We start from the raw sequence: 468764 nt of genomic DNA, 5'->3' as shown, positions 1-468764 counted from the left end.
AATTCCCTCTGCTTGTATTTCCTCGTTGGCAAAATGGGCAAAACTTTTAAACGTTCGTTATTGAGTTGTGATGAAAATTAAATGAGTTAAGTGCTTAGAATGGAATCGCATAAGCATCATACACATACTTTTACAGTTGTTTCCTGGGCCTGAGTTTGAATCTAGCACCTGTCTTCACTTCCTTGCTGTGTAATCTTGAGCACGTTTTTTCACATCTCTATGCCTCTTTTTCTTATTTTCTATAGTGTGTGTGTGTGTTGATAAAATAATTCCTACTTAAAGATATTACTGTGAAGTTTAAGCGAGATAATCCCATAAAGAACCTATAAAACAGTGCCTGGCACAGTAAACAGCAGGCATTATTCTTTGTTTTATTCTAGGAAACTAAAGTTCCGAAAGACACAGCACTTGCTTAAGGTCACGGGACTAAAAAGTGGCGAGATCGGGACTCGAACTCTCCAGCATAGCGTAGGTTGCGACCGGGATTCCGAGGGTTAGAGAGAGGAGACTGAGGAGGGACGAAGGGCTCACTCGGCGCTCGGCTGGCCTAGCCTCGGGGGCGGGAACCGGGGGCGGTGCGCGGGCGGGGCCACGGCCGCTCCTCCCCGGCCCGGCTGCGGCGGCGGCGCGCCTTGCGCTCGCTCGGCGCTCGGCTGGGGCGGCCTGGCCCACAATGAATGGCCGCCGCGGCTACCGCTGCTGCTGAGGCGGAGGCCGCGGAGGCCGCGGAGGCGGAGGCCGAGGCCCCGGCGCAGGGGGGCGCGCCCCGGGCCCAGGCCCGGCCTCAGCTGCCGCTGCGGAGCCCGCCGGGAGCCCCCGGAGCGCGGCCACGGCGCAGGTGAGGCGGCCTGCCCCAGGCCCGGTTCCGGCCTTCCCTAGCCGGGGCGGCCCGAGGGCATCCGAGGTCCGGCTAAGGGCTGAGAGGGGAGGACATGGGGGCCTCCTCCGACAGGAGAGGAACCTGGCTGGCAGTCTACACTGTGGCCGGCCCGGCGAGTGCGGAGAGTCCCGGCCCCCGCGAGCGGCCTTGAGCGTTCAGCTCCCGGCCGGGCCGCGGAGCTTGGGGGCGTCGGGATCGGGCCCAGAGCTCCTCCTCTCATACCCCGCGAGAGGGGCGTGAGGCCATGCCGGGGCAGGTGCTGGGGGGCCCGGGAAGTTGGAGGGAGGCTGGTGGAGGGAAAGTGAGGAGGCGCCGGGGGAGACCGGAGGGGGAGGGGGAGGAGGAGTCAGGCTTAGGGCCGGCGGAATGGGGGAGGAGGAGAGAGCGGCGTGGCCGGAGGGAAACGGCCCTGAGGGGGGGGAGGGGGGGCGGGGAGGGGCCCGGGCTTGCAGGTACCGTCGGGGCGCTTGAGGAGGTGGGTCAGGTTACAAGCTTGGGGGCGGCTGAGGAGAAGCCCAGGAAGTGGGGCAGGGTGGGTGTGGGCGGAGTTAGTTCGAGTGGGGGCGGTTAGGAGATCCCTGGGATGTTTGCGGGGGTCACTTGGGGTTAGGATTCGAAGAGAGGGCTTGCAGGTGGCGAGAGCCAGATGCAGGGGCTATCAGGTAGGTTGAGGAACTTTGGTAGGAGCTTTGGGAGTGGGAGGGGGAGGCAAGCTTTTGGACTAAGTAGGCTGGAGGGGGTGTGGGAGCAGGTCCGGAGAAACTTGTATGATCAAAAGACACGTGCCAAGGTGCGCCCCCCTCTTTTCTTGGCCAGGTGTTAGCTTGGGGCCAAAGCTGAGGGGTTTCTTCTTTCTCACACCTCATCCCTGCCAGGTTCTGGGCCCCCACCTACCCTTTGGACAAGCCTCTGCGGGCTGCTCCAAGGGGCTAGCTGGCCAGGTGGGTGTTTGTTTGGACAGCTTAGGACATAGTCTGGAACACCTAGCTCCGGCATCTTGTCTACCACCCTCTGGCCCACCCCCACCCCAGATATCTGCAGGGAGGTAGACACACACAGACACACTGTTACCTGAGTAGTTTAGGGTCCTGAGATTCTATCTGCACTTTTTGTGACCAGACCCTTGAGGCTCAAGCCTAGAGGTTGGGATCTCCCAGCATTTCAGGCAGCAGCTCTCTGCAGTTGAGTTACTGTGAGGTGAGCTTGTAAAGCTCTGTTCATTGTGTCTTGGAGGCTCTGGTGGGGTGAATGCGGGTCACCAAGAAGGGGCTCAAATCAGGTACCCAGACCTTTGGTGGTACCCATCCCAGTGCTTGTCCTCTGGGGTGCATTTCCTGGGCCAGGCCCTGTGCTAAGCTTGCTGGTTAGATGAGCTCATTGATGGCTCACCATCACCACCAAGTCGGCTTAGGTCTTCTCCGTGGTACAGGGTGGGAAACCGAGGCTCCAGATGGAGCCCAACTAGACATCAATGGGCTGGGATTGATTGACCCTCAGCCCCAACCCTGAGGCAGCTCCCTGGAGCTGGCCTTTGATGGGCGTGACGAGAAGAGGTCCCCACTATTCTGGATTCCCTGGTGGGAATTCCCTGTCCAGGACTTTTCTCTTGCCCATCCCAAGGGATGGGTCCGTACCCTTGTGGACCAAGTTTTCCTGGTGTCCCAGGGAGCCAGATCAGTGGAAGCTTCTCTCCCAGAGGCTAGGTCACCGCCCCCCCAACCCCCGTTCTCTTAATGGAAGCCGAGAGGTCAGGGATCACAGAGCTGTGGGCTGGCAGAGGGAGGTGGTTATAAGGATGGAGCCTGGCTTGATTTTTACTTTTTTTCCCCCCCTTAGTTTGTCTTTTGCTCACTTTGGTCCCCAGTCAGACCACCCCTACTTTTTGTTCCTTCTCTCAGGGAGTCTAACTGCAAGGCTGTTACCAATGGGTCCTGGGAACGCTGACTTGAGATCCTTAGCACGTGAGGCAGGAACCACAAACGGCTGGGTTGAGTGGTATCAGGCAGATCTAGGTTTAATGATCACCTCCCTTCCCCCGATCTCCCCAGAGTTCCTAGAACTGCCCCCACCTGGGCTGGGCCCTCCTCCCCGCTTTGGCTGGCCTCCTGGTTCTGGGAGGGGTAGAAACTGGGCCAGCAGCCCCACGTAATGAAGCCTTCTCCCTGCCTGGTTGGGCTGAGGCTGGCTGCAGACTGGGGCCTCAGCAGGGCTGTAGGCTGGGTACTGAGGGGTGGGGGGTGGCTGCCTCCAGTCACAGAGCTAGCTGGAAGCCGGGCAGAGACTGGAAGGAGCAGGCCACTGTGCGTGGATGGCCAAGAAGGGAGCAGTGAGTCCGTGTGCCTAGAGCTGGAGAAAGCACTCTTCGTAATTACTTTTCTGTGAGGATGTAGGGTGCACAGCCCTAGGGCACCAGAGGAATGCCACAATAGCCTGGCGGGTGAGAGCCACAAAGTAAAGGGACCCTGGGGACAGTGTGATGTTGCATGGGTGCCAACTCCCTGCTGGGGCCCAGGGAGTGGCTCTCAGCAACTTCTGTTTTAGTGAAGGTGATCAACCCCAGACAGACAAATGATCAAGAGTGTTTCTGATAGCCCTGTGTTCAGGAATATAGTGAAATGGAGTGAAGTAATTGTGTTGGGGTGGGGGGCAAAGCATTAGATTCAGGGGGTCAGGGAAGGCTTTCAGGTGAGCTGAGCTCTGAATAATAAGTCAGCCTGCTGGGGGCAGGGGGGGTGGGGATTGTGGGGAGCTGGGGCAGGGAGGGGTGAATGTTCTAGGCAGACAGGACAGCACATTGAAAGCCTTCATTGAGCATGTGCCAGGCGCCAGCTCAGAGCCCTAAACATCTTGTCTTCATGAGGAAAGAAGTGAAGGGAGACCAACCCTGGTGTGGAGGTGGAGATCCTTAGTACCATTCCCAGAAAAGAAGCACCTGATCTCAGGGTCTCCTGGATCCCCGCCTCACCGCCAGAGGCAAAGTTCAGACCCCTTGGCCTGCATCCAAAGCCTTTTAAAATGTGCCCCAGTGGGCTCCTGAGCCAGGCTGTGAGATGAGTTTTGGTCAGTCTGGCAGGACCTGTTGTGGAGGTCAGCCTGAAGGCACGGGGTTTGGAGAGGGTTTCAGGTTGTTCTAGCAAGGTCTGACCCGGCTCCTCAATGTCACTGCCAGAGCCTGTGTTGGAGAACGGCCTGCCAGGTGCTGGTGGGGCTTGCAGCATTTGAGGCAACAGTGAGCTGGCCTCGAAGACATAGAGGTGGTGTTTGTACCAACCTTGGCTCCTTCTCTTGGGTCCTCCCTGCTTCTTGTCACTCCTATCCCTTTCCTGGGTGCCAAGCTGCTCTGAGCACTTTTACCCACTTTTAACTCACTTTGGCCTTTTCCTAGCATGAGCATGTGGGCCCGCCTCCCTGTCTCTGCTCCTGGGTCCCCTTGGCCAAGAGTGTCATCCCTCTGTCTCCCCTAGAGAGCTTTCTGAGCCACAGAAGCAGTGAAGTGGGACTGTCCAGGTGGCTGTCACTTTGTCTCCAGGGTCTGGTGGTGGTCATTGCCCCTGTCTCCTATGGACAGATAGGATGCGAAGATCTCAGCATCCTTAGAGACCCTGAGGGGTGTGTGTGTGCTCATTCATGTCTGACTGTTTGCGACCCCATGGACTGTAGCCCACCAGGCTCCTCTGTCCATGGGATTTCTCAGGCAAGAATACTGGAGTCAGTTGTACAGTTGTCATTTCCTCCTCCAGGGGATCTTCCCAGCCCAGGGGTTAACCCGTGTCTCCTGCATTGGCAGGCAGCAGATTCTTTCCCACTGCAGGACTGACTCCCACTGTGAGGACTGACTGAATTAAGCAGAAGGTGGATAAAGGTGGTGAGCATCCGAGGTGTAGTGGAGAGTCACATTCGACCATTAGCGCCACCTTGCTTAGCCAGGAGAGCCTGAGCAAAGGTCGTGACCTCGCCTGCCACCTCAGTTTCTGCGTCTGATAAGTGGGGACAAGCAGGCATTCCTGCACTGCAGGGGTTCTTAATCAGAGTTGATTCTGCCCTGCCCAGGGGACACTTAGAAGATTGTCTGGTGACATTTTTGGTTGTCACAGCTGGGGCTGGGGAGTAGGGACTGGCAGTGCAACTCGTAGACTGTACAGGGCAGCCCCCACCGCAGAGTGACCTGGGCCCCGTGGCAGCAGGGCCGCGGGTGGTCTTGCTGCGAGGTTATCATGAGAGTTACGTGAGAGGTTAGTGTCTGGGATGCGATCGGATGATGTTGGGAAGGCAGTGGGGGAGCCCTCGTAAATACCCGTGACTGATGAGATGGCCTAAGGTTCTGGGGGGTGGTGAGCAGTAGAAGATGCCTCCTCTGCGGTCAGGGAGTTTGCAGTCTTGTGAGGGGTCACAGGGACAGAAGGGGACATCACTAATAACAGCAGCTGGACACAGGCTGCAAATCTCCCTGCATTACTCTATGGTGGTTTCATCCTTAAAACAACGATATGAGGTGGCTGCTCCTTTTATAGTTGGGGAAGACTGACATGGGGCTAGGGGGTGGTGAGCACTCAGAGGGATAATGTTTTCTAGGCGTTAAGGGAAGGGAAGCATAATTCTAAACTGGGAACTTTGCAAGGGATATTTGATCCTAGAAAAACAAGATTCTAATTCTTCTGCCCTGCCAAGGCCCTGCAGGGTCTCCAGGCACCTCTCAGCAACCCCTCCTCAGTAACCACCCGAATCAATTGTGTTAGCCGCCCAATGTGACCTCAGGACTTTTGCAGCTGCCACCCCACCCTGCCCGGTGCCCTCCAGGCCTGAAGGCACACTGGGGAGTGTGAGGTAACTTGGAAAGGTGGGCTTGTGGTCCTACTGGGAGGCGGGTGGGGCCCGGCTGGGTTCTTCTAGGAGCTGCTGCAGGCGAACAGAGGCCAGATTGCCGAGTCCTGCAAGAGGAGAGCGGAGGAGGGAGGGAGAGGCAGCAGGCTAGACTGCTCATTCCCGGAGGTGGCAGAGAGAGGAAGAAGAATAGAGAATAGCTGGGGGAGGTGGTGCGGAGGAAGAAAGCCTCCTGAGGGGCAGCAGGGAGAGGCACCCTTGGGTAGGGGCTCCGGTGGGCCGCAGACCCCAGCTCTGGAGCTCCCCACGTGGCTGCAGCTTCTCAGTCTGCCCAGTCAGGAACTGGGTCTATGTGGTGGCCACCTGTCCTCCAGGGGGAAGGCAGGGAAGCCCGGGCCAGCCTTGAACTGGAGCCACGGGGCCTGGATGCCATCCTGGGCCTCCCTCTCCTCCTGTAAAATGGCAAGAGGACGCATTTCCCCCTCAGAGGCAGGCGAGAGGGACCACTGAGCCTCTCCAGGTACTGGTGCACAGCCGGGGCAATGTCCAGGCCACCTAGGGTTGCTCATCCTGTTACCCGCTGTGGAGTTAATGGGAGCTTTTCAGGGGAAAAGAATAGGCATTAAATGTGCATGTACATGAAAAAGACCTGTGTGGTTGACTGTCACCTGGTTTTTCACTAGGTGGTGTTTGCCTAAGCTGCCTCAGGGAGGGTCTGCCTGGCTTTGGCCCAAGAATGCACCCCCCAGAAAAAGCGTGGGGGTGTGCGGCTTTCCTGCACCCCACCCCCCAGCCGTGACTCTGAGCTCCTGCTGAGCTGAGTGAAGGATTGTGGAGCTTTCCAGGGGGGTCTTCAGTCCTTACACTTGGGCTTGGCGGGTTCCCTTAATGGGCTTCCATGTCCACGGGCAGCTCAGCGCTCCCCTGGAAGGTCAGCGGAAAGAGACAGTGCTTGGCGAGACAGTCCCAGCCTCTGGGGACTTCAGAGCGCCCTCCTCAAGGAGCTGGCACTTCCCACCCCGAGGAACTGCACTGCCACACGAGCACTTCCATTCCAAGCCTGCAGCACCCCAGCAGGGTCTGGTGTCGGGCAGCTGGAGCCATCAGTGGGGATCCCCAGTTCACTGAGCCCTGGGTGGGGACATGGCCCCCCACCCCCGGAGGCCCCAGTGGCCCCCACTGTGTTGCGGGTGGCACCCCTGCCCGGCCTCAGAGACCTTTTCTAGTCCTGCTCTCTTCTAGTCGTATTGCAACTAAAACAGGAGTCTGGTTGAAAGCGGGGCTTCCTAGGTGGCACTGGTGGTAAAGAATCCGCCTGCCAAGGCAGGAGACATAAAGATTCAGGTTCGATCCCTGGGTCAGGAAGATCCCCTGGAGGAGGGCCCGGCAACCCACTCCAGTATTCTTGCCTGGAGAATCCCATGGGCAGAGCCTACAGTTCATTGAGGTTGCAAAGAGTCAGACACAACCAGTGACTTAGCACGTGTGCCAGTTGGAGGTAACAGAAGTAATTCTTCATTCATTCTACGAGCAACGATTGTGCGCCCACCGTGTGCTCGCCTGGTTATTGGGGCAGGGGACACAGCAGTGTGTCCCCAGGTGGGTGGAGGCCCTACCCTGGTGGAACTGACACAGCCAAGAACGTGTCTAGTCGGGAGATGGTGAGAAGCGCCAAGGAGGAAAACTCGAGCAGGAGAAGCGACGGGAGGAATTGGGTTTGGGAAGGGCTCTGACTTTGGAAATTCGAGATAGGTGATCCGGAGAGTTTGAAGGGCCGTGACCATCTTGGGCCCTGGGTTTTAGGTCTGAGAGTGGGTGAGCCTTACCATGCAGGGCTCCCATACACATCACAGGGGCCCAGGTGGTGAGAACTGCTTTTGAAGGAGTCAGGAGTGTGAATCTGGGGGTTTTGGTGTGTTTTTTTGTTTTCTTTTTTTTGGCTGTGCTGGGTCTTTGTTGTTGCACAAGGGCTTTCTCTAGCTGCGGTGCGAGGGCTTCTCCCTGTGGTGTCTTCTCTTGTTAGGGAGCACAGGCCCTAGGGCGCCCAAGCATAGCAGCCCTGGGGCCTGTGGAATCTCCCAGACCCGGGATCACTGCATTAGTAGGTGGAGTCTTTTTTTTTTTTTTTAAATAATGCTAAGTCTCTTGCAATCCCATGGACTGTAGCCCACCAGGCTCCTCTCTGTCCATGGGATTCTCCAGGCAAGAAAACTGGAGTGGGCTGCCATTTCCTTCTTGGAGTAGGTGGATCCTTAGCCACTGGACCTCTAGGGAAGTCCAATCTGGGAGTCTTGACCCAAGCAGGCTTGAGGGGGCGAGAGGTCTACTGAGGACACATTGTGTTGGCATCTGGGGTGCATGCCAGTCTCCGTCCATGGCGGGAGGTCCAGGCGAGGGGCCCCATGAGGGAGCTGTGGGGTGAGTAGATGCCGGTCTGCTCGGACACCATAACAAGGTACCATATAGGCTGGGTGACTGGACAGACATCTATTTTCTCATGGTTCTGGAGGCTGGAAGTCTTAAGAGGCCAGTGCAGTCGGGTTCTGGTTGGGATCTAATGTGTTCACATGGCCCTTGCTCAGTGTGTGCTTGGAGACAGAGAAATCTCGTCCTCCTAAGGACGGAGTTCTGTTGGATGAGGGCCCCACTTTTTTTGACCTCACTTAATCTTAATGACCTTCAAATAGGACCCTGTCTCCAAATACGGCCACACTGGAGATGAGGACTTCAGCTTATGAATTGGGTTGGGGGACATGGGTTTAATCCCTGGGTCAGAAAGAGCCTCTGGAGGAGGGCACAGCAACCCACTCCAGTATTCTTGCCTGGAGAATCATGGACAGAGGAGCCTGGCGGGCTATAGTCCATGGGGTCACAAAGAGGCGGACACAACTGAAGCAACTTAGCATGCACGCACATACAACGTAGTTCACAGCAGAGCCCAGAGTCCACTTTCTGGAAGGATCGTGCCTGCTTCTTCCTCAAGGCTCTGCATGCCTTCCTTGTGCCTTGAGGGCCACCTTCCCAGCTCGCCCCTGCCCCATTAGATCACCCCACCTCTACCCCCTGGTGCCCTCCAGATCTCAGCTCCAGATCTCCTCTGCTGGGTGAGGTCAGAGGCGAGGACCTGTAGCTCATGGATCTGTGTGACCTGGATGAATGGTTGTGCCTCTCACCGGATCGTGAGCTCCAGAGTCAGGGCCCCGTCTTGGTGATGGCCTGCCCTGAGCTCTGGGCACTTCCTGCCCCAGACAAGTGCTGGGCAAATATTTGTCGAGTGGCTTGAGAGATCATGGAAACTGTGAATTGTGGCCTTGCATCTCGTGGGGAAAACCCACTCTCGTTCGGGGCCAGGAGCAGCGATGCCAGGAGGGTCCTCTTGGCCTTGTGTGTGGCTGGGGGCTGCCCCTCCCCTCCAGGGGAATCTGGGGACCCCAGCAGATGCACAGGCTGATGTACCAAGTTGTGAGGAGAGAGTTCAAAGATGGTTCTCTGCCCTTGGGGAGACGGTAATCAAGTGGCATCTAGTGTTCTCAGAGGTAAGCATCAGGGCACTAGGGTTGCAGGTGGGGGGCGTGCAGAAGAGGCCATCTTCTCCAGTCTGGAGAGTTCTTGGAGTGGTGGGTACCTGAGGGTGGCCGAGGACGATGTGGGCGCTCTGGGCAGGGTGCATGGCACGGGCGAGGTCTGGCTGCGGGGAACTGGGCAGAGCGGGCGGGGGGCTCAGGTTGGTGAGGACAGAACTGTTGGTGGTTTAGAGACCCCCCGCCCCCTGCCCAGCTCCCCATCCAACCACTTCCCCACCAACAGGTGACGCAGCTCAAGCACCAGCTCTTAGCCCTGTTTCCTCTAGAAAGCCCAGGGTAGCACCATGCCTCCTCCCTCACAGGCCGGCAGAGGTGAGGAGGAGGACCCTGGACCATGGTTCTTCTGAGTCGGGTAGCCTGGATGGGTGCCACAAGAGGGAGGGAGCCCAGGGTGGGTCTTTGGGGTCTCCAGTGGCCTCTGCCACTTCCCCTCATCCTGTCCTACCTGCAGGGGCAGCAAGGCAGAGCAAGCACCCTGCTCCCTGTCACTGCAAGGGGACGGGTCGGTTCCTGTGCACTGATTACATCAACCTTTTGTACAACTTGTCCCCCCACTAAATTGCTCACTGAAACCTTCAGAGCCCTGGGTGCTTGGCCCTGGGGCTCCATGGGGTTGGTGAGGCCTGTAGATACCAGCCTGGATATCAGGTTGGCTTTCACCCTCAGGAGCCCCCTCCTTGTGTCTCTGTTCCCTCCCGTTATCTTGAGGATATTAGCACTCCCAAGCTAAGTGCTCCCCACAAAGCCCCCTGCACCAATTCTCAGTGGGGGGACAGGCCCTGCAGTCTAGCTTCTTGGGACCCACCCATGAGGTGGGGCACCGCTCACCTTCACTGCTGGGTGCTCTGAGCACCTTGGTAGCCTTTGGGACATGGATGCAGCCTTGTCCAGCACACCGAGTGCAGTTAGGAGTGGAATGCCCTTCGTAGCCTCCAAAGCATCCACATCGATACCTCTACAGCCTCAGCCCTCTACCCTCCTCACCCAAGCTCCCCTTTCCCCCGATGCTTCCCCACCCCAGCTGCTAGGAGTCAGTCACCTGTTCCCTTGGTGCTGTCTCTGCAGTGTTTTTAAAACTTTATTTACTTACTTACTAATTATTTGGCTGTGCTGGGTCTTCATTGCTGCATGAGTTTTTTGTCTGGTCGCACCAGGCAGGGCTACTCTCTAGTTGCAGTGCACAGGCTTCTCATTGCAATGGCTTCTCTTGTTGCAGAGCACAGGCTCTAGGGCACACAGACTTCAGTAGTTGTGATGCCCAGGCTTAATTGTTCCTCGGCATGTGGGATCTTCCCAGACCAGGGATCGAACCCATGTCTCCGGCATTGCAAGACAGATTCTTAACTGCTGGACCACCAGGGAAGTCCCCTGATGGCCTTTTTGTTTTTTGTGATGGTGACATTGATTTTGCTGGGAAAAGAAGGAAAGAGTATGTGCAAAGGCCCTGGGGCAGGAACTAACCAGAGCCCCATCAGCTGTTCGGCTCTTACTCCCATGTTAGCGCTCATGCACCTTTCAGGTTTTTGTTCGTTAGGTCTGTTTTAAGCTGCCTCTGGGTTGAGCACTGGGGATGCAGTGCAGAGTTGGACCCTCTCCGGATTCACTGAGAAAGGGCTCCGTGGAGGAAGAGAAAGGGCCACATGCCCGTAGGCTCAGGGCTGTACTCTGGGGCCAGCATGAGTCCTGGCTCCAGAACTGACTTGCTTCTGGGACCAGGAGCTCCATATCTTTGCTTCTTCATTTGGAAATGAACACTGATAAGGCCAGCCTGATTCTGCACACACTGAGCTGCTCCATTTGGGAGACCCTGAGGGAGACACTGGCCCTGCCCTCCCAGCACCCAGGCTACCAGAGCAGTCAGCGTGTGACTGCATGAGTGCCCTGAATCCTCTTCGCAGCCTCTGGGGCTGATTTCATGCCCCTAGTTCTCAGCTGGGGAAACTTAAGGCCGTTCCTACCCCAGGGTGTTTGCACACACTCTTTCCTACTGTTTCTTCTTACCAGCCTGACTCTCTGTTCAGGCCTCTCTTCTCTCCCCTGCCTGCCCTTTCAGGACCACTGCCCTCCACACCAGCAGAATGGCAGGGGACTCACTGTTTCCAATGGGGTGGGAGGGGGTCACTTGTAAAGTCACATCTTCCTTCCAAGCCCTTTTATGATTGCCCCCAGAGTATCAGATGTGCCATCCTCGCCTGATCAGTTCTTCCTCCTGGATGGGAACGTGCACTGATGGAATAGGCTGTGATGCAGAAGTTTATACATTTGAGAGGTGCCAGGGCCCCCCAGGTGGTACCTTGCAGGTCAGGATGGGGGTGGTGGGCTCCCTGAGCAGGGTCTTACTAGGCAGTTCCTTAAATTCACATTTCTTTCTCCACCCACCCCTAAAGCCCTTGGGATGTTTGCAGTGTGATTTCACACACTTTATTTTTAAATATTATTCACTTTGGTAAATAGACAATATATACACCAAATTCAAAATTTAAAAAGACCCTAAGACTGCCCACTCCAGTATTCTTGCCTGGAGAATTCCCATGGACAGAGGAGCCTGACAGGCTACAGTCACATAGATTTGGACACGACTTAGTGACTAAACAACAAAACAAAGACTGTACATGGCAAGTCTCATCCTCAGTTCTGCACAGGGGACATTAGTCTCACAATTTCTTTTTTCATTTAACAGCTTGAGATGCACATACCAAACAGTTCACCCATTTTTAAAGCGTACTGGTTCAGAGCTTTTTAGTATGTTCATAGTTGTGCGTATGTCATCACAATCACTGGACGTTTCTCGCGAGGACAAGAAGAAACCCTGTTCCTGTTTGCTTACGCCTCCCCGATCCTCACAGCCCCTACCCCTCACCCACTGCCCAGCCCTAGGCAACCGCAGATCCACTTTCTGTCTCTATGGTTTGCCCATTCTGGACATTTCATATTTGTGGGAAATGAAATATATATAATGTGTGGTCTTTTTGTCTGGCTTGCATTTAGCATATTTTGGGGGTTTATCCTAGTTGTAGCGTGTATCAGTTGTTTGCTCCTTTTTGTGACTGAGTAGTGTTCCGTTGTGGATGGATCACGTTTTGTTTATCCATTTACCTTTGAGGTCATTGGTTCTACCTTTCGCCTGTTGTGAATGGTGCTGCTGTAAACATTCACATGGTACTTCCCCGGTTCTTTACTCAGCAGTAAAGAACCCGCCCGCCAATGCAGGAGACACGGGTTCAATCCCTGGGTCAGGAAGATCCCCTGGAGGACGAAATGGCAACCCACTCCAGTATTCTTGCCTGGGAAATCGCATGGACAAAGGAGCCTGGTGGGCTACAGTCCATGAGGTCACAAAAGAGTCAGACATAACTTAGTGACTAAACAACAAATACTCACAGTCTTAACCACTGGTGGATGTATGTTTTCACTTCTCAGGTATCATTCCCAGAGGTGGGATCGCTGTGTCATATGGTAACTTCAGGTTTAACCATTTGAAGAGCAGTTTTCTACAGCATCTACACTACTTCACATTCCCACCACCAATGTAAGAGGGTCCCGAGTCATTTCTCATCTTCACTGAGAGTATTTATCTTTTTATGCTAGCCAGCCTGTGTGTTAGTTGCTCACTTGTGAGTCTTTGCAACCCCGTGGACTGTAGCCCACCAGGCTCCTCTGTCCTTGCGATTCTCTAGCCAGCCTGGTGGGTGTGAAATGGTGTTTCACTGTGGTTTGGATTTGCATTGCCCTGGTGACTGTTATGTTCTCATGCAGTTTCAGGGTTTCTTGATTGGTCATTCAGTCATTCAACAAATGGTGGTTCTGGGTCACGTGCTCAGCCCCACAAAGGCAGTGTGAAAGATCAGATGAGTCCGCCTTCTCTGTGTTGGTATGCTAGTTACCTGTGTGTGTGGTGCTAGCACTGGTTAGTGCTCATGGGCTGCTCCCCGTGTCATCTCATTTAATGCTCAAGCACAGACGTGTAAGGATGCCTTTGCCCTCCTTTATTTTGTTTAATGTTTTCTTATTTGTCTGCACCAGGTCTTAGATGAGGCATCTTTATTATTAATTTTTATTGTAGTAGCATGCAAGATCTTTAGTCGAGGTATGGGGACTCTTACTTGCGGCATGTGGGATGTAGTTCCTTGACTAGGGGTCGAACCTGGGTCCCCTGCATTGGGAATATGGAGTCCTAGCCACTGGACCACCTGGGGAGTCCCTGCCCTTCTTTCTGCAGAAAGAAGCCCAGCATGGGCCACCCCAGCTTAGCTGACTGGCCAGCCTGTCACAGAGGCCAGGCCGTGCTGGGACAGGAGTGGGCGGCCCCTGTGATTCTTATGGTCCTGGCAGATTCCACCACAGTGGCTGCCATCCACACTCCCGCCTGTCTCCCGGTATCCGGCTGGGTCAGCCGCCTGACCCCGCCCCTGCATCTCTCCCTTTCGCCCGCGCAGCTACCGCCGCCATGGCCCAGACCCTTCAGATGGAGATCCCGAACTTTGGCAACAGCATCCTGGAGTGCCTCAACGAGCAGCGGCTGCAGGGCCTGTACTGTGACGTCTCGGTAGTGGTCAAGGGCCACGCCTTCAAGGCCCACAGGGCCGTGCTGGCCGCCAGCAGCTCCTACTTCCGGGACCTGTTCAACAGCAGCCGGAGCGCGGTGGTGGAGCTGCCGGCGGCCGTGCAGCCCCAGTCCTTCCAGCAGATCCTCAGCTTCTGCTACACGGGCCGCCTGAGCATGAACATGGGTGACCAGTTCCTGCTCATGTACACGGCCGGCTTTCTGCAGATCCAGGAGATCATGGAGAAGGGGACCGAATTCTTCCTCAAGGTGAGCTCCCCCAGCTGCGACTCCCAGGGCCTGCACGCTGAGGAGGCCCCCTCGTCCGAGCCCCAGAGCCCCGTGGCGCAGACGTCGAGCTGGCCGGCCTGTGGCACTCCGCTGCCCCTGGTGTCGCGCGTCAAGACAGAGCAGCAGGAGTCGGACTCTGTGCAGTGCACGCCCGTGGCCAAGCGGCTGTGGGACAGCGGCCAGAAGGAGGCCGGGGGCGGCAGCGGGGGCAATGGCAGCCGCAAGATGGCCAAGTTCTCCACGCCAGACCTGGCTGTCAACCGGCCGGCCCAGCAGGCCCCCGTGGTGGCAGCGGCACAGCCCACCGGGGTGGCGGCGGGGGCGGGAGCCGGGCCGCCAACAGGGGGTGCGGCGGCGGCGGCGGCGGCGGCAGCAGGCGGTGTGAGCGGGCCCAGCACGTCAGAGCGGACCAGCCCCGGCACCTCAAGCGCCTACACCAGCGACAGCCCCGGCTCCTACCACAATGAGGAGGACGAGGAGGAGGACGCGGGCGAGGAGGGCACGGACGAGCAGTACCGGCAGATCTGCAACATGTACACCATGTACAGCATGATGAACGTCGGCCAGACTGGTGAGGTGCCCCCGCAAGCCCCAGCCCGGCCCCACTGCCCTCCCCACCACTGCCACCCCGACCCCAGCACACCTCTCTCCCCCCTGCACAGCCGAGAAGGTGGAGGCCCTCCCTGAGCAGGTGGCCCCTGAGTCTCGGAATCGCATCCGAGTGCGGCAGGACCTAGCGTCTCTCCCCGCCGAGCTCATCAACCAGATTGGCAACCGCTGCCACCCCAAGCTCTACGACGAGGGCGACCCCTCAGAGAAGCTGGAGCTGGTGACAGGTGGGCTGGCCTCACCTCGACCCTCAGCTCCCCCTGCCACCCCATTTGGGTTGGGTCCTGGGGCCCCTGACACCCCTTCATATTGATACGAATCAAAGGCTTGCCTGTAGGTTTCCACCCCAGAGGCGGGTATAAGCATCGGCCGGCATTTTTGGCCACATGGGCATAGGTCAGTGGTTTCGTGGGGGTGGTTCCAGGGATGACCAACACAGAGCTTAAGAATCTGGCCGCAGGACTCATGGTGCTGGGGGCAGTCTCTCCTTTCCTGAGTGTCGAGAAGGCAGCTGTGGGTTGAGTTGTTGGGGTGGGGGGTGTCTTGGTCGGCCCTGGCTATCCTCTCGCCCCCTCCCCCTGCAGGCACCAACGTGTACATCACGAGGGCGCAGCTCATGAACTGCCACGTCAGCGCAGGCACACGCCACAAGGTCCTGCTGCGGCGCCTCCTGGCCTCCTTCTTTGACCGGTGAGGCCCCCGCCAGAGCCCCAGGGGTTGAGGGGACTCGTCATCGGGGGGCCTGACTCCCCTCCCCTGTACCTCACCCAGGAACACGCTGGCCAACAGCTGTGGCACCGGCATCCGCTCCTCCAGCAACAACCCCAGCCGCAAACCGCTGGACAGTCGCGTGCTCCACGCCGTCAAATGTGAGTGCCTGCCGTTCTGGGGTCGGGCAGGGGGTCCTTTTCTCTGGTGGTGGCCCTGATGGGTCAGTAGGTAGGCTCTGATGTTAAGAAGGATTCTGAAGTTCAATCTAGGCTTCTTGGGAAGAGGGCTGTGATTGGTTAGAGATTTCTTGAGGAAGGACACTGAAGGAAAGCCACAATGCCGACAGGAGAGGGTCTCCGATGCAGGCTGGGCATGGGAGTGATAGACGACCCCAGGCCTCAGCCAGTTGTCAGGAGGGAAGTCTAGGTTTTCAAGTGGAAATCTCCCGGTTTCTAAATTCTGGCAAATGACGCCTGTTTTTCAAGAGCACCCAGGTGTCCCGCATCAGATCCACACAGCCCACACACGTGGCCCAGCTGGGTCCAGCCTGGGCCCACTGATGTAGTATAGCATGCTGTCTGTAAGATCTCGGGCTCCCCAAGTGGCTCAGTGGTCAAGAATCTGCCTGGCAAGCAGGACACGCAGGTTCAACCCCTGGGTTGGGCAGAGCCCTTAGAAAAGGAAATGGCAACCCACTCCAGTATTCTTGCCTGGAGAATCCCATGCACAGAGGAGCCTGGTGGGCTACAGTCCATGGGGTCGCAAAGAGTCAGACATGACTGAGCAGCTAAGCAACAGCGGCAAGCATCTGCAAGGCCTCAGCCCTCAGCTCTGAGGGGTGGGCAGAGGGGTCCTGAGGTCAGGGGGTGCCCGCGCCACGGCAGCTGAGTGCCTGTTGGGAGGGGCGCTTACCCGGGCCCGCTCATTCCACCTGCAGACTACTGCCAGAACTTCGCCCCCAACTTCAAGGAGAGCGAGATGAACGCCATTGCGGCTGACATGTGCACCAACGCCCGCCGCGTTGTGCGCAAGAGCTGGATCCCCAAGGTCAAGCCGCTCATGGCTGAGGGCGACGCCTACACCACCTTCATCAGCTACACGGGCAAGATAGAGCCGGACATGATGGGTGTGGAGCACGGCTTCGAGACGGCCAGCCACGACGGCGAGGCCGGCCCCTCAGCCGAGGAGGCCCTCCAGTAACCCCCAGCGGACCCTCCCGCGGGGCCGCCACACTCCCCCTCCTGTCACACCCACCCGCCATCCTGGTCACGAGCTACTGTCTGTCCTTCCCCAGGACCCGCGGGGGGTGCTGCATGCTCCCAGCTCCTCTGCCTCCCCGTCCCATCCCCTGACCCCAAGCCGATCGGGGATCCGGGCTGGGAGAGGATGGCAGGTGGTGCGAGGCCCGCGTGGCCTTCTCTAGCACACACTCATGCACAGCCGGGGGGCTCTTGCTCCCCGACTCCTAACCCCTAGTGACTCTCCCCACTCACCAGGCCAGGCACAGGGAGGGGCCAGCCTGGGGGGGCTTGGGAAGACCCCCTTCCCAGGCCCTGGGCCACCAAGCGGGAGCATTCCTCAGCCTCCGCCCCCCCACTGCAGCCCCTCGGGACTTGCAGGGGCCCCCGGGTTCTCAGGACCCCTCCCGCCACCACCTCCCAGTGCTTCCACGTTTCCAAAAGCGCCTTCCTGTTTCCCTCGTCTGTCCCTGCACCTGGGGGCTGGGGTAGGCGAGGCCATTGAGGACTGCCCATTTTACAGCTGAGGAAACTGAGGCTCAGAGAAACTGGCCGACCCAAGGTGGTGGGCGGTGGCAGGCCCAGCGCCCTTCTCTTCCCCTCCCCGTGCTCAGCCTCTCTTGCCATCACCAGTCCCCTGGGGCCTGAGAGGGGCAGGTCCTGAGTCAGGGGAGCCCTTGGGGGCAGACCGCAGGTCTCTGAGGACAGGAGGAGAGGTTTCCGGGGCGTGCAGAAGCGTGTGGGTGTGCGTGTGTGTGCGTGCGCGCGTGCGTGTGTAGAAGTTTTGCTCTTAAACAAATGAAGACAGAAGAGGCAGTAGGACCGGGGTGGAACCCAGGGGAGCCGGCTAGGGGGAGGGGGCTGCTGCCTTCCCGCCCTTCCCCACCCCACCCCGCCCCCACGGCAGGGCTCCCAGCCCCCACCCCCTGTACATACTTTTTAAAACATTTTTTTAGCTAATGAAATATTGAAGTATAAGATTCCTTTTATTTTTCAAACCAATGGGACTGGGTCTGATGTCCCCTTTGGTCCCCAGAGCTGTGGAAGGCAGGACGGGGTGGGGGGCCAGGGGGCAGGCTGAATGTGCTGCGCATGTGTGTGGAGTGTGGGTGTGCGTTTCCAAGGTGGGGCCCCCCCAAGGCCCGCTCTGCCTGGGCTCCTGTGGGTCCGGCCAGCTCCCACTCACCCCTCGATGCCTCCCCCATGGGGCTCCATTGCAAGGGTGTCCCAGGTTTTTGAGTTCTACATGTAAACTCAGAGGGTTCTTTTTTTTTTTTTTTTTTAACTCTACTCCCCTTCCCCCATACACACCCACTGGGTGTCATTTCTTTGCAATTTCACAGTTTTGTCTCCAGCCCTTGTTCTCATGCCTCTGTCTTCTCCCCAATCTGACTCGCCCATTGCTCCCAGCAGCCTCTCTCTCCAAAGGCAAGGGGACTACAGGAGGTGGTGGGGGCCCACTGGACCCTTGAAACCTGACTTGGAGGCCTGCCCCTCCCCCGAACCCCAGGAGCCCCCGCCAGCCTGTGGGGCCGGGGTGGGGAGGTCCTTCCTGACATCTGCTTGTTGCAGGGGTGGGGGGATCAGTCCAGCTGGGGTCCCGGGACTCTGCTTTCGTGGCCTCAGCTGGCTCGAGTGTGTGGGGGGAGTCAACACCCCCAACTAAAGCACAAGCACCTTAGTCACACCTACCCTGCACCCCCCCAATCCTGGTCTCAGCACCCACCCCAGCATAGATCCCAAAGCACAATATCCTGGTCACTTGGCAAGCTGCCGGGCCGACCAAGGCCGAGGGGTGGGGCTGGGGCTCCAGCCAGACCCCACAAGGAAGCCGGAGTCCCCAGGCGCTCCCCTTCTTCCAGGCCTTAGTGGGGGCCAGCTCTCTGGGACTGGGGTCTTCTCCCTCCCCACCCCCTTGTCCTGGGCAGGCCTCTGTCCAGCCCCTCCTCGCCTTTTTCCTCGAGCCCCTGCAGCACTGGGCTGGGTGGCAGAGCCCTCTTGTTTCAGGGACCCCAGGAGGCGCCCCCCCTGGCTCTCTGGACTGTGTGTGGTGGTCTGGGGGGTGGGGAGGGGTGGGGAGCGGGGCTGGGCAGGGGTGCAGGGGAGGAAACTCCTCACCAGGAGAGCCAAAGACAGGGTTGTGCCTTACCCCGGGAGCCACCCCTGCGCCCTCCCGCCCTGCTTCCTGCTCCTGGGTGGCCTGCTGCTTTTCCTTCTTGCCTTCCCTGCCCCCTCCACCCGAGCCCACCCTGCCCTGCGCTGCGCTGCATGGACCCCCAAGCCCGGGCAGCCAGGAAGGAACATGGAGAACCACCGACCAACGCAAAAAAGACTGTGGGGGGCCACCCCCCTCCCCCGCCGGCCGCCCATTCACCCTCACCTCTTTCACGCAGGACAGTCTGTCTGCGTGGAGTGCCAACACCCTCCCCGCCCTGGGCCGAGCCCCTCCCCACCCCGGGCCCGTAAGTGAGATTGCACATGACTACTGTAAGAGGAGGAGCCGCACTGGGAAATGTGAACCGTGAGGACATCAGTGATACTGATGAGGAGAATAAACTAAACGCCTTTGTAACAGCCCTGCTGCCAGCTGCTCACTGGGGGCGTGGGGTGGTGGGTCCCACTCGCTGCACACCAGAGCCGCCCTCCTTCCACACATCCACACCCCCATACCCCAGGGTGTCACACTCAGGATGGCCATGCCAAACATGCCTTAATGTCACTTGAGTTTAGTTGCTCAGTTATGTCCAACTCTGAAACCCCATGGACTGTAACCCCCCAGGCTCCTCCATCCAAGGTATTTATTTCCCAGGCAGGAATACTGGAGTGGGGTGCCATTTCCTTCTCCAGTCAGCTTGAGGGGGGACTGCATTCAGACTCAGGCAGCCAATACCTTCCAGTTCCTTCTAGGTTACCCCAGGTTGTTCCCTCACAGGTGTAAGCCCTAAATCCTGCTCTGGGGTCCCCCAGGGTCCCCTCCCATGGTATGTGACACCCCAGCTCTAGACTCAAGTCCTGAACCTGCATCCACACCCCTCACCCCATCCTAAACCAGTGCATTCAGAGGAACACTGGGGACTTCCCTGGTGTCCAGAAGTGAAGACTGCTCCCAGTGCAGGGGGGCATAGGTTCGATGATACCTGATCAAGGGGAACTAAGATCCCACATGCTTCATGGTGCAGCAAAAAAAAAAAAAAATATATATATATATATATATATATAAAATATTAAAGTCAGGATGGCTTTAAAGAGGATATGAACAGAAGAAAATTCTATCAACTGAAACAAAAGACAAAACATACCTTAGGGGCCCGTGAATTCAGAGATGTCTCAAGAAGTGTGGGAAGACTTGACTGATCTTAAAGAGTCCATCAAATCAAGATATCCATGCTGGGGAGGTAGACAGCTTCCATCTCCGCCCAGTCCAGGTCCAACCACCCCATGAGGACTGGAGGGAGCCTCGCCTTCCACAGGGAAGATCATTGAGGGTAACAATTCACAGGGTCATATGTGCATGTTTCAGTAAGACCAGCCCCCTCGAGTCCTGAAGCCTAGCTTTAGCCAACAGAAAGTAGGGTTTGGGGGAGCCAACAGCATCACCAACAAAAATCCTGAGGTGACTCTGGTCCAAAGTCACCTCAAGGAACAGAAAGTCCTGTCTGAACATGTAGGCAATTCCAGCAAGGTGGTGTCAGACCCCCAGAAGCACGTCTTTTAAGCCCAGGAAGACTGAGAACCAAGTATGGAATGGATCAAGACAACCTGAACCAGGACATCAGTGGTAGTAGTTTTGCATTAAAAACAACAATAAAAAGGAAAAACAAGTCAACTATACTTCAATAAAATACATATAGTAAGAAAAATAAAAATTAAAAGAGAGGGAGACTTCCCTGCTTCCCTGGTGGTTCAGTGGTTAAGACCACTTCCACTGCAGGAGGCCTGGGTTCGATCCCTAGTCCGGGAACCAAGATCCTGCAAGCTGCGTGGCACAGCCAAAAAAAAAAAAAAATGGAATCTGTACATATTTGGTTCTTTTTGACAAATCAGCCTTTGGGGCTGAATGGGATGACAGACAGCCTTGTAACACACAACACTTTACAATGTGTCAAACATACAAGGGTGATTCTGATGTCAAATTACATAATGCTCAGGATGGAAACATCTACGACAGTAAGTGAAGATTCACGTCCAAGTTTACCCAGCTTATAGGGATCATTTCCGACTCAGGTAAGCTCTACAACAAAGTCCTTAAATCTACAAACCCTCCCTTGTAGTGGGCTCCCCAGGTAGCTCAGCAGTAAACAATCTGCCTGCAATGCAGGAGACACAGGTTTGATCCCTGTGTCGGGAAGATTCCCCTGGAGAATGAAATGCCAATGCACTCCAGTATTCTTGCCTGAGAAATCCCATGGGCAGAGGAGCCTGGAGGGCTACAGTCCATGGGGTCTCAAAGAGTCAGACACGACTGAGCACACACTCACACCTTATTAGAACGTTGCATCACAAAAGGAAGTGACCTGGTGTACAAGAGAGCCCCGTGGTACTGAGAGGCCCCTCAGAAGTCCCAGCTGAGCTCCCCAGCTAAGGGATTCACCTACTGGAGACACAGAACAAGCAAAAGATGTTTAGGCTGAAGTTCAAAAACTCAAGGAAAAATCAGTGGTTGAATTTTTTTGATGGTAATAAAATGATCCATCATGAATCTGAGAAATACACCAGAATAGTCTTTTCTGCACTGAATGTCGACCGCTGAAATCCCTAACACACATGGGCACACATGCGCAATTGGCCCCAGGGTGTGCAAGCAGGGGTCTTAGAACAGGAGTTCCCATTTAGGGGCAGCCACCAGTTCAGATCACCATATCGTAGGATACAAACATATATAATAAAGGCTGGGATTTTATTTCTAAGTTGGCACATGTAGAAGGCACAGGGGCAAAGCAATGGCTTTGAGGAGTAGAGATGGAGAGGGGTGTGTCTGAGGTCCCCCTCCTCCACCACCTCCTAAGTACACTTAAGACCAGACTGGTGGCAGGGGCTCCAGCCCGGGGCCCTGAGGGTCCTCTCTAGATGAGAGCCTTGGGACAGCTCTCCTGGCATGACCTCCCAGTCCTCCCAGGGGGCAGGGCCCTGCCAGCTCCCCGCAGCTGGAGGGACCGCCCCCTGGGGAGGACCAGGATCAGAGAGAGAAGAAGAGGATGAGGACCAGGAGCAGCACCCCCAGCAGCACCGCGATGGCACACCACTGTCGGCGGTCTGGGGGCAAGAGGGTCAGAGTTCACAGAGGGGAGGCAGCACCCCCCCTCACTCCCCCACCCCAGGGGACTCACCACTGGTCATGTGGGATATTTTGGCCATCTTCCTAAGGACCCCATCCATCCGGGACTGGGTGTGGTCCATCTCCTGAGCAAAGGCGTCCAGCATACTGCCAAGACCAGGAAGGCATCAGCTCCTGGAGGCTCTGTGCACACCGGAGCAGCCGGCCATGGGCTCCTGGCCCACCCCCAGGGTCCCGGTCTCACATGCCCTGCTCGTCCAGCTCCTCCCCAACGCGGCCGGACATGTGTTTCAGAACTGAGATGCTCCCAGACACCATTTCCAGCTGTTGATCCTGCTGGTCCAGGATCAGCTGCAGGGTGGAGGGGTGGGAACCGAGGTTGGCATGGAGCCCTGAGCTGTCCGCAGTCTCCTCCAGCCTGGGGCTGCCAGCCGCCTGCACGCACCTGCTGTGTGGCCTGCTGCTCTTCAATGTAGCGAGAGGTGGTCGAGACCACACTGGCGTCCAGCAAGTCGCTGGAGGACTTCAGAGTGGCCGGCTTGCCTGTCAGCATCTGTAGGGACCCAGGCGGCAGGCTCAGGGATGGTCGCCCACTCCCGGCAGAGACTAGATGGTGGCTACTCAGAAAGACAGTCTCAGGAGTAGAAAGGCCTGGGTTCCTCCGGGCCATCATTTACTAGCAAGGTGACCTCAAGGCCATACCACTTAACTTTCCTGTACCTCAGTTTCCTCACCTGTAAAATGGGGAGGGCTATAAACCCTGTTTTCTGAGGATGGAACAAGGATTTAATAAATTAACCCTGGCATGCTTATAAACCTATAAACACAGGTATTTAAGAATCTGAACTTAAGGGACTTCCCTGGTGGTCCAGTGGTTAAGAATCTGCCTTCCAAAAAAAAAAAAAGAATCTGCCTTCCAATGCGGGGACATGGGTTCAGTCCCTGGTTGGAGAACTAAAATCCCACAGGTTGGGGCTTCCTTGATGGCTCTGTGGTAGAGAATCCGCCTGCCAATGCAGGAGACACGAGTTCAATCCCTGGTCTAGGAAGATTCCCACATGCCACGGAGCAAGTAAGCCCATCTGCCACAACTACAGGGCCTGTGCTCTAGAGCCCTTGAATCTTGACTACTGAGCCCACATGCTGCAGCTACTGAAGCCCTCAAGGTCTGGGCCCATCACAACCAGAGAGTAGTCACCGCAACGAGAGAAAAGCCTGTGCGGTGACAAAGACACAACACGGTCAAAAATTAATTAACTTTTGATGAAAAAAAATATCCCACATGCAGTGGGGGAACTAAGACCTGATGCAGCCAAATAAAGAAATAAGAAGAATTTGAACATTAATCCCCAAAACAGCACACCTGGAAGGCATGTGGATCCTGCCACAGGACCCCAAGCTGCTGCAGGCTTCAGTCCCCCACCCTTCCAGACCCCAATGTAGGTGTATCGGTGTATCGAGTGAGGTTGCTGTTACACAACATGCAAAGAATGAACAACACACAACACAGAGGGAAAAGGTGCACACACAGAGGCAGCAGAGAGAATGGGCACAAAAGACAGGAGTGGGGACACACACGGGGCGACCACACCCACAAAAGGGAAATGGTGGATCTACCCAAGGCCGACAGGGATCCACTCAAGGGCCATGATCAGAGAGGTCAAGTGCCTACACAGATTTAAAAAAAAAAAAAAAAGGCACACGGACTTTCCTGGTGGTCCATGGGTAAGACTCCAAGCTCCCAATGCAGGGGCCACAGGGACAAGGGTTCGACCCCCGGTTGGGGAAACTAAGATCCCACGTGCTGCTGGGCACGGCCCAAAAAAAGGAGAAAAAAAAGAAAAGAAAAAAGGTAAACACATATCCTGGAAACAATAACACAGAGAGCAAGAAAAGGAGACAGGCTGCCACACACAGAGAAAACCTGTGGAGTACAGACCCACAGGAGGGGGCAGAAGGGATTATACACACAGAGAGAAATCAGTTGTGCTCATCCTGAAAGAGCAGGTGGGTAGACAGCATGGAGACAATTGCACGAAGATGAGGACGGATGCGGAGGGACAGACGTACGGGCCCCAGGAAACAGGCGAATGCAGAGGGGCCAGGCTTGCACTCTGAGGCTCAACCCGAGACATAGCAGGTGAGGGCACTGGGTGGGAATGCCTTACCTCCCTGTTATTCCTCTCCATGAAGGCTACGGCTGCCGGGCTGACCATATGATCCTTCATTTCCTACAGATAAGGACAGCATCAGAGAGTAAAAACACACCCCAACCCTCCTCACCCCATCGGAAACTCTCTTCACCTGCACTGCTTCCCGCATCTTCTGCACAAACACTTTTCTCTCCTGAAGGTCTCCAGCTGGGAGCTTGAACTTGCCGGGGTTGGCTTCCACTATGCGTATGCGGCGAGTCAAGAGTCAAAGCCAGAGCCCGACAGAACGTGCGCCCTCCTACGCCTCAAAGTCCTCAACACCTCCTAGGTGTGCAGCCTCCCCCAAGTGCTGGCTCTCAGCGCCCCCTGCCCCTGCAATAGACTCTCCCATGCCACCGCCGCCCCCCAGGATATCAATGGTTTCCTCCAGGTCTTCGAGGTCCCACTCGATGCTGCGCAGGCCATTCCGCAGCTCGTTGGTCGTCCAGTCCAGCTCCTCGCGTCCGACCACCGCGCTCTCCTGCACGAGCTCGCACCACCGCTGGTACAGCCCGCGGGCCGTGTTCACCGCCTTCTGCACCTCGCTGCGGGCAGGGGCACAGCGGGCGCGGCTGGCCGGGGGGAGTAGGCGGTCCTCCCGCCCACCATTACGCCCCCAAACAGGTGGAGAGCTCAGGAGACCCTCATATCCCCCTGCGGACCCCTCCCACATGGCCACGGGGCGATCCCGACGGCGGTGCCCAGAATGCCTGACATGCACCGGCTGGCACGCGGGCACTAATTGGCAAGGGGACACGATATCCCGTGTCCTGCCGCATCGCTGTCACTCACCCTCGGACTACAAAAAAAGGATCTTCGAGAGACATGTCACGCCCCCCACCCTCCCGAGGCCGAATCCCCTCCCTTCTCGGCCTCGGAAGCTAATTCCCTCCAAGAGGTGAGGGACGCGCCGTCACCCCGCCCCCCGTCACGTGACCCTTGCCACCATCGAGAGCGGGGCCGCCAGGGGAGAAAGAGTGGCCCTCAGCCCGAAGTGCGGAAACATCCGCTGTCTCCTCAGTCATCTTGGTTGTGGGCAGAGACGGTTTCCTGTCTGCAAGAACCGCCCCTTTGCTCTCGGTCCCCAGCAGTGTCCTAGTTCTATCTCACTGGGTTCCACTCAAGAGCTCCGAATCCCTCGGTTCGAGACCCAGCCCCTCGGATTGTTGCTGCGCAACCTCAGTTTTCCCTTCCGGGCAATGTACATAATGTCTCCTTCAAAACAGGCGAGATTATGGCTGGGGAAGGGGCTCATTGATTTGTTGGCCGTCGTTATGGACTCCTTGAGCCTGCACCCAAATCCTGTCCTAGGAGATGGGAGATGGTCCCAGGCCAGGGTCGGAGTGGCAGGTTTGGGGGCAGGGTGAAGTGCGGGCATTCTATATGAAGTTCTGAGGGAGACTCTTCCCCTCATCTTTTTTCCTGCGGAGGAGGGAAGCCTCGAGATCGCCCTGGGGCGGGTTGGCCCTGAATAGGGGCCCTAGAGAAGCTTCAAGGGGTGGTGGTGGTGAGGTCTTTCTGGGTGCGACCCTTGGGGTCGCCGGAAGGGGTGCGGTGGTGGTTCTGAGAATGGTCTGCAGGGAAGTCCTCAGCGTGTGAAGAGGGACCGGGAAAGTCTGGAGTGGGACACATAGGATTGCCACCTATGTGACAGAGCCCTTCTGTGTGGGGTCGCTGGGAAAATCAGTTTTTTTATAGGAGGGAAGCAGCTGTCTCCTGTGTAGGGTCCGGATTTCTGGAGCGGGACGTCTGAAGTCCTTGGAGGGTTGCCCCTGTTGTGCGTCAGAGAGAGCATCAGAGCTGGAGATGTCGTTGTGAAGTTTCGGGGAAGGAAGGGACAAGAAATGGCCTCCTCAGCAGGTTGCTGTAATATGTGGAAGGATCGCTGAATGGAGACAGTTTGGGGAGAATTCTTATAGACGAGAGAATACTTGCTGAATTTCCCTGTGCCGGGGTTGGGTGTTGGAGGATCTGAGCATGCTCCAAAGGTGCAGATCAGTGTTTGGTGGAGGTGCAGAAATACTTGAAAGGGGGGTCTGGGAGAGTTTCCATGGGAGGGGTGGCGAGGACAGGAATGTAGTGACCCTTAGGTCCTTAGGGAGTTGCTACTTGTGTTGGCAAGGTCTTTGTGTGTAGGTCTCTGGGAGATGGCTTCAGTGCAAGCCCGCCGGCAGGGGGCTTTCCCGGAGAGGTGTCACACCTTTCTGGCCTCCGGAGGGAAAGAAGCAAAACTTTCCTCTCACTCTCTGCCGACCCCGCTGCACGCGGCTCCGGAAACCGGGGGGTGGGGGGGTGTCCAGCCAGCTCTAGCTGCCGGTAGAGGGAGAGCGGAGTGGGGTGCGGGGAGGCTAAGGCACCACCCCCGCTCATCCGGAAGAGGCCGGCTACGGTCACGTACCGCGATCCCGGCCCTTGTCCTTATAAGGGCATCCGGAAGCGGCTTGCTCTTGCCCTACGTCACTACTTCCAAATTTAGTTGTGGAAGTATGGCTGACAGAGTGGCGGGAAGGTTCGCGCACCGGTGTGGAGGGGGCGGGGGGGGGGGGGGGCTTGCCCTTAAAGGGCCCACACCACGAATGAAGGGAGCTGTTCGAACAATTTCGCGGTTTTTGAGGAATTGGAAATATTTCTTGAAACCTTAGTGCGTAGCAGAAGGTGGGGCCGCTGTTTTCTATCCATCTGCTCTATCTCTGCGTTGCTCAGTTTCCAAGTCCTAATCCAACTCCGCCTCCCCTGGAGCAGAGGCGGAGCTCGGCTGCGTCGTTTGGGGGGGCCACAGCCACGTGCTCACTCTGGCTGTGTTGCTGCTGGGTCCTCCAGGAGCCTTAGGGCATGGACGCCCACGGTGGATTTCGTGCGGAGGGAAAGTGAGAGGGACGTTCTGTGCGGAGCACAGAGACAGTAGCTTGGGCTGCGCTCCTGTCTGCAGACATCCATCTCCCGTGGAGTGGGCAACTTTGCCCTAGAGCCAGCCAGTGTGTCCCGCCTTCTTACCGCCTCCAAACAAGGGGAGTGAGGAGGGTGGGCGGACGCTGGCAAGACAGGCGTGCTGGAGGCTCCGCTGGTCCCCTTTCACCGCAGTGGCTCAAGTATTCGTTTAGCAAATATTGGACGAATCGCTGTGCCTCGGCGTCCCCGCCTAAAGAAATAAAATACAACTAGCCCTCCATGGAGTGGAAGTGAGAGATCAATGAGATGTTTATGATAGGAAAGCCTTTAGCGCCTGGCACTTAGCAAGTGCTTAATAATTGTCAGCACCATTATTGATTTAAAAAACCCACAAACATTAATTAGGCTCCTGGTAGATGGTAGACACAGTTCCCACCGGGGATCTACCGTTTGGAACCCAAGTTTTCTCTGTCCAAAGGGAAACGTGCAGCCTACGACCCGCTGGGGTCTCCAGACACAACCGGCGGGGGGCCCTGAGCCCCACCCACGGCCCCCCCTCCCCCGGGCCTGCGCGCGGGTTCAGTGAGCGGCCCTGAGAAAGCAGACCACCCTGAGAGTTCAGCTTGGATTGGGGGACGCTTCTCACAGGAGTTCGGGTCCCTTTTCTTCTCTCAGTAAATTCCACCCTGTCGCTTTAAGGAGTCTCTCGCCGAGGCGTCGCGGAAAGCCCGGATGCGGCTCTCTGATTGGGCGGGGCGTCTCGGTGACTTCACTCCGGGTACAAAAGGGCCCGGGTGGCGGGCGCCGGGGCAGAGCGTCTTGGTAGTGTCTCCGCGTGGCTTGTCCTGCTGAGAGTGGCGTGAACGAGCGCGTTGTCCGAAGTGCACCTGCCACCTGCCGTGCCCAGCCGGGAGTCCCTGCCGCCCTCGCCGTCGCCGTCGAGCAGCTATGGAAGTGCAGAAAGAGGCGCAACGGATCATGACCCTGTCGGTGTGGAAAATGTACCATTCGCGCATGCAGCGCGGTGGCCTGCGGCTGCACCGGAGCCTGCAGCTGTCGCTGGTCATGCGCAGCGCCCGGGAGCTCTACCTCTCGGCCAAGGTGGGAGCCCAGGAATCCGAGGTGCCCTTGCCGCCCGTCCGCTCCCCTGACCCTCGCCTGCACCCTCCTCGGGAAGCGGAAGCCGCAGCCAAGGCAGCTCCCGGGGACGGTGAGCAGCCCTCTCCGGAACCCATGGACACGCAGGAGGCACCGAGAGCCGAGGAGGCCCCCGCCCGCTGTGTCCAGCGCCCCGCCAAAATCAGCCGAAAGCGGCGGAGCAGCAGCCTTAGCGATGGTGCGGACGCCGCTCTGGTTCCGAGCAAGAAAGCCCGCTTAGAAGAAGAGGAGGAGGAGGAAGGGGCCTCTTCAGAGGTCCTTGATCGCCTGCAGCCCCCTCCGGCGCAAGCGGAGGGCGCCTTCCCCAACCTGGCGCGCGTCCTGCAGAGGCGCTTCTCCGGCCTCCTGAACTGCAGTCCCGCTGCCAGCTCTCCGACGGCGTCCCCGGCGTGCGAGGCGAAGCCGGCTTGCCGCCCGGCGGACAACATGCTCAACGTGCTGGTGCGGGCCGTGGTGGCCTTCTGAGGGTTCCTGAGCGGCGCTACCGGAGCCCAGAGCGCGGGCCGAACCGTCGGCCAGAGTACGCAGACCCGAGGCGAGGCCCACCCCCTAGGGAGCGCTCGCAGAAGCAGTGGAGAGGAGCCGTCGCCCGGGCTGCCCAGAGGCCCCGAGAGGGACTCTGCCCCCGGGGAGCCATCGCTACCTGTGTGCAGCAGCGACGCCAAGGAGCTTGAGCCGGGGGCGCGGGCGCCTTCCCCCCAGACCTGCTGCTCCCATCGGTGCTGTTTTAACGGACTGGGAGGTGAACCTCACCGACTCCTTCTGGAACTGGGAGAAGGGAGGCTTGGTTCTTGAAACTCCTCAGGGTCGGACCTTTTTTTTAACTGGGGGCTATGCTGCCTTTTCAGTAAGGTTTTTCAATCATTGGTGTTTGCGTTTCCAACTTAAGAGAATTCCAGGCACTCCCCTTCCCCCTCCTGTGACATACTTGTGCAAGCGGTCATCGTTGCGTCATGGGGCAGACGTGGGGAGCTTCCTGCTGCCTTGCGTGGGTGGGGGCCGGGAGGAGGACCTGGGGTGTGGACCGCCCTGGGGAATGGGAGGAGGGCGGCCTGAGTCACTGCGCCTTCCCTTGCTGCGGGTTATTGCCCGAAGCCCCTACACCTCCGGAGGTAGAGGGCTGATCTAATTTCATTTAAAAATTTTTTTCTCATCTGGTGCGTTAGAGGTGGGGATGTTCTTCACCGTTCAAGCTTGACCCTCAGACCCCCAGGCACAATCAACCCGGACGTTCCTGGTCTGAATCACAAAAATGGGGGGAGGGGCGCTCAGAGTGCTGTAGGGCTGAGCTGGGATCAGTGGTTGGCGAGACTGGGCCAGTTTGGGGGAAGCGGGAAATTCTCGCCAGGGCGTTTTGGGGTTCTGTTTACCTTTACTGGTGGATTCTGGTAACTCCATCTGGCCTTTTTGCCAGATAGGAAAATAAAGACCAATTGTATACAACGTCTGCGCAGCCCGTCTGGTTTTCTTCCCTGGTGGGGGAGGGGCAGGGTTAAGGGGTCAAGAGCTGGCGGCGGCTTTCTGGGGCCCCAGAAACCGGTCTGACCGCTACCACGTGGGCAGAGTGGGCGGGAAGGGGCCGACCCCTTTTCTTTGCCAGAGCACTCGATTGCCGGGCGGCTGGCGCTCCGACCTTTCCTTAAACGTCGCACGTTTGGCGGGATCTTGGACACACACCCCCTCCCTACAACTCTGGGTGGCTTTCCGAGTTCAGATGTTTGGGGGATACTTCTGGGTACAGTGCTCCTAGCCGACTTGGGTATCGGGCCTGCTTTGGAGAATAGAAGGATAGCTACCCTCCCCCCACTTGATTAACTGAATCGACAAGATTCCCAGGATTGGGGTGGGGCTGGACAGGTGAGCTTTGGAGCGCCCTTTTACGCCCAGTTCCAGTCTCAGGCAGTGTAACTGTGTGTGGTTCAGGCAAGGGCCTGAGCTTCCAGCCTCAGTTTCCTCATACGCGAAATGGGCGCCAGCAACCTCCCTTCGAGGCTGTGGGTTTAGAAATACCCGTGGGAGCACTCGTTGGCTTTGGCCCCACCCCGTCCCCAGGCTCGCCACCCCGAGAGAAAACCCTGACAATTTCCCCAACGCCGATTCCGGAGAGTGACAGTCGGCGTCGCCCCAGGGCGTGGGGGTGGGGGCTGTGGGAGGACAAAGGAGCCGCAGGTGCGGGGAGGACGGCGGGAGGCTCTGGGAAAGCTCCCGCCCCGCCTCCAGACGGCCGGCTCGGCCACCGCGGGCTTCCCGAGACCCGGGGGACCTGACCCCGAGGCCGGAGGGGAGGAGGAGGAGGGCGCGGTGGAGGGGCGGCCCCGCCCCAGAACGCCCGCCCCTGGCTCCCCTCCAGGCTCGTTCACCCGCCGCACTCCTGTCTCCCTGTGTCCCTCAGCCTCCTCCCTCCTAACCCCACCTCCCACCCCTCACCCCGAGGGAATCTCGCCTCCTCCGCAGCCTTCCCTCCGGGGAAATGTGAGACTTCAGTTGCCGCCCAGTTGGGGGACCGACCCACAACTCCCCAAAGGGATGTAGCGGGGGGACTGGAGCCCCACACTACTGGCGGTAGCAGCGTGGGAGCAGCTCCCTCGCGAACCTGGCCCGGCCCGGGAAGTCCCCGGCGACTGGGGAGGGGGCATCACCGCGCATCCTGTCGCAGGAACCGCCTGGCGCTTCCTTCCGCGGGAAGCTGCTAGGCCGACCCCCGCCCCCGCCCGGGCCGCCTGGGGGTTTCCGGCGCCAGGTCGCGGGGGCTGAGGGCTGGAGACGGTGCCGTGGGAGATAGGCCGAAAACCGCCCGCGCCCGCCCCCACCCCCCACAACACACATCCCCTTAATACGTTCCATCCCCAAGACCCTATTTCACCCATTTGTTTTTGTTGTTTAGTCTGTAAGTCGTGTCTTTTCGACCCCATGGACTGTAATCCGCCAGGCTTCTGTGTCCATGGGATTTCCCACGCAAGAATACTGGAGTGGATTGCCATTTCCTCGTCCAAGGGGTCTTCCCCACCCAGGCTGGAACCTATGTCTCTTGCTTGGCAGGCGGGTTCGTCAACTACTGGAAAGCCCCCTTTCACCATAAGAATTGTTGAGTCGCCTAGTCGTGTCCGATTCCTTGCGACCCCAAGGACTGCAGCTGGCCAGGCCTCCCTGTAAGGAATGTGTATTCATGCCCCAGAAGAATAGACATAGTTGAAAATTTTGTCACAACAATCGACTTTGGTGAGGCCTCGAGTTTCCACCCCATTACATGGCCTTGGGTTATTGGGACAAACCCTCTACGCAGTGATCGATTGGACCACAGCTGTGAAAACTGAAAGTATCACCGATCTCATGACCAACGGATACCCCAGGGAACCTCAGACCTGCAGAAAGAGGCTCCAGAAGAGTGTTCACTACAGTGTTATCCAAAGTGGGCACAAATTGAAAAAACAAGGTACATGCCCATCCGACTGGACTGGTCTGGTAGAATGTGGACTGTTCACCACTCCCTCCCTAAAGGATGAAAGGCCTCAGCCAGAAAGATCTCCTGGGGAGTTGGGGGGTGGGGTGGAAATAACTCAGAACCATCATGCTGAGTGACAGAGCCCAGGTGTGGCAGGATGAGGACAGATTCCAGGGCCAGATGACCAGTCATACTTGCTGTGCGGCTTTGGGCAAGTCACTTCATCTCTCTGGGCCTCACTTTCCCTGACTGTAAATTATGGACAATAATAGTCCCTATCTCTTGGGTTTATTGTGACAGTTAAGTGAGGTAATACACATAAAGTGCTTAGTAAAGTGCCTGGCATGCAAGGTATGCCACTTTATGATATATTATTGTTAGAGGCTAATAATAATAATAATTATTATTTATTGTTAGTACTTTATTATTGTTAGAGGCTGGAATGGCAACAGTTAATTTTTTTTTTTATTTTTTTATTTTTTTCATTTATTTTTATTAGTTGGAGGCTAATTACTTTACAATATTATAGTGGTTTTTGTCATACATTGACATGAATCAGCCATGGATTTACAAGTATTCCCCGTCCTGATCCCCCCTCCCACCTCCCTCTCCACCTGATTCCTCTGGGTCTTCCCAGTGCACCAGGCCCAAGCACTTGTCTCATGCATCCAGCCTGGGCTGGTGATCCAACAGTTCATTTCAAAGCACATACAAGGGGACTTCCCTGGTGGTCCCATGGTTGAGAGTCTGCCTTCCAATGCAGGGGACATGGGTTCAACCGCTGGCCGGAGAACTAGGATCCCACATGCCTCAGACCAACTGAGCTTGCGCTTTTCAGCTAGACAGAAGCCTGCGTTCCGCAACTAAGACCCACCACAGTCATAAATAAATAAAATTTAAAAATAAAAGCACATACAAGGACTTCCTTGGTGGTCCAGTGGTTAACAATCTGTCTTGCAATACAGGGGACATGGGTTCCATCCCTTGTTGGGGAGCTAAGATCCCACATGCCACAGAGCAACTAAGCCCTTGAGCCACAGTTAGAGAGTCTGCGTGCCATGATGAAAGATCACGCATGAAGCAATGAGGATCCGGCATGCCACAGCTAAGACCTGACACGGCCAAACAAATAAATTTAAAAAATAAATAAAAGCACATATGGCAGGTACTACTATATATAAAACAGAGAAACAACAAGGACCTATTTTATAGCTCAGGAAACTATATTCCATATCTGTAGATATCTATATCTGTACATTGGAAACGAATCTGAAAAACAGTATTTATCTGTATATCTGCATTATTTTGCTGCACACCTGAACTAATGTAATATGGTAAATCAACTATGCTTCAATAAAAAGTTTGTTTTGGAAAATAAATAAAAGCACCTGCAGCGATACAAGTGTGATGTGTGGGACAGTGGGTGCAGACGCTGTGCTAAGCCAGGGAGCTGGAGGAATGGCTCCCTCTGCCAATGTAAGAGCTCGCCTCCCAGCTCCAGAGTTTGTTCTAATCCTAATGGTCTGACAGGGTTAATTCTTTCTTCCTCCCAACCCCCACACATTCCTGCTTTACTCCCCACCTCACCAACAGTTCCTGCCTCAGGCCCTGGTCTGGTCTCTATTTATAGTCAACCTTAGATAGGCTCCTTCAGTCTTTTTTCTTGTTAAAAAATATTTATTTGGTTGTGCTGGGTCTTAATTCTGGCATGCGGGATCTTTCAGTTGTGGCATGTGAGATCTAGTTCCCTGACCTGGGATGGAACCCTGGCCCTCTACACTGGAAGCTGGACTCTTAGCCACTGAACCACCTGGGAAGCCTCAGGCTCATTCAGTCTTCAGGCCCTAACTGCCAACTCTGTGTGTGTGTGTGTGTGTGTGTATGTGTGTGTTAGTAGCTCAGTTGTGTTTGACTCTGCAATCCCATGGACTGTAGCCCACCCTAACTGCCAACTCTATGTGTGTGTGTGTGTGTGTGTGTGTGTTAGTAGCTCAGTTGTGTTTGACTCTGCAATCCCATGGACTGTAGCCCACCAGGTTCCTCTGTCCAGGGAATTCTCCAGGCAAGAATAGTGGAGTGGGTTACCATTCCCTTCTCCAGGGGATTTTCCTGATCCACCTAGGGATTGAACCTGGGTCTCCTACATTGCAGGCGGATTGTTTACCATCTGAGCCACCAGGGAAGCCCACCTCTATACTGAATCCCAAATGTCGCTCTCCATCCTGGACTCCGCCCCCCAGCTTCCAGACTTGTCTGGCCAAACCCTCTCTCTCTGTCTTCCCTTGAGGGTCTAAGGTATTCCAAACCTAGCAGGAGCTAAAGAGGATTCTTGCTGCTTCCTGCCAGCAGATCAACTGAGGAGGAATCTTTCTTGACTTCCTTTTTCTCTTTCCCTCAGATGCTGTCAGCTAGACTTCCCATCCCACTCCAAGCTTTCCCCCACCCTCTTGGGTCCCACCCTGCTTGAGCTGGGATCCCACCTCTCACTGGGGGTTGGGCAGTGGCTTCCTCCCTGCCCTTGACCCCCACAATCTATTTTATGCAGCAGCTGCACTGATCTTATAAAATGCAAACTGGATCATATGACTCCCCTAGCTTTCCTCTGCTTCAAGTACACTGATATCCTTTCTGCTTGGAGAACAGGACAGGTGTATTCCAGCCCCTGGGCCTTTGCACTTGCTGTTCCTTATGCCTACAATGCTCTTCTCCTAGTTGTGCACAAGTCTATCCTCACTTTCTTTAGGTTTCTGCTGAAATGTCACCTCCTTGGGGAAGCCTTCTGTGGCTACTTGATCCAAAATAACAATAACACCCTCACTGTGCTACTCTGCTCCTGCATCCTGCTCAGCCTTCCTTAAAGCACTGCTCATCTCCTGATGTTTATGTCAGGTTGAGCATCCATGCCCCCATTCAAATGTCACTTCCACAAACGCCTAGCCCAGGCCTGAATGAGTGAATATGGTTGTCTGGGGGTGCTAAGGGCTTAATACTTATCCCATTACTCACTGACTTTCCATGGCCCTTATAACTGAATTTCCCAAATTTCAGGGTCAGGATTTTTGTCACATCTGTTTAACAAACATATTGTTTTTTAAGTAATATGTATTTTTCTAACTTTTAGCTCACTTGTTAATCACTCACTAGAGTCGGACATGACTTAAGGTCTGTCGACTTTAAAAAAAGTAAAACATGAGAGTTTCAAGTTAAGTTTTATTTGGGACAAAATGAGAACTGCAGCCCAGGAAACAGTATCTCAGATAGCTCTGAGAAACAATTCCAAAGATGTAGGGGGAAAGGACAGTATGGATGTGATTTTGGTAAAGGGGGAGTACAGGTAATCAAGCAAACAATTTTTTATAGAAGATTTTCCCTGGTCTTCTGAAGCTTCCACTAGTCATCACCATGAAACATTTTAGTGCTTTTCTCGATATGAGGAGATTCAAGAGTTAGGCTCAGAAAATCAGCTCCTGAGACTATCTAACTGTCTGAAGACCTGTCCTGCCAGCCCCGCTACAACCACCAGCACAGAATGCCTCATTCCTGCTCTCCACCCTGAACTCCTTCGGGGGATTGGAGGTCAGCAGCTGCAGCAGTACACAATTTAATCCTTGTAGAGGTAGATGGCAAGCACCCATGGAAAGTGCCAATTTATAATTGACAGGACTAAACAACAGCATGATGCATGGAAGGTAACAGTTTTAAAAGTTACAATGAAAATGAAACAATATTACAAGACCCTGCTGAAACAGTAACTAGTGTGAGGTTCCAGACAGCTTTCTTTGTTACAAAGGAAGATTAAGAAGGTTGAAGACATTGTTGCCAAAGGAACACTATCCTTAGCCTACCAATCCGCAGGTGGCACAGTGGTAAGAATCCGCCTGTCAATGCAGGAGATGTAAGAGATGTGAGGTTGATCTCTGGATCAGGAAAATCCCCTGGAGAAGGAAATGGCAACCCACTCCAGTATTCTTGCCTGGAAAATTCCATGGACAGAAGAGCCTCATGGGATACAGTCCATGGGGTTGCAAAGAGTCTGACACAACTGAGCATGCATGCAGGTCCTTAGACTAGCTGAAAAGGGAGACTCTGAGGGATTCCTTAAGTTATTTAAATAACATTGAATCACTTTGCCCCCTGTCTCAGAATTAGGAAAATTCTGCTTCTTGAAGAAGGACAACACTCCTGTGACTGAAAGATGCTGCTCGATTTCTGCCCATCCCTGGCTAATCCTGCATCATTCTCTGGCTACACTGACCCACTTTTTGTTTCTTGTGTTTCCACAATCTTCCCAGCCACAGGGCCTTTGTATATGTTGTTATCTCCTAAGATTCTTTTCTCTTCCCTATGGTGGTTTAGTCACTCAGTTGTGTCTGACTCTTTGCAACCCTGTGGACTGTAGCCCACCCCCCAGGCTCCCCTGTCCATGGGATTCTCCAGGCAATACTGGAGTGACTTGCCATTTCCTTCTCCAGGGAAACTTCCCCACCCAGCAATCAAACCCACGTCTCCTGTATTGCAGGCAGTCTCCTGCATTGCAGGCAGATTGTTTACCCACTAAGCCACCAGGCCAGCTTCTTCTCCCTGTTCACCTAGTTAACTCATTTTAGCCCAAGGGCAAATCATCACCGAATTTCCCCTTCTACCCTCCATTTCCGTCTAAGACCCCTATGTTAATTTCCATTCTGATCACGAGCTACTTTGTAGTAGTGTTGGTGATGGTGGTCGTAGTATTTATCACAGTTTCAGTGTTACATTTGCTTTTGGTTTTGTCTCCTCTTCTAGCTTGCGGTCTCCATGAGGGCAGAGATGAACCCAGTAGACGCTTACTAAGTGGTTTTTGTGAATGAATGATGCATTTGCTACTTTGCCTTAAGGCCGGTCCTTTTTTTTTTTCCTATGAGGTTTTATTTTATTTATTTATTTTTTTTGAGGTTTTATTTTATTATTATTTTTTTATTTTTCCATTTATTTTTATTAGTTGGAGGCTAATTACTTTACAAAGGCCGGTCCTTTTAATGCCCACTTTTCACACACTGGGAAACTGACGTCCAGAGAGGATTGCCCTGAGGGAGAGCAAGTAGGGGATAGCTCTAGTGGTGCCCTTCCCCCCATTTAGAGATTCGCTATCACCGCCCCCCCACCCCTACTTCCTCCACTGGGTGGGACCCAAGGAACACACGCCCCAGCCCTGGACTCCGCTGAGCTGGAAAAGGGCCCGTCCACGGGTCAAGACCAGCCCAGAAGCGGATCCCAGACCGGTTTAGCCGGTTTAGCCGGTTCCAGGAGCGCGGGCGGGGTCCAGCCGCCCCAGGCAGTTAAGACGCAGACCTTGACGAAGTTGCCCGCGGCTCGGGGCTGGCGCTTGATTTACACTTGGAACTTGGAGTCCTAGGCGGGGCCCTCGGGCTGAGTGGTTTAGCCAAGCCAGAGGACGGGGTTGTCCGGGTGTCAATCACATACATGGGTGGGACATGCAAATTAAGCCGCTTTCCATTTTTCTCTGGGCCCCACCCCTCCGCGCTGCACCGAGCTACTTCCTAGAACTCTCGGAGTCGGTCGGTGGCTCAGGAGGCCCCGCCCCTCCCCCAAGCTGTCCCTCCCGGGTTCCGCCCACATTGTCGGCGCTTAGCCACCCCCTTATCCCAGCGCCCCGCGGATGTAGGGGCGGGGTTTAGGAGCCGAGCGGGAAGGCGGAGGCCGTGCAGTGGGCTCCTGGGGCTGGGGGTCGGCTCGGAATCAGGTAAATGGCACCGGAAGCTGAAGGGGGATGGGGATTGCCAGAGTTTGAGGCTCAAGCTGCCCGCCCTTGGCGGGGGGGCTACTGAAACCCTCCCGCCCATGTTCGCCTGGAGGAGCCCAGACCCCCACACCGGTGTCCAGGGGAGGCCAGGACACGCACACCCCCGCCAGTAAAGTCTAGTGGAGTTCAGATCCACACACCTGTGTTCGGGGGGCCCAGGCCTTCCCCATCTGTGTCCGGGGTCACTTTCACTAGGTCATTTCATATCGGTTTGCTTTGAGGCTCAGCCTAGAGGGGTGTTCTGCCCGCCTGTGTCTGGGGAACTTAAGGTCTCCCCAAATTTGTGTTCAGGGGAGTTCAGCCTACGGACTAAGGCCCTCCACTTGCATGTCCAGGCCCAATACCAGCTCTCTGCCTGCCCCTTTCTTGCAGTCCCTCCCAGCAGAAATTCCCCCTGGGTCCCCATTCCGCCTCCCCTCTCTGCCCTTTTCTTCCTCCCTTCCAGCCTCCTGGCCCCACCAGCTTCAGATCAGCACCCCCTCCCCAGCACACTGTTGACACTCAGTTAAGAAGCTCTCAGCCTTCACAGCCTGGCCACCCTCCCTTCGGTACCTAGGCAGCTCCCCGGAGGCCCCTTGGGGTCCTGTCTTCTCCGCCCACCACCTGACTGGCACCACTTCATTTCCCCCTCAGCCTGTCCACCCACATCTGGCTGCCAGCTGCTCACCCTCACCCTGCAGGCCCCCCAGGGTCTCCTAGGGAATTGCTCACAGCTCTCCACCTCCTTCTGTGCCCCCACATCCAGACTGCCCCGCCAAAGCAGAACCATCCCCCTTCCCTGGCCCCCCATCCAAATCTGCTAATCAGAAAAAGTCCTAGCCTAGTGCCTGGAAGAGAGATCTGAAATCAGAGAAGGGGTGGGGTGTGAAACTTTCCAGCACAGAGATGCTGGGGGTGGGGGAAATGGGTGGAGGGAGACAGGAGCTTAAGTTGTACCTAAAGGCTTGAGATCAAAGCCGTCTGCCTTCCAGATGGGGGCTGTGGGGGAGGGTTGCCCCCCTGGGGGCGGGTAAACCTGAGCACTACCCCCTTCCTCGGAAACCCCCCGAGACTCTGCGGTGGCAGCTGTGCCCCAGCCCGCGCCCGGTGGGTTTCCTTTTCCGGTGCTTGCTCTCCCGACAGGCTGGCCTGCAGTCTGGAGACACTGCGCCTGGCCCTTTTGAAGGGGCTCCCTGGAGGGTCTTCCTGGACAAGAGGGAGGGGACCAGCTGGAGAACAATGGTCTTCTGTGGCTCCCGGACGCCAGGCGCTTCCTGTTAAACCCTTCCCTGGGGACCCGGCTGCAGAGGGGAGCGAGGCGAGGGGGTTGACAAAGTCAGCAAATGCACTGCATTTTCTCTCGTTCCTCGTCTTGTTTGTGAAAGTATCAGGAAGCGGTAAGGCGAATGCAGACCTTGCCCTCCTCGGCGGAGTCACTCTGGGCGTTTCTTTTCCGCTCTGTGGCTGGGGGTTGTGCCCCCAGGGGATGGGGCGTGGTTAGAAATCCCAAGATCTCTGGGGCTGGACTTGGCCCGGCAGGGGACCCAGGCATCTCAGGTGATTCCGAAGTGTGGCTGTATTTGCCAACCATGGTTCTAACTGCCTTGCTAGGTGAGCTGGAGGTTGCGGCCCCTGAGCCATTCCCGAGGTGGGCTGGGCCTCGGTTTCCCTCAGTTTAGGATTTCTCCCAAGCGTTGGACCAGAGCACCTGGTGGTCCTGAGGGGCCAGAGTGGCAGTGAGCTGAGCCGAGGGTCTTGGAAACACGCTGCTCTTCCTAGGAGCCCTGGGAAGATATGTTGGGGAATTAGCCACTGTGTTAATAGAGGCTTCATGCAAAGTCCACTGTGTTTACAAAGCTAACCTGAGATGCATCCTCAGAAGATTCTGTGAGCCTCTGAAGGGCCCCCGGAGACTTTGCATCCAACCCCAGGGGCTTCCGGTTAGAGACCAGATAACATGCCCTATTCTACGAACAGACAGTGTATGTTGATACTAAACTGCCAGCCAGGTGCTTTGCTGGATATACATGTTAACTTAGTTAAACTGTTCCACCTGAATATTCATTGGAAGGACTGATGCTGAAGCTGAAGCTTCAATACTTTGGCCACCTGAGGTGAAGAGCCGACTCACTGGAAAAGACTGATGCTGGGAAAGATTGGCGGGAGGAGAAGGGTCCGACAGAGGATGAGATGGTTGAATGGCATTAGTAACTCAATGGATAAGAGCTTGGACAAACTCCAGGAGATAGTGAAGGACAGGGAAGTCTGGTGTGCTGCAGTCCTTGGGTCACAGAGTTGGACACAACTGAGCGACTGAACAACCTCAAAACCCTGCCCCAAACTTGGGTCAGAATTAAAGTCGGCACTTTCGCTAAGCCCATTTTATGGATGAGGGAGTTGAGGCACAGAGCAAACATTTGTCTAGTAATACAAAGCCAATTGTTCTTCTTTCTCTCCTGGATTTGGTGGTGGAGGATGGAGTGGATGGTTAGGTGGACTTTTCTTACGTATAACCAGCAACTTATCTCTGGTTCACAGATAAGGAAAGAGAACTCAGGGTGGTGAGATCCACTGGCCAGGTCTCTCGCCCACCCCCAGGTCGTGTTTTCTCTCCTGGCCTCCTGTGCTTGCCACCCACTGGCTTCACCCACCAGCTTCCTTCTTCAGCTTTTTCACACCCACTTGCTGGGTAATTCTGTACTATCTTTTCTCCTGCTGCTTCTGGTGAAAACATCCCTGGGGGCTAATTTGTGCATGCTCAGCCCAGGGGTTTGATGAGGATGAAGTTGTATTTGGGTGTTTTGTGTGTGTGGTTTTTTGGTTTTTGGTGCACTTTGCAGCTTAGAGAATCTTAATTCCCTGACCTGGGTTCAGGCATCGAACCCGTGCCCCCTGCGGTGGAAGAATGGAACCCTAATCACTGGGCCGCCAGGGAATTCCCTGGGTTTGAGTTTGGATGTTTGTTGTTGTTTCATGTTTTTGATGATCATTACTAACTGAGCAAACCCAAACCGCTGCTAGACTAGAAAGGCTGCTTTGGGCTGGGGGTGGGGGCCCTTGCTGGTGTCTGGGACAGGAAATGGCTTACCGCTGCACCGTTTAGACCTGAGGGTGAGGGTGGACGGGGAGGGCCATCAGAGGCTGCCAGCCCTGTTAGGTGCTTGTTGGAGGCCACAGGAGACTGGCCCTCGGCCCTAGCATCTTGGCCCCAGGCCAGCCCCCCGCCAACCAGCTGCTACCTGAGCTCCCTTCCCCTCTCTTACCCCCTCCCCTTCCCCTCCTCCCCTCCCCCCCTTCCCTGCTGTGGCCCGCCCTTCCGGAATGAACCTTGTCCTGGCTTCTAGCCACTGGGAAGGCCAAAACAAGCCTGCAATTACTCACTGCCGGGCCCTGCCGGCTGCCGCTCCTCTCGGAAGCTCAACGTGGGGCAGGGGGTGGAGCTCTTCCCCCCGGGCTGTGTGAGGCTTCCATCTTCAGATAATACCCTGCTGCTTTCTGGCTCCCCTTTATGAAGTGTTAGTCGCTCAGTCGTGTCTGGCTCTTTACTAGGATCCCATGGACCTAGCTCACCTGGCTCTTCTGTCCATGAAATTTTCCAGGCAAGAATACTGGAGTGGGTTGCCAATTTCTCCTCCAGGGGATCTTCCTGACCCAGGGATCAAACCTGGATCTGCATTGCAGGCAGATTCTTCTACCTTCTGAGCCACTAGGGAAGCTCCATGGACATCACCTCATAAACAGATACTCGGAAAAAAAAAAAAAAAAACCAGATACTCGGATTTCCGAAGTACTCTCCTGTTTAGGACTAGGTGTTACCTTCTGAGAAGGCAGATGATGAAATGAGTTCTTTTTCTTTTGGGTTGGGGATCCTAGTTCCCTCATCAGGGAAGGAATCTATGCCTCCTGCAGTGGAAGCATGGAGCCCTAACCACTGGACTGCCAGGAAAGCCCCTCTGAGGGAGAAACTGAGGTTGTGAGAAGGGGCTCGCCCCAAAATCTCCAAAGCCTTCCTTTTAGCGAGGGGAGTACTTCCCCTCCCTTGCTCTGCTATGCATCTCAGGGCTGCTGCTTGGGAGATGGGGCCACGGAGGAGGGAGTGTGCAAGAGGGGGCCCCTGGGGACTCTGCAGTCAGCAGGCACTAATGCGTCTGTCTTCAGCCTGAGTGTTCTTCTGCCTCCCCTGGCCACCCTCCCTTGTCCCGGTTCTCACGACTCTCCGGACATCTGTGGGTGGGGCATACTTTTGCCCAATCTTCCAGTGGTTATACTGTGACTAAAGCCAGGCCTGTCCCTGGAGGCTGGGAGGCTGGAGCCAGCGTGCACCCGCGGAGCCACATGTCCCAAACTTGACCTGGGTTTCTGGTCAGACCGGGTGGACTGGCAGGCAGGCTGGGACTTTTCAACACCCTGTGTTGAGGTTGAGTCTAGGCCCAGCAGGTTACACACACACACACACACACACACACACACACACAGCTCTGGGAAATTTTCTACCCAGCAGGTTACACACACACACACACACACACACACACACACACACAGCTCTGGGAAATTTTCTGCCCAGCAGGTTACACACACACACACACACACACACACACACACAGCTCTGGGAAATTTTCTGCCCAGCAGGTTACACACACACACACACACACACACACACACAGCTCTGGGAAATTTTCTGCCCAGCAGGTTACACACACACACACACACACACACACAGCTCTGGGAAATTTTCTGCCCAGCAGGTTACACACACACACACACACACACACACACACAGCTCTGGGAAATTTTCTGCCCAGCAGGTTACACACACACACACACACACACACACACACACACACACACACACACACACAGCTCTGGGAAATTTTCTGCCCAGCAGGTTACACACACACACACACACACACACACACAGCTCTGGGAAATTTTCTACCCAGCAGGTTACACACACACACACACACACACACACACACACACACAGCTCTGGGAAATTTTCTGCCCACCCTCTGAATGGCCCAGGTTCCCTCTGATTGTCCTGAATTACCCTAGTATCCCTGCTCTTGGTGAATTTTCCTCCTTGCAGCTACCAATATGTCCTAGAAAACTGGGGAAAAATCCTCAGTGAGAACCATCCTCCTGCCAGCCACCCATCAGATGGGCTGGGCTCTCAGGCATGCTCCCTGCTCTGTGCTCAAGGCGAGCACTGTTCTTCCCCCAAACCTTCTCTCCTGTTGGAGCAGAGCCCATCCTGCCCCGTTGCCATGGCATCTGTAGTACCCAGAAGCCAGGTGGTCTTTTGTTCCCTGATGTCCCTTCTAGGCTCAGACACTTCTGAGCCCATCGAGGGTCACTCAGTGCCCCTGTGTCCCCCATGTTCACTGAGACTGTGTGCCCCAGCAGCTCATCTGTCCCTCCTCCTATGACTCTGAGACGGGCAGTGATAGCACGTATACAAATTTCAGATGTGAACTCGGATCTATGAAAGATTTGGAGACTACGGTTTTTCTTTTTTTAATAGTCATTTCCTTTTTTTAAAAAAAATATTTATTTATTTGGCTGCGTTGGGTCTTAGTTGCAGCATGTGGGATCCCTCACTGCAGTGCACGGGAGTCTCTAGTTGTGGCCTGTGGTCTTCTCTTTAGTTGTGCACAGGCTTAGTTGCCCCGATTTATGTGGGGTCTTAGTGCCCTGACCAGGGATCGAACCTGAGTCCCCTGCATTGGAAGGTGAATTCTTAACCACTGAAACACCAGGGAAATCCCGGATCTGCAGGTCTTAAGAATGACAGTCATCACAACAGCTGTTGCTTCCTAGTTTAGGCACTTTACCTCTGGAGTCTTCATCACAAAGATTTACTGCCTTATCCTCCTTTCACATTGTGGAAACTGAGGCATGGTGAGTTTGGGTAGCTTGCCTGCTAATATGTAGTCTTTACTATATAGGAAAAAAGTGCCAGTTTCTTGACTCTCGACTTTTGAGGCTGGATCGTTCCCTGTTGGAAATGATGGGGGCACTGCCCCATCTTAGAATGCTGAGTTGCAGTCCTGGCCTTCTTCCACTAGTGTTACCTGAAAACTGGGTTCACTTCTTGGTTGGGCATCAAGCCAGACACCACCAAGGAATTTCCCTGGTAGTCTGGTGGTTAAGAATCTGCCTTCCAGTGCAGGAGACTCAGGTTCCATCTCTGACGGGGGAATACGACCCCACATGCCGCAGGACAACTAAGTCCGAATCACAACCAATTAACAACCCCCCCCCCCCCCCGCCCCCCCCCCCCCTGCTCTGGAGCCCATACACCACAGCTAGAGAGAAGTTGCAACTAGAGAAGTGTACGCAGCAACAAAAGACCTCACATGTGAAACAAGGATCCTAAGGCCTGAGGCAACCAAATAAGTAAATATTTAAAAAAAAAGACACAACCAAGTCAAAGATCAGGGGGAGGAACAACTTAATACTTGGCAACAAGTAAGAACACCAGGCTTTTGAACTGTGGTGTTGGAGAAGACTCTTGAGAGTCCCTTGAACTGCAAGGAGATCCAACCAGTCCATCCTAAAGGAGATCAGTCCTGGGTGTTCATTGGAAGGACTGATGTTGAAGCTGAAACTCCAATACTTTGGCCACCTGATGCGAAGAGCTGACTCATTGGAAAAGACCCTGATGCTGGGAGGGATTGGGGGCAGGAGGAGAAGAGGACGACAGAGGATGAGATGGTTGGATGGCATCACCGACTCAATGGACATGGGTTTGGGTGGACTCCGGGAGTTGGTGATGGACAGGGAGACCTGGCGTGCTGCGGTTCATGGGGTCTCAAAGAGTCGGACACGACTGAGCGACTGAACTGAACTGAAGAACATCAGGAAGAAAAAAAAAGACATCAGGGAGCTTTCCCAAAGCAGTGTCTCCCAGACCAGCAAAATTGGGGAAGTTTTAAGCTAAGGGTACATGCATATTCAGGAGCTGGCTTGAGCAGAGGAGAACACATCATAGAATTGGGCCAAAGCTTCCCAGGTGGCTCAGTTTTAAAGAACCTGCCTGCCAATGCAGGAGAACTGGGTTTGATCCCTGGAGAAGAAAATGGCAACCCACTCCAGTATTCTTGCCTGAAAACCCCATGGACAGAGGAGCCTGGCGAGCTACATACAATCCATGGGGTGACAAAGAGTCAGGACTGAGGGGCTAAACAACAATAGAGTCCAAGCTTTAGTTGGTTCAAGTCAGGAGGGTCAACAAAGTCATTCTATCCTCCATCTTGGGGAAGGGGGTCTTAGTTCCTGCAGAACTGAAAGACCTGTATCAGATTGTTCAGGAGGAATTAGGACTTTGTTTTGTGGCTGAACAATTGTTTCCTGACTGCTTTTCTTGGGTTCTTACATTCCCTCACTTCCCTTGAGATCACTGATTACTGAGGCCTGTTTAAGGGCAAGCCTTAGGGACAGGCTAAAATCCTCAAATGGCTTAAGCTAAAAATGACTTCATGTTGGTCAAGGAAGTCTGGTTCTCTTTCTTCAGGCTCCCCTCACCGCCCCCCACCCCAATCCTATCTGCCTATACTGGGTACCAGAGCACCACCTCCTACATAGTGTCCCCACATGTGGCTTCGTGTTGCTGTGGGGCGGAGGGCAGGCTCACCACCCACTTTTGACTGCTCTGCCTCTTTACATAGGTGCCTGCCTGCAAAGTATCACTGTGTGTGTCTTTCTTTTCCCCCAAACAGGTATAGAGTTCTGAGGATGGAGGTGATTGGCAGGTTCTGGCATCTTGGGGAGAGATTCAGTGGGACTGTCATTCTAGGCCGTGGGTTGCCAGTTCCCCAGGCCCTGGTGGGTGGAGACAGGCCAGCTTTTCTTCCTTCCTGGTTCCCAGAGGTGGGCGATGGCCCAGACACAGCCCAGGAGCCAGAAGGCGTGGGGAGCCCTGACCTGGCGTCCGGATTTACTGGGTGTTGCCCGGGTGTGTGTTCTGAGACCCAAGGGCCCTTGTGGGTGTGGAGAAGAAGCCAGAAGCTAAAGTAGGCCTCCCAGCCCGCCTGCCTGCCGCCCTCACATCCCACCCAGCCCTGGCTCCCGGCCAGCAACTGCCAGAGTGGTGACTCAGAGCGGCAGAGCCCAGGAGAGAAACTGGGTGCAGGGTGGGGTGGGGGGTCGTCCCCTTCATCCTCAGCCTTCCCAGCACCCCCATTAAGACCAGGACCCTTGAGGCTGCATTTCACACTGCCCTGCACACCACCACCGTCTTCTCTCCCTGCTCCCCACCGGTGGGATTTTTTTCTTTTCCTTGGCACCAAGCTATGACAGGAAAACAGAAATGTGTGTGGGGCATGGAATATCTCTAAGGTTGGAATATATTTAGGCCAGGATGAGAGAGTGTGTGGGGTGGGGCACAGTTTCAGGCACTGGCCGGGTGGCAGTGAGGGGTGAGCCAGTGTAGGGAGGGAGCTCCCTCCTATAGAGCTCCCTGGTTTCCCAGGGGCAGAAGCAGCGAGGACCAGGGAGGTCCTAGAAATGGAGGCATGCCCTGCACTGCGCCATGCTGGATCATCTACAGTTGAAAACGCAGGGGCCAAGACAGGTTAAGTGGTTTGCCTTGCTGGTCTGGCTGGCTGCTAAGCAGGAGCGTGTTCTTGCCATATTTGTGCACGCGTGTGTTCATCGGTGCAGCTTTCCGTACAGCCTAATCTGTTCCCAGTCAGACGTGAGATGTGCAGGAAAGCAAGAGGTGAACTGGACCTGAGTCTCCAAACCACAACCCAGCCCAGAGTGGGGTGTGTCGGGGGTGGGGGTGGAGGGGGGATGGGGAGAACATCCGCTCCTCTTCTCTGCACAGCCCTCAGGCTCAGAATGGTTTTGACACTTTTTTCTGTTTTTCTTTCTTTTTCATGTTTGGTTGTAGGGCATAACCTGGGGCATCGTTCGATCATAGTTCCCCAACCAGGAATCAAATCATTGAGCTCCCTGCAGTGGAAGCTCGGAGTCTTAACCACTGGGCCACCAAGGACATCCAGTTTTGATATTTTTTAAGCAGTTGAAAACAAAAGATTATTCCTTGAAACATAAAAATCATATGAATTATGATTTCAGCCCTTGTAAATTACATTTATACAGTCATGCCCATTCACGTCTGGCTGCTTTGCTCAGTTGTGTCCCCATGGACTGCGACCCTGTGGACTGCAGCATCCCAAGCTTCCCTGTCCTTCACTATCTTATCTCCTGGACTTTGTTCAGACTCATGTGCCATTTTTTTTTTAATTGAGTTAAAATGCACATGACAAAAATTTATCATCATAGCTATTTTTTAAGCATACAGATCAGTGGTATTAAATACAATTTATATTGCTCTGCAACCATTATATCATCTATCCCCACAACTCTTTTATTTTCCCCCCCATTTTTTCCCTACTTTTTGGCTGTTCTGTGCAGTATACAGGATCTTAGTTCCCTGACCACGATTTGAACTACCCCCTCCAGTGGCAGCCCGGAGTCCTAACCCCTGGACCACCTGGGAAGTCCCACCCCCACAACTCTTGTAAATCTGAAGCTCTATACCTATTAACTCTCCTGTTCACCTCCCCTCAGCCCCTGGAAACCATCATTCTTCCTTCTGTCTCTATGATTTTGACTAATCTAAGTACTTGGTATAAGTGCTTATAAGAATTATACCGTATTTGTCTTTTTGTGATTGCTTTATTTCACTTAGCAGAGTGTCCTCAAGGTTCATCCAAGTTGTAACATGTGTCAGAATTTCCTTTCTTTTTATGTATCTATTATTACTATTTTTTAAAATTTTTTGCCACACTATGCAACATGCAGGATCTTATTAATAGTTCCCCGACCGGGGATGGAACCCACTCCCTCTGCAGTAGAAGCGTGGAGTCTTAACCACTGGACTGCCAGGTGAGTCTCTGGATGATAGCTTCTTTTTAATTAATTTTTAAAGTTTTGGCTGTGCAGGGTCTTCCTTGCTTCGCACAGGCTGTCTTTAGTTGCGGTGAGTGGGGACGACTCTTCATCATGGTTCTCACTGCTGTGGCTTCTCTTGTGGAGAACAGGTTGTGGGGCATGCAGGCTCAGTGGTTGTGGCGCATGGGCGTGGCTGCTGGAATCTAACATGTGGACTCTTCCTGGACCGTGGATCGAATTCGTGTTTGCTGCATTGGCAGGTGGATTCTTATCCAGTGCACCGCTAGGGAACTCCTTCCTTCCATTTAAAGACTGAATAATATTCCATTGTGTGGATGTAACACATTTTGGCAATTCCAAGCACTTGGATTGCTTCCATGTGTTAGCCAATTGTGAATAATACTGCTGTGAATATGGGTGCACAAATATTTCTTCGAGACCCTGCTTTCTATTTTTTTGGCTGGAATTGCTGGGTTGTGTGGGTACTTCCATTTTTAAGTTTTTGAGAAGCCTCCGTGCAGTTTTCCACAGTGGCTATACTCTTTTGCGTTCCTGTCAACAATGCACAGGAGCTCCAGTTTCTCCATGTCCCCATCAACACTTGTTTTTTGTTTTGTTTCATGATAGCAGCCATCCTCATATCTGTGGCTGCTTTTGTTCTATGGAGACAGGAGGGAAGGGAGCAGGGCACAACCTTTAAAAGTGTGACATAGGACTTCCCTGCTGGTCCACTTTTTAAGAATCTGCCTGCCAGTGCAGGGGACACAGGTTTGATTCCTGGTCTGGGAAGATCCCATGTGTCTTGGGGCAACTACATCCACATGCCACAATTCCCAAGCCTGTGTGCCCTGGAGCCCATACTCTGCAATGTTCGTGTGGAAGGGCACTACAATGAGAAGCCCATGAAAGAGAAGCCTGTTCACTGCAACTAGAGAAAGCCTGCGTGCAGCAGCCAGAGCATAAATTAATTAATTAAAAAAATTATAAAATAAATAAAAGAATGATGTAGTCATTGAGGATACAACATAAACTTTTTAGAAGTGATTAGATGTAAGGTGGTGGAAGATGAGATTTCCAGTGGACCTTGAGCCTCATTATGTGCTCACTGTAATACATTTGTTGTTGTTTAGTCATTCAGTCGTGTCTATGGACTGCAGCATACCAGGCTTCCCTGTCCTTCACCATCTTCCATGAATTTGCTCAAACTCATGTCTGTTGAGTCGGTGATGCCATCCAACCATCATCTCCTTCTCCTCCTGCCTTCAAGCTTTCCCAGCATCAGGGTCTTTTCTGATGAGTTGACATTTCACATCAGGTGGCCAAAGTATTGGAGCTTCAGCTTCAGCATCAGTCCTTCCAATGAATATTCAGGGTTGATTTCCTTTAGGATGGACTGGTTTGATCTCCTTATGACAGTGGGGGTGGACTTCCTTGGTGGTTTAGTGGCTAAAACTCTGTGCTCCCAGTGCAAGGGGCCTGGTTTGATCCCTGGTCAGGGAACTAGATCCCACCTGCTGAAACAAAAAAATTCCACATGCCTCAATCAAGATCGAAGATTCTGTATGCTGCAACTAAGACCTAGTGCAGCCAAATAAATAAAAATAATATTAAAAAAAGACAGTCAAGGACATTCCTCATGGTTCAGTGGTTAAGATTTCACCTTCTGGTGCAGAGGTTTGTGGGTTCAGTCCCTGGTCGGGAAGCTAAGACCCCACATGCTTCACAGCAAAAAACCCAAAACAAAATAGAAGCAATATTGTAACAAATTCAATAAATACTTTAAAAAATTATCCATATATTTTTTTAAAAAATGGGTTCTAGTCCCGATCTGAGGTGTGTGTTTTCACTACACAGGCAGAGTGAAATTGTTATGACCACCACACCCAGAAGAATTGATGTTTTGAACTGTGATGTTGGAGAAGACTTTTTGAGAGTCCCTTGGGCTGCAAGGAGATCAAACCAGTCCATCCTAAAGGAAATCAGTCCTGAATATTCACTGGAAGGACTGATGCTGAAGTTGAAGCTCCAGTACTTTGACCACCTGATGCAAAGAGCCGACTCTTTTTTTTGTTGTTGTTATTGCTCAGTTGCATCCGACTCTTTGTGACCCCATGGACTATATAGCCTACCAGGATCCTCAGTCCGTGGGATTTTCCAGGCAAGAATACTGGAGTGGGTTGTCATTTCCTTCTCCACCAGCTCTTTGGAAAAGACCTTGATGCTGGGAAAGATTGAGGGTAGGAGGAGAAGGGGACAGCAGAAGATGAGATAGCTGGATTGCATCACTGACTCAATAGACATGAGTTTGAGCAAACTCTGGGAGATGGTGAAGAATAGGGAAGCCTGGCGTGCTGCAGTTCATGGGGTAGCAGAGTCAGACATGACTGAGCAACTGAAAAACAACAAAAACACCAACCCAGACTTATTCCTAACTGATCTCTGGACTGTAGAGATGGTTGTCCTTCCATGGAGGAGGTGGGGACAGGTAATATTTGATGCTTAAATACACTGATAAGCTCTGAAAAAGATAAACACCTGTCAGAAAATGCACTGGGGTTATGAGAGAAGGAGAGAGTGCTGGGGGAGAGTAGAGTGATGGCTAATTGAGAAAGATAGTCAGGGACATGTTTGAATGTTCTTCCCAATGGAGGTGTGGAAGGGAGGTCTGTGTTTGTTGCTGGAAAGCCCCTCACCTGGCCTCTGCCAACCTGTTCCTCCTGGGCAGCTGGGGACCCTGGGAGCGCTTAAGAGTTTTCTGTCTTCTGACTGTGGCCAGGATGAAGTGACTTGGTATCCCAGGTATCAAGGCAGTGTCTCAGAGCAGTTTTGTTTTTTTTTTAAACTTATTTGGCTGCAGTGGGTCTTAGTTATGGCACGTGGGATCTAGTACCCTGACAAGGGATTGAACCAGGCCCCCTTTATTGGGAGTGTGGGATCTTAGCCACTAGACCACCAGAGAATTCCCAATAATAATAATTAAAAAAAAAAAAAACCTGGATACTCACAACTGTGGTCTGAATGTTTGTGTCTCCACCCCCTCACTCGAATCCCTATATTAAAATTCTAACCACCACGGTGATAGTATTAGGAGGTACAGCCTTTGTAAGGGAATGAGGTCATGAGGGTGGGTCTCTCATGAATGGGATTACTGCCCTTATAAAGATACCCAAGACTCCCTGATATACACTATTATAAGGGGCAAATGTGGGGCAAGAAATAGTTTTGGAGCCATCCACAGCCTTGGTTGCTAAATGCAGCCTATTGCATGTTCCTGTATAGCCAGTGAGTTAAGAATGGCCTTTTCATTTTCAAATGGCTGGAAAAAAAAAATTCACAACTTGAAAATGATCTGCAATTCAAATTTCAGTGGCCAAGGAGCTGGGGGGGATAGAACAGACATTGCTGAAGGGCATAAACTTGGACTGAGTAGTAAATAAATCCTAGAATTCCAAAGATGCATAGAAGAGTAAATATGGATTAAAATGTTGTATTATAATCATCAGACTTGCTAAGAGACTAGCAACTTAACTGTTTCCACCACTAAAAAGAAATGATGATTATATAACATCATAGAGGTGCGAATGGGCTTCCCTGGTGGCTCAGAAGTTAAAGAATCTGCAATGCAGGAAACCCGGGTTTGATCCCTGGATTGGGAAGATCCCCTAAAAAGGGAATGGCTAGCCACTCCATTATTCTTGCCTGGAGAATTCCATGGACAGAGGAGCCTGGTGGGCTACAGTCCATGGGATCACAAAGAGTTCGACATGACTGAGTGACCAACACTCACAGGGATGCTAATTATGGATACAATGGCAACCCTATTACAATATATGTCCGTTATACTATATAAATGTATCAAATGTTGGACACCTTAAATTTATACAATGTTACATGTCAAATATATTTCAATTAAAAAGTCAGTGTCCATGGGACTTCCCTGGTGGTCCATTTGCTAAGACTCTGTGCTTCCAAGGCAGGGGGCCTGAGTTCAATCCCTGGTCAGGGAACTAGATCCCACATGCCCCAACTAAGAGTTTGGATGCAGCCACTAAAATTACCACATACACAACTAAAAGATCCTTCATGCTGCAGTGAAGATGGAAGATCCCAGGTGCTGCAACTAAGACCTGGCACAGTCAAATAAATAAAAAGAAAATAAATAATTATCTAAAAAGTCAGAGTCCGTAAATAAAGTTGTTTTTATTTTTATTTATTTATTTTTTAAAGTTGTTTTTAAAATTTAATTTATTTTTTGTTTTGGCTTTGGTAGGCCTTCATTGCTGTGCATGGGCTTTCTCTAGTTGCAGCGAGCAGGGGTGTTGTGGTGGCTTCTCTCATTATAGAGCACGGGTTCTAGGTACCTGGGCTTCATAGTTGTGGAGCTTGGGCTTAGTCGTTCAGTGGCACGTGGCAGGGATTGAACTGGCAGATTCTCAACCACTGGGCCACCGCGGGAGTCCCATAAATAAAGTTTCATTGACACACAGTTGTGCTCATTCGTTTACCTCTTCTTATCCCAGGCTGCTTTTATGCTACAAAGCAGAGTTGAGTCATTGCCACAGAGACAGCCTGGCCCTTGAAGCAGAAAATATTTCCAGTCTGTCCCTTTCCAGATGTTTGCAGAGCCCTGCTCTAAAGGAGCCTGAGACCTGAATGTCAGCTGATGCTGATTTGGGGCTTTTGGGGGTGTTTCCTGGTTGGCACAGCAAAGAGGTTGGAAGGAGTCGGTGTTGGAGGGGTGTGGGGACACGCAGAAGGTTCTGATGATTAACACTGGGGAGGGGGTGATGGGGATACCCCCCGGGGAGGGGACATTCATGTCTTCAAGGTGGTATGGGATTGAGCACTGAGATAGGCAGGCTGTTGGAGGCACAGCAGGATCACAGACAGGAAGCCTAGATCTGCCTCGAGTAATCCCCACCCCCCAGAGCTGACAGATGAGATAGAAACATCCCATGAACCACCACCACCCTCTCATCTAACCAGTCATGGGACCCTACCTCCTGTCTCTCTCTTTCTGCCTTTCCTCTGCTTTCCCCTGCCCCTCCCTGGTGCCATCATCTGTCACTGTCTGGGTCTGGAGATGTGCCCCAGCTTCATGCTTCAGTGTCCCTGACCCTCCTCTTTTCTCAGTGTAGCCAGCAAACTTAACTTTCCTATCTTTCTTTCTTTTTTCTTTTCTTTTAAAAAAAATTGAAACAAAATATATAACATAAAGTTAACCATTTTAAAATGTACAATGCCCTTGCATTTAGGACAAACACAAGGTTGGGTAACCATCACCACCTATCCATCTGCAGGGAGTTTCCATCACCCCAAGAAACCCTGTACCTGTGAGTTGTCACTCCCATCCCCCTTCCTTGAGTGCCTGGCAACCAGTGATCTGTTTTCTGTCTCTTTGGATTTCCCTCTTCTGGACATTTCGTATCCATGGACTCATGCACTAGGTAGTCTTTTGTTAGCTTGGTGGGGTTTTTGTTTGTTTATTTTGTTTTTGGCCATGCTGCATGTCTTGTGGGATCTTAGTTCTATGATCAAGGATTGAACCCAGGCCCTCGCCAGTGAAAGTATGCAGAGTCCTAACAATTGGAACACCAGGGAATTCCTGTTAGCTTTTTTTTGAAACTCATTTTTGTAGCAGGTTTCTAAAGTTCAATCCTTTTCTGAATGAACACTCTCATTGTATGGGTGTACCACAATTTTTTTAATCCATTCATTTGTGGATGGACATGTGGGTTATTTCTACCTTAACCTATGACATAAATATACCTAACTTAAATTTTGTCTTTTTAAACTTTTATAAGTTGTGGTAAGATATATATAAGATTTATCATTTTTTAACCATTTTTAAGTGAAAGTTCATGGCTTTACATACATTTACATTGTCACCCAACCATCACCATCATCCATCTCCTAAACTTTTTCATCATTCCAAAGTGAGACTCTGTCCCTGGGAAATCACTGGTGGTTAGGACTCTGAGCTTTCACTGCAGGAGGCATGGGTTTGATCTCTGGTCCAGGAACCGAGATCCCACAAACCATGCAGCATAGCCAAAACAAAATGAAACAACTCTGTCCTCATTAAGCAATGACTCCACATTGCCCTCACCCCAGTCTCTGGTAATCACTGTCCTTTCTGTCTCTAAGTCAGTGAGCTTTCACAAATTGAAATCTAAGCATGCCAGCTCTCCTGAACCCTCAGTCAGCCCCTCCTGTTCTCAGGATAGACACCAAACAGTCCCAAGGGGGATGCACATGGCATCTTGATCACAATTTCCTCCCTCTCCAAGCTTCTTTAGGGCCTTCCCAGTGGCTCAGTGGTAAAGAATCCACCTGCCAAGCAGGAGCCTCGGGTTCAATCCCTGTGTCCAGAAGATCCAGGAAATGGCAACCCACTCCAGGATTCTTGCCTGGGAAATCCCATGGACAGAGGAGCCTGGTGGTCTACAGCCTATGGAGTTGCAGAGTCTGACTCAACTTATGTACTTCTTTCATAAGCTTCTTTCCCTGTATAAAAAGTTCCCTCTCCTCCCTCTTCGTCTATGGGACCCTTGTGTACACGTCCCCTTCCCCTTCTGAGGAAGGTCCACCTCTAGACAGTGCTCCCAGCTCTTCCCTCATAGGACACATCCCAGCTGTAATTCATTATTTCCCTGCCTTTTCTTTTTGGTTTGTTAATGTAGGTTTGTTGATGTGCCCTCTGCCTCCTCCATCTGACTGGGAGTCCATGAGGATGTGACAGCGCCCATCTTACTTACCGCTCTGCATTCCCAGCTCCTGACCTTTGCCTGGCACCCTGCCCTGTGTATAGTGGAATGTGTGTGTTAGCCACTCAGTCGTGTCCGACTCTTTGCGACTGCATAGACTGGAGCCTGCCAGGCTCCTCTGTCCATGGCATTCTCCAGGCAAGAATACTGGAGTGGGTTGCATGCCCTCCTCCAGGGGATCTTCCCCACCCAGGTATTGAGCCCGGATCTCCCACACTGTGGGCAGATTCACCTGGAAAGCCTGTCTATTACAGTGAAAGGACCAGCACAGAGTCCCAGCAAGGGAGGGTGAGATGGGAAGAGGCAGGTGGTGGACATCTTGAGCTCCGAGTGGTGTGGGGAGCTTGGGCTGCAGGTGGGGTGGGCTGCATGAGCAGAGAGTCCGGGGGTTGGGAGCGGGGGCAGCTGGTTGGGGGCTGCAGTTGCCCTGGTGGAGGAGCAAGGGGTCTTGGGAAGTTGAGCAGTGGGCATGAAGAGCTGGACCTGGGGGCAGAAGTGAGAACTGGAAGCGTGAATGGGAGGAGGTGGGGCTGAGGGGGCAGGTTGATGATGCTGTTGACAGCTGGCCATTTCTGAATGCACTGTTCAGAGCCTGGGGAGGCCAGGCTGGGCCCGGCAGCCAGAGCCCCGCAGTGTCCAGGTGCCCCCTCACCCCCACACTGATAGGTAAGCTCCTGGGGCAGGTTTGACTTGCTTCAACTGGGAGCATCTGCATAAATTACAACGGCCAGCACCCAGTTCTGGCCCGGGAGAGAGACCTTTATAAAGTCAGACTTGGCTTCCCCCCAGCTGGCTGGCCTCCTTTTCCCTGATTCTAAATGCTGGCTGGTCACAATATGTCTGCACACAAGCACAAGCCTGCATCTCTGGGCTGGTGGTTGGGGAGAGGGGGATGTTTGCTGCACTAGGGGCAGCCTGGGGGTGGTAGCTCTTAGCAAGCTGGTGGCCATTCCCCACCCTTCCATCCACCCCATGGTTCTTTTTATATCTTGCATTTACAGAAAGCCTAAACATCTGAGTCTGGGTTTCGTGGCAGTGGGCTGTTAGAGGCTGCAAGGGGAGGGAGGAAAAGGCAGAGAGGTGGGGTTATCAGAGCCCAGCCTCTCCAGGCCTGTGGCTGGGCCAGAGGGTGGCTGCTGGCTTCCTTCCATCAGCCCCACAGTCTCAGATAGTGTGGAGCTCTATTTAAAGGCTGCTTTCTCTGCCTCCACAGTGAGGTTCCCACCAGGATGCATGAGTCAGAGGGAGGGCTGATGTGGCCCCCAAGGCTTGGCTGGGTCCACCCTGAGAAGCTGGGAGCAAACTCTTCAAGAAGTAATTCTGTAGCAGCCCCGGCTGCTTGGTCCCTACTGTTCTGATATCTCCTTGCTCAGGTTTCCCTCCCCACCCCTGCCCCAGCTTTGTGCTATGTGAGAAGCCCAATGAATGACCTCCTGATTCAGGGGCACCCACAGGCAGCTGAAGGCCAGTGATGCTCCCTGGGCTTGTTCTGTAGCCACATAGGGCTTCCCAGGTGTTAGCAGTAAAGAACTCACCTGCCAATGCAGGAGATATAAGAGACTAGAGTTCAATCCCAGGGTTGGGACGATCCCCTGGAGGAGGGCATGGCAACCCACTCCAGTATTCTTGCCTGGAGAATCCCATGAACAGAGGAGCCTGGTGGGCTACAGTCCATGGGGTCACAAAGAGTCAGACATGACTGAGTGACTTAGCATACATGTAGCTGCATAATTCCTGCAGGATTCCCGAGGCATCCACATCCTCCTGAGGATGCACGGTAACCTTTTCTTGCTTTTACAGCATCACCATGTGCCGCCGTGGTTGGGACCACATCCACATGTGGTGCCAGGCAGCTCCCGGGGGCCTGCACACACTCTTCTTACTATGCTCCTATTTTATTGATCAGAAGGCTGAGTCCAGAGTGGGGAATGTATCTTTGTTTGGGTTGTTATAACAGAGTACCACAGACTGAAAGGCTTATAAACACCAGACATTTATTCCTCACATTGTGGAGGCTGGATTGTCCAAGATCAAGGTGCCCAGTGAGGGCTGTGTGGCTCACACATGGTACCTTTTCACTGAGTCCTCACATGGCAGAAAGGACAAGCCAGTGCTCTGGTGTTCCTTTTTTTAAAAGATATTTTAAAAATTATTTATTTAGACACATCGTGAGGCTTGTGGGATCTAAGTTCCCAGTCCAGGGATTGAACTTGGGCCCTTGGCAGTGAGATCTCGGAGGAGTCTTAACCACCAGGATTCCTCTTATAAGGGCGCTAATACCATTCATATGGGCTTCCCTTGTGGCTCAATGGTAAAGAGTCCGCCTGCCAACGCAGGAGATGTGAGTTAGGTCCTTGGGTGGAGAAGATCCCCTGGAGGAGGAAATGGTGATCCACTCCAGTATTTTTGCCTGAAGAATCCCGTGGACAGAGAAGCCTGGAGGGTTACAGTCCATGGGGTCACAAAGAGTCGGACACAACTGATGGGCTGAACTGCAGCAACAATACCATTCACGAGGACTCCGTCCTCATGACCTGATCACCCCAAAGCCTCACCTCCTAATACCATCACACTGAAGGCTAGGGCTTCAGCATGTGAGTTTTGTGGGGGCACACATGTCCGGACCATAGCAGGATGTGTATGCGCCTGTGTCAGAGCAGGGATTGTCCAGCCTGACTGGGTAGCTGTCACCCTCTCACCCCAGTGCTGAGGCCCACGGAGGAGTGGGGTCTTGCATCCGGACACTAGTGGGCAGTGATGGGTGTGACCCCCAGGAACAACAGACTCCTCCGAGAATGATGCCAGGAGTGTGAAGTAGAGCAGTGTTGTCTAGGACAGTTGTCATGAGCCACACATGGCTATCCAGTGCTTAAAAGGCGCTGCTCTGAATGCAGACGTGATCTGAGTGAAAAACATCCACTGCATTTCAAAAACTCAGTATAAAAAATGATCGTGAAAGATTACCATGAGAATCATATCTATTACATGTTGAAATGATTGTATTTTGGCTATGTTTCACTATTAAATAAATATATATTTCAAAATAATCTCCCTTTGGGACTTCCCTGGTGTTCCAGTGGCTAAGACTCTGCATTCCCCATGCAGGGGGCCTGGGTTTGATCTTGGGTCAGGGAACTAGATCTCACCTGCTGCAACTAAAGATCCCACATGCCGCAATGAAGATAAAAGATCCCGAATGCTGCAACTAAGACCTACCACAGCCAAACAAATAAATAAATATTAAAAAACCTCCTTTCCTCCAAAAGCTAAACATAGAGTTTTCACAAGACCCAGAAGTTCCACCCCTGGGTATATGCCCCAAAGAATTGAAAACAGGTGTAAAAACAAAAACTTGTAGGTGCAAGTATAGCGAAGCACCATTGACAATCATCAAAAGGTAGAAACAAGCCACACGTCCACCAACGGATGAATGGAAGGACAAAAGGGGGTCCATTCACACAATGGAATAGTATCCAGCCATTAAAAGGGATGGAGTTGTGACACATGCTACAACATGGATGAGCCTTGAAAACATTCTGAGTGAAAGAAGACAGACTCGGTCACCTATTGTGTGATCCCGTTTATATGAAACGTCCATAGAAAGAAAGTAGATTCGTGGTGACCAGGGGCTGAGAGAGGGAGAAGTGGAGAATGGCTGTTAATGGGGATGGTGTTTATCTTGGAGTGATGATAAAATATTTTGAAATTATCTTGAGGTGGTAGTTGCCCAGGCTTCCCAGGTGGTGTTAGTGGTAAAGAACCTGCCTGCCTGCAATGCAGGAGCTTCAGGAGACCTGGGTTTGATCCCTACGTTGGGAAGATCCCTGGAGGAGGGCATGGCAACCCACTCCAGTATTCTTGCCTGGGAAATCCCGTGGACAGAGGAGCCTGGAGGGCTGCAGTCCGTGGGGTCACAAAGAGTCAGACGACTAAGCACACATGCACGGTGGTTGAACATTGTGAAGGTACTAAATGAATTGTACACCTCAAATGGTTAATTTCATGTTATGAGAATTTCACCACAATTAAAAAAAATACAACAAAACTAAAAAAATTCTTTACCTGCTCCTTTTTTTTTACTTTCTTTAATGTGGCAACTAGAAAACTTAAATGTGACTCGCTTCAAGTTGCCGTTGGTCGTGGCTGGTCTATATCACTGTGCCTTCAGAGGAGTCAGATAACACCTGTATCCTCTGCGTGGCAGGTGAAAACCCCCAGACCTCTGCTGACCCAGAGCAGGGCAGGAAGGAGCTGCAGCCCTGGGGGCTGAGGAGGAGGGGAGGGGAGTGATGGCTGTCCCTCACTGTCCACCAGGGGAGTTGTGATGCATTTTTCAGATAGTGAGGGAACTATGACCTTGCTGGCTGGCCAGAGGATTGGAGACAATACTTCAGTGCAGTATTTGGAACCACCTTGAACTTTTGACCACCTGACATTCCAAAGACCTGCAGACTGTTCCTGTTAATTTGTGGTTTGCACCCCCAGCAGTCCTGGTGGGTGAGGAGGTGTCATCTAGGAGTGGTTTAGGACATGTGTGTGCATGTTCAGTTGCTTCAGTCCCATTTGACTCTTTGCAACTCCATGGCCTCTAGGCCTCCAGGCTCCTCTGTCCATGGGATTTTTCAGGCGCGAATACTGGAGTGGGTTGCCATTTCCTTCTCCAGGAGATCTTCCTGACCCAGCGATTGAACCAACATTTCCTGTGTCTCTGGCATTGCAGGTGGATCCTTTACCACTGAGCCACTGGGGAAGCCAGTTTAAGATGAGATAAGAGAAGAACCAGAAAAGGGGGCATAGCACGGAGGAGATGGGGGGTGGGTGTGTGCCAGGAGCAGCATGTCCTTACCTTCAGAGAGCAACAAGGCTGACTGGAGGGAACCCAGCTGCATTGGATTTAAAGTCTACCCTTTCTCCCTCCCATGTGAGCTCTGACAAAGTATCAAAACTTTCTGACTCTTAGTTTTTGATCTGAAAATGCCTCCCGCATCTCCTCTTATCCAGCCCCTCCTCTCACGATGCTCCCCAGAGCCTCTCTGCTGGCCTCCCTCTCCCGTGTGCCCTTCTTCAGAAAGATGGAGGCAGAAACTTAGAGGCTCACAGGGCCTCCAGCTTCAACCAGCCTCCGCAGGCTTGGATGGTGGGCCTCCCTGAACCATCTGCTCTGTTCTGAGGAGCTGTTAGAAAGTTCTTTCCACAGAGCATCCGGGGATTTACTTGCCTGACGTCCCGATGTCCTGCTTCTGACCTTGGAGCAGGCGGTAGGGGTGGTCTCACGCCCTCTTCTGGCTCCACCCACACGATCCCTGTTGCTGTTGCTCAGTCCCCAAGTTTTGTCTGACTCTTTGTGAACCCAGGGACTGCAGCATGCCAGGCTTCCCTGTCCTTCACTATCTCCCAGAGTTTGCTCAAACCCATGTTCGTGGTCTTCCCTGGTTGCTCAGTGGGTAAAGAGTCTGCCTGCAAAAAAAAAAAAGAGTCTGCCTGCAATGCAGGAGACCTGTGTTCAATCCCTGGGTCGGGAAGATCCCCTGGAGAAGGAAATGGCAACCCACTCTAGTATTCTTGCCTGGAACATTCCATGGTCAGAGGAGCCTGGTGAGCTGTAATCCATGGGGTCACAAAGAGTTGGACATGACTAAGTGACTAACACACACACACACATGTTCATTGAGTCGGTGATGCTATCTAACCATCCCATCCTCTGTCGCCCCCTTCTCTTGCCCTCGATCTTTCCCAGCATCAGGGTCTTTTCCAAAGAGTCAGTTCTTGACATCAGGCGGCCAGAGTATTGTAGCTTCAGCTTCAGCATCAGCCCTTCCAATGAATATTCAGGGTTGATCTCCTTTAGGATTGACTGGTTTGATCCCCTTGCTGTCAAGGGACTCTCAAGAGTCTTCTCCAGCACCACAGTTCGAAAGCATCAATTCTTCCGCGCTCAGCCTTCTTTATGGTCCAACTTTCACATCCGTACCTAGCTACTGGAAAGACCGTAGCTTTAACTGTAAGACCGGTTAGTTACACAGCAATCACGCGCTCGGCCATTCACCATCTGGCCTCTAGGTGGCGCTGCCTGTCTGGCGCGCCTGGGCCGGTACAGCCTCTGCAACGTCTCAGCTCAACCACCGCCCTCTGGGCACGGGAGCAACACCCAGGGCAAAAGAAGGCTGGACACGGAACCACACTGAACAACACCCAGGCCTTGGTTTTGGGGAGGCACTGAGTCTCACTTGGTTGTCCACGGGATTGGTTATTATCATGTGGTCCTTGATAGGCCTGGGTGATCTGGAGATCAGAGAAAGCCCTTTTTGCATAATAAGGCATCTGGATGCCTTAAAAAACTGTTTCCTGATTACAAAAGTGAGTGTGTGTACTTGTGAAATTATTTCAGTGCAACACCAAAGTCTACACCCCCGTCCATTGAGGGCCTTCCCCACCCTCTTCAGAGGTAAACATCACACGTCCACGGCTAGCTGTATATATCTCCAGATTTTCTATTGAGCAAATGGAGTCTTGGAAGATACTGCCTGGATGGTGAAGTCTTTCTCCTGTTTAAGAGCTGGAGCCCGGTGGGTGAGGGTGAAAGTGGTGGGGAGTGGCTGGGTCTGGGTGGAACTGTGGGGGAGGAGGGGAGGAAGGCCCATCTCTGAGCAACTTGCAGGGTCCTAGGTCAGAGGGCTTAATGGGGAATTGCAGAAGGGCACAGGCCACCATTCTGGGCAGAGACCAGAGGTCCAGTGAAAAGTGGATGTCATGTGTAGCAGATGGGACTGACATGGCAGATGGACAGCAGGGTGGAATGATGCTAGTTCTGTGTGTATTCCTTCTGCAGACTCTACTCCAGCCAGCAGCAACCCCCTTTTATTTTCCTTAGACATACGTTTTTTTTTTTTAAATTATTCATTTTTGGCTGTGCTAGGTTGGCAGTTTTTCTCTAGTTGCAGCGAGTGGTGGCCACTGTCTCTCTAGTTGTAGTGTGTGGGCTTCTCATTGCGATGGCTTCGGGCTCTAGAGTGTGCTAGCTTCAGCAGTCGAGGCTTCTGGGCTCTAGAGCACAGGCTCCGTAGTTGCGGCTCATGGGCTTAGTTGCTCCTTGGCATGTGGGATCTTCCCGGACCAGGGATTGAAACAGTGTCTCCAGCTTTGGCAGGTAGATTCTTTACCAATGAGTCACCTGGGAGATCCAGCCTCTACTTTTTAAAATTAATTTTTTGGAGTATTTACAATGTTCATTTCTGCTGTATACAGCAAAGTGAACCAGTTGTACATATACCCACTCTTCTCTAACTGCTATTCCCATATAGGTCGTTACAGAGTTTCCTGTGCTACGCTATAGATTTTTATTAGTTATCTATTGTAAACTAGATAGTAATGTATATGTCAACCCAATCTCAAAATTTACCCCTCTCCCTCTTTCCCCCTTTCCCTTTGTAAACCCAAAGTTTGTTTTCTTTTCTGTTTTCTGGCCATGCTGGGTGGCATGCAGGTTCTTATTTCCCTGACCAGGGATTGAATCCATGCCCCCTGCAGTGGAAGTGCAGAATCTTAACCACTGAACTACTGAGGAAATCTAATAAATTTGTTTTGTGCATCTGTGACTCAATTTATGTTTTGTAAATAGATTCATTTGCACCATTTTTCTTTTTTTTAAAGATTCCGCATGTAAGCAATATCATGTATTTGTCTTTGACTCACTTCACTCAGGATGACAATTTCTGCTGCTGCTGCTGCTAAGTCGCTTCAGTCGTGTCCGACTCTGTGCGACCCCGTAGACGGCAGCCCACCAGGCTCCCCCATCGCTGGGATTCTCCAGGCAAGAACACTGGAGTGGCAATCTCTAGGTTGATTCAATTTCTGGTCAGGGAACTAGGACCCTGCATGCTGTACAGCATGGCCAAAAAAACAAAAACCAAAAAGCAGCTCTCCTGAGTGTATATATATGCCTGATTCACTTTGCGGCACACTTGAAACTAACACAACATTGGAAATCAACTATGTTGTTGTTGTTCAATCGTCCACTCATGTCTGACTCTTTGCGACCCCATGGACGGCAGCACGCCAGGACTCTCTGTCCATCACCGTCTCCTGAAGTTTGCCCAAGTTCATGTCCATTGCATTGGTGATGCCATCCAGCCCATCTCATCCTCATCCTCTGATGCCCTCTTCTCTTCCTGCCTTCAATCTTTCCCAGCATCAGGGACTTTTCCAATGAATCAACTGTTGTCATCAGATGACCAAAATACTGGGGTTTCAACTTAAGCATCAGTCCTTCCAATGAGTATTCAGGGTTGATTTCCCTTAAGTTTGACTGGTTTGATCTCCTTGCTGTCTGAGGGACTCTCAGGAGTCTTCTCCAGGATCATAGTTTGAAGGCATCAGTTCTTTGGCGCTCTGCCTTTTTTATGGTCCAGCTCTTACAACCATACATGACCAGTGGGAAGACCATAGCCTAGACTATATAGACCTTTGTTGGCAGAGTAATGTCTCTGCGTTTCAGCGCACTGTCGAGGTTTGTCATAGCTTTCCTGTCAAGAAGCAAACATCTTCTGATTTCGTGGCTACAGTCACCATCCGCAGTGATTTTAGAGCCCGAGAAGAGGAAATCTGTCATTACTTCCACCTTTTCCCTCTCTATTTGCCATGAAGTAATGAGATGGGATGCCATGATCTTAGTATTTTTAATATTGAGTTTTAAGCCGGCTCTTTCACTCTCCTCCTTCACCCTCATCAAGAGGTTCTTCACTTCCTCTTTGCTTTCTGCCATTAGAGTGGTATCAACTATACTTAATAATAATAGCAATAAAAAGCCGCTTTAGTTTCTTATTCCCCTGTTCTCTTCTTAGGTGCTATTATTACCGAGGGAGCTCAACCCATCCTGCCATTAGTAGTCCTTTAGCCTCCTCTACCCGAGGTAACCTGCAGGCTTGGGGTCTGGACCAAGTCCTTTTGGAACTCTCAGTTTTGATGCTATGGTAATAACGGCCTTAGTGAAAAATCACTTACTAGGTGCCAGGTACCCTTTGTTCGGAGAACAGCAGTTCTCAAAGGGGTTCAGAAACTTGGGGGCCCCTGAGACCCTTCCAGGGGGGTCCATCAGACTGAACTGTTTTATTTTTTTAAATAAATACCTGATACTACTTTAAAATATTATTTTTAGCCTGTGGGATCTTAGTTCCTTGACCAGGGCTAGAAGCCAACCCCCCTGAATCGTAAGTAGAGCATCTTAACCACTGGACCACTGGGGAAGTCCCTGAACTGTTTAAAAATATGTTTTCTTTGAACTATTTTTAATATTAACGTTAAGATGCCCTTTGCCTCTGTCACTTTTATTCTCTCACATGTGTATGGTGGAGTTTCCAGGGGAGATTCGCTGTTGCAACAGGTGGGATGCAGAATCAGATGTGAGAATCCAGCTGTCTTCTGTTCACTGGACATGGAAGAGATGCAAAATTGGAAAACAATGTCTCTCTCTTTTTATGGAATATTTTTGTTTTGGAAAAGGTGGTTATTTTTCATTAAAAGTGTTATTTGTTACCATGAGTAGATGGATTGTGATTTAAAAACTAACAAAAAAAGTTTTTAAAATTAGCAGTTTTATTTATTTTTTGTTTTAATTTACAAATGGTAAATATCAGTAGCTATAACCCATATAAACAGATGTATGTGTATATGTATATTTATTTATTTATTTATTTTTCCCAATTATTTTTATTAGTTCCCTCAAGTATATTTTTTAAAGAATGGAAAGGGGTACTGAGACCAAAATGTTTGAAAACTGTGGATGTAGAAGAGTGGTCCAATCCAGCCCTCTGCCTGTTTTTATAAATAAAGTTTTATTGGAACATAGGCACACCACATCTTTACATAAGGCTGCTTTCCTGGTGCAATGACAGAGCTGAAGAGTTGAGAGAGAGACCATCTGGGCTACAAAACTGAAAATATTTACTCTTAGATCCTTTAAGAGAAAGTTTGCTGGACTGATGTAGAATAATGCATTTAACCTTCATGAACAGCTCTATTACTGTTTCCCTTTTACAGATGGGAAAATAGAGGGACAGACAGGTTAAGTCATTTTCCTTAGGTCACACAGTCAGTGAGGCTGGAGCTGAACTAAGCCCCTCAGGGTCAAATGACTGACTCCAAAGTTGGGGTGTGGTCGATGTCTTTGGTTAGTGTCCCCCTTATTGGCCTCTGATTCCCCTTCATCTGGTACCCCATTGTTCCTTGAAGACCATCTACCTCTCCTTCTCTGCACATTCTACGTGATTCTCTGAAGCCCTTCCTTGGGAGAACCAGGAGTTGCATCTTCAGACCAAAGGCCTTTCATGTCAACCTGAACAAGAGATGTGTGTGTGCTCAGTCACTACGTCGTTTCCGACTCTTTTGCGACCCCTTGGATTATAGCCCACCAGACTCCTCTGTCTATGGGATTTTCTAGGCAAGAATACTGGTGTGGGTTGCCATTTCCTCCTCCAGGGGATATTCCTGACCCAGGGATTGAACCTGCATCTCCTACCTTGCCAGGTGGATTCTTTACAACTACCTGGGAAGCCCCTGAACAACGGATATAACTGGCCTTTTGCTCACCTAAATCAACACAGCTCTCTGACCTCCTGATCTTATTAACAATGTTTTTTTGGCTGTCGACCATATTCACAGAAGCATTCACAGAACAGGCAGGGAGGTAAGATCCTGGGGATGGAAGGTCCTCTACCACCTTCATCATGCGGCCAATTTCTAGAAGCCTGGAGTGGGAGGCTGCCAGCAGGTGCGCTGTGGGCTGCAGGACAGACCTACTGGATGGGGCTGAGGGTGGAGGGAGGACAGGCTATCAGACCCTTCTTAAGAACCCCACCCCCGCCTCTGATATGCTGCCCTCACCTTGAACTCGCCATGACCCTCTTCTGCTACCTACAGGCTGCTCTGAACCTTGACCTCTAAGTTCTAGGACTCTCCAATGGCTGCCGGAATTCAGGGGCATCTCAGGAAAGTCTATGAAATGGGATACAGCTTGGGGTGGAGCCCTTCAGAAGCAACTTCTTGGGTGGGATGGGAGTGCCAGAGGCCTCGGGTGGGGCTCACCTCCCACTGGACTTGGGGGTCCTGAGCTAGACCTCCAGGTACCTCCTGCAGGGTGTTTCCAATAGGAATTTTGCTAATATTTGAGGCCTCACACACTTTCCTTGGGGTCTCACTGGCCAGATCATGCAGGAATACTATCCAGCAGACTGTGGAGCCGTGGGGAGGTGGGGTGGGGGTGGTCTGAGGGTGGAGGCATTGGGGGGGTGGTGGTGGGGCTCTACTGCCCTGCTGTCCCCCATCCAGGACAACCAGGTAAAGACCCAGCCAGCGTCTCTGGCTTTAACTTTCCTGCAAAGAGTCCTGGTTGAAGAGCTACGGCTTTCTCATCCTTAACCACTTTCCAAGTGCCTCCTACCAAGGTCCCTACAAAGAGACCTGGGGAGTACTTTGCAGAAGCTATAAAGACCACTCCAATACAGAAGCCCTTTGATTCAACTTTTTTTATTTTTTTTTTTTTTCTTTTTGAATGTCATGCAATAATTCACAGTCCCAAGCCCACAGTTTTCAAACAAGGTAGGAAAAAGGAAAAAAGAAGCAAAGGAAATCGGTGGTGGTGTTTTTTTTTCTTTTTTCTTTTGTTATTTCAAGCAGGACCAAATGTCAAAAAAAATGCTTCTTTTCTCAATCATTAATTTTTTTGTCCTTTTTAAAATTGTTTATTTTTTTTTAAATTGATTTCTGCAGGCAGTAATAGTAGGGTTTGGTATAACCAGCAAGCACTCCTGTGTGTGTCTGAGAACGTGTGTGGGGTATGAGTGTGTCTGGTGGAGGTCTGTGTGGGACGCTGGGTTTCCTCTTGGCTTCCGGCTTCTAGCCACACACACGGGCCACCAGCACGCGTTCACCAGGGAAAGGAAAGATTTCAATTGAGATGATAAAACTCATCAATAGAAGCAATTTTTTTTCTCCCCGTTTTTCTTTTAAAAATGTTTTTTTTTTTTTTTTTGAAATTTCCATTTTCCCCAAGGTTCTCCAAAAATGGCTGAGTTAATTCGAATCCCTTGGCTGTGTGGTTTGTCTGCCCCCGAGGGCCCCCCCGCCGTCGTCGTGGGGGATCGGGGCTGGGTGGGGGGCGCCGTCGCTGCCCGGGAGGGTCTTTCCGGGACACCCTGGTGTGTCCCGGCCCTGGGGACTCCCTCCAGAGTCCGGGGTCGTCCGGCTGGTCCTCTCCTGGGCCCTCCCGGGCCTCCCCGCCCCCGTGTGCTGGGCAGGTGGCAGCGAGGTGGCCCCGCGGCCGGTGCGGCTCCTCCCCGAGGGGGGCGTGCGCGTGGGGTGCGTGGGGGGGCCGGGCGGGCGCCACCTCGCCCGGGCTTAGCACCAGTCATCGTCGTCGGTCTCGCTGTAGGCTTCGTGCAGGCCTTTCCGGGAGCCCGGCCCGCGGGGCCTGGCCAGTCCGTGGGCCGGGTAGTAGCCGTTCGGGAGTCGCCGGCCGTGCCTGGAAGGCGAGGCGCACGCCGGGCCCGCGGCCCGGGGAGTCCTGGGCGAGCACGCGTGGCGCGCGGGGGGCGGTGCGTCGTAGGCGGCGGCCCGGGGCTCCTCCTCCTCCCCGCCGCCGCCGCCCGGGCCGTCGGGCTCGTCGTAGTCGGAGCCCCGGTAGTAACCGTGGTGGTGCCGGGGGCCCGGGGGGCCCTCGGCCGCGTGCGCGCCGGACGCCGGCCATCGCGCCCCGCCGTGGCGACACGGCGCCCGGGGGGACTCGCTCCGGGCCGGGCCCGGGACCCGCCGCTCCATCGCGGGCGAGCGGCTGCTGCCGTGGCTTCCCGTGGGCGGCCGCTCCCCGGCCAGGGGCTCGGCCACGGGGCCCGGGTACCTCCGCGGGCCGCTGGGGGCCGTTCGGCCCGGCCGCGCCGCGGGCTGCTGCTGCTGCTGCTGGGGACCCGGGCCGCCGGCCTTACGGATCACCGGGGAATAGGACACGTGCGGCCGGGGAGTGGAGGGGGTCTGGGGGAGCTGGCGGCGTCCCCGCCGCGGAGTGCTGGTACCAGATGTTGAGGGGGCTGGGCTTCCACTTACGGAACTACTGCCCTACACGAAAATTGAAACAAAGGAAATCAAAAAAAAAGATACAACAAAATCAACCAGAAGGAGACGGGAGGAGACACAGAGGACGGGAGGGTGGGGAGCGAAGGAAAATCCGGAGGACCGGGGAGGAGGAGGGTGGGAGGGACACACAGGACGTTCAAATGGAAAAAAAGGAAAAAAGCAACAGCCACAGGTGGGAGGAGGGGGAGGAGGGGGGAAGGAGGAGGAGGAGAGAGAGACAAGGAGGGTGGGGGGAAGTCGAAAACCAACACAACAAAGTGAAAAGAGAAATGAGAAATGGAGTTTTGTAAGTTTCGGGGTTTAAAAATAGCAGAAGTTTCAAAAGTTACTCACAGGCGTCCAGAGCACAGAAATCATAATTGAAACAAAAAACGGAAGCCGGGTTAAAGGAAAGCAAAAGGCAGAAGGTAGCCAGGGTGGGCGTGAGTCGTAAAGACCACTGCTGGCCCGAAACTCAAACGTGATCCACAACCAAAGAGGAAGCAGCTGCGGGCGGCGGGGAGCGGGGTGGCAGGTGGGCAGGGGGACTGGGGTGCAGAGTGGGGAGCCAGAGGGGCAGGGGGCAGTGCCCACCCCTGCCCGGGCCCAACCCCTGGCTTCGGGAGCCCGGTGGTGGGCAAGTCAGAGATCACAGCGGGAGTCGGGAACCCCGCCCAGAGGGGCTGTGGGGCTGTGGCCCCCCCATCCTCTCCCCGTCCGGTCCACAGTGCCTCTGCCACACCCACCTGCCTGTGGGCCATGTGCTCTCGGCCCTCACTGGGTGAGCGGGACCAGCGCTGGTCTCGGGCCCGGGTCCGGCCATGGTCAGGTCGCTCCTGGGCGTAGCGCTCCTTGTCGGGGGGCGGGGGGTGATGGTGGTGATGGTGGTGGTGGTGTTGCCGATGCTTCCGGTCCTTGGGCCGGCCCCGCTCCTGGTCTCTTTCCTTTGATGGCAGGTCCCCAGACTGGGTGGTCATGCTCAGGTCTGTCCCCAAGCCTGGGGCCGCATGGGGTCAGAGAAGACAGAGGCTGTGAGGAGAGGGTGGCATGGGACGTGCACGCGGGCGGCTTCCAAGCGGGACTGCTGGCCCAGTGGGCACCTTCCCTTGGGCCCAGGATGGCCTGGTGGGTGTGTGTGGGGGGAGCTCGCCAGCAGGTTGTGAGCAGCAGCTGGCACATCTCGGTCCCCCGTGGTCCTGTCCAGGCCTTTCTGTCTTTTCTTATTCAGTCTTCCCCCTGCTCCACCTTCTCCCCCTAGCTCCCCTGCTCTGCCCCCTTACATAGCCTCCCGTCCCTGGGCCCTGCGGGGCGGCCCACCTGTGTCCACATCCGTGTAGCGGCCCAAGGAGCGCTCGGAGGTGCGGTGGCCGCGGTCTCTGCGCCTCTGGTGGTGCCGCTGGTTCTCCTCGGGCGGCACCCTCTCCAGGGAGTAGTCGTCCAGGCGCCGGGCCTTGGGGCCCAGCACGGAGGCCGAGCGCTTCATGGGGCTGGTGTCTGAGATGGTCTGGGGTGGGGGGGAACAGGCCGGCGGGCCGGGGTCAGTGGCTGGGATGCAGCAGTCCCGGTCTGCCCCATCCGCCATCAGTGATGGGGCTGTGACCGTCTGGGGGTGGGGTCTGGTGGGGGGAGCCTCCAGGACTCCTCTCTCCCCTCCCCAGCTCCTCCTGGCTTCTGCCAGGAGGCCCCGTCCTCTCCACCTCCTGCTGGGACAGGCAGGCCAGCTGAAGGGCAGAGCTTCTCCATCCGGAGTACAAACCTGGGAGCCCTGGGCCCTGGGCAGCCGGGCCTGCTCTCCAAAGCGGGTGAGGAGCCTCAGCCCCTCCTTGCTGTCAGGCCTATGGGCCCAGGGCCAGGCACCCAGCACACAGTCCTCCTTGGCCAACTGGGACCGGACTTTCCTGCCCACCTGAGTCCAGCTTCTATGGGAAGCCTTTGAGGGGCTGGCCTGGCATTTGAGACCCCCCGGGGGGACCTGCTCTCTTCATCCTTGGCCTGCAGCCTGGGGGCCTGTGTGTTTGCTGCACCCTTGGGTGGAACTGGGTTCCCTGCGGCTGGGGGAGGAGAGAAGGAAGACAGAGCAGACTTGCCCCGGGCCTGGCCCAGTGGCACTACCTGGGACTGGACTTTTAAGGGACACGGGGCTGTGGGACCTGAGGTTCATGGGTGGTGTCACGGGAAAGAGCCCCCAAGAAGGAGTGAGCCAGGCAGGGCTGCAGGTCAGGCTTCTTGGAACGATGGACGCCCGCCCGCCAGGCTTGGGTTGCTCTGAAGAGAGGGTGGGAGGCAGGGGGGGCCAGGGCGGGGTCACCCCTCCAGGGCACACGTGGGCCACACAGAGAACACAACACATGAGGATGGGGCTCCACGGGGTGGGGGGCAGGGGGTGCGGTCTGCAAAGAAAGGGTGGGGTCCGAGGACCCGGAGAGATGACAGGACTCCCACGAGGGGGGGTGGGCGGGAAGAGGGGGCCGGAGCCCAGCTGGGCGGCGGGCGGGCGCGGTACATACACTGAGGTTATTCCCACGTGGCCGGCCCCTTCTCCTCTGTCACAGCCCCACGGGATGGTGCACACAGAAAAAACAGAAAGAAGGAAATAAATATAAAAGCCGAGAGGGAGAGGGGGAGGTGTGTGGGAGATGGAGGAGAATGCCAGGGGCGGGGAGAGAGAAGAACCTGAGGTGGGAAGGGAAGGGGGAGGCAGAGAGAGGTTAGCGGCCCGGTGCGAGGGCGACCCCAGGCCCGGCTGGTCTTCCTCCCCTGGGGACGGAGCACACAGGTGGCAAAGGCACGAGACGACAGATGGGGCGACGTGGCCGCAGGCGCCTGGCCCTGGACTCTGCCTCATGCAATGCGCCCCAGCCCTGGCTCCGCTGACACTCAAAGCTTCGGGGGCGGGGTGGGGTGGCCGTCAGCTGGCTTGTGCCCCCCTCCTCCTGAGGCCCAGAAGCTCAGTCCTGGTGGGGCTCTGGGGGGGCCCCTCGGGATGGGATTGGACAGTCACATGCAGGCTGGGTGCCTCCCACCCGAGTTCCCAGCAGCCCGAGGCCACGCCCCTGGGCGACCTTGGCCCCGGCCAGGCACAGCACAGCCCTGCCGCTCCCCGTGCAAATGCCACGGCACAGCACACGGGCAGCCTGCCACAGTCAGACATGCCGCCCTGCCTCTCAGGTTGGGTGGGCAGCCCAGCCATGCTTCTGGCCCCTCTGTCCTGGTGGGCCAGGGGCAGTGGGATCCCGCTCCCCCCCCAAAACCAAGCCCTGCAGCTGGGTAAAGCAGCCACACACAGACACGCGTCAGGCACACACACCTGCTTCTCCCCAGCGGCTCTCACAGAGACCAGACAGAGGGACGACCCCCAGGCCCCACCCCAGACATGCTACCAGGTCCCGGGACCTGCCAAGTTCCCCAGAGCATGTACGATGTATGAGAACACCCATCCCTGTGTGCATGCGCCTCTGTGCGCATGCGTGCGTGCGTGCATGTATATTCTTCATTGCAGCTCTCACCGGGGCCTGACACATCCCCTCCCATCCTCCCTCCACATCCTCCAGCCTCAGCATCCCCAAACGGAGCAGAGACAAACCACGTGGCGATGACCACGGTGCCCTGCCCCAGAGGAACCTCGTCCTCTTCCAGTCCTCCGTCAGGGAGAAACTAAGGCTCGGGGCTTCTGGGGGTTGCAGAGGTGTGGACCCTGCCTGCTGCAGCCGGGAGTGCAGGAGTCCCACCCAGCCCTGGGTCCCTGGGCTGCACAGGGAAGCCGGGGCTCCAGTGGCCAAGTCCAGTCCCCAGGGTGGTGGGTGAAAGCTCTCACCTGGTTCTCGGCGGGCAGGCGGGGCATGGAGGCGGCCCGGGCCTGGCCTTCCATGGGGAGGTAGTGCTCACTGTCAGAGTAGCCGTCTCTGCCCATCTCTCGCATCTCCACAGACTGTGGGGCAGATGGCGAGGCCCGGTGAGCCCCGGGGCCGCCTGGCCGGGGGACCCCGGGGTGGAGGGTTGGCCGGGGAGCCAAGGGGGCGGTGGGGCCATGGAGGTACCTGAGAGTTGGGCTGGCTATTGGGCACATCGGTGGGGGGGCCCCGCTCCGGGCTCCACGTGCCCGTCTTCTGGAACATCTCCTGGGCCCGCTGGGTCACCCAGGACGGGCTCTCTTTCATGCCACTTTCGTGAGCCACCCTGTGTGGGGCACAGGGACCAGGGTGACGGTGGGTGCTCTGCTGGCTTTTGCACCTGGCACCCAGCACCCCCATTCCCCTGCCTTCTGGCCAAGAGGGACACTCACAAGCCTCCTCCTGGGTCCAGCTGGGTGGAGGGGAGGGCGTTCTGGCCAGGCCCCCCCTCCTGTGTTGGAGACGGGGGCTCCATGCGCTGGAACATGAGAGGTGTCCGGTTCTGGGGAGGCAGAGAGCAGCATGTGTACATAAGGTGGCCGGGGGGTGGGGGGAGCGGGGACAGAGGGAAGAGGGTGTCCCAGGCTGAGGCTTTGGTTTCAAGACTGCAGTGGGGAGGCTACGGAGGGTATGCTTAGCCCACCCCTGGGGTGAAATCCTAGAAGCCATTCTTGAAACCCACCCCCACCTTAAGACACACACACACATTCAAGTCTGATCCATCAGTGAGTCCTCTAGACTCTTCCAAGTCCATCCATAACCAGGTCACTTCTCACCGCTCCATGACCCCCATCCTGGCTTTCATGTTTTGGCCAGGACCACTGCCTCCTCCCAGGTTCCCAGCTCCAGCCCTTACCCTCCATAGCACCAGTGAACACCTGCAAGAGATGGCTTCCCACCTCTCCTGAGGCACCCTTGTGGCTCCCACTTCACGCTGAGCAAAAGTCAAAGGCCCACAAATCCTGAAAAATCTGTCCTGTCACCTCCCCACTCTCGTCTCCTTTCCCTGCCCCTCTTGCACACTCTGTTCTGCCATATTGACTTCCCTGCTATTTCTCAAAGTCAAACTCATGGTCCTGCCTCAGGGCCTTTGCATTGGCCGTTCCCTCTGCCTCAAACACTCTGCCTCTAGGTATCTGCTTGGCTCTCTCTGCTCTTCCTTCAAGTCTTTCCTCTGATGTCACTTCCTCAGCAATGCCTCCCAAATTACCCCTTTCAAATCACATTCCCTTGCCCACCCCCTGTTTTTTCTCATGACACTTTTTTCTGCAGTGCTATATAATTTCATCATCTATCATTGCTAGCCTTCTGCCAACTGGAAACTCTGCTCTGCAGGGATTCTGGTCTGTTTTGCTCACAGATGCATACCCAGAGCTGAGAAAGGTGCCTGGCACACCATAGGTGTCCAATAATTTAAAAAAAAAAAAAAAGTTTATTCGTTCTGCTTATTGGCTTATTTGGCTGCACTGGGTCTTAGTTGCAGTACGTGGGATCCAGTTTCCTGAGCAGGGATCGAACCTGGGCCCCTTGCATTGGGAGCATGGAACCCTAGCCACTGGGCCACCAGGGAAGTCCCCACACAGTAAGTATTGGTGGAGCAAATGAGTTACTCCAGGTTATGTCTCCTTGGCATTGCCCTCCTTCTTCAGTGACCTGTCCTGAAGCCTGACGTCATCCCACTGTTCTGATTGGTCCTCACGGTGACAAGGGACACACTGTCTCCCAGCCTGGGTGGCCCCAGAGTGATGGACGTCGGAAGCGGCGGCGGTCAGGGCTGGAGCCATACCTGCTCCTCGCGCATGGCCTGCAGCTTCTTGGCCTTGCTCTGCCGGTAATACTCCATGATCATCATGGCCGCGTAGATCTTCCCCACCGTCAGGTCCGTGGCTGGGGGCACAGGATGAGCTCACCATGGGTGAGGGCCCCTGTATGCACCAGCCCCGCTGTCCCGAGGCCTCCTCTTTCCTCCCCCCTCTCTGTCCCAGGCTGGGCCTGGCTCTTACACTTGTGGGGGGTGACCAGCAGGTCCAGCGTCTTCTGGGACAGATTGGGCCAGATGGCCATCATCTCCTTCCGCAACTCGGCATCCATTTGCTGTTTGTCAGCTCCGCCTGCGAGTGGAACAGAGAGGCATCAGCTGGCCTCTGGGGAAGCTGCAAAGCCATAGGCTCCTGCTGACCCAGGCTCTGGGGTCCTGGTCCCCAGCAGGGACGGGGCCTTTGAAAGACTGTGTGGGAGACAGTCCAGCATCCAGAGGGACTGACCTGGTTCCTACTTACCAGCTGTGTGACATGGGTGTTAGCCTACGATGCTGTGCTTCAGTCTGCCCATCTTTGAAATGGGGAAGATGGCAATAGTACCTGCCTCAATGAGTTGTCTGAAGATCAAAGTAGTTGATGTGCAGCATTAGAACTACGTCTGCTGTAGGGAGCCTGGGGTAAGCCCCAGGGAATAGTCCCGATAGAGGAGGTGTGTCCCTCAACCAAATCCCCCTCCTATGAATGCTGACCTTGGAACTAGCTGACCCCTGGCCCCTTACCCCAGCCATCATGATTCTTTGTCCCCCCCCTGCCTGAGTGCACGGGAGTGTAGCCCTTCCTGCCCTCCCTGGGATGGGCTGGGGCCATGAGATGAGTTCTTGCCAATGAGGTGTGAGCAGAGTGAGGTGCCACTTTGGGCATTTAATGGCCAGTGTAGAACCCTCCTGAGTTCTCATTCCCTCTGTCACAGCAACTGGTAACACTGGGGACAGTGGTTGCCCACTCGGGCCTGGTCCCTAAGTGACTAATGAACAGCAGACCCTGCTGAGCCTGGAAGAAGTTCCCACATAATGCAAGTGGGAAGTGAATCTTTGTTGGTCCAAGACCTTGGGGCTGTTTGTTGTGGCGGTGCATTCTCCTTCATCCTGACTGATACATCAGCCTGGACCCTGTTTCAACTCTTGTTTCACAGCCCCCAACACGAGGCACAGGGGTGCTGTCCTAACGCTTACCAGCAGTTAGGGACATTGATGCTAGAGAAAGGGTCTGAGGGCTTTCTGCTGGGCCAGATACTCACCCTGTGGTTGCTGGATTATGGGAGGAGGTCCAGGAGATCCGGGGGAAGGGCAGGGGCCGGCTATCAGCCAGCTGAGTATTGCAGCGTTTTAACAACCACCCACAGGGGCCTGCTGGCTGAGTAGCTGCCCCACCCAGGCAGCCCCAAGAACCCCCTCTGCCTCCACTCCCTGTCCACCCCTGGTCGCCCGCCTGCCTTCATGGCCCCTCCTTCTCCCACTCCCTTTTCCGGATCCAGCCTAGGACTGTCTTTGGATTGTCTAGGACTCCTGTGCAGTTTCTCCTCAGCAGATGTGGGTCAAAGCACAGACATCTGCCATGCACTCCATGCCTTCACTCATCTTCCCTTGTGTGACTCCAGAGACAGGTTGAGAAAAATTCTTTCATCAGGGTCTTTTGTCAAGTCAAGCACAGATCCTGTTCCACAGTGAGGATTTGGAGGCAGCAGGGAGCTGAACGGCCTGGGCCCGTGTAGCGGCCTCTGCACAAGTCCTCCCACACCCACCAGAGGGCGCTCGTGAACACCTGCGGGCAGTCGCCTCTGCCCAAGGTCCACCTCGCGTAGCCTTCCCACAGCCACCAGAGGGCGCCCATGAACACCTGCATCAGTCACGTGTCTCCCGCGCTCAGAGCCCTTCAAGGCTCTCCGCTCACCCAGGGTGGTCTCCCCAAGTCCACAAGACCCTGAACCATCTGCCCTCATCTCTTCTACTTCCCCCTTTGCTCACTCTGTTCCAGCCACGCCAACCTCCTCAATGCTCCGCAACCACGCCAAGCATTGTCCTGCCTCAAGGTCTTCGCATAGGCTGTTTCCTCTGCCGGGATGGTCCTCTCTACAGGAATCGGTGTGGTTCCCTCCCTCATCCGCTTCAGGTCCCTGCCCAAATCCTTTATCAAAGAGGTCTTCTAGCTGCCGCCCAACCTAAAACAGCCCCCCTCTTCTATGCCTTTTTCCGGCTTTATTTCTCCACTGTGTAGCTCACCACTTCACTTCTGGTGTCTGCAGGGTCTAAAGGTGCAGAGATCACTGGGGCCAAGCTGTGTGGGGCTGGGGCTGATGGGTGGGACTGGACTCAGGTTGGGGGAGACCCTTCAAATAATCATCTGTTTTGTAGCTAGCCTTTCAACACCCTTGACACCAACCTGTAACAGTTTTTTCTTTCCTCTAGGAAAGCAGTTGGAATGAATAGCTACATCTCCCATCCACTTTAGCTAAGTGAGGTGCCCTGGGCCTCTTTGGCTCCTTTTCAGAGACATGGGAAGGGAAAGAAGAGAATGTGACATTCCTGTGAAAAGTCACTTTTGCCCAACAGCTGACATATTTCCTGTTTTGGGTGGAGAAGAGGAAGCCACTTATTGTTATGGACTGAATTGTGTCCTCCCAGAATTCACATTGAAGCTCGAATGCCCAATGTAATGGCATTTGGAGATGGGCCCTTCAAGGAAGTGACTAAAGTTATTTGAGGTTATAAGGGTGGTCCCCAAGAGAGACAGACAGCAGGGGTGCATATGCACAGAGGAAAGGCCATTGAGGACACAGCAAGAACGCGGCCGTTTGCAAGCCGAGAGGCCTCTCGGGAGAATCCTAACCTGCCGACACCTTGATCTTGGACGTCCAGTCTCTAGAACTGTGAGAAAGTAAGTTTCTGTTGTTTATGTACTGTCTCCGGTATTTTGTTATGGAAGCCTGAGCTGGCTAGGATACCTGTTCTTGGCGAATGGTTTAGGCAGGGTCAAGGTTTCTCATGCTGTCAGCGCTGTCAGACACTTGAGGCTGGGTCATTCTTGCTTGTGGGGCAGTTCTGTGCATTGCAGGATTTCATGCATCCTTGGTCTCTACCCACTAGTTACCAGTAGCACTCCCTGACCCTAGTCCTGACAACCAAGCCTGTCCCCAGACATTGCCAGGTGTCCCCTGGCAGACACAACGCCTCCGGCTGAGAATCACCACCTTAGACTCCTTCTGCTTTACAGGGAAATCTCTCATTCGGCATTGTTGTTCACATTTAAATGCAGTAGATACCCTGCCTAAGAATCTTTAAGTTGAGAACTTCCAAAGATGTGAACGTGCATTCCATCAATGTCAGGCCAGGCATGAGTTAAATCGCAGCGTCCCTCCGTGTCCTACTGCTGACGATCCTTCAGCTCTACCATCTCCCACCTCATCTCCCTCCTCCGGTCAGTAACTCTTCTTGCCTGTTCATTCAACTCCAGCCCCTGCGTTCCAGCTGTTATGCTATACTCTGTACTTCTCAAGGTACTATGCTGTAAGATTGAAAATGTTTTCTTTCCTGTTTGCTTTTATATATTATTTGTGTGAAAAGTATTATAAACCTATTACAGTACAGTACTGTGTAGGCGATTATGTTCAGTTGGTACCTAGGCTAGTCTTTTGGACTTAGGAACATACTGGACTTATGAATGCTCTTGGAACAGAACTCATTCATATGTAGGGGACCTACTATGAAGGGAAAATCCTTAGGGGATTTCCAGGTGGCTCTCTCTTGGGGTCATGGGATCCACTCAAGCCTGAATCCCAGGTTTACTCCTCCTCCAGGTAGAGTTGTTAATACTGGGGTTCCCAGGGCTTCCCTGGTGGCTCAGACGGTAAAGAATCCTCCTGCAATGCAGGAGACTTGGGTTCCATCCCTGGGTCGGGAAGATCCCCTGGAGAAGGAAATGGCAACCCACTCCAGTATTCTTGTCTGGAGAATTCTATGGACTGGGGAGCCTCACAGGCTACAGTCCATGGGGTTTCAAAGAGTCGGACATGACTAAGCGATTGACACTTTCACTTTCAAAGACAGAAGGTACCCCTGTATTTGGGAGTCAGTCCCCCAGAAACCAGTTGTGTCCCAGCGTCTTCCCCTCCCCTATATTACTCTGCACACCTCTGGTGAGCCTTCTCTGTTGCAGGGTCTGTCCCATACATGTGGCAACATTCAACAGCTTCTTTTGGGACGCCTCTGATGGTCCAGTGGTCAAGACTCCATGCTCCCAAAGCAGGGGGCTTGGGTTCAATCCCTGGCTGGGGAACTAAGATCCCATATGTCACATGGCCAATAAATAAATAAAATAAAACATTAAAAAAAAAAAAGCCTCCCTGGCATGCCAGGTACCATGAGGGCCAGCCCACTTCCAGTTTCAACAACCAAAACTGTCCTCAGCCTTCCCTGGGGTGGACTGCTGGCACCCAGATAGGAAGAAAGTTTCCTCTCTGTATGGTATTGAAGGCAACGGGCGAAGGAGGTGGTAAAATAAGATGGGAGCTCCTGCTGCCATCTCTGTGTTAATTTGGTCTGTTAGAACTGACAACAATTTCTATTAGTTCATCAAAAGCTTCCACTTCTGCCATATGCTCCTTAATATGAAAAGTTGTGAAGAGTGAACAAAGCGTCATTTTTCAGGCTAAAAAAAACCAAAACCAAAACTGTCTTCGGACATTGTCATGATCTCTGGAGGCAGGATCATGCCTGGTTGAGAACCCCTGACCAGGATCCCCAACCCCCCACCCTGCCCTTCCTTTCCTTTCCGTAACATTTCTGGCCTTTGAACACGTTACATATTCTACTAGTTTATAGTGGCCTATTTGTTTGTTGCCTGTCTCCCCACAGCCCCATGAGGGCTGGAGGTTCATCTGTCCTCCCCTGGCACATCCCACTTGCTGAGGACAGGGCTGGACACACAGCATGTGCTCAATGGAGCTCTCCTCCAGTGAGCTAGTAGTAACACAGGCAGGTCAGATTAATGGTGAGCAGGGCCCTGTGGGACTCCCAGGCATGAAGGCCTTTTCCCTCCCCCTTGTCTTCTAGGCAAGACTCCAGCCTCCATGACCTTTCCTGAATTCCAAAGGGTGGATCCCAACAGTTGCTAATCAAGGGAGCAGCAGCCAGGAAACCACCTGAGGCAAGATTAAAGGGGCTGGAGAAATTCATCAAGATTAGGAGAGGGCTCCCCTTGCAGCTAAATTGGTAAAGAATCTGCCTGCAATGCAGGAGACCTGGGTTTGGAAGATCTCCTGGAGAAGGAAATGGCAACCCGCTCCAGTATTCCTGCCTGGAGAATCCCATGGACAGAGGAGCCTGGCAGGCTACAGTCCATGGTGTCGCAAGAGTCGGACGTGACTTAGCGTCTAAACCACCACCACCAGCACTTGAGACCCTGCACACACTCTAATGTTGTCAGAAATCCCACCCTTTCAAAACTTTGCAGAAATGTTGTTCAGTTCCTAGGCCGTGTCCAACTCTTTGCGACCCCATGAACTGCAGCACGCTAGGCTTTCCTGTCTTTCCCTATCTCCCAGAGTTTGCTCAAATTCATGTTCATTGAGTTGGTGATGCCATCTAACTATCTCATCCTCTGTCACCCCCTTCTTCTCCTGCCCTCAATATTCCCAAGCATCAGAGTCTTTTCCAATGAGTTGGCTCTTCTCATCAGGTGGCCAAAGTATTGGAGCTTCAGCATCAGTCCTTCCAATGAATATTCAGGGTTGGTTTCCTTTAGGATTGACTGGTTTGCTCTCCTAGCAGTCCAAGGGACTCTCAAGAGTCTTCTCCAGCTCCACAATTCGAAACATCAGTTGTTGGCAAAGTGACATCTCTGCTTTTTAATACACTGTCTATGTTTATCATAGCTTTTCTTCCAAGGAGCAAGCATCTTTTTAACTTCGTGGCTGCAGTTGCCATCCACAGGTAATTTATCCTAGCAATGTGATTTATGGTGGGGGTCTTGAGCCACGTGGTAGCAGCGTGACCTCTAGAGGGGCTAGAGGCTGAGCAACTGAGGTCAGCCAGGCTTACATGACTAATTCTCAATAAATATGCTAGACTCAAAGTTCAGGTGGGCTTGGGTGGTTGACAATACTTCATACATGTTGGCACATATCATTGCTGGGAGATGTAAGCATGGTGCGTGTGACTCCATTGGGAGGGACTGGAAGCTCCCTCTTGGTCTTGTCCAGACCCTCTCCAGGTGCCTTTTGCCTTTGCAGATTTTAATCTGTATCCTTTTGCTGTAATAAACCACAACTATGAGTAAAACAATTCTTCTCAGTTCTGAGTTCTATCAAATCACTGAATCCTGCCTTTTTCTTATTTTGAACCTTCGTTTTGGGCTATCCTGGGACCCCTGAACACAGGTTGTTCAGAGGAAAACAGCAACTGGGATACAAAGGTATTATGTAGGGGCTTCCCAGATGGTGCTAGTGGTAAAGAACCTGCCTGCTCATGCAGGAGACATAACAGATGCAGGTTCGATCCCTGGGTAAGGAAGATCCCCTGGAGGAGGGAACAGCAACCCACTCAAGTATTCTTGCTTGGAGAACCCCATGGACAGAGGAGCCTGGCGGGTTACAGTCCGTAGGGTTGCAGAGTCGGACACAACTGAAGTGACTTTGCATGCATGCATGTACCAAGAGTGGGTGCACTGTTAGACCCATTTTACAGGTGCGGGAATGCTAGCAGGCAGAATTCTAAAGCTTACCCTTCTCTCCCAGCAAGATTCTGCTTATTCAATCAAATGATAGTCTAGGGACTGCTATAAAAGGACTTTGCAAATGTAATTAAAGTCCCAAGTCAGTTGACTATAAGCTTCAGAGCTGATCTAGGTGGATCTGACCTAATCAGGTGAGCCCTCTAAAAGCAGAGCAGTTATGGAATGAGAACAACGCCCCTTTTCCCTAGGCAACATAATTCTCCTAAAAGAAAAGGGGGGAATGAGAGAGTCATTTCCTAGGCAGGTTGATAAGAAGTCTAGGGGTCCCCAAGGAGAGAGAGGTCTGGGATATTCAAGGAGGAAGAAAGGACAAACTTTACTTTTTTTCCTCTACATTCCTTAGGATTATATAACAATAATGTACCCTGCCTGAGGACAGTCTTTGGATTAAACCCTCTGGCTAATACTGTTATCTTAAAACATAAATTATGGGAGTAGGTCTGGTCTTTACAAGGATGTATCCTGCCTGAGGACAATCTTTGGATTAATCTATGTGAGCCTACTTCTGCTGACTCCAGAAATCCTGAGTCTGCCATTTGATCCTCAAGACAATGCCTTCCTGTCCTGGGCTCACCCCTATGCTGTATTCCACAATCAGTCTAACTGCTGGGTCTGTGGACCACTCCCTTCTTCATCCGTGAAAGGCGTCCCATGGTGGACATCTCCACTTCAAGGAAAGGACTTTCTCCAAGTCTGCAAATACCTTCAACAATCGCATGTGATGCCTCTTCTTAAACTGATGACATCTAACAACCTTAAGATGGACTGATGTAACTATGGACATAATGTGACTTTTCATTTTGATTTTAACTTGGTTTAATGACTATTCTGCCTTACATCTGTAACTGTATAATGGGGTTTTCTAACTGTCTAAAAGCTTTTAATTTACAAATAGTTGTCCGAGCTCCTATGAGTGCCACAGCCTCCTCCAACTATTACTTGGAGCCCCTGGATCAGACATCCTCACTATGAGGATTAGGAGAATATGTTGCCTCACTAATTTAGGGACAACGCCCCTTGTCAGCTCAGAAGCAGTTATGGAATGAGAACGATGCCCCCTTTTCCTTAGGTAACATAATTCTCCTAAAAGAAAAGGGGGGAATGAGAAAGTCATTTCCTAGGCAGGTTGATAAGAAGTCTAGGGGTCCCCAAGGGGAGAGAGGTCTGGGATATTCAAGGAGGAAGAAAGGACAAACTTTTTTACTTTTTTTCCTCTACATTCCTTAGGATTATATAACAATAATGTATCCTGCCTGAGGACAGTCTTTGGATTAAACCCTCTGGCTAATTCTGTTATCTTAAAACATCAATTATGGGAGTAGGTCTGGTCTTTACAAGGATGTATCCTGCCTGAGGACAATCTTTGGATTAAACCTTCTGGCCAACTCTGTTATCTTAAAATGTAAATTATGGGAGTGGGTCTGGTGAGGTCTTTGCAACCTCCAGACATTCTTTGGATTCACTGGAGAGTATTTAACTCCATTGCTAACACTAGCTAAGGGGTACTCTTTGGCCCCCTTCTGAGGCCTATGTCAGAAGCTTTCTCTATCTCCTTTATACTTTAATAAAACTTTATTACACACACACACACACACAAATAAAAGCAGAGCATTTTCTTGGCAGCAGAGAAGTCAGACAGACTTGGAGCGCATAAAGAATTAGATGCATTCCCCAGGAGCTAAGCATAAACTCTGGCTAGAAGCCAGAAATGAAATGGGACCTCTGTCCTGCAGCCACAGGCAACTTAATTTTGCTAACACTTGAATAAGCCTTGGAGTAAATTTTCCCCCAGAGCTTCCAAAGATGAGCCCAGCCTGGCCACCCTGATTTTGGGCTTGTGAGACTGTGGATGGAGAGATCAGTTGAGTCTATCTGGATTTCGACCTACCTACCTATATGCTAATAAATAGGTGTGTTTTAAGCTGTTAAATTTGTGGTCATCTGTTACATGGCATTGCTAGCTCATGTATTACATGGGCTGAGGCTCAGAGCAGGTGAGGTCTTCTGCCAAAGTTTACAATTGAGGACAGGGCAGGTAGGTGGGCAAGGTGGGTCCATTTTCCCACACAATTATAAGAAAGCAGCTGCCCATGCTTCTGCTTCCTCACCTCCCTGGGTTGGGATCTGGACCAGTTTCTGTCTCACTGGACCAGTTAGTTGCTTGCTTGTGTCTGACTGCGATACCATGGACTGTAGCCGGCCCGGGTCCTCTGTCCATGGAATTCTCCAGGCAGGTATACTGGAGTGCTTTGCGATTCCCTTCTCCAGGGAATCTTCCTGACCCAGGGATCAAACCCAGGTCTCCTGCATTGCAGGCAAATTCAGTTTCAACCATGCTGATAAGCACACAGTCTGGGGCAGGCAGCGGCACACGCAGACAGGCCCCGGGTCCAGACTAGATGCGTGTGCTGAGATGCCTGACAAGTCTGAACCGCCTTCCTCTCACTTGCTGCATGAGAAAGAAATTAACATGGTGTGTCAGACCAGGGCCTGACCCCTGACCTTCACCTTCTCCACTTATGCTGTTCCCTGAGTCTCAGCCTCACTCCTGATTCTTTCACTTGATGTGGGGGCACCTCCCGCTCTCTTTCCTTTGATCTGCGTTTCCTGGCTCTAACCGTGTCTGTCCGCAACGTGGCCCCCTCCCTCGCCCCAGCTCCACCAGGCACTGTCTCACTGGAGGCTGCTGGTCTCCCTCCCTGAATGTCTTCCTTCCGAGCAACTTCCGGCCTTGGTGCCTCCTCCCCCTCTTCTCCACAGGGTCCTGGGAAGAACGTGTGTCTGCAGTGTGGCCTTCCTTCCTGGTGACCTCTCAGGGGCTTCAGCTGGGTGGAGCCCTGACCTCTCTCTTCAGTGAAAGGTCGGGCATGTTGAGGCATGCCCCAGAAAAAGTGCCGCAGACGAGTTCCGGAGGCTGGCTAAACTTCCGGGGACCGACCCCCTGCAGCCTGGTCCAATCAGGTACCGACCCGGAGCCCTTGGACACCAACTGCCGCTGTAGCCCGCGCTTTCTTCCTTATATGAAAAGACCTGGCTTGGACGCCGGCCCTGGCTATAAAACCCCTCCCCACCCCTCACACCTCGCAGACTCCCTTTGTCTCCTCGCTCACCCGCCCCCGGGAGTTCTGCCCGAGAGCGACCGCCCAATAAAGACCTTCATCAATGGTCCTTAGAGGTGGCTCTTTCTTCCCGCAGCGTTTTCTAACATCTGTGTGGCTCTTTCTCCCCGCGGCGTTTTCTAACATTCAGCCCCACTGAGATTTCCACCCCTCTGCTGGACAATGGACCCAATCCTCCACCAGCTACTCTCCCAACTTCCTTCTCTTTGGTGACCCATGTGCCTCTGTCCCTGCCCTGCTGTCTCATGAGCTGCCAAGTCACATCCAATCTGCTGTTAGGCCTCTGAAACCCACTCTGGGCAGTCTACTTCAGAGCTGCCCTGGTGAAAGTGATCGGTGGTGACCTGGCACAAGATCCATTGATTGCTCATGGTCCTCAGTCTTCAGAGCTGCCCTGGTCAAAGTGATTGGCAGTGACGGGGCACAAAATCCATCGGTGGCTCTTGGTCCTCACTCTTGGTCAGTCTTGGTCCTGGGAAGTGCTTAAACACTGGAGATGCCTTTTAGGAGCCAGAGTTGTCCTGCTTTCCACCCACCTCCTTGGCCTCTCCTTTTCACTCCTTCTCGGCCACCTTTAATGCTGGGGTGGCCCATTAGGCTCAGTCTTTGGGGGTCTCTCAGTTCACTCATCCCCTTGGAGAGCTCCTCCAGTCTCCTGGCTTAATACCTGTCAGCATTTGATTCCTCCTGACTCTACATCTCCAGCCCAGCCAGGAGGACTCACCATCTTACTTCCTTCAGAACCTTGTGGCGGGGGGGATGCCAGAAGGGTAAGTTGGAGGGCCCCTTCTAGCCCCCATGTCCACGAGTCACTGTCGACTCCAATCTTTTGCCCTCCCTTGGTGCCAAACCTGCTCCTCCCATCTCTTCTCTCTCAGGCAACTGGAGTTCGGCTCGTCCTTTAGTTGCTGGGGCCCCACCCCTTGGGGTTGGCCTTTATGCTCTCTTCCCTTACACTCCACATTCATCCATCAGCAATCTGGTTGTCTTGACTCCCAGGAAATATCCAGAATGTGAATACTTCATATGCCCTCCTTCCAAGCCCCATCCTGTGTTCCCCTTATTTATGTCAGGGCTCCTCCTAGCCCACGGTCTATCGTGGTGGCTCAGACAGTCAAGAATCTGCCTGTGATGCAGGCGGCCGAGGTTGGATCCCTGGGTGGGGAAGATCGTCTGGAGAAGGGTATGGCTACCGAATCTAGTTTTCTTGCCTGGAGAATCCCACGGACAGAGGAGCCTGGTGGGCTAAAGTCCATGGGGTGGCAAAGAGCTGGACTCGACTGAGTGAGTGACCCTTTCACCTTCTCGTAGCTCAGGCCTGTCTACTGTGGCCAGAGGGAGCTGAGCCTGCTTCTGCTCACAAGACAGCGTGGCGCCCCCATGCGGAAAGTGCAAGTCAGCCCAACACAGCTCAGGGTGGGGTTGCGGAAGGGATCTGCACCTGCTGGTCCCTCTGCCTACAGGGCTTTCCCCCCGGTATCCACGTGACTCCCTCACAGCTTCTTTACGGAGGTCTCCCCCACTGATGGAAGCGTCAATTGCGTTCTCCAGGCTTAGAGCGGTGTCCCGCACACGGATATTTGCTGAAGCAGGTGAATTTGCTGAGTCCTCTGAGGCCCTGGCTCCATCCACCCTGCCTCTCAGTTCCCATTCGTGCCCTTACCCTTGGCGATTTTGATGTCCAGGGCCGTGCGGATCAGAGCCATGAGGGTAGAGTTGAAGTGAACGGTGTTGTCATCAGCGACGGGCAGATCCATCCGCAGGAGCCTCTGCAGAAAACCAAAGGCAAGGGCAATCATTCCCAGGGACCTCTCCGCCATCCCGTAAGCCAGACCCACCCTACCCGGGGAGCCCCAGGAAGAACTCTGAAGGCAGCGGCTAGGGTGCCCCCCACCCCTCAGGTTACCGGTCCCAGTGTTGCATTTCCTGACTGCCCCTGGTGACCCATAGGGGGCGCACTGGGGACTGGCCTATGCTGCCCGTTCCTCACCCGCCTACTGGACCCTAGAAGTGGCATTTCCAGGGTTGGCCCGGATCCCTGCCCTGCCCCAGAGTTCTTCTGGACAGCTCCGTTCCATTCTGACCCCAAAGAAGAAGAGCGCAAGCCAGATCGCAGCAGACATGCAGCAGCCAGGCAGAGGGGTCCATGGCCACAGCCGCTGGGAGGGCCGCCGACTCCCCACCCCCACCCCCTGGCTCGGCCCAGACCAGACCAGATGGGCACAGACCACATCATTCCTCCGAGAAGCGGCAGGCAGGCGGCTCCCCGACTACCGATGGGGCGGGCCCCTCTCAGACATGCAGTGAGGCCGTGACACAGAACAGCGGACAGGGGCGCATGCAGACGGAATCTCGAGACTCATTCATAGCTCCGTGGAAAGTGTATCTCAGGGGCATGTCCGGGTCTTGGCTTTTTGTGCGATGGCATGGGGAAGGGGTGAGAGGGTGTTCCCATGGCCCAGGGAAGAAAAAATTCCCTGTATCCCAGGCAGGGGCTCTGTCCCCCATGCTTGGTGGCATGGGAGAAGGTGCTGGGCTGGCGTGCACCAGCCCAGGATGAGGTGGCATGGAGCTGAAGATTGACGTCCACCAGAGCAGACACGGGGAAGCAGAGAGCTGGAGATGGGGATGGGGATGGCAAACTCAGAGCAGAATACAAAGGATGGGTTGGGGCAGGGTAGTGAGGGAGGCGGCAGACAGAGAAACACAGACTGGGCCACTGTGCACACTTGTGCAGGTTGTGCATTGCACAAAGGGCTCCCCATCTCAGAAATCAGGGATTTGTGTTTAAATGACACCTTCCCAGCTGATAGCGGAAATGTATTGTGCTGTCCCCACATGGGTGGGTCCCAATATTTTCCCCACAGACAGAGTGTTCTGTGGGAAGGATGCTTGCTTCAAATTGGCACAGAGGCGCTCATGAACCCATGGTGGCCCTGCACAGAGACCAAGGAGGAAAAGGCACTCTCCCTCTCTCTTGCACATGCTCCCACACACACCGACACACAGCCAAGCAGAGATCAAGAGATGGACAAAAGGAAAACTAGGAATGGGACAGGCGCAGGGAGGGGCCGGTGGGGGCACCTCACGGCCTCACCTGGGAAGGAGGGGTGCACAGAGGGAGGAGGAGGAATGGGCATGTGGGGAGGCGGTTCCATGACCCAGGAGGAAGGGAGGTGCGCAGAAGAGGAGGAAGGATTCTCAGACACAGAGGGGCCAAGGTGGGATGGGAGAATGGAATGATGGGACCATGAGGGGTTGACTGTCAGAGTCATCCCCTGAACTTCGTGTGGATGAGCTATGGGGAACAGAGCATCTGTCCTTGGGTGCCAAGGGAGATTCCGGGACAGGGGTCTAGAGGGGTGGCCCGGCCCAGCCGCCTGGCGGCTCCTTCAGCCAGCATGCACCACCCCCCAGGTCGGCCATGGTGCCTGCCCGCCCCAGGCCCCCGCCAAGGCAGCGTGCATGGCCTGCGTCAGGGTGCCACGGTCCAGGGGTCCAGCTGCGGCCCGCCTGCCCACTCTGGAACAATGGAGAGGCATGTTGGGGTGTCTTGGGGGGAGATGGGTGGCTGAGGGACAGAAGACTGGGGAAGCAACTCCAGCGGGCAAGGAAGAGGGGCGAGGCTCTGGGTTGCTCCCCGGAAGGTCTCAGATCCCCCAAGGCCCTAGGTCAGAGATCAGCTTCAGGTGTGCGTAGGGGACCATGAGACCTGGGGGCTTGAGATATAAAAGATGGGGTCCAAGCCCCTCTCTGCAAGGTGCCTGCCCACGTCTGGGCAAGGGGGGCCACTCTGGGCTCAGTGGCAATCCCACCTCTCAAAGTGTTTGTGTCCAATTTGGTTCCTGGGGGACCGGGTGCGAGGGGACTTGGGGGCTCCCCTCCCTCTCCCCACCCCGGCGTGTTGGCCATAAGAGAGTCTCAAAACACCAAGCCACACTGACCAGAAAGGACGGACACAGTGAATTGCTTAGAATCAAGGGATGGTCATGATCCATTTACTTGAGGAGGAAAGGGGAAAAAAAGAAAAAAGAAAAAGAAAAAAAAAGAAGAGTAACGCTGGAAAAAGAGACTCGGCTGGCTGTTCCTGTTCAGCACTGAAAAATCCCCAGTGCCTGGACGTCGGTGGTTGGCAAGGGTTAAACTACCTTGTAAGCCACTCTGGCCGGACACTTCTTCCCCAGACCCAGGGGCGGAGACATGTGTCTCAGCATCTGATACATGTCCGGGTAAGGCATGCGGCCCCTGGCAGCACCAAAAACAAAAAACGGAGGTGGGAACGGAGAACCAAAGGAAGGGTGGGTGGAGGGAGGGGAAGAAAAGGAAGCGGGAAAAAACAAAAGAAAAAAAAGAAAAATCACACGAGCCGAAAAAATAGAGAGAGAAAGATGCAGAGAACGATAAAAGAGGTGTTTCAAATAAATAAAAAAAGAGGAGAAAAAAATGGGAGAGGTAATTAAAAAATATTATTTCACTGCTTATGAGCAGGGAGAGAGAGAGAAAAGAGAAAAGTCAGATTCACTTTTGACTCTGAGCTCTAGTTCTGGTGGAATGTGGACAGAATGGGGAGGAGGGGGGGCTTCTGACTCAGAAAGGTCTGGAGCAATTCTTTGGTTTGGTGTCATTTAAAAAACTGGGTCAAGTTCTCTGGTTTGGCTGAGGCTGGTCTCTGAGGGGGCCTAGATGGGGAAGAGGGGCCACGACAGTGGGAGAAGGGCTGGGGCTTCGGGAGGTGGAGGGTGGAGAGGGAGAGAGTGGAGGAGATGGTGGGGGGGGGGGGCGGCGGTCAATGCAAAGTTACGGTCCCCTCGGATGTGTCTGATTTTGGGGTGCCGTTGAGACCCCGGGATGGGCAGCTTCAGCTAAGAGCAAGCAGAAATGGCTGAAGGGAACGGAGAGATAAACGTTCCATGCTTCATCAAGTCTACGTGACTGCATTCTGTTGGCTAAGAGAGTTTTCTAGTTTAATGCAAAAGAGAGAGATGGCTCTGTTTTTTTAGATTATATATATATATATATATATGAAATATATATATTGAAGAACCCCAAGCCACACTCATTCCATGGATGCTAGCAGGTTTTAGTGGAAATCAAACCTTGCAAGCAACCCTATGAGGACATTTCTTGCCTAAGCCGAGAGGGGGAGATATTACGCGCAATAAACTGTACATATCCTTATAATGAATCCGACCGCTGAAAGGAGAAGAGAGGGGATTAGTGGAGGCATGGGGTCAAGCTGCATCACATTGGCTCCCCGTGCTCATAAGTGAGGTCACGATGCCAGGGCCTGGGAAGCCCCTGGCTTGAAGGAGTCAGGGAGACATAGGATGCATGAAGGTCCCTGAGACGTTCCCAGACACTTGCAGACCGTGGGGGTGCAGGGTGGGCAGAGGGTTTTGTGTGGAGTGGGCTGGGAACTCTGGGCTGGGAGAACCTCCCCCAGGGCTTTCTGAATCTCCCTCCTCCACAATCTACATGGGCTACACTGGGGGCTGGGGGGTTCGTGGCATAGAGGACAGGGGGACAGCATCCAACTGCTGTGACCTAAAATCAAAAGAGGAAGAGTTAGGAACCAGCTGAAAGTCAAGCCCCAGCCCCGTGGCTCACACCAGCCTCTTGGTCTCATGGTGGACTTGTCTGGGGCTGTAAGAATGGCAAGGATTCATCCCTCCCTGCCCTCCTCATGAGGCCTCTCCTGCAGTGCTCAGGCTGCGGAGGGCCTCTATTTAATGCTTTCTTAGTCCCCAAGCTCAGCCTGAACTAGAATCTTCAGTCTGTGGTTGCTGGGTTCTGAGCATCAGGATGGCACATCTGAGTGTCCAGCAAGGGCTTGGTGCTGAGAAGGTACTCAATACACTTGAGCAGGGTGGAGATCACGCTCGGAAACCATCACCTGTCAACTGGGAGGGCACACTGCCCTGCTCGTGGAGATGGGAGAGCTTACTCCCCTCATGATCATGAACACACAGGGACCACCAAGGCTCTGCGTCCTCTCCCCTGGCCTCGCGTGACCTCATGTTCCAGGGTCCTGGAATCCCAATGGGAGCTGATCTTGTAGCTAATTCTGTCTCCCAAGGGAACTAAACCAGCCCTTCTCCCCATACTCCCAGGAGAAGTGAGGCTGAGAGGCCTCTGGCTTCCTCCCTGGGGCCTGGAAAACTTGTTCTCACTATCTGGAGGCCTCAAAGTCAGGAACAGGAGAGACTCACAGGAGATGAACTCATGGTGGAGTCTCTCCCTCATTTCCCAGAAAGCCTCGGGTATGGGCAGTGGTGGTACCCAAATCATTTCACCCAGGATGTGCAAGGGTACTGATTCTCATCTCTTTTCCTTTGACTGATCCTACTGAAATCCCTGCTAGCTTCCCAGGGAGACAACAGCCTAAGGTCTGGAGCCTGATCTAGACTATGCTCCAGTACCAGAGAAAGGTGGGTGATGTGGCTGGAGGATTTGGGGTGACTGCTTACCACGCTGCAGGGTCATACTCGGCCCAGACACGCACGTACTCATCCAGGTGGTGGGGACCCAGGATGGAGGAATCTCGGGTGAGGTACTCAAAGTTGTCCATGATGACGGCAACAAAAAGATTCAGCATCTGTGGGGACCCCAGGGGCCAAGACGGGGTCGGGGAGAGCGAGACACATCCAAACACATATACACAGAGGCCCAGAGGGAGAGAGGGAGGGAGATAAAAATGGGAAAAGGAAGTCAGAGAAAGAGATGGGGGGAGACAGAGGAAAGACACGTGCTCACATAAGGAGCCCGGAAACAGAGATATGGAGAAATGGAGATGGGGAGAGAGACAGACAGAGACAGAGACCAAGATTGATACAGTTGGAGAGAGAGGTGGAGAGATTATGTGACATAGGAGCCAACACCAAGGGGACCACCATGACCTCAAATCCTCCCACACCCGACCCCCAACAAGACCAAAATGAATACTCCATAGACCAGGACCTTATCATGTTTCCATCCCCAACTAAAGTAATTATTCAGCAAATATGTGTTGGATGGATGGATGGATGAATCTTCCTGCCTTCGTCTACAGCTTGTAGCAGCCTGTCACCCGCTCTTCTAGCCTTTAGTACATGGGGAGCTTGCACCAGTCTTGCCTCCAGCCCTTTGTAAATGCTGCTCCCCCAGTGGACATCATTTCTCTCCTGAATAATAACATCTGGGGAGCCCTCCCCCTCTTTATACTTATATGCTGTTGGATATGGCTGGCTTCATAGGTGGTAGTCACATAACCCAGGCTTGTGATTGGTTAGGGAGGGGCACGTGACCCAGAGTAGCAAATGAGAGACTTCCTTGGGATTTCTGCTGGCACTCTGGCAGCCACCTTCCCATCACAGGGAGAAAGTTTGAGAATAAAAGCCAGGGTGGAGGAAAACAGCAAAGAGGGCAGGGTCTGCTATTGCCTGGACCCAGCCTCATCCAGACTTTTCAGTGGTATAAATTAGTGAACTGTGTATTTCACTTACGTCAGTTTCAGTTGAATTCCTGTTACTTGCAGCCAATTTTTTTTTTTTCTCATTCCCTCATTCAATAAATATTTATTGTGGACCAGATGCTGATTTAGGGGCTAAGAATACACCAGGGAATGAAACAGAATGTCCTGCCCTCATGGAGCTTGGACACCAAAGATCAAACCAGTCAATCCTAAAGGAAATCAACCCCAAATATTCATTGGAAGGACTGATACTGAAGCTGAAGCTTCAATACTTTGGCCACCTGATGTAAACAGCTGACTCATTGAAAAAGTCACTTGCAGCCAATTTTAAAGTTTTTTTTTTTTTTTTTTGGATGTGGACCATTTTAAAGTCTTTAGTGAATTTGTTACAATATTGCTTCTGTTTTATGTTTTGGATCTTTGGCTGCAAGGCATGAGGGACGGTAGCTCCCTGACCAGGGATTAAACCTGCATCCCCTGCATTGCAGAGGTGAAGCCTTAACCACTGAACTGCCAGGAAAGTCCCTATATGCAACCGATTTGATCAATATGTGGTCTAAGTCCTGCTCACCTTCCCTGAGTGGCCCTCAGGGGGAGAAATCTTCCTTCTCTCACTCTGTCTTCCCTATCAAACCACAAATCAGATTATACTGCTACTGTCTGCTGACTGGTCTGCCCAGCACCCCTGCAAACTGAGAGAAACATGTTCTCTCCTTATATCCCCAGTACCTAGCATAAGGCCTAGCGCATAGTAGGTATTAAGCAAATGTGCAGATGTAAACATAGTAGGTGCTTACCAAATAAGCTGTATTTCTAGGTGTCCCTACCTTCAATTCATCATTTCATGATACTGATTGAGCACCTACTGTGTGCCAGTTACTGTCCTAGGTGTTGGGGAGGCAGCAGTGAACAAAACAAAAATTCCTGCCTCTTAGGGGCTGATGGTCAAGTGTAGCAGATGTCTTCTAGGGTGCCTGCCTTTCCCAGATGGGCTGTAGTATGAATGTGTCTCCATATGAACCCACAGCTACTAAGACAATGGTGGCTATTTGACCAGGAGCTAGGATGGCCCATTCAGACTCTCTTTTGGGAATATGACACTGGGCAATGGTCCCTCTGGGCTTCCCTGGAGGCTCAGTGGTAAAGAAACCGCCTGCCAATGCTGAGACACGGGTTTGAATCCTGGGTTGGGAAGATCCCCTGGAGAAGGAAATGGCAATCCATTCCAGTATTCTTGTCTGGGAAATCCCATGGACAGAGGAGCCTGGTGGGCTACAGTCCATGGCATTGCAAAAGAGTTGGACACAATCTGGCAACAAAACAATAACAACAACAACAGTGGACCCTCCAGGTCAATGGCTGTTGACACTGGACTCAGGGTGGGTGGGGGTGGGGGGATGCTTTGAGACTTAGGCTGCAAGTATCTCAATGTGAGACTGCTGGTCTGAAGAGAGTGGATGTGTTGGGCTTTTGCTGAGAGATACTGGTGCTTGGGCTGAGGTCTGAAAACAATAGCTCGCATACTCCTTGGGCAGCTTACATCCTGCCAGCAGGAGCCACGGGTGGGAGGGAGGCCAACCTGGGGAGGAGAGACTAGGAGGAGAGGAGACTCCTTCTGCTTCCCACGTGGCTCTGTGTTGCGGACTGAACTGTGTCCCCAAGAGATACAATCAAATCCTGGCCCCCAGTTCCTGCGAATGTGACTTTATTTGGAAAAAATGGTCTTTGTACTCTCATCGTCAGTTTAAGATGAGATCACACTGGATCAAGGTGGGCTAAATTCCACGTGACTGTTGTCCTCATAAGAGGGAAATCTGGACACAGACACACATGAAGAAGACCATGTGAGGGCAGAGGCAGTGACTGGAGTGATGCTTCCACAATCAAGGAACACGTGTGGCCCTCAGAGGCTGCAAGAGGCCAGGAAGGAGCCTCTCCTAACCGCTCTGGAGGGATCATGGCCCTGCCAATACCATGGTCAGACTTCTAGCCTCCAGAACTGTGGCAGGAGAAAATCTGTGTTGTTTTCAGCCATCAAGTTTGTGGTTCTTTGTGACAGCAGCCACAGAACGCAGTCTTCAGTTGTCCAGGGGCAGCACACAGCTAGGGTGCCAGAACTCCTTCAAGCATGCCAGGGCAGGGGTGCTAGGGGTGGCTGAGTTGGCAGTCAACACCCTCTCTTCCTTTTAATGCCCCAGCCCTGGCCTTCCTGCCGCGGCTAATCCCTGGTGATTTCAGTGTTGTCTGTTTGCCCTTTCAACCCTGTGTAGCCAATCCCTATGTAAAATCCCCTCTGCCTGAAATACCTAGATCGTTTCAGTTCTTCTGACTGTGTTCAAAGCATTCCAGGAAGAGTGGAAAAAACAAGAAAAGATTTGCTGAGATGAGACCCCAGAGAGAGTGCGAGAGAAAGAGAGAACAGGATGGAGGTTCCTGATATAGATTTTTTTCATTCCTGGTTCCTTTTTGCAGTCTTACAGTGAGTTACATTCTCAGGTCTGAGGAGATTCCTCCTTTTAACAAACTCATCTTTTACTAGTGAAAACCCTTCAATTTTTTTTTTTTGCAAAGCCCTACAGCCTCCAGAGAGTGTTCCTGTGGCTGACTTTTTCCTGCCTCCTGATCATAGAGAGGAAGGAACACACCTTTCAGAGGGCAGGCGGGAGGCTCCTACAGCTCAGCTAGATGGGACCTGGGGCCAGCTCTGAGCTCCATTAGTTTTTCTCTCAGCATGCACGGCATGTCTCAAAAGGGGGAGATTCTGCTCCCTCCTTCAGGGGATACTTGATAATGTCTGGAGACATCTTTGGTTGTCATAACTGGGAGAGTGGTGGGGCATGTGATCCTGCCACCTAGTGGATCAAGGCCAGGGATGCTAGCATGCACAGAACAACCTTCATCAGAGAATGATCCAGCCCCCCAGTGTCACGAGTGTCATGGGTGAGAAACCCTGGTTAACCTAATCGGGGACTGGTCCAGAGACGTCTTGGAGGTAAAAAGTGTGTGACAGCCACATTCCAGAGAATTCACACCCTTGGGAGGGATCCAGGTCTAGGAAGCTTTCCTATACATGTCCATGGACTCACCAGAAATGAGCAGAGGAAGATGAAAGAAACGAAGTAAAAATAAGCAAATTCATTGCCGCACTCGTGAGTCAGGATGCCAGAGTTCTTATCACAGGGTTTCCCGCTGAGGCAGGAAAGCATGATGTTGTGCCAAGCCTCCCCAGTGGCACTCCTGAGGGGAAAGAGGGGGCATCAGGGACTGGGTATGCAGCCCTGGACAACCAACACCTACTCCCAGGGAGGCAGAGCGCTACGGTTAATCACTTAAGCTCTGGAGCTGGACAGATGTGGGCTTGAGTCCCAGGTAAATCACTGTTTTTCCTCTTTGAGCCTAGAGAGGAGGGGATTCTCATCCTTGGCTGTGCATTAAAGCCCAAGGGGAATGCTTTTTAAAAATGCTGATGCCAATGCCCCCCACTCCCACAGATTTGATATTAAAGTGATCTGGCTTGGAGATACAGGTATGTTTTTAAAACTTCCCTCTCTCTAGGTGACTGTCATTTCTTATTTCTTTCTCCCTAGGTTACTCTGCTCCAGGTGCATTGGGTTCCTTGTCCTTCAACCTGACAGCTATGCTCCTGCCTCAGGACCTTTGCATGCATCATAACCTCCACCTGAACTGCCCTTCCCCAGATATCCACATGGCTCCCTCCCTCAACTATTTTGCTCAAATATCATCTCCCTCAAGGGAGGCAAGACCTATTATTCCTCCATTTCTTTCTTTTGATTGTTATTAAATGAGAAAACAATTGTGACAAAATATACATAAATATTATAATTTTAAACATTTAAGTGTATAATTCAATGGTAGTAAGCATATTTAGCTGAACGTGGAAGAATTGATGCTTTTGAACTGTGTGGTGTTGGAGAAGACTCTTGAGAGTCCCTTGGACAGCAAGGAGATCAAACCAGTCCACCCTAAAGGAAATCAGTCCTGAATATTCATTGGAAGGATTGATGCTGAAGCTGAAGCTCCAATACTATGGCCAACTGATGTGAAGAACTGACTCACTGGAAAAGACCCTGATGCTGGGAAAGATTGAAGGCAGGAGGAGAAGGGGGCAAGAGAGGATGAGATGGTTGGACGGCATCACCCACTCGATGGACATGAGTTTGAGCAAGCTTCGGGAGTTGGAGATGGACAGGGAAGCCCGGCATGCTGCAGTCCATGGGGTCGCAAAGAGTCAGACAGGACTGAGTGACTGAACTGAACTGAAGCACATTTAGAATGGCAACCATTAGCACTATCCATCTCCAGAACCATTTTATCATCCCAAACTGAAAACTTGTATCCCATTAAACACTAACTACACCTTCTCTTCTCCCCCAGCCCCTGACAATACTGATATTGAATAGCTTTTTCCCTAAGAATTTGCCCATTTTGGGTACCTCATATAAGTGCAATCATATATTACTTGTTCTTCATGCCTCCATTTCCCTCTTAATCTTGAATTTTATCTCCTAATATCCTTTATAATTCAGTTCAGTTCACTCGCTCAGTGGTGTCTGACTCTTTGTGATCCCATGGACTGTAGCACACCAGGCTTCCCTGTCCATCACCAACTCTCAGAGATTGCTCAAACTTATGTCCATCGAGTCAGTGATGCCATCCAACCGTCTCATCCTCTGTCTTCCCCTTCTCCTCCTGCCTTCTATAATTAGATCACTGATTGTCTGCCTCCCCTGTGGAAATATAAGCATCCAGAGAGCAGAGAATGTTGTCTCTGCTTTGTTCTCAGTATTCACAGCAGTAAATATAACAAGTGCTTAATAAACCTCTGATGAATGAATGAAGGAACCCTAAGTGCAATCAGAATTAAGAATCAAGCCTCAGCAGTCTATTCAGAGTCTATAAGACTGTCTCCTCATCTGTCAGGTGCAATTGCCGAGAATCCCTTGACAGGATGCTCAAGAAGATTCTATGAGATAATCCCTGAAAAATGCCTTCATGCTTGCATCCCAGGGCTTTCAGCTCCTGCCCTGTTAGGGTCTTTGGGCCGCTCCACACCCACCCCAAACCTCACTGAACAGAAGGTGGAGGGCACGCCCCCACCGGAAGAGAAAGACGGGGACACGCCCACCGCCGGAAGAGAAGGATAAAAGCGTGCCCCTGCCTCACCGGAAGAGAAGCATGAGGGCCTGGAAGAAGGTCCGGAAGTTATTGTGCTCAGTGATTTGGAATTCGTCTTCATCACTGTCCTCGTCCTCCACGTCGATGCCAATGTTGCCAAACACCTGGGGAATTAGATAGTGATGACTAGGAGTGGCCACGGGTGCCAGAAGCTTCAGGAAAACTCCACTCAACCTACAGAGATGCCTCTCTGAAATGGGCTCTCCTAACCCACCCCTACCTAAGCGGGGTGGCCCTCCTTGGGAGTGCTCTGGGAACATTAGAGGGCTGGCACTCACCTGCATCCCAATGATGGCGTAGATGAAAAAAAGCATGGCAATCAGTAGACAGACATAGGGCAGGGCCTGGTGGGAAGGAAGGCAATGAAGAATAGTGCTGGGTGCCCCTTACCCATGCTGTTTCCCTCACTGGTCCCAGTGCTCAACCCCCGCAGGCTGGGTGGCCGCATGCTGCCAGTGGTGCCAGGGATGGTGGGCATCTTTGGTGGCTCTGGGAGATTCCCTTTGGAGCCCTCAAGACATACCGGGGGCAGGAAGTTAGAAAAGAGTCCTGCATATAACACATTCCCAGTAAGGTATATGATATTCATAAAGGCATTTCCACATGATTTCTAGATTCAACCCGAGCAGGCAGTGGGGTGGGGGTGGGGGAGAGATCCTGATTTTTCTTCTTAGCCCTGGCAGGGGCAGGGGCTGGGGCTCACCTTGAAGGACTGCACAAAGGTCCAGAGAAGAATTCGGATGGTGTAACCCTGACGGAGGAGTTTGATGAGCCGGGCAGCTCGGAAGAGGCGGAGGAAGCTCAAGTTGATGAAGTTATTCTGGGGAGATGGAGAAAGAGGGGTGACCATTCACACACCCCCAGGGGCTCAGAGCTGTCACCACTCACAGAGGCCCCTACATGAAGCCAACCAACAGGAAAAAGCAAGCCAGACCCCAAATAAGGAGGGAGAGGAGAGAAAGCACTACTAATGCAATGGTGCGGAGGAAAAAAACTCGAAAAAATGAAGTAGGGGATGGGGAGGAGAAAGGGTGAGAGGGAGGAAAAGGCATCAACTCAAAAGCATAAACCCTCCCAGCCAGCCCCACCCGCAAAGGGGAAAGGAAAGAAAAAGGAAGGAAGAGAAAGGAATGGGGGTGGGTGGGGTGGGGAAGAAATAACAAAAGAACAAGGAAAGAAAATATATCCGAATCATCCAATCAGGAAAAAAATCGAGATGGTTTTTGTTTCTCCCAACAACCAAATGCACTGAGACGATAGGACACAAGCGGGTCAAGTTGCCGAATCCATCACACGTGTACGATGCACAAACACCGGGGCGGGGCGGGGCAGCCAGCACGCTCAGGCCTGGTGGACGTGTGCGGGTTCCGAGCGCATGTTATGCTCCGGGCCAGAAATGCATCTGTCGTGGGACTCACCGGGCACCCTGCCCTGCCGAGCTGCCCACCCGCTCCTGCCCGCCCTGACCTCACCCCACGGCCAAGAGGAGCAGCGGCTTGAGCCAATCGGAGAAGCGGAAGAGCATCTTTTCTTACCCCCTTGGCGAGCGGGAATGGGGAGGACGGGAGGGAGCTGGGGCTGTTCGGCTGCAGGGCGAGTCCTCGCTGCCCGCTGAGTCGGAGAAGATGCATTTGGGGCCCTTTCCCCCCTCTCAGGGATGGCTTCTCAGCTTCTGGGACTGGGTGGAGTAGCACGGGACCAGGCCTGCGGGAAGCAGGAAGTACGCAGCGCCCGTGGGTGGGTGAGCTCGCCATCAGCCCAAGTCCACTGAGGGGCCGGTGCTGGGGGCCGGGAGGTGAGGCTGTCCCTGCCCCCAGGACCTCCCTGGGTGGACCCTGCCTCTGCTCAAAGGCCCCCGGTCTAGTCACTGCCTCTAGTTCCTCCCTCCCGAGCCAGAACCCCGGGTGGGGTGGGGGTGGGGGTGGGGAGACAGGGCTGTTGGGTCTGGCTGACTAGATGGTTCCCACCTGACTATCCAGGGGCTTGCCTGCTGGGGCTTCAAGGGGCGCTGTTGGGGTACCAGAGACTGGAAGTCACGCATGGACCAAATTTGGCCAAGGAAACTATTTTGTCGGGCCCAAGGAATTTTCTTTTAGAAATTAAAAATAACTGCCCATTTAAGTCAGATTTTTTGCCCTCAAATCTGCCTTTTGGGCCACCCTGAGGCTGCCTCTGCTGGTAGCAGTTACTTGAGGCTCAGATGTGGCTGCCCGCCTTGAAGCAGGCCACGTGTCCTCCAGTTCGCCAAGGTTCCTGCATCCCAGAAATGGAACTGGTTTCCTGGCTTCTGGTGTCTGCTTGGGGACCAGAGGCATTTGTGGTATGAGGCATTTCAGGCAGGCCCGGAAACCACCACTGATCAGTGGGTTGGAAGCAGAAGGGCCACCAGGGGACTTGGAGAAGCTCTAGATAAGGCCATGTAGCAGGGTTAAAACTGGCCTAGCCCTCACCCCACAAATGGCACAGGGGCGGTCATTCAGGTTGCCTCCCCAGTCACAGCGACCTTTTTGGCCTCAGAAGTTTGGACAATGAATTATATGGGCAATCTACCTAGTGCTTCTTGGGGGTTTCCCAGACACTGGATCTAGCTAACTCTGGCCTGGGAGATGAGAGGCAGGAATGGGAGGGGTGGTTCAAGGAATTTCTGAAGATGGCAAGAGGCCTCTGGGTTTGCCAGAAAAGTCTGGGATGCTCTCTGAGACATATCAGTTGACCCTTAGGTAGACATTTAGGATGGAGGAAGGGTGTGGGGCTCCTACCCTGACCACATTGGGCCCAACCACAATGAGAATGTCTCGAGTGCCTCAAATAAATCCCCCCAACCCAGCTTGACTGAGAGTCACCCTTCATGCCCTGTGAACCTGACTCCCAGCCCTGCTCGGCCACCCATTTGGGACCAGGGCCAACGGCCCAGGTGTCCCCAGTCCCCTCCCACCCACCCCCCAGAGTACGAGCCATCCCTTCATGGGGCGGGGCATAACATGTGGATTCATGCAAAGGCAGACAGGCCCTGGAAGCAGCCTCTGGGGGCTCGGGGCAGAGCAGGGGGTGGGAGCTGCCACCATGCAGGAGAAGCAAGGGAGTTTTGACGGGAGACGCGTGCAGAGAGCATGCTGCCCTTCTTTGAGCCAGGGAGAGAGGAGACACACGGGGGAGGGAGGGGGTAGAGGTGAAAGAGGTCTGGGTGACAGGGCAGGGGGAAGTTTCTAGTCTGCCCTCATCCATCCTTCCATCTCTCCCTGGGTCTGCATAGAGTCCTTCAGGTACTTGCAGAACTTCTGACTTCCTTCTTACTAGTTTCCATCTTTCTGTCCACAGCCACGAAGGAACAGTCCTCTCCTCCAACCCTGCCTAGTGCTTCCTGATTCTAGGCTGAAAGGGAGGGATGTGGGCCCTGGAAGGCTTGCTGTAGGCAGGGGATGTGAGTGCTTAGAAGGATGTGGGAACCACTGACCTCAGGGCTCCAGAGAAATCCTGCCACTTGAAGAGCCCATCTCCAGCTCAGATCTTGCCTCTGGACTCCAGATCCTATAACCATCTGCCTACCTGACTTCTTCTGGGGTGCCCGTCAAGCCTAATGTGCAACCACTTGTGCTCTTCCCATTACCTGACCCTCTCCCGGCATTCCCTAACTTCCGTCTCATGGTTCAAGCCAGACTCAAATCCTCCGGGTGTCTCTGTCTACCCCCAGCCCAGACCCGACCCATCTCCAGGTCCTGGAGAGGCCCCTGCTCAGATGGCCAGTCCTCCCTCTTCCGATGTCATCTCTCCCTGGGATTCCTGGTGCTCACTTCCAGCCCAGACCCCTGCCTTCCTACTTCCTGCTCTGCAGCAGCAGCGTCTGGTGTAACCACACTTCCTATCACACCTCCTCTGCTCCAGATCCGCCCCAGAGTCCTGTCCCCTTCTGACCTCTTCAGTTTTTCTAGGTCGGCCTTCTTCCACCCTTTGCTCCAGCCACAGCCTCTCACTTGAAGACCTGTCCCCTGCATACTCTGATCTGCCCCAGGACCTTTGCATGTGCTATTCTGGGCCTCCAATGTCCTTTTCTCCCCCTCTCCACCTTGTTAACACTGCTTATACTTCAGCGTGCAACACAGTTAAATTTCAAGTGTGTTTCAGGGCTTATTTGACCAACGCCTACCCTCCTCCCCCACCACCACCCGACTGTAGGCGATGTGGCAGGGGAGGGGGCAGTGATGGTGTCTGCCTCTATCCAACCCCCCATCTGGGTCACTGAATTGGGGCTCATTATTAAGTGTCTAGTGGGTGAGTGCTTATGTATGGCTAGCTAGCAGGGGAGAGGAGATCCTGGTGCAAAGATGCCATTGAGGGGAATCCTTAAGGGGCTCGGGGCGGGGGGCAGAGGCAGGTGGGATTTCTTCTCTCTCTCTTTTTAAAATACTTATTTTCATTTATTTATTTGGCTGCACCAGGTCTTAGCTGCAGCCTGTGGGATCTTTCAATTGTGGCATGTGGGATCTTAGTTCCCTGACCAGGGATCAAACCCAGGCCCCCTGCACTGGGGGCACGGAATCTTAGCCACTGGACTACCAGGGAAGTCCCCGGGTGGGATTTAACAGAGGGAGGAGTGTGCAGGTGTGTAGGAAGCAGAGTAAGTGAGGTGAGGGAGAGATGGAGACGGTGCATCCGGGGTGGGGGTGCGGGTGTGTGCGTGTGGGTGTGTTGGGTGGGGGAGGATCAAGACAGGAAGACTGCAAGAGCAAAAGAGAGAAAGGGAAAGAGAGAGAGATAGAGACAGCGGCAAAGGGATCCAGAGAGAAAGACAGGAGGAGAGTCAGAGGCTGCACAGCCAAGAGCAGAGAGCACGTGTGCGTGGGGACTGTGTCTGGGTGGGGGAGGGGGACAGGATCCCTGCATCTCAGGGCTCCAGGAGAGGGCGTCAGCTGGCTGGTCCATCTGGAAGCAGCCAGACCTGAGTCCTGGCTTTTCCGTGTCCCCCTCACCTGAGTCTCTTTGCCCACACATTGCAGGTCCCTCAGACCTCCTCCATCAGACTTGGAGATGTGCATCACCGGTCCTCAAGCCCGAAGGGCTCATGGGCTTGGAATGGGGTGAGGGACTGGGGGAGACTTCTTGGGGCCCCAGGGCTCCATGGAGCTGAACTGGGACAGGAGCGGTGAGAGTGGCTAAGGGCTCTGAGTACAGGGCTGTGTGTGAGGAATGGGGTGGGAGACCCAGCCAGCCAGCCTGTCCTAGGGGAGGCGCTGCCTGGGGGCAAACCCATCCTTTTCTTTGCAGAAGACACAAACCAACCTCAACAGAAAACTCAACTCAGAAACCCAATAAAAACCAGAGAAAGAGACTGTGGGAATGAGGGGCGGAGGGAGGAATGAGGGAGTCAGGAGGGTTTGGAGAGACCGACAGACAGACCCAGTGGGGATAGGAGGGTGCATCAGGCCATCCAAGTTTAAAAAGCCCAGGGCGTGACGTGCAATGCTGATGCGAGAAGATGCGTTCACAGTTAATGTAAGGCATTTAGACTTCAGAAAGAAGTAAGACCAACCGGATTCTAGATGCAGATGTTGAAGATGGAGGGGGAGCGGGCGGGCGGGGGCAGTTGGGGAGGCGTGTTCAGCGTTTTTTAGGTTGATTTGTAACCAGTGCCAAAAAACCAATGGGTTTCGGTTCCCGGGCGGGGAGTGGGGGTGGTGGTGGTGGGTTGGGAGATAGTCATTGGTGTATGAACACACAGACCACGTCATGGATGAACAAATGAATTTCATAGTGCATTTTGATTGGATGAGTTTTTCAGACGGCGTTGTGCCAATATACAGTTTAAAGAGCAGGCATGAAAAGAGACAAGACAAGAAACACAGTCATTATCCATCGCACGCAGGGCAAACCCACGTCACCCCAGCCACTTGGGGGTGCAGCTGAGGCCCAGTGGGCCTCACACCCTCTCCCCCTCCCCCGAAACCCTGGGGACTTGCCCTCCCAATGGCCTGGCTCCCCCTGCCTCAGCCTGGCTGAACTCTGCCTTCAGACCTAGTGGGCTTACCTGGGAGGAATAAAGGGGCTGCTGAGGGCTCTTTGCTCAGTAGGGTGACCACCCCCCCACCCCCACCCCATCCCCACCCTGCCTCCAGGTTGGGAGTTTATCCTCCTAAAAGTAAAAGGGTCCAAATGCCCACCCTCTATCTTTCCCACCAAGTGATCAGAATTCAGGGCTGGGGTGCTGCCTAACAGACCTCAATCCCAAGTTCATTCACAGTAATAATAGCAAGAACAATAATAATAACTGCCATTCGTGAACTAATTCCTGGCTGGTTCTGCGCCAAGCACTTTACGTCAAGCACTCTGATGTGTTCAAAGTTGCCCTCTCCTCTCCTAGAGTGTCAGCCCACTGGGGGAGGCATTCTTGTCCGTCTTGCTCTGTCCTCAGCACCTCTACCAGTGACTGGCATACAGCAGGCGCTTAATGTGCCCTCCTATGAATGCATGGATGAATGCGAGGCTTGCAAGGGTCTGGTGAGGTTGGTTATGAAGGTTAGTCCCAAATTCAGGGTGAGAAGAGGTAATACAAGTTACCCAAAGTCAAGCAGCTTGTAGGGAGGGCTGTTTGACTACTACAATAGTCCTGACATCCCTGAATTGGATACCATGCCCCATCCTTCCTTCCCACATCTTGTAGTCAGGGGAACAAGCCATTGGGGTCCAATCCTACAGATCTTCTACTGGTAACTAGAGCTTCAATCAACTTCCTCTACCTGCCCTACTGGGGTGGTGGGTCACCTCTTCTAAGCTCTTGATCCAGAGAGATTTTGGCTCAAGGCTGTCTTGTCTTTGGGTGGGTGGCAAGATAATTTTGATTGTCAGGAGGAGCCCAGGCCTCTTAAAAACCCAAGACAGACAATGAGGTCTAAGCTCTGGCTTTCTGCCAGGGAGAGGACAGTGGCCAGACGGAGGTACCCCAATGGGGATAGCCCCCAGCTGGGCATGACCTCTCTAGAGGAAGATGTCAGGGGTGAGACGAGGGAAGGGGGAACTTTTGGTTCACTGGAGCTGAAGGCAAAGAATTGTGGCCAGAATACCACTTGGGTGGGGGTGTTAGGGGATGAGTCAGGGAATGCTCCCTCTTCGGTGGAGCTTCCCAGTTCTACGAGGCTCACAGGATAGAAAAGGGGCCCAGATGATCCCTTTCTGCCAGGGGCTCAGTTAGGGACACCCCAGGGAACACCAGTGTGCCCTCAGGAGTCACCAGGCCTGGCTGCATGCCCTTAGGTGTGTCCCTCATTTTCCTGAGCATTGAGCATCTGTTTCCTCATCTGTGAAATGGGGCAACACCCTCCTCCTTGGGCCTCACCCCACCCAGGTCTACTCTCTGTTCTTCTCTGCCTGTTCTGAGCATCACGCTGGCTTTCTGGCCTCCTTGCTCCTTTCTGGCTGGGTTTGGCCAATGGAAGTGGCTGGCAGGAGACAGAGGGTGGGAGGAGAGAAAGGCAAGGGTATTTCTCTCCTGATGCTCTATGCCTGCTTTGGCCCTGTCTCTGACAGGAGCTTCGTCCCTCTGTGTCCACACTTTCCACCAGGTAGCCCCTCTGACTTCAGCACCTGGGCAGGTAACAGCTCCCCACGGTGACTGGGTTCCTTCCCTTCTGCTGGTGAATGGTCTCTGCTTTCAGATCTCTTCAGTTGAACTCACTAAAGCGATTCTTTTATATGTTCAGCCCCCCCAACCTGAACCATGAGTTAATCCACGTAAAACACTTGGCACAGTGCCTGGCACACAGTGAGTGCATGATTCTTGTTACCTACTATTTATTTTTGTTGTTATTATGACAAGGTTGATACCACCCCTGGCCCTTGGCTCTGACATTCTTTGCCCTTTTGCTTCCTCTGTGAGGATCTCCTACCCTCCCCCAGGCCTCCCAAGGGCCCTCAAGCCTGGGCTCACTGGCAAACAGCCAAGGAGGGGGTCTGAGACAGGAGATATGGGACCCTGAATCTTCCAGACAAGGGGGAAAGACGATGTGGCCCACAGCCCACCACACTGACATCCAGAGACCCCCACATTGGGAACCTGCCAGGCCTGGGGATACAGGAAGACACATGTCCTGGGGACCCTCCTAAAGTCCTGGGAAAGGTGTCCCCCCATTAACCTGAGGGCGGTGGCTCCCTCCTGCCCATGAGCCAGAAGATGGGTTAGTTCAAGCAGGATAGACTTGAAGCTGGTTCCCTTTGGGCCCCCAACACTGTGTGCTGTTTGGAGGGCAGGGCTCAGCCTTGAGATCCTTTAAGTGTCTCTGTTTTCTCAATGAGCTTATCCACAGTATCTATTCATACATCAGTAGCCAAGATGCAGGGAATTCACACTGCAGAGCTGGGGGCTTTGGACACCCCCGTCTCTGCACATGGCCCTCCTGAGGGGCTGCCTTGATTCCGGGGCCCCCCCTACTTCTCCCTCTTTGGTCAAGGTCAAGCGCTGGCTTGAGCCAGCTGTGGCTGTCGGGACCCTCTGCTTCTCTGCGACCTCCTCCTCACCTCGCCCAGCCCAGCCAAGAACTGCCCGGAGAGAAGCCGGCAGGAAACTTACCCCAAACTCGGTCACGAGGATGTCGGTGATGCTGCCCAGAACAGTCACAAAGTCGAAGATGTTCCAGGCATCGCGAAAATAATTCTAGAATGGGGACCCACAAGATAGAGATGCCAACACAGGGCTCCAGGGCTGGCCCCTGTGTCCAGCCCGGGGGGCCCATTAGAGGCACAGCTGCAGACCAGTCTGAGTGCCCGGAACAGTTACAGTCAATCCAATAGCAAAATGTATCTTGCTGCTCAGATATCATGTGCTCTGAGTGCCCCCTCCCTCCCTGAGACCCCCTCTGCCTCCCTGTGGCTTGCTTGATCCCAGAGGGGGCCCCTCCAGGTGCCTCACTGGTCGGCGGGGAACAGGGCTGCCCTTCTGGGCTGTGCCTTGATTCTCCAAGAGTTCCAAGGGTCCCCTGAAACCTTGGATGCATCATTATTGACGTCACTGGGATCTTTGCAAAGACCATCAGATTATCACCCATTTTACACAAGGCAACTGAGGCTCAGAGAGCAAAGTTGCTCACCTCAGGCATCACAGAGGTGAAGAGACAGGATTTGAACCCAAATCTGGGCAAGTCCAGGGTCTGTGAACAGGACCGCGCTGAATCAGGACTGTGCTTATGGCAAACTGGCTAAGACAATGGCCTCTGGGTTCACATCCCAGCTATACTGTCATCCAGCTGTGTGGCTGTGGGTCAGTGACTTAACCTCTCTGGGCCTGCATTTCTTAATCTGAAGAAGGAAGATAGTAACGAGGGTACAGAAGCCTTCTGGACACACGTGAGGCTACACTTCCTGGTCACCTTGTGGATCTAGTTATACCCAAGCCTGTGAAACCAGTTATAGCCAATGGGTTGTGAACAAGAGGCAGCGTGAGTCCCCTCTGGGCAAGCACAGTACTCGCCAGAACCCTCTTCACCCTGGACCTGGGGACCAGTAATGTTCCAGGTGACAGCTGCTCCGTGAGCCTGGATCTCTGAGTAACTAAAGGCAAACAGCCCCACCCCCCACTGCTGCTGGGTGTCAACAAACCCTTTGTTGATTGGAGCAATTGAAATGTGGGGGTTGTTTGTTACTGCAGCTTAATTTGATCTCTCCTGACTGATACATCCCTGGGCTGGATTCTGGTGCAACTGGGACACACCAGTATAGCATGTTGTTGTTAAAACACTGAAATGTTTCACATAGTTTGAGCCCACAATGAGTAAGCACCTCTGTCTGGATCTAAGGGTGTGGCTCAAATAGCTCTTCTCTCAAGGTTCAGTGGGACCCACGCTAAACACAGGCTTTCCCAGCATTCTCACAAAAGCAGAGGGTGGGTCAGAGCTTGGACCCCATCCTAAGCAGTCAGCTTCTCCCCTAAGCATCTCACACGGCAGCAGCCCCTCTGCCTCACAGAGATGGACCCGGGCTTTGGAGCCGTGCTTCTCAGGATCAAATTCTTCTAGCATGTATGAATCCAATGTCCTCGGAGTTGGACTGCTTTGGCCTCAAGGTCCTCTTATGGAACATAAGGGTATAACAACAATCTGATAATGCATGTGAGTGTGGGGTCTGGTATACAGTAGGGCTTCCCAGGTGGTTCAGTGGTAAAAAATCTGCCTGCCAATGCAGGAGACTCAGGAGATGCTGGTTCGATCTCTGGGTTGGGAAGGTCTCCTGGAGGAGGAAATGGCAACCCATGCCGGTATTCTTGCCTGGAAAATCCCATGGACAGAGGAGCCTGGTGGGCTAGTCCATGGGGTTGCAGAGTCAGACATGACTGAGCATGCATACATGCCTGGATGTTTTCAATAGATGGATGCTGTTTTAGAATTGACAGGAATTCAGGTTCCACTGGCACTTTTGGGTATTTATATAGCTGCTGCTAGGGTCCTACCCAGATGTCCTCATATTTGACTGTGAAACCTTGTCATTCTGCCCAGGGGTGTTCTGTAGCAGCATACTTGTTGGGGTAATTAACAGCTTCTCTGGGAGCAGCTCTTCATTATGGCTTATGAGACCTGGAGGATAAATACCCCAGCTCCCTCACCATGGGTGAGATGACCAGAGTATGTGATCTCTGCTGCCTCTCAGAGGTCCTCCATGGAACTGCACTCCATTTGCCAGCATTGCTCAGCTGCTCAGCAACACACCCTGTGTTGGCTGCCCTCCCTTCTCTGTCTCACTCCCTCTCTCCCTTATGAGGCTTCCTGGGGTCACCTTCCAGATAAATCCCTTGCACTCAATTCTTGTCTCAGGCTCTGCTTATGGGGGCCCACAAATTCAACTTTCTAGGTGGCTGGCCACATGCTTCAAGACCCTGGACTAGAAGGTTCCCTTCTATCATTTAAATTCCACATGGGGAACTTGGGGCTTCATCTAAAACTGAAGAGGGAGGCTCAGTGCGGAACTGTGCAGGATTCTCAGGGGTGGAGGAGATGGGGTTCCAGGCCCTAGCAGACTGCATCACTTCGCCACCAGAACATTGACTGGGAAAAAAAAAGTCACAAGACACAACTGCATTGGGCAGCTGGGTCCATGCTCATGCTCCCCTCAGCTCTGGCTGGGTGTGTGGTCCTCTCATTTTGTAGATGTAGACACAGGAGCAAAGAGGCCAAATGCTTTGTTTTTGGTCACACTTCTAGAAAGGGGCTGAGGCAGCATTCATGCTCAAGTATGGGTACTCCAGGACTTCCCAGGGGGCTCAGTGATAAAGAACCACCTGCCGATGCAGGAGACGCAGGTTCGATCCCTGAGTCAGGAAGATCCCCTGGAGGAGGGCATGGAAGCCCACTCCAGTATTTTCGCCTGGAGAATCCCAAGGACAGAGGAGCCTGGAGGGCTGCAGTCTATGGGGTCACAAAAGAGTCGGACACGACTGAGTGACTAAACAACCACGTGGGTGCTCCAGAGACTGACTTCTTCCCCATACATGTTCTGTGACCTGTTCTGCGTCACACAGCCCACAGGGGGCGCCCCTGGGACTGGAACTCTTGAGTTGGTGCAGTTGCCCTGACTGTGGAGTTCCTACCGCCGCCTGGCTGGTCCGCACTGCAGGACCCAGTCAATGGTCCAGACTGTACGCTGGGTTCCCCCGAGTGTCCTCATGAAAAATACAGATTCAGGGGCTCCCAGACCACTTGGTGAATCAGGACAACTCAAGGTGGGTCTGGGGCATCATTCAACTTTAAGTGCTTCTGTTGGGTCGCAGGATTGGGAATCACTGCTTTGGAGGAGAAAGGAGTGATGAGCTTTACTGTAACCCTTCCTGGCATTTATTGAGTGCTCAATTCCCTGGTGGCTCAGCGGTAAAGAACCTGCCTGCAATGCAGGAGCCTTCAGAGACTTGGGTTTGATCCCTGGATCAGGAAGATCCCCTGGGGGAGGAAATGACAACCCACTCCAGTATTCTTGCCTGGAGAATCCCATGGACAGAGGAGCCTGGCAGGCTACAGTCCATAGGGTCTCCATAAAGAGTCGGACATGACTAAAGCAACTTGGCACTCAAAACATGCCAGGCTTCCCCCTGTCTCCAGACTCACATTATTTGCACTTGGGGTTTGCAAGAGCTTTTCTGAGGGAGACACAGAGGATGGGCTTTTCTTGTGATGGAGGAGAGAGAGGGGAGGTGACACAGCCTGAATACAATCAGACTCGAGGTCTGTCTTGTGCCAAAGCAGACACTTTTTACCACCTCAGGAAGCTGAGGTGAGAACCCAGCCTCCATCTGCTAACACCACGAGCCGCAGGTGGGCTAGGCATATTCTCAAGTGCTTGACAGGCAGGCCTCCATATCCTCAGGTCTCACATCTGTGGATTCAACCAACTGCCAATCAAATGGGTTGAGTCCTCGGATGCAGAACCTACAGATATGGAGGGCTGACTTACCTGCAACCTCTTGGATGCAGTATGAGAACACCTGATTTGTATCAGTGGCACAGATCATATTGGTAACCCTGGGGGGTCTGCTGTCTACTTCTAAGACAGAAGGAAACTCTAAAGTCCAATTGGTGGCTGGTGAAAAATACAGGTGTAATTTTTTCACATCTCATTTCATGGGTCCCGTCACCCACAACCCCTCTCCACAGATCCCTTTGGGGGTCAATAGACTTCGGGTTAAGGCCACTTGCACTGTTAGTGGGTCATGAATTCCATTATAAAACAGAGGGGGTAGTACTTTCCTGGCAGGACAGTGGTTAAGACTCTGTGCTTCCACTGCAGGGGGCTTTCCTGGTCGGGGAACTAAGATCCCATATGCTGTGGGACTGGCAAATAAAATAAGGGGGTGGGTTGGGAACATGGAATCAAGAAAATAGACAACCGCAGCGTATAGGGTATATTCTAATGGGAGATAGGGATTCTGAGAAAATTTCATTTCGGTCGTCTGTACTTCTGTGTGGGATTCCCAGGTGGTGCTAGTGGTAAACAACCCACTTGCTAGTTCAGGAGACATAAGAGATGTGGGTTCCACCCCTGGGTTGGGAAGATCCCCTGGAGGAGGGCATGACAACCCACTCCAGTATCTCGCCTGGAGAATCCCACCGACAGAAGAGCCTGGCAGGGTACTTTCCAGGGGTTGCAAAGAGTCGGACATGACTGAAGCGACTTAGGATGCATGCATGCATGTACTTCTGTGTATTGGGCTCCATTGCAAAGTGTATTGCTTACTGCATATTGTGGCTAGAACAGTTTGAATGCTATGGACTCGGCTTGTCTGGATCTCCGTTTCCTTATCTCCAAAATAATAATCACCCTCTCTCATCACATCATTTAATAATATGCACAGAGTTTGGTGTTACTTGGTAAGTATGAGAACACCTAAGTGTATAGGATCTGTGTACATTGGAGGGATGCTCAAGTCACCGCTGGGGTTGGGGGCAGAGGGGCCAGGTGGGGAGACCACCACCACCGCCCAGTACCCCTCCGGGCTTTCCTTTAACCCACAGCTCTAGCCCCAGGGCCGGACTTACCAGAATCCCAAAAGCCATGACTTTGAGCAGACATTCCAGTGAGAAGAGGGAGGTGAAGACGATGTTGAATACTCTCAGGGCATTTTCATAAGCAACAGAGGCCCCGTAGAACTAGATGAGAAAGTAGGAAGAGAGGCGGGGTCAGTGGGCGTGGTATTGGGGACAGTGGGCGTGGTATTCGGGAGCACATGTAGGGGTGCAGGGTGGCTGCATGGCCGTCTTTTCCTCGGGGCAGGCAGGGCTTGGACACTTGGCTTCCCTCTTCATGTCCTGTGGAGCCAGCCTGAGCCCCAGCCCAGCTCTTCACTGGCTCGGCTCATCTTTTCACATCAAAGCAAAAATTCCTTTCTTGAGCCCTGTCGTAACAGCCAAGATCCCAGGACAGCCTGGCCGGATGGGGCTCCTTGTGATGCAGGAGGATGTCTACAGCATCCTCTTTGTAATTTTCAAAACTTTTACTTATTCATTTATGGCTGCACTGGGTCTGTGCTGCTGCTTGGACTTTCTCTAGTTGTGGCGTGTGGGTGTCTCATTGTGGTAGCCTCTCTTGCTGCAAAACATGGACTCCAGGGTACGTGGGCTCAGCGGTTGTGGCTTGAGGGCTTAGCTGCCCCGTGGCATATGGAATCTATGGTGGCTCAGACGGTAAAGAATCTTCCTGTGATGCTGGAAACTGGGGTTTGATCCCTGGGTTGGGAAGATCCCCTGGAGAAGGGAACGGCAACCCACTCCAGTATTCTTGCCTGGAGAATTCCACGGACAGAAGAGCCTGGAGGGCTACAGTCCATGGGGTCACAAAGAGTTGTACATGACCGAGCAACTACCACTTTCACTTTCTTTTCACTTTCACCAGGATACAGGAAATGCGGCAGATGGAGGAAACCAATGCACCCAGAGGTGAGACAGTTTCATTTAATTCATCTGGTTTCCTCAGAAACTTAATAGTGGGGGCGGGCATGGAATGGTCGGGGGGGAGGGGCAGAAGACAGAAATTTAAAAGACAAAAAACTGGAGACCATGTGTAGCCACTTAGATCTTGGCTCAACAACTCACTGTAAAAGACATTTTGGGGACAACTCAATATGGATCTTCTGGTGTTAACACTAATCTTGTCAAGTATAAGAACATGTGGGAAAATGTTCTGATTTTTTAGAAATGCGTACCGAAGAATTTAAGGGTGAAATAGCGTGCTATCATTTAAAATACTTAAAAAAAAGATGAAACAGAATCTGCATTTTAACAAGATGCCCAGATGATCTGGGAGCAGGCTGAGAAGGGCTGTGCTATTCTATCTTTATCTCTTCTGTTTGTTTACAACTGTTCACGATCTTAACAATGGAAAGATAAAAGCACTTGCTTGTAGAGATGAGTTTTCAGGTGGACACAGGCACTGCTTTTATGCCTATTCAAAAAAAAAAATCAACCCTGGTGGTGCAGTGGATGGGAGTTCCCCTGCCAATGCAGGGGACATGGGTTTGATCCCTGGTCTGGGAAGATTCCACATGCCGAGAAGCCACTAAGCCCATCTGCCACGACTACTGAGCCCACGCACTAGAGCCTGCAAGCGGCAACTACTGAAGCCCATATACCTAGAGCCTGTGCTCCACAACAAGAGAAGCCCCCTCGACAGGAAGCCCGCATGCCGCAGTGAAGAGAAGCCCCCACTTGCTGCCACTAGAGAAAGCCTGTGCGCAGCAATGAAAACCCAGCAGTCAGAAATAGAAAACATAAGTTAAAAAAAATCAACAGCTACATTTATGGAGTGTTTCTAAGAATCTAGAAATGTGCTAATGTCTTCGCAGGAATTTTGTCATTCAACCCTAATCCCCACCAGATGTATGGAAGGTGCTATTTTTTAAATAATTCTCATTTCATTGACAGGGAAACCAGGGGCTTTGGAGATGACCAGTGCATCTCATGCCACTGGTCACTAGCTCAAGATTCAGTGGTGAATTAAGTGGTAGAGCTGGGCTCAAATTCAGACCTCTGGTTTCCAAAGCACAGGGTCAAAGGTTCTGATTTTTCACTCTGAAGAGGCTCCTTGACTCTAAGCGGTACAAGGTCCTTACCTGCCCTTTCCTCCTCATTTCATTCATCACACATTTATCAAGGGGCTCTTGTTCCCTTAGAGTCAGGGCTTCTCTGAACCCCTGGAATTTAGTGGTGATCAGGACTTGTCTCAGCCCCTTGGGGCCCACAGGTGGGTGGCAGATTGTCGGACAACCCAATACTGATATTGTGACATGTGAGGTAACAGATAGGATGGGACTTCCCTGGTAGTCCAGAGGCTCAGACTCCGAGCTCCCAGAGTAGTGGGTGCCAGGTTCCATCCCTGGTCAGGGAACTAGATCTCACATGCAAAATTAAGAGTTACTGTGCTGCAACTAAAGATCCCATATGCTGCGACTAAGATGTGGCACAGCCGAACAAATAAAACAAACAAAAACCAAATAGGATGCTTGCTAAGACTTCATATGGTCCTGGGAGGCCAGGGAAGGCTTACCAGAGGAAGGGCTCTGAAGGGGCAGCCGGAAGGGGCTGGCCAGATAGAGTGCTGGGAATCTTGTGATAGGCGGTGGGAACAGCAAGAACAAGGGCTTGGTGGTAACAGAGTGCGGTCTGTCTGGGAAACTTCTAGTGGGTTCCATCTTGCTAGGGGAGGATGGGTGTGTGGGGCAGGGAAGCAGGGGGCATGGTTAAGCCGCACTCGGGGAGGGGGGCTCACCTTCATCATGAGCACGATGGTGTTGAGGGCGATCATGGCCATGATGGTGTACTCGAAAGGTGGGGACACCACGAACTGCCACATGCGGTACTGGAAACTCTGCTTGTTCTGCGGCATGTGCCGGGTCAGGGGTTTGGCGCTGATGGCGAAGTCGATGCAGGCCCTCTGTGGGAGAGAGCCCGGTGGTGTGAGGGCCGGACGCAGGAGAGGTGGCTGGACACCCAGCACCCCTCAACTCACTCAACACAGCTCTCCGGCACACTTGCCGAGATGTCCACCTCTCTTACCCTCTCCCGTTTCCCATAAACTCGTTATGAATGCTTTCTTCTCCTGACAGCTACGGCTCCTTAAGCTACCATCGGCCAAAACTTATGCTGATACTGCCCCCACTATCTCATCAAATCCCCTCCGCAAACACGATCAGTGGGTACTATCAGTAGCCCCACTTTGCAGATGAGGAAAATAAAGGCTCAGAGAGGTTAAGCCACTTGCCTAAGGTGGCACAGCTACCGAGTGGGCGAATCTCAAATTTCAACCAGGGTCTGAATGGTTAAAAGCCTTTCTTTCATTCTTTCTTTTCTTAAAAAATTGTTATTGAAGTATAATTGATTTATAGCATTGTATTTCTGTTGCACAGCAAAGTGACTCAATTATACATATATATATTCTTTTCATGGGCTTCCCTGGTGGCTCAGTCAGGAAAGAATATGCCTGCAATTCAGGAGGCCCTGGTTCGATCCCTGGGCCAGGAAGATCCCCTGGAGAAGGAAATGGCAACACACTTCAGTATCCTTGCCTGAGAAATCCTGTGGACAGAGAAGCCTGGCTGGCAACAATCTCTGGGGTCACAAGAGTTGGACACAATTTATCCATTAAACCACCACCAACATTCTTTTCATATTCTTTTCCATTATGGTTTATCACAGGATGTTGAATATAGTTTCCTGTGCTATACAATAGGACTTCGTTGTTTATCCGTTCTATATAGTTTGCTTCTGCTAATTCCAAACTCTCAATCCTTCCCTCCACTCCCCCACCCCCCACACAATGACAAGTCTGTTCTCTATGTCTGTGAATCTGTTTCTGTTTTGTAGATAGGTTCATTTGTGTTGTATTTTAGATTTCACTTACAAGTGATATCATCTGGCATTTGTCTTTCTCTTTCTGGCTGATTTCACTTGGTATGATAATCTCTAGGTCCATCCATGTTGTGAAGCCTAACCATTCCTTCTTACCAAATGTTTAGCTTCTCTTTCTCTTTGAGGGAGGCAGACAGGGAAGAATAATGATTATTTAGTCTTAAGGGTCAATGGAGCAGAGGAGGAATGCATTCTAGGTCCTCTTCCTAGCTTGGATGATTCTAGAAGGGCAAACAGACATGCTTATACTCTCTGGTGGACTGGATTTTCATTCATTAATATTCTCCATCCCTCTCTGGGAGAGACTGCACTTCTTTGCCCCACTGAAATTAGATATGGACATGTGACTAGCTCTGGCTAATGAAATGTGAGATGTGACATGTGTTTTGCTGTTCTCTTTTTTAATCTAAAGTTTCTCAGAGGGGAACCAGAACAAAGATGACAGGGAGCCTGGATATGCAGGCCAATCCATTTGCGCATATCCAGCACTGAGATTTTTAGGGATGCTTGTTACTGCATCATAACCTAGTCCAAACTGACTGATACATATACAACTCCTCTTTCCTCTGGGAACCCCATGAAGGGCTACCCTTCAAGCAGAGTGTATTCTGCTTGGAGAATGCTGCTGTACCCTCCCCAGATGCCCCAGAAGCTTGTTCCTCTGTGTGTGTGTGTGTGTGTGTGTGTGTGTGTGTGTGTGTGGTGGGATGTCAGTTTTTAAGTGGGGATGCAACTGGAAAGTGGTACCTCATTTTTCTCCAGGCTGTATTCCTCCATCATCTTGTCCCCCTGCTCCTGGAAGGTGATGATGATCAAGGCCACAAAGATATTGACAAAGAAGAAGGGGAACACCACAAAGTAGACAACATAGAAGATGGACATCTCCATGCGGTACCCAGGGCTGGGACCCTGGTTCTCAAAGGTGGCATCCACGGAGTGCTTGAGGACCCTGTGAGGACCAGGGTGGGGAGAGGGACAAAGTGAGACAGGGGAACAGGAATGGAGGACAATATCAAGAGGAAACAGGAAAGAAACGAAGAATAGTCACTGTTTCTGACGGCGGTCACAGTGGTTATTTTACGAAGCCATAATCTTCCCAACACTATTTGTCTTTGGGGAGTGTTGACAACAATGTCAGTTACCTCTACTGCCCTGTATTGAGAGCTTATTATGTGCTAGAAAAGATATTCAACGTTTTATTTATTTTTCCAGTAACCCTCTCAGGGAGGTTATTACAGGCTCCATTCTGCACACAAGGAAACTGAGGTTCAGTGATTGAAAGGGACTTGCTGTAGATCACCCACTGAGGTGGGGTCATGTTGGGATTTGAAAACGGGTTTGTAGTCATGTATGGGAATGGGTAGGGGGTCATGGAGGCAGGGGTGTGTGTGTGTGTGTGTGTGTGTGTGTGTGTGTGTGTGTGTGCACAGGTGGTGGTGGGAACTGAGGAGGTGCAGTGAGAATGCACATGGGAATGAGTGTACACACGGCTGCTCTGTACAGTTGCACAGGTCACGCACTGCTCAAGGGCTCTGCATCTAAGTGGCACCATTCACATTGTAGACATGACAGATTTGTGTGTTAATGATGACAATTTTTTGTCAGGGAGTCATAAGTGCTTTCTTTGAGTGAGATCATTAAGTATATTATTGCAATGCTTTTCTGACAGATGGAAGTGAAGTCTGTTGAGGAAGAGGTATCTAAAAGTTCGCTCAAAGGTGTCTAATGGGCAAGCACTGGTCTCACGTGTGTGGGTGAGTAGAGAGGCACGTGTTGGTTAGGGTGTTTGGTGAGCAAGGGAAGCAGGTAAGGATGCTGAAGACACAAGCTGGAATCTTTCCAAACCTTCAACTTGCATTCAGCAGAGACCTCTGGGAGGAGGAGCAGGACTAGGGTGAGGAGATCGAGGCACTTGCTGAGATACAAATTCGGGGAGTGTCAGACCCCTCAGTAATCGAGATAAATAGCATTTTACCCCAATGTCTAGTATTTTCTGCAGTTTTTTTTAAAAGATTTTATTTTTGTTTGATGTGGACCATTTTTAAAAGCCTTTATTCAATTTGTTACGATATTGCTTCTGTTTTATGTTTTTTTTAAGTTTTTGGCCTTGAGACATGTGAGATTTTAGCTCCTCAAGCAGGGATCAAACCCGCGCCCCTTGCATTGAAAGGCGAAGTCTTAACGACTGGACCGCCAGGGAAGTCTGAACTGCCAGGGAAGTCCCATTCCTGCAATATTTTAGAAAGTCAAAAGAAATGCCCAAGAGCCCATGATGAACAAACTATCAAGCATTTAAATTCTGGGGACTTCCCTGGTGGTCCCAGTGGTTAAGATTTCACACTTCCAATTCAGGGGGTGTGGGTTTGATCCCTGATTGGGGAACTAAGATCCCACATGCTGTGTGCAGCATGGTCCAAAAAAAAAAACACCTAAAAAAAAATTAAATTTTGGGTTTCAATTTTAATTTTAGCATGAGTTAGTCTCACCTATATCACCCTAGCCCTAACTCTGTCTGGGACGGATTGGTCTTGACTTGGAGAATGTCGCATCCACAGCCCAGTCTTGGAGGTTTAAGGGGATGTGACTACCTGTGTACCTACATGCAGCCTTTCTGCAAATTAGAAACAGTGCTTGTTCTGGGAGCATGAAGGCCCATACCCTCAAGGGTTTGGCGAGCTGAGAGATGGCTGGATTTCCACCCTTCGAAGCCCAACCACACGTGGGGGCTGCTGCTCTAGTGCGTCTTGCATCCTGCATTGTCCCCACTTCCGGAAGCCAGGAGTGAACCTCTCCTTCCCCCAGACCTTTCTCAGCACTGGACTCTCAGAGCCTTTTCTCTCCTGCACCCTGGGCCCCCCGCCCCTCTGAGCGCCTCCTGTGGGGCTCTCTGCCTGGCCCACTTACTGTGGCCAGCCTTCTCCCGTGGACACGGTGAAGAGGGTCAGCAGGGCCCACAGCACGTTGTCATAATGGAATTCATACTTCTTCCACTCTCGATCCCTTGCCTTCACCTCATTCTTCTCATAGAGGAGGTACTTGCCGCTGCCACGGAAGATGGGTACCGTTAGTAAATGGAGGGGTTTCTCCAGTGGCTCAGTGGGAAAGAATCTGCCTACCAGTGCAGGAGACCTCCGTTCCTTCCCTGGGTTGGGAAGATCCCCTGGAGGAAGGCAAGGCAACCCACTCCAGTATTCTTGCCTGGGAAATCCCATGGACAGAGGAGCCTGGCGGGCTACAGTCCATGGGGTTGCAAAAGAGTCGGAGATGACTTAGTGACTGAACAGCAACAAGTAAACAGAGGGAAATCTGTCTTTGGCTCCAGAGAGACAGAGGAGGAGGAGGAGCAGGAGGAGGAGGGGACCACCAGCCTACACTGCCTCCCACAGCCTGCAAAGCAGCCCCTGCGTTTCTCCCTGGAGTGTGTGTGCATCCACTGGGAGACAGATCCAAGGACGCCACAGCCTGAGTCCAGGGGGAGAGGACTCAGATACTCACATCGTTTTCTAACTTGAACACTTCTACTCCCAACGGTGGGAGCATCAGGCTTGCGGGGTGGTTAAGAGCAAGGAAGGAGAAAGGCACATTTTGGGGTTCACCAGACCAAGGTAGGCAGCTGCTGCTCCTTCTCAGGGTAGGATACAAAGGTTAGCCCCAGACTCTTAGCTTAATGCCTGGGATCTTTCCAATTTCAGCCACCAAAAAACAGCCGGGAGTCCTTTGCCACATGGTAAAATGGGCATCCCTGGTGGCTCAGCGGTAGAGAATCTGCCTGCAAAGCAGGAGCTGAAGGACATGTGGGTTTGATCCCTGGGTTGGGAAGATCCCTTGGAGGAGGGCATGGCAACCCACTCCTATATTTTTGCGTGGAGAATCCCATAGACAGAGGAGCCCGGTGGGCTACAGTTCATAGCGTCACAGAGTTGGACATGACTTAGCATGCATGCGTGCATGACCCTTCATACTGGTGACAAAAGCAATAATGACTGAGGATTTGGTTAGTGAGAAGCTCAGCACTTTCCTGGACTGAGTCTAGAATTTCCCATCAGGAAGATGACCCAAAGATGGGGGGATTGCAGGTCCACAACTTCTGAGCTATAATTCCAAAATCCAGAAAGCTCTGAAAACCTAACATTTTTTTCCCAATGGCAGTTGGCAAATTCCAGCCTGCAGATCAAATCTAGACTTGTCTCTGGTGGCCTGTATGCTAAGGAGTGGTTGTTTACATTTTAAAATGTTTTTTAGTCTCTAAGTCACTAAAATGTTGTTGTTTTTAGTTGCCGATTCTTTTGTGACTCCATGGATTGTAGCCTGCCAGACTCCTCTATCCATGGGATTCTCCAGGCAAGAATACTGGAGTGGGGTAGTCATTCCCTTCTCCAGGGGATCTTCCTGACTCAGGAATCGAACCTGCATGTCCTGAATTGCAGGTGGATTCTTTATCTCTGAGCCACCAGGGAAGCCCTGAATGGTTGAGACCAAATCAAAAGAATTTATTCATGACAAATAAAAATGAAAATAAATTCAGTTTCCAGAAGGAAAGTTTGATTGGCACACAGCCATTCTGATTCCTTTACTTATTGTCTGCAGCTGCTTTTGAGTTTCATTAGTTGTCACGGAAAGTGTGTGCAAAGTCAAAGATAGCTACTCTCTGGTCCTTGACAAAGTCTGCCCATCTCTGATCTAATGTGTTTGGCAACAAAACCTGACCCAACTGGATATGAGGCTTTGTACTTGTTACTTGTCTCATTTGGTGCAAATAGTTGCATGTTTCCCAGCAGAAGTAATGCATTTGATCACAAGGCTGTTTTAATCAACTGAAGGTGTTAGGTGCTATGTGGGACATGCGCCTCGCAATTTTTCTAAAAATCTCAACATATTCTGAATTTTGAAACACATCCACCTGTAAACGTTTCCTCCTACAAGGAATTAGATGCGTATTGCTATCCCCTACTTGACAAAGGTGGTGACTCATAAGTTGAGCAACTATCTTATGGCTCATGCTGAAGCTATGGGGCAGGGACTCATATTCTTTTTTATTTTATTAAAAAAAATTTTTTTTTAGGGACTCATATTCTACAACTGATTTTCTACTTGCAGATCCAGGCTGGTTGTAATCGGGCTGCCCTCAATACCCAACCCCTCAGTTTCCAGGTCCAAGATGAAATGGAACAGGGCCCTATGGTTCTCTCCCTCCTACCATGTCCTCAGCCTGCCTTCTGTCTGTGGAAAAATTTTAGCCAAAGAATAAGTTTAATCAGAGGAGTGGGAAAATACAGAAGCAAAGGAAAACAGTCAAAGAAGACTACATAATAATAGTTTAGTCATTAAGCAGAGTCAAGGGCCTTTAGCTCCTTCTCAAGGACTATAGATAATATCCTGAGCCATGTCCCGTGAGCTGTCTTATAGATACTGACATCCCCCCAGGTGGAAGACGTTTAGCTACATGATGACCAGACGAGTCATGACATAAGCTGCGGCGGTTCTGAGAATGGGCCTCAAGGAAATGCAAACAAACCGACCCTGGAACTGAAGGTTAACTGTACTTAAAACCACTATGATGATGCTGAACAATTATGTGACCAATTTGAAGATGACCGTCACAGCTGGCTGTGCTGTTTCTACATGTTGCTCCCTCCTCCCATCTATAAAAGTTAACCACTGATTGTCAGCAGAGAAGAGGTAGTTGGCCTATGGACAGGACTCACTACTGCGCCCCCTGCCCCCATCCCCGGTTGCTTTCCTAAACCAACTTTGCATTTTTTATTGGCTTTTGAGCAGCGAGCAGCCAGATCCCCACTTGTGGTTCCAAAGAGACTGGTGCGTCTGATCGCCTCCCACCCACCAGCCCCGATGGGGACGCCTGCAAGAGGCAAGACTCACCGGCAATCTTTCTCAAACTCCTTGGACTCATCTGTGCAGTGGAAAAACTTGCCCTTGAAGAGCTGCACGGCCACCACAGCGAAGATGAACATGAAGAGCATGTAGACGATGAGGATGTTGAAGACATTCTTGAGAGAGTTCACCACACAGTCAAACACGGCCTGGTGGGTCGGGCGGGAGAGTCGGTGTGAGGAGGCTGGGAGCTGGCCCAGCCTCCACCTCCAGCAGCTCATAATATCAAAGTACATGATTCCCATTTCACAGAGAAGGACGCGGGTCAAGGCCACGCAGTTCTGGGAAGTTAAGTGTGGGGGCTGCACCCAGTTCTGAGTTTTTATGTATCCCAACCCCCCAATTCTAACCCCTGGGAAATGGGGGCCACTTCTCCGAGCTTCTCCAAGGTAAGCTCATGGCTCTTCAGGGCAAGAGCAGGGATCGTTGGTGGAGAGGTCGTTTTCTGTCCATTCTGTGTGTCCCTGCCTCACGGGCCCTCTTTCCCAGCATCTGGAGTTGTGCGATCTCCTCCTTTTTTTGCCCACCGATCACTAGGGGGCGCTCTGGCCTGCGAGTTGACTTCACTTGCCCTGGAGATTCTGCCTTGGGTAAGATGAAATCTTTCCATCATCCTGCCAATCCCCGCCCTCCGCCCCCCGCCCCATTCTGCTATGAATCACAGTGGGTCCTAAATACAAGTAACCATCAAGGGTCATCAAACCTACTGGAATCGCATGTGAGCTTTACTGGTTTTCCCCGGGGGACAGAGTGCATAGCTTTCAAAGAGTTTCAAAGGGGGCTGTGACCCAGAAAATCGGAAAGAGCCACTGAACCGACTTCTGCTGGATTCCACGTATTTCAATGCAAGCCGGTTTTCAAGTCCAGAAGGTAGCCACATTTCTTCTGAATAATTCATCAACAAAAAGGTGGTGTCGAATCATTATTTCCCAAACTATGGGGGAGGAGCCCACCACCAGTGATATCAGACAATGCTTTTAGGTCCTTACAAGAACCACAAACCAAGGTACACTGATCGCGTGGTAGCAAGGTTATTCTAATTCTTTCAAACCTTTTGAGTGAAGGAGAAAGTCTTCCTTAGTTGTTGCTGTGTTAATAACATTTATACTTTTCCTTTTTATGCTTAGGTGTTTTTTTTGTTGTTGTTTGTTTTTGGCCCACCGAAACAGGACATGTAGGATCTTAGTTCTCCAACCAGGGGTGGAACCTCGGGTCCCCTATGTTGGGAGTGTGGAGTCATTACCACTGGGCCACCAGGGAAGTCCCTGCACTTTTCATTTTTTAAGCAAGAAAGAATGAGCATCCATACTCAAAATCTTTGTCAGGCAACTCTTCTGGGCTAGATTTTGAGAACAGTTATCTTATTTTTTTTTTTTAAAACAGATATTTAGTTTTACCTTCTATGAACAGTGGATTCTGGTTTTCCAACTTGAGAAACTTGACAAGCATGTCCTTTTAAAATAAATCCACTTAGGTAAAAAAAATAAAGTGACTTGACTTAAACATTAAGAAAGATAATACAGGTACAACATAAATTGAAATGGGGTGTTTGAATGACTAAGCTTCATATCCTTTCTTCTTTCCTTTTTTTAAATTTGAAATGACAAGTTTTTGGGAAATGCTGTTTCATGCTGTTTTGGAACAGGAGATATTGGAGGCTAGAATAGGCAGGTGAAAAGTTTAAGGTTATGTGGGACCAGAAACCTAGTTTCCTGCTTCCCAGATTCAGGTTATGCCCTGTTTTATCCACATGATGTCTTCAAGGGAATTAGGAAAAGGGATCTCAACTTTGCATGAGACATTTCACCTAATGGAAAATTACCATAATATACAGATTTTGTTCCATTAACTCACTTTACTGCCATCTACTGGAAAGTTGTAGTAATAAGTACATCCAACATAAAAAGTAGCAGCATCCCTTTCAATACAGTGTCCTTGAGCAGTGTGAAATCTGCTCAACCGTACATGGCAACCCTGGTAGACCTCCCAAATACCCCGATCTCACCTTGAGTTTTGGCAACCGCTTGATGGTTTTAAGAGGTCGTAGCACCCGGAGGACTCGGAGGGATTTAATCGTGTTGATGTCCTTTCCTTTGCTATTGCCACTGTGGAGGGATGTTAGGATGGGGAGAAGGGAAGAGAGGGAGCCAAGGTCAGGCTGGGTGGTGGGTGGCCTGCAGCCGCACATGACCCCAGCCTCCCAGGCTTAGGAATCTGGGGTAAACCTGGCATAACCTTGCCTTGCTGAAGAGCATCAGTTCCCCTGCTACATCTGGGCTTAAGGGTTAGTGAGCAGATGGCCTTCTGTGGTTCTTGGGTTTGTTGAGGGCCCTCCATTGCTGGGCTGGGCCTGAGCAACTGCATGGCGGGAGCCCTTAGATCCAGCATGAAGGAGTTGGCCCCTACCCTAACCTCATGTGCTCTCCTCAGAGCTGGTCTTAGTGAGCTTTTAGAAAATGGGGTGCCCTCACCCCCACATTTCCAACAGGATCCATAAAGTCCTTAAAGTGGCGTTTACAAAGAACTCTCCTCCCCCCCCCACCCCAATATCCCCTGAACCCATGGAGCAAAAAGAACTAGAACATCAGATGCTGGTGTTCAATCACTGCCTCATTCTTTCAGGGTCTCTTAGCTCATCTTTGTCAGATTGCTGCATAAAAGTCCAGCCCAGGGTCTATTGGGCATGAGTCCTAGCATTGTAGATGCCATGACACCCTTAGCCAACCATAATTCAACCCACCCCCCCCACCCCATGATAAGGAGGGCACTGGGTGTGGCCATCAGAGCCTTGTGATTAATGGAACTCACCACCCACCCAGCTGCCCAAGCCAGAAACCCAAGTCATGTTCATCCTCATCCCCAACAGGTCACCCTCCTACACATGGCCACCATCCTAGGTCAGACCCCCATGATCCACCTCCCAACTCCCACCCCCCACTCTATGTCTCTCTCTTCTTCCACCTTTTTTGCACACAGTGACCAAAACCATCATATCACTCTCCTGCTCCAAACTCCTCTGGAGCATCTGAATTCCTAGCGGTCAGTGCCACCTCTTAACTTGGCATTCAAGGCCCTTAAACGTCTAACCCCACTTACCTTTCCCTCTGCATCCCCACTGATCTTGACACACCCCAAACCCCAGCTACACGCTCTGGCTTCTGTTCTTGCGGCTAGAACTGCCCTTCTTTCACTGCTCCATTCACAGAGCTATGCAGCCCTCAAAGCCCAAGGTAAACGTCCCTTCATGCAACGGCCTCTGCTGACTGCCTCTGGGTTCTGCCAAACCCCAGTGCTCATTCAGAATCGCTTTAGACAGCATGTGTGTGTGTGTGTGTGTGTGTGTGTGTGTGTGTGCGCGCGCGCTCACTTGCTCAGTCGTGTTCAACTCTTTGTGACCCCATGGACTGTAGCCCGCCAGGCTCCTCTGTCCATGGCATTTTCCAGATAAGACTACTGGAGTGGCGTTGCCATTTCCTTCTCCAGGGGAATCTTCCCAACCCAGGGATGGAATCTGCATCTCCCGCACTGGCAGGCAGATTCCCACTGAGCCACCTGGGAAGCCCTGGCTTTAGGCAGAACATTCCTCCAAGGCAGAACTGTGGTTGATCCTTCTATGTGTTCATTTTCCCTTTAATCTTGCTTCTTGTCTCCGCCCCCAGCACATGCCTGGTGTGTAGTTTCAGGACACATGTGAATGGATCCAGATTGGAGTTTTTTGGGGACCAGTTGAGCAAACATCTCCCTACAGTTACCTCTTGGGTCATGAATGGAGCTGCCCCAGAGACATCCTCCATGGTGTGCCTGTCTATTCAGGTGCAAAATAATTTTTAATGACTTTTTTTTTTAAGGGTTCCTTTCTCTCACTTTACAGAGAAAAAGAGAATTGGACTTTAACCTGTCAGGCACAGCCATGCTCCGGGATTCCGCAGTCTGAGCATGGTTTTTTCTTTATCTAAACCGAAGTCATCTTTATGATCTCAAAGCTGTGTCCCCAAAGTACGAGACACACCAGGAGAGTCGCTGAGATGCTTTTAGGCAGAACACAGACACAAGTAACAGGATCACACAGGGAAACAGCTATGTTTTCTTCAAGTTGTCTTTCAGGCTTTCTGCTTTGGTCAGAGAGGAAATCTCTGTTAAGTGTTCATATGTGTCTCATGCCTCCCTGGAGGTTGGTGGTGTAGTCACTAAGACATGTCCGACTCTTTGCAACCCCATGGACTATAGCCGGCCAGGCTCCTCTGTCCGTGGGATTTCCCAGGCAGGAATACTGGAGTGGGTTGCCATTTCCTCCTCCAGGAGACCTTCCTGGCTCAGGGTTCAAACCCGAGTCTCCTGCATTGGCACACGGATTCTTTATCTCTGGGCCACCAGGGATTCCCTTAATGTCTCCTTAGCACTCACTAATTTCCCTGTTAACAAAGCACCTAGCTTGAATGTAACAACTTGCAATGCAGCTGTTTCACTTTTGTTGAATTCACTTTTGCAGTTTCCATTTCTATCTGAGGTCAACGATACTGGTTGTATGGGGATGACATAAGGTCTTCTAGCAAACTGCAATGAAGCTTAGGCTCTATGTTGGTGGGGAAAAAGTCAAGCAAGTGGACATCTAGGTTGTATGCAGAACTGGCTAACATTTTTTCTTCTTTTCTTAAAATTTATTTCTAATTGGAGGATAACTGCCTTACAATGTTATGTTGGTTTCTGCCGTACATCAGCATTGAATTTGGCTAAAATCTTGATGCACCAAACTGCTGACATTTGGGAACACGCCTCCTGGGGCACATCTACCCATCTAAAAAGGACTCTGTGGCCATTGTGGGGATGTCTCTCTCCCAGGAGGTACATCTCCCTTGGAAGAGGCTGAAATAATCCTCTTTGTTGAGACACCAAGGAGAGTGTTCCCAGCAGTTTGGTTCCTGAGCATGCAGGAATGGCTTGATCAAGGCATTCTCACAGAAAACAACCAGATTTTCAAATCACTTTGTTGAGACGGTAGATGTTTCTGGAGGAGGGGGGTTACTCCTCTTAAGGCAAGCAAGCCCTCATTGTTTGGAAGGTCCACGCTTCTCCGACCTGGGAAGTTAGACACTCACTCCTCCCCTGATAACCACCCATCTGGCTGGTCTGCCCTACTGAAATCAGATCACCGGGCGAGCACCCTCCATGCCCGTTACATTCTCTGCCAAGAACTGGGCTAAACGGTGGGTCATGGTGAGAGGCAGTGGCCAAGACCCCCCAGGCTCAGGCTCCCTGGGGAGTAGGCTGAGGGGCTCTGGTCACCGCAAGCGACAGGATGGTGGCAATGACACGAAGCTACGGAAACAGGCCCAGGACCATCATGGCTGCATCAGGGCGTAGAGAACAAGACAGAACAAGAAAGAGAGAGAGAGAGAGAGAGAGAGAGAGAGAGGCACTTTACCGTGTGCTGCTCCTGGTGAGGTGGCGTCGGAGGGAGAGACAGGTCGTAAGCGGCCTCAGAAGAAAGAACACGGAACACGCACATAGACGCACGCACACCTGAGCGCGCCCTCGCCCCGCCCGGGCACCAGGGGGCGCCGCCTCAGGCTCGTGGCTCCAGAGGGCGTCCGTCCTTCCATCTGGAAGACCTCCGTTCCGGCCCCTGCCCTTGGCAGGCTCCCGGCACTGCCAAACAGCACCGAGGAAGCCAAATTTTTCAAGTCGCAGGACAGCCAGAAAGTTATCGACTACCGAAGGCGGATTTGCCACTGAAGGTCACTGCCAAGAGCTGGAGAAAAAACCCTTTTTCTCCAGGGTTTCTGGGACCGGAAGGCTTTAGAATGTCTTTCCCCCCTCCTCCCCACCGGCCACTCTGGGCTGCGTGTGGGATCTTAGTTCCCCCATCAGGGACCGAACCTGCAACTCTCGTTGCATTGGAAGCGCGGAGTCTTAACCATTGGACCGCCAAGGAAGTCCTTTGAAATGTCTTGAAGGGGATGAGCTTTGGAGTTGTGGAGACCTGGGTTTGAATCCCAGCACTGCCTTTAATTTTTTTTGTGTTTGTTTTTGAACTAATTTTCTAATAGATTTCACCTGGGATGAATGGGCGCTTGATGAGTGTTGGAATAAAGCAAACAGGGAAACAGGAAGTACCTATTCACAAAGCAAGAGGAAAGAATCCAGTTGCTTTGAGTTGCCCTGAATTATTGTCCTCACCTGTGAAACAGCCCTTGGGATTCTGAGGTTGGACACAGTTATGGCCCTGACTTTACCCGCTAAGTTATGAAGAAGAGAGAAGGCCGCTAGGAGTTCCAATCTGGGATGAAGTTAAGGGGCGACTCTCGAGTCTTTTGGGAAAATGTGGGCCTAGGGAAACCTCTCTGTACCTGGCAATGGCCCCTTGCACAACTCATCTTGGGAATCAAGACTCAGTCTTATCACGGTCCTCCAACCATGACTGGAGATCAAGCTGTGAGAAACTTGATCGCCATTATTAATACAACAGTGGAAGTGCCACACAGATACTCTTCAGAATTTCCCACCTGCCCCCGCCTCTGAAATGAGTGATATTTCTAAAAATATAATGGTTTAATGCCTACAAATATTCCCACTGGATTTTTCCTCCTGCTGCTACCTTTTCATGTTACCTCAGTGGTTCTCAAAGCTCCATGTATCTAGGAATTAGTGCATAGACAGAATTGTATAGAGTCTCCTTTTTGGATTATTGAGGAAGGTTTTTTTCAAATTTATTTTTTAACTTTTAAAAACATTAATCCATGGCTTGTGGAATTATAGTTCCCTGACCAAGGATAGAACCCATGCCCCCTGCAGTGGAAGCTTGAATTTTAACCACTGGGCCATCAGGGAAGTCCCTGGAGAAATCTTTCAACAACAGTGATTTCTGCTCAACCTGATGGATGACATAAGGTGTAATATGTGAGTCTTCTGAATGTCACCGTGTCTGCCTGCAAGAGGGTGGTACCATTGCACCCATTTTTCAGATGAGGCAGCTGAGACTTGGAGAGGGAAAGTGATTTATGCAGGGTCACACAGCCAGCAAGTGACAGACTGATATTCAAACCCAGGTTTGTGTATCTTGCACTCTAATCTTCTATTTTTTTCCATTTCCTTATACACACACACAAGAATGCCTTCAAAGGTAGGGCCTGTTTTGAGGAGGCTAATTTTAAAAAATGGCTTCCTTTTTTGGCTTCCTTGCAGCTGGGCTCCTGAGCATGCAGGAGTGGCTTGACCAGGGTGCTCTGCCCGCTGTGCTGGCCTGCTTTGCGGGAGGAGTAGCAGCGCCAGATGGACTCTTGGCAGTGAGGGCAGGATCACGATCCGCCAGCTGCTGAGAGGTGTCAGCTGGCCACCCCGATGCATGGGCACAGAGCATGATGTCATGTGTGGTGACTCATGAAATGGCGTGTTAATGGTGGTCGCATGGACACGGCACACAGTCAGTAGATGGAGCAGGACACACACACACACCCATACACACACACACACACAAACGGATATTTGGGGGAGGTGCAGGAGGGCTAGAAACCGACACGAGAGCTTCGACACATCCTTTGGAAGACCACAGGGATCATCTTCCCATATCCCAGACGGGGCCACAATCATAGCACTGCAGAATCCTTGCCTCCACCCCAACAGGCCAGAACAGCAAGATTCCTTTTGACAAAGAAGGGAATAGTCTCATGCCCTCGTCCCCTGGACTTCTAGGCCTTGCTGGAGACTCAAGGAACCCAGCCAGGCCAGGCTGTCAGGTCTCATCCTCCTGATCTGTGAAAGCGTCCACATTCAGGGCTGAGAGTTGGGCGGCAACCTTGAATCTGACAGTTGAACTCAACCTTAGTGATCCTGCCTGCGTGCTTAGTCACTCAGTCATGTCCATCTCTTTGTGAACCCACAAACTGTAGCCTGCCAGGCTCCTCTGCCCGTGGGATTCTCCAGGCAAGAATGCTGGAGTGGGTTGCGATTTCCTCCTCCAGGACATCTTCCCAACCCAGGGATTGAACCTGTGTCTCCTGAGTCTCCTGCACTGCGGGCGGATTCTCAACCGCTGAGCCATTAAGCCCTTAGTGATCTTGCTAGACTCATTTCCCCCCACAATCTTTCTGGGCTTCAGTTTCCTCATGTACAAAAAGGGAATAATATGAGAAATTCTCGCATGGGGCTGTAAAGATTAAGTAAATGGAGGCTGTTACTGCCATTATTACCCGGTCAAGTGTCTCAAATTTATGGGGAAACTGAGGCACAGAGAGGTTCAGGGCCTTGCCCATCTAGAGAGAACCCAAACAGGCTTGCAGGAACCTTTTTTTCAAACAATCAGGTTCATTTCATACTTGGTAGGGACCTCAGCCTTGTCTATGAGGAAGCAGGCACCCAGGACAGAAAATGTGAATTAAAAGAACAGAAAGAAAGGAAGCAAAGGACTCTGGGATTGGGCACTCAAGTGGAGGCTCTCAGAGCATCCCTCACTCCTGCTAATATGACATCTATCTGGTAACAAGGAAAGGCCTCGTAGGGCAAGAGGGCTTCTCAGGTAAGAGAGGCCAGGGACCTGAAGCCAAAGGGAGGACTCTGAAACTTTTCTGGGGAAAAGAATAGCAGCTTGAGGGCTCCTTCTCTGGTGGAATGGCCTCAGGCATGCAGGAGTTGCTGACCAAGGCGTTCCACCAGCTGTGTCTGGCCTGTAGCCCTGCCCTGGAGGGGGAGTGGCAGGACCAGATGGATTCTTGGCAGTGAGGTGGGGAGGGTGTGGCAGGGGTGGGGTCTCAAGAGCCTACCTATTCCATCCCTATGACCATCACATAAAGGTGCTCCCCGGGTTGTCAGCCCTTCTAAACCCCCAAGAACGTCCCTAACACTCGTCAGGATCCCACTGGCAAAACTGTACACATCCCAGTTCCTGCAAGACATGTAAGTTTGCTGAGACTCATAGGGATGACCTGAAATCTCTTTCCAGACCCTTTCCTCAAATAGGAATTTAAAAAACAATTTGAAACGGATTTTCAAGGGCATGGACTGGCTGGCTTTATGCCTGTAGCAACTTCATAAAACCAGTTTCAAAGGTTGACTCTGCAAACATGCCGCCAGATTTCTGTGAGCTGTAGGCTCATTTTGAATGCCCTTGTATAACTTTATATTTAAAGCGAAAACTCAAAAAATCAAAAACACAAAATCAGCTCCCTGTGGCAGATTCTTTTGCAAACACAAAGAATCCTTTTGCTGATTGATTCTGGGTAAAAAAATAATTTTGTTTTTTGCAGATTAGGTTTGCTTCAAATTGAGTCTAATTGTGGCTTCAGAGAAACTAGGCCCATTATGGCAAAAGTTCTATGACTGAGAGGCTTGTTCCCCAAACTGCGAGGTCAAATGGGGGATGGAGGTGGGACAGGGCAATGGTGGGGGCCCCCTCTTTGGCGATGAAACTTGTTGGCTCCCACAGAGGTCTGGAAGGAAAGTTCCAAGGATGAACTGATGGGTAGCAGACACTACTTCTATTTTACTACACCTAGGGGTGTAAAACAGAGGGCAAAACCCACTACCCAGGCCAGGCCACAGCGGGCAAAGTAGGGGGTTTGTGTGTGGAGGTGGATGTGGTCTCTTCCTGAGCCCTGGGGGACTTGGGAGCTGCTGGGAAGATGTCATCCTGGAGGGCTGGAGGAAGTGTGGGAGGGGGTGCCTACCTGCACTTGCCTTCCCTGGTCCTGGAGACCACCCCAGGTTGGAACGTGGTGGGGACTGGGTCTTTGAGGCCAGAGTGAATGGCCCAGGTTAGGCAGAAGGTCAAGGCAAGGGAGAGGATGGAAGGGAGAAAAAGAGATGGGAGGAGAAGGAGAGGGAGAGGGAAGAAAGGATGGGGGAGGCTAGGGAGGGGGAGAGGTGAGAACTGGGGGAGGGGAGGGGAAGAAGGGAGGGGGAGGGGTAGTGGAGGCAGGGGCTGGGGGGCAGAGAGAGAGGGGGCAGGAGAGGGAGTCAGAGAGAGGGAAGGAGAGAGAAAAGGGGCAAAGAGAAAGAGGGGGAAAGACAGAAACAGGAGCAAGGGAGGGAAGGGGATCCGAGATGGATTCACCCCAGGCTTTTCAGAATTGAAACTTTCTCAGAACCTAGCATGGTTCCTCACTGACCTTGTAGCAGTTGCTCAGATAACTGATGGATGGAAGGAGAAACATATTTAATTACATTCTCATACACACAGTGTATTGCCTTTTAAAATCTATTTTGGGGGGAAGAAATTTGTGCTCACTTGATAAGAAACCACTTGTACCTTGTTTATATTTTATACATCTAACTCCAATGAGGCTGAATTTTTTTTTTTTTGGTCATTTTTATTAATCAGCATTTTGTGAAATTTCCATGTTAAGTCCTGTACTCACTTAACTATTGAGGTTCAGTGTTTCTTACTGATTTGTAATTGCTTTTTATATATGAAGGCCATGGATGCCTTGTTTTATTTGTAGCAATCTTCTCTAATTTGCTGTACACTTCACTTTGATTATTATTGCTACTAAATCTACAGGACATCTTAATAATAATGTAGCTAAACTTCTTGAATTTTTAAGATGATCACTATCATTGATGATTACTCAAATACTTAAAAAAATGGGAGAGAGAGAAGAAGGGGGAGAGGAGGGAGGGAGGAATAAAAGAGAAAGAAAAGGAGAGAGGGTAGAAGGAGGGTGGACCGAAAGAGGAGGAGAAAGTAGAAGAAAAAGAGAAGGAGGTGGGAAGTCTGGCTGGAGTCAGAAATACATTCAGCCTCCTGACTTAAATGGTACATCTCCACCAGCTCAGAGGTGTTCAGAAACTCTGGAGATTTCTAGCTCTTCTGACACAACTTGACCTCATTGTGTTCCCAGGAGTGGCCCACTTTAGCCCTTAAATTGGAAATGGGTCACCACGCTGGCCTCCTGACAAACCAAGTCCTCCTTGTTTGGTCAGGGGGCCATTCAAGGACTCCTCCAGGTCTGCTGGGAGGGGACCAGGAAGCAGAGGCACAGAGGAAGCCCTTGATTTCTCATTATGTGGGTGAGGTGGGTCTGAGTCCTTTTGAGACTCCTCTTTAGGAATGATCCACTGTGACTGGGCACAGACAAGGTCTGTAAAAAGACTTGTTTCTGGATTAGGAGCTGACTAGGTTTTTCGACCCTGCCCCAAACATCTGTGACTTGATGAATGTACTGCAAAGTTTGCTACCAGGGCCCTAAGAGCTAATGGCTACTCAACCCTTGGATACCATCTTGGAATTGTCACCCAGAATTTGGGCACTATCTTGGAATGGCTACTAAGCCTTTGGGTGCCATCTTGGAATGGCTTCCCAGAACTCAACTGCCACTTTGACATGGTTGCCCAGCATCTGGGTACCATCTTGGAATGGCTTCTCAGCCCTTGGGCGCTATTTTGGAATGGCTGCCCACAACTTGGGTGCCATCTTGGAGTGGCCTGAATGAGACATGACCTTTCAGAGTGTCCTAAGACTGCCAGGAGAAGTTCAAGACACACGAGGGGAGTCATTAGGTCTAGAATTACAGGGCCTTCAGGCATAGGGTGGGGGTCCAAATTCTCATGCACATTCATTTCCTGATTGTCTTTTTAGGGGCTCCCCAAAGAGACAGCGGAGCTTATAGAGCAGAAGGAAAATGAGATGTCCTGGTGGGGCTAGTCTACAACAAGCAGCACAGCAAGGGGTTGGTGGCATAGCTGGGTGAGGAGGTAGAAGGTGGGGGCCCTTCTCCTTCTTCCTCCATGGTGGCCATCATGCAGAAGCCAATCGAAGCTCTTCCTGGTAGCATGCGGATGCCTCCCGCCACCCCAGAGCCCCCCTTTCCCATCTCTACACCTCGAGAGCATGTCCCCTGATCCAGTGGGTTGGGGGTGGAGGGATAAAGTGGTAAGCGGAGTCCTCAAGAGGAGACTTACGTGAAGGCAAAGGCCACCAGGGCCCCACTGACCACTATGAAGTCGAGAATGTTCCAGAGGTCACGGAAGTAGGCACCCTGGTGCAGGACGAGCCCCAGGTCGATCATCTGAGGAGGGAGAAGAGACAGTGCTCTGATCCCTCATCCCCACCCTGGGGAGCAGTATCTACCCTTTTAGACTTGGCGGAGGGGCCACAGGAGGAAGCATGGTAGCCAATGGGACCACCTCATCCTGAGGGGATGGGTCAGAGGCCAGGGGACCTGGGGGAGGAGTGAGAAGCCCCTGCTCAAGGCCGCTTCCCACCTTGGGAAAGGTATTTCTGACTTGCTGGTTCTTAGGTCAAAACCTCAGGGTGCCCCCGGCTCCTCACCTCACATCAGATCCATCAGCAAACCTCATTGGTTCTACTTTCCAAACCTTCCAAGAATCTGCCCACTTTTTACCACCTTCTCTGCCACCACCCTGACTGGTTCCCATCATCTGCTGCATGGACCAGAGCAATCACCTGCTCCCAGTTCTCTTGGGTCCCACCCACCCTACTCCCCCCTCCCACCCTGCTCCTTCCCCTCCAAGTCTGACCTCCCACAGAGGCTAGAGGGTGCCTGTGAACACCTGAGTCATCACGTCCCTCTGCTCAGAACTTTCCATGGCTCCCACCTCACTTGGGATAAAAGCCCAAGACCGTCCTGTGGCCCCAAGTTCCTGCTTGATTCATCCCTGTCACCTCTCTGCTCTCATCTCCCTGCTCTGGTTTCCCCATTCTCCTTTCACTTTCAGCCACATCAACTTCCTTGCTGTTCCTCAAACACACCAAGCATTTCCAATCTCTGGGGTGAGCCTCTTGCACCAAGGTGGCATTCCTGAGAGTGAAGAATCCTGTGGAGCCCTGGCACTCACCTTGATCACCATCTCAAAGGTAAAGACGCCTGTAAAAACGTAGTCAAAATATCGCAGCACCTGAGGGGATAAAAGCAAGGGGGCAGTGGATCATTGGCTTGCTCCAGCAGAGCCCCCGTGAACCTAGCCATGGCCCACTGGGGTATGTGGCCTCTAGCAAAGTCCCCAAGGAACAGAGTCTCCACCCACATGAGAAAATGCTGCAGCCATGTACAGTGGGGCAGGTCCCGCACTGCACAAGGGCCCCTCCCACCCTGTCCCGGTGCAGATTTGTACGTTGTGAATGAAACTGTCCAGCAGATGGCAGCAAAGTCCTAACAAAATCATTGTTAAGGCTAGTTTGCTTACCAATAGGAAGGGTGCCTTTTTTCCCTTTCCCAAAGCCCTTATATGGACTAGAGGTGGCCTCAGGGAAGTTCAGGAAAGACTCTTACCTCTTTTGGCAAAAAGTCTGATCCCACAGTGTTTCTGACCTTCTGGTCTCCTGGGTGAACAACCGTTCCCACATAGAGTTTCCTAAACATGATTAGCCTCCAGGACAGACACTGGGGACCAACCTTACTGAGGCATCCACTTCCTCCCAAGTACGCAGCCATACCCTCATCAGAGTGGATTCTCCCTCTCCCCGCTACCTTACACAAGACCAGGTATTAGTGGTTTCTGGATGGGCAATGTCTTGCACACTGGCCTCTTTCATGGCCATGCCATACCACATCCCTGGTGTGACCTTGGCCTGAGGATGTTGAGTGGCATGAGGATGCTGGCAAAGTGCCCAGCACGCGGTAGCCCCAGGGGCTGACTTCAGATCTGCCTTGTAGTGAGGGCTGTTAATTACTGAGCAGGCCACCAGAGGGCGCCTGTGAGCACAAGTCCCATCACTGCCCCCTTCTCTGCTCAAGAACCCTCTATGGCTCCCACCTTACTCAGGGTGAACGCCAAAGTCCTCTGTGACCCCACAGGGCCCTGGAAAATCTGTTTGGTAACCTTCCTTCCCTCACCTTGTCCCACTCTCCCCTGGCTCACTCCACTTCTGCCACCCTGGATATTCTTACCTCAGGGCCTTTGTACAGGTTGTTGGCCTGGACTTTCCCATGTTCCACCTGATATTCTCTCTCTCCTCCTTTATGGCTTGGCTCAAATATCACATTCCAGACTGCCTGTTTAAAACTCCATTTTCCTGAAGCTTGCAATCTTCCTTACCAAGTCTACCCCTTCCCCCACATCCCTCACCCCTGGCAATTATCACTTCCTGGCAAACTATTTGTGATGGTTATTAATAATGTCAGTGTCCATCTCCCCTACCTGAATGTCAGTCTCACGGGGCAGCGATGTCTGCCTGTCCCTGTGCTATCTCCAGCTTATAGCACAGGACCAGGCATAAGTAGCTATTCAAGAAATGCCTGCTGAATGAACACATGAGGCTGGGGCTGTACTGGGTCATGCAGGAGCTGGGCTGAGATCTGTGTGATCACAGCTCACATTCTCATCATATGTGGTGCTTGAAGGGCCCTCCGAGACCAGAGTGGCCAGGATAGCTGACTTCCTGGGATGGGTGGCAGGTACAAGGGCTTGGAAGGTTCTGGAAAGGCTGAGGGGAGGGTGGTGGGAGAGCATTTTAGGTGTACCAGGCAGTTGAAACAACACATGGATAAAGGCCTGGTGCTCTGTGAGCTCTGGGAATGCAGGGACTGTCGTACACCCGGTCAATCCTTGATGTTTAGCGCAGCACCTGGCACATGGTGGTTGCTTATTAAATAATTACTAAATAAAGCAATGAATGGAAAGAAGAAAAGCAGCAAGGGGGTAGAGGAAAGATAGGCCAGGTGGTCAGATGAATCAAATTCTGGAGAACTTAATGGGGCAGGAGGAAATCAAAAGACCAATAAATTAGGTTCAACCATATCTAATATGTAGAACCTTTTGACTTCTACAAATGGGAATTTTCTGTGACTCAGTGGAATCCAAAATTCTCAGTCTCATTTATCATAGGGAAATACAAACCAAAATCCTGATGAGATTCCAGACCCACCAGGTTGGCTAAGTGAAAAGAACCAATAGCACCAAGTGTTGGCAAGACTGTGGAGCAGTGAAGGCCGTGTATGTTGCTGGTATGTGTCACTGTATCACTCAATAAACATTCTGGCTGCAAATTTGGGGCTGACCATATGCAAATTCTATGATCCATAAACTCAATTTCTGGTTTTATACCCTGGAGAGGGTCAAGCCCAGGGACCCCATGTCAGGAGTAGGGGGTATGGTGACAGCATTCTAAACTGCAGACAATCCAAATACATGTCAACTAGAAGATGGATAAACAAATTATGCCATAGAGTGGAATATCACACAGCAATGGAAAAGAATGACTGTCGCCACCCAAGAAAATAAGAACTCATCTCAAGGTTGAGTGACAGAAGAGACGCACAGAATTATTCCATCTGTTCAGTGTTAGAAGTGGGAAGAAATAAATTCTAGTGTTTAAGGACGCATGCGTAGTTGGGAAAATTAGAGGAACTAAGAAATGCTCTTTCCAGAAGTGAGGGTTGGGATACCTTTAGGGTAGGGTTTTTTAAATACTGTTGACAGTAGGGGTCAGATTATTCTGTGGTGGGGCTTCCCTGTGTACTGCAGGGGGATGAACAGTGTCCCTGATCCCTACCCTCTTGATGCTAGTAGCAACACCCCTGCCTGCTCCAGCTCATGACGCCTGAACATGTCTGCAGACCTTGTTCCTGCTTGTGAACCCAGCTTCACAGGGAAGGAGGAATCGAAGAGGGGCCTGTGGTTGAGGTCTGTTTTGTTCTATTAATACTTCTTGCCTTGGGTGGTGCTTACATGGGTGTGTGCACTTTAAAATCCTTGATAAATGAATGGATTGTATGTGTTCTGTTCATTTTTCTGAGGCCTGTTCCAGACCAGCTAATGAACAGAACTTGTGGAGGGGTCCCAGGGTGTCAGCTGCCAATAAGGGGCCAACCATGCACTTGAAAGGGCAGGGCTTTAAAAATTTTTTTTGGTTGTGCCACGGGGCATGTGGGATCTTAGCTCTCCATGGATCAAACCCACACCCCCTGCAATGGAAGTGTGGGGTCTTATCCCCTGGACCACCAGGGAAGCCCAGAAGAGGGAGGGCTTTGGGGAGAGATGATTCAACTGGGAGATGGAGTGATGGGGTGGGGTGGGGGAGCCAGAGCTTTGCAAATGTTCCACGGGGGGCTGCTCCTAGACCTGTCAGGGTTCTCTACAGCCCCAGGAGCTCAGGGGTTCCCCTGGACCCCCCATGCCCATCCTCTCCCTGTCAGAGATGAAGCCTGCTCCAGTCTCCTAGAGTCAACAGGGGGTTTGCTGACCTCTCTCGGGACACCCCCTCCCCAAGCCTGGGCTCCCTGGGTCCTGGTGGGTGGGGGAAGCGGGCAGCAGGAGATAACAGAGTGCAGCCTCAGCCCTGCCCTGGTACCAGGTTCCTCTGGGAGCCTTGTTCTAATTATTTCCTTCCATCTCCCCTATCAGGTCCCCAAGGGGCTTGCCAGGCCTGTGAAGGCAGGGAAAGTGCAAAGTAAGCTGCAGACGGGCTTGATTTATGGGACTTGCCAGCCTCGCCAAGGCTCCTAACCTACTTAGCGAGGGCGGCAGGCCTGGCTCCCAGTGGAAAATGGTTCCTATGTGTGGGGGGTGATGGGGGTAGAGAAGGGAGCTGGGAAGATGGTACAGCCATCAGTCCAGGCTCTGTCGCTTCTGGCCTGCTGGTGCCTTGGTTTCTCCTCTCAACCCCACTCATTTTCGCTCGGCAGGACTCAAGCGGGGACAAGCACACAGTAAGTGCTTGGTAAACGGAGACAGTTGAGGGAAGCGTTGGGAGATCTAGGGCGGGCAGAATTGGAATTCTGCTGTGTGACCCCAGACAGGTCACTTAACCTCTCTGAGCCTCAGTTTCTTCATCTGTCCAATGGGGATACCCGTAGCATCTGGGGTTGTGCCTGAAACACGGCAAGTGCTCAGTGGACAGGGGCTGTTAGCAGACCCTGGGTCCCTAAAAGGAGAGTTTTTTAGCTCTCTTAGCCCTCTAAACAGAGAAGGCAATGGCAACTCACTCCAGTACTCTTGCCTGGAAAATCCCATGGATGGAGGAGCCTGGTAGGCTGCAGTCCATGGGGTCGTGTCTGACTGAGCGACTTCACTTTCACTTTTCACTTTCATGCATTGGAGAAGGAAATGGCAACCCACTCCAGTATTCTTGCCTGGAGAATCCCAGGGACGGGGGAGCCTGGGTGGGCTATCGTCTATGGGGTCGCACAGAGTCGGACACGACTGAAGCGACTTAGCAGCAGCAGCAGCAGCCCTCTAAAATCTCAAAGTTTAGGCTGTGCCTAACTAAAAGTTTAGGTTGTGACTGAGTCAAAGGGCTTCCCTGGTGGCTCAGATGGTAAAGAACCTGCCTGCAATGCAGGAAACCTGGATTCGATCCCTGGTTCAGGAAGATCCCCTGGAGAAGGGACTGGCAACCCACTCCAGTATTCTTGCCTGGGAGAATCCCATGAACAGAGGAACCTGGCAGGTTACAGTCCATGGGGTAGCAAAGAGTTGGACACCTCTGAGAGACCAACACTTTCACTTTTCTGAGTCAAAACAATCCTTTCTTTCAAAACTTCAAGTCAGAATGAAAAAGTCTGTTTGGTGAGACCTGGCTGCACAGGGGATCCTGCTGGAGCACCCTCTGCCTTCGGACTCCCCCACAATCCATGCAGAGCCCTTCCACATCCTGCCAGCCTCACTCTCCTCACCGGAGATTCCAGCAGTTTTCAGCCCCAGCCACTCTTGGGCCATCTCTTCCCCACCAGGCACACAGAACCACTGTCTCAAGGAACACCCTTCATCAAGACCAGAATCAGAGCCTCCCCTCCCAACCAGTGGCCACGGGGGCTGTGCCCAGGGGTGACCCTAACATTCCTTCCACCCCAGCTATCAGCTTTTTACGAGGCAGGAGAAAGTGACGGAGGAGCGGGGCTGGGAAGGAGCCTGCTGGGTGAGACTCACGTTGTTTCGTGGTGCATTGGGCTGAACAGGATCCTCGGCCGCCAGGGCGATGCTGCTCATGGCGATGACCATGAGGATGCACATCTCAAAGTAGCGTAGGTTCAGGATGTAGTGGCACAGGCGGCGAAGGCTGTTGAGGAGAGGCAGACGTGCGGAGGTCCACTCAGACAACAGGCTCTTGAGCCCTTTTGTTCTGCATCTCCTGATATCACTTACCACTGTCTGAGATCTCTGACTCCCACCACACCCAATAGAGTATCAAGCTCCTACCCCTGAGGGCCCTTTTGGGGCAGGGGAGCCCTCCGCAGAGGATGATAATTCCCATCTCTATTTGTAAGTTCCTATCACTTCCAAACCACCCTCCTGGAATATCTTAACTCACAGACTGAGTTGAAATACTGTCCTTGAATCTGTAGGAGATGAAAAAGCTTTTTATGCATAAAATATCATATAGTCAAACCAAACTGGGAAATTCTGGGTTAAGTCGATTTCTTTCTTTTTGTTTTTTTAATGAGCTGAGTGACCTTAGGCAAGTTATTGTACCTCAGAGTCCTCATCAGTGAAACGACCATAATAATAGTGTCTAAATAATAAGAATGTGAGGATCAAAAGAGTTAATATATGCCTGGTACATGGTAGGGGCTCCAAAAAGTTAGTTACTTAAATTATGAGTTGCAGGCCTTATCAGTGCCTTTAATACACTAATGAGACAATGAGATAATTAACTTCAGTGGACTAATAATGATAAAAATATCACGAGACCGTATGAATGGCGGCAGGGCTGAGTAGCTAAGAATAGGGATTTTGGATTCAGTCTGTCTGGGCTCTCCCACTCGCTTGCTGTTTGATTTTACCTCTCTGGACCTCAGTTTCTTCATCTGTCAAATGGGGATAAGCAGAGTACCAACCCCTATAGGGTTATTGTGTGAAAGTTTTTTTATTTGTAAAGCATTCAGAACCATGTCTGGTGCTGAGTGCCACGTAAGAATTTATTTATTAAAATAGAGAATGGCAACCAAATAAAAAAGTAAACACACAGGCTGAGTCTCTGAGAGGCTGGTTAGAGAAAGCCATTTCCTCTGCGGCTTATTTGACATGATTCTTCTTGGTGTCAAGAAGCATTTTGAGGGACCAGAGTTTCAAGAAACACCCTTTGGAAAAGTGCTATTCTAAAACAACCTTTGAGCCAGCAAGACATAGATGGGGTAAATTTCTCCCCTAAATAACCTGGCCTCCTCAAGGCCCTCCCAAGACAAAGGGCCATGGAACTCAAAGACCATCTACCCAGAACCTAAACCCTCATGGAGCAGAAGTTAGGAGCAGAGTTCAGGAAACAGGGCTGTCATGTACAGTTGTAAATGTTGTGCACTGCACAAAGCAGCCATTTCTACAGGACACCTCTCACAGCACAGTGTAGATTTGGGTATTTATGATAATGGTTTTCTAGCTGATGGCAGGAGGGGGTCTTTTCCAACAAAGCAGTTGGAATCAGTTTTTTGAAATAAGTACTTTATGATAAGTTTCTATCTTATACAACTTAAGAAAGGGACATCATTTTTTAATTGCTCAAAAGTTCTCCATGGACTAATGGTCTTAGAGGCAACTCTCCCCCATTACCCTCTGTCTGGGTCTGCCCTCTGGCCTGACTTTCACTGCCCCAGTGGGAGCCCTGGGCCCCCTGCCCTGGCCATGGGCCATACTCACGGGTTGGTCGTAGAGAGGATAAACATGGAGCTGTAGGGGGGCATGGGCTTGGGGCCATCTTCCCCGGGGTCGTCTTCCTCCTCCTCTTTCTTCTCTTCCTCCTTTTTTGGCAGTGGGTCTGGGTTGGCGTTTTTGTTCACTGTTGGGACAAGAACCAACACAGGGCTCCCTCCAGGGTTTCCCACCTCTGATCTCCTGCCTAATTCCCAAAGCAGGCAATAAGCAGCTGACACAAAGTGTCTACTATGTGCCAGGCACCGTATTATGCCATTGAATCCTCACTTGACCCTATGAGGACCCTATAAAGTTGGTACTTTATGATCCCCACTTTACAGATGAGGAAACTGAGGCACAGAGAGGTGAAGAGACTTGCCTAAGGTCACACGGCTGGGATATGGCAAAGCTGTAAGTTGAACCTGGGCAGCCTGGCCCCAGAGGGCTTGCTCTCAATCACTCTACAGCCTTGAGACTGCTGTGACCTTTACCGGATATGAATACAGACCTGTCCTCAGTCCCTGATGACCTTCATACTATCACTTGGAGGCAGGCAGGGTGAGTCCCCAAAGCCCCACTTTACAGATGGGAATACCGAGCCCCTCCCATAGTCAAAATGCAGGATTCCCCCCATTAACACCCCTCTCCTGACTGAGGCAAGGCACCACCCTCCTGGGCATTGATCCCGCAGCCTAGTTGCACTATGGGTCTATGGATAGGCTGAGCCTTACTGAGCCTCAGTTTTTTCATCTGTGAAATGGGCACAATGACAAGCTTTACCTTATATGACTGTGGCAAGGATTTACAGGGTAAACTTATGGACCGCTCTTGCATAGAACTGGGCTACTGCTATCATCTTAAAAATAATAAACCCAGGGGATAAGTTCCAAATTTTCAGTGTTTCTTGGATCGTGATATTACATGTGGGAGGTTTTGGGAAGAGGCAAAAATAGCCAATTCCTCAAGGTCCTAGACCTGCACTGTCCAGCATTTGAAATGTGGCTAGTCCAAACTGCGGTATGCAGTATGAAACATGCTAGATTCTCAAGACCAAGTAGGAGAAAAAGAATGTAAATATATGTAATAATAATTTAAAAAGCATTGATGACACATGGGAATGTTAACATTTGGGATATAAATCAGTAGCATTTTGGGTTAAATACAATTTATTATTAAAGTTCAGTTCATGTGTTTCTTTTTATTTTTTAAACTTTTTGGTCACACCCTGCGGCATGTGGGACCTCAGTTCCCTGACCAGGGATGGAACCCCCGCCTCCTGCCTTGGAAGGCAGGGTCTTAACTGCTGGACTGGCAGGGAAGTTCCTCTTTTTATGTTTTAAATCACTTATGTCTTTCTTCCTTCTTCCCCCCCACTTCCTCTCTTTCCTCCCTTCTCTTTTTTAACATGGCTACCAGAAAGTTTAAAATTACACGGGTGAAAAATAAAAAATTACACAGGTGGCCTGCATCACATTTCTTTTGGATGGCACTGGCCTAGAGAATTATCTCACTCCCCCCAAATTTCCATCACAGAAATGTGCTGACCCCTCAGATACGGGGGCTTCCTGGCTCCCCTGTGGGAATCTGGGATGCAGGAAAATTTGCTAACCTGTTGAATACTTGCCAGGCATCATATCATTTAATTCTCCTAGCAGCTCCTGTGGGGGCAGGAACTACATCTCTACCCATTTTCCAGAGGAAGCAATTGAGGCCAGAGAGGTGGAGTCACTGTCTGGAGTCCCTTAGCTGCGCCTCTGGGGAGGAAGCCCAGGAGGCCGGCTCCCCTGCCCAGGGGTGTGTGAGACTGGGGCTCGTACCTTGGACGACGGTGTGGTTGAGTGGGGGTGGGCAGGCCGGGGGGATGTCCACCGTGGTGTGGTCAGGTTTCCTGGCAGTCTTAGCTGAGTTGGCCTGGGTGCTGCTGGGGTTGGTGACGATAAGGCTGTTCTCAGGGGTCTTGGGGGGGCCGGGGTTGGACGGGTTCCCCGGGTTGTTGGCTGTCCGGCGGCTGACGGCGTTCTGAGGGTTGGTGGCTGCGGTGGTGGGGGCCGGCGTGGGGCCAGGGTCCGTGCTGTTCCCCATCTTGGCCGGGCTCTGGGGCAGGCCGGCGTGGCTGAGGCTGTCGTGGGGACTGGCTGACTCCGCGGTGGCCAGTTTGTTGTTCTTCATGTTGTCGATATCCTCGGCCAGCGGGGGGTCTTGGCGGCCCAGGTCCTGCTGGATCGGCCGCGTGGTCGACAGGTTGGGGCCCGACACCGGGACCCCGGAGCCCTGGTTCTCTCTGCAGCAGGCAGGCCGACAAAAAAGAACCCGTGAGTGAGTTAGAACATACAGGGGACATGTCTGGATCCTGCCTAAGATTCCACCATGTAACACTGGCCATCGAGGGGCTGTGTTCTGAAATTCTCCTGTGCCCGGTCCATTCTTGTTAGGGATCAAGATGCCATGGTTGGGGGGGGGACTTCCCTGGTGGTCCAGTGGTTAAGGCTCTGCACTTCCAGTGCAGGGGATGTGAGTTTAATCCTTGGTTGTGGAACTAAGATCTCACATGTCATGAGGTGCAGAAAACAACACAAAAAACCCCATGGGAATGTAAGTGCCCACCCTTGCAGGTTTCAGTGTGGGGTTTCTCCTGCCAGAAGGGCTACTTCCTAGGAGATGAGGCTACTCCTTTATGGAGCAATCAGAGCGGAAAAGAACTTTCTGCCAGAGCCTACATCTCTCCAACCCAAACCCTCCTGCTCCTGTCTGTGTGTCTCCCATTAGCGCCTTGGCAGGATAAGGACACACACTGCTTCCAGGGGTGGCTAAAGCAGACCCACAGACACCACCTCTTTAGTAGTGGAAATGCCTACAGTTTTTTTTTTTTTTGGCCCCATCACGTGGCATATGGGATCTTAGTTCTCTGACCAGGGATCAAACCCGCAACCCCTACAGTGGAAGTGCTGCCTTAACCACTGAACCACCAGGGGAGGCCCTCCCTCTGGCTCTTCTGAAAGGCAACCCCCAATTCTGCACCCCATGCGCTCCATGGCTCCTCCCAAGAGCTCACACTCACTCAGTACTTGCTGTGTGCCAGACATGACACATGTCAGCTCATCTTCAAAAAAAACCACAGGGAGCGGGTAGTATTGTTATCCCCATTTTCAGATGAGGAAACCAAGGCCCAGAGACAGGAAGGGCCCTGCCCCAGGACACAGTTAGTTGGTGGCAGACGCAGCTTGGACCCAGACCACGTGGCTCCCGCAGCCATGCTAACCCTAACCTGATACTGCAGCTCTCTTACTAAGCAGTCTGAGATCTCCCAGGGGGTTCAGCCCACAGTCGCTGGATGCAGGGAAATCTTTGACACACTCTCTGTAACCACCAAGAGAGTGGGCCACCCTCTCTTCCATTTCAACTCATTAACTTCTGCAGCAAGCTTACGAGGCCCAAATGGTTACTGTGTCCATTACAGAGATGAGGAAACTGAGGCCCAAAGAAGCTTGAGTCAGGTATACTAGAAAATGGTTTTGTCAGGCTATCTCCATCACACACTCACTCAATAGACCAGAAGCGAGCAAAAGACAGTCCTCAGATTGTATCCGTTCATGGAACACCTGGGAGATTAGATGCAATCACAGGAACCAAGGCCCCTGGACAACATGGGTTTGGTTCTCAAGGCCCAATCTGGAACCCTGAATCTATCTATCACTTAAACAATTAAAAAAAGTCAGCCTCTGTAAATCATCTATGTGTCAATAAAAAATAAAGCAATTATCCTCCATTTAAAAATTTAAAAACTCATAAAAAAAAGCTGACGTCCCCCAGAGGTCTTTCCACTGGCTAAACCACCAGTCCCATCTTCCTTGTTTTAATTTTAGATTTTAACTTGCAAAAGTCCATGTGTGTTTTTAACCAAGCAGAAGAAAGACGAGGTAATTTACTTTGGGGTTCGTGTCTCTGAGGCCTCACAGGGAGAAGGACAGGCCCAGGCAAATTCCTCACTTGCAGGTGCTAGGCTGACACTTCAGAAGGCTGACTGATTTGGCTTTGGGTCTCACCAAGGCCATTTTACTAGCTGTGTGACCCTCTGTAGTTTGAGTAACCTCTCTGAGCCTCAGTTTCCTCATCTTTTTTTTTATGCTTTAATTTTTGTCTGCGCTGGGTCTTTGTTGCTGTGGGCAGGCTTCCTCTGGCTGCAGCGAGTGGAGGCTTCTCTTTAGTTGTGATGTGCAGGCTTCTCATTGCAGTGCTGACTTCTCTTGTTGCGGAGCGCAGGCTATGGAGCGTTCGGGCTCAATAGTCATGGCACACGGGCTTAGTTGCTCTGCGGCATGTGGGATCTTCCAGGACCAAGGATCGAACCCGTGTCCCCTGCATTGGCAGGCGGAGTCTTAACCACTGGACCACCAGGGAAGTTCCCCGTACCCATCTTCTGGACAGAGGGTCTTTGCAGATGTAATTACGGATCTTGAGATCATCAGGGATGAGGGTGAACCCTAAATCTAATGGCAAGCATCCTTAGAAGACAAGGGGAGAAACACACAGAGAGGGGAGGACAGCGTGAAGATGAAGTCAGAGACTGGAGTGATCCTTCTATCAGCCGAGGGATCGCAAATACCGAGGACTGCCAGCCGCCCTGGGAAACTGACGCTGATCCCTGGACACTGAGCATCAGCTCTGATGGTGTGGATTAAATGAAATAAATCTTAAACCAATATTTCCTCAACCTCTTCCACAGCCCACAAAGAGGTTGCTAATGCTAATCCCCTCCTGGTACCTTTTTAGAAGTTGTGCATCAGTTGAAAAGCTGGTTGGGGATATTTCCTCATCATTTTATGTATTGTTTTAAGTAGAGCTCTACCCAAAAGCGGGCTCAGTGAAGTTATCATTTCAAAGAGAATCTGAATCCTTTGGTCACCACCTAGAGAGACTGTACTAAATAACATGGCAGCTGAGACCACAGCGTGCCTTTTGCTAAAGGGACAGCCTCATGCTTGGGACCAAGAGCCCCTTGTTCAGATGAAGGGGGGATCTGAGGGTCTTTGTTTTCCCTTGTTTTTGTTCTTCTTTGGCTCTGCTTGCCATGGAGTTTTAACAAGCTCAGCCTGCAGAGGCCTAATATCAGTCTCCAGGATGTTTTATTTCCAAGTGTCTCCAAGGAGAACTCAAAAGGGGCAGAAACTTTGAAGTCAGGCCCCTTCCCCCTTCCCTCTTGGGGATCTGCCATCATCTGCCTGGAATAGGCAGCTGATTGCATGACGCCCGCATCCCGTTGCCAGCTAATCACTTCAGCATCTGGTTGCTAAGGATTACGGACAGCTTGCCTGGGACATACTCAAGTCCCTAGATCAAGAGGATGGATGGTCCTGCTTCCTTGTGCTCTCCTGTCCTTAGGACGTGCACCTATTAACTCATGGAATCCCCATGACAGCCACTATGAGATGCTGCTATTAGGAGTAGGCTCATTTTACAGATGAGGAAGATGAAGCCCAGAGAGGTAAAGGCATGGTGTTACCCAGCTGGGAAAAGGCTGGGCTGGACTCTGGTCCTACAGCTCTTAAGCTACAGAGCCATTCAGTGAAGACCACAGGGGCAAGGGATGACTTGGGGTGCATGGGATAGAGGTGCTGAGGAGATTGGCCAAAGCAAATTGGGGATACTATAAGAATCAGTATTAAAAGACGGAGCCCCTCCTTTCACCCCATCCCATGAAGGATCAACTGTGAGGCTCAGAAGTCCAGTCTCTCTCTTCTCGCTCCTTTTGGGAAGTAGGTTGTCATGGTGATGGGAGCAGGTGGAACTAGTATGCAAATAGCTGAGATATTAATTCTCGGGTGGTACAGGTCTTGGCAAAATGTCCTCTGGCTCAGCCAAATCAAGCAGGAGGCACTGCCTGGTGATCAGGGAGTGGTGGATGCCCTGCAATCCACAGATTTTTGCAGCGATTCAGAGAAAGATCCATTTGCATTTTGGTGGTCCTGGGGTGATACTGGGCTCAGCTGCCTGGTACGAGGAATTGGGGACCAGCAACTGTTTAATCATACAAAATAGAATGTGCCCCACTCACTTTTCACTGGGGTAAGCCAGTTAAAGTTTCAGGGGAGGGGGACATTTAAAGCTGAAGGGTTAGAGATGAAAGTAGAAATGTGGGGTTGGGGGAAGGCTGGGGCAACAGAAAGAAAACAATTGTACTTATTGTCAATGCTCTAGAGAATCAAAAACACAGGATGTCTGGGGAAAGACTAAGGAATGACAAGAGCAGAAATGCATGAGGCAGGACTGTTGGGGTCACTGGCTTTGTCATAATATAGAACTGAAATGTCTCTTTAGTATGCTATGTCCTTGAATAAAATTTTATCTTCGCCACTCTTATTTTTTTTGGTCATGCCATGTGGCCTGTGGGATAATATTAGCTAAGATCGTTGAGACCTTATTCTCTACCACGCATTGTTCTAAATGCTATATGTGGATTTTTTTTTTTTTTTTGGCTGCACTGCATGGCATATGGAATCTTAGTTCCCCTGATCAGGGATGGAACCCGTGCCCCCTGTAGTGGAAGCGTGGAGTCTAAACCACTGGACCACCAGGCAAGTCCCTCTTTTTTTTTTTCCTTCAAGCAGATGAATGGCTTTTCTTTTTTTTTTTTTTCCTCTTTAAAAGTGCCTGAATCTTTATGAAGTTTTATTTCTAGTGAGCATTAGAACCTTTTTTACCAGCCAAATGAATAACGCCTCTCCTGGCCAGGGCATTTGACACATCTATTAATAAAGAAGTGAGCAGAGTCCTGGTGTGGATTTGGGGGTAGACGTGGGGAAGTACTTTGGAGAGAAGGGGGAGCAAGGGCCACATGTGGGGTTCAGGAAAGCTAGGTTCTTATCACACTTCTACTATCGGCCAGTTGCCCTCTTTGGGAACATCTTTCCCTTCCTGGGCCTCAGTTTCCCCATCTGTAAAAAGAGGCAGTTTGAGTGGACAATCTAAAGGCTATGGATTTAAAGTTGGTTTTTATGTCAATTGATGCAAGCGTCTTAATAGTAATGACAATATAACAATAGAAAGAGCTAAAAGTTATTGAATGCTTATTACTAGTGCTACTACTAAAAACAGTTAACATTTGAGTATTGAATAATCATATTCATACTAATAAGAGCTAATATTTCCTGAACACGGATTATACGCCAGGCACTATTTAAAGCATTTTACAAGTATTAACTCATTTGAACTTTATATCCATGCTAGGAGGTAGGTACCATTTTTAAAATATAATTTGTTTATTCCACAAGGCATGTGGAATCTCAGTTCCCTGACCAGAGATCGAACTCTTACCCCCTGCAGTGGAAGCACAGAGTCTTAACCACTGGACCACGAGAGAAGTCCCAGTGGGTACCATTCTTATCCCCATTTTACAGATGAGGAAATGGAGGCCCAGAGAGGGGAAGTAACATGCTGAAAGTCACACAGCTAGCAAGCAATGGGGCAGGAGTGTGACCTCTTGGCTCCAGAGCCCTTGCCCTTCACCACCAGGCTGTGTCGCCTTTCTATCCTTGTCATTCTGCCTCCTTCAATGATAGGAGGAGGTATAAATATAAGGACAATAACAACAGGAATATTAGTCATATTAATAGCACCAGTGATCCATTGGTTCTTAATATGGTGTGTATGTGCTCAGTCGTGTCTGACTCTTTGTGACCTCATGGACTGTGGCCTGCCAGGCTCCTCTGTCCATGGAATTTTCTGGGCAAGAATAGTGGACAGGTTGCCACTTCCTTCTCCAGGTTTTAGTCATGGAGTCCTGTGCTAGACTTTATTCCACCTAAATCCCCCTCAGGGGCCTCCCCTTTCCCGGGGAGGTCTCAAGATTCTACTGACCTATTATTGTCCCTTCAATTTCCTCCACTCTTCCCTTACCTTCCAAACTGCAGACTTGCCTCCTTCTGTCCTATCTTGGGGACTTTGCATATATTGTCCTTAGCCTAGAACACTATTCCCTTCTGGGAAACAAAGGATTTTCAGAGGGCTGTTGTGGAGCTATGCGGCGAACTAACACCATAATAATTAGGGGGCACTGTGAGCATTTAGGAAATGGGAGGCAGGTGTATAAACATTTTACCATGTGCAAGGCAGTCTCACTGGGGAAGAATTATTCTTTTTCCTTCACGACTTTCTAATGTCCCTCACACAGGTGAAAGATCTGCTTGTAATGATCTGAACCTTTAGGTTTTTTTAAAATTCATTTGTTTATTTGGCTGCCAGATCTCAGTTGAGGCATGTGGGATCTTTAGTTGTGGTATGCGAACTCTCAGTTGCAGCATGTGGGATCTAGTTCCCCTACAAGGGAGCGAACCCAGGCCCCCTGCATTGGGAACACAGAGTCTTAGCCACTGGACCCTGGACCACCAGGAAGTCCTTCAGCGTTTAGTTTTAACCTAAATCTGTTTTACAGATCAGCATAAAGTTTTGTTTTTTGGTTTTTTTTTTGGCCACACTGTGTGGCATGGGGGAATCTTAGTTCCCTGACCAGGGATGGAACCTCTTCCCCCTGCAGTGGAAACTTGGGTTCTCAATCACTGAACCGCCAGGGAAGTCCTGTTGCATATTTTAAATACTCATTGCATCTTCCTGGAATGCAAGTATTAAACAAACTGAAGAAGAGTAAACTAAGTCACACGGAACTTCACCATTTTGGAACATCTCAACACTCATGATAACTCCCTCATGTCATCTGAATTGTTGGCACCCTGAGGCAGCTGACATTTGCACCTATCGCATTCATGGTGATTCTGTAGGTGCCTGCATCAGAACTGCTTCACTCTGGGGGACTTCCCTGGCAGTCCATTGGTTAAGAATCCACCTTCTGGGGGACGTCCCTGGTAGTCCAGTGGCTAAAACTCTGGGCTCCCAATGCATGGGGCCCGGGTTCGATCCCTGGCCGGGGAACTAGATCCCACATGCCTCAGCTAAGACTCAGTGCAACCAAATAAATAAATTAATTAAAAAAAAAAAAAGAGCCCACATGCTGTGTAGCACAAAGATAAAAACAAATAAAACTGACAAACTGAAATTGAACATAATATTTAGAGAAAAAAAAAAAAAAAGAATCCACCTTCTAATGCAGGGGATGTGGGTTCCATCTCTGGTTGAGGAACTAAGATCCCACATGCCACGGGGCAACTAAGCTGGTGCGTGGCAAGTACTGAACCTGAGCACTCTGGAGCCCGTGTGCCACAACTAGAGAGAAGCCGGCTAACTGCAACAGAATATTCCCCTCCACCATCACCCCTGCCCTGACCACAGCCAAATAAATAAAAGGTGGTGGTTTAGTCACGAAGTTGAGTCCAATTGTTTGGGAACCCATGAACTGTAGTCCATCAGGGTTCTCTGTCCAGGGGATTTCCCAGGCAAGAACACTGGAGTGGGTTGCCATTTCCTTCTCCAGGGGATCTTCCCCATCTAGGGATCAAACCTGGGTCTCCTGCACTGCAGGCAGATTCTTTACCAACCAAGCCACCAGGGAAGCCCAAATAAATAAATATGAAGAAAAGAAAAAGAATTGCTTCATTCAGTTCTCTAGAGTCTCATTATTCAAAGTGTGGTCCCCCAACCAGCACCGACTTCTTAGAAATGCAGACTCTCAGGCTGAATCTGAGACCTACTTATTTAGAATCTGTATTTTCACGAGATCCCTGGGGATTCTTGTACACATTTAATTTTGAGAAGTACTAGCTTAGTATATATGGAGTATAACAGAAGTGTTTAAACACATTATTAAAAACCAATATGGTGCTGACATATGTAAATTAAATCATTATGCTATACTCCTTACACTTATACCATTAAAGTGAAAGTCTCAGTGAATTCTCCAGGCAAAAATACTGGAGTGGGTTGCCGTTCCCTTCTCCAGGGGAATCTTCCTGACCCAGGGATAGAACTTGGGTCTCCCACATTGCAGGCAGATTCTTTACCATCTGAGCCACCAGGGAAACCCAACACTTAAACCATGCTGCCTGACAATTATATCTCAACAAAACTTGAGAAAAAGAAGAATACCTAATGTCGAAAAAATAAAACATAAAAATTTAGAAAAACTTTTTTTCTTTTTAAAAAAGAAAAGAAATAACCAAGATGATGTCCTAGTGGCAGGTGACAGAAAAGAAGAGGATGCTAATTAATAAAAGATCATTGGCTGTTTCAACATTTAAGTTTTTGGGTTCCTCAATGTACAATCACTGTAGGGTCTTCTAGGTAGTGTTATGGAACATTGTTATAAAAAAAAAAAGGGTGTCATTTCTGATTGGGTGAGGTTCTGGCTTGGGAGATGCCTCCAAAAGCCTTGAACCTTGCTCTTCCTTCAATTCTGACCCAGAGTGGCTTTTCAACAACCGTTTTCCACCACCCCAGCAGAATAATTTAAAGTGAAAAAATGATTGACTCAGTAACAGCTAAAAGGATCTAAATTTCCCAAGCACTTATTAAGTGTGGGTTGCTTTCAGGCCCTTTGCATCTACTACATCATTTGATTCCCGCAATGACTCAATTAGATACCACTATCTCCATTTTACAGATTGAGAAAACTGAGGCCCAGAGACATGGAGTCCCTTGCCCAAGGCAAGGGACACAGCAAGCATATGGAAGACCCATACCATTCTGGAGGAAAGTTTTTGTAGTTTCCCTGATACAAGGGCAGGACAGTTTGCAGCTTCTGGTGCCAGATGACCTGGGTTCAAGGCCACTTATTAGATGTGTGACTTTGGGCAAGTCAGCTCTGTCAGTTTCCCCATCTGTGAAATGGGCTATGGCAATGCCGTCTATATTTGTGTGTTGGCGAGAAGCTGAAATGAGGGGCTCAGGAGAGTGTCAGATAGCTAGCAGACATGCCTTGGTTTTCACCGCTTCCACTTACTTCCTCCTGCGGTGCCTGCGCTCCTTGTCCTCCCGGCGCATGTCTGCATCGTACGCCGGGGGAGGGCCATGCCGGTGCCGCCGCCTGCGCTCGCCGCCGCCGTCTGGGCCCTCGCTCTCGCCCTCGCCGCCCCGGGCCGGCCGGCTGCCCTCGCGGTGCCGGGACCTCCGATCGGCCTTGTCCTCCGGGCCCTCGTCGCCCGGCCTGCGGTGCGCCCGGTGCCGGCGGGGCTCTCCGTCGGCCCCGGTGCGCGGGGACCCGCTGCGGCTCTCGCGGCTGCCCGCCTGCCGGTGCGCGTGCCTCCGGTGCGGGTCGCCCGCCTTGCCCCGCTCCGCCTCGCCCTCCCAGAACCCCGGCTGCTCCAGGCCGCCCTCCCGGGCGTGGTGGTCCGACTCGCGGCCGTAAGGCCCCTCCCGGCTCAGCTCGGCCTCCTGGCTACCCGCCCAGGGCCTCCGGGTGTCCAGGCCCGCGGAGCTGCTGGGGTCCCGGGCCCGGTCGTGGTAGCGGGCCTGTTTCCTGAGGAAGTCCTCGGCTCGCTGCTGCCCGAGGCGCTGGTCCACCGTGGGCTCGGCCGCCCGGCTCTTGTTGGTGTTGTTGTTACGATTCTCCTGGGGGTCGACCACCAGCGGCCGGTCCAGGTGGGTCTTCATGTCGGGCCGCAGGTGGCGGGCGTAGGCGGCCTTCCAGCGCTCGTCCGGGTCCATCTCGTTGTAGAGCGCCTCCCGGCTGGCCAGAAGGTTCTGCTTCCTCATCTCGCTTGTCCGCTGCTCCCACACCGACTTGGCGGGCTTCTGGTTCTTCTGCTGCTCCTTCCTGCAAGGAAATCGCGCCGGGGTTATGGGACTGCTGGGCGTCGCGGCCTGCAAGGACCACTCAGGCCAACAGAAGTGTGGGCCCAGGTGGACATCTCAGCTCAGTAGGTATTTCCACCTTGGTGGGTGTCTTGCTCCAAGTGGGCATTTTCACCCAGATACCTATCTCAGCCCAGTGGGCATCTTGACCCAGGTAGGCAGGCCCAGACAGACATCTTGACCTAAGTGGGCATCTCTGCCCAGGTGGGTATAATGGCCCAGTGGGCATCTCCACCTATGTCGATACCTTGGCCCAGAAAGGCATGTTGACCTGGGTGGGGGGAGGCCTCTTAGCCCGGGTGGGATATCTTGACTTGGCTGGGTATCTCCACCCAACTAGGTGTTTTAACGTGTGTGGACAACTCAACCTGGCTGGTTATCTCAGCCTTACAGGAGTCTCAGCCCAGGTGGGCATCTTGGACCAGTAAGGTATCCTGGCCTGGCTGGGCATTTCGTCTAATGGGGGTCTCAGTCAGGTGTATGTTCATCGACTGACCTCTCTATTCCTCTTCAAGTTGTAGCACATGGCCCCTGGGGGCGGTCCTGATGTTCAGAATACTTTTAACCTCTGAGACAGCCAAAGCCTGACCTGCAGCAGGTTCTGGAAGCCCTCGCGTAGGCACTTGGGAGTCTTGAGACAGTGCCTGTCTATGCAGTGGTGAAAAACACCAGTGGGATTGTTGCTGGGGGTGCCAACTGAAGCCGTCAAACACTCAGATTTTTCCAGGCATTCTGTGTGTATCTATATTTGTATACAGACCATCACCTCCTATGGCCTTCCGTGTCTGAGCATGTATCTCCCTGTGTTCCCCTTTCACAGCCACCTCCTTGCATTTTGGGAAAGAGAGCCCCTTCTACATTGTCCCATGATGCACTGTCCCACAGTGTTGCAAAGTTCCGGGACTACCCAACAAAGGCACGATTCAGAATATTGGTGTATCAGTGTTAATGAATCTTTCTTTAATCAAAACACCTTAGCTCTCACCACCTTACGACCTCTGATCCACCAGCAAATTCTGTTCACTCTTACCTTCACGATCTGTCTAAAGTTCAGCTATACCCATCACCGCTCTGGCACCACCCCAGTCCATTCCTTACTATCTCTTTTGCAGGGAACAATGCAGTCCTTTTCAACCTAGCCTCCTGCCCTTGCTCCCCTGATAGCACGTAGAGGGCACCTGAGTCCCTATTCCTCCTCGATAACTGTCCATGTGTCTCCCCTGGCTCAGAACAAAATTCTCAGTCTTCCCCATTGCCCAAAAGGCCCTACACGATCTGTTCATCACCTTTCTGCCCATTCCTCCTGCCGCTTCCCCACCCCGACTCACTCTACTTTAGTTACATGGGCTCCTTCCATGTACCCTAACCACACTTGCACGTTCCTGCCTCAGGGCCTTTGTACATGCTGTTCCCACTGCCTGCAATGAGCTCCTCCCTCACCTTCTTCAGGCTTTGTCACCTGAGACCGTCCTTGACAGTTTCACTTAAATCATAACAACTCATCACTCCCAGCCCTCCCTATACACCTCAACCTCTTGTTAATGCTGTATTTCCAGCAACAGTGTCTGGCACATAGTATGTGCTTATTAACTATTTCTTGACTGAAAGTGGGTGGGAGGGCAGAAGTACTTTTTCCTAAGGCTCAACCCAGTCAGGGACTGTTCTCTGCCCCCAAATCCTTGACTGGGAGGGTGCAGAGGCTGAGGAGCCCAGAGAGCATCTCAGAGTTGCCAGCACTTACACAGCTATGGACATGTTGGCTGCAGACAGAGGACTCACTTCTGCCACCTCTTTGGCTTTCTGGAGGGCGAGTTTCTGGTTGGCAGCCTCTTCTTCTTCTTGTTCATCCTAAAAGGCACACAGGATCCCTGCTCACAAACTATGAACTGGGCCTGAGGGCCTCATCTCTGACCCTACTGTTAACCAGGGGCATCATCTGAGATCTTTACAAACAGGTCTGACTTGGGTGTCAACCAATCAGAGCTGAGGCCCCCTAATCGGAATGTATACTCATTGGTTAAGTGTACTGCTATCCCCTTCATGTCCAGGCTTGATATCCAGCTCATTCTGAACCTTATTTTAACACACAGAAGAAAAGGAAAGGAAAAAGACTGCCTTCCCTTCCCACAATGGAGATTTTTCTGTAACTCTGTCTCAGTGAGCTGGAAATTAGTGCAAAGATTTTCCTATCATTCTACTTCCTGGGTCATTTAAGCTCTCTGAACCAAGACTTTAAATAAAATGCCAACAAGCCCCCACGTGCAGAAAAATCTGGCACCCACAGCCCATCCCATGCACTGCCAACAGCCTCCAGAAGGGGAATCAGGAGAGGAACTTAGATTCTCAGCCGGTTAGGTTCAGAGAGGAGGAGGATGGGGGAAGATGTTTTATAAAATACATACAGAAAAAGACGTTTTGGGGCTTTAAATCCTTCTTCAGCCTTCATGCAGGGCCTCATTCGTAAAACAGAAAAGCCAACAAAGAAAAAGCAAAGAAAAAGCAACGAGAAAGAAATGGCCAGAGACAAACCCGCCAATAAGCAAGATCATGCGGTGGCAGGGCGCCTCTCCCGCTGCGCTGGGATCTCTGGGGCAAGAAGCAACCTTACCACCTCGGAAATGGTCAGATCAGGACACTCTGTGTCAGTGACAACACAGGGCTGGGACTCGACTGGCCACCCCGCTCTCCCAAGTCCACCCCTCTTCTTGGCAATCACATCCAAGCATTTCTCAGAGCTGAGTCCCTGGACCACCTGCCTCGGATACACTGCAAATGCACAAATGCAGATTCCCAGGCCTCCTGAAGAACCTGGCCTGGGCCCCAGCATCTGCGTTTTCAACAAGCTCCCAGGTGAGTCTGAAACATGCTCAAGTGTAAGCCGCACTGCATGTGGTTAGAAGCACAAGTTCTGGATCCACCTGGGTTCAAATAGCAGCTCCTCCACTTTCTGCTTACCTTGGACAAAGTCTTTCTTTGTACCTCACAATCTTCATCTAAAATTTCAACTCTCCTCGACTTCTCTACTTCATATTTCTCCTTAGCACTTATCACTAGCTGACAAGTTTCTTTCTTGTCTATCTCTTCTGCTAGAATATCAACGAAGGCAGAGATTTGTCTGTTTTATTCCTGGCTATTTCCCTGGCCCCTACACCAGGCCCTCTTCACAGCAGGTGCTCAATAAATGCTTTTCAATGAATAACAGAATCTGTAAAATGGGGCTCAGAGAATTTGCCTATGAGGTTTTCTGTGAGGGCTAAATGAGATAAAAACCTATCTAACAAGGTCCTATGATGTAGCACAGGGAACTGTAGTTAATACCTTCTAATAAACTATAATAAAAATATGAAAAATAATGTATGTTTGTAACTGAATCACTTTGCTATACACCAGAAGCTAATACATTATAAATCAAATATACCTCAATCAAAAAAAAAATAACCACATCAGGGGCTGAGTGGGGTCCCTGCCACATTTTAAATGCCCAAGAAATGCTTGTGGAATAAATGAAGTAAAGAATGAGGGTCTGGAGGACATTTCACAGGAGATGAGCTTTCTTCCTCCCTTTTCCCACCCTCCTGGGGGTACCCCCTCCCCCACGACAGCCCTTGGAATCTAGATGAGCTCATGGTTGAAATCAGCCCCTGGAACAGTGACGCTAGTCATCCCCATGGTGGCCAGGACTGTGGCCGTATGCTTGGGGGTGGCAGAGATTTCCGTTTTCCTCCAGTCAGGGCTGGGCCTGGGAAATTCTCTCTCCCTCCTGCCATGGCTGGCAGATGGACGGTTGGCAAAGTCTTCTCAGTTCAGTTCAGTTCCCTGAATATGGCCTGTGTACCTTAAGGCATGGGGGATGGGGCGGTGAAGCTGAGGCAGGCCCCAGGCCTGGTCCTCCTGAATGATTCTGCATATGTTCTCTTAATGGGATAGGGCTGCAGGTGAAAGACTTAGGCTAGACCACGACCACCTCCTAACATGCCTTTGTTCCAGACATCTTCCCCTCAAATTGCAAAAAGGTGCTCGGCTTCCCTTGTGCAGTGCACTACCTGTTCAACCGTTCCTAGCAGCCCTGCTCATCGGCAATCCCAAGGGCATAAGCTGTGTTCCTGAAAGCAATGTTGCCTTCTCTGTGCCTAGCTGAGGTGGACCTGAATCCCAGTGAGTACAGGGCTGTCCTAAGGGCATTTGGCATAAGATTTTGCCCAAGTAATCCAATACCACTGACCATGAATGAAACCTGGGCTTCTTCACATGGACAGTTTGTACCCCCACACCCCAAATTCCTTTCTGATTTCATTTCCTGTGCTCTGCTCTTTGAGGGATCACACCTCTGCTCTTTCAGTTCCTAGTTATGTGGCAAGGTCCTGGCCTCTCTGGGCCTCAGTTTTCCCATCTGCAAAATGGGGATAACAGTTACTCCCTATCTCTTATGCTTTCTGGTGTCTGTCATACAAGAGGGGCCATCACATTTCCTTTGGTTGTTGTTAATTTTTATTTTGATCATTACCTGCTCAGCTGGGGCTCAAATGAAAGTTGGCAAGATGTGTGGGTAAAGAACTCAGGCTCTGGAACTTGCCAAGTCTGGGTTTGAATCCCAGCCTTCCCTTTCCCAGCTCTCTAAAATGAAGAGCTGTAGCTCTGGATCTCTGGTCATGCAAAGTGACTTACAAACGCTCCCTTTATTGATCACTTCCTGTATGCCCCAAATTATGCTGAGCTCCTGACATGTATAGCATGATGCTGTTATCATCCCCTCTGGGGTCCATGATTCTGCCTTTCTGAACCTCAGTTCCCTCTTCTGCCCAAGGGAAATAACAGTTGCGCCCGGAACCATGAGCATCATATAACTCTTCACTGCTGCCACTCTGTGGTGGAGTGCAGCCAGTTCCCAAGCTCACGGGGACGCACACTGAGCCTCGGAACCTTGTCTGGGTTACCTCCATCTGTCCCCTCCTTGCGGGTTTAGGGTGGTAACAGTGCCTGCTAGCCCGGACGCTGGTGCATTCCTTGGAAGTCCCTCGACACTGCCCACTCCCTATGAACGGGCACTCTGGTGGAGTTTGCCATCTGTTTCCTGCAGCCACCCTGCTGCCTTAACCACCCCCCACCTCCGCCCTCCTTTGCTGGAGAAGCCACTTGATCAGGGACAGGCTGTTTTGGGGGTGGGGGAGGAGGTGCCTTTCTCCCTGGCGCAGTGCCCCCAGGACAAAGGCTGTGACCCCAGCTCCTCTCCTCCACCCCACCCCAGCCCACCCCCCGCCTGGCGCGGTCCTGATCTGCCATGAGCAGGCGGTAACTTTGCAGAATAACATTCTCCCACCAGCTCCACCTTGGTGAGCTCCTGGGCATTGGCCAGATTATCCACCGCGATGGCCAAGAACACGTTCAGGAGGGTGTCTGCAAACACTGGAGTCAGGGAAAGCATCGCCACATGAACCCTGGTATCTGGGGCTCCTGAACCCCTCCCCTGTGCTTCCCCTGCTCTCCCTGAGGCCCCGGGCTCACCACCCCCCCCCCCCGACCCCGCCAGAGGATACAGTTCCCGAAGAGCGTCAGCACGATGAAGTAGATGGAGAACACCATGCCGCCTTGCACGCCCCCCTGAGACTTGATGCCGTCATACATGACCTCGTTCCAGTCTTCGCCCGTCAGGATCTGAAAGGGGAGGGAGAAACACACAGCCAACCCCCCCTCAACCTTGGGCCCCTCAGAGATGCAGCTGTGGAGCAGGAACCTGCCGTGTAGGCCCTTTATCGGCCCTTGTCTCTGGGTGGGGACGGTCTTGGCTGTTTGCAAGAGGAAAGGGCTGTCCTTGCATGGAGGAGCTCTCAGCCTATCCCAGCAAAAAGTGACCCTGGAAGAGGAGTTTCAGATCTTTCTGGTTTTCTCTGATGTGATAGGGAGATAATGCTATAGGCTGAGTAGTATATATTGAGGCTCTAAACCCTCATGTGATGCCATTTGGAGATGGGAGGGAATTAGGATTAGCTGAAGACATGATGGTAGAGCCCTCATGAGGGGATTGTACGCTCAGTCGTGTCCAACTCTTTGTGACTCCATGGACTACAGCCTGCCAGGTTCCTCTGTCCATGGGATTTTCCAGGCAAGAATACTGGAGTGGGTTGCCACGCCCTTCTCCAGGGGATCTTCCCGGCCCAGGGAGAGAACACAGATCTCCTGCATTGGCAGGCTGGTTCTTTACCGCTAGTGCCACAAATGAGGGGATTAGTGCCTTTATAAGAAAAGACACCAGAGAACTTGGTCTCTCTCTGCCTCTCTGTCTCCCTCTCTCCCTGTGCTGTGTGTGAGAGAAGTGAGAAGGCGGTCGTCTGCAAGCCAGAAAGAGAGTCCTCACCAGGAATCAACCCTGGATGCACCCTGATCTGCCTCCAGCCTTCAGAACTGTGAGACGTAAATTTCTCATGCTATATATCCATGGTACTTCTGGACTGCTGTATCTGGGGGTGGCGATGGTGGTGGTACAGGTGATGAGAGGAAGCCTCAGGTAAAGAGATGCAAGTGCTGGCAAACAGACATGATGCTAATGTGTATGGGAAGGGCTAAAGGGATTTGTACGCAGGATCTACATGGTTGTTAAAAAAATGTCCAGCTTCCCTCCTCTGCGTTATTTCCATGAAAGTGATAAAAAGTGAGAGTGTTAGTTGCTCAGTCAAGTCCAACGCTCTGCGACCCCATGGACTGGAGCCTGCCAGGCTCCTCTGTCCATGGAATTCTCCAGGCAAGAGTACTGGAGTGGGTTGCCATTCCCTTCTCCAGGGGATCTTCCTCACCCAGGCATTGAACCTGGATCTCTCCTGCACTGCAGGCAGATTCTTTACCATCTGAGCCACCAGGGAAGCCCCATTATTTCCATGAGGATAGAGTAAATATGAAAGAACTCCAAAGGTGTTAATCCATTAATGTAGGGTTTTTCAGTCCTGGCACTGCTGGCATTTGGGAACCTCCTCTTGTCCCATGCACTGTAGGGTATTAAGCAGCATCCTTGGCCTCTACCCATTAGATGCCAGTTATACCCCCATGCCCATTTGCGATACTCCAAAAATGTTTCCAGATACTTCTAGGTGTCCCTGGGGGACAAAATCCCTCTTGGGCAACAACCCCTGTGCTGAAGACATATGGGGTGATTACTACTATCAACAATCATTTATGTAAAGGCTCAGAATTTCATGGATGATTTCCCTTTCCAAGCCCCTGTCTACAGGTCTCATTCAGAAGTTCCCCTTCCCCCAGGAGAAGAGAGGAGTGAAGTCACATTTCCCCATAAACTTTCTGTTCCCTAATGAGACAGAACCCACATGGAACTGCTCTGGAAGTCCCAGCTTGGCCAGTTCTAAACCTTGGGTGCATGTGCCTACATGGGTGCAGAAGTTGGTTTGGTGGGACCACCCACGGTCAATCTGTTTGCTTTGGAATATGGAATTGGGGTGTCTTCCAGTCACGGGAAAGATGGTGTATTATCCATGTCTATTATTTTCTATATCCTGATGCTTTGACATATGGGAGGGGTCTTGCTGACCCTGGGGGGAGTGAGGACTAGCTAATTCTTAGAGTTAGTAAACAACTTGCCTGTGAATGTAGTTTAAAAAATGAAAACCAACCAATTCAGAGCCCACACGCCAAACCATCTCCACTACTGGGGTCTTACACTTAGGCCAATATCCTACTGTTGGAATTAGCCCAGGGTCAGGTTCCATACAACTCAAGACAGCTCCAGGGCATGCTGAAATTATTCAAACTAGCCAATCCTAAGCCTGATTAACCTGCCTTACCCATTTCTTCCTGCGGAAGAGCCACAATAAAGGCTCCTGCCCACATTTCCTGTCCCCCTCCTAATGAACCCTGTTTGCTTCTCCACAGGGCCCTGCATTCATGGGACTGGGTGAAGGTTGTACCTGAAAAACTGTCATTATTGCTGCTGGAAAAGTGTCGAAGTTGGTAGGAGGAGTCCCTTCATCGAAATTAAACCTGTGGAGAGGGCACAAACATTTCACGTTGGTCCCACCCTAGGTGTGCCAGGGCTTGGTTCAGTATCTTGTTTCCAGGGCAACATCTCCAACATCTCTGTTTCCCCTAGAAGGACATGCTGAGGGGTACCCAGGGCCCCGCCCATCTGGGGAATGCACTGGGCATCATCCAGGCCATGAGGAAGGCAGACTGTGATGCAGGTGGGCCCGGGTCTCTGGATCACTGAGCAAGGTAAGGGTGGGAGGCCCTGGGCTGGACCCCAGGGAAGCAGAAGTCAGAGACGCTGCCGAGCACTCACTGGCCGCCGAAGAGCTGCATTCCCAGAAGGGCAAAGACGACGATGAACAGGAAAAGGAGGAACAACAGGCTGATGATGGATTTCATGGAGTTGAGAAGAGAGACGACCAGGTTCCTGAGAGATGCCCAGTACCTGCCAAGAGAGGCCAGGGTTGGGGTATGGGGTTCAGGCTGGGGCCAGGGTGGCGGCAGCTGAGCCCATCTTCCCAACATGGGAAGGAGGTGGCCCCACCCTGACCCCCATCCCCACGTTGGGATGCCAGAGAACCCGAAGACTTACTTTGTGACTTTGAAAATACGCAATAACCTGAGGGCTCGTAACACACTGATTCCAAAGGAAGTGCCGGGTTTTATGACGGCCCAGATGACCTCAAAGATACTCCCGATGATGACCTAGAACAGAGGATCCGAGTCTTGTGTCCATGCTCCTTGCAAATGTGCCCTGGGTCTGGACCTTGCAGGAACGCAGTCCAACTACCCCCAAATGAAATCATAGTGAGGGTCTTACATGTCTCTTATCCCTTCTCTTTTTTAACTTATTAACATGAGTGCAAAGAATTCCTGAAACATATAATTACAAAGTGAATGCCCATGCAATCACCATCTATGTCAAGAAATAGGGCATGTCAGCACCCTGAAAGCCTCTGGGGAACCCTAGACACAGCCAACACCCTGAATTTATAATAACTATTTCCTTCCATTAAAAAATTGAGGTGAAATTCACACAACAGAAAATTAACCAGAATGGTTCATTTAAAATAATGCACGATTCACTGGCATTTAGCATGTTCACAGTGTATAACCATCACCCTTCTCTAGTTTTGAAACATCTCCATCGCCCCCAAAGGAAACCCCAGACCCATGAGCAGTCACTCCCCAGCCCCCTCTTCCCAGCCCCTGGCAACCACTAATCTACTTTCTGACTCTGGAGATTTGCCTGTTCTGGATATAAATGGAATTATGTAATATGTGACCTTTTATGTCTGGCTTCTTTGACTTCTGTTTTCGAGGTCTTTGCCTTAAAGTATTCAAGGATCCTCTGTAATCCATATAGCTTAGTTGTGTCCGTCTGAACTTCCCTGAGCAGAATCATGCTGTAGGGACTAGTTTTGCCACTGTCTGCCTCCTTCTGTGCAATATCGTGTGGCTGACGGGTGTGGCTGCTGTTGGCTGCCTCTCGTTGGTGCGGAGAATTGCATTATTTATATACAACTTATTTATCCACCCTACTGCAAAGGGAGATTTGGGTCATTTGGTTTGGGACTAATGAAGCCACTCAAGGCATTGTTGTATGTGTCTCTTAGGTGTCCTCATAAGTTTCTCTAGAGTGAATCCCCAGAGGTGGATTCGCCAGGTCATCCCTTACTTTCCAAAATGAGTCCGTAAATTTCCCCTCCCCCTGGCAGTGGTTGGGGAGGGTTCTGGGAGCTCTGTATCCTCATCAAAGTTGGGGATTATCCTCTGATTCCTTTTGCACTCAGCAGAATCTGTCATACCCAGGCATGACCCTACTTCTCTCTCTCCTGTGTCCGCAGGTATCAGCCATTCTAACCATTTCAGCTGGGGAATGAACTCCTTAGAAACCAGAGCACTTACCCCACAATCAAAACAGTTGAAGGAAGAGTGGAAGTAAGGCCGCGTCCCAAGCCCGTACATTTTTATAAACATTTCGGACATAAAGAGTCCTAAGAAAATGAATTCTGCATAGTCTAGAAAGGGAGGGGGGAAAACAGAGAGGAGATTAGATTTGTGGAGGGAGTGTCCAGGCGGCTCTGACATTCCTATTAACTGAAATCTTGGCTGGTGGGTTCCTGGGTGCTTACTATGCTTTTTTAAAAATTAACTAAGAAAATTTAAAATTGAAGTATAGTTGTTTCAGGTATGGGCTTCCCAGGTGACTCAGTGGTAAAGAATCTGCCTGCCAGTGTAGGAGGTGCGGGTTCGATCCCTGGGTTGGGAAGATCCCCTGGAGAAGGAAATAGCAACCCACTCCAGTATTCTTGCCTGGAGAATCCCATGGACAGAGAAGCCTGGGGGGTATAGTCCATGGGGTTGCAAAGAGTTGGACATAACTGAGCAAGTGTACATGCACACTTATTCCAGGTATATAATTGAATCACCAAACTAATTCAGTTATACATACATATATATGTATATGTATGTGTGTATAGATATTCTTTTCCATTATAGGTTATTACAAGGTATTGATTATAGTTTCTTATGCTATACAGTAGATCCTCATTGTTTATTTTATACATTTTACTATGTTTTTAAAATGAACAAGCCACTATACTCCAATAAAAATTAATTAAAAAGAAACTAATGAATGAATGAACTAACTGGCTAATAACTGACTAACTCAATAACGAACAAAGTATTATTACTAAGAATTATGTAATAATACATAAGGATTATGACTCAACTGCTTTTATATGCTTGATCTCCAAAGGAAGAATAGGAATATTAATAGAAATTGTAAGTGTCCTATTTGTAATCCTGTGTGTTAGGGACTTAGTTAGGAGTGCCACAGGCAACCAATCCAAGGCATGGCTTTTCTCCCAACTAGGAAAACTCATTGGATGGTCCCTAGAAATCCTGTCTTGCTAATGTCTAAAAATCTTGATGTAAGACAAAGCCTTTTGTTTTTTGATGAGAATGCATAATGGTGAAAGTTTTGCCTTGGGAAGAGGTAACTACGAGTATTTGTTCGCTCCAGAAAAGAAATGGTTAATGGCAATTCCTTTTCTGAGAGGGCTTTCTTGGTGGGGTAGGAAGGTGCAGATGCGTGGTCAGGAAGGGCACGAGCAGTCACCTTTCGAAGGGGAGGGAGAGGTAAGGAGAGATTCTGAGAGGAAGAAAGTGTATAGAAATCGAAGACAGAGGCCTCAAACTTCTAAGCATTCCATTCTGGTCACATAGCTAGCTCTGTTTGAAGGTGAAGAGTATTTGTTATATCACTCATATCACTCTTTTTTTAAAATGGTATAAGACTTTTTTCTAGTTCTTTGTGATTTTGTTCTATTGGCTGCACCATGCAGCTTGTGGGATTTTAGTTCCCTGGCCAGGGGCTGAACCTGGGCCCTCAGCAGTGAAACTGCTGAGTTCTAACCACTGGACTGCCGGGGAATCCCATAGTATATCATTCTTAAATCAATTTTAATAAATTTATTTATTTATTGGGCTGTGTTGAGTCTTAGTTGCAGCACGTGGGATCTAGGTCCCTGACCGCCTGCATTGGGAGTGCCGAGTCTTAGCCACTGGACCACCAAGGAAGTCTCTATATCATTCTTTAAAGAGGTGATTTGGACTGACTGTCAAGGTCTTTCCCACTCATTCCTGATTATTGAACTTTCCCTTAGTTTTAGGACCCCAGGGAGCTTTCAGTGTCTGAGGGAAACTCCGGGGTCTCCAGAGCCCCCAAGACTGAAACGTCAGTGAGGAAATCTGTCTGTAACATCTGATGCATTCCAAAAGCCACCAGAAGAAATTCGGGGAGGACATAAGAGTTTCCACGATGCTCGTTCCCCCGTTACCATGGAATCGTGAGAGTTGGTGATGCATAAGACTGGAGAGAATTATGGATCTCTAAGAACTGGTGGATCTGGAAGAAGTTTCAGGGTCATCAAATCCAATTTCTCCCAAGTATAGAAGAGAAATGTGAGACCCAGAGAAACAACTACACTTCATCAATTACAAGACACATATTTTTGTTCACGTTTGGACATCTCCGAAACTGGGGTGTAACTTAAAATCAGCATGCCCTAGTTTAGACGGCAGCATTGTTTCATTTCTTAGTGGCACATAAAATGAAAATAAAAGAGTGCCATATAATTGAAGTGGTGGCTCAGTGGTAAAGAATCTGCCTGCCAAGCAGGAGACCTAAGTTCGATCCCTGGGTTTGGAAATCTCCTGGAGAAGGAAATGGCAACCCACTCCATTGTTCTTGCCTGGGAAATCCCATGGACTGAGGAACCTGGTGGGCTACAATCCATGGGGTTGCAGAGTCGGACACATCTAGCCACTAAACAGCAGCAGCAATAACTGAAGATGTGTTCATTTGATGGATAATGGTAATAATTTGTCCAAGGTCACATGGAGAGTTGGGGGCAGAGCAGGCACTGAGAACCCAGGTTACCTGATGGTCATGGCAGGGATGCACCATCAGATATAGCTTGAGTTCAAATCCTGGCTACATCATTAACTAGCTGTGTGACTCTGGGCAAGTTACTCAACCTCTCTGTGTCACAGTTTTCTCAACTGGAAATTGATCATTAAAGGACGTTTATAGACAGAGAGGCCCCAGGCAGGAAGTCTCAACCCCCTGTTCCCGAACCAGGACAGACAGAGCAAGGTGATTAGTGGGGAGAATATGGGAGATTAAAAATAGGCTATCCGAGGAGGTTAAGACAAAAAGTAAATAGTTCTCATTTATAAGAGACTCCAGGGGGACCAAATGCAATTACTAAGGTTGGAACTAGGTCGGGGCTCTCAGAAGGAGAACTGGCCCCCTGGGGAGTGTCCTGGGGCGGGGGGGTGGTCAGCCAACGTGACTGGGAACAATAAAGGTTACAAGGAGACAATGACCTGGACCAGACGCCCAGGCCTCACGAGGCTGAAGACTTGATTTCTCCAGTGGTTGTGTGGGTTAATTCTGAACCAGGTCAGAAGGGCAGAGAATCTACAGACCTAATTCAGACAAGCCCAAAGATGCAGGAGGAGGGCAACCAGCAGGCAAAAAGGTTTTGGGGAGTCCTGACTTGGGGCCCATAGGCCAGAGCCAAGGCATCCAATTGCCTTCCTCACTTTCCAGCCACTACTCTTGTTGATTTCTCAGAGCTCTTTACTTTTTATGCCCTGCTCATAGATCGCCCCTCCTTTCCTGTTTCTCCTCCCCCAACGTGGTCAACAATTTTGATACTATTTCATGTTAATTCCTGAAACTTGGGAATAGGCCCAGAAGAGCAAAGTCTTGGAAATCCTGGTTCTCACTGCAGGGGCAAGATGTTCTCACAGTTGTTGGAGGCTATCATCTAGGAATGAATCTGAGACATAAGAAGTCAAAAAGGACAGAAGAGGAAAGGGGAAAGAAGCAGAAAGTTTGAAAGAAAAGGGAAGAAGCAGAGAGAAATGAGAAGAAAAGATGAGTACAACATACAGGTTACTTTTTTGTCTCTAATGCACCTTTATTTCTCAACCATAAGTTCGATTCCCAGAGATGCACCTAGAAATCATATGTATGTTTCTGTCTCTGGCTGTCTTGCAGGCTGACCCTCTCTGTCTTTATTTCAATGCACCTCTATGTGCCTTTCTTAGAAAGTGATCTTGTGTCTGATGGCCCAAATTCCAGCTTCCAGCTCTCAGGCGCCCCCTCCCCCAAACTGGGCTCTGTCACTGAGGCAGCAGGAACATCAGCCTGATCTCCAGTTATAAACAGGCCCAAGTGAAAGGGGAAAGAGGGAACACAAACTGCCAAAGAAAGAGAACTGGAGAAAGGGTGTGAGGAAGGGATCAGGGAGCTGGTGGGGGTGGGGCCAGGCGGTACTCACAGAGGAAGTCGGAGAGCCACTCGGGCTGGTTGTAGTGAACGATAGCGACACACAGCGTGTTGAGGGCTACCAGACTGAGGACAGTCCAGTAGAAGGCCTGAGTTTTGACCATGCGGCGGATGTAGAAACGCATCCTCCTCTCCTTTTTGTGAAAAAAAGTCGAGTTCTCCAGCTTGGCACTTTTAATGCTGGCTCGGGCGAAGGGAGACCCTGCCAGGGAAAGGATGGAGAATGTCAGGGTGTTCCTGCAGAGGAAATTAACCGATGTGTGGCCCAAGCACAGACTTTGGCCAGGGAACCCATTCGCCTCCCAAGCAGGCAAGCCCCCGGGAACCATTATGACTCATGGGCTTAGCTTTCCAGAGATGGAACTTTTGAGAAGGTGATGTCTCTGAAAATAACAGTGCTAGAAATAACCAATGAGTGCTCAGGATGCGGTGGTGGGGGGTTTCCTTGGTTGCTCAGGAGTAAAGAAGCTGTCTGCAGTGAAGGTAGATGTGGGTTCAATCCCTGGGTTGGGAGGGCATGGCAACCCACTCCAGTATTCTTGCCAGGAAAATGCCTTAGACAGAGGAGCCTGGTGGACTAGAGCCCATGGGGTTGCAAAGAGTCAGAAACGACTGAAGTGACTGGGCATGGCATGGCATGGCTCAGAATGGGGAGGCTGCCGGCTCTCCATTGCTGGAGTCATCTTTCTGCACCTCCCTCTCCTGGAACTGTCTGATGACTCTGGGGCTCATGGTGCAGGGTTGGATAAGGCTGGAACCTCTGCTCGGGACTCTGAGTGCAGAGGCAGGCGGCAGAGCTGCATGCACTGTTCTTGGAAAGCCTCCAGGAGGAGGTGTGGATAGGATCCTAGTTTACCATGGACACTTCACTTTAAAAATAATCGCCAAAGAATGAGCCAGCTGTGCCCTCTGCTCACATGTATTTTTGCTCTTAAGCATGCATAAGGCACCTACTATGCCAGGCTCTGTCCCAGGTGTTCAGGATACATGTCAACAGAGTCCTGAACTCCTGGGATGGATACTCCAGTGTGGGAGCCAGAGAGCAAACATAATATAATAAGTAGGACTTCTCTGGTGGCCCAGTGGTTAAGAATCCGCCTGCCAGTGCAGGGGACTTGAGTTCAATGCCTGGTCTGGGAATATTCCACATGCTGCATAGCAACTAAGCCCATGTGCCACAACTACCAAAGCCCGTGTACCCTAGCGCCCACCTGCTGCAATCACTGAAGGCTATGCTCTGCAACAAGAGAAGGCACCCCAGTGAGAAGCCCCCAAACCACAATGAAGAGTAGCCCCTGATCGCCATAACTAGAGAAAGCCCACATGCAACTCAAACATAAATAAATAAAAATAATAAATTAATAGTGTGGAAGGTGCAAAGTGCTTTGGAAAAAAGAGAAAGCAGAGCAAAACAAGGGGACCTGGAGGCCTAGGGGGGACCACTGGGCAAGCGGCAGCATTAAACCAAGGGGTTAAGGAGAAGGGTTGGCCTGAGTCACCTTAGTATCTTAGGCAGAGGAAACAAACAGCAAGTGAAAAGGCCCTGAGGTAGGAGTATGCCTGCCTGATGTATTTGGGGACAGCATAAACAGAACAGTATGGCTGGAGTGAAGTGGCTCAGGTGAGAAAAAGGAGGAGGTGAGGGCAGGGGCGTGGGTCTCGGCAGGTTCTGAAGGGCCTTGGGGGCTGCAGGGACAACTGGGGCTTCTGTTTTGAGTGAAGCGGGAGGCATGGACCTGACATGAAGGTGGGGCGTGACCTGACTCAGGGGTTCACAGATGTCCCCTGGCTTCTGCGGCACAGAACAGACTGCAGAAAGCAAAGGCAGGAGCAGAGTGGGGATGACTGCTCCAGTCCAGACAGGTGGCAACCGGGTCTAGACTCCACGGTGGCTGAGAAGGAGGCAGGCTGGGCCGATTGGGGTGTATTATTATTTTTGATTTTATCTATTATTATTTATTTTTGGCTGTGCTGGGTCTTCATTGCTGCTCAGGCTTCCTGTAGTTGCAGCAAGTGGGGGGATTACTCCTTGTTGTGGCGTGTGGGCTTTTCTTGCTATGGAGCACAGGCTCAATAGTTGTGGCACACGAGCTTTGTTGCTCCAAGGCATGTGGGATCTTCCTGGACCAGGGATCGAACCCATGTTCCCTGCATTGGCAGGTGGATTCTTTAACCCACTGAGCCACCTGGGAAGCCCTGGGGTATTATTATTTAAGGTATATTTCAACATTTGTTGATGGACCAAGTGTGGGTGGAAGAGAGGGAGAAGCCAAGGTTTTTGGTCTGAGCCCCAGGAGGGACAAAGCTGTCATCCACTGAGAATGGACAGGTTTGTGGGGGAGGTTCAGAGCTCAGTTTCACATAGATTGATTTTATGTTCTAAAATACCTCTTCTTGAAAATCTTCCATTGCATTCAATAGTTTATTATTCTTCATTGGCGCATTCATTCTTTCATTTATTCATTAGTGTGCTCATTCATTCACCCATTTGTTCACTCGCTGGTATGTCTGTCACACATTCATTCATTCTTTTATCATTTATTCATTCATTAGTGCACTCATTCATTTCTGTTTTTTTTTTTAATTTATCTATTTATTTTTTAACTTTGCCATACCATGCCACATGTGGAATCTTAGTTCCCCAACCAGGATTCGAACCCGTGGCCTCTGCACTGGAGGTGCAGAGTCTTAACCACTGTACCACGAGGGAAGTTCCCATCCACTCATCTCTTCTTTCATCATTTATTTCCACATCCATCCATCCATCCATTCATGCATTTGTTCATTTGCACAATAATCCATGAAGCACCACTCATCAACCTCACACCAGCCAAACACAGAAAACATCTCTCAGGATGCCACTTCCTATTAGCAAAATTCTAAACAGAGGGAACCCTCTTACACTGTTGGTGGGAATGCAAACTAGTATGGCCACTATGGATAACAGCGTGGAGATTTCTTAAAAAACTGGAAATAGAACTGCCATATGACCCAGCAATCCCACTGCTGGGCATACACACCAAGGAAACCAGAATTGAAAGAGACACGTGTACCTCAATGTTCATCGCAGCACTGTTTATAATAGCCAGGACATAGAAGCAACCTAGATGTCCACCAGCAGATGAATGGATAAGGAAGCTGTGGTACATATACACAATGGAATATTACTCAGCCATTAAAAAGAATGCATTTGAATCAGTTCTAATGAGGTGGATGAAACTGGAGCCTATTATACAGAGTGAAGTAAGCCAGAAAAAAAAAACACCAATACAGTATACTAACGCATATATATGGAATTTAGAAAGATGGTAACGATAACCCTGTATGCGAGACAGCAAGAGACACAGATGTACAGAACAGTCTTTTGGACTCTGTGCGAGACAGTGAGGGTGGGATGATATGGGAGAATGGCCTTGAAACATGTAAATTATCATATGTGAAATGAATCGCCAGTCCAGGTTTGATGCATGAGACGGGGTGCTCGGGGCTGGTGCACTGGGATGACTCAGAGGGATGGGATGGGGAGGGAGGTGGGAGGGGGGTTCAGGATGGGGAACACATGTATACCTGTGGCGGATTCATGTCAATGTGTGGCAAGACCAATACAATACTGTAAAGTAAAATAAATAAATAAAACTGAAAAAAAAAACAAACAAAACCAAAACAAACAAAAAAAAAACATAAACAGAGGTTGTAAGTTAGCATCCCAGGGGCCATACTGGTTCATTTGAGATTTGTGAAGGTTGAAACTATTGGTCTACATTTTAAAACTGGGAGATTTTCCATACAAATATGGATTTCAGCTTCTCATGAATGAAAATAACAGCTGACATTTATCGAACATTTAACAGGCCCTGCGGGGGATGCAGTTTACACAGTAAGCTCCTCATCACAACCTTAGGAAGTAGGGACCATCACTAACCTCCTTTTACACCCCAAGGAAACAGAGGCTGAGGGGAGTCCAGTAATTGACTAAGAAGTGTCGGGTCAGTTCAGAGCCTCTTGCACTCTGGCCTGTGGCCACCACACTGCACTCACCCCTGGAACCTGTGGCCATGAGCAGCAGCTGGCCAGGGTTGGTGGCTGGACTCTCCCTTCACGTCCATCACTTGTCTGATCCTGCTGGAGCCACATGAAAGCTCAGCTCCATCACCAACCACAGAGTGACCTTGGGCAGATGACCCTGGGCAAGTTACCATGCGTCTTGAGACTCCAGTGCCTCCCACCTCACCGGGCCATTGGGAAAAATCAATGAGTTAATGCACCCTGACAAGAATTTCCCTGGTGGTCCAGTGGCTAAGATGCAGGAGCTCCAAATGCAGGAGTGTGGGTTCGATCCCTGGTCAGGGAACTAGATACCACAAGCCACAGCTGAGAGTTCACACACCTCCACTAAAAGATCCCGCATCGGGCAACTAAGACCTGGTGCTGCCAAACGAACAAATAAGTAAATAAACATTTAAAAACTACCTGAGACAACGCTGCATGCATGCTCAGCCACGAAGTCCTGTGCGACTCTTTCCGACCCCTTGGACTGCAGCCTGCCAGGCTCCTCTGTCCACGGGATTTCCCAGGCAAGAATACTGGAGTAGGTTGCCATTTTCTTCTCCAGGGGATCTTCCTGGCCCAGGGATTGACCTTGCGTCTCCTGCTTGGCAGGAGGATTCTTTACCACTGAGCTACCTGGGAAGCCCCAGCATGATGCTGGCACACGCTTATTGGACATAAAGTTTTTTACTACAACTGCAAGAGCTAAAATCAAGACTGTTCACGTGCCAACTCATGGAGGAAGTCTCTCCTGATCACAGGGCCTGGAGACACCTCCCATAATAGGCATCCCATGCATCAAGAAAAGAGAAGAAGGTGACTATTAATTGAACACCTACTCTGTGCCAGGCCTTGTACCAGTTCTGTACTGTCTCCTCTATTTATTGCATCTTATACTCCCTCTGACCCATGCTCCCTTTGTCAATAACCCCCCCTTTTTTTTTTGGCCACACCTTGAGGCATGCAGCATCTTGGTTCCCTGACCAGGGATTGAACTTGTGCCCTGCAGTGGAAGCATAGCGTCTTAACCACTGGACCACCAGAAAAGTCCCCCTTTTCTGTACACTCTTGTCTCTACTTTTCCTCTGTGGTCTGAAAATTTGCAGGTAATCCTTAGTTTTTAAAAACAACTTTAATAAGCTATTTTATGAAACACCATATATCTCATATGTCAATTTCAATGTGGAATCAATAGAGAAATCCATTAAAAAAGATATTTTACATTCTTGTTTTTTTGGGAGGGTACCAAGTATTCCAAATCTTTACATTGTTTAGTCACTAAGTCGTGTCTAACTCTTTGCGTTCTCATGGACTGCAGCATGCCAGGCTCCTCCGTCCTTAACTGTCTCTTGGAGTTTGCTCAGATTCATGTCCATTGAGTTCAGTGATGCTATATAACCATCTTATCCTCTGCCGCTCCCTTCTCCTTTTGCCTTCAATCTTTCCCAGCATCAGGGTCTTTTCCAATGAGTCAGCTCTTTGGATCAGGTGGCCAAAGTATTGGAGCTAAAGTATTTCAAATCTAATGTATGAGTATGGAACATGTTTCGTTCAGATCAGCTGCATTCAAAGAGCCAAGGGTCAGAGGTGGCCAGTCTTAGCCTAGAATGTTTCAGTGGGGATAGCAGTAGGCCACCACTAAGGCTTAGGTTCAGGATTTTGGGCAATTTATACGCCCTTCAAATTCTTGGTGAATTGAAATAGGTGCTTTCCAAGTTGTGGGTTGAACTGTCATTGAAGAGATGTGTTGATGGCTTCCCTGGTAGCTCAGAGGGAGAGAATCCACCTGCCAGGGCTGGAGACACAGGTTTGATCCCTGGTCTGGGAAGATCCCACATGCTGTGGTGCAACGACGTTCACGTGGCACAACTGTTGAGCCTGTGCCCTAGAGTCCATGTGCCACAACTACTGAAGCCCTCATGCTCTAGAGCCTGTGGTCCACAATCAGAGAAGCCCTCACACTGCAACTAGAGAGAAGCCCCCATTTGCCACAACAAGAGAAGAGCCCTCACGGCAACGAAGACCCAGCACAGCCAAAAAAAAAAAAGAGAGAGAGATCGAGTGAATGGGTTGAAGTCCGAACCCCCGGTAGCCGTGAACATGCCATTATTTAGAAATGGGGTCTTTGCAGATGCCATCAAATTAAGATGAAGTCAGACCTGATTGGAGTGGGCCTTAATCCAACGACTGGTATTCTTATAAGAGGAGAAGAGACATGGGGACGCACAGGAAAGGGCCATGTGATGCCAGTCAGAACTTGGAATGAGGTGCGTGAAAGCCAAAGGGAGCCCAGGACTGCTGACAACGCCAGAAGCTAAAAGGAAAGCATGGGGGCAGACTGTCCCTGAAGTCCTCAGAGGCAGCACAGCCCTTGCCAACATCTTGATCTCCGTTTGGACTTCTGGTCCCCGGCATTGTGAGAGAATACATTTCTGTTGTTTTAAGCCACCCAGCTTGTGATACTTTGTGACAGCCGCCCTAGCAAATGAACACAGCCCACGCTGAACTTCTGTCCTTAAAATCACCTAAAGGGAGTCTGATTTTCCTGAAGAACTGGTGCCGTGATGGCAGATTCCATTCGTGGTTCAGCTTTTCCTAGTGATGGCACTAGGTCCATATTTCACAGTCAGGGGATGAACTCTGCATGAGATAATTTTTTTTTTTTTTTTTGCCTGTACTTGGTTTTCATTGCGGCACACAGGCTTCTCTAGTTGCAGCACTCGGGTATTAGTTGCCTCATGGCATTGGTTCCCCGATCAGGGTTTGAACCCGTGTCCCCTGCATTGGAATGCAGATTCTTAACCACTGGACCACCAGGGAAGTCCCTATATGAGGCCGTTTTGTGATATGGTTATCAACTGACAGCATGGTAGAATCATTAATTACAGAAATAGAGGAAAACAAAAGAATGGGAAAGACTAGAGATCTCGTCAAGAAAATTAGAGATATCAAGGGAATATTTCATGCAAAGATGGGCACAATAAAGGACAGAAATGGTATGGACCTAACAAAAGCAGAAGATATTAAGAAGAGGTGGCAAGAATACACAGAACTATACAAAAAAGATCTTAAAGACAGCATTTACTGGGCAAAATAATACCAGGGCAAAATGCCACATGTTCCTGCCTGACTTTGAAACACGTTATTATTTTACAGAAATAAATAAAGGTGATGGCGTCTACTTGCCAGAACCCTGGAATTTCAGAGATCTCTTTCAAGATTATTTAGGAAGTCTCTGCCAGCATACGAACCCCTTCCTGTGGCTTTTTGACCTACCAGGCAAGGGAGCTGGCTTTAGGTGGGTTTGCCTGTAGCAAACCTTGTCCTGGGAGACCCAGTCACTGGCCTGTGTTTTGGATCTATTGACGCAGTTGAAAGTCACCTGCTTTCTTTCTTCTTTAAAAATAATTTTATTTATTTATTTATTTTCTGGCTGTGCTGGGTCTTCATTGCGGCGTGGGCTTTTCTCTAGTTGCAGCAAGTGGGGCTTACTCTTCCTTGCAGTGCGTGGGCTTCTGATTACAGCGGCTTTCCTTGTTGTGGAGCATGGGCTCTAGGGCACCCAAGCTTCAGTAGCTGTGGCATGTGGGCTCAATAGCTGGGCTCCAGGGCACAGGCTCAATAGTGGTGGCACACAGGCTAATTTCTGGACCAGGGATTGAACCTGTGTCTCCCGCACTGGCAGGCAGATTCTTTTCCACTGAGCCGCCAGGGAAGCCCTCACCTGCTTTCTTAACAGAGGTGCCATGGGACAGAGTCAGTCCTTATTCAGTCTGACAGCTTTCTACTTTGGCTTCTTATCTTCCTTTTATCATGTGTTCATCGAATGCCAGCCTTGAACATGGCTTCTCCAAGTTTTCTTAGGTCAGCCACAGAGAGACCCTCTGTGAATCCATCGTGGCTTTCAGGGTCATTCTCACTATCCCCTCGCTAGGAGCCGTACCGTATCATCCCCTAAATTCATAGACTGATGTTCTAACCACCCCCTGCCCCTCAGGTGTCTCTGAATTGCAACTGTATTTGGAGATAGGGCCTTTCAAGAAGTAATTAAAATAGGACTTCCCTGATGGTCTAGCAGCAGCGAACAAGGGTTTGATCCTTGGTCCGGGAAGATGCTACATTCCATGGGGCAACTAAGCCTGTGAGCTGCAACTACCGAAGCCCGCATGCCTAGAGCCCATGCTCTGCAACAAGGGAAGTCACAGCAATGAGAAGCCTGCGCACCTCAGCGAGAGAGCAGCCCCCGCTTGCTGCAACTAGAGAAAACCCTGGCACAGCAATGAAGGCCCAGCATAGCCCAAAGTAAATGAGTTAAAAAAGACATAATTCAGTGAAAATGAGATCATCAGGGTGGGCCTTAATCCTCCATGACCGGTGTCCTTATACGAAGAGAAGATTAGGACACAATATACATGGAGGAAAGACTGTGTGAAGACTCAGGAAGATGACCATCTACAAGCAGGAGACAGTCCACCCCAGAAACCAACCCTGAGAACACCCTGATCTTGGACTGCCAGCCTCCAGGACTAGGAGAAAGTTAAGTCTCTTAAGTTATCCAGTCTCTGCTATTTTATTATGATCACCCCAGCGAACTGATAACACTCTCCCCACTCCATACAAAGCCCAGTTTTTAAAAACGCCTCTTTTCATGAATTTTTCTTTGCTTTTCCACCAAATTCCTCCCTGCCTTGTACAGCCTTTAGATTCTTTATAATTGTGGGCTTCCCAGGTGGCGCTAGTGGTAAAGAACCTGCTTGCCAATTCAGGAGACGTAAGAGACACAGGTTCGATCCCTGGGTTGGAAAGATCCCCTGGAGGAGGGCATAGCAACTCACTCCAGTATCCTTGGCTGGAGAATCCCATGGACAGAGGAGCCTGGCGGGCTACAGTCCATAGGGTCACAAAGAGTCAGACAAGACTGAAGCGAGTTAGCATGCATGCACAATTAAGACTCTGTTGCTTTTAAGTAACTTTAAATTTATCTAATTATTTTTTTCTGATTTCAAAAGTAATGCCTGGGGACTTCCCTGGGGCTCCAGTGTTAAGAATCTGCCTTGCAATGCAGGGGACAGGAGTTTTATCCCTGGTCGGGGAACTAAGATCCCACACGTCGTGGAGCAACTAAGCTCACATGCTACAACTAGAGAGTCTGTGTGCTGCATCGAAAGATTCTGCATGATGCAACGAAGATCCTGTGTATTGCAGCTAAGGCCCGGTATAAATAAAAATTTAAAAAGTAATGCCTGTCACTAATCCATTCATTCCAGGAAAATATCATGGAGAAACTGAAAATCCTTTGCAATCCCTTCAGTTTCCACATCTTTAAGTACCTCTCACACTTCTTAATATTGTTTTAAAAATGAGACCACATATTTTACATGGCGTTGTACAACTTGCTGTTTTTTCACCAAAAAATATATTTCAGACATCTTTCCATGCCATAACAGCTCCATTCTTTTTCCCGGCAGCAGAGTACTCGATGGTATATAAATGCTATATAATTTCTTTAACCATCTCCCTACTTTGGGGCACATGGGTCATTTCTGGTTTTTACTTTTCTGAATACCAGAAACCGTGCTGCTAAGAAGAGGCTGGTACATAGATATTTGGCAAACATGAAGAAATCTTTTGAAGCAGAAATTCTAGGTCAAAGAATATAAACATCAACAATTAAATAATGCCCAATCATACATCAGAAAACACTGCAAACTACATTCCTGCCAACAGCATAAGGCTATGCCCATTTTTTCACATCTTTGCCAACATTGGGTAGTAATATTTCTTCATCTTTTCTAGAAGGACTGATGACAAATAGTATCTCCCCATTAATTAAGAACAGGTGAGATGGTTGGATGGCATCACCGACTCAGTGGACATGAGTCTGAGCAAACTCCCAGAGACAGTGAAGGGCAGGGAAGCCTGGCATGCTGCACTCCATGGGGTCGCAGAGTTGGACACGACTTAGCGGCTGAACAACTCAATCTTATCCATAGAGGAGAGTTTGACTTGGGTACCCCATGTTTTCAGTGCCTGGCATTTAACAAATGTGGTATAAACAAAGTGTTTGCCTATCAAAATTTAACGTAACAGATTAGAAAATTGGGCAACTTAAATGGGAAAATTTGTGGGACAGACATAACCAATCAAATGCACCCGGCAATGATGGAGCACCCTAATTCTTGAATTTTCTGGAAGGATAGAAACAGATGTATCCACAAGTGGAAGTAGGATTTGTTCATCATTACGAGGAAAAGAGTGTTTTGGCTAGAAATTAAAAATGCAAATGAAAACAAGCTTTAAGGTATCATTACAAACTGATTTATCCAGAAAGGAAATTAAATGTGTAATAGGCAATGGCCGGGGTGGGAGAGTCCATAAGCGTCTGCATACTTGGCGGGTTTATAAATGGGTTCAGTGTTTTTGAAACTCAGAACAGCTCTGTGAATAATGAGTTGAAAAGCTGTTAATATCTTTGATCCTATAATTATCCCCAAGGAAATCCTCCCAAAGGGTGGGAGGAGTCATTGTACGTAAGTGCTCCCAGGAGTGCTCCTCGTAAAGGCAAAAATTGGAAACAACTCAAACACCATATAATAAAGCTACGGCTGAGCAAACCATAGTGTGGCCACCCTCTGGAGTGTGGGATGGCACGGAAATCATGTTGAAACTCAGCAGGAAGCTCATAAACTAGGGGTGAGTGAAGGAACCTGAGTATGAAGTAGTTGGTTCCTAGGGATTAGAAACACGACTACGTTTTGATTTTTATTTTTGGGCCGTGCTGTTTGGCTTGCGGGATTTTAGTTCCCCAGCCAGGGCTCAGACCTGTATCCTCTGCAATAGAAGTCCATAGTCCTAACCACTGGAATTCCCCAAAAACACATGTATATTTTGAATTCCCTCCCCCAGCCTTGCCTCTATACTCCAGCCACACGATACGCATTCAGCCTTAATGTCTACTCCTCTCAGAGTCTCCTGTTATTTTCTCTGCCTGGAAGCTCTGTCGTCCACTCTTCATGCATAGAATTTTAAAAAAAATTTATTTATTTTGGCCGTGCTGGGTCTTGGTTGCTGCACCAGCTTTCTCTAGTTGCAGTGAGTGGGGACTCCTCTCTAGTTGCCAGCTTTTCACTGTGGTGGCTTCTCATTGCAGAGCATGGGTTCTAGGCGCATGGACTTCAAAAGTTGTGGTGCATGGGCTTAGCTGCTCCTGGGCATGTGGGATCTTTCCAGACCAGGGATCGAATTCATGTCTCCTGCATTGGCAGGTGGTTTCTTTACCACTGGGCCACAAGGGAGGCCCCATAATTAGAATTTTTATTTTATTTTTTGGCTCCACCATGTGACTTGTCGGATCTTAGTTCCCCAACCAGGGACTGAACCCGCACCCTTGGCGGTGAAAGTGCTGAGTCCTGACCACTGGACCACCAGGGAATCCCCTTCATAATTGGAATTTTTAGGAACCTATTTCAGGCACTCCCCTGGTGGCTCAGTGGATAAAAGTCTGCCTGTCAATGCAGGGGACAGGTTCAATCCCTGGTCTGGGAGGATTCCACGGGCTCCAGAGCAATTAAGCTAGACCGCCACAACTACTAAGTCGGTGCCCTAGAGTCTGCATGCCGCAACTACAGAGCCCGTGTGCTGTAACTACTGAAGGCCAGGCGCCCTAGAGCCTGTGCTCCACAATAAGAGAAGCCACCGCAAGGAGAAGCCCACACACCACCATGAAGATCAGACCCCCACCTGCTGCAAGTAGAGAAAGCCTCCGAGCAGCAGTGAAGACTCAGTTTCAGAAAATAATAGAATCTCTTTAGAGAAGGTCAGAGCAACAGTCTCACTCAAGAGGGGCAAAAAGGAAAGACAAATGTTCCCACCTCAAACTCTGTCCTTGGCAACAACCAATGACAACACCCTGAGCACAGCCTTCTGCCTGGTTCCCTCTGCAACCACTGCCGAGGCAAACTCCTATCTTCCCCTCGGTCCTCAGAACAACGTCACCTCCTCCAAGAAGTCCTCCCTGACCACACTCCACTCTTCCAAAGCAGGCTGAGTGAGGAGCATCTCCTCTTCAGTGCCGTTATCATTACAAGCTTATTTCTGTAATTACCTGCTTAATATCTATTTTCTGCACTGGACTGCAAGCTCCACAAGGGTAGGGATTTGATCTCAGTCCTATTCACAATTGGGCATTCAGTAACAGTAGCCCCCACAGTGAGCACTAATGAATAATAATATTACTCATGAGTAATATTAGCCAACATCATGGGGACCTTCTTTTCTGCCACATGGTGTTCTAAATGCTATATGTGGGTTTTTTTTGGCTGCACCAAAAGGCATGTGGGATCTTAGTTCCTGACCAGGGATCGAACCTGTGCCCCCTGTAGTGGAAGCACAGAGTCTTAACTACTGGACCACCAGGGAAGTGTGATCCGGTGGTTATTTACTTTTACTTTACATAGATCCAGTGGTTATTTATACTTTACATAGATCCAGTGGTTATTTAGTCTTACTTCTCCTCACAATGATACGAGAAGACAGGCAGTGTTGTTATTCCCATAATCATGTCATCTGCACCAGGAAATACAGTTGAGAACGGGCAGAATTGTGACCCAATCCAGGCAGCTCCAAGCCCTCACTCGCCTCCATCTCACAGGCGATCAGTAATAAATGACGGCCAGGCAGCAGCTGGGGGACTTACCCACGGAGGCGATGTCGGCCAGCTGATCCTCAGCCTCCTCGGGGTTGAGCAGGTCTGTCTTGCTCTTCTTTATAGTGGCTCTCCGCAGAGCTCCAACAATGGAAACATGGCGAGAGAAAAAGACGTTACCCTTTTTGCTATAACAACGACTCTGACCGCGTGTGTCCCTGGGTGCCAGGCGCTCTATTAGGGACTTTCTCCACGTTGCTGGATTTCACCCACGTGGCAGTCTGGTTTCATGGGAAGTAACAGCATGCCCATTTCACAGATGTGGGGACAGAAGCTTGGGGAGGTTACATGACTTTGCCCACGGGGTAAGGATGAGAACCAAGTCCCCCGCTCAGTCTAAGTCTGGGCTCTCGGTCAACATTTTCCCTCTAGGAGTCCTGGGACTGGACATGTAGACTCCTATGAAAACAGGCCACCCCCTTAGCCTTTAGCACACTTGCCAGGCTGGCTGGGACTGGGGAAGCCCTTCCTTAATATTTAGGCTCTATATCCCAAGAGCTCTCCAGGGGATAGTGAGTTCAGGCACACACTTCCAATAAAGTGATTTAGGCACCTCCGTTCCCTGGTAGCTCAGCTGATAAAGAATCCACCTGCAATGCGGGAGACCCCAGTTTGATTCCTGGGTCAGGAAGATCCATTGGAGAAGGGGTAGGCTACCCATTCCAGTATTCTTGGGCTTCCCTGGTCGCTCAGACGGCAAGGAATCTGCCTGCAGTGCAGGAGACCTGGGTTTGACCCCTGGGTTGGGAAGATACACTGGAGAAGTGAATAGCTACCCACTCCAGTATTCTGGCCTGGAGAATTCCATGAACAAAGGAGCCTGGCACGCTATAGTCCATGGGGTTACAAACAGTCGGACACGACTGAGTGACTTTCACTTTCATTTATGGGTAATGTCTTTCTCTCCTCTCAAAGAGTAAAATCCATTTTACTCTTAGGATGGAGCCCCATCTCCTTTCCTTCCTTCTCACTCCTTGTTTCTTCAATCCACAGTCATTGCTCTGTCTAGACAAATTTCTAACGTGAGACAACTGTCCTTAATAGTAAGCTGGATTCTTGGTGAAATTTTTATTTTTGGCCATGGTGCATGGCTTGTGGGATCTTAGTTCCTCAACCAGGGATTGAACCTGGGCCACTGCATTGAAAGCGTTGAGTTCTAACCACTGGACCGGCCACCAGGGTACTTCCAGTGGTGAAATTACTTTTTTTTTTTTTTTTCAAAATTCAAACTCACATTTTTTTTAATCATTAAATTGTGTGGACATAAAAGTACATTTTAATAAACAAAGCTAGAGTAATAACACTGGAAAAATAAAACAATTTTTAAAATTATACTAGTTGCTCATTGTGCATAAAGGCAACTAATATATAGAATGGCTATTAGAAATTACTGAAATTACTTTTTTTAAAAAAAGTTTGGCTGCATCTTGTGGCATGTGGGATCATAGTCCCCCGACCCAGTATTGAACTTATGGCCCTTGCACTGGAGGCAGGAAGTCTCAACCACTGGACTGCCAGGGAAGTCTGTGAAATTACTATATTATTTATTTTACTTAGTGAACATAGAGGGGGCTGACCCCGAGCCAGACACCATCCTATGCATTCTATTTGCCATACTTAATATAATATCTATAAACAATCAGCTCAGGTAGGCATGGTAATTATCACGCCCATTTGACAGATGAGGAAAATGGAGGCACAGAGCAGAAGCTGGGCGTGTGGTCAAAGCAGACAGGGGCAGGCAAGAAACAGAAACCCTGCGTCAAAGTCCTGAAAGTCCTTGAGGAAACAGTCCCACCATTCTCCATATCTTCCTGAGCCTGACCCAGTCTCGTGTTAGTTCTTGGCATCACCTGGGCCCTGAACATCCATCCCCTGGAGGCCCCTTAGAAAGAAGCAACTCATTCCCCCAGCTCCGGCTCCTCCTGTGTTCCCTGGGACCCACCCCAACCCCCAAGCCAGGTTCAGAGCAGTTACCATCAAAGGGATGTCTCTGCTCCCCATCTGTTTCATCTTCGGCGAGGATCACCTCTTCTGAAGGGCAAGAGCACATAGTTAATTTATGCTCCAGTATCTGGAGGACTCTCCTGGGGAAGGGTTCCCTTGGACAGGGAAAGGGAAGGGTCCTCCCAGGCACTCCAGTCTCCCCTTGCTGAGTGACAACTCTATCAGCCAGAGATGTGCTTGCTAACTTGCTTTTGACTCCCAGCCACCCCCCCCCTCACTTAAGCAACAGTTGTAATGCCAACATCATCCCTACTTGCTTCAAAATAAAAATCAACCTCCTAACCATAACTTATAAGATCTTGCCTGATCTGACCCCTGTCACCTCCCTATCCTCCCTTCCTCTGCTCTCCCCCTCACTCTGCCCCAGCCCCAATGGCTTCCCTGCTGTGACTCCACTCTGCTCCTACCCCAGGGCCTTTGCACTTGCTGTTCCCTCTGGCGTGAAGGCCCCTCCCCTAGACATCCACATGGGTTCCTTAGTCACTTCCTCCAGGTCTCTGCTCAGAGGTCACCTCCTCAGAGAGACCCTCGCTGATCACCCTGCTGTCTCTCTTTCCCGCCTCCTGCCCTGTTTTATTTTTCCTCTCAGCATTTAGCAACACCCAAAATTATGTGTATTTGGTTATTTTCTGTCTCTCTCATTAGACTATCAGAGCCCTGCAGGCAGAGATCAAATCTCAGTGTCTAGAACACTGTCTGGCATACAGCAGGTGCCCCATAATTGTCTGAATTACCAAACAAATAAACATGTACAATACCTACTGCATGTTAGGTACTGCTCTTTTTTTTTTTTTTGGCTGAGCCACTTGGCATGCAGGATCTTCCTTGACCAGGGATTGAACCCATGCTCCCTGCAGTGGGAGTGTGGAGTCTTAACCACTGGACAGCCAGGGAAGTTCAAGCACTTAGCTTAGATTACCTTAGGGACATCTCAAACAGCTTTATGAGGTAGGTACTATCATGATCTCTGTTTAACAGGCTGGGAGACTGAGGCACAGGGCAGTGAAGAGCATGGCTAGGAGGTGGCAGAGTGGGGAGCTAAACCAGTGTCTGGTTTTAGAGCTCTTGAGTATAATGTATGTCATGTCCTGGCTTCATCTCTCTGGATTCCTGTTGCTAAGCATTGGGACTACCAGTTCAGATCCTCTATCTCCTCCCCTCGTCCATCTCCAAACTGCACACGTGACTCTAGGTGTGCTCCGTGACATGGGATTTCAATTCTTGAGCCCCAGGATGAAAGGGCCTCACCTGCTTTTGAGATCCACTCCATGTACCCATTGAGCTCTCGTTCAATCTGTTGCTGCCGCCTCAGCTTCAGAAAAGCCCGCCGGTTCTCTACCCGCTCCCTTTCTTTGGCAAACTCCCTGAAGAAGCACAGGAGAGTCAGGTCTGGCTGTTTTAGAAATTTTAGGGAGTGTGCGTGTGTGTGTGTTTGGGGATTCAGAATCCCTGGAGGGCAGTGCATTTAAACAAGAGGAATCAGGTTTTCTGGGAGAAGATCAGAATACTATAGGAGTGGGCATTTCTGCCAGCTTCCCACATTTCCCACCAACTACACCCAGTTAGAGAAAAAAACCCCACAAAACCATAAACCATGTCATGCCAACCACTGCTGGCTGTAAACCTCATTCTCATTCTCTGTACTCTTGGCTAAAGAATAGTTTCATCCCTTTTTTAAGTTAGGCCAGTGACACATAAGCTGAAGATTTCTGCAGCAATCTCACTTCCATGATATAGGACCCTTCGAGTTTCCCTTTTTCCTTTTCCTGTTTAGAATGTGAGATGCCTATCTTGTGAGTGTGAAGTAGCCATTTTGAGACCATGAAGAATCCATGAGATTTAAAGTCTCTAATAAGGATGTCAGCATGGAAAGCTAGAAGAAGCTGGGGCAGACACCATGGAGCCACCAAACCAATCCCCAGGCTTGTAGTGAGAAAAATTAAACTCATTTATGATGAAGCCAGAAAAACAATCTTGGGGGTAGAGTACAATGTGTGTTATGAAAGTGCATGTTTGCTTGTAAGCTACAATTTTATGTTAGGAAAATAAGGGAAGGGGAAAACCCAACCTGGTATTTTTTTTTTTTAATGTAAATTATAGAAATTAAAACTCTATAGAATTTTCTTGTGTTTTGTGTTGTGGGTCTGAAAATTTTGAGAAAAGCTTCAAAAAAGGCACTGAGCTACCTTTTGGAAGTAGCTCAGTGTCAGGGGGGAAGCTTAGTGCGTGAAGCCTGGGTTGGATTTCAGTTCCCATGAATCTCTTCACTGGGTGTCCCCAGAAGTGCACAACTTGAGCATCTGTACATGGATTGCTGATAATGGACCAATAACCCAAAGCAAGAGAAGAGACCTATTCTGTGCCTGGAGAATGAAAACAGTTTTGATGGCCTCTTCCTGGGGAAGAGACGGTGTGGGGGAATGGGATGGGAGAAGTAGCAGAGACTCACCCAGACAGCACACCCAGTACGAGGTTCAGCATAAAAAAGGAGCCGATGATGATGAGGGGGATGAAGTACAACCAGTTCCAAGTGTTCCCTGAGGCATCGTTGCTCTATGAGGGTGAGGAAGGAAAGCAGGTGAGTACTGAGTGGGACTCAGGTATGACCTGAAAGGTAGAGAGGTAGCTCTGGTTCTCCAGGGGCTTTGTTCTCAAATGCCCTTGGCATGTGGAGTCCTAGAGTTCTGGTAGCCCAGAGAGGGGAAGAGAGCACAAGATCAACCAGTGGGAGAAACTACAGAGGTACCATTAGAAGGACAAAGCTCCCTCCTACTCACAGGTTTTCAGAGGACCAGAAACCAGCATGAAACTCAAGGAATCCCCAGACCAAGCTCCAGGAGCAGAAGGGGAAAACCCACTGAAATGTAGAAATAAACCCTTAGTTCCCTCCCTCTCTCCCAAACAGTCACACTGTCTCCCTTGGGAGGAGGTGCATGATGGTGGGGTTGGATAGTTAGGTTAAATCACCAAGCTAGACAGCAGAACCATGAACCTTTTCCTCAAGTGTCTGCCTCTTCTATTGCCTGCAGCATCAATGTCAACCACAGAAACGCTGCCAGAAGAGCCTACCTAGGTCAATTTCATGGGGGAGGATTGTCCACAAATAGAATATTCTTCTCTGGGAGAACAGAACACTATGTCAAGGAGGAAGTTAGGAGGGGAAGAAAATCAAGACTAGAGAAAGAAAGAAACATAAAATCCAGCACTTAGAGAGTACTTTTTTTGTGCCAGACACCCTTCTAAGCATATTACTGATGCTGGTTTATTTACTCATTTAATCCTTATGATGTCCCTATGTTATTATCATGAATTGTGGAAAAGGAGGCCCATGAAGTCAAAACTGCAGCCTGAGCTTACAGACCTAGACAGTGGTGGACACGGGATTTGAACCAGGTGGTCAGACCCCAGAGCCTGTGGACTTAACCTCTGTCCTGGGGGGAAGCCTTCTGGTGCTTCATCAGCTCTGTGCCATCTGCAGAATGTGGGGGCCCAAATGTGGCTTTAAAAGCTCACCTTTAAATGCGCATTCAGTGCTACTGCTGCCCTGCAGAAAGGCTAAAATGAGAATGACTGACAATACCAGGTGCTGGTGAGTCTGTGAAGGAACTAAAACTCTCACATGCTGTCAGTGGAGGGTAACATGGTGTATGAGTTCCCTGCAGCTGCTGTAACAAAGAACCACCAAATGAGTGGCTTCAACCAATGGAAATTTACTGGCTTATAGTTCTGGAGGCCAGAAACCCAAGATCAGGGTATCAGCATGGTTGGTTCCTTCTAGAGCCTCTGAGGAAGAATATGTTCCATGCCTTTCCCCTGGTATCTGGGGGTTTGCTGACAATCTTTGGTGGTTCCTTGGCTTGTAGATGCATCACCCTGATTTCTGTCTTCATCAATACATGCCTTTCTCTCTCTGTGCATGTCTGCCTCTGTGTCCATATTTCCCCTTTCTACAGGGACACCAGTCACATTGGATTAGCCCGTGCTAATGGCCTCATCTTAACCAATTACTCCTGCAATGACTCCATTCCCAAATAAAGTCATATTCTGAGGAACTAAGGGTTAGAGCTTCAACAAGTGAATTTGGGAAGAGGCACAATTCAATCCACCACACATGGTACAACCACTTTGAAATGGGATGGGAATTTCTACTAAAATTAATCATGCACCTTCACTATGACCTGAACATGGCACCCCTGGGATATTATCCAACAGAAATGTGAAACTGTCTATGCCAAAGATATAGTAAGAAAGTTCATAGCGGTGATCTTCATAACAGCTCCAAACTGGAAACAATCTGAATCCTTGTCAACAAGAGAGAAAATAAATAAATGGAATATTGTGCAATGAAAGACCGCCATTCATCACATGAAACCTTACAGACCTGGCATCCAGCAAAAGCCAGACAGAAAAGAGCATATATTGGGTTGGCCAAAAAGCTCATTTGGGTTTTTCCACCTGATGCTACAGAAAACCCAATAGGACTTTTTGGCCAGCCCAATATGTAAGATTCTATTCATGTAAAATACAAAAACAGGCAAACAAGCTGATGATATCTGAGGTCTAGATGGAGTATCCTTTGGAGAGAGTAGTGACTGAGGAGAGGGCAAGAGGAGAAGCTCTCGAGGCTGAGAAGGCTCTGATTGCTGATTCTGGGTGCTGGTTATACCCACGTGTCCAGTTTGTGAAAATTTATCAAGCTCCTTGCTTATGATTTGTGAAGTGTTCTGAATATTGATTTTACTTGAACCTCCCCCAAAGTTTTTTTTTTTTCAAAGAAAGTCAATTTTACCTTAAAAAAGCAAGGAGATTCTGACACATGCTACAATGTGGATGAATCCTGAGGACATCATACTAAGTGAAATAAGCCAGACATGAAAGGATAAAAACTATGATTGTACTCATATGAAGTTCCCATGTTTGTCAAATTCAGAGACAGAAAGTAGAACGGTGGGCAGGGTCTGGGGGAAGGGGACAGAGGGTTAGTGTTTAACGAGGACAGAATTTCAGTTCTGCAAGGTGAGAAAGTCTGGAGATGGACGGTGGTAACAATTTATATCAACGTGAATGCACTTAATGCCAATGAAGTGCACACCTAAATGGATTAGATAGTAAATTTTAGGTTATACTTATTTTATCACAATAATTAAGAAAGAAAACAAACCAAAGAGGCCAACTTTTATCATCTTGGACACAGACAGGTTCTGGGGACAATGAAAGTGCCAGTCCCAGCTCACACTTGTGTTCTAACAGAGTTCTAATGCTTTGCTTCTGGAAGGTTCTGGAAGAAAGAGAAGGGTCAGCAGAAAGGGCTGGACAGAAGGCAGAACTGGCTTTGTGTTCCCCCCTCTAGTGCTGCTGTGGCTGAGGCATTTTGTTCCCATTTCTTAGGGCTAGCTAAATATAGCCCAGGGAGAGAAAGCCTGCACTGGCCAACAGATGAAAAAAGTCTGGGCTGTCTCAGGAGGCAGGTTTGGGATGGAGACAGAGTGGTGGGGGGTGGGTGGAGGAGGGCAGGACTGAATGTAGGAGAAATGGTGGAGGTCCCTTGGTACCAAGGCAGCCCCTCCATCCCAGGATCTGCCTACACCCCAGCTCTCTGATACACTTAGAAGCGCCTGGCCCCATGATGCTGCCTGGCATAAAAGACACTCAGGATGCCAGGTCCTCAGCCTACTGGAGCCCATTTAATCCTCTCACAAAATGTGGTATGTAATCCTTCCCATCTTCCTGGATGAAGAAACTGAGGCAAATGGAGGTCAAGTCTCATGTCCGAGGTCCCTGTCATGGGCTGCATTGTATCCTGTCAAAAGATATGATATGTTGGAATCCTAACCCCCAGGACCTGTCAATGGGACCCTACTTGGAAACAGGGTCTCTACAGCTGCCATCAAGTTAAGATGAAGTCATGGTCGTGGGCCCTAGTCCAGTGGGACTGGTGTCCTCTTAAGAAGAGGAAAACAGGGACTTCCTTGATGGTCCAGTGGTTAAGAATGCATCTGCCAATGCAGGGGACACAGGTTTGATCCCTGGTCTGGGAAGATTCCCCATGCCACAAGGGAACTAAACCTGTGCACCGTGACTACTGAAGCCCGTGCACCTGGAATCCATGCTTCACAAGAGAGGCCACTGCCATGAGAAGCCTGCACTTTGCAACTACAGAAAGCCCGTGCATGGCAATGAAGGCCTGGTGCCGACAAAAATAAAGAAACAAAATAAAAATAATATTCAGAAAAGAAGAGGAAAACACCAGGTGAAGATAGGGACACACAGCCATGTAATAACGGAGGCAGAGACTGGAGGGATGCAGCCGTGAATCAAAGAAGGCTAAGGGTTGATAGTCACCACCAGAAGTTCGAAAGAGGCAAAAAAGAATTCTACCCAGAGTCTCAGAGGTAGCGTAGCTTTGCTGGCACTGGAGAGGCAGATGGGACAACCTCTCTCACTCTAGTAGAGCTTGCTTGAGCTGACAAAACACCCCTCGATTCCCATAGTCTCCACACCCAGTGGGTGGGGAAACTGAGGCTGTGGAAGATGCTATGATTTGCCTGGCTCACACACAGTGTGGATGGCATGGCTGTGACTAGACCCATCATTCTGGCTTGCATCCGACTGTTCTATCTCACTCATTTACTGCACTTACATAGTATTTTCTGTTTATAAAAATTGGCCCAAGAGAGTCTTAAAGAAGAGGGAAAATACTGATTCATCTCAGCACTGTTGGTACCTATCGTGGCGCCTGGCGCTTAGCAAGCACTCGATAAATACTCATCAAACAAATTAATGGCTGAGTCCCAGTAAAATCCTTAAGTGCCTTCTGGTTTATGGCTTATTTTCCTCTAATTTTTCAAACATGGTTCATTCAGGAAAAGTATAGAAGATGCAAAAATAACCCCCCAAAAACAACCAAACAAACTCTCAGCCCAAAAAAACACACAACTCCCCAGCGTAACGGATAAGAATGGGGTGGTTTAGACAATAAGTGTATGGGTACCAAGGGGAAAAGAGGGGTGTGATGGATTGGGAGACGGGGGTTGACATATATACATTGTGTGGTATTGCTATGCTCAGCCATATCCGACTCTTTGCAACCTCATGGACTGTAGTCTGCCAGGCTCCTCTGTCTATGGGATTTTCTAGGCAAGAATACTAGAGTGGGGTGCCATTTCCTACTCCAGGGGATCTTCCTGACTCAGGGGTTGCAACCACGTCCCTTGTGTCTCCTGCACTGGCAGGAGGGTTCTTTACCCTCTGAGCCAGCTGGGAAGGCCATGTACACACTACTGCGTACAAAATGGATAACTAATGAGAATCTGCTATGCAGCACAGGGAACTGTACTCAGTGCTCTGTGGTGACCTAAAGGGGAAGGAAATCCAAAATAGAGGGAGTGTATGTATACAGATAGCTGATCCCCTCTGCTCTATAGCAGAAACTAACACAACATTGTAAAGCAACTGTATGCCAAGAAAGAATAGAGAAGCCATACTTCGCATGAAAAGATACTGGCGGCTCAAACAGTGAAGACTATGACTGCAATGCAGGAGACCCGGGTTTGATTCCTGGGTTGAGAAGATCCACTGGAGAAGGAAACGGTTACCCACATCAGTATTCCTGGCCTGGAGAATTCCACAGACAGAGGAGCCTGGCGGGCTGCAGTCCATGGGATCATAATGAGTCGGTCACTAATTATGAGAGAAATGGAAATCAACCCTAAATGTCCATCAACAGAGAAATGGACCAAGAAGATGTGGGACAAAAAAAAGGAGTGGATTTGACCGTGTCAGAGCCAGAGCCCCAAGGTGCCATGAAGGAGGTCGTATTTCTGCCCCAGTTCATGAAAAGGTGTTGGCTGCTCAGTTGTGTCTGACTGACTCTTTGTGACTCCACGGACGGTAGTCTACCAGGCTCCTCTGTCCATGGGATTCTTCAGGCAAGAATATTGGAATGGGTAGCCGTTCCCTTCTCCAGGGGATCTTCCCGACCCAAGGATCAAACCCAGGTCTCCTGCATTGCAGGCGGATTCTTTACTGTCTTGAGCCACCAGAGAAACCCCAGTTTATGCCTTTTATTAAATCATGCAATGCCTACTAATTATTTTTTGAGCCCTCCTTTCCTCCATTTACCCTCAAAACTGTCCTTGTTTGGGTGGTAAATTGTGTGGTCTTTCTGCCTCTGAGGTCTCCCATCACCTTCCCTGGCCTCTTCAGCTCCCTTGCTCATCCTCACTCCTTCACTTCCGGCCACATGGGCCACCTCGCTGCTCTTCACAAATGCCAGAGCCACTCCTGCCTCAGAGCCTTTGCACTGGCTGTCCTGTCCGTCTGGGTCTCTCTTTCCTGACATACGTGTATAGACCCTCCTCACTTCATTCAGGTCGTATTAGAAGAACTTCAACCTCTCACCTTGAGGGTCCACAACACTTCTACTGCTTTATTTTTCTCCTGAGCTTTCCTCACCCTCTTATATAGGAGTCGGCAAACCACTGCCCATGGGCTAGTCACCTGTTTTTGTAAATTAAAGGTTTTTTGGCACACAGTCATGCCCATTCATTATGTATCTTCTCTGTGGCTGCTTCTGTGCTATGAAAGCAGATTGAACAGTTGTGACAGAGACTACATGACCCACAAAGCCTAAAATATTTAAGATTCTGCCACACATATATAAACATTTCTTAATTATCTTGTTGACAGCTTGCTTCCCCCACCGAAATGTCAACTCCCCCTCAAAAAGGGATTTTTATCTCTTCCTCTTGCTGCACAGAAAGTTGCCTGTATGCAGTATATATCCAATGAATGTTTGTTGTGTGAATGTGTAATCTAAAGTGCCCCCACGCCCCCGACCCAGATCTGATGCTTTGATATTGGCCAAGATGAACATCTATGAATTAACAAGGGCTGAGGTCAAGGCTTAGTGTCTACCATTCGTGACTGGCATTTTAACTGTCGACTAAGCACGGTTTTGTCGCTTTCCTAATTGACAGAGAGAGAGAAACAGTGAGAGCAACAAAGAGAAGCACAGACAGGTGGGATGGAGAGAGAGAAGTAGGTGAACAAAGGACAGGGGGAGAGAGAAAGATATAGAAAGAGACAGAGACCAAGGATTAAGACAGACAAAGACAGAGAGGGAAAAAGAAAGAGAAAGGGAGTTTTTAGAGAGAGGGAAGGAGTGTAATGGCTTCCCAGATGGCTCCATGGTAAAGAACATGCCTGCAATGCGGGAGATGAGGGTTTGATCCCTGGGTCAGGAAGATCCCCTGGAGAAGGAAATGGCAACCCACTCTAATATTTTTGCCTGGGGAATCCCATGGACAGAGGAGCCTGGTGGGCTACAGTCCATGGAGTTCAAAAGAGTCAGACATGACTTACTCACTAAACAACAACAACAGGGGAGTGTAATAGTTAATGCCCAGTGCTGGGTTTGAATCCTGATTACACCACTCTGACTAGGGGATCTTGACAGGTCACTGCATCACTGTGGGCCTCAGTTTCCTCATCTGGAAGATGGACCTAAAGACATCTCCCCTCATGAGTTTTTAAAAATATTTATCTATTTGTTTGGCTACACTTGGTCTTAGATACAGCAGGTGGGATCTAGTTCCCTGACCAGGGATCAAACCCAGACATCCTGCATTGGCAGCGTGGAGTCTTAGCTACTGGACCACCAGGATGTCCCATGAGGCTGTTTTATGGATCAGTTGATGATAAAAGGAAGATGCAGGGATGGATGCAGTAGGCTCTCAGAAAATGGGCAAAATGTTAACTTAAGATGTACTGGTTCTACCAGGACCCTCGTCTTTTTAGCTCCCTGCCCTGGTAGCAACCAAGAGAGGGCAGGTTCCATCACCCACACAGCACCCCCAGGCTACTTTGGCCCAGATGATGAGGAGTATGTTGGGGATATCCTCTGTGTAGGGTGGGGTGATTTCTTTTCTTTTTTTTTGGGTCATGCAGGTACATATGGTGAGGGGGTCCCTGTGAAATGAGACTGCCTGTCGCTCAAGCAACACACAATGCTCTAGCAAATGGCCCCAGTGCAGCCCTCCTGGGCTTCCCCCATCCCACTCCCTTGAGCTCAGAGAGCCAGTCCTCCATCCTGTTTGCTGTAGGAGGCGGCAAGTGGCAGATTCCAAGGCAGCCTGTGCTGAGTCAGAGCTGGATTCCAAACTTAACTCCATGTGTGTGGCTCTGGGTCTCAGTTTCCTCATCTGTAAAATGGGGATATTTAAGGCTCTACCATTAAGGAGTCACAGGCGGTGCACAGAGAAACACCTAGAATAGTGTGACATAGATGAAATGGCTGATAATCCATTATCACTCCAGAATGTTGCTCAGATCCAGGTTGGGCCCCAGGAAGGTCCAGCAATGAGGCTTGTCCAGTGGGCACAGGAGCCACGTGGGTCCTTCAGAGGCTCTGGGACAAGGGATCTGGCTATGTTGACTGAGGTTCATTCTCTAGCAGTTAAAAATGACTTGGACCACACTTTTGGCACAGAATTTCAACACATACCCGCCTTTGCAGTCTTTGGGCTTGGATAAGCACCTACCCTACCACAAAATCCTAATGGAGATAGGTCCACCATGCCGAGAGATGCCCCAGTGGCCCATCTCCAAGGATCCCTGGTCCTCTAGAGCAGGGCTTCTCAACATCAACACTCTTGACATTTTGGACTTGGTAACTTGTGGTGGGGGCTAAGCCAGACACAGACGGCAAGAACTTGCATTACTTGCTAAACCATCACTCCCTGGAGGGTTTTTCCAGCCACAGTAACCACAGAAGTCCCTGGGAGAGTCTCTCAGTCTCAACTGGGGTGGGAATCCTTTGGGATCTGAGAATAGAAACTAGGGAGTCTAAATTTGCATAAAAAAAGTTAACCCTTCACTTTCCCAAGTCAAGAATCTGCCTGCAATGCAGGAGACCTGGGTTTGAGTCCAGGATTGGGAAGATCCCCTGGAGAAGGGAATGGAATTCTTCTGTAAAGATTTGTCCCTTTTTCACTTATTCTGTTAATTTAATAACAAAGTAATAAGATGACTACTTATTACTGTTATGTCAATCAAGAACTCATTTATTTATTTTGGTGTGTACTCTCTCTGGACAGGTAATGTAAATAAAAACACCCAGCATACAGTGGGCACCCAGAAAATGCTCTTTCTCTTGCCCTTCCTTCCCATCTCCTGGTCTGTAAGTAACCAAAACATCTCTTTTCCCTCCTAAACACTTAGCAAGACAAATTTAAATATATTCCCTGATTATAAAAGTAAACTGTGAAACTATTATACATAAAATTGATAAGCAACAAGGATTTATGGTATAGAACAGGGAATTATATTCAATATTTTATAATAACCTAAAATGGAATACAATCTGCAAAAAATAACTGAATCACTATGCTGTACATCTGAAACTAATGCAATATTGTAAATCAACTATCTTTCAATAAAAAAGAGGATAAAAATCAATCATGTTCACACTGCTATATTTAAAATGGATAACTAACAAGGATCTACTGTATAGCACATGGAACTCTGCTCAATGTTATGTAGCAGCCTGGATAGGAGGGGAGTTTGGGGGAGAAGAGATACATGTATATGTATGGCTGAGTCCCTTTTGTCAACCTGAAACTATTACAACACTGTTAATTGGCTATACTCCAATATAAAGTTAAAAGTTTTAAAAAGTCACTTGTGCTCATTGTAGACAAATTTGTCAATATAGAGAAGTATCGAGAAAATAAAGATTCCCAAGTCCCACTAACAAGATGCCATCTTGGTACAGCGGACTTCAGTCTCTTTTTTTCTTATATTTTCAAAATTATACACTTGAGATGATAAGGTTCTATGGACTGAACTATGTCACAATTCATAAGTGAAGCCCTCATCCCTAATGTAATGGCATTTTTTAGACGGAGTCTTTGGGAGGTGATTAGGGTTATAGGAGGTCATGAGAGTGGGACCCCTATGATGGGATTAGTGTCCTTATAAAAAGAGATCCCAGAGAGCTTGTTCTCTCTCTCCCCCCTCACCATGAGGAGGCACAGTGAGAAGGCAGCCATCTGCAAGCAGGAAGAGAGCCCTTGCCAGAACTGGACCATGCTGGCACCGTGATCTCGGACTTCCAGTTTCCAGGACTATGAGAAAGCACACTTTTGTTGTCTAAGCTGCCCTGTCTATGGTATTTTGCAATGTCAGCCTGAGCCCATCTGTCAGTGCAGGAGACCTAAGAGACACTGGTTCGATCCCTGGGTCAGGAAGATCCCCTGAAGGAGGGCATGGCAACCCATTCCAGTATTTTTGCCTGGAGAACCATGGACAGAGGAGCCTGGTGGGTTACAGTCCATGGGGTCACAAAGAGTTGGACACAACTGAAGTGACTTAGCATAGCATGTACACCTTGGTTCTTTTTAAAAGAAATCAGTTCCCCTTACTTGTCATTATATATGGTGAGCATTTCCCTGAATCCTTAAATATTCTCCCAACAGATGATTTTTAATGACGACATGATACTCCATCATATGGAGGGACCATACGGTATTTAACCAGTTGCTTCCAGTTTTGTTCTATTTTTACAGATAATGCTGGGGTGCACATCCTGATATAAATCTTCGACAGTGTTTCTGATTACTTAAGGTTAGGCTTTTTCTAAAAGCACTTTAACTGGGAAATCAAGTGGGAAAGAAAAGAGATAAATTGAGAAATGGAAAAACCTGGATGGGGCCCCAACACACCATGAGGTGAGCTGCTGTTCCCTCAGCCAAGAACGGTCTTCTCCAAAACTGCTTGGCTCTCTTCTCTGTGGAAATGTCCCCTCCTCTGAGAAGCCCTTCCTGATTGCCTGACCTAAACTGGCCCCTGCACCCCATTGCTTGCCCTCTCACGCTGCTGTTATCCTCATGGGACAACAGGTCAAGTCACCACGTCCCACATTATACATTTGCTTAAGGTCTATCTTCCACATTCTGAGTAATTTATTATTTATCAATGTTTATTGGTCATGTCTGTCTCCCCGACGAGGGTGGAGATTTTTGTCTCTCTTCTTCATTGTGCTACCCCTGATCACCTGATCATTTCCTGGCACACAGTGGACATTCAGTAAGTAATTATGGGATTTCTCTAGTGGTCTATGGTTGAGAATCCCCCTGCCAATGCAGAGGACATGGGTTCAATCCCATGGTCCAGGAATCCTGGTCCATGTCACATACCATGGGACAACTAAGCCCATGTGCCACAAGTACTGAGCCTGCGTGCCCTAGAGCCTGTGCTCTGCAACAAGAGAAACCACCGCAATAAGAAAACCCAGGCACCACAAACTAGAGAGCAGCCCCCACTCACCACAGCTAGAGAAAACACGAGTGCAGCGACAAAGACCCAGTTTGGCTGAAAATAAGTAAATTAATTAAGTTTTAAAAATAATCATTAAAAGTAAGTAATCATGGAATAAACAAATGGATTTCAATGTTGAGAAAAGAAAAGAGATGTTTGGCCTCCATGCCTGTGGATTCTAAAATGCTTGAAGCAGGTGCTTCCGGACTCTCCCATGGATCTTGCCTGACAGCGGCTGGTAAGGCCATGCCCACGGGCTTGGCTCCAGCACAAGATAAAGGACAAAGAGTCCGGACGCTGTGCCTGCCTGTGGCTGGATGGAGCTAGGGGGTGTCCTAGGGCAGGCCTGGCAGATGGCAGAGCACATGGGCAGGGCTCAGATGAGTCTGGAAAAGCAACAGCTCTGTCTTTGCTAAGCAGAAACTCAAAGTTGCCACCTTAGCTTCTGCCCTTACCAACGAGTGATCCTAGTGGTTGTATTTTGGGTTGAGAACCTGTCTTTTCTTTTCTTTTTTTATAAATTTACTTTCAATTGAAGTATAACTGCTTTACAATGTTCGTTAGTTTCTGCTGTGTGACAACATGAATCAGCTATAAGTATACATATATCCCCTCCCTCTTAAGCTTCCCTCCCATGGGGGATGCCCTCCCATGGGGGATGGACTGTCTTAATTTAGGAAGTCTCAGACAAGGGTTCAAGTACAAGTAGTTTATTTGGGAGATTTACAAACTGAATTATGCAATTCCCCCTCACCAACCCCCCAGCCAAGATAAGTTGAAGATCTAACCTCCATGACCTCAGGATGTGACCTTATTTAGAAATAAGGTCGAACTTCCCTGGTGGTCCAGTGGTTAAGAATCCACCTTACAATGCAGGGAACACAGGCTTAATCCCTGGTCCTGAAAGATTCCATATGTCAGGGGGCAACGAGCCCACGCACCACAACTACTGAAGCCTTCATGCCCTAGAGCCTGTGCTACAGAACTAGAGAAGCCACTGCAATGAGAAGCCCCTGCACTGCAACTAGGGAAAGCCTGCTCATGGCAGCAGAGACCCAGTGCAGCCAGTCAAAAATTCACATAAGAAAAAATTTTTTTTAAAAAAGAAAAATAGGGTCATTACAGATGTAATTAGTTAAGATGACATCGTACTGGAGTAGGGTGGGCCCTAATCCAACAGGGTAAGTGTCTTTATAAGAAGATGGCCGTGTGCAGATGGGATATTCAAGAGGAGGACAGAGAATCAATAAGCCAAAGAATGCCAAGGATGGTTGGCAGCACCGGAAGCTGGGAGAGGCAAGGAAGAATTCTCCCTGAGAGCCTTTGGAGGGTGCCTGGCCCTGCTAGGCCCTTCTGGCCTCCATACTGTAAGATAATGAATGTCTGTTGTTCTAAGCCACCCAGTGTGGTACTTTATTACTGCTCTTGGTTCACATCAGGCTCAAATTCCTGCTCGGATTTCCACCAAAATATGACGGTGGGATATAACTGCATGGCAAGTTCTAGAAGGCTACTCTGCGGCAGTTACCAGTGGGGTGAGAGTGGGGAACAAAGTGGGACCCAATGGTTCACCTCACTTCCTCAGTTGCTGCCAGACTTTTCACAATGAAAAATTCATACATTTCTAAAAGGAGCGCCTGTTGGGGTGGAAAATTTGGCTTACAGAGAGCTTACCTAGGGCCATGGTTCTAAACGCTTCACATATATTCACCTCACTCAGTCCTTGTGCCCTGTGAGGTAGGACTGTGCTTTTCATTTTGCACATGTGGAAACAGAGACACAGAGAGTGTAAGCAACTTGCCCAAGGTTGCACAGCATGGAAGTGGTGGGGTCGGGAGGGGAACCCAGGCAGCCCGATGCCTAACTCTGCTCTTTCAACTGTTTCCCCTGAGCTTGAGTCTCTCAAGGTGGTTCAGCTCAAAGCTTCCAGGGTAAGAATCTCCTCAGACAGTGGTGCTTCCGACTATAGAACCCTCTGGAAATCCGTGGTCCTGCTCACACTTCCTCATCCACCACTGAGCACAGTCCCACTGTCTTCCTCTGAACCTCTTTCTGGCTGTCCAACCCCATGACGCAACCTGACCCAAGAAAGCTCCTGACGATCTCAAAGTTGCTGTCTGTTCCTGGAGATGCCATGCTCAGGCCAGGTCATTAGGCAAAGTAGGCCACCATGGCTTTTCCCCACATCCTTTAGATTTGTCTAATGGACATATGGACATAATGGTAGAAATCTAGGTGGTCTATAATATGAATCCCACTCCCAAGATGGGGAGACTTGTGCAGTGTGTGACATGTGTAACTGTCCAGGGATGGGGGACAGGAAACAGGGTAGAAGGGGAGGCAGGTAGGAGCGTACATCTTTTCAGACCTGTCCTTAACAACTTCAAGACTGAGGACAAGAGAACCAACTGAGGCCCACATAATATGTGTGAATATTTAAAAGCTACTAAATAAAACATGCTCTATGCTTCTCCTGCACAAACATACCTTCATAAGCACTGGGAAGGTCAGTCTAGAATTTAGAATCTGGATGTCTGCACTGGATTAAGGGGTGCGGACAGGCTTCCCTGCCCCTTGACCATGGCCTGCCACCTGGGGGCAGGGGAGGGAGGGCTCCACACACACATGCCTGGACGTGCCACTCTGCATGTCCATATTCCAGCCACATTTGTGCCAACAGCTACCCCAAGGACATTGTTAGACCACAGGGGATACAATGGGTAAGGTGGTCAGAGAATAGACTCACGGAAGAATCCAAGTTCATGGACTCTGGGCTTGGGCAGGGAATTCTAGGATCTCAGATGACCCAAAATATGATCTAGGAAGTGGAAGGGTGGTGTCACCAGTTCCCATCAGCACCATGGCGAGGGGCACGGCTGGAGGAGGGTCAGCAAGCGCTCCAGCACAGAAGCCCTTTGGATAGGTGTCCAAGACATGCCTCTATCTTTCCTCTACGTTGGTTTTTAACTTCATGCAACCCTTTACATATTCAAAAATCTAAAATTATATTTAAAAACTTGTGCAATTAAAAGTTATTCAGCATCTGTGTGCCCTCTAGATTCTCACCTCCTGAAGGTCCTTCCCTATTAAGAGTTCTGAGGACAAGACCCCCATATCGTCAAAGGACGGAGCCTTAGGCTGGCTCTCCTGGGGCCATATTGAGCTGTCTCCCTGGTGCAGGGTCCCTCCACTTCAGCCTCAGGAGTTGGCTGGGCCCGGCTCTCCACCACCCCTCATCACTTACGTTGTAGAGGAGGTCAGTCCACCCTTCCATGGTGATGCACTGGAAAACAGTCAGCACTGCAAACAGGATGTTGTCGAACTGAGTGATCCCATTGTTGGGCCCTTCCCAGTAGGGCTGACATTTGGTCCCATTGGGGCAGGTGCGGGCAGGTTCCTCTGTCCCACACGGTGCTGGAGACTCACCCTGAATGTCATCTATGAAATGGAAGAGGAGAAAAGTCAGGGGAAAGGGCCAGCAAAATCAGCTCTGAGAAACAGGAGCCAGTGAACATTAAATGCTGTTGAATCTGCAGAAAAATGGCTCTTAGGATGGATTTATCAGTCTTTTTCCAAAAAGTCCAATGCTTGGCTTGGTTGATCTATTCATTGTTTTCTATTTCATTAATTTCTTCTCTAAGCTGTGTTCCCTTTCTTGTTCTTTTCCTAAACTTTTGAGATAGATTAATGTTACTTAAGGCTATAAATTGCCCTTTAAGTGCAGCTTTAACTGCACCTCACAAATTCTGTCATGCACTGTTCTCATTATTGTTCAAGTAAATTATTATTTATTTTAATATAAATTGTCCATTATTATTTCTTCTTTGATTTGTGGATAACCAAGAAGCAGCAAAAATTTGTCAGATATATATAAAAATAGAGTAATGTAATGAATTCCCATGTACCCATCACCAATTTCAACATTTATCAACTCAGGGCTAATTTTGTTTCATCCACATCCCCTCCCTGCACTAAAATATTTTTAAAGCAAATCTCAGACATCCTAGCATTTCATCAATAAATAAGAAGCATGTCTCTTAATTTCCAAGCACTTTTAGTGTTATCTTTTTGTTACCAATTTCTAGCCTAATTGCACTGTGGTCAAGAGGATATGTTTTGTATCATTCTGTCCTTTGAAGTCTGTTGAGATGGACTTTAAGGTCCCAACAACAGTCAACTTTGGTAACTCTGCTGTATGCATTTTGAAGTGGTTGGGGGCAGTGTTCTCCAGATTTCCATTAGCACAAATTTGTCAACTGTGGTGTATTATTCTTCTGCAGCCTGACTGATTTTTTTTTCTTGAGACGTACTGGGCGCAGGGAGTGGGGGCGAGGGAGGCCAGTACACACAGTACTCAACCTTCGGCACAGGAGCTAAGCTTTCTCCCCAAATTGCAAGAGGCAGATTGTGAAAATGCCATAAGGAAAGAGACACATGTCAATGGACACCCCTTTTTTTTTTTTTTTTCTTTCTTCTTCTTTTTTTTTTTTTTCAATGCTTACCGCTTCTTCCGGCTGCTAACGTCTTTTTCTGCACTGGTTTAAGTACAGACGTCTACTGCTTGTGGATAGAGAATAGACTTGATAAAGCATCAGCTGTTAATATCCAGGGCTGTCGCCGCTCTGCGCGCCCCGCCCTTCCGGTCCCGGCCCTAATGGACACCCCTTTTGCTGGAAACCAGAGACAGCCTCCTGGCAAACTCAGACTGAGTGATAAAGGTTGAGTCTGAATTCTAAGGTGATGCCTTCATGAGGATGCAATCAGGGGAGTACAGAACATCCTGGGTGTGTATAGAACATCTCATTGGACCAGAGCCACAGATATGAGAGGACCCTGTTCAGTGAGTGACACTTTTGAAGGTTTTTAGAGAGTGACATTGTCCGATAAGAAATCAAACAGCTGAGTGTGTAAACTCAAGTTCCCCACTAAATAAAAATATATCTCAATACACATGCTACATATAGGGTTTGCAGTCCTTTCTTAGCCTCCACTTAGCAAGAAACAGGAAGAAATAAGCCAACACAGAATGCGTGAATCTTACTGGCCTTTGAGACTCCTGTTAAATAGAAACTCTAGGCCATGCAAAATGACATTTGCCATATCAGAAGGGACACCTACAACTCAAGAAGCATTGACATCCCAATCACTAGTTTAAGTTGTGGGAAATACTTTTCCCTTTCATGTCAGACTTGGTACAGGGGCTGATTTAATGAATACAGATTGGAAGGCAAAATCTTTTAAACATAAGACTCGGGGCAAAAGGGAAAATTCCATGGGCTCTTATCATGAATGAGAACCACGGTTTGCTGGGAAGGTTGCCTCTGTCCAAAACCTTCTCCATTTTCACCTTCTGTCCAAGTCTGGCTCAATTCCCATCCACCAACACCGTCCCCTCTCTTGGGTTAGTCCAGTCTCCTGGTCCCTTTTTTCCCCCTCAGGGCTACAATAGCTCCCAAATGTTCACATTTGGTGAGGAGATAAAAGCGGGCGTTAACCTGCACTGCTATAGACTAGTTCCAGATGAGGAGTCTTGTTTCCGCAAACTATTTTGGAAGCTCTTGGAAAACAGGAAGCTCTCCCACCTTCCCTTTGCATTTCTCTGGGTGTTTAGCACAGTGCTGGGCACCCCTAGCCCACTGGTGTTCCTGATTGTGACCTGCGAGCCCCCTCATCGCGAAACACTCTGGGGGCTGCTTCTAGAAAAGCCACCATCCAGAGAGTCTGAGGAATTTGGTTATAAATATATTTTAAAATTAACCTGCTGCCTGGGTGTCTGTATATATCTGTCTCTTACTCACACGTTCTTATATTTTTAATTGTGAGCTTTTCAGTCATCTTCCCTAAATCAAGGCTTCCTAGCCTCCAGTTGCCCCACCCACGTCTGTCCCCTCACACCCCTGATTTAGACTCAAGCCAGTCCTCTGTCCCCTTGGCTGGAGAGAGAGAGAGAGAACCAACAAAAACAAAAAACCCAGGATCCAGGAGTCCTGGTTTCTCTGCTCTCGGCTGATGTTTCCAAGGGGCCCTGCCCTGTATCTCTCCCTCCAGCATTTCCGCCCAGGTGTTGAGGCCAGGAGCAGAAATAGCTCTGCCTCAATTAACACCTTCTTCATTGGGGAAAGAAATAATTAGGACATCCCATATTGAGCAAACTTCACAAGCCCAGGAGAGAAGGAGATGGGAGGAGCAAGAAGAAAGGAAGCAAAAAAAAAAAAAAAAGCCTCTTGAATAAACCTTCCTTACTGGGTTTTCCTGCCCTCTGGGAGGTCTGGGGAGAGGGTTCGGTTACCTGGGGGTCACCGGGAAGAGAAGGTGGATGGGAAACCACTCCAGGACAGAATTATCTTTCCAATAAGGCAGGCCTAAAACCTCCTTCCCGTCTTACACAGGCTCCCCTGTCTCCATTCACAGTTTCCTTGACCCACGACTAACGCTGTCATTCAGCCCATCCACAGTGAGGAGGCCCATGGTCCAAGTATTGAAATACAGGCTTCCCTCTTATTTGATTTCATTTGGTTCTTTGGCTTCAGAGAGCAAATAGCCAGGTTTGCATAGCAGGGGACTTAATCAAAGATGAATGTGGAAGCTATTAGGTCCCTGAGTATATGGATAGCTAGGGATACCCAGGCTGTTTCACTGCTGTTTCAGAGACTAAATCTGTGACTTCTGGTCTTCTTGGTTTTTTTCCTGAGTCATCCTCCCCCATCCTTTCTTGTTGTTGTTGTTGTTTAGTCTCTAGGTCGTGTCCGACTCTTTTGTGATCCCATGAACTGTAGCCTGCCAGCCTCTTCTGTCCATGGGATTTCCCAGGCAAGAACACTGGAGTGGGTTGCCATTTCCTTCTCCAGGGGATCTTACGGGACCAGGAATTAAACCCATGTCTCCTGTATTGGCAGATGGCTTCTTTAACACTGAACCACCAGGGAAGCCACTAAGCTAAGGGGTTGACCGTGGCACAGTGTGGGGATGGAAGGAGCCAAGATCCTATTTGCGCTTCTTACTGATTGGTTGGTGCCAGGACTCCCAGTGGGATGTCTTTAAGGCACCTTCTTGGGCAGACTAGGAGTCAACCTCGACTCTCCCTTCCCTCAGGGTAAGGAGGTTTCAGGCTTCTCTGGTGGCTCAGTGGTAAAGAATTCGCCTGCCAATGCAGGAGATGCAGGTTCGATTCCCGGGTCAGGAAGACCCTCTGGAGAAGGAAATGGCAACCTACTCCAGTATTCTTGCCTGGGAAATCCCATGGACTGAGGGGCCTGGCAGGCTACAGTCCATGTTATCTCCAAGAGTTGGACATGACTTAGTAACTAAACAACAACAACAAGGAGGTTCAGAACTCAGTACATGCTAGGGTTTGGGGTCGCTACAGCTAGGCAGAGGCTGTAGGTACTGAATTTACATTCTGCTGTGTTTTGCCTCTACATGTTCCCACTGAAAATATCTTTGATGCCTGCTCCTGCCCAGCATTTGGGGTAGCCAGCTGTGCCAGGGCATTAATGCCCAGCCTGGGCTCAATCTCCGCCAATGTCGGACAGAATTTGGTGGATAAATACCCAGCTCCCTCGCCCCTCGTGTGGGATGGGTCTAAGTCGTGTGACTTACCCTGTTTCCCCCAGGTGCCCAATGGAGCTGAGGTCTGGTAACCTTGCCCAAGATGGTAACCTACTTGATAACGTCCCTAGATGTTACTGGATCCTCCGTGTCTCACTTTCTCACTCACCTGAAGGTGTTTCCTGGGATCACTTCCCCAATAAACCACTTACCCTGGGACAGCTTCTCAGGTACCCCAGTGTAACATCCAGCAACAACCAAGATCTCTGGGGCTGTTTCAGCCCCTGCCTTGGCTTCGGGAAGATGTTCTCCCAGCTTCCAGGAGAAAGAAGCAAAGCCCTGCAGATCTTGTCTAGGAGCTTGTCCCCAAGGGGAGAAAAGAAAGGGGAGGAAGGCTGGAAAGCAAAAAATCTATGATGCTGCTTGGACCTACCTGTGCCCTCTTCAAAGCAGGTGGTATGAAATTTTCCCATATAAAATTCTAACCCTATGATTGCAAAAATAAGGATTGCAAAAAATAGGAGGAGGCCGATCTGCAGCAGGGGGATCATTGCCTTCATGATCGACTTCAGGACGACTTGTAAACCTGGGGAGACACAGAGAGAGAGAGGCCCCAGATGCCTGTGAGAAGGTCCCCTGAAACGCCACCCCCAGGATGCCTCCTGAGGAGACTCAGAGCACGCGGGGTGCGGGGGACAAGGCAAGGGTGAGGGGACATAGACGGAAGACATGCAGGCTGCTCATTTTAATAAAAGGAACAATCCTTCCTTATATTTTAAGCACTTTTTTTTTTTTTTTTGGTTTTCTTTTGGCCACACCGTTTGGTTTGCAGGATCTTAGCTCCCTGGCCAGGGACTGAACCTGGGAACATGGCAGTGAAATCACTGAGTTCTAACCACTGGAAATTCCCCATTTTTTGATTTTAAAGATATTTTTTAAAGTACTGGGCATAGGCTGTCCTGTTTGATGACTTTTGGGGCAGGTAATAGGCGGAAGTTCATAGCTTTCTGAGCCCTATTCTTGGGTGTTGCACAATTTTCATTCAGATCAGGGTGCCTTTTTCTAACCTTTTTCCACCAAGAGGGGGTGTCTTTTTCCTAATTCATACATTGCCATATGCATTAGTTGCAGCTCGGCCTGGGAAAGCAGTCAACGTCCTAGTCCCAACCCTGAGAAACCAGATATTTCACTGGCTTTTAGCAACAATCCCATGAGGCAGGCACATGTGTAAAATTATCCCCATTTTACAGAGGTGGGAAGCAAAGCTCAGAGGATGCCATGCTTAAAATGAGGATTCAGCCTCAAGGTGTGAGAAATAACAGGGCCAGGATTCAAACCCAGGTTGGAATTGAAGTCAAATCCCATGTCGGTAACCAATCTTTAGGGAAGTCTATGTTAAAATGCTCCCAAGTGGTTCAACAGTAAAGAATCTGCCTGCCAATGCAGGAGACACAGGTTTGATCGCTGGTCACAAAAGAGTTGGACATAACTTAGTGACTAAACAACAACAGATAATGTGGTTAAAAGGGGGATTTCTTGTTTTATGTCCTTGGATACTCTTCAGTGTCTCCCAGTTTATAGTCTACGAGAACTTGAATATAATTCGTATCCTACTGTTGGGTGAGAACTATATAAATCTTAATTATGTTGAATTGGTTTATAGTACTTTTCGGGTCTACTGCATCCTTCTACTTTTCTATATATTCATTCTATTAATCTTTGAGAGTTTAATATTGAAACTCCAACTAAAAATCTTAATTTATCAGGCTCTTCATCTGAAAATGGGGAGGAGACTTAGCACCTCCCTCTGAGGATTAAATGAGAGGGTTCATACCTAGCAAAGCCCTTGGCACATCATAGATGGTCATTAAACAGAGATTCTTGTTAGTATCAGCTTTGGGATGGAACCTGATTTAACATGACGTAAGCACCTCTGGTCTCTTGAAGAGAAGACTCTTGAGAGTCCCTTGCACAGCAAGAAAATCAAACCAGTCAATCTTAAAGGAAATCAACCCTGAATATTCATTGAAATGACTGATGCTGAAGCTCCAATACTTTGGCCACCTGATGCAAGGAGCCAACACATTGGTAAAGACCCTGATGCTGGGAAAGACCGAAGGCAAAAGAAGAAGGGGGCGACAGAGGATGAGATGGTTGGATGGTATCACCGACTCAATGGCCATGAGTTTGAGCAAACTTCAGGAGACAGTGAAGGACAGGGAAGCCTGGTGTGCTGTAGTCCGTGGAATTGGACACGACTGAGCGACTGACCAACAGGCACCTGCTGGAATTCTGTGGACACCTGAGTAGAAGAGCCTTCTTTCTACAAAAAGATCCTGCTGGTGGTTATCTGGGAAATCTTAAGTCTTTAAATCTGGATGGCAGTGAACCTGAAGAATGAAGCTAATGAAATGCAAAACAGTGGTAATAACAGAACCTACCTCATATGCTTGTTGTGAGGATAAATGAGTTTTTTTTAAATGGCAAATACTACAAAAGTGCTTGATACATTGTAAGTACTTATAAATAAAAATATTAATTATTACTATTAATATATTACTACTGCTACTGACCAGTAGAACAGAAAAAGGTTAGCCCTGTTTCATTTTATTTTATTTTTTTGCAGCTGAACCTAATCCTGATTATGAATAGTATAGCCACCCACAAAGGGGCTGGAGTAGAAGCATCCATCTATTCTTAGAGGATGAGAAAATAGCATGGAATGAGTAGACTTGGGAACTCATTGTGTCAAACTATAAGAACTCTGGTGAGTCATTTAACCTTTCTAAGTCTCTACCTTTTCATCTATAAAATGGGTTCACTGGGTGATTGTGAGGACAAACTAAGATAATACACAAAAAGCTCTTTCTGCCGTGCCTGGTATGCGGTAGGCACTCAATAAATGGTAACCATCATTGCCACCAATATTATTCAGGCTGTGGGGGCAGGCTGGCTAACTCCTAATTCTTCCACTCAGCCACATTATTTTGCTCAAATTATTCAGCTGCCCTGAGCCTCAGTTTCCTCATCTGTAAAGTGGAGATTTTGGTCCTATCAACTTCACAGGGTTGTGATTATAGAATGCGGTCCTGGATGGAGCTCAGCACGGCTCCTGATAGAGAAGTGCTCAGTAAATGGGTGCTGTGGGGATGTGTGAGGCTCCTGGCTGGCTTTTAGAAGTTCACCCAGACCTGCAGCCAGATTCCTGGGGGTGGGGGTGGGAGTCCCTGAAGGGGCTTCCCCAAAGATGAGGCTGCCCTGACCCAGGCTAGGGAAACATCTGAGGGCGCCTATGAGACCCTCTTGCAGAAGGGAAATCGAGGGCTCCCAGGACCCCTGAGCAGACCCCTTGCCAGGGTCAGAAACTCACGCACTTGGGATTCCAGACACCAGCTTGAGCGGCCGCAGCACTCGAACTGCCCTCAGCGTCCTTAGGTCAAACTCCGTCCCAACTGTGGCCAAGATGCTGGAAGAAGCCAGAACAGAAAGCAGACGGTGGGTTTCAGGGTCAGAGAGGTGGGTGGGGAGTTCAATGTTGTGGTTTCTTTTTTTTCAAGTTTTTAATTCGAGAATAGCTGCTTTACAATGCTGTGCTAGTTTCTGCTGTGGAACAATGCGAATCAGCCATAATTATATATATAATCAATTATACATATATAATTGATTGACCAAATCAATCTATCCTAAAGGAAATCAGTCCTGAATATTCACTGGAAGGACTGATGCCGAAGCTGAAGCTCCAACACTTTGGCCACCTGATGCAAAGAACTGACTCATTGGAAAAGACTCTGATGCTGGGAAAAACGGAAGGCAGGAGGAGAAGGGGACGACAGAGAATGAGATGGTTGGATGGCATCACCGACTCGATGGACATGAATTTGAGCAAGCTCCAGGAGTTGGTGATGGACAGGGAAGCCTGGCGTGCTGCATTCCATGGGGTTGCAAAGAGTCGGACACAACTGAGAGACTGAACTGACTGACTGATACATATATACATGTATATGCATATATCCCCGCCCTCTTGAGCCTCTCTGCCTGCCCCCATCCCACTCCTCTAGGTCGTCAGAGCACCAGGCTGCTTTCTGGGCAGGGTGACCACAGGCTGGGTCTCAGTTTTGTCATATGTAAAACGGTGTTAATAGTACCTGCTTCATAGGATAAAAGATGATTTACAAAGGCCCCAAATAGGTCTTAATACTCAATAAACGCTTCCCTTGTGTGGCTCAGCTGGTAAAGAATCCGCCTGCAATGTGGGAGACCTGGGTTCGATCCTTGGGTTGGGAAGATCCCCAGGGAGAAGGGAAAGGCTACCCATTCCAGCATTCTGGCCTGGAGAATTCTACGGACTATACAGTCCCTGAGGTTGCAAAGAGTCAGACATGACTGAGCAACTTTCACTTCCTTTCACTCAACAAATGTTGGGCTGAGAAGAAGAGAAACTTTTCCCATGGCACATGGTTGGAGTGATACTCAGTATATTTCACAACCCAAGATCAGGATGGATTGTGGGGAAACTTGGAGGCACTAGCGGAGTGACAGACCTTTTGGGCTCAGGTCACTTTACCAACTGGCAAGAAAGTAGCTTAATTCTAAGACCTCAGCCTGCATGGGTTCAAATTCCAGCTCTACCATTTCCCAGCTGGGTGACTGTGGGTAAGTCACTTTTCCACTTCATGCCTCAGGTCTCCCTTTTGTATAACAAGGATAACAACAGTACTGAACCCTCAAAGGGATGTGAGGATGAAACGAATTAATACATGTGAAGTGGTAGGCGTTGTACCTGGCACACAGGAAGTGTGTTAAGCTACTGGGAAATAAATGAAAAAAAAAAAAAAACACAACAAAAAAAAAACACCTCAAACAATGGGTGTGGTCCTGCTGGGGTGGACTAGCTGGCATCAGCCTCAGAGAGGGCTACAGACCCAAAGTGTCAGGGCAAAAAGTCACTCTTGTAAATGCAGGTTAAGAGTCATGGCAATAGGTGAGATGAGCCTTCTGTAGAAAGCTCCCTTCCCTCACCCCTTACATAAAGACCCCATCCTAAGACCTCACTTGTAAAAGTGTTTCTGGTGAGACAAGGGGTTCCACAGCCTTTCCTCAGCCCAAGGAACCCCCTAGACCCGTTTCCTAAATAAGAAACGAAGTAGGGATGACCATGGAACCATGGCACAGAAAAGGTTGTCACTGGAACCTCAGATGATGAGCACGGAATGCTGAAAAACAGAGGATTCTGTGGTTAAGAACGGGCTTCCCAGGTGGCACCGTGGTAAAGAATCTGCCTGCCAATGCAGGAGACACAGGCTGGATCCCTGGGTCAGGAAGGTCCCCTTGAGTAGGAAATAGCAACCTACTCCAATATTCTTGCCTGGAAAATTTCACGGACAGAGGAGCCTGGCAGGCTACAATCCATGGGGTTGTGAACAGTCAGATGCTACTGAGCACGCACTGAGATTAACAGGATGGAGACCACACAAATAATTTGGGGGTGTCTTCCTTCTTGTCCAAGAGTCTGAGTTTTACAACTTTGGCCTGTGAATAACCAGTATCTACATCTGTCTTTATTTTTTGGCGGCGCATGCAGAATGTGGGATCTTAGTTTCCTGACCAGGGACTGACCCATGCTCCCTGCAGAGGAAGTGTGGAGTCCTAACCATTGGATCACCAGGGAAGTCCCTCTTTGTCTTGTTTTTTAAAATTTTTATTGTATATTGGAGTACAGACGATACACAACTCTGTGTCAGTTTCAGGGGTACAGCAAAGTGATTCAGTTACACATACACACACAACCATGCTCTTTCAAATCCTTTTCCGATATAGATTACTTAACAGAATATTGAGGAGAGTTCTCTGTGCTATATGGTAGGTCCTTGTTGATTATTTATTTTATATATAAATATAAAATATATTATTTTATATATAGTAATAGTACATCTCTTTGTCTTTGAGACAATCAGCATCTGCATCTATTAACAACCTGTATTGGCACCTGTATTAATAAACTGTATTGGCACGCTTTTGTCTCAGGGCTTTCTTTGAAGCTAAGACAGACCCAGGCAGTGAATTTCCCCGTGAGAGCAGCCCTCCACCAAAGATGGCTGGGAAGAGGTGGATGAATTCCCCAGCTCCCTCGCTCCCTCCTTCCAGATTGCTCTGAGGTGTGAGTTCCATACAGGCTCCCAGAGAAGTTGAGCCCAGCTGCCCATCGAGGGTAACCTGCTGAACCCCTCATTCTTCCCTGTCTCCACACTCTTGTCCCCCACTCACATTTCCTGGAGTCACTTCCCAGGTGAACTACTTGGACCCGAATCCCTGTCTCAGGGTCAATGTGGGGGCACTCCAAACTGAGACAGGAGTAGTCCCAGCTCTTTTCCAACTATTCCTAGGACAGGAAGTGAAAGTCCTAGTCGCTTAGTTGTGTCAGACTCTTTGTGACCCCATGGACTGTAGCCTATCAGGCTCCTGTGTCCACGGAATTCTCCAGGCAAGAATACTGGAGCGGGGAGCTGCCCGCCATTCCCTTCTCTAGGGGATCTTCCTGACGCAGGGATTGATCTTGGGTCTCCTGCACTGGGAGTGGCTCTTTACCACCAGAGACACCAATCCTAGGACAGAGATGTGTCCATTAGATTGGGCTAACCTCCTCTTCCACCATCATCAAATGTACATCTAAACACATCGGATGTCCTGGGCAAAGCAATACTTGAGGTCCTCCCTGCTTCGTAGGGCTGATGCAAGAGAAAAACAGTTTAATCAAAAAACGTACACAGAGATTGAATCCATTGGGGGTGTGATGCATTCTTAGAGAGAGCAGGCAAAAACAACAGCTCTGAGGGTACACAGCAGGTAGTGTTAACTCATCTGGGACCCAGGGAGGTTCCCGTTTCAAGCTGAGGATTCATGGATGAGCAGGTGGAATCTGATCAGTGGGGGAAGAACTTTCTAGGCAGAGGAAATGGCTGAGACAGACAGCCTGGGGTGGGAAGGCAAATTCAAGGAAGGAAATGGCGCATGGTGGGGATTTGGGTGATGCCATGAAGCTGAAGTGTAGGTGGGGGCCCTGCCAAGCAACCCCAAGGAAATTTTCATTCATTTAATTCTATTTTTTTTCTCTTCCTCTCCCAATTTTCATGTGGATTTCTCAAACTCCATCCTGTAGATCACCAGTCTATTTTACTTTCTTCTTTCTCAGCAGGTAAAAGCCATTGTTAAGGGTGTGTGTGTGTGTGTGTGTGTGTGTGTGTGTGAGCGTGCGCGTGTGTGCTCAGTCGTTCAGTTGTGTCCTACTCTTTGTGATCCCACGGACTGTAGCTCGCCAGGTTCCTCGTCCATGGGATTTTTCAGGCAAGAATACTAGAGTGGGTTGCTATTTCCTCCTCCAGGGGATCTTCCCAAACCCACGGATCAAATCCATGTCTCCTGAACTGGCGGGCGGATTCTTTACCACTGAGCCACCTGGATAAACATTCCCTGAGTTTTCATTCACTCACTTTCACAAACATTAACTGAGCATCTAGAGTGTGCCAGGTCTTGGTGACACGAGTCACAGGAACCCCTATCTGTGTGTGGGAGGCTGAGAATAAACCCAGTAAATATGCCAGATGTCAGGGCGATGAGCGCGGGGGAGAAAAGCAGGGCAGGGAAGAGGGCGCGCTGGCAAAGTGGGGCAGGGTGAGGGGAGCAATGACACCCATTTCAATTAGTAAAGGCCAGCTGCTCTTTCCCGCATGGTTGGGTAGTAGTTCAGTGTTAAGGATGTGCAGACCAGAAGTGCCCAGTAGAACTTCAAGAAGAGCCGTATGTTGGACAGAGAGAACAGACTGGAGGTTGCCAAGGGTGGCGTGTTGGGGGAAGGATGGAGTGGGAAGTTGGGGTTAGCAGATGTAAGCTTTTATATACAGAATGAATAAACACTCTCTGTATAGCACAGAGAACTCTTCAATATCCTATGATAAACCATAATGAAAAAGCATATAAAAAAGAGAATTATATACATGTATAACTGAATCACTTTTCTGTACAGCAGAAATTAACACAACATCGTAAATCGATTATACCTTGATAAGAAAAGAAAAAAGGGGAAAAAAAGGAAGAGCCATGTGTGAAGTTTAAAATTTGCCAATAACCACATTAAAAGTCAAAAGAAACAGATGAAATTAATTTTAATAATATAGTTTATTCAACCAGGTATATCTGAAGTATTGGGCTTCCCAGGTGGCTCAGTGGTAAAGATTTGCCTGCCAAGCAGAAGTCATGGGTTCAATCCTGAGGTCAGGAAGATCCCCTGGAAAAGGAAATGGCAATCCAATCCAGTATTCTTGCCTGGGAAATCCCATGGACAGAGGAGCTGGTGGGCTACAGTCCACGGGGTCACAAAGAGTCAGACACGACTTAGTGACTAAACAACATCTGAAGTATTATCATTTAAATAGGCAATCACTATGAAAGATTACTCATAAGACATTTTATATATTCTTTTCTTGAGACTAAGTCTTTGAAATCTGGTTAGCATATTCTACATTCATGGTACATCTCAACTCAAGTGTGTGATGGCCACGCATGGCCAGTTCTACGTGTACCATGTAGGTCAGGCCCAGAGAAAGAGTCAGTGGGGCGGAGATGTGAAGTGAGTCACCAGAATATGTCAGAGGAAAACTCGAGGCAGAAAGACAGCCAGTGCAAAGGTCCTGAGGCAGGACCATGCCTGGTACACTTGAGGCATGGCAAGGAGGCCACACAGCTGAGTGAACCAGGGTGACAGTGGGAGGAGATGAGGGCAGGGAGGTGATGGGGCAGGGAGCAGGAGTTTGTGGGCCATGGTGAGGACTTGGACTTTTGTTCTGAGTGAAGCAGGAGCCAAGGAGGGTTCTGAGCATTGCAGAGACATGATCTGACTTACATACTAAAATAAGATCCCTCTGGGGGTCAAGACCAGAAACTGGGAGATTGGAAGGGGGCGGAGATGACCACAGTGGTCCAGGTGAGAGATGATGGGTTTAGATCTAGTTGTGCTGGACACAAGGATAACACTGAGATGAACTCAGCCTTGCCCTTAGATGACCACACAAGTAAGTGGATGACAGATTCAAGTACAAGTCCTTCTGGCCCCGGGGCTGTCGGAGGCAGGAAGGAGGAGGAAATGAATACAGACAGGAGGGCGGGGGACAGCATGATTGTGGAGCCCAAGTCTGAAAATGCAGCAAAGCACAAGATCTTACAAAATCTCAGACCTGCAGTTAAACCCTGACCCTGCATCTTCTCATTACCTAACCTTTGTTCTAACTTCTCTGAGCCTCTGAAATGCGGCTAATCTGACTTCCCTCCTGCCCAGTTCAATCCTAGTGGGCACCCAAGGTGGACTATCTCCTGACCCCCTCCCTGGAAGGATGGCAAGAAATTAGGAGAAGAATGGGAGGAGGGAGAGGGGCCAGACTGAGAATGCCCTACAGAGGCAGAAAACTTCCCTTAGGAAACATGTTGGGGGGAGGGTGGGAAATCGGGGTGGGCTGGACCAGTGGAGGCTGTGAACTGGAGGCGGAGGAGGTGGGTCTTGCTGTGTGGACAGTGGGAGTCATGCGAGGTTTCGGAGCAGGGGAGGGACGTGATTAGGGTTGGCGTTAGGAAGACAAGCCTGACAGCTGAAAGGACAGATTGGTGGTGATGGAGGCAGGAGTTAGGAGGCAGCCGCAAGAGCAGACCAGCGTAATGAGGACTAGAACTAGGACAGAGGCAGTGGGAGTACAAAGGAGGCCCCAATTTATATATAGCTGCCATAGAATCCTATGCACCAGGAAACTTGCCTGGTCTCACCAAGTGCTCCCGGCATCCCAGCCATCATTAGGAGGAGTCCCACTTTACAGACGCGGAAACTGAAGCCCGGAGAAGTTACTAAGGCATGGAGGTCCACACTGCCAAGTGAGAATGTGAACCCACGACCCCAGGACTCCAGAACCCCAGTTTTCCACCTCGCATGGCTTGCTGGATGGGGCAGGGGCAGTGGTGGGAAAGAAAAGGAAGGGAAGAATGGCTTTCTGGTTATAAATGGGCCACCAAGTGATGATCATTCATTTAGTCACAAGGCTTTGCTGAGTATCTGCTGTGCGCCAGCCACTCAGCTAGGACCTCAGGATGCCACCATGAACAAAATGACAATGGACCACTGTGGGACAATGGGACTACACAGGGTGTGTGGTGCTATGGAAAACAGCGTGGCGGCCGCCAGTGCTTCCAGTGGAAGGATGGCGTGTGTGGTGGGAAAGAGGAATTAAGACTGGGCTACCTGAAGGATGGAGGTATCAACTGAGGCGGGGAAGATGGAGGCAGGGGGAGGTTTGAGGGAAGATCAAGAGCTGGGTTGTGAGACTGGGACTCACATATATACCCTACTATGTATAAAATAGGTAACCAATGAGAAACTGCTGCATAGCACAGAGAATTCTACTCAACGTTCTGTGGGGAGATATATATATATATATATGTATATATGTATATATGCATATAGCTGAGTCACTTTGATGTACAGCAGAAATTAACACAACACTGTAAAGAAACTAAATTCCAATAAAAAAGTGGGGAAAGAGTTGGATTGTGGACACTGAGCTTGGGAAGCCAGTTTTCTGTAACCCCCTGGTTAAAACCTTCCAGTGGCTACCATCAGGCTTAGAATAAAATCCAGGTTACACCATGACCACAAGAGCTTGCCTGGCTTGATTTCCCCTGACCACCCTTTCTATACTCCAGCCACTTTGGCTTTCTGTTCTTCCAACAGGAAACTCTCCTTTCTACCATGGAATCATATGACGGCCATCTCTTTTCCTGCTAACACTTGCCTTCAATTCTCTCCCTCCTTTGCCTAGTTGGCCCTCTTCAAATCTTTCAGGCTGCAGTTCAAATTTTTCTTTCAGAGAGGATTTCTATGTCCCCCTCTAGATAAAGAGAACTCTCAAGGATTATATTGTTTATTAAATTGCATTTATTATTTTGGGCTTCCCACGTAAAGAACCCAAGCAGGAGATGCAGTTTTGATCCCTGCGTTGGGAGGATCCCCTGGAGAGGGAGATGGTAACCCACTCCAGTATTCTTGCCTGGGAAATCCCATGGACAGAGGAGCCTGGTGGGCTATAGTCCATGGGGTCGCAAAAGAATTGGACACGACTTAGCACCTAAACAACAACATATAAATGTTTGCTATCATCATCATTTAAATCTTTGTTGCTTGCCCCTAAGTTATACCAGGATTGACTGATGAAGGAACCAACATTCATTAAGTTTATTCTCTTTGCCAGGTTATATGCTTGTGGCTTTAAATACTGAGGTCTCATTTTATGCCTCAGTATCTTTACCAGGTGAGTGCTCTACATTCAGTTAATTGACTGGGGAACTGAGACTCTGAGGGGTTAACTACTTGCCCACAATCACAGAGCTAACACGTGGTACCTGTAACCCAAGTCTGGCTTTGCTGCCTCCACTGTGCTACCCCTGGTTAATTCCCCTACCCCACCTACCCTCTCCCAGGATCTCAGCCAAGCTTATGTCTCCATTAACCCAAGTGTAGGAAGGATCTAGATTTTACTCTAGCTGCCTGGAAGTCAGAATGTCAACAAATATTTGCAGAGGAGCAATATTTTGTGCCAGGTGGGTGAGGAGGGGAACATGTGCAAAGGCCCTGAGGTTGGAGAGAACTTATGGTGAAAAGTGGGGTTACCAGATGAGGGGGAGGGGCAGAGGACAGGAGAATATGAGAAGAAGATATTAGTGTGGCTAGAAAACAGGGGAGAGGATGGAGGCCTCACTGACCTCACCCACCTGACCTTAATTAGAGGAAGCGCCTGCCCACACTATTCACAAGGGCCAAGATATAGAAGCAACCTTATTAAATGTCCATTGACAGATGTATGGATAAAGGAGATGTGGCCCATATATACAATGGATTATTACTCAGTCATAAAAAAGAATGAAATAATTCCATTTACAGAAACATGGATGAACCTAGAGATTATCATACTAAGTGAATTAAGCCAGAAAGACAAATATCATATATCAGTTATATGTGGAATCTAAAAAAATGATACAAATGAACTTATTTACAAAACAAAAATTGACCCACCAACATAGAAAACAAACATGGTTACCAAAGGGGTAAGGGGGGGAGGGATAAATTAGGAATTTGAGATTAACATATACACACTACTATACATAGAATAGATAACCAACAAGGGCCTCCTGTGTAGCACAAGGGACTGTACTAAGTATTTGGTAATAACCTCTAAGTGAAAAGAATCTGAAAAAGAATATACATGCATATAAACGTATGACTGAATCACCTTGCTGTATACTTGAAACTAACATAACATTGTGAATCAACTATACTTTTATAAAATCTTTAAAAACTTGACATACAGAACAAACATATGGATATCAAGGAGGGAAGTGAGGGTGGAATGGATCGGGAGATTGGGATTGACAGGTTTACACTACTATGTATAAAGTAGATAACTAATGTGCGTGTGTGCTAAGTCGCTTCAGTTGTGTCTGACTCTTTGCAACCCTATGGACTGTAGCCCACCAGGCTCCTCTGTCCATGGCACTCTCCAAGCAAGAATACTGGAGTGGGTTGCCATGCCCTTCTCCGGGGGATTTTCCTGACCCAGGATTGAACCCACCTCTCTTATGTTTCCTGCGTTGGCAGGTGAGTTCTTGACTGCTAGCACCACCTGGGAAGCCCAACTAATAAGAACCTACTGTATGGCACAGGGGACTCTACTCAATGCTTATATGGTGACCTAAATGAAAAGGAAATCCAGGGAAGAGGGGATACATGTATATGTATAGCTGATTCACCCTGCTGGACAGCAGAAACTGACATAACATTGCAAAGCAACTATACTCCAATAAAAAAGAAAAACCTATGCAGATAAAAGAAAATATTAAAATAAACAGACCTCCTTTATACAAAGATAAATTAAAGAAGCATCTGCCCTCACAGATCCAGTCCAATCCTTCTGAGATAAGTATTCGGAGCATAACTGCTTCCCATGCAGTCTATATTCTTCCTATTGGTAGATTTTGCAAATCTTCTTCAAGTTTACTCTTATATCACCTGGCTTTTAGCTTCTCTTGGAAAAACTATTTCTAAAATGCCTTTTCTAAACCCTCAAATGCAGAGTAAAGATTTGGACTGTGCCATGCACCTCTCTTGTTCACTCGTTCATTCTTTCATCCCTTTCCTCTCCACATTCTACTTTCATTCCCCCCCCCCCACCCCGCCCCTTCCCAGAGAACACTGATACGTTTAATTTGGTTTTACTGGAGTGCATTCTTGTAAAACATGCGCTTTATTTTGAACGCATGTATTTTAAGTTTACATCAATGGCAACTGTCAGGACCATTCTCTTGTTTTCTATTTTCACCCAGAACAGCAGACGTGCAGTTTGGGGTTCTCGCTGGGCCCGGGGGCTGCCGAAGTGCACCCGTCACATCCCACCTGCCCGTCCTCCAGGCACAGACACCAGGTGGCCTTCAGCTCATCCTCCACAGATGGTGCTGGAGCGAAAAACCTCATACCCGCTCCTCATAAAACCAGTAAAAGTCTCACGGAGACTTACGTGCCTGAGAGCATAACTGCCCCTGGGTCCGGACTTAACTGGACCAATCACCGTTGATCACCCTCGGCAGTGGCCGCTCAGGCCACGCCCCCATGAGGGGGAGGAGCTTCCTCTCTCACCACGACCGGCTGACCCTTCCCTTAACCACCTAATTTTTTCCACTCTAAGAGGCATACAGAGACACTCACTGTTTCAATTTTCATCTTTCTGATTGCAAGTGGCTTTGAATACCATGTCATCTACTGATTAGCTTTTCAGACTTTTATTCCCTAAACTGTCTGATCACATTTTTTGCCTGCTCTCCTCTTTGGGTTGCTGTGCTATTTTTGTTTTTCTTTATTATTATTATTTGTATTTTTATTGAAGTTGAGTTGATTTCACAATGTTGTGTTAACTTCTGCTGTAGAGCAAAGTGATTCAGTTAAACATAAATATATACATTCTTTTTTGTATTCTTTTCCATTTTGGTTTTTTTTTTTTTTTACAGGATTTTAATATAGTTCCCTGTGCTATACAGTAGGACCTTGTCCTTTTTCCATTCTATGTATAATAATTTGCATCTTCTGGTCCCAAACTCCCAATCCAGCCCTCCCCTACCCACCCCTCCTTAGCAGGCAGGGTTGCTGTGTTATTGTTGTTGACAATTCCCCGCTGTGGGCTTCCCAGGTGGCTCAGAGGTAAAGAATCTGCCTGCCAATGCAGGAGACTGGGTTGGATTCCTGGGTTGGGAAGATGCTCTGGAAAACACATGGCAACCCACTCCAGTATTCTTGCCTGGGAAATCCCATTAACAGAGAAGCTTGATGGGCCACAGTCCATGGGGTCACAAAAGAGTCAGCTGTAACTGAGTGACTAAACAACATTTTCCTCCTATAGATCTTGATCGGTGCTGGCCAGTATGGTAGCCACTGGCTACATGTGGCTATTGAGTTCTTCAAATGTGGCCATTATGACTAAGGAACTGAGTTTTAAATTGTATTTACTCTCAATTCATTTCCATTAAAAATAGTCACATGTCATAGAGAACGGATTTGTAACTGCCTAGGAGGAGTGGGGATAGGGAGGGATGGATAAGAAGTTTGGGACTAGCAAGTGCAAACTATTGCATATAGAATGGATAAACAACGTCTTACTGGATAGCACAGGGAACTATATTCACTATCCTGTAATAAACCATAATGGAAAAGAAAAAAAAAATTTTAAATAGTTGCATGTGCCTAGGGACTATCATACCGAACAGCTGTTAGCTATTAATCACTGATCATTTTTTTCCTATCATCCTATGCACTATTTACAAACACTACTTTAGTTCTTACCACGTCAGTTTTTTTTGTTTTTTTCTTCCCCTTGAGGGAGAAAGAGACTCAATTTTATTTTACTTTTAAATTCATAAAACAAGCATTACATTTTATCAGATTTTTTTTGGGGGAAAGCAGTATAAAATATATCATTGAGCTAACCTTTATTCTGTAATCATTTATATGGACTATTTTCTTAAGTCTTAATTGAACTTGTTACAATACTGCTTCTGTTTTATGGCCGCAAGGGATGTGGGATCTTAGTTCCCTGACCAGGGGTCAAACCCACAACCCATGCGTTGGAAGACTAAGTCTCAACCACTGGACCATCAGGCAAGTCCCTATTCTGTAATCATTTAAAAGTCTACAAAAATACTTTATTTAAATATGGCTCTGACAGAACAACCTGATTTTTAAAAACTGAGCATACACATTTAGGGTCAAAATAACCTTAATTACAATTTATTTGAAACAACCCCATCAAAAAGTGGGCAGAAGACCTAAACAGACATTTCTCCAAAGAAGAGATATAGATGACTAATAAACATATGAAAAGATGCTCAATATCGTTCATTATTAGAGAAAAGCAAGTCAAATCTACAATGAGGTATCATCTCACACGGGTCAGAATGGCTATCATCAAAAAGTCTACAAACAATAAATGCTGGAGAGGGTGTGGAGAAAAGGGAACCCTCTGACATTGATGATGGGAATGCAAACCGATACAGCCACTATGGAGAACCGTGTGGAGATTCCTTAAAAAAAACTAGGAATAAAACTACCATATGACCCAGCAATCCCACTTCTGGGCATATACCCTGAGGAAATCAGAACTGAAAAAGACACATGTATCCCAGTGTTCACTGCAGCAATATTTACAACAACTGGGACACGGAAGCAACCTAGATATCCATGGGCAGATGAACAGATAAGGAAGTTGTGGTACACATATGCAATGGAATATTACACAGCTATAAAAAGGAACACATTTGAGTCAGTTCTAATGAGGTGGATGAACCTAGAGCCTATTATACAAAGTGAAGTAAGTCAGAGAGAGAAAGACAAATATCATATGTTAATGCACATATATGGAATCTAGAAAGATGGTACTGATGATCCTGACGACCTTTGCAGGTCAGCAAAGGACACACAGACACAGAGACCAGACTTTTGGACTCAGTGGGGAAAGGAGAGGGTGGGATGACTTGAGAGAATAGCATTGAAACATATACATCACCATGTGTAAAATAAATTGCCAGTGGGAGTTTGATGTACATGATTCAGGGAGCCCAAAGCCAGAGTTCTGTGAAACCTGGAAGGATGGGGTGGGGAGGGAGGTGGGTTCAGCAGGGAGGGGACACATGTATGCCTGTGGCCAATTCATGCTGATTATGGTAAAAACCATCACTACATTGTAAAGTGTTAGTCACTCAGTTGTGTGTCTCTTTGTGACCCCAAGGACTAGCTCGCCAGGCCCATCTGTTCATGGAAATCTCCAGGCAGAAATACTGGACTGGTTAGCCATTCTCTTCTCCAGGGGATCTTCCCAACCCAGGGATTGAACCTGGGTCTCCTGCATTTCAGGCAGATATTTTACTGTCTGATTTATTTATTTAATTTATTTATTTACTTTCCCACCAGGGAAGCCACTGTAAAGTAACTATCCTTCAATTAAAATAAATTAATTAATTAGCTAAAAATGTGTTTGATAAACAACAAGGATTTACTGTACAGAACAGGGAACTATACTCAAGATCTTATAATGAACTATAGTGGAAAATAATTGAAAAAAGAATATAGATATATACTATATATGTATAACCAAATCACTATGTTGTACACCCAAAACCAACACAGCACTGTAAATGAACTCCACCCCAACAAAAAATTTCTTTGCATTTATTTGTAACCTAAAGTAACATGTACCACTGTCACTTAATCTTAAATGTTTAAGAATCCAAGAAAGAAGAAAACAGTACTGTCATTTCTCATTAATTCACTCAGCATTTAAGAACCTAGCAACATGGTTTACACCATGAGTCAAGAAATCCTTTTGGCATTAAATTAAATTATTACAAAAAGACAGCATACGGTTACTATATTTCAACTACACGTAAGTTCAGGTGTTATTTTAAATGATTGTAAGGGACTTCCCTGGTGATCCAGTGATTAAGAATCTGCCTTCCAATGCAGGGGACACAGATTTGATCCCCAGCCAGGGTACTAAGATCTCACATGTTGTGGGGCAACTGAGCCCATGCTCCACAATAAGAGAAGCCTCTGCGCCACAATGAAGACCCAGTACAGCCAAAATAAAAATAAAATTTAAATAAAGAAATATGATTATAAATATTAATTTATTTCAGACTCCTAACACCCTGTTAGTTGATGCTATTCTTTCCATTTTATTGATGAGACAACTGAGGCACAGAGAGGTGAAGTAACTTGCTCAAGGATTCGTAGGACATGATACAGCCAGGATCCGGATCTGGGAACCAAACTGCCCTCATCTCAGTTTTCATATAATCAGGGTTTTTTTTTTTGTTGTTGTTGTTGGTTGTTTGTTTTTGCCTTAGAGGTTTTGCTTTTAGATTTAAGAAGTCCTTTCCCCTCTCCCGTGGTTGCACAGATATCCTCCTGCCTTTTCTCCCTTCATGTGAAGTTCTTACCACTCATCCAAGGTCCTCTCAAGTGCCTTGACCTTTGCATGGAACAGTTCTTCCTCTTATTTGTCTTCTAAAGTAGAAGACAGCACAAAAGGACACGTTGCTATTTTGGGTGATTCCTGAAGCTGTGTTAAAGTGCAGTGTTTTCTTAAACAAAAAGGAGAAGGTGCAGGTGGAAAAAATCCCAGAAGGTGTGAGGTAAGTGATTTCTAGAAAAGACAAGACCCCTGAGAGGGCTGCATTTGTGGGGGACAAGACAGGGATGGGCCTTGAGTGAAGGTCGGCTTGAGGGGCATTGCTGATTGCAAGGCTGAAGAAAGCAATGGAAGGGAAATCTCTCCTTGAGATACTGGGATGAGAAGAGGTGGGAAGCAAGTGTGGTGACCACCTAAGAGGGGTGGGGACAGAGTATTTTTCTAAGTAGAGGAGATTTGTCCAAGTTTGCAAGAGAAGGGCATTGTGTCCCTGGAGAAGGAGAGCCTAAAGGTCCGAACGAGACATTTGATGGAGTAAAGCTCTCGAGGAAATGGATAGCCACGTTTTCAATTGGATTCCCAGACATTCAGTGGGCACCTCCTACGGGAGAGGCACTCAAGAAGCAAAACAAAAACAAAAGCTGAACTCTCGCCCGCAGCTTGTGGGAGTTGCAACTGGTTCCACCACTCGGGAAAACTGTTAGGTGGTTTCTGCCCAACGCTAAACAGATTCTGCCCCATGACCCAGAAATTCCATCCAGGAATACCTCCCAGAGACATGGGAGCTGTGGTCACCAAATGACAAGCAGGAATGTCAACAGCACTTTTCTCTGTCATAGCCCCAAAGTGGAAAGTATCCAAATGCCCATCACCAGTGCAGTAGACAAACACAGCCATGAAGATGAATGACTTACACCCTTACAACTACAAGTCACAACGTGGATGGATCTCACACACACAAGGTCAAGAGAAAGAAGCCAGTGAGAGCAAGATGCATAACCCTATGTATTTACAATACAAGAATAAACAAGACTAGGAAATTCCCTGGTGGTCCAATAGTTAGGACGCTGTGCTTCCACTGCAGGGGTCATGGGTTTTATCCCTGGTCAGGGAGCTAAGATCCCGCAAGCCATGTGGCACAGCTAAACCCCAAACATCCAAGTCAACCAACCAACCAAACAAAAAGAATAAGCAAGACTAATCTATTCTGTTCCATGTCAGGAAGGGGTTTCTGGCAACTGGAGGTGAACAAGAGCGTTTCTGAAACCACTTGATGGGTGAATTCTGTCTCCTGTTGAGACCTTGACTGATAAAAGGAGGAAATGGCTGACCTGTGAAGCCTTGTGTTTCTAAGACCAAGTCTCTGGAGAAACAGGATTCAAGTCTACGTTCCTTTACCCCAGGGGGCAGAAATACTCAGCTGCCTTTTCCATATAAGACTTCAGATTGGGGGGAAAGACATTCTGCGAGGTTTCTGCCTCACCTTGTTTAAGGCAAGAACAATCCCTTACAGGAAGTCCAAGAAACAGAGGAGATTATTTGTATAAATTTTGCATTGGAATACAAATGTAAATACTTTTAGTGAAAACTTGCAACTTTTTAATGTTTTGACATAGTTTTCTATTTGTCTTTATCTCAGGCACCAAGATTATAAAATATCTAAGTAATATATTTTTGCCGTTGTTTTAGGGCTCAGGGGTTAATTCACCCTGAGTACATGACTTAAACAATAAAATTACTAGTTCAGGGAATTCAACTTGGTGCTCTGTGATGATGGGGAGGGCTGGGATGGGGGTGGGTGGGAGGGAGGCTCAGGAGGGAGGGGATATAGATACACTTGTAGCTGATCCATGTTGTACAGCAGAAACTAACACAATACTATAAGGCAATTATGCTAAAAATAAATCAAAATAAATTGAAAAAATATAAAAAAATAAAAAGATTACTGAAAAAAAGAAAGAGAAGAAGTTGGGTGGAAAAAGATAAGGGTGTTTCTTAAAGCTGTCCTAAGGTAGGACTTGTAAAGAGGTGACATGGATGGAGACATGGAACTTGATTGTTGAGAAGACCCACAGCAGACTGCTTTTTATTTTGTTCTCTTCTTCCAGGGCGATTAGGTTACATTTCCTGTCTGCAGGTACGTGTGGCTGGGTGGAAGGTGAGCAGAAGTGATGTGGCCTGGCCCAGAAATGTTTCCCAGGTGCTTTCCTCCATGTTCTTTTCCCTTCTCTGGCTTCATGCCAAGGAGCCTGAAAGACCTTGGAAGCCTTGGGTTGAAGACAAGGAGCCACAATACAGAAGGAGTCTGGGCTTTTGCCTCTGTACTTAAAACAGAGATGCCCATACATCAAGACTATTCACTTTGGATATTGTCTGTGCAAGAACTAAACTTTGATTGTGTTTGAGCCCTTATACTTTGGGGGTGTTTTGTTCCAGCAATAAGGAGTATCTGGGCTTCTCCGATAGCTCAGTTGGTAAAGAATCTGCCTGCAATGCAGGAGACTCCGGTTCAATTCCTGGGTTGGGACGTTCCCCTGGAGTAGGGATAGGCTACCCACTCCAGTATTCTTGGGCTTCCGTGGTAGCTCAGACAGGAAAGAATCCACCTGCAATATGGGAGATCTGGGTTCGATCCCTGGGTTGGGAAGATCCCCTAGGGAAGGGCATAGCAACCCACTCCACAATATAGGAGTCTGGGCTTTTGCCTCTGAACTTGGAGTAGGGCTACCCACCTGTCAAGACTATTCACTTTGGATTTTGTGTGTGCAAGAACTAAACTTTCCTTGTGTTTGAGTCCTTATACTTTGGGGTTTTGTTGTTGTTGTTACAGCAATAAGGAGTATCTAAGACACGTCCTAGTATATTTCTTTTAGCTGTCCCAGGTGGCTTGAGGGCCCTTAGTTCCCTAAGCAGGGATCAAACCCAGGCCCATGGAAGTGAAATCGTGGAGTTGTAACCACTGTACCACCAGGAAATTTCCATACACTTCCTAGTATCTTAATATACAGTGACTGATACACTCGTGCATCTAAAATGTCAGCTGCTAGGACTTCCCTGGCAGTCCAGTGGTTAAGACTTGGAGCTTCCACAGCAGGGGACATGGGTTCAATTCCTGGTCCGGGGTACTAAGATCCCACACGCCTCATGGCAGAAAAAAAGGTGCATGAAGTTATGCAGACTATCATCAGTCTCTGGTTCATGATGGACCCCCAGTGCTCAATGCCTAAAACTCAACGCCCACTGCTCAATGCCCAGTATACGCTGGGCCTCAGTAAGTATCTACTGAATGTGCCATAAGCTTCAGTGTTTTCTTCCAGCTGAGTGAAAGGCAGAAAGGTAACAGATGTGAGCTCTGGCTCTCAGGTGGGAAGGGGCTGGGTTTATATCCTGCCCCATTATTTACTAATCTGTCTACACTGGGCAAAGTTCCAAGCCTCAGTTTCCTCACAGGGAGGGGGCCATGGAGAATTACATAAGAGCTTTTTTGTGGACAGTGGGAGGATTAAATGTGACCATTCATGAAAAGTGCTGAGCACACTGCCTAATGCATAGTAAGCCCTCAGGAAGTAGCGGTCACGAGGATCTGAACTTCTCCCGTTCTCCGGGCAAACCAAAAGCTCAGACACTGCCCTGGCAATTGACTCTGACAAATTTCAGGCCCCAAGGTATCGGGAGTAGGGGGAGGGGAGAATCAGGGCTTGAGCCTGGGATTATAGCCAAAGATCAACTCAGGAAATGCTATTACATTCCCATGATCCTTTTGCCGTCCCAAGAGGGCTCAACACGCCGTTTCTCAGTTCTGACCTCAGACTAACTCTGCAGGAATTAGCCATGCTGCTTTGGGGCTCAGACCAGCTGCCTGCGAATCAGGGAGGTCCAGTGGGGACCCAGAATTTGGAGCGCCTAGTGGAGTTCTCATGACTAACAGACGGAACGAGCTGCAGTTTAATTAAGGGCATCCCACATTTTTTTGGTTGGGGGGGATTCTTATTAATATATCCAGCCTGGAGGTATGGGTGATTGGACACATGCCTCAGAACTGATCGGGTTTTTCTCCTTCATTAATTAAAATGTGATTCACAGCTGAGTCACTGAAGAAAGAAAATGGTCAATGAACAATTCTGACTTCCTCCCTCCTTCCCTGCTCAGAGAGATGAGTCAGCAGAAGTCTGGATCCAAAAATGAGAAAGGGGAAAAAAAAAAAAAGCAGAAAAGACGCAGGGCTTGGAGAGCAAGCAGCAAAAAACCAAACCTGAGTCATTTTATTCTTTGTCTCAGAAGAATGTCCCCAAATTCCCATCTCAAAGCCAACCAACCAAACCCTCTAGGGAGTGTGCCTCTGTTCCTCATTTTCACACAGACCCACAGGCACCCCAAGTTCTACACAAGCCCCGACAATCTCCTTTCTTGCTTTCTTCAGGCAATGGCAAGCTCCTCACCATGCCAAGACAGAAAACAGCCCAGAGCAGAGATGGGCAGGGAGAGAAGGCATGAGAGATCTCTTTTGTGTCCTTCAGCTCCTGCAGGTCGAAGGAACTGGTGTTGGCTTAGGTGTCGTCCAAGCCCAGCAAAGTATCCAGGATGCCAAGCACATGAAGCTCTTGAGTGCTTTCAGAAATGAGCTAATAAATCCCCAGGGATGGGTCATTGACAATGAACATGGCTATCCTAATAGAAATGTGTGGAATTTCAAGAAAACTGGCAAAATGGCAGAGTGAGAGGCCCTTAGTCACAGTGATGATGATAAAATGATGATGAAGAAGATGAGGAGGAGGATGATAATAATGGTCTATAATATTTATTGGGCTTCTAGGTGGTGTGCAGTGGTAAAGAATCCACCTGCCAAGCAGGAGATGCCTGTTTGATCCCTGGGTTGGGAAGATCCCCTGGAATAGGAAATGGCAACCTACTCCAGTATTCTGGCCTGGAAAATTCCATGGACAGAGAGGAGCGTGGCAGGTTACAGTCCATGGGGTCACAGAGAGTCAGACATGACTGAGCACAGCACAAAATTCACTGAACACTTACAGGGAGCCAGGAGCTATTCTAAGTACACAGATTTTTTTCAATGAATTACCTACACAATTCTAGGAAGTAGGACTATTATTATCTCCACTGAAGAGATGAAGGAAACAAATGAGCTCAGACAGGTTCAGGAATCTGCTCCTAGTCACAGAGCACAAAAGAGGCAGGGCTAGTTTGAACCTAGATGGTGTTCCGGTAACATAGTCTCCTCCTCCTCCTCACTGTTATAATGATGTTCTATATATTTTACAACCCCCTGAAGTTGGTTATTATGGGCCTCACTTCACAGATGAGGCTACTGAGGCACAGAGAGGCTGGCTGACTTGCCCAGGGTCACACAGCCATCCATCAGGTGACAGAGTCTAGATTAATCCATGTTGCCTTTCTCTTTCAATGCCCACATCAGCACCACTGGATCAGGCTTATGAGTCCCACATTAGTGGGACAGCTAAGTTCAGGATTTGAGCAGGACAAGAAGCTGATGCGCTTGATACCCACTCCTTGACCTCAGTGGAGCTGCTCAGCTTCACTAGAAGCTTCCATGTCTGGTCTGCTCTTAGATACTGTGCTGGGTGGAAGGGAGGGCAAGCATCCTCCTAACCAAGGCAGGGGGGAATCCTTCACGTACACTGGTATCCTGGCCACACACTCCAGACAGAGTGATCTTTCTAAATAAAAACATGATCATACCCACCCCTTGTCTAAATTCTGACATGGCTCCCTTGTACCTTCAGGATAAATGTCCAAATCTTCAAAACATGGCCTGACCCTCTTGCCACTTTCCTTTCCCAGTACAAAAGCACAAGTATGCACACAGAGACACACACATGCACACCTACATGCTCACAGACCATGTGCACACATAGTCACACACTAACACCTGTGTGTGAGCTTTTCTGTGCGTGCATGTATGCACACAAACATATGCATGCACAGAGCTCCTGTTACACTCTTTTTCCTTTCTGCATAAATCTTGCATCCAGAATGTCTGGTTTGAATCCCAGCTCTGCCACTTGGGCACATTACTTAACATACCTCATCTTCCTCATCAGTAAAATATTTTGCTCATCTGTGTTTTTCTAGGATCTAGGAGCATCTGGCACATAATATGACTTAATAACTGCTATGGACTGAATGTTTCGTGCTCATTCTCAATCACTAAGTTGTATCCAACTCTTGGCGACCCCATGGACTGTAGCCCACCAGTCTCCTCTTTCCATGGGATTTCCCACGCAAGAATACCGGAGTGGGTTGCCATTTCCTCCTCCAGGGGATCTTCCTGATCCAGGGATCGAACCGCCTGATGTGGCAGGTGGTTTCTGAGCCACTGAGCTACCTGGGAAGCCCGGGACTGAATGCTTGTCCCTTTAAAATTTGTATGTTAAATCCTAATGCCTAATGTGCTGCTTTTTGGAGGTGGGGGCCTTTGGGAACTGATTAGGTCATGAAGGCGGGGCCCTCACGAATAGGATTAGTGCCCTTATGAGAGACCTCAGACAGCTCATATGTTCTGTGTGAGGATATAGTGAAAAGACAGTCGTCTATGTACCAGGAAATCGGTTCTCACCAGACACTGAATCTTCCATCACCTTGATCTTGGATTTTCCAGTCTCTGGAACTATGAGAAATAAACATTTATCGTTTCTAAGCTACCCAGTATATGGCATTTGTTATAGCCTCAATGAACTAGGAGAATGGCCATTTTCCTTTAGGTTTTGTAGAATATAATACACATACGTGGTATGTGATTCAGAAAACATACAGCATTTACTGTGGAAAGTAAGTTGTCTCTGCACACCCATTTCCAAGTGTCTCAGGGTCCCTTCATAGAGGCAAACACAATTATTAGTTTCTTATGGAATCTTCCAGAAATAGTCCGTGCATTTACAAGCAAATGGTACCTGCTATATATACCACAACAAAACTTGCTCTTCTCACTTGAATATAACTTGGATATGGAAACTTCTGTTTCCTCACCTGTAGAATGGGAACATGCCAGGAACTACCTTACAAGCTTATTATAGGATTCATGAGTTAATAGTCATTTTACAACAATATTTAGAATGGTGCCTTTTATACGGTAGGTGCTTTGTAAGTGCTAAGCTCCTAATTGTACCCAAACATATGTTTCTTCCTTTTTTAATGTCTTCATAGAATCCTGTGAGATGGATGTACCATAAATTATGTAATAGTTCCCTATTGAGTTATTGGGGGCTTCCTAGGTGGCTCAGTGGTAAAGACCCCTCCTGCGAATGCAGGAGACACAAGAGACGTAGGTTAGATCCCTGAGTCAGGAAGATCCCCTGGAGAAGCAAATGGCAACCTACTCCAGTATTTCTGCCTGGAGAATCCCAAAGACAGAATAGTCTGGTGGGCTATAGTCAGGCGGTCACAAAGAGTCGGACATACCGCCTGAGCACACACACTGAGTTATTGGACACTTGGGTTACTTCTAGCCCTTTGCTATAACAATGCTTAATAAATATGGTTGAACAAGGAAAAGAACCAATGAATAAACAGAGAAATAAAGAAATGTACTTTGAGTAGGACAGAAAGATCTTGGGTGAGTTTCAGAGATTCAAAGCTCTTCAAAGATATCCTCCTAGGCAGTGAATCCTGGGCTTTTACAAATTGCTTCCCAGTGGTACTAAGGGTATTTGTCCAGCACCACCTATATGATTAGATAATACCACTGTACATGGGGTGTTATGTCAGTTTCTAGATAAGAGAACTGGTATACCCAGTAAGAGAATCCTTGTAGGTGTGAGCTGAGTTGATTCAGTTTCTCAACTGCTCTTGCCCCAAAGAATGGTGTGTTGTTGTTTAGTCACTAAGTCATGTCTGACTCTTGTGATCCCATGGACTGGAGCCCACCAGGCTCCTCTGTCCATGGCAAGAATATGGGAGTATGTTGCCACTTCCTTCTCCAGGGGATCTTCCCAACTCAGGGATTAAACCTGCATCTCCTGCATTGGCAGCCAGATTCTTTACCACTGAGCCACGGGGGAAGCCCCCAAAGAATGTAGCTAATGTCTTTCCCATCAACTCATGACTTTTGAGGATACTGCTGTTTCCTAAAGGGAAGATAGTAGTTCATCATAGGGGGACCAACTTGGCCCAGGAGAGGAAGTTATGTGGTGAAGGAACAGCCTCCACCTGCGGTGTCCTTGAGGGACTTGAAGGTCTTGAGACTTGACAAGCCTGGGTTGAGCTGCAGGATGAAGGGTGAAGAAGAGGAGGGAGTGGGGAGGAATGAGGTAGATCGTGAGCTTTATTAAAATGTATTTTTGTAACTCTGAGTTGAAAATAGGCACGCCGACTTCACGCTGACTGTTCCATCTTGATGACATATCCCTGCTAGTGGGGGCCTTTCCATTCAGCACATCTCCGTGGCAACAGACCACTTCTCATTCATGCTATCTCCAGGGTTACCTTGCTTGGCTCATTCATGACTGCTGCCATGGAGACAGGCCCACTGATACAATCTTGATTCTTTGGAAGTTTGCTTTCCTGAAAGAGAGCATTGGCCTTGGGGGAATGGATGGGACCACAGCAGGAAGTGGAGTCAAGAGGGTTCTGGGATGTGTTGGGAGAAGGCTAAAAGACTTAAAATCTAGTAAGATGAAGATGAGGTGGCGGGAGACAGGGGAGAGAAATAGACAATGCTTTCTGATGCTGACACCTGAAATTGCTGGTCCTAAACAGTCTCATGTGTATATATATGTCTAGTGTCTTCTACTGGACCGAAAGTAGAAATACAAGAGGCACTTAGCCGTGCCTTTGTGGGCAGCTATACTCCAATTCCCAGCACAGTGCATGATACAGAGTCAACATCCTACAAATAATTACTGAATACACTTGAATTTGTCGCTCACAAACCTGTCCTTGATAAATCATGAGAAAATAGAAGCATTAGAAAAGAAATTCCACAAGCACCCACCACTACATTTACTCCCCAGCTCCTAGCCCATATAGTGCCTTCCCTTATATTTCTATAGATTGCTTGTATATGCTTCTATCTAAAACAAAACCTTCCACTTGTACAAATGTCACCCTCTCCTAGAAGCTGAGAGACGTCCATCTTGCCAACTCTCTCCTTTTTCTCCGGCATCCTCATGTTTTTCCTCCTTCTTGGTCATTCTCATTATCATAAACTCTGCTGTTAGCTCTCCGACCTTAAAGAAGAAATCTTTCAATTCCAATTTCCCCACCAGCTAACACCTTTTCTTTCCCCTTCCACCCTTCACAGAAAAACTCATTAAAAGAACTGGTAAGGACAAGGCCCTACTGTATAGCCCAAGGAGCTATATTTAATATCTTGTAATAAACCCTATGTGTGAGCAAGGGCTAGTTGCTCAGTCATGTCTGACTCTCTGCGATCCCATGGAGTGTAGCTCACCAGGCTCCTCTGTCCATGGAAGTCTCTAGTAAGAATACTGGAGTGGGTAGCCATTTCCTTCCCCACCCAGGGATCGAACCCGGGTCTCCCACATTGTGGGCAGATTCTTTACCATCTGAGCCACAGGGAGGAACCCTGGGCAATAAAACATAATGGAAAAGAATATTAAAAAGAATTATATATGTGTAACTGAATCACTTTGTTGTACACCAAAAACGAACACAACATGCTAAATCAACTATACTTCAAAAAAGAGAACTGTTAGTAATCCTTCCTATAGCCTCTTGCTTCAACCTCTCCCCAAGCAACTGAGGCCAGGACCACCAAAGACCTCCATGCTGCTAAATCTAACCGTTGTTTCTAATTTTTTTTTTTTATAAAAAACTGAAAAACATTTATTATTACTTATTTATTTATTCAACTGTGCCAGGTCTTTAGTTGCAGCTTATGGGATCTAGTTTTCTGACCAGGGATTGAACCTGAACCCCCCTACATTGGGAGTGTGGAGTCTTAGCCACTGGACCACCCAGGAAGTCCTCATTTCTCTTTTGAGTAACCCACTGGCATCAGCTGACACCATCCATCATTCCCTCCTACTGTATGAAATGTCTTCCCACTCAGCCTCTGGGACCCACACTCCCCTCACTGGCTCCATCTCAGTCTCCGTGCTAGATCCTCTTCATCTTGTCCACCTCTTTAATGATGGACAGCCAACTCCAGGCTCAGTCCGTGGTGCCCTTTTCCATCCACTCCCTATCCAGTTTCAAGGCTATAAATAACCTGTGCAGGCTGATGACTCTGGCATTTGTACTTCCAGTCCTGTCTTTTCTTCCTAACTTCAGGCTCCACATACTCAGTGGCCAATACAACATCTCTACTTGGGCGGGTAAAACGTCGCAAGTCTGAAGCTGAGCTCCTAATCCACCCCCCAATGCCATCTCCTTCCCATCTTAGTCAATGGTAAATTCATCCTTCTAGTCACCTCCGGAATAATGTCTCTGCTTCCACAAACCCTCCAGCCTACTCTTTTTTAATTGAAGTATAGTTGACTTACAATGTTGTGCTAGTTTTAGGTATATAAAAAGTGATTCAGTTATACATATATATCTATTCTTTTTCAGATTCTTTTCGCTTATAAGTTAATACAAAATATTGAGTATAAGTTCCCCCTTCAGTCGCTTCAGTCCTGTCTGACTTTTTGTGATCCTATCACTCCTCTGTCTATGGTATTCTCCAGGCAAGGATACTGGACTGAGTTGTCATGCCCTCCTGCAAGGGATCTTCCCGACCCGAGGATTGAACCCATATCTCTTATGTCTCCTGCATTGGTAGGCAGGTTCTTTACCACTAGCGCCACCTGGGAAACCCATACATACATATATACATATATATATATATATATATATATATATATATATTCTTTTTCAGATAGATATGTATATGTTTCAGATAGAAATATATATATTTCCCTTATAGGTTACTACAAAATATTGAGTAAATATTCTGCCTTCAGTCTATTCTTGATACTTAAGCAGGCAGAATAATCCTTCTATTTCCTCAGTTAGGCTTCCCATGACTATCCTGTTTATTTTTTTGGCCATGCCACATGGCTTGTGGCATCTTAGTTTCCCAACCAGGGATCAAATCTGTGCCCTTGGTAATGAACGCATGGAGTCCTAACCACTGGCCAATTAGGGAATTCCTATGACCATCCTTTTTAAAAATTGCACCTTGCCCCCAGCTTCCCTGGTGGCTCAGTCGGTAAAATAATCTGCCTACAATGTGGGAGACCCAGGTTTGATTCCTGGGTTGGAAAGAGTCCCTGGAGAAAGAAATGGCTACCCACTCCAGTATTCTTGCCTGGAAAATTCCATGGAAAGAGGAACCTGGTGGGCTATAGTCCATGGGGTCACAAAGGTCAGACGCGACTAAGCGACTTTCACTTCCCTGACCCCAGCATTCCCTCTGCTCTTTCTTGGCTCTATTTTTCTCTATGGCACTTATCACAAAAATGGACTGTAGCCCACCAGGCTCCTCTGTTCATGGAACAGGCAGATTCTTTACCACTGAGCCACCAGGGACCCTTATTTACTATATTTTTTTTTCTTTCATTTACTTTTATTAGTTGGAGGCTAATTACTTTACAATATTGTAGTGGTTTTTGTCATACATTGACATGAATCAGCCATGGATTTACATGTATTCCCCATCCCGATCCCCCCTCCCACCTCCCTCTCCACCTGATTCCTCTGGGTCTTCCCAGTGCACCAGGCCCGAGCACTTGTCTCATGCATCCAGCCTGGGCTGGTTATCTGTTTCACCCTAGATAATATACATGTTTCGATGCTGTTTGTCTGTGGTCTGCCTCCCCTCTTCTAGACTATCAGCTTCATGAGTTTTGGAAATTTATCTGTATCCTGTTCCTGTCACCTTAGAAAATTGCCTTGCACATAGTATATGCTCAATAAATGTTTGCTGACTGAATGAATGAAGAGAACAGTGAGAAGGAAGGCTAGCGAGCTGGACAAGGGCCAGAGAAGGTGGCCACAATAGTTTGTCTTGTGCTCTAAGGTTAATGAGTTCAAACTGGGCTCCACAGAGGTGTCTCAGGGGTTAACTCATGGGCAAAGGGGAGGTGGGGTGGGGGCCGCCACGTGGAACTTTCTGAAAAGTCTTTTTCTGGTTCAAAGCTTCGTTTGGATTGCTTTACACATTGGGGTGCAAATAACATTACAGAAGTCTAGGTAACAGTAATGTACTAATATCTATTTCTTACTTTAAAAAATATCTTCATTATAGTTGCCGTATATTGCTGTGTTAGTTCTGCTCTGTACACCAAAGTGAATCAGCTTTACGTGCACATATATCTCCTCATTTTTGAATTTCATTCTCATTGAGGTCACCAAAGAGCACTGGGTAGTGTTCCCTGTGCAACACTTAGGTTTTTTAAATTATTTATTTATTTCTGTCTGTGCTGGGTCTTTGTCGCTGCTCAGGCTTTTCTCTAGTTGCAGTGGGCAGGGGCTACTCTCCAGCTGTGGTGCACGGGCTTCTCATTGCGGTGGCCTCTCTTGCTAAGGAGCACAGGCTCCAAGCGCTTGGACTTCAGTACTTGTGTCTCCCAGGCTCTAGGGCACAGGCTCGACAGTTAGGGTTCACGAGCTTAGTCACTCTGTGGCATGTGGAATCTTCCTGATCAACACAGGGTTGATCAAGGATCAGATCCGTGTCCCTATATTTCCAGGTGCATTCCTTACCACTGAGCCACCAGGGAAGCCCCATACTTAGTTTTGACTAGAGTACTGTGGTTACATAAGCTGGTAACATGAGGGGAAACTGGGTGAGGGGTACGTGGGAACTCACTATATCTCCTTTGCCACCTTGTTCTAAGTCTAAAATTATTCTAAAATTAAAAAGTTTATTTCAAGATAAGGCTGATTTGGCAGAAAAGGTTCCATTGCTTTCAAATGGTTTGAAGACAACTGTTTAGATGTTAAAAGTAGGATATGATATGATTTGACTTAAATATTAGATTAAATATTAGAGGATGATTTAGTTAGAACTTTGGAAAGTGGGTTAGGAGTGGACGCTGGAGGTCAAAGCCCAATGTGATGATGACCATAGGATCAGGTGGTCCAGATGAAGGATAATAAACCCTGAACTGAGGAAAGACAGGGGATAGAGAAAAATATTGGGCTGGCCAAAAAGTTCATTCTTACAGGTGAAACTCAAGTGAACTTTTTAGCCAACCCCACAGAAGCATGGCTCCAAGAAACATTCAGGAGGTGAGCTCAACAGATGTAATGACTATCCGGATAAAAGGAGGAAGGGGTGAAAGAAGGCAATGATGGCTTCTAGGTTCCTGGTTTGGGTGAGTGGGGCAGACATGGTGTCATTGAGTAGGAGGGGAGGAGAAAAGGCTTGAGTTTTTGGTGATTTGGGGTTGCTTATATATTTAGCTGCAGAGCTCATAGAGAAAACTGAGTGCAGGCTTGGGGGTGAGGGGCTCAGCAGAGACTGGGTTTTTTTCCAATGTCCGTGCTCTTGTCTGACCAGGCACATGGCTAGATTACATTTCCCAGCACCCTTTGCATCAAAACAGGGTCATGAGACTAAATTGGCCAATAGGATGGGAGAGAAAACGGCATAACCCACTCCCAGGCCAGGTTCCTAAAACTACCTGCAAGATCCTCCATGCTCATTCTCTTCTTTTGTCCAGTGTCAAACTGTAGATGACCCAGTGGAGAACTTGAGGATGGCAGAACCTCAAGAAGCATGGACCCTGGGCCCTGCATGACTGTGTGAAACAGAAAGGCTGCCCCCTTCTAATCAAACTGTGGCATGAGCAAGGAATAATCCTTCAAGCCATTGAGATCTGGGAGTGGTTTGTTATAGCAATTAGCTTATCCTAATACAGCATCCTCAGCACATAGGTGATAGTTCAGTTTAGTTCAATTAACTGAGCATCTGCTATGTGTCAGTCAGTATCAGGGATACAGACAGAAACGTGACACCATCCCTTTCCTTTCAAACAATAGCTAACACTGTTATACATATCATTTCATTTAATCTTCCAAAGAACTTTATGAGGAAGCTGTTTGTATTTATTTCCATTCTATAGATGAGGAAACTGAGACCCAAAGGGGCTTGAATGTGCCCAAGGACACACAGGTAGTAAATGGCAGAGCTGGGATTTGGACCCAGGAAGTATATGGGTGCTTTTTAAAAAAAAACTTTTAATTTTGTATTGGGGTATATCTGGGTTAACAATGTTGTGATAGTTTCAGGGGGAACAGTGAAGGGACTCAGCCATATGTATACATGTATCAGAATATGGACTCTTAACTTCTGTCCTATGTATGTATGTTATCACTTGCTTTGGAAGCATGATGAAGGGAACAGAGTTTAGCTTGGGGGAGTGGAGATGACTCTGAAATAAAGAGTTGGAAGAGAGATTTAGGGGGCTGACTTAGTATGAGCAAAGGCTTGGAAGTATGAGAAGGCTTGCATGCATAGAGGTTCCAATGGAGTTGGGATAAGGTAAGAAGTGAGCAGTGGGAGACCAGGTGAGGGTGGTTCTATGTGTCATATTAAGGATTTTGAACAGTTGACAGCAATGGAAGGTTTAAAACCCTGGGAGTGTCAGAGATGGCTTGGGAATCATGCATGGCATGAGACGGGTACCCTCTCAGTGGGCAGAAGACCCTCATGACCCCATAATGGGGACTGGGAAGGAGTAATAAGAAAAGAAGAAATGCAAGCCAAGAAGCATCATCGAGCTGAAAGGAGACAGTGCCAACATGCCTTAGCATGTACAAGAGAGATGAGCTCTGGGATGCTTGAACAGGACAGCTTGGTTACGCACTGGGGACTTCTCCCATTCCCAAAGTGATTTTTGGGAAAAGTGGGAATAGAGTCTGCTGAGGTCAGGAGAAAGAAAGTGGGTCACATTCTCAGGAATTTTGAGAGAGTCAGGGCACTGGCTAGAGAGAGAAGCAGGAATGATTCAGCCCTTGCAGGATTGGGGGCCTTGAAAATTCTATCTTTCTTTGAGATGGAGAGAGGGTGTGTACATGTGTGCACGCGTGCATGTGTGTGTCAGGGTAGAGATAGATGGTGCAGACAGGGAAAAGTGCATAGAGAAAGGAGCAAGACACCATCCTCGATGGCCCTTGTGAGCTCACTATAAACCCTCAGCAACATACCAGTCTTTATCACACTCCAAGGAGAAGATGAGAGGTGCCCATATGTCAGAACTGGACAGACAAGATTCTTCTCTCTGTATCCAGAGTTGGGTGAGTGATAAAACACTGGGAACTACATGTGGCCCCAAAAGTGACTGAAGCCAATCTCCTGACTGTGCCAATGAGGAAAAGGTTTCAGGGGGACTGAGAGTGCTGTCTGAGGTCATCTAGCAAGTGAGCGACAGATCTGCAACTAGAAGATGAGTCTCTCGTCAGCCTGGCTCATGTCTTTCTTTTTTGCTCTAAGAAATTATTTGATTTTAGTATGATGCGATATTTAGCATGAGATACAGCCTCTTACCACATTTGTAAGTGTACAATTCTTGTTGATTATAGGTAGGATGTTGTATAGCCATCATGAGAGCCTATTCACCTCAAAAAGGAAGAAGTTACGCAATATGCAATAACATGGATGAAACGAGGACATTCTAAGTGAGATGTCCTGGATTAAAAAAGGAATATACTACATGATTCCACTTACATGAGGTCCCTAGAGTAGTCAAATTCACAGAGACATAAAGTAGCATGGTGAGTGCCAGGGGCTCAGGAAGGTGACATGGAGTAGTTATTTAATTCAATTTACAAAGATCAAAAAGTTCTGGAAATGGATGGTGGTGATGGCTGCATAGTAATATGAATGCATTTAATGCCACTGAATTGTATACTTAAAAATGATTAAAATGTTAAATTTTATGTCATGCATATTTTACTACAACTTGGGAAATAGCAAAAGAAAATTTTAATCCACATATGGCTAGCAGAGTCTGAATTGAACAAGTACAACCCTAATGTTTCCAAAGATAGCTTTGATGACCACCTCCAAGCTCAGTCTTTCAAAAGAGACCACCACCCCCTCCTCCAGGAGGCAATCAGATGCTCCAGGAGGGAACAGTCATGTGCCCAGGTCAGAAAGCAACTGCCAAGAACTTGCTGGACTGGCAGTCAGCCAGTTGCCAATCTGTCAGCTTGCATCCGGAGGGCTGGAGGAGAAGTGTTGCATTAACTGTGTGGCTCTCTGCCGCCGTACACACCGCTTGGTGTCCAGGTCCCGGGGGGTTTCCACTCCACTGGGCAGGAACAGGGAGAAAAAGCTGTCATGCCTGGGTTTCTGCATGCCCAGCAGCTGCGGCGACAGCAGGAGAGAGTGGCCAGGAGCTGAGAGTGGGAGTGTCTGGCTCCCCGAATGGAATAGTCCACCTGAGCGCGCTGTAGAGGGAGGGAGGCAGCTTTCAATCAACCAGCAGCAGTGTCTCTGCTCCTGTTCAGCTCTGCATGCAAATGCCTGGCTTTCTTGAGGCGAACTGGTGTGGGTTTCTCCGATAAATTTAGCCCAAGAAGTTAAACAAGATCCAGGCCATCTATGATCAAGGTGCAAAGCCCCATCCCCAGGTCTGTCGTGGGCTCTCCTGGCCGCCTGTTCTTTTTCTTCCTGGCACTTAGCACAGTGGAAGCTTAAAAAGTATTTGGGACAACACTGATTACGTGGTTCAAGCACACATCTATAGTCACATCACACAGGTTTGAATCTTGGCTTTGCCACTTACTGTGCGTTCTTGGGGGAGTTACTTCACACCTCTGTGCCTCGATTTCGCTGTGGTTTCTTCCACAGAAACTGTGAAATCAGTTGATGTATGTAAAGTCCATAGAACAGACTGGCATGTCACAAGTGGAACGAAGCCTCTGGGCTGGGGGTAGCATGCCCCAGGTATTAAATGCAAGATGACCCTTGGAGGTCTGAAGTTGAATTTGCACTGCAGGTGTGCTGGGCTTAGGTGTGCCCCAGCCCAGACCCCCCTCCACCAAAGGTAGGTCCATGTCCTAATCCCTGGAACCTGTGAATTAACATTATTTGGAAAAAGGGTCTTTTCAGGTGTAATTAAATTATGGATTTGAGTTGTTTAGTCGCTAAGTTGTGTTGTGTCTTTTTTTTTTTTCTTTTTTTTTTTTTATTAGTTGGAGGCTAATTACTTCACAACATTTCAGTGGGTTTTGTCATACATTGATATGAATCAGCCATAGATTTACACGTATTCCCCATCCCTGTGTTGTGTCTTGACTCTTGCGATCCAAAGGACTGTAGCCCGCCAGGTTCCTCTGTCCATAGGATTATCCAGGCAAGAATACTGGAGTGGGCTACCACTTCCTTCTCCAGGGGATCTTCCTGACCTAGGGATCGAATCTGCATCTCTTGCCTGGCAGGTAGATTCTTTACCACTGAGCCAACTGGGAAGCCCTGATGATTTAAGAGGGAGGAAGGGCTTAAATAAGAGGAAGGGCTTATTGGAAAACTATCTGGGTGGACCCTAACTGCAGTCATATGCATCCTTATAAGAGGGAGGAAGAGGGAGTTTTGAGAGAGAAGAGGAGAAAGACATGTGACCCAGAGATAGAGACTGGACTGATGTGGTCACAAGCCAAGCAACATTTATAGCTACCAGATGCTGGAAGAGACAGGGAATGGATTCTCCCCTAGAGCCTTCAGAGGAAGCACAGCTCTGCCAAAACCTTGGTTTCTCACAGCCTCCAGAACTGTGAGAAAATAAATTTTTGTTGTTTTAGGCCACTGAGTTTGTGGTACTTTGTAATACAGCCCTAAAGTAAAGTAAAGTGAAGTCGCTCAGTCATGTCCAACTCTTTGCGACCCCATGGACTGTAGCCCGCCACACTCCTTCGTCCATGGGATTTTCCAGGCAAGAGTACTGGAGTGGGTTGCCATTTCCTTCTCCAGGGGATCTTCCTGACTCAGGGATCGAACCTGGGTCTCCTGCATTATAGGCGGATGCTTTATTGTCTGAGCCACCAGGGCAGAATGCAGCCCTAGGAAACAAATATAAGCAGAGAAAGATGAGGCAATATGCCCTCAATTTTGTCCACTTACTTTGATGTGTCTTCCTATCAGATAGATCCTTTTTGACAATTTGATTCAGTAAATAGGGCGTTAACCATCAGATGCCCACCAAAATCCATCCTCCCCCTTGCTATCTTCTACAGTAATGGAATTTTAGCTGGGCCCTTGGCTTCCCAGCAAAACTACATTTCCCAGCATCCTCAGCAGCTAGGTGTGATCACATTACCATTTCCACCAATGGTGTGTGAGCACAAGTACCATGCTACTTCCTAGTCTAAGATTTAAGAGACCAGGATAGCCTCTCTGTTCCCTCTTCTTCCTTCATAAGGCCAGTTGGTTTTGATTGTGCAAATGATGCCAACCCCTCTGGCAGCAGGAAGGCGTCCAGGAACCTGGATCCCTGAATGACTTTTGGAACAGAGCTCCTCTGCCAACATGCAGCACTCATCTTGAAGCCATTATGGGAGGGAGAAATAAAATTCTTTATTGTTTTCAGGCCCTGATTTTTTTTTTTTTTTGAGGTCTCTTATTATAGCAACATAGCTTTACCACATAATATAACAAATATTGATTATACACTTAAGATGTTCCAGGCATTGGAGATGTGACAATGAACTTAACAGGAAGGGTTCTGCTCTCACAGACCTCACGGTCTAGACAGGGGAAAGTAGACTGTAAAAATCTCAAGGCTGATATAACAGAACAAGGGCACCCTCAGAGCATAGGGAAGTTTCTTAATTCAGACTTGAAGCTTCAGCAAAAGATTTTTGGAGGAAATGGTGCCTATTCTGAGATCTGAAGGCCAAGAGTGAAAGAACATTTCAAGAAAAAGGATAACTACCACTGAGGCTGCCCGGTGAGAGAAAGCACAGGGTGCTAGAGGATCTTAAAGAAGGTCAAGGACCTCCCCGGTGGTGGCCCAGTGGTTAAGAATCTGCCTGCTAGTGCCGGGCACTCAAGTTTGATCCCTAGTCTGGGAAGATTCCACATGCCTTGGGGCAACTAAGCCCAAGTGCCACAACTACAGAGCCTATGCACTAGAGCCCAAGAGCCACAACTACTGAAGCCCGTGTGCCTAGAGCTCATGCTCCACAACAAGAGAAGCCACCACAATGAGAAGCCTGAGCACCTCAATGAAGAGCAGCCCCCGCTTGCTGCAACTAGGGAACACATGCAGCAATGAACCCCCAGTGCAGCCAAAAAGAAAAAGAAAAAGAAAAAAAGGTCAATGTAGTCAGAGAGAAGAGATGACCCAGGTGAGATGGGCAAAGGCCAGATGACACTAGATCTCAAATGCCCTGCTAAGAACAATGGATCACCTTGGAAGGACTTTACGAGGAGAACGCCTAAGTTAGATTTCTATTTTGTGAAGTAAAAGGTTGACTCAGCAGGGTTGGGGATGTCTGAACCATGCATATTCCAAAGAAATGACTGCCTCTTGATTGAATCTTGGGAAATAATCTCTGGACCCCTGGAATATCCTGAGGGTAAGAGTATCTTTTTATACTGGAGGTCTTGGCATAAATATAAATTTATTTATAAATCATAACAATGTGATTTATGGTGAATGCATATTAGTGTTCACCTGGATCCTGGGCTATGCCATGTATGATCTCTGGAACTGCTGGCAACTAAGCAGTTAAAGTCAGTCACATGGGTGCTCCGTGTCTATGTGACTAAATCCCAAGAGAACCTCTAGACACCAAGGACAGCACGAAGCACTGTCTGTGGCTGGCAATACCTCATGCCTGTTGTCACACATTGATGATGGAGAATTGAGCACTGTTTCATGATTCCACTGGGAGGGGAAGACTGGAAGCTTGTGTCTGGTCTCTCCAAGCTTCTGCCCTAGGCACCTTTTGCTTTGCAGATTTTCAGCTGTAATGAACTTTCCTTTCCCTGTAATAAACTAACCATGAGTATCACAGCTTTTCTGGGTCCTGTGAGTCCTTCTAACAAATCATCAAACCTCAAGGTGGTCTTAGGGACCCATCACACATGGTCTTATAATCTTAAAGATGCTTCAGAGCAATGAGATTTCTGGTCTAGTTGCATCTCGAGAGAAAGCAATGCCAGTTGACACATTTTAGAACTTCTGCCTGTTTGCCTGGCATAGAGCTTTCGTGAATTCTAGAAATAGACCAAACTGGTCCCTGTCTACAAGTAGCTCAGAAGATAGAGGGCAAGATACAAAGAATGTGGAATTCTTTCATGGCAGAATATGTGATGGAAGGTGAGTGGGTTTGTTTCTTTTTTAACTTCTGGCCTGGAATGGGGACAAGGAGCAGCTCTCAGCTCATGGATTAAGTTGATGGGGGTGTGTGTGTGTGTGTGTTGTGTATCTCAGAGCAAGGAGGACGTAAAATGGAGCAGTCAATGCTGCATGAGCCAGGATTGAACCCCAGAGAAAATTTTCTTTCAGACACTTCTGGAAGAATGCAGCATTTTGGGTATTCAAAGCTACTCCAAGAAATAAATGAGGCTGTTGTCCATCGTTGGCTAAAATCTGAAATATCGTCCAAGGGGATCTGTATTGCACTCTCTGACTCTTCCACCCCACAGCCCCTCTCCCTGCCAATCAGGGAATGCCCCTAACCAAGACCTTACTATTCTTCATTCCTTTTCACACTATCCTCAGCAACAATACAAACAGCCAACACATCAAGCACTGCACAAGATGCCCTGCTATTTTATATAATCCACACGACAGACTTCTGTTTCGGTAACACAGCAGCCTGGGTAATCGGACTGACTCTCCTGCCAAAAACAACTATGAATTCTGCATAAAATCCTAAGGCCCTCCTGTTGAAGCACTCAAGTCTGGACAATTTAGTAGGTAATTATTTAGTAGGTAGTTATCAGTTCCATATTTAGTGAAATCAGAGACCTCCACGAGGTAGGCAGAGCATCAAAGGGCAGAGCATCAAGTGAGGTGAGCATCACCTCACTTGCTCTGAGGGCATCTGCTTATCTCAGAGAACTGCTGATTGAATTTTCATGGCTTCCTGGTGAACAGGGGTAGAAGGCAAAGCCCAGGACCCACCTAAGACAGAGAGCCTTTTTGGGGGCGCTAGTGGTGAAGAATCCACCTGCCAATGCTGGAGACACAGGAGACTCAGGTTCAATCCCTGGGTCAGGAAGATCCTCTGGAGGAGGGCATGGCAAACCACTCCAGTATTCTTGCCTGAGAAATCCCATGGACAAAGGAATTTGGTGGCCTACAACTTGTGGTCTACAGTCCATGAGGCCACAAAGAGTTGGAACAACTGAGCGACTGAACACACACAAAAGGAGCACCCCAAAATTAGGGCAGGACCCCAAGGTGCTACCGTTTCAGGGTAAGAAATCTGGAGTAAATTTATTCCATCCTCCCATTTCAAAAGCATTTTAGGAAAGTTACTTTCACACTTAGCACAGAAGGAGAATAAAAGTTAAAGGTCTTTAAAAAATAACAATCATAAGCTGGCCTTTGCAAACACCAGCATCCTATATTCTCAACACTTGGGTGGTCCAAAAGTTTAATGGGAGTGCCCCAGGCATCCGGGTGAAATAAGTGCAAAACGTCCAGGAAAGATATCTTTATCTTTATCTCAGGCCTCAAAGAATTCCCTCCAGCAACATCCCAAAGAAAATGAGCATGTCACAATCAAGAATAATAAAACACTTGGAGACTTCCTAGGTAGTGCAGTGGATAAGAATCTGCCTGCCAATGCAGGGGACATGGGTTCGATCTCTGGTCTGGGAAGACTGCACATGCCACAGAGGAACTAAGCCCATGTGCCACAAGTACTGAAGCCCGCACGCCTAGAGCCCGTGCTCTGCAACAAGGAAGCCACTGCAAAGAGAAGCCAGCACACAGCATAACGCAACAAAGCGTAGCCCCTGCTCACCACAACTAGAGGAAGCCCACACAAAATCAGGAAACCCAGTGCAGCCAAAAATAAATAAAATTATGAACAGAAAAATAAATAAATAAAACACCCAAGGAAGCAAGGGACAGCAGGAAAAGAGCCAAAAATAATTTAAATACCTAAGTTATCAGTCACTGATGATAAGCTGATTCTTTGCATGTTATGTTTAAGGAAATATAAGATGTGAGCTTGAAAGTACCTATAGAGCGATTCTCAAGGGGCAATCAGAATTACCCTTCACGGGACATTTGGCAATTTCTGAAGACATTTTTGGTCGCCACTACGGGGGTGGGGGCATCACTAGCATTTATTGGTGGAGAGATACAAGGATGTTGATGAACACCTACAGAAACAATCCCCACCCTTTTTGGCACCAGGGACTACTTTCGTGGAAGGTGATTCTTCCACGGACTGGGGCAGGGAGATGGTTTCAGGATGATTCAAGTGCATTACATTTATTGCGCACTTTATCCTGGGAGTTGGGAACCCCGGACGGTGCACAGGATGGCCCCTCAGAGTAAAGTACCATCTAGTCCAAAATATCAGTAATGCCTAGGTTGAGAAACCCTGCCATAGGGAAACAAGCTTACTATTAATTCAAAAGATGAAGTAGGTTGAAAAGGACCAGATGTAACTCACAGAAGTGAACATTTTAATACACGGAATTAAAAACAAAGGGCATGGTTAAAAGCAGACTAGATCCAGCTAGACAGGGAATTGGTAAACCGGTGAGAAGCAGGTCCAGTTATCCTGCTCACTGAGACACACAAAGGAACCAGCATCTCGCTTGCAGGGAGGAAGTAAGCTGAAAAGTAGCTTCTCCCTAACTTGAGAACCACACTCTTAACTTCTCGGCTGTTTTATTTAAACCCAAGAGAATGGTTTCCTCTCTCTGTGTCTCTGAATTTCTTTCCCTATTTGCTATTTTCTCTGGTAAAATATTTTGAGGCAAATAGAATTTGTCTAAAATGCCTGACAGAAAAAAGACACATTGTGTTGCATTAGTATGCCGGCAACAATGCCTAAGGAAAAAAGCACAGCAATTTCCATCTCTAAAGCATTTACCTTCCATTAAATAATTACATCTCACAGTTTATGGTGAAGGGACTCGGGGTGTTTATCTTTGTTCAGAGGCGGAGAAAATGGAATAAACGCACCTATAAAAGCCTTCCCTCTAGGAGCCATAGAAGCCTCAGATGCAGGGTCTGAGGCACACCTAACTTACAAATCCAGAGTGCTCAGCTGTAAGATGAGCAAAAATTATTCAACGCCTCTGTGCTTCAGTTTCCCTCTCTGTAAAATGGGAATCCCTAAGAACCAGCCACACTGGATTGTTGAGAGGGTCTAATGAGATGTGTGTGAAGGGCACAGCACACAGCAATAGCTCAATGTGACTAAAGATTAATTCTATCGGAGGGGCAGGAAAATACAGTTGTAAAGAACATGATGCTGCAACCACTCTCCTGGGTGTGGGTCACTAGCTGTGTGACTTTGGGCAAGTTACTTAACCTCTCTGTGCCCCACTTTCCTCACAAATAAAATGTGGATAATAACAGCTCTTACTTTACACAAACTTTGTGAAGATTAAGTGAGTTATTTTTATTTTCATTCATTTTTTTAAATAACTGGAGGACAGCTGCTTTACAATGTTGTGTTGGTTTCTGCCATACAACACAAATCAGCCACAAATATACACATGTCCCCTCTCCCCTGAACCTCCCTCCCACCCGCCACCCCATCCCACCCCTCTATGTTGTCACAGAGGAAATAAGCTAATATTTGAAAAGGGCTCTGGCTCAGATGGTAAAGCGTCTGCCTACAATGCGGGAGATCCGGGTTCAATCCCTGGGTCAGGAAGATCTCCTGGAGAAGGAAATGGCAACCCACTCCAGTACTCTTGCCTGGAAAATCCCATGGACGGAGGAGCCTGGTAGGCTACAGTCCACGGGGTCGCAAAGAGTTGGACCCGACTGAGTGACTTCACTTAAAAAGGGCTCAAAACAGTGCCTGGTTCATACTAAGTGCCTGTTGTTATTCTTACCACAATTAAAGACAATTTTTAGGTTGGTGAGTGAGTGCAGTGTGGCCAGACTGAAGTTCCCTAGGGCAGGAACAATGTCTGTCTTACTGACCACTGTATCCTCAGGGCCTGGCACATAGTAGGAACTCAGTGATTTTTGAATTAATAGAGGATTTTTCCTTTACCTGCTAATACCATTCCCATGACTACCATTTACAGAGAATTTTGCCCAGAGCAGGTGCCCTGCTGGGCATATTACATCCTCACAACAACGCTGGGAAACAGGTGGCACCATCACATTTCACGGATGAGAACGGAGGGTCAGAGAGAGCCCCACAGCCCGTGAGTGGAAGAGCCAGAATTTCCACCACCTCCATCCTAAGAGCTCAGTCACCTCAAATTTTCCCTTCAATCTGACCATCCTTAGCGATGTCATAGCTCATTAGGACGCCCTGCGGGCCTGCTGGCTCAGATGGCTTGGTTTCTCCCTGACCCCGTATCTCCCCTTCTCCTCTTGGTCCATCCCCTGCTTTTTATGGAGGAAGTTATTTAGCCCAGTGCCTCAGTTTCCCTGATCACAAATTCAAGATAATAAGAGTGTCTTTCTCACAGAATGACCATCATGGGACTTTCTTGGTGGTCTGGTGGCTAAGACTCTGTGCCCCCAATGCAGGGGGCCTTGGTTTGACCCCTGCTCGGGGAACTACATCCCACATGTCACAACCAAGACCTAGTGCAACCAAATAAATAAATAAATATTGGGGGAAGAAAAGAGTGACCATGAGGATGATGTGAGTGAAAAGTGCCTCATGCAGGAAGTCTCCAGAAATGCAATCGCCTCCATTCCATGTGTCCACTAACAGCTCCCATCGCCGTGATCCTGGGGTGCACACCTTGGGCCTTCCTTACCACCCACGTGTGCTGGGTCTCGGCCCCCTATTTGTGACTTCAGTTTCCCCAAGCGAGCTTCTTCAGCAGCTCCTCCCCCACGAGGCCCCTGATGCTGCGTGAGTGTGCCGTGCGTGCACGCGCGCGCACACAAGCCGTCTCTGCCCGCAGCCTCTTCAGCCACTAAAATTAGCTCCATCTCCAGCCCGTGTCCCCAGCACGTCTGTCCTGGTTTCTCTCTGGGCTCCCAGCCACTTTCGATATTGTGTCTCAGATGCCACACGCTGCCTTCCTGATGCTACCGCCATTTCCTAAAGCAGGGCGGGTATTTTGAGATACTGGAGCGGGTGAGGTGGGAGAGATTTCACAGGTCTTCCTCCTGGACCGTTAAAAAAAAAGCTGACACAAGAGCTGTCGCTTCCCCTCCCCCAACACTGTACCCCTCACCCCATTTCTAGTTTCAATACGTCGGAGAAAAGCTTTAGCTAATGAGACCTCTAGGGCCCCAGGGAGTAAAAATCTTGATTTTTTTTTTTTTTTATGGAAGAACAATGATCCAGCAATTTTACTTCTGGGTATATACCCAAAAGTACTGAAAGCTGGGGCTTAAATAGATCCTTGCACAACCAATGTGCATTGCAGCATTATTTGCAATAGCCAAGAGGTGGAAGCAACCCAAGTGTCCATTAATGGATGACAGGATAAGTAAAATGTGGTCCATCCACACAATGGGATATTATTCTGCCTTAAGAAGGAAAACCTTTATGACACACGCTATAACATGGATGAACCTCGAGGACATTACCCTCAGTGAAATAAGCCAGTCAAAAAAAGGACAAATGCTGTATTATTCCACTCATATGAGGTCCCTAAAGGCATCAAATTCACAACATAGAAGGTAGAATGGGGGTTGCCAGGGGCTGGGGGGAGGGGAAATGGGGAGTTAGCGTTAATGAGGACAGAGTTTCAGTTTGGGAAAACGACAAAGTTCTGGGGATGGATGGTGGTGGTGGTTGCATGACAATGTGCATATTCTTAATGCCACTGAACTTTAATGTACACTTAAAAATGGTTAAAATGAGATTATCATACTAAGTGAAGTAAGCCAGACAGAGAAAGGCAAATATCATATGATATTGCATATATGAGGAATCTAAAACAGGAAGAGACTCATAGACATGGAAAACAAACTTATGGCTACTAAAAGGGAAAAGGGGTTGGAAGGAGGATAAATTAGGAGGTAAGTATTAACATATATATAATATGATGTATAAAATCGTATCCCAATGAGGACCTACTGTATAGCACAGGGAATTCTACTCAATATTTTGTAATAACCTATCAAAAGAACCTGAAAAAGACTATAGATGTTGTTTAGTCACTAAGTCATGTCCGACTCTTTTGAGACCCCATGGACTGTAGCCCACCAGGCTCCACTGTCCATGAGATTTCCAAGGCAAGGCCTCCCTTGTGGCTCAGCTGGTAAAGAATATTGTAATAGGTTGCCATTTTCTACTCCAAGGAATCATCCCAACCCAGGGATTGACCCTGAGTCTCTTGCCTCTCCTGCTGTGGAGTCTTTACCACTACCTAGGAAGCCTACACACACACACACACACACACACACACACACACACACACACACACACACACACACACACGTTCTGAATCCCCACGCTGTACACTTGAGACTAATAAGATATTGTAAGTGACCTATACTTCAATAAAAACTTTTTAAATGGTTACAACGGTAAATTTTGTTATGTACTTTACTGTAATTAAAATTTTTAAAGAAAGGAAGAACAGTGAGGCAAGCTGGTCAGGAGGAGACAGAACAGGGTGTGCAGGTGGAGGAAGGCGAGTGCCTTGGAGTATCAGGCAGGATTGGGCATCCTGCCACCCAATTAGAGCAATAAGATGGAGAAGGCGGAGAGGGAGTATCAAAAGAGTGGTGGGATGGTTACAGTGTCATAGGACATTTAAGCAAAGACCCAGAGGAAACGAGGAGTCATGTGGAGACCAGAGAGAGGCAACAGCTCGTGCAAAGGCCCTGAGGCCGATGTGGCTAGAACTGGGTGAGTGAGTGAGGACAGCAGGGGGAGGTGAAGGTGGGGAAAGGATGCGGCAGAGGATGCAGAACCTTGTGGGTTATGAGGACAACTTAGGCTTTTACTCTGAGGAAGGTGGGAGTCACAGAGGGTTCTGAGCAGAGGAGGGACATGGACTGACTCAGGAACTCAGAGGCGCCCTCTGGCTCCTATGGTGGGTGGGAAAGGAATAGATGATGGGGGAAAGGGTGAACAGGGACACTAGCAGACCAGGATATGGGGGCACAACCAGAGTGGGGCTGTGAAGATGGTGGAAGCAGGTAGATTTCTGGGTAGATGCTGAAGCAGAAGCCAACACGATTTGTTAATGGGCTTCCCCAATGGCTCAAATGGTAAAGTCTGCCTGCCAACGCAGGAGACTCAGGTTCAATCCCGGGGTCAGAAAGATCCCCTGGAGAAGGGAATGGCAACCCACTCCAGTATTCTTGCCTGGAGAATCCCATGGACTGTGGAGCCCGTCCATGGGGTCACAAAGAGTTGGACGTGACTGAGCATGTGTGCCACAGGGGATTGGGAAAAAAGAGACAAGAGAAAGACCCTGAGGTTTGGGGCCCCAGCACCTGGAATAATGAAGCTGTCTTAACCGAGATGGAGAGGATGGCTGGTTTGGGCAACAATGATTAGCATTCTTTTGTCAGAGTCATACTCAGTTCAGTACATCCTACATCAGCTGAAGAAGATGGACTCCTAGAGACGTGAAAACCAGCTTGTACCCAGAGCCTTGGATCAGGGCCTGAGTTGGGCTGAGATCGACCTTGACCTGATTGAGGGGTGCAGGTCAGATCATTAACCTCATCCCTGGGGTCTCATGCACAAATAGGGATACTAATGGCCCCAACTTCAGAATCACCATGAGGCACCTATGAGTGGATCTATGTAAAGGGTCTGGACAAGCCCCTGGTATATAGAAAACACACTGTGCATGCTAAGTCGCTTCAGCTGTGTCCAGCTCTTTGCGACCCTGTGGACCATAGCCCGCAGGACTCCTCCGTCCATGGGATTCTCCAGGCAAGAATACTGGAACTGGTTGCCATTTCCTTCTTCAGGTTATCTTCCTGACCCAGAGATGGAATCTGAGTCTTCTGTGTCTCCTGCACTGCAGGCAGATTCTTTCCCTGCTGAACCATCATGGAAGACAATGGGATATTACTCAGTCATAAAAGGAAACGAATTTGAGTCAGTTGTAGTAAAGTAGATGAACCTAGATTCTGTTATACAGAATGAAGTAAATCAGAAAGAGAAAAACAAATAACATATATAAACATATATAATGGCAACCCACTCCAGTATTCTTGCCTGGAGACTTCCATGGACAGAGGAGCCTAATGCATGAGTCCCAAAGAGTCGGACACAACTGAGTGACTAACTGATCAATGAAATGGAGAAAAATGGTCTGGATGAACCTATCTGCAGGACAGGAATAAAGACAGAGACACAGAGAATGACTTGTGGACACAGTGGAGTGGGTGGGACAAATTGGGAGTAGCACTGACCTGTATACACGACCCTGTGTAAAACAGATAGCTAGAGGGAAGCAGCTACACAGCCCAGGGAGCTGAGGGCGCGCTCTGTGATGACTTAGAGGGGTGGGGTGAGGCGTGGTGGGAGGGAGGCTTAAGAGGGAAGGGATACAGATACACTTGTAGCTGATTCATGTTGTACAGTAGAAACCGACAGAACATGGTAAATCAATTAGTCTCCAATTAAAAATAAATAAACTTTTTAAAAAGGTGTGGTTCTAACACCAGCTATAAATTCATTCATTCAATCACTTATTCATTCAATAGATGTCCACCGAGCCTCGTTCTAAGGTTCTGTATTAGGTTCTAGGTCTAGTCTTTGTCCTCCAGAGAAAGAAGATATGTGAACCCAGTAAACAATGGTGAGGGTTTTCACACAGATACCACCAGATGCCCATAAAGAAGAGATCTGATGATGAACATTAGGTGGGGAGGCCAGGAAGGTTTTTCTAAAGGAAGAGACAATCTTGTTTTTGGCTAGACAGGTCTTTCTCCAATCGTGGTACTCGGGGGCTTCTCTAGCTGTGGCACGTGGGCTCTAGAGTGCAGGAGCTCAGTAGCTGTAGAGACAGGTTTAGCTGCCCAGAGGTTTGTGGGATCTTAGTTCCCTGACCAGGGATCAAACCTGTGTCCCTGGCACTGGAAGGCAGGTTCTTAACCACTGGATCACCAGGGGAAGTCCCAGGAAGAGACAATTTATATCACTTAATATGCACTTCCCTGAGCCCTGTGAATGCTCCCCAGCATCTCAGCTGCTTCCTAAGTCTCCTGGACCTCCCCATCATGCAGCAGACAAAAGGTCCACACTTGGCACAAAAAGGGAGCCTCCCTTCTAACTGGTCAGGGCTCATGCCACTCTGGACATTACGCACTTTATTTACTGGAATATAATTGCTTTACAATGTTGTGTTAGCCTCTGCCGTACAATGAAGTGAACCAGCTGTATGTATCCACATAGCCCCTTCCTCTTGAACCTCCCACTCCCCCCTCCCCCACCCCCACCCCTCTAGGTCATCACAGGGCACCAAGCTGAGCTCCCTGTGCTATAAGCAGCTTCCACTAGCTATCTATTTTAGACACGGTAGTGTATATATATGTCAATCCCAATCTCCCAAATTGTCCCACCATCCCCTTTGGAATATCATGTTTGAGTAAGAAGTAACCAGCCACAGAGAAGACAACATATTCCAGACATAGGCAATAGCATGTGCAAAGGTCCTGGGGTGACTGGGCAGGTACAGCTGATAGAGGAGGCTGGCATTCCTTTCCTTATTTTCTCCCTCTAACATGCGGCAGTGGACATAAAGAAGCCTGGCTCTGCAATGGGGTGGATCTGCACTCAAAATCCTGGCTCTAGGACCTCTGATCTGTGTGACTTTGGACATGTGACTTGGCCTCTCTTGAGTCTAGTTTTCCTCACCTGTGATAATACTTATGGAGTTGGAGGAAGGCTTGAAGGTGATAAGGTATGTAAAAGGCCTGGCACACAGCTGATGCTCAATTAATGCCAATTTCCTTTCTCTGAGTTTGATCTCCCGCACTGGCCTGACTTCTCATAAAGCTGGAATTGCAAGAGGAAAGAGAGGTGGGGTAGTTAACAAAAAAGAAGGCAGAAACCAAAAGGAAGTGTTGGGATGGACAAAAAGGTCTCCAAGCAGATGCTCACCAGCCTGGCCTCTGTCCCTCTGAGCTGACAGAGTCAGAATAAGTTTTCCATCCAGCTACAATCAGCAGTGAGTGACATTTAAAACGAAAAATGAAATCAAAAGCCCCTGTTGACATAGGGAGCTGGGCTGCATGACTGTGAACTATGCCGGGTCATCATGGCAGGCAAGAAATCTTTTATCTTGCTTTAACCACCCATGAGGGCTCAGAACTCAGATACCAAGTTGAGATTTGATAAGAGCGGAAGGAATGTGAAGAGGCTTGTAATCTTCCCCACCTTTAATTCCCAGGTGACTGTATGACGGGCCCTGGACTCTGAGCACAACCTTAGCTGGCATATTCTCTCCTTGACACTGTAAAGGAGACTGACATGGTAATAATAGTGCCTCATCCTCATTTCTTGCTAAGAGTCAGGAATGAAAAGGAAGGGGGCAGAAGGCCTCAGGGGACAGGAATTGGGGCCACAAAGGCCCTAGTAAGTAAATTCTTGGATACGTACCCTTTGTGATATTATGTATTACTTCTTCCCCCAACCTCCCCCCGCTCCCCACCCCTTGAATCTGGACTAATCTCACTGTTTGTTTTGACCAACAGTGGCCAAATTGAGGGTGTCCATTCCTTAGACTAGCCCTCCAGAGACCCCATGTGCTTCCTATTTCTCCTAGGACCCTGCTTCTTCCGTGTGAACAAGCTCAAGCTAGCCTGTGGGAGGACCAGACCATGTAGAACAGGGCATAGTGGTCCCAGCCAAGATCACCCTACAACCAGCCCGCACCTAAACAGGAGAGCCACCCAGCTGCCCCACAGTTGACCACAGAGGCTTGAATGAGCTCAAATGAGACCAGGTAAAGCACACAGCTGAGTCTCACCTAAACTGCCAACCTGCTTCTTCCCTTGTCTTGAATGTGGACATGATGCTAGGAGCTCTGGCAACCATTCTGCAACCACGAGGTAAAGGCTAGGCACATTAGAGATGCCAACCAATGCCAACCAGTACCCAACCCAGACATTTTGTAACACAAGAATGAATATTGTTTGCTTTGTTTAAGCCTCCACGAGTTTTAATTTTCTGTTACATGTCACTGAATGCACTCCTAATACACCCTTCAAATGTTGCCCTGTTTCTAGGCCACATAAGATGCCACAATAGGCACAGAGGACCCACACTTCTTCCTTTTTCAGGCATGAAGACACAGGTTGCTGTGCCATCCCTGGTGGAGAGGCTACCCTGCTGATGCAATTCTCACCTCCCAGTGCTCATTTCTCCCTTCCTGGGACAAATTCTTCTCATTGTTGCCAGCCAAAGTCAGTAAAAAACACAGCTAACTCATCCCCAATCCTGGGTCCTGGATCCCACCTGAATCCTGTTGGACTCTTCTGCTTTGAATTTCCATGTCTTTAATTCACGCTGGCCTCTGTTTTTCTCTGCACTGAAATCCTGTGACCCAGGCCAGGAAGGAAAGGGAGTGCTCTGTCTCAGGAAGATGGATGGAGCCAAAACTCCCCAAAGAACAAGGGTCAGGTTTTCAGCCACCCCTCATTTCTCCCTTCCCTACAGAGCAGCACCTGTTTTCTCACTTCCTATTTGGGGCCAACCGGGTGAGCCTTATGGATGAAGTGGTTCTCCCAACGTTTCACCAGGAGATGTAAGCAGTTGAGCGACAATTTACAGCAGGACGAAGAGAGTGTGGCCAGCAAGGCGGAAACCGTGGCTGCCATGCCTGTGTGCCACACTTCACTGTGGACATCTATGACTTCCTGGCCGCAGAAGCGAGCTCAACCCAGATGCAGAGTGAGCCAGGAGAACTAGAGAGCTCACAGCCCAGAAGGCCTCCCACATTCCAGCTCCCTGACTTCTTTGGTGGGCTGACTCTGCGGGGCATGCTCCACTTGGCCTCACAGTGTTCTCCAGGGAGATTAAACAAGAGCTAGTTGCCCACGTGTGCAAGCAAAGTTGCTTCAGTTGTGTCCGACTCTGTGTGACCTTATGGACTGCAGCCCGCTGGACTCCTCTGTCCATGGGATTCTCCAGGCAAGAATACTGGAGTGGATTGCCCTGCCCTCCTCCAGGGGATCTTTCTGACCCAGGGATCAAACCCACATCTCCTGCATCTCCTACACTGCAGGTGGATTCTTTACCACTGAGCCACCAGGGAAGTCCACAGATACATACATGTTCTTTTTCAGAGTCTTTCCCTATATAGGTTATTACAGAATGCTGAGTAGCGGTCCCTGGGCTATACAGTAGGTCATTATTAGGTACCTATTTTATATACAGCAGTATGTATATGTCAATCCCAATTTCCTGATTTATCACTTCCCTCGACATATCCCCTTTGGCAACCACAAGTTTGATTTTGAGATCTGTGAATCTGTTCTACTGGCTGCCTCGTCTTCACGATCTGAGCCCTCTCCTCTCCTTCTTTCCTGGCATCTACAACCAACCACTGGCCCTCAAATCCTTGTCTCAAGGTTGGTTTGGGTTCTGGGTTGCAAAACCTAGAAACTGACCAGATGTCTTAGGCACAAAAGGGGTTTTTACGAAGCTCAGATGATAATTATCAAGAGGCCAGAGGAGGGGGCTTGGACAATCGGCAGGAGTAATGCAGCCAGGCTGACCCTCACTAAAGCAGGCTGCCATGAAGGAATCCAGAACCATCCTTCATGGTTGAGTCAGCGGTTTAGTCGCTAAGTCGTGTCCAACTTGTTTTGCGACCATATGGACTACAGGACTGGAACATGCCAGGCTCCTCTGTCCATGGGATTCTCCAGGCAAGAAAACTGGAGAGGGTTGCCATTTCCTTCTCCAGGGATCAAACCTGTGTCTCCTACATAGCAGGCAGATTCTTTACCACTGAGCCACTGAGGAAGCATTGACTCTATTTTCAAATTCCTGAGTGAGGAAGCTTGGGACTGGCTGAGGTTAACTCACATGCCTTGACTACCAAGGGGTGGAGAGAGGAAGACATCCCCCCGCTTCAACCTTCAACTTGTGAGTATGAGGTCCCGTGGTTCAGCAGTATGATACACAGAGGGGGGTTCTCCCCAGATTGGAAGAAGAGGTTGGAATTTGGGTCCCCAACTAATAAAAGCAAATGTTCTCTATAGTTAACTTGCTAGTCTGTGGAATTGGGCCTGGAGCAGTAGTAATAATTATTATTATCATTATAATTATAGTTATTAGTCTTATAATAGCTAATATTGAGCACTTACTCTCTGCCAGTTTCTAAGTGTTTTACAAGTATTATCTCATTGAATCCTACCTGATAGGTAGGTACAATCATTATTCCCATTTCACAGATGAGGAAGCTGAGGTCCAAAAAAGCATCATATCCCTTCCTCTTTCTTCAGACCATCCACTGGTAAATACCATACATACACTCAATGCACCATGTGTCAGACATCAACACATTAAACCTTTAAAAACAACTCTACATGGGAGGGAGTATCATTACTCCTGTTTTTCATTTGAAGAAGCTAACATTCAGAGAGAGACAGTCCCTTGCTGAAGGCCACACAACTTGGAAACAACGGGGTTGGGTTTTAAATCTGTTCCAATTCCAAAGCCCATGGTCTTAATCACCATGGTATAATATAAGCAGAATTTTATTTATGAAGACATATATAATAATATGGGCTTCCCAGGTGGTGCTAGTGGTAAAGAACCCACGTGTCAATGCCGGAGACTTAAAGAGACAGGGATTCAGTCCCTGGGTTGGGAAGATCCCCTAAAGGAAGAAACGGCAACCCACTCCAGTATTCTTGCCTGGAGAATTCCATGGACAGAGGAGCCTGATGGGCTACAGTCCATGGGGTCGCAGAGTCGGATACGACTGAAGTGACTTACACAGCACACAACACATATGTGATTATCACTTTCTTCATCTTTCTAAACATGCCCATGATCTTACCCTTCTGATACAAAATTTTAAGGAGAGGAAAAAGGCCCAGGAAATTGAGCTATTCTATTCTCCAATGAGACCACCTAACCCATCATATCTTTAGCAGAGACGGTAGAAATGACCAAATGTTTTCCTTCTTCCAGTCTTTGACAAGCTTCCTGAAAGAGTTAGACTTATTGCTGTCTTTTCTTTTCAATCAGACATCTGCTGCCAAAATTTCATGCACCCCCAAATTCCCTATGAACAACCCTTTTTCTCTCATATCTAGGTATATATGTGTATGCTCGGTCCCTCAGGCATGTCTGACTCTTTGCGACCCTACGGAATGAAGCCCACCAGGCACTCCAGTCCATGGGATTTCCTAGGCAAGAATGCTGGAGTGGGTTGTCAATTCCTTCTCCAGGGGATCTTCCTGACCCAAGGATTGAACCCGTGTCTCCTGCATTGGCAGGCAGATTCTTTACTGCTGAGCTATAGAGGAAGCCCATTTTCAGACATACTTCATTTTATTGTGCTTTGGAGACATTGCATTTTTTACAAATTGAAGGCTTGTAGGAACCCTGCATTGAGCAAATCTATTGCCATTTCTTCCAAAAGCATTTGCTTACGTTGTGCCTCTGTGTCACATTTTGATAATTCTTACAGTATTTCAAACTTTTCATTATTAATAATAACACATACAATATTATTATTTATATTTGGTACGGGGATCTGTGATCAGGGCTCTTTGATGTTACTACTTGGACGGTCAGCATTTTTGAGCAATAAAATATTTTAACATTAAGGTATGTACATTTTTAAGATAGAATGCTAATGCACTGACTTATATTTACTACGATGTGTAAAATAGATGCCTAGTGGGAGGTTGGGAACTCAGCTCGGTGCTCTGTGATGACCTAGAGGGGTGGGATGGGGACAGTGGGAGGCAGGCTCAAGGAGGAGGGGATATGTGAACACTCACAGCTGATTCACTTTGTTGGACAGCAGAAACTAACACAACATTGCAAAGCAATTATATTCAATAAAAATTTAAAAAATTTAAAAAGCTCTGATACATTCAACAACATGAAAAAAAGAATGCTACTGCACTCTTAATAGACTACCAGTATAGTGCGAACATAATTTTCGCATGTCCTGGGAAACCAAAAAATTCAGGTGACTTACTTTATTGCGCTATTTACTTTATTGTGGTAGCCTGGAACTGAACCCATGATAGTTCCAAGGTATGTCTGTAGAAAGCCCCAAAGCCCTAGGGATTTTCTTGTCTCTTCTGCTGCAATCAACACAGCTGGTCTGTCTTCCTAACTACCTGTCTGCCACATCTGTTTCCTTCTCTGCTCCCCTTTCTCCCTCTGCTCCCTAGCTGTGGGTGCCTCTCTGACCCTGTGTTCCTGTCTGTGACACCATCAGGCCTAAAGGGCTCAGTCACTTTCAGCTTTAACCAACCTTTTCTGTGGATGACTCTCAAATCTGGACAGGCAGTCAAGCTTTAAACATATCCCCATCTGTCTGCAAAGCAATATTTCCGCTTTGATGTCTTGCAGGGACCTCAACATGACTGAAATGAGTTCTTCTCACTAGAAGCATCTTGCACTCCTGCAATGGGAGCACCATCATACCAGTCAATAGTCAGCTGAGACTTGCCTGGTAGTCCAGCCGTAGAGAATCTGCTTGCCAGTTCAGGGGACACGGGTTCCATCCCTGGTCCGGGAAGATCCCACATGCCATGGAGCAACTAAGTCAGCCTGCCACAACTACTGAGCCTGTGCTCCAGAGTCCTCGAGCCACAACTACTGAGCCCACGTGTCCTAGAGCCCAAGCTCCACAATGAGACGCCACCACAATGAGAAGCCCACACACTGCAACTAGAGTCGCCCCCGCTCACTGCAACTAGAGGAAAGCCCAAGTGAGGGAACAAAGACCTAGGATAACCATAAACAGGTAAATAAAAATCCAACAGTCACAACACTGTAAATCAGCTATATTTCAACTGAAAAAATTTAAAAAATAGTTGATAGTCATGTTCTGGAATGTTCTTTTTCCTGGTGAAACAGACCTTAAGTCCATTTTTCCTTCCCATTGCCACTATTCTAAGTGCATCCCAAATCATCCCAGACTTAGAATCATCTCAAGGGACTTAGTCCATCACAATCAGGAACCTCCTCCTCTTCTGCCCTTTCCCTCTTCTCTCCCTCCTCCCCCTTCTCCCTCTTCCTCTTGATTGTATTTTATTGAGACTCTATTATGTACTAAGAATTATCCCATCTGATCTTTACCAAGTAATGGACATGAATCTAAGCAAACTCCAGGAGACAGTGGAGGACAGAGGAGCCTGGCGTGCTATCTGTACATGAGGTTGCAAAGAGCTGGACACGACTAAGCAACTGAACAACAACAACAACAAATCTTCACTTCAGCCCAATGAGGTGTTAACAAGTAAGTAAAATAAGGACTAAGTCGAATAAGTCATTTCCCAGAGTCACGTATCTTAGTGGCAGAATCTGGGTTTGAACCCACATCTCCAAACTGATGTTTTGTCTTACATGGGAGAGTTATGGTTCTGAAGTCAGTGTGCAAGAGAAAAATTGTATATACTCCAAAAATACATTTGAAAAACTCTTAAATCATCCATAAAGTATAGTACACATGGTTTTGTGTGGTTAAACCTGAGCAGTAATAAGTGTGTATAATGTGTGATACAAAAGAATTAGAATGGCATGCCATATCCGACACTGCTAATTGTCACATCCATTTCCCTCTTCCATCTTATCTACAGGCAGAGCTAGTCTCCCATAAAATAGCAAAAGTGCTAGAGATTCATGTTTCTGGTCTTTCCTGAAGCTAGAAATGGTCGTGTGACCCAGTTATGACCAATAGGATGTAGGGGGAAGCCTGCTGGGAACTTCTGGGGAAGATTTCCGGGATTAAAAAGAGAAAAGCCTTCAATGGAAGTTTTCTCTTTCTGCCATTATATTTCTGATTTTGGAAGAAGCTGTGAGAGAAGGAGCCATGACAGCCATTTTGCAACCTTGAGGCAAGAAAGCCTGAAGTGAAAACACAAGGCACTGAGGAAGGTAGAAGGACATCGCTGAGCTACTCACTAATCCTGGTCCACTGACCTGTGGATTTCTAAGTCAGGCGACACAAGCCTCTAATGTGAAAGCTGTCTCTACTGTTACTTGCAGAAAAAAAGCATTCCAAACTGATGTACTAAGATCTATGAATGGTTTCAGCTGACTCTTTGGAAAAAGTTCACTAAATGGAATGATTGGGAGAAATGATCTCACTATTCAATTACTATATTCTTCCTTTTTCTTTTTATATATGTGCTAATTACATATTGATGATTTTGTGAAAGTCAAATTTGCAAAAGATGTGATTCTGCTACACACTTTCCAGTCTCTTCTGGAACATCCAGGCTACTTCCTACCAGTATAAACTCCCCAGATTAGTTTATGAAGACCTCCCAGTCTGATCCCTTCTGTCTGTTAAATCTTATTAATATCCTATAATCTCTAGAATATCAACATGAAGCAAAAGAAACAGCACCAGCCACATTTTCATGCCCAGAGCAAGACTTAAGAATCTCAGGTTTTCTTCCTGCCTCTGTCCCTGATGCCAGAGTTTCATGTCCTGAAATTCTGTGGGTGGCCTCCAAATGTGCCTGGGAGCAGTGAAAACAAAACAACCCACAGCCTGTGTCCCCTCAGTACCACCTAAAAAACCTGACTTCTGAAATCAAAGCTTCTTCATAAGGCTGAAGGCACTCTTGGGAACAAAATATTCGATACTCATTTGTCATGTTGTCTCCAAAAGAGATTTATACACAGGGGAATTACACACTTATAAAATGTACTCCAGGACTTCCCTGGTGGTACAGTCGATAAGAATCCACCTGCCAATGCAGGGGACACAGATTCAATCCCTGGTGTAGGAAGATCCCACAGGCTGCAGAGCAACTAAGCCTGAGTGTCACAACTACTAAACCTGTGCTCTGGGGCCCAAGAGCTGTAACTACTGAAGCCTGCATGCAATCATCAATATGGAATTAGCTCATACATAAAAAGAAAAAGGAAGAATATAACAATTGAATAGTGAGGTCAATTTTCCCTATCGTTCCATTTAGTGTTCTGCAACAAGAGAAGCCACTACAATGAGAAGCCCACACACAACTAAAGAGCAACCCCCACTCACTAGAAAGCCCTCGCACAGCAAAAAAGACCCAGCCCAGCCAAAAGAAAGAAATACATTTTTTAAAAAAGAAAACGTACTCCAGCTGCCTGGTTCTGTGTAAAACCACACACAGTAAGCCTGAGAACACACCCTTGATCAGGCTCTTCCCCTTCTGCACAAATCTGTTCATACTTATACCACTTTATCGATGCAAGGTAGCTAACGAAGCTGATTTCAACAGAGTTTTAGTCCATTCAGAGCTATGACACAAAAGATATACCTTAACTCCTGGACTAGGACCACAACCAGCTGTAGGTATATTCCAGCCCCCAGTACATGCAATGGTTAATTAAGTTGACACGCCTACTGTCCTCCAAAATGGTACCATTTCACCTAGACCGGCCAACATGCATGAGCATTCAGGTAGGGACTTCTCGACCTCTGGATCAGTTTATTTTTCAGTGAAACTTCCCTTAACAGTGGTAGGTCATAAGTCCCATCGATTGGTTCATTCATTCAGAAACATTTATTGAGCACTTATTGTATGCCAGGCACTACTCCAGGCACTGGGGAATACAACCTTGAGCAGAAGAAATGAAATCCCTGCCTCATGGTGTTTGACCTAGTGAAGAAGATGGGCAAAAAAAAAATAGGTAGAGTATTCAACTGGTCAGAAAGTGCCAAGTATGTGGGGAAAAAAATCAATAAATGAAAGAGGACAGAAAGCATTGGGAATGTTAAAATTGTAAGTAAGGGGTCAGAGAACCCTGGAGTAAAGTCTTGAAGATGAGGAGATGGATAGGGCAGATATCTGGGGAAAGAGCATAGCAGGCAGAAGAACTGGAAGTGCAAAAGCCCTGAGTTTTCAAACTTGCCTGAAGGGTTCAAGGAACAGTAAGGACAGGAGCCTGGTGCAGCTGACGCCAAGTGAGTGAGAAGGAGACTAGGGAGTGATGAGGTTGCAAGGAGATGCAGGTAGGTCCTTGTGGGCCAGGCTGAGGACTTTGGCTTCTCCAGAGTGAACCACAGGTGGGATGGTTCACTCAGTGGAGAAGCCAAAGTAGAAAAGTGAGCAGAAAAGTGGTTTGATCTAATGTAGGTGTTAAAAGGATCCTTCTGGCTGCTTGTGTTGATAGACTGTGGGGAAGGAGGGCAGAAGCAGAGAGCCCTGGGCAGACACTGGATTGATTAACAATCCAGTCAAGAGATGATGACGGCTTAGCCCAGGGTGGTGAAAGCAGGGGTGGAATAAGCACTGAATGTGTGTGAAAGTTGGAGCCTACAGACCTGGGGGCTTCCCTGGTGGCTCAGATGGTAAAGAATCTGCCTACAACGCAGCAGATTTGGGCTCAATCCTTGCGTCAGGAAGATCCCCTGCAGAAGGGAAAGGCAACCCATTCCAGTATTCTTACCTGAGAAATCCCATGGACAGAGGAGCATGGTGGGCTCCAGTCCATGGAGTCACAAAGAGTCAGACATGACTGCCGTGTCCAAGCCAGGAGGCGTCAAGATTGTTGGTCAGAGCTCCGGGAAGGACAGAGCTGCTGTTCACTGTCAGGGGAAGAGACGGAGGGACAACATTGGATGATCAGGAGCTTAGTTTTGGATGTCTTGAGTGTGAGATGCCTGTGAACTCCTCCTCCAAAGTGGGATTTTGAGAGAGGTCCAGGTTGGAGATGTAAGTTTGGGGAACATCAACATAGAAGGCATATGTACTTATTTATTTTAAAATACTTTAAAATTTGTATTTATTGGGATGTGCCAGATCTTAGTTGCAGCATGTGGGATCTACTTCCCTGACTAGGGATCGAACCCGGGCCCCTGGCATTGGGAACACAGAGTCTTAGCCACTGGACCACCAGTGACATCCCTAGAAGGAGTATTTAAACTCTTAAAGTTGGATGAGATCGCCAAAGGGTTGAATATAACCAGAGAAGTCATGAAAATGGGTTCTTTGTTTTCCTTAAATGACCCCCCCTCGATTTCTTCTCCTCCCTCCCCAGTTCTCAGCTTCACCCTTCTACTACACAACCCCACTGCAGGTGACAGCCTTTTGTCTCTGGATCAGGCCCAGGCTTTTGGAGAGAGGAGGGGCTGTCCAGCTTCTACAACCTCCGTCACAACACGGCATCGGCAGGTCCTGTATTTCCTTCCTGCATAAATCAAAGCACAGCGTCTTTTCAGCTGGCAGCCTCTACCTTGGCCCCAGGCACCCACTTGCTTCCCGTTTCCATTGAGATTTCCTCTGCCCGCCGGGTAGCTGCCTCCCTGCCTTGGTGAGAAGAGAGCACTCATTAGCCCTGAAAACCATAGAAGCAGTGACCAGATGCCTCTTCAGAGGCCGGCTGGCATTTGTCACAGCAATTCAAGAGGACAAGACCTCTATCAGCCCCCAAACCTGCAGAGAGATAGATGGCAAGGTCTTCTCCAGCCACACAGGGAAAATGGCCAAGAAGCTCAGTACAGAACAACGTCACCTGGCCATCTGGTCTTCTCTCGATCCTGCCCCACCCCACGCGGGGGCAGAGGGAGAAAGGACACTTCTAGACAAGCCAGTGTGCTGGGCGCTGTCCCGGGTGCTGAAATCTCTAACCCATTAGGCGTCTGGCTATTACTCCTTGTGTTGATTTGGGATTCTCTGAAAGGAGATCCAAGACAAGGACTTTTGGGAGGCCACGGAATTACAAGAGAGTGAAGCAAAAAGTTGGTAAAGTGTGTACCAATGAATAGGTTTCATTGTGAGCAATTGGGATTCAATCCTGCTAAGACTCTTTAAGAGGCTGTAGAACAAACCTCTGAGTTTTCTCACGGAACAATGGGAAAGCAAGGGTATTTATACATCTGCATCCTTGCTCATTGGTTGAGGGCTGCTCCTGGCTGGTGTCCAATGTCTGTCATGTGGGCTGAACAAACTCCTATGATTCTGGAGAAGACTCTGCATCAGAGATGCAGAAAGATGAGAGTGCTGGAGGTGCAAAGAGGTGAGCTGCATAGGAACTGCTTACTATAGTTGCAGGTACACCCAGAGGTGAGATGAACTAATAAAGAGTGGGGCATGTGCAGCAACAACCACACTCCACCAAAGGAATCTGTTTTAACTTTCCCTTCAGTTCACCAACTCCCATTTACGAAGGACTCAAACAGCTTCGGGGTGCAGGCCACAGTTTCTGTCACTTATTTTGCCTCCTCCATTCCCAGTGACTTAGGGTTAAAGAATCTGCCTGCCAAGCAGGAGGTGCAGGTTCCATTCCTGAGTTGGGAAGATCCCCTGGAGGAGGAAATGATAACTCTTCCCAGTATTTCTGCCTGGGAAATCCCATGGACAGAGGAACCTGGCAGGCTACAGTCCATGGGGTCACAAAAGAGCTGGACACAACTTAGGGACTAAACAACAGTCCCCTACCACAGCTCTAAGAGGTAGATACTCTCATTTCCAGGTGAGAAAACCAAGGTTCAGAGAGATCAACTTACATCCTCACGTTCATCAGTGGCAGAGAGTCAGTCCCCTGACTTTGAGGCCCAGGTCTTAGCTATGTAGACTATGCCAAATTCCCATTTTTGGAAACCTACGTTACCCATTTCTTTCCTGCCACCATGGAACCCAAGATGAGGGAGAAAATGAAGGACTGCCTGCTGACTTCCCTGAAAAACTTGACTTTCAGGAAAGTGGACTCAAGAAAAATGGATTCTGGATCCATATCTGCCTGAGTTCAAATCCTGGATGCACTATTTTGAGGTAGGTGAATTTGGGCAAGTTATTGATGTCCTTCGAGCCTCAGTTTCTTCATCTGTGAAATGGGGATAACAGTGGTACTTAACTCAGAGGGTTGTAAGAATTAACCGAGCATATATATATATGATATATATATGATATGATATATATATATGATATGATATATATATACAGTATATCATGTTATAACTGCTTTGTAAGTTTTAGAGTGTCGATATTGCCACTGTTCTTAATAACAAGTATTATGTTCATAAGGATACTGGGCTGAATATAGCTCTTTGTCTGAACTTAACTTGACCCAGGGATATCCTAGACTTAGGGATGTGTCCTAGCAGGGCAGCTGAGATCCTAATCTGCTGTTTACTAACTGTGGGACCCTTTGTAAGTAGCTTGATCTCTCTGAGCCTCAAATTCACCTCTAAAGAAAGGTCTTGCAAAACTGAAAAGTGACAACAAACATGAAATTGTTAATATAGTGCGGGCACACAGTAAGTGCTCAATAAATGATGAGAATAAAAATCATGGCAGCCAGCATCATTATCATCACTGTTGCTCCAAGATGGACAAACAAGCTCCTGCTGCTAGGAAGTGAAGCGATTCTTGATGGAACACGGTTCAGCAAATATCATGACAACCAAATGCTCTGAACACTAAAAAGATCAATGCTCTCTCCACGACAAAACTCTCTGAATGATAAAAAGCATTTGTGCCACAGTAGGGAATCTTTCTGGTACCAGAAGTGACTGACTGATCCTCTGCTGGGGGGTGGGGTGGGGATTAATGCCAAGAGACATTAAAATAAAATGCTGCTGGCATTTATAGGAGCCATTAGTTGGTCTTGTGAGTCAGAAGGCTAGTTGTACTTTATTGTTGTTGTTTGGAATGCTGTTTTCATTTGCAGGCAATGCAGGAGAGGTTGAGGAACAACTACATGTGCTGTTCAATTAGTCAAAAAAGCAAGAGAACGTGAAAGGTGTGTGACTCTAGCCAAGTTACTTTGACCCTTCTGGTCTTCAGTTTCTTCAACTATTTAAGGAAAAAAATGGGAAATTGGAATCACTCTCTGAGGCTCCCCATTTCTCCAGAAAGGGATCACAGGCTGGGTATTTGGGGAAACGAGGGAAAGAGAAGGCAAAGCTCTGATGGCGGAATCCAAGGGGTGGCATTAGTTATCTATACCACCCCCACTGACCTCCAAACTGGGACGCCAAGACTCCTTGACATGAACATATCTTCTGATTTTAGAAGACTTCTGATTACCCACCATCTCAATGTGACTTTGGGCAGATTACTTCTCCTCTCTGTGTCTTTACTCTCTGTGAGTAAAGTAAAGGGGTTGGACCCACCAGAGTCCACTGAGTCCTAACATTCAATGATGCTGTGAAAACAAAGTCAACATCCTTTCCTGCTGGTCTCCAAGTACTTGAGTCTTTTCCTCACTTCTGACCTCAACACAAAACTGCCCAAAGCCTGGGGTGGTTCATAGGACCTTTCAGAAAGGAATCTTTGTTTTCTTATAGTCACAAAACATGAGAGCAGGTAAAGACCTACTCAACTGCCCCTTGTCTGCCTTAGCTGATGTCAGGGTATCTGTCACAGACTCCTGGACTGTTCGGCTATTTATATCAATGCAATGGTCCCCATCTCCTTAAATAGCTTGGTAAATGTCCCAGGGGGCTTCTCAGGTGGCTCAGTGGTAAAGAATCCATCTGTCAATGCAGGAAACATGGGTTCAATCCATGGGTCATGAAGATCTCTTGGAGAAGCAAATAGCAACCTACTCTAGTATTCTTGCCTGGGAAACCCCATGGACAGAGAGGAGCTTGGTGGGGCTCAGTCCATGGGGTCACAAAAGATTTGGACATGACTTAGTGACTAAACAGCAAAAACAGATTTTTCCAGAACACTCTGATTATCAGAAATGTTACCACCTTCCAGCTTGGCAAACATCTATTTTACTGATTACCTACTATATGTCAGGTACAGGGCTAAGCCCATGAATTAAAAAAATAATCATCTTCGCTCCTACCCTGGCAGCATTTGCAGTCTCTTTTCTTAACATGCACAAGTGTATTATCTGATTTCTTCAATATATACATATATTTGAACATTACAGTAAGAACTCTGTTATCTCAGAAATATAGCCAAGCTTCTCAAATCTTCCTCTTACACATTTTCAATTTAATGATCAAATTTCAAATACAAGGGAAGGATGCTATAAATAGCATTGATCAACTACAAAGTTAAAATGTCTCTGAGGCTTTGAGCCACACAGAGCACACAAAAATCCATGGGTAAGATCTTTTTCACCAAATGTCACACCAAAAGATGGCTAAAACCTTGGTAATCCGTGAAAAGTGAATGGTATTTTAATGCTGCAGATTGGTTTGAAATATGAAAACATGATGCTTTAATCAGAAAGTGCACATTCAAGTCATCTTTGTTTCAATGTCAAGTTAATGCACTGGAGTCCCCTTCCCCCAAGAACACAAAATTAAGTTTATTGCATTTCCCCATTGCTGACATTGCACAGAAGTCTAGGTGTGCAGGGACACTAAAATCATCTCTCTCTGTTCCCGGCTTATAACCCAAGAGGAGATTCAAAAGCCCCTTGGAATTTGAAGTAATAAAATTTGCACTATGTGCCCGATTTGAAGGAGACAGAACCACCAGACAGTAAGAAAGAAGAGTTGATTACTGAAGAAGTAAGACAAAAGCAAGAGAAAGGAAGGAAGAAGACAGATAAAGAAGGAAAGGGGAGGGGGTTAAGAAGTGAAGAGAATCCACAGCAGGGGCTCCTTGTAGCATTCAAATCAGGACCCCCCTGAGACTCTGATGAAAACTACAGACCAGGAAAATACACACACAAACACACACAATTTTGGCATGAAATTTCAGGTGGCTCATGGATCCCATTAACTCCAACTACGAGCTTGCATCCTTAGGACCAATGTGCCCCAGAGGAAGACTTTCTCCTCGAGAAGCTCATCAAATATCAGGGAACTGACAAAAAAAGATCACCTTGTTGGAACTGAGTAGTAGATCAAACCTCCGGGCAGCAGACTGACCTGTCAAACGGCCGCCTTTCAACGTGTGTGTGTGTGTGTGTGTGTGTGTGTCTCAGTCGCTCAGTCCCGTCTGACTCTTGGCGACCCCATGGACGGTAGCCTGCCAGGCTCCTCTGTCCATGGAATTCTCTACACGAGAATACTGGGGCAGGGTGCCATTCCCTTCTCCAGAGGATTTTCCCGACCCAGGGATTAAACCTGGCTGTCCTGCATTGCAGGCAGTTTCCTTATTATGTGAACTGCCGAGGAAGCCCTGCCTTTCAACTTACTAATCCCTTATTGAGACTCACTATACGCTCAACAGTATACGAGCTTCCCTAGGTGTTTCAAGAACCATGTTACAGAAAACAGGGGTTTTGAAGGCTTCTTCCTGCCATCAAGGTCAAGCCAGCCTCTGGCAGCAGAAGCCAGCCCCCAGGGAGCATAAGCTGGTACAACCACTTGGCAGAGCAATTTGGCAGGATCTAGTGAAGCTGCGAATGCATAGAGCATACAACTCAGCAATTCCACTCCTGGGCACATGCCCTGGAGAAATGCACTCACAAGAACAAGGGGACAGCTTTGTTCAAAATAGCACAAAGCTGGAAACAACCCAAATGTATAAATACATGGTAGAGTGTTCATACCACAGAATACCATGAAGCAGTGAAAATGGATGAATGGGAGCATTCTTGTCAAGCAGATTAACCTCATACTTCTTATATACTTATCTAATTAAACTGTAACATAAGTATCATATACTTCTTATATTCTTATATAAAAGTGTAAATACATAAATGGAATTGATAAGCATAAAATTCAGGAAAGTGCTTCTGGATGGAGAGAAAAGAATGGGGCCAGGAAAGGGAATGCAGGGACTTACACCATATTAAAAAGGTTGCATTTTTAAGAAAAAAGTTACTATTGGAGTACAGTTGATTTACAACGCTGTGTTGGTTTCAGGTATAGCGCAAAGTGAATCAGCTTTGCATATACACATAGCAACTCTTTTTAGATTCTTTTCCCACATAGGTCATTACAGAGTATTGACTAGAGTTCTCTATGCTATACATAAAGGTTTTACTTTTTTTGGTCACCAATATGTTCACTTTTATTGGTCGTATATTTTACTGCAACTTACTGTGCTTTCAAGGACAGTTGAAATATACTGTTTTCTTAGTCAAAAAGAACCTTCAGTGAAGTATGGATAAGACCTTTTTACTATATCTTCCTAAAGTTATGGATTGAAGAAAAAAGAGAAAAGATAAAAGAAAATCAAATGATATATTGTTGAACCTGTGTAAAGGTTAATCTACTTGAACAAGTAGTCTTCAAATGGAATATCACATTCTTAATCTTGTAAAGGTTTCATTTTGATGGGGGTTTGCCCCCATCACCTCCCTATCCTCACCTCCTCCACTTTTCCCCTCACCCACTCTGCTCCAGGCATGCTGGCCTCGTCACTGTTCATCAAACACAACAGACACAGTTCAACCTCCGGCCCTTTGCACTTGCTGTTCTCTCTGCCTGGCACTCTCCTCCTTCGGCCATCCTCATGGCTTATTCACTCACTTCCTCCAGGTTTTCATTCAAATACCACCTCCCCAATGTTAGTCTTCCCTGACTTCTAGCCCTCCTGCCCATAATGCATCCCATCCCTTCTCTGCTTTATTTTTTCTCTAAAAATATCTCATCAACATCTAACACACTAGATATTGTATTCATTCACGCATCTTGTCTTTCTTCACCACTAGAATGCCAGCACTACAAGAGGAGGGATTTTTGTCTGTTTTGACCACTGCTGTGTTCCAGAGCATATAGTAGTTGCCTAATAAATAGTCATTGAATGAATATTTGCATACACAGGCATTTGTTATATGATTCTCCACTTCTTTTAGAATTATTCTATTATACCTTTTTAGAAATGATTATTTCTATCATACTTTTTTTATAATACATTTTTAAACAACAACAAAGTCAACCACTGAACTGTTGCACACACAAGTTTCCTAGGAAGCAAAGAGAAAAGTGCTCCATGCCATGATACGTCCAAGGAACCTTCTGAGGTCATGAGGCAAAGGGCCTTGGGCACAGCAAACAGAGGCCCCATCAGAAAACACTAGGGCTAGCCCTCATAACAGACTGCTCAGATCTGAAAGCCTCTACCAAAATAGCCCAACCGACACAGCTCCTTCTGTGAGAAGCAACGTTGCTTCGAAACAACTGATACATTTAAAACCTGAATTATGACAGGCCAGCCAACACAGCGTGGACCCTAAGACCCATGACGTCTGCCAAGAGAGGAAGGACCTGGAGCAGCAACAGGGCCTAGAGGAGAAGTAGAATCCCAAGGAAGAGAACTTGGAGAAGGAAATGGCAACCCACTCTAGTATTCTTGCCTGGGAAATCCCATGAACAGAGGAGCCTGGCAGGCTGCAGTCCATGGGGTCACAAAGAGTTGGACACAACTTAGCGACTAAACAACAGAAGAGAACTGTGACACCGTAAGGAGAACTGTGATTCCCACACAGAAATGATCCCATCAGTTCAGTTCAGTTCAATCGCTCAGTCGTGTCCGACTCTTTGCGACCCCATGAACCGCAGCATGCCAGGCCTCCCTGTCCATCACCAACTCCCGGAGTTTACTCAAACTCATGTGCATTGAGTTGGTGATGCCATCCAATCATCTCATCCTCTGTCGTCCCCTTCTCCTTCTGCCCTCAATCTTTCCCAGCATCAGGGTCTTTTCAAATGAGTCAGCTCTTCTCATGAGGTGGCCAAAGTATTGGAGTGTCAGCTTCAGCATCAGTCCTTCCAATGAACACCCAGGAATGATCTCCTTTAGGATGGGCTGGTTGGATCTCCTTGCAGTCCAAGGGACTCTCAAGAGTCTTCTCCAACACCACAGTTCAAAAGCATCAATTCTTCGGTGTTCAGCTTTCCTTATAGTCCAACTCTCACATCCATACTTGACTACTGGAAAAACCATAGCCTTGACTAGATGGACCTTTGTTGACAAAGTAATGTCTCTGCTTTTTAATATGCTGTCTAGGTTGGTCATAACTCTGCTTTTTAATATGCTGTCTAGGTTGGTCAAGGAATAAGCGTCTTTTAACTTCATGACTGCAGTCACCATCTGCAGTGATTTTTGGAGCCCCACCAAAAAAATGGTCCCATAGAGGATTATAATCCCATAGAGGAACACTGGGCTCTTGTATAGGAGAACTATGAGGAATGTCTCCCAGTGAATAGGGCTCTTGGCAGAGAAGAAATAGACTTAGCTCGGAGGGGAGGAGTAGGTAAGCAAAGGAGTCCGAAATCATCACAAAATGGTAAAGCCTGTGCTAGGACTGGATAAAGGGCTTTGGGGTCAGTAATGGAGACTGGCTGACTATCCACCAAATCCATTTCCATTTCCTTCTAAGCACAGTGGGCTGTTTCCCAGCTTCCCTGAGCCATGTGTGGGCATGTGCCTGAATTCGAGCAGAAGTCTGTATGAGTGAAAGAGGCTATGAGCCAGGTTCCAGCCAGGACTCTACAACCGCCTCCCTGCCCCAAGCATCACCATCCACGTTCATGTCTGTTCCATGATTTCCTGTAGACAAGCAGACCCAATCTGAGTCAACAATAGGGAACCACAGTGTATATTGAGGGCCTGCGTCCCTCAATCACTGTGCAGAGGAGAGAAGCCTGCCAATGAGAAACAATTGCTTTGACCTCTCAATGAGCAAGAAATAAAACTTCTGTTGTGTTTAAGTCATTACCTAGTTTTGGATTTTGTTGCTGCTGTTACAGCAGCTAGAGTTACCTTATACAGGGTGGACAGTGTATACACCTTCACCTTTTACCTTTTACCTCTGGTTCATTATATCAGATCTGAAACCTCCTCAGAGGCACTGATTGCACCTTACTTCAGTTGGTTTTCTCCATAGTCCCACCACAATCTCTCGCACCCTGAAGTCCTCAAAAAGCATTTACCAATTTTAAAAAAAGGCAAGGTATTCCCCCAAGCAAAGCAAAAGGACCACATGCACACAATAGTCACAAACTTGAGTTCCGGAATGACATCAGCTCAGGTTCAAATCCCAGCTCCATCACCTACTAGCTGGGTGACTGCAAGCAAGTTCCTTCTACGCTTCAGATTCTTCAGCACTCACATGGGAATATTAATGTTTCCTAATTCATTGGATTGTTGTGAGGATTAAATGAGAGAATGCACGCAAAGCACTTTGGAAGCAGTCAATTCTAATAAGCTCTTATTCTAATTGTAACAGAAAGCATCTGCTGTGATCTACAGCCGAGATGAGGAGGTGAGGGGGGTTGGGTAAGAAAGCAGAAGCACAGTGAAGAACACGGGGGCTCAGCATTTCTGAGCCCAGCCTGGATGACACCAATCCTTATGTTTCCAGAGTTCTCATCATTCAAGATAATTCTGAGAAACACAGAACAGGCCACTCACCCTGTTAGCACCACCACGAAGTCCATCACATTCCAGCCATTCCTCAAGTAAGAGCCTTTATGGAAGGCAAATCCAAGGGCGATGATTTTAATTCCAGCCTCGAAACAAAAAATTCCAATGAAGTATGGTTCTGTGTCATCCTGGAAGGGGGAGAAGGTAAGATTAGTGTCTTTGGCTGGGCAGAGGGCGGCATGAACAGGGAACCACCCACTCAGAATCTCTACCCACTTCCCCTCACCTCTCCAGACTTTCCAGCCCTCACTGCGCCTCACTGAATCCTGCCTGGATTAACCTTGTCCAAAGGCTTCTGCGTGAAAAACAGAAGCATGGAGATGACTCCTTTCCATTTGGCCAACTTTACACACTACTTAGGCAGCCGTGTGTGACTATTTAAATTGAAATGAAGGGATTTCCTGGTGGTCCAGTGGTTGGGAAACTGCCTGCCAATGCAGGGGACACGGTTTCGATCCTTGATTGGGGAAGATCTCCTATGCCGTGGGGCAACTAAGCCTGAGTGCCGCAACTATGACGCCTATGCACCTAGAGCCTTGCTCTACAACAAGAGAAGCCTCTGTAATGAAAAGTCTGCACTGCAATGAAGAGCAGCCCCCATTCACTGCCACTAGAGAAAGCTCACGCAGAGCAACGAAGACCCAGCACAGCCAAGAATAATAAATATATAATAAAAAAGAAATGTAAGTGAAATAAAACGAAAGACTCAGTTCTGCTGTCACTAGTCCCATTTCCGGTGGCTAAAATATTGGACAGTGCAGATGTTGGATATTTCCATCACTGTAGAAAGTTTCACAAGAAAGCGTCGGTTGAGAATGTTTACTTGTCACATACATCATCCAGGACCCTGGGGTTGGTCCCTGTGCACTGACCTCACCTCCAAGCCCCCAAATCTGACAGTTGTGATGATTCTAAGCTGGTATGCACCAGTACAGTAGTTCAGGTTGAGAAAATACTGGAATGAATACTTCTGCACTGGCTGGTAAATGGCTAATGTTCCAGCTCCCAGCTCCCCGCCAGACCTCTTGCCAGGTCTGGCTTCCAGCTGACACTCTGTAGTATTAATGCTTGGAATTAAGCTATAAGCTTTGTTCCATCAGAGCCCCTCCACTGCTGCCTCCCTCATCTGTTAATGACAATGCTTCTCAAGCTTCAGTCATTTTCATTCTGCTTCCATGAGCTTTCCTATACCGGCTCACCATCGCTACTACTATTTGCTTACTATTCTTTCAACAAACTCTTTTTACTTAGCCTGATCTTAAGCAAAAACAAACAAAGAAGTTTTAGATCATTGTTTTTCGGGACTAGTTATCTATTTTTAGGAAACACATTATAATACATAACTGCATACGTGTGCTGGGTTGTGTCTGATTCTTTGTGACCCCATGGACTGTAGCCCACCAGGCTCCTCCGTCCATGAGATTTCCCAGGCAAGAATACTGGTGTGGGTTGCCATTTCCTACTCCAGGGGATCTTCCCCACCCAGGGATCAAACCCGCATCTCCTGCATTGGCAGGCAGGTTCTTCTACTGCCCCACCTAGGAAGCCCAATACATAGCTATTAACATGTAAAAGCCTGGCTTTGAAATGGTGATGGGAAGGAGCGAGGTCTCCTTCTTGGGATTGTCAGAATGCCAGGAGGCAAACCAGGTGGCTGGGGGATGGCTTGGGGCATCGAGACAGAACTTAGTGCTAGCTGACAGCTCTGCAGAGTTCCACTAGATCATCAACTGGATTGTGACTCCAGAGCTGATATTCATGTATAGTAAACCTGGGGAAAAGAGAAACCAGCTAAATGATACCCTAAGCAAGCAACCAGGCAAAAGTCAGAATGTGGGACCTTCCTTAGGGCAACTGGACTGGTTTCTGCAGAGTCAGTGGCAGGAGGGAAGATAACTGCCTTAGGGTAAAAGCCTTAACATCAAATCTAGACCATGTATGGATCTTGGTTCAAACAAAACAACCTGTAAGATGCTATTTCTGAAGGAATCGTGGATATTTGATTACTGGCTGGGATTTTGATGATTCCCAGGAACCACTGGCGGTTGGATGTCAACGTGTCACTGGGGTGATGTGAGAAAGCACCTTTTTTGGCCACTCTGTGTGCCTTGTGGGGTCTTAGTTCTTCAACCAGGGTTTGAACCGAGGTCACGGCATTGAAAGAACCAGGTCCTAACCACTGGACCACCAGGGAAGTCCCAGAAAGTGCCCATATTTTGAGCAATGTGGACTTCAGTATATGGCAGTGAATTGATGTATTGCCTGGGATTTGCCTTAACATACTTTGGCCAAGAAAAACAAACGAAGGAAATAAAAAACGAAAGGAAACATGAAGTGAGGCAAAATCTTGATATTTGTTATCTTTGGATGATGAGTTCATGAGGGGTTCATGGTACTGTTCTCTGTGTATTTATGTATGGCCAATATTTTTCACAAGAATTTTGGTTTGTTTTTATTTTTAAAAATTTATTTATTTATTTAAATCCTTTTGGCTGTGCCACCAGGCTTGCAGGATCTTAGTTCCCCATCCAGAGATTGAACCTGGGCCCTGATAGTGAAACCACCAAATCCTAACCACCCAATTGCCAGAGAATTCCCCCAAATTTTGTTCTGAATGTGACTTTTCATGGACAATGTGACCCTTCCATCCCTCTCTAGATTGACAAGAGGTCTGCTGGGGGCCAAGAGTGGAGGATGGGCAGCGAGACTTCTCTCTCCCCAGATTATTGGTATTCATGAAATTTAGGTTCCCCAGGGCGTCCATGGTGGCTCAGTGGTAAAGAACCTTCCTGCAATGCAGGAGACTTGGGTTTGAGCCCTAGGTTGGGAAGATCCCTTGGAGAAGGAAATGGCAACCCACTCCAATATTCTGGCCTGGGAAATCCCATGGACAGAGAAATCTAGCGGGTTCCAGTTCGTGGGGTCAGAAAAGAGTCGGACAGGACTTGGCAACTAAACAACAGGCAGGGGGCCCAGGATCTGGTTCTTGGGGACAAGACTAAGAGCCCAGTCTGCGCTCAGATCCCACAACCACATCAGTTTGCCACCAAAGCAGAGAGCCTGGTGGAGAGACATCACTCACCAGTCGTTCAGACATCGGAGTCTTGTCATCATCAGGTAGGTGTTGCTCCAGGGCGAGGACGATGCAGTTTGCTATGATGGTGGCTAAAATCATATATTCAAAGGGAGTATCACAGAGTTAAGGAAAATCTTTCCAGCTTTGTTTCGATTCAAAGCACAATTGAGTGGAAGATACAGGGATTTCCCACCTGTCCTCTGCCCCCACACAGGCATGGCCTGCCCTGTTATGAACGTCCACCACCAGAGTGGTGCATTTGTCACCCGTGATGAACCTACACTGACATGTCACTATCATCCGAAGTCCTTAGCTTACTTTATGGTTCACGCTTGGTGGTGTACATTCTGTGAGTTTGAGCAAACGTATAATGACATGGATCTACCAACACAGCTTCATACAGAGGAGTTTCACTGCCATGAAAACCCAGCAGATGACTCTGTAAGGCAAATGTAGATGCTCTTCCTCCATCTCACCTCCAACCTTCATTGGACAAATATCAATTTAGCAGCTATTGTGTGCCAGGTCCTGGGCACAGGGTCACAGCTGAGAGTAAAACTGACAGAAATTTCTGCCCTTGTGGAGGAGAGGCATACAGTACTGTATGGTGAATACTGCAGAGGGAAAAAGCAGGAGAGGAGGTTGGTGGTTGCAGTTTAAAATACACTGATCAGATCTGATATCATAATTTCCATCTTAAATGTCCATCCACAGAAGAATGGATAAAGAAGATGTGGTACATACGTACAATGGACTATTACTCAGCCATAAAAAAGAATGAAATAATGCATTCTAACATGGATGCAATTAGAGATTATCATATTAAGTAAATCAGATAGATAAATACAAATGCTATATGATATCACTTGTATGTGGGTTCTAAAATATGATACAAATGAACTTATTCACAAGATAGAAACAGTCTCACAGACTCAGAAAACAAACTTGTGGTTACCAAAAGGGAAAGTGGGGCTGGGGAGGGATAAATTAGGAGTTTGGGATTAACATATACACACTACTATATATAAAATAGATAATCAACGGGACCTACTCTATAGCACAGAGAACTCTATTCAACATTCTGTAATAACCTATATGGGAAAAGAATCTGAAAAAGAATGAATATATATATGCATGCACATGCATGTGTGTGTGTGTGTGTGTACATAACTGATTCACTTTGCTTACACCTGAAACTAACACAACATTGTAAATCAACTACATTCCAATTTAAAGTAAAAATTAAATTAAAAATAAAATACAGTGATCAGGTTTGATATCAAAAGCATGATCAACAAAAGTAAAAATAGACAAATCAGGCTTTGCAAAATTTAGAACATTTGTGCATCAAAGGACATTGTCAAGAAAGTGAAAAAAACCCAACAGAATGCAAGAAAATATTTGCAAATCACGTACCTGATAAGGGTCTAGTATCAGAATAGATAAAGAACACTTACAACTTGAGAACAAGAAGACAACCCAATTAAATAATAGGCAGAGTTTGAAAAGACATTTCTCCAAAGACGATTAGGAAAATGCAAATCAAACCACAATGAGATACCACTTCACATCCAGTAGGATGATAGGAATGAAAAAAACAGAAAACAGCAAGTGTTGGTGGGCTTCCCTGGTGGCTTAGTGGTAAAGAATCAGCCTGCCAGGGCTCAAACCCGCAGGGGACGTGGGTTTGAGCCCTGGTCCAGGAAGATCCCCACACACTGCAGGACAAGGAAGCCTGGACACCATAGCTGCTGAGCTGATGAGCTGCAACTAGTAAAGCCCGTGTCCCTAGAGCCCGTGCTTGGCAACAAGAGAGGAGCCCCCACTCTCTGCAACTGGAGAAAGCCCACACGCAGCAATAAAGGGCCAGTGCAGCTATAAATAAATAAATCCTAAAAAAAAAAAAAAAAGAACTGGGTTGATTTATTTAAAAAATAAAGTGTTGGTGAGAATGTGAGAAGCTGGAACCACTGTATGTTGCTAGTGAGAATGTAGAACAGTGTGGCCACTGAGGAAAATAGTCTGATGACTCCTCAAAAAGTTAAGACACAGAATGACCATAAAATCTAGTAATCCCACTCCTGGGGATACACCAAAAGAACTGGACAACCAGTACTCAGATACATGGGCACAGAAGCAATATTCACAATGAGCCAAACGTCCATCAGGGAATGAAGAATTAAACAATATATGATATATTTATAGAATGGAATATTATTTTGCCATAAAAATGAAGCCCTAACTCACGTGACAGTGTGGAGGGGCCTCAAAAACATCATGCTAAGTCAAAGAAGCCAGATACAAAAGACCACGTATTGTACGAATTCCATTTGTATGAAATGTCCATAACAAGCAAATCCGCAGTCAGAAAGCAGACTGGTGGTTGCCAAGGACTGAGGGGGCTGGGGGAGGAGGAAATGGTGAGTGGTTACTTAATGTTTTGGAACTAGATAAAGGTGATAGCTGAATACCATTCCGAATGTACTGAATACCAAGGAATTAAAAATGGCTAGTATTGCTATGTAAATTTCACCTCAATAAAAAACAACATGGTAGTCAAGCCTCCAAGGATCAGCCCTTTAAAGATCTGAAGGAGGGAAGGTATAGATCATATGGCCACTTTGAGATGCACATTCCCTCTCTCTCTGGGCACAAGCGCCTCCCTGAAACCTGCAACACTGCTCCAGCCACCAGACAGGCCCACTGGAGGGTCTGCCCTTGTTGGGGGGGGGGTCCTGTCCTGATCACTTCATATTAGGACCTGATCTGCTGATCAGCGGGTGATCCTGAATATCCCTGTTTCCCCAGCCAGATCCGCAGAAGCATCCTCAGGCCAACAGCCTGAGGCAATTTCTTTCCTTTTTAATTTTTTAAATTTTATATTGGAAGAGAACAAAAGAGGAAGAGAAGAAAAAAGACCTAGGAAAACAAATTCAAAACAATTAACAAAATGGCAATAAGAACATACATATCAATAATTACTTTAAATAAAACTAACACAACAAAACTGGCAATTTCTGAGAAGGAGGCTTAAGTGGGGAGAAATGGATGCTAGAGGGAGAAAGCCTGAGGATATTGCTTACTCTGGAGCAGGGTCTCCCAACTTCCACACTAGTGACATGATGAGGGGCTGATTGTGGTGCTGGAGAAGACTCTTGAGAGTCCCTTGGACAGGAAGGAGATCAAATCAGTCAATCCTAAAGGAAATCCGTCCTGAATATTCACTGCAAAGCCTGACGCTGAAGCTCCAATACTTTAGCCATCTGATGCAAAGAGCCAACTCACTGGAAAAGACCTTGATGCTGGGAAAGACTGAAGGCAAAAGGAGAAGGGGGTGGCAGAGGATGAGATAGTTGGATGGTATCACCAACTCAATGGACATGAGGTTGGGCAAACCCTGGGAGATAGTGACGGACAGGGAAGCTTGGCATGAGGCAGTCTATGGGGTCACAAGGAGTCAGGCATGACTTAGCAACTGAACAACAACAATAATTCTCTGTGGGTGGGGTTTCAGGGGAGCTGTCCTGCATATTGTAGGGTGTTGATCAGCATCCCTGGCCTCTACCCACTAGGTGCCAATGGCATCCTCCTCTCCAGTTATGAGAATCAAAACTTATGACAACCAAAATTCATCTCCAGATATTGCCCAGTGTCCCCTGGGAACACTGAAATCCACTGATCTGCAGAAGGATCAAACAGCATATCTTAAACTTGGCCACGTTGATGAACTACTGCCCTCCTCCCAGCTTTCTCTCTTGGAAACTTAACTAGTATCCTGTTTGGCCCTAGAGTTACATTTAGCATCATGGAAGCTTCATAAAAACCAAGGGATCTTACAGGCTGGAGGAGGAGGAGTTGGAATATATACCCACTTTCCAGGTGTGAAAATGAAGTCTGAAATAGACAACCTGGGAGTAAGAGTCTAAGAAAGGAAAAGCAGGTCTTCTTTGTCACCAGCTTCAGCCTTTGCCTCCAGCTGAAAGCAGTCAAGCCACGCTCCACGCACACTTTGAAAAGCAAATCCAAGACTCAGGGCAATTTGGGGAGTCAACAAAAGCCATTCCTGCTGACGATCATCTCTGATTGGCTTCCTGCCTCCGAGCTGACGGTCATTAGAAGCACAGAGAACAAAGCTGGGCTGTGTTGCACAAATACTCCATTCTGCCTCACCCTGCAGCCCAGAAAATAAGAGACAATATTTGTACACAAAGAAGCAATGCCAAGCCCTTCCCCGGCCTCCCCTCGCCGAGGCTTCTGAAGCCATGATTTGAATCTGATGATTTCGCTTTCCTTCTCTGCCAACTAGCTCCCTGTTTGCTTCTGCACCAAGCTGCTGCCTCACTCTTGGGGCCCCCTGGCCTTTTGCCCCTAAATGGCTGGGATGTGACTTCCTTTGTATCTGATTCGAGCTGAGGTTCCAGGAAGAGTCCCACAAGACCAGCAGCAAGCTGCACTTTCATGGGCTGTGTTATCAGGCTTTCAATTGCCCTCGGTCACCTGGGCTTCAGACCCAGAGTGCTCCAATATGACAATGAAGTCTTAGTCAGCATGCAAACCAACAGAAAGAGGCTGCCCATGCCCACTTTATTTCTTTGTCAGATATGGGTACACTGGCTTCCCTGGTGGCTGAAGAGTAAAGAATCTGTCTGCAATGCAAGAGACATGGGTTCGATCCCTAGGTTGAGAAGACCCCCTGAAGAAGGGCATGGCAACTCATTCCAGTATTCTTGCCTGGGGAGAACGCCATAAACAGAGAAGCCTGGTGGGCTACAGCCCATGGGGTAGCAAAGTCAGACATGACTGAAGCCACTTAGCAGGCACGCATGCATAGACAGACTGGCTATCAAGGGTCACCTCCCTCTCTCCATGCACCCTGCCAGTGCCCGAAGACACACCCCAAATGGGAATCTGCAGCACTGACCTTACACCCTTGTTACTTAAGGTGTGGTCCACAACCTTGCTACTTAACATGTGGTTCATGAACCAAGCAGCGGAGGCCAACACCCAGTAGAAAAGCAGAGCGTCAGGCCCCATGCCGACCTGCTGAGTCAGAACACACATTTTAGCAAGATCTCCAGGGGATCTGTGTGCTTACTGAAGTTTGGAAAGTGCTGCCCTAGATCTATTTCAGGGGGGAGGAGGAGCCCAGGTTACTGTGGCTTTGAGTCATCCAGAAAGAAGTGGGGGCTCGCTTTTCTGGTCCAAACCTTCTCCTCCATGTTCTGACCCCACAGGAGGAGAATTCAGGAGGCCTGGATCAGTCTTCTGCCTCCACACCAACCCAAGATCTTCATGGAACAAGAGTGATGTTGGAATGAGACGAAGAACCAGCACAGAAAATTCTGGTTTACTGCACGTGGAAATAGTCACAGCCCTCCCATAGCACCACCTCACTCAGAAGAAAAGTCAAAGTCCTCCCAGCAGTCCTGCACGACCTGCCCCCATCACCTCCCTGCCCCCATCTCCTCCATTCTCCCCATCTCCTCTATTCCCCCCCGGGTCACTTACCTACAGCCATACTGGCCTCCTCCATCTTTCTCAAACACACTAGGCACCTTTTACTGCCAGGGCCTTTGCACCTGCTATTCTCTTTCCTAGAATGCTCTTTCCCCAGAGACCCACAAGATTCCTTCCCTCTCTTCTAAGTCTTTTCTCTTTTCTCATCCTCAGTGAGGCCTTTTGCCCCATTTCCCTACTTAATTTTTTCCTTGGCCCTTGCCCCCAAACATCTGCTATATTTTTCTCCTTTACCTGGTTTCTCTGTTTCTTTTGCCTAATAGACTATAAGCCCTGCACAAGCAGAAAACTTTGTTTTGTTTGATGCTTTGTTCTCAGCACCTAAGAGGGCATCTGTTCCAGAGTAGGTGCTCAGTAAACACCTATGGATGAAAGGAACGGTGGGTGGGTCCTGCGGTCCACATCTCTCCCCTCACTTCATCATGTGCCAAGTCTCCATAGGCACATTAAGGACACAGATCAACTCCTTGAAATCTGCAGTGATGTGGCTGGTGCACAGACACCAAGACTGGGTACTGAGTTCTTGACACAGGAGATTCTTTCCCCAGGTAGAAGTCAAAGGTTTCCAGGCAGGGGGAGATGAGGCTTTTTCAGCCCAACCCTGAGTTGTGCCTGATCCTCCCTATTTAGAAAGCCTGGGTTCTAACTCACAGCTGCAGTGAGCAATGCCTCTGTGAGCTGAGCTGAGTCTTCCTGCTCCCCGATTGGTTCAGGGAGAAAACACCTGTGTCAGCGGGATCCAGGCTAATTAGCCAGCCGAAGAGGCCAAGAGAAGAGGGAGGGAGATGAGGAGGAGAGACGCACCCCCGGTGGGAGGAAAAGCTGGCTCCTGAAATGGCTCATGGAAGTCAGGCTAGCAAACAGCCCTGCAGGCGAGTACAGATACACAAAACTTCCCCCACAATTAGACAGATCAGGACCCCCAGAGGCCCAGAGAGGGGCTGTGTGTGATACAGGAAATGACCCAGTGATTTCTTTACAGGGAACAAGGGCTGTGTCTGTGAATAGGAGCAGTTCTTGGGATCCAGAGCATCAAAGAAAATCAATTTGTAAAGTGGGCATAGCTGATGATCCCAGCCCCTTAGCAAGACCTTGCAGAAGGTCCAAATGATCCATCCTCCTCTCTGTGGTACCTTGCCCCATTCCCATCTCATTTCCAGCCTTCTGCAGTTGGTGTGAAAAATCAAATCAGATTTGTTAACCCATCAAAGTCTTGCCTCTACTATGGGGGCTGCCTGATGGGTGTGTTCTGAGGAAACAGATACTTCAATGAGTCAATCAGGCAGTTGAGATTGTGGGGAAAAGCCAAGCAAGTCTTATTTTCACGTTAGTTCCATGCTTTTCACCATTACTAGGAAAAGAGTAGGGGGTACTAAGGCCTTGGGTATGGGACATATTTCTTGCTCCACTAAACAGATGCCATGGTTTAATTCAGAAATATGATCAACTATTATGAGGCCATTAACAGATACAACAATCATAATTACAGCTGCAATTTATTGAGCACTTTGTTGGGCAGACACCAAGTTAAGCACTATACACTCATTGTTTCAGTTAATTCCTTGCAAAAATTCTACAAGGTAGGTTCTGTTGCAAGCCCCACTTTCCAGATAAGAAAATTATGGCTCAGAGAGGCTAAACAAATTGCTCAAGGTCATATATATATATGCTAGGGTTGACTTCAAAGCCATGCTGGTGGGGGATCCCCACAGACCACTCAACAGCTTACACTTACTTGCTAGAAGGTGGATGTTTTGGCCTTTACTTAAAAACTGGAGTTGGGGTACACCTGGAATCTTAACCATGATGAGGCCAACTGGGTCAGTCTTCACCTGAGTTCCAACCACTGACACAATTTTATATAGTAATTGTCAACCATTGCATACTAGTCCACTTCTTCATAAGACCAGCCAGAATGGGTCATATCAATCAATATCAACTTCCAACAATCCAAAGAGTCTTTCTCGAAATCTCAGACATCTCGAACTCTCCACCAGCGGATCAGCTTGAGACCGATGGATATGAAGCAGTAACAAGGGCAACTCTGGCGATGCCCAGAATGTTTTCAGCACCATGGCCAGCGGCATGAGGCAGGCATTTAATTACATGGCAAGTAAAGTCTCGGAGACAACTGCAAAGACCTACTTTTAACATACACAGTACAGGCACACACACACAAAAGATTCTTTATGTCAGCAGGAAAATCTAAGAGAAAATTAAAATCCCAACACTAAAAGTTTTGGGGTTTCCCTGGCAGTCCAGTGGTTAAGAATCCTTCGGTCAATGCAGGGGACACAGGTTCGATCCCTGGTCCAGGAAGACCTTGCATGCTGCATGGCAACTAAGCTAGGGTGCCACAACTACTGAGCCTGTGACTGGCAAGTACGGAGCCCGAGCGCCTAGAGCTAGTTCCACAATAAGAGAAGCCATCGCAATGAGAAGCCTGCACACAGCAACTAGACAGTAGCCCCCACTTGTTGCAACTAGAGAAAGTCTGTGTGCAGCAACGAAGACCCAGAACAGCCAGATAATAAACAAATAAAAATTTAAATAGATTTATATGTTATTTATTTTTTAATGTACACAATGATTTCCAATTCTTTGGTTCTGAAAAGAGAAGTCTACCCTGGGCAGTTAAATTATGCTTCTGCTCAGAAAACTGGATATATCTGCATGAGAAATTATAGAGCAGGGCAGTTGAGAGGATTTCAGGGTCAGACATGGTTTTGGCCTGGGGCAAAGGAGTTTCCTTCTTCAAGCCTCAGCTTCCACACACACACATATATATACATACATATAATGTGAAATGTAGCACCTACCTCCTAGGGCTGATTGAGAATGTAATGAGGGGATACACACAACAATACATGCAGAACAGGGCCTGGTATATAGTATTGGGTTGGCCAAAAAGTTCACCCAGGTTTTTTTTTTCTGTGTGACGTTACAGAAAACCTGAATGAATTTTTGGCCAACCCAATATGTATTCAGTAAATCCGAGTCTTTTGTTCTTGTTTACTCTAGCTCTTGTGATGATTAGAAAACTTTCTATGCTTATGAAAGCATAATACGGGGTTCATCTCATTGTAGTCATGCAATCAATGTTTATTGTGTTTATTTCAAATGCTGCTACTAGTATTATTAACTTTTTCAATTTCTTTTTCACTCTTGTAGTCTCATTCCCCTCCCTTCACTGAAGAGTATCAACGCCTACTCTCATCACGGCCGATCAGGTTGTCTATCAAATCTGAAGAGCTTCCAGGAACAAAACACAGTGAGTCCACTCCCTGAATATCAGGCTATAAATGTTGCAAAAACATCCATCAGATGTTTCATACAAATGGGATCCTATAACACACAACCTTTTGTGTCTGGCTTCTTTCACACAGCATAATGCTCTTGGGTTCATCCACACTGTGGCATGTATCCATAATTTGCTTATTCTTATGGCTGAAAAATATTCCGTTGTATGGATATATCACAGTTGTTTACTGGATATACAATTTGTTTCCACATACACATATATATATAAATACATATATAAACAATTTGTTTATCCATTTACCCACTTTGGGGTTGTTTCAATCTTTTGTTTATCTAGAATAGGTGACTCCATAGAGATAGAATGCAGACTGGTGTTTTGCCAGGAACCTGGAGGAAGAGGGGGGATGCATACTGGCTACAGTGTTTCCTTTTGGGGTGATGAAGATATTTGAGAACTAGATCAAGGCGGTGTTGGAGAAGTACTAAATGCCACTGAACTGTCACTTTACTTTTTATGTTTTTTCATTAATTTTTATTGGCGTATAGTTGCTTTACAATGTTGTTAGTTTCTACTGTACAGCAAGATGAATCTGCCCTGTATATACATCCCCTCCTTATTGGACTTCCTTCCCATTAAGATCACCACAGTGCATTAAGCAGAGTTCCCCTCATGTTCCCATTAGTTATCTATTTTATACATAGTATCAATAGTGTATATGTGTCAGTCCCAACCTCTCAACTCCTCCCCTTCTCAATTCCCTCCCTGCTTTCCCCCTTGGTATACATATATTTGTTCTTTTTTTTTTTTTTCATATATTTGTTCTCTACACCTGTGTCTCTATTTCTGCTTTGCAAATAAGATCATCAATACCATTTTTCTAGATTCCACATATATGTGCTAATATACTATGTTCAGTTTTCTCTTTCTGATTTACTTCACTCTGTATGATACTCTCTAGGTCCATCCACATCTCTACAAATGACGCAATTTCCCTCCTATTTATGGCTGAGTAATATTCCATCGTATAAATGCACCAAATTTTCTTTATCCATTCATCTGCTGATGGACATACAGGTTGTGAAATATAGTTGGTTTGCTGAATTGTTCACTTAAAAATGGGTAGTTATGATATGTGACTCTTAATTTTTAAAAAAAACCCTGTTCTTTATCCTTCTCCTTTCCCCCACCCCTTGATTCTCAGGGTTCCCCTCATATGCTTTTTACTCACTGACTTTTGCAGCTAACTTTTTCCTCAGACAGCCCGCAAGATCCCTTTTAGAAAACAAATGGTTTTAATTATAATAGGAATATGTGTTTATTGTATTTTTAGTTCTTAAAATTTATAATATGTCACTTGAAAAGCGAAAAGTCCTTACACCACTCCGCTTCCCAGACGTGATCAGTGCTCGCAGTTTGGTTTCTCGTTCAGATTTTCCCCTACACACATTCCTCACTCTGGCCGCTCTCTCTCACCTCCTTCAGGCTGTACTGAAACACCTCCTACACTGTTGGTGGGAATGTAAATTGGGGCAGCCACTATGGGAAAACAGTATGCAGGTTCCTTAAAAAACTAAAAATACAGCGACCATATGATCCAGCAATCCCACTCCTGGGCACATATCTGGAAAAGATGAAAACTCGAATTTGAAAAGATATATGCACCCCAGTATTCACAGCAGCACTATTGAAAATAGCCAAGACATGGAAGCAACCTAAATGTCTATGAGCAGAGGAATGGATAAGGAAGATGTGGTGCATATATACAGTGGAATATTACTCGGCCATAAAAAATGAAGTAATGCCATTTGCAGCAACACAGATGGACATAGAGATTATCATACTAACTGAGGCAAGTTAGACAGAGAGAGACAAATACATGGTACAGTTTATATGTGGAATCTAAAAAAAAGAAAATGATACAAATGAACTTATTTACAAAACAGAAACAGACTCACAGATACAGAAAACAAATGTATGGGTACCAAAGGTGAAAGGGGGTGGGAGAATGAATAAATTAGGAGTATGGGATTAACAAATAGACACCACAATATGTAAAATAGATAGACAACAAGAATTTACTGTATAGCATGGGGAACTACATTCGATGTCTTATAGTAATTATAATGAAAAACAAGCTGAAAAAGAGGGTGTGTGTGTGTGTGTATGTCTGAATCACTTTTCTGTATGCCCAAAACTAACACCAGTGGCCGATTCATGCTGAGGTATGGCAAAAACTGTCACAATATTGTGAAGTAATTATTCTCCCATTAAAATAAATAAGTTACTTTAAAAATTATTGTAAACCAACTCGAGTTCAGGTCAAAAAAAAAGACAGTCTTCCCAGCAAGGCCTTCCCTGGCTTCCAGGTCTAAAATCTCAACACCATCAACCTTTCTACCTCTTGCTCTGTTTGTTTTTCACTTGTTAGTTTGTTGCAACGTTTCACATCAAACAAATTACATCTTATTTTTTTTATCTTACTTACAGAGGTCTCCCTCACCAGAATGTCAGCCCTAACTAAAGGGAGGTGGGGGGGGGGAGCCCTAAGGATTTGTCTAACTTGTTCTTGATTGCATGTTCAGCAAGTAGGACAATACTAACACATAGTAGGTGCTCAGCAAATACCCTTAAATGCGTGAAAACAAGCATATCAAATTGCATCTTCTTTTTACACAACCGGGATTGTGACACATAATGTCCCATGATTTGCCGTGCCTCTCACCACACTGGATGCATTTTCTACACTGAATGTCCCTCTTATAAAAGGCTGCGCAGTATTACCATGAACGGATGCATCATCACTTATTTAATATTCCCCTAAATGATTCCAGTTTGTCGCTATTACAAGCAAAGCTGTGATGAATAATCTGACCATACAACCTTGTGCATTTGTCAGGATTTTTTTTTTCTGCCAGCTAAATTCCAAAATGTGGAATTGCTGGGTTAGAGGCGGGAGTGCACGCTTGTCACAGACACTGCCAAATCAACCCTGGAGAGTCACAGAGTTCTATTTTACACTGTTTTTAGAAAGTGAGGTGAGTGTGTGTGCATTCATTCTGAAATTAAATCCCTGACATAAATGTAAAAGTTGCTCTGTAACAAAAAGTTCAGATGTGGAAGAATTAACACGACTCATGGAAAACAACACAACAAAATGAACTTCCCTTGATGAAGAAGAAAAAGGAAAAAAAATATCAAGGCAAGTCTGGAGCAGGAGGTGTTGGGTTATTTTTAAATAATAATAACTTTGGAGCCTCTTGGAATCTGAGGCTCCAAAGAAGGACTGAGGACTTCTCTGTTTTTCTCTCTCTCTTTTGTCAGGACAGAAAAGTTCCCTGGAGACACCTGAGTGATGTGAGAACTCTGCCTCCTGGTCCAATTTACAACCGCGTTCCCCAGGATGTTCAGTCTACCGAGGGGAAACTGTTCACCTATCTCGTTGGGCTGTCAGCCCTGTGCAGTGGTCAGCGAGATCCTCCATTTCCTTGGCATCGTCTCTATACATTCCATCTACCCTTTGGCTTAAATCCAAACCTGGAAATATCCTGAGAACAATTAACTCCAAGCACAGAGGGCCAGTGGCAGCTTCAAATTAGTTCCCCCAAAGAAAAGGAAAATCCACACCAGGGAGACATCTGCAATGATGACCCTAAGAAGAGCTGCAAGAGAGTCAAAGAAGGACCCTCCCAACCCAGGTGAGGTGAGAAAGGTATGCAAGAAGCCAGCTGAGGTGAAGAAGGCTCCTTCAAAACCAGGTGCAGCCGATGAGAAGGCCCTGAGAAGGGCAGCAAGGCCAAGAAATCCCCTCTCCCAAACCAGAGAAGGCCACAGAGGTCCCTCCCAGGGCCACTGCGCTCAGCAGGAAGCCCCAGGTCAAAGCCTCCACAGCCAGGATGCTGGGGTCCACAGGAAAACAAAAGCTGGGAGCAAATCTGGCTGTCGGTTAGTTGCTAAGTCATGTCCAACTCTTTTGCGACATCTCTGTCCATGTGATTTCCCAGGCAGGAATATTGAAGCAGGTTGCCACTTCTCCAGGGGATCTTCCTGACCCAGGTACCAAACCTGTGTCTCCTGCATTGGCAGGTGGATTTTTCACTGATGAGCCACCAACAAAGTCCCAAGACTCTGGGAGAGCCTATAACTATGATCTTCAATTTCCACGTGGAGAGACCATTGTCCAAGCTGATCCCTTCCACCCCTGATCACTGGAGGATATCCTTACCTCCTCATCAATAACCAATGTCAACTCCAAGCCACTTGAGCCATGCACACCCAGAAGCAACAAAATGCCCCTCCCATCACCTTTCTCTTTACCCACTACTCTCCTCCGCCCAGCTAACCAACTCTCTCAATGCACACCAACATCCAGCCTATGAAGTCCTGCACCCTGCTGACTCCACCATTTTCCAGCACTCTCTCCTACCTTCAGCATCTTCCTTGTCAATCTTATGTAGGATGTTTATATATCACTCCCAGAAAAAGTACACCTCTGGATGAACCCAACCTTTTCTGATTCCTTTCTGATTCTAAACCTTGTATGACCATTCAAGATTTATAGCATCCTGGGGACTTGCCTGGTGATCCAGTGGCTAAGTCTCTGAGCTCCCAGTGCAGGGGGCCTGGGTTTGACCCCTGGTCAAAGAACTAGATCCCACATGCTGAAACGAAGAGTTCAAAGGCCAGCTGAAGATCCTGCACATTGCACGGAAAGAATGATGATCCCATGTGCCACAACTAAGTCCCTCTTAAAACTCTTCTAATGAGGATCGCCAAATTCCTCTAGATTGCCAAATCCCAGGGCCACTTTTCTCTGCTCAGGTGACTTAGTCATGCCCTCCTTTTATGTCTTCCTATTAACTTTCTTGTCGCTATTTCTCTGTTTACCCCTCTCATTCCCCCTTTTCTACTAAATCTCTAAATGTTGGTTCTCCTTGGGGCTCAGTTCTAGGTTACCTTCCATTTTTTACCTAGATCCACTTTCTAGGGGGTCTCAAGCATTTTGATATGTTTTGTAGCCTCCTTCTGCCCTTTCCTCCCACCTATCTACTCATTGCTTTGCTCTGTGTCCTGGGAAAAGCAGGACTTCCTCTGGTAAATGGCATTATCCAGCCTTCCTCATCTCCTGCCTTCTGGGTGGGTTTGGCCAATGGGAAGCAAGAGATTGGAGGAAAAGATGGGGAGTTGGGGTATTTCTTCATCCCCCATTTCCTCCCTGATCCATAGTGAGGTTCTGGCAATGATTGTGTCCTGTTATACCTTCCCAGAGACATCTCAAACTTCATAGGTACATCTATATTCATTTTCTATGACTCCCGTAATAAATGACCACCAATTGAGTGGCTTCAAACCCACCCATAAAAACCCGTAAAAGAAATTTATTCCCTAGCAGTTATCCAGGCTAGGAATCCACAATTCAAGCGTCAGCAAGACGAAGTTCCCCCCAAAGGTTCTGGGGGAGGATCGTTTTTTGTTTCTCCCAGCTTCTGGTACCTCTAGGTGTTTCTTGGCTTTCAGAAGCATCACTCCAATCTCTGCCTCCATCTTCACATGACCTTCTCCTGGATCTTCTCTCCTCATCTCTTCTAAGAACACTTGCCACAGAATTCACAAGCCATTACATCCTCAGTACCCATCCCAGTGCTGGGCACATAGCAAGACCCCAATAAATGTTGGTCAAATGAGTAAATGAATCCTCATCTATTTCATTTCTCTCTACATCTCAGCAGCAGTCCTTCTGCATCTTTCACCTTCTCTTCCAACTCTCCCAGCTGTTGCACTGGCAACCCGGGTTAAACAGATTTTCTGGAAAGCCCCAAGTCCCAGGTGAAACCTCCTTCATTTGCTCTCCTATGCACTTCTTCAAATATTTGGGTCTTCCCGGCCTTTTTCTCTGCTGGCCCTGCCATCCGTGAAGATTCTCCTTGAGGCTTTATCATTAAAAAATAAACCAATATATTCCCTGCCTCCAAAAGAAGCTTTTACTTTTGCAAACTCTATTGATTTAATCCTAGAGGCTGCTGGCAGCGGTCCCAGGAGCTTCATCAATATGACAACACCCAGTGCAGCCGAAACAGCAAGAAGCCTTGGCCAAGATCTTCTGCTTGGGTCTTCAGTGATCCTGACGGATTCTCTCACAATGATGAAGAAGGATTTACAGTGGTGGACAGGGGATTTGCAGTTGCTCCAGCATCCTGCTTAGGTGAGCAAAAGGAAATGTCTTCAAACTTGAGGTACCTCAGCGCTATTTGTTAATTTGCTACTACAGCTGATTCCCAGGGGGTGCTAAGCAAGCAAGAAATCAAAGATAGTAGAGGAACACTGCAGGTTCTAGAACCTGAGGATAAACTCCCTGGTGGGGTGAACGGGAGTAGAGCAGGCAAGGGGAGGTGGGGAAAAGGAAGCTGAAGACGGCAAGAGTTAAAAATTGAATGAGTTAAAACAGAGATTCCTTCACCCTTCCACAGTTACAGTGTGGTTAGGGAAGGAAAGAGAAAGACGTCATAAGAAAAAGGAGGTTGAGGGTGACTGAATCAATGCCCAGGGGGTTAGAAACCATTCATCTCCCCCAGAGGAGAAGTCAACTCTTCCTCCATGTTTTTTTTCTAGATTGAAAAACAGGGACTTCCCTGGTGGTCCAGTGGTTAAAAAATCTGCCTTGCAATGCAGGGGACATGGGTTCGATCCCTGGTCAGGGAACTAAGACCTCACATGCTGCAGAGCAACTAAGCCCATGCCACAACGACTGAGTCTGCACGCCACAGCTAGAGTCTGTGCACCCTTGTGCCGCAATTAAGACTGGACAGAACCAAACAATAAATGAATATTTTTTAAAAGACTGAAAAACAGAGCCAGGAAGTGGAGCCCTCCCCACAGGAAGAAAGCACAAAGGAAATAATCTTTGTTAGCTGGAAATTTAAATGTGAGTCTACATACCCCTCATGAGAATATTGTGCTTAGACATTAGCCCCAGTGAACAGATGATGAATATACATTCTGAATTTTCTACATCATCCTACAGTGACAAAAACTCCAAATCTCAGTGACTGAAAATATCACAGGTCTATTTTCTTGCTCAAGCTACGTGTCCACTGCAGCTGGGCTGAGGACTCTGTTCTACACCATTCTCTCTCCAGCATCTAGTCTGAGGAAGGCTCCCTCTCTGTGTGTGTCTGATGGTGGAGGCAGGAAAAAGGAAACGCAGTGAATCATATACTGCCTCTTAAAGCTTCTACCCGTAAGAGACACACGTTATTTCCTCTCATATTCTATGGGTTAAAGCAAGTTACATGGCCATGCCTGTCTTGAAGGAGGTAGGGGAAAAGACATTCCACTGGGTAACCAGAGAAGAACCAGAAAATCTTAGCTAAGCAAGGTGAATAAAGTCCACTTAGGAAGATTAAATGAATTGCTCAAAATCAAAACAACTTCAAAGGTGGCAGAAGTGGGATCAGAATTCAGGACTATATGGGCCCTGTTCTTTAAGCTCTACCATCCTGCACATGACAGGAACTGACAATAAAATCTAGATAACAGGGAGGATAGATATCAATGGAGGTAGGGGGAGAAGGGACAAGGGAGGATAATGCACTGAGAGAGGGAGAGATGGTAGGAGGCAGAAAGCTAAGAACAGAGCCCAAGCAAAGAGGTCTCATGTTTAGAAACCAAAACACATCACCAACATTAAGGAAAGGGATGAAAAGCCTCACAACTTCCATGGTGGCGCAGCAGTAAAGAACCCACCTGCAGTGCAGGGGACTTGGGTTCAATCCTTGGTTCAGGAAGGTTCCCTGGAGAAGGAAATGGCCACTCACTCCAGTATTCTTGTCTGGGAGATCCCATGAACAGAGGAGCCTAGCAGGCTACAGTCCATGGGGTTGCAAAAGAGTCAGACATGACTTTGCAACTAAACAACAACAACGAAGAGCCTCACACATCTTTCAGAGATGTCAGTAGCAACAGAGAATGGAGGAGGGATCTGTGTGAAACCATGTGAGGACGTGGTGGCACCACCGTAATGAGGACGAGTTTGCTTCTTGCTCTTGCACGCACGAAAGCCACCATCTTGGCTGGAGAGCCAACAGCCACTCGTTGGTATAATAGCAGCCTCAGGAAGCCAAGGCCACGCTTGCCAGAACTCCCATCAGTGGCACGGTCCCTTCCCTGGACATTTTCCTGCATGGTTCTGGGAAATCAGGGCCGGAGTTGGATGGTGTTCCAGAACGAACGGTGCTGGCTTGGCTTTTCTCCGTACTCTTCCCCCACTCCTACCCAAGCCAGACTGGAAGTGCGAGAGATCCTGGCTCGACTGTGCACTCAGCCAGCAAGCAAGAATTCTAATTCGATAGGGAGGGCCAGTTTAGCATTAGAGCAAGACTGTAGGAAAGCATTCACCATCACCACCATTTCAGTTGTGAGCACCTAGTATGTGCTACCTATGTGTTTTCTGCACCTTACTTCATTGAGCTCTCACCAACCATCTATCCAGAAATCCTACTGGTCAATCTTCAAATTATATCTGGAACTGGTGGTCAGGAACTGGGGAGGTGGGGGAAGGAGAATAGGAAGTGACTAGCACCAAGTAGTGGAGAAGGAAATGGCAACCCACTCTAGTATTCGTGCCTGGGAAATCCCAGGGACAGAGGAGACTGGTGGGCGATAGTCTACGGGGTCTCAAAGAGTTGGACACAACTTAGCTAGACTGAGCACGCACAGTAACAGGTATAAGGTTTCCTACCGGGGTGATGGTTGTACAACATCGTGAATGTACTGAAGGCCACTACATTGTACACCTCAAAATAGTAAATATTATGTTATGTGTGTGTGCATGCTCAGCCTCGTCAGTTGTGCCCAACTCTCTGCAACCCACTGGACTGTGGCCTGTCAGGCTCCTCGGTCCATGGGATTCTCCAGGCCAGAATACTGGAGTGGGCTGCCATGTCCTCTTCCAGGGATTGAACCTGTGTTTCCTGAGTCTCCTGCATTGCAAGTGGATTCTTTGCCCACTGAGCCACCTGGGAACCCATGCTATATGCATTTTACCACAATAAAAATTTAAAAATTGTTGCCAGAATCCAACCACTCATTATTTCCCCAGCTGGTCGCGCCCCCTACCTGCCCGAACCAGTACTGCCACTTCCTCCTGACTCTCCAGTTCCACCTGCCACAATTTGATTCCCCCTCCCCAACAGTGTTCAGAGGAGCTTGTGCACCTCTGAGTCAGATCACGTCTCTCCTCTGCTCAGAACCCTCCACGGCTCCCACCTTTTTTTTTTTTTTCGCTCAGTTGCTAAGTCACGTCTGACTCTTTGTGACTCTATGGACTGCAGCACACCAGGCTTCCCTGTCCTTCACCGCCTCCCAGGGTTTGCTCAAACTTATGTCCATTGAGTCAATGATATCATCCAACCATCTCATCCTCTGCCACCCTCTTCTCGTTTTGCCTTCCCAGCATCAGGGTCTTTTCTAATGAGTCAGCTCTTCACATCAGGTGACCAAAGTATTGGAGCTTCAGCTTCAGCATCAGTCCTTCCAATGAATATTCAGGACTGATTTCCTTTAGAATTGACTGGTTTTATCTCCTGGCAGTCCAAGGGACTCGTAAGAGTCTTCTCCAGCATCACAGTTCAAAAGCATCAATTCTGTGATGCTCGGCCTTCTTTATGGTCCAACTCTCACATCCATACATGACCACCGGAAAACTATAGCTTCGACTATACGGATCTTTGTCGGCAAAGTGATTTCTCTGCTTTTTAATACACTGCCTAGGTCTGTCACAGCTTCTCTTCCAAGGAGCAAGTGTCTTTTTAATTTCATAGCTGCAGTCACTATCCCCAGTGATTCTGGAGCTCAAGAAAATAAAATCTGTCACTTTTTCCCTTGCTTCCCCATCTCTGATAAGCACTCTGAGGAATGCTGAGGAGAGACCTAATTTAGACTTGAAGGTGGTGGTGACTGGGCCAGGAAAAGGTCTCCAAGGATGTAACATTTAATGGGAGATTTATAAGCATTTATAAGCATTCTCCATGTGAAGAGTTGGGGGAAGGTTAGAGAATTTCACAACGACTCTATTCATAAGGAATAAATCAAGAATAAACCCAATGTCCATCAACAGGATAAGCAGACTGTGATACTTCCATAGGATGGACTACTACTCAGCAATAAAAATGAATGAAGCTGTAGTACTCACTCACCCAACACATGTTTATAAACCACCTACTATGCGTGTTCTAGAAGGTTCCAGTTCACATTGGTGGACAAAACCAATAAAACCGCCTGCCATTGTGGAGGCCACAGTAAAGTGGGGAGACATATAACTAGAGTGTGCCAAAGGGAGAAATAAAGCAGGGGACTGGGTGGGCAATTTAAAAATTGGGTGGGGACTTCCCTGGCGGTCCAGTGGTTAAGAATTGAACCCCAGGAAATGCAGGTTCAATCCCTTGTCCGGGAAGATCCCACATGCCTCGGAGCAACTGATCCCGTGTGTCACAGCTACTGACCCAAGCATCGCAATGGAAGATCCCACATGGGACGCAACTAAGACCTCACAGCCAAATAAATATATATATTTTAAATCGAGAGGGTGCTGAGAAGGTGGCCTTCTGGTAAAGCCTGGAGGAGATAAGGGAGGAGCCAGGAGGTTGCCAGGGGGGAGGGAAGGAGGATCCGGGCAGAGGGAAGAGCCAGTGCAAAGATCCTGAGGTAGGAGCATATCTGGTGTGTCTGAAGAAGATGAAAGAGGCCAGCGTGGCAGGGGTGAGGGCTTTGGGGAAAGGAGCCTAGAGATCCTCCTGGGCTTCCCTGAGGCAGCAAAACCCAGTGATGGTTTAGGGGAATAGTGACTTCTACATCTCAGGAATCAGGGAGGGAAGAGGGACCTGAGCTGAGTTCCTGCCACCCTCATCCTGAGTCTCTTTATCACACAAACAAGCCTGGTGTTAGGAGAGCAAATACATCCCAGGGGCCTAACGTGCTTTCCTAAAAGACCAGAACAAGGAGAGAAAGGTTGGCCTGGTGAAAAAGGAAGGGAAAAGAAGGCTCTAAACAGAGGAACACAGAAAAGAGACTGCTGATATATATTAATACTTATTATATCGGGTCTTGGCAAAGTACGGCCCTTTGTGGTGTGCGTGCCTGCGTGGTAAGTCACTTCAGTCGTGTCCGACTCTGTGTGACCCCATGGAATGCAGCCCACCAGGCTCCCCTGTCCACAGGATTCTCCAGGCAACGATACTGGAGTGGGTTGCCACGCCTCCTCCAGTGGGTCTGCCCCACCCAGGGATCGAATCCATGTCTCTCACATCTCCTGCCTTGGCCGGTGGGATCTTCATACTGCTTGTGCCACCGAGCTGATGCTTGTGGTGTGCTTTTAGAAATAAAGTTTTACTGAAAAACAGCCACACCTATTTCTCTGCGTGTTGTACATGGGTGCCTTTGCTACACCAGCAGAGCTGAGTGGCCCCGACAGAGATCTACAGCCCACAGAGCTTCAGATCTTTACTAACTGGCCCTTTGCAGAAAAAGTTTGCTGGCCCCTGTGCCGTAACAATGAGGTAGAATTACATATTAAAACAGGAAGTACTTATAGCACATGTTTATATATTAATATATAACTCTATAACATAAGATGAGGTAATTATGATTATAACTCACATCTATTTTAAGTGCTCATCAGGTGCTGGGCATTGGATGAAGCTTGTTTTGCCTATGTCATTGCATTAAATCTGTTCAACAGCTCATTAAATTAGGACGTTATCATTAATGCTGCTGTTGATAAAGAACACAGACTCTGGAGTCAGGGAGCCTGGGTTCAAACCCCACTGCAGTTGCTCCTGACAAGCTCAGACAAGCCACTGAACCTCTCCCCATCCTCGTCTTCTCTTTTGTTACATGGGATGATGACAATGGTGCCCACCCCTTAAGGCATCAAGAGGATGAACTTAATTGATTCAAGTGAGGTGCTTGCCCTGTTGTCCAGAACTCCTGTTCCTATGACTGTCTTTGTTGACAGATGAGAACACTGGAGCAGAGGGAAGGGAAGTCACTTGCCCACTGGTCCAGTGGTCCAGCTGAGATATGACCCTGTGCGGCCATTATTGTCAGAATCAGGGATCCAGCAAAGTTGGGAAGAGGGTGATGGAAATCAGGAACCATGGAGCTCATGAGAGGCAGACCCCACACATCACCCGGGGGAACTTGGGTCTGACCACCTCTGTCCTCATTGTTGTCCTGGATCTTGGAGTGGTTGAGGGGTGGGAGGGACCTGGCTGGTTGGCTGCCAGAAGCAACAAGGAGCTGCTCTTCCGCTCACCGCGAGGTGGGAAGAGGCCAGTTAAGCTTGAATGGGGGAAGTCAAGACAGTGCTGCCTTATCAACACCGCGTCTCGAGGGATTCAAAGAAATGGGCAAGGCTGGGAGGGAACAGGCCATTGTTTCAGCCACTGGGCTGACCCCGGAGGAGGCTGGAGAGGGGGGATCCACTGATAACACAGCTGGACTAGAATGGGGCAGGGAGGGCACTAGCCATTGTTAGCACCTCCGGGCTACAATTTCACCTGTGCGCCTACTTCTGGCTGCCAAAGAGAGGGAGGAGTAGATGAGGGGTGTTGGGGAGCTGCTTCCTGCTTCCTGCCTGTGGCCCACCTCCCTGGCTCAGCCAGAGGCACGTTCCTTAGGTTTCACCTCCAGCTAGATGATCCCTTTCTTTGGACAGGAAGCTGCCCTCTCTGACTCCATCCACGTACCTTCCCTCCCCCACCACAGCCTGAGATGACGCCAAGAGTCTTGCCAGGGGCACAGATTGTCTGCTGACAGTCAAACTCTCATGTGTCTTAAGCAGAGGGCCCCGCACTCAAACCTGGCATAGAACTGAACACCTTTCAAGGACACCCAAAGATTTCCACTAAAAGAGAAAGAATCCTCAGAGCGAGGAAAGAGTGAAGGAGGTATTAGCATGTAGAGAAAAACAATAATCACCACCATCACTACTAGTAACAGCAGAAAAGTAGATTTTTTTTTTTTTGGCCACCTGGGCTTATGTAATAGACAATGTAATATGCTCACCAAGCCTCCACCTCCTAGACACACAGATGGACAAAACGTCCAGTTGTTTAGTTGCTAAGTCGGGTCCGACTCTTGTGCGAGTTTGTGGACTATAGCCCTCCAGGCTCTTCTGTCCGTGGGATTTCCCAGGCAAGAATGCTGGAGTGGGTATTCTTAAACCCTATTAATTACCCTGAAGCACTCTAGTAGGAAATGGTTTGCAAGAGTATTTTGTGATCTTATATAAATGGGGTTGGGCCAGAAGTCAAAGTACTGAATTCCAATCCCCAAACCAACATTTTTTGGTGAGATTTCAAGCATGCCCTAATGCAAAATAAAACGGAGATAAAAACTCTTCCCTCTCTCCCTTACTTATCTCGTTAGGCTTAGCTGGGGTGACACAGGAGGCAATAGCTAATCAGTGTTTTGAAGAAAGAACTATCCACTCATTGTTCATAAATAACATATTGCTATTAATAGGTGGCCGTTGTTGAACTAATTCCAGAAAACCCTGGGGTCCAGGGGCTGTCCAGTGACTCTCTTGGCTAGAATTCCAAAGACCATCTGTGGCAAATATATCCTCCAGAGCAGATACCTTTGGCAGGAACACAGCTTTTCTCACCCAGAAAACTCAACCACAAAAGGAGCAGAGATAGAGCAGAGAAGGAAAAATCATTGCTGTTGCTGTTTAATCACTAAGGAGCGTCCAACTCTCTTGCGACCCCAGCCTGTAGCCCGCAGGCTCCTCTGTCTATAGGACTTCCCAGGCAAGAATACTAAAGTGGGTCCCCATTTCCTTCTCCAGAGGATCGTCCCAACCCAGGGATCAAAGTCTCCAGGGACCCAAGTCTCCTGCATTGCAGGTGGATTCTTTACCACTGAGCCACCTAGGAAGCCCCTAGGAAAAATCATGTTAGCTCAAAATGTCTTTTTTTAAATTTTGTCATATCAGGATTTTTTGAATCTTTCTTTTATGTATATATCTATCTGTTCACAGATATAATCTAATTGCATTGCTGCTCCAGTGACTAGATAGTGCCTTTAGGATAAATATCAAATTTTTAAGCATCTACCACAGGGCCTTTTCACATGCTGTTCCCTCTAGTTAGAACATATGTCCCACCATTCCTGCCATCTCTATATCAAAGTTCCACTGAAGACTCGCTTTATCACCACTTCCTTGGGTACAAGTTGTTTTATCTGTTCCTCTCAGAGCAAGACTTGTCCCTCCTCGAGCCTTATAGCATTTATAATCTTAAACTAAGTGGCCATAGCTATTTACCTGTCATCCTTGCCATAATGGAAGCTCCATGACAGTACGACATTGTAACCCAGTGCCTTGTACATGGTTGGCACTTAATAAATATGTGTGGTTTGACTTTCTGAGCATGAAAATAGGCAAGACCAAAAGAGGTAAAAGTTCAACAGTGAGGGAGGTTGCCTTGCAAATCACTAAGGCAAGGATGGACTTTTTGGAAAATGTTACAGGGACAACTCTTAAGGAATAAAAAGGAAATCGGACCCCTACCTCGCACCATACACAAAAATCAATACCATGCTGATCGAAGCCATGCAGGGAGCAAAACTGTAAAAGTTTTAGAAATAATATGGCCTCAGGGTAGAAACAATCTTATTAAATAAGATACAACACCCACCACACACCACAAAGGAGAGGATTTCCAAATTCAACTATATTAAAATTAAGAACTGCTATTGATCAAAAGACGTCATAAAAAAAAAAGATGAAAAGACAAGCCAAGAGAAGATATTGCATAGCACATAATGATGAAGGACTAGTTTTCAGAATACATAAGGATCACCTACATATCAATAAAAGAAACCAAATAACCCAACAAAAAAAAGTGAACAGGGCATGAGGAGGCATTTCACAAAAGAAGCTTGAACGGCCAATAAATGCATTAAAATACATTCACCCATTTTGTTACCGGGTAACACAAACTCAGTTCACAAACAAGAAATTGACACATATCTACCAGAAAGTCTGCAGTTAAAAAGTCACCAAGTGTTGGAGAGGATGTGAAGCAACCTGAAAGCTCAGCTCCTGCTGGCAGGAGTGTCAATTAGCGCAAACACTTTGTAAGAATGGTTTAGTGGTATTCAGTCAAATTAAAGACACACTCATCTTAATATACAGCAATTTTGCACTGAGGCATGTCCCTCTGAGAGACTCCTGCAAATGTGCAGCAAAACCCATAACAACTAGCAACACTGCTTATCCTCAGCAACAAAAAGAGGACAAGCTAACATGTTCATCATTGGTGAACAAATATGACCATGAAGGAGCCACAGAGACCGTAGTAAAAATGGATCTTTCCAATGTAGTCAAAATGCAAAACAATTCATATCACAAAATTTTAAATACAGTTCAAGACCATAAAATGTTTAACTATATCACATACCTAGATGGTAAAACTATGAAGAAAAGCAAGCTAAAGGTTCTCAAAATCCTCAACAGTGGTTCATCCAGGAGGGACGGAGGCGTTGTGATATAGGACGGGCACATGGGAAAATCTGAGGAGATGGTGGTGTCCCGGCTCTTGATCTGGGTAAACAACCCATGGCTGATTCATGTCAATGTATGGCAAAAACCACTATAATATTGTAAAATAATTAGCCTCCAATTAAAATAAACAAATTAATTAAAAATTTTATTTTTAATTGAAATATAGCTGGGCTTCCCTGGTGGCACAGTGGATAAGAATCCGCCTGCCTATGCAGGGGACATGGGTTCCATCCCTAGTCCGAGAAGATTCCACATGCCGTAGAGCAAATAAACCCATGCACCACAGCTTCTGAGCCTATGTTCTAGAGCCCAGAAGCCACAGCTACTTAAGCCTGTGTGCTCTGGAGCCCATGAGCCACAGCGACTGCGGCCTGAGCACCCTAGTGCTGCACACCACAACTCCTGAGACTGAGCACTAGGGCCTGTGCTCTGAAACAAGAGACGCCACTGCACTCCAACGACAAGCAGCCCCCACTCGCTACTGGAGAAAGCCCAGGCACAGCAACAAACGCCCTATGCAACAACAGCAACAAAAACTAATTAGCTGATTAAAAAAAGAAATAAAGTTGATTTACAATGTTGTGTTAGTTTCAGATGTACAGCAAAGTGATTCCATTATATGTATAAACATGTATCCGTTCTTTTTCAGATTCTTTTCCACTGTAGGTTATCACACAATATGAAACATAGTTCCCTGTGCTATATATATTTCAGACCTTGTTGTTTATCTCTTTTATATACAGTAGTGTGTATCTGTTAATCCCAAACTCCTAATTTATCCCTCCCTCCTTTGGTAATCATAAATTCGCTTTCTGTGTCTGTAAGCCTGTTTCTGTTCTGTAAATAAGTTCATTTATGTCATGACATGAGTTTTAAAGGAAATCAGTCCTGAATATTCATTGGAAGGACTGATGCTGAAGCTGAAACTCCAATCCTTTGGCTACCTGATGCGAAGAACTGACTCGTTGGAAAAGACCCTGATGCTGGGAAAGATTGAAGGTAGGAGGAGAAGGGGACGACAGAGGATGAGATGGTTGGACGGTATCACTGACTTGGTGGACATGAGTTTGAGTAAACTCGAGGAGTTGGTGATGGACAGGGAAGCCTGGTGTGCTGCAGCCCATGGGGTTGCAAAGAGTTGGACACAACTGAGCGACTGAACGGAACTGAACTGATGGTTTTTAAAGTGCTAATCTATGTTCCAACATTCTCCTCTAAGTTTGTTTTCTCCCTGTCCCTTCCTCACACACACACACACACACACACACAGAAAGTCAGCCAAAGACTAAGAAAAAACAAGACACATATGCTGGTTTATGAAGAGAAAGAGAAAAGGGACTGAGACAGAAAATTAAAAGATAACGGAGACACAGGAAATGAAAAGGGATGAGGGACTGGCAAGAGGCGTCAGTAAGGAAATGAAAAGTGGGGAGACAGAGGGAAATAAGGGGGGAAAGGGTTGTCAAGGATAATGAGGAGGGGAAAAGATACATGAAACGATACTGTCTCTCTTCTTTCTGTTCTTTTTCCTTTGTATGCATTTTCCCTCTTTTTATTTCTCTCTTCCTCCCTCTTTCTCCCTCTCCATCTCTCTCTGGGTCTCTTTCTCCTACTCCCATCATCGTCTTCCTTGCCTTCCTCCAGATCTTTTTCTTTCTCCTTCCATATCTCTCCCTTTCCATTTTTCTTTCTCCTTTGTCTCTCTCTCTGTCCTTTTCCTTCTCCACCTCCTCTAGAAACACACACACACACATCACTTACAATCTCTCTTTGTTGTTCAGTCGCTAAGTCATGTCCGACTCTTTGCGACCCCATCGACTGCAACAATGCCAGGCTTTCCTGTCCTTCAACATCTCCCGGAGTTTGCCCAAACTCATGTCCATTGAGCAGGTGACACTATCCAACTGTCTCATCCTTTCCTTTGCCTTTAATCTTTCCCAGCATCAAGGTCTTTTCCAATGAGTCGGCTGTTCACATCAGGTGGCCAAAGTATTGGAGCTTCAGCTTCAGCAGCAGCCCTTCCAATGAATATTCAGGATTGATTACCTTTATGATTGACTGGTTTGATCTCCTTGCAGTCTAAGGGACTCTTCAAGAGTCTTCTCCAGCACCACATTTCAAAGGCATCAATTCTTCGGCACTCAGCCTTCTTTATGATCCCTCACATTTGTACATGACTATTGGAAAAACCATTGCTTTGAATACATGGACCTTTGTCAGCAAAGTAATATCTTTGCTTTATAAGATGCTGTCTCCTTCACGTGCACCCCAATGTTCATCGCAGCACTGTGTATAATAGCCAGGACATGGAAGCAACCTAGATGCCCATTAGCAGACAAATGGATAAGGAAGCTGTGGTACATATACACCATGGAATATTACTCAGCCATTAAAAAGAATTCATTTGAATCAGTTCTAATGAGATGGATGAAACTGGAGCCCATTATACAGAGTGAAGTAAGCCAGAAAGATAAAGACCAATACAGTATACTAACGCATATATATGGAATTTAGAAAGATGGTAACGATAACCCTATATGCAAAACAGAAAAAGAGACACAGATGTACAGAACAGAATTTTGGACTCTGTGGGAGAAGGCGAGGGTGGGATGTTTCGAGAGAACAGCATCAAAACATGTATATTATCTAGGGTGAAACAGATCACCAGCCCAGGCTGGATGCATGAGACAAGTGCTCGGGCCTGGTGCACTGGGAAGACCCAGAGGAATCGGGTGGAGAGGGAGGTGGGAGGGGGGATCGGGATGGGGAATACATGTAAATCCATGGCTGATTCATGTCAATGTATGACAAAAACCACTACAATATTGTAAAGTAATTAGCCTCCAACTAATAAAAATAAATGGACAAAAAAAAAGACACTGTCTCCTTAACACATATTTATTAACACATAATTTATATTTAACACATGATCTCTCTTTAACATATGTTTATCACATAGTTACTCTGTGCCAGACACAGTGCTAGGGAGGCCATAGCTAGGGGAACACAGGATGGCAGGGTCCATCGCAGTGGCCTAGATGTGGGCCACCAGGGCGCCTGTGGCCAGGCTCAGGCACGGATGGACCTGTGGGCAGCCTGCGACTCTCTCATTAATTTCACTATCAAGCACTCCCAGCATCACGAGTTGTAGGTCTTATTTATTAAATATTTAACTAGGAGAAACCCAGCTGAGATGAAACCTCTCATTTGTGGCAGCCCCAGGAGAGAAGAACACGGGGCCTGCTGCTGGGATTAAGTGTTGCTGACGGGTGAGACCCAGGGTGTCGGAGGGGGCCACCGGCGGGGACATCCCTCATCCCAGAGGCAGAAAGACCCAGAGATAAGAGAGCCGGGCCTTCTCCCGCTCTCACACGGGATGCCGAGGGGTGATGGAGCCAGGGACAGGACACTTAAAAAAGTCTAAAGCCAGAATAGGTAAATTCATAAAGAAAGAATGCAGACTAGCAACCGGGGAAGGAAGTGGGGATGGGGAGTGAGTGCTTAATGGGTATGGGGTTTCCTTTTGGGATGATGAAAACGTCCTGGAATGAGATTGTGAGTGCACTAAATGCCATTGAACTGTACACTTTAAAATGGTTGATGATCTAAATGGAAAAATAATTTGAAAAAGAATAGTTATAAGTATATGTATTAATAAAACTGAAACACCCTATTATATGCCTGAAACTAACACTGTTAATCAACTATATAATATACAAAATACAGATTAAAAAATAAAATGGTTGATGGTTAATTCTATGTGAGTCTTACTACCATCTTTAAAAAATGGAAAAATTACCCATTATAAAGAGTTCTGTTTCTTCTACTCCACCTATTAGCTCTAAGGCTGATGAACTGATTTCTTAAAAATTAACACATTTATGTACAAAGTGCTCACTACCCACATCCCTGGCCCCCTACTTAGCACTGGGAACCATCATATCATTTATGCCCACAGTCCCGGGAGGGAGATGCCAACAGGCCCTTGGTTTTACAGAGCAGTGAATCTGCAGCTCAGAGAGGGTAAGTGGCTTGCCCTAGGTCACACAGCTCCAACTCCAGTCCGCCTGCTGTCTGAGTGTTCTTAACCACCCAGTGCTCTCTGCCAACCCCAGCTGAACTTTAGAATCACCTGGGGAGTTTTTTAAATCCCCATGCCTAGGGACAGTCCTGGACCAATCTCATCACCATCTATGGGGTGAGGCTCAGGGCATCAGCATCTTTAAAACTTTCAGGTAGACTGCAACGAGAGCCAACCTCACCTGGGGGATTTTGCTGAGATACAGTCTGGGATTGAGCAGGTCTGGGGTGAGGGATAGAGACCCCGCATTTCCAAGAAGCTCCCTCCAGAAGATGCTGCTACTGCTGGAAGGTTCTGCAACAGCACATCCACAGAATTTGCCATGATGACGGAATGCTCTCATCTGTAAGGTCTGATACCGTGGGTGCTAGCCACACACGGTAACTAAGCACCTGAGACTTGGTTGGTGCCACTAAGGGAGAGACTTTTTCATTTTGTTTAATGGTAATGAATGTTTAAGTGGAAATAGCTCTGAGGGGCTAGCGGCTACCTTACTGGGTGGTGCAGGTCTAGATAAATCCCAAGGAAAGAGAGATGCAAGACATCCAACAGGTTAGAAGAAAATGACATCCTCGAACCTGAATAAATAACGTAGAGTCTTGAAAATAATCCAGAGCTCATTCTCTTTGCCTGTGTCATTTTTCTTTTTAATTTTTGGCTGCACCACACAGCATGAAGGATCTTATTTCCCTGATCAGGAATCGAACCTGCACCCCTTGCAGCAGAAGCTGGGAGTCTTAACCACTGGATGGCCCGGGAAGTCCCTGCATCTTTAAGTGATCCAAGACCTGGCACAAAGGATGAGAAGACATCTTCGAGAGCCAGAAAGTTGATTCTTCTCCATTCTTTTTTTGTTTGTTTGTTTTGTTTAAAGCATCTCTCACCTGCTCAGAAACCCTCACCTGTTCCCTTCATCAGCCCTACCTTGGGTCTCCCCAACCTACACCTTTCACCATCTAGACAGAGTCCTCTAGGAAAGAGACCTCCAGCCTCATCATACCTGCTCCTCATCTTTTCTGCTCCCTAGAGTGACCCAAACCAAGCCCACACCTCTCCTCAGGTCTCTTCCTAACTCAGGTTTCAGTACCAACATCCTCTCTCTTCACCACCCTGTTTTCCCTCCTGCTTTATTTCTGCACGGTAGCACTTAACCACACTTAAACTGTAGCCTTTATATGGTCCTTGGTCTGTCCCCCAGCTAGAATGTTAGCCGCATCAGGGCAGAGGTTTGGGTCCATCTGTCTGTGTCTGTGATCTAGTGCTTGTACGAAGGCGAAATCAAAGAGCTTCAGCCACCTGTCAAGCATTTACACTGTGCCAAGCATGATATTTTTCATTCATCATATTGATTTCATCCTGACAACATCCCTGGGCAGAAAATACTATTCTGCCTATTGTATGGATGAAGAAACTGAGGATCACTGAAGTTCAGTATCTTCCCAAAGACAACACCAACTGTCAGAGAGCAACCCAGTCCTGGCTGACCTCAATGTCCCTTAACTATTCCCTTATACTATCTCTTCCTATAGGCATGCCAGTCTCTCTGAAGCACATGCTTTCCCAGGCATAACCTGAGCATCTGCCCCATCTGGGCCTTTGTTCCTGCCATGCCATTAGCTGTCCCAATAGGTTTCCCCGTTTGTTAGATGCATAACCTTGGCAAAGCACGGGTGCAAGCCAGGAGTGGAGGAGACCACTTTCCAGAAAAAAGAGTGGAGTTAAGATGCCCAAAGAAAGTAAAAGTTGTTTCCAGCAAGAAAGAGTCCTTGTCTTTCAGAGCCAGGGATCTAGTTTAGTCTTTGAGCCTCAGTGTGAACATATGTCAAATGGGGGCAAAAATAAACCCACTAAGCCCGCAGAACTGATATAAAGATTAAATCGGTCAAAGAGCTTCCCACCCAGCCTGAGGACTCATAAGCTCTCCATAAAAGACGCTACCAACTAGACTTGGGAAAAAAAGCAGTCAGTTTCCATGTCCTCCTGAAATATGGCACTTCCTCTTTATTGGAGCTCCAGTGAAATTCCAGGCACGAACAAGCATAAGGACTGAAGAGAGGAAACCTATCACAAATGCAGCAAATGATCCAGTTGCTTTTGGGGGGATAGCGAGGTGCAGATCCTGTTTGGTTAATTGGAAGAGCTGTGACTGGCACTAAATGCTTGGAGAGCTTGTTCTAAATCACATAGTAGCTACTGCACCCTGAAATAAGAGGGTTTTCAGCACCAGCATAAGCACACAATAATAAGGGCAAACTCTGATTCAGCACCCACCATGTGCCAGGCATTAAGTGCTGTTTAAGCCTTATAACAACCCCACAAGACATGTTATACCCATTTTACAGATGAGGAAATTGAGGTCCAGAAGGTGAAGTACTTGTCCAACATGATGAGGTTGGAAAGAAGCAGAGCTGGGATTTAATCCAGGTAGCCTGGTTCTACAGCCCTCCCTCTTAACCACTACACTGCTTCAAACCCAACACAGAACCAAAGAACCCCTCAATGTCTATAGAACCTGGTGCCACTTCCCCCAAAGCTATCTGTGACCAATGTCTCTAGAGAAAATGGAGCTAACAATGTGACCAGAGACGTCACGAAGGAAACACAGACAGCCTGTATGGATCTGGAAAATGTTCTGCGTCTTTGGAAACTGAAGAAATGTATACTGCATCACAAAGAGAGTCCATTTTTTTCACATATCTGATTGGTTACAATGTAAAATCAAGGACAGTTAGCTGGGCCACATGATCAGGGAAACAGGACCTCGAAGTTTGAAAAGACACAGTCTAGCTCTTCCTGGCAACCTGGCCCCAAAGCCTGATATATGACCCAGCCATGCCACCTCCAGCAATCTGTCCTAAGGAAATAGTGAGGTCCTCGTAGTGTGGCTAGTATTGGAGGAAAAACAGCAAAACATTGTGTATACACAAAAGACCCTATTTCTGTTATGGAAAACAAAAGGTATACATGTGCCAGGTGGAAGACAGGAATGATGCCGCCATTTCCTTTGGAGTACAAATCTTCCCTTGTGGTCCACACAATCTATCTTGTCACCTTCCTCCCTTCACCTCCCCTCACCTGCCTGACACATAGTAGGTAGTCAGTAAACATTTTTGAATGAATGAATTTATCATGAATGCACTCCCCTCCCCCTTCGCATCTCCAAGCGAATCCGTCTCAAGGGTGCCCTAGACATGCCCAAGGCCAGCCTTGGGTGTGGAGACTAAAGAAGCAGAACCACTATCTCCACCAGCAGTACACACCGTGCCAGAAGCCCAGAGAAAAGTGAGACACGATTCAAAAACTGGGCAACAGAAGGAGAAGGAGAGAGAAAGGAAGGTTGCAGCAGCTTTCATTCCAACATTTTCCAACTCCAGCTGAGATTTCCTTCTATATACTCATCTATATTTACATCAACGAATCTGTCAGTAGCAAGCCTGTTGCTGATAGTGTGGGATCTAAAGTTCAGAGAAAGCTGGCTTAGACACCCAGCGAGGAAGAGAAACTGTAAGTAAAATGTAAGTAACCCCCAAACCCTAAATCCACCCACTCTCCTCCGAGGAATCCGTGACATCTTTTACATCAAGATGTCTCAGTCTCTGCAATATTGACATCTAGGGTTGGGTAGTTTTTCACGGATGGGAGCAGGAGGGTGCTGTCCTGTACATTTTAGGGCGCTCAGTACATCCCCAGCTTCTATCTTCTAAGAACCAGTAGCACCCCACCCTCCACATTCGTGACACCCAAAAATATCTCCAGACACTGCCGAAAGTCCCCTGGAAGGCAAAACCACCCCCAATTCAAAAGCACTGCTTCACATGCAGCCTAGGAAAAATTCCAAACCAATCAACTGTTCTTCCCATACTCCTCCTCAACTTTCCAGATTTCAAGTCACCTAGTCTCCAAATCCCTTTTCAGATTCAAGGAAAGAGGTGGCAACAGTTTTATGACTTGAGTGCAACCTCCAGACCAGATTATTTTCAGTCTGAAAATAATCAGCACCGGGGACACAGCTTTATGCACAAAGATGTTCACTGTGCTGTTGTTTATAAACAAAACAAAGGACTGGGGATGGTTACAAGAAGGATGGTATATCCATAAAGTGGAATGTCATCAGATATTAGCAACAGTCTTTTCTGGAGTTGATGCCAACCCATATAGCACCACTGTGTGAATTTAAATAAGACGCCCCTTTTTCAAGTTGTTAGGTCCATCTGTCAAAAAACTGTCATAATATCTTCATTTTGCTAGAACAAGATACTGACGCTTTCATCATCTGAGAAATTGAAATGATAAATGTACAGTTATGATAGGAGATACAATACCCTTGTGGCGGGTGCACTCTGTACAACTATACATGGTCGTCCTGATGCTGTTGTCCAAGAATATCTAGTGGCATGGAAATGCCACTGGTTCATAAATGCTGGTTCATAAAAGCTAATATCCATAAACATAGGTGGAATGAAATACATTAAAATATCACCAGAGATTCTCTCTGGATAGGAGACTATACATATATTTCACATTCTTTGTACTTTAGGTATTCAACAAATGAAGAGGATAGGCCTCCTGGAGGAGGTTACTTTTAGGCTGAGACTTAGACGAAGAGAAGGAGTCAGCCATTGGGAGACCTGGAGAAACAATGAGAAGCAAGCAGAGGGAAGCACCAGCACAGATGCCTACAGATGCAAAAGCTAGATTTGAGCAAAAGGCTCAGTGGGGCTGAGACAGAGTGGAAGGTGTAGAGAATGGAAGAAATGAGATCAAAGACAAAACAGGGACTTTTTAGATCATGAGGGGCCTTGTAGAACCTAGTACCTCTATAATCTGCAATCTCTGACCAGTGAGTAAGCATCGGGGACATTTACCCAACCTACTTGGAAGAGAGATATTCCATTAGTCCACCACTATTAACCAAGGGAGCAAAAGCCAAGGAATTCCACTTTTGGTCCCAGTACTGAAATGAAAAAAAAAAAAGGAAGTGTTGTTTCCAGAATTTTAATAGTCTTTGTCAAGAACACTGTTAATTTTTCTCATCATTACTTAATGAACAAACACTCATGCATGATACAATGTGGGAACTGTTGGGGGATGTGAGGAAGGTAAATCACTGTTCCCTATACTCAAGGAGCTTTCTAATTAGAGGTAAGACACAAGCATACCATCTTACTGCTTTTCACACAGCAAGCAAGAGTCGCTTAGCATTGGGGGTGGTAAGTGGAAGGATTTAGTCATCTCCAAGCCAATAAGAACATCAAATATCAGAGACCCAGACAAGGACATCCACCCTTCCACACACCCTTAGATCTAACACCACCCATCCACCCATCCATCCATCCATTTCCATCCATCTATTAATCCACCCACTCATCTTTTTACTCTTCAACCCAGTCCAGTCAGTCACCTGCCATCTATTATCCACTCATATATTTACCCATTCATCCTTTCTTTCTTTCATCACTCATCCTTTCATCGTCTGTCCACCACCCATCTACTTATCACTCATCAGTCTACTTATCCACCCCTTATAACCCACCCATCCAGCATCATTCATCTTTTCTTTGTCTCATCCATCCATCCTGCCTTCTTTCATTCCATCTAACTCATTCACCTATTTGTCCATCTGTCCAACCACCCACAAATCTATCCAACTATCCACTCATTCAACACTAACTGCATAAGATACTTCTCCCCTCTAAATCACAAATATTAATCAATGATCCTAAACTTTAGACCCTGTTGTGATTAGGAACAGGCCAAACTGTTAAAATTCTACATTCTAGCAACTCTTCCAAAAATTTCTGACTATTCTAATTTGTGCAAGACCCAAATGCTCCAAGTCCTTATAAGACCTGCATAGAAGCTGGCCTATTCTCACTGGTTTGAAGTCTTTGTTTTCAAAGATGGTACACTTAGAAAGCAGGGTATGGTTAGAAGAAGGGGAAGCTGTGAGCAGACTGGAAAGAGTCTGGCATTGGAGAGAGCCTGGCAGTGGGGTATAGGGAATGGGAGATGAAGTTGATCAGGGATATAGACAAGGATTACTGAGATGAGAAAAAATTTGCCTGGGCCTTGGAATCATGGAATTCTAGTATCTACAAATATTGATAACATGACCCCCCTAATTGTTTTCCCCTTGAATTCTACATTGGAGCAATGGTGGTTCAGTTGATAATCCAGGAAGATGGGGGTCTCAAGATATATGCCAAAGAATAACAGAGATCAAGGGGATTGAGAGTTTTGGCAAGCAAAGGCAGAATAATAACTAATACTATGTAGCACGTAGGACTTTCCTGGGGGCTCAAATGGTAATGAATCTGCCTGAAATGCAGGAAACCTAGGTTTGATCCCTGGGTTGGGAAAATCATTTGGAGAAGAGAATGGCAACCCACTCCAGTATTCTTGCCTAGAGGATTCCACGCACAGAGGAGCCTGCCAGGCTACAGTCCATGGGGTCGCAAAGAGTCAGACACGACTGAGTGACTAACACTTTCACTTTCATATAGCATCTACTGTGTGTCACGCACTATTCAAGCATTGGGTCAGAACGGCCACCCATCCTTCCTTCTTCCCTCTCATCAATCCATTGTTCCATCCATCCATATATAAATACATATAGTGCTAATTTCCAGGCACTATTTTCTAAGCATAACATGTATTAACTAATTTGATCTTCCAAGATAGGTACTATTAGAACTCCCTTTAGACAAACTGGGAAACTGAGGCATAGAACGCTTAAAAGACTTGAGCAAGGTCACACAGCTAGAGACTAGCAAGAGTTAGTATTGGAACCCCATTCCCCTGACTCCAGAGTCCAAGCTCTCAAATCAGCCCTGATGCTCCTCCACGAATAGCAGTCACCAACGCCTAAAACACAGGTTGACTTTCAGAAGACAAGGAAGAACAGAGGCTGTCTGGCTGACCCAGCCCTTAGAGAGAAGGATGGGTAGACTGTGAAATGGCTTAGCCAGTGCCTGTCAGATGGCTGGTGTTCCATAAACGCTGATGAATCTCAGCTGATTCTAGCTGAAGCGACATTCCCAAGTACACAGACTAAAATTAACACCTTGAATTCATTCATTCCAAAATTATTTATTCAGTACTGCAGCACTGTTCATAATAGCTAAAAAACAAGAAACCTGGAAACATCCCAAATGTCCATCATCCAGGAAAGTGGATAAATTATTGTATCATCACAGAATACAATATTATACGGAGAAAAATAAATGACCTCCAGCTACACTCAAATAAAAGAGATGAATCTTAGAAACATAAAATTGAGTGAAAAAAGCAAGGGCAATTTCCAGAAGGCTAAAAAGGCTCAGAAACCACGAAAGTAAAACTAATTAGAGTTAAGGCATATATAAAAGTGTGATAAAATGTCTTTAAAAAGAAAGAAAGGGAATAAGACACATCCAATCCAGGAATTTCCCCGGCGGTTCAGTGGTAAACAACCCACTTGCCAGCGGAGGAGACACGGGTTCGATGCCTGGTCTGGGAAGATTCCACACGTTGTGCAGAGCAACTCGTCGTAACTATTGAGCTTGTGCTCCAGAGCCTGGGAACCACAGCTACTGAAGCCCATGTGCCCTAGAGTCCGTGCTCCAATACAAGAGAAGCCACTGCAATGAGAAGCCTGCACACCACAACAACAGAGTAGCCCCCACTCCCTGAAACTAGAGAAAGCCCACACAGTAACGAAGACCCACCACAGCCTAAGTAAATAAATGAATAATAAATTACTTTTTAAAAAAGACACCCCCAATCCAAGAGAGAGTGTTGCCTTTGGGGGAGTGAGCGCGGGAGGGGCGGGAAGCCAAGGCAGGGTCAGAGGCTATAGGTAGAAGTAAATTACTGAGCATGTTCTAGTTCAGGGGGATCCCCAAACTGGCAGGATCAGCAGCTCCTGGGAACTTGCTAGAAATGAAAATTCTCGGGTTCCACCCTACACCTCTTGAATCGGAAACTGGGGGCAAAGCCCAACCACCTGTGTTTCAACAGCCCTCCAGGGCATACTGGAGTTGGCCCAAGGGTAAGCACTTTGGCCCCACAGCAGGTGATGCTGACACTGCCCGGCTGGGGACCACGCTTTGGGAGCCAGTGTTCTAGTTCTTGACTCGGGTAGCGGATCCATCAGTGTGTTTCCATACAGTATTAAAATAAATAAGGAAAAATAAAAGAAAGGAGAGACAATATCCAGAGTGTGTTGTGAACCCAGAATAGGATTAAAGCAAGTCACTGTTCAAATAAGGTGCAAGAAAACATCCCAGACTCACGTATTCAGCTACTGTAGGTACCCAGCACAGGGCCAGAGTGGTGACCACAACAGACCCAGCCCTTGCAACCATGGATCTACAGCATCCACTCTGGTACTCTCGCCCATTCTGGTACTTCTTACAGACCAATCATATCCACCACATGCTTTCACGTATCTTGCAATCCTCTCACGATCTCCTGGTTGTAGGACTATTATGCCCATTGTACAGATGAAGAGGCTGAGGCACAGCTCCTGGGAGTTGGAGCTAAGATGCACAACCAGGGCCACCTATTCCCAAACCCTTTGCTTCTCCTCCACCAGTATCACCTCCCCTCCCCACCTCTTCTCCTTTCAGCCTCCACCCCTGGTGCTATTGCTCAAACAAGCATATCCCTCCATGGACACCACAAACATCTCATGGCAGCAAGTGAGGATCAGCAGAGGTTCCCATGCCCATTTTTACTAATAAAGGAAATAATAAAGGTTAATGGAACAAAAAAATACAACAGGTTCTCCAAACTTAGGTTGCCGGCAGGGGGGCGGGGGAAGGATGGGGAGAAGGGACAGTTAGGGAGCTTGGGATGGACATGTACACACTGCTACATTTAAAATGGATAACCAACAAGGACCTATTTTATAAGACAGGGAAATATCCCAATACAAAATAAGAAGTCTTTTTAAAACAAACAAACCAGGAGTGCCTCTTCAAATAAAGAAAATCCCCTTGCCCAAAAAAAAAATTTTTTTAATAAAATTAAAAGGATAACCAACAAGGACCTACTATTACACAGCACAGGGCAGTCTCTTCAGGGTTATGTGGCAGCCTGGCAGGGAGAAGAGTTTAGAGGAGAATGGATGCATGTATATGGATGGCTGAGTCCCTTTGCTGTTCTCCTGAATTAACACAACATTGTTAATCAGCTACACTCCAGGACCAAATAAAATGTTTAATTTTTAAAAAAGTTTTTTAAAAAGATATAGCAGGTTCTGGAAGGTCAGAAACTGGGTAACCCCCTCACAGAGCAAGTTCTAGGTCTGTACCCAAGTCTCGTTTAAGACGAATCTGTCAGTTTTATTCTCGAGATCAGACTTCGCCCTCCTGCAAACGCTGCTTGTATAAAAATACTTTAAAATTGGTTTAAAATTATATAATATTTTACGCACAGACCTAAAATGAGAACAGAACTTAACAGCATGAATATTATTTACTGGCAGGTGGGCGATGAAATTGCGTTTTCCTTCATTGCTCCACGGAGGGGGGTGGGGCGGGCCTCTTAAATAGTGTTGTGGGGGGAAGGGCTGCTAATACCCGGGTTCCAGGTCCAACCCGAGTAGAGAACACCTTAGAGGAAGACCCAAGAATGTTCCCAAGCTGAAAAGAAGATAAAGCCGCCTCTGACCCAAGAGAGACGACAAAACTTGATCCGTATTTAACTCTGGAATTTCGCGCTTCAGAACTGGGATCTCTCTCGCATTAGCTGCCTTAAATAAGTAGCTTCCAAAAGCACAATTCATTCCAAGATAAAGTCTCAGCTTTTCAGGGGAGAAAAAGTTACTTATCTTCGTCTTTCCTGGGCACTGGCACCATCTCTGGCTCCCGACATCCCTGGGGTGTTCAGAATTCACTAGCAGATAGCTAGCTAGCCGGAAGCAGCTGAATAGCACGGGAGCTCAGCTTGGAGCTCTGCGATGACCTAGAGGGCTGGGATGCGAGGGTGACTGGGAGGCTCAAAAAGGGGGGATGTATGTACACCTATAGCTGATCCACACTGTTGTACAGTAGAAGAAGCCAGCACAACATTGCAAGGCAATTATCCTCCAATTAAAAAAAAAAAAAAAACAGCTCAACGGTAGGGTCACCAAAGTCCTTGTTAGCTCCAAACTGTTGGGCTTTTCAAGATGCTGAAACCAGGACAGGGCCAGGCAAACTGGGACATCTGGTCACCCTACCCAGACAAGGACTAATGCCCAGTGGTTTGTGAAACCCGAGTTGCTGAGCCCACCCACCTGGATTCCTCTCCTGGAATGTTCCCGGTCTTCCTCTATGCTCCCAGGAAGTGAGGGAGAAGGGAGAAAGAAGAGAGACAGAAACTGGGGGGAGGCGGGATGTAACTTAACCGCAAAGCTGAGCAGGGGTCTACTGCTCAGCTCTCAGGAGTCGCCTGGGACGGCCACAGGAGCTGTCCTAGGCCTGCGGTCTCCATCCTGCGTCGGACCCTGTGGCTCAGGAGGAGGAGGCGGGGCGGGGCAGGGGAGCTAATTATACACTTTCAAACTCCCTCACCTTGTCACCCACAAAGCAAGGAACCAAGGGAGACAAGACAATTTTACCTCAGACCAAAGAGAATAGAAAAATAGGTCAAGTGGCCACGTAGTTCTCCTCCCCGCCCCCAACTTAAAGCTTCCAGAGAGAAAGGAGAATGCAAATGGGTTACCAAAGGGGAACGGGGGAGGGGAGGGGTAAATTAAGGCTTTGGGATTGAGATAAACAGACTACTGTACAGCCCAGGGAGCTATATTCAATATTTTATAATAACCTATAAGGGAAAAGACTCTGAAAATACTTATATATATATATGCATAACTGAATCACTTTGCTGTATATCTGAAACTAACAACATTGTAAATCAACGGTATTTCCATTTAAAAGACAAGAGTGCACGGTCAGATTAATGAATCCAAACTGGCCAGTCAACAGAGGGGCCCTTCTCTCCCACTCCTAACCCAGAGAGCCTGGTTTCTAGACAACGTTTCCAAAATAGAATGTAAGGAGAAGAAAGTACTCTCCAATATCATGGTTCATGCATTTCAGAGCTTTCTCTGTAACGGGACACTGGGCTGAGCATTTCCCATGCCTGATCCCCTGTGACCTCCTCGAGATCCTGCCCAGGAACATGAACTCAGAAGCAACACCCTCATCAACTGCATGAGGAAACTGAGGCCCTGAGGCTTCAGGCAGCTCATGAGTCATCTGAACCCAGGCCTGGCTGACTTAAAGCTCACAGTGCGCTCCCTCACCTCTCTGTTATATTTCACAGTACCACCCGCATCCCTTATGAGTTGAGTTAGCATCCCTGGAAATGTATTAACTGGGGTTTCAGGATGAACGATGGACCCCACATCTCTGGACTGATTCCACCTTCCTAGTGGTGCTTTCCATTGTTGAAGGAGTGCATGTGTGTGCTTGCTACTGGGCGAGCAATGGGGCGGGGTGTCCATAAGCTCCAGGTACCCAACAGAAATCAGGCCTGAATATTCACTGGAAAGGGACTGATGCTGAAGCGCCAATACTTTGGCCACCTGATGTGAAGAGCCGACTCACTGGAAACTGATGCTGGGAAAGACTGAGGGCCGGAGGAGAAGGGGATGACAGAGGATGAGATGGCTGGACGGCATCACTGACTCACTGGACATGAATTCAAGCAAACTCCGGAAGATAGTGCAGGACAGGGAAGTCTGGCGTGCTGCAGTCCACGGGGCCACAAAGAGTCAGCCATGACTTAGCTACTGAACAACAGCCCAACAGATGTCCCCCCTAAAGCCCCAGGAGAAGACTCCACTCTCAAGGGGCCACTGCTCCTGGATTTCTCGAGCACTAACATTTCAGAGATCTTCTTTGGTCTAATAACCTCACGTACACACATGCCTCCCGTCATCCCACCATCCGAACCTAAAACCCACTGAAAACCTAAAACATGGGTACATAGGTGAATCAGATCTCTATAATTTAGAAAATGGGTAAAGAAAGGCATTTTTGTCATTCATCAGACAAACATTTATGGAGTACCTACTTTGTGCCAAACGTGGTGGGGTGGCAGTGGGGAAGAGGGTGGCAGGCATAGGTCTCACAGCCTCAGAGGTCGACTTTTTATTGCCGAGGCACCCCTCTCCATCAGAGACCCCTTTCTGCCACACTGGAGACCCCACTCCGTTGCCAGACTTCAAACCAGAGCAAGCACATAGCTTCAAGTGACATGCTCATCCCTTCTAATTTCTCTGACTGGCACTTAATGCTACCACTTCTGCTCCTCTCCACACATCCACAATCCTTTATGCTAAACCCTTGAGGCCAGATGCACTTTGGAGCTTAGAACATGGTGCTTTTAAAGGGATCACAGGATGGGAATGTAAAATGGCACAACCACTTTGGAAAACAGTTTGGCATTCTCTTACAAAGTTAAACACACTCTTACCACATAACCCAGCAAACCTACTCCTGGGTATTTATCTGAGAAATAAAATGTACATTCCCAAATGTTTCCCACTAAAACCCATCTACCAATGTTTGTAGCAGCTCTATTCATAATCGCCCAAACTGGAAACATCCTGGGAAATGGAAGAAGGCGCTCTGCTCCAGTCATCCCATGGAATACGACTCAGCACTCAAAAGAATGAATAAATGATACACACAACAACATGAATGGATCGCAAAGGCTACAAAAAAGAATCCAGAATTCAAAGGCTGCATACTGTCTGATTCTATTTATATGACCTCCTAGAAAAGGCAAAACTATAAGGATACAAAGAGTCTTCTCAGATGGCCCAGTGGTAAAGAATCCACCTGCCAATGCAGAAGACACGGGTTCGATCCCTGGATTGAGAAGATCCTCTGGAGGAGGAAATGGCAACCCGCTCCAGTATACTTGCCTAAGAAATCCCATGGACAGAGGAACCTGGTGGTCTACAGTCCATGGGGTCGAAAAGAGTCAGATACAACTCTGTGACTAGACAACAATAAGGATGGAGAAAAGATCAGGGCTTGTGTAGTGGGGTGCTGACTCAAAGGGGACCAGGGGATACTCTAGGTTGATGAAATTATTCCCTATTTTGATTCTGGTGTTGGCTACATGACTACATGCATCTGTCAAAACTCAGAACTGTACGCTTAAAAGGGTGAATTTCACTGGAAGTAATTTATATTGAATACTTCAATAAACCCGGTTTTTGAGAAAAAGAGAAAAAAAGAGGATGCATCTATGATGTGACCTGAATACTCCAAGTATAACTTGTGGACCAACAGCGTGGTCAATCCCTGGAGGCTTGTTAGAAAAGACCCCACCCCAGTGACTTCACGGTGCAATGGTAGCCTGTCTGACTCCAGCATTCGTGCTAAGTCGCTACAGTTGTGTCTGACTCTGTGACCCCATGGACTGGAGCCCACCAGGCTCCTTTGGCCAAGGGATTCTCCAGGCAAGAATACTGGAGTGGGTTGCCATGCCCTCTTCCAGGGGATCTTCCCGACCCAGGGATGGAACTCACGTCTCTTATGTCTCCTGTATTGGCAGGTGAGTTCTTTACCACTGAGCCACCTGGGAAGCCCCATCTGACTTCAGACCCCACCCCAAACCTGCTGGACAAGACTCACCATTTTAACAAGGCAATCCTCACACTCAGTTAAGTCTAGAAAGTACTACAAAGTATAAATAACACTTGCGGTGGGGTGGCTGGAGCAGCATCCCAGAATCAAGCATACCTACCATTTCTTCAGTAAAATGTACCAAAATGCACACCATGCTAAGTCGCTTCAGTCATGTCCAACTCTTTTCAACCCTATGGGCTGAAGCCTGCCAGGCTCCTCTGCCCATGGGGTTCTCTAGGCAAGAATACTGGAGTGGGTTGCCATATCTTCCTCCAAGGGATCTTCCCAATCCAGGGAGTGAACCTGCATCTCTATGCCTCCTGCATTGGCAGGTGGGTTCTTTACCACTAGCACCACCTGGGAAGCCCAAAATGCACACCAAGTAGGATCAGTGAAGACCGTAAATTAACAGTAGACGTTGGGGTCAGCTCCAGGTAGGTTTTGAACTCCTTAATGAGCTGATCTTTTATTTTTCAGAATTTCGGGATTGTGGAGGGGGGAAAAAAATCCCAAGGGAAAAGTCATACTAATTTCTACTTCACAAAGAGTTTTGCTCTTCTGGAAATATCTGCCACACTGATCTAGGAGAAGAATTAAACAGCCATTCTCCCTTGCCCTTCTAGCACGATCTACTTTCCGGGTGGGCCAAGGCTCTGATAATATGCTCCAACATCTCCCAGGGCGTCACTGTCTGCTTCCTGTGCAGAACATTCCTCTTTAGAGAGTTTTTGATTAAAAAAAAAAAAAGTGGGCATCTGATGTGAGGGGACTGTGGTTTCTCACTGAGATTCCCGAAAATGAGGGGGTGAGAACCTGGAATCCTGCATGTGCTTCGGGAGAAGGAGCAGGATAAGACAGAGACCAGAGTCTGCAGCTCTTGCCATGGCCCACATTCCTACCCAGTGCTCAGGGGACGATCTGCTGGCATCAGCAGGGCTGGAGGAAGATGACATTCACACTGGCGCTAGGAGAGCGTCAGGAGTGAGTGGCATTAAATGGGGACTGAGGAAGGTTGACAGATGCGCCTTATTGAGCTGACAGATTTGAGCTCTTTAGAAGTCATCATCAGAGCCCGTCACAGCCATATTTAAATCAGCCTTCCCATCCACGAGAACACAGAACCCAGGTGTGTGGTCCAGACAGCTCGGCTGCCTGGACTCCTTCGAGAGTGAAGAACACCAATGGAAACCCAAACATCAAAGATTTCCATGTGGGTTTTCTGACTTAGGAAGAGAAAAATCAAATTCCTGAGAATCTCTTTAAATCTCACTGCTGGCTTCAAGCTGGAGCTGCCGAGGACAGTGGGGTGCAGAAGTGGAGCGGGGTGTGGATCACAGAGGCAAAGTGCCCATGAGCATGGAGAATGCAAGTTTGCACCCTCCACCAGCATGCCATGCTGGAATTTGCATGTTGGAGGTAATGCCCAGGCCCTAGGAGCACACAGCCAAGTTCATGGAACGAGTAATGACTCCTCCTTCACATGGCACTGAGAAATCTGCTTTGCCCACTCACCTGCGACCCTCAGTAAATGCTATTTCCAAGTACACGTCATCCGCTGTTAGGTACAAACTCAAGAGAAACGCCTTCCACACAAAGTTCAACTGAAGACACACACAGGAACGTTCCCAGCACCACAGTCTGGAAATTACTCCAATGGCCCTCAACCATAGAATGGAGAACTACATTGCAGAGAGTCAACAACAAAGTATCACACAGCGTTGAGAAGGAAAACCAACAATGACCTGAAGCGACATGGCTCCATCTCATAGACAGATTGCTGAGCGGAAAAAAAAAAAGCCAGACACAGAGGAACACAGCCTCTGACTCCATTTCCAGGAGGCTTAAAAGGAGCCCAAATGAACCCATGGGGTCAGAAGTCGGGGTAGTGGTAACCCTTGTAGGGGGATTAACTGGAAGGAGGTGGGAGGGGACTTTTGGGGAGCTGGTCACATTCTTTTCCTTTGCCCAGATGCTAATGCCATGATGTTCAATTACTAAGCTGGACTTGACTTGGGTACTTTCCTCTCTCTCTCTAAATACAGGGAAATATATATATACATGTAAGTCTTTATTTTTAAAGTTCTAAATAAGTACTTAAACACGTTTTTTAATGGCAGAAATATTTGGATACTCAAGTCAATGTTCTGCCCCGGTGCCCTGACTCCTCGATGTTTCCACACATCCAATCTCTTTGCACTGGCCCAGATTTCCTTACCCAGCCCCCATCTCTCTGTCCCCTCCCCTGTCATCCTCTCTCCTCCCCAACACCCCCGCCCCCCACCAAAGCTCAGTCCTGGATGACTCTGCTTGGGGACAGATTGGGGGAGTGGAGAGCGCTCCCCTTTGATAGAGGGACTGTATAATGTGTTTGCTGCCTCAGGCCCAGAGAGTGAACAGAAACTGGCTGCAAACAGCAAAATGCACAAACTCATCACGAAGCTCCCGAGAGCATGAAAGCCAGAGAAACCCTCTCAAGGACCGAGTGCTCCCAGGTCACCTGCATCTCTCTTTTAAGATTCCTCCTTCCAAAGGACTGTTGCCATCCCCTCACTCCCCAACAGTTCTCCGATCTGCAGGATTCAGGCTGGACTGGGGTGAGTTAAGGACACATTTGGACTCCCACCTTCTTCCTTTCCTCTTAGAAGACTCTAAATCCAGGCTCCGGAAGGCAATCTAAAGCCATTTTCAACCCGGAAACCTGTCAGCCCAGTGAATCCTTCCTGGACACCCCCGACTTGTCTGATCCTGCACACAGTGACATCTTGCCATTCTCTGTGCTCCCCCTACTCCTCCAGGGATTGAGGGGAGACAAGCAGAGTGATCACAAGACCCCGGACCATTTCAACAGATCATCACAAGGTTGAAACTTGGGAGGCAAAGACCTGGCTCCTGCCTGGGGCACCCATCAAAATGACATCGTGATTAGTGGTACACCCCTCCCAAAAGACAGCTGCTGAACCTCTGAATTTTCACCACCCTCCAAGTAAACTGTTCACACACACTCCAAAAGCTCAGAGCCCTCTGTTGCAGTTTCGGGGCCCAGAAGCCCAAATCCTGCTCAATCCTGAGCCCTGCTCAAAGTGAATCCACCAGCCAACGTGTTCCTCCAATAAGCAACCCCAGGACTACCCAGGGTTCAGCCTTGTAGGGTGTATAACAGTCAAAACCACACACAAAGAGGATGGGGGGCTCATCAGTGAAGCCCAGGGACCCAACCAGTCCTGTTCATTTTTACACTGAGGGCAGCCAGTTGGAACCCAGCCGAGGAGCGGCACACTTGGGCACGGCACAGTGTCCGGCCGGCCTGGGGAGCAGGGTGCATTCCCCCCACTTGGAATCTGGGTCATGCTTAGATAACTGCTAGAAAGCCCGACTAATTACCCATCCTTGCCTGCCTACATCTCAACAGATGTTAAGCCCTCCTCAAGGTTTATTTCAAGCAGGCACGAATTTAAAGAAACACAGGGGGATCTGCATTTTAATAGCATCTCCACAGAGGGAAATCTGGACTCCACCTTCTTCCTCTGGAGCTTTAATTTAAAAAAAAAAAAAGGCATTTACCTGCCCGAGATGTCCACATGAAGGCTGACTCTCCTGGTGTCCCCTTCTGGGTCTCTAGGGTGGAAGAAGCCGATTCCAACCCAAGGCCTGACAGGGCACCCCAGGAAGGACCCGGTACCTCATTTTCTCTTGTCCTGTCTTTCTTATGGAAGTAGCTCATCCTGGGTCTTTCAGGTCAGGGCCCCAGAAGGGGCAAACTTGGATGTATCCTACACCCCCAAAGATGATGAGATCCCTAATCAGTGGTAGAAGGCAATGGAACCTGCAGACATGGGGGAGAATAAATGCCCCTCAACCCTTCCCAGCCAGCGGCCCACTGGGGAATATTCATTCTGGCCAGTGCTGGCCCCTCGGTATGAAGGCCATATGCTCTCATACTGGCTTTTGGCCCTGGGAGCCCCTAGGTCCCCTCCTTGAGAGGGCGGCCCCCAACCTCGGGGCCAGCAGGGGTGGAGAGGCCTGAGAGCTGAGACTGGGCCCGTCTCTAGAGATAACCGTGGACTCTGGTGAGGGGCGGCAAGGGAAACCCAGCCAAGGCCTTCCCCCCTGTCCTTCCGCTGCCCCGGCCAGAGCGCCCAGGCCCTGGCCGGATCCAGGCTCATTCCGGAGAACTCTGACCCACCCGGAACTGGCTCTAAAGGCCCCTGTACGACCCCCAGGGCCCAGCCCTCCTTCCGAAATCGGTCCTTAGGAGGAATCCACTCCCCCTGGCACCCCCCAACCCCAAGCCTGCACAGTAGCTCAACCCAGATCGGGGTGGAGAGACGCTCCGCACTCCTCCTGGTGCCCCCTCTCCCATCCCCTGGAAGACCCCCCCACCACCGCCTCCCATCAACCCCCGGGTCTCTCTCCCAGCCTGGAAGAGGGGAAGCGGAGGGAGGAGGGGGAGGCGCAGCTGCCGGGGGTTCGGGGCAAAGGATATGGCCATTCGGTGATCTTTTTGGCGTATTTTCTCACCACGTTGTCCTCGCTGAAGAGGAATAGAGACCGGTTGACCGTGAGGCAGTTCTGTCGGACGGGGATGGGGTTGTAGAGGGCCATGGTCCGCGCTCTCTGCGCCATTGACTGCTTGTACATCCTTTGCGCCCCGGGCTGCCCGCCCTGCCGGCTGCCCCCGGCTCCTCGCCCGCCTCCGGCGCCCACGACCACCCCGGCGGCTGCCCCGGAGCCTCCTCCCCCGTAGCGGGCCGGCATCTCGTCTCCGAAGCGGGCCATTCTGCAAAGAGCAAAGGGCTCCGGGTTACGCTGCGGCGAACGATGCGGAAGGCGCCGCCGCCGCCGCCGATGCTGTGAAGACGGCGGCCGGAGCTGCGACTGCGGAGACGCTCCACGGCCCAGCCCATCGGGCGGCGGCGGCTCGGCGCCTCGGGTCGGGGGCTCACAAGGCGGCTGCCCGGCCCCAGCCGGGGATAGCAGCAGCTCGGGACATCTTCCTGGCTGACCCCGGAGAAGGAGGGGCTGGAGGAGGGTGCGGGGGCGGGGCGCGGGGGCCGGGGAAGGGGGGAGGGGAGAGAGAAGCGAGGCAAAAAATAACCGAGGAAGGAATCCAGGCAATCCCCAATCCACCCACTCCGGAAAAAAAAAGGGGGGGGGGGAAGGCAGTTAAAAAAAAAAAACGCACACCCCCTTTAAGACTCGAAGGATTTGCAAAGGACGCCCCCCGGGACGCAGTGGAAGCTTCAAATCCCCTCCGGGGTCCGGGTCAGGCTGGCATCTTGCAAAAGCAGTGCGCTCGGCCCATTAGAAAAAATTTTATTAAGAAAAATAAAAATAAAAAGCAAGTCTTTCCTGGGGGGGAGGGGAAAGGCAGCCCCCAAATTAAAAAAGAAAAAAAAAAAAAAAAAGAAACAACCCTGTTTTGCTTGAGTTCCTAGACCTTAAAAATGCTGAAAGATCTGTAGTCAAAAAATTAAATTAAGAGTATTAAGGGGAAAGGAAAGAAGGGGAAGGGGGAGGGAAACACTCCGAAGAGGTCTTAAGGAGTCTTGAAGCCGCAGGGTCCCGGTGATTTTTTTTTTCCTTCCAGAATCACCAGCGGCTGCCTCTTCAGCCCAAGGAGGAGTGTGAATGTGCGTGTGCGCGCAGCGTTTCACTCAACCGTGCCTCATCTTGGGGTTAAATTGCAGCAATGAAATCCTGAAAATTCCCAACAAGAGGGGGGGAAAAAAAAAACGAGAGAGAGAGAGCGCGAGAGGGGGAGAGGGATGCGCGGTTCTCTTAGCCACTCAATAGCTGCTCCGGATGCTGCAATGCCTAGCGTCCACCATCCCCCTCCCCGCCCCAATGCCTCCTCCTCCTTCTTCTCTAGATTTTGCTAAAATAAGACTGGTGTGGAAGGATGGCGGGGGGAAGGGGAAAGAAAGGGGGAAAACGGGCGCAAAGGTCTGAACCACTGGCCAGCGAAGCTCCAAAGAGGAGCGTTTGATGAGTTTAACGGGAGAAAGACCCACCCCAAGTGGGGGACACATGATGGCCCGCGACCAATCGCGGAGGCGCGAGGGGACCTGGCTTCGCGGAGTTTTGTGGGGGAGAGAGGGGACAGCCGGATGGTCTGGTGGCAAGGGGGAAGTTGGGACGACAGATTTCTCCTCCCTTGGGAGGAAACCTTGTTTTCCAACGGGTTCCATTTCAGTTGCAGACAGCCGGACGCTCCCAGCATCTTGCAAGGAGAAGGAGGGAGGAAGGAAGAAACTTAAAGACAGAAAAGGATGGAGATGCAAGTCTAGAGTGAGTCCTCTACCCACATTTGCTCTATTTAGCAAAACACCAATTTGAAAACCTGGGAGCATGGTTTGATGGTACTTCTGTGAAAGTTTCAAATCATGGAGGCCCTGCAAACTGGAATGAAATATTGACCCCTATCTTCGGAAAGACCCTCAGGGGTGTCCAATCTGAACTGGCCAGGAGCAGATAACTAACCAGGTCCTACTTGGCTGGATAAAGGTCTGGCTTCTGTGTGTCCCATGGTGTTTGCTTCCCTCCAGAGCCACTACAGGGCCCCTTTTATACTGTGAAACTGAAAACACACAGAAAAATACTCAGAGCATAAATAACACAGTTTAAGAATTTGCTGTGAAACAGGCACACAGGAAACTAACACCCAAGTTCAGATGGAAAGGGCACCTTGCTGCCTCTCCGGAAACACACATATACCCATTCTCCTCAGCAATATACTGGCATCCTGATTTTATGGTATTAATAACCTTGCTGTTCTTTATACTTTTACTACTTTATTGTGCATTCCTAAACAACACAGTTCCACTTTGCATCTCCTTAGATTTTATATGAATATATGTGTGTACGTGCTACATCACTTCAGTCATGTCTGACTCTTTTGCAACCCTCTGGACTGTTGCCCGCCAGGCTTCTCTGTCCATGGGATTCTCCAGGCCATAATACTGGAGTGGGTTGCCATTTCCTTCTCTAGGGGATCTTCCCAATCCAGGGATCGAACCTGAGTCTTTTATGTCTCCTGCATTGGCCTTCAGGTTCTTTACCAATTGTGCTACCTGGGAAGCCCCATATATGAATATAATCATCAGTATATGCTCTATGATGTCTGGTTTCTTTGGTTCAACATTATGTCTTTGACATAGAGAACAGACTTCTGGTTGCCGAGGCGGATGGAGGGTAGGTGGGAAAGGGGAGGACTGGGAGGTTGGGATAAGTGTATGCAAACTATTATATACAGAATGGATGAACAAGATCCTACTGGATAGCACAGGGAACTATACAGTGCATAAACCATAATGGAAAAGAACATGAAAAAGAATGTATATATATATATATGTATAACTGAATCACTTTGCTGTATGGCAGAAATTAACACAACATTGTAAATCAACTGTACTGCAATAAAATAAGATTTTTTAAAAATTGTCTTTAAGATTCATCTACTTTGGTCACACGGAACTGTGACTGATCACACTTTCACTGATGTATAGTATTTCAGTGAAAGAATAAGCCAGAATCTGTTTACCCATTATCTTGCTGATACACATCTAAGTTGTTTCCAGCTGAGGCTCTTAAACAAACTCCTGCTTTGAGTAACCCTGGTACCTACAAGTATACATTTCTGTAGGAATAGGCTTAAGCATGGAGTTTCTGGGTCCCAAGTAGCATATCTTCAGATTTGTAACATGCCATCAAACTGTCTTCCAAAGTGGTTTCTTTCTACCAAGAAACCACTGAATTTTCACAAAAGCAATATATCGACTGGAAGGCAGGGGTGAGAGAGGAGAAAGGGAAGAGGATGAAGAAGACAAATGTTCTCCAAGCTTCAGCGGGTTGAATCCTACTTAGTACTCTTCCGTCAGGATTTGCATCAGTGTTGTATCAGATACTGTATCAGTATCTCCAGGAGGAGAAGGGGACCACAGAGGATAAGGTGGTTGGGTGGCATCTCGGACTCGATGGACATGAGTTTGAGCAAGCTCCGGGAGTTGGTGTTGGACAGGGAAGCCTGGCATCCTGCAGTCCATGGGGTCGCAAACAGTCGGACACGACTCAGCGACTGAACTGAACTGGACATCAGTATTTGAGTTCATTTGAAACATACTAGAAAAGGTGACACATCTTTACATAAATTCTCCATTCTGTGCCTGTGGGTAAGCCTTTACAGGTTGCACTTTCGAGATTTTCTATCTTGTCAAGGTATGGACAAAATGATTAAACCAAGAGTGATCAGAGTTGCAAGGAAATGCATTGTGTAGGATTCTCAGTAAGCACTGAAGATTTTTGTACTTAATGTTTCAGATTTCAAAGGCAAATAGTTAATATGAATTGAGAAGTAATCTCACATGCACGGATGTAAATAGCCAGTCATATAAGAAGGCTGCATTGCAAGCAAACTTATGCACATAACTTGTTATGATGGACTTCCCTGAGTAGACAGTTGAGTTTCATAGCATAAGCATTACCTACAGGGATTTCTAAAGATCCCAGAGCTTTTCAGAAGAGTAACTCCTCACTGGGAAAGTCCTTACTAAGATGAAGCACCTACAAGTCTTCATAGAAGCCCCACTTTACAGATGAAAATACTGAGGCTAAGAGAGAATTTTAAAACATGCCCAGGTCACTAATGGGTCTGAAACTACTTCTGCCTCTATTGGGTGGAGAGGATTTGATAGAAACACTTTGGAAAACTGGCCATTTTTTCCAATGCTGAACATTTGAATACCCTGTGACCCAGGATTGGCACTCCTGGCTATATACCCAAGAGGAATGAGGATGTAAGTCAATGTAAATCCACTCCCTGGGATGTGAATAGCATATTCATACTAAAGACTGGAAACTTCCCAAACATCTATCAATAGCAGAATGGATCAATGCACTGTGGAGTGTTTGCACAAGGAGCCCTCTGCAGCAATGAGAAGGACCAATTGGCAGCCACACACAAGTGCTTGGATGAGTCTCACATACACCATTTTGTGCCAAAGAAGCCAGGAGAACATGGTGTGGAATCTCTGTTATATAAAGTTCAAAGTGGGCAAAACGAATCCATGCTGTTAGAAGTCAAAGTAGTAGTCACCCTTGAGGGTTGGGGAGAAACTGGCACAATGGGTGCCTTCTGGAAGCTTCTTGATCTGAGTGGCATGATACAGGTGTATTCACTTTGTAAATATTGTGCATTTGGTAAGATTTCATTAAGCTATGCACATATGAATTGTGTGGTTTTCTGTGTGTCCTCTACCTCAATAGAAAATGTTTGGAATGCTTCTGAATGTAGATTCCAGGGAGCACTACTCATCATAGTGATTTGTGATAATTCTCCTTGGGGACTTGAACCATGAAGTCCTACAACAAACTTTGGCAGCCTTTTCACCAGAAGACAAAGAGAAGTCTTCCAAGATGCCCTGACCCGAGTCTAGACAGGAGACAAGCTGGCTGCTTGTCAGAACTGCCTGCAAAGTGTTATAAAAATTTTGAATCCTGGACCTTCCTTCTGCCCTGACTTTCATTCAGCCGGTCTGTAGGGGTATATCTAGGTTTGCTAATCACTGCTTTGGAACGGACGAACTTACTATTCCTATCTTGGCATTCTCTAGAGTTATCAAAGCAAAGAGGAACTAAAGAGCCTCTTGATGAAAGTGAAAGGGGAGAGTGAAAAAGCTGGCTTAAAACTCAACATTCAAAAAACTAAGATCATGGTATCCAGTCCCATCACTTCATGGCAAATAGATGGGGAAAAAATGGAAACAGTGACAGACTTTATTTTCTTGGGCTCCAAAATCACTGTGAACAGTGACTACAGCCATGAAATTAAAAGATGCTCGTTCCTTGGAAGGAAAGCTATCCCAAATCTAGACAGCACATTAAAAAGCAGAGACCAGCACTTTGCCGACAAAGGTCCATATAATCAAAGCTATGGTTTTTCCAATAGTCATGCACAGATGTGAGAGTTGGACCATAAAGAAAGCTGAGCGCCGAAGAATTGATGCTTTTGAACTGTGGTTTTGGAGAAGATTCTTGAGAGTCCCTTGGACTGCAAGGAAATCCAATCAGTCAATCCTAAAGGAAATCAACCCTGAATATTCATTGGAAGGACTGACGCTGAAGCTGAAGCTCCAATACTTTGGTCACCTGATGTGAAGAGCTGACTCGTTGGAAAAGACCCTGGTCCTGGGGAAGATTGAGGGCAGGAGGAGAAGCGGGTGACAGAGGATGAGATGGTTAGATAGCTGACTGAATGGACACGAATTTGAACAAACTCTGGGAGATGGTGAGGGACAGGCAAGCCTGGTGTGCTGCAGTTCATGGGGTTGCAAAGAGTCAGACATGACTTAGTGATTGAACAGTAAGAATTATCAATGGTGGCAATGCTGGCATTTTTGATGGAACAGTTTTTGGCATTTAAGTGTCTGGTACATCCTGGGCTGTTCAGCACCCCTGGCATATGCCCACTGCGGGGTCAGTAGCATCCCAGTCTTGTGAAAAGCAAAAATACCCCCACACATTTCCAAATCCACCCTCCCCCTGTCAAAGTGGCAGAAGAGTCTATGCTTTCATCTCACCAAATGGTATTCCCAAAGCTTGCTTAACTCTAAAGTTTGACATGTTGGAGTTCCCCTCTCTTTCCTCAGAATCTTCCAAAGTCTTCCAACCCTCTCAATTACTCTATTTCTCTTTCCTGGAAAGAACTCAACTCATGTACCCTAAAGTGTGACAGGGATCTAGGTGCATTATCCTAATGAGTTCACTTTTCAAAGACCCAAAATTTCTATATAGCCAAAGGAATGAATCTCTAATATTGGAATCTTACATACCATCCAGCAAATGGAAGTGGATGGGCAAGAAATCATCATAGACTCCTCAAATTAGTGCAGTAGGTAGTTCCTTGTCCTCTTTCCACCATTAATCCAAATTAGTAAACGCTGACCCAGTGGAAATATTTAGAAACTCATTAGCACTGCAGACAGAAGCAGTTTAACAGTGGGCCTCTAAAACTCAGTCTTAGCCACTGGTTCTAATCTTTAACACATGTGCAAGCTGGAGACTTAATTTATCAATCAGCAGAAGCACTACCAGACTGGTTTTGAGAATTATATTCAATTAAATCTCTGAATTTATTAAATCTCTGAAATAAATGCCCTAAATAAATAACTGCAAATTGCATTCATTTGGCTGTTAAAACAATTATCAACTAATCCAGTCATTTTGAGTTGCAAGAATGGATCAGCCAAAAGACATTTGGTGTCCGACTTCTGGTCTGGATACTCATTGGGAGTGAGTACCAAGATCTCTGGGAGTTGAAGGGTATAAACACAAAAACCAAATTTGATAATCCAGACATTTCCAGGTCATGACGTGGGCACTCAAGAGTGAATCCAGAGATGAAATGTGGCTGTCACTCCAGGCATAACATTGCATAGCAGTATTTCCAAAAACAAATGAGACAGAGTCAAATTCTGGATGCAGACTCGGGGAAAAATCCTAGCTCTAACACTTCCTAGCTGTGTGCTCTTGGAAAAGTGCTCAACCTCTCTGAACCTCAGTTTCTTCATGTAAAATGGAGACATGACTCCTTAAGCCACAGATTACTGTAAGGATTAATTAAGGCCAAGCCAGTAAGCATGCACAATGACTAATATATAATAAGCCATCCAGGAATGATGGTAAATAGATTTTTTTTTTAAAAATCACCAGAGTCTGGAGAGATATTCCATGTTCATGGATAGGAAAATTCAATACTAATAAAAGACTGTTATCCAACATATTAAAAGAATTCTTAAGACTCAACAATAAGAACACAAACCTGATTTTTAAATGGGTCAAAGATCTTAAAGGACACCTTGCCAAAGAAGGTATACAAATGACAGATAAGCATGTGAAAAAATTTCCCACTTGGTATGTCATCAGGGAAACACAAACTAAAGCAATGAGACACTACTACAGACCTATTAGAATGGCTAAAGTCCAAAACACTGATGGTACCAGACACCAGACAGGTACTTTCACTCACTGCTGGCAGGAATACCAATGGTAAAGCTACTTTGGTTTCTTAGAAAACTAAACTCACTCTTGTCATACGATCCAGTAACAGAGCTATTTGGTATTTACCCAAAGGAGTTGAAGACTATGTCCACACAGTTGCACACAGTCGATCATATCAGCTTTATTTGTAATTGCCAAAACTTGGAAGGAACCGAGACATTCGTCGGTACATGAGTGGATAAACTGTGGTACATCCAGACAATGGAATATTGCGTGCATGAGTGTGTGCTCAGTCACTTCAGTCATGTCTGACTCTGCGACCCTGTGGACTGTAGCCCCCCAGACTCCTCTCTCCATGGGATTCTCCAGGCAAGAAGACTGGAGTGGGTTGCTATGCCCTCCTCCTCCAGGGGATCTTCCTGACCCAGGGATCAAACCCACATCTCCTGCATTGCAGGCCGTTTCTTTACCCACTGAGCGCCACCTGGGAAACCCCAATGTAATATTATTCAGTGCTAAAAGAAATGAGCTATCCAAACCATGAAAAGATATGGTTGAAACTTAAATTTATACTACCAAGATAAGAGGCTGTACATATTGTATGATTCCAACTATACAACATTCTGGAGAAGGCAAAGCTGTGGAGACAGTAAAAAGATCAGTGGTTGTCAGGGGTTAGGGTAGGGGGAGGGATGCGTAGGTGGATTACAGAGGAATTTTAGGGCAGTAAATTACTTAGTATGTGACTAAAAAGGTCCAAATCCATAGAATGTACGACACTAGAGTGAACCTTAACTATGGACTTTGGTTATAAAGTGTCCATATATTGTACATACATTTGGTTATACAGTGTCCTACATTGACATGATGTGTCAGGATGTGTCAATGTAGGTTCATCAGTTGTAACAAATTCACTGCTCTGAAAGGGATGTTGATAATGGGGAGGCCATGCATACGTTGGTGCAGGTACATTTGTTAAAACTAAGAAACCAACACTAGTGCAATTCTATTAACTAAACTGTACACCTTTTTTTTTTTTTTTCTCCCAGATTTCCCTGGTTTTCCCACTAATATCCTTTTCTGTTTCAGGATCTCATCCAGGATACCACATTCTTTTGTATCATCTTTTCTCCATAGCCCCTTCTGGTCTGTGACAGTTTCTTGTTTCTCAAAACTTTGATCATTTTTAGGAGTACTGGTCAGGTAATATTTAAAATGTTTCTCAATTTGGGTTTGCCTGTTGTTTTCACATGATTAGAATATGATGATGAATTTGGGGGAATAATTCTAGAGAGATGAAATGATGTCCTCGTTGCATCGTATCAGTGAGTCATGACATCCAGGTGACTTATCACTATGATGTTGACCTCGATCTCTTGGTTAAAATGATCTCTATCAGGTATCTCCTGTCAAGTTACTATTTTTCCCTTTACCTACTCTACTCTTTCGGAATGATCACTAACCCCAGCCCACACTGGTTAGGAGTGAAAGTCGCTCAGTCATGTCCGACTCTTTGTAACCCCATGGAATACAGTCCATGGAATTCTCCAGGCCAGAATACTGGAGTGACTAGCCTTTCCCTTCTCCAGGGGATCTTCCCAACCCAGGGATCGAACCCAGGTCTCCCGCGTTGCAGGCAGATTCTTTACCAGCTGAACCACAAGGGAAGCCCAACTGGTTAGGAGAGGGGAGATTAAGCTCCATCTCCTGGAGGGAAGAGTATTTACATATATTCTTTTTTTTTTTTTCAATTGAAGTATAGTTGATTTATATTATTGTGTTAGTTTCAGGTGTATAGCAAAGCAATTATATATGTATATACATATATATGTGTATGTATATATATATCTAACTGAATATATACACTTTGGGCTTCCCAGGTGACCCAGTGGTAAAGAATCTGCCTGCCAATGCAGCAGCCACAGGAGACTCAGGTGCAATTCCTGGGTCAGGAAGATCTCTTGTAGGAGCAAATGGCAACCCACCCCAGTATTCCTGCCAGGATAATCCCACAAACCAAGGGGGTTGGAGGGCTACAGTCCACGGGGTCATAAAAGAGTCAGATGCGACTGAACAACTGAGCCTGCACGTGTGCATATACCTCAGATTCTTTTCCCTTACAGTTTATTACAAAATACTGAGTACAGTTCCCTGTGCTACACAGTAGACCCTTGCTGACTATCTATTTTATATACAGTAGTATGTATATGTCAATCCTAACCTCCTGATTTAACCCTCCTCTCTAATCCTAACCTCTCTAATTTAACCCTCCCCTTTAGCAACCATTAGTTCGCTTTCTATGTCAGTGAGTCTATTTCTGTTTTGGAAATAAATCTATTTGTACCTATTTTTTTAGATTCAACATATGAGTGATATCAAATGAGATCTGTCTTTCTCTGTCTGATTTACTTAGTATGATAATCTCTAGTTTCATCCATGTTGCTATAAATAGAATTATGTCATTCATTTCTATGGCTGAATAATATTCCATTGTATATATGTACTACATCTTTATCCAGTCATCTGTCAATGGACATTTAGGTTGCTTCCATGCTTTTGGCTATTGTAAATAGTGCTGTAATGAACATTGGGGTGCATGCATCTTTTTGAATTATGGTTTTCTTTGGATATATGACCAGGAGTGGGATTTCAGGATCATATGGTAGCTTAATATTCTTTAGAATTCTTTTGTAAAAAAAATTTGTCTCTTCTCCCATATTCATTTACCCACTTATTTAATCTTTTATTTATATCAATACAGACTCATCTATTTACTTTTTTCTTTGGATTAGCCATCCAAACTATGCTATTTATTTTGTTGCTTGAAATAGTCCCGTCGGCCACTGGGGACTCCTTCAGACTGGTTCCTGTGTTCCTCTGATGTGCTCCCATTTTTTTTTTTAAAGCTTCCTTACTTTCTGGCATCGTACGAGGCTCCAGGATCATCCCTCACTGCCATACACTAGAATCAGCCATTTCTCCAAGGATCCCTGGCTCCTCTCATTGAAGAATGATATTTAATGATCTCAGAGCTGGGTGCAATGCTACATTTTTAGTTTTTATTTTGGTGGAAATTATATACAGAGGCAACTTGGCAATCACCACAAAACTTACAAGAACTGTTATAGGTGAAAGTTCAAGGAGTAACAGATTTATACAGTTACTCCCCACAGATGATTGCTCATTTTAATGGTAAAAGAAGTAGCTGTTGTGGAGTGCCTTGGCAGACAAGCAATCGATCAAGAGCCACACCAGTCAGGGGGCAAATTGACTTCAAGTGGGTCTTGGTATGATGTATCAAGAAGGCTACAACATGACTTCTGGGGACTTCCCGCCATGATTGTATCATTTGAATAAATTGAATTCTATCATGTTCAAAATGAGGGGCATTATACAAAATAACTTTTCTATATTCTTTGAAACTGTTAATGTCAGGAAGCTCAAATAAACACTGAGGAACTTCTCCAGACTAAAGGAGACATGATGACTAAATCTAACAAGGGAGTCAGGATCTTCTTTTGCTATAAAGGATGTTGTTGGGTCTACAGCTGAATAAGGTCTGTAGATTAGATAATAATAGTGTATCAATGCCAATTTCCTGATTTTGATCATTGTGCTATGTTACAGAAGCAACTGCCCTTCAGAATACACTGAAGTATATAAGGTTAAAGGGCCATCATACCGATAAATTTTTCTCAATGGCTCAAGAGGAGAGAGAGAAAGAGAGGGAATAAAGTGGAAGTGGTATATGTCAACATTTGGGGCACTTGGATGAAGAATATACAGGAATTCTTAGTACTGTGCTTGCAACTCCTTGGTGAGTCTGAAATTCTGTCAAAATAAAAAGTTAAAATAAATAAACAAGTGGCTACAAAAAAGTTACATGTGTACAAGTTTCACTCATTCCTTCATTCATTTTGTTGAGCACCTGCTATGTGCCAGGTGGTTTTTCCAAGCACAGAACAAGATAGACAAAAATCCCTACAGTTGTGGAACCGGGTGGAAACAGGGGGATAAATGGAATAAAGAAGGAAACTCATAGTCTGTCAGATGGTATTAAGTGCTAAGGACTACAGGGACTTCTCTGGTGGTCCAGTGGTTAAAAATCCGCTCTCCAATGCACGGGATGTGGGTTCAATCCTTGGTCAGGGAACTAAGATCCTATGTTCCACAGAGTAACTAAGTCTGCATACCATGACTACTGAGCCTGAGTGCCAAAACAAAGGATCCCGCCTGCTGCAGCCAATAAATACATAAATAAATAAATATTTTTAAAAGGAGGAGAACACAGCAGGAAAGGGGAATAGAGAGTGCAGGCACTGGGAATTAGAGTCAAATAGATCTTTGGGACACGTTATACAAAGCAGTGCAGACAATACATACTATGTGTTTCCCATAAGAACTTGTCAACTAAATATCACTTAAATTCTGATCTCTCAATGAAGGCAGCTTTTGACAAGGCCTGTGGTGATTCTTGCCTTTTGGTGTTCATACTCTTGTGCAACATCCTCCCCTGAAAGTGGGACCTAGTAACTGTTTAAAAAATTCTTTGCCTTTAAAATTTTTAAAAATATTTTTTATACAACCAGGGCTTCCCTGGTGGCTGAGATGGTAAAGAATCTGCCTGCAATGCGGGAGACTGGGTTCGATCCCTGGGTTGGGACGATCCCCTGGAAGAGGGCGTGGCAATCCACTCCAGTATTCTCACCTGGAAAATCCCCAGGAACAGAGGAACCTGGCGGGCTACACTCCATGGGGTGGCAAAGAGTCAGACGTGACTGAGCGACTAAGCACAGCACATACAACTTTTAAGGTAACTTTCTAGTTACAGTTATTAGAAAATATTGACTATTTCCCCCATTTAAAAAAAAAATCATTTATTTATTTGGCTGTGCTGGGTCCTAACTGCAACATGCAGGGATTGAACCTGGGTCCCCTGCACTGTGAGTGTGGAGTTTTCACCACTGGACCACCAGGGACGTCCCTTTTCCCCTGTGGGGTACAGTACATTCTCCAGCCTATCTAACACCTAGCAGTTTGTACCTCCCACTCCCCCACTCCTATGTTGCCCCTCCCCCCTCCCCACTGGTAACCACTAGTTCATTTTCTGTATCTGTGAACCTAGTGACTCACGTTTAATGAATAAAAGATGAAAGCGTGATGGGATGGCACTTTTGAGATCAAGTTACAAAGCGACTGTGGTTTGCACATTACATGCCCTCTCTAGCTCTCTCTACTGCTTACTCTGAGGGAAGCCAGGCTCCATGCTGTGAGCTGCCTTAAGGAGGGTCCCACACAGCCAAGAACCAAGAGCAGTGTCCAGAAAGCATCTAGTGAGGAGCAGAGACCCTCAGTCCTGCAGCCCATGAGAAACTGAATTCTGCCACCTGTCCCATATTCATGCTGGGAACGGAACTCTTCCCCAGTTAAGCCTTCAGATGAAAATAAAGCCTCTGTGACACCTTGTTGGGATCCTCATGACAGACCCCGAAACAGAGGACAAACTACACCCTGGTTCCTGCCCCACAGAAACTGTAAGGTAATAAACCATTGCTCTTTTACTTTTTATTTATTTCTGGCTGTGCTGGATCGTCACTGCTGCACGTACATGTTAGTTGCAGTGAGTAGGGGCTACTCTCTAGCTGAAGCCCCTGGGCTTCTAACTGCAGTGGCTTCTCTTGTTGCAGAGCACGGGCTCTCGGGTGCCCAGGCTTCAGTAGTTGCGGTGCGTGAGCTTAGTTGCCCATGGCATCTGGAATCTTCCTGGACTAGGGATCGAACCCACGTCCCCTGCGTTGGCAGATGGATTCTTAACCACCAGACCACCAGGGAAGTCCTAAATGATTGCTCTTTAAAGATGCTAAGTTTTGGGCAATTGGTGACATAGCAAGAGAGAACTATCACATTGAAAGTGAAGTGAACGTGTTAGTCTCTCAGTTGTGTCCAACTCTTTGTGACCCCGTAGACTGCAGACCACCAGGCTCCTCTGTCCATGGGATTTCCCAAGCAAGAATACTGGATCAGGCTGCCATTTCCTCCTCCAGGGGATCCCAACCCAAGGATGGAACCTGCATCTCCTGCATTGCAGGCAGATTCTTTACCGTCTGAGTCACCAGGGAAGTTTACCTTCTCATCCTAAAATTTAAAAAAATGTTTCTTCTTCTGGTTTCCAAAAAAGCTTATCCTCAGGCAGAGGCACTAGAACTGTTCATCAGATACATCCCTCTTTCCATATTCCAGCACATGATGAGATGGCATTCTTTGGTCCCCTTGTGTTTGCTGAGGCCATGCAACTAGTTCTGGCCAATGAGCTCTTGGTGGGAAGGAAGTGGGTGGCTTCCAAGTTGGAGCATTTAGTGGCCAGTGTAAATCTCTCTGGTGCTGCAGTGACTAGCCTACTATGTGACTCTTATAATTAAACAAATGGAAAACCCAGCCCCCAGTTATATGAGCCACATTTCTAGAACTCAAAAGCCACATGTGTCTTGTTGCTGTTGTTAAGTTGCTAAGTCGTGTCTGATTCTTTGTGACCCCACAGACTGCAGCATGCCAGACTTCCCTGTCCTTCACTATCTCCCAGAGTTTGCTCAGATTCGTGTCCATTGAGTCGGTGATGCTCTCTAACCATCTCATCCTCTGCCTCTCCCTTCTTTTGCCTTCAAACTTTCCTAGCATCAGGGCCTTTTCCAATGAGTCGACTCTTTGCACATGTGTCTAGCGGCCATCTCATGGGACAGCACAATCAAGAACCTTTCCATCACCTGTCCACACAGTTGGTGGGAATATAAATTGGTGCAACCACTATAGAAAACAGTATGGTGGTTCTTTAAAAAACTAAAAATAGAGCTACCATATGATCCAGCAATCCCACTCCTGGGCATATATCCAGAAAAGAATAAAACTCTCATTTGAAAAGACACATGCACACCAATGCTCACAGCAGCAGCACCAGCCAACCCCAGGACTTTGTCTTCATCCCAAACTGAAATTCTGTGCCCATTGCATACTGACTCTCCATTTCCCACTCCCACCCCAGTGCCTGGTAACCACCATTCTACTTTGTCTCTATGAATCTGACCACTCTAGATACCTGCCATGGTGGCATCATATAATACGTGTCCTTTTGTAACTGACCTGTTTCACCTAGCATAAGGTCTCTAGCATTCATCCATGTCATGGCATGCGTCAGAATTTCTTTCCTTTTTAAGGTTGAATAATATTTTATTGTCTGGATGGACCACATTTTGTTTATCCAACCATCCACTAATACACATTCGGGTTGCATCCACCTTTTGGCTATTCTGCCTCATGCTGCTATGAACATGGGTATGCCAATAGCTCTTGGAGTCCCTGCTTTCAATTCTTTGAGGTAGATACTCAGAATTGGGATTGGCGGATCAAATGGCAATTTAATACTTCTTTTTTAGAAAAAATATTTATTTATTTTGGGGGGCTTCCCAGGTGGCGTTAGTGGTAAAGAACCTGCCTGCCAATGCAGGAGACTCAAGAGATGTGGGTTCCATCCCTGGGTTGGGATCCCCTGGAGGAGGAAGTGGCAACCCAGTCCAGCATTCTTTGCCTGGAGAATCCCATAGACAGAGGAGCCTGGCAGGCTACAGTCCATGGGGTCACAAAGAGTCAGACACGACTGAGCAACTGAGCACCTATTTAATTTTTGGCTGCACTGAGACTTTGTTGCCGCACTTGGGCTTTTTGGAGCTGTGGCAATCAGGGACTACTCTTCATTATGGTGGGTGAGCTTCTCGTTGCAGTGGCTTCTCCTGTTGTGGCCTGTGGGCTTTAGAGTGTGCAGGCTTCAGCAGTTGTGGTGCACAGGCTTAATTGCCCTGCGGCATGTGGGTTCTTCCCAGACCAGGGATGGAACCCATGTCCCCTACTTTAGCAGGCAGATTCTTAACCACTGGACCACCAGGGAAGTCCCTATGTTTCATTTTTTGAGGAATCCCAGTACCATTTTCCATAGTAGATGCGGAGTCCTTAGCTTTTAGAAGTACATATTAAAATATTTGCAGATGAAATCACATGATGCCTGAGATTTGCTTTAACATGACCCAGGGTTATGTTAGAGCAAATAAAAGGTTCGCTTTGATTTGCAGAGTAAGGTTATGCTAAAGGTTGAGATACAGTAACAAGATATGTCCTAAGCTGATAATTGTTGAAGATGGAAGATAGCACCGTGGAGGGCCATTATTCTATTCTCTCTTCTGTATATATCTGAGCTTCTCCAAAAGGGGGGAAAAAAAAAAAGAGTTTCTTTTCGTATAAAGTACTTGAAATAATCTTGATTCATATTGCAACAAGAACCTCACACTTAATTATGGAAACAAAAGTACTAAGCTTACTATATTCTCAGGCAATTACAAATTATATTCAGCATCTAACCCCTCTGTTAAGTCAGAAGCTTGATTAAGTGCTTCTTATATATTCCTGTGTATCCTGAGAAGTCAGCAAGGGAAATTTAATCAAATGAACCACATCTGCTTATAGAAACTCCTGTCTCAGTTTTTCTTGAGAACTGAGCTAGATTCCCTCAATTTGCAAAATCATAAGTTTTACCACACCCAGAGATAAAGTCACAGGTGACAGAATAGAGCATGTCATCCCACCTGGAACACCTGAGAAAAATAATCAGCTTCATTTGTTCAGTTACTCATTCATTTGACAAATGAGTTTTTTAAAAATATCTATTCTTTTTTAAAATTTTTATTGAAGTATAGTTGATTTACAACGTTGTGTTAGTCTCAGGTGTATAACAGAATGATTCTGATATATACGTGTGTATGTATGAATATATATGAAAGTGAATTGTTAGTCACTCAGTTGTGTCCAACTCTTTGTGATCCCATGAACTATAGCTCACCAGGCTCGACTCCTCCGTCCATGGAATTCTCCAGGCATGAATACCGAAGTGGGTTGCCATTTCCTTCTCCATGGGATCTTCCCGACCCACGGATCAAACCTGGTTCTCCTGCATTGCAGGTGAATTCTTTACTGACCAAGCCACCAGGGAAGCCTCGTGTGTGTGTGTGTGTGTGTGTGTGTGTATACATATATTCTTTTTCAGATTCTTTTCCATTATATATTATTACAAGATATTGAGTATAGTTCCCTGTACTATACAGTAGGCTCTGTTGTTTATCTATTTTATATATGATAGTGTGTACATTTCAATCCCCAGCTCCAAATTTATCCCTCTCCCCCTTTCCCATTCTTTGTCTGTGAGCCTTTGATAAATGTTTATTGAGCGACTATGCTCAATATGAGGCCTCACCCCCAGGCACTGAGGATAGATACAGCCATGAATAGAACAAATAAGAAACTCATGTTTTAGGTCAGAGAAACAAGGAATAAAAGAACTTGGATAGCTCTAGCATGTGTCAAGTAGAGATCGTTTTTATAAGAAAAATGGGAGCAGGCATGGGTCCAGCTAGAAGGGGAAGGGGGATTATGTTGGAAAGACGTCTCTGTGAAGATGACATTGAAGCAGAGACTGGAGGAGAGAAAGGAACAAAGATGCTGATGCCGGGGGAGGAGTTTGCAGGCTGAGGAAACATCAACAGCAAAAGCTTGTGAAGACAGTGATGGGGTGTTCAAAACAGCAAGGAGGCTCATGTGGCCACAGTGAAGAGGTGAGAGGGAGGGGAGGTGATAAGGGAGGTTGAGGGAGCCCTGTTGGGGCTTTATTGTTTCCAAATGTAGCTATTATTATGTAGCTTTGTTTAAAATGTAGCTCCAATACTTTGGCCACCTGATGCAAACAGTTGACTCATTGGAAAAGGACCTGATGCTGAGAAAGATGGAAGGCAGAAGGAGAAGAGGGTGACAAAGGATGAGATGGTTGGATGGCATCGCCGATTCAATGGACATGAACTTGGGCAAACTCCGGAGATGGTGAGGGACAGGGAAGACTGGCCTGCTGCAGTCCATGGGGTTTCGAAGAGTCAGACATGACTTGGCGATTGAACAACAAAATTTATTTTTTCAGGTATGGTGATGACTGAGCGATTAAGCACAACACACAGCATGATGAGGTCAAAAGATCAGAGACAACTGCCATTGAATAAACAGCTTGTTTTAGTCCGAGATCCCAAGAGAGGACTTCCCTGGCGGTCCAGTGGCTAAGGTTCCATGCTCCCAATGCAGGGGGCCTGTCGAGTTCAATCTCTGGTCAGGGAACTAGCTGCATGCCACAACCGGAAAAGAAAAAAAAGATCCCGCATGCCGCAACAAAGACTGAACGTCCTACATGCCACAACTCATACCTGGTGCAGCTAAATAAATAAACATTTAAAAAAGAACCCCAAAATGGAGGTCAGGGAAGCACCAGGGTCGGTTGGTCAGGAAGAAGTTACAGCAGGACGAGAAAGTGGACAAGAGACTTTATTGTAGCTTCTTCAGAAAGGAAAAGGTTAAGTCAGGGTAAGCAGGTGTAGGATTGGCTGGTTTTAATAATGCTAGCAGGCTGTGGGACATAGGGGCTCTTTCTAGTTGTCTGGTACTTGCCTTGGGGTGATAACAGCAGTGGTCTTGAATATGAGAGTCTGATAGAGGAGGTTGTGGGGGTGTAAGCTCTGGACTGGTGTGTTTGTATTTGAAATGCATGCTCATGGCTGAATCCTTTCCTGTCTCAGAGGATAGGCTTACCCTGGAAAAAGCAGTCCCTGCAGAGTCACCCAGATGCCAAAGCACTACAACACACATAATTGATACATTTATCTAATGACACGTGGCCAGAAGACTTTTCCTCTTGTCAAGTCACTTCATGGCTCCTCAAGTGTTTTAAGTTCTGGAACCCCAAGGTCTTGCCTTTTATATAAAGTCTTCTCCAGTGGTTCAGTGGTAAAGAACCTGCCTGCAATGCAGGAGAGACGACAGGATTTTGATTCCTGGGTCGGGAAGATCCCCTGGAGAAGGAAACAGCAACCCACTCCAGTATTCTTGCCCGGAGAATTCCATGGACAGCCCATGGGGTTGCAAAAGAGTCGGACACGACTTAGCAACTAAACAACAAGGTCTTGCCTAACCTGTTCACTGCTACAGCCTCAGCAACTGAGAAAGGTCAAAATAAAAACACACTATCTTGGGACTTCCCTAGTGGTTCATATGGCTGGGCTCCACACCTCCATGTGTGTGTGTGTGTGTTGGGGGGCGGGGTTTAGGTTCAGTCCCTGGTTGGGGAACTGGACCCCATATGCCCCAGCTGTGGGATTCTGCATGCTGCAGCTAATGATCCCACATGTTGCAGCCAGAAGATTCTGAATGTCCCAACTCAAAAAAAAAAAAAAAAGTTCCTGCATGCCAGATAAAGGATCCTGTGCCACAATTAGGACCCAGTGCAGCCAAATAAACAAATAAATATTAAAACAAGAAAAAGGAACCCAGGGCTCCCCTGGTGGCGCAGTGATAAAGAATCTGCCTGCCGAGGCTGGTTCAGAAAGATCCCACATACCGAGGAGCAACTAAGCCCATGTGCCGCAGCTACTGAGCCTGTGCTCTGGAGCTGCAACTACTGAGTTCACATGCTCTAACTACTGAAGCCCATGTGCTCCAGAGTCTGTGCTCAACGAGATAAGCCATTGCAGTGAAGAGCCCACACACTGCAACTAGAGAGTAGCCCCGCTCTCCACAACTAGAGACACAGCAATGAAGACCCAGCACAGCCAGAAAATAAACAGATAATTTTTAAAAAAGAAACCCACTGTCTTGATCAATGAAAAGGGCACGTTCCAGAGAAGTAAGGAACGTGAACAATCTTTATGAGATAAACAGAATGCATGAAAATATAAAAAGTGCTTGTTCATATTTTTAAAAAAGAAACAAGAGACCAATATAAATGACTTCCCAACAGGGAGAGGAAGGGAATGAAGGCAGAGCTGAGGGGAAATCTAATCCTGACACCTGCTCAGAATCAAAGCAGAGCTATTTCCCCAGAAAATGTGGACTTACTCCTTTTATTTTCTTCTGTTTTCCTCAGTGACTAAAAAAGAGCAGGAAACACACACACACAACAAAGAATGTGGTAAGAGTTAAGCTTAGTGACAACATGAATGGGAACACGTACACGTGTTCACGAGGTTACACGTAAATATATGCATACATCTGTGATGTCCTTCCATAGCTGTTCTGCTTTTCTGTCACTGAGATGACAACAGCTAAATAATTTCATGTCCCATATGGCACCCCGACTGTCACCAAGTTAATGCACTTAAAGTTAAAGAGAGTTTGTGATGAAAAAGAAAAGCTTTTGAATTATGAGAAGGTAGGTGTGCTGTGGATGTCGCTGGCACTGTCCAGCTTAAATCTGGCCACCTCCGTTCATACGGAATAGGCTTCCCACTACCAACCCTCAGGGGAATTTCTCTGGGAGCATCCTTCAACCTGTGATTGATGGAAGTTGGTGGATAAATACCTCAGCTCCCTTGGTCTTTTGCTGTTGTTCAGTTGCTAAGTCAAGACCGACTCTTTCTGACCCCACAGACTATAGGATGCCTGCCAGACTACCCTGTTCTTCACTATCTCCTTCCATGAGTTTGTTCAAACTCATGTCCATTGAGTCGATGATGCCATCCAACCATCTCATCCTCTGCCACTCTCTTCTCCTTTTGTCTTCAATTTTTCCCAGCATCAGGGTGTTTTCCAACGAGTCGGCTCTTCAAATCAGGTAGCCGGAGTATGGGAGCTTCAGCTTCAGCAACAGTCCTTATAATGAATAGTCAGAGTTGATTTCCTTTAGGATTGACTGGTTTGATCTCTTTGCAGTCCAAGGGATTCTCAAGCGTCTTCTCCAGCGCCACAGTTCAAAAGCATCAATTCTTTGGCATCAGTCCTTGGTCCTAGGGTGTGATAACTCTGGGCAAGGTGCTCTCTGCTGCCCCCCAGAGGTCTCCACCGGTACCGAGCCCCAGTGATTCGCTCAGTTCAGTTCAGTCGCTCAGTCGGTTCTGGCTCTTTGAGACCCCATGGACTGGAGCATGCCAGGCCTCCCTGTCCATCACCAACTCCCAGAGCTTGCTCAAACTCATGCCCATCGAGTCGATGATGCCATACAACCATCTCATCCTCTGTCGTCCCCTTCTCCTCCTGCCTTCAATCTTTCCCGGCATCAGGGTCTTTTCCAATGAGTCAGTTCTTTGCATCAGGTGGCCAAAATACTGGAGCTTCAGCTTCAGCATCAGTCCTTCCAATGAATATTCAGGACTGATTTCCTTAGGATTGACTGGCTTGATCTTTTTGCAGTCCAAGGGACTCTCAAGAGTCTTCTTCAACACCACAGTGCAAAAGCATCAGTTCTTCGGCGCTCAGCTTTCTTTATAGTCTATCTCTCACATCCATACATGACCACTGGAAAAACCAGTAGTGATTCGCTGCAGCATTCACACAGTATACAGAATATGGTAGTGATTTGCTACGGGACTCACACAGTGTGCAGAATACGGTCGTGGTTCGCTACAGGATTCACACAGTATACAGACTACAGTCGTGATTCGCTGCAGTATTCATAACTTGCCTGAAGCACATCCATTCATTACTGTTTGGTCCTTCCCTTCCCGGCTTCTCTGCCAGTGTGTCCTGTGACCTCACCACAAAACAAGTGAATCCTTGCTTCCATAACTGCTTCTGGGGGGAATCCAAACGATGGCAATGGAGTTGGACCGAGTCTGTTAGTTATTTCAAAATCTTTAGGCAAAAGGAAGATCTTCCTTTCCTTTCTTCCTTCCTTTTTCCTCCCTTCCCCTCCTCTTCCTCTTCCGCCTTTCTCTCTCGCTCCCCTCCCCACCCCTGCCACTCTTCCTACTTCAAAAAAGAGTCTGAAAGCCTTGTAGGATAAAAGTTGAATACAAACTTTTAGTTACCCCTCAATATATGTGCTATTCTGGCCTCACTGTGTCATAGAAAAAAACAAAACACAGAACCACTTGTCAAAAGATTTGGACTCACCCTCTTCAAATGTAGCCACAAGCCTCAGGTGACCACTGAGACTGGCAATGTGGCTGGTCCAAAATGAGATGTATTAAAATGCACCCCCAGAGGGGGACTTCTCTGGTGGGTCATGGATCCCCAGTCGGGGAACTAAGATCCCACATGCCATGGAGCAGCTAAGCCCGCTCACCAGAACCACAGAGTCTTCATGCCACAGTGAAAGGTCCCATGTGACATTAGGAAGCAGATGCTGCCTGCCACAACTAAAACCCAAGGCAGTCAAATAAATAAATAAATATTTTTAAAAGATATAATTCATTTAAAAATAGATTAAAAAAAATAAAATAAAATACACACTAGGGGACTTCTCTGGTGATCCAGGGGTTAAGACTCTGAGCTTCCAGTGCAAGCAGCAAACAGTTCAACCACTGGTCAGGGAACTAAGACCTCACACATGTGTGATCCAAAAAAAATACAATAAAGTGAAATACACACCAGATATTGCACACCTGGTACAAGAAAAATATGTGAAACATTCAATAATTTTTATATTTCTTATAGGTGGAAGCGATAGCATTTGCAATATGTTCGGTTATATAAAGTATATTATTAAAACTAACTTTACCTGTTTCCTTGTACCTCTTTTAATGTGGCTGCTTGAACATTTAAAATTGCATAGGTGACTATGCTATATTTCTACAGGGCAGCGCTGGTCTGGATGATTACCCAGCTCTATACTTTGGAGCTCCATGACTTAGGGCAAGACATTTAATCTGGGGCTTCCCTGGTGGCCCAGTAGTAAAGAATCCACCTGCCAATGCAGGCCTCACGAGTTCCATTCCTGGTCCCAGAAAAGCCCACATGCCTTGCTTGGAGCAATTAAGCCAGGCGCCACAACTTTTGATCTGGTGCTCTAGAGCCTGCAAGCTGCAACTACTGAAGCCTGAGCACCCTAGAGCCTTTACTTTGCAACAAGAGAAGCTCTCGCAACACAATGGGAGAATAGTTCCTGCTTGCTACAACAAGAGAAAAGCCTGCACAGCGGTGAAGATCCAGCACAGCTATAAATAAACAAATGAAGAAATAAAATTATTTTTAAAGACATTTGATCCCATGAAGAGGGTTTCCTCATTTAGGAACAACACAGCAACAATAACAAAGTAATAATACCACCTCTCCACACTAGTGTCCAAGCTATGTTCTACTGTGGGTCTGACTCATCACTGAATCTCTCCAAGCCTCAGTCTCCTCATCTGCAAAACGGGAATGAGGGCAGTGTGCACCCTATGGGATCAAGGAAGAGATGACACCCTGTATGTGATGGGCCGGGCACAGATTAGTAGAGAATGAATGTTGGCTGTGTTGATGATGATATTTTCTGTGTGTGGGTGAAATTGCATCTTGGGTCAAAAGGAAGTATTCTCTGAAAGCATCTAATGCCTCAGAAACAAGACAGGCAAAACGCAGGGAAGGACCTGCCAAAGTCACAGACAAATAAAATAACAGGGAACAGAGCCCAAAAAGTCATCAAAAGACAGTAGAAGTTCCATCTAAGAATTATACTCAGAGAGAAACATGACTCTATTTGTGTTCAGGCTTCTGGAATGTCTGTTGTCTCATAGACACACCCTAAAGGGTTGACTTGAAAGTGAAGGTCGCTCAGTTGTGTCCGACTCTTTGCAACTCCATGAACATGGAATTTTCAGGCCAGAATACTGGAGAGCGTAGCCTTTCCCTTCTCCAGTGGATCTTCCCAACCCAGGGATTGAGCCCAGGTATCCCACATTGCAGGTGGATTCTTTACCAGCTGAGCCACAAGGGAAGCCCAAGAATACTGGAGTGGGTAGCCTATCCCTTCTCCAGCAGATCTTCCTGACCTAGGAATTGAACCAGTGTCTCCTGCATTGCAAGCGAATTCTTGACTAACTGAGGGTTGACTTGACCTCAGTTTACAACAGTAAACCTCTTTTCTAGGCCTTTTTTATTCCCTTCTCGGGCATCACTCATGTCTTCTGTTGTGGAAAATATTTTCATCCCATGCCGAGAGAAATCACATCACTCTCATATATCTGAGACACTCACTTAAGGGCTGTGTCTCAAACTTGTCTCAAATCAAGGAAAAAACCCAAGTCACCCTGTTGGGACCAGAAGCAAGGAAAAGAGGTTTAACTGGGCTCACAGATTTGTTTCAAGGCAGTGTAATGTGTGATTGAGCTGTGTGGCTTTGGACAAGTTGTCCAACCTCTCTGGCTTCAGCATATTCATTTGTAAAACAGGGAAATTACAGTGTTCATGCAGGGAGTTCCTTGATGGTCTAGTGGTTAGGATTTGGTGCTTTCACAGTCCTGGCCTGGGCTCGATGCCTGATCAGGGAACTGAGATCCCACAAACTGCATGGCCCTCCCACCTGAGAAAACCCTGATAACGGTGTTCACTTAACTGCTGGTTGTGAGAATTAAATGAGATAATCTACAGATCATTTTAGACTCAGAACTTGGGTGTCTAACCTGGGTTAGACTCAGAACCTACTTCTCCCTGCCTCCAACCTGGAGTGTTTTTTTGTTACCAAACAGATTTCCAAATAAGTGTGATGCTTTTTTTTAAAAATTTTTATAATTTGTTTTTAAATAGTTTTCAAATTCAAGTAATTTTCACGTTAAAAAAATTTTAAGCCTCTATCCCCGGACTACCCTTAACACAACAAACACAGTGGGAATTTTACTGCATTTCTGTCTAGTTTCTCTCTCACTCCCTGTGTTCTTATTTTACATATAGAGGTAATTATAGTGAAAAGATATTTTACATATAATAGTTCCTCATCATCTGAGTATTCATTATCTAGATATCCACATAGTTATGAGTTTAGGGAAGCAAACATTGTCCTAACATAAAAATATTCACAAATAAACTTACAATTTTACAATGATTCATTCTGGACTAACAGAAACATCACTTTGGAGCCTATCCAATCAATGTATTTGCCAGTGTTTACCTCTGATTGTTGATGGTTGTTTGAAATTTTACAATACAACTCAAAATGATGGGAATCGATTGTAACATGAAAATTGGAAGTCTTTGAAAAGACAGCAGGATTTCTGAAGTCAGTGAGTGATGTGGGAGAAACATTTGCAATGCAGAGGACTCCACTGACAAATGAGGAACCTGCAAAGTCCCGCCAATGGAAAGACAGAAAACAAGAGGACAACAGTGATGCTCCAAAGAGCAGTAACTGAGGAGCAAATGATTTGAAAAGCCCTGTGGGGAAATGGATGAAAATCTTGCATAAGTGTGCCAAAAAAAAAAACAACAAAAAACCACTCCCTGTAGGAACACCTGATGCTGGGAAAGACTGAGGGCAGGAGGAGAAGGGGATGACAGAGGATGAGATGGTTGGATGTCATCACCAACTCAATGAACATGAATTTGAGCAAACTCCGGGAGATGGTGAAGGACAGGGAAGCCTGGCATGCTGCAATCCATGGGGTCGCATGATTCATTTTGCTGTACAGTAGAAAGTAACACAACATTGTAAAGCAACTGTACTCCAACAAAAATTAATTTAAAAAAATCTATGGGAAGGTTAAAAAGTGAAAGTGTTAAGTCGCTCAGTCATGTCCGACTCTTTGCAGAGTCGGACAGACTGTAGCCCTCCAGACTACCCTGCCCGTGGGATTCTCCAGGCAAGAATACTGGAGAGGGTAGCCACTCCCTTCTCCAGGGGATCTTCCCGACCCAGGGATCGAACCCAGGTCTTTCACATTGCAGGCAGATTCTTTACTGTCCATGCCGCCAGGGAAGACGGTATGGGGAGGCTAAGGAAACAGCAACTGCAAAGGTCCTGAGGCAGGCACATGCTTCATTTCTACAGATAAGTTGGTGAGGGTGTGTTGTTCAGGGTCTTGTGGATTGCAGTGAAGACTTTGGCTTTTGGGAGCTATAGAGGGTTCTGAGCAGAGGAGGGACATGCCCTGAATCAGGGACATGCCCTGACCAGGAGAGCAGAGGGAGAGGAAAGCAGAAACCGAGAGAAAGGAGAAGAGGCAGCTGCATTGGTGCAGGTGGGAAATGATCGGAGCTGGAGCCAGGTGGGTACCACGGAGACTTATTTCTGCATTTATTAGGACGGCAAAGCAGACAGGTGTTGCTTATGGATTAGACGTGGGGAGGTGAGTGAAGGAGAGAAGCCAAGGACGCCTCGGGGACTTTAACATGAACAGCCTAAGGACACAGCTGCTATCGGCTAAGATGGAGAAGACGGAGGGAGGGGGAGCGTCGGGAGGGATGAAGCAATTCACACTGACTTGCCACGTCCCCCTTGAATTACAGAATCACCCCACAGCAGCATTCATAAAGAATGAAAGTGCAAACATCTATTAATAATTATTTGCAAATGCTGCATATTAGGTAGTTTAGATAAACCCTGCTCTCTGGGAATTTTGCCAGAAGAATCCCAAACTAAGCTCAACAGCTATCAAAGCCAATAAAGTGCCATCAGGGAGGATATGGAGAAAAGCAGTCTCTGCCTCATGTGAGAATCTTTTTAAATCTAACATTATCGGGACTTCCCTGGTGGTCCGGTGGTTAAGACTTTGCGCTTCCACTGCAGGGGGCATGAGTTTGATCCCTAGTTGGGAAACTAAGATCCCAAATACTGCAATGTGCAGTTCAGCCAAAAAAAAAAAAAAGAAGAAAAAGAAAGAAATCTAACATTATCATTCCTTCATCTACTCTTCTATAAGACCACAAATGGAGCTGAAGAAAATTAGAAAATATTTTCTGAAGGAAACAAGAAAATAATTTCAGGGATGGATATTTAGCAATTTAAAGACAGACTAGATAAGGACTTCTCAACCTAGGAGAAAATGAAAGGAAACTACTTCCCCCCACTGGCAGCCACAGCTTATCCCTCTTATCCTCTGCCAACACTGGATTAGAGTCCCCAGTTCTATTTCCATTATTGCTTGTGTAACTATTATATAGTAATGGTCGTGCCATATTCTAGCTTGTTCATTTATTTATGTCTACTATGTTCCAGGCACTGCAACAGACACCAGAAATAAGAGTATCTCATTGATAGCTGGTTGCCCACACTTTATCCACTCTTCTTTAGCTTTCAGAGTCCAGCAATAAGAGAGAACTACATTTCCTAGACTCCTTTGCAGGGAGGTTTGGCCCTGTTAACAATGCTAGTCAATGAAACACACGGGCACTGGTCTCAAGAGTCCTTTGCCTTTTGACCTTTTTTTCTGCCTAGAATGCAGATGTGATGTCTGGGGCTGCAGAAGCCACTCTGAGGCTGATCATGAGAGGAAGGCAAAGAGCACCTCAGCCACGACATACGTGGGCTACCATGGAACTTTATGTATGGACAAATAAAATTTTTGACTGATACACACAGACAGCCTGAACAAGCTGTATTTTCACTGATCCTCTTCATAAGACTCCTTGAGTCCAGAAACTAGTTTTCCTTAGCTTTCTGAGCCCTCAAGAAATACCAAATGAAGGGACTTCCCTGGGGCTTCAGTGGTTAAAGCTCTGCCCTTCCACTGCAGCACAGGTTCAATTCCTGGTCAGGGAACTAAGATCCCACCTGCTGTGTCCAGCGTCACCTAAAAACAATGCTGAATGAATCATTGAGTGAGCAAGGCACCTCTATTTTTACAGTTAAAAAACAATGGGACAAATATTGAATGACAAAATGCCCAGGGAGGCCGTCTGAGATCTCTCCTAGCCCAGGTCTCCACAGTGAATTCCTAAAGCCTGGGAAAACCACATCTGCCAAGTGAGAATAGTAGCAGAATCTATTGATGGACTTTCTGGGAGGGTCAAACTAGTGACCAAAAGATCAAGAATGGTAACAGTTCTATTTTATGTGCTACTTAAATGTTGCCCTTGCTCTTATTATTTCCCAATGTGCACGTATGTGTGTGCCTGTGCTCAGTCGTGTCTGACTCTTTGGGACCCCACGAACTGTAGCCCACCAGCCCCAGCAAAAGTAGATCTAACCTCCCACATTGCTCTACATCTCAGCACCTCGTTGGTTTCCCTCATAGCCCTTGGCACAACTATTTTTATTTATTTACTTTTACAAGCATCTTCACCCGAGAAGGTGGTTCTTTATTTGCCCACCCCACCCATGCCAGACCCATTCTCTGCTCTTTTCTAATCTGAGCATCATCTAATTTCCGGATCCTCTGGGTTCTGTTGCTTTCAGCCAATGGGAGGAACCAGCAGGAACTCAGAGCGGGGGAGGAGAAAGAGAACGTGGTATTTCTTTCCCATTCCCTCCTTGCTTTGGTATCACGTCTCTGGTCAGTGCCTGGGTCCCTCCACAATGACGGCTCCTGTGAAGCAGCTCTTCCTCCATCATTCCAATTCTTTTTTAAAAAACATTTTTACTTATTTATTTGGCTGCTTCAGGTCTTGGTTGAGGCATGCAGGATCTTTCCCTGCAGCATACAAGCTCTTCACTGTGGCTGGCTGGCTCCAGGATGTCAGGGATTGAACCTGCATCCCCCAGCATTGGAAGGCAGATGCTTAACCAGTGGACCACCAGGGAAGTCCCTCCATGATTCCAACTCTTAATGGCTCCAGCACTGCCATTTCTTCAACTCAAGGCTCTCTGCTATTGCTAGCAACTGGGTACTCCCCCATCCCTTGTGGGTCCCTTTTAACTCTGTCTACACCTCTTCAAGGGGCTTCCTAGGTGGCCTAGAGGAAAAGAATCCGCCTGCCAATGCAGGAGATGCAAGAGACTCCGGTTCCATCCCTGGATTGGAAAGATCCCCTGGAGAAGGAAATGGCAACCCACTCCAGTATTCTTACCTGGAAAATCCTATGGACAGAAGAGCCTGGCGCACTATAGTCCATGGGGTCACAAAGGGTCAGACATACTGAGTGATTGAGCGCGCACACACACACACACACACACACACACCCCTCTTCAAGGAAACGCCTCCTTAACTTCTTGACTTGAACTATGGTGTGAGGGTGGAGATGGGCAGGGAAGTAAATTCTGTTTCCTCTGCGAACCTTGAGAGAAACTCTGGCCAGGTGGTAAATTCCATGAAAGGAGAGAGGACACACCTGTTTTACTCACCAATTTCCCCAGTCCCAGAACACGGCCAGGCATGGAGAGATTTAATGATCATTCCTGGAATAACTAACCTCACTTCCCATCAAACATATCAGAATTAGGAAATAATAAGGAGGGACTTTCCCCCAGAGGTCCAGTGTTTAAGACTCTCACTTCCAATTAAAGGGGCAAGGGCTCAATCCCTGGTTGGGGAACTTAGGTCTCACATGCTGCAGGGTTCAGTCAAAATGTCTTTTTAAAATAATAAAATAAAATGAACCCAGGAATTTAAAAAAAGGTTTAGAAAGAAAAAATTATAAGGGGATTTTTTTGTCTATTAAATTATCAAACATATTTTGAGGCATTAATACAGTGGACCCTTGAACAACATGGAAGCGGTTGGGGCACCGACCCCCAGAAGTCAGAAATCCCTGTATGACTTTATAGTCCATGCTGTTATTCGAGTTTCCAAGTCCAAGGTCACGGATTCAGCTAACCCTGGGTCCTGTAGTATTGTAGTACCTATTTATTACTGAAAGAATTCTCATACAGGTGAGTCCCTGCCATTCAAACCTGCATTGCTCAGGGGTCAGCTGGTTACCTCAGTGCTGGTCACTGTACACTTACATCAGGAGAGTCAGGCATCAGTGGTAGATATGTAAATTTAGAGCATTTGCAATGGCCTTTAGAGAACCATGTGGCCATATGTATCAGAAATAATTTAGATAGGTTCTTTATTCTGACCCAGTAAAACTGCTCCTAGAAATCTTACACAAAGGAAATAATCCAAAAGAAAGGAAAGGCACGTAGAGATTTTATTGTAGCATTTTTTATAAGGTCAAAACATGCCTCAAAATAGCAGAATTGTTAGGTAGGTTCTAAGGAAAAGAAACTTGTAGAGCCATTACAATGATAGTATGAAAATTTAGTGCTGTCCCATTTATGGGTGGTTTTTCCCTTCTGTTTTCTGTGCTTTGAACAAAACAAAAATTAGTTTCCAATAAATAATAAAAATGTTATCAGGAAAATTAAAATCATTTATGCCAAAAAACCCTTCTATTGCTCCCAGATTTTTCTCATCCTCAGATTTTCTTTGCTCTCCAAGGTAGAGAAGTTTCTTCTCCAATCATAATCTGATCTACTTTACTACTAATAAAAGTTCCTTCACTGGTTAATCATACAACAAGGGTAATGAAAGAATGGCATATGATGGAAGCAAAGTATGTAACAGGAGGTGTAGGAGAGAGGGGCTTCCCAGGTAGCACTAGAAAAGAACCCGCCTGCCAGTGCAGGAGACACAAGAAATGCAGGTTCCATCCCTGCGGCAGGAAGATCCCCTGGAGGAAGGCATAGCAACCCACTCCAGTATTCTTGCCTGGAGAATCCCATGAAGAGAGGAGCCTGGAGGGCTACAGTCCATGGGGTTCCAAAGAGTTGGACATGATTGACGTGACTTAGCATGCACATGTATGCATAGGAGAGGGATGAAGATGGAGAAACAGAGAAATACACAGAGAGAGGCAGAGAGAGAGACAAAGAAAAAGAGGGAGGATGGAAGAGAGAATGGGCGAGAGAGAAACAGAGAGACAGAGACAGAGAGAGGTGTCAATAAGGTGAATTATATTTGGAGCTTTCTGAGCGCTCTCTTCCACAGCTGAATAATAACAGTAACAGCCTAGTAATTAGTATACAACTGCTCAGTTTCTCTCTTGCCTGGGGCTGGCAAAGAAAATAATCAATTGTACTGGAGAAACGACCAAGGACTTAAGGAGACATTTGAAAGGAAAATCAGCCTAGGAGCTAGGTATTGTCGGAAAAAAAATGTTCTGAAGGTCCTGTCAAAATAAAGAGACCCTGAGGTCAGGAAGGAAGGTGGGTATTTAAAAAGGGAGAAGCTATTTCTAAAGTAGTTTCTGATATTCAGTAGGATCTTGGTAGGATGAAAAAGAAAGGCTTTTGACTCTAAAGTGCTATCCATCACCAACAAAGACTTTCTATATAGCACAGGGAACTATACTTGATATCTTGTGCATACTCAGTTGCATCCGACTCTTTGCCACCCCACAGACTGTAGCCCACCACGCTCCTTTGTTTGTGGGGTTTTCCAAGAAAGAATACTGGAGCGAGTTGCGATTTCCTCCTCCAGGTGATCTTCCCAACCCAGGGATGGAACACACATCTTCCGTGTCTCCTACAATGGCAGGCTCTTCACCACTGAGCCACCTGGGAAATCTCTTGATATCTTATAATAACCTATAATGGAAAAGAATCTGAGAAAAGAATAGATATATTTACATATGTATAATTGAGTCACTTTACCATTCACCTGAAGCAAATACACAATTGTAAATCAACTATATTTCTTTTTTTTTTTTTTTTTAAGTGCAATCTATCTTCACAGTACATGTTCCTGACCACCACCAAGTGTATACCCTGGGTATATACTCATTTTCCTCCAAGTTTAGTAAATTGTGGAGATGGGTTTTTATTTATTCAACCACTCTCTCTTGCTCGTCTCATTTGTGGCAGAGAAAAAGCTACATATCTGCCAAATCCTATTTCCTTTTTCTCCTGGGCATACAGCAAGGCTACATGTCCCAACATTCACTGCAGTTAGTTAGGGCTCCGGAGCTGTGTTCTGGCCAGTGATGTTGAAACAGAAGTAACATAAACGACTTCGAAGCCTGGTCCCTAAGAAATGCCCAGCACAATCCCCCAGATTCTTCTTTCTCTTTCCTCATCTGCCAGCCAAATACAAAAGTACCCACCAGGGAGTTCAAAAGCTCCACCTAGGAGAAAGCAAAAGCACGATATGGAAGGACCCTGGATCCCTGAGTCACCACCTGGATAAAAGCTTCCCAAGAGAACCATCCACCTTTTCTTCTTTTCATTGGAGGATGACTGCCCTACAGCACTATGTTGATTTCTGCCATATACCAGCATGAATCTGCCCTAAGTATACATACGTCTCCTCCCTCCCACTGCCCACCCCATCCCACCCCTCTTGTCTGTCATAGAGCACTGACTGAGTTCCCTGTGTTGCTCAGCAATGTCCCACTAGCTATCTGGTTTACACACAAGGACCACCCACCTTGGATAATTGAGTAAGCAAGGACATTTCCACTGCTCAGCCACTGAGCATTCAGGGCTTATTCGTTACAGCAGCTGGCATTACTTATCATGACTGATACACCTTTTCAATCACGGGTGCGGGTAACCAACAGGTTTTGAGGAGAGTTGACATTCTCTTCAATTCTGCCTCTACACCTTTATCTTCCTCCCCTTGAGGGAGAATCCATCCTCCTTCAAGACTCAGACCATCCTTGGAGCACTTGCATCTCTGTCTCTAAGGTATCCCCATCTCTGTCACAATCCCCTCCAACAGGTTTCTCACCTCTGTGTCTTTGCCCTTGCGCTAGGCACCACCTGGAATACGAAAGAAATATGGCAGACCATGCATGTGCTTCCTGGTGGTTCAGATGGTAAAGACTCTGCCTGCAATGCGGGAGACCCAGGTTCGATCCCTAGATTAAAAAGATCCCCTGGAGAAGGGAATGGCAACTCACTTGAGTATCCTTTCCTGGAGAATTCTGTGGTCAGAGGAGCCTGGTGGGCTACAGTCCATGGGGTCACAAACAGTCGGACCCAACTGAGGAATTAATGATTTCACTTTCAAGCATGTGCTTCAGTCTAAATGAGCAGAGATGCTGTCTACTGCTATAGTCCAGATTAAAAGCCAGTGGGAAGCAACATATCCATGGCTTTGGCCTTGGAGATACTGTTCCCCAGCTACTAAGCAAACCAAACATGTATGCTTTTAAGACAATTCAGTTACGGAAATGAACAGCTGGGGGTAGTTTTTTTTTTTTTTTTTTTTGACTCTTCCCTCTTCCTTATCCCACTCTGTTCAGTCAGCTGCCAAGAGGTATTGATTCTACATCCAAATATCTCTCAAATCCATCCATTTCTCCCCATCATCATTGTTTCCATCAAATTCCAGGCCAACATCATCTCTTAGCAAGAATTCCAATTCCATTAATGTGACCCTGTATGATCTGGCCCCTACCCCAGTCCTAGCCTCCTCGCTCTCATACGCTACATTCTGTCAATAGCTGCCCTGGACTTCTTTCAACTCATTAAATGCACCATCACTTTTCCCATCTCTGGGCCTTTGTAATACCATCCTCATAGTCAGAAGCATTCTCCCCTCCATTATTCCTTCCCCAACCAACTTCTGCTCACTCCAGGTTTCAGCTTGGGTGGCGATGGTTTAGTCTCTAGGTTGTGTGTGACCGCATGGACTGTAACCTGCCAGGCTCCTCTGTCCATGGGATTCTCCTGGCAAGAATACTGGAGTGGGTTGCCAGTTCCTCCTCTAGGCGGTCTTCCCGACCCAGGGATTAAACCCAAGTCTCCAGCACTACAGGCAGGTTCTTTATCGACTGAACAACTGTTCCAAGAAGGCTTTTTTTTTTAACTCATTAGACTACATTTGACCCTGAAATTATAAACCTTGTCCTTTGTTCAGAGAACTCCAATTACTTGCTTGACTAGGATGCTGGCTGGCAGGGACTATGTCTGTACAGTTCATTATTTTGTTTCCAGGGTCTAGCATGGCACATGGCACTTAGCAGGTTTATTAATATGTTTTAATAAATATAGATGAATAACTAGATGGATGACTGGAGGGAAAGATGGATGGATGGTTGGATGGATGGATAATTGGATGGAAGGATGGATGGACAAGTGGATGCTTGAATGGATAGATGGATGGATGGATGGATGGATTTCTCAAGATGCTGAGTTTGAACCTGTGAGACCAAAGGACACCAGGGACAGCTGTCATTTTGACCACTCAAAACCCATGAGACCATATCCTCCTTCATCTTTGTTTCCATGGGGTTTGCATTGTCTTTGGGGGTGAGCAGATGAGGGCGAGGGAGCAAGCAAAGACAACAGAAAACATTCAAATAAACTGGGTAGCACCAGAAGATGACACACAAGACATGTTCTGAGGAGGTGTCATTTAATCCGAGACCTCAGGCATTTAAGCAGGTAAGAATGCTAATTCCATGCCAAAATCAAGCCAGATGATAATCAGGGCTGCCACTGCTGACTGGCAGCAGAGACTGGGATTTAAAAATAGACCAGTCAACCTATTATGCATGTCCTGCCTTTTGCTTTAGTAATCACTTTCCCCAGGTGCCCAAGGAAATACAAATGGCCCCGAAATAGGTGACAAGGGGCCCATTTTCACTCATAAGAAGAGAAAAGCAATTAAAATTGCACTGAGGCCCTCCTTTTGGATAATAAGTGTTATTCTGGAGCTCCGGTTCAGCCATCTCCACCAGTGTTGAAGGGTACAGGAAAGATCACCGTCTGGAGGAAATAAAGCCAATGAGCAAAGAGAAACACAGCTGAGAGATGTAAAGAATTCATATCAGAATTGTGCATAGGGAAATATCCAAGAAAACAACCATAGTCCAAGGCTTACCCAGTTGGTGACTGGTACAGTGGGGCCAGAGCCCCGGCACAAGCATTTGCCAGAAATCAAGCCCTGAGCCTTTGGAGTGGGAGCACTGACTCCAAGGCCCTAGACTACCAGAGAACTAACCCTCAGTTCAGTTCAGTTCAGTTCAGTCGCTCAGTCGTGTCCGACTCTTTGCGACCCCATGAATCGCAGCACGCCAGGCCTCCCTGTCCATCACCAACTCCCGGAGTTTACTCAAACTCATGCCCATCAAGTGGGTGATGCCATCCAGCCATCTCATCCTCTGTCGTCCCCTTCTCCTCCTGCCCCCAATCCCTCCCAGCATCAGGGTCTTTTCCAATGAGTCAACTCTTCACATGAGGTGGCCAAAGTATTGCAGTTTCAGCTTCAGCATCAGTCTTTCCAGTGAACACCCAGGACTGATCTCCTTCAGGATGGACGGGTTGGATCTCCTTGCAGTCCAAGGGACTCTCAAGAGTCTTCTCCAACACCACAATTCAAAAGCTTCAATTTTTCGGCGCTCAGCTTTCTTCACAGTCCAACTCTCACATCCATACATGACCACTGGAAAAACCATAGCCTTGACCAGACGGAACTTTGTTGGCAAAGTAATGTCTCTGCTTTTTAATATGCTGTCTAGGTTGGTCATAACTTTCCTTCCAAGGAGTAAGCGTCTTTGAATTTCATGACTGCAGTCACCATCTGCAGTGATTTTGGAGCCCCCCCCCAAAAAAGTCTGACACTGTTTCCACTGTCTCCCCATCTATTTCCCATGAGGTGATGGGACCAGATGCCATGATCTTAGTTCTCTGAATGTTGAGCTTTAAGGCAACTTTTTCACTCTCCTCTTTCACTTTCATCAAGAGGCTTTTTAGTTTCTCTTCACTTTCTGCCATAAGGGTCGTGTCATCTGCATATCTGAGGTTATTGATATTTCTCCCGGAAATCTTGATTCCAGCTTGTGCTTCTTCCAGACCAGCGTTTCTCATGATGTACTCTGCATAGAAGTTAAATAAGCAGGGTGACAATATACAGCCTTGACGTACTCCTTTTCCTATTTGGAACCAGTCTGTTGTTCCATGTCTAGTTCCAACTGTTGCTTCCTGACCTGCATACAGGTTTCTCAAGAGGCAGATCAGGTGGTCTGGTATTCCCATCTCCTTCAGAATTTTCCACAGTTTATTGTGATCCACATAGTCGAAGGCTTTGGCGTAGTCAATAAAGCAGAAATAGATGTTTTTCTGGAACTCTCTTGCTTTATCGATGATCCAGCAGATATTGGCAATATGATCTCTGGTTCCTCTGCCTTTTCTAAAACCAGCTTGAACATCTGGAAGCTCTCAGTTCACGTATTGCTGAAGCCTGGCTTGGAGAAGTTTGATTACTTTACTAGCGTGTGAGATGAGTGCAATTGTGCGGTAGTTTGAGCATTCTTTGGGATTGCCTTTCTTAGGGATTGGAATGAAAACGGACCTTTTCCAGTCCTGTGGCCACTGCTGAGTTTTCCAAATTTGCTGGCATATTGAGTGCAACACTTTCACAGCATCATCTTTCAGGATTTGAAATAGCTCAACTGGAATTCCATCACATCCACTAGCTTTGTTCATAGTGATGCTTTCTAAGGCCCACTTGACTTCACATTCCAGGATGTCTGGCTCTAGGTGAGTGATCACACCATTGTGATTATCTGGGTCGTGAAGATCTTTTTTGTACAGTTCTTCTGTGTATTCTTGCCACCTCTTCTTAATATCTTCTGCTTCTGTTAGGTCCATACCATTTCTGTTTTTTATTGAGCCCATTTTTGCATGAAATGTTCCCTTGGTATCTCTAATTTTCTTGAAGAGATCTCTAGTCTTTCCCATTCTATTGTTTTCCTCTATTTCCTTGCATTGATCACTGAGGAAGGCTTTTTTATCTCTCCTGGCTATTCTTTGGAACTCTGCATTCAAATGGGAATATCTTTCCTTTCCTCCTTTGCTTTTTGCTTCTCTTCTTTTCATAGCTATTTGTAAGGCCTCCTCAGACAACCATTTTGCCTTTTTGCATTTCTTTTCCATGGGGATGGTCTTGATCCCTGTCTCCTGTACAATGTCACGAACCTCCGTCCATAGTTCATCAGGCTCTCTGTCTATCAGATCTAGTCCCTTAAATCTACTTCTTACTTCCACTGTATATTCATAAGGTATTTGATTTAGGTCATACCTGAATGGTCTAGTGGTTATCCCTACTCTCTTCAGTTTAAGTCTGAATTTGGCAATAAGGAGTTCATGATCTGAGCCACAGTCAGCTCCAGGTCTTGTTTTTGCTGACTGTATAGAGCTTCTCCATCTTTGGCTGCAAAGAATATAATCAATCTGATGTTGGTGTTGACCATCTGGTGATGCCCATGTGTAGAGTCTTCTCTTCTGTTGTTGGAAGAGGGTGTTTGCTATGACCAGTGCGTTCTCTAGGCAAAACTATTAGCCTTTGCCCTGCTTCATTGCGTACTCCAAGGCCAAATTTGCCCGTTACTCCAGGTGTTTCTTGGAACTAACCCTAGGGAGGATCAAATAGTGAGAACTCACACAAAGGAAACCACTTGAATACAAGACCTGGCGTCACCAACCACCAGTAGCACCCTGTGCAGCACAACTCATCTAAACAACAAATGAAACAAAAATACAAACTAAATCATCAGCAGACAGGATCACCACCTCACTCAGCCTTGCCCATAAGAGGAAAAACATACAAACAAACAAACAAAACTCAGCACAAATCTCATCCTATACAAAGTTTACACAACCACTGGACTAATCTTAGGAGGGCAGAAACCAAAAGGAAGAAATAATTCAACCTTGAAGCCTGGGAAAAGAGACCTCAAACACAATAAGTTTAAAAAAACAATAATGAAAAGGCAGAGAAATACTACACAAATGAAGAAACAAATTAGAAACACAGAAGTCCAAATAAATGAAGAAGAAGTAGGCAATCTACCTGAAAAATAATTCAGAATAATGATAGTAAAGATGATCAAAAACCTTGAAAACAGAATGGAGAAGAAGCAAGAATCAATTAACAAAGGCCTAGAAGAATTAAAGAATAAACATACAGAGACAAACAACACAATTACTGAAATTAAAAATACTCTAGAAGGAATCAATAGCAGAATATCTGAAGCAGAAGAATGAATCAATGAGCTAGAAGATAAAATGGTGGAAATAACTTCTGAAGAGCAGAATAGAGTAAAAAGAATGAAAAGAACTGAGGATAGTCTCCGAGACCTCTGGGACAATATCAAATCCACCAACATTCAAATTATAGGGGTCCCAGAAGAAGAAGAGAAAGAAAGGGCACAAGAAAATTTTTGAAGAGATTATAGTTGAAAGTTTCCCCAACATGGAAAAGGAAATAGTCAATCAAGTCCAAGAGGAACAAAGAGTCCCATACAGGATAAACCCAAGGAGAAACACACCAAGACACATACTAATCAAACCAACAAAGACTAAACACAAAGAAAGAATATTAAAAGCAGCAATGGAAAAGCAACAAGTAACATACAAGAGAAACCCCATACATTTAACAGCTGATCTTTCAGCAGAAACTCTGCAGGCCAGAAGGAATGGCAGGATATCTTTAAAGTACTGAATGGGAAAAACCTACAACTAAGATTACTGTACCCGGCAACGATCTCATTCAAAATTGATGGAGAAATAAAAAGCTTTTCAGACAAGCAGAAGTTAAGAGAATTCAGTACCACCAAACCAGCTTTACAACAAATGTTAAAGAGACTTATACAGTCAAGAAATGCAAGAGAAGAAAAAGATAAACAAAATCAACCTCAAATAAGAAAATGGCAATAGGAACATATATATCAATAATTACTTTAAATATAAATGGGCTAAATGCTCCAACCAAAAGACACAAACTGGCTGAATGGATAAAAAAACAAGACCCATATATATATATATATATATATATATATATATATATATGTTGTCTACAAGAAACCCACTTCAGACCTAAAGACACATATAAACTGAAAGTGAGAGGATGGGAAAATATATTCCATGCAAATGGGAAGCAAAAGAAAGCTGGAGTAGCGATCAGACAAAATAGACCATAAAATAGACTACAAGAGATAAGGAAGAACACATAATGATGAAGGGATCAATCCAAGAGGAAGACATAGCAATTGTAAAATCTATACACCCGACATTGGAACACCTCAATGCATAAGGCAAACATTTACAGACATAAAAGGAGAAACTGACAGTAACACAATAATAATAGGAGACTTTAACATCCCACTCACACCAATGGACAGATCATCAAAACAGAAAATTAATAAGGAAACACAAGTCTTAAATGATACATTAGATGAGATGGATCTCGTTGATATCTTCAGGACATTCCATCCAAATGCAGAAGAATACACCTTCTTCTCAAGTGCACATGGAACATTCTCCAGGAGAGACCACATCTTGGGTCACAAATCAAACCTCAGTAAATTTAAGAAAATTGAAATTGTATCAAGCATCTTTTCTGATCACAACACTATGAGACTAGATATCAATTACAAGGGAAAAAAAACTGTACACAAACACATGGAGATTAAACAACATGTTTCTAAAGAACCAACAGGTTACTGGAGAAATCAAAAGGGAAATCAAAAAACTTCTAGAAACAAATGACAATGAAAACACAATTCAAAGCCTATGGGATGCAGCAAAAGCAGTTTTAAGAGGAAATTTAGAGCAGTACAATCCTACTTCAAAAACAAGAAAAACATTGAATAGACAACCTAACCTTACACTAAAACAACTGGAAAAAGAACAACACCACCACCAAAAAAACTCCCAAAGTTAGTAGAAGGAAAGAAATTATAAAGACCAGAGCAGAAATAAATGAAAAAGAAATGAAAGAAACAATAGTAAACATTAATAAAACTAAAAGCCGATTCTTTAAGATAAACAAAATTGACAAAACTTTAGCCAGACTCATCAAGAAAGAGAGAAGAATCAAGTCAACAAAATTAGAAATGAAAAAGGAGAGGTTACAATAGACAATGCAGAAATACAAATGATTATAAGAGACTATTATGAGCAACTATATGGCAATAAAATGGATAACCTGGAAGAAATGGACAGATTCTTAGAAAAATTCAATCTTCCAAGATGGAACCAGGAGAAATAGAAATTATGAACAAGCACTGAAATTGAAGCTGTGGTCAAAAATCTCCCAAAAAACAAAAGCCCAGGACCAGATCGCTTCACAGGAGAATTCTATAAAACATTTAGAGAAGAGACAATGCCTATCCTTCTAAAACTCTTTCCAAAAATTTCAGAGGAAGGAGCACTTCCAAACTCATTCTACAAGGCCACCATCACCCTAATACCAAAACCAGACAAAGATAACACACACACACACACACACACACACAAATTACTGGCCAATATCACTAATGAATATAGATGCAAAAATCCTCAACACAATTTTAGCAAACAGAATTCAGCAACACATCAAAAAGCTCATACACCATGATCAACCTGGGTTTATTCCAGGGATGTAAGGATTCTTCAATATATGCAAATCAATCAATGTGATACATCATATTAACAAATTGAAAGATAAAAACCATATGATAATATCAATAGATGCAGAAAAAGCCTTTGATAAAATTCAGTACCCATTTATGATTGAAACTCTTCAAAAAATGGGCATAGAAGTAAACTACCTCAACATAGTTAAGGCCATAACTTAACCTACAGCAAACATTGTTCTCAATGGTGAAAAACTGAAAGCATTCCCCCTAAGATCAGGAACAAGACATATTATTCAACATAGACTATTATTCAACATAGTTCTGGAAGTCCCAGCTATAGCAATCAGAGAAGAAAAAGAAATAAAAGGAATCCAGATCAGAAAAGAAGAAGTAATGCTCTCCCTGTTTGCAGATGACATGATACTGTACATAGAAAACCCTAAAGATAGTGTCAGAAAATTACTAGAACTAATCAGTGAATTTAGCAGTTACAGGATACAAAATCAATACACAAAAATCACTTGCAATTCTATATACTAACAATGAAAAATCAGAAAGAGAAATTAAGGAATCAATCCCATTCACCATTGCAATAAAAAGGATTAAACATCTAGGAATAAACTTACCTCAGGAGACAAAAGAACTGTACACAGAAAATTATAAGACACTAATGAAAGAAATCAAAGATGTCATAAACAGATGGAGAGAGAGATATTCCATGCTCCTGGGTAGGAAGAATTAATATTGTGAAATGACTATACTCCCAAACACAATCTACAGATTCAATGAGATCCCTATCAAATTACCAACGACATTTTTCAAGAACTAGAACATAAAAAAAAGAACAATAACAACAACAAAAGAACTAGAACAAAAAATTTCACAATTCATATGGAAACACAAAAGACCTCGAATAGCCAAAGCAGTTTTGAGAAAGAAGAATGGAGCTGGAGGAATCAACCTTCCTGACTTCAGGTTATACTACAAAGCTACAGTCATCAGGACAGTATGGTCCTGGCACAAAAACAGAAATATAGACTAATAGAACAAGATAGAAAACACAGAAATAAATCCATGTGCCCATGGGCACCTTATTTTTGTCAAAGGAGGCAAGAATATACAATAGGGCAAAGATAGCCTCTTCAATAAATGGTGCTGGGAAAACTGGACAACTATGTGTAAAAGAATGAAATTAGAACACTTCCTAACATCAAACACAAAGAAAGATAAACTCAAAATGCATTAAAGACCTAAATGTAAGACCAGAAACTATAAAACTCTTAGAGGAAAACATAGGCAGAACTCTCAATGACATGAGTCAAAGCAAGATCCTCCATGACCCACCTCCTAGAGTAATGGAAATAAAAACAAAAGTGTAAACAAGTGGGACCTGATTAAACTTAAAAGCTTTTGCACAGAAAGGAAACTATAAGCAAGGTGAAAAGACAACCCTCAGAATGGGAGAAAATAATAACAAATGAAACAACAGACAAAGGATTAATTTCCAAAATATACAAGCAGCTCATACAACTCAATACCAGAAAAACAAAGAACCCAATCAAAAAGTAGGAAAAAGAACTAAACAGATATTTTGTCAAAGAAGACATACAGATGGCTAACAAACACATGAAAAGATGCTCAACATCGCTCATTATTAGAGAAATGCAAATCAAAACCACAATGAGATATCACCTCACACCAGTCAGAATGGCCATCATCAAAAAGTCTACAAACAATAAATGCTGGAGAGGGTGTTTGAGAAAAGGGAACATTCTTGCACTAATGGTGGTAATGTAAATTGATACAACCACTATGGAAGATGGTAAGGAGATTCCTTAAAAAACAAGGAATAAAACCACCATATGACCCAGCAATCCCACTCCTAGGCATATACCCTGAGGAAACAAAAATTGAAAAAGACACATGTATTTCATTGTTCACTGACGCACTACTTAAAATAGCTAGAACATGGAAGTAACCTAGATGTCCATCTACAGATGAATGGATAAAGAAGTTCTTGTACATATACACAATGGAATATTACTCAGCGATAAAAAGGAACACATTTGAGTCAGTTCTAATGAGGTGGACAAACCTAGAACCTATTATACAGAGTGAAGTAAGTCAGAAAGAGAATGATAAACATCATATTCTAACACATGTATAAGGAATCTAGAAAAATGGTACTGAAGAACTTATTTACAGGGCAGCAGTGGAGAAACAGACATAGAGAATAAACTTATGGACATGGGGAGAGGGGAGGAGGATGTGAGATGCATGGGAAGAGTAACATGGAAACTTACATTACCACATGTAAAACAGATAGCCAATGGGAATTTCCTGCATGGCTCAAGAAACTTAAACAGGGGCTCTGTATCAATCTACAGGGGTGGGATGGGGAGGGAGATGGGAGGAAGGTTCAAAAGGGAGAGGATATATGTATACCTATGGCTGATTCATGGTGAGGTTTGATAGAAAACAACAAAATTCTGTAAAGCAATTATCCTTCAATTAAAAAATAAATAAATGTAAAACAAAACAAAAGTTGCACTGAGATGCCACTTCCCACCTAGCACATGGGCAAAAACCTGAAGGCATGATACTGGGCCTTGATGTCTGGGCTGAGGGGCACCAGGGGGGCATGAGGGAATGGAAACTGGTGCGGGCCTCATGGAAGGTCATTTGGCAATGTCAGCCAAAATTACCCAGGTTTTTACTCTTTGACCGGCAATCCAATGTCTCCAAACGTACCCCATTGCCCATGTTACACTTGACATCCTTTTCAAAATGGCATAGGTATCTGTTACTCATTGCAGCATTGCATATAATGGTACTGTATTGGAAACAACCCCTGTATCCATCAGTAGGCAGAGGTTTAATGCATTGTGGACCACCACAAAAAATAATAATCATAGTTTAGATTCGTATCACCTACTTCATGCCAGGCACTGTTCTAAATGCATTATATGGTCAGAACGGACATCATCAAAAAGCCCACAACCAATAAGTGCTGGCGAGGGTGTGGGTAACAGGGGACCCTCCAACACTGCTGGTGGAGGTGTGAAATGGTGCATCACTATGCAGAACAGTATGGAGCTCCCTCAAAAAGCTCAAAATAGAGTTACCATATGAACCAGTGATCCCACTTCTGAGCATATATACGGACATAAATGTAATTTGAAAAGACACATGCACCCCTAGGTTCATAATAGCACTATTTACAATAGCCAAGACATGGAAGCAACCTAAGTGTTCATAGACAGATGAATGGATATATATACACTACACACACACACACACATATACATAACAAAACAACACTCAACCACAAAAAAGAATGAAGCAATGTCATTTGCAGCAACACTGATGGACCTAGAGATCATCATACTAAGTGAAGTAAGGACAAATACATGGTATCACTTGTATATGGAATCTAAAAAAATGTTACAAATGAACTTATTTACAAAACAGAAGTAGATTCACAGTCACAGAAAACAAACATATGGTTACCAAAGGGGAAAGGGGAGGGAGGGATAAATTAGAGGAGTCTGGGATTAATATATACATACTACTACACATAAAGTAGACAATCAAAAAGGACCTACTGTATAGCATGCAATAACCTATGAGGAAAAGAATCTTAAAAAGAAAAGATATATCAGTTCAGTTCAGTTCAGTTGCTCAGTCGTGTCCTACTCTTTGCGACCCCATGGTCTGCAGCATGCCAGGCCTCCCTGTCCATCACCAATGCCCAGAGCTTGCTCAAACTCATATCCATCAAGTTGGTGATGCCATCCAACCATCTCATCCTCTGTTGTCCTCTTCATCTCCTGTCTTCTATCTTTCCCAGCATCAGGGTCTTTTCTAATGAGTCAGTTCTTTGCATCAGGTAGCCAAAGTATTGGAGCTTCAGCATCAGTCCTTCCAATGAATTCCTGATTTCTATATACTGACTTTCTGACTGATTTCCTTTAGGATTGGGTGATTTGATCTCTTTGCTGTCCAAAGGACTCTCAAGAGTCTTCTCCAGCACCAAGGTTCAAAAGTATCAACTTTCTTTATGATCCAACTCTCACATCCATTCATGCTACTGGAAAAACCATAGCTTTGACTACACGGACCTTTGTCAGTAATGTCTCTGCTTTTTAATATGCTGTCTAGGTTAGTCATAGCTTTTCTTCCAAGGAGCAAGTGTCTTTTAATTTCATGGCTGCAGTCACCATCTGCAGTGATTTTGGAGCCCCCCAAATTAAGTATTTCACTGTTTTCATTGTTTCCCCATCTATTTTCCATGAAGTGATGGGACCAGATGCCGTGATCTTAGTTTTTTGAAAGTTGAGTTTTAAGCCAGTGTTTTCTCTTTCACTTTCATCAAGAAGGTATTTAGTTTCTCTTTGCTCTCTGCCATAAGGGTGGTGTCATCTACATATCTGAGGTTACTGATATTTCTCCCAGCAATCTTGATTCCAGTTCGTACTTCATCCAGTCTAGCATTTCTCATGATGCTCTGCATACAAGTTACATAAGCGAGGTGACAATATACAACCTTTAACGTACTCCTTTCCCAATTTGGAACCAGTCTGTTGCTCCATGTCCGGTTCTGTTGCTTCTTGACCTGCATACAGATTTCTCAGGAGGCAGGTAAGATATATACATATGCATAACTGAAGTAGGATTTCCAGGTGACTCAGTGGTAAAGAATCTGCTTGCCAATGCAGAAGACACAGGTTCAGTCCCTTGGTTGGGAAGATCCTCTGGAGGAGGAAACGGCAACCCACACCAGTATTCTTGCCTGGACAGTTCCATGGACAGAGGAGCCTGGAGGCTACAGAACATAGGGTTGCAAAGAGTTGAACATGATTGAGTGACTAAACATGCTTAACTGAATCACTTTGCTATACACCTGCAGTTAACACAACTTTGTAAAGCAACTATATTTCAATCAAATTGGATGGCATCACTGATCCAATGGACACAAACTTGGGCAAACTCTGGGAGATGGTGAGGGTCAGGGAAACCTGGCATTTCAGTCCATGGGGTTGCAAAGGTCAGACACAACTTGGCGACTGAACAAAAACAACAATGTATTAACTCATAACAGCCATATAGATATACCCTAACAGCCAATCCATCTCATAGGTGAAAAAACTGAGGTCCAGAGAGGGTCAGTAACTTGCCCAAATTACACAGCTGGGTAGCATTGTACCTGTGTGTGTAGTCAGGTCAGAGAAGAGGGGTGATGATGGAGCACCTGGGAACAGGCACAGTTATGTCTATAAAAAAGAAGAGGTCCAAGAGAGCTGTTTGGAGCACACAAGTGGTGGTGGGCAGGGGAGCAGGACGGTGTGAGATTGCCTTCTCATCACACTCAGGCACCAGGGCAGGGAATCGTGGGTGAGATGGAGGAGGGAACCTCAACTTCTCCTTCTTCCTCAGCTATCCTCAATCTTGCACCTGTAATACTGTCTTTCTGTGCTTGATCTAGGCACCAGCTCACAGGGCATCTGGAAGACAGAGGAACATGCTAAACCAACACTATAAAGAATACCAGCTGGCGGCTAGTGGTAAAGAACCTGCCTACCAATGCGGGAGACATAAGAGATGTGGGTTTGATCCCTAAGTCAGGAAGATCCCCTGGAGGAGGGCATGGCAACCCACTCCAGTATTCTTGCCTGGAGAATCCCATGGACAGAGGAGCCTGGCGGGCTACTGTCCATAGCAGTTTCAGAGAGTCGGACACAACTGAAGTGACTTAGCATGCACACAAATGATACAGTCAGCAAAATTCAATGTGTGGAATGGTCTCCAGGACAAATGATCCAGTTCCTTCCATAAATAAATGACAATAAGATGAAAAGGAGGTCGAACAGTTACAAATTTCAAGAGACTTATGAGATGTATCAACCAACGAGGGTGGTGATGATAATGAGAGGATATTTGATGATATTAAAGAACTATAGTTGGGGCTTTCCTGGTGGCTCAGTGGTAAAGAATCTGCTGACCAACGCAGGAGACACAGGTTCGATCCCTGGTCCAGGAAGATCCTACATGCCCCAGAGCAGCGAAGCCTGTGTGCCATAATTCCTGAAACTGTGCTCTAGAGCCAGGAAGATGCAGCTACTGAGCCCATGTGCCTCAGAGCACGTGCCCTGCAGCAAGAGAAGCCACTGCAATGAGAAGCCCATGCACCAAAGCATAGCCGCCTCTCACCACAGCTGGAGAAAGCCTGAGCAGCAACGGAGACCCAGCACAGGCCAAAAATAAATAAAATTATTTTATAAAACTATAGTCATTTTGAATTGGTAAAATCTGAATAAAACCTATGGTTCAGTCAATAGTAATGTACCGCTATAACGATCACACTAATGTAAAATGATAACTTTAGCAGATACTGGGCAAGGGGCACACAGGAATTCCTCATTATCTTTCCAACTTTTTGTAAATCTAAAATCATTTTAAAATGAAAAGCTTTAGGGAATTCCCTGGCAGTCCAGTGGTGACTTCCACGGCAGGGGGCAGGGGTTCAATCCCTGGTCAGGGAACTAAGATTCCCACATGTCATGTGGTGAAGCCAAAAATAATAATAAAAAAAATTAAAAGTCTATTTTGAAACAATGGTATTGTGATTGCAATTTTTAATGGACTCTTTTTTAAATCATGTGTGTTTATTTTTATTTATTTTCTTGAGGTATAGTTGATTTAAAAGGTTTCAGGTGTGCAGCAAAGTGATTCAGTCATATATATCTATAGCTATATATATAGATATAAGTATAAAGATCTATATCTTTTTAGAATATGTATATATATTCATTTCACCATGATAGGTTATTATAAGATACTGAGTATAGTTCCCTGTGTTATATAGTTCCCTGGGCTTCCCAGTTGGTTCATTGGTAAAGAATCTGCCTGTCAATTCATGAGAAGGAAATGACAACCCACTCCTGTATTCTTGCCTGGGAAACCCCACGGACAGAGGAGCTTGGCGGTCTACAGTCCATGTGGTCACAGAGTTGGATACGACTTACCAACTGAACAACAGGTAGAACTAAAGAGATTCAAAGACTTCTTTACCATCACTGTTCAAATAATCAACCAGACACTTGTCAAAGGCGCCTCCAGCCCATCCTTTCCTCTTCATCCTCATTACCAGACAGTTCAGGCCTCCGACATCAATTGCCTGGACCATTGCAGTATCCTCCCTATTAATTTCCTTCCATCATCTCTCATAGTGCCCCTAGAGGACTCTCTCTCATACCTCTGACCAAGGACTCTCTGGTTCAAAATTCTTTGGTGCTCTCTTTTTTGTTAAGTTGTGGGGAAACACATATAACATAAAATTTACCATTTTAACTCTGTTTAAGTGTATGGTGGCACTAGCAGTAAAGAATCACCTGCCAATGCAGGAGAACGTAAGAGACTTGGGTTTGATCCCTGGGTCGGGAAGATCCCCTGGAGGAGGAAATGGCAACCCACTTCAGTATTCTCGTCTGGAAGGTTATAGTCCATGGATTCACAAAGAGTTGGACATGACTGAAGCACAGCACAGCAGAAATATACAGCTCAGGGGCGTTAAGGACAGTCTTACACTTTCTGCCTCTATGACTCTGACTAATTTAGAGATCTCATATAAGTGGAGTCATACAGTATTAGTCCTTTTGTACTTGCTTATTTCACTCGGTGTAACAGCCTCAAGGTTCATCCATGTTGTGGCATGTGTCAGAATTTCCTTTCTTTTTAAGGCTGAATTAATACTTTACTACATGTATGTATCACATTTTTAAATCCATTCACCCATCAATAAACACTTAGGCTGCTTCCACCTTTTGACTATTGTGGATAATGCTGCTAGGAACATGGTATACAAATATCTCTTCAAGACTCTGCTTTCAATTCTTATGGGTATATACTCGTAAGCACCAAAGAATTGATGCTTCCAAAGTGTGGTGCTGGAGAATCCTTTGGACAGCAAGGAGAACAAACCGGTCAATCCTAAAGTTCATCAACCCTGAATATTCATTGGAAGGACTGAAACTGAAGCTCCAATACTTCGGCCACCTGATGTGAAGAGCTGACTTACTGGAAAAGACCCCAGTGCTGGGAAAGATTGAGGGCAGGAGAAGAAGGGGGCGACAGAAGATGAGATGGTTGGATGACATCACCGACTCGATGGACATGAGTTTGAGCAAACTCCTGGAGATGGGGGAGGACAGAGGAGCCTGGCGTACTGCAGTCCATGGAGTTGCAAAGAGTCAGATATGACTGAGCAACTGAACAACACAGCAACAAATGGTAATTCATTCAAAGACTCTTGCTTCTTGGTTAACTCCTTTGCTCTAGGTCTCCATGCCTCTCACTCAGCATTCACACTGTTACCAGAAATTGCTCTCTGCCCACTAGATAAAGTCAAAAACCTTGATTTTACTTCTGTGTACCAGATCATTATCTTGTTGCACCCTTCTTGAACCATAAATTCTAGCCCAGAGATGCTGGTTGCCCGTTAGAGTCCCCAGAACCTACCTTCTGAAATTCCATTTCGTTAGGTCTGCAGCATGGTCCTGGCATTGGCATTTTATTTTTTAAGTTCCCCAGAACTTCAGATGAGCAGGCTTCTTGGAGAAACACAGGCAGCTGTGCTCAATCACTTTCCATTCCTCTAGTACTTAAGATCTGGAGAAGAAAATGGCAACCCACTCCAGTATTCTTGCCTGGAAAATCCCAAGGACAGAGAAGCCTGGAAGGGCTACAGTCCATGGGGTTGTAAAGAGTCGGACACGACTGAGCATAGCACAGCCGCAGCAGTTCCAAAGATGTATCGTACCTCGAGGCCTTTGGGTACCAATCTCCCTTCACCCTGGAAACCCGTTTTCTCCCTGAGTGTCTGAGACGTACCAACCCATATCAAGAATCACACACTGGGACTTCCCTGGTGGTCCAGTGGTTAAGAATCTGCCTGCCAACGCAGGGGACATGGGTTCAGTCCCTGGCCTGGGAAGATCCCACCTGCCATGAAGCAACTAAGGCTGGGTGTCACAGCTGCTGAAGCCCATTCAGCCTAAAGCCCAGGCTCTGCAATAAGAGAAGCCACCACAAAGAGAACCCTTTGAAGCGCAGGGAAGTATAGCCCCCAAAGCCTGTGCACACGAAGACCCAGCTCAGCCAAAAGTTAATGAATGATTGAATTTTAAAAAGAATCACACATTTTATGAATTCTTTTCTAACAGTTCTCAATAGAACCAACCAGTCGCCCCTGGAGTCCCTGTGTATCCCTATCTCACCACAGCTGCTTGCTCCAACTAGAACATCAGACTCCTGAGAGGACAGCTTGCGTCTTATCTTTTGCACCCCCCTCCATCTGGAACAGTTGCTGACAAACAGGACCCCCTCAGCCCAAAGTCACCCTATTAGCATACCAAAAGCACTCATCACTTTGAAGATCCCAGGGGTTTTAGAAGCTGTATTTGGGGAACTGGGGACAAAGCCCAAATATTTTTTATTATTAATATACCACAGGCTGAGGACCTCGTTCCAGCCCCTGAATGCAGCCATTCCTAAAACCCGACATTATTTCAGTCCCTGAATACAACCACTGAAGCCTTATTTTAAAATTATCTGAATCAATAAAATTCACCACCACCACCTCTCTTTTTTTTTAACCTGAGCCAGTTTGCATTGTGTTTCCACCTCTTACAACTAAAAGAATGATATGCTGTGTTCAGTCACTCAGTTGTGTTTGACTCTTTGCGGCCCCATGGACTGTAGCCCACCAGGGCCCTCTGTCCATGGGGATTCCCTAGGCGAGAATACTGGAGTGGGTTGCCATGCCCTCCTCCAGGGAATTTTTCTGACCCAGGGATTGAACCAGGTCTCCCGCATTGCAGGTGGATTCTCTACCGTCTGAGCCACCAGGGAAGGCCTTGAATACTGGAGTGGTTGGCCTATTCCTTCTCCAGGGGATCTTCCCGACCCAGGAATCGAACCAGGGTCTGCTGCATTGCAGGCAGATTCTTTCCCAGATGAGCTACCAGGGAAGCCCAAAAGAATGATAACTCTGGGTTTTCCTATCCATCTGGAATGCCCTCCCCAAGACCACACTTATCAGCCTAACAAACTTCAGCTGACCACTCAACGTTTCCTCCGCTGGGTAAGCTTCCATGATTCCACACAGCAAAGCTAGTGGGGCGCTCCCACTGCACTCTGCACATTCCCCACTGCAGCATTTGTCTGACACCGTGATGACTGTTGATCTGTGTTTCAGCCACACTAGATTGTTCACTCTTGGCAAGGAAGTATGAGGGCCTTTTTACGTTTGTGTTCACAGTGCTGACCCCAGCGGCACCCAGTAAATAACTGTTGTGTTGAATGAATGAGTCAAGGAATGATTAAATAGTAAAGTGTCACCTTCCTCTGACAATGGATTTATTTTTATAAAGGGAAAGAAAAACGAAGGCCGGTAGTGGCTTCAGGGCTCAGGCTTGCGTTCTCTCCCCCGATTAAAGAGCAAGCAAGGTGTGTGGGAAGGGAACAGAGGGACTGCGGAGACAGGCAGATAAAGGAGTGGGTGGCTCTTGCCAGCAGCCGGCCTTTCTTTCATCTTCTGCTGTGAGTGTCCAGCCACGGCCCCCCGTACCCACCTGCCAGGCTCAGCTCCTCTGGATCCCCAGAAACAATGAGAAATCATTTGTCTGAGGAGGGGGCGGGCGAGATCAGAGGGAGAAAAGGAGGAAGATGTGTCTATTTCATTCCAGCTGGCTCCCACTCTCCACCACTGCTCTGTGAGCTAGCCAAATGCATCTTCTAATTTAGTTCATTCTTCTCTTCCCAGCCACTGGTAACAGACCCACACAGAATACTGTCGGGATTCAACCACCCTTCCTCCCTGTGAAAAGGAAAAGGGAGAAGGCACGCAAAAGAGAAAGGGATGGAGGAAGAAAAGAAGGGAAAAGATAAAGGAGAAATGATCATAGCAAGAGCTAATAAACACAGCTCTGACTGTATGGCAGGCAGTGACATACAGAGGAACACAATTCATCTTTCTTCAAACTGTGAGGTAGGTCCTAGCATCATCCCCATTGTACAGATCAGAATGGGGAGCCAAAATAAAGCAGGAGACAAGGCAGGGATTTAAAAAAAATATTTTCAAAGGAAGGCATTGACGGATCCCAAGCCCTGGAAGACAGATGAGCACATAGTAGGTGCTCATTCAACAATGCGGAGTGAAGGTTTGGAAGAAATTCTAACCCGCAACATAAAGACAATGTCATCATACCTTATAAAGTGGAAAAGAACACATTTCAAAACCATAGGTATTTGGTTTTGAATACATAGGTATAAATAGGTATAGGCATGTATTAATGCTATTTTCCTTTAGTACACAAATTGGAAAAATTCTAAAGCACCATTACCATCATTAATGGGTACTATCTTGAGGTGGAAAGTGATAGTCTCTCAGTCATGTCTGACTCTTTTGTGACCCCATGGACTGTAGCCCACCAGGCTCCTCTGTCCATGGAATTCTCCAGGCAAAAATACTGGAGTGAGCTGCCATTCCTTCTCCACGGGATCTTCCCCACCCAGGGATCGAACCCAGGTCTCTTGCATTGCAGGAGGATTCTTTAGCATCTGAGCCACCAGGGAAGCCCCATCTTGAGGTGGGGGTGGGAGTTAAAGAATAAATTCAGTCATTTCAAAACACTGATTTTTTTAAAAATAAGAATTCGGGGCTTCCTGGGTGATCCAGTGGATAAGAATCCATCTGCTGATGCAGGCAACACAGGTTTGATCCCTGGTCGGAGAAATAGATCTCACACTCTGCAACTAAAGAACCCGCATGCTGCAATGAAGACCCAGTGCAGCCATATAAATAAAAATAGCTTTCTTAAAAAGAATTGATATAAGCAAGGCACTCAGACCAGTGTCCAGCATACAGTAAGAGCAACGAAAACATTTGCTATTATTGTCATAAGTCAATCAAAAACAGCAAAGTTTCGTAAAAATGTTTTTAGTTACAATTATAGCTGGGAAAATGACAGTTGTCTATGGCAAAGAGTAAGAACACAGTGGGTGTTTCCATGTGTTGGAAGTTCAAAGATAGGCAAACTTAACCAATAGCGATAGAACAGAATAATGGGGGGCACTGGGAAGGGGCATTGAGGAGACTTGCGGGGGGCAGGGTTGCTCTACACCTGGATCTGAGTGATGTTGGCATTGTTATATACCTTGGTAAAGATTAGAAATATCGTATATTAATGCATATACATGGAATCTAGAAAAATGGTCCTGAAGAACCTATTTGCAGGGCAGGAATAGAGACACAGACATAGAAGACAGACTTGTGGACACAATGCGGGAAGGAGAGGGTAGGACAAATTGAAAGAGTAGCATTGACATGGATACACCACCGTGTGTAAAATAGATAACTAATGGGAAGCTGGGTAACACAGGGACCTCAGCTCGGTACTCTGTGATGACCAGGAGGGGTGGAATGAGGGGAGCGTGGGAGGGAGGCCCAAGACAGAGGGCATACGTGTATACATATGGCTGATTCACATTGTTACATGGCAGATACTAACACAACATTGTAAAGCAACCATCCTCCAATTAAAAATAAAAAAAAGAATTCAAGAAGCTATGAAGTTAAAGTATAAATGCTTTGCACATTTCATTTTTTAAAGACTTTTTCAATGCAATAACGAAATAAACAAACAAATAAGTAAATAAGGGCGATGCTCTAGCTGGTGGAGGGCTGCTATTGGGAATCATGAGGCGCAAAAGCCCTAGGTTGAACCATGGTCCCAGGTTGCTAGTCCCGAGGAGGAATGAGTTAGTACATTTTTGTCACTCCTTTTGCCATGGCAACAGGATGGCAGAGCACTGAGAGACACTGGCCTCAGCACTTTTTAATCTGAGAGCTTTGAAGAAAGGCTCTGAGTCGGGGGAGGAAAAGGAGAGCATGGAAGAACTGGCTGGCAAGATGCTGGGGTGGTGGAAAAAAATGCTTCCAAGGCAAAAAGGATGAAGAACCAGCTTTTCTGGGCTCTGGATGCATTGCCTGGCAGGCTGGAGACATTCCCGCCCATACCTGCTTCCTCTAGAGAAAAGAGGCAGGATGTTTAAGCTTCACCAGCAACTTCCCCTTCCCCCCACAGAAAATGATAATAGAGCTCACTTTTAAAAATATTTTTAAGCCCTCTAAAGAATATTTAGCCAGAAAGTGTTCCCAAGAAAACTGGGTACAAATACTAGGTCAGCCTAACTAAAAAAAAAATGCGTGTGTATTTTGGGGCTCTGTGACTGTCTAGTTGGTAGGCTTGTATCAGGGCAGGTAATTTAGGGTCCAGGCCTCTAATCCATAGATGTATCATCTAATCAGAAAAAAAAAAGGCAGATTTCTCTGCATTTCACTTTTCAGGTTCTGTTATCCTAAGATTTCAGAGGGCAGGTAACTTGTTTTGCTCTTGGAAAGGAGTCAAAAGGAAAACTTTAGGTTAACTCAGGGAGGAAGGCATGATTATGAACACGATGCTATCCACAAGTGAATTGTGCACTTTACGCGAAAAGGTTGTCACATTTTCATTCTCCATCAATCACCTTTGCAGAAGAGATTAGTCATATTCACCAGTTTCCTAGCATGAAGATGGACTACATTTCCCAGCTACCCTTTGAAATTCAGTGTGGTCAAATGGCCAGTGAAATGCATTCTGGACCTTAAGGAAAAGGACATCTCTTCCCATGTGGCTATCACCTTTGGTGAGCCAGCAAATGACAATACCTAGAGGATGATGCTATCTAGGCTTGGGTTCCCCAAAAAGAGACCTTGAGACAATGATTCAAATGTAAATATTTATTTGTGAAGTGATCCCAGAAAAAAAAAATACAGCAAGGCAGTGGGAAAGTAAGGCAGAGTAGGGAAGGCAGCCAGTTACCACCATGGGTGCCTGAGATTCAAGCCTGCTAGAGTGCTAGAAGGCAGCAGAGAACACACACTTCAGAGCCATCCCATGCAAGGGGGAGGGAGTTGTGGTCTTTATCCGGTCTTTATCCACCAAGCCTCAGTGGTCACTGGTGGGAGTTGCTCCCTGGAGAGAGGAAGTTCTCCAGCACTTCAAGCTTACATTGCTTGTACACCCAGTGAGCTCCAGCTACCAGGAAAAGCTCTCAGGCAAAGAGATGCAGGTGCTGTCTCTTGAGATGGTAATGGCAGGTCCAAAAGTGCCAGGGAGTTATGGGTGAAGCATCAATAGCATCTACTGCAACGGTAGAACCACAGAATAGAAGGAACCTGGCCCCTGAATGATTGCCTGGAGCAGAGCCACATCATCAATCCAGTCTATAGCAAAAGACAGGATTAAACTCCTACCCTCTTTAAGTCACTGAATTAGTATTGGCCTCTTTGTTACAGCAGCCTCGCCTAACCCTATATTAGCCTTCTTTACATTGAGCTTGGGAGCTACCGCTTCAGAGATAAGAGCACCCAATGCCGAGGACCTGTGGTTTTCATGCATTGTTTCAGCAAATGTTCATAAGAACCCTAAGCCAGCTGCTATTGGAAGTCCCACCCATGACATCCCTGCTGGTGAGTTTTAAGGGAGGGAGGACAGACAGAAGTGCTGGGTGGTTAACATCCTCTGAAGTAATTAATGTCCTCAACCAACACCAGATGGGAACTGGTGGATAAATATCCTAGCTCCATCTTTGCGCAAGTGGGATGACTCTGAAGAGCATGCTCTCTGCTGCCTCATGGAGGTCGCTGATGGAACAGAGCCTCAGTTCCCACAGTGGTAACTGGTTTCATGACACACCATTCACCAGCTAGTTTATCCCCCTTGTTTCCCTCCCCCTTTCTCTCCTAGTGTTTCCTGGGATCACCTTCCACATAAGTATATGCACTTAATTTTTTTCTATCTTTTTTTTTACTGACAAAGGTCTGTATAGTTAAAGCCATGGTTTTTCCGGTAGTCACTTACGGATGTGAGAGTTGGACCATAAAGAAGGCTGAGCGCCACACAATTGATGCTTTCAAACTGTGGTGTAGAAGAGACTCTTGAGAGTCCCTTAGACCACAAGGAGATCCAACCAGTCCATCCTAAAGGAAATCAACTCTGAATATCATTGGAAGGACTGATGCTGAAGCTGAAGCTCCAACGCTTTGGCCACCTGATGCAAAGAGACAGCTCATTGGAAAAGACCCTAATGTTGGGAAAGATTGAAGGCAGGAGGAGAAGAAGGGGACAAAGGAGGATGAGATGGTTGGATGGCATCACCGACTCAATGGACATGAGTTTGAGCAAACTCCGGGAGATGGTGAAGGACAGGGAAGCCTGGCATGCTGTAGTCCATGGGGTGGCAGAGTCAGACACAACTGAGCAACTGAACGACAACTTGCAACATGTGGAATCTTGTTTCCTCCACCAAGGATCAAACCTGCATCCCTTGCATTGGAAGCACGGAGTCTTAACCACTGGACCACCAGAGAAGTCCTGCACTTGAATTCTTATCTCAGGACCTGCCTCCAGAGACCCCAAACTCAGACAGAGGAAGAATTATGGTCACCTCCAACTTATGGACCTGGAAACATAAAAAGGTCAAGGCCATTCCAGGTGACACAGTAAGGAGGTAACATGGATGAGTGCAAGATTCCACCTTCTAACCACATCATTGTCCAACAAGCTGCACCCCTCCAAGAGGGAGTACTCTTCTTGCACGCTCATCGTGGGGGAAACCACTCTCACCATCTTTTCCCCCCACAAACTTGTTTACTCTCCAGGATTTAATTTTCAACTGGACAAACATTTGTTGAGCACTCATGAAATGGCCACATATGCACCAAGGCCTCTGATAACTGATTTGTGGATCGCTGCTCTTAAATAGCTTAAGGTCTAATTGGGAAGTTAGTGTTTAAAAGAAGAAATCTCCAACTGGGAGGTTATAATCGCAGTTGTTGTTCACCCTCTGGGCTGTTACAATTGTGAAATACTTTTATTCCAGTTGATATATAACTACTATTCCTAGTCTCCCTGAGGGCCTGCCATCTGCTGTCTGGGAGCTTCCTCCAAGCCATCCTGGACCTCCCCTTACACCAGCATTTAAAGGGGTGATTTGGGTACGTAAAGGAGACCCAGGGCCCTACACCAGGGTTATGAACTCTGACTGACTGACCCCAGTACCCGATCTGATTATCATGGAGATGAGGTCCTTGGTGGGGAAAGTCACGTGTCATCAGCTTTACGTGAGCTGGTCAGGTAAGACCTGAGCTAAGTCATTTTGTTTTTATTTTGAACCCAGAAGACAATAGTCTAGAATGCATATGGGATTCTTAGGGAGATGACGAAAATGTTCTGGAATTAGATGTTAGTGATGGTTGGACAACCTTATGAATATTCTAAAAAGGCACTGAATTCAACACTTTAAAGGGGTGGATTTTATGGATGTGAATTCTATCTCAAGAAAGTTGTTATTTAAACTCAGGCTGAGAAAAACAAATACTGTAGGATATCACTTGTATATGAAATATAAAAAATAATACAAATGAATGTATATACAAAGCAGAAACAGACTCACAGATATAGAAAACAAACCTGTGTTTACCAAAGGGGAGAGGTAAGAGAGAGGGGCAAAAGAGGTGTATGGGATTAACAGATACAAACTATTATGTATAAACTATACATAAATATATATGATATAAACATATATATCTATAAACATATGATATATCTATATAAACATATAGATAAACAACAAGGATATTATTGCATAGCACAGAGATTAATAGCCATTATCTTTTCATAACTTATAATGGAATACAATCTGCAAAAATACTGAAACACTCTGCTGTATACCTGAAACTAATATAATATTGTAAATCACACTTTAAAAGCTGTTATTTAAAAGAAAGAAGGAGGGAGGAAGTTAGGAGGGAAGGGAGAGAATGAGGGAGGGAGGAAGGAAGAAGTGAAGTGTTAGTCACTCAGTCATGTCCAGCTCTTTGTGACCCCACGGACTGTAGCCAGCTAAGCTCATCTGTCCATGGAATTTTCCAGGCAAGAATACTGGAGTGGATTGCCATTCCCCTCTCTGGGGTATCTTCCCAACTCAGGGATCGAACCTGGGTCTCCTGCACTGCAGGCAGATTCTTTACTGTCTGAGCCCCCAGGGAAGCCCTAAAAGGAAAAGTTGTTGTTCAGTTGCCCAGTCGTGTCTGACTCTTTGCAAACCCACGGACCCCCTGGCAACACGCCAGGCCTCCCTGTCCCTCACCATCTCCCAGAGTTCGCCCAAGTTCATGTCCATTGCATTGGTGATGCCATCCAGCCATCTCATCCTCTGACACCCTCTTCTCCCTTTGCCCTCAATCTTTCCCAGCACCAGGGTCTTTTCCAATGAGTTGATTGTTCGCATCAGATGACCAAAATGCTGCAGCTTCAGCTTCAGTATCAGTCCTTCTAATGAGTATTCAGGGTTGATTTCCCTTAAGATTGACTGGTTTTGTCTCCTTGCTGTCCAAGGGACTCTCAGAAGTCTTCTCCAGCACCACAGTTCAGTTCTTTGGTGTTCTGCCTTCTTTACGGTCCAGCTCTCACAACCATACGTGACTGGTGGGAAAACAAAGCCTTGACAATACAGACTTTCATCAGCAGAGTAATATCTCTGCTTTTCAACATATTGTCTAGGTTTGTTACAGCTTTCCTGCCAAGAGGCGATCGTCTTCTGATTTCACGGCTGCAGTCACCATCCACAGTGATTTTAGAGCCCAGGAAGAGGAAATCTGCCACTACGTCCACCTTTTCCCCTTCTGTTTGCCATGAAGTAATGGGGCCAGATGCCATGATCTTAGTTTTTTTAATATTTAGTTTTAAGCCAGCTCTTTCACTCTCCTCCTTCACCCTCATCAAGAGGCTTTTTAGTTTCTCTTGGCTTTCTGCCATTAGAGAGGTATCATCTGCTTATCTGAGGTTGTTGATGTTTCTCCCGCCTATCTTGATTCCAGCTTGTAACTCATCCAGCTCGGCATTCCCCATGATGTGCTCTGCATATAAGTTAAACAAACAGGGTGACAGCAGACACGCGCCCTAGAGCCTGTGCTCTGCAACAAGAGAAGCCACCACAACGAGAAGCCTGTGCACCGCAACTACCCTACTTGCCGCAACTACAGGAAAAAAGCCCATGAAGCAGTGAAGACACAGCAACCAAAAATAAAATAAAACTTTTAAAAAACACTAAAAAAATAAAATGGTGGTATTTTGTTCGTGAAGGATTTTTGCCTTGATTTTTATGCTTTCAAATATTGCATTAAAATATGTATCTTGGAGACTGAATTTTTGGGGTCCCTCTTAAATTCTGCATCCAAAACAAATACCTCACTTGCCTCCCCTTGATCCAGGCAATCCCTGTCTGGCATTTTCCATGATTTAAAGTTTGTGGCCAGTGGTTCCTCAACCATCTCTGCATATTCTTCCTCTGCCTTCCAAAGAGACATGTTCAGGCTGAGGAAGCTTAAAGAAACTGGTCTGTTTCTTATCTGCCCCTGCTCTCATCCTGGGCTTCACTTCTCCCTTCATCAGGGCTGTTCTTTCTGCATCCCTCATTCCCCCTCAAAGATGTTTCTTTTGAGAGAGAAGCAAACAAAATGATTAGAGACTGCAAATCAAAACTACGATGAGGTACCACCTCATGCCAGTCAGAACAGCCATCATTAAAAGTCTACAAATAACAAATGCTGGAGAGGGCGTGGAGAAAAGGGAGCCCTCCTACACTGTTGGTGGGAATGTAAATGGATGCAGCCACTATGGAGAACAGTACGGAGGTTCCTCAAAAAAATAAAAATAGAGCTACCATATGATCCAGCAATTCCATTCTTGGGTCTAATATACAGACAAAACTATATTTCAAAAAGATACATGCATCCCTTGTTCCTGCAGAACTATCCACAATAGCCAAGACATGGAAACAACGTAAATGTCTACTAACAGCTGAATGGATAAAGCAGATGTGGTACATATATACAATGGAATATTACTCAGCCATAAAAAAGAATGAAATCATGCCATCTGCAGCAATGTGGATGAACCTAGAGATGATCATACTAATTAAGAAAGTCAGACAGAGAAAGACAAATACCATATGATACCACTTATATGTGAGATCTAAAATATAACACAAATGAACTGACCTTCAAAACAGAAACAGACTCACAGACACAGAGAACAGACTTGGTTGTCAAGCGGGAGGGGTAGGAAAGAGATGGATTGGGAGTTTGAGTTTAGCAGATGCAAACTATTATACATAGGATGGATAAATAAGAGGGTCCTTACTGTGTAGCACAGGGGACTGAATTCAATATCCTCTGATAAACCATAAAAAAAGCAAGCAAGTGGCAAGATTGATGCTCTCTCTGTCATCTCTCTCAGTTGACCCCCTTGGCAATTTCAGCTCTGCCTTGTTCATCTACTTCTTGGGTTTGCTTCTGATGTGTGAAAGCCATTCTGAAGAAAGCCTTTATCCCTGGTCATTAGTATGTGGGAACCATGGTACTGGCCGTCTTGAGATGCAAAGCTTTGGTGACACTTTGGCCATTTCAAAACACAGCAAAATCCTCCTGACACATCAACTGTGTGAATGCAAGCCTGCTGAAGGCTGCCCGGGCTGGATCTCTCTCACCTTTCCACTGACCTTCGGCATCTTCCTAAGAACTGGGAGTCCCTGGTGGTTCTGACGGTAAAGACTCCACCTGTGATGCAGGAGACCTGGGTGCAATTCCTGGGTCAGGAAGATCCCCTGGAGAAGGAAATGGCAACCCACTCCAGTATTCCTGCCTGGAGAATTCCATGGAAAGAGGAGACTGGCAGGCTACAGTCCATGGGGTCGCAAAGAGTCAGACACAACTGAGTGACTAACACATACGCAAGAACTGGGGGAAGGGAAGGAAGTGCTGGAGAGGAGGAGAGAAGAGGGAAGCCACTCAGGGGTGTAGGCACCATCCAAAGAGGTTATTTTGGAAGAAGCTATTTTATTACCCATTTTTCTGCACAAAGAAGAAATCTCAAATTACAGGGAAGGTTCAAACTTGACAGATCTCACAGTAATGACAAGAATAGGAATAAAAATAAATAGGGGGCTTCCCTGGTGGTTCAATGGTAAAGAACCCGCCTGCAATGCAGGAGACATGGGTTCGATCCCTGGTGCGGGGTGATCCCACATGCAGTGGAGCAATTAATCCCATGAACCGCAACTATTGAGCCTGTGCTCCAGAGCCCAGGAATCGCCACTACTGAAGCCTGCGTGACCTAGAGCCTGTGCTCCACAAAAAGGGAAGGCACCGCAATGAGAAGTCCATGTACCGCAGCTAGAGAGTAGCCCCTGCCTGCTGCAGCTAGAGAAAGCCTGCATAGCAACGAAGACCCAGCACGGCCAAAAATAATTAATAAATAAAAATTTCTTAAAAGATTAAATAGGAAATACTTTCCTAGCATTATCTACATACCAGGCACTTTACACATATTAACTCACCTTACGAGGCAGATATGATCACCATCCCACCCTACAGATGAGGAAACCAAGGCTCAGAGAGGTGAAGTGACTTGCCCAAAGTCACACAGCATCTAAGTGGCAGAAGCAGGACTCGAGCCCAGACCATTTGGGCCAACTGTCCAGTCTCTGAACTGCTATGTTACAGCTGCCCCCTGACTATGGTGGCTATAACAGTCTTAATGATTACTCTAATGATAATAACATTAATCATCAGGAATATTCATTACTTACAATTATTAGTTGATTCTAATAGCAATGTAACACTGCCTCATTTGGAGAGAGTTTATTTACTACACACAAGACACCCACGCCAGTCTTCCCTAGGGTTCTTCTAACAAAACTGGGAGAGAGACTCTCTTGTCCCCATTTTTCAGATGTGGCAATGGGTTCACAGAGGCCAGGGACCTTGGTCAAGGCACACAGCCAACTGTCCGTCCTGCAGCTGGGCTTGGAGCCACAAAACCCTTGGACCACATCACAATTGCCCACAAAACAAGAAAGATCATGCACTATTTTAAATTCTCTGCTCTTCCAATGCACACAGCAGCCTCCCTCTCAGGACAGCTGACATTTTCCCTCTGATGGGTGTAGCAGCTCTCATTAGAATCTTAGCCTTGGTAAGACACTGAATGAGCCGAGCTGACTCCTTTGGCCATATTTCTAGGCTTTATTCCACTTGAAAATTCAGAATTTCTGGACCCCTTCAGGGTGTAATCCAGTGCACATTAATGATCTATCTGGGTCACTCAATCAAAGCACCAGTCAGAGAGGCAACAAATGAGCACCTGCTGTATGCCAAATGCTGTTCTAGGCTGAGGATACAGCTGTGAACAAAATAAATATCCCTGCCCTCCATAAGCTGATGTTCTAATCAAGAGAGAAGGGCTATTGATCAGGCCACAAGTGTGTAAAGACAACTTCAGATAAATGTATACATTTATGGGACTTCCCTAGTAGTCCAGTGGTGAGGACTCCACGCTTCCAATTCAGGGCATTTCGGGTTCGACCCCAGGTCTGGGAACTAAGATCCCACCATAGGCACGGGGTGTGGCAAAATTAAATAAAAAAAAACTTTTAAACTGGGATCTGCAGGATATAGAGTGATTACAATCACCATGCCTCAGTTTCCTTATCTGTAAAACGGGACTGACAAGGCACAGTTGTGGGAAGGATTGGTGATGGAGTGATGCAAAAGGTTTGGCCCCAATGTCCAAAGGCATGACTATAATCCATGTTAAGGTCCTGGGAGCACTAACCCCCTCCTGCCCCAACACCGACTGGGCTCCAAGGCACTGGGATGCACTGGGTGCCTTTTTATTATTAGCATTGGCGTAACATTGCTTTACAATGTTGTGTTAGTTTCTGCTACAACAAACTGAATCAGCTATTTGCTGTTGTTCAGTTGCATGTCATGTCTGACTCTTCATGACCCTGTTGACTGCAGTATGCTAGGCTTCCCTGTCCCTCACCACCTCCTGAAGATTGCCTAAGTTCTCGTCCATTGAATCGATGATGCCATCCAACCATGTCATCCTCTGTCACCTCCTTCTCCTTCTGCCTTCAATCTTTCCCAGCATATATCCCCTCCCTCTTGAACCTCTCTCCCACCCCTTCATCCCACCCCTCTAGGTCATCACAGAGCACCGAGCCATCTTATCTGGTGCTGCCCAGGTAGTCCCTCCTCCAGGCTCCTGCCCTGGCTCACCAGCTTTTTGGCTGGTGAAATTTAGCTCAGGTTACTCTGCGCTGAGTAAATTGCCTCACTGCAAAAAAAGTGGAAGACGACTAAACCTGTTTACAGTGTTTGAGACCCACTTACTAAAATATTTGCAACCATCATCATGATGATGACTCGGATTTCCATCTTGGTTGTCTCTTGGGAGCTCAGGTTGGTGCAAACCTTCTGTGATCCCTGGTACAGGGCTTAAGAGGCTGCAGGCTTGTGTCAAGTAGACATGAGTTCGATCCCAGCTCCTGCAACTGATCTGCCCAGCCCTAGGGCATTCTGTCTTTAGTGCACCTGTAAACGGTATTGATGATTTGTGCCTCACTGATGACATGTTGGGGACTGAGCACAACGGCTGGCAAGTACTGACGACCAACGGGCTACCCAAGGGGCTCAGTGGTAAAGAATCCACCTGCCAATGCAGGACACTCAGGAGACATGGGCTCAACCCTTGGGTCAAGAAGATCCCCTGAAGGAGGGAATGGTAACCCACTCCAGTATTCTTGCCTGGGAAATCCCATGGACAGAGGAGCCTGGTGGGTTACACTCCATAGGGTCGCAGAGTCGGACACGACTGGGCGACTAATCACACATGCGTGCACTGGAGACCAACAGCTCAGTGGTTACAAGGGAACAAGAACTGGAGTCAGGCTGCCTGGGTTCAAGCGTCACGTGTGCCCTGTGTGATCCAGGGCAAGTGACCTCAGCTCTCTTTGCCTCCGAGTCCCCACGTGCAAAACGGGAACAATGATACTACCTAACTCACGGAGTTGTCTCAAGATTTCTTTTTAAAGAAAACATGATTTATTTATTTTTGGCTGTGCTAAGTCCTCATAGCTCTGCGTAGGCTTCCTCTGCTTGCGGCAAGCAGGGGGCTACTCTTTGTTGTGGCATGAAGGATTCTCACTGCAGCAGCTTCTCCACAGGTTCTAGGCTCATGGGCTCAGTAGTGGTGGTGTGCAAATTCTAGGGTGCGTCCAATTCAGTAGTTGCGGCACACAGACTGAGTAGTTCCAGCTCACAGGCTCTAGAGCTCGGGCTTGGTAGTTACGGCACAGCGCTTAGTTGCTCTGAGGCATGTGAAATCTTCCCAGAGATCAAACCTGTGTCCCCTGCATTGGCAGGCAGGTTCTTGTCCGCTGCACCACCAGGGAAGTCCTAAGATCCTTAAGTTAATCCTTAGAAAACATTTTGGAAATTGGCCATGCTATACAATTCCAGGGGGCACCATTGCGTATTTAGCTTGTGTAAAGGGTGATCCAGGACTTGTGCAAAGCAGCAGCAGATAGCTGTTATTGCTAATGCCTTTATCTGCTGGGATGTTGGTTGTGGGAAAAATTGTCAGCGACTACACTGGGTGTTTTACATCTGTCCCTCACTTTATCCTCCTAGGAACTCTATGAACAGGTATCATTATGATCTCCATTTCACAGATTAGGAAACTGAAGCTCAGAGAGGTTGAGTCATTGGTGCATAATCACACAGCTAGAAGTTGATGGATTAGGAATGCACACTCATATTCATCTCAAGCAGTGGGTCAGAGCCAAGCCATCTAACTGGCTAATTTAGGTGGATTATGCAGTGGTTTAGTTGCTAAGTCACATCCGACTCTTGCGACCCCATGGACTGTAGCCTGCAGGCTTCTCTGCCCAAGGGATTCTCCAGGCAAGAACACTGGAGTGGGTTGCCATTTCCTTCTCCAGGGGATCTTCCCAACCCAGGAACTGAACCAGGGTCTCCTTCACTGAAGTCAGATTCTTTACCGACTGAGCTATGAGTGAAGCCCTTAGATGGATTACGGTCAAACATAATTTAAAAAACTAAGATGATGGCATCCCGTCCCATCATTTCATGGAAAATAGAAGGGGAAAAAGTGGAAGCAATGACAGATTTTATTTTCTTGGGCTCCAAAATCTCTGCGGACGGTGACTGCAGCCATGAAATTAAAAGATGTTGTTTTGCCAACAAAGGTCCGTATAGTCAAAGCTGTGATTTTTCCAGTAGTCATGTACTACTGGAAAGTACATGAGAGCCGGACCATAAAGAAGGCTGAGCACCAACAAATGATGCTTTCGAATTGTGCTGGAGAAGACTCTTGAGAGTCCCTTGGACTGCAAAGAGACCAAACCAGTCAGTCCTAAAGGAAATCAACTCTGAATATTCATTGGAAGAACTGATGCTGAAGCTACAGTACTTTGGCCACCTGATGCGAAGAGCTGACTCACTGGAAAAGACCCTGATGCTGGGAAAGATTGAGGAGAAAGGGGCGGTAGAAGTTGAGATGGTTGGATAGCATCACTGACTCAGTGGACATGAATTTGAGCAAACTCTGGGAGATAGTGGAAGACAGAGGAACCTGGTGTGCTGCAAAGCGTTGGACATGACTTAGTGACTGAATGACAACAATGGTCAACCCTAGTCTCATTGTTAGCAGTTGGTTCTTGGATGGCTGGCAGGGGACAGCAAGGATCAAAATGATCCAAGGAAAGATTTATAGAGCAGGAGGAGGTTCTGGTAAGGAAGTTTCTTGTCCTAAAGAGAGCATCCCAGGAAGCCAGTCTTTCCTTCTTCCTAGATGTAAGCAAGGACCTTGTTACCTGGGATAACAACCATTGTGCAAACCTGAGAGTAGCCAGGCTGGAAACAAAACCAACTCTCAGGGAAGGTGAATGCTGAAAGAATAGCAGACAGATAAAGCTGGATCCTTGATCAAACTCTGCCTGAAGCCCACATGCCACTAGGCCTGTGGCTATGAGAGCCAACAAAACACAATAATAAATGTGGGGTTTCCTTCTGGGATGATGAAAATATCTTTTGATGGTTGCATAGCATTGTGAATGTACTAAGTGCCACTGAATTAAGTATTTTTAAATGACTAGTGGTTCATTTTATATTATATAAATCATACTTCAATTAAAAAAATGTGAGTTGAGTTTTCTGTTACTTACAGCCAAAACTTCGTAACCATGACCCCAAAGTTGTGAGTTTTCCACTCTCCTACCCTGAATCCTATGGACACTATTTCTCTGTCCATATTTCTCAGACTCGTTTGCATTACCAACCTGCAGAGTGTCTTCCTTATGCTAGCCCATATTCATCTTGTCTTTTATTAGCAAGTCTCTACCTACAATTCCAGATAGAACTCTTTCTTCAAAAAAATTTAAGAAGAGGGTAGGATGAATTGGGAGAGTAGAATTGACATATATACACTGCCATGTGTAAAATAGATAGGTTGTGGGAACCTGCTATATAGCACAGGGAGATCAGCTTGATGCTCTGGTGACCTAGAGGGGTGGACTATGGGAGGGAGACACAAGGGGAAGGGGGATGTATGTACACATATAGTTGCTTCATGCTGTTGTAAAGCAGAAACTGACCAACATTGTAAAGCAATTATGTGCTGTATGCTTCACTTAGTCGCTCAGTCATGTCTGACTCTTTGCGACCCCATGGACGACTGCCTGCCAGGCTCCTCTGTCCCTGGGGATTCTCCAGGCAAGAATACTGGAGTGGGTTGCCATGCCCTCCTCCAAAGGATCTTCCCAACCCAGGGATCGAACCCAGGTCTCCCACATTGCAAGCAGATTCTTTACCACCTGAGCCAATTATACTCCAAATTAAAAAAAAAAAAAAAATTTAAGACCTACATCCCTGGGAAGAAGCTGTGATTTCACTCATTTAATCAGCCTGCTTTTATTATGCAGTTACTATATACTTTGCACTGCCAAGGCAATGTGAGGGATTCAAAAGAAGTTCCACCAGAGTTCTCATTCTTTATTCATCTCTCTGCTCATTCATTCAGAGATGGTATGAACACCTACTGACTCCCGGCACAGCTCTAGATGCTGAGAGACAGCGAACAGATCAAAGTCCTACCTAGCGAGGGCTGATGTTCTGGAAGGTAAGTGGAAAGAAACAAGCAATAAGCAGGATAAACAAGTAAAGTGTATAATATGTTAGATCGGGCAAACTGTTCGAGATCGTTGGGACTTCCCTAGTGGTCCAGTGGCTAAGACTCTGTGTTCCCAAAGCAGAGGGCCCCAGTTCAAACCCTGGTCAGAGAACTAGATCCCATGCCACAACTAAAGATTCCTCACGCAGCAGCTAGAAGACCCCACAAAGAAGGCTGAAGATCCTGTGTGCCACAACTGAGAACCGGGGCAGACAAATGAATAAACAAATTGATAAAAATAAATATTAAAAAAAGAACTCTTCTGCCTTCAAAAAGAGAGAGAGGAAAGAAAAGATTTTCAAAGGAATGGGAGATAGGAAAAGTGCGTGGGCTCCTATTATAGACAGAGTAGCCAGACAGGCCTCACTAGAAAGGTGACATCTGTTCATTTTCACTACACTATAACCTTACAAAAAAAAAAAAAAAAAAAAGAGAAGCCCTATCTTTAAACCGAAGATTATTCTCTCCCAATCTTGACTCTCTGTTTTCTACCTCAGAACACCTCTATTTCCTCCTTTCCCCTTCTCTTCCCAATCCAATTCTGTGAATCCTTGTAGGTGTCTGAGATACGGAGAACACTCTGGGAACAGACAGCTGCGTAGATCTCTCTCTCTCCTCTTGAGTCCCCCTTTTTCTCCTCCTGCTCATCTCTATCTCCCTCCTCCCTTTTCTCCTGTTCATGTAACTCTGTGAACCTCTCTGGGTGTCCCTAACGGGGGAGAATCTTTTCGCCATTAACCTAGAAGTTTTATTATCAGTGCTGTATAGTTGGAGAAGTCCTGAGACTACAGGAAGAATAAAACTGAAATCCAGAGGCAGGAAACTTAAGCCCAAAACCTGAGAACACCAGAAAACTCCTGACTACATGGAACTTTAAGTAATAAGTGACCGTCCAAAAGCCTCCATACCTACACTGAAACCAACCACCACCCAAGAGCCAATAAGTTTTAGAGCAAGACATACCACGCAAATTCTCCAGCAACACAGGGACATAGCCCCAAATGTCAACATACAGGCTGCCCAAGGTCACACCTAACACATAGACCCATCTCAAAACTCATTACTGGGCACTCCATTGCTCTCCAAAAAGAAGAAATCAAGTTCCACGCACCAGTACACTGACGCAAGCTTCCCTAACCGGGAAACCTTGACAAGCCAATCGTCTAACCCCACCCACTGGGTAAATCCTCCACAATAAAAAGGAACCACAGACCTCCAGAATACAGAAAGTCCACTCCAGACACAGCAATCTAAACAAGATGAAAAGGCAAAGAAATACCCAACAGGTAAAGGAACATGAAAAATGCCCACCAAGTCAAACAAAAGAGGAGGAGATAGGGAATCTACCTGAAAAAGAATTTAGAATAATGATAATAAAAATGATCCAAAATCTTGAAAACAAAATGGAGTTACAGATAAATAGCCTGGAGACAAAGATTGAAAAGATACAAGAATTGTTTAATAAAGACCTAGAAGAAATAAAAAAGAGTCAATTAAAAATGAACAATGCAATGAATGAGATCAAAAACACTTTGGAGGGAACCAAGAGTAGAATAACGGAGGCAGAAGATAGGATAAGTGAGGTAGAAGATAAAATGGTGGAAATAAATGAAGCAGAGAGGAAAAAAGAAAAAAGGATCAAAAGAAATGAGGACAACCTCAGGGACCTCTGGGACAATGTGAAATGCCCCAACATTCGAATCACAGGAGTTCCAGAAGAAGAAGACAAAAAGAAAGGCCATGAGAAAATACTCGAGGAGATAATAGCTGAAAACTTCCCTAAAATGGGGAAGGAAATAGCCACTCAAGTCCAAGAAACCCAGAGAGTCCCAAACAGGATAAACCCAAGGCGAAACACCCCAAGACACATATTAATCAAACTAACAAAGATCAAACACAAAGAACAAATATTAAAAGCAGCAAGGGAGAAACAACAAATAACACACAAAGGGATTCCCATAAGGATAACAGCTGACCTATCAATAGAAACCCTCCAGGCCAGAAGGGAATGGCAGGACGTCCTGAAAGTAATGAAAGAGAATAACCTACAACCTAGATTACTCTATCCAGCAAGGATCTCATTCAGATATGAAGGAGAACTCAAAAGCTTTACAGATAAGCAAAAGCTGAGAGAATTCAGCACCACCAAACCAGCTCTTCAACAAATGCTAAAGGATCTTCTCTAGACAGGAAATGCAGAAAGGTTGTGTAAACGTGAACCCAAAACAACAAAGTAAATGGCAACCAGACCACACCTATCAATAATTACCTTAAATGTAAATGGGTTGAATGCCCCAACCAAAAGACAAAGATTGGCTGAATGGATACAAAAACAAGACCCCCATATATGCTGTCTACAAGAGACCCACCTCAAAACTAGAGACACATACAGACTAAAAGTGAAGGGCTGGAAAAAAATATTTCATGCAAATGGAGACCAAAAGAAAGCAGGAGTCGCAATACTCATATCAGATAAAATAGACTTTCAAATAAAAGCTGTGAAAAGAGACAAAGAAGGACACTACATAATGATCAAAGGATCAATCCAAGAAGAAGATATAACAATTATAAATATATATGCACCCAACATAGGAGCACCGCAATATGTACGGCAAACACTAACGAGTATGAAAGAGGAAATTAATAGTAACACAATAATAGTGGGAGACTTTAATACCCCACTCACAACTATGGATAGATCAACTAAACAGAAAATTAACAAGGAAACACAAACTTTAAATGACACAATGGACCAGCTAGACCTAATTGATATCTATAGGACATTTCACCCCAAAACAATCAACTTCACCTTTTTCTCAAGTGCACACGGAACCTTCTCCAGAATAGATCACATCCTGGGCCATAAATCTAGTCTTGGAAAATTCAAAAAAATTGAAATCATTCCAGTCATCTTTTCTGACCACAGTGCAGTAAGATTAGATCTCAATTACAGGAAAAAAATTGTTAAAAATTCAAACACCTGGAGGCTAAATAACACGCTTCTGAATAACCAACAAATCATAGAAGAAATCAAAAAAGAAATCAAAATATGTATAGAAATGAATGAAAATGAAAACACAACAACCCAAAACCTATGGGACACTGTAAAAGCAGTGCTAAGGGGAAGGTTCATAGCATTACAGGCTTACCTCAAGAAATAAGAAAAAAGCCAAATAAATAACCTAACTCTACACCTAAAGCAATTAGAGAAGGAAGAAATGAAGAACCCCAGGGTTAGCAGAAGGAAAGAAATCTTAAAAATTAAGGCAGAAATAAATGCAATAGAAACTAAAGAGACCATAGCAAAAATCAACAAAGCTAAAAGCTGTTTTTTTGAAAAAATAAACAAAATTGACAAACCATTAGCAAGACTCATTAAGAAACAAAGAGAGAAGAACCAAATTAACAAAATTAGAAATGAAAATGGAGAGATCACAACAGACAACACTGAAATACAAAGGATCATAAGAGACTACTACCAGCAGCTCTATGCCAATAAAATGGACAACTTGGATGAAATGGACAAATTCTTAGAAAAGTATAACTTTCCAAAACTGAACCAGGAAGAAATAGAATATCTTAACAGACCCATCACAGGCAAGGAAATCGAAACTGTAATCAAAAATCTTCCAGCAAACAAAAGCCCAGGACCAGATGGCTTCACAGCTGAATTCTACCAAAAATTTAGAGAAGAGCTAACACCTACCTTACTCAAACTCTTCCAGAAAATTGCAGAAGAAGGTAAACTTCCAAACTCATTCTATGAGGCCACCATCACCCTAATTCCAAAACCTGACAAAGATGCCACAAAAAAAGAAAACTACAGGCCAATATCACTGATGAACATAGATGCAAAAATCCTTAACAAAATTCTAGCAAACAGAATCCAACAACATATTAAAAAAATCATACACCACGACCAAGTGGGCTTTATCCCAGGAATGCAAGGATTCTTCAATATCCGCAAATCAATCAATGTAATACACCACATTAACAAATTGAAAGATAAAAACCATATGATTATCTCAATAGATGCAGAGAAAGCCTTTGACAAAATTCAACACTCATTTATGATTAAAACTCTTCAAAAAGCAGGAATAGAAGGAACATACCTCAACATAATAAAAGCTATATATGACAAACCCACAGCAAGCATCACCCTCAATGGTGAAAAATTGAAAGCATTTCCCCTGAAATCAGGAACAAGACAAGGGTGCCCACTCTCACCACTACTGTTCAACATAGTGTTGGAAGTTTTGGCCACAGCAATCAGAGCAGAAAAAGAAGTAAAAGGAATCCAGATAGGAAAAGAAGAAGTGAAACTCTCACTGTTTGCAGATGACATGATCCTCTACATAGAAAACCCTAAAGACTCTACCAGAAAATTACTAGAACTAATCAATGAATATAGTAAAGTTGCATGATATAAAATTAACACACAGAAATCCCTTGCATTCCTATATACTAACAATGAAAAAACAGAAAGAGAAATTAAGGAAACAATACCATTCACCATTGCAACAAAAAGAATAAAATACTTAGGAGTATATCTACCTAAAGAAACAAAAGACCTATACATAGAAAACTATAAAACACTGATGAAAGAAATCAAAGAGGACACAAACAGATGGAGAAACATACCGTGTTCATGGATTGGAAGAATCAATATTGTCAAAATGGCTATTCTACCCAAAGCAATCTATAGATTCAATGCAATCCCTATCAAGCTACCAACGGTATTTTTCACAGAACTAGACCAAAGAATTTCACAATTTGTATGGAAATACAAAAAACCTCGAATAGCCAAAGTAATCTTGAGAAAGAAGAATGGAACTGGAGGAATCAACCTGCCTGACTTCAGACTCTACTACAAAGCCACAGCCATCAAGACAGTGTGGTACTGGCACAAAGACAGAAATATAGACCAATGGAACAGAATAGAAAGCCCAGAGATAAATCCACGAACCTATGGACACCTTATCTTTGACAAAGGAGGCAAGGATATACAATGGAAAAAAGACAACCTCTTTAACAAGTGGTGCTGGGAAAACTGGTCAACCACTTGCAAAAGAATGAAACTAGAACACTTTCTAACACCATACACAAAAATAAACTCAAAATGGATTAAAGATCTAAATGTAAGACCAGAAACTATAAAACTCCTAGAGGAGAACATAGGCAAAACACTCTCCGACATGAATCACAGCAAGATCCTCTATGACCCACCTCCCAGAATATTGGAAATAAAAGCAAAACTAAACAAATGGGATCTAATGAAATTTAAAAGCTTTTGCACTACAAAGGAAACTATAAGTAAGGTGAAAAGACAGCCGTCAGATTGGGAGAAAATAATAGCAAATGAAGAAACAGACAAAGGATTAATCTCAAAAATATACAAGCAACTCCTGCAGCTCAATTCCAGAAAAATAAATGACCCAATCAAAAAATGGGCCAGAGAACTAAACAGACATTTCTCCAAAGAAGACATCCAGATGGCTAACAAACACATGAAAAGGTGCTCAACATCACTCATTATTAGAGAAATGCAAATCAAAACCACAATGAGGTACCATTACACACCAGTCAGGATGGCTGCTATCCAAAAGTCTACAAGCAATAAATGCTGGAGAGGGTGTGGAGAAAAGGGAACCCTCTTACACTGTTGGTGGGAATGCAAACTAGTACAGCCACTATGGAAAACAGTGTGGAGATTCCTTAAAAAACTGGAAATAGAACTGCCATATGACCCAGCAATCCCACTTCTGGGCATACACACTGAGGAAACCAGATCTGAAAGAGACATGTGTACCCCAGTGTTCATCGCAGCACTGTTTATAATAGCCAGGACATGGAAGCAACCTAGATGCCCATCAGCAGATGAATGGATAAGGAAGCTGTGGTACATATACACCATGGAATATTACTCAGCCGTCAAAAAGAATTCATTTGAACCAGTCCTAATGAGATGGATGAAACTGGAGCCCATTATACAGAGTGAAGTAAGCCAGAAAGATAAAGAACATTACAGCATACTAACACATATATATGGAATTTAGAAAGATGGTAACGATAACCCTATATGCAAAACAGAAAAAGAGACACAGAAATACAGAACAGACTTTTGAACTCTGTGGGAGAAGGTGAGGGTGGGATGTTTCAAAAGAACAGCATGTATACTATCTATGGTGAAACAGATCACCAGCCCAGGTGGGATGCATGAGACAAGTGCTCGGGCCTGGTACACTGGGAAGACCCAGAGGAATCGAGTGGAGAGGGAGGTGGGAGGGGGGATCGGGATGGGGAATAAGTGTAAATCTATGGCTGATTCATATCAATGTATGACAAAACCCACTGAAATGTTGTGAAGTAATTAGCCTCCAACTAATAAAAAAATTAAAAAAAAAAAAAAAGAAAGGTGACATCTGAAGAAAGCCTTGAAGGTGAGGGAGGAACCATGAGAATTTAGGGGAAAAGCATTTCAAGAAGAGGGAATAGAAACTTCAAAGCCCCAACATTGAAGAAGTTCTTGGTGTCCATAGTAAATGTCTTTTAGAGCCACCATGACAGAGTGCCGCAGACCGGGCAGCTTACACAACAGAAATGTATTTCCTTACAGCTCAGGAGGCTGGAAGCCTGAGATCAGTATGTCTGCGGCCTTTCTCCCCGGTTTGCTGCTGGCATCGTCTCCCTGTGTCTTCGTGATCACCTTACCTCTGTGCATGTGTATCCTGAGCCTCTCTTCTTATAAGGACTCCAGTCAGGCTGGGGTAGGACCCACCCTAATGACTTCATTCTACATTAATTGCCTCTTTCAAGGCCCCATCTCCAAATTCAGCCACACGCTGAAGTTCTATGGGTTAGAAGTTCAGCGTGTAAATTTGGGGGCACATGATTCAGCCCCTAACAGTGAAATAACACTAACCTATGAAACAGTGGCAAAAAATCCACAGCAAACAACCAGCTGTTAAACAGTGATGGAGGGACTGTAAACGTTATGGCCATGAAAAGGAGGCTTCACCCAACCTAAATGTCCATCGACAGAGGAATGGATAAAGAAGATGTGGTACATACATACAATGGAATATTACTCAGCCACAAAAAGAATGAAATGATGCCATCTGAAGAAACATGGGTGGATCTAGAGATGATCATATCAAGTAAAGTAAGTCAGACAGGGAAAGACAAATACCATATGATATCACTTATATGTGGAATCTAAAATTCGATACAAATGAGCTTATCTATGAAACAGAAACAGACATAGAGAACAGAGTTGTGTTTGTGGGGGCAGGGGGAGGAATAAAGAGCAGATACACACTCCTATACGTAAAATAGATAAACAGCAAGGTCCTACTGTGTAGAATAGAGAACTATGTTCAAAGAAAGGGAAAGAAAAGTGAGTCGCTCAGTCGTGTCTGACTCTTTGTGACCCCATGGAGTATACAATCCATGGAATTCTCCAGCCTAGAATATTGGAGTGGATAGCTGTTCCTTTCTCCAGTGGGTCTTTCTGACCCAGGAATTGAACTGGGATCTCATGCATTAAGGGCAAATTCTTTACCAGCTGAGCTACCAGTTCAGTTCAGTTCCATTCACTTCAGTCCCTCAGTCGTGTCCAACTCTTTGCGACTCCATGGACTGCAGCACACCAGGCCTCCCTGTCTGTCACCAACTCCCGGAGTTTACTCAAACTCATGTCCATTGAGTCAGTGATGCCATCCAACCACCTCATCCTCTGTTGTCTCCTTCTCCTCCCACCTTCAATCTTTCCCAGCACCAGGGTCTTTTCAAATGAGTCGGTTCTTTGCATCAGGTGGCCAAAGTATTGGAGTTTCAGCTTCAACATCAGTCTTTTCAATTAATATTCAGGACAGTTGTCCTTTAGGATGGACTGGCTGGATCTCCTTGCAGTCCAAGAAACTCTCAAGAGTCTCCCCCCGGCCAAAAAAAGTCTTCTCCAACACCACAGTTCAAAAGCATCAATTCTTCGGTGCTCGGCTTTCTCTATAGTCCAACTCTCACATCCATACATGACTACTGGAAAAACCATAGCCTTGACAAGACAGACCTTTGTTGGCAAAGTAATGTCTCTTCTTTTTAATATGCTGTCTAGGTTGGTCATAACTTTTCTTCCAAGAAGTGAGAATCTTTTAATTTCATGGCTGCAGTCACCATCTGCAGTGATTTTGAAGCCTCCCCAAAATAAAGTCTATCACTGTTTCCCCATCTATTTGCCATCAAGTGATGGGACCAGATATCATGATCTTAGTTTTCTGAATGTTGAGCTTTAAGCCAACTTTTTCACTCTCCTCTTTCACTTTCATCAAGAGGCTCTTTAGTTCTTCTTCCATAAGGGTTCTTTCTGCCATAAGGGTGGTGTCATCTGCATATCTGAGGTTATTGATATTTCTCCTGACAATCCTGATTCCAGCTTGTGCTTTATCCAGCCCAGCATTTCTCATGATGTACTCTGCACTTAAGTTAAATAAGCAGGGTGACAATATACAGCCTTGATGTACTCCTTTTCCTATTTGGAACCAGTCTGTTGTTCCATGTTCAGTTCTAACTGTTGCTTCCTGACCTGCATACAGGTTTCACAAGAGGCAGGTCAGGTGGTCTGGTATTTCCATCAGGGAAGCCCTATATTCAATATCCTGTGATAAGCCATAATAGAAAAGAATATGAAAAAGAATATACATATATATTTATAACTGAATCACTTTGCTGAACCAGAAACCAATACATTGTGAATCAACTATACTTCAGTTTTCAAAAATGGAGGCTTCACCGAAACTGTTTTTTAAACACTGATAGGATTTGGAAAGGAATCAGAAGTGAAGGGAAGGGACTTCCCTGATGGTCCAGTGGTAAAGATTTCATCTTCCAATGCAGGGAGTGGGGTTTCAATCCCTGGTCTGGAAGCTAAGATCCCACAGGCCTCCTGGCCAAAATACCAGAACATAAACAACAAAGGCAACATCACAACAGATTCAATAAAGACTTGAAAAATGGCCCACATAAAACAAAAATCTTAAGAAGAAAAAGAAGCAAAAGGAAGAATGAGGTCATAATAGTAAAGGAGAAACCAGCATGCCATATCTAGGTAATTCACAAATGCTATGACCAAAGGATTGCCCAATTTCACCACTATAACAAAGAATTCCAAGTCCTGGGGACTTAACAAAACAAATGTTTCCTTTTTCCCCTTTGCCATTTCCAACAGAGGAGACAGGAGGTTATAATTTGGATCCAGGATGACAGAAGTTCCATCTCATCACAGCAGGAAAAAGGAAATGTGGCATGTCACACGTTAGCTTTTAAAACTCCCACCTAGAAATGACTCAAGTCACTTTCACTTACATCTTACTAACCAGAGCAAGTCATGTGGTCATACCTATCCTCCACATAGAAGAATCAGAGGACCAGAAATAGCACCAGTGATAATATTCAGTGAATATCACTAGTGATAAACATCACCAATAACTAGGTTGATCATCACTTCCCTAATTGCTCTTCCCATCAGACTGTAAACTCCTCATGAGTAAGAGCCTCATTCAAGTTGACTTTGCAAAGTTAGGTGCTCAGTAAATGGTAACAATTGCTATTAAACCCCCATCCCAATGTCTGGAACAACATAGGAGCAGAGTAAATGTCTGATGATAAATCAAATGGGGAGGTTTGGCAGCAAGTGAAAGTGCAACATATGAAAAAGTACAAATGATAAACGGATGGAGGAGGCAGAAGTCTGAGAAAACAGTGATGAGGTTGGTCCATTCCCTGGCACAGAAGTTATGAAGAACAGAACTTGGTGTTGGAAGTGGGGTTCTTCGATACCCACCAATGGTGGATGAGCAAGACATTTCAAAGCAAGAATGGAAAGTGCTTGATGGCCCACTGATTACCAAAACTGACAGGAAGAGATGAGTCAAAACATGACTCCTACATCCTGATGCTCAGTGATTAGGAGAAAGAACGGCCAGCTCACCCAACTCCCTCTCCGTTCACATGAGTCAATCATCAGGTTTTCAGCCATTGCTCACCTGGAAATCCCCCACTTGGCCAATACCTGACTTCTTCCCAGTCTCTCTACTGGTCTTTTTGTTGGATCTGACACTGAGGACCCCATTCTCCTCGAAACACTACCTTCCCTTGCTTTTCGTGATCTGATCGTGACCTCTTTAGCTGGTTCTTCTAGGTAGCTTCTGTGATCTTTCTTGTTTGGTTCTTGAGTTGATTTCCTGATTTGGGTCTTGAATGTGGAGTCCTTTAGAAAGCTGTGACTAAAGAAGATGGGGTACCTATATACAATGAAATATTACTTAGCCATAAAAAAGGAAATGATGCCGTTTGCAGCAATACTGGACCTAGAGATTATCATCCTGAGTGAAGTAAGTCAGAGAAACAAATATCATATGATATTGCTTATATGTGGAATCTTAAAAAAGAGTAAAATGAGCTTATTTACAAAATATAAACAGAGTCACAGATGTTGAAAACAATCTTATGGTCACTAGAGGTAAGGGGGAAGAATAAACTTGGAGACTGGGACTGACATATATACACTACTATAAAAAAATAGATAAATAATAAGGACCTATTGTTATAGCACAGATAACTCTACTCAATACTCTTTAATGACCTATATGGGAAAAAAATCTAAAAAAGAGTAGATATAAGCATATGTATGGTGGATTCATTTTTCTGTACCCCTGAAACTAACATAACATTGTAAATCAATGATACTCCTATAAAAAATGTTTAATAAAAATAAATTTTAAAAGCTGTGGCTAATTTCTCGATTATACCCCTCTTAAAGTATTTACTTCACTGGAACAGTCACACAGTGTGTGGTACAGCCAAAAAAGAAAAAAGAATGCTAAAAAAAAAAACGATCCTGTCCTAATCACGTTTCACCCCATCACCCTGTTTTATTGTCACTTATCACTTTCTAAAACTATTCCATTATCTATTTACTTACATATCATCTGTCTCCCCTTAGAGAATTTAAACCCCATCAAAGTAGGGTCCATGTCTGATTTGTTCTCTATTTCAAAGTATCCAATGAATATGTGTTGAATGAATGATTAATGAGTAAACATCCACTTCCATTCCTTTTAATAATAATGGCTACGTCTATAGAGTACTTACTTGGGGACTTCCCTGGTGGCTCAGTGGGAAAGAATACGCCTGCCAATGCAGGAGACACAGGAGATGCAAGTTTGATCCCTGGGTCAGGAAGATCCTGTGGAGGAGAAAATGGCAAACCACCCCCCCAATATTCTTGCCTGAAGAATCCCATTGACAGAGGAGCCTGGTGGGCTACAGTCCATGAGGTCACAAAAAGTCAGACACAACTGAGTGACTGAGCATGCATATATAGCACTCATTACGTGCCAAGAACTTACAGTACTTGTGTGCCAAATGCTTTGCATGTAGGAATTCACTCATTTGATGCTGTACTACCTCTAGAAGGTAGGTGGTACAATTATCACCCCATTTTACAGTTGGGTAAACTGAGGCACAAGAGGTAGAGCCAGTAATGCATATACAAGTCAATGGAGTCTAGATTTGGTACCAGAAGTGGAGTGCTGTTGAACACGCTATGATTATAAAGCTGATATGAAATTGGGTCAGGATTTGAACCCAGGCACTCAGGCTCCCAAGCCCACAGGTTTAACCACTATGCTCTCACCTGTAATTTCTAAGAGGTTGCTGGGTAATGCCACCAGGATCTTCCCCAGAGTTCCCTCTGAACCTACCTCTTCCTTCACTTCCAAGACAAAGTGGTACTGAACTTGTTTTTAATTCAAGGAGTCTGTGACTTTGGTTGGGAAAAAAAAAGTCACATCTTAATTTTCACTACCTCTAGCTGAAACTATGAATGGGGGTAACAAATTACAGTAGTATTAACAGTGTTAGCAGCACCTGTGACTTTGTCATAGAAAGTGTCTTCTTATGCTGCATTACAATCATTGTAGCTATCTTAAAATATCATCGCTTCTCATCACTACTTGATATTGTTGGGCCTATCATCAGGTCTTGTTTCTCACAGGTTATTAAAGAGGCACATTAGTTATGTATGCAAATCCACCACTTAAAGATATTTTGATAAAGAATTTTCAATATAATTGGTCTTATTTGTGTTTGATTTTATTCGTTTAAAAACAGTTCTGGGGACTTCCTTGATGGTCCAGTGGTTGACTCTATGCTTCCACTGCATGGGGTCAAGGGATCTATCCCTCGTTGGGGAACAAAGATCCTGGATGCTGCATGGCATGGCCAAAAAAAAAAAAAAAAAACCCACAATTCTGGGAAAGGGTTCCTGGGCTTCATTGGACTCCAAAGGGCTCCGTCGTGTCCGACTCTTTGGAACCCCTTGGATTATACAGTCCATGGAACTCTCCAGGCCAGAATACTGGAGTGGGTAGCCTTTCCCTTCTCCAGGGGATCTTCCCAAACCCAGGGATCGAACCCAGGTCTCCCGCACTGCAGGCGGATTCTTTACCAGCTGAGCCACAGTGGAAGCCCCCATCGGGCTCTATGACTCAGCAAATGTGAAGGATCTCTGCCCTAGTCAATGATATTGATTCTCCATCTGAAATGTTCTTGGGTCTTTCCAATCTTTGCTCTCCACACTACTGTCCCAGTTCAGATCTGCCTTATCTTCATTGCCACATGGCATCTCCTCCTTCTAGGTCTCCCTCTGGCTCACCTTGCCTTCCAGTTTTAAGAACCCTTGGGAAATTAATAACTAGTATCCAGAGTACTAGGTTTTATGGCAGATGCTAAAGAAAGCTCACAAAACCTTCCTTGGTCTACCTACATCCTAAGATATAAATATAAGGACAAATCAGGAGATCATACATAAAGATGGAATTTTTGCCTCTTCTCATAAAATCAGAAGATTTAGCCACACTGAGCCATATTCCCATCTGGCATCAACCAGGTTCTATCTAATGACGACAGTATCCTTGGGGAGGGGGAGAGGGGGCGGGGCTGGAGCTTTCCAATTGGCCACAGGCCTCACCATTCCCTGTTGTCTGGGATGGAAGCTGAGAATTCACTGAAACGCATCACCTAAATCAAGCCTGCTCCAATCATCTGTTACTTGGCCACTAAGTTTGGCAATGCTGGTTTACCAAGTATTTTACAAATACTTCCCTATTTGATCCTTATAAAAGTCCCATAGGGCTTCCCAGGTGGCGCTAGTGGTAAAGAACCTGCCGGTCAATGTTGGAGATGTTGAGATGCAGGTTCGATCCCTGAGTCAGGAAGATCCCCGGAGGACAGAATGGCAACCCACTCCAGTATTCTGGCCTGGTAAATTCCATGAACAGAGGAACCTGGCAGGCCACAGTCTATGGAGCCACAAAGAGTCGGACATGACTGAACTCATTACATTACATTACATTACAAGCCCCATAGGATGGAGAGAGTAGCATGGAAACATATATATTAACATATGTTATAAGATAGATAGCCAGTGGAAATTTTTTGTATGGCTCTCTCTTCCAATACGAAACATCTTTCTCTCTGTTACAGAAAGTTGAGGTCTCCTGCCTCAGAAGAGACAAAAAAGCTTTGAAGTCAACACCTTCCTTGTCTCTTAGGAAACCCCGAACTCATTGAGGAAAGTACATTAGCTCTGTCCAAGGGTTCCCAGATGCCTTGAAGGGTCAGCAAATGGAAGACCTGGAGGTTGGGGGATTCCCCATGTACAAAAAGTTCCCCAAGAGCAGAAGGATGCATGGAGCGTCCAGGGTGGCTAGACCCTCATGAAAAGTTCTAGGCAACCCCAAAGATTCCTAGGTCTCCAACTTGTCTCAGAAGCCATTGGATCTACAACTTGAAGGAACCCTGCATTCTGGGACATGGGAAGGTCTCAAAGGTAACCAATGAGGACTGATGATTCAAGGGGCTTCTGGATGCTTTGATACTGCCCCAAGATACCCATGCCCCAAGAGGGAAAAATGATGACTGAGGTTATAAAGTGAGTGTGTGTGAGTGAGTGTGTGTGTGTTTGTGTGTTAGTTGCTCAGTTGTGTCCGATTCTTTGTGACCCCATGGACTATAGGCTGCCAGGCTCCTCTGTCCATGAAATTCTCCAGGTCAGAATACTGCAGTGCATTGCCATTCCCTTCTCCAGGGGATGTTCCTGACCCAGGGACTGAATCCGAGTCTTCTTCATTGTAGGCAGATTCCTTACCATCTGAGCCACCAAGGAAGGCCAAGGTTATATTCAGTTCAGTTCAGTTCAGTCGCTCAGTCGTGTCTGACTCTTTGTGACTCCATGAATCGCAGCATGCCAGGCCTCCCTGTCCATCACCAACTACCGGAGTTTACTCAAATTCATGCCCATCGAGTCGGTGATGCCTTCCAGCCATCTTATCCTCTGTCGTCCCCTTCTCCTCCTGCCCCCAATCCCTCCCAGCATCAGGGTCTTTTCCAATGAGTCAACTCTTCGCATGAGGTGGCCAAAGTACTGGAGTTTCAGCTTCAGCATCAGTCCTTCCAATGAACACCCAGGACTTATCTCCTTTAGGATGGACTGGTTGGATCTCCTTGCAGTCCAAGGGACTCTCAAGGTTATATTACCTATACCCAAAAATGAAAAAGAAAAAAAAACTGCAGAAGGCAGCTTCTGAGATGGCACCAATGGACTCCACCTGCTTGTACTCACAGCTCTGCATAGTTCTGCTTCCTGAGGAAGCTGTTTCTGACCAGGGGAACATCTCAGCATTGAGAAGATGTCACTTTACTGAAGCTGAGTTGATTTGCATTGTTGTGCCATCTGGTGTACAGCCAAGTGGCTCGGTTTTACACATGTAGACTGAGCGACTAACACACACTTTATTCATTCTTTAATATTTTTTTCCATTATGCTTTATCCCAGGAGGCTGGATATAATTCCCTGTACTACAGAGTAGAAAAAAAAGTCTACAAGCAATAAATGCTGGAGAGGGTGTGGAGAAAAGGGAACCCTCTTACACTGTTGGTGGGAATGCAAACTAGTACAGCCACTATGGAGAACAGTGTGGAGATTCCTTAAAAAACTGGAAATAGAACTGCCATATGACCCAGCAATCCCACTTCTGGGCATACACACCGAGGAAACCAGATCTGAAAGAGACATGTGTACCCCAGTGTTCATCACAGCACTGTTTATAATAGCCAGGACATGGAAGCAACCTAGATGCCCATCAGCAGATGAATGGATAAGGAAGCTGTGGTACATACACACCATGGAACATTACTCAGCCATTAAAAAGAATTCATTTGAATCAGTTCTAATGAGATGGATGAAACTGGAGTCCACTATACAGAGTGAAGTAAGCCAGAAAGATAAAGAACATTACAGCATACTAACACATACATATGGAATTTAGAAAGATGGTAACGATAACCCTATATGCAAAACAGAAAAAGAGACACAGATGTACAGAACAGACTTTTGGACTCTGTGGGAGAAGGCAAGGGTGGGATGTTTCGAGAGAACAGCATCGAAACATGTATATTATCTAGGGTGAAACAGATCACCAGCCCAGGTTGGATGCATGAGACAAGTGCTCAGGCCTGGTGCACTGGGAAGACCCAGAGGGATCGGGTGGAGAGGGAGGTGGGAGGGGGGATCGAGATGGGGAATACAGGTAAATCCATGGCTGATTCATGTCAATGTATGACAAAAACCACTACAATATTGTAAAGTAATTAGCCTCCAACTAATAAAAATAAATGAAAAAAAAAACAGATACAAAAAAAAAAAAAGAAAAAAAAAAGAACTTTGTTGTTTATCCATTCTCAATGTAATAGCTTGCATCTACCAACCCCAAACTCCCAGTCCATCCTTCTCCCTACCCCACCACCTTGGCAACCACACGTCTGATCGCTACATCTGTGTGTCTGTTCCTGTTTTGTAGATAAGTGCATTTGTGCCATATTTTAGATTCCACATATAAGTGGTATCATATGGTATTTGTCTTTCTCTGTCTGACTTACTTCACTTAGTATGATAATATCTAATTGCATCTGTGTTCCTGCAAATGGTATTATTTTGTTCTTTTTTGTGGCTGAGCAGTATTCCATTGTGTGTTTCCCTAGCAGCTCAGATAGTAAAAGAATCTGTCTGCAATGAAGGAGACCCAGGTTCGATTCCTGGATCAGGAAGATCCCCTGGAAAAAGAAATGGTAACCCACTCCAGTATCCCCTGCCTGGAGAATTCCACGGACAGAGGAGCCTAGCAGGCTACAGCCCATGGAGTCACAAAGAGTCGGAGACAACTGAGCGATTAACACAAGACAACAGTATTCCATTGCATCCATGTATCAAAAAGATGTCACTTTTGTAATTAGGCTGCAAAACATTCCAGCTTCTGTCTTACTAGCAGACTCTCTATATTGACTTTGACAAAGCAAGCTGCCATATTGGGGAGGAGCCGAGGGTGGCCTCTGTCCAAAAATTAGGAACTGAGGCCCTTAGTTCAACAGTGTGCAAGGACTGAACATTGTCAACAACCAGGTGTGGCTTGAAGGCAGATCCTTCCCCAGTCGAGGCTTTGAATGAGACCCAACTCTGGCCAACATCCTGATTATAGCCTTGTGAGTGATCCAGAAGCAGAGGGTCCATTGAGGTAACATGGAGATCCCTGACCCATAAAAACAGTGAGATAATAAACATGTGTTATTTAAAGTCACTAAAGGGACTTTCCTGGTGGTCCAGTGGTTAAGACTCTGCACTTCCATGGCACAGGGCACAGGTTCGATCCCTGGTCAGGGAACTAAGATCCTGCATGCCACATGGTGTGGCCACACACACAAAAAAGGTCACTAAGTTTGTGGGAATTTGTGACATGGTTCATGGCCATTTGTTACCCAGCACTAGATAACTAACACAAACACTAATACTTAAATGATGATAACTACAGAGCAGGTCCCATTCTAAGACCTGTCCATGCGGTAATTCATTTGAGCTTCACCCCAACCATGTGGGGAAACTGAAGCACAGAGGGGTTACAGGACTTCCCCAGCAGGTCAAGGTCACAGCCAGGATTGGAATCAGCACCACCCTCTCTCCAAACATAAAGGCACTTTCATGCATTCCTGAGCTTGCAAACCCACCTTCTACCTATTCCAGATACCCCACTGCTCAGACAAAAAAAAAAACTAAAAATATAGAGATGGGCAAGCAGGTCAAATGCACTGTGGAGAAATTCAAAATACTTAGTGACCAGCAAGAGGCACCACCCTTGGCGTGCGGATTACCCGGAGGTATAGGAGAACCCAGGAAGGGACGTGGCTGGAGGTGGAACTGACTCGGGGGCTCCAGGCAATAGCTATTTACTAACCAGTATGGAAATATGCTAATATTTGAACAATCACCCGTACCAGTGTCTCCCAGCTGAACATCTCTACTGAATACACAAAGAGGAGATCACAGAAGCCAAAAGAATTAGAATCCAAGCCATGAATCAGAGGGGAATAATTCCACGTTGAGGAATGGATTAGACACCAAGATTTTTTTTTATCCCCCCAACAGATTTTTAATTTGCTAGTTGTGCATAAATTCAGGAGCCTCTTGTGAGTGTATCATGAGCAAAGTGAAGAGTGATGACCCGCCCTTTGGTTCTCAAGCATAACAACCAGTGAGAATCACCCGGAAACTTTCAAAGTGCCCATCCTTGTACTCCACCCCAGAGAGAGATTTAATGGGGGCTACCACCTGGGTGTTGGGAATTTTTAAAAACATTTCAGGTAACCATTTAAAAAAATATTTTTTTTATTTAGGGCTTTTATTTAGGGCTTCCTAAATCTCCTATTTAGGAGATTTCCCAGCTGGCTCAGTGGTAAAGAATCTGCCTACCAATGCAGGAGACGTGGTTCGATCCCTGGTTCGGAAAGATTCCCTTGGAGAAGGGAATGGCAACCCACTGCAGTATTCTTGCCTGGGAAATCCCATGGACAGAGGAGCCCGGTGGGCTACAGTCCATGGGGTTGTAAAGAGTCAGACACGAATTAGTGACTGAATAACAACAACAACATTCATTTATTTATTTGGCTGTGCCGGACCTTGCTTGCAGCATGCAAGATCTTTTTTTTTTTTTTTAGTTGCAGCATGCAACCTCTTAGTTGTGGCATGTGGCATCTAGTTCCCTCACCAGGGACTGAACCCATGCATTGGGAGTGTGGAGTCTTAGCTGCTGAGCACCAGGGAAGTTCCTTCCCAGGTGATCTTAATGTGCATTTAAGTTGGAAACTACTTAATGAAATACATGCTTCTCAAAGCGTGCTCCCTGGACCAGCAGTAGCATCACCTGGGAACTTGTGAGAAGTGCAGATTCTCAGGCCCCCAAACTGCTGAATCAAAAACTCCAAGTGGCCCCTGCAATACCTGCAGTTTGTTTGTTTGTTTTAATTTATTTTATTTCTTTGGCTGTGCTGGGTCTTTGTTGCTGTGTGTAGGCTTTCTCTAGTTGTGGCGTGCAGGGACTACTCTAGTTGTGATGTGAGGGCTTTTCATTGCAATGGCTTCTCTCGTTGCAGAGCATGGGCTGTAGGCCTGAGGGCTCAGTAGTTGTGAAACGCATGGGCTTAGTTGCTCCATGGCATGTGGGATCTTCCCGGACCAGGGATGGAACCTGTGTCCCCTGCATTTGCAGGCAGATTCTTAAACACCAGACTACCAAGGAAGTCCCATACCTGAGTTTTTTAACAGTCCCTCTAAGGGGTACGGATGTAAGAGTTGTACCATAAAGAAGGCTACGTGCTGAAGAATTGATGCTTTTGAATGCTGGTGCTGGAGAAGACTCTTCAGAGTCCCTTGGACAGCAAGGAGATCAAACCAGTCAATCCTAAAGGAAAGAAACCCTGAATGTTCATTGGAGGGACTGATGCTGAGGCTGAAGCTCCAATACTTTGGCCATCTGATGCAAAGAGTCAACTCACTGGAAAAGACCCTGATGCTGGGAAAGATTGAAGGCGGGAGGAGAAGGGGATGACAGAGGATGAGATGGTTGGATGGCATCACCCACTCAATGGACATGAGTTTGAGCAAACTCCAGGAAATGGTAAAGGACAGCGAAGCCTGGCATGGTGCAGTCCATGGGGTCGCAAAGAGTTGGACGCGACTTAGTGACTAAACAACGGCAAAAGGGTGCTTAGAGCTGTGAAGGCTGCCGGAATGAAAATTTTGCCGCTGATTTTCCTGCAGAACATCCAAAGTCACTTAGATGCACTGTCACCAAAAACTCTTTTCCACCACAAAGAAATCTAAGACTCTGCCATGCTGCTAACCTGCTGAGGTCAGCCAGAGTCCTGAACACATATCCAACTCGGGACTGGAGATTTTAGACACAGATCTAAAGAGTTGGCAGCACTTACAGGAACTAATTCGTGGCTAAGAAACCAAATCAGCTCTCCAGCTCTCCTCATTTGATGAAGCCCCTTTTAAATGGGGACTTCTTATTCGGAGGCAAGAACTGAAGAGTTCCAGAATGTTCCAATAGGCTGATCAATAGGCCCAATGCACAGGCAGGCTCCACACCAATTTGTAAAGAATTTCAACCACACAGCTGCAGAAAAACTCAACACATTCAGGGACTTCCCTGGTGGTGCAGTGGCTGAGACTCCGTGCTTCCAGTGCTCAGAGAGGCGGGGTCACCTGTCCAAGGTCACACAGCAAATAGGAGAACCAGAACATAAATCCCGCCAGGCTAACTCCAGAACCCCTAAGCTGTGTGGGTCTCTTATTCAGCATCCCTTGAGCCAAGATGCAAACTGGAGGAGCTACATGGCAGTCCACAGACCAGAAGCGGGGAAAGATGAGAGTGAATTTTCCTCCAAGACCCTGTGATCTGAGCCTTGCCTCATCAACGCACTCCCCAAGACCAGGAACTTTTGTAACCTCGCCCAGCACTCAGAGAGGCTGTGGCATTTGCTCAGGATCACCCAGCTCTAATGGGATGGTCTCAGATTTGAAGGCAGCTCCTTTTGCTTTCCAATCTCTTCTTTGCCCCACATGTGGGGCCCTCCCAGAAAACCAGTATTAATATTACTCTCATTTTTGGCCAAGGCTCACTAGACACTTTTCTGTTCTCTGTATTTTCAAGTGCTTGTTCACCTCAGGACCTTTGCACTGGCTCTTCCCTGACCTGTAGTGATTTTGTCATGGCTGGCCCAAACTTGCCTTCCAATTCCAGCACGGATGTCACCTCATGCAGAGCACACACACCCACCCACAGCCCCAAGGATCATATCACTCTGGTTATTATCTACACGTAGCTATTTTCTCCTATGTTAGACTGCCAGCAACTTGAAGACAGGATTTCTTTGGTCCTTCTTGTCCACTACTGTGTCCCCAGTGCTTAGAAAAGTGCCCAATGCATAGAAGCCACCAATGTTTGCTGTGTTCAGTTGCTCAGTCATGTCCAACTCTTTGTGACCCCATGAACTGTAGCCCGCCATGTTCCTCTGTCCATGGGATTTTCCAGGCAAGAATACTGGAGTGGGTTGCCATTTCTTTCTCCAGGGAATGTTTGTTGAGTGAATAACTAATCCCTGCTAACCTGAAAGTCTACACTGATGCTCTTTCTATGTCTCTGGCTTAGAGACCTGACCTGAAAATCACTTAAGATAAGTGAACTCCATTTTTTCTTTAGTTCTCTGCCCAGGGTATTCTCTGGTTCCAAGTCCTGTGTGATTTACTCCAGGGGGTCTGCCTGGAGGAGTCCAGAAAACCTTTAAACAGGCAAGAACAGCCTTCTTGGAAGCCCACAGAACATGTTGGCTTTGCAAAGTGGCATTTCAAGGAGATGGTGGAATTAATTTTTAACTGCACTGCTGTTGATCTGAACGGTGGCTCTGAGCTCATCCAGGGGTTATAAGGCTTGCCCCTATCTGAAGGGGCTTTGAAACATTGGAAATGTTAGAAGGTAAGAAGTTATATCATTTAATCCTAATTTGGCCTTCATCAGGCTCATTCTAGTGGCCAGGATTTAAAGAATGAGTCATGCCGTCAGGATTTTATAGATTTCATTCTGAAACCATCTCAGACTTGACACAACCAAGTTCAACAGATATTGTGTGCCTTCTACCCACAAAGCTCTGTGCGAACAATTCCAAAGATTCAAGGATTAATAGAGAAAGGCTTTGCCTCCATGGATTTGAGTACCTAAAATGCAGGGGAAAACTTAATGATTACACTTCATTCATTCATTCCACTATGTGCCAGGTGTTTCCAAATTCATGATCATGTAAGGACAGAAATCAAGAACCTGGGCCTGGACTTGAACAGATCTGGTTCCAAGGTTGGTTCTGCCCTACTGGATTAATTATTTTTCTTTATGTGCCTCAGTTGCCTCCTCTGTGAAATGGGTGCTGGGGTAAGGACCTCTTGAGCCCATACCTTAAGCCCGTCTGCCCAAGGCTGGGGTTTTGGCAGTTGTGGGATAAACAGGGACTGGTCTCTGTGTACTGGATACTGCATGCAATCACTAGTCTGCATATCTGTCTCCTCTTCCAGGCAGACCCCCTTGAGTACAGCATGCAGAACTTGGAACCAGAGGATGCCCCGGGCAGAGAACTAAAAAAAGAAAATCAGGTTCACTTGTTTTAAGGGGCTTTCAGGTCTCTAAGTGAGAGACATAAAAAGAACATCAATACAGATGTTCAAGTTCCCATGGATCGATTGGCTATTCACTCAACAAACACCTGATGCAAAGAGCCAACTCATTGGGAAAGACCCTGATGCTGGGAAAGATTGAGGGCAGGAGGAGAAAGGGGTGACAGAGGAGGAGATGGTTGGATGGCATCACCGAATCAATGGACAAGAGTTTGAGCAGGCTCCAGCAGATAGTGAAGGACAGGGAAGCCTGGGGTGCTGCAGTCCATGGGGTCTCAAAGGGTCAGACACAACTTAGCGACTGAACAACAACAAACACTGGTGTCTTCTATGCACTTGGCACTTTCCCAAGCACTGGGGACACAGTAGTGGACAAGAAAGACCAAAAGAAAACCTGCCCTCAAGTTGCTGGCAGTCTAATAATGTAAGAGAAAAATACCTAATTGTAATGAACAGAGTGATATGATCCCTGGGAGGGGGAGGGGGCAGCTTTACGTGAGGTGACATCTGTGCTGAGATTGGAAGGCAAGTTGGAGTCAGCCATGGCAAAAGCACGCCGGTCAGGGAAGAGCCAGTGCAAAGGTCCTGAGGTGAGCAAGCACTTGCAAATACAGGGAACAGAAACGTGGCTAGTGAGCCTTGGCCAAAAGTGAGAATAATAAGAGTAAAAGCATAGGCAGAAATGAAGCCGATAGACCCACCTGGGTGGAAGCAATTGCGAGAGCTTGGAGAAAAAGTGCACAGACACTATGAAAAGAACCTTGCAGGGTTGAAAGGACAGACTTTCAGAGTGATGGTGGCAGAATAAAAGATGGTGGCAGCAGTAAGCAGGATGGTGACTCCGGGAGGATCTCACAAGCTGCTTGGGTTCCAAAGACTCATGTGGAAAACCTGATAGATCAAAAAGGACGCCATCGCCGGGGGGCAGGGTGGCTTCCCCAGACCCTCCACAGCTAGCTGCAGCCAAAGCTGCTAATTCAAAGGACAAAAGGAGGGTCTTTCTGCACTAAAACCAGACAGCAGCGCTGAAAAAGAAGCTCCCTGGGACCAGACCTATTTTTTTTTTTTTTTTTAATATCAACTAGGCTAGAATTGTCCAACTGCCTCCCTGAAAAGAGAAGGAAAAAAAAAAAGGTGCTCTGATTCTCAAGCAGGTCTTCTTTAAGGGCCAGGTTTCAGTTGTGATGTCTTCACAACCTGCTATTCTTTTTTGTTTTTAACTGTGTGTTAATTTAGGCTTCCAGAAGCTTAAAGGTCTACCCTCCTCCAGACCATAGCAAACGGTTATCAAGGCTTACTATACACCTGCACTGTTCTAAATGCTTGTTATCTAATAATGCATTGAATTTCATCTTTGTCAGCAGCCCAAAGGCAGGTGTTATCGTTATCCCCATTTTACAGATGAGGAAACTGAGGCAGAGCAGATAATACTCCTCCCCGAATCAGGGAGGGCCAGAACTGCGATTTGAACTCCTGCTATCTGGCTCCTAGTCCAGGAATTCAACCACATCCCAGAACAAAGACAGCTGGGCCCCACACTTGATCCCAGGACCCACCTGAAACCTTTTAGCACTTCTGGGAGCTAATCAAGCCCTGAGCTAATCAAAGCCTCTCTCAATTCGTCTTTACCAAGCACTTGGTGTATGAAAAAGAAATCGCCATATATGGAACGATTGAGTACTAGCTGATGAAAACTGGATTCTTGATTTGGGGCTGTCTTCCATTTCTCAGTCCACCGAGAGCAGGAAGGATGAAGCCAGGAAGTAGGTACCGTGGAAGGTTTGGGGACCGCTTCCCGCACCTCTTCTGGTCTGAGCTCTCCAGACGCGGAAGCCACAGCGCCACCTGGTGGCTAGTCGTGGCCGCCGCAAGTGAAAAGGGGTGAACCCAGGGGAGAATAGGGTCCCCCTGGCTTCCTTTTCCCCACGCAATGCCCAAAGCTGGTTGCTTACAGAACACTTATTCTGTGCCAGGCGCTGTTCCAGACCAGTCATGTTCAATTCTTTGCAACCCCACGGACTGTAGCCTGCCAGGCTCCTCTGTCCAGCGGATTCTCCAGGCAAGAATACTGGAGTGGGTTGTCATTCCCTTCTCCAGGGGATCTTTCCCACCCTGGGATTGAAACTGGGCCTCCTGTATTGCAGGAGGATTGTTCATCATCTGAGCCACCAGGGAAGCCCCACAACGAAGATCAAAGAGCAGCCAAAATAATAATAATAAATTCACAATAAAAAAATAATAACAGCAAAAATGCCTGCCCTGGCTGCTTCATGAGACTGTTGTGTGCTTGCGGTAAGATATGAAACTTAGAAATGCTTCGGAAAACAACAGCATACTGCCCAATCTTATTTATAACAATGGGGATGAGGATTAAATGAGTTTATATATATATAAAGGGCTTGGAACTGTGCCCTGCAGATATTAAGTCCTCCACAAATATTTGTTATCATCATTATCATCACAGCACAAGTATTATTCATGATACTCCTTGCAGTTTGCTTAGCTCTTCTCTCCCTGCCCTCCATTCTCCCACCCACATCCTCTGTTTGATGATAATAATAATGATGGCTCAGTTGGCTACTCAGACCACGGTCCACAGTCAACAGCACTGATTCCAGCTGGGAGACTTAGAAAGAAACACAGAGTCCCAGGCTCTGGCCCAGATCTGCTGAGTCAGAATCTGCATTTAACAAGACCCTCCATAGGGGTTCAAAAGTGTAGTCAAGTGTGAGAGGAACTAGCCTGGAAATTTCTTCCTGGGGACACTCCCCCAGCTCCCCCCAGACTCTTATACAGCCCCTGTCTGGGCACTCTTCCTGCTTGTCACCATTTGCTTCGTGTTGGATTTTCCTGCTGACTGGAGAGTGTCATTCTGGAAAGAGCTGACTGTTGACTGATGCGTCCCCAAGGCCACTCAGTGAGCTGGTGGTGTCCTAAATACTGGTGGGAGGAGGGAGGGGGGAAGGAAGGGAGGGGTGAAGGGGTGAGGAAAGGAGATGGGGTGAATGGAGAGGAGAAGGGAAGAGGGAGCGGGGGAGAGGTGAAGGGAGGGGGGAGAGGTTGGAGAAGGGAGGAGGGAGGGGTGGAGAGAAGGGAGGAGGGAGGGTATGGAGAGGAGAACAGAGGAGGGAAGGGTGGAGAGAACAGAGGAGGAAGGGTGTGGAGAGAAGAGGAGGTGGAAAGGAGAAAGGAGGAGGGAGGGGTGGAAAGAAGGGAGGAGGGATGGGATGGAGAGGAGAAGGGAGGAGGGAAGGGTGGAGAGAAGGGAGGAGGGAGGGTGTGGAGAGGAGAAGGGAGGAGGGGATGGATAGGAGGGAGGCAGATAGAGGCGGCTGTAGTAAAGAAGGAGGAAGCCATGCAGGGCTGAGGAAAGCAGACAGAGTGGTAGAGGGAAGGGAGGGAGGAGTCAGGGAGACGGAAGGAGGGAGCAGTGAAGGAGAGAAGGGAGAGGAGGAGGGGGAGGGAGCCTCTCCTCAATCAACTCTGGGTCTAAGAACCTCCAGAGTGGATCAGGGCCACCCCAGAGAGTACATCTGTGAAAGCGTGGAAGCAAATATGCAAACTTCCATGTCTGCTATTGTTTCATTTAAAACAAAGCATTGCACTTGCTTAATCCTGCGTGTATGGTGGACCAAATCCACATATCTGCTCGGCAGCAACCCTCCCTCACGCATTCTTATCTGGTGCTTTCCTTCAACAGATATTTCCTGAGCACCTATGGGTCCAGTCTCAGTCTCAGGCACTGAGGACCCAGACAAACACCCCTTCCGTGGACATTCTATTCAGCAGGACAGACAAGAAACAAGATAAATAACCGTGTTGTGGTGGTACACTTCATCCTCCTTCGTGTTCTTGTGCTCAAAGAGTTGTGTCTGACTCTTTGTGACCCCCATGGACTGTAGCCTGCCAGGCTCCTCTGTCCATGGGATTTTTCAGGCAAGAATACTAGAGTGCGTTGCTGTGCCTTCCTCCGGGGGATCTTCCTGACCCAGTGATCCAACCCACATCTCTTACGTCTCCTGCATTGACAAGCAGGTTCTTTACCACTAGCGCCACCTAGGAAGCCCACAGAATTATATCATCCAGTTATTCCCATTCGGTGTACAGACCCAGAGGAGCTGAAAGCAGGGTCCCAAAGATACATATATAGAGGACTTCCCTGGTGGCCCAGTGGTTAAGAATCCACCTTAGAATGCAGGGGACTCGGATTTGATTCCTGGTCAAGAAACTGGCATTCTACATGCCTCAGGGCAGCTGGGCCCGCGTGCTGCAATTAGGGAAGCCCATATGCCAGAACACATGCCTCAACTAAGCCAGATGCAGTCAAATAAGTAAACATTTGGAAAAAAACTTGAAAAAAAAGTCTATAGCATTAGCATGAGAGTGTGCTCAGTCACTCAGTTGTGTCTGACTCTTCTGAGACCCCATGGACTGTAGCCCACCAGGTTTCTCTGTCCATGGGGAATCTCCAGGCAAGAATACTGGAGTCAGCTGCCATTTCCTCTTCCAGGGAATCTTCCCACTCCAGGGATCGAACCTGCCTCTCCTGTAGCTCCTGTAGTGGCAGGCATTCTTTACCACTGAGCCACCTAGGAAGCCCATATGATTCAGCAGAATTACCACATGATCCAGCAATTCCCATTCTGTGTACAGACCCAGTGGAGCTGAAAGCAGGGTCCCAAAGATAGATATAGATATATACATATTTTCACAGCGGCATTATTCATAATCACCAAAATGCAGAAAGAACCCAAGTGTCCATCAGTGGATGAATGCATAAACAAAACGCAGTTCATTCACACAATGGAATAGTATTCAGCCTCAAAAAAGAAGTAAATTCTGACATGTGTGACGTGGATGAACCTTGAGGACATTATGCTAAAACGGCAAATACTGTATGATTCCACTTATATGAGGTCCCCAGAGCAGCCACATTTATAGAGACAGAAAGTAGAATGGTGGTTGTCGAAAGAAGGGGGAGAGGGATGGGAGCTAGTATTTAATGGGGACAGAGTTTCAGTTTTGCAAAATGAAAAAAGTTCTAGAGATGAATGGTGTGGTGGCTGCATAAAAATATGAACGTACTGAACGTCACCATTTAAAAGCGGTGAAAATGGCAAATTTTATGTTATGTCTATTTCACTACAATTTGTAAAAAGAGATGTGACTACCAAATGTAAGAAACAGACTTTCTCGATTCAAAGAAACTGACTGTAAAAAAACAAGCAGGAAAATCTGAATGTGGACTGGAAATTAGATGACATTTAAAAATCATTGTTAATTTTGTCAGTGTGATAGCAGTAAGAAAATACTTGTGTGCTTTTAAGAGATGTAGACGGAAGTTTGTGAAATCATATAAGGTCTGGAATTTGCTTTAAAATAGCTCAAAAATAAAGAGAAAAATGGACTTATAAGTCTAAATGCTGGTGATTATATTTGGGTAATGGGTATGTGGGGCTCTCTCTACTCTTAGTGTATTTGAATATTTGCAGAATAAGCTTGTGCGTGCATGTTCAGTCATGTCCAACCCTTTTCCACCCCATGGACTGTAGCATTCCAGGCTCCTCTGTCCATGGGATTCTCTAGACAAGAATACTGGAGTGGCTTGCCATTTCCTCCTCCCAGAGATTGAGCTCACATCTCCTGCGTCTCCCGCCTTATTAGGCAGATTCTTTACCAGTGTGACACCTGGGAAGCCCTTAAAAGCTCTTACAAAACACAGGATAACTTTCACAAACTAAAACCATTTAAAACTATTTATCTCATTGGCGTTTCACCCTTTTAACATTTTGATTTGTGTAGATTTTATAGTGCATATAATAATTTTAGTGGAATACTTATATAATCACATAAATAAAAATATGTTAATGAAAAGATGTTCAAAATCACTAATTGTTAGTGAAATACAAATCAAAACTACAATGAAGTATCACCTCACTCTGGTCAGAAATGACCATTATTAAAAAGTCTACAAATAGCAAGTGCCATAGAGGGTGTGGAGAAAGGGGAACCCTCCGACACAGTTGATGGGAACGTAAGTTGGAAGAGTCACTATGGAGAACCATACGGAGGTTCCTCAATAAACGAAAAACAGAGTTACCATGTGATCCAGCAATCCCACTCCTGGGCATTTATCTGGGCAAAACTAACTTGAAAAGATATATGCACCCCAAGGTTCACAGCAGCACTATTCACAACAGCCGCAACATGGAACCAACCTTAAATGTCCATCAACAGAGGAAGAGAGAAAGAAGATGTGGTGCACATAGACAGTGGAAGGTTACTCAGCTATAAAAAGAAAAAGAAAAAAATGCTGCCATTTGCAGCAACACTGATAAACCTAGAGATTGTCATACTGAGTGAAGTAAGTCAGACAGAGAAAGACAAATCTAAGATATCACCTACATGTGGAATCTAAGAAAGGGTACAAATGAACTTATCTACAAAACAAATACAGTTACAGATGTAGAGAACAAACTCATGGTTACCAGGGGCAAGGGGGAAAATGATAAACTGGGAGATTGGAATTGACATATATACAGCACTATATATATATACATATATATAAATTAAATAGATAACTAGTAAGTATCCACTGTATAGCATAGGGAACTCTACTCAACACGCTGTAATGGCCTACACAGGAAAAGAGTCTAAACAAGAGTGGATATATGTATATGCATAACTGATTCACTTTGTGATACAGCAGAAACTAACACAGCATTGCAACTCAGCTATATTCCAATAAAATCTTTTAAAAAGAAAAGAAGAGATATATGCACCCTGGGTGTTCATTGGAAGGACTGATGCTGAAGCTGAAACTCCAATACTTTGGCCACCTCATGCGAAGAGTTGACTCATTGGAAAAGACCCTGATGCTGGGAGGGATTGGGGGCAGGAGGAGAAGGGGACGACAGAGGATGGGATGTCTGGATGGCATCACCGACTCGATGGACCTGAGTCTGAGTAAACTCCGGGAGTTGGTGATGGACAGGGAGGCCTGGCGTGCTGCAGTTCATGAGGTCGGTCACAAAGAGTCGGACACGACTGAATGACTGAACTGAACTGATGCTCATGTCAGCACTATTCACGATAGCCAGGACATAGAACAACCTAATGTCCATTGACCACTGAATGAATAAAGATGCATATGTATACAATGGAATATTACTCAGTCATGAAAAGTAAAATAATGCCACCACTTGCAGCTGCATGAATGGACCTAGAGATGATCATACTAAGTGAATCAAGTCAGAAAGAGAAAGACAAACACAATATATCACTTATATGTGGGATCTAAAAAATGACACAGATGAACTTACAAAACAGAAGCAGACTCAGAGACATAAAGAACAGACCTATGGTTGCCGAGGTGGAGGGGAGGTGAAGAGGGAAGGACTGGGAGTTTGGGATTAACAGATGTGAGCTACTATATACAGAACGGATAAACGACAAAGTTCTACTGTATAGTACAGGGAACTATGCTCAATATCCTATAATAAACCATAGTGGAAAAGAAAAATAGGCAATAAACAACAAAAATAAAGCTGAAAAAATATGTACACATGCTGAAAATGTGTTGGCTTTGCTGGCAGAGGTGGGAGTTCAGAAGTTTGGAGATCATGGCTAGAAAGACTCCCCAAGACTTTTTATGGTCCCAGAAAGAGACTAGGGGAAAGTGATGGCAAGCTGAGGCAGAAGCTAACCATCCAATGAGGCTGTGGTAGAAAAGGCACCTCATGCCATGTCTGAATACCCTGCAGTTCTGTCTTTCTCCCTGATGTGACTGACTTTCTTCTTTTCTGAGTTAGTTGAAAGCAACTGCTTGCCACTTACTATTTGGCAAGTAAAAACTCTTTGGTCAAATGATAAAGAGTTTGAGTTTCAGAGTCTGACAGGTCGGAGTTCGCATCTCAGTTCTGCCCCTTTCTAGTAAGTTACTTTGCCTCTCCCACCCTGTCTGTTTTCATCTGTAAAGTGTGGATAATGCAGAATCTACATTCTGTGGATAATGCAGGGCTTCCCTGGTAGCTCAGTGGCAAAGAATCTGCCTGCCAATGCAGGAGACACGGGTTCAATCCCTGATCTGGAGAGATCCCATGGGCCACAGAGCAATTAAGCCTATGCGCCACGACTGTTGAGCCTGTGCTCTGGAGCCTGGGAGCCACAGTGACTCAAGCCCATGCACCCTAAAGCCTGTGCTCCGCAACAAGAGAAGCCACAGGAATGAGAAGCCCAAGCACCACAACTCAAGAGTAGCCCCCGCTCACCACAACTAGAGAAAAGCCCTCGCAGTAATGAAGACCCAGCACAGCCATAAATAAACATTTCTTTAAAAAGTGTCTGGCATACAGTAGGTGGCCAATAAACACTAGCTGTCACTATTGTTAGAAACTATAGTTATCATTTCCCTTGGGCAACAGGGTTTTTTAATTCTTTAATTCACTGACACATTTCCTCATCCTAAAAGTCTCTTTGCTGCAGGTCAGCAGAAATAACTCAGTCTAAGTCCTTAAAGAAGCTTCGCTGTTTCTTTGAGAGTTAATCAAATTTTTCAATAAAAAAATAAAAGAAAGCAAGAGGAGAATGGAAATAAATGGGAAAGGAGAGGAGAGAGCAGGTGAATCCTAGAGAGGGGATAATGAAAGTGAAAAAGTGAAAGTTGCTCAGTCATGTCCGACTCTTTGAGACCCCATGGACTCTATAGTCCACGGAATGCTCCGAGCCAGAATACTAGAGTAGGTAGCTGTTCCCTTCTCCAGGGGATCTTCCCAACCCAGGGATCGAACCCAGGTCTCCGGCATCGCAATCAAATTCTTTACCATCTGAGCCACCAGGGAAGCCCAGAGAGGGGAATAACAGAGTAGTGGTATTTAGCATTGAAGTTACATTTATTAGATGCACCACGTCCCTGCTGGATCAGACAGTAAAGAATTTGCTTGCAATGCAGGAGACGTGGGTTCAATTCCTGGGTCAGGAAGATCCCCTGGAGAAAGAAATGGCTACCCACTCCAGTATTCTTGCCTGGAGAACTCCTTGGGCAGAGGAACCTGGTGGGCTGCAGTCCATGGGGTCGCAAGAGTCAGACAGGACTTAGTGACTAAAACACCACTACCGGTTATTTATGAAATATGAAATGATAGGTGGGTGGATGGATGGATGAATGGATTGAGGAATAGAAGGATGGGTAGAGAGACAGAGAACTAGACATAGATCAGTAGATATGTGAATGACTATGGATGGACGGGTGAACAAATGGAAGATGGATGGGTGGGTGGGAGGTTGGATGGATAGAAACATGGACAGACCAATGGATGAATGAATGGATGGGAGGACAGACAGGGAGATGGATGAATCGATAGATGCATAAAAAGATGCATGAGTAAAAAAAAAAAAAAGATGCGTGAGTAAATGGATGGATGGATGGATGGATGGATGGATGGATGGGAGGAAAGACAGGGAGATGGATGAATTGATAGATGCATAAAAAGATGGGTGAGTAAATGGATGGATGGATGGATGGGCAGATGGAAGAATGGATGGATGGGTGGATAGATATATGGGCAGGTGAAGGGAGGCAGGGATGGGGAGATGGATGAATGGATAGATGGATAGGAAGATTGCTGAGTGGATGGATGGGTGGATGGATGAATGGATGATGGATGGTCCAGTAGGAAGGTGGGTGGGTGAGTGGCTAGATGTATGGATGGAGGGGAGCGAATGTCAAAAGGAAGACAGCGTGGGCAAAAAAAAAAAAGTTTGTTTACCCCATTACCTTTCTATTACATGTGATGCCTAAACATGCCACCAGATGTCAGTCTAACCTCAGGAAACCATATCAGAGTTTGCATTGGAGCCACCTTTTCCACCTTACCTGAAGCTTTCTGATTCAAAACAAATACTGGCTCATTTTGATAATAATCAAACCAGTCAATCCTAAAGAAAATCAACCCTGAATATTCATTGGAAGGACTGATGCTGCAGCTGAAGCTACAAAACTCTGGCCACCTGATGAGAAGAGCCGACTCACTGGAAAAGACCCTGATGGTGGGAAAGATTGAAGGCAGGAAGAGAAGGGGACGGCAAAGAATGAAATGGTTGGATGGCATCACTGAGTCAATGGACAGGAGTGTGAGCAAGCTCCAGGAGATAGTGAAGGACAGGGAGGCCTGTGTGCTGCAGTGCATGGGATTGAAAAGAGTCGGACACGACTGAGCAACTGAACATTTTGATAATACAGTTTTCATTGCATTCTGTAATTATATTTCCCTCATCACTACACCTAGAACCCAACTGGCATTTATAACCCAGTTCCCCCTTCAAGCAGAAAGTGGGGAGGAGGGGCGTGGGGTGGGGGAGGCCAGAGCCTAAGCCTAGTGATGAAGTTGCTAGTTTCCAAGAGGTCAGACTTGGCAGGCATGAGGTGGGTGGGAGAAGGGATTTCTGGGGCCACAAGAGTGATTAGCAAACCTGTCAGCCTCAGCTCCAATAGCCTTGAATTCATATTCACATCCTACTTGCCTGCTGTCTGCCCAAGAATCCTCCCAGCTCTACACCTTGGCCAAAGAAGCTCTTGAGAAAAAGAGAGTGAAAAAAAGCACCAGCTCTCCCTCCATATGGGGGACTGAATCTTCTTCACACAAATCGCTTCTAATCCTCAAACAGCCTGGAAAGATTTCAAGGTGGAGAGCGAACCCAGCGGAGCCACCTCTGACTCCACTCCTCCATCCAATGATGGCTCCCAGGAGAAGACCCACTTTCAGGGTCACTGGCCAAGAGAAAGGGAACCCGGGATCAGAGTCACCACATCCTCCCAACCCCCCACCCCCACGCCACTTTTCAGGTTTAGACTGAAGGCTAGAGGTAAAAGTGTGATCCCCACTTTCCACCCCTCACCTGCCCACCCCATCCCCCCACCCCACCCCCACCCCCGAGAAAGGAGCATTTCTCAGCCTGGTTCGGGAAGGTCCCTCCCAGGGGAAATATTTGCCGACCCCCCTGAGTGGACTCACTGCCGGATCCGAGCACGCCCTGCCACGCCCACAATTAACCCCTTCGTTGCCGCACCGTGTGAGCCCCGGGGGTTCACCTAAAGGACTCAAGGCAGCAGCATTCGCTCCACTGGCAGGAAAGGAATTGGAGACTTCAGCAACCAGCCATATGAGTGGCCCCCCTCCCCCGCCCAGAAGCTTGTCAGAAATAGGTGCTTCCTGACCCCAAGAGACCCCGGTTTCCTGCTGCCCCCCATCCCGGAGGCTGGGGGTGGGTCGCCCACCACCCCGGGCATACTCACTCCCATTCTTTTCTTCTGGCCTGTGGCGTGCTGTGGATTTTGTGCGCCTGGTGGGCCAAGATGACATCGCGGTGGTCCACCACGCCGCCCCGTCGCTTCAGAGGGGGCCCCTCGCCGCCGCTCATCAGGTGGGACCGCGTGTCCGGCGGGACGCGGGCTGTGCGCGCGGGGGCGCCGTCCGGACCTGAGGGGCCCAAGCCGCGGTCGTACAGGGCATCATAGTCACTGCGGGGCGAGAACATGGGGTCCAGGACCCGGGAGGACTTCGACATCCATGGGCCTCACTCAGAAATCCCAGGGTCTTCTGCCTCCAGCCCGGGAGGAAACTAAAGGAGCAGACAGGAGAGAGCGAGAAAGAGGAAGGGTAAGGGTGATGCGGAGAGAAGGGCGCTCAGGGGACCAGGACCGCACAGGCAACCAGCCTCCTTCACAGGAAGTCAAAAAACACCCCAGGACCGGCCCAACGGGAATTAGTATTTCCTTGGCAACTCAGGCCTGGGAAGCCAGTTCTTAGGAGCTGCCCGGCAACCAAGGCAGCGCCGTGGAGCAAAAGACCACAGAGGCTGTGTCGCAGGACACTCGCTCCCCTTCACAGGTGCCGGCCAACGAGGGTGGGACTTGTGATTTCTCAGCATCTCAGCGTTCTCCTCTGCAAAATGGGCCGCCAGGAGCCTACTTGTTCACTCTCCTCTGGTCCCTGGTTCCTCTGAGCTCCAGAGAGTCACTTAGAAAACTCAAAGGGGCAGTTTAAGGGTCGGCTTTAAAACCCACACAGGATATGGCCATCTGTGAGTGAGCCCTGCCCTTTGCCACCTTGGCTGATTTTTTAAAAAGAGACTTCCCTGCTGTGGACACTTCCACTGCAGGGGATGTGGGTTCGATCCCTGGTCTGGGAACTCAGATCCCACATGCTGTGAGGCATAGCCCAAAAAATAAATTTTAAAAAATTTAATGAAAGAGAAAAGGGACAGAGTTCTTACCCTTTATGAATGCATTAGGTGGTTAAACCCCAGAGGGACTGAGAGCCGGGAAAGACCTTTGTCTCCATTTTATTCACTATTCACTCAACAAATGCTGAGTGAGCAGCTGCTGTGTGCAGGCCTTGCGCTGGCTGCAGGGGACACAGTGCGAATGAGGCAAACAAATGTCACCCTTATGCTGGAATGGAGGTTCTAGAGGGGGAGGCAGACCATGAAAAACATAAATACCTCATGCGGAGACTGGGAGTTGAAAAGTGCTGTGGAGGGATTTCCCTGGTAGCCCAGTAGATATGAATCCGCCCTTGAATGTGGGGGACACCTGTTCGATCCCTGGTCTGAGAAGACTCCAGATGCTGCGGAGCAACTAAGCCCCTGGGCCGCAACTACTGAGCTTGTGCAATAGAGCCCGGGAGCCCAATACTTCGCCCACTGTCTGTAACTATGGAAACCCACGCGCCTAGAGCTCTTGCTCCAAAACAAAAGAAAGAAAGAAAGTGAAGTCATTCAGTTGTGTCCGACTCTTTGCGACCCCAAGGACAGTAGCCTGCACCAGGCTCCTCCATCCATGGGATTTTCTAGGCAAGAGTACTAGAGTGGGTTGCCATTTCCTTCTCCAGGGAATCTTCCCGACCCAGGGATCGAACCTAGATCTCCCACACTGTAGACAGATGCTTTACTGTCTGAGCCACCAGGGAAGTCCGCTCTAAAACAAGAGAAGCCTCAAACAGCGTGAAGCCCAAGAACCACAACTAAAGAGCAGCCCCCTGCTCGCCGCAACTAGAGAAAAGCCCAAGCAGCAACGGAGACCCAGCACAGCCAGATGAATAAATACAATTTTTTACAAGTGCTGTGGAGGGCAATTCAGCAGGAGAGGTATATTCATTTGCTGGAGCTGCCATAACAAAGTACCACATGCAGGGTGCCTTAAACAACAGAAATTTATTTCCTCCCTGTTCTGAAGGCTGCAGGTTGGAGATCAAGGGGTCAGCAAAGCTGGTTTCTTTGGAGGTCTCTCTCCTTGGTTTGTAGACTGCCATCTTCTTCCTGTGTCTTCTCATGGTCTCCCCTCTGGGTATGTATGTGTCCTAATGTTCTTCTAATTTTACTTTGCATGCGTGCGTGCTAAATTGCTTCAGTTGTGCCTGACCCTTTGCAACCCTATGGACTACAGCCCGCCAGGCTCCTCTCTCCATGGGATTCTCCAAGCGAGAATACTGGAGTGGGTTGTCATGTGCTTCTCCAGGGAATCTTCCCAACCTAGGGGTCAAACCCGAGTCTCTTACATTTCCTGTATTGGCAGCCGGGTCCTTTACCACTAGCATCACCTGGGAAGCCTCTATTTTACCCTAATTGCCTCTTTTTTCTCTCTCATTTTTTTTTTCTTTTTTCTTTCCCCCTCCAAATGATGGGAGAACTTAATTAAAATTTTTTTTTAAATCTTCTTTTTAACCTGGCCCTTTCCCCCACCACTAGAAAGCAGGTTAATTGCTAAAAACAGTTCATTTATTTGAGCATGTTCTTTTTAGGCAACTTTGCTTTTTCCACTGTCGTAGCCCCACTTGGTATTTCTGTTAGTCTTCTCTTTAAACACTTTTTTTTTTTTTTTCAGGAGAATTCGCATCACCATCTCTATTTCTGCTTCTTTATCCTCTCCCATGAGAAGAGCCAGTGCATCTCCCACTTTCTCCCTTCTTCTCGTCTTCCATCATTTTTCCCCTGTTCAGCCTGAGTCCACCTTTGTAGCGCTGACTTTTGTTTCTTCTACTGTCTGGGTCTGGCTTCAGGATAACATCCTATGGAGAAGACTACACTACTTTCACCTAATGAAGATTGTCTTTGACCACCCTGGGTTCGTCCTCGGGCTTCTCTTCCTGCTCACTCATCTCATTTATGGTCACTCTGCATCAGAGTCCCCTTCATCTTCTAATTTTTTCATTATCTTTTTAGTAGATTTCTTAGAGCTTATATGACTTTTGAGTCTTATGGAAAACGGGAATATATAGTCTGAAGATATTAAAAGCCTTGGGGGAACTTCCCTGGTGGTCTAGTGGTTAAGACTGTCTTCCAAGGTAGGAGGTGTGGGTTCGATCCCTAGTCAGTGAGTTAAGATCCCACATGCTTTGCAACCAAAAATTACAATAAAAAAGTACAGAAGCAATACTATAGCAAATTCAATAAAGACTTTTTAAAAACATGGCACACATAAAAAAAATTTTTTAAATCTTAAAAAAAAATAAACATAAAAGCCCTGGAGATCTCAGTGAGATGATGTTATAAAAGAGTATTTTATGGGAATTCCCTGGTGATCCAGTGGTTAGGATTCCACACTTCCTGTACTTCCACTGCAGGGGGCCCGGTTTCAATCCCTCGTCGGGGAACCAAGATCCTGCAAGCTTTGAAGTGTGGCGAAAAAAAAAAAAAAAAAAAAGTTTTATAATATCATGCATTTAACTTGGTACTAGAAAAGTAGAAGTATCAATTACAGGAAAGCACAGTGTCTGTGTGAAGGTGTCTGCAGTCTCCGATCCAGGCATCTGGCTTTCTTAAAATACTGCTGGGCAATCTGACACTAGCCATGCCCGTGGTACATATGACCTTCCCAGGTCCTCAAAGTCAAGGGAAACTGAACACCAGCATCCTTGGGCTTTCAACCTGGATCTCCAGCCAGCAGGAGCAGCCAGGCCCGGGGGCAGACAGCCTCAGCCCACCAGGTTCCTAAGGCCCTACAGCACCCACCTCCAGGGTCTACAGGGCATCCCAAGCTGACCAGGCCAAGGCAGGACACGAGGGATTCATGTGGAGACCTAGCAGGAGTGTGGCCAGGGGAGAGGAGTCTTAATTATGTCTTTAAAGGCTCTATGTCCAAATATGGTCCCAAGCTGGGACTTCCCTGGCAGTCCACTGGTTAAGACTTCGTCTTCCAATGCAAGGGGTGCGGGTTCCATGCCTGGTCAGGGAGCTAAGATCCCACATGCCGTGGGGCTAAAAAACCAAAACATAAAACAGAAGCAATATTGTAACAAATTCAATGAAGACTTTAAAAATGGCCCATGTCAAAAGAAAAAAAAATCTTAAAACAAAAATACAGTCACATTCTACTGTGGATTAGAACTGCACCATATGAATTTGGGAGCAGGAGACACAATTCTGCTCACCACAGAGGATGACAGGAGGTGGTGGGTGGGCTGGTTATTGTATTGAATAGGGGGTCAGAGATGGCCTCTCTAAGGAAGTAACATCTGAACAGAGAGACCTGGAGGACTTGAAGCAGTAGCCACGCTGGGTATCTAAGAGAAGAGAGTTCCAGGCAGAGAACAGCATGTGCAAAGGTCCTGAGGTAGGGCTGTGTGTGATTTACTCAAGGAACAGTAAGGAGGCCTGAGTGGCTGTGAGTGAGAAGTGTAATAGGGATGAGGGTGGGGAGGTGATGAAGCAGATCACACAGGACCTTGTGAGCCATGGGAAGAAATTTTTTCTTCTTCCTTCTAGAAGTGAGATGGCCCATGGTGTTCAGATCCACAGCTAACCCAACAGCATATTTTCAACCCCAAACTGAGTTTTTCCACCTAACAGCCCCCCATCACTAGCCTCCCAGTGTCTGTCCAAGAAAAGCAAATCCACAGGAAGGCCAGCCTGAATGACATAGAATTAGGAGCCTAAATCCCATGCATAAACATTGCAAGAGTCACCTCAACATACAGAGGTGTAAGGAGATGGTGCAAAGCAACAGGAGTGGGAACAGAGGCTTATCTCTCTGCTGACTATTTCCTCTTCCTCTGCTTGAAGGCTTCCACGAAGTAAGAATGTTCTCTCTCCTAAGTAAACCTCTCCTAAGTAGATCAACTCAATATCAGTTTAATGAACGCTCTTTCCCTCTGGGGAGGTTTCTTTTTTCAAATCTTGTAACTAATGGAGTTTAATAGGCCTATCTTCATGACGCCTTTAAGTTTCAATTTACTCCCATGAAAACTTAAATCGCCTACGATAGTCAATTTATAAAGCCTTTTGTGTTTTTCTAAATACATTCCCTTCACATTAAAAAAAAAAGCCTTTTATTCCTTTTATAAGCCCTTATGCCTCGAAGGCATTTTCCTTCACATTTTATAGAAATAAAACTGAAGACTGGGACTTCCCAGGTGGTCCAGTGGCTAAGACTCCCCACTCCCAATGCAAGGGGCCTGGGTTTGATCCTCAGTCAGGGAACTAGATCCCACATGCCAGAACTGAAAAAGAAGAGTTTGCATGCTGCAACCAAAAAAGATCCTGCATGTTTCAACTAAGACCTGGTGCAGCCAAAATAAATTTATGTGTGTATACACACACACACACACACACACACACACACACACACACACATTTAAAAAACTGAGGATGAAAGGAATGTCTTGCTACCTATTCCATTTCTACTTCTTGGAGTCACCCCACCCACCCCCCAAAATGTGCTTACTGTGTCAATATTAAAGAAAGAATTCACCACAGGGAACTATATTCAATATTTTGTGATAACCTATAAGAGAAAAGAATCTGGAAAGGAATAGGTATGGACACAGATTATAAAACTGAGTCACTGGGCTGTACCCCTGAAACTGAGGTAGAAATTGCTAGGCAGTCAGTGTAAGACTGAGTCCTTGGTCTCTTTTTCAATAAACATCTCACACTACTAACCTGAAGCTATATCCTTTGTTCCAGTTTCCTTACTTTCAGAGGAATGCGTCCTTGGTCTGGTAGATCATAAAACACCCAGATGCAGGACAGGACAACGGTTAACTTCTGGCCCTCTTATTTAAAAGAAAAGCAACAGGTAGACCATCAACTTTTGGTCCATATCTGGTCCTCTGTGAAATGGCCAGGGGTCGTAAGACAGGGTCACGCGATGGTGACCGAAAGTCTGAGGAGACTTAGAAACTGGGGATCAAAAGAAGCCATAAAGGTGTCAAGTTAAACATTGTAACCTTTAAACTGATTGGCTAGAAATGACATACGTTAAGGACAAGAGCCAACCAAAAAAGTACAGATGGATACTAGAAAGGATGTAATGCCGCTAAGTGCTGTAAGCATTTTAATGCTTATAAATGCTGTAAGTCCCACATTTGGGGGGCACTTCAGTGTCTCTCAGTGTCTATGTTGAGAGCTTTATTCTTTTCGTCTCTTTAAAATAAGTCCTATTTGCTTGCTACTGTGATCGTTTGCATGTGTGTGAAGTTCATTCTTCAGCTCTGTGAACAAGAATTCAGGTTCCTGTTTCAATACTAATGCAACAGTGAAAATCAATCTTACTTTAAAATGTTTGAAACATGAAAGAACCTAGCTTACAACTTGGATGGTCTGTGTAGTATCCCCAGTGTAACGAAAACCCCAGAGCCCAGGCTTGATGGAAAAAGCTCCAGGCACCCAGAGAAGGGAGGTTTGTACCTGGGAAGATGCGAGACGGAGTGGAAAAGACAAAATCTAAGGCACAGGCACAATGACATCTTTTGAGACACCCACCTGCTGGTCCCACAGGCTCAAGATGGAAATCTCCCTTCCCTGCTCCTTCTCTACAGCCCTTTGCTCCCAGCATCCCCCATCCCATCACAGGCCCCCCAATTTAACTTGATGCCCAAATCACATAGTTCGCCCTTTCCCTTCACTCTCTGACTGAAAGCCATCAGCAGATGCCATCCATTCACCTCCAAAATAGATCCTATACCCAACCACGTCCCTCCATGGCAAAGCCTCCTTCATTGCTGGCCTGGACTTGGGCAGTTGCCCCTCCTGGGTCAGCTGGCTTTCTCACTCCCCACGTCTAGCCTGCATTCTGCTCCGCAGTCAATGGGGAAGCTTCTGAAAAGAGTCAGTCGCTCTTTTGCGGTTATAGATAAAAGCCACTCCCTACAGGCTGCCCTGTCAGCCAGACCCCAACCCCTCCCCTTCCCCCTCTTGCCTCTAAGCTGCAGAGTCACCAACCTCACCAGTCCTGGTCTCTGCCAAGCTCATTCCATCTTTGCAATTCCCTCTTCCTAGTGGAGCAGTGCTAAAGAATTTGCCTGCCAGTGCAGGAGACACAAGAGCTGCAAGAGACACGGGTTCGAACCCTGGGTCTGGAAGATCCCCTGGAGTAGAAGATGGCAACCCACTCCAGTATTCTTATCTGGAGCATCCCATGGACAGAGGAGACTGGTGCGCTAGAGTCCATGGGGTCACAAAGAGTTGGACATGCCTGAGCACACATGCAGACAGGCCACTTCCTAGAATGCTCTTCCCCTCATCTGTGATGGGTCAGCTCCCTCTCATTATCCAGGCTGCAGTCAGACGTAGGCACTCCTCATCACATCCTCCAATGAGGTCTTCCTCGGGGATTTTTGGTGTCCCCTTTAGGATGTCAGTGTTAGGCATACAAGGATCTTGATCTATGTTGTTTGCCTTTGGGTCCCTGACAACTTGGGCTTCCCAGGTGGCTCAATGGTAAAGGATCTATGTGCCAACGAGGGTGATGCTGGTTCTATCCCTAGGTCGGGAAGATCCCGTGGAGAAAGAAATGACAACCCACTCTATATTCTTGCCTGGAGAATCCCATGGACAGAGGAGGCTGGTGGGCTACAGTCCATACGGTTGCAAAGAGTCAGACACAACTGAGCCACTGAGTATGCATGCAACCTGAATGACTCAATGATCTTAAGGATGAGTCTACCCAAGAAAACATCACCAAGCACATAGAACCCTCCTGCCTGGGGTCTAGGACTTCACGTAGCTAGGGAAGGGATAAATTGTGGTGGGAAAGATTTATTACAGAGCCAGGCCCATCGGACTCCAGCACACAATCAACTAGCTATGTGTTCCCCAACATGATTTAATCCTCTGCATCTCCTTCTCCCGCACAAGGTGGGGATAAGGGTAAGTAGTACAGGGAGCCATGGTGAGGGGTCAGTGGGAGCCTGTCGGAAAGCAGAGCTCTGAGCACAGCGCCAGGCCGTGGAAAGTGCTTGGTCGACACTGGCTCTCAGGCTGACTTTGAGGCAGGTGGGTGGAGTCTGGAAGCTGGATGGGTCAGGGCAGGGTAGGGGGCGATGGGGACGGCTGCTCAAGCAACACCACGGAGCTCACTCTGCAGAGCCATCACGCGCGCTTCCAGCAGCAGAGCCCCAGCTGTCCTGTGTGTACACACAAGAAGCAAACACAACCCCAGCCAACGGGTGCTTCCAGCCGGGTGGCCGTTCCTGGCACCTGCGGGGTCTTGTGACCAGGCGTGCTGTTCCCTGTCTGTTTGCTCAACCACAGCACGGAGGAAATGGCCAAGCACCTGGGGTTTGCATCCCTTAGAAGCGACCAGGTTTCACAAACAGGCGGTGCAAAGAGATGACAACGGGGGTAAAGCAAATGCAAGAAAAGAAGCGGCATTCAGCCTGAGACCACAAAAAAAATCTTACTGCTAATGTAATCAGAATAGGACTTCCTCAAAGTACCAGGTATCGCGTGAATCTATTTCCCTGAATCCAAATTGGAACTGCAGCCAAGACGGGGGTTGACCCCCACTGCCAAGCCTGGACCAGCCTGAGTTGCCATAGCAACCAGATGGCACCTGGAGATGCTCCTGATGAATATAGCTGGTTCAGGAGCTATGGGAGGGGGAGCAGGGAGGCAGGGACTGTAAGACAGTCCGGGTGGCTTCTGTGCACCACCCCCACATGGACAGGACGTTTACATAGCTGCACTGGGCACCAGGCTTCACCACCCATGGGTCAAACAAGCACCAGTAACTCCTAAAGCAGCCTTCTCTCTCCTACAAATCAGTAAAAGATATGGCACCTAAAATTAGAGGACTTATGGCTACCAACGTGGGGAGGGGAGGGATAAATTAGGAGTTTGAGAGTAATATATACACACTAGATAAGCAACAAGAACCTATTGTATAGAACAGGGATCTATACTCAATATTTTGTAATAACCTATACAGGAAAAAAATCTGAAAAGGTATTTGGCCACCATGCAAAGAGCCGATTCACTGAAAAAAGACCCTGAAGCTGGGAAAGATTGAGGGCAGGAGGAGAAGGGGATGACAGAGGACAGATGGTTGGATAGCATCACCGACTCAACAGACATGAGTCTGAACAAACTCCAGGAGATGGTGAAGGACAGAGAAGCCCAGAGTACCTTGGGGTCACAAACAGTCAGACACAACTTAGTGACTGAATGACAACATGTTCCTGAATCACTTTGAAACTGCATCATTTTTCTGTATACCTGAAACTAACATAACATTGTAAATCAATTATACTTCAATTACTAAACTCAAAATAATATTAAATTAAAAGTAGAGAAAAAACATTCTCTAAATCTTCACAGGCTCCTTAGACCCATTAGAGAAGATGGAAACTCAAAATGCCCACAAGGTCCTTCATTCAGGAAATAAAAATAAGACCAGGCTGGGGGCTGGAATGTAACCTACAAGACTTCAGTTTATTCACTGGTGTGGGAGGATGTCTTTTTCTCCCATCTGGGAGGAAAATTTTTAAACTAAAACTGGCCAGTAGTTTCACTCCTAGGTGCATCTAGCCACTGAAAGTCACATTCACAAAGCTCTGTTTTTAGTAGGTTAAAACTACAAGCAACCCAAAGGTCCATTAACAAGAAAATAGAAAAACAGAGTGTGGTATATCCATATAGTGGAATATTATGCATCAATGAAAAAGAAAGCACTCCAGGCAACAGTGTGGATGAATCTCATAGAGTGACACAGTGGAGGACCCACTGTGTGATTCCACTGATATGAAGTCCAAAATTATTCATTGTTTATCTGAAATTCAAATTTAACTACGTGTTCTCTGTATTTTTTAATTTTTTTAAACTGACAGCCCACTGAAGGCTGGAAATTCCTTAACTCTTTACCTGGGTCATGGTAGGAACACAGTATATAGATCTGTGTAAAAATTCATTTGTGCATTTTTCTGCATGTTTGTTGAAATTAAAAGATGCTTGCTCCTTGGAAGAAAAGCTATGACAAACCTAGACAGCGTAATAAAAAGCAGAGATAGCCATGTAGTCAGAGTTATGGTTTTTCCAGTAGTCGTGTACGGATGTGAGAGTTGGACCATAAAGAGGGCTGAGCGCCAAACAATTGATGCTTTCGAACTGTGGTGCTGGAGAAGATTTTTGAGAGTCCTTTGGACTGCAACATCAAACCAGCCAATTAAAAAGGAAATCAACCCTGAATATCATTGGAAGGACTGATGCTGAAGCTGAAGCTCCAATACTTTGACCACCTGATGCGAAGAGCCAATTCATTGGAAAAGACCCTGATGCTGGGAAAGATTGAGGGCAGGAGGAGAAGAGGGCAATAGAGAATGAGATGATTGGATGGCATCACTGAATCAATGGACATGAGTTTAAGCAAACCCCGGGAGATAGTGAAGGACAGGGAAGCCTGGTGTGCAGCAGTCCATGGGGTCACAAAGAGCCGGACAGGCAGTGACTGAACAACAATACCAACAAATATTTTTAAAGGCAAAATAATCATATTAAATTCACTAAGAGCAAGTAGATATGCCCTTCCACCCTACAATTAAGCTTTGAGTTGGGCAGAAAAAGGGATATTAGCCAAATCTCCCCACCCAAACACAAGCCCCAGAGGAAGTTGTGTTACAGATAAGACTGAGGTTCAGAGAGGTGCAACCGCTCACCAGAGGTCCCACAGCCTGGAGCAAGCAGGTCAGGGATACAAATCTAGGTTTCTTGGGGTTCCTAACACCTCTCTCTGAGGTCCAACCCAGGGTCTGACACTGAGCCTTTTTCTTACCAAGAATGCTTCTCCCAGAACATAATCTGTGGTAGGCAAGAGAGTGTCCCCCATGATCTGGGCGCCTGAGTATGTTATATTACATGGTGAAAGAAACCGGTACTAGGCTACACACTTTAAAATAGGGAGTATATCCTGGGTTATTCCTGTGGGTCCAAGGTCATCACATAGGTCTTTAAAAGAAGAAGAGGCAAGACATCCCTGGTGGTCTAGTGGTTAAGAATCCACCTGCCAATGCATTGGACACAGGTTTGTTCCCTGGTTCAGGAAGATCCAACATGCCGAGGGGGAGCTGAGCCTGTGAACCACAACTACTGAGCCTGCACGCTAGATTCCATGCTCCCCAACAAGACAGATCAGCACAGTGAGAAGCCCAAAAACTGCAACTAGAGAGTAGCCCCCCACTCGCCACAACTCGGAAAAAAAGCAACAAAGATCCTGCTGAAAATAAATTAACTTTTTTAAAAAAAGCAAAAGAGGTCAGGGTTTCAGAGGTAGCAGAGCAGCTCCCTCACTGCGATCTATTGAAAGTCAGCCCTCAACACCAGGGTTTGGAAATAAACCAAAAAGAGAGAGAGAGAGAAAAAGAGAAACAGAGAAAAGGAAAGAAAAAAGTGAGAGAGGCAGAAGACTAGGCCAGCAATGCGACAGAAGATGAGGCAGGAGAGATTTGAAACATGAGAGAGAGAGGGACTTGACCCTGGGTCTTTACCTCTGAGATGAAGGAGCCACCGGCCAAGGAATGCTGGTGGCCTCAAGAAGCTAAGAACAATGTCCAGCCGCCAGCCAGCAAGGAAACAGGACTCCAGGTCAGTCTCAATAGCTTGAAACCAACTTCTGCCAACAGCCTGAATGAACAAGGAAACAGATTCTCCCTAGTGTCCAGAAAAGCACACAGCCCACCAACACCTTGACTGCATCCCAGTCAAGCCCATCAGACTTCCAACCCATGGAAATGGCATGCTGATCGTAAGCCACTCAATTTGTGGTAATTGGATATGGCAGCATAGAAAAAATAATACACGATCCCATATGTGCACACACACAAAAAAACTGTACAAGCATTTGTTTTTAAAAAAAATGTGAGATTTTTTAAAAAAAGAAATTCCCTGCCAGTCCAGTGGTTAGGACTCCACTGCAGGGGCCAACGTTCAATCCCTGCTCAGGGAGCAAAGATCCCGCATGCCATGTGGCTCAGCCAAAAAAAAGTGAGATTATATATATATACACACACATATATGGGTGCTCCCCAGGTGGCGCAATGGTAAAGAATCCACCTGCCAATGCAGAAGACCTGAGACTCTGGTTCAATCACTGAGACAGGAAGATCCCCTGGAGGAGGGCACGCCAACCCACTCTAGTGTTCTTACCTGGAGAATGCCATGGACAGAGGAGCCTGGTGGGTCAGCTACAGTCCATGGGGTCACAAAGAGTCGGGCCCAACTGACCACACAATACATATATATATACATATATTCACATATACATATACACATAGTTGTCTATATAGACACATACATATATGTTTTATGTATGTGTATATACATAAAAGTCTGAATTTTTTTGCACTTAATAATATATCTTAAACAACATTCTACACCAGTTCCTATAGTTTTCTAATGAACCCATAGAATTGATCTAGTGTGGACATCTGGATCTTTTCATTTTTTCTATTCCTCAAAATGTTGGAGCCATCATTTTACATATAAATCCCCATGAAGCTGCTGCAGGTATTTCTTTTTTTAACTCTTTTTCCTTTCCTTATTTATTTTTATTTCTTGGCCATGTCAGGCAGTATGCAGGACCTAGTTCCCTGACCAGGGATTGAACCCATGCCCCCTGCATTGGAAGTGCAGAGTCTTAACCATTGGACCATTAGGGAAGTCCATGCTACAAGTATTTCTGTAGAATGAATTCTAGAAGTGGCATAGCTGTTTCAAAGATTGTGTACACTTTAAATTTTGACAGAAGGGCTTCCCTGGTGGTTCAATGATAAAGAATTTGCCTGCCAATACAGGAGACACAGGTTCCATCCCTGATCCAGGAAGATCCCTTGTGCTACAGAGCAACTAAGCTCGTGCACGACAACTATTGTGCCTGAGCTCCAGAGCCTGGGAGCCACAACTATGGAGTCCATGTGCCACAGCTACTGAAGCCTGGAGTCCTAGAGCCTGTGATCTGCAGCAGGAGAAGCCACTGCAGTGAGAAGCCCATGTAGCTCAACTAGAGAGTAGCGGCCACTCACCACAACCAGAGAAAGCCAGCATGCACCAGTGAAGACCCAGTGCAGCCAAAAATCAATCAGTCAATCAAATCGTAAAAGAAAAGAAAATGTGATAGGTATTGCAACCAAAATCAAGGCAACACCCTGGGGAACAAGCAGTGGCCAGGGACTACCTTCTCAGCTCCTCTTGAGTTGGTGTGGTCATGTGACTCATCTTCACCCATGGAATGTGAGCAGCAGTGAAAAGTGTCACCCTGGGTCAGAGCTTTAAGGAGCAGGTGTGCCCTTGACAAGTTCCGTTTCTCCTCTGCTGGCTAGACATGGGAGACACTAAGGGCCCTGTCTGTGTGTTGGAGCCATGAAAAGGTGGGGACCTGGGTCCTTGAGTCACCATGTGGAGGAGGAGAGTCAGCCACTGAGCAGAAACAGCCTTCCAGGGTAATCAGGTGAGTGAGAAACACACGTCTTCTTTGTTTAACCTTTCACCCAATTGGGGCCTATTTGTTACTGCAGGATTCCTATCTTCTCTTGGCTGCTATAACAAAATACCGTAGACTGAGTGGCTTAAATAACAAACATTTATTTTCCCACAGTTTGGGAAGCTGGACATCCAAGACCAGGTTTGCTTCCTGGATTGTAGATGACCACCTTCTCTCTGTGTCCTTACATGGAGGAGAAAGAGAGAAAGAGACTGCATTCTCTGGTGTCTCTTCTTATAAGGGCAGTAATTCTTGGAGAAGGAAATGGCAACCTACTCAAGTACTCTTGCTGGGAAAATCCCATGGACAGAGGAGCCTGGTTGGCTACAGTCCACAGGGTCACAGAGTCGGACACCAACAATCCCATCACGAGGGCCCCAACCTCATGATCTCACTTAAACCTAATGACCTCCCATCTCCAAATAGCATCCCGTTGGAAGTTAGGGACTTCAAGATACGAATTTAGGGGGACATCAGCCAGCACATAGCATTTCCCTAATGGTAAAGAATCTGCCTGCAACGCAGGAGACCTGGGTTTGATCCCTGGGTCAAGAAGATCCCCTGGAGAAGGAAATGGCAGCCCACTCCAATATTCTTGCCTGGAGAATTCCATGGACAGAAGAGCCTGGTAGGCTACAGTCCACGGAGTCGCAAAGAGTTGGACACGACTGAGTGACTAACACACACAACTAATACACTACTTCACAGAAGCAGCTCTGGTTTCATTCAATGAATGTTTTTCTCGTGCTTTGAAAGCTTTGCATTCAAGGAGAATCCACACAGGTGGTGGAGTCCTGTTGAGAACACCAAAGCGTTCATTAAAAAGACAGCATCTCTGTACAGAAGCATTTGCTCTCACCTCTTCCCTCTTGTTCTCTCAGCCTTCATTCTCTTTCTTACCTTGCTGTTTGAGCTTCTCCTAGGTAATTTCATGCCTTCCTGTATTGCTCTGTATGCTAAGATCCCTGTTAACAAGGCATCGTAACTAGCCCCAGACCAAATAAGTGTTGCTAAGACCCATGAAAAGATGGTAGCTCTTGCTGAGTTCTAGGCTGAAGAGTATGAAATTCAACAGACTGTGGATTCCAATAGCCAGGATGAAGCTAATTCAAATGTCATTTTCAACCGCCCTTCAAATGCATTCACCATTTTCTAGATGTTTTATTTGATTGATAGTAAAAGTGATTTCTGGACCCTAAACAATCTCCAGAACAGGTAAGGGACAAGTGCAGGGTTCTACCCAGAAGTAAAAATTTATAACAACAAAAAAAAAAGACTTCCCTGGCAGTCCAGTGGTTAAGACTCCACACTTCCAATGCAGAAGGCATGGGTTTAAAGCCTGGACAGGGAAGATTCCACATGCCATGCAGTGAGGCCAAAAAAAAAAAGATGAAGGAGGTTCAAGGGGTAGGGGACATATGTATACCTATGGCTGATTCATGTTGATGTACGGCAGAAACCAACACAATATTGTAAAACAACTACCATTCAGTTAAAACTTTTTAAGAATGGGAAGAAAAAAAAGACTTAAAAGTAATTCTTCAAATTAAAAAAAACAGGGAGCAACAAAAACAAAAATCAGTAAGTGGGACTGCATCAAACTAAAAAGATTTTGTACAGCAAAAGGAACCATCAACAAAACAAAAAGGCAATCTACAGAACGGGAGCAGATATTTGCAAATTGTGCATCGGATGTGAGTGCTAAGTCGCTTCAGTCGTGTCCAACTCTGTGCGACCTTAAGGACTGCAGCCTGCCAGGCGCCTCTGTCCATGGGATTCTCCAGGCAAGAATACTGGAGTGGGTTGCCATTTCCTTTTCCAGGGGATCTTCCGGAGTCAGGGATCAAACCCAGGTCTCTCAAATCTACCTGCATTGGCAGGTGGATTTTTTACCACCAGCGCCACTTGGGAAGCCCCATATATCAGATACAGGGTTGGTATCCAAAATCTGTAAAGAACTCATACAACTCAGTAGCTTAAAAAAAAAAAAACTGATTATATGGCTGAGTCCCTTTGCTGCCCACCTGAAACTATCACAACATTGTTCATCAGCTATACTCCAATACAAAATAAAAATTTTAATTAAAAACATTGTCAGAGAGGGCTTCCCTGGTGGTCCAGTGATTCAGACTTCAACATTCCACTTCAGGGAGCATGGATTTGATCACTGGTTAGGGAATGAAGATAACCCATGTTTTGCAGGGCAGTCAAAACAGTTAAAAAAAAAAAATCATCGGAGGCACTAAATAGACATTTTTCTAAAAGAGACATCCCAATGGCCAACAGTCAAATGAAAATGTGCTCAACATCACTAACTTTCAGGGAGATGCAAATCAAAACCGTGATGAGATACTGTTTTACACTATTTAGAATCACTACCATCAAAAAGACAAGAGGGCTTCCCGGGCAGCTCAGTGGTAAAGAATCTTACCGAGGCAGGAGACATGGGTGCGACCCCTGATTCGGGACAACACCACCCGCGAGGAGCAACTAAGCCCAAGTGCCCCAACTACTGGGACTGCACTGCAGAGCCGGGGGTCACACCTGCTAAGCCCATGCGCCTCCGCTCCTGAAACTCTCGCGCCCTTGAGCCCATGCTCCACAATGAAAAGCCACCACAAGGAGAAGTCTGTGAGCCACAACTAGAGAGTAGCCCCTGCTCGCCCCAACTAGAGAAAAGCCCGAGCAGCAGTGAAGACCCAGCACAGCCAATAAATAAATAAATAAAATTATTTTTAAAAGAGAAGAGATGACAAGTGATGGCAAGGATACAGAGAGAAGCGAACCCTCGTGCCCTGTTGGTGGAAGAGCTGAAAGGTAACAGGGAAATAGTCCAAACATCCATCGATGGATGAAGACAAACGAAATATCCAATGGGATGTTGTTTGGCTTTGAGAAGGAAGGAAATCCAGACACATGCTACAACATGAATGCACCTTGAGAATATTATGCTCAATGAAAGAGACCAGTCACAAGAGGACAAGTGCTGTATGATTCCACTTATATGAGGCCAAATTATAGAGACAGAAAGTAGAATGGTGGGTTGCCAGGGGCTGGGAGGAGGATAAATGGGGTTTAATGTTTAATGGGGACAGAGTTTCCGCTTGAGAAGATGAAGAAGAGACCTGGAGATGAATAGTGATGATGCAAAATATTATGAATGTACATAATTCCCTGATAGCTCAGTTGGTAAAGAATCCACCTGCAATGCAGTAGACCCTGGTTCAATTCCTGAGTAGGGAAGATCCACTGGAGAAGGGATAGGCTACCCACTCCAGTATTCTTGGGCTTCCCTTGTGGCTCAGCTGGTAAAGAATCTGCCTGCAATGCGGGATACCTGGGTTCGATCCTTGGGTTGGGAAGATCCACTGGAGAAGGGATAGGCTACCCACTCCAGTATTCTGGCCTGGAGAATTCCATAGACTGTACAGACCATGGGGTCACAAAGAGTTGGACACGATTGAGTGACTTTCACTTTCACATAAGACCACCGAAAAATTGTTAAAATGGTAAATGATATGTTATGTCTATCTTACCCCCCCAAAAAAAAGTACAGAAAAAAACTCTTTAACAGGTGATTGAAAAACATCCCACTCATCTTCTTGAAGGTACTTAACTATTCACAGTTGTCCCAGCATTTCAGCCTTCTTGTCTTACAGCATCAAATGTCCTCCAGGACTTACCTGGTGGTCCAGTGGTTAAGAATCTGGCTGCCGGTGCAGGGGAAATGGGTTCAAACCCTGGTCCAGGGGGATCCCACATGTTTCAGAGCAACTAACCCCATGCACCACAACTATGGAGCCAGCACTCCAGAGCCCTTGAGTTGCAACTGCTGAGTCCGCATGCTGCAATTACTGAAGCCAGCATGCGAAGAGCAGTGCTCTGTAACAAGAGAAGCAACCACGAGAAGCCCCCCATCCCTGCAACTAGAGAAAGTCTGAGCACAGCAACAGGCCCAGCACAATCGAAAATAAATTAATTTTTAAAAATACCTTCTTTTTAAACTTTTTCTTTTATATTGGAGAATAGCTGATTAACAATGTTGTTAGCTTCAAGTATACAGAAAAGTGATTTGGTTATACATATACATGTATATTCTTTTGCAAACTCTTTCCTCATTTAGGTGGTTACATAATAATGAGCAGAGTGAGCTGAGTTCCCCATGTGGTACAGTAGGTACTTGCTGGTTATCCATTTTAAATCTAGCAGTGCAGACATGCACTTATTGAGGGCATCGATACGTAGATCTAGACATAGATCAGAGCTTTCATGCTAATTCAGACAAGCCAAAGTCACTCTGTCTCAGGCAGAGTGAATTCACCCCATACCCCACCTACGCCAAGAGAAGCTAAGAGAAAGGTGAAATGAAAACGCCAGGGCCAATAAGAGCTCTTGTCACTTGGGGCCAGACTCCAGAATTGCCCCACATACACGAGAACAGAGCTAAATAAAATGCCAAGCCAGATGGCAAAGGCTGAAGGCTAGGCTGAGACCAGCACGCCAGCACAGCCCTGAGTGCAGCTGCAAAGGTCCCTCCCCTGGTGAGAAGAAACTATGTCGCAGCTGGGCTTGTTTCTTCCCCTGCTTGCTCAGTTGCCCATCACAGTGGAGAGAGACACTCGCTCCCTCGCACCAGGATGAACAGATGCTCTGGGATTGCTGGATGATTCTTCACAGCAGCCTCTGGACCCTGACTGGGCTTTAGGAAGGAGAAAGAAGGGGAGACCCCTGGGGTGCAGGCTGCTGGGCAACATCCAGGTGAACCACTGATATTTATTTATTTATGGCTGCATCAGGTCATACTTCAGGGCATGGGCTTCCCTCCAGTTGTGGTGTTTGGACTCCAGAGCACACAGCCTCCATAGTTGCAGCAAGCAGCCTCTCTAGCTGAGGCTCACAGGCTTAGCTGCCACACAGCATGTGGGATCTTAGTTCCCCAACCAGGGATCGAACCCACATCCCCTGCAATGGGAGGTGGATTCTTAACCACTTGACCACCAGGGAAATCCCTCAAACTGAATTCTTCCTCCCAATTATAGTTTCATGGCTCCATTATCCTTTCCGTCATTCATTCATTCATCTATCCAGTGATATTTATTGAGCACCTACTATGTGTCCGGCACTATTGTAGGGGACTCAGCAGTAAACAAAAGAGAATATGTAAACAAAAGGGAATATGGATTCCCTGCCCTCAGGGAACTGACATTCTAGTAAGTGAGACAGACAAGAAACAAGATAAACAAGCAAAATTATGCAGACAGAGGAAAGAAAACAGAAGAGGAGGAAAAGGAAGGGGAAGCGGAATGTCATTTACAGAAGGTAGGATTTCCCTGGTGGTCCAGTGGTTAAGAATCCACTTTCCAAAGCAGGGGAAGCGGGTTCCACCTATGGTTGAGGAACTAAGATCCCACATTGCTGTGGAGCAACTAAGTCTGCATGTTGCAATTATTGAGCCAGAGACCATGAGAAGCCCACACGTAGCAAAAATGACCTTGCACAGCCAAAGTAAAAAAATAATAATAACTATAAAAGAAGAAGAAGAAGGTGGTCAGAAAGGACCCCTGTGGGAAAGATCCATTTGAGCCAAGATCTGAAGGAGGTGAGGGAGGAGCCATGAGGGTGGATGGGAGAAAAGTGGTCCAGGCAGAGGAAACAAAGGCCCCGTGGCTGGAGGGTGCCTGGTGAGTTCAAGGAACAACAAGGAGGCCTGTGTGACTGGAGTACAGTGAGTGAGCTGATAAAGGAAGGTGACAGGGATAGATGGTAGAGAGCCTTGTGGATTACAGAGAGGACATAGGCTTTTGCTGTTGTTGTTTTTTATGAAAGTGAAAGAGGAGAGTGGAAAAATCAACTTAAAACTCAACATTCAAAGAATGAAGATCATGGCATTCAGTGCCATCACTTCATGGCAAATAGATGGGGAAACAATGGAAACAGTGACAGAATTTATTTTGGGGGGGCTCCAAAATCACTGAAGATGGTGACTGCAGCCATGAAATTAAAAGACGCTTACTCCTTGGAAGAAAAGTTGTGACCAACCTAAATAGCATATTAAAAAGCAGAGACATTACTTTGCCAACAAAGGTCTGTCTGGTCAAGGCTATGATTTTTCCAGTGGTCATGTATGGATGTGAGAGCTGGACTATAAAGAAAGGTGAGCACAGAAGAATTGACGCTTTTGAACTGTTGGAGAAGACTCTTAAGAGTCCCTTGGATTGTAAGGAGATCCAACCAGTCCATCCTAAAGGAAATCAGTCCTGAATATTCATTGGAAGGACTGATGTTGAAGCTGAAACTCCAACACTTTGACCAGCTGATGCAAAGAACTGACTCATTGGAAAAGACCCTGATGCTGGGAAAGATTGAAAGTGGGAGGAGAAAGGGATGAGAGGATGAGATGGTTGGATGGCATCACCAATTCAATGGACATGAGTTTGAGTAAACTCTGGGGTGGGTGATGGACAGGGAGGCCTGGTGTGCTGCAGTCCATGCGGTAACAAAGAGTCAGACACGATTGAGCGACTGAACTGGACTGAAGGTGGAAGCCACGGAAGATTCTAAGCAGAGGAGGGACATGACCTGACTCAGGTGTTCTCAGGCGCCCCCTGGAGGTCAGATTTGTAAGAAACCCAACGAGTCATAGAAGTGATCACCCAATCATTGTGGGGCTCCCTCTCTCCTTCCTTCACCCCACATTCTACCGATCATCAGGGCTACTGACTCTACCTCATACTTCTCTTTCACTTGCCAAGGTTCAGACCCTCATTCAATCCATGCAGAGGGACTGTATAATCTTTTCCTCTGAGTTCTGAGCCCTAACTATCCCTCTAATTCATCATAGCCTATCAGGTTATCTGTTGGCCAATCCCAAAAAGACTTCCCACTGCCAATCCTGAACACATCCTAACTTCCACACCTCTTTGCCTCCATCCTGAATATCCTTCTATCTTCCCACCTCCAAAGTCCAGCTCAAAAGATGTTTCTGTGGATCTTCCCTGGCAGTCCAGTGGGTGAGACTGCATGCTTCCAGTGCCAGGGGGCATAGGTTTGATCCCGGGTCAGGGAACTAAGATCTTCCATGCTCCTGGGCACAGCCAAAATAAATAAATAAAAGGGGAATTATAGTTTTTTTTTTTTTAATGTTTCTGGGGCTTCCCTGGTGGTCTAGTGGTTAATGAGGGCAATTGAGAGCAGGAGGAGAAGAAGGCAGCAAAGGATGAAATGGTTAGATGGCATCATCAACTCAATGGACATGAGTTTGAGCAAATTCCAGGGGATAGTGAAGGACAAGGAAGCCTGGCGTGCTGCAGTCCATGGGGTTGCAAAGAGTCAGACACAACTGAGCAACTGAACAACAATGACAAATTGTGGTTAAGAAAACACCAGCCAATGCAGGGGACACATATTTGATCCCTGGTCCGGGAGAATCCCACATGCCTCAGAGTGACAAAGCGTGTGCCACAACTACTGAAGCCTGCGAACTTAGAACCTGTGCTCTGCAACAAGAGAAACCACTGCAATGAGAAGACCAAGCATCGCAACAAAGTGTAGCCCCTGATTACCACAACTGGAGAAAGCCTTCAGGCAGCAACAAAGACCCAGAACAGCCAAAAATAAATGAATCTTTAAAAAAACAAAAAAGATTATTCTGCTATGAAGCCTCCAAGAGAATTTGCCAGCACCCAAATCCCTCCCCTGCCCACTTGTGTCCATGGCTCTCTCCCTCCAGCACCTGCCACTCCCTGCATGGGGCTAGTTCTGGCTGCAGGACTGAAGAACAGGCCAGAGGTTCTGGAAAGTTAATACCCTTGGAATATTCCTCAACCAATGATTGCTGAGAGTTGGTGGAGAAATACCCCCAGCTTTGCAACCAGCCTGCCTAGTTCCTGGATCAGTCCCTTCCTGCTATGTGACCTTGGGCAAACCACTTCACCTCTCTGAGCTAGTTTCCCCATCTGTAAAATGAGGGTGATGAGAGCACAGACTTCATCAAGCTCTTGTGAAGATGAAATCATTTCATTCTACATAATGTGCTTGCAGCAGTGACCTGCACATGGTAATTTCCTACATGTGAGGAGTACGTGCATGCTCAGTCGTGTCTGGACTGTAATCCGCCAGGCTCCTCTGTCCATGGGATTTCCCAGGCAAGAATACTGGAGTGGGTTTCCCTTTCCTTCTCCAGGGGATATTCCCAACCCAAGATTCAAAACTGGGTCTCCTGTATTGTAGGCGGGTTCTTTACCATCTGAGCCACCAGGGAAACCCAAGATCCCACAAGTTGTGTGGCAAAAAAAACAAGGTAGATCCTCTTGTCCAGAGCAATATCACAACTGGACTCATGCTCCAGACGATTGATACCACTTATCATTCTTTATTGTCTCTTTCTCTCTTAAACTTACTTGAATCCATTGGAACCGGAAGGTTAAACAGAAAAAAAAAAAAATAGACTGCCAGGAAAAAATAAAATAAAACTCCTCCCAGGAGAAAATGAGGCTCTAATGTTGTTCCCTTAAACTAAACATTTAAGGGACATTTGCTGTCCTCTGTGTTCTCAGGGTTAGGGGCATAGTTTTTCCCACAAACTGCATCTTTGGAATCCTTTCCCTTCAATACATGGGTTTTATTCATTTATTTGCTTGCACCGGGGCTTAGCTGCAGCACATGGAATGTTTAGTTGCGGCATTCAAACTCTTAGTTGCAGCATGTGGGATTTAGTGCCCTGACTGGGGATGGAACCCAGGGCCCCGGCATTAGGAGCACGGAGTCTTAGTCACTGAAGCACTAGGGAAGTCCCCAACACATGTTTTTGTGACTTGGCATTTAGCGTTAGTAGGAACTTCATGATCTCCCTCATTCATTCTGCCCCTTTGACCAACCAGTGGCTGTGGATGGTTATCAACATATTAATACATGAAGACACTAATTCATTATGACGGTAATCGTTAGTGTTGACGTACATCGTTTGTCCAGCAAATATTTACTGTGTACCGACTGTGTGGCCCTGTGACTCAATTACTGCACACCTTGAGAGCTTAAAACTCTCAAGATAACAGCTAGAAACCGCCTCCCCACTGGAGCCGAAAGAAATTGAAGTGATGGTTTCGGCTGAAGGGAAATAGCTGGATACCAAAATCAGAATCACTTTTAGAAAAAGTGAGTAGTCTGGGTGTCCAGTCCTGAAAAAATATTTGAAGACTGAGCCTCCCTACATTGCTCTCGGTCACTAAGAATGAACGTGTGACTGTCGGTGGGAATGTAAACTGGTGCATCCACTATGGAGAACAGTACGGAGGTTCTTTAAAAAACTAAAACTAAAAAAAAATTTTAAAACTAAAACTAGAACTACTGTATGACCCTGCAATCTCCCTCCAGGGCATATATCCAGAGAAAAACATGATCCGAAGGGATACATGCACTCCAAAGTTCTCTGCAGAACTATTTACAACATGGAAGCAACCTAAATGTCCACTGACAGAGGAATAGATAACAAAGATGTGGTACATGTACACAATGGAATATTACTCAGCCATTAAAAAGAATGAAATAATGCCATTCATGGCAACACAGATGTACCTAGAGAGTGTCATATTGAGTGAAGTAATTCAGACAGAAAATGAGAAATAGTGTATGATATCCATTAATGTGGAATCTAAAAAGAATTATACAAATGAACTTACTTACAAAATAGAAAGAGACTCACAGACTTAGAAAACAGACTTACGGTTGCCAGGAGGAAGGGATAGTTAGAGTTTGAGATGGCCATGTACACACCGTTGTATTTAAAATGGATAATCAACAAGAACTTATTGTATAGCTCAGGGAACTCTGCTCAATGTGATGTGGCAGCCTGGATGGGAGAGGATTTGGGGAGAACGGATACATGTATATGTATGGCTGAGTCCCTTTATTGCTCACCTGAAACTATCACAACATTAATCGGCTATATGCCAATTTTAAAAAAAAGTTCAGAATAAAAAAGAATGAATGTGTGAAATAGTAGGGTCTAGGATATGTTTCCAATACTCATCTGACCTGCACGCTCTAAGGGAGGGGTGGGTGGGACACGTGAAAGAAAGGGAAAGTTGAAGTCTGAACTGCAAAAGAAATCAGAAGTGAAATGAAGCCAGACACGTTTCTATGAAGTATGGAGAAGAGGGAAATCCATAAAGAGAGAAAGCTGGTAGGTGGCTGCCAGGTGCCAGGGGGATGAGGAATGAGAGTAACTGTTTCATGGTAGAGAGTTTCCCTTTGAAATGAACAGAAAATTCTGGAACTATTAATTAATAGAGGTAATGGTTACACAACATTACAAATATACTAATGCTGTTTAATTGGTGAAATTAAAATGGTGAAAACAGTAAACTTTACGCTGGGTGTATTTTAAATTAGAAAAGAAACTGGATACACATCCTTGCTCTTGAGAGAAATTTAAAAGTAGCCAAAATTAGCACACAGAACTGTGATCAATATCTTGTAATAACCTATAGTGGAAAAGAATCTGAGAAAGAATGTGTATATATATATATATATATATATATATATATATATATATATATATGCTGTTCTATGTTTAGTCACTCAGTCGTGTCTGACTCTTTGAGACCCCCTGGACTATAACCTATCAGACTCCTCTGTCCATGGGGATTCTCTAGGCAAGAATACTAGAGTGGGATGCCATGACCTCCTCCAGGGATCTTCCCAACTCAGGGATCAAACCCAGGTCTCCTGCATTGAAGGTGGATAATTACCAGCTGAGCCATGAGGGAAGCCCAAGAATACTGGAGTGGGTAGCCTATCACTTCCCCATGGAATCTTCCCAACCCCAGAATTCAAACCAGGGTCTCCTGCATTGTGTGTATGTATATAAATTACTTTGCTGTACACCTAAAACTAATACACACTGTAAATTAACAACACTGTAAAATAACTATACTTCAATTTTTTAATGATTAAAAAGGTAATAAGTAAGTTTGCGCTAAGTCGTTCATTCTGGCTCTGAGTGAGAGACTACACCATCGTGTTATCTGGGTCATTAAGATCACACTCCAGCCAGACATTCTGGAGTGTGAAGTCAAGTGGGCCTGAGGAAGCACTGCTGCCAGTAAAGCTACTGGAGGTGCCGGAATTCCAGCAGAGCTATTTAAAATCCTAAAAGATGATGCTATTAAAGCGCTGCACTCAATATGTCTGCAAATTTGCAAAACCCAGCAGTGGCCACAAGACTGGAAAAGGTCAACCCTCATCCCAGTTCCCAAGAAGGGCAGTAGCAAAGAATGTTCACATCACTGGACAACTGTACTCATCTCCCATGCTAGAAAGATCATGCTCAAAATCCTGCATGCTACACTTCAGCATTACATGCACCAAGAACTTCCATGTGTCCAAGCTGGGTTTAGAAAAGACACAGGAACCAGAGATCAAATTGCCAACATTTGCCGGATCATAGAGAAACCAGGGGAATTCTAGAAAAACATCTACTTCTGTTTCATTGACTACAGTAAAGCCTTTGTGTGGATCATAACAAACTGTGGGAAATTAAAGAGAAGGGAATACCAGACCATATTACCTGTCTTCCTAGAAATCTGTATGCAGGCCAAGAAGCAACAGTTAGAATCCTGTACGGAATAACTGACTGGTTCAGGATTGAGAGGAGTACGACAAGGCTGTTTACTGTCACCCTGTTTATTTAACTTATATGCAGAGCACATCATGGGAAATGCCGAGCTGGATGAGTTACAAGCTGGAATCAAGATTGCCAGGAGAAATGTCAACAACCTCAGATATGCGGATGATAACACTCTAATGGCAGAAAGTGAAGAGGAACTCTTGATAAGGGTGAAGGAGGAGAGTGAAAAAGCCGGCTTAAAACTCAATATTAAACTAAGATCATGGCATCCAATCCCATCACTTCATAGCAAATAGAAGGGGAAAAGGTGTAAGCAATGATAGATTTCCTGTTCTTGAGTTCTAAAATCACTGTGGATTGGTGCATACAGCCATGAAATTAGAAGACAATTGCTTCTGGACAGGAAAGCTATGACAAACCTAGACAGTGTGTTCAAAAGCAACGACATCACTTTACTGACAAAGGTCCATATAGTCAAGGCTATGGTCTTTCCAATAGTCTTGAATGGATGTGAGAGCTGGACAATAAAGAAGGCAGAGGGTTGAAGAACTGATGTTTTTGAACTGTGGTGCTAGAGAAGACTCTTGAGAGTCCCTTGAAAAGCAAGGAGATCAAACCAGTCAATCCAAAAGGAAGTCAACCCTGAATACTCTTTGGAAGGATTAATGCTGAAGCTGCAATACTTTGGCGACCTGAGGGAACAGCTGACTCACTGGAAAAGACCCTGATGCTGGGCAGATTGAAGGCAGAAGGAGAAGAGGGTGACAGACAATGAGATGGTTGGATGGCATCACCAGTTCAATGGACATGAACTCGGGCAAACTCTGGGAGATGGTGAGGGACAGGGAAGCCTGGGGTGCTGCAGTCCATGGGGTCGCGAAGAATCGGACACAACTTGGCAGTTGAACAACAAGTTGGTCACTCAGTAGTGTACAACTCTTTGTGACTCCATGGACTGTAGCAGGCTCTTTAGTCCATGGAATTTCCCAGGCAAGAATACTGGAGTGGGTTGCCATTTCCTCCTCCAGGGGATCTTCCTGACCCAGGGATCGAAACTGCATCTCCTGCATCTCCTACATCTCCTGCGTTGGCAGACAGATTCTTTCACTGAGCCACCTAGGAAGCCCACAATAAATGAAACTTTACAAAACCACATTACATTCATTAATCAATTCTTGCAAGAATATCAACAACAAACAAGTAGCCAAGATTTAGTGAGCACCTACTATGTGCCCAGCACTGAGCATCACCTGGCCTGGTCTCCCAGGACCTCTACTATTGGGATGCCACCATTGGCCTGTCAACTAGGAACACTGATGCACACACCTATGCCTCCAGTTCCTAAGATTCTGACCTCTGCCCTGGAATCCAGCTGAAATGCAGATTCTAACTCAACAGGCCTGGGTTGGGCCTGCGACTCTGCATTCCCAGAGTACACTGCCAGTCCAGGGTCTGCACTTTGAGATGAAGGTCTGAGGATTCTGACCAGCTCCCCTCCCCTCCCCCACTCAGTTAAGTCAGTCTTGCTGGCCGCCATCAGACAGGCTTGGCCTTGCCGGGAGGGGGTTAGGAGAGCATGCCAAGGGCCCTGGCCTGTCTGTCACCGTGAAGACAGTTGGCCTGAAAGATCCTGGAATAGGATCTTCCCTCACTTGCCCTCGGCCACTAACGGCCCTCTTGTCCTGTAAGCTAGCATTTTGAAAAGAATAAGAAAACAAGTAAGTCAAACCTTCTGCTGGGGCTATGATGTTCAAGAGCTGCACTTGGCATTACTTCACAGGTCATTTACCCAGTAATTTGTTCAATGTCAAATCCACCCTTGGGGGACTTCCCTGGCGGTCCAGTTGGTTAAGACTCTACACTTCCATTGCAGGGGGCATGGGATTGATCCCTGCTGGGAGAACTAAGATCCCATACGCCAATGCTGCCCACCACCCTCCACCACCAAAAAAAAAAAAAAAACACCTTAAGAAAAAAAAAATCTGCCCTTTACCTCCAGAATCTTAGTTCTGATCTTTCCACTTACTTTGGGGGAGCAAGAGGGACAGCACTGAGGTAAACCAGTCTTATCTAGAGGGATGATGGCATTTGCCAGAAGTAATATCTTTATGTGCTCAATGACTCAGTCCTTTCAGACTCTTTGCAACCCCAGGGACTGTATAGCTCGCTAAGCTTCTCTGTCCATGGACTTCTCCAGTCAAGAATACTGGAGTGGGTTTCCATTTCCTTCTACAAAAACAGAGTGAGGCACCGTGCATTGGTTGGAACACCTTCATGCGTCCATGCATATCCCAGTGTTTTAGAGGAAAACATCAATGGGATGGTCAACTACTAAGACCTCTGGAGTTGGGAGCTTTCCTGCAAACCCAGGCTTGGGTTTGGAAGGTCTAGAAGCCAAGCCGGGAGTGAGGGGTCAGAGTCAGCCATAGACACAGGAGATTGCCTTTCTCCCTACCTCCCCATCCCCCCACCCCCATCCCCCAGAGACCTAAGACTGTCCCTGAAAGAGCCCGCAAGGGAAATGGCAGGTCTGCCCTGAAGTTGGCGACTCTGAACAGGAAACTCAGGATGGAGCCGGAATACCTAGTGGAGATCCCTACCCTATTCCCACCCCCGCACCTAGGAGCTAAGGGGGCGCCCCCTCTTGTCTGTTCAGCCACGGCGGAGGCCACTGCCTCCTGGAAGCTATTTTGTCCTCCTGTTTACATTTCCTTTTGATTCCTTCTTCCAGCTCAGCCACTCAGGAACCCTCAAAGCCCGAGCCCCGGGAAAAGGCAGAGGAGCCCAGCCCGCGGGGCGCTTCCCCCTCCCGCCCCCACCAGCCACGTGTTCTCTGAAGCTGTCAGCGGGGCGAGAGCCAGAGAGGAGAGTGATTGCTCTCATTTCTTGAGAAATAAAAGCCACCCGGAGAGTCAGCTCTGTCCAAACATTTCCTAAAGGGAGGGATTGGTCTAGAGGGGTGCCAAGCACTGTCTCTGATTTTCATTTGGAGCAAGGGAGGGCAGAATATTAAATATTAAACAGAACAAGAGGTTGCCTAAGACAGCGTAATTATCTTCAACAGCCATCTGCCATCTCCCTTTTTCCAAACGCATTCACGCTGCTTAGAACACAGCAAACAAGGACCGGGGACCCGGGCGTCGTGAACTTTTGCTTCTGGGACCACCACACCGCCCCCCACCCCACAGCAAAGTCGTAGGCGATGGGGGAGGGGAAGGCGCGCAAGATTCCAAGCTCCGTCACTTAGTCCAGCCTGCCTGGATCTTAAAGCAAAAAGAGACTAATTTAGACTTGAGTGATGGCCGGGGGCGGGGCGGAGGACAGGAGACGCGGTTGGGGGGAGACATTTGAAAAAAAGTAGAATCAGACTTCGCTTAGAAACTACGATCATTGGGGAAATGTCACAGGTCCAGGGCAGGTGGCAGAGACATCAAGTGCTACTCGAGGGCTAAGGGCAGTTGAAAGAAAATGGATATTTCAGCAAGAAGTAGAAGCTGGAAGGAAGGGGGTCTGCCCCCAGCAAGAGAAGCTGCAGAGAGAAATAAACTGCCCACCCCCAAAGAAAAACTATTCAGAGGAAGGAGGGGGTCACTGGGTTCTTACCTTTGCCTATACAGGTAAGGTTGCAGCAAGGAAATAAAGATTAGACTCCTGCAGAACTCTGCCCCCCAGATGGTATCGCTCACTCACCTGTGAGGCATGGGCTCTGGCGCTCAAGCTGTGCGGTTAGTGGGCAGCGCAGCGAGTCCTCCGGCTGTCCTGAGGGTCCCACCTTGTCAGTACCCAGGGGTCCAAGCCGGCAGGTGCCCACGCATCCATTGCCTGCCCAATGGAAAGGAAAAGGGGGCCCCGGAGAAAGGGGATGCCAAGAGCAGCCAAGCTCCGAGCTGAGGGCTCCCCACAAAGGCAGGTGCCAAATGGGGCCTCTGTGCCAGCTGACAGGGGGGGAAAGGGAGAAGGAAGAGGAGGAGGTTTCCCTAATGTTGGGAGGAGACAGGGGAGGACTAACGTGTCATCAGCCCCTGATCATCTCCAGCAGAGTACTTACTGCTTGGGAACCCAGCACAGGGAGACTATCCAGCCTCCCATCCACAGTATTCCTCAGGGGAAAATAAAAGGGAATTCTTACTCTCCTCTCTCTGCCCCTTAAACACTGGACCGCGACCTCCCAGCACCAGGCAGGACTCTCTGGAAGGATGCTGTGTATCACCCCTCTACCTTCTTCCAGAGCAGCTTCTCTTAAGGAGCCAGGAAAGGCTCTGTCTCTCCTACTTAGTGGGTTTGCGGAAGGGGCGTGTGTAGCAGGCGGGAAGCAGCATGGATGTGGAATCACACTTATAATTTAACCATCTCCCCTCCGCCAGATTACAACCTAAATTATTGATGCCCTTACAAAAACACTAATTAGAGGACAGCTGCTAACCCCACCCCACCCCCAGTCTCTTCTGTTCTCTGGCGAAATAGCTTCTCTTTGAGCTCCCTCCCACCCCCTTAAGGCAAAGGGAGTTGTATGATTTGAATACAAAGGCAGCAAAGAAAATTTGAGTCCTTGGATGCAAAAAGGCAATTGATGGCAAGCTTCACTGGTTGGTTTGCTGCATGCGTAGACTTAGGTTTCCAAAACTGGGGTGACCCTCTTTCTCCTTTTAAAGGAGGCTCCTTTTAAAGATGAGCTGTATGTCTTATAAGAGGCATCTAGGGCAGAGAGAAGCCTCATGATTTTTATAAGGTGGAGTCAAAATGGGAGGATTTACCTCACTGGGGAAAGAAGCATTGTTTAGACAGGAGCAATTAAACCTGGGCTGGGTGTTAGCGAATAGTAAAGAATTAGTGTTCTTTTTATAAAGTTTCTTAGTAGTATTTTGATTGTGCTCAGTCCTGTCTGACTCTTAGCGGCCCCACAGACTGTAGCCCGCCAGGCTCATCTGACCATGGGATTTTCCAGGCAAGAATACTGGAGTGGGTTGCCACTTCCTACTCCAGGGGATCTACCATACCCAGGGATCAAACCCATATCCCTTGTGTTTCCTGTATTGGCAGATGGATTCTTTACCACTGTTACCACCTGGGAAGCCCAGTATTTTGATTATGTTGTTTTTAAAAGTCTTTATGTATTAGGGATGCATATTGAAGTATTTATGCTTAAGGTGATAGGTCATTTCCAGGAATAATGAATGAATAAAATTCAGATCCTCTGTAAGAGGGAAGAAGAAATGTGACTCCATATTGAATCTTTTACTTTAACCTTTGTAGTCTATTGCTTTTGCTACAATAATGTTGCCTATAGCCTGAAATATACTGGATAGCCCATTTTCAAGCCTCTGACCTTTAAAGGTATAACACTTTCCCATTCACATAGAGATAAAAAGTTGCAGAAGGTAGAGAAGAAAATGACAACCCTCTACAGTATTCTTGCCTGGGAAGTTCCATGCATACAGGAACTGGTGGGCTACAGTCCATAGGGTTGCAAAGAGTAGAACACAACTTAGCGACTAAACAACAATCACAACAAGGTGGGTTGACATTGCTGATGGGAATCACAGGATGTGCAGATCTGGCTTCTTGAAAATGCTGATTCCTCCTACCTTCCTACAGTTTCCTCTCTTTGTGGGGAGAGAGCAAATTAGCCAAGATGGTGTGGTCAGGCTTTCTTGCCCCACGGCCTCTAGCTCTTGCCCCCTGTTTTATAAATGATTATGTAACAGCTATTTCAGAGGGCAGCTGGCACATTCTGCTGAATACGTGCTTGGGTTCCTCAGGACTGAACTTACTTGGTTTGGATACACATACCAGCTCGCCCTGACCGGAGTCAGTACTGGGTACGCTTCTAGTCATTGGTTCTCATGCTCCACTGGAAAGACCTCCTGTTGAGTGCCTGGCCCAAATAGTGTACTCTGGCCAAACTTCCATGGATTTCCCCCCTTGTAGCCACAGATGTCCTGTGTTTACCAATGTTTGCTGTTTAAATGTTTTTTTCTAATTCCACGTGTTTTCCAATCTCTTTTTATAAGCCCTAGACTACAACAAACACAGTTTGCACACACACACACACACACACACACACACCCCACCAAAAAAAGTTGCAGAGCAGAGAATGACTTTTGTCTTGATGGAGGTTTACTTGAACATGGTGACCTGAACTACCCAGACAGCTGCGAGAACAAAGGATTCTTGACATCAAGAAGTTTGCAGCAACCAACCACACCTCCTCCCCTTTCAGTATCAAAATAAACCTGAATTTTAACTCAAGGAAGATGGTTCTTTGGGATACTAGCCCACCATCTTCTCAGTTTGCTGGCTTTCCAAATAAAGTCACTATTGCTTGCCCCAACAACTTGTTTCTTGATTTGTTGGCCTGTTGTACAGCAAGCAGTAGGAGGTTGGACTCAGTGACACCTCTGTACAGTGGAATAGTATTCAGCCATTAAAAATAATGGTTCCCTGATGGCTCAGACCATAAAGAATCTGCTTGCAATTGGGAGAATCAGGTTTGATCCCTGGGTCAGGAAGATCTGATGGAGAAGAGAATGGCAACCCACTCCAGTATCCTTGTCTGGGGAATTCCATGGACAGAGTAGCCTGGAAGGGTACAGTCCATGGGGTCTCAAAGAGTCAAACATGACTGAGCGACCAACATGCATACATTAAAAATAAAGAAGCACTGAGACATACTACAACATGGCTGAACCTCGAAAACATTATGCTGAGTGAAAGAAGCCAGACACAAAATGTCACATAGTATATGATTCCCTTTATATGAAATATCCAGCATAGGCAAATCCACAAAGACAGAAAGTAGATTGGCAGTTGCCAGGAGCAGGGGGATGGGGAGATAGGGGGTGCCTGCTAGTGGGTACAGGGTTGCATTTTGAGTTGATGGAAATGTTCTAGAATGAGGAAGAAATGTGGCATGATACTGTGAATGCACTAAATGCTCTGAATTGTTCTCTTTCAAAGGGTTAGAGACTTCCCTGGTGGTCTAGTGGTTAAGACTTTGCCTGCAAGGGCAGGGGGTTCAAATCAGCCAGGTTCAATCCCCCGCTGGTCAGGGAGCTAAAATCCCACATGCCTCAACGCCAAAAAACAAACAAAACCCCCCATAAAACAGAAGCAATATTGTAACAAACTCAATAAAGACTTTAAAAATGATCCACATCAAAAAAATCTTTAGGGACTTCCCTGGTGGTCCAGCGGCTAAGGCTCCAGAGTCCCAGCACAGAGGGGCTGAAGTTCAATCCCTGGTCGGGGAATTGGATCCCACATGCCACAACTAAGACCAGGCACAGCCAGGGGGGAAAAAAAAACTTCAAATAAATAAAAAGGTTCATTTCATGTGGAAGGAATTTCCCACCAAATTTTTTTAATGCAATGCAAAAGGGAGGGGAAAATAAACAAGCCCTGCACAACATTGCTCACTGAAGAAGCTGGCTTACGGGGACAAGGGAGTCCGTTGTTATTTTCATTGTATTCTCTTTGCTTTGTGCTTAAAATGTTCTTTTTTAAAAAGAGATGGAGGTAAACATTAAATAGGAAAAATGCAGCCCACGAAGGTGGGTTTGGACCAACAGAAGTGGGGTAGAGGGGACTTCTCTGTGGGAGACTGGAACCCTCAGTTCAGCAACTAGGTGAACCCCCAGGCTTCAAAATAACTCAAAGAAAAGCCAGGGTGTGGAGGACAGAGCTGACCATGGCTAACTGTGTGACCTTGAGCAAGTCACTTACGCCTCCATCACTTCCTGTTTAAAACTAGGATAATAACACTTGAGGAGGATTGTTTGGGTATAAAAATGAGACATCTGATATGAAAAGGCATTGTGTGCTCTAAAATGCTCTGCAGTGTAAGATGTTATTATTGTTATGCCAAAACCATAAGTCTATGCAATTAGCATTGAATTTTCCTATTTTTAAATCACATGACTTGTATGAGTCACTTCATGATGAACATAAATAGCCATCCTGGTTTCTTTAAAAGTCCTTTGAAAATGTCAAAAAGTTCTGCTTTTTCCTTTATGCAAATGAGGCCATCCTGAGTCAACCAACTTTTAAACTCTTGTGCCTTTTGCAAGAGTTGGTGACCATGAATAATAGGTTGGCCTCAATTATTCACTGCTTCCTGTATCCCTCTTTGTCACAGCTTATTGTGAGTGTCATGTATTTCCTCAACCCTTGACTTTGGACTTACTTTGATCAACAGCATGTGGGCGGAAGTGGCAATAAGCCAGTTCCAAGCCTGGGTCTAAAGAGACCTCCCATGCCCCCCCTGCCCTCTTGCTTCTCAAAAGAGTTGTCAACATGAGGACAACTATCCCAGAATAAAGACAAAGACCTAGGGAGCCGAGTCAACCAGTCAAGCCCTATCCAGATTGGCCAACCCAGCAGACTCAGAGGTGCATGGGTATATATGTCTATTGCTTTAAGCCACTGAGCTTTAAGCTTCCCTGGTGGCTCAGATGGTAAAGAATCCACCAGCAATGTGGGAGACCCAGATTCAATCCCTGGGTCAGGAAGATCCCCTGGAGAAGAGAATGGAGAATCCCACGGACAGAGTCACCTGGCAGGCTATATTCCATGTGGTGACAAAGAGTCGGACACGGCTGAGCAACAAACACTTCACTTCTCTTCATTTCACTTCACTTCACTGAACTTTGGGGTAGTTTTTAATGCAGCACAACTGCAACAATCTCTTGAGAGTCCCTGGGACCGCAAGATCCAACCAGTCCATCCTAAAGGAAATCAGCCCTGAATATTCACTGGGAGGGCTACTGCTGAAGCCGGAGCTCCAATACTTTGGCCACCTGATACAAAGAGCTGACTCATTGGAAAAGACTCTGATGCTGAGAAAGATGGAGGGCAGGAGGAGAAGGGGCGACAGAGGATGAGATGGTTGGATGGCATCACCAACTCAAGGGAAATGAGTTTGAGAAACTCCAGGAGATGGTGTAGGACAGGGAAGCCTGGCATGCTGCAGTCCATAGGGTTGCAAAGAGTCAGGCACAACTAAGCAACTGAACAACATCTGATCCACTGGCCCAGAGAAGAAGCCCAAAGCCTGTGAAATTCAAGCACAATGAGACTGAATTAAAAATTCTTCTGGTGCCCAACTTCTACATTGTCCCTTCTGACGCTCTGTATAACTCACTCTTGTCCCAAATCCCTTGGAAAGAGGGCTGTGCTGCTTGTTATCCCAATCCATGGATTGTTTTCTCCTTAATGAAGGATGTAAAAGCAATGACTATATTTTTGGCAACAAAGTGAGACCCATAGAAATCTGCTGAGTCAAGTGAAGATAGCTCCTAGACATAGGATCTGTGGGTAAAAGAATTTAATGAAGATAGACTTTCACTATATTTCAGCTTTAGCCTTTCAGATTTGCTCCTCCCTCTGAGTCTTAAGACCAGAGATCAAGCCTTGAGCCTTTGGAGTGGGAGCACTGACTCCAAGACCCTAGACTACCAGAGAACTAACGCTAGGGAGGATCAAATAGTGAGAACTCATACAAAGGAAACTAGTTGAATACAAGACCAGGCATCACCCAACCACCAGTAGCACCCTGTGCAGCATGCCTCATCTAAAGAACAAACAGAACAAAAATACAAACCCACTCATCAGCAGACAGGATTACCACCTCACTCAATGTTGCACATCAGAGGAAAAAACAAACAAACAAACAAAAAACTCAGCACAAATCTCACCCTATATGAAACTTACACAAACCACAGGACCAACCTTAGGAGGGCAGAAACCAAAAGGAAGAAAGAATTCAAACTTGAAGCCTGGGAAAAAGAGACCTCAAACACAATAAGTTAAAAAAAATAATAATGAAAAGGAACAAACTAGAAACACATAACTCCAAATAAATGAAGAGTAAATAGGCAAACTACCTGAAAAAGAATTCAGAATAATGATAGTAAGATGATCAAAAACCTTGAAAACAGAATGGAGAAGAAGCAAGAATCAATTAACAAAGACCTAGAAGAATTAAAGAATAAACATACAGAGACAAACAACACAATTACTGAAATTAAAAATACTCTAGAAGGAATCAATAGCAGACTATCTGAAGCAGAAGAATGAATCAGTGGGCTGGAAGATAAAACGGTGGAAATAACTCCTGAAGAGCAGAATAGAGTAAAAAGAATGAAAAGAACTGTCCGAGACCTCTGGGACACTATCAAATGCACCAACATTCAAATTATAGGGGTTCCCAGAAGAAGAAGAGAAAAGAAAGGGTATAGGAAAATTTTTCTAAAGATTATAGTTGAAAATTTACCCAACATGGAAATGGAAATAGTCAATCAAGTCCAAGAGGAACAAAGAGTCCCATACAGGATAAACCCAAGGAGAAACACACCAAGACACATACTAATCAAACCAACAAAGACTAAACACAAAGAAAGAATATTAAAAGCAGCAATGGAAAAGCAACAAGTAACATACAAGAGAAACCCCATACATTTAACAGCTGATCTTTCAGCAGAAACTCTGCAGGCCAGAAGGAATGGCAGGATGTATTTAAAGTACTGAAAGGGAAAAACCTACAACTAAAATTACTGTATCCAGCAACGATCTCATTCAAAACTGATGGAGGAATAAAAAGCTTTTCAGACAAGCAGAAGTTAAGAGAATTCAATACCACCAAACCAGCTTTACAACAAATGTTAAAGGGACTTATACAGTCAAGAAATGCAAGAGAAGAAAAAAGTTCTACAAAATCAATCCTAAACAATTAAGAAAATGGCAATGGGAACATATATATCAATAATTACTTTAAATATAAATGGGCTAAATGCTCCAACCAAAAGACACAAACTGGCTGACTGGATACAAAAACAAGACCCATATATACGCTGTCTACAAGAAACCCGCTTCAGGCTTAAAGACACATATAAACTGAAAGTGAGAGGATGGGAAAATATATTCCATGCAAATGGGAAGGAAAAGAAAGCTGGAGTAGCAATCCTCATATCAGACAAAATAGACCTTAAAATAAAGAAGATTACAAAAGATAAGGAAGGACACTACATAATTATCAAGGGCTCAGTCCAAGAGGAAGACATAACAATTGTAAATATCTATGCACCCAACACAGGAGCACCTCAATACATAAGACAAACACTAACAGACATAAAAGGAGAAACTGACAGTAACACAATAATAATAGGAAACTTTAACACCCCACTCACACCAATGGACAGATCATCAAAACAGAAAATTAATAAGGAAACACAAGTCTTAAATGATACATTGGATGAGATGGATTCTTATTGATATCTTCAGGACATTCCATCCAAATGCAGAAGAATACACCTTCTTCTCAAGTCCACGTGGGACGTTCTCCAGGATAGACCACATCTTAAGTCACAAATCAAACCTCAGTGAATTTAAGAAAATTGAAATCGTATCAAGCATCTTCTCCAACCACAATGCTATGAGACTAGATATCAATTACAAGAAAAAATCGTAAGAAACACAAACACATGGAGATTAAACAATACATTTCTAAATAACCAACAGGTTACTGGAGAAATCAAAGGGAAGTCAAAAAATTTCTAGAAAAAAATGACAATGAAAACATGACAACTCAAAAACATATGGGATGCAACAAAAACACGTTCTAAGAGGGAAGTTTATAGCAATACAATCCTACCTCAAGAAACAAGAAAAACATTGCATAGACAACCTAACTTTAAGCCTAAAACAACTGGAAAAGAACAAAAACACACATACACACACACAACAAAATTAGTAGAAGGAAAGGAATAATACAGATCAGAGCAGAAATAAATGAAAAAGAAATGAAAGAAACAATAGTAAACATTAATAAAATTAAAAGCTGATTCTTTGAGAAGGTAAACAAAATTGACAAACCTTTAGCCAGACTCATCAAGAAAAAAAGAGAGAAGAATCAAATCAACAAAATTAGAAATGAAAAAGGAGAGATTAAAACAGATAATGAAGAAATACAAAGGATTATAAGAGACTATTATGAACAAGTACATGGCAATAAAATGGATAACCTGGAAGAAATGGACAGATTCTTAGAAAAATTCAATCTTCCAAGACTGAACCAGGAAGAAATAGAAGTTATGGACAACCCAATTATAAGTACTGAAATTGAAGCTGTGATCAAAAATCTCCCAAAAAACAAAAGCCCAGGACCAGATGGCTTCAAGGAGAATTCTATCAAACATTTAGAGAAGAGCCAGTGCCTATCCTTCTAAAACTCTTTCAAAAAATTGCAGAGGAAGGAGCACTTCCAAACTCATTCTACAAGGCCACCATCATCCTGATGTCAAAAGCAGACAAAGACAACACAAAAAAAGAAAACTACAGGCCAACATCACTGATGAACATAGATGCAAAAATCCTCAACACAATTTTAGCAAACAGAATTCAGCAACACATCAAAAAGCTCATACACCATGATCAACTTGGATTTGTTCCAGGGATGCAAGGATTCTTAAATATATGCAAATCAATCAATGTGATACACCATATTAACAAATTGAAAGATAAAAACCATATGATAATCTCAATAGATGCAGAAAAAGCCTTTGACAAAATTCAGCACCCATTTATGATTGAAACTCTTCAAAAAATGGGCATAGAAGGAACCTATCTCCACATAGTAAAGGCCATATATGATAAGCCTACAGCAAACATTATTCTCAATGGTGAAAAACTGAAAGCATTCCCCCTAAGATCAGGAACAAGATAAGGGTGTCCACTTTCACTATTATTCAACATAGTTCTAGAGGTCCTACCTACAGCAATAAGAGAACAAAAAGAAATAAAAGGAATCCAGATCAGAAAAGAAGTAAAGCTCTCCCTGTTTGCAGATGACATGATACTGTACATAGAAAACCCTAAAGATAGTGTCAGAAAATTACTAGAGCTAATCAGTGAATTTAGCAAAGTTACAGGATACAAAATCAATACACAGAAATCACTTGCATTTCTATATACTAACAATGAAAAATCAGAAAGAGAAATTAAGGAATCAATCCCATTCACCATTGCAACAAAAATAATTGAATATCTAGGAATAAACTTACCTCAGGAGACAAAAGAACTGTACACAGAAAATTATAAGACACTAATGAAAGAAATCAAAGATGACATAAACAGATGGAGAGATATTCCATGCTCCTGGGTAGGAAGAATCAATATTGTGAAAATGACTATACTACCAAATGCAATCTACAGATTCAATGAGATACCTATCAAATTACCAATGACATTTTTTCACAGAACTAGGACAAAAAATTTCACAATTCATATGGAAACACAAAGACCCCAAATAGCCAAAGCAGTCTTGAGAAAGAAGAATGGAGCTGGAGGAATCAACCTTCCTGACTTCAGATTATACTACAAAGCTACAGTCATCAAGACAGTATGGTACTGGCACCAAAACAGAAATAGTGACCAATGGAACAAGATGGAAAGCCTATAAATACACCCATGCACCTATGAGTACCTTATTTTTTTTTTTTTACTTTTAAGGACAAACTTTATTCAAATCTTGTGTCATATTAGCATACTTCTAAATTCAAACAGAATATTAGTCAAAACTAGAACAGCAAAGCTTCAGAAACAAAACAAAAATTTTGAACGAGTTACTGCTAACAAAGCCTTCCCCCCAAGTAGTATCATATAATACGCTTGTCAGAAACCTATAATTTTCTATTTTAAACACTATTATTCAGAAGAAACCAAAATACTCTATTTTTTTTGCAATGTGAGTAATGTGTTAGCAAACTGTTTGGCAAAATAAATCCTCCCAACTGATTAGAAAGATGACATATTTAAAGGGAGAGGAAACATCTCAACTCCATATATACAGAAACAGCACTATAAATACACCACATAGACAGTCTAAGATCTGTTTTGTTTTCAACACAAAGTTTTAAAAAATGACAACTTCTTGTGTTTACACCTCTCAATTTTCTCAAATATTTTTGTTGGTCTGGTTAAGGTAGCACTTATTTCAGAGCAGCTTTGGACTGACTGATCACACTTACAGATCCACAGTTAAATTTCTATCATCTCCAGGCCTCTTTTCTCAGATGGACTCTTATCCAATTTGGGTATACCATTCCAGACATCTCAGGGTTCACTACCTCCTCTATGCCATTTGAAAGGTCCAAAACCTTTGTGCCCTCTTCAGTTACTTCCAAAATCTCACATTTAGACCATGTGTTTCTGAGACTTGACCACACAACACATTTGGATCTGAGAGTAAATGCATTCAGAGTGTACGTGTTCTCTGGTTGAGCTGCCCGCGTAACTGGTAAGACCTGTCAGCTGGACCAACTACCCAGGGTTGCGCCACTGTGCAGGCGTTTGCAGCACAAAGCACCCTCATGGGCACCTTATTTTTGACAAAGGAGGCAAGTATACACAATGGGGCAAAGACAGCATCTTCAATAAACGGTGCAGGGACAACTGGACAGCTACATGTAAAAGAATGAAATTAGAATACTTCCTAACATCAAACACAAAGATAAACTCAAATGCATTAAAGACCTAAATGTAAGACCAGAAACTATAAAACTCTTAGAGGAAACCATAGGCAGAACACACGATGACATGAATCAAAGCAAGATCCTCCATGACCCACCTCCTAGAGTCATGGAAATAAAAACAAAAGTAAACAAACGGGACCTGATTAAACTTAAAAGCTTTTGCACAGAAAGGAAACTATAAGCAAGGTGAAAAGACAGCCCTCAGAATGGGAGAAAATAATAGCAAATGAAACAACTGACAAAGGATTAATTTCCAAAATATACAAGCAGCTCATACAACTCAATACCAGGAAAACAAACAGCCCAATCAAAAAGTAGGAAAAAGACCTAAACAGACATTTTGCCAAAGAAGACATACAGATGGCTAACAGACATATGAAAAGATGCTCAACACTGCTCATTACTAGAGAAATGCAAATCAAAACTAAATGAGATATCACTTCACACAGGTCAGAATGGCCATCGTCAAAAAGTCTACAAACAATAAATGCTGGAGAGGGTGTGGAGAAAAGTGAAAGCACTTGCATAGTTTGTGGGAGTGTAAATTGATACAGCCACTATGGAAGATGGTATGGAGAGTCCTTAAAAAAGAAGGAATAAAACCACCATATGATCCAGCAGTCCCACTGCTAGGCCTATACCCTGAGGAAACCAAAACTGAAAAAGATACATGTATCCCATTGTTCATTGCAGCACTATTTACAATAGCTACAACATGGAAGCAACCTAGATGTCCATCAACAGATGAATGGATAAAGTTGTGGTACATATACACAAAGGAAAATTACTCAGCCATAAAAAGGAATGCATTTGAGTCAGTTCTGATGAGGTGGATGAACATGGAACCTATTATACAGAGTGAAGTAAGTCAGAAAGAGAAAGATAAATATCATATTCTAATGCGTATATATAGAATCTAGAAAAATGGTACTGAAGAACTTATTTACAGGGCAGCAGTGGAGAAACAGACATAGAGAATAAACTTATGGACATGGGGAGAAGGGAGAAGAGGGTGAGATGTATAGAAAGAGTAACATGGAAACTTACATTACCACATGTAAAATAGATAGCTAACAGGAATTTGCTGTATGGCTCAGGAAACTCAAACAGGGGCTCTGTATCAACCTAGAGGGGTGGGATGGGGAGGGAGATGGGAGGGAGGTTCAAAAGGGAGGGGATATATGTATACCTATGGCTGATTCATGTTGAGGTTTGACGGAAAACAACAAAATTCTGTAAAGCAATTATCCTTCAAAAAATTAATTAAAAAACAATTGAAAAAATAATTTTATGGGAGCCCATCCTGGCAATCTGTGATGGCCAGGAGGGAGGGGATGAGGGGAAGGGAGGGAGGCTCTGGAGAGAAGGGATGTATGTATAATTATGGCTGACTCACGTCGTATGGCAGAAACCAACACAAAACTGCAAAAATTTTACAAACAAAAGAATAATTAATTTAAAAAAGACATTTACTTCTTCAGAAAAAAAAATTACTTTTAATTTTCCTTTTACTTCTTAAAAGTAAAAATAAAGATGCTTCCCCATTGATTTGTGTGACAGTTTCTCCATGATATGTGGAGTTATATGCATGGGGTAAAACAAGGTACATTGAGATGAGTAACCATTTCATCTCTTCTGCATGGTCTAGATATTGCTTCCATGTTTAAACATTCTGTATAAGCAGCGTGTAATCAAGGCACCTAGAGTGAATTTTTATGTGGACTTATTAAAATATTGATGAGTCAATTGAACTGAGGTGGATTAACCGAGAGCCTGTTATACAGAGTGAAGTAAGTTGTAAAGAGAAAAACAAACATCGTATGTTAATGCACACACACACACACACACACACACATATATATATGGAATCTAGAAAAATGTTATTGATGAAACTATTTGCAGGGCAGGAATAGAGATGCAGATGTAGAAAATGGACTTGAGGACACAGCAGGGAAAGGAGAAAGTGGGACTAATTGAGGAAGCAGCGTTGACGTATATACACTCCTATGTGTAAAATAGATAAGTAGCGGGGAACTGCTATATAACACGGGGAGCCCAGCCTGGCATTCTGTGACCACCTAGAGGGGCAGGATGGGGGTGGGGGGGAGGGGTACTCGAGAGGGAGGGGATATATATATTCTTATGGCTGATTTGCATTGTTGTTCAGCAGAGACCAACACAGCATTGCAAAAACAATTATCCTCCAATTAAAAAGTTTAAAAAAGAATTCCAAAGGAAGAAAGATGAAAGTCTCTCAGTTGTATCCAGCTCTTTGCAACCCCATCGACTATACAGGCCAGGGAATTCTCCAGGCCAGAATACTGGAGTGGGTAGCCATTCCTTTCTCCAGGGGATCTTCCCAACCCAGGGATCAAACCCAAGTCTCCAGTATTGCAGCAGAAGGATTCATTACCAACTGAGCCACAGGGGAAGCCCAAGAATACTCTGGGCTTTCCCTTCTCCAGCAGATCTTCCCAACCCAGGAATTGAACTGGGTCTCCTGCATTGGAGGCAGATTCTTTACCAACTGAGCTATCAGGGAAGCCCAAAGAAAGATGAAGTTGGCCCAACAGATAAGTCTGGGCACCTCAACAATTTCCAGTGGTTTTCCAATTCTGCCCACAAAAATGATGACTGAAGATGTTTCAGAAGTCAATGTGATGGGCTAAGCCCATCAGGAGACTGGGAGGATCGTGGTCAGCCAGTCCAGAAGACATATCCAGGATGGTACTTCATTTAATTCCCACTTGAATCAGCTCCATCCACTGCAAGAAAGGCAGGAGAATGTACTCTAGCTGCATCCCTGAGAAGAAGAGGGGATGGATTTTGGTAAATGCTCAACAGTCATTGTTGGAATGATTTAATATGTGGTGAGATCACTTAATAAGGTTTCTGCGAGATGCTAAGGTATTCAATAAATGTGTTCTTCCCACTGAACATTTAGCCAAAAAGCTAGCCCTCAGGGGCTTCACACCAGCTGTTCCCTCTGCCTGAAATTTCTCTGTCTCAGGGAACCCACAAGCTCACTCCATCGATTTGTTCAGGTCTCTGATAAAATACTGTAATGGAGTGGGACCCTATGGTTCTTCCCACCATGTCCTCCACCTGCCTTTTGGGAAAAAATTTTACCTGCAGAGTAAGTTTAATCAGAGAAGCAAGAAAATGCAGAAACAAAGACAAGCAGTCAAACAGGACTAAACAATAATAGTTTAGTCAGTAACCAAAGTCAAGGGCCTTTAGTTCCCTCTCAAGGGCTACAGATAATATTCTGAGCCACATTCTGTGAGCTGTCTGGTAGATACTGAAACCCCCACCAGGTGGAAGAAGTTAACTCGTGATGACCAGACTTTAGCCATGACATAAGCTTCCACAGTTCCAAGAACTGGCCTCGAGGAAATGCGGACAAACTGACCCTGGAACTGAAGATTAACTCCACTTAAAACAATCAAGATGGGGGAATTCCTTAGCAGTCCAGTGGTTAGGCTGCTATGCTTTCACTCCTGAGGCCCCAAGTTCAATCACTGGTCAGGGAACTAAGATCCCACAAGCTGTGAGGCAGGGCCAAAAAAAAAAAATTCAAGATGACATTGGTCAGACTGCATGACCAATTTCAAGATGATTGTCAGAGCAGACTGTGCTTTTTCTGTATGTATCCCCCTCCCTCCATCTATAAAAGCTCTTGCCCGCTGATTGTCAGTGGCCATACCCCGGGGGCGGGGGGCGTGTGAGAGGGGGAAAGCGGGGCTCGGGTGGAAAGCGGTGGAGTGGGGAAGGGGGAGGTCAGCCTTTGGACTGGAGTCCACCTTCCCGACCCACATCAGTTGCAGCATCCCAAATAAAGTACTTTCCCTTCCAACTTTGCTCCTTTATGCATTTGTGAGCAGTAAGCAGCCAGACCCCCTTTTCATTAACAATATCACTCACTCAGAGAGGTCATGTCTGTACCTGACCTGGAAAACAGCGTCTTTTAATTTAATGGCTACAGTCACCATCCACAGTGATTTTAGAGCCCAAGAAAATAAAATCTGTCACTGTTTCCACTTTTTCCCCTTCTGTTTGCTCTAGTGATGGGACAGGATGCCATGATCTTAGTTTTTCGAACATTGACTTTTAAGCCAGCTTTTTCACTCTCCTGTTTTACCCTCATCAAGAAGCTCTTGAGTCAAGCCATGATTTTTCCAGTAGTCATGTATGGATGTGAGAGTCGGACCATAAAGAAGAAGGCTCAGTGCTGAAGAATTGATGCTTTCAAACTGCAGTGCTGGAGAAGACTCCAGAGTCCCTTGGACTGCAAGGAGATCAAACCTGTCAATCCTAAAAGAAATCAGTCCTGAATATTCATTGGAAGGACTGATGCTGCAGCTGAAGCTCCAATACTTTGCCCACCTGATGCGAAGAGCCAACTTATCGGAAAAGATTCTGATGCTGGGAAAAATTGGGGACAAGAGGAGAAGGGGGTGACAGAGGATGAGATGGTTGGATGGCATCACGGACTCAATGGACATGAGTTTGAGCAAACTCCAGGAGATAGTGAAGGACAGGAAAGCCTGGCATGCTGCTGTCCGTGGGGTTGCAAAGAATCGGACATGACTTAGCGGCTGAACAACCACCGCACTGGTTGTTACTCAGGAGAACACTGACTGGTACACCAGGAGACAATAAAACCCACTGATGTCATTCTCACTGGTTAGCCTCCACGGCACAGAGCAAGGTGGAAAACAGGAGACAGTGGAACAGGATGGCAAATGGAGTTTTACCATTTTTTTTCCATTTATTTTTATTAGTTGGAGGCTAATTACTTTACAATATTGTAGTGGTTTTTGTCATACATTGACATGAATCAGCCTATACCATTTTTTTAACGAGTTTTTTATTGCCAGAGCACCATCAGTTACTTTCTCAATCCCTGTGATTCGGGTCATTATTTTCTCAGCAGTGTGCTTGACCTGATTTTTTTTTCCCTCCACTGGCTACCAAAGGGAACAGATACAAAAGGGAAAATACATTCTCCAAGGAATCCCCAGGAAATCATTTTTATTGGAGTGTAGTTGCTCTGCAGTGTTGGGTTAGTTTCTGTCACACAGCAAAGTGAATCAGTCACAAGTGTATATACATCCCCTCTTCCTCGGATTTCCTTCCTATTTAGGTCACCACAGAGCATTGAGTAGAGTTCCCTGTGCTATACAGTAGGTTTTCATTAGTTATCTATTTTATATATAGCAGTGTATATATATCAATCCCAATCTCCCAATCCATCCCACCCACCCCACCCCCAATAAATCTTAAGAACTGTTCCACATACGCATTTATATCTATAGCAATCTCACTGGTTAAGCCAGCTATCCCAAAGGAAGAGGGTCATTACTCTATTTATGTTCTCCCAATCATGTTTCCCTTGGCTAAAGGAGCAGGCAGCTGGCCAAACATATCATGCCCTCCAGAACGATGGAGGTCACTCTCTGCGTCCCATGGCTGAAACTGCACTCACAGAGATGCTGGGAAATACGACACTCTGACACCATCCACCGCCCACATAGCGAATGTCTCTGCCAGCCACCCAGGTTGGAGAATTGCTGCTCATAAATCCTGGGCAAAGTCCGATCTCTCGGTAAAGTCATGGGGAGGCAATCAGGACAGAGGAAAGCAAGAGACCAAAATGCTAGATGAAATGCCCCCATCCCTTACCCGTGTGAGTCAACCATTTAACCAAGAAAGGACACAGCGGAAGCGATCAAACTCTGAAATCGAATCTGTGGTCAGACCTCCAGCTTTGGCACCTCCTATCTTAATGATTTATATATATGTGTGTGTGTGTGCGCGTGTGTAATTAACTTTATTGGATATAGTTGATTTACAATGCTGTGTTAGTTTCTGCTGTATAACAAAGTGAATCCTAAGTTGTTTTAGTTTTCTAGGTCAGCCAGGATGAACTACAATTGGCCCTCAGAATATATGGGTTCTAGGGATTCCAGGGATTCAACCAATCCTCAGATTTGGGGACCCATGAATTAATAAACCCAACTGCAAGGGATTTGAACATCCCTGAGTTTTGGTACCCGTGGTGGGCCTGAAATGAATGCCCCACAGATACTGAGGGAGGACTGGGAAATTTAAACAATCAAACTGCAAAACCTCAGATGTGTGGCCTCCTGGCCAAACGTCTGCGATTTCATATTGTTGGAGCATTCATGGTCTCCCTGGGGTTTGCAACTTTCTATAAGTTTGCTGTGGCTGAACGAAGAAAGAAGGCATATGCAGATTTCTACAGAAATTATGATTCCATGAAAGATTTTGAGGAGATGAGGAAGGCTGGTATTTTTCAGAGTGCAAAGTGATTTGGAATATAAAGAATTTCTTGGATTGAGTTCCATGGAAGTTTGTCACTTTCCTGTGTTCCTGAACTATGAAACTATGACTATCTGGGGTGAGAAATAGTCTCTCAATAAATAAACAATTAACAACAACAACAACAACAAAAAACCAATCAAACTATTCACTCATGGTGCTGGAGACTAAACGTCCAAAATCAAGCTGGCAACAGGACTGGTTCCTTCTGAGAGCTGTGAGGGAAAAGTCCGCTCCAGCCTCCCTCCTTGGCTTCTAGATGGCTGTCTTCATGCTCACATGACATTTTCCCTATGGGCATGACTGTGATTGGGTTTCCCATTTTCTACAAGGACATCAGTCATACTGGATTAGAGTCCACTCTAATGACCTCATTTTAACTAGTTACAACTGCAAGGACCCTCAAATAAGGTCAGATTCCCATGTTCTGGGAGATAGGGCTTCAAGGTAAGACTTTCAAGTATGCTATGGACTGAATGTATCCCTCCAAAAGTCATATGTTGAAATCCAAATCCCAATGTGATGGTATTGGGGGTAGGGGATCTTTGGGTGGCAATTGGGTTATCAGGGTGGAGCCTTCTAGAATGGGATTCAGATTCATGTCCTTTTTTATTTTAGATTTATTTATTTATTGGGCTTCTCCTGTTGTGGAGCATGGGCTCTAGGGTGCTCAGGCTTCAGTAGTTGTAGCACATGGGCTCACTAGTTGCAGCTCCCAAGCTCTAGAGAGCTTGCTCAGTAGCTGTGGCACACGGGCTTAGTTGCTCTGCAACATGTGGGATCTTAGCTCCCAGGCCAGGGATTGAACCAGTGTCCCTTGCATTGCAAGGTGGATTCTTAACCACTGGACCACCAGGGAAGCCCTGATTCATGTCCTTTTAAGAAGAGACCACAGAGGACTCCCTCATCCCTTCTGCCACCTGAGAACACAAGAAGAAGATGGCCATCTAGGAAGCAGGCCCTCAACAGGTACTGAATCCATAAGTGCCTTGATCTTGAACTTCCCAACCTCCACAACTGTGAGAAATGAATACTGTTGTTTTAAAGCCATCTAGACTATCATATTCTGTTATAGCAGCCTGAAGGGTCCAAGACTGTGGGGAAAAATTATTAAATCCATAACAGTTACTATGAATCCTTATAAAATTAAGAATCTTGAGTGGGTAATCATGATGAAGAGATTATGAAATAAGAAAGCACTTTATGGGGCTTGCCTGGTGGCTCAGTGGTAAAGGATTTGCCTGCCAATGCAGGAGAAACGGGTTCCATCCTTGATCCGGGAAGATCCCACATGCCGCAGAGCAACTAAGCCTGTTGGCCACAACTATCTAGCCTGTGCTCTAGAACCCAGAAGTCGCAACTACTGAAGCTCACACACCTAGGGCCCATATTCTGCAACAAGAGTTGTCACTGCAATGAGAAGCCTGCATACCACTACTAGAGAGTAACCCCAGCTTGTTTCAACTAGAGAGAAAGTCCATGCACAGCAATGAAGACCCAGCACAGTCAAAAATAAATTAAAAAAAAATTTTTTTTGAAAAGACATCACTTTACTGTCCCCCACAAAGTGGGTCCTTAATAAAGGTTGGTCTGGCAAAAGATATGCTGAAGACCTCCAGGTAGAGTCTGATGGAGAAAACCCTGACAATATATTGAGTCCCTACCAGATAACACAGAACACACTGTAATCAATGTTATGGAGATAAAAATTGCCTACAATACAATGCATCCATCTGATGTATACAGTTTGGTGAGTTTTACTAGCATACACGACATGTAACCACCAGCACCACCATCAACATTCAGAACATTTCCATCACCCCAAAAGTTCCCTCTTGCCCCTTTATTATCAACACCCCATCCCTGCCTCCAAGTCACCACCAATCTGTTCTCTGTCACTAGAGATTAAACTCATCTATTCTATAATTTTACACAAATGAACTCCTCCTTTGTGTCCAGCTCCTTTCACGAAACACAATGCTTTTGAGATTCAACCACATTGGTCTGTTTACCAGTTTCTGCTTCTTTTTATTATATTCCATTGTATGGCTGGTCTACAGTTTGTCTGCTCACCTGTTGATAGACATTTGGCTTGCTGCTCGTGTTTGCCTATTACAAACAGAGCCGCTGTGAACAATCACATACAAGCCCTGGTGTGGACATGTGTTTTCATTTATCCTGGCTAAGTACTCAGTTTCGGAAATACCATCTGGTGAGCATACATTTAACTCCATAAAAAAAGCTTTTACCCTACTGTTTTCCACCAGCAGTGGGCACGACACTCCCCAGCCTTGCCAGCAATTGGCATCATCCAGCCTTTGGATGATAGTCATTCTGGTGAGTGTATAGTCAAATCTTGCTGGGGTTCTCATTTGTATTTCCCTAATGGTCAACGATGCCATACAAATAGACACGTGTGTGTCTCTGCATTCATGTTCAGTCATATCTGACTCTGTGACCCTATGGACTGCAGCCCACCAGGCTCCTCTGTCCATGGAATTATCCAGGCAAGAATACTGGAGTGGATTGTCATTTCCTCCTCTAGGGGATCTTCCCAACCCAGGGATTGAACCAGAGTCTCCTGTGGCTCCTGCATTGGCAGGTGAATTCTTTACCACTGAGCCACCTGGGAAGCCCCATACATGCATGAGTGGGCTTTAAAGTAATAGAAGAGACATCCCTGATGGCCCAGTGGTTGAGAATTCACCTGCCAATGCAAGAGACACGGGTTCGATTCCTGGTCTGGGAAGATCCCACATGCCAAGGGGCAACTAAATCCATGTGCCACAGCTACTGAGCCTGCATGTTTTAGAGCCCATGCTCCACAACAAGAGAAGCTACCATGATGAGAAGCCCTCACACCTCTACTAGAGAGTAGCCCACCTCACTGCAGCTAGAGAAAGCCCTTTCACAGCAACAGAGACCCAGTGCAGCCAAAAATAAACAATAAATAAAATTTTTAAAAGAAATAAAACGTTGCCCAGAAGTCAGAAAAGAGACAGCTGAGAGTCAGGAGGTAAGCACGCTACATGGCACCAAGAAAGCTTGTAGAGGATGTATTAGGGGCTTTACTGACTCTGCAAGGCAAGAGATGAGGCCTCACGTCCTGAGTGAACAGATAAATAGCAATTGACATTTTCCACATAGAGCTGGAACTCTGGTGGGACCAGGTAGCACCCTAGGGAATGGGTACCAGGAAAACTTCATCTACCATCCCGGGGAAAATAAAAGGAAGCTTGTCTCTTCTCTGTACATTAAAAAAGAAATTGAAGGACTTCCCTGTTGGTCCAGTGGCTAAGACTCCACATTCCCAATGCAGGGGGCCCAGGGTTCAATCCCTAGTCAGGGAGCTAAGATCCCGGACACTTCAACTAAAGATCTTGCATGCTGCAACTGAGACCCCGCACAGTCAAATGAATAAATAAATATTTTTAAAATAAAAAATAAATTAAAAATTTTAAAAATTGGTGATATCCAGTGTGGGCTAAACTGTGGAAAGATAGACATTAATTTATGCTGTTGTGGAAATAAACATTGTTATAAACTGTTGGGAGGGCAAAGTTATATTAATATTATTAGCATTTATATTACAGAAATATTATTTAAAACCTAAATATGCATCTTATGTTTATTTATTTTTTATAAGTTCTTGCTGCTGCTGCTAAGTCACTTCAGTCGTGTCCGACTCTGTTCGACCCCATAGACAGCAGGCCCACCAGGCTCCCCCGTCCCTGGGATTCTCCAGGCAAGAACACTGGAGTGGGTTGCCATTTCCTTCTCCAATGCATGAGGGTGAAAATTGAAAGTGAAGTCACTCAGTCGTGTCTGACTCTTAGCGACCCCATGGACTGCAGCCTACCAGGCTCCTCCATCCATGGGATTTTCCAGGCAAGAGTACTGGAGTGGGGTGCCATTACCTTCTCCTTATAAGTTCTCAACATAAGTTCAATAAAAGTAGCTTAAGTAAAATTATGATTATGCTGATAATGATGTTAAAAGGGAAGGACATGTCATACCTCATATAATGCAGAACAAATTTTCCTCTCACAGGAACCAGGACCTGTCCTGAAAAAATCATCACAACCTAGTAGGTCTTCAATACCTACACAACAGCTTCAGTCTTCTCACTCTGCATCCATCCTAATTTTTGTTGCTCAGTCGCTAAGTCATGTCCAACTCTTTGTGACTCCCATGGACTACAGCACACCAGTCTCCCCTGTCTTTCGCTATTTCCCAGAGTTTGCTCAAACTCATGTGCATTGAATCAGTGATGAAATGTGGTCCACTGAAGGAAAGAGTGGCAAACCACTCCAGTATTCTTGCCTTAAGAACCCCATGAACAGTATGGAAAGGCAAAAAGATATGACACCGGAAGATGAGCCCCCCAGGTTGGTAGATGTCCAATATGCTACTGGGGGAAGAGCAGAGAAATAGCTCCAGAAAGAATGAAGAAGCTGGGCAAAAGCAGAAACAATGCCAGTTGTGGATGTGTGTGGTGGTGAAAGTAAAGTCCGATGCTGTAAAGAGCGATATTGCATGGGAACCTGGAATGTTAGGTCCATGAATCAAGGTAAACTGGATGTGATCAGGCAAGAGATGGCAAGAGTGAATACTGACATTTTAGGAATCAGTTAAACTAAAATGGACAGAAAGGGAAAATTTAATTCAGATGACCATTATACCTACTACTGTGGTCAAGAATCCCTCAGAAGAAATGGAGGAGCCCACATAGTCAACAAAAGAATTCAAAATGCAGTACTTGGGTGCAATCTCAAAAATGACAGAATGATCTTGGTTTGTTTCCAAGTAATTCCATAGTAATCCAAGTCTATGCCCCAACCACTAATCCCAAATAAGCTGAAGTAGAACAATTCTATGCAGACCTACAGGACCTGTTAGAACTAACACCAAAAAAGATTCCATCCCTTCATTCATGCTCAAATATTTATTGACCACCTGCCACATGTTGGCAGAATACATGGACTGTGGTTGGCTATGTGAGAGGCACATCTGTCTCTGCTTCTTTCTGACATGTGCTCTTGGGCAAAGTATTTAATCTCTCTAAGTCTCAGTTTTCTCATCTGTAAAGTGGGAATAACCATGGGACTTGAATAATAGGGCTGGTGTGAGAAAATTAGATAATAAACGCAGAATGACTGGAACAAAGTTATCACTCCCTGTGGTTGGTGATTGTTTTCTTACATGCACTATGTTGGGAATGAAATAAAAATAATTCCCTTTCCATGGTGCTTTCCAATCAATGGACAAGCATACATTAAACCAAAAAATCTTTTAGTCCCAAATACAAAGGAAAGTTAAGGGTTTAAAATAGTTTGGGTGAGATATACTTCCAAATTTAATCAACTGTGTCTGGAATTTAGGAGGAAAGAGCAATCACATTGCACCAACATGGCTTCCTGAACCATTCCTTTGGATGGGAGAATGATTCCCAAAGAGAGGGGTAGAGGTCATTGGATTATGGACAAGTAGATGACCCAGAAGATATCCACTATGATATCCAATTTCTCAACATTTCATTTCTGACATTAACCCTAACCCAGAGAGATAATTGCAAAAATGTTCAGAACAACCTTGTATCAGTTACCTATTTCTATGATAATACTGTGTAACAAATAAGCACAAAATATCAGTGGCATCAGTTCAGTCACTCAGTGTCTGACTCTTTGTGACCCCATGGACAGCAACACGCCAGGCTTCCCTGTCCATCACCAACTCCTGGAGCTTGCTCAAACTCATGTCCATAGAGTCAGTGATGCCATCCAACCATCTCATCCTCTGTCATCCCCTTCTGCTCCTGCATTCAATCTTTCCCAGCATCAGGGTCTTTTCCAATGAGTCAGTTCTTCACATCAAGTGGCCAAAGTATTGGAGCTTCACCTTCAACATTAATCCTTCCAATGAATATTCAAGACTGATTTCCTTTAGGATTGACTGGTTTGATCTCCTTGCAGTCTAAGGGACTCTCAAGAGTCTTCTCTAACACCACAGTTCAAAAGCATCAATTCTTTGGTGCTCAGCTTTCTTTATGGTCCAACTTTCACATCCATTTATGACTACTGGAAAAACCATAACTTTGACTAGATGGACCTTTGTTGGCAAAGTAATATCTCTGCCTTTTAATATCCTGTCTATGTCTGTCATAGCTTTTCTTCCAAGGAGCAAGCTTCTTTTAATTTCATGGCTGCAATCACCATCTGCAGTGATTTTGGAGTCCAAGGAAACAAAGTCTGTCACTGTTTCCATTGTTTCCCCATCTATTTTCCATGAAGCAATGGGGCCATATGCCGTGATCTTTGTTTTTTGAATGTTGAGTTTATATATATATATATTTATTTGGCTGCATCAGGTCTTAGTTGCAGCATGGGGGATCTAGTTCCCTGACCAGGGATCAAATCCAGGCCCCCTGCATTGGGAGCTTGGAGTCTTCACCACTGGACCATCAGGGAAGTCCCTGAATGTTGAGTTTTAAGCCATCTTTTTCACTCTTCTCTTTCAATTTCATCAAGAGCCTCTTTATTACTCTTGGCTTTCTCCCATAAGGGTGGTATCATCTGCATATCTGAGGTTATTGATATTTCTCCCAGCAATCTTGATCCCAGCTTGTGCTTCATCCAGCCTGGGATTTTGACAGTATACAGCCTTGATGTACTCCTTTCCTGATTGGAACCAGTCTGTTGTTCCATGTCCAGTTCTAACTGTTACTTCTTGACCTGCATGCAGATTTCTCAGGAGACAGGTAAGGTGGTCTGGTATTCCCATCTCTTAAAGAATTTCCACAGTTTGTTGTGATCCACACAGCCAAGGCTTTGGCATAGTCAATGAAGCAAAAGCAGATGCTTTTCTGGAACTCTCTCTCTTTTCTATGATCCAATGGATGTAGGCGATTTGATCTCTGGTTCCTCTGCCTTTTCTAAATCCAGCTTGAACATCTGTAAGTTCACAGTTCACATACTGTTGAAGACTTGCTTGGAGAATTTTGAGCATTACTTTGCCAGTGTGTGAGATGAATGCAGTTGTGCAGTAGTTTGAACATTCTTTGGCATTGCCCTTCTTTAGGATTGGAATGAAAACAACTTTTCCAGTCCTGTGACCACTGCTAAATTTTCCAAATTTGCTGGCCTATTGAGTGCAGCATTTTAACAGCATCATCTTTTAGGATTTGAAATAACTCATCTAGAATTCCATCACTCCACTAGTTTTGTTCATAGTGATGCGTCCTAAGGCCCACTTAACTTCACACTCCAGGATGTCTGGCTCTAGGTGAGTGATCACATCATTGTGGTTATCTGGGTCATGAAGATCTTTTTTGTACAGTTTTTATGTGTATTCTTGCCACCTCTTCTTAATATCTTTTGCTTCTGTTAGGTCCATACTATTTCTGTTCTTTATTGTGTCCATTTTTGCGTGAAATGTTCCCTTGGTATCTCTAATTTTCTTGAAGAGTCTTTCCCATTCTATTGTTTTCCTCTATTTCTTTTAATTGATCACTTAGGAAGGCTTTCTCGTCTCTCCTTGCTATTCTTTGGAACTCTGCATTCAGATGGGTAGACAGGTATATCTTTCCTTTTCTCCTTTGCCTCTTCCAACAACACAAGAGACGACTCTACACATTGACATCACAAGATGGCCAATACAGAAATCAGATTGATTATAATCTTTGCAGCTGAAGGTGGAGAAGCTCTAAACAGTCAGCAAAAACAAGACCTGGAGCAGACTGTGGCTCCAATCATGAACTCCTTATTGCAAAATTCAGACTTAAATTGAAGAAAGCCGGGAAAGCCACTAGACCTTTCAGGTTTGACCTAAATCAAATCCTTTACGATTATGCAGCAGAAGTGACAAATAGATTCAAGGGATTAGGTCTGATGGACTGCCTGAAGAACTATGGACAGAGTTTGGTGACATTGTACAGGAGGCAGTGATCAAGACCATCCCCAAGAAAAAGAAATGCAAAAAGGCAACATGATTGTCTGAGGAGGCCTTACAAATAGTTGAGAAAACAAGAGCTGCTAAAAGCAAAGGAGAAAAGGAAAGGTTTACCTATCTGAATGCAGAGTTCCTCAGAATAGCAAGGAGAGATAAGAAAGCCTGCATCAGTGATCAATGGCGTACAACAGTAAATTTGTTGCACATATGTCTAGGGTCAGTTGAGAATCAAATGGTTTTGCTGATCTTAGCTCTTTTTGCTCACGTGACCGATGGTGA

At 47.1% G+C, this 468764-nt stretch overlaps 4 protein-coding genes, 1 long non-coding RNA gene and 1 pseudogene across 16 annotated transcripts; 3 read left to right on the top strand and 3 right to left on the bottom strand.

Annotated features, from left to right (window-relative positions):
* The first annotated feature begins 638 nt into the window (after window positions 1–638).
* On the top strand, window positions 639–19251 carry NACC1 (nucleus accumbens associated 1). The gene is made up of 6 exons (XM_043911306.1): window positions 639–838; window positions 13722–14690; window positions 14782–14955; window positions 15313–15418; window positions 15500–15597; window positions 16377–19251. Exons 2-6 carry the CDS (start codon window positions 13733–13735, stop codon window positions 16637–16639), a joined length of 1599 nt encoding a protein of 532 aa, XP_043767241.1. The 5' UTR covers window positions 639–838; window positions 13722–13732; the 3' UTR covers window positions 16640–19251.
* Window positions 19252–21555: 2304 nt separating this feature from the next.
* Window positions 21556–25085, bottom strand: STX10 (syntaxin 10). Of its 3 annotated transcripts, XM_043911323.1 has the most exons (8): window positions 24937–25085; window positions 24520–24689; window positions 24257–24351; window positions 24121–24183; window positions 22398–22505; window positions 22197–22303; window positions 22005–22099; window positions 21556–21930 (listed from the first exon to the last, which is right to left on the bottom strand). In XM_043911323.1, exons 1-8 carry the CDS (start codon window positions 24969–24971, stop codon window positions 21854–21856), a joined length of 750 nt encoding a protein of 249 aa, XP_043767258.1. In that variant the 5' UTR covers window positions 24972–25085; the 3' UTR covers window positions 21556–21853. The 3 variants fall into 3 exon arrangements, with proteins under 3 accessions (XP_043767258.1, XP_043767257.1, XP_043767259.1); XM_043911322.1 differs by having other exon boundaries at window positions 24520–25056; XM_043911324.1 differs by lacking the exon at window positions 21556–21930 and having other exon boundaries at window positions 22011–22099; window positions 22201–22303.
* A 1401-nt stretch (window positions 25086–26486) lies between these two features.
* Window positions 26487–29634, top strand: IER2 (immediate early response 2). The gene has a single exon (XM_043911325.1). It carries the CDS (start codon window positions 27982–27984, stop codon window positions 28654–28656), a length of 675 nt encoding a protein of 224 aa, XP_043767260.1. The 5' UTR covers window positions 26487–27981; the 3' UTR covers window positions 28657–29634.
* A 7684-nt stretch (window positions 29635–37318) lies between these two features.
* Window positions 37319–64537, top strand: LOC122699414. The gene is made up of 3 exons (XR_006342608.1): window positions 37319–37373; window positions 60468–60645; window positions 63234–64537. It is a non-coding gene; the product is annotated as an uncharacterized LOC122699414 (long non-coding RNA).
* A 1046-nt stretch (window positions 64538–65583) lies between these two features.
* CACNA1A (calcium voltage-gated channel subunit alpha1 A) lies at window positions 65584–414913 on the bottom strand. Of its 10 annotated transcripts, none has more exons than XM_043911278.1 (48): window positions 414588–414907; window positions 315942–316235; window positions 269430–269535; window positions 266336–266475; window positions 202728–202819; window positions 199787–199939; window positions 195050–195243; window positions 180938–181041; window positions 179737–179852; window positions 178459–178515; window positions 176473–176568; window positions 163723–163932; window positions 159773–159885; window positions 158457–158569; window positions 158178–158309; window positions 157807–157879; window positions 155431–155548; window positions 155223–155290; window positions 151638–151744; window positions 149046–149858; window positions 139978–140441; window positions 138167–138305; window positions 136463–136592; window positions 131432–131491; window positions 130535–130641; window positions 120648–120747; window positions 118631–118791; window positions 115655–115792; window positions 113498–113699; window positions 111612–111776; window positions 108887–108997; window positions 103942–104025; window positions 96088–96204; window positions 95663–95728; window positions 95373–95488; window positions 93275–93425; window positions 89206–89333; window positions 87835–87931; window positions 84402–84507; window positions 73074–73181; window positions 72857–72957; window positions 71463–71572; window positions 71218–71356; window positions 70995–71108; window positions 69688–69723; window positions 68498–68684; window positions 67927–68177; window positions 65584–67183 (listed from the first exon to the last, which is right to left on the bottom strand). In XM_043911278.1, exons 1-48 carry the CDS (start codon window positions 414857–414859, stop codon window positions 66470–66472), a joined length of 7773 nt encoding a protein of 2590 aa, XP_043767213.1. In that variant the 5' UTR covers window positions 414860–414907; the 3' UTR covers window positions 65584–66469. The 10 variants fall into 10 exon arrangements, with proteins under 10 accessions (XP_043767213.1, XP_043767214.1, XP_043767215.1 ...); XM_043911279.1 differs by lacking the exon at window positions 87835–87931 and adding an exon at window positions 86887–86983; XM_043911280.1 differs by having other exon boundaries at window positions 176473–176565.
* Window positions 414914–417070: 2157 nt separating this feature from the next.
* On the bottom strand, window positions 417071–418030 carry LOC122699413 (annotated as a pseudogene).
* Between the last annotated feature and the right edge of the window lie 50734 nt (window positions 418031–468764).

Source organism: Cervus elaphus, chromosome 9, assembly GCF_910594005.1.
Source record: "Cervus elaphus chromosome 9, mCerEla1.1, whole genome shotgun sequence".
In the NCBI taxonomy this organism is placed as follows: domain Eukaryota; kingdom Metazoa; phylum Chordata; class Mammalia; order Artiodactyla; family Cervidae; genus Cervus; species Cervus elaphus.
The sequence above is the reverse complement of the archived record's forward strand: the minus strand, read 5'-3'. Positions and strand labels throughout refer to the sequence as shown.

Coding starts and splice junctions, on each gene's coding strand:
- NACC1 (XM_043911306.1), top strand. CDS start 13,733: ATGGCCCAGACCCTTCAGATGGAGATCCCGAACTTTGGCAACAGCATC. Junction 14,691..14,781: donor GATGAACGTCGGCCAGACTG/GTGAGGTGCCCC, acceptor CCCCCTGCACAG/CCGAGAAGGTGGAGGCCCTC. Junction 15,598..16,376: donor CGTGCTCCACGCCGTCAAAT/GTGAGTGCCTGC, acceptor TTCCACCTGCAG/ACTACTGCCAGAACTTCGCC.
- STX10 (XM_043911322.1), bottom strand. CDS start 24,817: ATGTGGGAGGGGTCCGCAGGGGGATATGAGGGTCTCCTGAGCTCTCCA. Junction 22,304..22,397: donor AGCAGCAGGCCACACAGCAG/GTGCGTGCAGGC, acceptor TCCACCCTGCAG/CTGATCCTGGACCAGCAGGA. Junction 22,100..22,196: donor GAGCTGGACGAGCAGGGCAT/GTGAGACCGGGA, acceptor TGGTCTTGGCAG/TATGCTGGACGCCTTTGCTC.
- IER2 (XM_043911325.1), top strand. CDS start 27,982: ATGGAAGTGCAGAAAGAGGCGCAACGGATCATGACCCTGTCGGTGTGG.
- CACNA1A (XM_043911278.1), bottom strand. CDS start 414,859: ATGTCGAAGTCCTCCCGGGTCCTGGACCCCATGTTCTCGCCCCGCAGT. Junction 176,569..178,458: donor GCAGAGACATCCCTTTGATG/GTAACTGCTCTG, acceptor ATGTTTCCATTG/TTGGAGCTCTGCGGAGAGCC. Junction 113,700..115,654: donor ACGGGAGAAGGCTGGCCACA/GTAAGTGGGCCA, acceptor TGGTCCTCACAG/GGTCCTCAAGCACTCCGTGG.